Consider the following 576716-nt stretch of genomic DNA (forward strand, 5'->3'; position numbering starts at 1 on the left):
ATTGTGTTCAAACATTATGAATTACCTCGAAGAGAATGGTCTATTGAAACACAGTCAACATGGATTTAGAAAACATCGTTCTTGTGAAACACAACTAGCTACTTACGTACACGAAGTGTTGAGTGCTACTGACAAGGGATTTCAAACTGATTCCATGTTTCTAGATTTCCAGAAGGCTTTTGACACTGTGCTAGGATATGAATTAAAATTCCTGGCACTGAACCTCAAAGAAATTAGGTTGCCCATGACAGATTTATTTCAATTAGAATCGTATGTCGTTCTGGACAGTAGTTAGAAAGTTTGTAATGTCAAGTAGTTGGGGAAAATTTTGATGTATAAGACAGAGGTTTCTGATAGACAGCATAACTGTACACACGATAATTATATAGGAGATTCTGAAGGGGTTTAGCTTGTGTAACAATTAAAGACAACTTGCGGTTATTTACCTGTCTGCATATTTTTGAGATTTGTGGGCTTGATCCACCTTTTGTTTTCTGTTTGCGTTTATCGTGCGTGTAAAGGTGTTAGTGATTCAATCACTGTACATCATAGGGCAGTAGGCATCCTGTACAAGAGATAATGAACAAAACTAGTGAGGGAAATTTGTTGTAAACGAGGATAAAAGTCAAAATAGAGCAAAGCTGGAGGAGATTATTGCAGAAATGTATGCTGAGGCGTAGGGCGGAGGAGAGAATTTGACAGTTGTCGAGGAAGTAGATCGGATCACAGGGGGAAGAAAAGAAACTGGAGAAAACAGTAATAAAAGGAACAGTCAGACTCAGGCAGCAACGATAGGCATGAAAATAAAACGGTGCAAAAAACAGAACTAGAATAATTGGAGAATGTAGTGTGGGAATGAGTGTATACATGGGGAGATGAGAGAACAGATAACCTGTCAGATCATAATACTCCACTGAGCTTGCGTGGTGCAAGTGGAAAAGAGAAATGAATGAGCAGAGGTACTTGTGAAAAATATACTGCAGGAAATCGAACGGAAACTGTGTGAGACCACAGAACACCTGGAAATCAGCAACAGAGGGGTCATGATGGAAGCAGTAAGAGATGTACAGGAGGGATTTGACGGTACATGTCCATTGCCAGTCTTAAAAACCTACGAGCTACTGATGTTAAAGTAAAAGCAGGAGATCATTAATAAAAAACGAAAACAATGAGAGAAAATAGTAATGGAAGAGAACATACAGAGAACATACAGTGAGAGAAGGAATGAACGTCACCGATCTCTCGGAGGTGGGTCGTACCTGATGAATCAACCAAACAGAAGAAACTGGAGCGATTTTAGAGGGAACGGAAACAATAGAGAGGAAATGAGAGATAGTGGACACCGAGTGTGTGTGTGTGTGTGTGTGTGTGTGTGTGTGTGTATGAATTCCCAAGGGACCAAACTGCTGAGGTCATCGGTCCCTAGACTTACACACTACTTAAACCAATTTGTGCTAAGAACAACACACACATCCATGCCCGAGGGAGGAGTCGAACCTCCGGCGGGAGGAGCCGCACAATCCGTGACACGCCGTCTCAAACTGCGCGGCCACAGTGGACACAGTGCAGAGAGACAAATGGCGGACATAATCGAAGTTTACTCTCCCGATCTTCACTGTGGTCAGAATTCGGGATATTTACCTTCACAAGGAAGGAGCATACCATGGTAATGAGAGTAGGACAAATCAGTGAACAGTTCTGATGTAGGCGATTGTATTGGCTAGGGCATGATGATGTTTCAGATGAGTTGTTAGACGAGAAAGAGAACGGGAGAACAGCGAATCTGCATCCGGCCATCGTAATCTCAGAGAAGGGGATCAGTTTGCAAGCAGTTTACGATAGCGATAGTCAAGTATCAGTGAGCTCTAAAGAAAGATTAGGAAAGTGTTTAGTGACACGTGATTGGCAGATGTTGAAACTACAATAACTAAGGTTAGACGAGCAATAGCAGGGAAGAGTACAGAAGTAAGTTCGATGAGTAAAACTACAGTCTGAATGCCAAGAGCACTGTCTAATAGGGAATTTTCTAGTAATACGGGACCTCTCAGTGGGCGTGAATTTTGAAATTGATTTTATGTAGAAGTAGAAAGCTTTTTTAGTCTTTGGACATGGAAAAATTATACTGAGGGCAGGATTACCAATGAGTATACGTACTGAAAAGCGTGCAGTATGGGTGCAGATCCCACAAAATTGTTGAACATTTTGCAAAGAAATCATTGATTTAGACGCAGAGAAACGGTAGGATATTAGTGATACAAGCGAGAGAAACGGTGGGATGAGAGACACCATGTGATGATGGAATAGAAACGAAAATTAAAAAGAAACTTGAAGGAAAATGAAATACCAAAGCGAAGAATACGGAAGAAGCAGTTAATGTTTTAAAGAAGATTTCAGGAGTATTTTGACCTTTGCTGGGGTAAATACGCAATGCCATTGGCATATAAAGCAAAGGTATTTGAGGAGGTAAGGGCAATAGGATTGGGGAGAAGAGAAGTTTGTGGCACAACTTGACCAGAAGAAGGGATCGGTTGGTAGGACATGTTCTGAGACATCAAGGGATCACCAATTTAGTATTGGAGGGCAGCGTGGAGGGTAAAAATCGTAGGGGGAGACCAAGAGATGAATACACTAAGCAGATTCAGAAGGATGTAGGTTGCAGTAGGTACTGGGAGATGAAAAAGCTTGCACAGGATAGAGTAGCATGGAGAGCTGCATCAAACCAGTCTCAGGACTGAAGACCACAACAACAACAAGGGCAATGCTCGAACAAGGGGTGATTGAGCCAGCAGTGTCGTTGTATAACAGCCCATTACGGGTCGTTCAAAAATAGGACAGTACAATTAGATGTGTGCCTCTAAACAGTAGTAAAAGTAATTACAGTGATATACAGTTAACAAAGAATATTTATCACAAGTAGTGTATTGAAATTTTAGATTCCTCGTAACATATAAAGAGTCTGTGAACTACTACATAAAGGAAAGACGCCATGTTATCGCTCTCTGATCGCTTGTCTTTCTTATCTTATTGCTTAGCTCTTCTCTTGTTCTGCGCTCGTGGCTCTGTATGCCTTTCGATGTGTAGGGGTTTGCTGCCTATTCATGTAAGTTGAATTACCATTAAATAATACTTATCAGTGTTAAATTTTAAAAATTTGTTCTTTTCCTTTCCTTACCATTTACATAAATGTGGCCAATGCATTGGACGGGTGGATGCCCGTGTGATATTTTAATTCAAAAAGTAGCTAAAATTTAGTTTTCTTTCATTTCTCGCGCTCTACATTCTGAATATTTACGAAATCCGATTTGGTGAAATACAACGCATGAACAAATGGCGAACAGTGATTGTAATTTGTTTCACGAACTAAAGCACAATTATTTCTCGTGCCAAAAGCGACGAACTAAAGCACAATAATTTCTCGTGTTAAAAGCCATTTTCGTGAGTTGAAATTTGATAAAATATCAGTGTTAAGTATGGGGATAATCAATAGCAAGTACGGGTTATGGTAAAATTTGGCAAATACGTGAAAATGTCTTTAATTGATGAAGTGAACACGGTCGAGATGTAGACAAAACAGTTCACTAGAATTTAGAATAGGATATTTCCGATCGAGAAAGTGATTGTATCGTAATTAATAATGAGAGTATGGCATTAGTGGCTGGGAGACCCCTCGCGGGGCGGTTCGGCCGCCGCTCCAGAAGTTCTTTAACGCCACTACGGCGACTTGCGAGTGAATGAGAATGAAATGATGATGAAAGACACACAACACCCAGTCATTTCGAGGCAGAGAAAAATCCCTGACCCCACCGAGAATCGAACCCGGGACCCCGACCGCGGGAAACGAGAACGCTACCGCAAGACCTTTAGCCACGGACGTAGCGTAATCAATCAACCTGTAACTGAAATAGACACTCAGGAGAGGGCAGTAAGTCCACCCGTAGTAGATCCCTTTGAAAGATTATTTCTTAGGATTCAGGAGCATGTGAGTAAGCATGCGAACCAGCGGTTTGAATGAATTGATAATACTTTGAAAACATTTTCTGTGAACCAGGCAGTCAAATTGATAATACTTTGAAAACACTTTCTGAGAACCAGGCAAAACCAATTGATAATACTTCGAAAACTTTTCTAGAAGCAAATAAATCAAGCTAAAGCCCATGATGAGTGAACTGATGTCACATTAAAATTGCTCGCAAAACATCAAGCAAAGCAGATCGCAAGACACTCGATACATTTTCTGAACAGTTCAAATCTCAGCTTGATGAGCTAAGACAACAATCTGGTCAGTTTAAAAAAGACTAACAAAAATTACCTGAAAAGGTAACACAGATTGGTACTGATCTGCACGACGCGCAGTCAGCCCAGTCAACTTCATAGAAAACACTTAGTCAAATTCCAGAACAAGTTTAAACGTTGTCACTACTTACAAGGGAACATCCCCATCGCACCCCTCTCAGATTTAGTTATAAGTTGGCACAGTGGATAGGCCTTGAAAAACTGAACACAGATCGATCGAGAAAACCGGAAGAAGTTGTGTGGAACTATGAAAAAAAAGCAAAATATACAAACTGTGTAGTCCATGTGCAACATAAGCAATACAAGGACAATGCTAGATCAGGAGTGCCGAGGTCCCGTGGTTAGCGTGAACAGCTGCGGAACGAGAGGTCCTTGGTTCAAGTCTTCCCTCGAGTGAAAATTTTATTTTCGCAAAGTTATGATCTGTCCGTTCGTTCATTGACGTCTCTGTTCACTGTAATAAGTTTAGTGTCTGTGTTTTGCGACCGCACCGCAAAACCGTGCGATTAGTAGACGAAAGGACGTGCCTCTCTAATGGGAACCGAAAACATTTGATCGCAAGGTCATAGGTCAACCGATTCCTCCACAGGAAAACACGTCTGATATATTCTATACGACTCTGGTGACGGCATGTGCGTCACATGACAGGAATATGTTGTCGAGCCACCTAACTTGTACACTTGGCAAATGGGTAAAAAGATTCTTCTACCTTGCCCGATTTAGGTTTTCTTGTCGATGTGATAATCACTCCCAAAAAAGTGATCGCATCGGACGGACGGACGGACAGATAATAATTATCTGAAAATAAAAAATTAAAACATTTCACTCGAGGGAAGACATGAACCAAGGACCTTTCGTTCCGCAGCTGCTCACGCTAACCACGGGACCACGGCGCTCCTGAGCTCATATTGTTCTTGATATTACTTATCTTCTCATGGACTACTCAGTTTGTATATTTTGCTTATTTTATTCATAGTTCCATACAACTTCTTCCTGTTTTCTAGATTGAGCTGTGTTCAGTTTTTCAAGGCCTATCCACTGTGCCAACTTATAACTAAATCTGAGGGGGGTGCGATGGGGAGGTTCCCTTGTTAGTGAAAAACAGATTCAGACACATTAGAAAACAGTTACGGAATTAATCAGTGGTTAGCACAAAAGGATGCATAGATCGTGGAAAAATTAAATAAGGGATTACCGTTGGTAATACAGCAGTGCTCAAGTAGCATCTGGTTCTAATGATAAAGTAGGGAATTTTGATTATGAATTTCAACAAATGTCAGATAAAGTAAAAGAATTACAGAGGGAGACGTAGGAGATTAAGTAATTAAGTGGTAAACTTCCAGGTTCTCGGGAAAGAAATACGTGTTACATGGTTTCGCCGTACAGAGAATATGACCATCAAAAGAAAACACCGAGCAGTCTTTCCCCGGGCACGAATTACGTAATGCAACAGACTTCAAATATATTGGCAGAGGAAAGCTTAATTACCCTCAGACGACTGCCAATCTTCATTCAAGTTAGGAAGACACTTCATCCGATGGTATTTATAATATCATTTAGAGGTGTATTTCCGAGGTCGTGGAATGAATAGCAAAATATTGCATTTGTAGTACCCTTCAAGGTTTCAAAAAGCTTTTTAGACAAATGCTGGACAATCGGGATGCAAGAAAGACTTAGGAAAGAAGTGTACAACCCTGAACCATATAATTGCAAGAAAGGTTCTCTCAGGAAGTACATCGAAAAGCAAATAAATAAAACAAAATACTGGGATCAGCCTATGTCACATAAAAATGTAATCAGAATTTTAAAACCGAAACTCTCTTTGAGTAGCCAAGATAAACTGATCAGTGTACCGGATACTGACCTAGAAAAATTTCTATCAGTAATAGAGTCAACTGATCTGATGCAGGAAGGCATTAAAACGAATTGTTGTAACCAACACATTCTAATGGAAAAAGTAATTGTGGCATGCAGAACTGCGGAGTAAACCCACAAGAGAGATACAGTAACAGTAATGATCATTCAGAATAGAATAATAACGGGATGACTAGCAGTGAATATTTTTCCCACATTAACTATAATTGCATTAAATCCTACAACAATAATAATGGGTGTAAGAGTGAGAATAACTTCCAGCAGGGATACAATCGAAATACAAACCACAATGCGAATTATAATTGTAATTTCAATGGAAATTACTGACATAATAACTAGTGAAGTCGGCAACAACAAATCGATGGACCACCTCCTGGAATAAAATCGAAATCACAGTGGTGTACGAAGTAATCAACCACATCACAACTACACTAGCTAGACACCCCAGCAGACACATGATATTCGAATAGTGGAAGTAGGACAGGAACCACAGACGAACACTCAACCACAAACAGACTAAGAAATGTTCAAACGGCTCTGAGCACTATGAGACTTAACATCTGAGGTCATCAGTCCCCTAGAACTTAGAACTACTTAAACCTAACCAACCTAAGGACATCACACAGATCCATGCCCGAGGCTGGATTCGAACCTGCGACCGTAGCTGTCGCGCGGTGCCAGACTGAAGCGCCTAGAACCGCGCGGCCACTACGGCCGGAACCGCTCGGCCACTCTGGCCGGCCAAACAGACTAAAACCAACCTCATTACGCCCTGGGGTGTTGGTCGCGGAGTTGAATGGGGGCCACACAAAGCACACAAATAACGCAACATACTCGTATTATTAATTATACTAATAACAATAATTACAGTACGTAGATCAATGTTAATGCAAACCGATCTGAAACGATTAAACTGCTTAGATACAATGATGGAAAATACACTCCTGGAAATTGAAATAAGAACACCGTGAATTCATTGTCCCAGGAAGGGGAAACTTTATTGACACATTCCTGGGGTCAGATACATCACATGATCACACTGACAGAACCACAGGCACATAGACACAGGCAACAGAGCATGCACAATGTCGGCACTAGTACGGTGTATAGCCACCTTTCGCAGCAATGCAGGCTGCTATTCTCCCATGGAGACGATCGTAGAGATGCTGGATGTAGTCCTGTGGAACGGCTTGCCATGCCATTTCCACCTGGCGCCTCAGTTGGACCAGCGTTCGTGCTGGACGTGCAGACCGCGTGAGACGACGCTTCATCCAGTCCCAAACATGCTCAATGGGGGACAGATCCGGAGATCTTGCTGGCCAGGGTAGTTGACTTACACCTTCTAGAGCACGTTGGGTGGCACGGGATACATGCGGACGTGCATTGTCCTGTTGGAACAGCAAGTTCCCTTGCCGGTCTAGGAATGGTAGAACGATGGGTTTGATGACGGTTTGGATGTACCGTGCACTATTCAGTGTCCCCTCGACGATCACCAGTGGTGTACGGCCAGTGTAGGAGATCGCTCCCCACACCATGATGCCGGGTGTTGGCCCTGTGTGCCTCGGTCGTATGCAGTCCTGATTGTGGCGCTCACCTGCACGGCGCCAAACACGCATACGACCATCATTGGCACCAAGGCAGAAGCGACTCTCATCGCTGAAGACGACACGTCTCCATTCGTCCCTCCATTCACGCCTGTCGCGACACCACTGGAGGCGGGCTGCACGATGTTGGGGCGTGAGCGGAAGACGGCCTAACGGTGTGCGGGACCGTAGCCCAGCTTCATGGAGACGGTTGCGAATGGTCCTCGCCGATAGCCCAGGAGCAACAGTGTCCCTAATTTGCTGGAAAGTGGCGGTGCGGTCCCCTACGGCACTGCGTAGGATCCTACGGTCTTGGCGTGCATCCGTGCGTCGCTGCGGTCCGGTCCCAGGTCGACGGGCACGTGCACCTTCCGCCGACCACTGGCGACAACATCGATGTACTGTGGAGACCTCACGCCCCACGTGTTGAGCAATTCTGCGGTACGTCCACCCGGCCTCCCGCATGCCCACTATACGCCCTCGCTCTAAGTCCGTCAACTGCACATACGGTTCACGTCCACGCTGTCGCGGCATGCTACCAGTGTTAAAGACTGCGATGGAGCTCCGTATGCCACGGCAAACTGGCTGACACTGACGGCGGCGGTGCACAAATGCTGCGCAGCTAGCGCCATTCGACGGCCAACACCGCGGTTCCTGGTGTGTCCGCTGTGCCGTGCGTGTGATCATTGCTTGTACAGCCCTCTCGCAGTGTCCGGAGCAAGTATGGTGGGTCTGACACACCGGTGTCAATGTGTTCTTTTTTCCATTTCCAGGAGTGTATATTAAGGAAGAATTGGGCACTGAGAAATGTAAATCAACTCAGAAAGAGATAGTCCAAGCTACAGTGAAAGCTAATATTTTTTAATATTCCTGTTACGGTAATCCTTGATACTTTTGCAAGTACGAACGTAATAAATGAGGGATTTGTACGTAGACTGAAAACCGAAAACTACAATCAAACCCTATCCATGCGGAGCCGTAAAATAACGGGCGCCGTTGGTGCCAAGTCGCAGGTCGTTAAGGAACAAATACAGGCCGTAGTTAATTTAGATAATGGACCATATGAATGCAAGTCCCTAGTAGTCAAAAATTTATCTGTAATCCGTCTCCTGAGTTTGTAGTTCCCCAGAGAAAGAGGTGCCAAACTAGATTTTTTGAATGGCAAATGTGTTTTGAGGGAGAGGGGTAATGGTTATCGATTTAATAAAGTGTCAGTCCATAGCAAATACTGTCATGAACTGAAAGCTAAACATGTGAAACCCAAAATTTTTCTGTTTAATGACCAGTATCTTGAATACCAAACCAGTGAGTGTTATATGACAAATGATGCAAAAGATACCAACTTAGTGATATTCATATTCACAATATGTAAATGTCTTTTCAAAAAAGCTAGGTATAATCAAAGGATATGTTTACAACATGAATGGGGTTCCTCATCAACCTTAACTGTCACTCGACCTATGCAGTTCCATAAGCCAAGAGGGATGCCGTGAGGCGAGAGGTAAATAGAATGTTACAATGGAACATAACAGAACCATCTTTTTCACCATATAGCAGTTCCCTAAGGTAGCTAAACCAGATAGTTGCGTGCGACTAATGTTAAACGGTAGAGAAATTAACCGAATTACCGTACCGATTCACAGACGATCAGAAAACGTGGATGAACAATTCAAAGATTTCATGATGCAAAATAAAAATGTAGATGTACCAATACTATTTCAGTCACTCAACTTAGCTACGAAAGCAGTTAATGATGAAAGATGGACATGAGCATACAGGGAAGACACCTTGAATAAAATGATGTGCGAAAATATGTATGCAGAAGCCTAGTAGCTAAGTATTTGTAGTGTTAAGATATAGAAATAAGTACGAGGGTGGTTTGAAAAGTTCTCGGAACGGGATACAAAAAAAGTGCTTACATCACTGAAACTGTTTTTATTTTTCATTGTAATCTCCTTGGTCCAACGATGTTCCAGTGCCTCGATCCCCTCTCGAAAATGAGTTTCCTCCAGGCCTTTGGAATAGTTGTCAACTCTGGCTATCAATTCGTTTGAAGTGAATCTTCGTTCGCCAAGAAAAACTTTCATTTTTGGGAAGAGATGGAAGTCTGACGGAGCATCAGGTGTGGCAACAATTCATACCTTAGTTCGTGTAATTTTGCCGTGGCGACGGCACATGTGTGCGGGCGTGCATTGTTTTGATGGAAGATGACTTTCTTCCTTGCTAAACCTGGGCTTTTTTCGCGTATCTTTTGTTGCATTTTGTACAGGAGGTTAGCATAGTATTCTCCAGTAATTGTTCGCCCAGTGGCCAGATAATCTACAAAGCGAATCCCCTTCGCATCCCAGAACAATGATGCCATGTCCTTTCCCGCCGAAGGAATTGTCTTTGCTTTGTTTGGTCGCGGAGAATCAGCATGTTTCCACTGCTTTGTTGTTTTGCTCTAGGGAATAGTGGTGAACCCAAGTTTCATCTGTGGTCACAAACCGGCGCAAAAAACCTTGTTCGTTTCTCCTAAAACGGGCAAAACGTTGTTATGCTATGTCCATTCTCATGCTTTTTTGACCCAGCGCCAAGAGTCTTGGCAACCATCTTGCAGATAATTTTTTCATCTCAAATTCTTCAGTTAAACTGTGATATACCCATTCAGATGACATTTGGCAAACGTGAGCAATTTCACGCACTTTCAATCGGCGACCATTTTGTACACTTCTGCAATGATTTCTGGAGTAGTGGCACATCTTGGCCAGCCACTGCGCGGATCATCATCTAAGCTCTCCCGACCAAATTTAAATTCGTTTGTCCACTTGACAACAGTTGAATATGAAGGAGCAGAGTCCCCCAGTGTATTCTGGAAATCGACATGAACGTCCTTTGCTTTCATACCTTTCTTTACGAAGTACTTAATAACTGCTCGAATCTCGATTTTTTCCATGTTCGCAAATCATTACGCGGGAACAATAACAGAGCCATGTCACCCCTACAGCTCTCTTCCAAGAGCACTGACGTGCACATGTTTACGGGCTACAGTCCAATGAATATAACGTGGACAACTCGTTGCGCTAGCGCTGACCTCTCGTGGTGATTCCCAAAACTTTTCAAACCTCCCTCGTACTTCTCAGTAGTAGAACCCGACCACACATCAGTTGTAACAAGCAAATTTCTGAATATGCAGTTATAAAAGTACATAGCACTCCTAAATTACCTGACTCTGTAGCCGTTGGGAGAAACGAGTTTCATTTTTAAAATAATGTATAAAGCAATTTCGTGATTTAAAAAATGAATTTTAAATGTAGGTGTTTCCGTCCATTTTTCTATACTTGCTTAGTTAGGATCAGCCAATATGACAGGCACTAGTAAAAAGAGGGTGATATGTGTAAAAGAGTAACATGAAAGAGGAGCATGTATTCCTGTAAATCATGAAAGTATAACTTACATAATAGCAGACAAATATGAAAGTAGGATCATTTGTCAACAAACTTATTTTGACATATAGATTTGCGGGACAGCTTTTTTTCTGCTTTCATGCGTCTGCGTCTGCGTTTTTCAGTAGACTGCTGTAAAACCGAACTAGTTCTATTTGCGAAGTTTTCTATGGGGCGAAATTCCAGCATCGATCTCAGCTCATAGTTAGTGTATCATAGGTAAAAAAACATGCCACATTCATGAAACAAAACTACCGTAAAGTCTGTAAGTTCAAGACTAGGTTAATAAATGAATATATTGCCACAGGGTCAAAAGAAATGGTGCAGTCATGTATAAAACCACTGTTTGTTCTGTCCGTGTAGAGCATTAAACGACGTATTTGTCACTAGAATAACTGAGATGCAAAACTTGTGATAAAATTACTCACACGAGTAGTACTTAAATGGCAGAAGTGTATGATATCACAGTGAAGTGACTAACAAACCAATGAGTTCTGCTTCCTGTTTCACGGCATGTGCGGCTGGTCCCGGCGGAGGTTCGAGTCCTCCCTCGGGCATGGGTGTGTGTTTGTCCTTAGGATAATTTAGGTTAAGTAGTGTGTAAGATTAGGGACTGATGACCTTATCAGTTAAGTCCCATAAGATTTCACACATTTGCTTCCGGTTGCATAATTTAAACTAGCGGACGCTCTCTCGAGTGTAAAGTGACGAGGACGGTCCGACAAGTGCAAACGGTATTTTCATCGCAAAGCACGATGTCAGGTTAGATCATACATGTGAGTTGGAAACAAACTTACTGACTGTTTAAAAATGTGGCTGAGCTGTTTTGCGAAGAAAAGGTGTAATCCACTAAGTACTTGAAAAACTCTGGAGTAAACCTCGTGAACAGCGTAAGAAACAGCAATGTTTGTAAAATTTAATGTTGGGGACACGAGGTGAACATAGCACACCAAGCGTTCCGGAACAACAATGCAAGACACACGGAATTAGCCGTTACTTCGGTATACGGCGCACAGTTGCCAATGGAAGAAAGCTGAATACAAACTGTTGTGGAAAAGACGACATGTTACAAGGTCACTGAAACGTGCAAGTAACTTAAATAAAAATATATGAAGCGTGAACTTGCAGACGATAGGGCAACATACAACAAATACAAACGAATGCCGTTTACAAAGAATGTATTTTTCATTACATATGAAATACGAATACAATAAAAGCCCCAACAGGGATATTTCAAATACAATCACTTACTTATTTCATAATGACAACATTTCTTTGTGTATAATTTTGCTGTAACATGTGGATTGGAAAAGGAAAGCTTATACTGCCGTTTTCATTTGTGGTTCAAATGGCTCTGAGCACTATGGGACTTAACATCTGAGGTCATCAGTACCCTAGAACTTAGACCTACTGAAACCTAACTAACCTAAGGACATCACACACATCCATGCCCAAGGCAGGATTCGAACGTGGGACCGTAGCGGTCGCGCGGTTCCAGACTGAAGAGCCTAGAACCACTCGGTCACACCGGCCGGCTCATTTCATGTCGCACTGGAAACGAGACTAATGTTAGTCCGATCTTCTTAAGTAATAGAACCCATTACGTTGTCCTCGATGGTGAGTGTTCATCGGAGGTGAGGGTATCATCTGGAGTGCCCCAGGGAAGTGTGGTAGGTCCGCTGTTGTTTTCTATCTACATAAATGATCTTCTGGATAGGGTGGACAGCAATGTGCGGCTGTTTGCTGATGATGCTGTGGTGTACTGGAAGGTCTCGTCGTTGAGTGACTGTAGGAGGATACAAGATTACTCGGACAGGATTTGTGGTTGGTGTAAAGAATGGCAGCTAACTCTAAATATAGATAAATGTAAATTAATGCAGAATGAATAGGGAAAAAAATCCCGAAATGTTTGAATACTCCATTAGTAGTGTAGCGCTTGATACAGTCACGTCGATTAAATATTTGGGCGTAATACTGCAGAGCGATATGAAGTGGGGCAAGCATGTAATGGCAGTTGTGGGGAAGGCGGATAGTCGTCCTCGGTTCATTGGTAGAATTTTGGGTAGATGTGGTTCATCTGTAAAGGAGACCGCTTATAAAACACCAATATGACCTTTTCTTGAGTACTGCTCGAGCGTTTGGGATCCTTATCAGGTCGGATTGAGGGAGGACATAGAAGCATTTCAGAGGCGGGCTGCTAGATTTGTTACTGGTGGGTTTGATCATCACGCGAGTGTTACGGAAATACTTCAGGAACTCGGGTGGAAGTCTCTGGAGGAAAGGAGGCGTTCTTTTCGTGAATCGCTACTGAGGAAATTTAGAGAACTAGCATTTGAGGCTGACTGAAGTACAATTTTACTGCCGCCAACTTATATTTCGCGGAAAGACCACAAAGGTAAAATAAGAGAGATTAGGGCACGTACTGAGGCATGTAGGCAGTCATTTTTCCCTCGTTCTGTTTGGGAGTGGAACAGGGAGAGAAGATGCTAGTTGTGGTACGAGGTACCCTCCGCCACGCACCGTATGGTGGATTGCGGAGTATGTACGTAGATGTAGATGTAGATACTGACACGTCACAGGACACGTGGTCATGCACATAACTTTGAGCCAACAGCGGACGACAGAGGACCCGCAGTCGGCGTGAGCTGATCGCTCACCGCAACGTCATCACTCGCTCCATTGACGTCACGAACGCCATCACAGTTCAACGACCAACCGCACCGATCCGACGGAGAAGGTCAAATTTTATTTTAAATACTATAACTTCAACCGAAAACTAATATTACTTAATCATCGATATAGTATCGATTAATCGATAGCATCTACACTATCGTCACTATTGGTAGTATGGTTCAACTATCGATAGTTCTATCCTTTATCATGTAATTCTTTTTTAATTGGCGTCTAAGAAATGTCTGTTTCTATTACCTCCATGGCGTTTGGAATGCAGAGGGGAAATGTTAATCAACATCAAATATGGTGGCGCCTTAGCCAATCTATGTTGTTCAAAAATGTTCAAATGTGTGCGAAATCTTACGGGACTTAACTGCTAAGGTCATCAGTCCCTAAGCTTACACACTACTTAAACTAAATTATCCTAAGGACTAACACACACACCCATGCCCGAGGGAGGACTCGACCCTCCGCCGGGACCAGCCGCACAGTCCATGACTGCAGCGCCTCAGACCGCTCGGCTAATCCCGCGCGGCAGTCTATGTTGTTTCTAAATTATGTTCTTAATAGAAGTGTGAGGGAGGGGTCATGCGAGATGGAGTTTTCTTGTTTGTCTTCCAGTGATGACACGGTCGTGCGCATCTGGTACCGATCAGATGCTTATGATAAAAACTACACACGTAAATAACATGGATTTGTGAATGTGCGTTGTACAGATTGTCATCTTCAAATTTGTGAGCTTCCTTACTTGTAGCAAGGAATACAAATGTAAATAAGGGTGTTGTAATACTCGTACAACGCTGTTAGTAGAGGAAAAAATGACATTTTAAAGAAACTTCCTGGCAGATTAAAACTGTGTGCCGGATCGAGACTCGAACTCGGGACCTTTGCCTTTCGCGGGCAAGTGCGGCATACAGTTTTAATCTGCCAGGAAGTTTCATATCAGCACACACTCCGCTGCAGAGTGAAAATCTTATTCTGGTCGACATTTTAAACACTTGTTAAGTGTTTGACTTTGCGGAGTATGTCATAACTTCATGCCGAAAGAGTACCTGGGAGCTGACGCCGCACAACACCAAGGGAGTACTTACCTTGTTACATTGCCATGGATTCCGCCACCTGGACGATGCGACACTGTACGCTGGAGATGACAGAGGGCTGCTTGCTGATCAAAGCACACTTCATCGACCAAGACCAGAGTGCGTCTCGTGGGCGATGACTGCCACCCGGCAACACTAGGATGTTGTATCTTTCGCTCGGAATAAACATGTGTATGTAGCTGCCGTTTTTATGGGGGGACATGGGACAGCCAGCTGATTCCTGTCCACTGCCCTGTTGCAACAACGCCCATGGTGGAGAAATGATCGCCATCGCTACCTATAGAAGAACAGCTCTACCACCTACTGCAGTGGACATTCATCACCAGTCTCTACAAAGTAGCTGATGAGTCTGACTGTGAGTGCTACTCTGAGAACAAGAGGTTGGCACAACAGGTGAATTCGTGGGAGCCACATCAAACCAGTGAGAAGACTGACGACTCAATAAAAAAAGTCGTGAATATAATTTTTAAGGATACAGTATTTTGTGATAGTAAACTGTCTGCTGTGACTTTGATGTTATTGTTTTTACAGAGTGTGAAGCGTTTCGCATTAAACATCTATGTTTGCTGAAATCTGCAGCTTCGTATGTGCTTCAGTTCTTCACTTTCGTTGCGCCATTCAGTCACAGGTCTGAGGTTGCAAGAAGCTTCTGCACGTATACTCAAAAAAACCTTTCAGTATGTGAAGTCTAACTATAAATGTAGCTGGTTATCTCTGATGCAGACTGTTAATATTCAGTGGCAGCATTCAGGAGAAAAACTAAAGCAGATATATAAACCTGGAAGATTGATGTAGTACTTAGAACAAGCAAAAAATTAGTAATAACGACTGTTTGGTTTATTGTTGTCAGGCAACATAAAGAATGTGCATTGCTCCTAAATCTTGTGTACTGATATTCGTGTACAGCAATAGCCACACACTCGTAGGTTATGTCACTGGAGAGGGGATTCATAATCAATGGGTAATGTTTTTATGGAGGGATTTATACGACAGTTTTCGTCGCCGAGGAGCTTGATGTATGTACAACAGGAATGGATCCCGTCTTCTTATTCCTTGCTTTCAACCACTTTCCATGGAACTGACGTCTTTTCCAAGAATGGTTTGTAAATGAAAGTGTGTGTAGGGCTTGTGTGGCCAGTGGTGCAGATTTTAGTGACTGGAAAACGGAAATGAAAGTTGCGATCTCTTTAGTGATGTTTTGAATTTGTGAAAGCATATGGCACATACATAGGGCTTTGCTACAAAGGGAGTTGAAGTAAAAGTATACAGAAACTGTCTGATTACTGCCCTCATTTATGTAAAGTCTAAAGGAAGAAAAGCAAATGTTTCATAAACTGGCACCGTTGAAAGGTATAAGAGAGTTTCATATAGGGGAAAATGCGGATATCTACCTAATCTTTTATTGTAACCTTTTTCAACACGAGCTGCAGTTTAAGCTCCTACATATTAAGCGTTGTAAAATAAAAGAATTTTTATTCTTAATACATATACAGTAAGAGCTAGAGTACAAAAGCATTAAGTGCGTACTATTGGCTGCACAAGTGGATACGAGGAGCGTTCACTCGGGGAAGTTTTCACAGGTAAAATTCTTCCTAAATGATAACAGAGATAACGTCCTAGAGCCTCATAATCTGCACATGCTGTATATAGTAATCATCAAAATCATATACGATGTTCTTCTGTTCTATAAAATCCTATTTATCTTATTTTCTTTTGGCTGTTCCCTTCGGATAACCTTGCCATCTGTTGTGGCCGAGCGGTTCTAGGCGCTTCAGTCAGGAACCGTGCTGCTGTTACGGTCGCAGGTTCGAATCCTGCATCGGGAATGGATGTGTGTGACGTCCTTAGGTTAGTTAGGCTTAAGTAGTTCTAAGTCTAGGGGACTGATGACCTCAGATGTTAAGTCCCATAGTGCTCAGAGGCATTTGAACCATCTGAACCATTCGGATACTCTTTTCTTCCTTATCCCTCTGTTTCTGTTAAGGATCATTCTTTAACGTTTATGAGGACAAGCCATGTGTTTTTTTTTGCACCCTCTCTTCCTTTTCTCAACAGACAACTTCGGCAAGGGGTCAGATGTTAGAAATGAGCTTGTGTGCGTTCCCGCTTGTGGCACTGATTCTAGCACCCCCGTAGAGCTCTTGGTTGAATTTCCTTCGCTATTCCTGTGTCGAGAGACGTGTTATTATACTCGCTGACTTGCAGGCAATTTCGACTCCTGCTGTTGCACGAGAAAGAGCAAAATCCTCCGCTAAATCAACATAAACATTGTATGGAAATATATCAGTTACTTCAAATACTTTTCTGCCTTCTCTACTGTTGCAGCCCGACAGAAGGCGTGTGTGAATAAATGGTTTCAGTGGTGAGTGCCCGAAAGTCCACTAGATGACAAATGTATCGCTGGATCTCACCATATGACAGACAGACATCTGCTACCAAACGTAAAAGGGAGGAATACTGTGAAGACATAACAATCAGTGCGATTTATTAAACTACATTGATTGTATGGCTGAAACTGTGTATATTACGAGTTGCGTAAGTCACTTTCGATACTAAGAAGAACGCTTTGTGACCTGAATACCAAGTAAACATTAGAGAAACAACAGTATACGTCTGGTGTTTATGTCACTACGCACTGCTAGAACGGCCAAGCAATATCACCTTCCCGTTAACTGCAACCAGGATAGAACAACATGAAGTGTGTATTCTTAGACGATACTTGACTGAACTTCCACTGTTTTCGGACGTCTTTACTGAAATTCAGAGGACGAACATATCTGAAAAGAGGACCTTAACAGTCTGCCCGTCTTCGACTTTCTTCAGTGTGTAACAGTCTAGTTACATAAGCCTTTTTACTCACTAGCAAAATAAAAATATCAGATACAACTAAAGAAAACATCGTTGCTGAGTGATGGTAGAAGGGCAACAAGTGAGGAAAAGTCTATTTATTGATGTTTTTGGAAAAAATTCATTTAATGCAAAGAACTTCCTAGCCGCCATCCAACTTCGAATTCCGGGGAATGCAGTATCCGGATGACTAAAAAAAAATGGTTCAAATGGCTCTGAGCACTAAGGGACTCAACTGCTGAGGTCATTAGTCCCCTAGAACTTAGAACTAGTTAAACCTAACTAACCTAAAGACAGCACACACATCCATGCCCGAGGCAGGATTCGAACATGCGACCGTAGCGGTCTCGCGGTTCCAGACTGCAGCGCCAGAACCGCGCGGCCACTTCGGCCGGCCGGATAACTCATGCCAAAGCAGTGGAGGCGCTGAATAGTAACATAGGAGACGGCATCCACAACTCGCCATTATCATAAAAATAAGGAGATTATTTGACCTATGTTTTCTACAGTCTCAAATTTGTGTCTACCGTAGCCACTGTTAACTTTGATTTAAAACTGGTAGGAAGTTGTTACGAAGAGGTGAAGAGCCTCTAATTTTCTTTACAGAATGTATCAGTTTACTTGTTCTCAGTACTTCGTCGTCCTCTTTCCAAACTGAATCAAGTGAAAGTGCGATTATTTTATTTCTAAATAATTTTATAGTGTGCAATATTTTTTAAGAACTGCTACATGGAACTAAGACAGTTGGTCATTCTTAGTTTTATCACAGGGTTTTATAATTTAGTATTCTTTGGAGCTTACCGTTGCCGGGGCAGCAAAACACAATTATCAAAATCAGATGCGAATCGTAGAGCCCTAGTCATGCTTTTTATACTGGGTAATCAATATTCCCAGGAGATTTTTGTTGCAGTCCCCTATTAGCGGCGGCACACCAGAGTGAAACTTCACCAAAACTTGAATTTAGACCTCGGGTTGCAATCCTCTTTCTATTTTTTCTCAAAAATCTAGAAAAACATTGCCTTTGAAAATTAGAATATTTCCAAGCGCTGATAAGTAAAAAAGATTTTGCCTTACCTCACATACTAACCTGCAGCTGAGTGTATGGCGTAGAAATCTATGGTAATGTGGAAGAACGCTTGCAAGCGATATATATCGAAGGTGAGACTGTCATGGAGCCAGATATCGATTATGTTCACAGTGATAATGAGTATAATGGGCGGGGGCACTACGAATGTAGTGCAGGACAAGTCGTTGAGAATGTGGGTTTCGCGGGAGGCGTGCCAGAGATAAGTCCCTGCAGTCGCGCAATCCTCTGTGTCCTCGGTGGCTCAGATGGTGCCGGCACGGTAGCTCAGCGTGTTCGGTCAGAGAGCTGGTTGGCCTCTGTAATAAAAAAAAAAAAAAAACTGAGTGAAACGATCAACAAAACGAACTTAACCGGATGTCATGTGACGTCCGCAACGAACAAACACAACGATCAACAACGAACAAAATGGAAAAAAAGGATGCATAGAGCGTCTGCCATGTAAGCAGGAGATCGCGGGATCGAGTCCCGGTCGGGGCACACATTTTCATCTGTCCCCGTTGACGTATGTCAACGCCTGTAAGCAGCTAATGGTGTTCATTTCATTGTAATTTGATAATAGCTACGATGATAAAAAATGAGCTACATGGACTTTGTTTATAGCGTTGCCAAGAAAAACGACCAGAGATAAATGTCATCCTATGATTAGATGTATAGTAATTTCACTTACCTTGATCGTCATTGATATTTTCATCTTAGACAATTCGGCCTGATTTGTATGCATCTGGTACGAGTCCTTTCTTTCCATAAACAGGACAGACTCTAGCTATGACTCATAAATGAAATTGGTCCAGTGTCACTAAGTTGTTTTATACCACGTAATTGCAGACTGTGGACGTAGGCATATTGACAGACGTACAGTTCGTTACGCCATGTGAGACGAGCAGTATTCGAAGCACTACTTCCATCCCTCATATCTATTACACTAGCACCAATAAACATTGGACTGTCAATGAACTTCTATCGGGATCAGTCGCAAAACTCTACCAATCTCATAATATAAGAATCTTTGCCGCTGATGACGTGGCGACTCTCACAATCGATATCTGTCTCCATGACAGTAGCCCCTTCGATACATATTGCCTTGCAAGTGATCTTCCAGATTACCAAATCTAGTAATGGCAAACTCGCGAATTCTAATATTTATTAACAAATGAAAATGTTAATTAACAAAGATATCGAATCATAATTTTTTAATAAAAATATCACCTTTCTGTTTTCAGTTACTAATCACAATATATTAAATACCACTACCAAAATCCAAACTATCAAAAATCGAAAATCAAATAATTTTTCGTTTCTAGAGATCGAGCCTTATTTTTGACACGCATAACATTTTCAGTTAACAGTAACGAATTTCACCTATCTGCGTCAAATTTTAATTTATTTTCATAAGACCAGCAATCAAAAATACAGTGCTGCAATTTTTATTAAGATTTTGTGTTCAGTATTTGTATTTAAGGTTTCCATTTGTTAGTAAACACAAAATTTTAAAAAAATATAAAAGAACGTTACTGCTAGTGAGATATGAAACAGAGACAATAGGATCAGTCACTTCCGCGCTATGCACTCGGACATCTGCGACTACCTTAATGAGGTCACTTAACAGCACTTGGAAATCTTCTAATTTTTAAAGGCGATAGTTTCGTTTTTTCCCCTTAATTTCGTCATACTGCTTTATTAAATTTATATCCGGGTACTGATATAGGGCCAACCTGTAAGGCTACTTGTAAAATCTTAGCATGCCGCAGGTGCCAAAGTCAATGAAGTTAATGTCAAACACGTCCATTCACTCGACAATGTGCCTTGTAACGATCACTCAAGAAACCTCTCAAAATTCACATAGCACTGCTTTATTTTTTATCAGAACGTTCAGTACATTATCCCAGTGGCGCATAGCGCCATCTGCAGTGGGCAGCTGTCGATGGTCGCTACTTTGGCCTTTTCAGTCTGTACTGAGGCTGCATATTCGCACAGTCCACTGCAGCGGGCATTCCCTACCGGTGACGTGACCTGCACGCATTTGCAGCCTTACGACTGATTGAAAACGCCAGAGAAATTGCCATTAACAGCTATCCACTGAAGTGAAAATGTTGCGTCACAGGGCATGGGAGCGATGGACGGCGGGCGGGTTCGTGGTTGACGTCGCACTCAGACGATGCAGCCACCGGTGGCTGGCGCGATCATCATGGTGGAGACCTCTAGCGGCTGCGGCGCGGACTCTGTGTGCTGCTGCTGCTGCTGCTGCTGCTGTTGCTGTTGCTGCTGCTGCTCCCGCGGCTGCTCCTGGCGTGGGGAGGGCGTGGCCGGTACTGAGGGTGACGGTTGCGCCTGCTGCTGGTGCTGCATGTCGCTCGCCACGAAGTTCCATGGCTGCACGCTGCCGCTGCCCAGCCCCATGAAGATGATGCCCGTGAACGTCAGCACCAGCGCTGACACCCCAAACACCATCCGCCAAGAGCCAGGTAGCTGCCAACAACACCATCCACCTCCACAGCAACAGCGTAAACAAATATTGAGCAAAACCTTGGGGCTCTGAGCCACATCATTTTGTAAAAGTCCGCTGATGTCCACTAGAAGCTAACGCCATGAACACAGCATGCAACAAACGTAAATTTCTCGCGAAAAGTATAATACATGCCATTACAGTAGAGCGTCGATTATCCGCACGTCGGTCAACCGAACGACCGCTTGACCGAACTGTGTACTCGCTCGCACCTGTTTTTCTCCCACCCTACCGTCCATCATCCCTCTCACTCCCAAACCAAGTTTCCCACAGTAGTCGCAGCACTGGGCCACCGCTGGCGGAACATTGCTTCTAATGGGGCCTTCACAAGGCGCTGCTGACCGGCCAAGCCGCCAATCGCTGTGTTTCAACAATCAGCACACTTCTGTCGGATTGGTACCGGCAGTAGCAGCAACGGCAGTATCAAAGCTGTTCACAGCAACAGCTGCGCCAGCTTACGCCGCTTTCACACTATACGGTTTTGACCGTACGGCAAAAAGCCGTACGAGTTTTAGCCGTGCCTGTGTTGCTTTCACATTACACGGCTTTTTGACGTGACCAGTTGTTGGTGTCTATTCAGTTTGCTTAATGTGTGTATCAAGATGAACCGTAAACGAGTTGTTGCTTTGTGGTTGCTTCATCGTCGCCGCAAAAGAAAAGGTCGTCTTTTGTGGGTACACCCCATTAACCAGAGAAGAGACGAAGTGGGTTTATTTTATACACTCTTTGAAGATTTGAGGAACGACGGAAATAAATTCTTTAACTATTTCCGAATGTCTATTACCTCGTTTGACGAATTACATAGAAAACTAAAGGATGTGTTACAACGACAAAACACACAATTCCGCAATTGCATCCAACCTGTTCAAATGCTGGCTATCACGTTAAGGTAATTTAATACATAAAAACTAGTTCTGTTTATTTACTTATTTATTTGTGTTTTACATTTTTATTACGCTCAGATTATGAAGTAGAAAAGTCAATATCAATATCAGCAGTTGAAACCAAAGAGTTTGTAGCAGGACTGACTGTACTGTCACTTTGTGGCGACAGGCTCTCTGCAAAAACGTTGTAGAACTGCGTTGTTGATGGTGGGCCTTCATGGCTACTTGTGGAAGGCGAAGGGTATGGTGGTGGCACTTTATTAATTCGTTGATAAGAACTGCGACCTTGAGAAGTCTGTAATGGTTGTTCGAGAAAAGTAGTTGGGTTTGGTGCAGCTGGAGGAGGACGAATCTGATGCGTATGGTAAGAGGATATTGGAGCAGCATTTTCCATAGGTGAATAAGAATAAGCTTGAAATCTATTATTATAGGGCATGGGAGGTGTGTAATGGGTAAATGGAGGAGGTTGAGCTGTCAATATATTTCTCCTTTCATATATATTTTCTATAACTTTGAGGACTCCCATCTGAAACTGAAGATAATCCTGTTCATCAAATTTTTCCAGATGAGGCTTCAGACTAAGTAAAAATGACATTTTGCTGCAAGGTTTGTCTTCTTCCAGAGCTCGTAATATTTTCATTTCGATTGCATCAGGTTTTCTATGTTTTCTGTTTGTATGGCACTCGCTTTTGGATGTTTGTTGTGTGGGTGCTGTATCAAATGGCCCAGAAACATTCTCAGTATTTTCGACGGAGCCCTGCGTTTCTATATCTTCTTCCAGTCTGGCGGTGCGTTCCGATTGAAAACTGTCCTCCGTCTCTCGAGCATCATACAGCTTTTTTAGAAACTGCAGCTGATCAGAATATACATACTTTTTCATTTTCTTTGCTGCTGAGCCACTTTTTTTCGCAGCTTGAATTTTTATGTTTGACTTCACAAAGGAGTCTCGTAGATTGGTCCACCTCCGTATTACTTCTATACCTACATCAAAAGAAAACAAAACTGTATGAAAACATTTTAATTTTGTATAGAAAAAAGCAAAACTGTAACAAAAAATGTCCACTGCAAACTAAATGTCACTGATTTTTTTTCGTTTTGTTCAGGTATCTGGCAAGCGGTTGTTCCTTCACTGACTTACATTTCCAGTACAGAATTGGGATTTGTACAGCAAGTAAAGTGGTTAATGATGTATGCACAGCAATTTGGTCATCACTGCGGGAAGAATGTATACAAAGACCGACCAAAGAGGTATGGGAATCAATAGCGGCTGGATTTGAACGTACTGCTAATTTCCCCCACTGCTTAGGAGCGGTGGATGGAAAACATATCCGTCTTACTGCCCCATTTAATAGCGGATCAATGTACTTCAATTACAAAGAATACTTTTCTGTGGTTCTGATGGCTGTAGCGGATTCCAACTACAGGTTCATTTATGTCGACGTAGGAAGTTATGGCAAAGACTGTGACTCTTCAGTGTTCAGACGGTCCAGTTTATGGAAGTCAATAGAAAGTAATTCCCTGGAATTTCCAGACGTCCAATGTCTGCCTGGTACGGAAGGTCCAAAAGTACCCTACTTCTTCGTGGGAGACGCAGCATTTGGCCTACACACGCATTTGCTCCGGCCTTTTGGGGGAACAAACTTGACAGTTGAGAAACGTGTATTTAATTACCGTTTGTGCAGAGCAAGGAGGTATGTGGAATGTGCTTTTGGCATCCTCACCAATAAGTGGCGGTTGTTTCACCGACCTTTAAATGTTCATCCAGATTTTGCAGTAAAAATGGTTAAAGCTTGCATTGTTTTACACAATTTTGTACGTCAGAGAGATGGATTTATAATTGAAGACACCACATCCTTCACTGGTTTGGAAGACTTAGCACAAGATGCCAACATAAGAGGAGGACTGACAGCCAACGCCATAAGGAACACTCTTTGTAAATATTTTATGACAAATGCTGGAAGCGTGTCATGGCAGATGTCAAAGATATAAATTAACAAGCCTTTTCCTTTTTGTAGATTGTTTGTGAAAGCCTGCGACTGTATAGTAAATAGTTTTCTTTATAAATAAATTACTGCTACCACTCACGTTTTTAATCGTTTTGTTTATATTTTGTACGACGCGTTTCGGGAAATAATTCCGATCTTCAAGTGCGTTTTTTTCTCTAAGTTTTCATTATGTGTAGTGTTTTTTTATTTGTGAGGTCTTGTGCGTGTTTCTCTTATAAATTACAGTAAAGAAAACAGAATGCAAGACCTGACACATAAAAAGACACCACACATGATGAAAACTTAGAGAAAAACGCACTTAAGGATGGGAATTATTTCCCGAAACGCGTCGTGCAAAATATAAACAAAACAAAAAAAACGTGACTGGTAGCAGTAATTTACTTATAAACAAACGATTTACTTTTAGAATAAAATTTATAACGTTAAATAAAAACTGTTTAAAACGTATTAAATGTAATATTAATATATTAAATAAATACTTACCAAACGCATTTTTATCTTTGTCTTCCATCTCATCAAAATCTTGCTTCAGTGCTACGCAAACTTCCCGCCAAGCATTCTTTGTAGCAATACGATCTCTATACGCATCTAGAGTTTTGTCCCACAGAACAGGTCTTACTTCCACCAAGGTTATCAAAAGTTCAGTATCAATTTCATCCATTCTTCTACACTTTTCAGTAAACAAGAATAAACACAAATGAATAAAACGACACTACAACGAACTAGTCGACGCCGTACGGCTCAAAACCGTCCAGTGTGAAAGCATGCACTTAGTCACGTAGGCCACTGTTGTCGAACTTGCCGTACGGCGACCGTCTGTTGTAGTGGCAAGACACGGCTGCAGCACGGCACGGCAGCGGCATTTTGCCGTCGCCGTATAATGTGAAAGGCGCCATACATTTCTTCACACCTACAGCCGTACGGCTTTTTGCCGTACGGTCAAAACCGTATAGTGTGAAAGCGGCGTTAGAGTTGCGGCGTGCCGCTCCGCGCAGTTCGACGGATTGCGCGCCCCCAAGAAGAGCTTCTCACGGTGCAAACAGTCACCTTCTGTTCTCTGTTACGACCACAGAAAGTGAAGATGAAAAGTATACCAACAGCTTCTGAGGCGTTCACTTGTTTAGATATTGCCTTGCGATGGTTTGAAGCCCAAGATGAAAGTGACCAGTTTCAGATATCTGTAATGAAAAACGTACGTCACTTAGCTGCTCGTAAGCGTGTAGGCTTGCTTAGTCAGACCAAAATAAAGAATTTTTTTAAACGTTAATTTTGTATACTGTGTGTATTGTTCATGCAAAATGCGTATTTAATATGTATATATCACTTCGGATAATCGACGCTCTACCGTACATGCAAATGGTAGCTGTACAAACTAATTAGGAGTAACACTTTTTCCATTCTCCATGTAAGGAAACATTACACAGAGGTCCCAGCAATCACATTTTAATGTTGTCTGTTTGTGAGAATCTCACACAGCAGCACTCATCAGCATTCGAAAGGGGAAAGTCTGTGACCTGTTCAGACTGCAGCTTTCCCTTCCGTGATATTGCTGCACATTGTTTGGAATCACACAGCTGTCTTGCAAAAATGGAATCGATGGGTTCAGGAGGGTCATACACGATGTCATGTAGGATCTCAGTGGACCCATTTGGCTAGTGCTGTAGGGGACAGACAAATTGTTCGCTCGACCAAGCAGAATTTTACAGCCACGTAAGGTGTCTTGAGCCAAGAAATGGGAAGAACAGCACCCGCACGACAAGCACGATAGCATCTGGAGCACCATGGACTATTATAATGGCGACAACTGTTGTAGCTGCACTTGACGTGGCAGCACTGATGAATTCATGGGGGCTGTACTCAGCTTAACCCTACGTGACTAGCGCCTGAGAGGCACACAAAATTATTTGTTCGTCAGTGAAGGAACATACAGCCACCTTACTCATCTTAAACCAAAATGTGGGTTTGTTTGCAGCAAGACAGATATTTACACAGAAAGTGTGATGATGTCTAGAGTACCTCAGACTGTTACTGCTGTGCTCATTGATGAGGTTGCCCTTGATGCAGCAGCAGAGAGGGGTACACTGATAGTGGTGCAACGGCTCCACATCATCTTTTCACACTGATTCCAGTTCTGCGTACTCATACATCTACATCTACATACATGCTCCACAAGTCACTGCACGATGAGTGGCGGAGGGTACGCTGTACCACTACATGTCGTTTCCTTTCCCGTTCCACTCGCAGACAGAGGATGGAGAAATGACTATCTGTATAGTTCCATATGAACCCTAATTTCTGGTGTCTAACCTTCGTAGTCCCTGCGCGAAATGTATGTTGGCAGCAGTAGAATCGTTCTGTAATCAGCTTCAAATACTGGTTCTCAGTAGTGTATTTCGAAATGAATGTCTTCTTCCCTCCAAGGATTCCCACTTAAGTTCCCAAGGCATATCCGTAAGACTTGCATCCTGATCAAACCTATCAGTAAGAAATGTAGCGGCTCGCCTCTGAACTGCTTTGATATCTTCTTTCAGTCTAACCTGGTGCGGATCCCAACACTCACGTCGCACTGGTGTCCTACATCCAGTCTCCTTTATAGATGAACCACACTTTCCTAAAATTCTCCTAGTAAATCGAAGTCGACCATTCACTTCCCCTACCACAATCCTCACATGCTCGCCGAGTGGGGTGGCGATGTGGTTACCACACTGGACTCGCATTCGGGAGATTGACGGTTTAAACCTGCGTCCGGACATGCTGATTTAGGTTTTCCGTGATTCCCCTAAATCGCTTTAGGCAAATGTTGGGATGGTTCCTTTGAAAGGCTATGGACAATTTCCTTCCCCATCCTTCCCTAATCCGATGGGACCGATGACCTCGCGGTTTAATCCCCTCCCCCAAGTCAACCAACCAACTAACCCTCACATCCTCGTTACATTTCATATTGCTTCCCAGCATTACTCCCAGATATTTAAACGGCATGATTGTGTCAAGCAGGACACTGCTAATGCTGTATCCAAACGCTAGGGTTTTTTTCCTACTCATCTGCATTAAGTTACACTTCCCTACATTTACAGCCAGCTGCCATTCATCACACCAACTAGAAATTGTGTCCAGGTCATCTTGTATGACCCTACAGCCACTGATCTTCGACACCTTCCTGTACATCACAGCATCATCAGCGAACAACCATAGATTGCTGCCCATCGTGTCCGCCAAATGATTTATGTATACACAAAATAGCAACGGTTGTATCACACTTCCCTAGTCACTCCTAATGTTATCCCTGTCTCCGATGAAGACTCGCAGTCGAGGACAACACACTGGGTTCTATTACTTAAGTAATCTTCGAGCCAGTCACATATCTGGGAGACTACTCCATATGCTCGTACTTCGTTAACAGTCTACAGTGGGGTACTACTCCATACGGTCGTATCTTCGTTAACTGTCTGCAGTGGGGTACCGTGTCGAATGCTTTTTCGGAAATTTAGAAATATGGAATCTGCCTGTTACCCTTCATCCATAATTCGCAGTATATCATGTGAGAAAAGCGAAAGCTGCGTTTCGTACGAACGATTCTTTCTAAAATATGACATGAGCTTTTCGGTCTCTAGGTAATTTAGTATATTCGACCTCAGAATATACAGGGTGATTCAAAAAGTATTCCACAACTTTAGGAATTTAAAACTCTGCAACGACAAAAGGCAGAGCTAAGCACTATCTGTCGGCGAATTAAGGGAGCTATAAAGTTTCATTTAGTTGTACATTTGTTCGCTTGAGGCGCTGTTGATAGGCGTCAGCGTCACCTTTCTTCGAAGGTGCTACTGTAACTGGACTACAGTATCTGGAGATGTTAGAGAACTGGCTGTTCTCTCAGCTCGAACAAGAAGCACAACAATTCATATTTCAGCAGGATGGAGCGCCACCACATTGGCACTTATCTGTCCGTAACTACCTGAACGTCAACTACCCGAGGCGATGGATCGGCCGCCAGGCAGCCCGTGACAGAGCACTTTATCACTGGCCTCCAAGAAGCCCTGATCTTACCCCCTGCGATTTTTACTTATGGGGGTATGTTAAGGATATGGTGTTTCGGCCACCTCTCCCAGCCGCCATTGATGATTTGAAACGAGAAATAACAGCAGCTATCCAAACTGTTACGCCTGATATGCTACAGAGAGTGTGGAACGAGTTGGAGTATCGGGTTGATATTGCTCGAGTGTCTGGAGGGGGCCATATTGAACATCTCTGAACTTGTATTTGAGTGAAAAAAAACCTTTTTAAATACTCTTTGTAATGATGTATAACAGAAGGTTATATTATGTTTCTTTCACTAAATACACATTTTTAAAGTTGTGGTATTCTTTTTGAATCACCCTGTACTTTAGAATTCTGCAGCAAACCGATGCTAAGGCTATTGGTCTGTAATTCTGCGGGTCCCTACTTTTACCCTTCTTATATACAGGAGTCACCTGCGCTTTTTTCCGGTCGCTTGGCACTTTGCGCTGTTCGAGAGATTCACGATAAATGCAAACTAAGGGTCGAATGAAATAGATGAAATAGAGTACTTTTTTAAAACCGAATTGGGAGTCCATCCAGGCCTGGCAGTTTATTTATTTTAAATTCTTTCAGTTGTTTCTCTACGCTAGGGATGCTTGTTACTATGTCATCCATACGGGATTCAGTGCGATGATCAAACGACGGTACGTTTGTAACAGTCTCCTCCGTGATCGATTTCTTAAACTTGGAATTTAACACTTCGGCCTTCCTTTCTCTCTCTTCTACTGCAAAACCAGACTGGTCAACGAGTGACTGGATGGAAGCCTTAGACCCGCTTAGCGATTTTACGTAGAACCAGGAGCAACAAGGTAAATGTATCCATATGTGGAGGCTCTGGAAAGAACAAACGTTGCCAGATTGTGTACATTATCACACTTGACATTACCTTGCGCAAACAATTAGCTAAGGTCCACATAGCCAGCGATTTGGACACAGGAGCTATAATTGTGAGCCTTTAATGCGGGTGATTGTGTCCTATTACTGAAATCTGCAGGTGGTTACCTTCCAACAGGATATCGCAAGACAATACGTCGCCAGAGATGTCCTTATCTACCTCGCTACAGAGGGTATTCTACTGTTCCCTTCGCCAGCAAGCAAGTTCTCCGTATCTCTCACACTGAAGGTATACAGGGTGTTAAATGTATGGGTGCAAGTATTTTTATCGACAACTGAAGAAAGTGTACTGAACAACATCACATCGACAGCATACATGTGGTAAGAGCAAGCCATTAATGTTCATCTTCCCCTGGGTAGTAGGTCAGGTGTTGAAGTGTGGATGCAAGGGCGCAAAACGGTTAGTCTGTACTGACAGGCGTAGTCCACTTAATGGTGCAGTTACGGCCGTGCACAAGAATCAGGTAGTAAATTATGTGACGTGTCTTTTGGCACAATGTTAGATGCACAAAAATACCAATACGCCAATGTATGTACATATTAAGGAACCAATGATCACAACAGCTGCACTTATACTCCTAAGATCCTATATAGTAACATTTTGCTGAGAGACTGGCACATATGAGTTATCCAAGCATAGCACGTTTCGAGGTGCAGCCAGCTTACAGGCATGTAGTTGCCGGAGGTGACTGCTGTGTATACTAAAATTTGCTCACTATACATCCCAAATCATCCGCAAATGTTATCATGCATACTTGCTATTGTACTGTCTATGTACAAAAATTAAAATTTCTTTACTTTCTATCCCTGATGGTGCTGCAGTTTTTACTGTCGACAGCGTGCGGAGGGTGCCTAAATAGGCTATGAATAAGGGCAGACAAAATCAAGACGAACGTGATATTGAATGGTAGATAGGATAATAGCAATTTTGGTATCAAAACTGGGAATTACGCAGCTATAGAAGAAACGAAAGCATTATTCTATCCAGGAAGTAAGACAAAACACAATTCATTTATTTTTATTTATTTAATTTAGCCTGGTTAGAGCATTCAGACCCTGTCTTATTTCTAAACAGATACTCTGCATATTTTACAGTACATATATTTCGCTAGGCGTGTTATATCATGATTAGAAATTAAAGTTTACAGAATATGAGATAAAAAAACATACACACAGATTCATAATCGTACGTCATAAGTACAGCAATAGTTTTCTTCATTTCCGAAAAGCGTTTGACATGGTGCGCCACTGCAGAATGTTGACAAAGGTACGAGCATATGGAATAGGTTCCAGGATATGAGAGTGGCTCACAGACTTCTCAGTAATAGAATCCAGTGCACTGTCCTCGACGCTGAATGTTCAGGAGAGACAAGAGTATGGTCAGGAATGCTCCACTAAAGTGTGATAGGACCGCTATAAATTTCTGTATACATAAGAGATATAGCTCACAGCGTGGGCAGCAGTCTGCGGTTGTTTGCTGATGATGCTATGGTGTACGGGAAGGAGTTATGGTTGAGTGACTGTACGAGGATACAAGATGACTCAGACAAAATTCCTAGTTGGTGTTTAAACATCTGGGAGTAATGATGCAAAGCGATATGAAACGGGACGGGCATGTATGGATTGTGGCAGGGGAGGCGAATGGTTGACTACAGTTCATTGGGAGAATTTTAGGGAAGTATAGTTCATCTGTAAAGGAGACACACAAAGGACTCTAGTGCAACCTATTCTTGAGTACTGCTCAGGTGCTTGGGATCTGCACCAGGTCGGACTAAAGGAAGACATCGAATCAAATCAGAGGCGGGCTGCTAGATTTATTGCTGGTAGGTTCGAACGACATGTAAGTATTACGGGGATACTCAAATGGGAATTTCTGGAGGAAGGCGATGTTCTTTTCGAGGAACACTGTTGAGAAAATTTGGAGAACTAAGATTTGAAGCTAACTGCAGAACGATTCTACAACTGCCAACGTACATTTCACGAAAGCACTACGAAGGTAATATGAGAGAAATTAAGATAAGATGAGAGGCATACAGACAGTCGTTTTTCCCTCGCTCTACTGGCATATGGAACAGGAAGGAAATGACTAGTATTGGTACAGGGTACCCTCTGCCACGGCAGTTTGCGGAGTATACACGTAGATGTAGATGTAGAAATTACAGTACGGTGGGTTTTTAATTATGACCGTTAGCAGTAGAGGGTATGAGAGAAGGGGGTGGAGGGCAGAGAGAAAATGGAAGGTGGTAACAAAGAGCTAGAGAATATAAGGGAAAGAGGATGGTGTGACCCGCAGAGAAAGGAAACGAGAAAGGAGCATAACTGGGTGAAGACAGAAGCATAGGATTTGTTACTTGAGAGACTGAAGGTTAGTCATACACGTTAATTTTTGGGGACTCGTTATGGCGTTGACAGAAAGAAGTGCTTCAACTTCTTCCTCGAAGCAGAACTACACTGAACTGTGCGCCTAGTGCAGGGCAGTCTGTTCCAGAGGCGGAAAGCAGCGACAGATAAGGAGTTTGTGAACGGTTTTGTTTAGTGAATGGTGAAAGGTGGCTACACTGAGCCACAGCGCCAGAGATTGCCCAAAGAGTTTTATTCCGCCGCCTCCACTGGCAGTTCTTGTCGAGAAGTCGTGGTGGAGAGTGCATGTCGAGATGTGGCAGTAGTGAGTCGGTGTTGAGATGTTGTAGTAGGGAGTGCTTGTTCCATGTTTTATGCAGTTTGTTTGATGGGCTAGACAGCAGATGTTGTTCGAATGGAGATATTGTAATGATCAGAGTGCTTTTCGTCAATATATTTGAAGGTAAAAAAATTCCCTTTTCTTTTTATTATTTCAGTGTCTTAAATAATGCGTCATTACAGGTTCAGTCAACAAAGCATCTGGCTTGTGTTCTTGTATTAGAGTGTAATTCTGGTTTCCTTACGCAATTATAGTATTTCTATTTTTTTTAATTACTTCAGTATAAATGGTATTTAAAATATCTTGTCTTATTGAAGAAGAACCGTGCCAAATGTGTATGTTGAATCACACTTCCACACACACAATAATTACACTTGTGTTTTGGTTTCGTAGGTTTTATAGTTGCTGGGGACTTAATTAATTAATTGTGTTAACGGAAATTTTCTTTCATTCTTTGTTGTTATTCTATGCAGTCAGATTGCGTACTTAAACTATTCAGGGCCAACCGTTTACGAGACTTCGTAATCGGACAGACAACTACTAAAAATTAAAAAATATTTGCATTAAAAATTACTTAAGCCCCCATGCAATGGGCACAGCTAGGATGCTAGATAAGTATGGCCTTGTTTTTCTGCTATGACGACATAGAAGGTGTTTAATCTCTGGTGCGACGTAATAAGGCGATTGCGTTCGGAGGAGACAGTGAAGTAGATAAATGGTTCAAATGGCTCTGAGCACTATGGGACTAAACTTCTGAGGTCATCAGTCCCCTAGAACTTAGAACTACTTAAACCTAACTAACCTAAGGACATCACACACATCCATACCCGAGGCAGGATTCAAACCTGCGGTCGTAGTGGTCGCGCGGTTCCAGACTGTAGCGCCTAGAACCGCTCGGTCACTCCGGCCGGCTGAAGTAGATACACCTTGCGATAGTCACGCAGTTTGTCTGGACGCATCTACACTTATTGGGCGTATGTAGCAATGACATGGTGATACCAGCGTATGTTGCATACCTAACAAACACAAACTTTCATTGTTAGAACGAACCGTTTTCAGTACTCATGCCATGCTGAATTACATCACAACAGTGGAGATTCGGTAGAACGAGTGCTTGCACGAGATCCCGTGGAAATCGCTTTCGAAGCTTTTTGCGGGCAAACACATTGTGTACATTCTCTGCCCATTTGAGACGCTCATCCGAAGTTACACCCAAATTCTTTATTGTTTTCTGGTGTGGTACTGGAATATCGTCTAGTTGAACAGGAGGCAACTGTTCAGGGAATTCTAAACTCATTAATTCGCAATGTGATACTAAGATTAGTTGCGCATTTTTTGCATTTAGTTTAAGCCTCAGCTTTTTCGCCGATATTACCACCGAAGATAGATCAGCGTTTATCTATACGACCGCAGTATTGGTATCTTCAGGTCAGGAACTTCGGTAACGCTTCGTCGGCGTAGAAATGACATTTACAGAAGGGCAGAACAGACGAAATGTCATAGCCATACAAGGAAAACATAAGTGGGCCTGAGACTGACCCCTGTGGCACTCCCGAGTGGACATGTTTCAATGACGACTTTTTATTCCCACAGACAACATACTGCTGCCTGTTTTCAAGTAGCTTTCAAGCCATTTCAGCGCACTGTCTGAGAAATTTTAGCTGTCGCATTTTTCACAGTTTATGTCAAAGTTGACAGTTTCAGTATCTTTGCTAAAGCCTAGTAATGTCATTCTTGTTGCCTCAGGTCGTCGGTGGCGTACTTCAACCATCAGTTAATTAGCGCAGTGTTCGTGCTATAGTGTTTACAGAAGGGGGACAGATATCTGTCATGAAGTTTGAATTTGTGCAAGTGTTCAGTGATTTGGTCATGAACGACATATTCTAGGGTTTTGGAGACAGCAGTTGAAATGCTAATTTTTCGTTAATCACCAGGCAATTGCTGGTTTTCGATCTTAAGGATGGGTCGGATTATGCTGCTTTTCGTTGGGATGAGATGTAAATGCCGTGTGACGAGGGCCTCCCGTCGGGTAGGCCGTTTGCCGGGTGCAAGTCTTTCGATTTGACGCCACTTCGGCAACTTGCGCGTCGATGGGGACGAAATGATGATGATTAGGACAACACAACACCCAGTCCCTGAGCGGAGAAAATCCCGGGAATCGAACCCGGACCCTTTGAATTGACATTCTGTCGCGCTGACCACTTCTCTCTTTTTTTTTTTTTAATCTCATTTTGTTCGTTTTCGTTCGTTGTATCTGCTCTGGGCGGACGTCGAAAGACACCCGTTTCATTTCGTCATTGATCTATTAACTCAGTTTTTTTAATTATATTCCATTCACGAGAGAAAAACTAAATACGTCCCGTAAGACAGATACTAGGCTATCGGCGACATTCTTTACGCTGAACTATAACAGTAGTGGAAGCAGATTGGTATAGGAGAATAATGCCGTCTTCGGTAAGGAAATTCTCATGGCAGCAAATATTGACGTGGTTACTTAAAAAGTTTTTGAAAGTGTATGTAGACTGCACACTACTGAGTGGAAGAGGAAGTGGATCGTTAGACATCCAGAGAACGTAATGTAATATGTGAAGGTTAAAAATTCATAGTACGTATCAGGTACGATACGAACAAGTGCTAAAAACAAAATAGTCGACGAAAGATGAGTATCGAAAACACTGCCAAAAAAAAAAAAAACAAAAAAAAAAAAAACGGACTATGGGACATTTGGTGCGGCTCCCACTATGCGGAAGTTGAGAGGAAAAACTATAGGGGAAAAGAAAACTAGAATCTGCATAAACAATTAGAGGAGAAGCGGGGTGTAGTAATTACGTACATGGTATATGAAAAGAATAGAACAATATAGGAAGAGGCGTAGACAGCTTAAAATCAATCAAAAGACGGGTGACGTAAAAACTAAAGTATACTGGATAAGCGATGTGAATAAATACGGGAAGGAACTGAGGTTAGTGTTTTATTCCTGTCTTAAACTCGTTTTATATCGTCCTTTCTTTCTTCCTGTGTTTTGTAAATCTTTTTATACTTCCCTTCGTACTTATTACGAACTGCGTACTCGGTTATCCTATATCCAGGTTCTAACCTTTGTCTCCTCTTGCCAAGTTTCTTCCCCAGAACTTCCCAGTTAATTATTCCTAAATAATTCAGCACATATCCGATTGACACATTCATCTTGCGATACAGTTGTTTCTCGACTATTCTTTTTAATATTTCATTTCCTGCTTTCTTTGTCCATTTGTTTTTAATACCTTTCTGCAGCACTTCATTCCAAAAGCTTCCAGTTTGATTTACTCTACGTTTTCGTGTCGCCGAGGTATAATATTGTTACAGTGGATCAGTCTCTACACAATCGACTGGCAATGTTTGACGCCGAGTTGAGTCCTTTTGCTGAATACACATTTTTATCTGTCTAATTGTGATTATGATCTTCCTGCCCATGGCCATCGTTGCAAACATACTTTATTTATTTTTCCTTCTGTGTTTCCACAACTGATGGGCTCGGCGGAACAAAATGCTTTGCCACAAGAGCGTACACTGAGTGATTAAATTCGAAGGCAAGAAAAAAAATACAAGAAGACAAAATACTTTATACGGTATAGTAGACAGAACTTTCTGTCGGTGTATATGGGATTATTATCAGCGTGTGGTACATTGAAAAAAAAAACCGATAACTTGCTGAAACTAATCCTTACTAAACTGATGGCAACACTTCCTTCCGACTACGCCTTCAGTCACAGTGTTATATAGTTGCGATTTTCCTTTCTGCTATTTATGCTTTGCTTTTTTCACCTAAATCCAAACTATTTGGTAAATAATCAGTCCATTCTATTGAACTGGTCTCCTAACTCTGCTTTACTTTCGAACAAATGGAGTATCAGAGGTCCTGTTTGTTAGGGTTGCAGTTTTAGTCCTTGTCTGAAAGTATCTTTCCTTTCGCTGCTCTTGGATACAGAAGTAAATAGTTGTGAAAACAAGGAGACAATCTGTGACCCTGCTTCACACTCCACTTAATACGAATTTGTCTTTCTTGGTTATTTTTTCTACTACTCACACGTGATGTTTTTAAGCGATGTATAATTTTTGCTGTACCTTCTTTCTTCCTAGATCGCTGGTTAATAATGTCAAAACAGTTCGCGAACTACTGCTGGAAGTTGCGTATCCTGCGAGCAGTAGAAATAATGACAATAATGATAAAGGTTCAGAGTGGGAAGGGGGAAATGGGACATCCGAAGCCACAGAGTTCTAAGGTTAACATTTGTTGAGGTGCCGTCATTCTCAGTACCTCAAGTTTGAAGTGTCAGTTCAGTTTCTAACAAGGAAACATCACCAACTTGACATCATGTTTTAATGAGAAAAAGTCAGCCATCGATTTCGAGCTATAATTCTGACCGTAATACTGCCAATACGCGTCTATGACGTTGTGAAAGTACAGCTTTTAAACTTTCGCTCGCACCAGTTGTCTGTCATTCGCTCCGCCATACTGCACCTGCTTAATGCCTAAGCGACGTTCTGTAGAGTGGAACGAGTAAGAGGGCTTTGAAGTACGATTTTGAGTGGATAACATACTTCGTTCATTATGTCATCGTTAATTGCTTCATAGGATACCATTTTTATATTGCAGTTGGTGGAACAGTTTTCTTTGCACTGAACGTTTTCATTTAGCGATTCGCAAATGTATTGTATTCGAATGACTATGTCACTAAATAGGAAGGTGTACTGAAAATTAGTGCGTCCTAGTGTTTTACGTTGATCCTCTCAAAGATTTTTAAACAAAACAAACGTTATTAACATTCTACATCTTAATTTTTCAGGTCTGCATATTTATTTCTCAACATAGTCAACCGGTCGACGAACACATGTCTCCCAACGAGAGACCAGTTCGTTGATCCGTCACTGGAGAAAAATGTTCAAATCTGTGTGAAATCTTATGGGACTTAACTGCTAAGGTCATCAGTTCCTAAGCTAACACACTACTTAAACTAAATTATCCTAAGGACAAAAAAACACTCACACACACACACACACACACATGCCCGAGGGAGGACTCGAACCTCCGCCGGGATCAGCCGTCACTGAAGAACGTTTGTTGACTGAAGCACAAAAAATGGTTCAAATGACTCTGAGCACTATGGGACTTTACATCTGAGGTCATCAGTCCCCTAGAACTTAGAACTACTTAAACCTAACTAACCCAAGGACGTCACACACATCCATGCCCGAGGCAGGATTCGAACCTGCGACCGTAGCAGTCGCGCGGTTCCAGACTGTAACGCCTAGAACCGCTCGGCCACACCGGCCGGCCGACTGAAGCACAACCTCACCTCTGCTTGCTCCGCTTCATCAGTATCAAAATGACGTCCTCGAAGCTGTTCCTTAAGCTTTAGAAACAGATGAAAATGGACTGGGCCAAGTCGGACTGTATGGAGAATGATCAATGACAGTGAACCCAAAGCGTCGGATTGTTGCAGATGTCGCAGCTCGCATGTGTAGTGTGGTACTGTCATGCCCACGGGAAGGGTACTCTATGTGCGAACGAGCTCTTCGAATTCGAAGCTCGATTCCAGCAAACTGTCTTTCACGCACCTACTTAGTAACGTTACAGACCGTCATGTTACACGCTACAATACGAAGCCCACTAGTGGCAGAGGGCTGCAAATATGTAGACGTGAGGAATAATATACAATGTCAATAGCGTTTGTTTTATTTAAAAAGCTTAAAGAATTTTCGCCGCGCGGAGTGACCGCGCGGTTAGAGGCGCCATGTCACGGATTGCGCGGCCCCTCTCGCCGGAAGTTCGAGTCCTCCCTCGGGCATCGGTGTATATGTATGTGTGTGTGTCTGTGTGTGAATATGTGTGTGTGTGTATTGTTCTTAGAATAAGTTCGTTTAAGTAGTGTGCAAGTCTACGGACCGATGACCTCACCAGTTTGGTCCCTTAGGAATTCACACACATTTTTAAGAATTTTCACATTAAAATTCGGACGCTTTACTTTTCAACAAGCCCTCGTAAACTGCGTAGCGCTATTTAATTGTCAACTTCGCTATTTTCCGTACTTTTTTAAAGTTGGAACTGTTAAAGTGAATTACATCTGCAGAAGATGCGCTGTTCTCAAACGTGATTATAATGATTAAATTGTAAATCGAAAATCATTAACTTAATTTCATAATAATTCTTCAGTTGCTTGCATCTATAAATTTTGGTTTTGGTATAAACATGTAACCGGCCAAACCCGATTTTAGGATGAACTAGTTTCGCCTAGGTCAAACTCGTTCGTCCTATTACCGATAGGATAAAACAGTTTAGCGTAGGTCGAATCGGTTTATCCTAGTTAGAATTTACATGCTTTAGGATAAACTGGTACGTCCTAGTCTGAACAAAGTTTGCCTACTCGGAACGCGTGTCGCTGCCTGTACGAAAGGGGAATCCCCGAATCATCTGGCTCGCCCCTAGCGCCTCTCAACCGCTCTACGCTCGCACTGTTCTTTGTTTTGAACGGTGTTTTGCATCGTGTGCGTGTTAAGCTGCTAGTTGCGTTTAAAAGATTTTATTATAATCCTAGTATAATTATTGTGAGGCGTTTTACCATGGATGAGCCTTCGTGTAGTAGACAAGTCAATCAAAAGATGTGGAGAGAAAAGTTTCTGGAGGAAGTTTTGCAGAGTGAAAACAAAAGGTCTTCTCATTATAATGTGTTATCAGCAGACGAATATGCGGATTTGGTTAAACAAGTAGAAGACGCGGAAAAGTTGGAAAAAGGAACATCATTACAAAAAAGAAGACTCAAACGATTTGCTGTTTTGAAAATTAGTGATGTGAAAAAACTCATTGTACGATGTGAAGGGAATATAAAATACTTTGTTCCAGCTGGTGAACTTTATGATGTGATTGACGTAGCTCATGTAGCTGTGGGTCGGGGTGGTCGCGGTAGGATGTTAGCCGAGACACCAAAAAACTATGTCAATATCACAAAGGAAATGATGTGCCTCTATTTATCAATGTGAGATGTTTGTCAACAAAAGAAAACAAAAAGGAAAAGAGGGCTAGTTTCAAAGACAACTCTCCATTCGGAAATGAACAGCAGATGCCAAGTCGATTTCATTGATTTACAAACACAACCACATGGAAATTTAAAATTCATTCTAGTTTACCAAGACCATCTCACAAAATTTGTTCTCCTTCGTGCGTTAACATCAAAGAGGGCTGAAGAAGTGGCTTATCATTTGAATGACATATTCATAACTGTAGGGGCGCCGTGCATTCTTCAGTCTGATAATGGCAGAGAATTTGTTAATAATGTTATAAGTGATCTCGCAAATCTTTGGTCAGAACTGAAAATTGTCCATGGAAAACCAAGTCAGGGTTCTGTTGAGCGTGCTAACCAAGACATTGAAAATATGATAAGTTCTTGGTTGAAGGACAACAATTCGACGAAGTGGTCGGAAGGATTAAGGTATGTCCAATTCATGAAAAACTGAGCTTACCACTCTGGCACGAAACAATCACCTTACAAAGCATTATTCGGAATCGAACCTAGAGTAGAATCTTCCACTTCCTCGTTGCCTCAAGAAAACATAAATGATATTCAGGATGAAGATGACCTAAAGAAGGCAATCGAAGCTGGCAGCAATACTGAACAGTACGAAGACAGTGATGATGATAACATTGTGAAAATTGACACAAACGACATTCAAAATGCTAGAAAAATTACAACAGAAAATTTAAAAAAAAAACAAGCTAAAAGAATGAAAGCTTCCCCTGACAAATCCCATCCACCAGCTGACATTGGAGACAATGTAACCATACCTATTCGAGACGTAGATAAAGGCAGAGGTGACCTTCGAAACATAATTGGAGTAATACTTCAAAAGACGGATGAGGGCCTCTACAAAGTTGGCACCAAACATGGCGTACGTCAAAAACATTATTGCAGGTATAGTTTTATTAAAATTTTCCACAATTTTTTGTAATAAAATATTAAAAAATATTTGTTCTACCTACTTTTTATTTTTTAGAACTGATTTCGACGTCTGCATTCAGAAGTTTTTAGATGAGGATGATATTAGCCAGGACATCGAAATATCTTTAAGGACTGTAGCCACAAAACCTTCTGTTGGAGCAGGGTAAGGCTTCGTGAAATGCAGTTGCATGAAAAACTGTGCAACAAACAAATGCAATTGTAAGAAAAACAAAGTACTCTGCAGTTATAAATGCCACCAAAGTCACCCTTGTAAAAATAAGTAAATAAGCAAATTGCAGATAAGGTGATTTCTGTGGAAGGATATATGAAAGTAGATCTAGTGATAAATGTGAAATTACTGATTAGTTAATAAATACTTTAATGAATCATACTGACTATTTTATTTCTATTCCTTTATTCAGTTTACTTCGAAAATCTTATAGAAGATACAAACTAGGTGAAATTAGTTCAGACTAGGACGTACCACTTTATCTTAAAGCATGTAAATTCTAACAAGGTAAACCGATTCGATCTAGGCTAAACTGTTTTATTCTATCGGTAACAGGATGAACGAGTTTGACTTAGGCGAAACTAGTTCATCCTAAAATCGGGTTTGTCCGGTAAGGTATATATTGTAGCAAATACGAGATAGTTGCGGTAATATTGAACGTGAGACCAGAGTTTCTCTCAGCACACACAACGTTCAAATAACTTACGGAGACTGCACTGGGTGACGTCGTTGACAAGTGCCGATATTTCGACAGGTGCACCTCCTGTCATTTTCAAGGCAAAACTGCAATAGGTAAGTGTTTATGAAAGCCCATGTGCAGGTCAGTTTTCGTCAGAATGGTTATAGTGAAAGATAGACCGAAATGCGTTGCGCTGCAGACCAACCGTCCACGGGTGAGTGATGATAACACCGATGTGGGACCAAAGTCTATGGCCTTTTTGACTTGCGTAGGAAACGTTTCGAAAAGGATTGGTTGTATTTCTCGGAATATGATGTGAAGTGTGTTTTTCGACCGCCGTCTAAGGTTAGGGATATTTTAGATGATCTTGGTTTGCATGAGGCGGGTGTGTATCGTACGCGTTGTACTTGTGACATATTATAGATTGGTCAGACTATCAGGACTGTGGAGGACCGGTGTACTGATAATAGGCGTCGCACACGTTTACAACAGCCGAGCAAATCTGCTATTGCAGAACACTGTCTTGGCACTGGTCATCCTATTTCATCTGTTGAGAAATGTTATTAAGGAAGCAGTTGGAATTGAATTAGGAGGTAATCTTATAAATAGATATGGAGTTGTTTGCTTAAATTCTGCTTGGAATCAGGCTGTTTCAAAAAACAGAGGGAAGATTTAACGCTATGTCATCCGTTGGTTATTACTTTTCACTAACGGTGACTTTTGACGTCGGTCATCTTTCGTTTGGATGGTGGGGCTAGTGTTTACGGTGTGTGTGTGTGTGTGTGTGTGTGTGTGTGTGTTATCTTTCCCGAATGACTCAGCAATCCAAGGCTTTAAATTCCTTTACACAGCGCTTATCTGTTACAGTTCTGCCTTGAAAGTGAAAGAGTGTGCACCTATAAAAATATCGGTGGTTGTCGAGTCACCCGGCTGCTTTTTGAACAATACCGGATGTATACGTGTATGAGGTTAACATATTACGTACTCATATTACTTACCATTTTCACTAAAATATAGTGCTTTATCGAGCAAGATCTCAAAAAATTCTTGGCAGATGTGTCCTCCTTCCCTTCCTCCCATTCTGTAGCTCTTAACATCCCGCGAATAGGAGACCCCTCGTTGTCAGTACGCTGTCACTTCGCGCATGGGCGTTAGGCGGCAGAAGTGGGGCGGAGCGAGTAACAAACAAACGGAGCTCGCGAAAGTTTAAAAGCTGTACTCTCAGAACGTCATAACAGCGTACAGTCAGAACTACGGCCAAAATTTTTGCAGGGGACCGATTGCTGGGCTGACATCTCGCGTTTCTGCTTTTATCTCCTTAAAATATAAGGTCAAGCTGGTGATATTTCCTTGTAAGCGTGCTAGTGTTCGCAGTTCAGTTAATGTTTCTCCTCTGGAAATACTTAGCGTGTTTACGTAACGGGAGGTCTCAGCGTCGTTCGGATCCCGTGTTAAACTGTAAACCTCTCCAGATTCGTACCTATAAGCGGATTCTCTATTTGGAGGAAGGCAACGGCTCTTTATTTCCATTCGGACTAAGCTTGATAACAAAAGTTCATAGTAAACGCCTAGTTGATCACTAGGTTACTTGTGCAATAAAATAGGAATGAAACTTATTGAAAAAATAATGTTATAGTCTCATCTACATATATAGTCCACAAGCGGTTGTGCAGTGTGTGGCAGATGGTTCATCGTACCAATACCATCGATTTGCTCTTCTCTTCCTGTTGCGTACTGAGCGGTGGTTAAAATGACTCTATAAGCTTCTGTATGTGCCCTCATCACCTTGTCGTATTCTCTTCACGCCTACGCGAGTTATACTACGGTGACAGCTTAATGGCCAAACTGTTTTCTTCGAATACAGCTTCTCTAAACTAATTCCTCAAGGTTTCGCGAGAACTACGTCGTTTTCCACCCAAGGATTTCAGAGTAAGTTCGCCGAGCATTTCTGTTACACTTCCGTATATAACGAACTGTTAACGGTGTTAGCACGCGTCTTTGAATTCGTTCAATAACTGTTGTCCCTACGTGCTTGGTAAGGACTCCAAACACTTCAACTATACTCTAGAATTGGTCACACTAGCGTCTTTTATACGATTTCCTTTACAGATGCGTTCCATATTCGGAGAACCCTGCCAACAAATGTGTCTTCCATTCGTCTTCTCTAGTAATGATTCCACGTTATCGTCTCGTCTCACATCGCATATTAATATTGCCCCTAAATACTCAGACGATGTGACGTGCTTAGAGAGTGTCGAGTTCTTTCTGTTTCTTGTTGCCATTGTCTCATATTTATTTGCAGTTAAAGAGAGCTACGTTTCATTATAGCTAGTGGAAATTTTGTTCAAGTCTTTCTGGATTTCCTTACAATTGTCCAAAGACGATATGAGGGGCGTTAAATGAGTAATGCAACACTTTCTTCTCTGAAACCAGGTTGGTTTTATTCAGAATCACAATATACCATATTTTTCGCCACTTTTTTGGCTAAAAACCCTTTTTTCCACCTTAATCTCTGTTCAATACGACGGCCTTACGTCACCTCATGGGGAGGGTCTGTATGTCCGCCTAGTACCACTCTACTGGTCGACGTCGGAGTCAAACGTCTTACTGTATTAACAACCTCATCATCAGTCACGTACTGCTTCCCACGGAATGCATCTTTCATTGGGCCAAACAGATGAAAGTCGGAAGATGTGAGATCCAGGATGTAGGGTGGATGAGGAAGAACAGTCCAATGTGGTTTTGTCAGCTCGTCTCTGGTACGTAGACTTGTGTGAAGCCTTGCGTTCTCATGGAGAATGAGAAGTCCGTTTACATTTTTGTGGCGATGGAAACACTGAAATCGTTGCTTCAATTTTCTGAGTGTAGCACAATACACTTCAGAGTAGATAGTTGCACCGTGAGAGAGGACATCAAACAGAATAACGCGTTCAAAGTCCCAGAAGACTGTCGCCGTGGCTTTATCGGCTGGGGGTGCACCCTCGAATTTTTTATTCGCTGGAGAGGTTGTGTGCCACCCCTCCATGGACGCCCGTTTTCTTCCCGGTTCGAAGTGATGAACCCTTGTTTCATCGCCTGTGACGATGTTCGACAAAAAATTGTCACGATCTGCCTCGTAACGCGCAAGGAATTCCGCTCAGGTGGTCCTTCGTTCCTCTTGATCATATTATGTTAGGCGGGGAGAAATCCAGGGGCAGACAACTTTGAGTGCCCCAACTGGTGGACACTTCAATACAGACGTCCAACTGTGCAACGAGGTGTTTGATTGTGATCCGTTGATCACATCGAATGAGAGCATCCGTACGTTCAACCTTCGCAAGAGTCACAGCTGTGCAAGGGAGATCGGGTAGGTTGTCGATGATGACAGACGCCTCGACCAACGACTCACCGAGCTTTTGTTCACTGCTGTGTCTCCATAGACATTCTGAAGACCTGTGATACCCTGGTTTTAGGCCAAAAGAAACTCAATGACAGCTCTCTGCGTGGAACGCACTTTGAAGGCTACGTATAGCGCCGCCACCTATCGGAACTTCATGAAACTATGGAGATTGAAGCGGGAATATTCGACGATGTCCTACTATAAATTCCGCATCTTTTCAACCGAAATTGGCCGAGAAAAAAATGAGTTTCATTACTTCCTGACCGCCCCTCGCGTTTTATTGTAAACAACAGCATCGTCAGCAAACAGTCTTATACTGCTGCCGACACTTTCTGATCAATCGTTTATATATACACTGCCTGACAAGAAGTGAAGGACTTAGAAGTGGAGTAGGAACGAAATAAAACTTCATGCGCTAAGAGGGTATGCAGTGTTATTTGAGTGATTACAACATAGAGTCAAATATACAAAGAAGTTGGCAGTATGATCCAGCTTACCAGTATTTCTTAAATAATGATAACAAAACCAGCGGCCGTATTTGAATACAACGTCGCTTATTCATTTTAAAACACGCTACCAGTTTCGACACCAAATCGTGTCACCTCCATGCCCCATCTGTCATCCACAACCGTTTTGATGTGCAATGAACGGAATCGTATGCAGCGGGCCAAAATTAACTGGATTCCGTACCTTCCGTGGCTACAAGAAGTCCTGCATGGTCAGACACCATGTCGGAGTTGACGTCCAAGTTGGCCGCACACATGTTCTATCGGGAACAAATATCGGAATCTTGTTGGCTACGGAAGTACCTCATCATCAGGCAGACAATTCATGGAGACACTCACCATGTGTGGACGAGCGTGGTCCTGTTGAAACATGGCACCACGATACTGTTGCATCAAAGGTGGTACATAAGTATGCAGCATATCTATGACGTAGCTAGAATTCCCTCAATCATAACCAGCCGTGGCCTTAAATCATACCCAATGGTCCCTCCACTCCATGACACCAGAAGGGTCGTTGCTGCGCCTCTCCAATACAGTGTAAGAATGAGATTTCGCAGGTCGTCTCCACACTCGCCCACGCTGGTCATCCGTGGTAGTGCAGATCCGTGATTCATCGCCGAACACAATACGACGCCAGCATCAGAACGCCCTGCTTCCCGGTAACGGCACACCTCCAAACGCAGCCGTTTGTGTGTGTGTTAACGGCAGCCTACGCATGCATCGATAATTCTCTGGTGTGGCTAAGGTTAGTCTCTGGCCAGTGGAGCGGCATGACAAAATGTTGCAAGGAGTCCATTACTTATGTAAGGCTACAAGAATTTGCCTTCAGAATCCTTTAACTGTTCTCTAATGGCGGGAAGGGGCGTGAAAGGATTATTATGTGCTTGGAGCTCTATACAGCGATCCTCCCTCATGGTCGTCAGACGTGGTCGAAGGGAATCTTGACGACGATTGTCCCTCCCCCAACTTCCATACTGTCCAACATCGTGCCCCTATCACCTCCCAATGACCAAAAGTATGGACAGTGCACTATCCGACGAACAACCCAAATGTAGACCACAATGAGGCTCCTTTAAAACTATGTCAGTTGCTAATAACGCAGTCTCACACAACTACGTGGCATCTCCGTGTCCTACACAGTAATCACTCAATTTATGACGTTGTTGGTGCCCCTTATATACCAAACTAAGCATGGTAAAATTTAGTTTATTTTTAATTTATTGTTATTTTCATTTAGTCTGCTATGTACATACAAAAAGAAACCAAAAGTTGCACATGAATTATCATGAACGTAGGACGTAATACTGTAATATAGTTTCAAATGTGCATGAATCCAAAGCAGCCAACCCGTTGCAACAAAAACTGGTTTTATTCAACCTTTAATAGTGGGTTCGACGGATGTAAACACGTCTTCAGAAGTAAGTATAACCTGAATGTGTTAGTATCACTAAACATTATAGTGTGTAAGGGAAAAAAATCTACGTAGAAATAATGTTTAAAAAAAAATCAGATACCACCCTTTGATATTTGGCGCACAGATAGACGAATGTGTTCATCGGAATCCAGAAGGCAAATGCTACAGGTCTACTGTACCATGCTGCATTGGTACATGACAAATTTTGTCATTTATGATTCTGGACTGTACTATTGCACAACACTACGCTATGCAACACTTCGGTACACTACACTACTGTGCTTGGTATCAAAAGCCGGCCGCGGTGGTCTAGCGGTTCTAGGCGCGCAGTCCGGAACCGCGCGACTGCTACGGTCGCAGGTTCGAATCCTGCCTCGGGCATGGATGTGTGTGATGTCCTTAGGTTAGTTAGGTTTAAGTAGTTCTAAGTTCTAGGGGACTGATGGCCACAGTAGTTAAGTCCCATAGTGCTCAGAGCCATTTGAACCATTTTTTGGTATCAAAAACAAGCTGGATAGTTAGGCTATGACGCACTGAGGCACAGCTCAGGATACATAGAGGTTGTATGTTGTGCCACTTAAAGTCCAGAGACTGCGAGATGGCTGTCAGGGTCTTGTGAAATCCTTCCTGACCCTCCGCGACGCTCAACTTCTCGCTGACTCGTGAAGGTTGTTATATATAGATGTTCTGCCGTGGCGCGCCTCGTTGTCATAATGTATGAGCCGTTCTTGGTTGCCTCTCAGCCATTTAGGTTTGCAGTTCATAAGCTGACAACAGCTTGTGCCACAGATCTTCATTCCTTATTATGTTACAGACTGTTGCATAACCATAGTTGTTCCTATACTGGTCTGAAACATCTTGTCTGTCACACTCCCAGACGATGTGGTCTGGGGTGCCAATTGCTCCGCATTCACGAGTGTCTGTCGTGCGCTGTCCTATACTGAGTAAGTGGCTGAGATATGGACCATGTCCCGACAGGCAGCGTAGAGCTCCCTTGGTCGGAAGGATGTATGACATTCTCGAGCTTTCTTTCATCTTAGAAAGAAACTGGTAAATTATCCTCCCTGGTTTTTTCACCGTCTCAGATTTCCTGGTAACAACATTAAGCCGGCCGAGGTGGTCGAGCGGTTCTAGGCACTACAGTCTGGAACCGCGCGACCACTACGGTCGCAGGTTCGAATCCTGCTTCGGGAATGGATGTGTGTGATGTCCTTAGGTTAGTTAGGTTTAAGTAGTTCTAAGTTCTAGGGGACTGATGCTCAGAGCCATTTGAACCATTTTTTGAACAACATTAAACACGAACATGCATTCTGGTGGCCGTTGTACCTTTTACAGAGAGTTGCAACTATTACCATTACCTACCCGCCGATGGCGTGCACGTGTATATAGTTACAATGGTATCCGACAACGTTTGCTGGGTACTTCACTTTTTTCGGACAGTGTATTAAGGGCAATAGCCGTCCTATCACGATTCCTTGGGCCCCACTCGATGCTTCTTTCTTGTACTCGTATCTGTACATTCGCCGTTGGTATAACGTACTGGGATCCATTGGTCAAATATTCGTTGAACCTATCACATGTTTCCAAAACTACTCCGTATGATGGCATCTTGATTATAGTCGACATTACGGTAGAGTATCGAATGGCTGTCGGGAATCTAGGAAAGCGGAATCTGTTATCTATCGTCTGTAAGCGATCTCTTCAGAAGATGAACGCGACATATTGTGGTTGTTTCCCTCAGTACATTACTGGAAGCAACAACGACCGCACTGTTCCGTAAACTTAGTTTAAATCGTACTTACTGACTACTTCATACTTGGAATTGAGAAATGTTTTCCATGGTGTAACGGACCAACAACAAGGGCAAGAGTAAAGTAATATGTCAGATGGTCTCATTTACACAGCAAAATTTATCGAAACATTATGACCAGTGCCCACTGCGATGTTGGATGCCGCCTGGTGGCGTTATGGGCACGTGACAGGTAAAAAAACTTATATAAGCGGAGCAGACACGGACGGGGATATCCCCGAGCAAAGTTATGCACTGAAAATGGGGAAATCCACTGATATAAGCGACCTTGTCGAAGGGCAGATTATTATTGCACAGATCCTGTGAACGAGTATCTCGAAAACGGCGAAGCTGGTGGAATGTTCACGTGCTACTGTCGTGTGCATCTACGGACAGGGGAGAAGGACAGTGAAACTACCACTAGGTGCAAAATGGTTGGACGTCCACGACTCTTCACAGAACGTGGGGTTCGGAGGCTTGCCTGCTGTGTAAAGTAGGGTAGATGGTGATTTGTGGCATCTCTGGCGGAAGAGTACAATGATGGTGGACGCACAAGTGTTTCGGAGGACACTGTTCATCGTACACCCCTATGTGTTCACATGTTGACATAGCGATGTAGTCAATTACGATTACAGCAGGCACGTGAACATCAGGTTTCGATCATCGATCAATGGAAACGTGTCGGCTCTCCTCGTGAATCACATTTTTGCTACGCTAGCTCGATGGTTGTCTCTACAAACGCCGTCATCGAAGTTAATGGCGGCTTGAAACGTGCAGCGCAAGCTAGTGGGAGCAATATTATGCTATGGGAAACGTTCTCCTGCGCTTGCATGGGACCTGTGGTAGCAATCGAAGACACGCTGACAGCTGCGAACCACCTGCATCTCTTCATGGTTCATGTCTTCCCCGACGGCGATGTCGTCTTTCAGCACTATAACTGCGCGTGTCTCGGAGCCATAACCGTGCTACAGTGGCCTGATGAGCATTATAGTGAACTCACGTTGATGTCTCAGCAACCAAATTCGCCTGGTGTAAATCCTATGGAGCCCATCTGTGTTGCTATCGGGCGTCATCACCGCGTACGCAAATCAACGGCCAGTTATTTACGCGAATTACACTACCGGCCATTAAAATTGCTACACCACGAAGATGACGTGCTACAGACGAGAAATTTAACCGACAGGAAGAAGATGCTGTGATATGCAAATGATTAGCTTTTCAGAGCATTCACACAAGGTTGGCGCCAGTGGCGACACCTACAACGTGCTGACACGAGGAAAGTTTCCAATCGATTTCTCATACACAAACAGCAGTTGACCGGCGTTGCCTGGTGAAACGTTGTTGTGATGCATTGTTTAAGGAGGAGAAATGCGTACCATGACGTTTCCGACTTTGATAAAGGTAGTATTGTAGCCTATCGCGATTGCGGTTTATCGTATCGCGACATTGCTGCTCGCGTTGGTCGAGATCCTATGACTGTTAGCAGAATATGGAATCGGTGGGTTCAGGAGGGTAATACGGAACGCTGTGCTGGATCCCAACGGCCTCGTATCACTAGCAGTCGAGATGACAATTCGCATGGCTGTAACGGATCGTGCAGCCACGTCTCGATCCCTGAGACAACAGATGGGGACGCTTGCAAGACAACAACCATCTGCACGAACAGTTCGACGACGTTTGCAGCAGCATGGACTATCAGCTCGGAGGCCATGGCTGCGGTTACTCTAGACGCTGCATCACAGACAGGATCGCCTGCGATGGTGTACTCAACGACGAACCTGGGAGCACGAATGGCAAAATGTAATTTTTTCGGATGAATTCATGTTCTGTTTACAGCATCATGATGGTCGCATCCGTGTTTGGCGACATCGCGGTGAACGCTCATTGGAAGCATGTATTCGTCATCACCATACTGGCGTATCACCCGGCGTGATGGTATGGGGTGCCATTGGTTACACGTCTCGGTCACCTCTTCTTCGCACTGACGGAAATTTGAAGAGTAGACGTTACATTTCAGATGTGTTACGACCCGTGGCTCTACCCTCCATTCGATCCCTGCGAAACCCTACATTTCAGCAGGATAATGCACGACCGCATGTTGCAGGTCCTGTACAGGCCTTTCTGGATACAGAAAATGTTCGACTGCTGCCCTGGCCAGCACATTCTCCAGATCTTTCACCGATTGAAAACATCTGGTCAATGATGGCCGAGCAACTGGCTCGTCACAATACGCCAGTCACTACTCTTGATCAACTGTGGTAGCGTGTTGAAGCTGCATGGGCAGCTGTACTTGTACACGCCGTCCAAGCTCTGTTTGACTCAATGCCCAGGCGTATGAAGGCCGTTATTACGGCCAGAGGTGGTTGTTCTGGGTACTGATTTCTCAGGATCTATGAAGCCAAATTGCGTGAAAATGTGATCACATGTCAGTTCTAGTATAATATATTTGTCCAGTGAATACCCGTTTATCATCTGCATTTCTTCTTGGTGTAGCAATTTTAATGGCCAGTAGTGTGCATGACCTGTGTGTAGAAATCTAATGCCATATACGTTCATAAAGCTACCAATAAACTATCGGATCCCTGATACGCAGAATCAGTGATGTATTTCGTTCCAAAGACAGACACAGAGGCTATTAAGTAGGTGGTCATAATGTTTTCGCTTATCAGTGTACGAGTATTTAATGTTCGGCTTGGGATGTCAAGCACCCAATTTCATCTTGCCTATATCAAGTTAGAAACGAATTTTACTGACATTACTGTGCAGTCTTCTAATCGAACTGTTGGAATGGTTACAAATAGTAATGAAGCCACCAATTCGTCACCGTCTCTAGGGGCCAGTCTTACGTGAAATTCTAACAGCAAATTTTTATCTAATAACGGCATTAATTTTAGATACGGATTTACATGCATATTCTCTTACGTAATGTGTCATTTGAAAAGCCCTTCTTTTGTGAAGGAGGTTCATTCTGACAAAGGACACGGCTGCTGGCACTTTTTGATGCGCCCCGTGGCTTAAGGAACTGGTGGTTTCATCAGTCATTGTCTTTCTACAAATTCAATTATATTACTTGCAGAGGCTGCGCTTTAATGTTAGTAACGATCATTAATGAAGTACTGCAACAGCTACGTTTTTTCATGTGTGCCATGACGAGTTTCAGGAGTTTATCAATTTAGTGCCGTGAGAGTTACATTAATATTCGACGCGCTATCTGCATGAATTTTTCTCTCTCTCTTTCTCTGGTGTTGTTTCTTCGTGATCTCATTACTGTTGGAACACCAGAAACTATTAGATCCTGATAGTATAGGATCGGGTTTTTGTACACTGAATTTACTTACAGGTATTGTGCCTTTTTCAGGATGCAGAAATTTTCGCACACGCTATACATCGTTAATAATGTTTGTTTACATTAAATAGTGACAATTTACAAAGCAATTTTGACAATATTGCTTACGAGAGACTTTAGATGCAGTCAAAGATTTAAGCAATATCGTCACAATATCTTTTTACCGAGTTATGATTTAATTTAAACAAACACTGTAAATGATACATTGCGCGCGCGTGCGCGTCCGCTTGTGTGTGTACGTGTGTGTGTGTGTGTGTGTGTGTGTGTGTGTGTGTGTGTGTGCCTGTATGAATTTCTCGTGATGAAGGTAGTATATCTTTGAAAAGATAGACAGAAAATATTATCTCATAATACCAGCATCTAAAATTCCAAATTTTCGTTTTTCCGATTTTAGTAACGGACAAAGACGACAACAGAGAAAGATTGGCAGAACAACACACACGCAGTTATTATGTCGAACACTAATTTAACCCCTTCACAGCGGTATTAGTCTGAACGACCGCCTGCCACGCGCGCTTAATTTTAAAGTGGTGTGCATACCCCTATACAACTGTAGCAGTGTATCGTTATTATCGAGAAAACTTAAGATGCAAAATGCATCATTATAGTGTTAAATTCATTCCTTTTTCAAAGCTTTGTAGAGAAATACTTATTCTTTCCAAAAAGATACTTTATTAGTAGAAAAAAATACATGCGTTATAACATTAGTGAAACCTCAGAGTGTGATATCTGCCGAAACAAAAATTCAGCCATAAAAGTGCATTACATTTTATGAAAATGCCACATTGTTTTCATGTTTTGCGAATTACACCTTCTCTGGGTGGTTATCTTCTTTGATGTTCCTGCGATTAGCGACATAAAGTGGCGCTCGGTTAAGTGTAAGGGATTATCACCACCAGCCAATCTCCTTCCACTATGACACTCTGTTTGATGTCGCTATTAAATGACAAAATACTATTTTATTCCGTTTTACAGGTTATTGTACACATTTTACTGAAGTCTAAATGTCTTTTTCCAAGGCTGTTTCACAGACGAAGACTGCACTGTAGTTCCTTCTCTAGATTGTCGCACAGATGACAAAATGGTAGATATCGAAATAGATGACAGAGGGATGGAAAAACAATTAAAATCGCTCAAAAGAGGAAAGGCCGCTGGACCTGATGGGATACCAGTTCGATTTTACACAGAGTACGCGAAGGAACTTGTCCCCCTGCTTGCAGCACTGTACCGTAGGTCTCTAGAAGAGCGTAGCGTTCCAAAAGATTGGTAAAGGGAACAGGTCATCCCCGTTTTCAAGAAGGGACGTCAAACAGATGTACAGAACTATAGACCTATATCTCTAACGTCGATCAGTTGTAGAATTTTGGAACACGTATTATGTTCGAGTATAATTACTTTTCTGGAGACTAGAAATCTACTCTGTAGGAATCAGCATGGGTTACGAAAAAGACGATCGTGTGAAACCCAGCTCGCACTATTCGTCCACCAGACTCAGAGGGCCATAGACACGGGTTCCCAGGTAGATGCCGTGTTTCTTGACTTCCGCAAGGCTTTCGATACAGTTCCCCACAGTCGTTTAATGAACAAGGTAAGGGCTTATGGACTATCAGACCAATTGTAGGATTGGATTGAAGAGTTCCTAGATAACAGAACGGAGCATGTCATTCTCAATGGAGAGAAGTCTTCCGAAGTAAGAGTGATTTCAGGTGTGCCACAGGGGAGTGTCGTAGGACCGTTGCTATTCACAATATACGTACATAAATGACCTTGTGGATAACATCGGAAGTTCACCGAGGATTTTTGTGGATGATGCTGTGGTATAACGAGAGGTTGTAACAATGGAAAATTGTACTGAAATGCAGGAGGATCTGCAGCAAATTGGCGCATGGTGCAGGGAATGGCAATTGAATCTCAATGTAGACAAGTCTAATGTGCTGCGAATACATAGAAAGAAAGAAAGAAAGATCCAGAATGAGATTTTCACTCTGCAGCGGAGTGTGCGCACACTCCGCTGCAGAGTGAAAATCTCATTCTGGAAACATCCCCCAGGCTGTGGCTAAGCCATGTCTCCACAATATCCTTTCTTTCAGGAGTGCTAGTTCTGCAAGGTTCGCAGGAGAGCTTCTGTAAAGTTTGGAAGGTAGGAGACGAGGTACTGGCAGAAGTAAAGCTGTGAGTACCGGGCGTGAGTCGTGCTTCGGTAGCTCAGTTGGTAGAGCACTTGCCCGCGAAAGGCAAAGGTCCCGAGTTCGAGTCTCGGTCGGGCGCACAGTTTTAATCTGCCAGGAAGTTTCAGAAAGAAAGATCCTTTAACATTTAGCTACAATATAGCAGGCCAGCAGCTGGAAGCAGTTATCCATAAATTATCTGGGAGTAGGCATTAGGAGAGATTTAAAATGGAATGACCATTTAAAATTAATCGTCGGCAAAGCAGATGTCAGGCTGAGATTCATTGGAAGAATCGTATGGAAATGCAATCCGAAAACAAAGGAAGTAGGTTACAGTACACTTGTTCGCCCACTTCTTGAATACTGCTCACCGGTGTGGGATCCGTACCAGATAGGGTTGATAGAAGAGAGAGAGAAGATCCTACGGAGAGCAGCGCGGTTCGTTACAGGATCATTTAGTAATCGCGAAAGCGTCACGGTGATGACAGATAAACTCCAGTGGAAGACTCTGCAAGAGAGACGCTCAGTAGCTTGGTACGGGCTTTTCTGGAAGCTTCGAGAACATCTCTTCACCGAGGAGTCAAGCAGTATATTGCTTTCTCCTACGTATATCTCGCGAAGAGACTATGAGGATAAAATCAGAGAGATTAGAGCCCACACAGAGGCATACCGACAATCTTTCTTTCCACGAACAATACGAGGCTGGAATAGAAGGGAGAACCGATAGAGGTACTCAAAGTACCCTCCGCCACACACCGTCAGGTGGTTTGCGGAGTATAGATGTAGATGTAGATGTAGATGTAGTTACAGTCATGTCGCTCCTATTAACGGCCCCCATATTTTCGGTATAGGTTACTATGAAAACCGGTTTTCTTTTTGTTTCATCTGGGCTTCTGCCAGTTTTGTCAGTCGCTGTAATTCTGCTGTCATGAAGAGTTAAAAGCATCCTCACTTCCCGTTTGCCCTGCCACTTGAGAGCAAGAAGTTTATCTTTTACATAAATACGATCTCACCTGTTTCAAGTTTTATTGACAAAGCATACATGGTTTTACAGTTTTTCCCTATATTTACATAAGTATTAGTCACTCTGTCGTGCAGATTAGAAAATAGCACGAGGCTAGTGTGCTAGTCGTCAACACAAGGTGTACAGTCGTTACCAGTGTAGTGCTCCAGTAAAGTAAGTACACTGCTTCTAGTTATTCCATCATTTATATCGAAATCAGTTTCTTTTCCTGCGTCCGTTTCTCCACCCACATAAATAATAGAGTCAAGAATATATCAAGTTGCACAGTCACACATTAAAGTAAACTTTACGCCAGATCTACGGAGTTTGGATGGAATATATTGTTTGACAAAGACACGACCTTTGTAGAGAACTAAACTTTCGTCGAAGCACAAATCTTTAAAAAGATGGGAAGCATTTGGAAATGCTTTTCTTAGGTGATCCACAATTCCACTAACTTTCTAGATTTTTTCATCTCCAGGATCCTAATTGTTATCAACAAACTGTAACATTCTTAGTAATGGGAGGCACCTATCTCTTGGTATGATCAGCGAAAACACTGTAAGTAGACATACCGTTGTAGTGATACATCCCATTCCTTGCATGAGAGGTATCACGTCCTTAACTGCATATGTCAGAGAAAAGATGTTCGTAACAAAGTAGTCGATAAGTGGTGAGCACCCCACCGTCGGGAGGTGTTTTAAATCGTAGGTGCTGATACGAGGGCTACCGATTCAGTGACTGTACGGAAGTGGGTAGCAGACAGATGAGCCTACCTGCTGAGGTAGAGATAGGAATCCCATTGAGCCGGCGGTGCGGAAGAAAGAGCTCCATGAAATCTAAGAGCGCGAAATTTCAAAGATAATAAATGTATTGTAACTGTTAATTATCAAGTTGAATATCAGGTCTGTTATGTACGTAGTACGGAGAGCCAGGCCAAGAGTTGATATCTGTCCTCATTTATCATGTATTAAGTTGTAAGTTTGAAGAAAATGTGAGGGTGAACTGAATCTCACTTCTTATTTATGTGGTGGAGTGAATGAGAACGAGAAGTTAATTTCAGGAGCTTTATCTGCAGCCTCTAAGGGTGTGAAGTCTGAGCTACATTGGAGGGAGAAAGCACACTGCTTCAGGCCACAGACTTGATGGACCCTGTTTAATAACACTTAACGGCGACCGAATATCCAGTAGGCAACATTCAGTGCATATAAAAGGAGTGTTCAGGTGGCAACTTATTTGCGTGGAGCACGAAGTGAAGTATAACAAACCACCACGCAGCCCAAACCGAACACTTCACCGGTAACGGATCGTTGGTGCAATAACTGCTTATTACATTTTTTCTCATGTGCGCCGTCAGAAAACATACTGCAAGTAAACAAATTTCAATACTACACTCCTGGAAATGGAAAAAAGAACACATTGACACCGGTGTGTCAGACCCACCATACTTGCTCCGGACACTGCGAGAGGGCTGTACAAGCAATGATCACACGCACGGCACAGCGGACACACCAGGAACCGCGGTGTTGGCCGTCGAATGGCGCTAGCTGCGCAGCATTTGTGCACCGCCGCCATCAGTGTCAGCCAGTTTGCCGTGGCATACGGAGCTCCATCGCAGTCTTTAACACTGGTAGCATGCCGCGACAGCGTGGACGTGAACCGTATGTGCAGTTGACGGACTTTGAGCGAGGGCGTATAGTGGGCATGCGGGAGGCCGGGTGGACGTACCGCCGAATTGCTCAACACGTGGGGCGTGAGGTCTCCACAGTACATCGATGTTGTCGCCAGTGGTCGGCGGAAGGTGCACGTGCCCGTCGACCTGGGACCGGACCGCAGCGACGCACGGATGCACGCCAAGACCGTAGGATCCTACGCAGTGCCGTAGGGGACCGCACCGCCACTTCCCAGCAAATTAGGGACACTGTTGCTCCTGGGGTATCGGCGAGGACCATTCGCAACCGTCTCCATGAAGCTGGGCTACGGTCCCGCACACCGTTAGGCCGTCTTCCGCTCACGCCCCAACATCGTGCAGCCCACCTCCAGTGGTGTCGCGACAGGCGTGAATGGAGGGACGAATGGAGACGTGTCGTCTTCAGCGATGAGAGTCGCTTCTGCCTTGGTGCCAATGATGGTCGTATGCGTGTTTGGTGCCGTGCAGGTGAGCGCCACAATCAGGACTGCATACGACCGAGGCACACAGGGCCAACACCCGGCATCATGGTGTGGGGAGCGATCTCCTACACTGGCCGTACACCACTGCTGATCGTCGAGGGGACACTGAATAGTGCACGGTACATCCAAACCGTCATCGAACCCATCGTTCTACCATTCCTAGACCGGCAAGGGAACTTGCTGTTCCAACAGGACAATGCACATCCGCATGTATCCCGTGCCACCCAACGTGCTCTAGAAGGTGTAAGTCAACTACCCTGGCCAGCAAGATCTCCGGATCTGTCCCCCATTGAGCATGTTTGGGACTGGATGAAGCGTCGTCTCACGCGGTCTGCACGTCCAGCACGAATGCTGGTCCAACTGAGGCGCCAGGTGGAAATGGCATGGCAAGCCGTTCCACAGGACTACATCCAGCATCTCTACGATCGTCTCCATGGGAGAATAGCAGCCTGCATTGCTGCGAAAGGTGGATATACACTGTACTAGTGCCGACATTGTGCATGCTCTGTTGCCTGTGTCTATGTGCCTGTGGTTCTGTCAGTGTGATCATGTGATGTATCTGACCCCAGGAATGTGCCAATAAAATTTCCCCTTCCTGGGACAATCAATTCACGGTGTTCTTATTTCAATTTCCAGGAGTGTATTTTTTCAGCTTCGCTGTCTTCATTTTTCACTGACATCGATGTAAAGGTGCACGTAATATTGATTACATTTCTCAGCTATGTAGTTTACAATTTCATGCTAACAAGGGAACCTCCCCATTGCACCCCCCTCAGATTTAGTTATAAGTTGGCACAGTGGATAGGCCTTGAAGAACTGAACACAGATCAATCGAGAAAACAGGAAGAAGTTGTGTGGAAGTATGAAAAAAATAAGCAAAATATACAAACTGAATAGTCTATGCATATGATATGCAACATCAAGGACATCCCATGCTCACGAGCGCCGTGGTCCAGGGGTTAGCGTGAGCAGCTGCAGTACGAGAAGTCCTTGGTTCAAATTTACCCTCGCGTGAAAATTTTAATTTGTTATTTTCAGACAATTATTATCTGTCCGTCCGATGCGATCACTTTTTTGGGAGTGATTATCACATCCACAAGAAAACCTAAATCGGGCAAGGTAGAAGAATCTTTTTACCCATTCGCCAAGTGTACAAGTTAGGTGGGTCGACAACATATTCCTGTCATGTGACGCACATGCCGTCACCAGTGTCGTGTAGAATATCTCAGACGTGTTTTCCTGTGGAGGAATCGGTTGACGTGTGACCTTGCGATCAAACTTTTTCGGTTCCCATTGGATAGGCACGTCCTTTCGTCTACTAATCACACGGTTTAGCGGTGCGGTCGCAAAACACAGACACTAAACTTGTTACAGTGAATAGAGACGTCAATGAACGAACGGACAGATAATAATTGTCTGAAAATAAAAAATTAAAATTTTCACTCGAGGGAAGACTTGATCCAAGGACCTCTTCTACTGCAGTTGCTCACGCTAACCACGGGACCACGGCGCTCATGAGCGCATATTGTCCGATATGTTGCCTATCTTGGCATGGACTACTCAGTTTGTATATTTTGCTTATTTTTTTTCGTACTTCCACATAACTTCTTCCTGTTTTCTCGATTGATCTGTGTTCAGTTTTTCAAGGCCTATCCACTGTGCCAACTTATAACTAAATCTGAGGGGGGTGCGATGGGGAGGTTCCCTTGTAAGAAAGACTTGGAAGCAGTCATATACAGCAGATGAATCATCTAAACTGACGATTTTGCAACCGGAATGCTGTTATCGAAATTATTCTCTTTGAGGATCAAACTAGTCTCTTTCCATCTAAAATCATCTGTTTTGCGCCTTCTAGTAGATTTGTCAGGCTTATGCTCACGCTCTCCTTCGGGATCGGAGGAAGAAGCGATGGTAACATCAAAATCTGGATCTGCGTTCCCTGGTTCAGCGCTTGCCGGTTCACGGATTCACGTACAGGCTCATCGCCATCAGTATCCGTCCAACCATAAACAGCTGTATTGAGCATGATGAAGTCCTCATCGTCACTTTGGTTTGGAAGACACAACAGGTCATCATCAGTAAGCGTCGTGTCATTTTATTCGATAACAGGAAAGCGCGGCAGATAAACTAGGTAATTTACGGCACCAATGATCTCTTTATACGAAAAACACAGCAAATGAACTAGGTAATGTTACGGTACCAATGACCTCTAAACAGAATTCTTCAGTAAGTCGTTTGGGTAACTCCCAGTATCGTATTCCAACAATCAGACCGCATACTTGTGCAATAATCATCTCCGATACGCTGGTCGCCTAATACGCGTTATACGTATCTATACGACTGTCTCAGGGAGCCGCCGCAAATATTTTTCATAGCAAGTTGTATACATACCCCGAGAGCACTGAAAATATATATATGTCTGGAGCAGTAAAGGGTTAACTGTAACCGCACTTTAAAATGTGAATAAACTCCTGCAACCAGTCTTGGTAAGCATGAAATACGTAACTGGTGCAATGCACTTGTCAATTGAAGCATTACTGACACACTTTCACGCTTTCAAAAAACATCGATTATGATGGATGGATGGAACAGTTAGAATTTGTTGTCGAACATTAATATAGATGCCTAACACCAGAAACCCGTCGTTAAATTTTTTTATTTGTTTTAGTGTGACTGTGCGTTAGATTAGTTGAAAATGAGATTGCAGAGTCGCGTGATATACACAGATCCTGTTACCAGTTCCTGCACAGCAATGTACATTTCGCGTCAGATGCGGATAAGCATTTGCGCACAGCAAGGGACATCCATTGGGTTTTCCAATGAAATCCCCCAGCACACTGTAACAGAGCCTGTACAGAGCGTGATTCCGCTCCCCCAACACAAGCGCAGTTCTGACGTCACTATGGAACGAGCGGAACAGCTTTACGGGAATTGGTGTGGAGGGGAAAACCTAGCGATAGTTTCCCCGGCAGATCGAACACCCGACCTGTCAGTGACGCGCGGTTAGCAGTATTACGGGACCGCCTCGTAAATAACTGGAGGAAAACTGGGCGCCAGTTACAAAACTGTTTTCCATTACTTCCCGTTTCGCAGTGTTCACGCAGGAGAAAAGCGATATAGATGCAGCACCATGAAAGTGGCACGCAACAAACGTCAAAGTGTCATGAAATGTCTTGAATGCTAGGATATGCAGATGATTAGAATTACAGTGCAACTACCCAGAGTAGTTAGGAAAAAGACTCATCTACGTCTTGTATACAAGGGGAGACCACGTGGCGTGTTTCTCACTAGTAAATAACGGTTGAATATTGGTTGTTTGTCAGATAGTCGTGTTCTCTCTTGTTAAAGAAGGAGAAATGTCTGTTAACATGTGTTGGAATACGACAGCGGAAGGTTCGTGGTCCGTCGATAAACGATTATGATCAGCAGATTCAGAAACGCCGTACATCAGGTATTGTTTGGCCGAAAGCGACACATTTAATTAATTTTATCCATAGTGGATAATGTTGAACTCCGTGATTTTCCTTTACAGGGTGCAGAAAAATTTACGCTACCAGTCACAATGACAGGTTATTTGTCACACGGCCGGTTTCGGGCTTGCGACCATCTTCAGGTGTTTATACATTCATGTACATGTTTATAAACACCTGAGGACGGGTGCAAGCCCGACACCGGTCGTGTGACTCATAAATTACCTTTTATTGGGACTGATAGCGGAAATTTTTATACAGCCAGCTACACATTTGCTTGAAATATTATACGATATCACTTGCAGATCTTACAGCAGCAACAACTTCGCTACGCGATAACAACGGTGATGCTACCGATGACAGTGACACTAAAGCAGAGGTACTAAATACGGTTCTCCGAAATGCCTTCACAAAGATGACGAACTATTCCAGAATTCAAATCAAGGACAACTACCAACATGACTCACTTAGAGATACCTATCCTTGGTGTAGCGAAAATGTTTAAAGCAATAAAGGTAAAGCCTTCGGACCAGATCCTATGCCAGTCAGATTACTTTCAGAGTATGCTGATACAATAGCTCCATACGATCTGTACCTAAAGACTGTAAAGTTGCACAAGTCACACGGTTACCCAAGAAAGGAGATAGGCGGTGAGTTACAGACCTATTTCACTAACGTCGATTTTCAGCATGATTTGAGAACATATATTGTATTCGAACAATATGAATTACCTCGAAGGAAACGATTTATTGACAAACAACTAACATGGATTCAGAAAACATCTTTCTTGTGAAAAACAGCTAGTTTTTTGATCTCACGAAGTAATGAGTGCTATCGACAGGGGATCTCAAATTTATCCCTTTTTTTTACATTTCCAGAAGGCTTTTGACACAGTTCCCTACAAGCGACTTCAAATTAAATTGCATGCCAATGGAGTGTCGTTTCAATTGTATGACTAGATTAGTCAGTTCCTTTCAGTAAAGTCACAGTTCGTTGTAATTGAAGGAAAGCCGTCGAGTAAAAGAGAAGTAATACCTGGCGTTCCACAACGAACTGTTATACGTCCTCTGCTCTTTCCGACCTACGTAAACGATTTAAGATACTATCTGACCAGCCGTCTTAGATTGTTTGCAGATGATGCTGTCATTTAGCGTCTTGCAAAGTCATCATATGGTCAAAACCAATCGCAAAATGATTTAGACAAGCTATCTGTATGGTGAGAAAAGTGGCAATTGACTCTAAATAATGAAAAGTGTAAAGTCATCCATACGAGTACTAAAAGGAATCCGCGAAATTTCGGTTACACGATAAATCATACAACATATAGGCTGTTATTTCAAATAAATGTGCGGTCTGGGATCCGCATCATACAGGATTGATGAAGGACATCGAAAAATTTCAGAGGAGACCAGCCTGTTTCGCATTATCGTGATATAGAGGAGAGAGCGCCATGGATATGATGTGCAGATTTGCGTGGTAATCATTGAAACAACGGCGTTATTCATCCCGGCAGGATCTTCTAATGAAATTTCAATCATCAGCCTTCTCAAATCAGACCTCGCACGAAAAGATTTAAGTGTTCGTTACTCTAGGGCGCTGTTCGAGAGTGGAGCAGCAGGGAAGTAGCTTAAAAGTGTTTTGATGACTCCTCAGCATGAAACTTAATTGTGAACTGTAGAGTAATCATTTAATCTAGTATCACCTCTAGTCTAAATTCGACTAATTGTGTTTATAAAGTACCGAAAGTCCATTATTTATATAATTAATTGGAATTTATTCGCGTGCAGATTCTTAGTTCATAGCTGAACACTACCTTTCAAAACAACAGTAGAGTAATCATTATCAATGTCCATATTGTTCCTATCACTTTGTCAGTGCAAAACTTTTATCCCTCTAGCTCTTAGTCTTTCAGTCCGACCCGTTAATGTTCTTCTTCGAGAGATAGCTTGAAGTATAATAGGGGAAATTGTAGCTATTCATAATGAAAAACACTGAAAGTTAGGATCTTACATCAATTTTCACGATAACGGCGGCAAATGAATAGAAAGTTAGTTCCGTTTACTGGTAGACAAAAGTAAGCGAAGAAACGATGACAATAAAGACCGTAACGTACAGTCTGTGTTGGCCTCGACAGCTTCGTTACTGTGATGTTTTGCTTTCCACTGCTGACAACATCAAAGATCTAATCAGTTGCTGCATTCTAGCTGTGTGGTATGCGTAAGTTACTGCACTGAACCATCTCCAACATAAAAACATGAACGCCCATTAAATGCTGTTTCACGCAATGCTATTACTTTCATTTGCCACTTCTATGCTATTGTAATAATATTTTGATTTTCCTTGAATTCTTGGATCATTTGAACTGCGTCCTTGATAAAGTGGATTGAAAAATAAATTTTTTGGTGACGCTGGCAAATTAACTTTTCACTAATGACAACATAATGCACATGCCGTTGTACCACGCACAGTAACGTCTGACAGGAAATATCTTGCATTACAAAATCTGCACTTTAAGCTCATGAAACCGGAATTGTAACTGTCAAAATTATGTAGACTTACCTTCAGCACACATTTAAATGGAATATCATTATGAAAGCCCACATTCGTATTACTTTCCAAACGCAAAAATTTTGTCTGTCTAGCTCTGTATCTTTCACTCTGACCCGTTATCGTTCTCCTTCTAGTCAGAGTAAAAAACGAGTACAGTTTTCGTGTAATGAGGGAAGGCGGAAATCGTAATTATTCAAAAGAAAGAAATTAAAAATTAGGCACTTGTTTCATGTTTTCAGGTAAGTGGCAAATGGCCACAATGTTATTCTTACAGAAAATTAAATGAAATAACAACGCAAATACACAACGTCATTTACAGACTTCGTTACTACGATATTTAGATTTCCACTGCCGACAACATCATCGACCTAGCAGTTGTCGCATTCTAGCTGTCTAGTATTCGTATGTTACTGCGAATGAACCATGTAAACATGAACGTCTCTTGAGTGCGATTTCACGAAACGTTGTTACTTTCGTGTGTCATTACTACCGTAGCACCTGATCGGTACGTAGGACAGAAGGTGATATAACTACAATTTTCGATGTTCACGTATTGGAGATTTTAATGCATGACAGAGAAGGTATCAGACTGACGAATATGAAATTATCTACTTTCTTGTACCACTCTTAAGGCCTAAGTACACACATGGTTTTTTTTCTTTGTGAATGTCTATAGCAAACTACCTTTCGAATTATGTAAATTTCATTAAACCCTTTGTAAATTAATATTAAAAATCAGCACTTCAATTTTCGTGTTCACGGATTAATATTACGATCTAGATTGTTGATAGCGTTGGACGGGAACCAACGACTGTCATGGAATCGATAGGTTCAGGAGGTTCGTACTCAGTGTCATGCAGTAGCTCAAGGGCAGCGCTCCTGTGGGGCAACCATGGTCAGCCTTCCTAGTTGCGAACGCGCCAGTATTCGGACGAGAATGGTGGGTGGTGTCCTAATTAAAGCAGGAACTCACGACGGCGACCTCTTTTCACTTCGTGTGCGTACTGTGAAGCAGGATATTTGAAAGTGATCCTCAGCCTCATTTTATATCAAATACTGCATCTCAGGAGATCCGTTCCGTATCAAAATTACATTTACGAAGTCCCCTCTTTAACCCTTAGAAGTCTACAAAAGGGACCGTAGACCTTAGTTATTGACATAAATTTCAACTTCATACCTCTATCAGCTCCTGAGAAAAAAGAGCCTTAACAGCCGGACACACTGACAGACAGATGGACAACAAACGTATCCCATAAGGGGTCAGTTTTTACGATCTGAGGTACGGAACCGTTGTTGTTGTTGTTGTTGTTGTTGTTGTTGTGGTCTTCAGTCCTGAGACTGGTTTGATGCAGCTCTCCATGCTACTCTATCCTGTGCAAGCTTCTTCATCTCCCAGTACCTACTGCAATCTACATCCTTCTGAATCTGCTTAGTGTATTCATCTCTTGGTCTCCCTCTACGATTTTTACCCTCCACGCTGCCCTCCAATACTAAATTGGTGATCCCTTGATGCCTCAGAACATGTCCTACCAACCGATCCCGTCTTCTGGTGAAGTTGTGCCACAAACTTCTCTTCTCCCCAATCCTATCCAATACTTCCTCATTAGTTATGTGATCTACCCATATAATCTTCAGCATTCTTCTGTAGCACCACATTTCGAATGCTTCTATTCTCTTCTTGTCCAAACTATTTATCGTCCATGTTTCACTTCCATACATGGCTACACTCCATACAAATACTTTCAGAAATGACTTCCTGACACTTAAATCTATACTCGATGTTAACAAATTTTTCTTCTTCAGAAACGCTTTCCTTGCCATTGCCAGTCTACATTTTATATCCTCTCTACTTCGACCATTATCAGTTATTGTGCTCCCCAAATAGCAAAACTCCTTTACTACTTTAAGTGTCTCATTTCCTAATCTAATTCCCTCAGAATCACCCGACTTAATTCGACTACATTCCATTATCCTTGCTTTGCTTTTGTCGATGTTCATCTTATATCCTCCTTTCAAGACACTGTCCATTCCATTCAACTGCTCTTCCAAGTCCTTTGCTGTCACTGACAGAATTACAATGTCAGCGGCGAACCTCAAAGTTTTTATTTCTTCTCCATGGATTTTAATACCTACTCCGAATTTTTCTTTTGTTTCCTTTACTGCTTGCTCAATATACAGATTTAACAATATCGGGGAGAGGCTACAACCCTGTCTTACTCCCTTCCCAACCACTGCTTCCCTTTCATGTCCCTCGACTCTTATAACTGCCATCTGGTTTCTGTACAAATTGTAAATAGCCTTTCGCTCCCTGTATTTTACCCCTGCCACCTTTAGAATTTGAAAGAGAGTATTCCAGTCAACATTGTCAAAAGCTTTCTCTAAGTCTACAAATGCTAGAAACGTAGGTTTGCCTTTCCTTAATCTTTCTTCGAAGATAAGTCGTAAGGTCAGTATTGCCTCACGTGTTCCAGTGTTTCTACGGAATCCAAACTGATCTTCCCCGAGGTTGGCTTCTACTAGTTTTTCCACTCGTCTGTAAAGAATTCGTGTTAGTATTTTGCAGCTGTGACTTATTAAACTGATAGTTCGGTAATTTTCACATCTGTCAACACTTGGTTTCTTTGGGATTGGAATTATTATATTCTTCTTGAAGTCTGAGGGTATTTCGCCTGTTTCATACATCTTGCTCACCAGATGGTACAGTTTTGTCAGGACTGGCTCTCCCAAGGCCGTCAGTAGTTCCAATGGAATGTTGTCTACTCCGGGGGCCTTGTTTCGACTCAGGTCTTTCAGTGCTCTGTCAAACTCTTCACGCAGTATCGTATCTCCCATTTCATCTTTATCTACATCCTCTTCCATTTCCATAATATTGTCCTCAAGCACATCGCCCTTGTATAGATCCTCTATATACTCCTTCCACCTTTCTGCTTTCCCTTCTTTGCTTAGAACTGGGTTTCCATCTGAGCTCTTGATATTCATACAAGTCGTTCTCTTATCTCCAAAGGTCTCTTTAATGTTGCTGTAGGCAGTATCTATCTTACCCCTAGTGAGATAAGCCTCTACATCCTTACATTTGTCCTCTAGCCATCCCTGCTTAGCCATTTTGCACTTCCTGTCGATCTCATTTTTGAGACATTTGTATTCCTTTTTGCCTGCTTCATTTACTGCATTTTTATATTTTCTCCTTTCATCAGTTAAATTCAATATTTCTTCTGTTACCCAAGGATTTCTACCAGCCCTCGTCGGAACCGTAAAAAAAGGAAAAAAATGTTATTATGACGTGTGCATGGTGCTTAAACGACCACATCTCCATAGGGACTGTAATGGCATCGCATCCGCCACAATGCATGGCTGTGCGAAAATAAAACTGTTTTGTAATACTTAAGTTACTGTTAGGAAGAAACCATCACATCTGTTTTCCGCACCGTGCAAGCGCAGACCCAGGGTTCGGTTCAGTTCTGCCGAGGGGCAATCCCAGTTCGTCACAGTCTCTCCCCCATCTCTCCAGAATCTATCTTGCTGTCACCGTAGCTTTTAACATTCACAGTTGCCTACGATTATAGTAATAATAATAATAAGTATTATTACAGTAAAATAGTTTAATACGATATAAGTGAGTACATTGCTTTACCATAACTTCCAATAAATTACATTTCACAGAACTACACAAACTGAAAAGCATTCGTCCAAAAATTTAAAAACTACAAGAGCTGTAACAGCAAAGAACTCTGAGAATTATGATAACATCTGAAGCTACACAAAATGAATCAAAACGTGCATTCACCATTGTCAATATTTCACTTAGCACTAGGACTATGAACACAGATCTGCAGAATACGACAATGCGAGCGTGTAAATTAGAGGAATGTTGTTCCTTCACTTCTTTCCGCCTACGTTCCAGAATTCACTCTTTCTGTAATTTTTTCTATCCCTTTCCGCCTCATCATACTCACCTTCCTGTGGTCCTACCTGTGGCCTCTTGAATTCTGACGGACTTTTTGTCGGCGTTAGGTAAGATCAGCGTTTACCAGGCCGGAATGTTCTGCCGGGCTGTATGTATGCAAGCCCATTCGTGTGGCCCGGAAACTGAAAAAGTATCTTGTAATTTGCGGAATTTCTTGCTGTTTACGGCACTCTGTGTTCTCCGAAAGTTACCTGGGAAATCTGGAAAATTGTAGTGTGTCCGTAATTAAAAATTACATTTTCAAAACACTGAGCAGAGACAAACACTGCTCAGAATGACGTCAAACTTGAACAGCATGTTGTTGATATGGAGAGGAAACGTCATGGAAAAAAAAGTTTAATGAAAATTCTACCAGTTGATGGTGCTGTAAGCGTATTGACGTAAAGGGGGTCGGCTACAACTGACAGGTGCAATACGACGGCTACGATTTGAGTTGCACATTTAACCATCGGTATTGGTCAATGCGCATGACTACAATTCGGCAGTCAACAATTGTTAGGTAAGCCCATCTATGAAGGCAACCTCGTACCATATCGCATGGGAAGAATCGGTTTGTGACTGTCCTCCTGAAAGCCAAAAACGGTATAAAAAGCAAAATGACAGTGGTTTTGGATTGTCATGGGGCCAAAAACAGCATACAAAGCAAAATGAGATCGGTTTCTAACTGTCGTGAGACTGGCGCAAGGCATGTTCAACATGCTGTTCACCGTTTTCTGCCACAAGTCGAAATCGAGAAACAGCATGTTCCATATCAAGTCGGAGTGTCTCGGCAGTCACATTCAGAAAGCGTTGCGCAGAGCGTGCATTCAATTCAGCCATGTTCGTCATTGGAGCAGTGAACACAACATCTTCTAGGTAATCCCACGGCCAGAAGTCACACGGAATAAGATCAGGTGATCTGGACGGCCGATAATTCCAGCATTTCCGAAATGCCTCTGCAGCTGCCGCTTCACTGGCTGTGAAATGTGCGAGGGAGCGCCGTCTTGCGTAAAAATGATCCTACCCATCCATCCACGCAGTTGAAGGACTGGAATGACGTTTGTGCGAAAAAGACTGTCCAAGTGTTCACCAGCGACATTAGAGGTAAAGTAGATCTCATTTCCTCGAAAAAATACGGGCCCGACGATAAACGATACCATCAACACATACTACACAGTCACCTTTGCTGAGTGAAGTGGTATCGTTTGATGTGCGTGCCTATATTCCGTTGCCCATATTCTGCAGATCTGCGCATTGAAATATCCTAGGAGATGGAAATGACTTCGTCTGTCCACAGGACGTTCCATGGCCATTCAGTGTCCAATTCCATGCGAGCAAGAAATTGTACAGCAAACGTTTGCCCGCTGGAGGGGTCAGCAGGAAGCACCTCCTCGACATGGGAGATTTTGTACGGATAGCAGTGCAAGATGTTTCATAGGGGTTTATGCACCGTGCTCGCACGCATGTCCAACGTTCGGTGCATTTTCCGTGCACTCCATGTTTACACACCACCGCTCGACCCTCGTTTAATGCTGCGGACACATCTTAGACAGACGTTGGCTCAACTGCTTTCCTCTCTCTGCTACATTGCACTTCAAAAGAACCTGTCTTTCCGAATTTTGTAATCATTTTCTACAGACCCTTAGCCTTTTTAATACCCTTGAGTGTTTGGAACTTCTGCAGGGATACTGGTGCACAGTCACCATTCTCGAAGAAGAGCTTTAGCAGCAGAGGCGCTCCTTCGTGGAGACACTCATGTTGGGCGTTTCGGACGCAAGCTGAGGAACAGCCGTGTGCTGTGCATATTCTGACGATTACAGTGCCATATATCGGTAAAATTTTCGTTAATTCTTTTTCCGTGATGTTCCCCCTGCGTCAGTAATATTTTGCTCAAAGTTGAGGTCATTGTGAGCAGTGGTTCTGTTTCTACAGAGTTTTGAAACTGGCACCATAATTATGGGCATCTATACACACATGTAGTTTGCCTTTCCCATGGGCCTTCAAGTCTATTTTCTCTGATATTTCGACGGATATTTGCAGTTTCGTTTGTTCAGTGTGTAACTGGAGTCAGCCCAGACAAATAGTGCTCATCGCGTCTTTCATGCGATGCGCAGTTCCGACGGAAAGTGTCGGTTTGTTTCACTTCACGAGCAAAAGGATATTTGGACGAATTTTGCGTGCTCATACGATTGAGAGGTCCCAAATTAATTTAGTATGATGTTTGGTTTATGGATATACATCTGCCCAGGCCCACGCAGACTGCTAGTGCCACGCAGCAGCGGTGCTGTGTAACTGCTGCTGGAGTTCTGTTTTTTCTTCCTGTGAATACATATCCATAAACCAAATATCGCCCTAGACTAACTTGAGACCGCTCATTCGAATGTGTACGTGAAATATCGCCTTAAAAACCATTCTGCTCGTAGCAGGAAACAAGCCGCCACTGTCAGTTGCCGGCCGCTGTGGCCGAGCGGTTCTAGGCGCTTCACTCCGGAACCGCACTGCTGCTACGGTCGCAGGTTCGAATCCTGCCTCGGGCATGGTTGTGTGTGGTGTTCTTAGGTTAGTTAGGTTTAAGTTGTTCTAAGTCTAAGGGACTGATGACCTCAGATGTTTTCTTAAGTCCCATAGCGCTTGGAGCCAGAGCCGCTGTCAATAGGCAATGGACGTCGCGTCAAAGAATTGATGAGCATTATTTGTTTGGGCTGACTTCAGTTTTACAACGAACAGGAATGGACCCAAAATTGAACCACTGCGGGATCGTAGAACAAATACCAGCACTGAAAGATCACGTCAAACTTTTGGCCATTTGAGGGACAGAAATATCGAAAAATATGTATCATTTCCCGTATTCACCCGCTATGTCCCCCAACAACTTATTTTTGTTCCCATATTTCAAACAAACGATTTTCTTTACCTCAACGAGCAACTGAAGCGTTTCAAGACCACGTTTTTGAGCTGCCAACAGCTATGTGGGAAAACTGTCTCGATGACTGGTATACATTTTGAAGGCGGATGTTTTGATAAACGGTAAAGCGATTTGTACAAAAAATATATTTCTTTCGTTGTTTTTGTAAAAAATTTATTAGTGGCACTCGTATTACGCAGAACTGGAACAATCTTTTTAACTGAGAAAATAAAAAGATGGAACTCCCATTTGGATAGAACGCATTGATGTGAGTGAAGATCGCGCATAGATACAAATGTCTGCATGGCGATGCAGGCTTCCTCGGCAAATTACACTGATGAAACCTTCTCGGGTTATCATCCAAATGGTGGCTACTTGTTGTCGCAACGTTTCGACGAGTCTCCTGTTCGTCATCTTCAGGCACAGATGACGAGTATGAAAGTCTACCAAACGTTGCGACAACATCACGCCACCATTCGGTTGATAACCCGAGAAGATTTCATCTAATACATATCTGATTTGGAAATAAGTGATATTTTTTTCTGAGTTTAAATAATTTTACCACCAGATAAATTTAGCCCATCAGAACTCCGACAGAGAACGGAGTACAGAATAACGATTAGAGAACCCTTTGTCAATAACATTAATCTAAACATGATGAAGACAGTGATAAGACTTATAAAACACATCACGTTCAGTTTGGTTTAATTCATTACATCGGCCTGGTCCTGCGGGACTGGACACGCCACAAAGAGACTGAAAACATTGGAGTGTAAGTTACAATATTTTGTTTTCAGCATCTTCTTGATGTTTAGGTATCGCACCGCATCATGGCGATGTAAAGAAGTAAGCAATGTCATTGTATTTGTGGTCTTTAATCCGAAGACTGGTTCGATGCGTTCTAATGTGTCTTCTGAAAGCCACTTCATTTTTGTGTAACTAATGCAACCTATGTCCATTGAACCTGCTTACTGTATTCAATCCTTGGTACCACTCTACAATTTTTGCCACGCACGCTTATCTCCCATACCAAATTGATGATTCTTTGATGCCGCAGGAAGTGACCTATTACCCAATGGCCACCATCGTCAAGTTGTGCCATAAGTTCTTTTCTCCACAAAACGATTCAGTACATCCTCGTTAATAATCGACTTACCCATATAATTTTCAACATTCTTCTGTTGCACCACATATCAAAAGCTTCTATTTTCTTCTTGTCTCAACTGTTTATCGTTTACGTTTCCCTTCCATAAATGCTACGCTTCTTACGGTTGCCTTCAGGAAAGAGTTTCCAACAACTGAATTTGTATTTGATGTTAAGAAATTTTCTTTCTCAGAAACGTTTTCCTTGCTATTGCCAGTCCGCATTTTATACTCTCTCTTACTTCGGCCATCGTCAGTAATTTTGCTGCCCAAATAACAAACCCCGTCGACTACTTTTAGGGTCTCAGTTCCCATTCGAATTCTGTCAGCAACAACTAATTTAATTTCACGATATTCCATTGTCCTTATTTTACTTTTCTTGATATTCATCTTATAAACTTTTTTCAAGTCAGTGCCCATTTCGTTCAACCGCTCTCACCAGTCCTGGCCCTCTGTGGCACAATAAGAATAGCATCGGAAAACCGCAAAATATTTTTTTCTTTTCTCAGAATTTTAATTCCCACTCCAAATCTCTGCTTGATTTTTCCTTTACTGTTTGCTCAATGTACAGATTGACTAACATCTGGGAGATGCTACAACCATACTTTACTCCCTTCTGAACCACTGCTTTCCTTTCGTACCTTCAACCCTCCTAACTGCAGTTATACGAGTTGTAGACAATTTTTCTCTTGCTGTTTTATCCCTGCTACCTTCAGAATTTCAAGGAATATATTCCAATTAACATTACCAAAAGCTTTCTATAAATCTGCAAATACTGTAAACCAGGTTCACTAGAAGTTTTGTACGTCTCCAGATGATGGGCTAAGGTCTAATACCAACCGGAAGAAATTATTCAAGCGCAGCTGGTAGGTGCCATTTTAAGTGACACTTAGGTGACAGAAGTCAGGGTATACCTCCTAGCATCCCGTGGCGGACCTCCTTTTGCCTGACGTAGTGCAGCAGCTCGACGTGGCATGGGTTCAAAAGGTCGTTGTAGGTTCCCTGCAGAAATATTGAGCCAAGCTGCCTCTACAGCAGTAAATAATAGCGCAGGCGTTACCGGTGCTGGGTTACGTGCACGAACTGACCTTTCGATTATGCCTCATAAATATTCGATGTAATTCATGTGGAGCGACCTGGGTGGCCGAATCATTCGCTCAAATTGTCCAGAACGTTCTTCAAATCCGTCGCGAACAACTGTATCCCAGTGAAATGGCGCATTGTCATCCATAAAAGTTCCATCGTTGTTTGGGAACATGATGTCTGTGAATGGCTGCAAATGGTCCCCAAACAACCGAACATCCAGAGGACCCTGTCCATTCCATGTTAACACAGCCCACAACGTTATGGAGTGACCATCAACTTGCACAGTGCCTTGTTGACAACTTGGACCCATGGCTTCGTGGAGCCTGCACCACACTCGAACCCTACCATCAGGTCTTACCAACCGAAATCGGCACATCTCACCAGGCCACCGTTTTCAATTGACTAGGGTCCCACCGATATAGTCACGAGTGTAGGGGAGGCGCTGCAGGCGATGTAGAGCTGAAACTTCCTGGCAGATGAAAACTGTATGGCGGACCGTGACTTGAAATCGGGACCTTTGCCTTTCGCGGGCAAGAGCTCTGCCATCTGAGCTACCCAAGCACGACCCACAACCCAACCTCACAGCTTTAACTCCGCCAGTACCTCGTCTCCTACCTTCCAAACCTTACAGAAGCTCTCCTGCAGACCTTGCAGAACTAGCACTCCCGAAGGAAACGATATTGCGGAGACATGGCTTACCCACAGCCTGGGGGATGCTTCCAGAATTAAATTTCAATATGCAGCTGAAGGAGTGCTAGTTCTGCAAGGTCTGCAGGAGAGCTTCTGCAAAGTTTGGAAGGTAGGAGATGACGTACTGGCGGAATTAAAGCTGTGAGGGCGGGTTGTGGTTCAAATGGCTCTAAGCACTATCGGACTTAACATCTGAGGTCACCAGTCCGCTAGACTAAGAACTACTTAAACCTAACTAACCTAAGGACACAACACACACATCCATGCCTGAGGCAGGATTCGAACCTACCACCGTAGCAGCAGCGCGGTTCCGGACTGAAGCGCCTAGAACCCCTCGGCCACAGCGGCCAGCAACGGGTTGTGAGTCGTGCTTAGGTAGCTCAGATGGTAAGCACTTGCATTCGAAGGGGAAAGGTCCCGAGTTCGAGTCTCCATCTGGCACACAGTTTTAATCTGCCAGGAAGTTTCATATCAGCGCACACTCCACTGCAGAGTGAAAATTCATTCTGGATGTTGTGGTGCTAGCAAAGGCACTCGTATCGGTCGTCTGCTGCCATAGTTCATTAACGCCAAATTTCGCCGCACTGTCCTAACGGATACGCTCGTCGTACGTCCCACATTCATTTCCAAAGTTATTTCACGCAGTGTCACTTGTCTGTTAGCACTGACAGCTCTACACAAACGCTCTTGTTCTCGGTCGTTACGCGAAGGCCGTCGGCCACTGCGTTGTCCTTAGTGAAAGGTAATGCCTGAAATTTGATCTTCTCGGCCCAGTCTTGACACTGCAGATCTCGGAATACTGAATTCCTCAACGATTTCGAAAATGGAATGTCCCATGCGTCTAGCTCCCACTAACATTGTGCTTTCAAAGTCTGTTAATTCCCTTCGTGTGGCCATAATCACATCGGAAACCTTTTCATATGAATCACCTGAGTACAAACTGCTCCTCCGCGATTCTACCGCCATCTGTTTATGTGCTTAGCGATATCCCATGACTTTTGTCAACTCAGTGTAAGATGTCTTTCTTGAAATTTACGAGGGGGACCCAAAAGAAACAGGACTCCGAGGGCGCTGCCACTCGTAGACGTAGTGCAGGGTTCTCACGCTAGATGGTGTTAGTAGATACCTACATGAAACAGCTGTGCAGACGGCGTCAGTGTAGAGCTGAGCGTGCAAGTGTGGTATTGTGTTTATCTGACTGTTGGCGGGTTACCTCTAGGAAGTCGTTATGGCAACTTTAAAAGAACAAAGAGTGTGTGTGAAAATTTGTTTCCTGCTTTAAAAAAAATTGCAACGGAAACACACCAAATACTTCAGGAAGCCTTCCAGGGGGACGCTATGAGCCGCACACAGGTTTTCGTGTGGTTTGGGCGCTTTAAACGTGGTGAGATGTGTGTTGAAGACCAAGCTCGTTCTGGACGCCTTTCAACATCGCGAAATGAGGAGAACATTGAAAAGGTCCCCCATAAGATCAACGAGGATCGTCGCCAAATGATCGACCAAATTTCAGCAGAGATAGGAATCAGTTGGAGCTCGTGCCAGCGGATTTTGAGTGAGGATTTGCACATGAGACGTGTTGCTGCTAAATTTGTTCCGCGCCTTCTCACACGGGAGCAAAAAACCATCCGCATGAATGTGTGTCAGGACTTGAAAACGGAGATTGCACGTGATCCACACTTCTTGAACAAAGTCATTACAGGGGATGAGAGTTGGTGTTACGGGTATGACCCAGAAACCAAGGAAGCGTCAAGCCAGTGGACGACTCCCAACTCTCCCAGACCAATAAAAGCAAGGCAAGTGAGGTCAAATGTGAAGACGATGATCATTGTCTTTTTTGATGTTCGTGGAACTGTGCATTGGAAATTCGTACCCCCTGGCCAGACTATTAACCAGCACTTTTATTTGGATGTTTTAAGGCGTCTGCGAGAGGATGCGAGGAGGAACTTTGGCGATCAGGTGACTGGTTTCTGCATCACGACAACGCTCCAGCACACACGGCCTTACGATTGAGCCACTATCTGGCATCTCAGAGGCGGTCTGTCGTTCCCCACGCTCCGTATTCGCAGGACCTAACCCCGTGCTACTTTTTCCTATTTCCACGAATGAAAAAAAACGCTAAAAGGGGAGCGTTATGGCGATGTGGAGACGGTAAAAACAGCCTCGCAAAGGGCACTGGACTGTATAAAACTTGGAGAGTTCCAAATATGCTTCCAACAGTGGGAAAAGAGACTTGACAAGTGCATCGCGTGTAATGGAGAGTATTTTGAAGGTGACTGAAGTAATTTTGTAAAAAGATTCATCAATAAATTTCTTATGACCACAATCCGGTTTCTTTTGGGTCCCCCCTCGTATACAAGCTATAGAGAACCATGCATCCAAAACGTTTATCGTCATACTGGCACGACACCGCGACGTACACCGGCTGCAGCTTACAACTTCAGCTTCGTACGCAACTATTGCATCAGCGTTGCGATCGAGCGCGCAGGAGCGAAGACTTACCGACCCGTGAAGCCCCTCGCTGACGACGTACGCGGCAGCCAGTGAGGACGCGGCGCCCACCGTCTGGCTGACCGCCAGCACCACGCCTGCAACACAGCGTCACGGCTGACGTCACGGCCTGCCCACTGTCCGCGTAGCGCTGGATACTCGGTAAAAGTTCGGGAAGGCGACTCTTCGAAAATTTTTCGGTGGTTCACTGCTTCCGCCGAACATCCCGAGAACTGTCGGGTTCTGGATGTACCAGAGGGTACTTGGCGTAACTTAAGGTATTAGTTCAGACGGACGGACAGTCGGCAACTCTGCCAAGCCGCAGTGGTTGCACCTCTTCCGCAAAATCAACTAACTTTTATTTCATATATACGCTACTGGCCATTGAAATTGCTACACCACGAAGATGACGTGCTACAGACGAGAAATTTACCCGGCACGGAGAAGATGCACCGGTGGCGACACCTACAATGTGCTGACATGAGGAAAATTTCCAGCCCATTTCTCATACACAAACAGCAGTTGACCGGCGTTGCCTGGTGAAACGTTGTTGTGATGCCTCGTGTAAGGAGGAGAAATGCGTACCATCACGTTTCCGACTTTGATAAAGCTCGGACTGTAGCCTATCGCGATTGCGGTTTATCGTATCGCGACATTGCTGCTCGCGTTGGTCGAGATCCAATGTATGTTAGCAGCATATCGAATCGGTGGTTTCAGGAGGGTAATACGGAACGCCGTGCTGGATCCCAACGGCCTCGTATCACTAGCAGTCGAGATGACAGGCATCTTATCCGTATGGCTGTAACGGATCGTGCAGCCACGTCTCGATCCCTGAGTCAAAAGATGGGGACGTTTGCAAGACAACAACCATCTGCACGAACAGTTGGACGACGTTTACAGCAGCATGGAGTATCAGCTCGTAGACCGTGGCTGCGGTTACCCTTGACGCTGCATCACAGACAGGAGCGCCTGCGATGGTGTACTCAACGACGAACCTGGGTGCACGAATGGCAAAACGTCATTTTCTCGGATGAATCCAGGTTCTGTTTACAGCATCATGATGGTCGCATCCGTGTTTGGCGACATCGCGGTGAACGCACATTGGAAGCGTGTATTCGTCATCGCGAAACTGCCGTATCACACGGCGTGATGGTATGGGGTGCCATTGGTTACACGTCTCGGTCAGCTCTTGTTCGCATTGACGGCACTTTCAACAGTGGACGTTACATTTCAGATGTGTTACCACCCGTGGCTCTACCCTTCATTCGATCCCTGTGAAACCCTACATTTCAGCAGGATAATGCACGACTGCATGTTGCAGGTCCTGTACAGGCCTTTCTGCTTACAGAATATGTTCGACTGCTGCCCTTGCTAGTACATTCTCCATATCCTCACCAGTTGAAAAAATCAATGGTGGCCGAGCAACTGGCTCGTCAAAATACGCCAGTCACTACTCTTGATGAACTGTGGGATCGTGTTGAAGCTGCATGGGCAGCTGTACCTGTACACGCCATCCAAGCTCTGTTTGACTCAATGCCCAGGCGTATCAAGGCCGTTATTACGGCCAGAGGTGGTTGTTCTGGGTACTGATTTCTCAGGATCTATGCATCCAAATTACGTAAAAATGTAACCACATGTCAGTTCTAGTACAATATGTTTGTCCAATGAATGCCCGTTTATAATCTGCATTTCTTCTTGGTGTAGTAATTTTAATGGCCAGTAGTTTATTTGTTTGTCTTTCAGTATGATTACACCACTTAGCCATCAACAGTTACACGATTTAGTTTTCAGTAATTACACTATGGCGTACATCACGAAAATAGGCACTTCGAGCTCATCTCACTATGCGACAGCATTGCCAGTTTATGGTGATTTCAAATGAAATTGTTATTAATGAGTGGGAGATTATCTGGAAAGTGGTTTGCAATCAGAGACTGGGGAAAGTTAGCCAATGTGGAACTCTGCATTCTACTGTAAGTTTCGTGTGCCATAAAATTTTGATGAGTCGCCACACAATTTAATTAAAATTGGGAAAATTTAATATAAGAAATGAATTAGTCACTGAATTGGTAAGCATAACTAACGTGTTATTATTAATAAAAAGATCCATGTGAATACATGGAATGGACCAATGGGAACAATTTAAGCACAAACGGTATATCAAATAATTCAGAGCAAGCAGAAGCTTAAGCCTCAACCAAAAGAAAAAAAATAATCAGACAAAAGTCTACAAACATAAGGCGCTTCAGAAACGCTGGGTGGAATGTGTTAAAATGATCTTACCAAATGTGAGAAGTTTGTCTGAGAGACAGTCATCACAGTTTATTAAAATAAAACATCATATCAAAAATTCACAAAGTAGGCATAAACTATGATCTGTCGTTGCCTATTTCTTAATTAATTAACTCGCTTATAACATTGAGTGCTTAGGTACATTACGGTGATAAATGAAAAGGAAATCTTAGGAGTGCATGGGTGCATGAGAAAAGTTCACACATAAACGATTCACACACACAGGAATAGAGATATAAAGAATTTTGCCCACGACAGTAAGTCAGAGGCTCAGAGGTACACCCCTATCGCTATGGTTGAATTAATTTGAATAGGAATACTATGGAATACTTTCCGGTGAAGAAATTTATCTTCATCACCCTGCACATCTGACTAAGGCACACTGGCGTGAAACACCCCCAAATGTCGTGAATATTCACGAAGAAAACAAAATTACTAAGACTCGTGAAAACTTCAAGAACACAAATGTAAACCGTATAGATACAAACAGCAATAAAATGTTGCGGGGAATTAAGAATAAAACTTGTGAAATTACCACCACGTGCTATGAACACAGCTTCACAATCTTAAAACCGAAACGAAATGAAAAGTAGAAGAAATGAAACACATACACACGAGAAAACTTCAAACACACATTCCAGCTAACAGATAAGTCTGACAACTTAATTTTAAACCTATGCTGGAGTAACGAACTTCCTAATGCACAATGCACACTCATTCACTCATCCACACAGATAAGAGAGAAAGGAAAGTTGGGAGCACAAAATGAAGGTAATGTACGTAGGATTATGTGCTTACTGCAGAAATGTATACTTTGATGTAAGTGTTTACCACTGTGTGGGTACAAACACGAAGTACAACACTAAGTTACAAATGACTGAGCGTGACAGCACGAAATAGGGGTTAAATGGTATGAAACGAATCTAACAGAGACGTTTCAAAATGTTACTAAAAACTCCGAAAAAAGTATTAGAGATTTTTAGTGTAGAATATGATGGAGTATTTTCCAATAGAAAATTCTTGCCATCTGCTACGAAAACAAATAAATAAATAAAAACTAAGGCTACAATAAATTTTGAAGAAAAAATTTCTTTTTACTTGAACCTGTGCAAAAAAAGGACCACTGACATATTTGGAATGAAAATAAGGTATAAACATTCTCAAAGTTTATAGATACTTGTGATACATATTTTATCGTGAAAACATGAAAACATTTCGAGATAAAAAATAATATACCGTAATAGATGTGAAACTATTCCATCTGTGTAACGAAAAAGGAATTTGCGTTCTGTGGAACATTTTAAAAATTTCCAGCGATAAAGTTGTTAAGAAAACTATAAAATTAATTTTGGTAACATCTGAGACATCATCATGGCATCAGATCATGTGTGAACTCATTTTATTTATGAGAAACTCTGTGTGTGACAGCGCGCCAGTAGTTGTATGCCGCCGCCTGGATTTTAATTTCGATGGCTCTCCTTTATAACACCGAGAATATTCCTTGGATCCCAAAAATGTATTTGCAGCTCTTTTGAACCTTCGTCACTGCACCCATCACCCTAGTCGCCGATATACGCTATAATACCTGTAGGTAGTTTCAGGCTGTCAAGCAAAATATATTTTTGCTGTAGTTTTGCGAAACCCAAGTCTTATCGACATAAACCACAAGACTATTGTCCTCAGAACGCTGTTGAGTGTATTCTACGCAGAACTTCGTTCTTACTGATGCAATGTCCCTGTATTCCATTAAACACTTTTGTCATAATTATACCTTCTGGATCAAAAACAACGTGAGCGGACAAGACAATAAACGGAGGTCTGTGAGCCTGAATAACTAATTTTTCACGGAGATCGCTCCGTATGTTTCTAGCTGTCGGATACTCTTATTTGTCGTATTTCTACGCACTTACTTTTTGTCAAAATCGGCAAATTCCGTAATTTCTGTTTCCTTTTATATCCCTTTCTTGGGGAATCAACACAAGTGCTCACATCTGGAGGTTCTGCCGATGCTACTATACCGATAATAATGAATACAGTCGACTCGGAAACACCACATGGTTTTGTTGTCATTTTATGAATTTGCGCAGAATTTATATTATCCCTGGCTCCTTCACTTTTGGCCAGTACGTTCGATTAGATTGTCTTCGAATGTCTTTTCGCCCTTTACGCAACCCGACCAAAGTAGCACTGTACGAGGGCCATCGCCCCTTCATTTCGCTCACTGCCATATCGCACGGGAATACCAGCTGGCGCTGAGTTAATACACTGTTAACAGTGTACGTATGGCAACAAAGCTATGAGGTGGGCGAATGAATGCGCTTTAGCGCGGGGAGACTGCTGGAAACGGGTGTCACCTTGAGGTGCCTAATTTTTTGACGACAGCTCTATTTAGCTATTAATAATTACGATGAAATTATATTTTGAACACATGTAAAAGAACATATGGCAGTAAATAACTAAACAATATTTCTTTACTATCTGTAAAAAGAAAGAATAGGAAACGCTTTTTAATTTACAAAATTTTGTTTACAAAAAAGTTTACAAACTTATTCGCACAGTCACCACTGTTAAAAATTGATCAATTTTTAACTAACCAACAAATCTGTGATTACTACTTCTCTAAATGTGATTAGCTTTCCAGCTTGCTAAGTAAAATAAATCTTATTAAGCATCTAACACATGCCTTACCATTCTGTAATGAAAGAGAGAAATGCTTGTCGGGTATGGTACCGTCAGCTTTCTCAATTCTCCGTGTAATTATCCTCTGTGGTGCTGGAACTCGAAAACAGCATAGACTGAATGATTAACATCTCCAACATAAGAATTATTGCGGTCACAAATGCCTGAATTTCTTAGTTGTAGCCGATAGAAATGAGGAGAAACGGCCGTGACTGAATCTCATCAGATTAATTGTGGAAATAGCTCTCCTTTGTACTGAAAGATTATGAGACCAAGGTAAGCGAGGTATGTGGGATTGAAGCCAACTTTAATACTTTACATTACTTGCGCCTGATGTTTCCAATTCGTCTTCCCGTTGGGAGCTGACTACAACTGGACGAAGTAATACAGATAGTTTATTTGCTATAATCTTTTATTTCGCTGCAGAGAGAGGGCTTCCGAAAGTGAATCGAGAGAAAGTCGAACACTTTTTCTTCTTTCATTTCGATATAATTTTGTGAAATGAATTTTGCGGTGACAGATTAATCTATAGCGCAGCCTGAGAGGTTATGTTGAAAGATGACATTTTGCTTGTGGGTTGGCGATGCCAACGAATGTGAAGTCATAACAAAAACATCGGCTAGCTACTCAACAGTTCAGGTATCTCATTCATAAACGTTGAGTGATTAGAGGTTACTTTCGCTTTATATTACTTTGAAGTGTGCCATCAGCTCTGTATCATGTTCACTATGTAGAATAGGAAATCCTTAAGATTGGCTGTCATTCTTAGTACCTACACACAGTGTTTTTTTCTAGATGGCAATGGGTCTGTTATTTCTTCTCAATAAATATCATACATTTATTATACAATCTCTCTAAATTATCATATTCTTATATTTCATTCTTATATCTGTTCTTAATTCTTATGTTTATTCTTCAGGAATATTTGGTGCATTACCTTGGATTATACCGATAGTAGAAACATTCGAAAGATAGAGATTGCAAACAATATGAGTATCGCGTGAAAGTAGGTTTACCACAGCGACATTTCTTCATATTAGTCTCACGCGACAAAGAGACGTCTTAACATTCTCTTTGTCGCGTGAGACTGATATGAAGAAATGTCGCTGTGGTAAACCTACTTTCACGCGATACTCATATTGTTTGCAATCTCTATCTTTCGCGTGAAAGTAGGTTTACCACAGCGACATGTCTTCATATCAGTCTCATGCGACAAAGAGACGTCTTAACATTGGTGAAGAAAAAAAAAAAAAAAAAAAAGTGGTCAGCGTGACAGACTGTCAATCCTAAGGGCACGGGTTCGATTCCCGGCTGGGTCGGAGTTTTTATTTGCTCAGGGACTGGGTGTTGTGTTGTCCTAATCATCATCATTTCATCCCCATCGACACGCAGGTCGCCGAAGTGGCGTCAAATCGAAAGACTTGCACCAGGCGAACGGTCTACCCGACGGGAGGCCCTAGCCACACGACATTTATTTATTGGTGAAGATTTAAGCGTTGGCAATAATTTCACGGCACACCATAACGGATCAGCTTTCCGAAAATTGAGGCTTGTAATTGATCACGAATCAAAGTACGCCACGAGAATTTCACCGAAAACAGTTCCAAATAATTTTTCGATTCATTAAGTGACTTTTTTCCTTGTAATTCATTTAGCATGCAATTTGTAAACGAATAAGAATAACGTTACTTCAGTATACATTGGAAAACATTCGTGTAGTACTCTTCTATGGACGTAGGTAGATAAGTGAAAAACATAAAATTAAAAAAAACTATAATCTTGCAGCACAAAATTGTGAAGCCGCGACCCTAAACACTTTGCGACCGCTTCGGTTGAGCTGCTTACTCGCTAAAAGGCACTAAACTATATCGAAAACTTTGACGGTCGTTTTCTCAGAAACGGTCTACAAATAAGCCGTAACACGTGTTCACTTATTCTGAGCACTCTTTCACTGAGCAAAGTTTCTGGGAAATCGGATTGTGGCATTTGCCGTGTTTTCCTCGTCAGCGAAGATCCCTTGTTAAAAGGTGAAACGCGTCTGGATGTATAATTAAAACTTCATTCGCAGCAGTTTTGTTGCTACACGTCTATAATTTATCTGGGAAATATGTTGTCCTACCTCAAATTCAGTCTTAAGTCTTCCAACGTACGCCTCTCTGAATAAGTGGATGTACTGTCACATCGTTTTATCCTATGACTACAGCTTTTATGTTTCACGCTAAATTTGTGCGCCAATCCACATTTTACTGTAGCGTTGCCTTGAAACAATTCGTAGTTAGTACACACCATGATGCTCAGTTTGGCACTTATCGCGGGAACATTCCGTTCAGTTGCTGACGAGATACTTCGTCTCTATTCTTGTTATTATTTTGGTGTATATTAGCACAGTTAACGATGTTTCGAGCTAACCTGTATGTGCATTAGTTCGCAGGGGAGTGCTCTTTGTGCCTTCTTTTTCTTTATTTTGTTCTGATGATAGCTGGACCCGAAAGGTGTCATACATAGTAATAAACAAATGACGATCAAGCCAGGTTCTATATGTGAGCATACATCAGGTGCTACAATATTATATTTTTTGTTATGGCGTATATCTTACGAGCCAGCCCCAAAAGCTGATTGGTCAGCGCGGCGGTCTATCACGCCAAAGGGCCCGGGTTCGATTCCCGGAGATTTTCTCCGCTCAGGGACTGGGTGTTGTGTTGTCCTCATTATCATTTCATCATCACCAGTGGAAGGCAACGGGAAACCACCACTGGAACCACTTCCCTAGACGCTCATGCGGTGGACCTCTCTGACGAGGCTTCCCCCATGACAAGACCTGCCGTAAGGCGGAACACAAAGTTTTTTTTTATATTTTACAAAATTTACTGAGTTCGACTCTGATTTCTTCTCACATTATAATCCTCTTGAACGACATCTTATTTTCAAAGAACACCTTTCAGCTGTGCTTAAGTGACCTTAAATGACGTTAAAAACCGGTGTTTTGCTTCACGCCATTATTTGGAAATTGGCAGGTAATACAATGCGGTGGAGCAACTATTTAGTTTTTCATCCTCTGTGAATAACATTAATCGAGACCATGTTAAAAGCTCTCATAAGAAAAAAAGGGACTCACCAAAACCTGTTGTATGCATCCAGTTTGGAAGATTTCATTATATCAGCAGTACGTAAACACCATCAAGACACTGAAATCACCATAAACAGGCAATTCTGGGACATATCTTTCATGTTAAAAAAAAAAGAAAAAAAACATGTATGGCGACCAGACTGCATGCGTGTGTTGGGAACTTTTAGGGCTCTGAGTAGTGGTTCAAATGGCTCTGAGCACTATGGGACTTAACTACTGAAGTCATCAGTCCCCTAGAACTTAGAACTACTTAAACCTAACTAACCTAAGGACATCACACACATCCATGCCCGAGGCAGGATTCGAACCTGCGACCGTAGCGGTCACGCGGTTCCAAACTGCCGCGCTTAGAACCGCACGGCCACACCGGCCGGCCCCTGAGTAGTGCTTACGACGAAACGGTTCACGTGCTGGAAGCTAATTCCACGTTCTCACGACAATGGTGGCCGTCTGTATTCACAAGTTTTGTAAACAGTCACTTTAATCACAGGTACTGTCACCACGATACTTCGCAACTGATACTTCTTCTCAAATCAGCACTTTACAGAAGATATCGTATCGAATACAAAAATTTCTGCACTTGGCTTGATTTCCAGTACTTTCAGCAGTTGAGCAGCAACAGGACATCAACCGAAGCAACAGTCTGCGTCGCTAGCGACTGAGTGAGTGAACGAGAGCATTTCCGACTCTTCATCAACTGTGGCAAAGTTTCATTCTCAATTATTTCACGATTCAGCTTGTGTATTTTAACACGTTTTCATTAGGCTACTTTCTTGTCCGTTTGTCCGTCCGATACAAGTTTTTTCAATTGATTTTAAACTAACTTCCCCATGAGCTAGAGACTGGAAACTTTCGACAGAACTCAGAACTGGATGACAATCCAATATTAACTCACTTTCTTCTCTGGATGTGTGGCGGACGGTACTTTTTGTGTGTCACTTCCATTTCTCCCTTTCTTCCTGTTCCACCCGAGAATGGTTCGCGGGAAGAACATTGCTGGTAAGCCTCCGTTTGACCTGGAATCTCTCTTTTACCTCCACGGTCACTGCGCGAGACACACGCAGAAGGAAACAAAATACAAGTTGTCCCAGGAGGAATGGTCAACATTCAAGAGTATGACACGAACAATTACTCGAATCAAAAAGGTCTAGTAAATTTGGATCCTAAAATGCATACCTCAACAGTTGTAAGCACTTCTTCATCGACGATACTGTGAAACAAATCTCTTCTGCTACAAGCTCTTTGCTTTCCGTATTTTGAGAGGAGGAAGTATGGACCAAAAGAAGAAAAAATTGTCTAGTAAATATGAGCTATAAGCTATGAGCACTTATACGGTACACACATTAGCCTGGATGAACAAGTGCCCATAGTTCTTAAAGTATGCACCTTAGAGACCATGCTTCGAACGATCTTGCCTCTCAAATTCTCAAAAATGACCATTCCTCCTGTGACGCCCTGTATTAGTTGACTCAGGTAAAGACAGGCATAAATAAACTTGAGATTTAACACAAGCTTCAGTTCTAATTTCATCACTACGTATGAATTCATTGAAAAATTTCACACACACAGGACCAAAAAGCAGAAAGTAATTATTTAAATAAAAATATATTTTTAGTGTCACACCTATTAATTGGACCAAAAAGTATAAAAAAAATTCTGCTAGCCCCATACAGATTCCAAGCCCCTTATAGACTGTCCTGAAAACCTGTGATTGTGAATTTTTAATATATATGAAAACTGTTGTAATAGTCATAATGAAAAACGTGGGGCACATGCAATATATAATTGATGTATTAATGGTGGACCTCCTTACTACTATCTATTGTGTGCACTAAACGTTTTTCTTTATAAATCTTACTAGTAGTTTCAAAGCTATTAAAAATTCATGATCACAAATTTTCAGGACTATCTTTATTAGGTAAGGAACCTTATGAGGCTGGGATAAATTGTTTTATACTTTTTAATCCGATTTAGAAATCTGTTATACTAAAACTGATTTTTATTTAAATACTTGTTCTGATTGTTGTTCAAAACAGTTTATGTGCAAGAACTACTGAATCAGCAGACAGAATGCCGCCTACATGATGTGAAGCTTGGTAGCCTTCTGATAAAATGGATAGTTATGAAGTGAGGTGCAAAACCTGTTTTAAAAATTTAAAGTCCTCAGCTACAACAGTGCCCTCAGACCGCTTATTTTCAAATGGAGAAACTGTGTTATTACAGTCACATAAAAGATTAGCAGCGAAACAACTGAATAAAACGTTGGTTCTGCGTGCCTGTAGCTCCATATTTTAAGTTCCAAATGTTTCAAAATTGTAATGTGTAATGAAAATAAAAGCATTATTTAATTTAACGCAAACTTTTTTGTATTTAAAACTTTTTAAAATCGGCTATCTTTCTCTTTTATAGATAGATTTTACAAACAGAGATGCAGAGATTGAAGTCCAATCATTTACCGAAGTTAAGTATACCTGTCTCAAGGTATCGAGACTTTAATTTTGGTTCTTTTATGAGTAAAATATATTTTTTACAAGACTTTTCATGAGTAAAGCATAGATATTTTTAGTTCGATACCATATTCCTACGTGTTCCCCTTATATTAATGCAAGGGGGTGCAGTGTGAATCCAAGAAGAAAAAGAGTTCACTTCGTGCCTTACGGTGTACAAATGACCGTGTTCTAATACGATCTTTCGCTGCTTGTTCTGAAGAAGACGAACTCCTGCGTCAGATCTTGTTATGGACTCTTCCAGTTGAGACTTTAGAACCTCTTTATCACTGAAGGCTTTAACTAGCGCACTAAAAGCGTCGTCAAGTATAACGTACATTTCAGCTTTATACAATATGGATAAGTAACAATACCTTGTTCTGAGTCTCAAAATGATTATTACGTATCGCGCCGCATGTAATGAAACAATCGAAACCAGTTGTATATAACTGTTCTGTGAAGTCCCGTTTCTGTGACTGTTGTTCCCATCGGTTTTATAAATTAATAATCCTAATGATGGGCGAATACCGAACACAAGCTGCACACAATTACTGAAACGAAGCTGAGTGGTGTTCTTTGAAAATAAAATATCGTTCGTAAAATTTATACAAGCCGTGAAGGAGCTCGTATACAAAATGATTATTACCATATTAATAACAACACGCAGACGTACATTGGGTGCAGTGCTGTCATTGCTTCCGCCATTTTACCTAATCAGGCAGTTCTAGCAACTAAAAATGCTCTCCCGTATTTGATAGAATTTCTTTTAGAAGTTGTTTTAGAGTATGGTACGATACGACTATGGTTCAAGTAGTGCACTCACTTATTATTTACATTTCAGTGTCATACACGGGGTGATTTTTTCCACGGTGTACAAACTCTAGGGAGGAAACCATGCATACTGTTATCAGTGGCTGCATGCTACAGTGCGTATTAGACCGCAGTCGTTGTAACAAAGTATGATTGAATAAATGGTATCTAACATGGAAATCATGCATTTACGGACATAAGTTCATTAGACTTTTTTGTTCCGTATCCTCTCATCGATCAATCCCTAGAGTTTCTACATGGTGGAAAAAATCACCCTATATGTCTGTAAGATATACGTCTCCGCTTTCAAATCGTTTCTTCACGTATTGTCACGTTTTCCTGTCCTGCTGTGTAAGCCGGAAAAAGCAGCTTCTTGCGGGAAGATTTAAGTGGTATTCTCTCGATGAGAGAATTTCGTTACTGATTCAAGGAAGACAGTGTTTCCCACATGTATACGTCAGCGAGGGGATTATCCTTTTCGCAAAGGTGTAACTTGAGTTCGGGTGAAGACGCTTCTCAGAAAATAAGATAGCGCTCTAAATGCCTAAGACTGAAAACAGGTTCACAAATATTCAGCTGGATCATCGTAAGATTTCAAAGTGGTGCAAAAGGTTGGCAATTTGCTTTAAATGTTTACAAACGTAAAAATGTGCAGTTCAGAAAACTAAAAGAAGTAGCATCCTATGACTACGGTACCAATGAGCGACAAATGGAATCAATCAAAAATGGTTCAAATGGCTCTGAGCACTATGGGACTTAACATTTATGGTCATCAGTCCCCTAGAACTTAGAACTACTTAAACCTAACTAACCTGAGGACAGCACACAACACCCAGCCATCACGAGGCAGACAAAATCCCTAACCCCGCCGGGAATCGAACCCGGGAACCCGGGCGTCGGAAGCGAGAACGCTACCGCACGACCACGAGATGCGGGCAATGGAATCAATCATCTCTTACAAATACCAGACTGTTACAATGTGTTGGGGGATATGAAATGCAATGAACACATTGCCTCCGTCGTCGGTAAAAGAGGAGGCAGACTTCGGTTCATTGGCAGAATACTAGGAAAATGCAGGCTACAAAGGAGATTTCTTATAAAACATTCGTGCGATCTATCCTAGAATGGTTTTGTTTACGTGAATGGATCATATACCAGATAGAACTAATAGGGATCGTTGAAGTGTACAGAGAATGGCAGCATCGTCACTGATTTGTTCCACCCATGAAACAGCATCAGGGAGTTGGCGAAAAATTGGTACTGGCAGACGACTGAAGATAGGCGCCAGCTATCCCAAGAAACCCTACTTATAAAGTTTCAGGAACCCATATCAAGTGAGGAATCTAGGAATGTGCTACAAGCCCTTACGTATCGCTCCCGCAGGGATCGCAAATACGAGTTCGACTAATTAAAGTGACATTTTAAGCAACAATTCTTCCAGCGCTACAAACGCGAAAGGAGCTCAAAGTAGCTCTAATACGTAGTACAATGTGTCTGGGGAAGAGAAGCAGTGTCTTTCGCAGAAAAAAATTGACATGATCATACAGCAAACTGGAAGAGTGAGCAGATTTCTGAGTTAATGACAAAGGTGGTTCTGTGGTGCAGGCATTAGGTGAGCAATGTTCAGGTGATCGTCCGACCGTCCTGCTGTAATATGATTTCTGATTTCTTAGAAAGAGAGTGAGATGGCGCAGTGCTTAAACCCTGGGCCCACATTTCGAAGATTCTTTTTCTGAGTCATCAGTTTTCCGACTGGCTTGATGCGGTCCACCATGAATTCCTCTCCTTTCCTATGCCAACCTTTTCATCTCAGAATAACACTTGAAACTTACGTTCTCAATTATTGGCTGGATGTATTCCAAGCTCCGACTGCCTCTACAGTTACCCTCTACAGCTCCCTCTAGAACTATGGAAGTTATTCCCTGATGCCTTAACAAATTCCTTATCATCCCGTCCCTTCTCCTTACCAGTGTTTTCCACACATTCCTTTCCTCTCCGATTCTGCGCGGGACCTCCTCATTCCTTATCTTACCAACATTCGTCTGTAGCACCACATCTCAAATACTTCGATTCTCTTCTGCTCCGGTTTTCCCACAGTCCATGTTTCACTACGGTATAATGCTGTGCTACATTCTCATAAATTTCTTCCTCAAAGTGAGTCATATGTTTGATACTAGGAGACTTATCCTGCCCAGCAATGTCCTTTTCGCCAGTGCTAGCCTGCTTTTTATATCCTCCTTGCTCTGTCCATCAAGAACTATTTTGCTGTCTAGGTAGCAGAATTCCTTAACTTCGTCTACTTCGTGATCCCCAATTCTAATGTTAAGTTTCTCGCTATTCTCATTTCTGCTAATTCTCATTAGTTCCCTCTTCTCCGATTTAATCTCGGTCTGTACCCTATACTCATTAGATAGTCCATCCCATTCAACATTCAACAGATCCTGTAATTCTTCTTCACTTTCATTAAGGATAGCAATGTCATCAGCGAATCTTATCATTGACATCCTGTCTGGTTGAATTTTAATCCCATTCTTGAAGCTCTACTTTATTTCCGTCATTGCTTCTTCGATGTGCAGACTGAACAGCAGGGGCGAAAGATTGCGTTCCTGCGTTAGACCCTATTTGATTCGAGCACTTCGTTTTTGGTCTTCCAGTCTAATCATCCCCGCTTCGTTCTTGCACACATTGTACATTACCCGTCTTTCCCTATACCTTACCCCTATTTTCCCCAGAGTTTCGAACATCTTGCACCATTTTACATCGTCGAACGCTTTTTTCAGGTCAAAAATCCTGTTAACGTGTCTTGATTTTTCGTCACTCTTACTTCCATTGCCAACCGAAAGTCAGAACTGCCTCTCTGGTGTCTTTACCTTTCCTAACGCCAAAACGATCGTCATCTAACAGACCCTCAGTTTTCTTCTTCATTCCGAAGTATAGCGGCTCAATTCCCCGACTCCACACTCGAAATTACATGTTCCAGAGTTTCCCTAAATCTCTTTAGGCGAACGCCGAGATGTTTTCCTTGAAAAGAAGAAGCTGATTTCCTTTCCAATCCGTCCCCAATCCAAGCGTGTGCTTCGTTTCTAATAATCTTGCTGCTGACGGAAAAGTTAGGAATAACGAATTTGCTTCAGAGAACAAATAGATGATCTATTTAATTGTAACATAATCGATTTCGAGGATTTTAGCCCCATCTTTCAGATGTGCCTGTTCACATTAAAGCATAAGCATGTACACGCATAAATCAACTGCATTCCTTACTGGCTATATGTTAACAACCTCTTTGAGCTATTCCACTGGTAATATTATTTAATGTCCTCATTTTACCATAACCTCAGGTAGTAAAAGTAGTCGCAGGTAAGATACATTTCGTTAGAGATATTTAAAGACTCAACACAAGTGTAATATCGAACACGTAGCATTTATTTGCAGTTGAAGGTAAAAGCTCGAAACAGTACATTTAGTGAAAATATTTGCACTTCTCGTAGACGGGCTGCCAAGGCGTGTGTCCCTCGTGATGCCCGAAAGGCCATCGACAGTGCCTTAGACCAAGTGTAGTTCTAGGATATCCTACTTCCCTATGCGACCATTCGGTTGTTTCGTCAGTTGGCCACTGGGAAGCTTTTGCCATAGGCCTGAGCCAGTGTTGGCGCAATTGTAGCGCAGTGTGCTGTGTATAGCAACATCCTGGCTTATGACGTCTTTTCCCGCTTCGATGGCCTAGAGAAAAGACACAACGTAATGGAGATAGTACTAGCGGAAATATCATCAGCATGAAATGCACGAAGATCTAACTTTAGCGACCCATCGACTTCGATACCATTAGAGACGCATAAAGATTGACAATAAAAATGGCCCAGAGCTTGATAAGGTAATTTTGGAAAACGTCGGGGAACCTAAATCAGAACAGTCAAGTTTTAACTTTTTCCCTTCCGTTTTAGCCAACTAAGGACTACGTAACAATTTCAGTTCCCTCCAAATTTATCTCCCCTTTGCTATATTCATTCATATTTTCACCACAGCTCTTTATTCATTTCTTCAAGCCATTTTACGTATGTCCTGTTACTTCTTCTACATAGGAATCCTTGTATTTTTAACACTTTCCTTCTGAAAATTCTCGGATGAGCCAAGACATTATGACCACCAGTTTAACCCTGGAATGGTACCCTTCATCGATGCGACGAACATGCAAGGGTGTTTACTGTACTGAGCCACAGTACCGCTGCCTAGCGTCGTGCACGCTCAGCTATGCTTCGAGTGATTAGTAGTCTACGTGTCCTTAGCACGAGCAGTCGGTGGCACGCAGCCCCTGGGGAATTTCCTTCAATAGTTTAGATGTCGGTTCGTCGATACGACGAATGAACCATATTCGTCAGAGCGACTAATGGGTAGCATTACAGAATAAAATTCCTTTGTTGATATGACGATGGGGTAGCAGTAACAGCGCACATTTACTAGAAGTAGTGTAGTTCCATTAGTAAATTCGTCACATATTTTAGTAGTAATAACAACACTCTTCATTTTGTCTGTAGAACATGGCTTCGAGTAGAATATGCTTGGATGATGACGAAATTAGAGCACTTTTAGAAGATTTGGGCGACGTGCTGTCGTCGGAGGAAGAGGACTCTGAAGATGAGTTGTTGAACATGTCAGAAGAGGCCGACCCTAACTATGAGCCTTCTTCGAGTTCATAGTCAGATGGAGATGAGAGCAATCGTCGACCCATCGACGACGTGGAACAGGAAATTGCAAAGCACATCATTCAAGCCGCAACCTCAACTTCTGAATCCATACAGAAAAACGAACGAACAGGGCGTCATAAAAAAGGGTATCTGAAACTAACAGCTCAACCATTACATCACCTGGAAGACAACACCTATCAAACAACCGGGAAAAACGCCGAAGAGGAATGTGATTCACTTCACTCCAGGCCCTGCAGGTCACGCGAAAAATGCACAAAGTCCACGTCAGTGCTTTCATTTATTGTTTACTTCAAATATGTTGGACGCAATGACTACTTACACCAACGAAGACATGAAAACACAACGTTCTCAATACAAAGATTCGCCTAGCTTCACAAAAGAAATAACAAATGCTGAATTCGAATCCCTGTTTGGATTGCTTTTGATGAGTGCTGCTAAAAAGGACAATCACACGTCAGTTGACGCTCTGTTTGATACAACGAGGTCCGGAGAAAGATATCGAGCCGCAATGTCATCATCAAGATTCAAGCTTCTCATAAATTGCTTGCGATTCGATGACAAAGAAACGAGAGCAGAAAGGCAAAAGATAGACAGATTGGCTCTCTTGTCTGCCATATGGGACCCATTCCTTACAAACTGTAAAAGCAACTGCAGACCAAGCCCTTATGTTACTACTGACGAGCAGCTGGTTGGATTTCAAGGCCGGTGTCCTATCAAGATGTACCTTCCATCGAAGCCCATTGAGTACGGGGTTAAAAGTTTCATGGTATGCGATCATTCAACAAGCTACATGTTCATTGCTGAAATATACACCGGCAAAACAACGCTCCCAAGAGAAATGTCCTTTTGCGAATTCATCACTACTAAACTTGTGGAGCCTCTGAGCAATTCTAACCGTAACTTGACGTGTGACAACTGGTTCAGTGGCATACCTCTTGCAAAGACCTTACTCTCCAGTCATGGAATAACTATGCTTGGGACAATAAAGAAAAATAAGCGAGAACTACCGAAGCATTTTACAGATCCCAAGTTCATGAATAGGGGCCCCGGCTCAAGCTTCTTCTTGTTTTCCGACGACAACACCGCAGTTCCGTTCAAACCAACCAGGAAAAATAAAATGGTTATTCTTATTTCTACAATGCATTATGACAACAGCATAAATGAAGAAACTGGCAAACCACACATTGTAATGAATTATAATTCTACAAAAGGAGCAGTGGATACCTTGGGCCAGGTGTGCAGTAATATGAATTGTGGTAGAAAAACTAGACGTTGGCCCCTTTCCCTCTTCTATAACATGGTGAACATAGCTATTCACAACTCCTATGTCATCTATGTTGCCAGTCTTCCGAACAACCAAAGAGCACCTATAAAGTTTGCATTCACCATGACATTGGCTGACGAATTGATGCCGCCTTGGATGCACATTCGACTCACACAACCAATCCCACGATTGATCAACAGTATGATATGCATATGCCTGAATGTGATGCAACCAACTGATAATAGCCACCAACAACGTATCCAACAACCTAGTCGTCTTCATGGCGATAGAAAAATATGTGCATACTGTCCTTACAAAAAACGAAGAATGACAAAATCAATATGCGAAAAGTGCAATAAAAATATTTGTGGGGATCATAAACATATGCTTTGTGGAGATTGTTTGGCTTCTTTGTGAGCTCTGATATGCACTCCTGGAAATGGAAAAAAGAACACATTGACACCGGTGTGTCAGACCAACCGTACTTGCTCCGGACACTGCGAGAGGGCTGTACAAGCAATGATCACACGCACGGCACAGCGGACACACCAGGAACCGCGGTGTTGGCCGTCGCAGCATTTGTGCACCGCCGCCGTCAGTGTCAGCCAGTTTGCCGTGGCATACGGAGCTCCATCGCAGTCTTTAACACTGGTAGCATGCCGCGACAGCGTGGACGTGAACCGTATGTGCAGTTGACGGACTTTGAGCGAGGGCGTATAGTGGGCATGCGGGAGGCCGGGTGGACGTACCGCCGAATTGCTCAACACGTGGGGCGTGAGGTCTCCACAGTACATCGATGTTGTCGCCAGTGGTCGGCGGAAGGTGCAAATGCCCGTCGACCTGGGACCGGACCGCAGCGACGCACGGGTGCACGCCAAGACCGTAGGATCCTACGCAGTGCCGTAGGGGACCGCACCGCCACTTCCCAGCAAATTAGGGACACTGTTGCTCCTGGGGTATCGGCGAGGACCATTCGCAACCGTCTCCATGAAGCTGGGCTACGGTCCCGCACACCGTTAGGCCGTCTTCCGCTCACGCCCCAACATCGTGCAGCCCGCCTCCAGTGGTGTCGCGACAGGCGTGAATGGAGGGATGAATGGAGACGTGTCGTCGTCAGCGATGAGAGTCGCTTCTGCCTTGGTGCCAATGATGGTCGTATGCGTGTTTGGCGCCGTGCAGGTGAACGCCACAATCAGGACTGCATACGACCGAGGCACACAGGGCCAACACCCGGCATCATGGTGTGGGGAGCGATCTCCTACATTGGCCGTACACCACTGGTGATCGTCGAGGGGACACTGAATAGTGCACGGTACATCCAAACCGTCATCGAACCCATCGTTCTACCATTCCTAGACCGGCAAGGGAACTTGCTGTTCCAACAGGACAATGCACGTCCGCATGTATCCCGTGCCACCCAACGTGCTCTAGAAGGTGTAAGTCAACTACCCTGGCCAGCAAGATCTCCGGATCTGTCCCCCATTGAGCATGTTTGGGACTGGATGAAGCGTCGTCTCACGCGGTCTGCACGTCCAGCACGAACGCTGGTCCAACTGAGGCGCCAGGTGGAAATGGCATGGCAAGCCGTTCCACAGGACTACATCCAGCATCTCTACGATCGTCTCCATGGGAGAATAGCAGCCTGCATTGCTGCGAAAGGTGGATATACACTGTACTAGTGCCGACATTGTGCATGCTCTGTTGCCTGTGTCTATGTGCCTGTGGTTCTGTCAGTGTGATCATGTGATGTATCTGACCCCAGGAATATGTCAATAAAGTTTCCCCTTCCTGGGACAATGAATTCACGGTGTTCTTATTTCAATTTCCAGGAGTGTATATATATATATATATATATATATATATATATGCGATATTTGTGTACTCGTAATTTACCGATACTGATTGGCTGTCGTAGTATGTAAAGTACACGTTCAAAAGCATTTATCTACAAGTCTTCAATTCACGAACATGCATAGTGAGGAGGCCCTGAAGAATAGGTGTTTCTTTTTGTCTCTAAATCTCTATACTAATGTGTTACTCTTATTCCTACAGTATTACTCTGACTGTTACAGTGGAATCTATTGTAATGCTTTTTGTTACATATTTATATTGTCATTTTCTTACAGATTTTCAAGTGATTGTTGCCAAAAAGACAGAAGGAATATAATTGTTTGCTCTTACATTAATGCCGGCCGAAGTGGCCGTGCGGTTAAAGGCGCTGCAGTCTGGAACCGCAGGACCGCTACGGTCGCAGGTTCGAATCCTGCCTCGGGCATGGATGTTTGTGATGTCCTTAGGTTAGTTAGGTTTAACTAGTTCTAAGTTCTAGGGGACTAATGACCTCAGCAGTTGAGTCCCATAGTGCTCAGAGCCATTTGAATCTTACATTAATAAACAGCGAACCAGACCTACTTCTGAAACAGTTCTTTATCTATATCCTCACACTAGTCCTCGTTTGAACCCTATTTATTTTGAAATTTTGATATGTTATTGATTGTAAACGAGTACTACATACATTCCGAGCCTCAAATCTACATAGACTGCTGTTATTGTTGATTATGCACATGAAAAGTGGTGGTGTTCGTCGAGTCGACGAATGGGTAACAGTGGTCGTCAAAAATTCTTGGGTAGCATTTCAGGGTTAATAGCGTGTCGGTCTTCCTTTGGAAGGGAATACAGCAAAAATTCTGCGTGGCACGGATTCGCTAAGCCCTTGGTAGGTTCCCAGAAACAAATGGCAGCAGATGTCTACACCCAGTAGCGTCCCAGATGTATTCCGTCGGGTTCAGATCCGGCAAATTTGGTGATCACGACAACAACAACCTAACTTGATTATGATGCGGCTCAAACCCTGTAACATAAATCTGATCTTGTTAAATGGACAGATACGTTGCTGGGAGATTCCATCGCCGTGGGGGAAGACATTAAGTATGAAGGGATTCAGGTGCCCCCCAATAACGTTCACGTGGTCCTCGCATATCATGCTGTCTTCGATTTCTACCACAGTTCCCATGGAAGCCTAGGTTAGCGTCGGCCATAACGTAATACTGCCTCCACTGGTCTGCACCCATGGCGAAGTCCACGATTAGAGCAGACTCTTGCCAGGATGACGACGAACACAGTCACGACGGTCGAGTTGATGTAACAAGTAACGCAATTCATCTGACAAAGCGACATGTTCCCATTGATCCACGGTCCATTCTCGATTATCCCTGTCCACTACAGTCGTATTTAAGTAAGTAAGTACGTAATTAACTAAGTAAGTCGTTGGGTTAACTTGGGAAAACATAAATGTCATCTGCTGGTGAGCCCCACGTTCAACAGTATGCGCTGAACGGTTGGATCCGAAACAATTTTGCCTACAGCAGTATTGTATTCCATCGTCGAATATGCCTCAGATCTCTGCCTGTCCTGTTTCAAACGTGGGGCATGCAATCACATCTATACGTTTCGTGATGCATGAACGTGCAACACCTTGTCGTCTTCTCAAGGGTTCACCGTCGTTCAACCATTTTCTATAGATGCTCACGATAGTAGCACGTGAACAGCCGACAGGTTCACCGTTTCCTAGGTGCTCGTTTCCAGTTGCTAGACTATAACAATCTGCCTTTTGTCAAAGTGCTTACGTCTGTGGATACAGCGGGTTGTATCGTCTCTGGAATGATTTCCCATTCTTTCCTGCTCCCCAAATATACTTTCTTTACAACGTTAAGTACCTGCAACGCCAACAGAGGGCTGTGAATCCAACGGTGAGTTGTGTCGTAACGTTTTTTTTCATCAGTTTATCATTTTCTAGAACTTCTTCTGGTTTTATATTGTGTATTTCCAACTTTTTTAACTTTTCTGAATCAGCTTCATGTTAACGTCTTCTAGCAAAATTATTTGAAGAGCTGTTTTGTTAGTCTATTGTCATTCATACTGAAGAAAGCTCTTAAAAATATTAGCCTTCCTTTCATAATTGTTTATATTATTTTTCTCCGTATTTTATATATTTCGTCATTCATTATTAAGTGCGAGGCTTCTTTGCTTGTTATTGGCCCTAAAATTTTCCTCATCCATCATCTCCTAACAGTTCCAATTTGTCTGATTTATAATTCAGTGATAGTCATTTACTTGTGCAGAGGCAGCCTGATTTTATACCATCTTGTGATGATTCGTCTTTTAATTTACTAAAATGCAGTTTTTATTTCAGCTGTAAGTTAAATTAAAACTATATGAGATTTATAGTTACTTATCGAACTTCGTATCCGTAATGCATCCTGGCATCAGCAGGTCGAGATGCATACGTCCGGAGCAATTATATTTGAATTGTTCTAGCTAACCGCATCACTTTCACTAGTTTCTGACATGCTATTTTTCCTAATCTACATTATCTAAAACTGGGCACACATTCTAAACTGTTCTACTTTCGAGTACTATTTATGTCTATTACTGGTATTGTAGCTGGGTTTTGTATCCTAACCATTAACCCAAAAATTTTCTTATCCACTATCTGAGCACCACGTCGTAATACCGGCACAAGAGACATTTAGACCTAGAGTAAACCTGTAGGGGCACTACGTTCTCCACATCTCCTACTCGCTGCATCCTCAATGTGATGCTACCTAAAAATATCTTTTCCAGCAGCTTTTACGGCTTGCTGAACATAAGACTGCTTCTTGGGGCAAGCAAGGACTGTCAACGGAGAGGAACACTTCCCGTTTATTCAAATCCCTGGTACGCTTCAACAGATATCTTCTATTATCTGTTTCTTTCCTATAACCTCGTATATACAACCTCAAATCTTTCGATTATTGTCGTTCTCGTCTTAGTGTTCCGCTATATCGTGTGATCTCTCTTCGCTTCCTTGATCTTCAGCAGCACTTCCACCTCTCCATATCGTCTCCTGTCTTCTTTTCTCTCGATGTTCTTCCTGCGACGTCCTCTGGACACCACCCTTAAGTTCCCACATCTCCCCGATAGATACATTTCTATCCTGTGTAACGACAACCTCTGATTTATTTTGTTCTAAACATAGCACAGTATTTCATTTTGTCGTATACCGTTTTCCCGCTGTTACATACACATATCTTGAACACTCGATGACGATATGCTCTGGCAACCCAAACTGTTCAAAATGACATATATTAATTTTTCTTTTTCAGTCTTTTTCAGGTACGTTATGTGAAATCTGTGGCCATACATAAAGTGAATCATTTTTCATGATGGATTGATATCTCTCATCAGTAATCTCTTTTCGATATTAGGATATACTTTGTAAACACATCTCCCGTATCTCTGCAGTCCCAATCTCCCAGCCATTCTCTCATTACCTTGCTTCTTATCTCTAGTTTGCTATCAACATAACCGCTGATAATTTCTCGGATCCAGTCTCTGTGTCGTCTTTTACGCCACTACAGCATTCCTGTACTCAGACTTCGAGAAGGATGTAATAATTTCATTTCAAAAAATTGCACGTGCTGACAAATGTTCAAATGTGTGTGAAATCTTATGGGACTTACCTGCTAAGGTCATCAGTCCCTAAGCTTAAACACTACTGAACCTAAATTATCCTAAGGACAAACACACACACCCATGTCCGAGGGAGGACTCGAACCTCCGCCGGAACCAGTCGCACAATCCATGACTGCAGCGCCCGAGACCGCTTGGCTAATTCCGCGCGGCCACGTGCTGACATGTGTAATTACTACTGAACAATCAGTATAATAACTATTGCTTGTAAAATAATGATATTAATTATTTACGGAAGATAGAAAAAGAGGCAGATGCCGATCTCGGACAAGATCAGCTTGGGTTCCAGAGAAATGTACGAACATGCGAAGGAATACTGCAAATGCGACGTATCGTAGAAGGCATGTTAAACAAGGACAACCCTACATTTATATCATTTGTAGATTTAGAGAAGGTTTTTGACAATGTTGACTGGACTACTCTCTTCGAATTCTGCATGATAGCGGGGATAAAATATATGGAGCTAAAGGTTATTCACAACTTGTACAGAAACCAGGCTGCAGTAATAACTGTCGAAGAAAATGAAAGGGAAGTAGTGATTGAGAAGGGAGGGATACAGGTTTGTAGCCTATTCCCGATGTTGTTCAATTTGTAGTTGAGCAAACAGTACAGGAAACCAGGGAGAAATTTGGTAAGTGTATTAAAGTTCGGGGAGAACAAATAATTACTTTGAGGTTTGCTGATAACTCTATAATAAATAAAACATGGGTTATGGAATTTAGTCGAATTAAATCAGACTGTGCTGAGAGAATTAGGAAAGGAGACTCTAAAAATAGTAGATGAGATTCGCTATTTGGATAGCAAATAACTAATGACGATCGAAGCATACAGTTCATTGAATGCAGACTGGCAGAGGCAAGGAAAAAGAGAAAACCTATTACATCGAATATAAATTGAAATTTTAACCACTTTTTTTCTTTTCTTGATTAGATTAGATTCAATTTTCGTTTCATAGATCCAAAAATGATATGATTATTGTGGCTGTGGAACAAATCAGAAAGCAGAACATAAAAAACATAAAACATTTGAATATAATACTAGTTACCACGATCATTTGTCAGGAGATTGTCAAAACAGCAAACTGGAATGTCTAATAAAGAATTAATACACCGTAGAACGAAACATAGTTATGCACTTTTAATAAATTTGTCATATACAAAATACCTAATGTTGACTGTAGTGGCCAAGTGCTGTCAGAACTGAAATTTAACAGACATTTTTACTTAAGCTGGTCTGGTAGAATGAATAGCCTATCAAAAAATCTTTCAAACTCTATCTAAGTTGTGCTTTATCTGAAATCAAGATTTCAATAGTTGCTGGAAATTTATTGAAAATGTTTGTTCCTGAATATGGGACACCTTTTTGACCAAGATATGTGATTTTATGTCTTATTCCTAGTACTGAAACTAGGTATTGAGCTATTGACTGGAAATAGAGATATATGACATGCAACAAAGCTCATTAAGGAATAAATATAATGAGAAAGAGTGCTTAGAATACAAAGTTCCTTGAACAGGTTTCTGCATGATGTTCTTGAATTTACTCCACAAATGAGTCTCGGTACACGCTTTCGTACGCTAAAAACTTTTGCTATGTTTGACGAGTTGCCGCAGAACATGATGCCGTATGACATAACAGACCGAGAGTAAGCAAAGTATACCAGGTTTTTTTTTATATTTGTATCCCCTATATTTGACATCATTCTCACTGCAAATACAGACTTGTTTAAGCGCTTCAGCAATTCTGCGGTATGCTCTTCCAGCTGAATTAATTATCGAGTTGTAATCGTAAGTATTTGTGTGAAGTGAGTGTAGCCTCCTATGGACATGAAACGTGGACGATAAACAGTTCAGAGAGGCAGAGAACCGAAGCTTCTGAAAGATGGTGTTGTAGAAGAATGATGAATGTTTAGGTGAGTTGATAGAATAACTTACATGATGAAACAGAAATTTAATCCACAAGTCACAACCTGACTAAAAGAAGGGATATGTTGACAGGACACATCCTGCAAGATAAAGGAATCTTCTATTTGGTAATGAAGGGTAGAAAGTGTAGAGGGAGGCCACGGCTCGAATACAGTAAGCAGGTTTCGGTGGATGTGGGTTCCAGCAGCTACGCAGAGATGACGAGCCTTGAGCAGGATAGAATAACGTGGACAGCTGAATTTAACGAATCTCCGGACTGAAGACGGCAACACTATCCTGGACAAGCTTCTTCAAATCCGAATAACTACTACTGCAACCTACATCCTTCAGACTCTGCATATTGTATTCTTCTTCTCTTGGTCTGCCTCTACTATTTTTACCCTCCGCATTTCCCTCCAGTTCTAAATTGGTGATCGCTTGATGTCTTAGAATGTGTCCTATCAACCGAACCCTTCTTTTAGTCAAGTTGTGCCACAAATTTCTTGTCTCGCGAATTCTGTTCAACATCTCTTCATTAGTTATCCGATGTACCCATCTATTTTTCAACTTCACATTTCTAAATCCACTAGTCTCTTCGTATCTAAACTGTATATCGTCCATGTTCACTTCCATACGTGCTACACTCCAGACAAATACCTTCAGAAAATACTCCCTAACACTTAAATAAATATTCGATCTTAACAAATTTATCTACTTCTCTTCTTCTTAATCCCTTTTCTTACCATTCTCAACCCACATTTTATACCCTCTCTACTTCAGCGATCATCAGTTATTTTTCTGCCCAAATAGCAGAACTCATCCACTACTTTTAGTGTCTCTTTTCCTTATCTAATTCCAACAACATCACATGATTTAATTCGAGTACATTCCATTATCCTTGTTTTGAGTTTTTGATGTTCATCTTATATCCTCCTTGCAGGATGCTGTCCATTCCTTCGTCCAACAGCTCTTCCAAGTCCTTTGTCGTCTCTGACAGAATTACAATGTAATCGGCAAACCTCGATGTTTTTAGTTCTTCTCCTTGAACTTTAATTCCAACTCCAAATATTTCTTTGGTTTTAGTGGATCATGTCCCTAAAATTAGCATGAATTGCTGTGGTACACAGGAATGTGGCGTTGTTGAGTTACTACAGGAGGACACAAGATGACTTAGATAAAATTTATAGCTGGTGTGATAAGTGGCATCTAGCTGTAAATGTAGAAAAATGTTAGATGATGCAGATGGACAGTACCTCTGGTGTTTTACGGTAGGCTCCTGCAAGTAATAGCCAGACGGAATTTCAGTATCATTTGAGCTGCACATGAGTTTAGTAACATAATTTCACCGCCGCTGTCGGTGATGAATGTAATCATTCTATGATATATGTTTCCATTACAAGAAAAATCCAACAGGGTGTTGTGCATTCACGTGAAAAGATTGTCAGTCCTTTCGAATTACTGATATTTCACTGAATCTGTTTTCAGGTCTCGTGATATTATTAACACATTTCTATTATCAACATCTGCAAATTAATTAAACTTCATAGGCATGAGTCACAACCGACAAATTTCTAGCGGTACTTCATGAGGGTGATATCAGGGTTTATAACCTAAAACTGAATGTAAGAGCGTATGCCTGAGGATGGTCATTACGGACCGACATTAACCGCCTGTTAACGTCAGTGAGGTGTAACTGAAGAACGGTCGCGGCAAGAACCGACCAATCGCATACGGTCGGTAACTGTCAATTGTATGCACGAATTCATCGATACTGCATTGCATTATTTAATAGGATACACAAGTAATTAAAATAAATATTCATAATATCTTTTTCAGGATCGAGCAGCTTTACCATCTAGTCCTCCCGTCAGTAACTGATTATTTTATACAAATAACAAGTGATCTGCCTCACCTTTTCAAGGACAGCAATAAGTACCTACGATTGGGCAACTTGTCTGATGTAGCGGCCATAAATTACACACACAAACCTTCCTTCTGAGTCAGTCTGTCTATTAGCGAAAACTGTATCAAAATCGCTCCAGTAGTTCTTGAGATCAGCCTTCACATGATGGCAAATCTAAACGGCGGGGGAACTTTAATTTAGTAATATGTATAGATAATGTAACTAAGTTTCTTCCTTGCGACGATCCAGTAGTTCCCCTCTGTTTAGTAATATTGTGCGGCGACTCTATTCCCACGCTAGGACAGCGGCAGCTTCCTTCTCTACCCGTTTGTCGTCTGACTCACTAATGGTGGCGTGAGAAGTTTCGTGTCACTGCACGAATGCCAGCAATCCTACTGCAGCAAAATAAAAATTTCCCAGATCTCACCAAGAACGGCCGGTCAAGCTAGTCGTGACGCTCTTATGTCCCTACACTTGGCAGTTATCCACTCTTCGTGGCAGTTTATTATGCCTGTTTTTTCATGCAGCTGCTTCTGCAACTGCGAAGCCTCTATAGTCGTCAAGCAACATCTGGTTTGTCTGTAGCCAGCAGTCAAAGATAATCTTCGCCTGCCGAGAAAGTTTTCTGTTACCGTTGTTGTACGTGCTGTGCGCGCATTAGGCGCAATATTTGGATCAGATTTGGTTGGTTGGCACCTTAATGTTATAAAAATTTCATACATCTCTCTTTTCATTCTTTCCATTTATGGGTGTAATAATTTTTTTTAAATTTGTGACGACAATGCGTGGACACCCTGCATATACAGTGTGCTTTAGGAGTAGTAGTGAATATTTTAGGAAGTGTAGACTAATTCCAAGAAAACATTCATATGCCTTGTGTCCAATCTTCTGATTGATACTTAAAATCTATCTTGATTGCAAAAATATTTATTCACATGACCGGCTTCGGTTCCTCTAGAAACATCTTCAGATCTGAAATGACAAAGATACTAATTTACTATTTCACAAATGCAAACCTATTTCGTCCTATCCAATCAACATAAAATGTACCAGAACGTACCTGCAATTTCGGTTACACGAGTAGCCCGTCCACACACAGCAACCTTTACATGCTGCGTCACATTAAATTGGTTGGAAGAATGCACGTCATTTGTATTAATTCTGCCAACCAATTTAATGTGACACGGCATGTGAAAGTTGCTGTATGTGGACGGGTTACTCGTGTAACCGAAATTGCAGGTACGCTCTGGTATATTTCAGGTTGATTGGATAGGAGGAAATAGGTTTGCATTTGTGAAATAGTAAATTAGTATCTTTGTCATTTCAGATCTGAAGATGGTTCTAAAGGAACCGAAACCGGTCATGTGAATAAAATTTTTGCAATCAAGACGGACTTGAAGTATCATTGTATAACCAGTGATTGCTGTATCCCTTCAGACATTATATCTGTTTTTCCTAACAAATACTCACAGAAGACGTTAAGCAAATGCAAACGATTAAGTTCAAAGTGGATTTTCATACATTTCACTGCCTACATCAACACACTTTCGTATTCACTTGACGAAAGCAATTGTAACTCTTCTGAGTTCATTTTGACGTTCTTCTATGGGGGCGGCACTGTCCATTATCCTAACTTTAATTCACCCCTTGTGTTTGCTTTTTATTTACAGACTTCGCCTTTCAACCACCCCACAGACAAGAAGCTGAGAGGGGTAGTAAAGTTCAGAGCCCTTGATTGCCAACAATCGCGGCAATTTCTGCCGATTCGTCTTCCGGGGAATGTTGATGTGTCACCTGACGACTAGAATTTGCAGGGACTCTGTCATGCTGGAAGAATACACCCGTCTTTGTAGCCAAAGGAACCTCTTTAAATAATGCTGGAAGCTCGCTTTCAAGAAAGGCTAAATAACGCGGCGCGACAACGCTACAGGCGCACCCAGCTGATTGTCTGTGATACTACACAATACATTTACAGAGAAGCGTTTTTGAATATGTCTCTCCACAATAGCTGTTGGTTTCTCGTCGGCATACTGCTGTGATTTACGAGTGTTACTGATACCGTCACGACCGGAAGTAGCATTAGCAGTACACAGTATTAATGGGATTACTCGGCGATTTGCAATTAGCCAATCGGCTACCTGCATCTCTTTCCCGAAGGACTTGAATCAACTGTAAATAATAACGACAGAGGTCTTACGTACGCAGTGATCATCATATTGCTGTATGAGGAACACCGATGTGTGTCACCAATATGCCAGCTGAATAGTGTCTTCTGCTGCACCTTCGCATTGTCCAAATGCACGTTATAATGAATTACGACTGCTGGAAGCTGCAGTGGTATCACATAGTTTAATGAAAACACAAGTAACCACTCTTGACTCTGATATTCTGCAGTTAGGAAATCGTCTAACGTGTCCCGTACAAGTAGCAGAAGCGTTTCCACTACGTGACCTGCACTAAAATACCATAGAGGCACACTCAGCATCTGTAAATACGCGTGACGTTGCTGAGTCAGTACAGTAAAATTGGACAGTAAATAATAACAAAAATTGAATAATTCAGGCCGGCCGGTGTGGCCGTGCGGTTCTGGGCACTTCAGTCTGGAACCGCGTGACCGCTACGGTCGCAGGTTCGAATCCTGCCTCGGGCAGGTTAGTTAGGTTTAAGTAGTTGTAAGTTCTAGGGGAGTGATGACCACAGATTTTAAGTCCCATAGTGCTCAGAGCCATTTGAACCATTTTTTGAAGAATTCAGTTATGTAAACTCAAGAACAGCTTGATAACTTGAACTTCAAAACAAACACGACAATCGATAAATACACTCCTGGAAATGGAAAAAAGAACACATTGACACCGGTGTGTCAGACCCACCATACTTGCTCCGGACACTGCGAGAGGGCTGTACAAGCAATGATCACACGCACGGCACAGCGGACACACCAGGAACCGCGGTGTTGGCCGTCGCAGCATTTGTGCACCGCCGCCGTCAGTGTCAGCCAGTTTGCCGTGGCATACGGAGCTCCATCGCAGTCTTTAACACTGGTAGCATGCCGCCACAGCGTTGGCCGTGAACCGTATGTGCAGTTGACGGACTTTGAGCGAGGGCGTATAGTGGGCATGCGGGAGGCCGGGTGGACGTACCGCCGAATTGCTCAACACGTGGGGCGTGAGGTCTCCACAGTACATCGATGTTGTCGCCAGTGGTCGGCGGAAGGTGCACGTGCCCGTCGACCTGGGACCGGACCGCAGCGACGCACGGATGCACGCCAAGACCGTAGGATCCTACGCAGTGCCGTAGGGGACCGCACCGCCACTTCCCAGCAAATTAGGGACACTGTTGCTCCTGGGGTATCGGCGAGGACCATTCGCAACCGTCTCCATGAAGCTGGGCTACGGTCCCGCACACCGTTAGGCCGTCTTCCGCTCACGCCCCAACATCGTGCAGCCCGCCTCCAGTGGTGTCGCGACAGGCGTGAATGGAGGGACGAATGGAGACGTGTCGTCTTCAGCGATGAGAGTCGCTTCTGCCTTGGTGCCAATGATGGTCGTATGCGTGTTTGGCGCCGTGCAGGTGAGCGCCACAATCAGGACTGCATACGACCGAGGCACACAGGACCAACACCCGACACCATGGTGTGGGGAGCGATCTCCTACACTGGCCGTACACCACTGGTGATCGTCGAGGGGACACTGAATAGTGCACGGTACATCCAAACCGTCATCGAACCCATCGTTCTACCATTCCTAGACCGGCAAGGGAACTTGCTCTTCCAACAGGACAATGCACGTCCGCATGTATCCCGTGCCACCAAACGTGCTCTAGAAGGTGTAAGTCAACTACCCTGGCCAGCAAGATCTCCGGATCTGTCCCCCATTGAGCATGTTTGGGACTGGATGAAGCGTCGTCTCACGCGGTCTGCACGTCCAGCACGAACGCTGGTCCAACTGAGGCGCCAGGTGGAAATGGCATGGCAAGCCGTTCCACAGGACTACATCCAGCATCTCTACGATCGTCTCCATGGGAGAATAGCAGCCTGCATTGCTGCGAAAGGTGGATATACACTGTACTAGTGCCGACATTGTGCATGCTCTGTTGCCTGTGTCTATGTGCCTGTGGTTCTGTCAGTGTGATCATGTGATGTATCTGACCCCAGGAATGTGTCAATAAAGTTTCCCCTTCCTGGGACAATGAATTCACGGTGTTCTTATTTCAATTTCCAGGAGTGTAAATCTATAGCAACTGCAGTGCCAACACACAAAACTGTAACCATCTGTATCTGTGTTACGAATAAAAAATGATCATGTCTATAGAATGTTTTATTCGAATTGTTCTGTAGTGTCGCACCCTAAAATATCTGCTATTCTTCCTGAAACGCTCCGTATATTACACATAATCATGTTTGGTAGGCTGTATCCATGACCTGTTTAAAATGTAAATAAACCCAATGTATCGAGTCACTACACTTTAACGTTTCCTTGAGGACGTGGTTAGAAAGCTTATTCGTAGAACCCCAGTTGTCAGTCGCAGTATGGACCCCAACAAATTAATAATTTTTATTGCCTTTCTGTCTCGTTAACATTTCGCATTCATTACCAAGCCGTAGTATCTAATTACTCATAGTGTTACATGAGTGCCGAATTGATGGACCAAAGTCAAAGTGCAGTTAACTGCCTGTAAAAAAGACAGAGAATAGCCTATCATTCTTTGAATAACCAGTAAGAAGCGTGGGAAAGAGAACAAGTTACTGCAGAGAGATACGCCAGAATTACCCTAACTTGTGTATTGCTCCTGATCCAGCCGTCTGCCTCTGGCTCTCTCGTGTCTTAGCTCTACTCCTGGAAGGAAGGAAGGAAAAACGTTGGGATTTTCAACTTCGCATCGACATCGAGACGGAGCACTATGCGGTTCAGTCCGGAACCGTGCGACTGCTACGGTCGCAGGCTCGAATCCAGCCTCGGGCATGGATGTATGTGATGTCCTTAGGTTAGTTGGGTTTAAGTAGTTCTAAGTCTAGGGTACTGATGACCTCAGATGTTAAGTCCCATAGTGCTTAGAGCCATTTGGACCATTTGAAAGGATCACTATTCAACGGTGATGAAGGAAATCGGCTGTGCCCTTTCGAAGGAACCATACTGGCATTTGCCTGAAGCCATTTAGAGAAATAACGGTAAATCTAACTTTAGATGAGCGGACGTGGATATGGACCGTCGTCCTCGCGAATGCGAGCCCAGTGAGCAAGCCTCTACGCCACCTCGCTCGGTTGTAATCGAGGGCAGGTGGTTTAAGTCACCTGCCGCTGCCTGTATTGTAACTCTCTGTTATTTAGCATTCTCCCCTGAAATATTACTCTTCCAGTAGTACAAGTGACTGTTATGCAGTACAAGTACATCTGTCCTTGCAGGGTCTCAATGTACATCCTAAGCTGCATCAAACACAGACATTTTCATTGAGTTTATGACTTTCAATCGGCCCAGTCATAACCAACCCTTCCAGTCCGGCCACGCCCCTCTCGTCGCGTTGTACACCATCATCAGGTGGTAGTTCTACAGTTTAGCGGATATAGATTGTTCCCACAAAAAACTTGCAGTGTCAAAATATCTCCAGTCCTGTGAGCCTTAGTCATTTACTTTCCTCGAGAGCTACACATGTGGCCGTTAAACACTCACTTTTTACAAACCAAGCAGCATAGTACCTCAGCTAAACAAAGGCTGCCACCAGATGGAAGAGCAAATCCTCCGAAATGCTTAATGTTGTGCTTCTCTTTTTATATTGTGTGGTGTATTACTTACATATCTATCAGAAGTCATGGTTTGTTGGTAAGAGATCCGTCCAATAATTCGTGCTGGACTATTTGCACCGAATAAGATGGCTAGCATACTGGACACTCATTAGGATTGTAAGACGTGTATATTTCTATTGTCTATTGTCAAACCACAATTTATGAAAGATGTTTATATTTTATTAATAGGATTAAGTAGGAATAATTAATATTTGTCATTTTGGAAATAATTGTGGTAGCATGGAATGTCTGCACCAAAGTATTGTTGGCGGGAGAGACCGCACATTGATATAATTTTAAAATGGGCGGGAGAGACAGCATATGGGTTCATTTTAAGAAAAGAGCGGGAAAGACCGCGCATTGATACATTTTGTAATGGTAGCAGGGATTGTCTGCACCAGAAACCATTGTTGGCGGGAGAGACCGCACTTTAGCGTTCGTAGGCAGTCAGTAGTAAGCGAGATGTGAAGCGAGTCGGTAGCAGGTCTGAAGCGAGAGGTTGAAAGGAGCGGTGTGCCTGCCAGCCACCAGCTATGATTTATAAGAGATTATAAACGGATATACAGAGACATCAGCTAACTATTATCATAAGAGGAAATAATATTATTGAAATTTTTTTTTTTTTTTGAGAAACTTAAGGCTACTTAAGGTATGTTTGCGCAATGCTAGTTGTAAGATTATTGTAAAAAGTAAGTCCCATTTGAACGTTTGTAAAATCATTTCATTACCAACAGTAAATATTTGAAGAATCGTTTTCAGACTATAATTAATTTTTGCCAGCAATATTGCATTACTGATTATAATCCATCCCAGAAACCATCAACGTAAAACGTTGCAAAATTTTATTGTTGTCAAGAGAAAGTTTAACTATGAATTACGTAACTTCAGTCAAATTAATTAAAGAATAACGTCAGCTTTGGTATTATAGAATAACGTCAGCTTTGGTAATAAATACAGCCACTTATTACGACAGCCCACCAGCAGTTAATAGAGTATGGTAAAACATAGTACGTATATTCATGTCGCACTTCGATGTAGCAGTCAGATGGCGATCCAGTAACAGTAAAAAAGGTAAGGAACAGTTTTGGGTTATTACAGGTAACGACTGAGGGCCACGACGACGACACATTCTATGTTTCGTCGAAATAATCAGCAAATCACTTTTCATAAGCAGCATTTAAATTTGTATGCGAAGATTGCACTTATTATTATTGAGAAAGAGAATTAATTTCAAAGGGAAGATTTCATTTGTTATTACTAAGCAAGAGATAGAAATCCTAAGGGAAGGTTTCAGAGGTTATTGTACAAGGGAAGGTTCCGTAACAAAAGAGATATAGAGGAGACGGGAAGGTTTCAGAATGGGGGTTGCTTAGGTCCCTGTCATGGCATCCAGATCTCGGTTTCTCGTGCGTTCCATAAACCGCTTGTGGTTCCTTTAAAAGGAAACGGCAGATTTCGCCATCTTTTCTCGAATCTGTCCCTAAGATCTCGTTGTCGAGAGTTGTTGAAACCTAATATTCTTTCGTTTCAGTAATTGCAAATCAGACTTCTGTTTTGACATAATGTGACTGATGACGATTTTCGTAACTCCAGCATCGAAAAAATGGCTCTGAGCACTATGGGACTTAACATCTATGGTCATCAGTCCCCTAGAACTTAGAACTACTTAAACCTAACTAACCTAAGGACAGCACACAACACCCAGCCATCACGAGGCAGAGAAAATCCCTGACCCCGCCGGGAATCGAACCCGGGAACCCGGGCGTGGGAAGCGAGAACGCTACCGCACGACCACCAGATGCGGGCAACTCCAGCATCGCCTGTTCTGCAAACAGGCGTACCACGATAAATGCCACCAAGCGTTGTAGCAGTAATGAAAGAACATTTCAGGATCTGTCTCACAATTATGCACAAACTGCAATAGCGACTTCGAGTAACGGTATCTGAATTCGTCAGTTGATACAGTTTGTAAGATTTGAGTCTGAGTTCTTGAACAGCTCACTCAGGAGATTCTGCTGACACTCCAATATGAAGTACAAAATTACGCAACGATTCTCAGTCACTTCTTTCTAAGTCCACTCATGACTCTTTGTTGGGCTGAGACCGACACGCCACCTTCTGAGATCTGAAAAACGGGCCGCAGCGTATCAGAGTTTGCCGGCCTGGTATTGGGGTCTCGCGCAACGCCGAATAGACGGCTTGCTTTCGTCGTACGTGAGACAGCCAGCACTTCGTGTACAGTGCGCCACCGTCGCTTTAGCTACACACATGCAGAGGTACTACACGCACACAGTAGCTACTCAGTTCTTGCTTGGATGTTGAGGACGGAGTATGTATAGAATCAGTTAACACTTCAAGTGATAAAATGTTTTATCCAGCGTAGTAGGGAAATACACTCCTAGAAATTGAAATAAAAACACCGTGAATTCATTGTCCCAGGAAGGGGAAACTTTATTGACACATTCCTGGGGTCAGATACATCACATGATCACACTGACAGAACCACAGGCACATAGACACAGGCAACAGAGCATGTACAATGTCGGCACTAGTACAGTGTATATCCACCTTTCGCAGCAATGCAGGCTGCTATTCTCCCATGGAGACGATCGTAGAGATGCTGGATGTAGTCCTGTGGAACGGCTTGCCATGCCATTTCCACCTGGCGCCTCAGTTGGACCAGCGTTCGTGCTGGACGTGCAGACCGCGTGAGACGACGCTTCATCCAGTCCCAAACATGCTCAATGGGGGACAGATCCGGAGATCTTGCTGGCCAGGGTAGTTGACTTACACCTTCTAGAGCACGTTGGGTGGCACGGGATACATGCGGACGTGCATTGTCCTGTTGGAAGAGCAAGTTCCCTTGCCGGTCTAGGAATGGTAGAACGATGGGTTCGATGACGGTTTGGATGTACCGTGCACTATTCAGTGTCCCCTCGACGATCACCAGTGGTGTACGGCCAGTGTAGGAGGTCGCTCCCCACACCATGATGCCGGGTGTTGGCCCTGTGTGCCTCGGTCGTATGCAGTCCTGATTGTGGCGCTCACCTGCACGGCGCCAAACACGCATACGACCATCATTGGCACCAAGGCAGGAGCGATTCTCATCGCTGAAGACGACACGTCTCCATTCGTCCCTCCATTCACGCCTGTCGCAACACCACTGGAGGCGGGCTGCACGATGTTGGGGCGTGAGCGGAAGACGGCCTAACGGTGTGCGGGACCGTAGCCCAGCTTCATGGAGACGGTTGCGAATGGTCCTCGCCGATACCCCAGGAGCAACAGTGTCCCTAATTTGCTGGGAAGTGGCGGTGCGGTCCCCTACGGCACTGCGTAGGATCCTACGGTCTTGGCGTGCATCCGTGCGTCGCTGCGGTCCGGTCCCAGGTCGACGGGCACGTGCACCTTCCGCCGACCACTGGCGACAACATCGATGTACTGTGGAGACCTCACGCCCCACGTGTTGAGCAATTCGGCGGTACGTCCACCCGGCCTCCCGCATGCCCACTATACGCCCTCACTCAAAGTCCGTCAACTGCACATACGGTTCACATCCACGCTGTGGCGGCATGCTACCAGTGTTAAAGACTGCGATGGAGCTCCGTATGCCACGGCAAACTGGCTGACACTGACGGCGGCGGTGCACAAATGCTGCGCAGCTAGCGCCATTCGACGGCCAACACCGCGGTTCCTGGTGTGTCCGCTGTGCCGTGCGTGTGATCATTGCTTGTACAGCCCTCTCGCAGTGTCCGGAGCAAGTATGGTGGGTCTGACACACCGGTGTCAATGTGTTCTTTTTTCCATTTCCAGGAGTGTAGAATCAGTACGTATTCTTTGCGAATAGTAATCAACAAAACTGCTCAATTTATTAAGTATTTCTGAGTCCACCACGAGTTAAGGCGTGGTAAATATTCATACCAATGAATCAATAACAAAAAAATATTCATGATAGTTTCACAGGTAAGTTTGAAGGAATCTGCAGGAAACTATAAATATCAACTTGCGTTAGCAAACATTTGCCTTCAAGAGAAACGACTGGGGTAAACAGTCAGCTTTAGACTATGCATATAAATCCACATCTGCAGGCACTTCAGTATCAGAGTATGCTTTATGATTTGTTCAAGCACAGGCAGTCTACCCTATCTCCTGAATCTGCACTAGGCGCTTCACCCACAGGTCACTTGACATTGTCTTATTCAGATCACCATAAGTTACTGTAGTAGTGTTTGAAACAGTAGAAGTAGTACCTATATCATCTGCATCAGAGTATCTTTCAAATTCTCAATCTTCTGCGTGCTGTTATGTAATCTCTTTCCCGTAATTTGCTATAACGTCAGCCAGAACTTCATTTACAGGGTGAAAAGTATTTACACCGACAAACTCTGGGAGGTTGTAGGGGACATCAAAACAAATATTTTTCCCTAATGTCATTTTTTTCCTACGAGGAGTATTTAAACCGGTAGAGGAAGATTTCTCTGGCGGCAAATTAATTAAACCAACTAACACTTTTCCATTTTTTATGAGCAAGAGACAACACATTAACACAACCCAATTTTAATTACAGTAGATTTTCAAAAATGACTCCATTGACATGTAAACAAAGTTTACACCGTCGGATCATGTTCTGTCTGACACGGGCAAAAACCCCGGGAGTATCTGGAATTTTTCCTGCTGCTGCTACTATCCTGGCTACCAGGTCCTTTTCTGATGCAACAGGAGTTGTGTAAACAAGGTTGCGCATCTCTCCCCACACAAAAAAGTCCAGAGGGGACATTTCTGGGGATCGAGCAGGTCATTGTACAGGACCACCTCTGCCAATCCACGTTTTTGGGAACCGTCGGTCCAGGAATCGACGCACACAAAACTGAAATGTGCTGGCGCTCGATCATGTTGGAACCACGTGCGTTATCTTGTAGGGAGCGGGACGTCTTCCAGCAAGTCTGGAAACGCTTTGGTGAGAAAATTGTAATAGTGCCTGCCATTTAATGGCCTAGGTAGCAGATACGGCCCAATTAAACAGTCCCCAACAACACCGACTTACACATTAACGAAGAACCGTACTTGTTGATCAATCCGCTGTGCGGCTCGTCCGTTGTGGTGCGCTACGTAGTACGCACCAACCGCATCAGTGTACTCACTCCAGGTGTATCGCTCCATTAGTAAACAGAGACAATGCACTACTACACAGGTGGACAGCAGTTGCCTACAACTGAAGACCGTAATACGCCCTCTAACAACTGAAGATCGTAATACGACCTCCACCAGTTTAAATAATCCTCATTAGAAAAAATGACATTAGGGGAAAATATTTGTTTTGATGTCCCCTACAACCTCCCAGAGTTTGTCGGTTTAAATACTTTTCACCCTGTATAGAGTATCACGCCACCTCCACGACGTTATTCTTATGGATCTAAAAGAAATGTTCACAAATACCAGTATGATCTCTCCAACCACAAAAACCAACAGCGTCTCCTCAATGAACGTTCAGCGAAAGTTGCAGCGTATGGGCCTTCGCAGCAGGCGCCTGGTCCATGCACCCATGCTGACTGCTGTTCACCGGCGACGAAGGCTGGCATCTGCACGCCAATAACGCACATGGACGTCCACTGAATGGCGACAGGTGGCCTTTTCAGATGAATCACGGTTTATGCTCCACCGAACAGATGGCCCGACACTCTGCAACAATCGTCTGGAGGGTCCAGGCAGGGAGGAGGGAACGTTGTGGTCTGGGGAATATTTTCGTGGCATTCCTTGGGTGATCTCGTCTTTCTGGAAGGAACAGTGTATCAACACAAGTATGCGTCTGTCCTTGTTGAATATTTCCACCCCTGCATGTAGTTTGTTTTTCCTCGACGGCATCTACAAGCAGGACAATGCAGCGTGTCACCTCGCAGTGCGTGTGTGTGATTCGAAGAATCCCAGGCTGAGTTTCCGGATTTAAATCTAATCTAAAATTTGTGGGAGTACTTCGATCGGGCTTTACAGGCCATGAATCCTCAACCGATAAACCTAGCGCAGCTGCCCACAGCCCTGAAGTCGGCATGTCTCCACATCTCAGTAGCTGCCCTCCAGAACCTGACTGACTCTCTCCCTTCACGTCTCGTAGCAGTCCGCACTGCGAAAGGTGGTTATTCAGGCTTTTGACAGGTGGTCACATTAATGTGACTGGGCAGTGTATACTCACTAGCGTCACTTGTAGTGTTAAGGTTCGTTTATTCGAGCCAAAAAAAATGGTTTAAATGGCTCTGAGCACTATGGGACTTAACTTCTGAGGTCATCAGTCCCCTAGAACTTAGAACTACTTAAACCTAACTAACGTAAGGACATCACACACATCCATGCCCGAGGCAGGATTCGAACCTGCGACCATAGCAGCAGCACTGTTCCGGTTCATTTTTAAGTAAGCAGAATGCTTCAGGAAATCTAACTCGTCAACTGATGCCGGTTGTATAACGTTTCTTGAATTTTACCGGACCGTCAAAACACGATTTCCAATGTTTCATACAAGAAACTGCTTCGAGAAATGCTAAAACCGATACAAATTTGAGAGAGTGTAGCTGACCGCTGTTGCCGAGCGGTTCTAGGCGCTTCGGTCCGGAACCGCGCTGCTGCTACGGTCGCGGGTACAAATCCTGCCTCGGACATAGATATGTGTGATGTCCTTAGGTTAGTTGTGTTTAAGTAGTTCTAAGTTTAGGGGACTGATGACCTAAGATGTTAAGTCCCATAGTGCTTAGAGACAGCCAGTTGGCCAGCCGGAGTGGCCGAGCGGTTCTAGGCACTTCAGTCCGGAACCGCGCTGCTGCTATGGTCGCAGGTTCGAATCCTGCCTCGGGCATGGATGTGTGTGATGTCCTTACGTTAGTTAGGTTTGAGTAGTTCTAAGTTCTAGGGGACTGATGACCTCAGATATTAAGTCCCATAGTTCTGAGAGCCATTTGAACCATTTTTTGAACCAGCCAGTTGAGAGAGTGTACATAACGCGACTGGCGATCAGCTTCCGGTTTTAGCTACTGGGGATTCGTACAGGAGTTGGCTGTACCTCTGTTAAAGCGAAGAATTCGTCAATAAGCCTCTTGGTACCAGTAATGTGAACTGCTTTACCACAAGACTGAAGGATTTCACTAAGCTAAGTTTTCAATATGAGTACAATTTTTATTTATATTTTCCTTTTGATCATAAGCACCAAAAAACACTCTTGATGAAGCTCACAACAAGATAAAGCGCGATTCCGATCTCATCCGTAACAGCCTTCCACCAGCTTTTTTTTTCCAGATTGTGGTCTTTATACATATTATTTTCAACGCCCTATAGGTCTGGACGTAAATGTATCGCTTTTATGAAATGCATAGTTTTCTCGGTTGTCCACTTCTGCATTGCTGTAGACAACAAAACGGCACCAAAAGCGAAACGATACTGCTTTCGTTCAGTCAGGTGACTGTAGCGCTGTTACTGAGAGAAGCAGAAAACAAAGATGAGAGCGAGAGGGAAGCATTTACTGATAGACTGAGACCGATATTGCGCTGCAATACGAAATATTCTGTCTGGGAAATACGGAGAAGGCTACCTGCTACATTAGGACTATTGCTCAGACTTACCGCCAGATTGCCGTGTATTGCAGACGCATTGCAGCGATACTGACGGCATTGTTATTCCGGCAAAATGTGGCCGTACAGTATGGGCTTACTTTCGGCCCCAGCAGTCCCGTGGGGAAACGCCTAGCTATAGTGCCTGTCTAACCCGTCCACTTTACAATTGTCTTTTTAGCTGAGCTCGCTGCGTACAGCTGACGTTACTGGTTGTTCCAAATGACGCACGAGCGGTGTAACTGCGCTCAAACAAAGTGTATCACGGTTACCGAACTGTACTTGATACGCGTGCAGCAGAGAAAACAGATAGACATTCCGTTAACACGTTCTTTTCCAGAAGAACAGTGGAAATGAACACTAGGAAAATTAAACTGTTATTTTACGGTAGAATAACGCAGCTGTGCGTGTAGGAGACAACGGTAGATTTGTTTTTAATATATTCTTCTTCGACAGAAAAGAGTAGGAAATTTAAATTGAAAAGAACTTTTGTGTTATGATCTAATACCTGAAGCGAACGTGCCATACATTTGCTATTAATACTTTGTTCTACTAACTTGAGCTGGGCGAGTAGCAGATAAAAATACATTCACTATTAAGACATTGTTCTACAGTAAAACGTACGATCTAGTAACTAAGATATGCGAAGAAACATGAGCCTGCATTTGCTATTAATATATCATTTTACAGTCACGTGTGGATAAATAAGATTTGTTTTATAATCAAATAGTTAATGTGTAGTATTAGGCGTTCATGCAAACATTTTATATAATTTTCTCGTTGCGATAATCTTCCGATGCAGATCTCGAATCATAGGTGAGCTCTGAACCTAAATGAACTCTGTTTCTTCCCCCGCACGAAACACTATTGCTCTCTGTTCAGAACTTTTTTTCTGCAGGCATGATACATCACAATGCTGCCAAAATTTATTAACAGTGTAAGTGATCGTATAATTGCGACCCGCGGGCCGATGCGGATCAAATCCTGTGTTTGTGCGGTCCGCGGTTCTCAGCTGTATTTTATAATAATACCCACATTATCCAACACCGTTGCTGAGGTAGCACCAATGCGAAACATGGAACAGTCGATACAAAGTGTTTCGAATGGTGCCACTTTCAACGAGCCAAATTATAGCACCCTTACTGCAGCTGGTCTGTTCAGGGCTCATAGCATACTAACTTATGCAGGTTACCAATTAATAATAAGATTGGCAGATATGCAGCCCTTGGTGCTGCTCCGGAAAGTCACAACTGGCTACTGAGTAAAAATATTTGACAACCACTGGTACAGTGCGGATACACCCATGTTCCATCAGTATGAACGACGGATTTCTACGCACCTTTCTCGCTGTCGCTCATTGTGTTAAGAGAGCGTGCATGCCGTTCTACAATGTCCTCCCTCTCAAACAAAAATATTCTTCTATACTTAAGTTTTTAAAAACATAACATATCCTTCAAACTTTTCCAGAAAGTGATTCGTTTCCCTGTGAAAATAATTTTTGTACCCTCCTTCGCCCAGCTGTAATACTTCCGAGGTGCGGATGTTTCTCTTTTAACGTCGCGATACTCTAAGAACTTTCTTTTCACCAAACGCTTAATCAAATGGTCGATACACTTGGTTTTCTTCCCAATTCTCTTCTTCCTTGGGGTCACAATTTTCTGACCACTCCGTCTGGATTTCTTAACGTCGTTCATAACATTACGCACTGTCCTTACACTCTTTCCTATTGCGGCCGCTTTTCTCTCCATAGCTCTTTCTAACGGTATTAGTGAACTTTCCCACTTTTCTTCTCGACGGAAACGAGCTACGTTATTTATTAAATTTTTCCATCTGAGCGTTTTCTTCGATAGCGTATATCTGCGCGATGACTGTCCGCTTCAACAGAAGCTAAGAATACACTGCAGCAGTAACACACGATGTGGCTGCACAACGCCCACCCACGTTCGTCAGTCGTATGCTGTCGAATATTGTCGCACTCTTTCGGTCCCGTTGAAACGAGTGCGTGTTAATTTTTGTATAATTTTTTTCTTGTTTTTGGGTGTCTGAAGTCGCCCTCGTAACGTTTGAATTGCTTAGACATGCGCGCGCGCTGCTGCTACGGTCGCAGGTTCGAATCCTGCCCCGGGCATGGGTGAGTGTGATGTCCTTAGGTAAGTTAGGCTTAAGTAGTTCTAAGTTCTAGGGGACTGATGACCTCAGATGTTAATAAGTCCCATAGTGCTCAGAGCCATTTGAACCATTTGACATGGGCGCGCAGCCTCGACAGGGATGAGTCAGTGATGAGTCAGTGATGATCTTTGTTCTGTGAAGATGTACGCTAGATGTATTTGGTAATCGCGAGAGAGGAAAGGAGACACTCAGTTGAGCTTTGGTGTTGGATGGGAACAGTCGAGTTTTGGAATTATAAAATGGTTCATAAGGCTCTAAGCGCTATGGGACTTAACATCTGAGGTCATCAGTCCCCTAGACTTTGAACTACTTAAACGTAACTAACCTAAGGACATCACACATATCCGTTCCCGAGGCAGGATTCGAACCTGCGAGCGTAGCAGCAGCGCGGTTCCCGACTGAAGAGCCAAGAACCGCTCGGTCACGGCGGCCGGCTTTGGAATTATATTATGAGTCTATAGAAACTTATGCCGAAGAGGGGAAAAAATTGGTTTTTAACTTCGTGCGATAATATTTGTGAAGAATTGATTACAAATTATCATAAGGTTTGTTTTTATTTGCAGCAACGGTTTAATAATGCAGCATTCTTGGTTCGTCGGGCATCCAAGTCAGGAGTCCTTTTGTTTTTAATTCTTTTGTTAGGATTTATGGATCATTGAGAGAGAAATGGATTTAAGAACTGGAGTTTGGAAGTTTATTTAAGGAGAGATTTTATATGTGGCGTTCAATTTTTGTAAGCTCAGCTTTTGTAATTCTTGGATTATAGTTACATGATTTCAGAGGAAGCTTAAGTATTTTTGAAGTTTCATTAAATGATATTAAGTCTAAGAGAATGAAAGTTGGATTGAGTTCATTTAAATATAAGCCATTGTCCACATCCCAAGAGCCCATTAATTTTCAATTATTTAAAAACCATTATCAAAATATCATTAACCAATAATGATAGCAATGTTTTTCAGAGTACCCATTGCACCTCTGCGTATTTCTGTAATTAGATTTAGCAGATCTGTTATCGAGATGTGCTGAAGCTACGAGAGCAGTCTGCGCCATGATAAGACAAATTGTGTATCGAACAGATTCTTTCTTTAATTAAATTTCACAGGGACCAACTTTAACCACAAAAGTAACCAATTTTCTTTTATCGAAGTTAATAGTCAGATTTTGTTATTACAGTAAGTTTCAGACAGGGTATTATTTTTTAAGATTCTCACAGTTGAATTTTGTCACCAGCAGTTAGCGTTAAGCTACCTACAGATTCAGATTCACTTCCATCTTCACTTTCACTCACTAAAACTAATCGAAACAGATAACTTCCACTGTCCGTGCGTAAACAAAGCTTAGTTCCGCTTTCTGCGGTCGCGATTATAAAATGAACAGGTTATACATTAGACAGGGTAGAGAAGAGAGGACAATGAGACTCGCCTGCGAAGTTGGGTGCCAGGTCCATGCAGCTGGCGGTGGCGCCAGCGGGGGTGGCTCCGGTGACGACGACGGCGGCCGTGTACAGGGCTGCGGGCACGGCGGGGTCGCAGCCGCTGTAGCCCAGCACGAACAGCAACGCGCTGGCCGGCAGGTGAGCTGTTCGAACGGGCAAACAAGGCGCTGAGGTACAACACGACAATTTCTGGACTAAACACAGCGACATGGAGTCGTCATCTCCAGTCGTAAAATTTATCTGAAGATGACTGCCTGCTTGTCATCCACAATACTGAGGCTAGAGGTTAACATCACCTAGATTGAATCCCAAAATCTTATGGAGATTTTTTTTTTGCTATTTCTTTTATCTGTTATCTACAAGAAAGAACAGACCGAATGTTGCACGTGAAATGGCATGATTATAGCACAAAATACTTTAACATAGTTTCAATTATTTAGTAATAACCAAGCAATATGCAGTTTAAGAGGGGAGAAATATCTAGATAGGATATCAGCATAAGAGAAAAATAATAATTAAAAAAACTAAAGGTATTTGTTCATCCGGAATCTAGAACGCACATGCTACCAGTCTGTTACACTATTCTGGATTGCACTACTATACAACACTGCTAAACAGCGCTATATTGCGCAACACCACACTACACTTTTGTTCTTGGTATCAGAACCAGGCTGGATTTCTCATTTGTCTAGATGGTTAGCCCGCAGCGCGTTGAGGTGCAACTCAGGATTCGCAGGGGCTGCGCTGCTGTTCCACCCAAGGTGGAAACATCGCTATATTGCCCAACACCACACTACAGTTTTTTTCTCGGTATCAGAACCAGACTGTATTTCTCATTTGTCTAGATGGTTAGCCCCAGGCGCGCTGAGATGCAACTCAGGATTCACAGACACTATGCTGCTTTTCCACCCAAGGTGCGGGGATTGGGGGATAGCTGTAAGGGTCTCAAGAAAGCCTTCCTGGTCCTCCCCGAATCTCATCTCCTGCCGCTGACTGTCCCTGCCCTGTTCGGCACAGTACTGTTCATGCCAGGCATGTGGGTGTTTGCCCTCAATGAGACATGCAGAATAACAACAAGATGCTTGAGAGCTACGCGTACCTACAAACTCTACAGCCTGGCGTGGATAGGCTCACCAGATATAAGACGGGAAGTTGCCGTGAACACAGACAGAAGCAAAGTGGAATCCACTGCGTGGACAACCTCCCGCAAGCAGGCTGAGATGTAGGAAGATGTTCCTAAAAATTTGCCTCCAAGAGAGTACATCACCGGCAGTGGCACCACAAAACGTGTGGACAACCAGAAACGCACGTATCATATATCTCATCTTCGGAGGCACTCCCCCCTCCCCCCACCCCCTCACAATCACCCCACCCCACCGGGTGAAAACCTGCGATTGTAAACGTGGAAGTCTCTCAATAGAGTAAGAAGTGGGCTGGGTAGAACAAAGGATAATATGGCCAAATGGAACCGTCTTGCCGAACCATCAAGTTTATGAGCATGTGGAGCCGAACAAATCACCAAGCACCTGTACAGCTGTCCTCGGTGCTTAGTTTCCTGCACTCTGGAGGACCTCTTGTGGGCCAGCGACAATGCCGTTGAGGCCACCAATTTTTGGTCTGATTATATTTAGTGTTCGTAATCTGTTTATGTATTGGTCTTATTATATGGCCCTATTTGCCTGACAGTGTATCTATATTTCCTTTGTGTGTATTAATTTTATACATTTATTCTGTTTTTCTCTTTCCGTCTGTTTTTTATGCAACGCTCGTCACTGTTTCCAGAAGGTTGTTGTACGTGGATGTTCTACTGCGGCGCGACTCGTTATCATGATGTCTGGTCTCTTCTTGGTAGTCTCTCAGTTATGCGGGCTTGCAGCTCATAGAATGATATTTCAGCTGTCACCGAGGTCAGCTTATGCCACGGTTCTTCATTCCTTATTATGTTATAAACTGCTGCATATCCAAATGAGTTCCTGGCCTGGTCTGTAACATCTTGGCTGATGGTACATTCCCAGATGATGTTATCCGGGGAGCCGATTTCTGCATGTTCACAAGTGTCTGTAGTGCGCTGTCGTATTATTAGTAACTGGGACACGGACCATGGAGTACTAATTACACCGGGAAAGCTTCAAGATGGAGAGTGGAAACTTCTTTCATTGCTTAACTAAAACATCAGTCGCCTAAGGCTGATTGGTAAAATAAGTTTGCTGAAAAGATTAGTCATCGATATCCTGTTCTGAATAACTGCGATTAAATAGTTTTATTTATTCACTCGCATTGTCCACCTCTGTAGTCGAGATTGCTAACACGCGTTTGTGCGGTGGCGCTAGATTCGGAAGTAACAAATTCGAATCATGGTGATGGAACAAATTTTCATCATAAGTTTTTGGGCGGCGAGGGGAGGAGAGGTAGTTGAGTACAGTTCCTAATCACCAGTCTTTTAACCAGTGTCCTAGCTTATATCCCTAACCTGTCCACTGTGTCTCATGGGACGATCTGATGTGACAATGATGACGCTCCATCTGTCTGATGTTGACGTTAAGCTAGGCGGCTCCATTGGTTCTGTTCGAGAGGAGTGGTTTGTTTTCAGATACCAGGTTTCAACCACTTCCTTCCCTTCATCCATAACAACACAAACCCTACACAACATTGTTCAAGTGTGAGACATACGTTGCTTTCGCATCTCTTTCATTAACTCTACGATCGATTAGTTTACCTTTGTATCATATTATATTTTTGCCTGTTTTCAATTCTCCGAAATAATACCGTGTCCAGAGGAGCGTCCGCGTAACCTCCGTTTTTTTCTTAATTTTTAAGTCCCCTTTCTGTTTAGCAAGTCCCAGCTCTGTGCCGGTTGACTGCAGTGCATGAATATGTTTGGTCGTATTTCTGCTCTGTCTTGGGGAAGGAGCACAGGGAGTTAACGTTTATCTTTTGTGACACTATGCAGGGGCGGACACAGTAAAATCCTGTAGGAGCGCTCAACGGCACATTCTGGCGTGGCCTACGTCACCCAGTCGGCGTGCGCCAGTGTCGAAACGGACGTTCCCCCCAAAGTTACTGTCGAGGTGTTTCACTGGCCAATCGGACTCCTAAAGAGAAGCTTCTCGATGCTTCTTGCAGGTTTCTCTCGGCTCGCTCGCTCGCTCAAAATCTCTGGCTTTCTAAGCCAGGTTCGCATGCAGGTTAAGCAGCAAGCTGCTGTTCCTGCTGACACCTAATAGTGGAAGTTTGGGTATCTCTCATCGGATAGACCTCTGTGAACGTCAAGAGACGTTTCTTCCGCAGCAGGTCAGGCCAACGAATGGTCGGTCTATGGTGGGCATGGTCGCCCAGCTCCCTGATTATGCGGCTGTCTGAGTGTTCTGCCTTGGCGTAGGACAACCTGGCACTCTTTATGAAGCGGTCTCGCAATAGTGGGATGCCAGCCTCCTCATGTGGCAAAGGGCGCCAAGTAAGGCCTATTCCTAAGCCTTCTTTTAGGAATCTGACTGGCCTGTACTATCGCGCAGAAAAACGTGACAGTGAGTTGGTCAATGTGGACAGTGAAAAAACGCCGGAAAGGTGCCCTCTTGGTCGCTGTAGTGCAGATAGCTTTGGAGACGCGAAAAGTAGAGTTAGGTTTTGGGACGCGAAGAGTGGAGTTGAGATAACTTTGGAGACACGAAGACGACAGTCGTGTTAGGGGGAGAACGAAAGTTCAGTAAGATATTTCAGTAATTACTCGTATAATGTTCAATCAGACTGAGTTGGGAACTTACAGAGATTATGAAGATTAATTTCATTCCTTATATGGTCACTTAAAAGTTGGGAGTAACTGGGAGTTAATACATTGCTAAGGTACTCCGATAAACTTCGGGTGATGCACAAAATAGATTCATGTCGGATACAGCAGATGAGTGATGGAAGACAACAGAGGTGGCTGCCATCCGAAGCTGTTACAGTCAGTGCCCTGAAATGGTGAGGAACAAGCAACTGTAAGCGTGGTTGGCGATGAGTTGTGGGCTCCGAAGTAATTAATAGGTTCATCAGTATTTTCATCTTTCCTCATTTGGATAACAGTTAATTTATGAGACAATCTGGAATCGTTGTTTCAGCTCGTTTGAGTGTCTGGTTTGTTCTTTTAAAATAACTCTCTCTCGAAATACCCCATCCTCTTATTAACTACCGAAGCTTTAATTAGCGGAACTTTAACTTGGCTCTTTCAGTTTGCTTCGTAAATGCTCTATAGCTTTCATTGCAAAAGTGTCAGTCTTATCTTTCGTTTCTCGCAGTTTCCTTTAACGGAGTAAGTCACGTATTTGCACGATTGACATCCACTCCAATGTAGTTTCCGTCTCCCCAGTGCATAGAGTACACTCCACACTTATCTCACTCCCATTTAGTGTCACTCTGCTGCGAATGTGTACAGGACAATTAGATGAACTAAGTTTACATTCGCATATTATAAAATTCCATGTCAGCTGGACAAGAAAAGGTTAATAATGTTGTATTTTGGAGTGCTGGTTTAAAATCACCAGTTTACCAGTTCCACATAACTGTAGTCGGTAGTAAAAATCAGAACGGTACCAAGTGCATGCATAGATCCCGTAGTCATCATCCTAAGGCTGTACCGAGATCGCGTTACCTTGCGTAGGATTGGATTACAATCTCTCCAGTATAAATCAGGACTTCAATACTTTTTTTTTATTCCAGTCTCTGATCACAAATGAATTCTTAAGACGATGACCGGTTTCAGTCTGTAATGACCATCTTCAGATCAAAAATCTATAAATATATACATCTAGTGAGCAGTGTGTCTTTCAACATAAAACAGCAATATGTATCACAATATACTGTCATACATCAGGGAAATGTACAGATAAAATATGGTATAACGTACCTTTTTTACACCACGTCCTAAAGTGATACGGCCATAATGGCATCGTCAAAACATATAAATATAATCAACATAGCATCGTCACGTAGATTTAAAATATCGTGTAGAATAGTCCACATCGTCCACATAGTGATTATTGCCAACTAGCAATTAACAAATACTTCATTTTCTGTGGGTAGAACTCGTTAGGGCCATTGCACTTAGGGTTGATGAACGATTTAAAATTATAACAAAAAGTTTGAGATGCCTGATGTGGAAGACACTGAGGCAGTCGTATTCAGCAGGAACAAGCATCTTTTAACTCTTCTAAAGTTTTGTCAATGAAAACCCCCAGAGATCTACAACGATTTCTACTACTATTAATCGTAATAAAACAACAAGTACATTTTACGGGTACACGCCATTATTATCCACACTACAAACGTACACACTTGAAACTACGTTAACACATCAGAGGGAGGCAACGGTAAACCACCTACACTAGATCTTCGTCTAGGACAGCAATGCGGGAAACCCACACCTACCTCTAGAGTTCGTCCGCGTCCGCAGGCAAGTGTCATCACCACAGACCCTTATGCGGGGGAACCGGGTTCAATTGCCGGTTCTGCCAGGGATTTTCCTTGGTGGGATGACCGAACCAGGGTGAATTCAGTCCTGTGATTCCAGTAGAGGAACACCTGACTGAGTGTTAGCAGCTCCAGATGTGTGTGATATCTTATGGGACTTAACTGCTAAGGTCATCAGTCCCTAAGCTGACACACTACTTAACCTAAATTATCCTAAGGACAAACACACACACCCATGCCCGAGGGAGGACTCGAACCTCCGCCGGGGCCAGCCACACAGTCTATGACCGCAGCGCCTTTGACCGCACGGCTAATCCCGCTCTCAGCAGCTCCAAGGACAACACGTCGACAACGGCCGGGATTGCGGGGGTGCTGATACCATGCCACTCCATGCCACATTCGATGATGAATGACTGGTGACACTGTGGTCCGTCGACTATCGCGAATTCTTCAGGACCTGATCGTGGGGCTTTCTTCTTTTTCCTTTTTTTTGTAACCTCCAACGCTCGTTTACTGAGGGTAGGATATACAGAGATTTCCGTCGTACTATTGCTTCGTAATAAGTTATGGCCTGTCTTTGGAAACAGTTTTTCCAGTATTACTATACATCTTCTATTTTCAGTTTGCACCACATTAATTAAAAGGTTATAAATTCTGAAGTACCTGAGTCAGTATATTTCACCCAGATGAGCTGTGAGAGTATAATTCAGCTTCGGATTTACAATGTGCAATGATGCGTGTCTCTTTGGCCCTTTTCTCTAACTGTGATCAACTCTTGCTCACCAAGTAACCTCCAACAGTTATCATTATTTAGGTTAAGGTCACATACCGCACTTTAATTGCCATTTGAGGTAGATTGCCTTGCTTGTAGTACAATCAATGCATCGATATTAGTATGATAAATACACTGAAAAGCCAAAGAAACTGGTACACCTTCCTAACATCGTATAGATGCTCCGCGTGCACGCAGAAGGGCCGCAACACGACGTGGCATGGACTTTACTAACGTCTGAAGTAGTGCTGGAGAGACTTGACACTATGAATCCTGCAGGGCTGTCCATAAATCCATAAGAGTATGAGAGGGTGGAGATCTCCTCTGAACAGCACGTTGCAAGGCGTCCCAGATATGCTCAATAATATTCATCTCTGGGGAGTCTGGTGGCCAGCGGAAGTCTTTAAATTCAGAAGAGTGGTCCTGGAGCAACTCTGTAGCAATTCTGGACGTGTAGAGTGTAGCATTGTCCTGCTGGAATTGCCCACGTCCGTCGGAATACACAATGGACATGAATGGATGCAGATGATCAGACAGGGTGCTTACGTACGTGTCACCTGTCAGAGCCGTATCTAGACGTATCAGGGGTCCGATATCACTAAAACTGCACACACCCCACTCCATTACAGAACCTCCACGAGCTTGAACAGTCCCCTGCTGACATGCAGGGTCCATGGATTCATGAGGTTGTCTCCATACCCGTACACGTCCATCCTCTCGATACAATTTGAAACGAGATTCGTACGACCAGACAGCATGGTTCCAGTCATCAACAGACCAAAGTCGGTGTTGACGGGCTCATGTGAGGCTCAAAATGGTTCAAATGGCTCTGAGTACTATGGGACTTAACATCTGAGGTCATCAGTCCCCTAGAACTTAGAAGTACTTAAAACGAAATAACTTAAGAACAGCACACATCAATGCCCGAGGCAGGATTCGAACCTGCGACCGTAGCGTTCGCGCGGTTCCAGACTGAAGCGCCTAGAACCGCTCGGCCACACAGGCCGGCTAGAACCGCTCGGCCACAGCGGCCGGCTCATGCGAGGCGTAAAGCTTTGGGTCGTGCAGTCATCAAGGGTACACCAGTGGGTCTCCGGCTCCGAACGCCCATATCAATGATGTTTCGTTGAATGGTTTGCACGATGACACTTGTTGATGACCCAGCATTGAAATCTACATAGCCGGCCGCGCTGGCCGAGTGGTTCTAGGCGCTTCAGTCCAGAACCGCGCGACAGCTACGGGTGAAGGTTCGAATTCTGCATCGGGCATGGATGTGTGTGATGTCCTTAGGTTAGTTAGGTTTACGTAGTTCTAAGTTCTAGGGGACTGATGACCTCAGATGTTAAGTCCCATTGTGCTCAGAGCCATTTGAACCATTTTTGGAATCTACAGCAGCTTGCGGAAGGGTTGAACTTCTGACACGCTGAACGATTCTCTTCGGTCGTCGTTGGTCCCGTTCTTGTAGGATCTTTTTCCGGCCGCTGCAATGTCGGAGTTTGGAAGTTTTACCGGATTCCTGATCACAAAAATGGTTCAAATGGCTCTGAGCACTATGCGACTTAACTTCTGAGGTCATCAGTCGCCTAGAACTTAGAACTAATTAAACTCAACTAACCTAAGGACATCACACACATCCATGCCCGAGGCAGGATTCGAACCTGCGACCGTAGCGGTCGCTCGGCTCCAGACTGTAGCGCCTAGAACCGCACGGCCACTCCGGCCGGCTTCCTGATCACACTTCACCGCTATCTCTGAGGTGCTGGGACCCATCGCCCGTCGCCGAATATAACACCACGTTCAAACTCACTCAAATCTTGATAACCTGCCATTGTAGCAGGCATAACGTATGTAATAACTGCACCAGACACTTGACTTGTATAGGCGTTGCTGACCGCAGCGCCGTATTCTACCTGTTTACATATCTCTGTATTTGAATTCGCTTGTCTATAATAATTTATTTGGCGCTTCATTATAGTTATCTGTGTTATGAGGAATAGTAAGGCGAAAGATGTTGTCAGACAAGGTTTGAGTTAGATATGCGAGTGGAATTTTCTACCCTGTAGTGGCCAACGATAACAAATGAGGCGCGAGAGATCCGAAAGACATTCGCCACACAACGCGTCACATCCTGCAAGCGCTGAGCGTCATGAATCACCTTAAGAGATCCATCAAATCCCCGCCCCTTCCTCCAGAACTCGGTGTCCCATCGTTTTTTCTAATTTTCTTTCGTCAAGTATCGCAATAGTTCCTTTCTAAAGGATACTGCCGATTTCCTTCACCACTCTTGCGCATTTCGAAGTGCTGCAACGTCTCTAATTATCTTTCGTCGTCCTCTGGGTGTTAAGTTGCATCCTTTATTTCACCCAAGTATACATGGATGCGGCTCAAGATAAAAAATAAAAGTTGTCTAAGAAAAATACCTTTTTATAACATCTACCAAAATTATGGTGCGTATAGATAGAAAGATTTCGTCGTTTACAATTGAATCTTTTATTTGTGTTTACCAAACATATTCCACCTATTCATGCTAAACATCAGCAGTGGTCTATAAAATCAAGGAAATAAATTAATTACACATATTTTAGGGGAGTATTTGTAGTGATTCTTGGCAATTTTATGTCCTTTTTATGTATCAATGTTTTTTTCTGTATGTATTATGTGCATCTACTGTATACAGAAGTACATCGTCAGTGGTCTGTAAAATCAAGGAAATAATGTAATTACACATATTTTAGGGGAGAATTTGTAGTGATTCTTGGCAGTTTTATGTTCTTTTTATGTATCTATGTTTTCTTCTATATGTATTATGTGCATCTACTATATAAGTACTTAAAGATGAATGTAAAAAAACACACTACCATATACTTGTAAATAGCTGGATAATTTAAATAAATTACCAAAACACACTACAAATTTCCTCTCAAGATATGTATAATTAAATTATTTCCTTGATTTTATAGAGGACTGATGGTATTTAGCATGAACAGGTGAAACATGTAGACACCAATAAAACATTCAGTGGCAAATTATCTGCTGGCTAGTGCCTCACATATCGTGCAATGCTTATTTCAATTATTTTGTGATTTATTGGAAGTATATTCACATAAAGGAAGCAGCCATATACGTGGTATATAAAGAAACAACAATTATTTTGTGATTTATTGGAAGCACGGTATATACATATAAACGAAGCGGACACTTAAATATGCAGAAAATAAATATGCAGAAAATAAATAAAACATTGATGCTCGAACAGTCCACGGGTGTCCTGCCAGTCCATAGTGACCAACGGGCACAATATTTCGGCGATCAAATATGTCGCCATCGTCAGGTGCGCTGACGATGACGACATGTCTGATCGCCAAAATATTGTGCCCGTTGGACGCTATGGACCGGCAGTACACCCGTGGACTGTTCGAGCAAGAAATACGCCGGGAGAAAGTGAAGAATCACAAAAGATTGACGATTTCTTCTTCATTGCGTTATATGTGGATAACTTTATTCTAGCGCTTTGGGATATAAATATTTTTTGCCTTTTCGTCTTGTGAAAAAACAAATAAACGTTCTACTCGTGAGCATACAACATATAACTGACCTCGTGAAAACTAAGGATTTTTCAGATTTAATCCGCACACTTGAAGCGGTTGACCTTGTGCTTTGTTGATGGTCGTTGCTAATGCTACACGAACGGGGAGCTTTAGGCATTTGAAATGAAATGACAGGTCGATGTGAATCATAGGAACAGGTGGAATGAACACATCTCTGTTTGACTTGCCGTCCGGAATTGCCGCCTCAGTGATGTTTGGCGTAAGTTTTCCGACGGCAAGCCTGGTCCCGTTGCGCAGTCAAATTCGATTACTGTTGCGCAAAAGAATTATTGGTGCTCCGATTCTGAGTGATAATTTTGAGTGACAATGCATGCAGTGGGACACCAGGAAGAGCTAGGGATGGCGGTTATCGCTGAAACAACCCACGCGAGTTGAACCAGACTGTTAAAACCGCTCAGAATAACCAGTTTCTGAACACAACCGATTTTCGATTTTTTATTCCTGTTATTTCCTGTAATAAACGTAAAATCGAACAACGATTGAAAAATTTTGATTCCTTCATCTTCAAGATGAGCCAGCGGCCTTGCTGCAGTGTTATCGCGGGTTCCCGTCAGATCACAGAAGTTAAGCGCTATCGGACTTGGCTAGCACTTGGATAGGTGACCGTCCGACTCTGCAAAGCGCTGGTGGCAAGCGGGGTGCGTTGAGTCCTCGTGTGGCTAGTTGAGGAGCTGTTTGACGGAGAAGTGGCGGCTCCGGTCGCGAAAACTGACAACGGTGGAGAGAGCGTTGTGATAACTACATGCCCCTCCACATCCACATCCAGTGATGCCTGTCGGCTCAGGATGACACGGTGGTTGGTCGGTACCATTGGGCCTTCTGTAAGTTAACGAGCATTGCGCTCTCATTTAAATATATGGCCGAAAGAGTAAGCCTACAGGAATTGTGAAACGAACCCTGTCGTCCAGGACTGCACGCCACAAAGGGCGCAGATTTAGCACGAGACTCACAGGCGTCTATTGTCTGTTGATGCCCAAGCGCTGTAGTGTACAAGTGAGACAAACGAGAACCTACGTTCAAATGCTTCAAATGGCTCTAAGCACTATGGGACTTAAAATCTGAGGTCATCACTCCCCTAGACTTAGAACTATGTTAACCTAAGGACATCACATATATCCATGGCCGAGGCAGGATTCGAACCTGCGACCGTAGCAGCAGCGTGGTTCCGGAGTAAAGCGCGTAGAAAGGCTCGGTCACAGCGCCCGGCAGAACCTACGTCATAGGGAAACCCAGTAGAAGGCTTTTGTGGCAAAGGAGACGTAGCAGTGTTAAATATGGCGGACCTAAGATCGGCCATAAAGGGAAACATTTATGAAAACTATTTAATTCTGTAGTAAGGCAGGGAAAGAGCCACAGTAATTTTAATCTACCATCCTCCATAAATTTTCATGGCGATCCCAATACAACCTGAATATTGATCATATCTATAATAGTTTAGGATTTACTGTTAAGGTGAAATTAACAACTTTTGTAATGAAGACCTGAATGCTAAAGTCTGAACGTTTTGGTCGATCTTAACAATCGATATTTCATATAGAAGAGCATCATTAAGATAACAAACATTGTAAATATCAACTCTGTAACTTTATTCCTTTAAAAGATATAGTAAATTTAAATTATCAGGATTTACAGTTAAGCATCAGATCGTCATTTCCTCCACACAAAACACAGTGATCGAAGACAGCATGACACCTTATTGAATGATTAGGTAATAGAATATTTGTTGTAAAATTTAGTGCATAATAGTTACTTTTGATCTTTATTTATTTATCAGGAAGCACACTGGTGCAAAGCTATTGGCCGTAACATTCAAAGTTAAGAAGGAAATTGTATTGGCTTTATGTACAAGAAATTAACAATGAATATAATTGTCACTTATGTAGAACGTGAAAGCGTCAAGCTTTGATTATTTAAATATGTTAAAATGTAAAATAACGTAAAATAAGGTGTAGCCAGTCAGATGGACGGCTTCAGGAAAGGGAACTGCCCTAGTCAGTTGAGCGACAATGTTCGGCACGCGGGGGACGCCGCCGTTGACGGGCAGAGGGACAGATCGGCTGCAGACACCAAAGGGTACAGTTTGGATTGAGACGCGAAAACGGACAGTCGGTCTTTAGGCAGCTAGGGAGTGAAACGACTTAGAAACTTTCGGGTTGTATGGTGTCACGGGACTTTGAGCGGTGAGCAGCCGCGCGGCTGGTGTCACCTCTAACTTTTCGTGAAGATAACGAGGTGGAATATTAGACTTGCATTTCGCGATGAGATTGTGAATGATCGAAATGTGTCAAATGGATGTGCGCTTGAGTGTAATAGTAACTCTAAATACGACCACTTTCGCTACTAGTTTGCTTTCGGAATAAACATCATTCTAACCAAATTGCAACTTTGTGGACTACATCATGTATGGGTCGTAAATTTAGTTCCCGATATCATTATTACTATTACTGTATGTTATATTAACTTTGTATTTCGCAAACTTGCCATCCGCCAGACAATTTAACCAAAGGGTCACAAGTGTCTAATTTATGGCTTGTAATGCGACACGTGCGGTTGAACCCCTAGACGATTTTGAGCTAAGACATTTCGGTGAAGAGGAACCGCATGTTGGCCCGAACATCTTTGGGATTTTAACTCGCACTTCCGAGGCCTGATCGGATGGAGGGGAGTTTCAAGATACATCTAATCAAAATATTAAATCAAGTAGGCAGATAAAAGGAAACATAGTTCGTCTATCGTTCGCTGCTTTTCTCAAAAAGTAATAGATGGTTAATTACTACAAAAGTCGCCAGTATTCTCCTACTGATTCTATTTTTTTGAAATCTGTTCAAAAATCATGTTGTAATCGGGGATCAAACTAGTATTTGAGCGTTACGAATAGTCTATGGCTCTGAGCACTATGGAACTTAACATCTGAGGTCGTCAGTACCCCAAAACATAGAACTACTTGAACCTAACTAACCTAAGGACATCACTCACATCCATGCCCGAGGCAGGATTCGAGCGGTTCCAGACTGAAGAATAGTCTATGGTAAAGGGTGAAAACCGAGGTTGAAGAACTCTGTTTTTCGTGTTAATTTTTCCGGTTTCGAAGACTGCAACCAGGTAGAACCGTATTATGTAGACGCATTCAGTACAGTAGACCAGCTACTTTCTGTTTTTACTGTATGCTATGAATGTATTGATGTTTAATTTTTAATTTATTAGGTGTATCACAGTTTCCTCCTTCTTTTGATATTTCCGAGATAAAAAAAAAAAGAAAAATTGTAGCACTGCTGCTATGGCTAATTGACATCAAGGATTTTTACTCGATTACTAGTAAAATTTAAAAAAAAAACACGTTATAACCGAGACCAAACAAATACCAAAAAATGCCGGCTATTCAAAACCAAAATAACGGTATCGGTTCTATGCGATCGGTTTTTCCCATCCCTAGGAAGAAGCAACGAATTCAAAACTCAGTCGGATCGTTTAAAATACCGTTCACATACACGAGGCTGTCAATCGATTTGTTGGAGGCAGACTGGCTCGCAGTTTGTCCATGGATGGAGTACTTCATTGCAGTGACGTCGGTTTTTTGCTAACAAAATAGCACGTTCGTAAAGCCATTGATGATTTTTGTAACGTCGAAAATTGTAGCATTGTCTTTCTCGCAGTTGGTGTTAACGGAAAACCGGTAAATTATTCCTGGTAAAACTGTATTGCTGTAATCTTCCCAGTCAATGCTGATCTCTTAGCAAAAAGTCGCGCGCAAGTAGGGCTATTAGTGTTTGAGATGTTACGTTCCGAACAGACAGACAAATATTCATTTTTATACAGCATAGATAAGGATATAATAAAGCATAACAGAAGTAGTAACTGAGAAAAAATGGTTGCAAAATTTTAAAAACGTTGTGTTATGTAGTATACAATCATGGATCCCATCAAATGTCGTCTACTGAAAAAAAAAAAAATACCTTAATCGTCTAAAAGCCGCAAAGCAACCGGTATAACCAAAAAGGTAGCTACATTTCAAGTATGAATAACATGTTTCATCTATATATCGTGTCACTACTTATTGAGCTTGGGAGTCATATTATTAAAGAGATCAGGTATTAAACAAACCCAAGCCCCCCCACCCCGCCCCTTCCGTCCCTATTTCGCAGTCTTACAAGGGGAATCCCCGACGTTCGGATCACGGATTTTCTTCAGACTTCGTGCACTTTTAATAGTCCATTAGGACAACATAAGATGCTTGTAGTAAGTCGTATTACTTAGGCAATTTCGGGAAAATCGCAATACAAATTTTACGCGCCACTGATGTATTTGTGCGTTGAGATCCTGAGCACGAATTGGCGGCGGTTATCTGGCTAGCGCTCAAGCTCCTTAATCCGTGGATCGCTGGGTCGAGCACCACTAATGTCTTTTTTTAATTTATAATTTTTTCTACACTAGGCACATTATGTAATGCATATTACATTCGAAAAGTAATATGAAGAAAAGACACGTGTGTCTGCATGAACTTTTGTTGAATTTTCAGTTTTATTTCGCTACCTATCAATTTTTACAATTAGAACAAATATTATCGTACTTTTATTTTTACAGGCAAGTTAAACACTTTATCAAACGCTTTCAGACTTGTTCATATTTGATTGACAACGAACGAGAAATGGCTTATCGGGGGGATTCTATTTTAGCAGAATCAATCATACATCGCCTATTTCCGGCACCGATATATACGAAAATGTTACATGGTTTCCACCCAAATAATATGAATAAAGCTAAGTTTCTGAAACTGTCAAAAATTGCATTAATTCCTGTTTTAATTCACGTTTACCGGGTCTGTAAGAAAAATATCGTTCTGCAACTTGTAATGTCGAAAGCTCTTCAGACGACTAATCGTACATTACCCTCATATTCTAGCGTATTGTAACTGATTGTATTATTGAATAAAATTATTTACACCTCTATTTATAGATGGTGGGCTTTACAAGCCTGTCCCTTGTCCTCGAAACCTGTGTCTGCAGATCGAAGCGTGCAGAAAGGAAAGCAGTTTCCTGTACCTTATCTTGTTGCACATATACGAGATTTCAGAAATCACGACAGGCATACGTTTTCAGGAGAACTTTATGCGTTTTGTTGTTTAATTGTCGCAAGCTATAAATATAATATTTGTTGTTATACTAACAATCAGCAAATAACCAAATAACATTGGAAATGCAATAAAAAGTTCGTGCAAATAATCGTGTCCTTTGATCATAATATCTTTCAAATGTAATATGCATGAAATAATATGACTAGAGTTGAAAAAAACATAAATTTTAAAAAAAGGTGATCGGGGCTATATCCAGCGATCCATCGACTGCGTCGCTTGTGAACCATAACCTCATGAACGCCGCCATTTCGCGCACAGTCGCAACGTACCGGCACATCAGTGCCGCGTAAAACTTCTTTTTCGATTTTCTCAAAGCACCTGAAGTAGTACGCCTTACCACTTGCACGTTACGTTGTCCTAACGGACTACAAAAAGTGTACAAAGTTTGAAGCTAATCTGTGATCCGAACATCGTGGCATCCCCTTGTTAGCAGTGAAATCTGAGCTGTCTCGGACTTGTCTTTCTCACTGAAGGCACCATGAAAGCTGTACATTACATTAGTACTATTACTTCATGGTTGATGTCTTCTACTCTGCTCAGTATGAGGCACGACAAGACAATTAAGTACAGCATGTAGATCCTACTGTACCGGACTACAAAGGCACGTTCTAGTGGAGTCCTAGGAACCAAAACATATGATTTTCAATCCTGTGAGACACACGTCATACAGGGTGTCCGAAAAGTCTTTCTGTCTGTCTGTCAAAAATTGCATTAATTCCCGTTTTAATTCATTAAGATACAAATATGAAACTTGTGTCGAATTGTTTACAACTATAAATTTTTTTTTCTGTTTTAGGTTCGCAGTACGTAATTAGTGGATGAGATCCAGTGCCCAAGAAGCCATGTTAACCAGTCAGGAGAAGGCACAGTGTGTCCTGTGGTACCATGAGACACGATCACCAACCACAGTGCAGAGACACTTCCAGACAACATTTGGAAGGAATCCACCTGATGTCAAGAGCATTAAAGCCTGGTATGAGAAGTTCAAGAACACAGGATCGGTTGCTGACCTTCCGAGATCTGGTCGACCAAGAACCTCAGCAGACAGGGTGGAAGCTGTAAGGCAGTCTTTTCTGCGAAGTCCGAAGAAATCGGTGCGCAGGACCTCACGTGAATTACAGATGCCAAAAAGCTCTCTCCATGACATTTTACACAAACGTGTATTGTTTCGTGCATACAAAGTGCAAATCGTTCAGGCCTTGTTGCCCAATGACAGTACACGTCGATATGACTGCGGTCGAAATGCTATCACGTATTGAGGACGATGATGGTTATCTCAGACGAATTGCCTTCTCCGACGAAGCGACCTTTTTTGTCAGTGGAGTAGTGAATTCCCATAATGTGCGCATTTGGCGAGCTCATGGAGTGCACCAGAGGCAGTCCAAAGGTGAATGTTTGGTGCGCGCTATTGCACGATAGAATTATCGGGCCATTCTTCTTCGCTGAGGCTACCATCACATCTGCAGTGTAACTGCACATGTTGCAACTGTATGCTGTTCCTCAGCTGCTTCAGTATCACCCCGATGTCTTGTTTCAGTAAGACGGTGCACCGCCTCATTAGGGTTTGGACGTCCGTGCCTATCTCGATATGACGTTTCCTGGGCGATGGATTGGTCGTGATGGGCCAACGGTTTGGCCTCCACGCTCTCCTGACATAACCCCATTAGACTTCTTTTTTTGGGTTATGTCAAGGACGAGGTCTACCGAACACGTGTACCAGATCTTGAAGCCCTGCGGCAACGGATAATCACAGTCGTCGAATCGATCCCTCCAGTGATGTTGGCTAATGTGTGGACGGAAATTGAATATCGCCTAGATGTGCTACGTGCTACCGAGGGTGCTCATGTGGAAGTCTACTGATGTGTGGAAAAAAACGTTGCTGGTTTGTAAAGAATTAGACACCAGTTTCATATTTGTATCTTACTTCTAGCCTGAGTTATCAATTTATGTAATCAGGGAAAGACTTTTCGGACACCCTGTATGTCATCGACCGCTCTTATACACTGAAGAGCCAAGGAAAATGGTACATCTGTCTAATACTGTGTAGGGCCCCCGCAAGCACGCAGAAGTGACGCAATACGTCGTGGTATGGACTCGACTAATGTCTGAAGTAGTGCTGGAGGGAACTGACACCATGAATCCTGCAGGGCTGCCCATAAATCCGTAACAGTACGAAGGGGTGGAAATCTCTTCTGAACAGCATATTGCAAGGCATCCCAGATATGTCGGGGAGTTTGGTGGCCAGCGGAAGTGTTTAAACTCAGAAGAGTTTTCCTGGAGCCATTCTGTAGCAATTCTGTACGTGTGGTGTGTCGTATTGTCCTGCTGGAATTGCCCAAGTCCGTCCGAATGCACAATAGACATGAATGGACGCAGGTGATCAGACGATCCATAGGCATGCAATTTGATTGGGAAATGGTTGTGAGAAACGGTGTCAGAAGCCTTCTGGAAATCTAGAGATACGGAATTAATTTGAGATCCCCTGTCGATAGCACATGTGATTTTTTGTGAATTAAAGGCCAGTTGCAATTCACAAGAGCGATGTTTTATGAATCCCTGTTGGTTAGATGTTACGGTCTAATAGATCTTTTTTTGAAGTAATTCATAATTTTCGAACCTAGTAATGCTCCAAACTCCTAATAATCGATGTCAGTGGTATGGGTCTGTAATTCAGCGGATTTCTTCAGTTTCATGTCTTGCGTATTGGTATGATATATGCAACTTTCCAGTCCTTAAGTGCCGATCTTTCATTGAGTGAGCGCTTATATATCGTTGCTAAACATGGAGCTATTTCGTTAGCAAACTCCGACAAGAGCATAACTGGTATACAGTCTGGATCGGATGACTTGCCTTTATTAACTGCCGTAAGTTGCTTCGCTGCGTAAGTTCATAGCGTTTTTGTTTTGCGTGTTGGTATTCTGGTTGCTATCGGTTTACTTCTCGATTGTCATTTTTTATTTGTAGTTCACTGTTGCAATCTGAATTTTTAAATTGTCGTTTTCAAGTTATCTTCTATTATGAATGTGGAATGCATTAGACGATTGTGATACCACTTTCAAAATGATGGAGCACAGCATCAGTCGTCCTTTGCTTTCAGGTTTTATTAAAGCAAATTTAGCTTTCAGCTAGTAACTAGCCATTATCAACGAAGTATTTCAGAGTTTTAATACATGTTCTAGTACGTCAGTACCCTCTTGTTCGGGGTCCTGTCAAGTTCATTCAATACTACTTGTCTTGAATGAACTTTTACAGGAACCCAACAACAGCGTACTAGCGGACTAGGATATGTATTAAAACTCTGAAATACTACGTTGATAATGGCTAGTTACTAGCCGAAATTAAGATTTGCTTTAATAAAGCCTGAAAGGAAAGGACGATTGATGCTGTGCTCCATCATTTTGAAAGTATTGTAATTTTGTCATTTGTAGATAGCGAGTGATGCTGTGGACGCTAGAAAATGAAGGCCAAGTGGAGAAATCGGAACATTTCCTACATATTCTTCTGTTTGAGTTCAATGGAGGGGTGACAGCAGCGAAGGCAAAAAAATGGTTCAAATGGCTCTGTGCACTATGGGACTTAACATCTGTGGCCATCAGTCCCCTAGAACTTAGAACTACTTAAACCTAACTAACCTAAGGACATCACACGCATCCATGCCCGAGGCAGGATTCGAACCTGCGACCGTAGCAGTCGCGCGGTTCCGGACTGAGCGCCTTAAGCAGCAGCGAAGGCAGCCAGAAACATTAGCGCCGTGGATGAGGATAATGCCGTTGGGCAGAGCACAGCAAGGAAACGGTTTTCACGTTTTGAGGAGGATTGTTTCGACATCAGTGAATCTCAATGTTCAGAAAGACCTTCAGGGTTCGATGACTATCGTTTAAGCTCGTTAATCCACAATGATCCACATCATAGCATTCGAGAACTGTCAAATGTGATGACCTGTGACCGTTCTACCAACCTGTGACATTCCTATTCATTGGGAAAAGTTCAAAAATCGGTTGTACGGGTACCGAATGCTCTAAGCCAAATCAAAAAATCAACAGGTGGGCAATAAGCGCATCTCCCCGCCGTGAGTTGGCTCGTGAACAGCACCGACCATTCCCGTCCTGCATCGTTACCGGCGACGAGGATAGTTGTCCTTACGCTAAAACATAAGGAAAAGAAAGGGATGTCTGAGCCCAAACAAAGCAGTAAGTCTCGTACAAAGACCTGCGCGCGTCCACAAAAGATAATGTTATACATCTGTGGTGAAAAAGCGACGGTATGATATACTACGAATTGCTTCCCCGAGGTATTCCCATCACTGCTGACCTTTTTCGTAAGCAGCTGAAACTTCTTGAGGGACATTCGAAGAACTACGACCAAGAAGACTGCGTAAAGTGATGTTGCTCCACGATAACGCCCGTCCGCATTGTGCTAGACTGACAAAAACCACTATACATGAGTTGGGTTGGGACGTCATTCCGCACCCACCGTATTCGCCCGATCTTGCGCTCTAAGATTTTCACCTTTTCCGCTCTCTATCGAACAACCTTCGAGGAACTTTCTTTCCGGATAAAAGTGCGCTCCGAACATGAATCGATGAGATTTTCGCCTAAGAACCACGTGATTTCCATAGTCGCAGAATCAAAAAATTACCCCAGTGTTTGCAGACTGTTGTAAATAGTGATGGAATATATACAGAGGGGTCCAAAAAAATATATCCACTGTTTAAAAGTCCATAACTTGCAAACTAATTGACGGTGTTGTCTCATTTTTGGTGAAAGTGTAGCTTAAAATCCAAGTTAAAGATATCACTGTAGGTGTTCGAAATGGTCACCATTAACATCCACACACAAACGATGCCGCCGAACTGCAACACGAACTACTGACTGCAACGTGTTCAATTGGACATTTGCACATGAATGTACGATGGATTCTCGAAGTTCATCCAATGTGCGTGGCTTTTGTCGATGAACGACGTCCTTCAGTGTTCCCCACAGGTAAAAGTCCAGAGGAGTTAGGTCTGGGGAACGTGGTGGATACTCCTCAGCACCTCTACGGCCTATCCATCTTCCTTGTAGATTTTCGTCGAGATACGCCCTAACACGATTTTGGTAGTGGGCTGGGGCACCATCTTGTTGAAAGTAAACTCTTTCGTCTCCATAAAAGTCTCGGAAGGCAGGTAAAATGGATGTCTGAAGCTTCAGAAGGTACACCTTACCGGTAACTGTGCCGTCAAAGAAGAATGGCCCAATGAAGCCCCGGTGAGAGAACCCACACCACACATTTACTCCTGGCAAAATCACGGCTTTGTCTACATGGACGTTCGGATTTATGCCGCCCGGTAGATTCAATTGTGGCGATTTACTGTACCATCGAGTTTGAACTGTGCCTCATCAGACCACACAATCATATCTGCAAACTCTTCATCGTTGCGCACCATGTTAGTAAACCACTCGCAGTACTCCATTCCACTATCTGGATCGTCCTCGTTCATTCAGTGTAGTAATCGTGGGATGCAGCACTTCCACTTTGCTGTCTTCAAAATTCACCAAAGAACATGAGCGACTCACTCCAGTTTCATGGGCACACTGTCTCACAGACTTCTGTGGTGAGCGAGTGAATTGTAAGACACGGGCCGAGTGGTTGTAGGCGCTACAGTCTGGAATCGCGCGACCGCTACGGTCGCAGGTTCGAATCTTGCCTCGGGCATGAATGTGTGTGTCGTCCTTAGGGTAGTTAGGTTTAAGTAGTTCTAAGTTCTAGGGGACTGATGACCTCAGATGTTAAGTCCCATAGTGCTCAGAGCCATTTGAACCTAACACACACGGGAGTTAGGTGGACTTGTTACTGTTACAGGTCGTCCAGATCGTTGTTTGTGTACATCTTTAACACAGCCTTCGGCTTCCAGTTTGTCTCGAATGCTACGAATCGTTAAACGTGTCGGTGGCTCTGTTTGATACTCATTTCGCGATTGCCGTTGAACCTCATTAATGTTTTTGTACTTAAAATACCACTTCAAAACTGACTTCCTTTCATCGAATGTAAGCCTTGCGCCAGCCATGTTTACTCGAGTAACTAGGTGCAACTACGAACAAAACACTGACTATCTGGCGACTGTCATCTGACAAAACAAAACAACGCCATACAACGCTTGTGTGGCGATTGCCTGAACTACAAACTATTACACTACCAAAGATGAGACAACTCCGTCAATTAGTTTGCCAGTTATGGACTTTTAAATAGTGGATAAATTTTTTTGGACCCTTCTGTATACGTATACGTCTCTGAGTTCCCTGTCCTGGTATGCAACATGGTAGACATGAAGACGTGTACTACGTCAAACGCTCCCCAGATGTCACTTATTGTCCGCTTTGCTGTTAGACCGAGTCAATACCTGTGCATCACCGATAGAGGAAACACGGTGCAGTACACGTTTGCGGAATACACAGACATGCTCCTTGTGTATGGCGAAGCTGCAGGTAACGGAAGAGCTGCTAGTCGGTGTATCACGAACGTTTTCCAGACCGTCACATTCCATGGCACAAACCATTTGCCCATGTTACACAACGGCTACAAGAAACGGGTACCTTCACCGTGAGGAGGCAGGACTGTGGTGCTCCACGGCGACGCCCCTCTCACGAATGTGAAGAAGGTGTACTGCGTTGCACTGAAGATAGCCCGTCAACGAGTTCGCGAACAATTGTGCGTGCAATGGCTGTTAGTCACACTACCATCTTGGACGTCCAGCGTGAGCAACAATTACATCCGTACCACTTACAAAGGGTACACGCTATGGGTCCAGCAGACTCCCCACAACGCGTCGCCTTCTGCACATGGTTCCTGCACCGTTGCATCGACGCGCCCCTGTTTCCACGTCGAGTTCTCTTCACAGATGAATGTAGGTTCACAAGGGACTGTGTTCTGAATGCTCGAAATAGCCATGTCTGGGCGGACGAAAACCCGTTTGGAATTAACGTGTGGGCAGGTATTCTGGATGGTCATGTGATTGGACAATACCTCATTCCATCCAAGCTCACGCGTCCCGCATACTCAGTCATCCTACGACACGTAATGGACCCGTTTTTGGAAGCTGTGCCATTGAATGTCCGTCAGGAAATGTGGTTTCAGCATGATGGAGCACTACCTTACTTTTCACTAGCTGTCCGAAGACATCTCAACAGACGGTATGGTTAAAGAAGGATAGGTCGTGGTGGTCCAACCGCGTGGCCGCCACGATCGCCGGATTTAACCCCTATGGACTACTTCTTGTGGGGTCGTATGAAGAGCCTAATTTATGAGACTCCTGTAGAGACAGAGGAAGATCTGCTGGCACGAATTCTGGCCGCTGCACAAGACATTGAAGAGACACCAGGTGGGATGGAGAGAGTGTACCAGAACATGCTTCGGAGGTACAATGTGTGTAACAACGTTGCTGGTCGATACATCGAGCCGCATCGGTACGCTGCGGCTGGTGCCGTAGATGCTGGGTTCTTGTTGTTGTCGAATAATGTAAACCATAAGGTGTAAGCTGCAATGCAAATGCGTAAGTAATAACGGAACGAGATAGTATTCTTTTCAAATGGATTGCAACAATTGTACTGGGTCACGCCTGAGTACAATACTCACGTGGGTGTGGATGAGATAACCATCTGCATTGAAATTGTCGTAGAACGGAAACGATACGTTTCCGGACATGGGTTCCTATTCAAAATGCTATGTGCTCACTACCCTCTACATGTCCTATAAGTTTGTGACGGGAATTTCCGATCACCCTGTATATACAGGGTGGTCCATTGATCGTGACCGGGCCAAATATCTCACGAAATAAGCGTCAAACGAAAAAACTTCAAAGAACGAAACTCGTCTAGCTTGAAGGGGGAAACCAGATAGGGCTATTGTTCGCGCGCTAGATGGCGCTGCCATAGGTCAAACGGATATCAACTGCGTTTTTTAAAATAGGAACCCCCATTTTTTATTACATATTTGTGTAGTACGTAAAGAAATATGAATGTTTTAGTTGGACCACTTTTTTCGCTTTGTGATAGATGGCGCTGTAATAGTCACAAACATATGGCTCACAATTTTAGACGAACAGTTGGTAACAGGCAGGTTTTTTGAATTAAAATACAGAACGTAGGTACGTTTGAGCATTTTATTTCGGTTGCTCCAATGTGATATATATACCTTTGTGAACTTATCATTTCTGAGAACGCATGCTGTTGCAGCGTGATTACCTGTAAATACCACATTAGTGCAATAAGTACTCAAAATTATGTCCGTCAATCTCAATGCATTTGACAATACGTGTAACGACATTCCTCTCAACAGCGAGTAGTTCGCCTCCCGTAATGTTCGCACATGCATTGACAATGCGCTGACGCATGTTGTCAGGCGTTGTCGGTGGATCACGATGGCAAATATCCTTCAAATTTCCCCACAGAAAGAAATCCGGGGACGTCTGATCAGGTGAACGTGCGGGCCATGGTATGGAACTTCGACGACCAATTCAACTGTCATGAAATATGCTATTCAATACCGATTCAACCGCAGGCGAGCTATGTGCCGGACATCCATCATGTTGGAAGTACATCGCCATTCTGTGATGCAGTGAAATATCTTGTAGTAACATCGGTAGAACATTACGTAGGAAATCAGCATACATTGCACCATTTAGATTGCCATCGATAAAATGGGGCCAATTATCCTTCCTCCATAATGCCGCACCATAAATTAACCCGTCAAGTTCGCTGTTGTTCCACTTGTTGCAGCCATCGTGGATTTTCCGACGCCCAATAGTGCATATTATGCCGGTTTACGTTACCGCTGTTGGCGAATGACGCTTCGTCGCTAAATAGAACGCATGCAAACAATCTGTCATCGTCCCGTAATTTCTCTTGTGCCCAGTGGCAGAACTGTACACGACGTTCCAAGTCGTTGCCATGTAATTCCTGGTGCATAGAAATATGGTACGGGTGCAATCGATGTTGATGTAGCATTCTCAACACCGACGTTTTTGAGATTCCCGATTATCGCGCAGTTTGTCTGCTACTGATGTGCGGATTAGCCGCGATAGCAGCTAAAACACCTACTTGGGCATCATCATTTGTTGCAGGTCGTAGTTGACGTTGCACATGTGGCTGAACACTTCCTGTTTCCTTAAATAACGTAACTATTCGGTGAACGGTCCGGACACTTGGATGATGTCGTCCAGGATACCGAGCAGCATGCATAGCACACGCCCGTTGGGCATTTTGATCACAATAGTCATACATCAACACGATATCGACCTTTTCCGCAATTGATTTTAACACGGGTCATGTATCTCGAAGCAAATACCGTCCGCACTGGCGAAATGTTGCGTGATACCGCGTACTTACACGTTTCTGACTATTACAGCGCCATCTGTCACAAAGCGAAAAAAGTGGTCCAACTAAAACAGTCATATTTCCTTACGTACTAAACGACTATGTAATAAAAAATGGGGGTTCCTATTTTTAAAAAACGCAGTTGATTTCTGGTTGACCTATGGCAGCGCCATCTAGCGGGCCAACCATCGCGCCATAAATCCTTTGGAGGACAATGCTACGCGTGCCGAAGTTCCGTTGACGTAATGTTCTGCAGGGTCAGTTCACAGCAAGCGTGCTGGCAGCGGGTACAGAGAGCAGATATTTTTATCGGTCCCGGTCAACCTCGGCGCGTGTGGGGCAGGCAGTCTGTTTTCCTTCCGCCAGCAGCAGTCTTTATCGCGGTCGCTCATTGGTGCTCTGCACAGGGAACATGTCGGCCTGCGCAGCCAGTAGCTTGCCTGTTGTCCATGTTAATCGTTTTTGGTCACGCCCCACCTCAGAGGCAAACCGCTTCCGTGCTCCAGTGGTTGCGCCGCTGGCTAAGGCCGCTGAATTTAGATTCGCGGTGAGCACATCAATTTTTTTTTTTTAACTAGACTGGAAGTCCTGTTACGCCGTACGTTTAGCTGACTAAACAAATCAGTAAGGAAATAGACGTGTTAGCCACAGTCATACTTGCACCAAAGTTAAAGCCTCACGAGATACAGGAGTAGTTTTCTTTTAATTACTGTTGCTGGAGATGATTTTTACACTTTTGTTCTATATACAAAATAACAGCAGTAAACAAAGGAAAAGGAACGTATAGACAAACATGGTTTATTTCCGATGGTGAGCGTAGATTATCAGATTTTCACGGTATGTTACAGTGCAGAATCCCAGCAAATATACGTAACATAAACATATCACTTTCAGTTTTTCAGGGTATACAGTTTTAAACATGGCCGTTTCTCAGCAACTGTACATAATTTTCAAACGTAGGAGTTTTACGTCCAACCGGTTGCAAATAACTGTTTGGTACATTAAACTACGTTTCGACGCGTACTAATTGTGTCTTCATCAGAATGAAATTTTGAGAAATGGTAAAATTACATTGGGTGAAAGCAATGGTCAGAATTTAGAGCAGTTATGCTCAAGTCAAAAATAAAATAAAACATATTCTAGCCTTGTCACCTACGCCTAGCTAGGAACAACATTCTGACGAAATGGTTCTGAGCACTATGGGACTTAACATCTGAGGTCATCAGTCCCCTAGACTTAGAACTACTTAAACCTAAGGACATCACACACATCCATGCCCGAGGCAGGATTCGAACCTGCGACCGTCGCAGTCGCGCGGTTCCGGACTGAAGCGCCTAGAACCGCTCGGCCACCGCGGCCGGCACATTCTGACGAAGACACGGTTAGGTGTCTAAACCTAGGTCAATGTACTAAACATTTATTTGCAACCGGTTGGCTTTTCAGGGTATATTCCACATTTCAGCGGTATGCAGAAAGAAATTTGTTCACTGTTGATGTAGGTTATTTGCCTGTTGACAAATATACCATGTATTTATAGATGATACCTAATTGATGTCTTCCGTTTTATATCTATATCCTCGTCGACCACGATATTATACACTATATCTGGAAGAACATATTTCATCTGTATCAAACAGAGCTTTGGAAGACATGAGATCGAATAAAACGGAAAGCGTAGGTAAGATTCTTTCCAAATGGGTACCATGCGACCATTCAAGCTGGTTTGAAGAATCTGAGTCTGGAGACATACCATTTGACTTTCGGAGAAAATATCATGGACACAAGCCCGAAAGATAACATAGGTGGATTAATGTGAGAACTATCGTACAATCAACGAAACAGCTCATGCACCTGCATTGCTGACAAAAATAATATACAGAAGAACAGAAGAGAAAATTAAAGATCTGTTGGATGACGATCGCTTTGCCCTTAAGGAAAGCAAAAGCCCCAGAGAGCCAATTCTGGCGTTGGGTCTGAAAATGTAAGCAAGACTTAAGAAAATTCAATACATGTTCACATGATCTGTCGACGTAGAGAAACTGTTGTTGTTGTTGTGGTCTTCAGTCCTGAGACTGGTTTGATGCAGCTCTCCATGCTAATGTGCAAGCTTCTTCATCTCCCAGTACCTACTGCAACCTACATCCTTCTGAACCTGCTTAGTGTATTCATCTCTTGGTCTCCCTCTACGATTTTTACCCTCCACGCTGCCCTCCAATGCTAAATTTGTGATCGCTTGATGCATCAGGACATGTTCTACCAACCGATCCCTTCTTCTAGTCAAGTTGTGCCACAAACTTCTCTTCTCCCCAATCCTATTCAATACCTCCTCATTAGTTACATGATGTACCCATCTAATCTTCAGCATTCTTCTGTAGCACCACATGTCGAAAGATTCTATTCGCTTCTTGTCCAAACTAGTTATCGTCCATGTTTCACTTCCATACGTGGCTACGCTCCATACAAATACTTTCAGAAACGACTTCCTGACACTTAAATCTATACTCGATGTTAACAAATTTCTCTTCTTCAGAAACGCTTTCCTTGCCATTGTCAGTCTACATTTTATATCCTCTCTACTTCGACCATCATCAGTTATTTTGCTCCCAAAATAGCAAAACTCCTTTACTGCTTTAAGTGTCTCATTTCCTAATCTAATTCCCTCAGCATCACCCGACTACATTCCATTATCCTCGTTTTGCTTTTGTTGATGTTCATCTTATATCCTCCTTTCAAGACACTGTCCATTCCGTTCAACTGCTCTTCCAAGTCCTTTGCTGTCTCTGACAGAATTACAATGTCATCGGCGAACCTCAAAGTTTTTATTTCTTCTCCCTGGATTTTAATACCTAATCCAAATTTTTCTTTTGTTTCCTTTACTGCTTGCTCAATATACAGATTGAATAACATCGGGGAGGGGATACAACCCTGTCTCACTCCCTTCCCAACCACTGCTTCCCTTTCATGTCCCTCGACTCTTATAACTGCCATCTGGTTTCTGTACAAATTGTAAATAGCCTTTCGCTCCCTGTATTTTACCCCTGCCACCTTTAGAATTTGAAAGAGAGTATTCCAGTCAACATTGTCAAAAGCTTTCTCTAAGTCTACAAATGCTAGAAACGTAGGTTTGCCTTTCCTTAATCCTTCTTCTAAGATAAGTCGTAAGATCAGTATTGCCTCACGTGTTCCAACATTTCTACGGAATCCAAACTGATCTTCCCCGAGGTCGGCTTCTACCAGTTTTTCCATTCCTCTGTAAATAATTCACGTTAGTATTTTGCAACTTTGACTTATTAAACTGATTGTTCGGTAATTTTCACATCTGTCAACACCTGCTTTCTTTGGGATTGGAATTATTATATTCTTCTTGAAGTCTGAGGGTATTTCGCCTGTCTCGTACATCTTGCTCACCAGATGGTAGAGTTTTTCAGGACTGGCTCTCCCAAGGCCGTCAGTAGTCCTAATGGAATGTTGTTTACTCCCGGGGCCTTGTTTCGACTCAGGTCTTTCAGTGCTCTGTCAAACTCTTCACGCAGTATCGTATCTCCCATTTCATCTTCATCTACATCCTCTTCCATTTCCATAATATTGTCCCCAAGTACATCGCCCTTGTATAGACCCTCTATATACTCCATCCACCTTTCTGCTTTCCCCTCTTTGCTTAGAACTGGGTTTCCATCTGAGCTCTTGATATTCATACAGGTGGCTCTCTTTTCGCCAAAGGTCTCCTTAATTTTCCTGTAGGCTGTATCTATCTTACCCCTAGTGAGATAAGCCTCCACATCCTTACATTTGTCCTCTAGCCATGCCTGCTTAGCCATTTTCCATTTCCTGTCGATCTCATTTTTGAGACGTTTGTATTCCTTTTTGCCTGCTTCATTTACTGCGTTTTTATATTTTCTCCTTTCATCAATTAAATTCAATATTTCTTCTGTTACCCAAGGATTTCTACTAGCCCTCGTCTTTTTACCTACTAGATCCTCTGCTGCCTTCACTACTTCATCCCTCAGAGCTACCCATTCGTCTTCTACTGTATTTCTTTCCCCCATTCCTGTCAATTGTTCCCTTATGCTCTCCCTGAAACTGTACAACCTCTGGTTTAATCAGTTTATCCAGGTCCCATCTCCTTAAATTCCCACCTTTTCGCAATTTCTTCAGTTTTACTCCACAGTTCATAACCAATAGATTGTGGTCAGAGTCCACATCTGCCCCTGGAAATGTGCTACAATTTAAAACCTGGTTCCTAAATCTCTGTCTTACCATTATATAATCTATCTGATACACATTAGTATCTCCAGGAATCTTCCATGTATACAACCTTCTTTCATGATTCTTGAACCAAGTGTTAGCTATGATTAAGTTATGCTCTGTGCAAAATCCTAACAGACGGCTTCCCCTTTCATTTCTTAGCCCCAATCCATATTCAACTACTATGTTTCCTTCTCTTCCTTTTCCTACTGTCGAATTCCAGTCACCCATGACTATTAAATTTTCGTCTCCCTTCACTACCTGAATAATTTCTTTTATTTCATCATACATTTCTTCAATTTCTTCGTCATCTGCAGAGCTAGTTGGCATATAAACTTGTACTACTGTAGTAGGCATGGGCTTCGTGTGTATCTTGGCCACTATAATACGTTCATTATGCTGTTTGTAGTAGCTTACCCGCACTCCTATTTTTTATTCATTATTAAACCTACTCCTGCATTACCCCTATTTGATTTTGTATTTGTAACCCTGTATTCACTTGACCAGAAGTCTTGTTCCTCCTGCCACCGAACTTCACAAATTCCCACTATATCTAACTTTAACCTATCCATTTCCCTTTTTAAATTTTCTAACCTACCTGCCCAATTAAGGGATCTGACATTCCACGCTCCGATCCGTAGAATGCCAGTTTTCTTTCTCCTGACAACGACGTCCTCTTGAGTAGTCCCCGCCTGGAGATCCGAATGGGGGACTATTTTACCTCCGGAATTTTTTACCCAAGAGGACGCCATTATTATTATCGCAAGCAAACTTTTACACGTGACAATTTTCGTGACAAATTATGATACATTCTGTATACAAATAGTGCACGTGGGCGCTTCTGGAGTTCCCCTTACCTTGGTGCCCTAGTCGACCTTATGTCACTTGAGCCTTAAACCGACTTTGAGTGGACATGACCATACATCAGGTGTTGTTGTTTTACTCTTCTCCGACCTTTAAATTGATTTAGGCTTACTCATTCATTTTTTAACATTGTCAAACAGAAGTATGCCATCTTATATGAGTTTATACAATAATTTAATGCATCACGAACAGCTGATTACTACAACATTCACATTTCGGTTTCAACAATTTATTACCATCTTCAAATGTGATTAATCCACAAACAGCTTCGTCATGATGCATAAAAATTCAAATTAGCCTATATGCTCCGAAGATCATGGCGTAATATAAAATATATCAATGGATTATACATCATGTCGTCAACCAGCAACCAGCAACTTGATGCTTAATTTATTGACGTATTTTATATCACATTATGAGGTTCGGAGCATTTAACCTGAATTAATGTATTTATACAATTATCATTATAAGTTGCGTAGATCAGTCATACATTGTGTTTGCAGATTCGTATTCATGTCTTTATATTCTAATACATTCAGTATGCCATTGTAAAACATCTCTTATTTTGTATCCATTGCAAGCGAAGCATCCCTGTTTTGTGTCTTTCATATCAGTGAATAACTTTTAATGTTACATATCTTAGGAAACAATTTTTTTGTAATGACAGACGCTGCCATTGTTGTTGTGTGGCCTGTCTGTCGAGTCTTGAGTTGTGTGCTTAGGCCTAGAAAGATGTTTCACAAAAAAAATGTTACTGTGGAACATTAATATTAAGTACTTCAGTTTTTACTATTTCAGTTGTTAAAGGACTAATCTATCAAATGAAGAAATGAGGAGCTCAGTTTCCAATTGGGTTGTACAGATTATAATTCGGAAAGTGTGTGAATATATACAAGATCCCATTCTAATTAGTTACAGCACGTCAAACAAGCCTGGGGCTGTCTATTTTTTTCTCTTAAATGCTACATATTCAATACAAATGTTATCATAAATAGATATGTATGAAGTTAAAAAATGGATTGTGTAGGGCATTTGGTGGTGTTGGAGAGTTTTGTATGTTAGTGTACTTTCAAACTTTCGCCTCTAGCCAGCGGTGTAAAAGAAGTTTAATATATGGTCTCCTTCCATTTTTAAATGATGACTTTCACTTTTTATATACTGCAGTCTTTCTCTCAAATAAAAAAAAATTACTCCGGAAAAGTAAGGTCTTCCCAAATGTGAAGACGTTTTTCAAAGTTCATACTGGACAAATATTCGACTGAAATTTGGAAGTATTGTAAGACAGAGAAGCTTGCCAATAATGTATTTACTACAGTATATGTTACACTATTGCTCTACTACAAATCAGTTAACCAGTTACTGAAATCAAATTAAGAAGATATATGATCAAAACCCAGTTACAAAATGGCTCTGAGCACTATGGGACTTAACATCTATGGCCATCAGTCCCCTAGAACTTAGACCTACTTAAACCTAACTAACCTAAGGACATCACACAACGCCCTGTCATCACGAGGCAGAGAAAAAAACCAGTTACAAGTTAAATATACTTTTAAACAGAAGCTTTAGGAAACACACAGTTTTTCGTTTTCAAAACAGGTAAAATAGTTAATGCATTAAAAAACTCAGTTCATATCGAAGTACCACATGGTCTATGATACAAGACCTTCTTCTGTTTCAGGTAAGAGATGGAGCACGACCCACGAAGGATGGCTTAACTTTGCATATGTTATACATTTAGTTCTAAACATATACAACATTTTATTGACCATAGAACTCTATACCTGATGAATTAGTAATATACAATATTCAAATAGCTTTAATATATTATAAAGCACTTAAATACGCTGAACGCGAAATATTTACAAATCGTGCGCAAACACAACGTCATGTCTGACAACAACATAAACTGCAGAATATGGTGCAAGCAGGGTTTTTGGCGGTCTATAGTGCGCATTCCTGCATGTGATTCTAAAATGAGTCATTAGACTAAAAGTGCCGGCCAAGGAAGACGTGTTATTTATTAAGTGCATTACCTCTGAGTACAACACTCTCCTCTACCTGTCTCTCGCCGAGCGGGATTAGCCGAGTGGTCTAGGCGCTGCAGTCATGGACTGTGCGGCTGGCCCCGACGGAGGTTCGAGTCCTCCCTCGGGCATGGGTGTGTGTGTGTTTGTCTTCAGGATAATTTCGGTTAAGTAGTGTGTAAGCTTATGGACTGATGACCTTAGCAGTTAAGTCCCATAAGATTTCACACACATTTGAACATTTTTTTCTGCCTGTCTCGCAAACATTCTATGTAAGTTCTGTAATATTTTATGTATTTATTTTGGTCAATGTCGCATTGTGGGCAAGGCTGAATGCACTGTGCATTAAATAAAAATTCCAGTGGGTGCTATCATACCTGCTATTCAACGAGATAGATCTATATCAAAGTGATTGAAAAAGAGAAAAAGGAATTAAGATGTATAAGCTCTATATGTTAAAATATCGATGACTTTCTCGAGTTTTCCTTAAAAAATAGATTGGTATTTCTTGATAAATACACGAAAAACATGTCTTTCACCAGCGTTTCGCTTTCTTGGTAATAACGATGGTGCACGATTTTGGGACTATTAGGGAGCAGGAATGGGCAACAAAAGAGAATTGTTGATTTAAGGAAATAAGTGAGCAGTATGTGTCGAGAGTACATGTGACAGATCATTGAGGAAGGGTTTGGTATGGAAAATATGTAATTAGGACCCCCATTCAAGTTGTTAGAAAGGGACAGTGAATATGGGCGCAACATTGAAGAGGAAAAGGGAACTGCCGATAGAGCTGGATGGGTGGGTAGACTTTTAGGATGGTATTTCGTGCAGGTTCTTGAAGTTTCGGTATGATTGGGTTTGGAGAGTTTGTAGGGGTAAGGCTGCGTGAATGTGCTGGTGCAAGCGCTGCAAAGTACCAGGGCTGATAATCAGACAGGAAATGACTGTCAAGTTTGTGGGAGACTGATGGCAGAGAGGTGAAATCAACAAATTGCCAGTGGATTCGAATGGGGGAGGGACTGCGAGGCTGACGACTGTACTTCACATATAGGACGTAAAAGTTAATTTTCTGCACTGTGATTCTGGTACTACTTCGTTTCATGTAGTTCTTTTGCAGTTACTGCTTCGTAGTATCTCGTACCCGTTAGCTGCAGCTTAGTTGTACATAGTATTGAAATTATCTTTGTTTGGGTATCGGAATAAATTTGCGGCGAGTTCTGCTAGCAAACGTTGTGGTTCTTTCTGTCTGTCGTCTAGGTGTTGGTTCAGCCTGGAAATTGTCACCAACTGACAGCTGACTATCACCACCCGTTAGCGTTATTTTTAGCACTGTGTGTAGCTCCACCTGAGAAAACATATTCTCACAATGTTGCCTGTTCCCACTAGCAATCTGAAAGCTCATAGCTCATGAGCGCGTTGTCGGCTTAGATTCCTTGTTCTGCACGTTCCTCCTTAGATGGCACTGGAAAGGCAAAAAAGTTTGTGAGGATTGAAACGTGCGTTGGAATATATGCCACAATTTTACTTGAACATTTTTATCGTAGGATGTAACTATCGTTTGGCAACGAAACTTGTTAGATAGTCTAATGCGTTAATGAGGAACTGATTTACGCTGGAGAAAATTTAGTTCCAATTTAGGCCAGCAGATGTAAATCTGACCTGTGGATGCAAGAAAGACGTTTAGAAGGAACGGGACATGGGAAGAAAATGTCAAACAAGTGAGAAAGGCACAATGTTGACTTTATTATTAACCGTCACTTATGCAATTTGTTTAATATGAGCACCAGAGTCGTCGACGAGATGTTGCATCAGTAAAACGACGTGATCAGCAGTTGGCCGCAGCAGTTCCAGTGGAATCTGAGCAAAGTGTTCCTATACACTGACCAGACGAGGCAGAGACCGAACGTGTCCCTGGTAAACGCGTTCTTTTAGATATCCCCAGAGTCAAAAGTCACAAGGATTCAGAATAGGTGATCTTACAAGCCACGCTTCTGAAAAGCGTTCGTGTAACGTTGCACTAAGCAGAGCGACATGAGGTATTGCCCCATCTTGCACGAAAATCGTCGTTGTCACATAGCTGCGTTCTTCCAAAGTGGGAATTACAAGCTGCACAAGGAGGTCTCGATAACGTGCAGACGTCACGGTACATCTGACGGGCCTTCTGGGTGTATTCTCTTCAAAGAAGAGCGGACCGAGACCAAAGATTCTTGTGAATCCATATCACACAGTCACATACGGTGACAGCAATGGCTCTTCATGTGCAACTAACGGTTTAAGAGTACATCAAATAAAGTCGGCAGCTCTGTGCATTCACTGCATTATGTAGAGTAAAATGTTTCTCGTCACTCGATATTATATTGCCCAGTCACATGTCATCAACCTCGATCAGAATCAGAAACGGAAGAGCAAATTCAGAACACTGCTGCAGGTCAAGAGGTTTCAGTTACTGCACCGTCTGGATCTTGTGCAGGTACCAGTGTATAACAGATCTCAAAACTTTCCGTATGCTGACCACGGGACGGACAATCCTCGTCACATTGTACGAGCCTAGCACTGCCCGAGGCACGGTCAGTTACAGCAAGGAAATAGCAACACACTCGTCAACAACGTCAACCGATATAGGACGCCTTCTTCTTCCAGGTACCACACCAAGCTCATCCGTGTTTTCGAATTTCGTTACCTTCTTTAAACCATTTAATGACATCAGGCCTCTCTTCAGACCTTTCTGTTGGCGATACTTTGTCAGTGCATCTCTGTAATTGCTGCCGTTCACATAAAACAGTTTCATCCACAGTGCATGGCCTCTCTTCTCGATAGCCTTACTATTCACTCACGTTACGGCTTGTCAAATGACAGCGGGGATGTCATACCATCATACAAACAGTGTACAGCGCCACATTTGCACTTGGTGGCCATAATTGAAACTAATCTGCTTTCCAGGGTAAATCAGCTCCGCATTAACGCATTACCATATCTGTCATGTTTCGCTGCCATACGATAATTACTGCCCACGCTGGACCTCCGTCAGTAGCTGCACTTTAATTATAATCATCGGTACACCGTCTCCATGAGTCTTCTCGTTTCTTTTAATTTGGCCTTCGCGTGATACAACTGATAAAGTAAATTTAGACTTTCTTGCTCTGGTTGACACAGGTTTCAGAAGCATTTTAAAATAATTAAGGGTCTTTTTACATTCATAATCCAAGTATGGGAGCAACTTGAAGCTATCCGAGCAGGAGTTCTTATTCAGAACCTTCACGGTTCACACTAGAATTATCTTCCTTCGCGTGAGCCGGTCTCAAATTGTTGTCCAACTTTGAGAAAATTGTTGTACAGTAACCTACAGCTGAGGACCTTCAGGGATGCTTGATACCTAACTACGGGGACTTTGTATATAATACTGAGTTTCGAGTGAAACTGCGAAGATGTGCAGGGATTAATCCTCCGATGGTCTTCTTGATCTTCATACGACTGCTTCAGCAATGCATATCCTCTTCTTCCAAAAATTTAGCGATGAAGACGTAGTCCGCCGTGTTTAGATGCTGTAGCAGTGTGTTAATACATAAGCGTAGAGCTATTCCTGCTTTAATTAGTGTCGTGTAAAGTCTGTTCCGCTGGCTTTAGAATCTTGAGCATCCCAGTTTCGAATGGCGGGTTCCACAGAAGAGAGATGCCTCTCTTTCCAGCCGATACTGATGTGATAGGTATCACGCATGTCTCAATCTGTTGCGGATTACTGTAGATATATGGTGTCTGACTAGCTTTGTCTGACAGAATCATGATGTTTTAGAGATACGATGCAGTATTACTGCATAATATCGCTTCTATTCTGAATCGGAAGACCTTTATCAGTTCTGTGATATTTGTCCAGAATTAGATCAGCTGTTCTATCCGTAGAAGGTCGACTAGGTATTGTTACCATATGTACTCCGACGTTTGAAGATACGTTTTGAAGAAAAATGACATTGTACTTCAGCGTGGTTATGTCTCCGTTTACACTGCTTGGATGTGTAAGATGCTTGCGGTTCCTGACAATGTTCGGTTCTTTGCTTATGCGACAGCTCTCAAGATTCTCAGTCCAATAAATTCATAATATTCTGAGAAGAAATGTGTTGCTTCTGTAAACCAAATAATTCCTTTCCAAGCCAGCCGCTGTGGCCGCGCGGTTCTATGCCCTGCAGTCGGGAACCGCGTTGCTGCTACGGTCGCAGGTTCGTATCCTGTCTCGGGCATGGAAGTGTGTGATGTCCTTAGGTTAGTTAGGTTTAAGTAGTTCTAAGTCTAGGGGGCTGATGACCTCAGATGTAAGTCCCATAGTGCCTAGAGCCATTTGAACCATTTCCATTGTTGTTGTTGTGCTCCTCTGTTTGAAGACTGATTTGAAGCATTTATCCACACAACTCCATCCTGTGCAAGCCTCTCTATCTCTGCAACCAACAGCCATTTGAACGTGCATACTGTTTCGCCGAGCCTTGGTCTCTGTCTACCGTTATCAGCATTTACACTTCCCTCCACTACCAAACTGATGATTCCATGATGCACCAAGATGTGTCCTATTAATCGAGCCCTTGTTTTGGTCAAGCTATGTCATACATCTGTTTTCCTCCTCTTAGTTTCACTGCCTCTTGATTAGTTTCCTCGATACACCCATATGAACTTTAGCATTCTTCTGTAGTACCACGTTTCCGAAAGCCTCTGTTCTCTTTGTGTCAGACCTGATCATCGTCCACATCTTACCAAAGCAACATTCCAGACAAAAACGAGTGCTATTCCGAAAGTAAAGTCCGATAGGTCGTGAAATGGAAACGGCAGTGAAAATCCGATGAAGCTTTGCACAGATATGGTGGGCAGTGTCACTAGTATGGATGTCAATCGCGTCGCGTCGCTCTTTTCAGTTCTGAGGGCACAGTTAGCACAGAAAGATGACTAGAACAATAGCGTCTCCTGCCAGTGAGGCGTGCGGAGTGGCCGCTCGGTTTGAGGCGCCATGTCACGGACTGCGCGGCCCCTCCCGCCGGAGATTCAAGTCCTCCTTCGGGAATGGGTCTGTGTGTTGTTCTTAGTATAAGTTAGTTTAAGTAGTGTGTAAGTCTAGGGACCGATGAACTCAGCACTTTGGTACCTTAGGAATTCACAGATATTTGAACATTTTGCCGGTGAGCCAGGGTTTACAAGAGATGGTGTGAATTTCCTTAACCAGCATGTAGGAGCAGATGTAAGTCCCCAAGCAATTCAGGAAAGAGGGCATGAACATCGATTCTTAAATAATGTATGGGCAAGCGTACTTGGCGATAGATTAACAGAGTCATATGTTCTACCACAAAGGTTAACTGCGGCGCATTATCTGGACTTTGTGCATTGCCTACCTTGCTCGAGTCTGTGCCACTACAGCAACGAATACAAATGTGACTCATGCATGATGGCGACCAGCAAACTTTCCTCACGATGTGCACGAATGCCTGATGCAAACATTTCAGGTTTGCTGAATTGGTCTGGGAGGGTTCAAATGGTTCAAATGGCTCTGAGTACTATGGGACTTGACATCTGAGGTCATCAGTTCCCTAGACTTAGAACTACTGTAAGTAGGCTGTTCATGTTTTCTCTATGTAAGTAGGCTGTTTATGTTTTCTCTATGTAAGTAGGCTGTTTAGGTTTTTTTATTGGTAACGCCACCTCTGTATGAAAATCACTGGCTGTGCTGTGTGCAGTCTGTGGCTGCTTTGCATTGTTGTAATACTCGCCATTGTAGTGTTAGGCAGCTGGCTGTGAACAGCGCGTAGCGTTGCGCAGTTGGAGGTGAGCCGCCAGCAGTGGTGGATGTGGGGAGAGAGATGGCGAAGATTTGTAATTTGTCATGAACTGCTATATTTATATATGATGATATCAAGGTAAATACATTGTTTGTTCTCTATTAATATCTTTCATTTGCTAACTATCCCTATCAGTAGTTAGTGCCTTCCATAGTTTGAATCTTTTATTTAGCTGGCAGTAGTGGCGCTTGCTGTATTGCAGTAGTGGGAGAAATGAAGATTATTGTGAGGTAAGTGATTTAGTGATTTGTGAAAGGTATAGTTTAATGTTAGTCAGGGCCATTCTTTTGTAGGGAATTTTGAAAGTCAGATTGCGTTGCGCTAACAAAATATTGTGTGTCAGTTTAAGCACAGTCATGTATAAATTTTTCTAAGGGGACGTTTCATATGGCGACCCTGCCAGGATTCTAACCTGGAATCTTCTGATAGGGGGGTACACGCCTACTTTGTGTACCATGTGTTTGGCAAGCACAAGGAACCCTAGCTAATATGGTATTTGCTTATACAACTTTACACATCGGTACCATATTTCTCTAACACACAAATTACACAGCTATCTGATCATTTAACTGAGAGAGACAAACATTTATTTTACTATATCAGTGAGAGATGTTTACGTAATTACACAGTTGGATAACTTCACACTTACGAAATTGTATTTTGTCTGTACTGTGTGAACTCTTCATATTTTTTCGGAACCATTGTGATACTATGAGAGCTTTGAATGATATATTTGGTAAGGGAGCATGATTTTAAAGTACGTTTGAGGTAGATGACATTATTGAAATGAGCAGAGAATATTTTTTTAGGGTTTGAAATTATTGCAGAAAGCTACGACGATTTTGAGATTTGACTGAGGTGTTATGATGTTATTTTTATGACGACGATGTGTATTATGCTGCTGAGGTATGTTTATGATTAATAGGCTGAGGCTATATGAGTTCTTTGATTATGCTTCATATTTATAATGACGAAATATTGACGAGTGTCGATGGATACGTATATGTGTAATAAGGTAAGGAGTAATGAATAGTGGGTAGGGACTCTTGACTTGTGAAACAGGATGTTGGAAACCAAGAATCGTACTTTAGAATTATGAAATGTGTGTACATGTGTGAATGTATTACAATGCCGACGAAAAATTTTTTGGACACTGTTATATTTATAGGATTTTCTTTCTACAGATTTGGAACGCTAATTCTTGACCTGTGAAATATTCTTATGTGAGACTGTCACTGTAGCGGAAACTGCTGTCGTAAATATTTCCGTAAGAAAGTTAAGTGACCACCTGCACGTAATGCGTCGCAGGCACCCACCGGGGCGACAGCCGCCCGAAAAAAAAAAAAAAAAAAGCCATTAGCCTTTCAGCGGCACAGGTAGAAAAAAAAAGGGGGGGGCCATTGTCCGCGCTACTGACATTTCCTTGTTGAAAGCATACTGTGGAGCTCGTAATTTATGATATTTACTGAAATGCCTAATGAAATGACGAGAAATATTTTTACATCTGCACACCTGATTACGACAAGCATCTTTCTATGAGAGTTGAGAGAATTTCTACTAACTTATGAAATGTCACATGACTATTGAATGATATTTTTATGCTTTGGTTTGCGTAATTACTTATTTCATTTGATACCTGTTTTCCAGCTGTGTTACAGCATTAGGTTTCATAAAATAAAATTAAATGCATTTGCTAATGTGAACACTTTCTGTCAACAGATCTATTAAATAATAATTTTGTGATCCACATTCTTCAAAAAAGGAGCACTTGGAAAGGAAAGAACAATAAGAAGGAACTAGTAACAGTAACACATAATTTTCTTTTCAAGTACATGGTAATATTTCTTTTTACAATCAGATTACATAGATATTGAGATGTGAATATACATTTCCCTTATCTGCATTGTTGTTTTTACTGTAATATTTTTTCTGCTTGAGCTATGTCATGTTTAGGTATAAGTTAATTATTTGGGCCTAAATGAGTATTGTACAATGAGCCATATTTCTTTTGAAAGAAATATGGTTAGAATACAGAAAAGAGGTACAGATAGGACTTTTTGGGAATAATGATGAACGAAGGGAGATCTCCAAGAACAAAAAAGGTTTTGTTCGCAAAATACTGCAGTACCAAAAGTTACACTGAAAACGAACCCTGTCCTTTCCATTGTGTTATCCCACTATATGTTTGTGTACCCTTGTGTATTTGTTTTCTTCCTGTCTCTGTCTAGTTTCATAGAATTTTTTCTTCTTTTAATATTAAGCTACATTCACTATGATGAGGAATACTGTTATCCTCAAATATAATTTGCATTAATAATATGTTATTTACCTTGTAAATATGCTTAGACATTATTTATTCTGGTTTGTTGCTCACATGTGAAGGTGATGTTTCAAAAGTTCTTGTGATCTTTATGTATCTACTTATCTCATAATTCCTGTAACACTGATGTATATGTTATTTCGATTCTTTTGTAAAGCCTGTACTACAAATGTTATCTGTATTATTATGTTCTTTAATGATGTATTTTGTACCTTTGTAATTGTATTTTCATGTTGTAAATTTATAAAATTGTAATTGACACCAGTTCATCTTATTATTAACTTGTAAGTTACATTTCACTGCACACGTTTCTGTTGGTCATAGTATATGGACAATATGTAAGAAGTAGGGACTGTTAGTGCTTGCACGTGTGTTGATAATTCAGCAAGGGACTGGATAACAGCATTGCTGGTTCTAAGGACAATTAAAAACAACTTTGTGAGTGCACAAGTGGTGGTTTATGGACTTGCTATATTCTCCGCAAGACTCTTCGATGGTGAATGTGCACCTGCACAATCGCAACAGATGGCTGCTGGTCATCTCTACAAGGACTACAGTGGGTCTGCACCTCTGGTGGCCCACCAATACCATTATCTCTACAAGGACTACAGTGGGTCTGCACCTCTGGTGGCCCACCAATACCATTATCTCTACAAGGACTACAGTGGGTCTGCACCTCTGGTGGCCCACCAATACCATTATCTCTACAAGGACTACAGTGGGTCTACATCTTTGATGATCCATCAGTACCATTATTTCTACAAGGACTGCAGTGGGTCTGCGCCTCTGGTGGCCCACAAATATCGTAATCTCTACCAGGACTACAGTGGGTCTGCTCTGTGATGACCTACCAATATTCATCAAAACTTCGACTGACTCTGCAGTGGGTTTGCTCTGTTGTGACCCAATACTTGTCTGCATGTCGAGAGTCAGCACTGTCTTTCCGTTGGAAGGACAACACTACTTCTTCAAGACTGCATGGAAATCCACTACTTCCGTGTGCATTTTCTTCTACTGCTCAGACTTTGAGAAAAACACTATATTTTACCGTAATGAATGATCAGGACTGTCTTTATGGACTGTGACAAAATTTTAGCTTTTGACCAACGTTGTATCAATAAGTGTGTGCATTTGATATCTTTGTTATTGTAATTATGAAAAATTTTTTCAAATCTGTATTGGGCACTGCCCAAATCAATTTGTAAAATTTTTTGTGGGGAGCATGGGGGCTATGTAAGTAGGCTGTTCATGTTTTCTCTATGTAAGTAGGCTGTTTATGTTTTCTCTATGTAAGTAGCGCTGTTTAGGTTTTTTTATTTTTTCAAATCTGTATTGGGCACTGCCCAAATCAATTTGTAAAATTTTTTGTGGGGAGCATGGGGGCTATGTAAGTAGGCTGTTCATGTTTTCTCTATGTAAGTAGGCTGTTTATGTTTTCTCTATGTAAGTAGGCTGTTTAGGTTTTTTTATTGGTAACGCCACCTCTGTATGAAAATCACTGGCTGTGCTGTGTGCAGTCTGTGGCTGCTTTGCATTGTTGTAATATTCGCCATTGTAGTGTTAGGCAGCTGGCTGTGAACAGCGCGTAGCCTTGCGCAGTTGGAGGTGAGCCGCCAGCAGTGGTGGATGTGGGGAGAGAGATGGCGAAGATTTGTAATTTGTCATGAACTGCTATATTTATATATGATGATATCAAGGTAAATACATTGTTTGTTCTCTATTAATATCTTTCATTTGCTAACTATCCCTATCAGTAGTTAGTGCCTTCCATAGTTTGAATCTTTTATTTAGCTGGCAGTAGTGGCGCTTGCTGTATTGCAGTAGTGGGAGAAACGAAGATTATTGTGAGGTAAGTGATTTAGTGATTTGTGAAAGGTATAGTTTAATGTTAGTCAGGGCCATTCTTTTGTAGGGAATTTTGAAAGTCAGATTGCGTTGCGCTAACAAAATATTGTGTGTCAGTTTAAGCACAGTCATTATAAATTTTTCTAAGGGGACGTTTCACTACTTAAACCTAAATGACCTAAGGACATCACACATATCCATGCCCGAGGCAGGATTCGAACCTGTGACCGTAGCAGCAGCGCCGTTCCAAATTGATGCGCCTAGAACCGCTCGGCCACAACGGCCGGCGGTCTGGAAGGGGGGGGGGGGGGGAGGAGGGCAGCGGAAAATCTTGGCCGGCTCGTTCCGCATATCTCAATCCCCTAGAGTTTGTAGGAATGGTCTATGCCACGCCAGTCAACATTGTGCGGACACTACATGGTCGCGTCTTCAATGCGTGTCAGCAGGTAAAACAATAACCGGGTATACTTCAAAGGTTGCGTCATTCCTTACGCTGGGGGGCGTAGGGTTCAAATGGCTCTGAGCCATAAATAAAATAATCTCACTTTCACTTGATTCAGTTTGGAAAGAGGAAAAATGGTTCAAATGGCTCTGAGCACTATGGGACTCAACTTCTGAGGTCATCAGTCACCTAGAACTTAGAACTACTTAAACCTAACCAACCTAAGGACATCACACACATCCATGCCCGAGACAGGATTCGAACCTGCGACCGTAGTGGTCGCTCGGTTCCAGACTGTAGCGCCTAGAACCGCACGACCACTCCGGCCGGCCGAGGAAATAGGGGTGCATAGTTATGAATGGACGCCGTGTAGAACACCTCGTGGAAACACGTTTTTGTTGCTGAAAAGCTGCGCGGAGTGGCACCGTGGTTTGAGGCGCCATGTCACGAATTGCGCGGCCCCTCACGCTTGAGGTTCGAGTCCTCCCTCGGACATGTGTGTGTATGTGTGTGTTGTTCTTAGCGTAACTTAATTTAAGTTAGTTTACATAGTGTGTAAATCTAGGGACCGATGACCTCAGCAGTTTGGTCCCTCAGGCATTCACACACATTTGAACATTTTTTTGTCACTGAAAGTATGCATTCCCGGACGCATGTTTATTTGAGTTATTTTTCTTGTTTCTATGAGTACTAACGCCTCTCAAAGTATTCGACACTTTTTTTGAACATCCTGTGTATTTCACATTAGGTGGAATTGTTTTGTAAAGACTGGATCTCCCAAGAATCTCGGTAATTCCGAGGGAGTGTCATCTACATCATGGGCTTTGTTTCGACTAACGTATTTCAGTGTTCTGTGAAATTATTCTTTCATTATCGTATATCCCATCTCGTCTTCATTTACTTCCTCTTCCCTTTCTGTATATTGTCTTCAAACTAATTTCCCTTGCGTAGTTCTTCTATGAATTTCTTTCGTATTTCAGCTTTTCCTTCTTTGCTTAGTACAGACTTGCCATCCGAATTCTTCATATTCACACAGCAACTTCTCTTTCCTCCAGAGGCGTCTTTAATTTTCCTGTAGGCAGCCTCTATATATCTCCAGAATACGAGTGACCCTATACATTTTATTGGACTAATTTTATAGTGCTAGAGGATGTGGAGCGGGTGTGCCATTAAGAGTATGCGCTGTCGAAATGCGCTGTATGAAACTAGTTTTGGTCACATACGCTAGTCCAGCAGAGAAACCTATTCTATTACAAATATCGTAAGACCCAAACTTGAAATAGTCCCATTAAATGTGAGTAAACTTAAGCACTGAAGGTTGTCTTGTTGAGCTCTTTGTTACAATTCCCTGTGAAAGCTCATGACTTTTTTAAGTCTGTCCGGCCTATCGACCACTCTTTTCGAGTCTTCGGATTAAGTACCTTTCCAGAAAAACTCTTAGGAAAAAAGGCCTTTCGTGCTATTCTTCAGGTACATTTGATCGTATAGAACATTTCAACTTCTTCCCATTTCGTTCGCGGTGAAGAATGACTGCTTGTATGCCCCTGTGTGAGCCGTTACTTCTACGTAGTTTTAACTGCTCGATGTGCATGATGCAAATGTTTAAGGGGCTGAAAGACACTTCCTGAAGCTTCGTAACCAGGTTCTTGCGATATGTACGCTGCCTTTCTGCGAGTGCAAGCCAGTTAAGCTTCTACAACATTTCTGTTACAACCTGTCTGCAAATAGTAGAACGAGACGGCGAGAATACATCCTCTTAACCCAACTACGTCACAAGGAGCACCCACAAACTGTTCCACAAGTTTATACCGAGTCTTCCGCAGCGCACCTTTTACAGGGTGTTTCAAAAATGACCGGTATATTTGAAACGGCAATAAAAACTAAACGAGCAGCGATAGAAATACACCGTTTGTTGCAATATGCTTGGGACAACAGTACATTTTCAGGCGGACAAACTTTCGAAATTACAGTGGTTACAATTTTCAACAACAGATGGGGCTGCAGGTGATGGGAAAGATATAGAAGACAACGCAGTCTGTGGGTGCGCCATTCTGTACGTCGTCTTTCTGCTGTAAGCGTGTGCTGTTCACAATGTGCAAGTGTGCTGTGGACAACATGGTTTATTCCTTAGAACAGAGGATTTTTCTGGTGTTGGAATTCCACCGCCTAGAACACAGTGTTGTTGCAACAAGACGAAGTTTTCAACGGCGGTTTAATGTAACCAAAGGACCGAAAAGCGATACAATAAAGGATCTGTTTGAAAAATTTCAACGGACTGGGAATGTGACGGATGAACGTGCTAGAAAGGTAGGGCGACCGCGTACGGCAACCACAGAGGGCAACGCACAGCTAGTGCAGCAGGTGATCCAACAGCGGCCTCGGGTTTCCGTTCGCCGTGTTGCAGCTGCGGTCCAAATGACGCCAACGTCCACGTATCGTCTCATGCGCCAGAGTTTACACCTCTATCCATACAAAATTCAAACGCGGCAACCCCTCAGCGAGAGACATTCGCTAACGATATAGTGCACAGGATTGATGACGGCGATATGCATGTGGGCAGCATTTGGTTTACTGACGAAGCTTATTTTTACCTGGACGGCTTCGTCAATAAACAGAACTGGCGCATATGGGGAACCGAAAGGCCCCATGTTGCAGTCCCATCGTCCCTGCATCCTCAAAAAGTACTGGTCTGGGCCGCCATTTCTTCCAAAGGAATCATTGGCCCATTTTTCAGATCCGAAACGATTACTGCATCACGCTATCTGGACATTCTTCGTGAATTTGTGGCGGTACAAACTGCCTTAGACGACACTGCGAACACCTCGTGGTTTATGCAAGATGGTGCCCGGCCACATCGCACGGCCGACGACTTTAATTTCCTGAATGAATATTTCGATGATCGTGTGATTGCTTTGGGCTATCCGAAACATACAGGAGGCGGCGTGGATTGGCCTCCCTATTCGCCAGACATGAACCCCTGTGACTTCTTTCTGTGGGGACACTTGAAAGACCAGGTGTACCGCCAGAATCCAGAAACAATTGAACAGCTGAAGCAGTACATCTCATCTGCATGTGAAGCCATTCCGCCAGACACGTTGTCAATGGTTTCGGGTAATTTCATTCAGAGACTACGCCATATTATTGCTACGCGTGGTGGATATGTGGAAAATATCGTACTATAGAGTTTCCCAGACCGCAGCGCCATCTGTTGTTGACAATTGTAACTACTGTAATTTCGAAAGTTTGTCTGCCTGAAAATGTACTGTTGTCCCAAGCATATTGCAACAAACGGTGTATTTCTATAACTGCTCGTTTAGTTTTTATTACCGTTTCAAATATACCGGTCATTTTTGAAACACCCTGTAAGTCAGTGGCAACGCAGTACAGAGACAGGGTCGCGAGTGTTTATCTTTCACTAACTGCGTTAACATTTGTAAGGGTTGGTACTACCGTAGATAGTGGTACGATGCAGTCAGTCGTACAGCTTACGCATCGCTGGTTCTGTGCAACATTCGGGACTGAGCGCACCTTCTCTAGCAGGAGCCACTAGCTTCCGTTCAACAGAGTCCAGTGCTGCTGATCACTCGTCTTTATGTGGGGCGAGGGCAGTCGTTGGCTGTCTGCAGTCGACTCGCTGCACAAATTATGAACAGTTTTCACGTATCAAAAATCTGAGCTTGGAAGATGTTCGTTAAATGGTAGAACAACAGTAAGTGACTATTTCCTTTTATTCACTATGGATAGACATAACGAATTCAGTGGACAAATCATTGTCATTCGTAGTCAGTAGCATGGCCTTATTGCTATCTGAACAATTATTAAGGCCACCGAGAATTTTTATAGTGTCTCAAAATTAAAATTTTAATGTAGCAAATAAGTAAAATACTGGTTGCTTCAAAAAGATTCGTCCTTTTTCAAAAGACTATAAATCAGTGAGTCAAAAAATTATGACTACCTGTTTAATAGCATATTGTTCCACTTTTAAAACACGATACAACAGATATTTTGCTCGCCTTGGATTCTACGATTTGTTGACAGCATTCCAGAAGTATGTGGCATCAGATGTCTCCCCACAGGTCAAGCAATTCTCGCAAATTACGGGACAGTGCTTCAGGGCATGCTGCTGGCTCCCAATATGTGTTCCAGTGGGTACAGATCCATATTTGTTGGCCAAGATATCAATGTGAGTTCGCCCCTCAAACTATTACAGCACGATTCTGACCTTGCAACACGGACAGTTATCCTGCTGGGAGATGTCATCGCCGTATGGGGAGATTCCAAGCACGAAGAGATGCAGGTGGTCCGAAATAATCTTCATGTGGTTCACTGTTATCATGATGCCTTCGATTACCATCAGAGATCTCGCGGAAGCCCAAATCATTGTACCCCATAGCATAATTCTGCACTCACCGGCCTCCATCTGAGACATGGTCCACGTTTCGTACAGCCATTCGCTTGGATGACGGCGTGTAAGGACTCAACCATCGACCTGGCATAAAAAGATGTGCGGTTCATTCGACAGGCGACAGGTTCCTATTGATCCACGGTGAAAACTCAGTGATGTTGTGCCTAGTGCAATCATAACTGACGATGTCGTTGGGTCGACACAGGAACACAAAGAAGTCATGTTCTGTGGAGCCCAATGTTCAACAATGGCCTTTGAACGGTGTGCTCTGAAAGACTTGTGGGTGCACCAGCATTGTGCTCTGCCACAGACCTCTGCCTATCCTTGATTACACAGTGGCGATCCTCCGATCTCTTTGCTTTGTGACGAGATGTGGCTGTCCAGTACCATACGGCCTACTTGTTATTTCACCATCCTTCAACCACTTGCCACAGGTGCGCACGACAGTAGTACTCCAAAAGGCGACGAGCTTCGCTGTTTCAGAGATTCTCGTTTCCAGTTGCAGCGCCTCAAAACGTCTCCTTGTCAAAATACACTACTGGACATTAAAATTGCTACACCAAGAAGAAATGCACGTGATAAACGGGTATTCATTGGACAAATATATTATACTAGAACTGATATGTGATTACATTTTCACGCAGTTTGAGTGCATAGATCCTGAGAAATCAGTACCCAGAACAACCAACTCTGGCCGTAATAACGGCCTTGATACGCCTGGGCATTGAGTCAAATAGCGCTTGGATGGCGTTTACAGGTACTGCTGCCCATGCTGCTTCAACACGATACCACAGTTTATCAAGAGTGGTGACTGGCGTATTGCGACGAGCCAGTTACTCGGCCACCATTGACCAGACGTTTTCAGTTGGTGAGAGATCTGGAGAATGTGCTGACCAGGGCAGCAGTCGAACATTTTTTTATCCACAAAGGCCCGTACAGGACCTGCAACATGCGGTCGTGCATTATCCTGCTGAAATGTAGGGTTTCGCAGGGATCGAATGAAGGGTAGAGCCACGGGTCATGACGCATCTGAAATGTTACGTCAGTGTGAATAAGAGGTGACCGAGACGTGTAACCAATGGCAACCCATACCATCACGCCAGGTGATACGCCAGTATGGTGTTGACGAATACACGCTTCCAATGTGCCTTCACCGCGATGTCGCCAAACACGGATCCGACCATCATGATACTGTAACCAGAACCTGGATTCATCCGAAAAAATGACGTTTTGCCTTTCGTGCACCCAGGTTCGTCGTTGAGTACACCATCGAGGCGCTCCCGTCTGTGATGCAGCGTCAAGGGTAACCGCAGCCGTGGTCTCCGAGCTGATAGTCCATGTTGCTGCAAACGTCGTCGAACTGTTCGTGCAAATGGTTGTTGTCTTGCAAACGTCCCCATCTGTTGACTCAGGGATCGAGCCATGCTGATAAGATACCTGACATTTCGACGGCTAATGGTACGAGGCCGTTGGGATCCAGCACGGCGTTCCGTATTACCCTCCTGAACCCACCGATTCCATTTTCTGCTAACAGTCATTGGATCTCGACCAACGCGAGCAGCAATGTCGCGATACGATAAACAGCAATCGCGGTAGGCCACAATCCGACCTTTGTCAAAGTCGTAAACGTGATACTACGCATTTCTCCTCCTTACACGAGGCATCACAACAACGTTTCACCAGGCAACGCCGGTCAACTGCCGTTCGTGTGTGAGAAATCGGATGGAAACTTTCCTTATGTCAGCACGTTGTAGGTGTCGCCACCGGCGCCAACCTTGTGTGAATGCTAATCATTTGCATACCACAGCGTCTTCTTCCTGTCTGTTAAATTTCACGTCTGTAGCACGTCATCTTCTTGGTGTAGCAATTTTAATGGCCAGTAGTGTAGCTTATACCAGTGGATTTCCAAATTTCCAGCCCATATCTCTGCTATAATGACCGCTCATTCGTCTCTGTTAGGCTTATATTCTTTTTTTCCTGCGTCACGTGCACGCAGCACCACCAGGAGGCATTCAATCTCTTGGTGGTTAGCGCTCACAATTAAGATAGCTACTTAAGGTGAACATTAAGTTACACGGAGATGAGGTTACGTCTTTTTTAACAGAAAACGACAACCTCTGCAAATTAAAATTACGGGTAACGCAGCAGCGACATATTACAATACTCGATCACAAGAGAGACTTTACAAAGATTCATGCGTTTTCCACCGTTTCCCGAGAAATGGGAAAAAAGTGGTTATAGAAATCGTGTAACTGGATATCTTGGAGATCTGGTTTTTTCTGCAAATGCAAGAATGTGCCGAAGAATTTTCAACACGACAGAGCCTCACCACATTCTCACCTGTTCTCACCTGCTTGTAAGAACATTACTTAACAACCTGTTGCCTCCACAATGGATAGGCCATGAAGGGCGTACAGATCTCGCAGTGTTCCATTAGCCACCAGTAGTATCGGAACAAAGCTGAAGCTGTGTATTTGCCAAATCTCCCCCTTCCCACCTCATCTCCCCCACCCGCCACCCCCAATTTTAGGCCTACTGTGTGAGGCATAAATAGCGAGAAATTAAAAAATTGCGGATGGTACGTTATCCTGTTGGTTGGGGGCACTGGCACAGCATTCATGTTCGCCAGATTTCCTAGGATCTAATGTAATCAGCTTGTTGCTCTGTAATTTTACCCTTACCTTAATGATAATAATTTATGACTCAGTATGACTGCTCCAAATTAATTAGCATAATTTATGGCCCAAAATGGGGACCATAGAGATTCTGGTCGTATGTGAAGTATGCTAGCGGCAAGAAACAATCAATGCCTTCTCTGCACGATAGCATTGGAGATACTATCGAAGACAGTGCTGCCAAAACAGAGTTTCTAAACAGAGCCTTCCGAAATGCCTTCACAAAAGACGACGAAGTAAGTATTCCAGAATTCGAATCGAGAACAGCTGCCAATATGAGTAACGTAGAAGTAAACATCCTCGGAGTAGTAAAGCAACTTAAATCACTTAATAAAAGCAAGTCTTCTGGTCCAGACTGTATACTAATTAGGTTCCTTTCGGAGTATGCTGACGCATTAGCTCCATACTTAACATGTTGTGGGGAAGGCTAACCAAAGACTGCGTTTTATTGGCAGGACACTTAGAAAATGTAACAGATTTACTGAGGAGACTGCCTACATTACGCTTGTCCGTCCTCTTTTAGAATATTGCTGCGCGGTGTGGGATCCTTACCACATAGGACTGACGGAGTACATCGAAAAAGTTCAAGGAAAGGCAGCACATTTTGCATTATCGCGAAATATGGGAGAGAGTGTCACAGAAATGATACAGGATTTGAGCTGGACATCATTAAAAGAAAGGCATTTTTGGTTGCGACCGAATTCCAATCACCAACTTGCTCCTCCGAATGCGAAAATATTTTGTTGACACCGACCTACTTACGGAGGAACTATCACCAAGATAAAATAAGGGAAATCAGAGCTCGTACGGAAAGATAAAGGTGTTCATTCTCTCCGCGCGCTATACGAGATTGGAATAATAAAGCATTGTGGAGGTGGTTCGATGAATCCTCTGCCAGGCACTTAAATGTGATTTGCAGAGTATTCATATAGATGTAGATGTAGATAATAAAAAAAAGGCTGCCTCTAACATTTATCCAATCTTTATCTTTATTGATATAATTTATGATTCGAGATGGTTACCAGACGTTTTCTCCAAGACAGCCTTACCTTAATTAGTATAACTTATAGCTCAATATGGCCAACACACTATTATGTCAGAATCAGGCTGCCCAAGGTAAGCCAGACGTTATGAAATTAACTGAGATGTCTAAAAAGGCTGAGAAATTAAAGAAAAGGTCAGTAATATATTAAAAACTCGTTTCACACACAATACATTGCTAAATTACGCTGTGCAGGTGCATAAACAACTTGCACTTACAGTATATCTCATGGTCCATTTTTAAGAAGTTACCCATGCATGTGTTTTCTACGCTAGGATGGGAAAAATGTTCTCTGTATTAATGCAAACAAATATTGTGCCACCGCTACCACCACCCCACCCCACTGCACTACATATGCTGCCAACACTTTGCATGATACACTATAGTAATAATGTAATTGGGTGATAAATTATACTCTAGGAATCTGACAACGATACAGGCTGCACCAGTACCCCCAGTCAATAGCGTAATGCTCCATCCCCACATTTTTGAATTTCTCGCCATTTATACCTCAGCCAACTAGCCGATAATAGAGGGAGACGGGGGCAGGATGGGAAGGGAGGCAACAGTGTTGGCTGTACCAACTTCAGCTTTGTTCCATTACTTCCAAAGTCTCCTGATCTCATGGAATGTGATATTTGTGTGGTTTTGCGAACGACGTCATCTATGTGCCTTCTCTCTGGGTGACGTGCAACACAGCAATTAGCACCACCAATGAATGTAGAAAATTGCAGACAGGCTTGCAAAAGTATGGCATGAATATGATTACTGTCCATACTGGATATACCCTCATATGGCGAGAGGTGGACCCAGGAAGACTGCCAGACATAGTTGTTGGTGGTTTAGTTGTTACAGTGTAGAGGGACATAATTTTGCATGGATATACTGACCTTAAAATCTTTAAAAAGAGTAAATTCATTGGTCAACGATACTGCGACAGATGTGAAAATTACCGAACTATTAGTTTAATAAACCACTGCTGCAAAATACTAACACGAATTCTTTACAGACGAATGGAAAAACTGGTAGGAACCGACCTCGGGGAAGATCAATTTGGATTCCGTAGAAATGTTGAGGCAATATTGACCCTACGACTTATTGCAGAAAATAGATTAAGGAAAGGCAAACCTACGTTTCTAGCATTTGTAGACTTAGAGAAAGGCTTTGACAATGTTGACTGGACTACTCTCTTTCAAATTCTTAAGGTGGCAGGGGTAAAAAACAGGGAGCGAAAGGACATTTACAATTTGTTCAGAAACCAGATGGCAGTTACAAGAGTCAAGGGAAGCAGTGGTTGGGAAGGGAGTGAAACAGGGTTGTAGCCTATCCCCGATGTTATTCAATCTGTATATTGAGCAAGCAGTAAAGAAAAAAAAGAAAACTGGAGTAGGAATTAAAATCCACGCAGAAGAAAGAAAAACATTGAGGTTCGCCGATGACATTGTAATTCTGTCAGAGGCAGCAAAGGACCTGGAAGATCAGCTGAACGGAATGGACATGGTCTTGAAAGGAGGATATAAGATGAACATCAACAAAAGCAATACGAGAATAATGGAATGTAGTCGAATTAAATCGGATGATGCTGCGGGAATCAGATTAGGAAATGAGACGCTTAAAGTAGTGAATAAGTTTTGCTGTTTGGGGAGCAAAATAACTGATTATGGATATAAAATGTAGACTGTCAATGGCAAGGAAAGCGTTTCTGAAGAAGAGAAATTTGTTAACATCGAGTATAGATTTACGTGTCAGGAAGATGTCCTGAAAGTATTTGTATGGAGTGTAGTCATATATGGAAGTGAAACATGGACGATAAATCGTTTAGACAAGAAGAGAACAGAAGCTTTCGAAATGTGGTGCTACAGAAGAATGCTGAAGATTATATGGGTAGATCACATAACTAATGAGTAGGTATTGAATAGAATTGGAGAGAAGAGAAATTTGTGGGACAACTTGACTAGAAGAAGGGATCGGTTGGTAGGGCATATTCTGAGGCATCAAGGTATCACCAATTTAGTATTGGAGGGCAGAGTGGAGGGTAAAAATCGTAGAGGGAGACCAAGAGATGAATACACTAAACAGATTCAGAAGGATGTAGGTTGCAGTAGGTACTGGGAGATGAAGAACCTTGCACAGGATAGAGTAGGATAGACAGCTGCATCAAATCAGGCTCAGGACTGAAGACCATAACAACAACAACATTGTGGCACTGTACGCTTTCTCAATCTGCTTATTTTCAGGGCTGGATTCAGTTTTGACTTCGTTTTTATGGAAAACAATGTGCGGCCACACCGTACAGCTTAGGAGGTGGATCTCTTGGAACCAGAGGATATTTGGCGAATGGTCCGACGTGCCCGTTACTGTGCCTTAATTCCATCAAACAAAGGTGTGATGCATTAGGGACACGTACTGCAGCACCCCCACACTCACAAAAGACTATCTACCACTGCTGGTGGAATCTATCGCCCTACCACAAGAACTTCCTACAACCTTGTAGCCATCCTGGGACCATGTTGCAGAGCATACATTGCCATCTGTGGTGATCATACATCTCGTTAAGAACCATGATGCGGCTTTTGTAATATCCAAAGGACTACTGTAGATCACAGTGGGTTCACTGTAATTATTGTTTTTGAAGAAAATATCTGTTTGTGTCATTGGGTATTTCTTTCAGTTGCCTTGGATATGACACATACAGTAGGAGCTCTTTCTGTGTGTCATACAAGTTGTGCAGAGCTGTGTTACTTGGCAGTGACATGTCATGCAAAATTTACATTTTGTTCTGGCGTAACCACAAGCGCCGGAACGAAGACGCGGAACGCAAGAACAGAGAAGGCAGTGAGGAAACGTCAGCCCATGGTGTGCGGAATTGGACTGCACTGCGCCAGCAGCGACATCAGAAGAAGTGAATATAAGTGTCGCTCCTGCCAGCCTCAGGGGCGGATACGGATTCTCTACACCTCCTGTAAACTTGATCCCCCTCACCCACTTGTCTCTCCCATCCTCTCCCACCCCCGTCCGATGCTGCGCCTGTATTCCCATGTCGCACCTGCTCTCCATCTCTCCACTCTCCATACCCTAGCCCAAGGTGGCTTCCACCAACTCCCCCTCCCTGATGATGCCCTCATCCCCTACATCTACCCCTCCTACCAACTATGATCCTCTGTTCCACACCCTGTGCTTTTTTTCTCAGGGCACCCTCTCTCCCTTCTCTTCCTCGTCCCTTCCTCCCCCCCTCCACCCCCCGAGCTTCACCTACCCCCCCCCCGTACCTTCTTTTCTCCCCCTCCCATCTCCTCTGCCACTGGCATCTACACCCTCCCCTCTCACTCTTCCCCCACCTTTTCCCCTTTTGGCAGGTCCCCGGACTCGTACACATCAAGTGAACATTCGCGTGCTGGAGATCATCGCCATCGGTTCTTCGTGTGTGCCATCGTGTTAGTGCTTCGTGTGTTTTTACTGCCCACGCTCCATCGTTCACGTGAGTCATTTCAGTCATCAGTGTTCGTGTAAAAGTGCTGAACGTTTTTTATTTTACTACACCTGTGAACGGCTCTGGGTTTTTTACTCATGTGTCTACTGTTTTTCGTCCACCATTATGTTTTGTTTTTCTATGTCTTCCTTGTTTCTATTTGTCCTGTCTGTGGCTGAAGAGCGGCGTAATATTGCTGCTGCCGGCCCACCTTTTGTATTAGGTGTTAAAACAACAATAAAGAAAAAAAACAGCCTCGGGGGTCAGATCGGCACCCGATCGAGGACGTTAGGTGTCAGTGGCGTGTGTCAACTTGCCTGAACACTTCACATATCAAGGACTCTAAATCATATTGCTTGTCGCCCCTCGTTTTACGATTGCTCCAAAGTTAAGTACTGTGAATTGCTTTTTAGAAATAAAACTACTAATGTTATTTGTTTGAATTGTTGTGTACCATTCCGAGAACGCTGCATCCCACAGGCACCCTATTAGCGACGAGTGGGCAAGATCCCACACTTTGGACCTTCAGTTTTGCACAGTGTGTGATGTAGAGATAATAATATAACAACGACCATTGTTGCTGCGAGAATGGTATTGCATAATTATCCTTGCATACCAGCAGAACTACATCAAATGAACCTGCCGAGTTATAATTGGAGGCGAAGTTAAAAGTTATCAATCATTCTGCAAGATTTAAAGAAGAGTGTTCTTGATTCAAAGAAGAGGGTTCTTCTATATCAAACTTGCAAATAATATTCTATTTAATACAATAAGTAAAATTAAGCTTATATATAGAAAGCTGCAGTAACCTTGTAAAATTGGATGATTCGTTTGAAAATAAATATCGTTATAGGCCTATGTGTTAAAATTAACCTCAATTCTCTGTCTCAATTCACGAAGAAGTATTAGTTTGTGAAATCGGATGAATCTTTTTAAACACCGTATTAGAGTCGTCTTGATTTTTTATTCATCAGTGTGCTGACTGCGGCACATGAAGACCTACCCTTGGGCTCATGATGTAACAGATTTTTTAAGTCTAAGGCCCTAACAACATGGATCCTGTGACGTACGGGCCCCTATGAACTTAGCGATCACAAAACTGCTATGTGTGAGGAAACGCTATTATTTTGGTGATATCTAAACTGATAATTAATCATGGCCGTAACAACTAAGTTAAGATCAGTAGTGACATATCTACAATAATGTAACAGATATCAGAACCGTGATCCAGAGAATTACGTTTATTCATAAAAACATACAGTATCAGGGTCACAAAAAGCGTCACATACGCTTGAAAGAAAATCCGTCTTGAGTGTCTTAATACTAGACAAGATACAAATATAGTAATCAAAGTACACTACTGGCCATTAAAATTGCTATACCACGCAGATGACGTGCTACAGACTAGAAATTTTACCGACAGGAAGAAGATGCTGTGCAAATGATTAGCTTTTCAGAGCATTCACGCAAGGTTGGCGCCGGTGGCGACATCTACAACGTGCTGACATGAGGAAAGTTTCCAACTGATTTCTCATACACAAACAGCAGTTGACCGGCGTTGCCTGGTGAAACGTTGTTGTGATGCCTCGTGCAAGGAGGAGAAATACGTACCATCACGTTTCCGACGTTGATAAAGGACTGATTGTAGCCTATCGCGATTGCGGTAGATCGTATCACGACACTGCTGCTGGCGTTGGTCGAGATCCAATGACTGTTAGCAGAACATGGAATCGGTGGGTTCAGGAGGGTAATACGGAACGCCGTGCTGGATCCCAACGGTCTCGTATCACTAGCAGTCGAGATGACAGGCATCTTACCCGCATGGCTGTAACGGATCGTACAGCCACGTCTCGTCCCTGAGTCAACAGACGGGGACGTTGCAAGACAACAACCATCTGCACGATCAGTTCGACGACGTTTGCAGCAGCATGGGCTATCAGCTGCGGTTACCCTTGACGCTGCATCACAGACAGGAGCGCCTGCGATGGTGTACTCAATGACGAACCTGGGTGTACGAAAGGCAAAACGTCATTTTTTCGGATGAATCTAGGTTCTGTTTCCAGCATCATCATGGTCGCATCCGTGTTTGACGACATCGCGGAGAACGCACATTGGAAGCGTGTATTCGTCATCGCCATACTGGCGTGATGATATAGGGTGCCATTGGTTACACCTCTCGGTCACCTCTTGTTCGCATTGACGGCACTCTGAACAGTCGACGTTACATTTCAGATGTGTTACGAGCCGTGGCTCTACCCTTCATTCGATCCCTGCGAAGCCCTACATTTCAGCAGGATAATGCACGACCGCATGTTGCAGGTCTTGTACGGGCCTTTCTGGATACAGAAAAGGTTCGACTGCTGCCCTGGCCAGGACATTCTCCAGATCTCTCACCAACTGAAAACGTCTGGTCAATGGTGGCCGAGCAACTAGCTCGTCACAATACGCCAGTCACTACTCTTGATGAACTGTGGTATCGTGCTGAAGCTGCATGGGCAGCTGTACCTGTACACGCCATCCAAGCTCTGTTTGACTCAATGCCCAGGCGTATCAAGGCCGTTATTACGACCAGAGGTGGCTGCTCTGTGTACTGATTTCTCAGGATCTATGCACCCAAATTGCGTGAAAATGTAATCACATGTCAGTTCTAGTATAATGTATTTGTCCAATGAATACCCGTTTATCATCTGCATTTCTTCTTGGCGTAGCAGTTTTAATGGCCAGTAGTGTATATAATTGGACACTGACTCATAGCTTGTGGAGAAAAGACATGGTTTGAATTAAGGAAGTAAACCAGTGTAGTTACTTCTTTCCTAACAGCACAACATATGTACTCGCAAATATAATTCAGCAAATTAGTGGCCACTTAATTCTAATAAAAACATGAAACTCCGCCAGAACAGTCCATGGAGGCCGAACGGTACCGACCGGCCGTCGTAGCATCCTCCGCCCACAGGCGTCACTGGATGTGGATATGGTGGGGCATGAGGTCAGCACACCACTCCCCTGATCGTTGTCAGTTTACGAGACCGGAGCCGCTACTTCTTAATCAAGTAGCTACTCAGTTTGCCTCACAAGGGTACAGTGCACCCCGCCTGCCAACAACGCTTGTCAGAGCGAATGGTCACCCATTTAACTGCTAGCCCAGACCGACAGTTCTTAACGTCGGTGGTCTAACGGGAACGGGTGTTACCACTGCGGCAATGCCGTTGGCACTTAGCTCTAATAGAATAAAAAAGTGGAGATAGTAGATTAGCACCATTTACCCTAGTTCAGTTCCCAACTATACCCAAATTACTGTTAATTTAGCCCCACATTATCTGGCTTGAAACCCGTCTCACTTCCTTCCGATGTGAACTCAATGTTTCCTATTCCGCAGTCTTAGCGTGGTTGACTAATTGGTTGCGGCAACAGACGGCACGGTTCAGCTGCAAGTCTCGCCCTTGCCTCGTATGTCAGTAGCGGACGCAAATACACCGAGGTGAAAAGTCCTGGGATAGCGATATGCACGCATACACATGGCGGTAGTATCGCGTACACAAGGTGTAAAAAGGCAGTGCATTGGCGAAGTTGCCATTTGTGCTAAGGTGATTCATTTGGAAAGGTTTCCGGCTTGATTATATGAATATGGCCGCACGAGGGAAATTAAAAGACCTCGGCCGCCGAACGGTAGTTGGAGTTAAAAGCATGGGATATTCCATTTAGGAATTCGTTAGGATTGGATTGGACTGATTTGGGGGAAGAGACCAAACAGTGAGGTTCAAATGGTTCAAAGGGCTCTGAGCACTACGGGACGTAACATCTGAGGTCATCAGTCCCCTAGAACTTAGAACTACTTAAACGTAACTAACCTAAGGACATCATACACATCCGAGGCAGGATTCGAACCTGCGACCGTAGCAGTCGCGCTTTTCCGGACTGAAGTGCCTGGGACCGCTCGGCCAACGTGGCCGGCTAAACAGCGAGGTCATAGGTATCATTCGATTAGGGAAGAATGGGGAAAGAAGTCGGCCGTGCCCTGTCAAAGGAATCATCTCGGCATTTGCCTCAAGTGATATAGGGAAATCACGGAAAACCTAAGTGAGGATGGCGGGACGTGGGATTAAACCGTCGTCGTTCCGAATGCGAGTCAGTGTGCTAACCACTGCGCCACCTCGCTCCGTGAAATCGTTAGGGAATTCAATATTCCGAGATCCACAGTATCAAGAGTGTGCTGGGAATACAAAACTGTCAGACAATACTTCTCACCACGGGCAACCCAATGAGCGTCGGCTTTCAATTAACGACCGACACCAGGGTCGTTTGCGTAGACTTGCCAGTGCTAACAGACAAGCAACACTGCGTGAAATAACCGCAGAAGTCGATGTGGGACGTACGACGAACGAATCTGTTAGGACAGAGCCGCGAAATTAAGCGTTGGCAATGGCAGTGGACAACCGACGCTAGTGCCTTTGCCAACAGCTCGAACATCGCTGTAGCGCCTGCCCTGGCTCGTGACCATATCGGTTGGATTCTAGACGACTGCAAAAATCATGGCCTGGGTGGTGAGCCCCGGTTTCAGTTGGTGAGAGTTAATGGTAGGACTCGAGTGCGGGGCAGACCTTATAAGCCATGGACGCAAGCTGTCAACAGGACACTGTGGAAGCTGCTTGTGGCTCTATATTGGTGCGGGCAACGTTTACATGGGATGTTCGACTGCTCGGAGGCCGCGATATCGCCGGGCCACAGTTGTTCGCGATTGCTTTCAACATTGTGGTCAATTCGAACGAATGATTTGGCCACCCACATCGCCAGACATGAATCCCATGGAACGAGAGTTTGTGCACAAGATCCTGCACTGGCAACACTTTGGCAATTTTGGACGGATATAGAGGCAGTATGACTCAATATTTCTGCAGCGGACTTACTAAGACTTGTTCAGTCCACGCCATGTCGAGTTTGTGCACTGTGCCGCTCGTAAAGGAGGCCCGAAACGATATGAGGAAGTATCTCATGGCTTTTGTCACCTCAGCGTATAATGCTACAGCAATTTCTCCCTGTCGTCCATCAGCAGCCCGGTGTGAAGTTCGCGATTCACTGAATGCAAAAGGCGAATGTTTCGCTCTAATCGTGGCAAACTATAGGTTACCGAAAACTTTCTGAGTTCCACAAAATGAGCAATTGCTCTTTAGAAGCCAGGTAGGACAGAAAGTCTGTCGTATCCTAACAATGAATATACGAGGCGTGTTTTTTTAAAGTAAATACCGTTTTGAAATTTAAAAAAAGACGTGCTAAGATATCTCAATAATTTTATATTTTACATGAAAACCTGTACCTTAATCTACGCACTGACGTCATTACAGTCTAATTCTTCCTTGTTTACGTTGTGTAGTGAGTGTTTAAGATGCCTCGTGAGTCCCGCCGACTGTGAAGTACGGGCTGTTATAAGATTTCTTAGTGCTAAAGGCCTAAAAGCGATCGATATTGATCGTGAGATCTGTGCAACTTACGGAGAAAACATTATGAGTGATGGAATGGTAAGAAAGTGGGTGAGAGCATTTAAAGACGGCCGCACAAATGTGCATGATGAACAAGGAGTGGGCGTCCTTCGGTCGTTAATGAAAGTTTGGTGCAGGAAGTGGACAATAAGGTGAGAGAAAACAGACGATTTACGACTTCCTCCTTGCGGGATGACTTTCCTAATGTTTCTCGTAGTGTTTTGTATGGCATTGTAACCGAGCACTTGAATTGTGCGCATGTTGGATGCCGAAAATGTTGAGAGATGTGCAGAAAACCAAACGTTTAGACAGTGCATTGACTTTCCCTGAGCGGTACCACAACGACGGTGATGATTTCTTAAGCCAAATTGTTACGGACATTGAAACATGGATGGCCTACGTCACACCAGCATCAAACCAACAGTCCATGGAAGTTGAGCAAGGGCATCGTTTTGCTGCAAGACAATGCCCGTCCGTATGTGGCGAATCAGAACAAAGATCTCATCACATCGTTTCGATGGAAAATTCTAGATCAGTGGTTCCCAACAGGTTGTGCGCGGACCCCCAGGGGTCCGCGAGCTATGCCAGAGGGCTCCGCAAGATGCTATTAGAATAAAAAATATATTAAATATATTTCGTATGATAACATATTTTTTGTTTTGGCTGCTCAATATTTTTTCAATAATGAATATGTCACTGTTTTTTCTAAGCACCAAAAATACAAAACGTATAAAAAGACTCTTAATTCGGCTTTTTTAGGTACTTGAAACTACGATATGACAAGGTACCAATCATGCTCGCTGAGGGTGTCCTCGAGAAAATTTTGTTGGGAACCCCTGCTCTAGATCGTCCTCCGTACAGCCCCGATTTTCCGCCCAGTGACTACTATCTGTTCCTGCACTTGAAGAAACACCTGGACGGTCAGCATCTTCAAGGCGATGACGAAGTCAAAACGGTGGTGATGCAGTGATTAACACGTCAGGCAGCAGACTTCTATGACGAGAGTATTCAAAAACTGGTACAACGTTATGACAAGTGCCTCAATATTGACGGAAAATATGTAGAAAAGTAGATTAAGGTACAGGCTTTCATGTAAAAATAAAATTGAGATATCTTAGCACGTCTATTTTTAATTTAAAAACGGTACTTACTTAGAAAACACGCCTCGTAATTACAACGACCAAGTAGAGTGAAAACTCCCATCTTCGGAGTCTGCTATCACAACGACCAAGTAGAAATGAAAACTGATGAGTTCGGAATCTCAGAAATTGAATGACCAAGGAGAATGAAAACTGTAGGCCAAATGACCAAGTTTCGTTCTCTATAGCTCGCCACCTGAGCTCCGAGCAGTGCACCCATACCTCCCCTGTGACAAATCGTTGGGCAGATGCGAGATGCAGCTCCTAATCATTTTTTAATAATGTTTAAGCCTTCACCAGCGTGTCTAGCATAGAAAAATCAATTAGATTCGCCCCGTCTCAGGCTGGCAGTGCATTCGAAAGCCACCCAGTCACCTCGACAGGCTGCCGCCGGATTTCTTTTCCCTCAAGAATTTAGCCAAACACCAAACATTCGGTTGTCAGTGTTTGTTTTGTCTAAAGGGTACTGAGAAGATGAAGCTCTACTGTTTGCATTCCTCCGTCTTGAGCTTGACTCAAAAACCTCATTATCTGGCGCCCATTCGTCAAACCTTTGCAAACTGAAAACCAAAGTTGATGTCCATACTGTTGCGCTTCTGTATTGTCCGTTTGTTGCGCCCAAGAGGAAGGAGGTATGGCTGGTCCTGTCGGTAAATAAACAAAGTGCCAGCACCTAATGTATGGATGCCCCTGGACACCTACGCCGTTTCTGAAGCTGCCAGCAAGATGTGCAGAACCATTCTCGTGCGGCACTGTTCTGCCGGCCATCTGCCACACAGGGACTCACTTATCAATTTGTCTCGCACTCACGGGCGAGTGAACCAAACTTTGGCCACATCGCTACGGCCAGAACATCACACGCACTATTGGAATCTCAACTGCAAGATAAAAATATGAAATGGAAATTAAGTAAAAAAATCATTAGTGTTGAACCTTATAGCAACTCATTATTGGTAGAGAGAAACAACTGAGATTAAAACGGAAATGAGATCATGCAAACTCGTTTTCTTTTATAAAAGTCTGGAATCAAAATGTGAGGAAGAGTCCTATAACAAGCCGACACCGCCACAGCTAGTTTGATGCAGCCCACTACAATTACTTTCTTGTGCTTACCCCTTCATCTGACAGTTATACTTGCATCCTTTGCGATCGGTTCTTTGAGTGTATTCTAAGCCTTCTCTTCCCTTATTTCTCTCAATATTTACAACATCTTTCAGAATGTTACGTTGTCAAATGCTTTTCATAGGTCGACAGATACTACTAATGTGTCTTGATTACTATTAAGTCTTGTTTTCATTATCAAGCACAATGCCAGAACTGCTTCTCTGGTGCCTTTATCTTTACGAAACCCAAGCTGATCTCACCTAACAGATCCTCAGTATTCTTTTCCATTCTTCCATATATCATTCCTGTTAGCAACTTGGATGCATGAGATGTTAAGCTGATTGTGCGACAGTTCTCTCATTTATCTGCCCTTGCTACATTCGAGATTGTGTGGATGATATTTTCTGATGTGTTATGTCTCCGGACTCATAGATTCTATATAACAGTTGACTCTCCAGATGGAAACAGCAGCTTGGTTTATAGAATGGGAATGCAGTGTACAGCATACGTCGACTGGCAGTGAAGACCGATATGTCACGTGAGACCAGTAGCACAGATAAACTACGGGGGCCACTGTTCAGTAATATGTAGTCATTGCTTTTGAAGGTAAGTATAATGAAATTTTATTTCGCTAATTTAAGCACTAGTAGATGGTATAGACTTTCACTTTTTGAAATCTTATATGAACAACACAAGCAACGTTATTCAAGATGCTAAAGGTAGACCTCACAGTTGACTCTTAATACACCCATTCACACTGCAAGGACATGCGACTATTTGCAAAGTAATAAGTTTCCCCATTTTAAAACTGCAATAAAAATTTTGGCTTACTACACACTTAGTCCGAGCGTACATTAAAAAATGTCGTGTGACTAGGGCCTCCTGTCGGGTAGACCGTTCGCCGGCTACAAATCTTTCGAGTTGACGCCACTTCGGCGACTTGAGCGTCGATGGGGATGAAATGATGATGATTAGGACAACACAACACCCAGTCCCTGAGCGGAGAAAATCTCCAACGCAGCCGGGAATCGAACCCGGGCCCTTAGGATAGACCACTTTTTTTTATCTCATTTTGTTCGTTTTCGCTCGTTGTATCTGCTCGGGGGGGACGTCGTAAGACACCCGTTTCAGTTGGTCTTTGATCCATTAACTCAGTTTCTCTGACCGAACACGCTGAGCTACCGTGCCGGCTGCCACTCAGCTACAGGGGGCGGACCGAGCGTACATTGAAACTAACCATGTACCAGGGTGCTATTATTCTTGTTTCTGTCAAGAGGGAAGAATAAGGCATAACCACTTTTCACCACAGGCAGAGCTGACAAGTGCCTATCATTACTGGTAATGACTTGTGCAAATTGCCTCGAAGTTGATTCTGAATTATATAAAGTAAAATGCACTGGATTATAAACTTATAACTAAGGGAAAAACAAAATTTTGCGACACACTCTATAGAACCTTCACTTACATTAAAGTATTGCGACACATTCTTAGTGAAAGCATAGTTTACGTTGTGCATAGTGGTGCAACCTGTAAACCTAAGAGTGCTGCAGTCAGTGGGCAGAATGGGAACATCAGCGTGTCTGAATGGGTTAAGCGTTAAAGCAAGCACGAATTTTTTTACAGACACCAGTTGAAACATGGTGATCAAACACACTGTAAAGACATACTGCCCCTGAGTTCAAAACAGTGAAAGCAACCTGAAACACTCTAGCATCAAGTCTATAGTGTCACCTTTGTCAATTGAAGCGAATATCTGGTAGACTTTAGATGTGTTGTGGTTATTCAACTATCTTATTTAGCAGCCTGCATCTTTTGGTACGAGATTATATTGACAAACGTCATTTTAGGCAAGTTTTGTCAACAATGTGAAACTAATAATCTCTGTCGATAATGCAAGTTCATAATGATGTACATCAGAACATTGTGGAACAGGGCAGGCAGACAAACCACTGGTGTCAGTTTGTAACACACAAAGCGTGATTTAATAAAATATAATTGATATATTTATGACCACAATCTATTGGATATGACCTGTAGATTAAAATTGAAGAAACTGCAAAAAGGTGGGAACTTAAGGAGATGGGACCTGGATAAACCGACTAAACTAGAGGTTGTACAGAGTTTCAGGGAGAGCATAAGGGAGCAATTGACAGGAATGAGGGGAAGAAATACAGTAGAAGAAGAATGGATAGCTTTGAGGGATGAAGTGGTGAAGGCAGCAGAGTATCAAGTAGGTAAAAAGACGAGGGCTAGTAGAAATCCTTGGGTGACAGAAGAAATATTGAATTTAACTGATGAAAGGAGAAAATATAAAAATGTAGTAAATGAGGCAAGCAAAAAGGAATACAAACGTCTCAAACATGAGATCGACAGGAAGTGCAAAATGGCTAAGCAGGGACGGCTAGAGGACAAATGTAAGGATGTAGAGGCTTGTCTCACTAGGGGTAAGATAGATACAGCCTACAGGAAAATTAAAGAGACCTTTGCAGAAAAGAGAGCCACTTGTATGAATACCAAAAGCTCAGATAGAAACCCAGTTCTAGGCAAAGAAGGGAAAGCAGAAAGGTGGAAGGAGTATATAGAGGGCCTATACAAGGGCAATGTACTTAAGGACAATATTATGGAAATGGAAGAGCATGTAGATGAAGATGAAATGGGAGATATAATACTGCGTGGAGTGTTTGACAGAGCACTGAAAGACCTGAGTCGAAACAAGGCCCCGGGAGTAGACAACATTCCATTAGAACTACTGACAGCCTTGGGAGAGCCAGTCCTGACGAAACTCTACCATCTGGTGAGCAAGATGTATGAAACAGGCAAAATACCCTCAGACTTCAAGAAGAATATAATAATTCCAATCCCAAAGAAAGCAGACGTTGACAAATGTGAAAATTACCGAACTATCAGTTTAATAAGTCACGGATGCAAAATACTAACGCGGGTTCTTTAGAGACGAATGGAAAAACAAGTAGAAGCCGACCTAGGGGAAGATCAGTTTGGATTCCGTAGAAATGTTGGAACACGTGAGGTAATACTGACCCTACGACGTATCTTAGAAGCCAGATTAAGAAAAGGCAAACCTTCATTTCTAGCATTTGTAGACTTGGAGAAAGCTTTTGACAATGTTGACTGGAATACGCTCTTTCAAATTCTGAAGGTGGCAGGGGGAAAATACAGGGAGCGAAAGGCTATTTACAATTTGTACAGAAACCAGATGGCAGTTATAAGAGTCGAGGGGCACGAAAGGGAAGCAGTGGTTGGGAAGGGAGTGAGACAGGGTTGTAGTCTCTCCCCGATGTTATTCAATCTGTATATTGAGCAAGCAGTGAAGGAAACAAAAGAAAAATTCGGAGTAGGTATTAAAATCCATGGAGAAGAAATAAAAACTTTGAGGTTCGCCGATGACATTGTAATTCTGTCAGAGACAGCAAACGACTTGGAAGAGCAGTTGAATGGAATGGATAGTGTCTTGAAAGGAGGGTATAAGATGAACATCAACAAAAGCAAAACGAGGATATTGGAATGGAGTCGAATTAAGTCGGGCGATGCTGTGGGAATTAGATTAGGAAATGAGACACTTAAAGTAGTCAAGGAATTTTGCTACTTGGGGAGCAAAATAACTGCTGATGTTCGAAGTAGAGAGGATATAAAATGTAGACTGGCAATGGCAAGGAAAGCGTGTCTGAAGAAGAGAAATTTGTTAACATCGAGTATAGATTTACGTGTCAGGAAGATGTCCTGAAAGTATTTGTATGGAGTGTAGCCATGTATGGAAGTGAAACATGGACGATAAATAGTTTGGACAAGAAGAGAATAGAAGCTTTCGAAATGTGGTGCTACAGAAGAATGCTGAAGATTAGATGGGTAGATCACATAACTAATGAGGAAGTATTGAATAGGATTGGGGAGAAGAGAAGTTTGTGGCACAACTTGACTAGAAGAAGGGATCGGTTGGTAGGACATGTGTTGAGGCATCAAGGGATCACCAATTTAGTATTGGAGGGCAGCGTGGAGGGTAAAAAACGTAGAGGGAGACCAAGAGATGAATACACTAAGCAAATAGAGGGAGACCAAGAGATGAATACACTAAGCAAATTCAGAAGGATGTAGGTTGCAGTAGGTACTGGGAGATGAAGAAGCTTGCACAGGATAGAGTAGCATGGAGAGCTGCATCAGACCAGTCTCAGGACTGAAGACCACAACAACAACAACATGAAGGTTTTATGGCTTGACTATTAATTATTTTGATTTTTTTAGATTAGCACTTATTGTTGCAGATATTCTTCTTTATACAATACACATTTCCCATCTTGTTTATTCTTTCCTCTAAAGCAGTGTTTTCTGAACCGTTTCCTTGAATAGTCTCTGCCAAATATTTGAATTTTGTCCTTTTTCTGTTTGCCAAATTTCTATTATTAAATATTGTGGAGCATTTTTTTTATATTTGTCATAATTTTTGTTTTCTCTCAGAGATTTTATGACTGTTATATTGACTTTGTCTTCCAGTTAATTGACTTGAACTGTTCCATCTGCCAGGCTTTCAGGAAATATATGAGGATGGTATCTGTTTTTCTGAAAGAACAGACACTATTGGTGATCTTGCAGCTCTCCAAGAATCAAATTACAATGAAATCCAGACCATTAGCTGCTTACAGGTGTTGATAAATATCGAGGGGGACAGTTGAAAATGTGTTCCCCAACCGGGACTCGAACCCCGCTTACATAGCAGGAGCTCTATCCAAGCGAGCCACAGAGTATAGTGCGACTGTAGGGACTTATCTCTGGCACGCTGCTCGTGAGACCCACATTTCCAGCTTACTGTCCACACACTACATTTATAGTGCCCTGCCGTCCGCCTCCGACAGCTGAGTGGCGCCGGCAAGGTAGCTCAGCGTGTTCGGTCACAGGGATTAGCTACCCTCTGTAACGAAAAAAAACTGAGTAAATTGATCAACGACGAACTTAAACGGGTGTCTTGCGACGTCCGTCCCGAGCAAATGCGACGAACGAAAACGAACAAAATGAAATTTTTTAAAAAAGTGGTCGGCGCGACAGAATGTCAATACTAAGAGCCCAGGTTCGATTCCCGGCTACGTCGGAGATTTTTCTCCGCTCTGGTACTGGGTGTTGGTCAGCAGCTCGTGGCCGTGCGGTAGCGTTCTCGCTTCCCGCGCACGGGTTCCCGGGTTCGATTCCCGGCGGGGTCAGGGATTTTCTCTGCCTCGTGATGACTGGGTGTTGTGTGATGTCCCTAGGTTAGTTAGGTTTAGGTAGTTCTAAGTTCTAGGGGACTGATGACCATAGATGTTAAGTCCCATAGTGCTCAGAGCCATTTGAACCATTTTTGAACTGGGTGTTGTGTTGTCCTAAGGCGAACGGTCTACCTGACGGGAGGCCCTAGTCACAGGACATTTACATGTATTTTAGTGCCCTGCCCACTATACTCATTACTCGCGGCAGTCAATCTACCGATTCCCGTAAGTGTTTGAGCAATGTCAGTGCACCCGCACTGAAGGACATCGTGGCCGGTAAACCTTTTCTACCTGAAGATGGATCTGTTCTTTCGGACATGTCCGGATCGAGTCCCGGTCAGGGCACACGTTTTCAACTGTCCCCGTTGATATTTATCAACGCCTGTAAGCAGCTAATGGTCTGGATTTAATTGTAATTTCATTTTTCAGGAAATATGTTGAAATCTACCGCAAATGCTAGGTCATTTATTACAACACATCTGTTGCTTCTCCCTAGTAGTTATATTCTAAATTTTTTAACTTTCTTATTCCAGATACTTGCAAATTTCTCCACGACACAGTTGAAAGTACATGGAAATGAACTGATACGGGTATTTATTTTGAAAGGTAGAGATATCTCAGCTATAAATTTTGCTTTTGAGATTGTGTCTGTCCGAGTTTCCCGGACAAGGTTTGCCAGCTTATTTCTAATTCCAGACTCATGTATTACTTTATCTGGGGTTCCTTATTAACACAATAGAAAGCTTTTTATTAAAAAAAAACGCAATAAGTGTTACGGCCATGTCTTTGGAGTCTATTAGTCTGTGACAAGTTACGGATTTCAGATTGAAAATCTATTCTGTGTAGGAACTTCCCTTTGTTGTAAACACCCTATAAGCGCTGTACAAATATTGCACAATCATACCTACATGATCTCTAGCAGTTTTATTATGTTCCATTCTGCACTGCTAACGGTTAATTTTTCTCTGAAAAAAAAAATACCACTGCCCATTAAAATTGCTACACCATGAAGATGACATGCTACAGACGCGAAATTTAACCGACAGGAAGAAGATGCTGTGATATGCATATGATAGGCTTTTCAGAGCATTCACAGAAGGTTGGCGCCGGTGGCGACACCTACAACGTGCTGACATGAGGAAAGTTTCCAACCGATTTCTCATACACAAACAGAAGTTAACCGCCGTTGCCTGGTGAAACGTTGTTGTGATGCCTCGTGTAAGGAAGAGAAATGCGTACCATCACGTTTCCGTCTTTGATAAAGGTCGGATTGTAGCCTATCGCGATTGCGGTTTATCGTATCGCGACATTGCTGCTCGCGTTGGTCGAGATCCAGTGACTGTTAGCAGAATATGGAATCGGTGGGTTCAGGAGGGTAATACGGAACGCCGTGCTGGATCCCAACGGCCACGTATCACTACCAGTCGAGATCACAGGCATCTTATCCGCATGGCTGTAACGGATCGTGCAGCCACGTCTCGATCCCTGAGTCAACAGAAGAGGACGTTTGCAAGACAACAGCCATCTGCACGAACAGTTCGACGACTTTTGCAGCAGCATGGACTATCAGCTCGGAGACCATGGCTGCGGTTACCCTTGATGCTGCATCACAGACAGGAGCGCCTGCGATGGTGTACTCAGTGACGAACCTGGGTGCACGAATGGCAAAAAGGTAATTTTTCGGATGAATCCAGGTTCTGTTTACAGCATCACGATGGTCGCATCCGTGTTTGGCGACATCGCGGTGAACACACATTGGAAGCTTGTATTCGTCATCGCCATACTGGCATTATGGTATGGGATGCCATTGGTTACACGTCTCGGTCACCTCTTGTTCTCATTGACGGCACTTTGAACAGTGAACGTTACATTTCAGATGTGTTACGACGCGTGGCTCTACCCTTCATTCGATCCCTGCGAAACCCTAAATTTCAGCAGCATGTTGCAGGTCCTGTACGGGCCTTTCTGGATACAGAAAATGTTCGACTGCTGCCCTGGCCAGCACATTCTCCAGATCTCTCACCAACTGAAAACGTCTGGTCAGTGGTGGCCGAGCAACTGGCTTGTCACAATACACCAGTCACTACTCTTGATGAACTGTGGTATCGTGTGAAGCTGCATGGGCAGCTGTACCTGTACAAGTCATCCAAGCTCTGTTTGATTAATATCCGTTTATCACCTGCATTTCTTCTTGGTGTAGCAGTTTTAATGGCCAGTAGTGTAGTCAGTCCTGGAGAGGGTCCTTTGACTCTAGTAATAAATATTGAGTGAATAATCGCTTCCGGTAACAGTGAGTGACTGTGAATGTGACTCACCAATGTAAACGATGAGCCGCCGCGCCGTGGTGGTGGAGACGAGCGACTGCGCGCGCGCCTTGTCCACCAGGCCAGCCAGTAGCACCGCTGTCGCCACGTGTCCCACGTGTGGCAGCACCGACAGCACGCGGTCCTGTGGAGAACCGTCATCTTTGAGCTTGTCCCACTGTCGCCACGTATAGGGGTAGAAAATTCATTCAACGACAAAAACAAAATTACGCACAACAGAGGAATTATCCGATTGAGACGGAGATCGTTATATGTGATGAACAGTGATGTACATGTACAGGCAAACAAATGATAACAATTTCAGAAAAACTGAATGATTTATTCAAGACAAAGAGCTGCACAAACTGAGCAAGTCAGTAACTTGGTCCAGCTCTGGCTCTTATGCAAGCAGTTATTTGTCTTGGCAGCGACTGACAGAGTTGTTGGATGTACTAGTGAGGGATGTTGTGCCAAATTATGCCCGAATGGCGCTTTGGGTTGTCAAAATCCTGAGCTGAATGGAGGGTCCTACCCCTAATGCTCCAAACATTCTCGATTGAGGAGAGATGGGGCGACCTTGCTGGCCACGGTAGGCTTTGGCAAGTATGGACAGAAGTAGAAACTAGCGCCTTGTGAAGGTGGGCATTATCTTGCTGAAATGTAAGCTCAAGGTAGCTTGACATGAAGGGGAACAAAACGCGCCCTAGAATATCGTGGACGAATCATTGTGCCATAAGGGCGCCGCTGATGGCAACCAAAGGAGGAGTCCTACTATGAAATGAAATGGCGCCCCAGACCATGATACCTGACTATCGGGCCATTTGAAGGGCGATGACAGGGGCAACCTCCATCTTCGAGCCCAGTTACATGTCCTTTCTCAAATGGTGACATCTATACATATTGTTCACGCGCCTGTCTGGCAGGCATAGTTACTGTCCAACTGACTACACGTATTGACATTCGCAGACTTTATGCTCGGGTGCCAATATATTTCCTGTTTACTATCCTTACCAGCTGACAAGTGAAACTGCACTGCAGCATCACACATTCAACAATCAAATTCAAATGGCTCTAAGCACTTTGGGACTTAACATCTAAGGTCATCAGTCCCCTAGACTTAAAAAAGCACTCCGTCATCAGGCCACGAGTGGCCTACCGGGACCATCCGACCGCCGTGTCATCCTCAGAGGAGGATGCGGATAGGAGGGGCGTGGGGACAGCACACCACTCTCCCGGTCGTTATCATGGTATTCTTGACCGAATCCGCTACTATTCGGAGGAGTAGCTCCTCAATTGGCATAACGAGGCTAAGTGCACCCCGAAAAATGGCAACAGCGCATGGCGGCTGGATGGTCACCCATCCAAGTGCCGGCCCCGCCCAACAGCGCTTAACTTCGGTGATCTCACGGGAACCGGTGTATCCACTGCAGCAATGCCGTTGCCCCCCCCCCCCAGACTTATAACTACTTAAACCAAACTAACCTAAGCACATCAAACACATCCATGCCCAAGGCAGGATTAGAACCTGCGATCGCAGCAGCAGTGCGGTTCCAGACTGAAGCGCCAAGAACAACTCGGCCACAGTGGCAAGCCATTCATCAGTCAGTCGCCAAAGTTTACAATTTTGCATTTTCCGTTGATACATGTCTGAAATTATTCCTTGGAGCAGCATGGACTATCAACACGGAGACCATGGCTGTGGTTACCCTTGACGCTGCATCACAGACAGGAGGGCCTGCGATGGTGTACTCAACAACGAACCTGGGTGCATGAATGGTAAAACGTCATTTTTTCGGATGAATCCAGGTTCTGTTTACAGCCTCATGATGGTCGCATCCGTGTTTGGCGACATCGCGGTGAACGCACACTGGAAGCGTGTATTCGTCATCGCCATACTGGCATATCACCCGGCGTGATGATATGGGGTGTCATTGGTCACCTCTTGTTCGCATTAATGGCACTTTGAACAGTGGACGTTACATTTCAGATGTGTTACGACCTGTGGCTCTACCCATCATTCGATCCCTGCGAAACCCTACATTTCAGCAGGATAATGCACGACCGCATGTTGCAGGTCCTGTACGGGACTTTCTGGATACAGAAAATGTTCGACTGCTACCCTGGCCAGCACATTCTCCAGATCTCTCACCAATTGGAAACGTCTGGTCAATGGTGGCCGAGCAACTGGTTCGTCACAATAGGCCAGTCACTACTCTTGATGAACTGTGGTATCGTGTTGAAGCTGCATGGGCAGCTGTACCTGTACACGCCATTCAAGCTCTGTTCGACTCATTGCCCAGGCATATCAAGGATGTTATTACGGCCGGAGGTTGTTGTTGTGGGTACTGATTTCTCAGGATCTATGCACCCAAATTGCGTGAAAATGTAATCACATGTCAGTTGTAGTATAACATATTTGTCCAATGAATACCCGTTTATCATCTGCATTTCTTCTTGGTGTAGCAATTTTAATTGCCAGTAGTGTATGTTCTGCATGCTGTGCGGATGATGTAAGTTGGGTTACCTCCGTTAAGGTGTATGAAATATTTTACGGGCCAGTGATTTCGCTCACCCTTAGTTCGTACACTGCCGGAAAAAATGCGCTACCATCACAGATTATGTGCCGTGGAACCAGGCAATAATATGGGCATACTAATGGGCTGTAGTTCTAGTGAATCGTTTGTCACGGTCATCGGCGATCAGATGACACTCAGAAGGTTAGCTGTGTGCCCTCTGTTTCGACTCTTCAGGCAGTAACTGTGCTGAGCTTAAGGGTGAACAGTATTTGCGATATTCGTTCTATGTTATAGCAATCCCTCCCAGATGAACAGCTTCAGGCATTTGAAAGAGGTCCCATTGTACGCCTGTGGGCAAGTGGGTGAACATATCGACCTATTGCTGCACACGTTGGGTACAGCGAATCGGGAGGGTATCGCTGTTTTCAACAGTGGTCTATGGAGCATTCCCGAACATTTAGACCAGGTTCTGGACTTTCGAGTAGTACAGACGCACTTCAAGATCTACGCTTTGTGCGAGCAGCGGTAGCCGACCGAACGTCATTCATGGGCGAACTCCGGCGCATGTTACACCTGCTGCGCCATGAGAAACTATTTGGAACCGTCTCATTGTAGCAGGATTAAGATCACAAGTGATTCTGTGCAGGCTACCAATGACACCGCCAAGTACGGCTGCTCTAGCGTCGCAAAAGAGTGGATTAAGTAGTGGGATGACGCTGTTGTCTTCTGTGATGAGAGTGGGTTCTGTCTGTATGTGAGCTCCCCATTCCAGACTGTATTCGCCCACTAAACACAGATCCCATACCATGCTTCTTGGTGTGGAGGGCCATGAGTGCCAGCTCGCTGCCACACTTGGTGTTTCTGCATGGTAAAATAACAAGTGTCCTCTACACTGCACAGGTTATTATCCACATGATACCTTCACTTCTTCGACAGGGTGATGTGCACTTCCAGGACAGTGAATGATCAGATACGGATGTTGCGACACAACATTCTCTTCGGGGTACATGACGACTGCCCTGGCCAGCAAGATCACCAGATGTCTCGCCAATTGAACACATTATAAGATGGCGTGGTCTCCTGACCTTCACTTCTTACATATTCCGTCCTCACAGTCGTATTCTGCACATCAAGACGCTTCATTCGAACCCAAACTCGATAAGGTAGAGTCAATTTTGTATGAATTCATGTAAGCGATATGCAAATCTAATAAGAAATCACAAGTGCACACCAAGGTTGAAAAAGTCGAGGCTGGCGTACACAACATGATGGCCACAGGAATTCTCGTTGTAATGAGGCAACCAGCCTGCTGGGAGGCCCGTCCCTTCAGAGGGGTGAGTCAACACACACCTACTTCGGCCGGAGCGACTGCCCAGAGAGGGGTCAGCTTTTGCCAGACCGAATGGATAACGACCCCCGTGTTCGACTTAAAAGCGAATTCTGCTACATTGCGTGGGAGCGCCCAGAAGACGCATTTTTTGATGGACCGACTGCGTAGTTACGGAGTTCTCACAGGAGGACAGTATATGCCTAACGGAGATGCTACATATTTCCGCAATGGTCGACTTAATCGAAACGTCATTCTCCCATTTAGAAGAGCAACGCTGACTGGCAGAATATTTCTGATGCAAAGAGCCAGAGGAGTGAGGGAAGACAGCGAATGATACACCCTTGCAATTTTTCCAGAGAAAGGGGCCGTTTCGTTGTCATTCTTGGAGCAGGAACATGTAACAAGAGAGAGTGCGCTCGTACATGTACGCAAAGAGTGAGGAACAAATTCTCTCCTCAGTACTTCACTGGGAGAGCACCTCTGTCGTTAGTGAATCGGAGTGATACTCTATATTGAGTCGCTCGTGATTAAGCGTTGTTCACTGTGTTGGCCGCCACACTTATTGTGCGGTGTGAACACGGGCAGAGTACTAGTTAAACGCCTGTGAGCGAATATTGAGTGGCATTGCACACTCACAACATATGGACATGATGAAGTGGGAACTTAAGTCGTTCTTCAGGATCTGCAGGAACTATTGCCGAATTGCAACAAGAGGCGCAAGACACTAGGGACAATCTACTGTCGCAGGATACTATTTGGTACCTGTATGATCGTTTTCATGCGAGAATACATGCGTACATGGCCACCAGATTGGGATGGAGGTGGGGGGGGGGGGGAGGTGCTGGGGGGCAGGGGTGATATTCATGTAATGATGCTTCTATTTGGGCACTCTTTATTGTGAGATGTTTGTTTAATTTCGTCCGAATTTTGTTATCATATACTCATACAACGATTTCACATCATTTGTCAATAAAATTGCCTTGCCCTTAAGAGTCTTGCATCTTTTCCCCGGCAGTGTAGAAGGCGTTTTGCCAGATGATCAGGAATACAATTTTATGCGCAATATTTTGACAACTGCCCTCCCTGTCTTGACCTGGTCCAGCTTCTAATGAAGACGACTAGGTCACCCGCTGAAGCGTCGCACATGAAACGTGACTCTTAAACCCGGCTCGCTGGCCAAAATTACACTTTCTCAATCAAAAACAACTGCTGAGTTGCTACGAAAGTATACATTGCAAGAAAGGAGGCTCATCGTAAATTACGACTAAATCAACTGTAGTAGCTGATTATTATTGGTACCAGGAAGAAAGAGTATCAAACATGTAAATTCACATCGGTGAGTAAAAGCAGCAGCGGAGCACGAGGGTACACCTACTCTGTCTGTGAGGTGTCTACCCTGTCTAGCATAATTATCTCACGCACCAGTTTTTTAATTAATTTTTTTTATTTTTTATGACCACATAAAATCACAATACAACTTCATTTTGTCCCCGTTTCTAGAGTTTCCCCTGATTCGAATATTCCACACGGTCTCTATGGTGTTGCGTTTTCTCTTCTGCCCTTGTTCTTCCGGTCTCGGAAGTTCTTCTTTCGTCTTGAAATCCTCCAAATCGCGTTCTGTCCCGAAACATGTCCCGTGCTAATTTGAGGTTTTCCGGCAAGTTCGAACTGTACAGAAGTTTTCCAATTTTTTTTTAATCCACGTCGCGATGGTCTTCTCGTTCCAGAGGTAATCAGTATCTATTTGTATAGTTTATTTTTGTCCATTCTGTACAGGTGTCCAAGAAATATCAGCGCCCTTTTCCTCATGGCATGCGAGATGCTCGCCACATTCTAGCAGACTTCTATGTTGCTCCGAATTCCCAGTCTGACTCAGTCTGCATTGCACTCATGATCTTTCCTAGGATTCTCCTTTCTAGTATATCCACCATCTCTGGCCTGTAGTTCATAGAGCCGCATTCACTGACGCATAGGAATTCTCGGTTGACCAGAATATTATAGTGTCTTATTTAGGCGGTTTTGGAGCTGTACGAATTATTGTATTGAAAAAACAATCCGTTAGTGCATTTTTTCGATGCCTTTAAAAGCTATCTTACGTAGCATTCATTACCTTTAACCCAAAAAATAGTTCTGTACACCGCCGGCCGTGGTGGCCGAACGGTTCTAGGCGCTTCAGTCCGGAACCGCGAGAATTCTACGGTCGCAGGTTCGAATCGTGCCTTGGGCATGGATGTGTGTGATGTCCTTAAGTTAGTTAGGTTTAAGTAGTTCTGAGTTCTAGGGGACTGATTACCTCAGATGTTAAGTCCCATAGTGCTTAGAGCCATTTTAACCAGTTCTGTACACCAGTATGAAGACAATGTGAACAAAAGCTATTACATCTTATGCAGAACTTTTATTAACAAGATCAAAGAATATCTAAAATTAGAGTACACATTATTTGGACTTTTTTATTGTGGAATGAAACTGTTTCATACACTCAGACCACATGACAACAATACATTTGTAGCAGACTGAACATGTTTTACGTCTACAGTCTCCATCATGACACCTGTTGGCATTTGGACCGCTTGCCTAGGCTGGCCAGTGCGATCCAGCATCGAATTGTAATTTATAGCATATGGAATGATAGGCTCTTTTTTAAAGGCTTTATAATAACGTGCTTCTACTTGGAGGCAGACTTCTCCTCTTTCTTGTAATCTCTGCCTTCCCCTCATGCAGTAGCCCAGAGACCACACTACTTCTGCCCACTCAACTTCCAGAGTACCGAGGTATTTACTACAGTTACATTTAGGATGCGGTAGAAAATTTTTATGTGTACCACCTAAGGTTTCTAGTATCATTTCTGTAGACGATAACTAGAGAATCCATCCCGTCAATCTCTCCAATATGATTGTTCTAAATTCCATTACAGTAGTCTTTTTTACTCTCTGTAAACTTCTTTCCCTTTAGGCCAAATCAATTACCAATCCCTTCAGCTTCTAACCCAACATACGATAATAACAACAAAAACAAATGAATTGTCAATCCATCTTGTGACAGTAGCGCATCGTCATTGCGAATAGTACCAATATACCACACATTTAGCTCTTTCAGTCAGGCACAAAGGGAATGCTACTGAACAGATTGTCACCATAAATGTGTGACAAAGTCGGATCACGACGTCTCATGCTGCCTCGCACTCTCAGACATTATTGCTCCTCTTCCGGCGCCTTGAAGCACTTTGAAGCGATAGATATAACTAGAAACTCTGGTTCGCACGCACAGTTTGAAACATAATTTTTTCCGGCATCTTTGGCAGGTAATGCTTCAGTGATTATCTCCCTTTGAATAGAAGCACCATCTCTCCAACGCTGTTAAGTACTTCAAGTGCCTTGCGATAGTTACGACACAGTGCTTCCATAATGGGCCGCAATCGGACAGCTGTGTCATTATTGTCCTGAGAATTTGTAAAAACTTCATTGAAGTGTAGTTTTTCGTATCTTCTGCAAGACATAGCATGTGCAATCAAGTTCTTACGTACGCCAGTATTCTCAGACCAGTACTGTCGTACTCTCGGATACCACAACTACACTCCTGGAAATTGAAATAAGAACACCGTGAATTCATTGTCCCAGGAAGGGGAAACTTTATTGACACATTCCTGGGGTCAGATACATCACATTATCACACTGACAGAACCACAGGCACATAGACACAGGCAACAGAGCATGCACAATGTCGGCACTAGTACAGTGTATATCCACCTTTCGCAGCAATGCAGGCTGCTATTCTCCCATGGAGACGATCGTAGAGATGCTGGATGTAGTCCTGTGGAACGGCTTGCCATGCCATTTCCACCTGGCGCCTCAGTTGGACCAGCGTTCGTGCTGGACGTGCAGACCGCGTGAGACGACGCTTCATCCAGTCCCAAACATGCTCAATGGGGGACAGATCCGGAGATCTTGCTGGCCAGGGTAGTTGACTTACACCTTCTAGTGCACGTTGGGTGGCACGGGATACATGCGGACGTGCATTGTCCTGTTGGAACAGCAAGTTCCCTTGCCGGTCTAGGAATGGTAGAACGATGGGTTCGATGACGGTTTGGATGTACCGTGCACTATTCAGTGTCCCCTCGACGATCACCAGTGGTGTACGGCCAGTGTAGGAGATCGCTCCCCACACCATGATGCCGGGTGTTGGCCCTGTGTGCCTCGGTCGTATGCAGTCCTGATTGTGGCGCTCACCTGCACGGCGCCAAACACGCATACGACCATCATTGGCACCAAGGCAGAAGCAACTCTCATCGCTGAAGACGACACGTCTCCATTCGTCCCTCCATTCACGCCTGTCGTGACACCACTGGAGGCGGGCTGCACGATGTTGGGGCGTGAGCGGAAGACGGCCTAACGGTGTGCGGGACCGTAGCCCAGCTTCATGGAGACGGTTGCGAATGGTCCTCGCCGATACCCCAGGAGCAACAGTGTCCCTAATTTGCTGGGAAGTGGCGGTGCGGTCCCCTACGGCACTGCGTACGATCCTACGGTCTTGGCGTGCATCCGTGCGTCGCTGCGGTCCGGTCCCAGGTCGACGGGCACGTGCACCTTCCGCCGACCACTGGCGACAACATCGATGTACTGTGGAGACCTCAAGCCCCACGTGTTGAGCAATTCGGCGGTACGTCCTCGCGGCCTCCCGCATGCCCACTATACGCCCTCGCTCAAAGTCCGTCAACTGCACATACGGTTCACGTCCACGCTGTCGCGGCATGCTACCTGTGTTAAAGACTGCGATGGAGCTCCGTATGCCACGGCAAACTGGCTGACACTGACGGCGGCGGTGCACAAATGCTGCGCAGCTAGCGCCATTCGACGGCCAACACCGCGGTTCCTGGTGTGTCCGCTGTGCCGTGCGTGTGATCATTGCTTGTACAGCCCTCTCGCAGTGTCCGGAGCAAGTATAATGGGTCTGACACACCGGTGTCAATGTGTTCTTTTTTCCATTTCCAGGAGTGTATATCTTTACCAGTGCTATACCGAATATACCTTCAGTTTAGAAGCAGAGGTGGAGCAAGGCTCTTTTCCATTTCTCTCTCTCTCTCTATTCGTTTAGTCGGTTCCGACTCTTCGTGACCCCATGAACCAAATCACGCCACTGTTTCCTGTCTTGCACTTTCTCCCGTAGACTATCCAGGTTGGAACACATTGCTTCTGTGATGCCATCGATCCATCTCATCCTCTGACGTCCTCTTCTTCTAGTTGCTTCAATCTTCCCCAGCATTAACGTTTTTTCCAGCGAGGCATGCCTTCGCAATCTTCCCCAGCATTAATGTTTTTTCCAGCGAGGCATGCCTTCGCATTGTGTGTCCAAAGTAGGTCAGCTTTTGTTTTAACATTAGACCTTCCAGGGAGAAATCTGGTTTTATTTGCTCCAATATTGATCTGTTGGTTCTCTTCGCAGTCCATGGAACTCTAAGAAGTTTCCTCCAACACCACAATTCGAAGGATTCAATTCTTCGCCGTTCGGCCTTTCTAAATGGTCCAGGTCTCACATCCACACATCACAACTGGAAAGACCATAGCCCTCACAATACGGATCTTTGTTGCTAGTGTTATATGTCTGGACCTTATAACCTTGTCAAAGTTTGACATCGACTGTCTACCGAGCAACAGGCGTCTCCGGATTTCATGGCTGCAGTCGCCATCAGCAGAGATCTGGGAACCGAGATAACTGAATGTGGTCACTACCTCCATGGTTTCTCCTGCTATATCCCACGAATTGGTAGGTGTAGTTGTCATAATTTTCGTTTTCTTCACATTCAGCATAAGACCGGCCTTTTCACTTTCGTCTTTCACCTTCAGTAAGAGTGTTCTCAATTCTTCTTCACTTTCTGCCAACAGGATCGTATCATCCGCGTACCTGAGGTTGTTTACATTTATTCCAGCTATTTTAATTCCTGTTTCTCCTTCATCTAGCCTCGCATCCCTCATAACATGTTCTGGATACAAATTGAATAAGTACGGTGATAGTATGCAGCCTTGCCGGACCCCTTTCTGAAGCTTTATCCATTTCGTTGTTCCATACATAGTTCTCACCGTGGCTACTTGGTCAAGGTATAAACTCCGTATCAGATGAATGAGGTGATCTGGTACACCCATGTTTTTGAGTACGTTCCATAATTTGTTGTGATCGACGCAGTCAAAGGCTTTTCCATTTAGGTGTCCATAATAAGTTGACCTGCTGAGCTATTTCAATTACGTGGCTCTCTAGAAACAAATCCATAACAAAAAGAAGGGGATTTTCTCCAGAAACCCACCCCTTAGTTTTTTCAGTAAATAACGTCACAATAACTGATTTTTCTAATTCACTGAACCAAATCACATTTCTTTGAGTAGATTTTGCTGGTATTCCTGGCTCAGAATAATTAATTCGAATTTCAGTTTCAACCTCAGTGTTATTTGTTGCGCTTCTTTTATTGCTTTCTCGCTATCGGTAACAGTTGTTCCTGAAGACATTACGGGAGCGTGCTGAAAAACGATGCTTGACAATTTTTTATGTAGAAACTCTTAAAGATTTTTTAAATAAAACAAATGTTGTTAACAATCCACATCTTTATTCTTCATGTCCACGTATTTCGCAACATAATCACTCGCGCGAAGAACGCGATTCTCCCAATGAGAGACCATTTTGTTGATACTGTCACTGTAGAATGTTTGACTTTGTTGACAGTGACACAATCTCACCTCTTCTTGCACCGCTTCATCACTATCAAAGTGAAGTCCTCGAATGGGTTCTTTCAGTTTTGGAAACTGATGAAAATCGTCTGGGACGAAGTTCGCTCGTGCAGGACTCGTGTGTGATCTGACATTGTCATGGTGAAGGAGAGAGTGCTCCATGTATGGATGAACTCTTCGAATTCGAAACTCGATTACAGCACGCCGTTTCTCACGCACCCTCATAGTTACGTCACATACCGCCGTATTATACCCTACAATTCGGAGCCATCTAGCGGAAGAGGACTGCAGATAGGCATGAAGAATAAAGAAGTAGAGCGTTAATAACGTTTGCGATATTTAAAAAAAAACTTTAAAAGTGTTCAAATAGATTCGACAGCATTACTTTTCAGCTGGCCCTCGTACACATATCAGTGATGGGGTCCATTTGAAAATACAGGTCATCATCAATTGCCAGCGTCGTCCAAGACATTTACTGACTCAGGCTCTAAACCTTTAAAGTCCCAGCATCGCTAATAAACTGGCGGTATGTCATCCTTCGTTTCTTACTGAGGCGACTTCCGCTGTCCTCTAATAGCTGATGAATGCAACCTGCTAATTATCCTAAATGAATTATATAACGTTACTTATTTGTGGAAAATAACTACGCAAAAATTATATATTATGTACCGACATAAAATTAGTTTTTTGAGTTTTGACTAAAACCTTTGGCTGCATTTAGTAAATTTGAGAAATCATTACTCGACTGAGTCCTGCACATAATAAAATACTGTATTATAAAAGCGTAAAGAGAAAGACTATCTTAATTTGATATGAACTGAAGACAGTAGCGGAAATTTAAAGTCCCCATATTGTAAGTAGCCTGTTTATATGTCTGTATGTTGGCAGCGCGATAGACTGCAATAATAACTGTGCGCCCTCTGTAAGAGACTCTTTGTGGCTGGTCGGACTCGCAGTTGGTAGTGAATAGCCAGCAGTGATGGAAGTTAGGAGTGAATTGCCGACAGTGATGGAGGTTGGATGTTGATAGATAGCAGTGATAGACGTTAGAGGTCTGAAGTGTAAGCGCAAGTGGACGTTCTGGACGTGTGTCCGTCATGGAGATGTAATATTGTTGATGATTATATATTTTTTGAACTTTATGTCACATTATTAAGGTAAAATTTGCTAAATACACTGTTTGCTCTGCAACAAAATCTTTCCTTTGCTAACCACATACCTATTAGTAGTTAGAGCCTACACTAGTTAGAATCTTTTATTTAGCTGGCTCTATTGGTGCTTGTTGTATCGCTGTAGTTCGTGTAATGAAGAATTTTTCTGAAGTAAGTATCTTATGAAATGTATAGGTTATTGTTAGGTTTTCTTCTAATTCAGGGCCATTCTTTTTTGTTAAATATTTGAGCGGTCAGATTGCGTTTGAGTTGTATTTGTCAGGAATATTTTGTAGGTCAGATATGAAATGGTAAAGACAAGCAAAGAGACAGTACTTCAGTTTCACTCAGCAGTTTGAGAATTAAATTAAGAAGTTTCACCTACTTAGTGATTTCTGTTTAAGTAAAAAACCTATTTAAAAACTGAAGTTTCAATATGAAGACACGAGTGAATATTACGAAAATTCATATTTATACGATTCAAATTCTGCAAACTTTATCAAATGATCCATAGTAAGGATCGCAACGCATAACTAACTGAAAACTGCAGTAATTTTCCCACAAATCGTGGCTACAGTAACAAGGGAAATTCCTCATTGCACCCGCCTCGGATTTAGTGATAAGAGGGCACAGCGGACAGCCCGTCAAAATCTGAAGACAGATCAAGGATGAGAACAGGAAGAAGGTGTACTCAACTGTGAAAAAACAACCAAAATAGAAACAATGTGGGGTCCAACGAGAAGAAGTGCAATATAGTGCAAGCTCGAAGGGCAATGGTGTCATGGATAAGAGGTCACGGTGTTGGACTGCCAAACGGGCGAACAGTGTTCAAACCACGATGGCACTACTTTTTTTCTCGCTGTACGCTGTACTCAAATTTGTGTCTGTGGTGTAACGTTCGTCTGCAACAGTGAAGTGTAAGGAAGGAATCTAAATGAGGCTGATTCTGCACGATTACTCTATTAGCAGCCTAAAGGAAGTGGCTTTCGAATGGCAACCACAAACGTTTGATGATAAGACGGCAGGTCAACCGAATCCTCCACCGAAAAACACGTCTGGTGTTTCACACATGGCATTATTGACAGTACGTGTGTCATACAATAGGAATTCCTTACCGACGCACCTAATTTGTACGCCTGGTAACTGAGTGAGATATGGCACTTTGGCCGATTTAGGTGTTTGTATGAATGTGAATGTGATCACTCGCAAGGAAATGACGAAAACGTAATAGTTTGTCACATAAGCTGCAGCAAATGAACGCGGCAGTTTCGCACTCACACAATTTCTCTGTGTTCTGTCAAAACATATGTTTTTAACGTTTTTGAAGTTGTGTTCCGTTTAGGAAGTTTTGACTCTTTAATTCCTTTACTGTAACATAGTTCATCAATTTGTTGTCCTCATTTCTGTGAGACGTCTATTGGTATCTTGCCTGCTCTCACTATTCATCGCGTTTATTTGCGACGGTAACGTATTCTTACCACACGACTCATGTTGTATAACCAATGCGAAGTATGACGACTGCCAAGATTTCAGAAAGAGAACAAACATTTCAGTGACAGGACGGATAGTTCATAATGATGTGAAAAAAAAGTAAAAATAAATGGCGTGAGGGAGTTTTGAACACCGTGTCCACTAAACCACGACGGAGAGCCGATCCGTTTTCGCTCAATATTGTACTTGTTTAGTTTGGACCGTTCACTGTTTCAATTTTGGTTTTTTTTTTTTTTACAGTTCAGTACATCTTCTTGCTGTTTTCATGCTCGATCTGTGTTTAGTTTTTGACGGGCTATGCACCGGTCCATCTTACCACTAACTCGGGGGGGGGGGGGGGGGGGGGGTTCAATGGGGAATTTCCCTTGTAAGACTGTAGCGACAAAACTAAGCTTCCCGCGTGGCAAACAACTTATACCGCCATCCTGCAGGCAGTCTTGAAACTATTATTTGTCTTCATTTAAGGGATCTGCACTTGTACAGTCACATCGGATTCCAAAGACAGAGAAAATTATGTGCAGTCATTTGAGGACACGACGTATTTACTCAAGGGAGCTGACATGAAAATGTTGGGCTTCTAGTACTTAACACAAGTTCCACAAATATTGTGTCAGCGAACAACGATAGGTAATACAAAGAGGGAATTTGTCTCTGCAGTAAAACACGCGGAACGTAGACGAAAGTAACATTATCTACTGCCAAACACATCATGAAGTAGTACAATAAAGGTACTTAGGATATTACCGTTGTCATCTATGCTATTCACCTAATATCTTTATTGTGTCAGATTATTTGTCTTTATGTAAACGCGAGTAAGGGAGATGTTATTCTCGCTACTTTTACCGAGCATATTTATATACTTTTTCGCTTGTTTACGCTTATAGTGATGATTAAGATTACTACAAATTATCCTTTCCTTGTAATTTGAATGTCCGAATTGGGTTTTTTTGTAATCACTTTCAAGAATTGACCGCAATGAGTCCTACTTTTCCCTTTTCTACCAATGATAATTCTTCTTTTTTCACATTTTTATGGGATTCGTTTATTTAACGTTTATGGAGCATCGCTTTCTAGCTATGTAGACGATTGTTTCACAGTGTCAGTGCATTTTTATTGAGAATTTCTGTTTCAAAGAAATACTATTGTGGATTTAACATTGGATAACTATTTCTTTAAAATTCATCTCACATCATACAATATAACTTCATATTTCTTCATAGCGAATGCAGTGACACTCAGAATGGCCCAGAATGTATCTTTCTCCTTATCTTTTGTGTCGTTCGTGTGTGCATATACGCCAATAATCACAACTTCCCTAGCAAATAATGTCATTTCAACAGTTATAATACGTTGATTGATGAATGTCCCATGTTTTTTATTCCAGTCTTTGATCACAATATGAATTCTTTAGACGATGACCGGTTTCAGTCCGTAATGACCATCCTCAGATCTACACTCCTGGAAATTGAAATAAGAACACCGTGAATTCATTGTCCCAGGAAGGGGAAACTTTATTGACACATTCCTGGGGTCAGATACATCACATGATCACACTGACAGAACCACAGGCACATAGACACAGGCAACAGAGCATGCACAATGTCGGCACTAGTACAGTGTATATCCACCTTTCGCAGCAATGCAGGCTGCTATTCTCCCATGGAGACGATCGTAGAGATTCTGGATGTAGTCCTGTGGAACGGCTTGCCATGCCATTTCCACCTGGCGCCTCAGTTGGACCAGCGTTCGTGCTGGACGTGCAGACCGCGTGAGACGACGCTTCATCCAGTCCCAAACATGCTCAATGGGGGACAGATCCGGAGATCTTGCTGGCCAGGGTAGTTGACTTACACCTTCTAGAGCACGTTGGGTGGCACGGGATACATGCGGACGTGCATTGTCCTGTTGGAACAGCAAGTTCCCTTGCCGGTCTAGGAATGGTAGAACGATGGGTTCGATGACGGTTTGGATGTACCGTGCACTATTCAGTGTCCCCTCGACGATCACCAGTGGTGTACGGCCAGTGTAGGAGATCGCTCCCCACACCATGATGCCGGGTGTTGGCCCTGTGTGCCTCGGTCGTATGCAGTCCTGATTGTGGCGCTCACCTGCACGGCACCAAACACGCATACGACCATCATTGGCACCAAGGCAGAAGCGACTCTCATCGCTGAAGACGACACGTCTCCATTCGTCCCTCCATTCACGCCTGTCGCGACACCACTGGAGGCGGGCTGCACGATGTTGGGGCGTGAGCGGAAGACGGCCTAACGGTGTGCGGGACCGTAGCCCAGCTTCATGGAGACGGTTGCGAATGGTCCTCGCCGATACCCCAGGAGCAACAGTGTCCCTAATTTGCTGGGAAGTGGCGGTGCTGTCCCCTACGGCACTGCGTAGGATCCTACGGTCTTGGCGTGCATCCGTGCGTCGCTGCGGTCCGGTCCCAGGTCGACGGGCACGTGCACCTTCCGCCGACCACTGGCGACAACATCGATGTACTGTGGAGACCTCACGCCCCACGTGTTGAGCAATTCGGCGGTACGTCCACCCGGCCTCCCGCATGCCCACTATACGCCCTCGCTCAAAGTCCGTCAACTGCACATACGGTTCACGTCCACGCTGTCGCGGCATGCTACCAGTGTTAAAGACTGCGATGGAGCTCCGTATGCCACGGCAAACTGGCTGACACTGACGGCGGCGGTGCACAAATACTGCGCAGCTAGCGCCATTCGACGGCCAACACCGCGGTTCCTGGTGTGTCCGCTGTGCCGTGCGTGTGATCATTGCTTGTACAGCCCTCTCGCAGTGCCCGGAGCAAGTATGGTGGGTCTGACACACCGGTGTCAATGTGTTCTTTTTTCCATTTCCAGGAGTGTATAATATACAAATATATACACCTAGTGAGCAGTGTGTCTTTCAACATAATACAGCAATACGTATCACAATATACTATCATACAACCAGGGAGATATACAGAAATTACGGTGAAACGTACCTTATTTTACACCATGGTCTAAAGTGATAAGGCCATAACGGCATCGTCAAAACATGTAAATATAATCAGCATAGCATCGTCATATAGATCTCAAATAAGGTGTAGAATAGGCTGCAGCATCTACACAGTCATTATTGCAACTGGCTACTGAAGTACAGTAGCTTCCAGAAATCTGTTTGCCTGTATCATCACTAGATTTCGCTACTGTCAGCTTAGATGTAGTCATCATTTAGCATAAAACATAATCTGATAAAAACACATTATGTAAAATACATGTAGTAGACTTTTAAAATTGATATTTTTTTTTCCTTTATTGATTTTGAATTCCCCCCGAAGGGGGCGGGCTGGCAGCAGCTTAGTACGCTGCTCTGCAGCCTACAGACTACTAAAATTGATAACTTTCACAGAAACTAAATTGTGAAACTTTAAAAGACGAATACAGTTACCCATATAAAATTATTAAAAGGAAATATATGAATATAATAGTACCGATCCTTTTTATTGTGAATTTACGATCAACAATTAATATACGTGTTACATTGCCTGTAGCAACGCCTATGAAAGATAAAATGTCTATATGACAGCTGAAAAAGGACAGATCAATGATCAGCGCCCTCTGTTGGGTCGGCCGCCAGGATGTTATTTAGGCGTGCACCGATCTTAAGAACTTAACCACTAGGGGGCTTTACATACAGCGTGATATATCTCCCACAGGAAACTTTTAAACAACATATTAACAGTCAATAAATAAAATTATATAGTCTGGTTATACATTCAATGAGTAGGTAGGATATAATCAGTTACAGGATTAGTGCGATTAATGTATGGAAGTAAGGCAAATGCCTACTGTTCTCGACATAAATCATCATGTAAGGCTAGGTATAAATACGCGAGGCATTAGTTGGTTATCGTAGTACGTTATCAAACAAAGAAAAGTAGACGTTGGGCGCAAAATCGCTTTGTCCATTGAGCACGCTAGTGGGCTCATGCTTTTTTGCTTTGTAAATCTCGAAATCCTCCAACAAGTCAAGAGCGCGATCCTTCTCTGCCCTGTGTAGAATACGCATACAACTCTCGATATTGCCTAGGGTGTGGCCGGTTTCTGCCAAATGCATTCCTAATGCAGTTTTGTTATGTTCCCGCAAATGGTCCCTGAATCTAATTTTAAAAGAACGGGTAGTGTGACCGATGTATAATTTGTCACAACTACTACAAACGATCTTGTAAACCCCAGAACCGTCAAATTTATCAGAATCTTTACTCAAACTATGTTTTATGCGGAGTTTCAGCGTGTTCTAACTTGAAAACCACATCTAACCTTAGATTTACTCCAACACTTTCCTATTTGTTGGGACATTTTTCCGTAAAATTTCACTGGAATAGTTTTCAGGTTATCTTTATTCCTTCTTTTTTCTAGATGATTGTTGGTCTGCCTACTATTTGCTTTCTGTTCTTTTATCCTATTGTATGGGGGCGCATAACATCTTTGGGTGAGAAACGGTTGGCTACTACAATTTGCATTAATATGCCAGTTGCAATAATGACTGTGTGGATGATGAAGCCAATTCTACACCTTGTTTTAAATCAATATGACGATGCTATGCTGATTATATTTATACGTTTTGAAGATGCCATTATGGCCTTATCACTTTAGGACATGGTGTAAAAAAGGTACGTTTTACCGTATTTTCTGTACATCTCCCTGGCTGTATGGTAGTATATTGTGATACGTATTGCTGTATTATGTTGAAAGACACACTGCTCACTAGGTGTATATATTTGTATATTATAGATCTGAGGATGGTCATTACGGACTGAAATCGGTCATCGTCTAAAGAATTCATATTGTGATCAAAGACTGGAATAAAAAACATTTGACAGTATTGGATCACTATTTGTATACGCGACCATATCGCTGTTGGAGATGAATGCCCAATTTGTGATTATTTCTTTCCATGATTTCTTTATCATAATGGAGACTCCTGCTTTGGCTCTTACTGCTTTTGATACCCCACTCCAGTTATGTAATTAATTATCCAGTTCTTTTTCTCCTTGGCCTTTCTTCTTTGTTTCAGAGAGTACGACAACATCCATGTTTAACATGTCAAGTTCTGCTGGTAGTAAATTTATTTTAGTGGACATATCTTGCACATTCCAGCATCCAAACATCATTTTCCGTTTCTCATCGCCAGTTCGTCGTCCAAAGTTCCAATTTTTCCGAGGCATATTACTAGGTTTTTTAGCATTTTAATATTTTTATGTGAGCTAGGAGCTGGCCCACTGCACAACCCCCAACCCGGAGGAGCAGGTAATTTTTACTCAAGGTTTTGGTTGGTTGGTTGGTTTTGGGGGAAGAGACCAAACAGCGAGGTCATCGGTCTCATCGGAGTAGGGACGGACAGGGAAGGAAGTCGGCCGTGCTCTTTCAGAAGAACCATCCCGGCATTTGCCTGGAGCGATTTAGGGAAATCACGGAAAACCTAAATCAGGATGGCCGGACGCGGGATTGAACCGTCGTCCTCCCGAATGCGAGTCCAGTGTGCTAACCACTACGCCACCTCGCTCGGTCTCAAGGTTTTCTTTCTTTAGCCTTTGATAAGCCAATATCATACTACAAGGCAGCCGTTGCTAGTTTTGGTCCACCCGGGGTATATTATTTCCCCGACACCCACCATATCTGGTGAGCATTCCCCTATCCGCCACATGGGGAGGCGCCCGAAGGGAGACCAGCAAACTCCACACAGATCACAGGACAGAAAAGCAACTACAGTCGCTTACTAGCGCAAAAGCATCAGGACCACATGAGATACCTTTAATATTCTACACAGATCATGCGAAATGACTTGCTGGCCTTCTAGCAGCAGTTTATCGTAGATAGCTGAAGCAACGAAGGGTACTTAGTGACTGGAAAAAAGCACAACTCATTCCCATTTTCAAGAGGCATCGTAGGACGGATGTACATAAACAGGTACATGTCACTGATGTCAGTCTGTTGTAGAATTATGGAACATGTTTTATACTCGGCATTACGACGTTTTTTCAAGAATGAAAATCTTTTCTATAAAAGTCATCATGGACTCCGTAAACATTTCTTCCGAATCTCAGTTCGTTCTTTTCCTCCATGAGATCCAGGGCGCTGAGGTTGATGCCGTGTTCATTGATTCAAGGAATTCATTTGTCACCGTCCGCACAGCCGGTTAGCGAAAAAAAAGAAAAAAAAACGGCTTTACTGAGTATCGGGCCAGATTTGCGACTCGATTCAAGACTTTCTTACAGACAGGACTTAACGCTTCGCTCTCAACGGAACAAAATCAACAGGTGTTGGGTGATTTCCAGATAACCACAAGGAAGTGTGATAAGACAGTTACTGTTTTCAATGTATATAAATGATGTATCAAAAAGCTTCGGAAGGTATGTAAGCCTGTTCGCAGATGTTGCGATTGTCTAATGCCAGAAGACAGATCGATTTTCTGAACGATCTACTGAGGATTAATGAATGCTGCCTGCTTTGGCAGCTGACCCTGAACGTAAATAAATGTAAGATATTGCTCACACATAGAAAAAGAACTCCATTACTGCACAACTACACTATTGATAAAAAATTGCTGGCAATAGTACACTCCTGGAAATTGAAATAAGAACACCGTGAATTCATTGTCCCAGGAAGGGGAAACTTTATTGACACATTCCTGGGGTCAGATACATCACATGATCACACTGACAGAACCACAGGCACATAGACACAGGCAACAGAGCATGCACAATGTAGGCACTAGTACAGTGTATATCCACCTTTCGCAGCAATGCAGGCTGCTATTCTCCCATGGAGACGATCGTAGAGATGCTGGATGTAGTCCTGTGGAACGGCTTGCCATGCCATTTCCACCTGGCGCCTCAGTTGGACCAGCGTTCGTGCTGGACGTGCAGACCGCGTGAGACGACGCTTCATCCAGTCCCAAACATGCTCAATGGGGGACAAATCCGGAGATCTTGCTGGCCAGGGTAATTGACTTACACCTTCTAGAGCACGTTGGGTGGCACGGGATACATGCGGACGTGCATTGTCCTGTTGGAACAGCAAGTTCCCTTGCCGGTCTAGGAATGGTAGAACGATGGGTTCGATGACGGTTTGGATGTACCGTGCACTATTCAATGTCCCCTCGACGATCACCAGTGGTGTACGGCCAGTGTAGGAGATCGCTCCCCACACCATGATGCCGGGTGTTGGCCCTGTGTGCCTCGGTCGTATGCAGTCCTGATTGTGGCGCTCACCTGCACGGCGCCAAACACGCATACGACCATCATTGGCACCAAGGCAGAAGCGACTCTCATCGCTGAAGACGACACGTCTCCATTCGTCCCTCCATTCACGCCTGTCGCGACACCACTGGAGGCGGGCTGCACGATGTTGGGGCGTGAGCGGAAGACGGCTTAACGGTGTGCGGGACCGTAGCCCAGCTTCGTGGAGACGGTTGCGAATGGTCCTCGCCGATACCCCAGGAGCAACAGTGTCCCTAATTTGCTGGGAAGTGGCGGTGCGGTCCCCTACGGCACTGCGTAGGATCCTACGGTCTTGGCGTGCATCCGTGCGTCGCTGCGGTCCGGTCCCAGGTCGACGGACACGTGCACCTTTCGCCGACCACTGGCGACAACATCGATGTACTGTGGAGACCTCACGCCCCACGTGTTGAGCAATTCGGCGGTACGTCCACCCGGCCTCCCGCATGCCCACTATACGCCCTCGCTCAAAGTCCGTCAACTGCACATACGGTTCACGTCCACGCTATCGCGGCATGCTACCAGTGTTAAAGACTGCGATGGAGCTCCGTATGCCACGGCAAACTGGCTGACACTGACGGCGGCGGTGCACAAATGCTGCGCAGCTAGCGCTATTCGACGGCCAACACCGCGGCTCCTGGTGTGTCCGCTGTGCCGTGCGTGTGATCATTGCTTGTACAGCGCTCTCGCAGTGTCCGGAGCAAGTATGGTGGGTCTGACACACCGGTGTCAATGTGTTCTTTTTTCCATTTCCAGGAGTGTATTTACGGCATAATATCTAGGAGTAACTAGCCAGAGTTACCTCACGTGCATTGACCACATAAAATAAAACAGTTGCCAGATTGACATTTATAGGAAGAATCTCAGGGAAAAGTAACTCATGAAGGAGTGGCTTATAGGGCGCTTGCTCGACGGATTTTTTAGTGTTGATGGTGTTGAGACAGCAACCAGCCACAAATTTATTTTTAGTTCCTTTATTCAAAAGGTACCGTTACCAGTTTAGAATCATTACGATTCATCATCAGCCGGTTTTCATGCTTTCATTAGAGCATGTGGTGCGTCTTTTACAGATTAATTGTCCTAAAATATAAATAATACATAATTATAAGCACACCACACAGATGATTGCGTAACAGATTTGCATTGGATGTATTTAAATTTTAAGACAATTAATCTGTAAAAAAAACGCAACACATGATCTAATGAAAGCATGAAAACCGTCTGAAGATGAATTGTAATGATTCGAAACCGGTAACGGTACCTTCTGAATGAAGGTTCAAAATGGTTCAAATGGCTCTGAGCACTATGGGACTTAACATCTGAGGTCATTAGCACCCTAGAACTTGGAACTACGTAAACCTAGCTAAGGACATCACACACATCCATGCCCGAGGCAGGATTCGAACCTGCGACCGCTAGGCCACCACGGCCGGCTTGAATGAAGGAACTGAAAATAAATTTGTGGCTGGTTGCTGTCTCAGCACCATCAACATTCGTCTTCAAATAACAGCCACGGTCTCCAACCATGTCATCATATGACAGAATTGCATTTTTTGAGTGTTGTTCGTCAATTTGGGACCCTAACCAGGTAGAACCGATAGAAAAAAATAGAGAAGAAACAAGGAAGAGAGGCGCGCTTCGCTACAAGATCGTTCAGTTCACGGGAAAGAGGTACCGAGATCCTCAACAAATTCCAGTGTCAGACTCTATAAGAGATGCGTTGCGCGTCACAGAATGGTTTCCTACTGAAATTTCGAGTGAGTACTTTCTAGGAAGATACGGACAACATATTATTTACTTTCACATATACCGACCGGTATCGGCAGATTAATATGCTATTACAGTGCCTAAGTTATTCTGATTACGATGCAAAGTTCCGGGTTCGAATCCCGGTCCGGCATACATTTTCATCGTCGTCATTCCGTTCTACAGCTGATGGTAGTCTTTATTCGCGACTGCGAATTCATTTGATGTGTTTCGTAATGGCTGTGGTCGCCATAGTGCCTGTTCTTTTGGACGTGCATGAATGTCTGAAGGAACTTTGCTTCGTAATCAGAATAAGACAGGCACTGCAATATCGTATTTATGAAACTTTCTGGCAGATTAAAACTGTGTGCCGGACTGAGACTCGAACTCGGGGCGTGAGTCGTGCTTGGGTAGCTCAGTTGGTAAAGCACTTGCCCGCGAAAGGCAAAGGTCCCGAGTTCGAGACTCGGTCCGGCACACACTTTTAATCTCCCAGGAAGTTTCGTATCAGCGCACACTCCGCTGCAGAGTGAAACCTCATTCTGGAATATGGTATTTATTTGCCGATACAGGGCAAGCGACTTTCGAGTACAACGTCTGATCTGCACGGCAATATACATAATGGACGTGCGAGCTCAGGTCGTAGGCGGATGGTTGACGCCAAACGGAAGTCTGGGTCCCGCCGTGAGCCGTGCACGGATAGCCAAGTTCCTGTTGCCATTTTTGCCGGCACGGTAGCTCAGCGTGTTCGATCAGAGGACTGGTTGCCCTCTGTAATAAAATAAAAAAAAACTGAGTAAAGGAATCAACGATCAATTAGAATGGATGTCATGTGACGTACGCCCAGACCAAGCACAACGAACAACAGCGAACAAAATGAAGAGAAGTAAAAAAAGAAAAATAGTAAGACGACCGCTCGCGATAAGCGGAAGCCCGGGTTCGAGCCCCAGTCGGGCACAAATTTTCATAGTTGTCATTCCACTCTACAGCTGATGGTAATACTTCGTCGCAACTGCGAATTTAATTGAAATGTCAACAGATCGTGGTCTTGCGGCTAGCGTTGCTGCCTCTCTATCGTGGAGCTCTGTGTCCGATTCGCCGCCACGTCGGGGATTTTCTCCTCTCGGGACCGGTTGTGGGTGTTGTCCTCGTCATCAGTTCATCATCATCACGCAGGTCGCTGAAATGGCATCACATAAAAAGTCTCGAACATCCCAACTGGGACTCAAGGCCAACAATTCCATGTCCAAACTTCAAAGCAATAAATCCAGATTTTGCTTTAACTGGTTTAGGATAATCAATGGAGACATAGTACTGTATGACCTTCTCGATGGGAATCCACTACATAAACCGATGTGAAATCTCAAAAAAAAAAAAAAAAATGGTTCAAATGGCTCTAATCACTATGGGACTTAACATCTGAGGTCATCATCCCCTAAACTTCGAACTATTTAAACCCAACCTAAGGACATCACACATATCCATGCCCGAGGCGGGATTCGAACCTGCGACCGTAGCAACAGCGCGGTTCCGGACTGAGGCGCCTAGAACCGCTCGGCCGCAGCGGCCGGCTGTGAAACCTCTGTGTCCGCCAAAATATCAGTCAAATCTAGAAATGTCATTTACGTAAAGGTGTAATAATTCATAGACTCATATGTACCAGTGGAAACGCCGTATATGCGCCGTCCTCTGCCCTATGAATCCAGTAGACAAAAAAAAAAGGCTCTGAGCACTATGGGACTTAACATCTGAGGTCATCAGTCCCCTAGAACTTAGAACTACTTAAACCTAACTAACCTAAGGACATCACAAACATCCATGCCCGCGACAGGATTCGAACCTGCGACCCTAGCGGTCGCGCGGTTCCAGACTGAAGCGCCTAGAACCGCTCGGCCACACCGGACGGCAATCCAGTAGACAATGTTGACTGGGGTAGTTCCGGGGTAGACCCGATAACATAAAGAAATAATCGCCGTCAACCCTGAAGAAGCTGATCTTGCCAGCTCCCTTGATATTATTAAACCAACCAACCAACCTTTGCTGCATAAGTAAGTTAATGAAAGTATCTTCCGCCACCAAGATTAACACCAAACGGCTCTGGGTCCAGTACTACCACACTAGGACAAGATACTTAGCTTCACTTTTACAGTCCGAGCTGTCGCTTGTAATTATGATTACCCATGTGCACTCAATGTCGACGGCCTTGCCGCAGTGGATACACCGGTTCCCGTGAGATCACCAAAGTTAAGCGCTGTCGGGCGTGGTGGCACTTGGATGGGTGACCATCCAGGCCGCCATGCGCTGTTGCCATTTTTCGGGATGCACTCAGCCTCGTGATGCCAACTAAGGAGCTACTCGGCCGAATAGTAGCGGCTTCGGTCAAGAACACCATCATAACGACCAGGAGAGCGGTGTGCTGTCCCCGCGCCCCTCCTATCCGCATCCTCCACTGAGGAAGGCGCGGCGGTCGGATGGTCCCGGTAGGCCACTCGTGGCCTGAAGACGAAGTGCATGTGCACTCAAACGAGAGTGTATAGTTATTTTCGCTGGAGAAGTGTTACTCACATAGGTGAGGGCGAAGCCGTACACGTGGCGCAGGTACTTTGTGGCCGCCAGCAGGAGTGCGGCGCGTCCCCACAGACTGCCGGCCACGGCGGTAGCACAAGCCCAGACTGGCCCCGATGTCAGCAGGCGACGCCACGGCACGGCCGGCTGCCAGAGTAACACAACATACAAAGCAGGTTACTTTTAAAAAATTTTGTACTCTCAACATCGCAGCACAGTCAGCAATCGTGATAATCTAATACACTACTGGCCATTGAAATTGCTACACCACGACGATGACGTGCTACATACGCGAAATTTAACCGACGGGAAGAAGATGCTGTGATACGCAAATGGTTAGCTTTTCAGACTATTCACACAAGATTGGCGCCGGTGGCGACACCTACAACGTGCTGACATGAGGAAAGTTTCCAACCGATTTCTCATACACAAACAGCAGTTGACCGGCGTTGTCTGGTGAAACGATGTTGTGATGCCTCGTGTAAGGAGGAGAAACGCGTACCATCACGTTTCCGACTTTGATAAAGGTCGGATTGTAGCATATCACGATTGCGCTTTATCGTATCGGGACATTGCTGCTCGCGTTGGTCGAGATCCAATGACTGTTAGCAGAATGTGGAATCTGTGGGTTCAGGAGGGTAATACGAAACGCCGTGCTGGATCCCAACGGCGTCGTATCACTAGTAGTCGAGCTGACAGGTATCTTATCCGCATGGCTGTAACGGATCGTGCAGCCACGTCTCGATCCCTGCGTCAACAGATGGGGACGTTTGCAAGACAGGCCGGCCGGAGTGGTCGAGCGGTTCTAGGCACTACAGTCAGGAACCGCGCAGGCGCTACGGTCACAGGTTCGAATCCTGCCTCCGGCATGGATGTGTGTGATGTCTTTACGTTCGTTACATTTAAGTAGTTCCAAGTTCTAGGGGACTGATGACCACAGCAGTTATGTCCCATAGTGCTCAGAGCCATTTGAACCATTTTTTTGTTTGCAAGACAACAACAGTCTGCACGAACAGTTCGACGACGTTTGCAGCAGCATGGGCTATCAGCTCGGAGTCCATCGCTGCGGTTACCATTGACGCTGCATTACAGACAGGAGCGCCTGCGATGCTGTACTCAACGACGAACCTGGGTGCACGAATGGCAAAACGTAATTTTTTCAGATGAATCCAGGTTCTGTTTACAGCATCATGATGGTCAAAAAAAAAAAAAAAAAAAAAGGTTCAAGTGGCTCTGAGCACTATGGGACTTAACTACAGTGGTCATCAGTCCCCGAGAACTTAGAACTACCTAAACCTAACTAACCTAAGGACATCACACACATCACACATCCATGCCCGATGCAGGATTCGAACCTGCGCCCGCAGCGGTCGCGCGGTTCAAGACTGGTGCGCCTAGAACCGCTCGGCCACTCCGGCCGGCTCATGATGGTCGCATCCGAGTTTGGCGACATCGCGGTGAACGCACATTGGAAGCGTGTATTCGTCATCGCCATACTGGCGTATCAACCGGCGTGTTGGTATGGGCTGCCACTGGTTACACGTCTCGGTCACCTCTTGTTCGCACTGACAGCACTTTGAACAGTGGATGTTACATTTCAGATGTGTTACGACCCGTGGCTCTACCCTTCATTCGATCCCTGCGAAACCCTACATTTCAGCAGCATAATGCGCGACCGCATGTTGTAGGTCCTGTACGGGCCTTTCTGGATACAGAAAATGTTCGACTGCGGCCCTGGCTAGCACATTCTCCAGATGTCTCATCAATTGAAAACGTCTGGTCAATGTTGGCCGAGCAACTGGCTCGTCACAATACACCAGTCACTACTCTTGATGAACTGTGATATCGTGTTGAAGCTGCATGGGCAGCTGCATCTGTGCACGCCATCCAAGCTCTGTTTGACTCAATTCCCAGGCGTATCACGGCCGTTATTACGGCCAGAGGTGGTTGTTCTGGGTACTGATTTCTCAGGATCTATGCACCGAAATTGCGTGAAAATGTAATCACATGTCAGCTCTAGTATAATATATCTGTCCAATGAATAACCGTTGATCATCTGCATTTCTTCTTGGTGTAGCAATTTTAATGGCCAGTAGTGTATATAAGAAAACTTTACCTAGGTTTCAGCCCATATAATTGATCCTTCTTCAGAAGATATACCGGAATCTATAGTTTGTCTCAGAGGGCGTGGCCTAGAAATAAAACTAAAACAGGCTGAATAGGCGTAGTCACATTTGAAAAATGCGGTACGTAAGTACTAAGTCAACACCAGCACCAATAAGGCTCAATTATTTGGGTTGAAACCTAGGTAAAGATTGGTTTCATTACTGCAGTCGAGGCTGATAGTTTCTTTTAAAAACATTGCTGAGAAAGTCAGCCATCAAAACAGAATATTTTAGAAAGATAATAAAACATTCTAGATCGCAAAGGTACGTTTATTACAAGGTGACCGTTTTTGATGATCACATGATCATCTTCAGACCTTCGAAACTGTGATATGATCCAGGATGTAAATTAGAGGGGTACATGGAAAGAACTTAAAATTAGCTATAAAATTACAGAACATAGATGCACCCATAGTGACGGACACTGGCTGTCCACGGAGCAGAAACTGCTGAATGACGATAGTCAACTGCTGAAGAGAGCAGAGCAGCTATTTCTTAAATACTGGAGGCCCCGTGTACAGCTGTCGGCATGTTGTCAGCGTTAGCTAGTCAGGTATAAGTCGAAAGAATTATGTACAAAAAGATGTACTTACTAATAAATAGAATGTAAAAATTACGTAGAATAATTTTATAATAAAGAAGAAATATCTTGGTAATGCAGCTATTGTCATATAAATGTATCAAGAATTTTTATTAAAAACCATTCAAAAGCCAGATCGCACAAAATATTTTTTGTTCAAGACAACCGGTTTCAACAGTTCTAGATGTTATCTTCAAGTCTGTAAGAAAATGCAACACATGAAATATATCTCATAAGTTAAGCTGTAACATTTGATATGAAAACTTTAATTTGGTATTATAAAAAACTGGAAGTGGACCTGTACATTCACATACATTAAATATTTTTGTGGTAAAACATTTTAATTTTACGCTGAAGCTCATGTGCAAGATGTCAAATGGATCCAACTCAGCACATTATAAATATTTGTCAACGCTAAAATATTACCTTGTCCAAAAGGCCATGTCCGTATGCATATTGCTCACAGATGCTTGTTGCATCACACAAATACGGTGCACAATAGCACATTTGTTTACACGTACTGGACACATACTAAACAGTGCGACTCCATTAAAAGTGGCATATAAGTTACAAAGGCTGCAAAGATAACATTTGTAGAGTGTGTTGCAGCCACTAGATGGCTCTTACATCGGAACTATGTGAAAGATCGAAAACTCTTTTCATATTCAAAATTAACTACTTTGGTGAGTGGCCTTACAAAATTGTACTTCACTAATATCTGAAACACGTATTTAATTCTCACAATCTCTTTTACACGTTCTTATTCACTGGACTCGCATTCGAGAGGACGACGGTTCAATCCCGTCTCCAGCCATCCTGATTTAGGTTTTCCGTGATTTCCCTATATCGCTTCAGGCAAATGCCGGGATGGTTCCTTTGAAAGGGCACGGCCGAGTTCCTTCCCAATCCTTCCCTAATCCGAGCGTGAGCTCCGTCTCTAATGACCTCGTTGTCGACGGGACGTTAAACACTAACCACAACCACACGTTCTTATTAGTGCATGCATAAGGGAAAATTAAGGTATTTACTCAACAACAGCTTACGTTGTAGTTGTGGCGCGTACCCACCAATGCGCCAGGCGCACAAACTGTAGTAGGGAGGGAGGCACCAGGAAACTTCACCCGAGACAAAACAAAAGCAAAACTCGCAGTGCCCAGAACCATCACACACCAACAAAGCATGGTTCAAATGGCTCTGAGCACTATGGGACTTAACTTCTGAGGTGATCAGTCCCCTAGAACTTAGAACTACTTAAACCTAACTAACCTAAGGACATCACACACATCCATGTCCCAGGCAGGATTCGAACCTGCGACCATAGCGGTAGCGCGGTTCCAGACTGTAGCGCCTAGAACCGTTCGGCCACAACGGGCGGCCCAACAAAGCATGACACGTATAGAACTGTCCTTGGTTGGACAGAGCTTTACTTAAAAGCTTGCTATAGATAGACGGAAACCATACTCTGCTGTGTCGGGCTGTGCAGACACAGGTGTTGTACTACAACACAGAAAAATATATAGCAATGTAAGACAGAATAAATGTCATATAAATAAGAGTATGTGAGCAACCACAACAAAAACGTGTGGTACATGTTATTTATGTTGAGCAGGCAGCAACACGGCTGCTGCTTTTTTAAGGTTGGAGTATACAAGATCACACACATTTCTAAGAATAAAGGTATCAGCACAGTTTTTATAATACCAAATAAAAACTTTTATACCAGATGTTACAGTTTAACTTATGAGACATACTCCATGTATTGCATTTTCTTACTGATCTGAAGATCACAGTTAAGGCTTGGAAACCGCATGTCTTAAACAAAAAACATTTTGTGCGAACTTGGCTTTTGAATAGTTTTTAACAACTAGAAGAGATGGCCCTTTGCTCTCATACTGAGGAAATTCAACTAAGAACTTTAAAAAGGATTAGACTGTTTGCTTGCTAGTACTGGAGAGGAGTAAGATCTGTGTGTTAGTGTCCGCAGCTCGTGGTCGTGCGGTAGCGTTCTCGCTTCCCACGCCCGGGTTCCCGGGTTAGATTCCCGGCGGGGTCAGGGATTTTCTCTGCCTCGTGATGACTGGGTGTTTGTGTGCTGTCCTTAGGTTAGTTAGGTTCAAGTAGTTCTAAGTTCTAGGGGACTGATGACCATAGATGTTAAGTCCCATAGTGCTCAGAGCCATTTGAATCTGTGTGTTAGTACCGAGTATCAGTGTCTCCCTTCCCTTCGCCCATAACATCGCGGTCTACCCGTTGTCAAACGAGACCTATTACTATGTAAATGACTGTGTATATGAACTACCAGTTTTCGTTCTTAACTTCTAATAATATAATATATACAATATCCTTTTAAAAATTATCCACATATGAATAAAACCACTACTACTACAGTGCACTATATGAGCACACATCATAGCCGTAAATGACATACACAATGACACTACACAATAAGTCGGAAGTAGTTTCCCACGTCCGCTAGAACATTGCCAAGAATGGCAACTCTGCACTGGTCCGAGACGTTCATTTCCTGAGTGCAGGACTGACTTTGACAAACAGAAATGACCTAGCTACATAATGACATTTGCTAAAATTTGTAAACAAAGCATGCACAACTACATGAAGACATATTAGGTGTTTACATCACGTTCTTCTTAATTGTCATCAACAATGTACAGCTATGAATACTGGTCTGTTCTTATATGACACGGCATGCTGACACACACTATTCTTGATCGTAGTAGTGGGAAAGTATGAGAACAGTGACTGGCGTTACAAGTCAGACGTACGAAAGAAAAACTGCAGTCGCTCCTTGACAATCGTACGTGTTACCACTATCCAGACTTGGAAAGGAAGCAATTGACGGCGGGCAACAGGCTTAAAAACAAATTACGTTAAATGTGTAGCGCGGTTACATAAATGAAAAAGCTTTATTTAAGATGATAACGGCCACTAAAATCTACGCTCGCTCCTACACGGGATCCATTATGAAAAAAAAAGTTTTTTGCTGCATAATGACAAGTAACAAATTTGGAAATTGTCCGAAATATATGAGAGAGAGAGGAAGAGAAATAAATTTCTGATATGGAAATATTGACATGTTTGTCTGGTATTTGAAAATACGGTATTACAACAGCTTAAGATACGTTCGAGAAGGGGGCCTCCTCTGAAGTAAGTTGATCAACAATTAAAGCAAGACAGATGTTAACTCTTAGCAGTGCCTTGGAGTACCTTATGGTGAAAATGAACAAAGGGAAAGGTATGCAACAAGAACCTATAAGAATTTGGAAGGTAGTGATACGAAACGACATTAATAAGCTACATCGGCATACATAATAAATAAAGTGATACTACTGCATAAACAACAAAGAGGCGTACAGAAACTTATAACAGAAGGCGCAGCGTAATAGGGTACCTATAAAGGAATTTACAATTCAGAACTTAGTAGCGTAAGTTTAATCAAGGGAACACTTTAGTGCCAAATAAAAATAGGAATGTCGAGCAGTTATTGGAGATACTGTTGGCACACTAGGCCTATAATGACGAAAAATGCGCGAACGGGATAGAAAGAAGTGTAGAACAGCATCATACTGAACCTCTAACAGGCACATCGACAAATAAAAGAAGAGTGGAAGAAGGTTAGAGTTTAACAAGATGGTTAGAAACATAGAGAATGTAGCTGATGGAAGTTTTAATGTGACTGACATCACCAACCCAGTTATTGGGTCGTGAACTGCAAGTTTCATGCTGCAGTTAGGCAGGCAGCATCGATACGCAAACCTCAAGTGAGTTTTCAGACCACGGACGATTAGTAACATAACAGTTGGCGAGGTGCTAGCTTGAGAAACGTGCTGCTGGACAGATTTGTAGTATTCGTGCGGGCAAAGTGTATCTATTTGTAATAATAGCTCTACTTGGCGAAACTCCTCGATGAAAAAGTTTTGTTCTATGGGATTAATTTGTTTAATTATTGTACGAGTATATGTACAAGCCGCACCCACATCACTATGGGACGGATGGAAAAAGTAAGTGACGTATTTATTTTTCAAAAGTAATGGCCATAACTGTTAATACATTTAGCCCAGTGTAAGACAAGACGGTTAATGCCTTCATGGAAACATGTTTACGGTTGCCTAAAGAACAATGATTGTACACAGGCGTGCACCTATTCATAGGAAGCAAATCGAAGGCTACGAATCTCTTTCTTCAGGGCTCCCAATACATGGAAATGGCTTGGGAAGTATGTGTAAGGGCTTCTCAGAAAAATTTCAGTAGGGTCATCGAAACAACCTTGGCAACCTATGAGGCCACTAGTGCTGCACTGTTCATTCATTTTTGAGCCCCATTTACCGCTCACACTATTCACAATACACACACTATCATGTGACGTCAGAACCAATGTTTGATTTCCATTTCATATACCGCAACTTCCCATCTGACAGCCTGAAAAACAGAGTCAGCACCCCTGTGTAATGAGTGAGATTTTGAGCTCAGAAAAAAGGTAAGGTGTTAGTATTGTACAATGCGTAGCTTTGCGAGTAACGTTTCCCAGAAAAGAAAAACAAGAAGAAAAACATGCAGTTAAAGTTTATGGAAATGATAGATGTTTTATTATCGTTATTATTATTTATTTATGTTACATTTTTTCCTAACCCATACTCTCTTTAAGTAACCATTCACTGTGTAGAATGTGTTGCTTAACAGGTAGCTTTTTAACTGTTTTTTTAAACAAGTTTGTTTTAATAATCTCTTTAATCTCCTTGGACAATTTATTATACAGTTTTATGCCTTGGTATAAAATGCTATTTCGAGTTTTTATGTTTATTCTTTCTTGGTAAATGTAAGTTCAGTATCTATTTTGTGTCATGGTCATGAATACAGCTGTTTATGCAGTAATTGTTATCAATGTTATTTTACATGCATTGGTAAATGTGGTCACATGGAGCAGTTACAATCGCAAGTGTTTTGAAAAGACCTTTACAATGAGCTCGACTACCATCTTTCGCCATTATTCTCATGGTCTTTTTCTGTAGTTTCGAAAATGAGTTCATATTTTGTGCATTTGCCTCCCAGAGAGTAACTCCGTAGGTAAGTGTTGAGGCACATATGATAGTAGGTGGTGGCGGACAACGTGATTTATATGCTGGGAAGTTACGCATTAAATACCTTTCTTTTACATATCTAGATGCAACTATGCCTAAGAATGGAAAGAATGTAGAAGATCTTAGAAGTAAGACTGAACAATTGAACTCATTCCTTTGGAGATAACAAAATACAAAAACTTTGCATATATATATATATATATATATATATATATATATATATATATATATCTCACGAAGTAAGCGCCAAACGAAAAAGCTACAAAGAACGAAACTTGTCTAGCTTGAAGGGGAAAAACCAGATGGCGCTATGGTTGGTCCGCTAGATGGCGCTGCCATAGGTCAAACGGATATCAACTGCGTTTTTTTAAATAGGAACCCCCATTTTTTATTACATATTCGTGTAGAACGTAAAGAAATCTGAATGTTTTAGTTGGACCACTTTTTCCGCTATGTGATAGATGGCGCTTTAATAGTCACAAACATATGGCTCACAATTTTAGACGAACAATTGGTAACATGTAGGTCTTTTAAATTAAAATACAGAACGTAGGGACGTTTGAACATTTTATTTCGGTTGTTCCAATATGATACATGTGCGTTTGTGAACTTATCATTTCTGAGAACGCATGCTGTTACAGCGTGGTTACCTGTAAATACCACATTAGTGCAATATATGCTCAAAATGATGTCTGTCAACCCCAGTGCATTTCTCAATACGTGTAACGACATTCCTCTCAACAGCGAGTAGCTCGCCTTTCGTAATGTTCGCACATGCGTTGACAATGCGCTGACTCATGTTGTCAGGCGTTGTCGATGGATCACGATAGCAAATATCCTTCAACTTCCCCACAGAAAGGAATCTGAGGGCGTCAGATCCGGCGAACGTGCGGGCCATGGTATGGTACTTCGACGATCAATCCACACGTCATGAAATATGCTATTCAATACCGCTTCACCGCACGCGAGCTATGTGCCGGACATCCATCATGTTGGAAGTACATCGCCATTCTCTCATGCAGTGAAAAATCTTGTAGTAACATCGGTAGAACATTACGTAGGAAATCAGCATACATTGCACCATTTAGATTACCATCGATAAAATGGGAGCCAATTATCCTTCCTCCTACAATGCCGCACCATACCTTAACCCGACAAGGTTGCTGATATTCCACTTGTCGCAGTCATCGTGGATTTTCCGTAGCCCAATAGTGCATATTACGCCGGTTTACGTTACCGCTGTTGATGAATGACGCTTCGTCGCTAAATGCAAAAAATCTGTCATCGTCCCGTAATTTCTCTTGTGCCCAGTGGCAGAACTGTACACGATGTTAAAAGTCGTCGCCATGCTATTCCTGGTGCATAGAAATACGGTACGGGTGCAATCGATGCTGATGTAGCATTCTCAACACCGACGTTTTTGAGATTCCCGATTCTCGCGCAATTTGTCTGCTACTGATGTGCGGATTAGCCACGACAGCACCTAAAACACCTACTTGGACGTCATCATTTCTGGCAGGTCGTGGTTGACGTTTCACATGTGGCTGAACACTTCATGTTTCCTTAAATTACGTAACTAACCGGCGAACAGTCCGGACACTTGGATGATGTCGTCCAGGATACCGAGCAGCATATATAACACACGCCCGTTGGGCATTTTGATCACAATAGCCATACATCAACACGATATCGACCTTTTCTGCAATTGGTAAACGGTCCATATTAACACGGGTAATGTATCACCAAGCAAATACCGTCCGCACTGGCGAAATGTTACGCGATACCGCGCAGTTATACGTTTGTAACTATTACAGCGCCATCTATCACAAAGCGAAAAAAGTGGTCCACCTAAAACATTCACATTTCTTTACGTACTACACGAATATGTAATAAAAATGGGGGTTTCTATTTGAAAAAACGCAGTTGATATCCTTTTGACCTATGGCAGCGCTATCTAGTGGGCCAACCATAGAGCCATCTGGTTTCTCCCTTCAAGCTAGACGAGTTTCGTTCTTTGTAGTTTTTTCGTTTGATGCATATTTCGTGAGATACCGGTCATTATCAATGGACCACCTTATATATATATATATATATATATATATATATATATATATATATATGTGTGTGTGTGTGTGTGTGTGTGTGGTAGCACTTTGGAAAATAAGAAAGAGAGAGAAATGGATTACTAGGCTCAAGGGGCTGGAGTCTCAAAATTAGATCTCATCAAAAACGATAAACGAACTTGCAGCATTTTGGAGGTGCAAACTAAGTCTTCAACTTCTCTTGTAATTGAAATGAGTTGTTGTAGCTCCTTCGTAAGTTGCATTGAGAAGTGGCATAATTTATGCTATGTACACAGCAGCTTGACTTGCCTATAAGTATCTTTACTTCATGCAAACGATGCAATGTAATATTGCGCTGGCTAACGCGCCGCTTCCATGGAGTAGTTTAGCCACAAAAGGAGTTTAATCAGCAATGAAAAAAGGATTTAGTATTTTTATGATGTATTATAAAATTAGTTAAATAATGCAGTTTTTGTTCAATTACCTGGGCTTCGCCAGTCGATGGTTTTATCGCAAATTAATTATGTTTTAATACGAGAGAGTGCTCTCGCACTCGGTCACTTTCCAAAAAAATGCATTTTGCTTATTCCTTCTGGTTTTCGTACAATCGGCGGTGCCTAACGTTTCAATGTTCGATGTACTGTCGCATAAGTTGCGCTATGGATTCAGTTTGAAAAAATTAAACTTAATTTTTGCTCATTAGGGCACAATATGTAAAACTATGTGAATCTGTTGTAAATGACTTATCGTTTCAATAATAGATGTATAGTAGCACTGGTTGCGCTATGGACTTAATATGTGACAAAAAGACATGTAATTTTTGCTCATTAGAGCACAATGTGCAAAACTACGTAGATCTATTGTAAATGGCTTGTCTAAGGGTGTTTTACTCCATGCAGGTTGTCGTTTCTACTTTTTAGTCTTCGAGCGTAATGTCACACCGTGTGGCTTTAGATTACTATAGTCAAATATAATTTTTGGTCACTGTATGTAAAACTAGGTTTTGTATGAAAATAAGACACTTCTCTACTCCATTAAAGGACTAAATTTAAACTAATCAATTACTTTGGAGATGATCTGTTTACGGGGCAGACTTCTTATAAATTCGCAGGTTAGTTTATTTTTCGATCTGAGGCTACAGTACTTTTTGGTTTTGAGTTGCAGTACAGACATTAACTTTTTGGGGACTGGATATAAATTATGTACATTGCACAACAGTATAACTACTGAGCGTAGTTCATGCAACTGTAGTGTATTCTGCAGACGACGTCATATCATGGAACTTTGATGTAATTCGAGCCACTAGAGACCAATGAGTGGTCTTAGAAAACAATATCAGCATTGTAGGGTACTTAAGTCTATATTAAATTGATGAAAGAAAATGAATGTATTGTTTAGTCAGTAAACATTTTCATCTTCGACGCGCGCCGCTGTTAGTGGCCTCTAGAGTTTTACCTGGTAACTACTGGTGTCCCTGCACACCAGTTCTTTAATGTCAGTCCTATGTGGTGTGTTTACCGTCGTTGGGTCGGTCATAGTGCCGCACTGATCATTACTGCAGGGGTAGTTTTTGTACATAGGTATTTGTCACACTTGCGATAAGGTATGTAACTAGTAAGGCAACTCGTAAAACTAAATATCCGTGACAAATATGTATATGGCTCAAATGGCTCTGGGCACAATGGGACTTAACATCTGAGGTCCTCAGTCCCCCAGAACTTAGAACTACTTAAACCTAACTAACCTAAGGACATCACACACATCCATGCCCGAGGCAGGATTCGAACCTGCGACCGTAGCGGTCGCGAGGCTCCAGACTGAAGCGTCTAGAGCCGCTTGGCCACACCGGCCGGCAAATATGTATACCTTACACGTTTACCAGTGTACTATAAACGTATTGCAGAAGTATGAAACTGGAATTTGCTTGCAATAATTAGACGTCTGTTGTTTGAAACTGATAAACAATATTTTATTGAAAATAATCTCCATTGCTTTTTTATACATTTCTCCTACCTCTCCGGCAGGCTATGAATGCTACGTTTAAACGAACCAGTCAGCGGGACATTCTCGTACATTTTCATACGAACAGCGAGAGCGTATCCCAGTCATGGAAACAGATGATAACCGGACGGATCCAAGTCTGGAGAATAAGCCGCATGCCCTAGTATTTCCCAAATGAACGCCTTGATCATTTCCCTGACTCGTTTTGCTGTGTGTGATGGGGCTTTATCATGGAGCAATATGACTTCATATTGCCTTTTTCCGTATTCCTGTCGCTTTTCACGTAATGTTAGATTTAAATCGATCATTTGCTTTTGGTAGCGATCAGTGTTAAAGGTTTCACCAGGTTTTAGCAGCTCATAATAGGTGACACCCTTCTGATCCCACCAAACTCAGAGCATTGTCTTCCTTGCAAAGAGATTTGGTCTTGCAGTAGATGTCGATGGTTTGCCTCGGTTCACCCAGGATTTACGAAGCTTAGGATTCTCAAAATATATCCATTACCTGTCACTATTCGATGGAGAATCGACTTTCATTTGTATCTGGCGAGCAGTATTTCACAAGTGGTCTTTCGATTTGTTTGTTGTCTTTCATTCAGTTCATGCGAAACCGTTTTCCCACTTTCTGACCTTTCCATAGCTTTCAACCAAAACGAAACGGCTTTCTGCGTCACAGTCAATTGTTCCGCGACTTCCTGTTGAGATTGATGGTTCAAATGGTTCTGAGCACTATGGGACTCAACTGCTGAGGTCATTGGTCCCCTAGAACTTAGAACTAGTTAAACCTAACTAACCTAAGGACATCACAAACATCCATGCCCGAGGCAGGATTCGAACCTGCGACCGTAGCGGTCTTGCGGTTCCAGGCGGCAGCGCCTTTAACCGCACGGCCACTTCGGCCGGCTGTTGAGATTGAGTATCATCTTCATCCAATAATGCCTGCAATTCGTTGTCTTCGAACTTTTTTCAGTGGTTTCCCGCGCTCGTCATTTCTCATGTCAATGTCACTAATTTTGAAGTTTTTAAACCTCTCGAAACACCGTGTTTTTTCAAGAGCATGTTCGCTAAAAGCTTCCACAAACATACGATGCGATTCTGCAGCAGTTTTCTTCAAATGATAACAGAAAACCAATACTGTCCGCAGTCGTAGTTCGTAGGCACAAAACTCGACATGTTTACGGGTTTGAAACAGATACCGATGTATGGAACTTGGGTTACTGTGTGTTGACGTTCTTCGTCAGCCGTTACAGGAAACAGCTGGCGCTGCAGACGCGGTCTCAGGGGCCCTGCACTGACGGTTACCACTATCCATAGGGAAATTCCGGTTTCATTCTTCTACACCTGGTATCTGCCTCGTCTGTGTAAAATTGTTATGTCAGCTGTAATTTTCTTTGTAGGATGGTTTGAAAATGGACAAAGGCGTCCGAAACTGAGCACAATCAAGAAGTAAGAAAAGATACTTCTAAATGCAACTGATGACAGAGCTACAACCACTTCTTCCAAAAATGATAAAATCGGGAAAATAATGGAGGTGAAAGTGAACGTAGTAGAAGCTATTTAACATAAGAGATTACTATCTATGGCAAGTCATTACCACTGGATAGTAAGAGAAGACTGAACTAGATGTAGAGGTAGAACACAGAACAAAACAGCCAATGAGATCGATCACCCGAAACGCGTCTAGGAGGTCGTTGGGGTTGAGAAGCGAGAACTGGCATTAGGCGAAAGCAACTTAAATAATTGTTCTGCTACACTGATGAGTCAAAACGTTATGACCATCTTCTTCATAGACTGTTTGTCCGTATTTGGAACGAGATACATCACTGATTCTGCGCATACGGGATCTGACAGTTTGATGGTAGGTTTGTGGAGGTACGCGGCATTATATGTCTACGCACAGATTCTGTAATTCTCCTAAAATTTGGCCGATGATTTGCATACGCGGTGATGGCGCCCGATAGCGACCCAGGATTCACCATAGGATTGAATCTGGCGAATTTGGTCGCCAGGACATCACGTGAGTTCACTGTAATACTCCTCAAACCACTGTAGCACGAATGGTTCAAATGGCTCTGAGCACTATGCGACTTAACTTCTGAGGTCATCAGTCGCCTAGAGCTTTTGAACTAATTAAACCTAACTAACCTAAGGACATCGCACACATCCATGCCTGAGGCAGGATTCGAACCTGCGACCGTAGCGGTCGTTCGGTTCCAGACTATAGCTCCTAGAACCGCACGGCCACTACGGCCGGCACTGTAGCACGTTTCAGGCTCCGAAACACGGGCAATTATACTGCTGAAAGATGACATAGTTGTTGGGGAAGACATCAAGCATGAAGGGATGCAGGTGGTTCGCAACTGTCAGCGTGCAAGTTGACGAGAATGACTCCCATAGCATAATAATGCTTTCACCAGCCTGCGTCAGCGGTGCGCTGCACGTTTCAAGCCGCCACTAACCTCGACGATGGCGTTTGTGGAGATGACAATCGACCTAGTGTAGCAAAAATGCTATTCACTCGAACAGCCGACACTTTTCCATTGATCGACGGTCGAAACTCGATGCGCCAGTGCCCACTGCAATCATAATAGACAACGTCGTTGGATCAACATGTGAAAAATTAGTTAGTAGTGGTCTGTAACAGAACTCCATGTTCAACAATGTACGACGAACGGTGTGCTCCGAAACACTTGTGCGTGTACCGGCATTGTGCTCTTTCTGCAAAGATTCCACTGATCGCCATCCATCCTACTTTATAGTGCAGACAAGCCTCCGAACCACACGCTCTATGAAGAGTCGTGCAGGTCCGACCATCTAGCGCCTAGTGGTAGTTTCGCCGCCTTCTACCTCTTTCCCTACACACACACACGACAGTAGTAGTGAATATTCGACCAGATTCGCAGTTTTAGAGACACTCGTTCGCAGGCTGTGCGTAACACTAAGCTGCCCTTTGTCAAAGTGGCATACCTCACTGGATTTCCCCATCTGCAGCCCATATCTTCGCTAGGGTGATCCCCCGTCCTATGACATATTTTTGTTAGCGCCTCACGTGCCCGCAACGCCATCAGGTGACATCCAACGTTTGAATGGGCAATGGTCATAATGTTTTGATTTATCAGTGTAATTCATCTGTTATCCATAGCATAAATTCAGCAAATGAAACAGGCGAAATGGAATACAGTCGTCTAAAAAACCAGACTGGAGGAATACAATTTGTCAGTGCGGGAATTGCTAAGGGCAAACATAAGGCTGTGGAAGCAGACAGTACTAGCGGAAAGACGGGTCCGCCTGTAGGAATGAGATCTTTGGAAAAATGAGAAGCAGCTCTATAAATATCAACAACTCAGATGACAAACCAGTGCCAAACAAAGAAGAGAAAGCTGAAAGCTGGTAGGAATATTCAGAATGGCTATACAAGGGAAATGAACTTGAGGCTAATATTATAAAAGAGAAGATGAACTAAATTAATGTGAAATGGGAGATCGTAAATGAATGTGAGATGGAAGATGTAATTGCGCGAGAAGGATCGGACAGAACACAATAAGACCTAAATCGAAACAAATGCCCTGGAGTAGAATTACTGAGGCAGGTATATCACACCGAAGAAATACGTTCAGCGTCCAAAAATAATGCATTAATTCCTATTCCAAAGAAGGCGAGGGATGCAGTGGTTGAAAAGGGAATGAGACAGGGTGCAGCGTTTCCCTGATGTTATACAATCTGTACCGCGCAGAGTGGCCGCGCAGTTTGAGGCGCCATGTCACGGATTGCGCGGCCCCTCCCGCCGGAGGTTCGAGTCCTCCCTCAGGCATGGGTGTGTGTGTTGTTCTTAGCATAAGTTAGTTTAAGTAGTGTGTAAGTCTAGGAGACCGATGACCTCAACAGTATGGTCCCTTAGGAACTCACAAACATTTGAACATTTTGAACATACATTCTGCACACTGAGCAAACAGTAAAAGAAATCAAGGAAAAATAGGGAAAGAGAATTAAGTTCGGGGAGAAGAAACAGAAACTTTGAGGTTTCCCAGTGACACCATAAGTCTGCCAGATACGGTAAAGGACTTGATAGAGAAAATGAAAATGAATTATGTCTTAAAAAGAGGTTTGTAGATAAACAAAAGTAGAGCAAAGATAATGGTGTGTAGTCGAATTAAATCAGGGGATGCTGAGAGAATTAGAGTAGGAAATGAAACACTAAACAGAATAGAAGTGTTTTACTATTAGAGAAGCAAAATACACTCCTGGAAATTGAAATAAGAACACCGTGAATTCATTGTCCCAGGAAGGGGAAACTTTATTGACACATTCCTGGGGTCAGATACATCACATGATCACACTGACAGAACCACACGCACATAGACACAGGCAACAGAGCATGCACAATGTCGGCACTAGTACAGTGTATATCCACCTTTCGCAGCAATGCAGGCTGCTATTCTCCCATGGAGACGATCGTAGAGATGCTGGATGTAGTCCTGTGGAACGGCTTGCCATGCCATTTCCACCTGGCGCCTCAGTTGGACCAGCGTTCGTGCTGGACGTGCAGACCGCGTGAGACGACGCTTCATCCAGTCCCAAACATGCTCAATGGGGGACAGATCCGGAGATCTTGCTGGCCAGGGTAGTTGACTTACACCTTCTAGAGCACGTTGGGTGGCACGGGATACATGCGGACGTGCATTGTCCTGTTGGAACAGCAAGTTCCCTTGCCGGTCTAGGAATGGTAGAACGATGGGTTCGATGACGGTTTGGATGTACCGTGCACTATTCAGTGTCCCCTCGACGATCACCAGTGGTGTACGGCCAGTGTAGGAGATCGCTCCCCACACCATGATGCCGGGTGTTGGCCCTGTGTGCCTCGGTCGTATGCAGTCCTGATTGTGGCGCTCACCTGCACGGCGCCAAACACGCATACGACCATCATTGGCACCAAGGCAGAAGCGACTCTCATCGCTGAAGACGACACGTCTCCATTCGTCCCTCCATTCACGCCTGTCGCGACACCACTGGAGGCGGGCTGCACGATGTTGGGGCGTGAGCGGAAGACGGCCTAACGGTGTGCGGGACCGTAGCCCAGCTTCATGGAGACGGTTGCGAATGGTCCTCGCCGATACCCCAGGAGCAACAGTGTCCCTAATTTGCTGGGAAGTGGCGGTGCGGTCCCCTACGGCACTGCGTAGGATCCTACGGTCTTGGCGTGCATCCGTGCCTCGCTGCGGTCCGGTCCCAGGTCGACGGGCACGTGCACCTTCCGCCGACCACTGGCGGCAACATCGATGTACTGTGGAGACCTCACGCCCCACGTGTTGAGCAATTCGGCGGTACGTCCACCCGGCCTCCCGCATGCCCACTATACGCCCTCGCTCAAAGTCCGTCAACTGCACATACGGTTCACGTCCACGCTGTCGCGGCATGCTACCAGTGTTAAAGACTGCGATGGAGCTCCGTATGCCACGGCAAACTGGCTGACACTGACGGCGGCGGTGCACAAATGCTGCGCAGCTAGCGCCATTCGACGGCCAACACCGCGGTTCCTGGTGTGTCCGCTGTGCCGTGCGTGTGATCATTGCTTGTACAGCCCTCTCGCAGTGTCCGGAGCAAGTATGGTGGGTCTGACACACCGGTGTCAATGTGTTCTTTTTTCCATTTCCAGGAGTGTAATTGATGATGGATGAAGTAGAGAGTGCATAAAATTCAGACTAGCAGTAGCAAGAAAAGCGTTTCTAGGAAAGACATTTATTAACATCGAATATACACGATCGAGTCGCATAAATGAGACCACCGCTTATGTTCGACATCAACGAGCAATAAACACGTGACCGGCCTGGGTGGCCGAGCGGTTCTAGGCGCTACAGTCCGGAACTGCGCGACCACTACGGTCGCAGTTCGAATCCTGCCTCGGGCATGGATGTGTGCGATGTCCTTAGGTTAGTTAGGTTTAAGTAGTTCTAAGTTCTAGGGGACTGATGAGCTCAGAAGTTAAGTCCCATAGTGCTCAGAGCCATTTTTGAATAACCACTCACAAACAGAAGGTGGCAAGACTAGCAATGGAGGGTATACTGTATGAAGGTTGTGGAGGGGGGGGGGGGCATGCGGAAAATAGTGCAGTCATTGGCTTTCCGGCTGCCGCTGCGGTTAACATATACTGTGAATAGCAAAATGGTGTTACGCAAAACTGGCGCCGAGGCAACTGCAGTGCACGAAGGCATATAGGTGACAGGGGCAAACGACGGCTGTGGAGTTGTGTACTGGCGAATAGGCGTGCAACTGTTGAGCAACTGACCGCTCAGATGACCCAAGAGGCTACCAACAGTGTCTACTCAACTGCGTCCGCAGCGGGCGCCTAGTCCATGCACCCATACTGACTGCGGTTCATCGGCGAGGAAGGCTCGTTTTTGCCCGCCAGTACTGAAACTAGACGTCCATTGATTGGTGACAGATGCCCTTTCGAAATGAATCATGTTTTATGTTCCACAGAACAGATGGCCGTTGGTTTGTACAACCTGAAACGTCTGCAAGCAAAGACCCTGCAAAAATTGTCAGAATGGTCCAGGCCGGAGAGCATTTCCTGGATGATCTCGTCATTCTGGATGGCACAGTGGATAAACACTTGTATGCATCTATCCTTTGGGACAATGTCAGCCCCTACAAGCAGTTTTTTTTTCTGCGGCATGATGGCATCTACCAGCAGGACAATGCAACGTGTCACACATCTCACAGTGTACGTGTGACATTCGAAGAGCACTAGGATAAATTTACCGTACTCCACTGGCCAAAGACTCCTTGGACATAAACCTAATCGACAATCTGTGGAAACCATGTCGATCGAGCTTTCTAAACCGAGAAACCTAGCAGCTACTAGGATTCGGCACGACTTCACATCCCTCTCGGTACAGCTCAGAACCTCAATGACGCTCTTCCTGCATGTCTCGCAGCGGTCCCCGCTGCAAAAGGTGGCTATTTAGGTTTTTGACAGCTGATCAAATTAATGTGGCTAGACAATGTAATTTCCACGCGTAATGAAGTCTTTTATGAAGGGATTTCTTTGTCGTATAACCTTGTACGGAAGTGACACGTGGGCGATAAGCAGCTGAGACAAGAAGAATATAGAAACTTTTGAAATGTGATGGTACAGAAGAATTTTGTTGTAAATTGGATGGGTAGATCGAACAACGAATGAGGAGATACAGAACCGAATGTCAGAAATATTAATTTGTTACACAACTTCATCAAATAAGGGGTAGTTTGGTGTGACACATTATGAGGCATAAGGAAATCACCAGTTTGGAAATGGAAGGAAGTTCTTGTGTAAGGGAGGGGCTGTAAAAGTTGTAGAAGGAATCTTGGTTGCAGTAGTTGTACAGAGATGATGAGACTTGCATCCCCTATAGTGTGTGTAAGTTTGATACCGAAGGTTGGGAACACCCCTTATTTAGGTAAATTTTAGCAGACGACGTGTCGTGTACCGGCGGTCCGCTGGAGAAGGAAGGTCCGATGGCGGCAGCGAGGCTGGAGCACTGGTCGGGAGAGAGTCTGGGGTGCTGGTGCGGGCGGTCGCGCACCATCTGCTGCCAGGCCAGGAACCACAGCAGCGACGACAGCGACAGCGCGTAGCCCAGCCCGTCGCGGCCCAGCCACCAGCCCAGACACGACGCCAGCACCGGGCCCAGCGCCGCACCTGCAGCACGTGCAACCCTTTGTGTGTCAGTAAGCAGTCGTAGTGGTTTGACGTTACAACATAATGTTATCTCGAACACCCTAGTGTAAATGTTCAACAACTGCTCTTCGGCCACGGTGCTTATACAGTGAGGTGACAAAAGTCATGGGATAGCGATCGCACATATACAGATGGCAGTAGCGTCGCGTACACAAGGTATAAAAGGGCAGTGCATTGGCGGAGCTATCATTTGTACTCAAGTGATTCATGCGAAAAGGATTTCCGATGTGAGTCTATCTATATCCGAATCCCGCTCCAGCTACTGCCGGGTCTGAGTGTTGACGAGTCCTCTCCATTTGGCTCGGTCTTCCCACCACTTTTCTTCCTCCACTTGCCGCCAGGTCACACCTCTCCTTTCTACAGATACTCTCACTCCCATTTTCCACCGTGCTCTTGGGCGCCCTCTAGGTCTTTTCCCATCCATCTTTAATTCTTCCATAATTTTGGGGAGTCTCTGCCCATGCATCCTGTTAACATGCCCGTACCATCTTAAGCTCTTTCTTACAATTTCTTCTCTCATACTTTCTTGTTTAAGGTCCTTTCTAATCTCTACATTCCTTACTCTGTCCATTCTTGTTTTTCCCTTAACTACTCTGAGAAATTTCATTTCCCCTGCTTGCAGTCTGCTCCAGTCCCTTTCTGTCATTGTCCATGTTTCTCCACCATAGGTGACAATAGGGATGTAATAATTCTTATACATAAGGAGTTTTGCTCTTTCTGAAACTTCATTATTCCAAATCAGGTGTTTTATTGTTTGGCAGAAATTGCCTCTCTTCTGTAACCTCCTATTAATTTCGTTAGTTACTCTTCCATCCCTAGATATTTCACTCCCTAAATAAGTGAAACTTTCTACCACTTTGAGGGGTCCTCCATTCAAGGTAATATTTCCGTTGATCCCTTTCTCTCTTCCAAATACCATTACTTCACTCTTATCTTTATTTATTTTTAATCCATACCATTTCATTATTTCCTTCCATGCATCAAGCTGTAACTGTACATCTACCTCTTTATCACCCCATATTACCATATCATCTGCAAAAATCCTCTTTTTGTCTTTTTCTTTTACTATATCTTTAACTGCCCTATTCATTTCCTCCATCAAAACATTAAAAAGTGCAGGAGATAGAATACTTCCTTGCTTAAGTCCTTGTCTTATTTCGAAGTATTCAGAGTTCCCCAATGTCGCTCTAATTCTACAATTGTGTCCTCTGTACATTGTCTTTATAACATTAATGTATCCATATTTTATATCTATCTTCTTCATTTGTTCCCAGAGTCTTTCCCTGTCAACTGAGTCATATGCCTTCTCTGTGCCTATAAAAACCATTATCACCCTTTTGTTACACTCCCAACTTTTTTCCATCAGTTGGCGTATAGAAAATATCAGGTCGATCGTGCTTCTTCCTTTCCTAAACCCATGCTGTTCTTCACTCAGCTCCTTTTATATCTTTTCACTTATTCGATTTGGTAAAATTCTTTCAAAAATCTTGGCTGTATGTCTCATAAGGGTTATTCCTCTGTACTTTTTACAAAGTATTTTATTGCCTTTCCTGAAGATGGGAACAATGTCTCCTGTTCTCCAGTCGTCAGGTATTGTACTATTTCTCCACACGCTTGATAGTACTCTATACAGTCACTGCATTCCCACTGGACCTGCTGCTCTTATCATGTCCACTGATACTTCATCAGGTCCTGGGGCTTTCCCCCCATTCATCTTCTTCAGAGCTTTTTCCATTTCTTCCCGTGTAATTTGTCCTAATTCTGCTTCCCAACTTCTCTCAATTTCTCCATTATTTGTTGTTTCCTCATGGACCTGCTCCTCAGCGTTTAACAGCTTCTTAAAATGTTCTTTCCAGAGGTCTTTCATATTCTCTGGATCTTAAATAATGGTACCATCCTCTGTTTACATCTTTACTGATGCTTTAGAAGCCTTCCTTTTATTTTTCATCATTTTATAGAACATTTTCTTATTGCTCTTCACATCTTCTTCAAGTTTTTTTGTAAACTTTTCCCATGCCTTTTTCTTTGCTGTTTCCACTATTTCTTTGCACTTCTTCTTTTCCTCTATATGTCTTTTATGGTCTTCGTCATTTTTAGTTTTCCACCACTTTCTCCACGCTCCATTTTTTTCTTCTAACTGTTTGGATTGTGGTATCATCCCACCAACGTGTCTGTCTTATTTTTTCCTTTCCAGATGTTCTGCCACATACTTTTTGTGCTGCTTAGACTTAAGTGTCTTTGAATAAACTCCATTCTTTTTCTACATCGCAGAAAACTTCTTTTGAAAATTTTTGTGTGATTAATTCACTGTACTTCTCAGCACATTCACTCTCCTTCAGTTTCCAATCCCGTATCCTCATCACTTTCTTCTGTTTTCTATTTTTCACACACTGATTCATTTTCCATTGTCCCACCAATAACCTATGGTCTCCATCTGCACTCACACTTGGAATTACTTTCACATTTCTTACTTTCTCTCCCCATTCCCTATCTACTAGAATATAATCAATTACACTCTTGGTTCTTCCATCCCAACTGTATCTGGTGATAACATGACTTTCTCTCTTCATAAACAGCTGTTTGCTATTTTCATTCCATTCCTCTGGCACAAACCCATGAGCCTTTCCCCTTCTTCATTTCTGCCTCCATATCCAAAACATCCCAATACTTGCTCAAATCCCTTTCTGTCTTTGCCTACCTGTGCATTAAAGTCTCCGATCACTATATTAGCACTCCCTATATGGTTTTCTAACACATTTTCCAAGTCCATCTTCTCTTCTTCGCTACATCCCACTTGAGGTGCATAAATCTGGATTACTTTTAGTGTTTCTTTTTGGAATCTTAGGTTTAAGATTATGATCCTGTCTGATATATATCTCACAGTTTCAATACAGCTTTGTAGATTCTTATTCACCATCACTGCCACACCATTTCTTCCAGACCTGTTATTCCCACTCCAGTACAGTTTTCCTCCTCCTCTCAAATTCTTCTCACCTTTTCTGATGTGAGTACGGCCACAAAACGGGAATTAACAGACTTCAAATGCCGAATGGTAGTTGGAGCTAGCCGCATGGGACATTCAATTTCTGAAATTGTTAAGGAATTCAATATTTCGATATCGACAGTGTCAAGAGTGCTGAGGATACCAAATTTCAGGAATTACCTCTCACCACGGACAACGCAGTGGCCAGCAGCGTGCACTTAATAACCTAGAGCAGCAGCGTTTGCGTATGGTTGTCATTGCTAACAGACAAGCAACACTGAGTGAAATAAACACCGAAATCAACGTGGGACGTGCTAAGAATGTCTCATTTGGACAGAGAGACGGAATGTGGCGTGGCTATGGCAGCAGACGAACGATATGAGGGCCTTCGCTAACAGCACGACATCGCCTGCAACTCCTCTCCTGGACTTTTGACTATATCGGTTGGACACTAGATAAACGGAAAACCGTGGCCTGGTGAGATGAGTCCCGATTTCGGCTGGTAAGAGCTCACGAAACCATGGACCCAAGTTGTCAACAAGGCACTATGCAATTCATGGACTTCATGTTCCCAAACAACGCTTTCATATCACCAGGCGACAATTGTTGACGACCGGTTTCAAGAATATTCTGGACAGTTGGAGTGGATAATTTGTCCACAGAGATTGCCCGACATGAATCCCATCAAACACAGGTGGGACATAGTAGAGACATCAGTTCGTGCACAACACCCTGCACCGGCAACACTTTCGCAATTATGGACGGCTGTAGAGGCAGCATGGCTCAATATTTCTGCAGGGGACTTCCAACGACTTGTTGAGTCCATGCCACGTCGAGTTGCTGCGCTACGCCGGGCAAAAAGAGATCCGTCACGACATTGGGAGGTATCCCATGATTTTTCTCACCTCACTGTTCAAAGTCCGCAGCTCGTGGTCGTGTGGTAGCGTTCTGGCTTCCCGCGCCCGGGTTCCCGGGTTCGATTCCCGGCGGGGTTAGGGATTTTCTCTGCCTCGTGATGACTGGGTGTCGTGTGATGTCCTTAGGTTAGTTAGGTTTAAGTAGTTCTAAGTTCTAGGGGACTGATGACCATAGATGTTAAGTCCCATAGTGCTCGGAGCCATTTGAACCATTTGAACTGTTCAAATGTGTGTGAAATCTTGTGGGACTTAACTGCTAAGGTCATCAGTCCCTAAGCTTAAACGCTACTTAACCTAAATTATCCTAAGGACAAACACACACACCCATGCCCGAGAGAGGACTCGAACCTCCGCCGGGACCAGCTACACAGTCCATGACTGCAGCGCCCTACACCGCTCGGCTAATTCCGCGCGGCTCACCTCACTGTACACGTGTTGTTATGACGCCACTGAAAATAGGATCTATTTATTAATAATATGTATTCTTTTGTGGACAGTTCACAAGTTGCAAAACAGAATACTTCTTCCACAACGGAAGCTGTTAGTTCTGTGTCAGTTGAGGTAATATTTGAGATACATTCACTCATTCTCCAGATACGTACAGAAAAATGGGGAATGTACTGGCTGTAGACAGAACAACATCGTGAAGTGTAGGATTTAATAGGAATGCGGGCCACAAGCAAGCAGCGGAATCAGAATCAGATCCTCCACCTGTGGAAGGAACAACGGGATGAGACCTAAACATCGAGATGCACCTACGGTTATCTCCCAGACATAAAACAGAGATTAGAATGGAGCACCTGAATCCCAAAGAGCCTGATGCGGTTGTAGATGGGTCGTGGGTCTTACATCATCAACATGTACCAAATTCTAGAATGAAATTTTCACTCTGCAGGGGAGTCTGCACTGATATGGAACTTCCTTGCAGATTAAAACTGTGTTCTATACCGGGACTCGAACTTCGGACCTTTGTCTTTCACAGGCAAGTACTCTACCGTTGAGCTACACAAGCGTGTCTCACGACCTCTCCTCACTGTTTTATTTCCACAAAAACCTCATCTTCTAAGTTCCAAATTTCACAGAAGCTCTTCTACAAAACTTGCAGGTCCAGCACTCCTGGAAGAAAGGATATTGCGGAGACATCGTTTATCCACAGGCGTAGGGGCGGGGATGTTTCCAGAATGAAACTGTCCTCTGCAGCGTGCTTGGGTAGCTCACACGGAAATCTGCCTTCGAGACTGCTACGGTGTGGACACGTGACTCTGTTCCATAGTGACGTGCAATTAGTGTTTGTGTTTATAGCAGCTGCAACCGCGTGTCTTCGTTTCTAACGATACATCATGGCGTACAATTATCAATAGCAATAATCAGATCCACTTTTAGTCCCAATTTCACCCATTCCAAGACACTCAATGTCTAATATCGCCGATCGACATCCTAGGGATCGATCTTCACTCAGTGAGAATGATTGATGTCGCCGGAGACTTTGACGCTGTGGGGCACGGGATGGTAGCATTTGTCGACACTGCTTTATGACAAATCCAGCTCTTGTGCATTATCGCCGGAAACTTTGGCGCTGTGGAGCGCGGGATGGTAGCATTTTTTTTTTCTTTTATATGGGCCTCCTTCCTCCCCTATAGCCCTACCTTTTCCTCTCCAAAAATGCCGCCATCCTCTGTGTCGACGCAGCACGTAAAGCAAGGTGCTGTTATTTGCAAGACTTATTGCCAGAAACCGAAAATAAGAGCGGAGGCATACTCTGCTATGCCTCAGGGGGCGACGACACACTACTCAGAAATACACCTCTCTCTGCAGGTGTGAGGCAAGTGATGAGTTTAGAAACTAAAAAGGAAGAAATAAATAAAGACAGAAATGAAGGCAAATTAAAAACAGGGACGGCAGCACACACAAATGAAAACGAAACTGGCGAGATAATCCCATCGCCCATAGAATTAACGAAGTAATAATCCTCTAAGATAGATTACGTGTTTTCTAATTTTCCAATAATTTTTCATAGAAGGTGCACACAATTCCCATGTTACCAATTGCCATATTATCAGTATCATAGAACAGTCGACTCTAGTGATGCCCAGAACGCCAATGTCAAATCTTGGGTATAGGCAAGTCAAGGGTAGTTTGAAAGTCCGAGTGACATAGATCCAGGGGTAAACTCAGGCAATTCCTGGACGAGGTGCCTTAGTCAACCCGGAACACCTTTTGATAACCATGAACCATTGCAACTTTCAGAAATCTTGCAAAAGTAGTGGTATAATTCCGGTCAGATTCCGCCAGGCGATGCTGGCTCCACAGGTAGTCCATGAAAGAGACAGCATCGGTGAGGGAAAGGTCGTAGATCGTGAAAATGGTGTGGCCCAAGAGCCACACCATTGCGTTACGTAGTGTTCGGGGGCTGGTCTGAATATCAGGGGTAAGGAACCAGTCGATTGACAAATTGTCTGGTATCGTTCCACCGATCAGCGCTAATAGCACACGTGCAAGGTCCCACACTTCTGTGACGTGAGGGCATAAGAGACGACGCTCTTTGGTGTCTACGTCACCACATCGGTTGTCTCATGAAAAAGAAGGTAAATATCGTCTACGAACTTTTATTCGATGTTGGATCCCCGGACTTTCATATAAACTATTAGTGTGTTTGGCAGTGCAGCGCATAGTGATTTCTTCGCGAATTAACAATACTGGGCGAATCTGCTACTATCTCGGTCCGAACGACGCGCAATATTTCTCCGTCAGTTTGTGTAGAAGACGTTCCGTAAACGACCAGTTTGTTAGACAGAAGATACCATACTGCCACTGTTGTTCAACCTTCTCATTCTGAAAGTGCTTTCCAGAAAATCTTACGGCGACTGTGGTTATTTTAGCTGCCACGAGAGACCGAGTCTTCATCGCGAGTTGTAGCAGTTTCTTCCGACTTTGTCTGGCGACCTCTGAAAACCGGAGAAACGTAAACCTCCTGTCTTATTTGTGTCAAAGTCAAAGGTCAAGTTAGCTAATTTTTTTTTTTTTTCCTTAACGACGTAGCAGTTCATTTAACTGGGTGACCAATTTATACGCCACATCAGGCTTGACACTCTGACGCCAACGAACAGCTTTCCAGATGGAAGACATAGAGCCTCTACTTATATCGTAGCAGGTGATTTCAGCTGTGTCCTTCATCCGAAGGACCAGACTCCGAGGTACTCATCATGTCCAGCCTTACGTGGATAATTGGTGGGTAATTTTCGTCTTCTTGGCGCATGGGAGATCATACACCCACCACACAAGCTATTGGGGAAGTATTCTTGGTCGGATACATGTTTCTGCAACATTTTCGGCGGGTGTGTCCTCCGTGGAAACGCGGTCTCTACTCTCTTAGGACCATAGCGCATTCATCTGCACTATACTCCTGCTGCCGAAGCCCATCTGGCGTGCTTGGGGTCCGTGAAAACTCAATATTTCTTTTCTTCATGATCTGGTTTGTCGACAACACATCGCCGATTATGGACGTCCTGCGAGCAACGTCTTCCTTAATACCTCTCGACGCTGCTGTGGTGGATCACTTGCAAGAGGCTCTTGATCAACAGGCAGTTCATCCAGTGTGTCAGGTATATGGCAGCATGGCATCGGGACACTAGGCACTACTATTACGCCGCCTTACACGAACTTGATGCCCACCCTCTGTCTTCCGACTTCCATCGCGAATGCCACCGTATCAAAACCAAATTTCTATGCCTTCAGTGCAACAAACTATGTGGCGTGGTGTTGCGGTCACGCCTTCAAGACAGCTCTGACGAACAGCCTCCAGCCATGCTTTGTATCACATCTCACCTCCGTCGTCAGCTACGTTTCCTCATCTCTACCCTTACCAACCATGATGACAACCATGGCAAAACCCAGCAGTGATCGTCTCAACCTCGGCTGCTCATCCGATGACGAGCAGGCGGCGGCAGCGGTTTCCGACGATGTTCTCCAACTCCTCACTTACACACTCAACAACACGGAGGCGGCAACCCTGCTGATACTGGTCACAGCAGATGAGGTAGTGGACGCGATCGCCAAAGGCTCGACGAACAAATCCCCAGACCCCTTATAGCGAATTTTATCGGACCTTCAACGCACCGATGCTTCCATGCTGGAGCAAGTATTCCTGGAGTTGTTCAATTCTTCCTTCCCAAGACCATCCGACTTTGTCAACGGCATTTTCATACTGGTGGCCAAAGCAGCAGGCGAATGCACATCACCCCCTTTCGATCCCTCACATTATCTATCGTGGATTACAAAATCTATGTATGCTCTTGGTAGGGAGCGACTGTGTGGTGTTACCCGCAGTTCTTTCTCCAGAACAAACATCCTGTGGCTGGGGGCCACCATCCACATAACCACAGGTGAATGTCGGCACCTTATTGCACTGGCTGCATCCTGCCATTTGTGTGTGGCACTGGTGTCGATAGATTTCAGCAGTACTTTCGACCGAGTTCGCCATCAGTTTCTCCTCTCTGTGGCCAAATTCAAGGGATTGCCCCCAACATTTGTAGATGCCACTCACTGGCTGCTTCACAATGCCACAGCCGTGGTCCAGGTAAACAGACGACTGGCTTTTCCAATACCTGTCCAGCGTTTGACCGGGTCATCAAAGGCCTCCTACCCCATCTTACAGTTTATGCATTATGTGGCCTCACGCTCTGCTGCTCACGGACAACCTCCTCCTTCTCGCATGGTCACCCTTAGAAATACATGATACCATAACCTGGATACAACATTACAGACGACGTCAGGTAGTCACCTTAACAGTAGCAATCAATGGTCATGAATATTGGACGTGGCCTGCAAGACGAGGGAACGCTACCGTTGCCCACTGCGACAATCCTCTGCTACTTGGGTGTCGACTTTACTGGCTCCAGCCAGCATACCACAGCAAAAACTTCCCTCAAGTTCTTACAGTCCATCCATTACCACATTCAGCACACTCTCCTTCATAGCCTGAACCCGTTAAAAAAGAGTGCCTTATGTCAACACATATGTGGCGCCTAATTGGTCCACACACACAAGTACTCCCTCTACCATCGATCCTGGGATGTCAACTGCAACAGGCACTTGTGTACTTCATTTCGGCTGGCATCATATTCATAATACAATATGACGCCCTCACCCTCCCTCTTACGAAAGGTGGCCTTGGTCTTGTCCTTGTTCAGGCCACAGCGCCTGCATTACATATGTACACCATGTTGAGACACTGGTGGGAATCTTCACCATCCCTTATGCAATGCATCTTGAGAATCCTTGTGCCGTACTCACCTGCCCCAACGATCAATGTGACATCCATTGCCCTGGCTCGGTCTCACATTTTCACATATTTTGTCGAACTTAATTAGGTACACAATGCTCTTCCGACCACGCACCCACTGTGTGCGAAAGATTTTTATATAAGTTTTGGTTTATGCATACTCCACACAACAAGTTGGAGGCACAACGAGCAGACGTCCAATGGTGGTGTGGAAGACTGTCCGTTCACCTTTTCTTTCGTCTGTATACTCCTATACATTACTTTCTGGGCAACCCTCGTATGAAGGCCTCCTAAAAGCAAATTATGTACATAAAATTAAAAAATAACTAAATGAGTTTTCAGAATAAATGAAAAACATGAGGTTTTTGAGGTCCTCATTAACAAATCGGACCACCTGTTTGAGAAAACCCATGGCTACGTCGTTGGGAGGGTGGTGTGATAGTAGCGAGGTTGCAGTGACTGTATTGCACACAATGAGGTGATATTACAAGTGAAGATGAATCCAGTGAGGTAACATCAGTCGTAGAGAAATACAAGGTGACAATTATTGAACTATATAAAACAAAATAGTCATAACTTCTGAACAGTTTGCGTTAGGACGTTCAAACTGCACTGTTGGCCACAGGGCATGATGGAAATTATTATACATATTGTCGTTTGGTTTATCGATAAAGCCCCCTTTCATTTGGATGGGTTCGTCAATAAGGAAAATAAGCGCATTTGGGGGACTGAGAATCCGAATTTCGCAATCAATGATCGGCGCGATATTCCTTGATGGCATAGCGTCTACCGAATGGTACGTGAAGGTGTTGGAAGATGACCCTGATTTCGACACGATGTAGTTCATGCAAGCAGGAGTGTCCTTGATGTCCTGGAGGAACACTTTAGGGACCGCATTCTGACTTTGGGGTACCCAGAGGCTTCCGGCATGGGTCTCGACTGGCCGCCATATTCTGCAGATCTGAACAGATGCGACTCCTTTTTGTGGGGATATACTAAAGAGAAAGTGTACAGAAATAACCCCAAAAACCTGCCGCGGTGGCCGTGCGGTTCTAGGCGCTGCAGTCCGGAACCGCGGGACTGCTACGGTCGCAGTTTCGAATCCTGGCTCGGGCATGGATGTGCGTGATGTCCTTAGGTTAGTTAGGTTTAAGTAGTTCTAAGTTCTAGGGGACTGATGACCTAAGATGTTAAGTCCCATAGTGCTCAGAGCCATTTTAAACCCAAAACCATTGCTGAGCTGGAAACAGCATCGATGTTTCGACAGTTCAGCGGGTCAAGCAGAATTTCGCTATTCGACATCTTCGCCAATGATGTCAGGCAAATCGAACATGTCATAACCTAAATCCGAATATGTGTAATGAATTTTACACGTTGAATAAAGTGTATGCACACCATAGTTCGGAAATAATTTATGTTTTTTTTCATATACACTCCTGGAAATGGAAAAAAGAACACATTGACACCGGTGTGTCAGACCCACCATACTTGCTCCGGACACTGCGAGAGGGCTGTACAAGCAATGATCACACGCACGGCACAGCGGACACACCAGGAACCGCGGTGTTGGCCGTCGAATGGCGCTAGCTGCGCAGCATTTGTGCACCGCCGCCGTCAGTGTCAGCCAGTTTGCCGTGGCATACGGAGCTCCATCGCAGTCTTTAACACTGGTAGCATGCCGCGACAGCGTGGACGTGAACCGTATGTGCAGTTGACGGACTTTGAGCGAGGGCGTATAGTGGGCATGCGGGAGGCCGGGTGGACGTACCGCCGAATTGCTCAACACGTGGGGCGTGAGGTCTCCACAGTACATCGATGTTGCCGCCAGTGGTCGGCGGAAGGTGCACGTGCCCGTCGACCTGGGACCGGACCGCAGCAACGCACGGACGCACGCCAAGACCGTAGGATCCTACGCAGTGCCGTAGGGGACCGCACCGCCACTTCCCAGCAAATTAGGGACACTGTTGCTCCTGGGGTATCGGCGAGGACCATTCGCAACCGTCTCCATGAAGCTGGGCTACGGTCCCGCACACCGTTAGGCCGTCTTCCGCTCACGCCCCAACATCGTGCAGCCCGCCTCCAGTGGTGTCGCGACAGGCGTGAATGGAGGGACGAATGGAGACGTGTCGTCTTCAGCGATGAGAGTCGCTTCTGCCTTGGTGCCAATGATGGTCGTATGCGTGTTTGGCGCCGTGCAGGTGAGCGCCACAATCAGGACCGCATACGACCGAGGCACACAGGGCCAACACCCGGCATCATGGTGTGGGGAGCGATCTCCTACACTGGCCGTACACCACTGGTGATCGTCGAGGGGACACTGAATAGTGCACGGTACATCCAAACCGTCATCGAACCCATCGTTCTACCATTCCTAGACCGGCAAGGGAACTTGCTGTTCCAACAGGACAATGCACGTCCGCATGTATCCCGTGCCACCCAACGTGCTTTAGAAGGTGTAAGTCAACTACCCTGGCCAGCAAGATCTCCGGATCTGTCCCCCATTGAGCATGTTTGGGACTGGATGAAGCGTCGTCTCACGCGGTCTGCACGTCCAGCACGAACGCTGGTCCAACTGAGGCGCCAGGTGGAAATTGCATGGCAAGCCGTTCCACAGGACTACATCCAGCATCTCTACGATCGTCTCCATGGGAGAATAGCAGCCTGCATTGCTGCGAAAGGTGGATATACACTGTACTAGTGCCGACATTGTGCATGCTCTGTTGCCTGTGTCTATGTGCGTGTGGTTCTGTCAGTGTGATCATGTGATGTATCTGACCCCAGGAATGTGTCAATAAAGTTTCCCCTTCCTGGGACCATGAATTCACGGTGTTCTTATTTCAATTTCCAGGAGTGTAGTTCAAGAACTGTCACTCTGTACAGAGTGCAAAGTTGATTTCAACATGACACTTAGAATAAATGCAAACACCTTAAGAAGTGCTTTGGAAGCATTATTTTTGAGTGGGCACTCTGAAATTGTATATTCCAAATCGCTGTGCTGTAGTGAAACTAGGAACTTGTTGCTTTGATCGTCTTGATGGGCTAGGAAACTGCCGCGCAGGATTAGCCGAGTGGTCAGAGGCGCTACAGTCGTGGACTATGCGGCTGATCCCCCAGCGGAGGTTCGAGTTCTCCCTCGGGCATGAGTGTGTGTGTTTGTCCTTAGGATAATTTAGGTTAAGTAGTGTGTAAGCTTAGGGACTGATGACCTTAGCAGTTAAGTCCCGTAAGATTTCACACAGATTTGAACATTTTTTTGCTAGTAAACTCTGTAAACTTTCCAGAATGGCAGTGACAGGAACACCTCTTCCAGTTAACGGATTTTAGATGCAGTGGCACCATGGTCTTGTGGGAGGCTGGCTGAATTTTTAAAACAATTTCCCAAAATGTTTTGCATGAGGTATCTGCTTTGTTTCACTGTTGGTAGCGGTGATGCAAGGAATAAACGTGTGCTCATTTCTTGGTCTCAGAGAACAATGGCATCCACTTTCTCACATTGAATGCTGCATCAAACGTGCAGACATTGATGACAACATCGCAAATCCAGCATATATTAAGACCAAGACTGCAGCCAGAGTGCCAGCCAACAGCAACTCCAATCATTCTATTAGTATGTAAACTGGGGGAGGCACAGCCTTCTTTTTTGTCTTTGTTGGCCTTGGAACTTGTTTGAGGCGGTCACCACAAATTCCTCTCCTATGCTAAACTCTTCACATCGTTTCTCTTTGCCAACGTTAGTCTGTAGTGGAGCAGGGCAGGTTCTCTCTCACTTATTTACAACCCTAACACATAAAAAATACAACCTGTCAGTTCCAAGGTCACGCCCTCCCCACATGTCCCTGTATCGAAGAGCTAAATTGTTTTCCTAATGTAAACAGTGACGTCACTTGATCTAGGCCCAAACGGTGCAAGTTTCTCTTCATAATGCAAACAGTGTCATCTCTGTTACAGTGTCATCGCTGTTAAGTTCATGCAAGTGTAACTTGTGACCATAATGTAAAAATAAAAACTATAAATAGGCTTGTACCCTTATGTAGACAAAATGGCTATCAGATCCTTTGTATCTTGTATAAACACTCCCACTCGTGATGTAATCCATGATGGCGTTCTGTGGAGGGAAATTTATTCTGCAATCAGTCTTTATTTAAACAGTTAGAGGCTGTACTTCCATCCAGTGTGTCCACCATGAGATCCGGAGTCCAACTGACCTAGTACACAGTACTGCCACCAGAGGGCGCTGTCATCCTTTCTGTGATGTAATCCAAGATGGTGGTCTGGGGGGGGGGGGGGGGGAATGGCGGGAAAAGGACTCAGCCTGTGCTGGGCTGCTGGAGAGAGAAAGGAGTTTACTTATTTTAGAACAATTTATTTAGGGGTGGATTTGACATAGCATATTTATTTCACAGATACAAAACACTCGCACTGACATGCTTGGGGTCACACTATACAGCACACAGAGCTGCAGACAACTTGTGAATCACTGAAATAAGGCAGTACACTGATGTACAGACACGAAAACAACTAATGAATTACCGAAATAATGCAATACACTGCATACAGATATGCAAATTACTCACAAATCACTGAAATAGTCCAGTACACTGATGAACAGACACGCAAACAACTCGTAAATTTCCGAAATAATGCAGTACACAGCATACAGACCTGCAAACTACTCATAAATCACCGAAATAATGCATATATAACGCTCTACCAACACACACCGAACAAGATAGATGCAAAGTATCTATGGAAAATTCTGGGAAAGCAAGTGTTTAAAGACAAGTTGAAGCAGACCATCCACCTCTGGCGGGGATGCCACTGTGGCATAAGGATATCTCCAGACCAATAGCTGTGTGATACCGAAAATTCCCGCCATTTTTCTCTTCTGTAAGACAGTGCTTCGAATTCTGTTTGCCTAATTGTTCTGATTTTCCCCTATCTGTGCTTAGACAGCGCTCTCTTTCCAAACAACAAGAATGCTTTTATGATTAATGGTGTTTTCATGAACATGCACACACATGATGAAGGCTTTTAGAGGTGGGAATATTTAACGTTTCTGAGACATATGTTGACAGCAGGATGAATATTTCGCAGTGATGCGTCAGCCATGCAGGGCAGGTAAGCAAGTGTGCATGGCTAGATGCAGCTCTCATGTCCCATAAGGATTGCTATGCAGGAAGCAGTCGATGTTATTTATATAGCGCATCCAGAGGGGGGACTTGCCTGTTATTTACATAGACATGTGACGTCGGTATAACACTGAGAACCTATTAGCTCCTATGTAAACATCACTTGGCGCTGGACCTGCACCGCAGCTATATGTCATCCTGCCAGCAATGGTGCCTAGGTGAACATGTATTTCGACAGGAATTACTCAGGTGTCAAGCATGAAACGAATGTTGCTGCCTCATGCTTGCAGGACCAGAACAGACACCTGTGCATGGCTTGGCAGCTAATGGCTGTGTCATCACTTTGCAGGGGCCACCAGTGCACCCCAACTCCTGGGGGTGCTTGCGGAGTCGGCGGCATTGGCGTAGGGCGTTGGTTTGCACGGTGTGTTTTTTATTAGCAATCGTTTGTTTTAACTATATTCCATCGATTTCACCGACCAATAGGATGCTGTGAATTAAAAAAAACCACCCCATACATGTGAAGAATATCGATTTAATTAATTTGCATAATTTTTTTATATCTGCATGGTGTTAGCGGTACAACAGTTAAGTGGAGGTTGTGCGTGAGTTGGTGACATGGAGCAGAACAGCAGGTTAAGTACAGAATACTAGGTTAATTTACAAACTTTGTATGTAAAATGCAGTACAATAATTTAAGGGGGTGGGTGACAAAGAAGCATGTGAAATTCGAAAAGTGTACCAGAAAATGGCCGGCCGGCGTGGCCGAGCGGTTCTAGGCGCTACAGCCTGGAACTGCGCAACCGCTACAGTCGCAGGTTCGAATCCTGCCCCGGGCATGGGTGTGTGTGATGTCCTTAGGTTAGTTAGGTGTAAGTAGTTCTAAGTTCTTGGGGACTGATGACCTCAGAAGTTAAGTCCCATAGTGCTCAGAGCCATTTGAACCATTTTTGAAACAAAAAATGATGGGAGGACATAACTAATTACTTAATTTGGTATCAAAGGCCGTACAATAGTTTAAGGAAATCGGTGTGACATGGAAAACCACTTAACAGAACAACAGGTTAAGTGCCAACAAAGGACTGAACATTAGGTTAAGACACCCAGATCACAGTGCCGAACATTAGGTTATGCAAGATGTTTGGCCCATGTAATTACTTCTTGCATGACCTACATGTCTCCAAACAGCAGAGAATGATGACCAAGAGAAATCCAACCCTCACAAACTGAATTTTTTATAAATCAACAATATACCCTTGAATTTCCTGTTATGAGATCCTTCCTCTCCTCCAACAGCCACCAATTTCCATATATTCCATACACTGCCATGAATCCCCTAAATTGTTTAAATAAACAATATTCCACACATTGTCTAAATTGTTTAAACAATATTACATACACAGCAATCGATTTGAGGACAAATTCTGTAACGAATAAATAAACTAAATTGCATACACTGCCATAAACAATTAAATAATATTCTATACATTGTCTAAAGTGTTTAAACAATAGTCGACACACTGCAACCGAATTCCCTCCAAATGACCGACCAACTGAGCCTTTTCCCTGCAAATTTGTGGGAGGGAGTGTGGGAGGGGAGGGGGTTTACCAGAAGGGAAGAGGTTAATTAATTGATCAATTTAATTAAGTAGTCAGTCAAATTGATAAGAATGAGAGGGGCTATTCCAATAACTCAGACCTCAAAGTGTAATTGTGGCAGGGAGGAGTGAGGTTTCTTGAGATTTGGGGGGGGGGGGGGGGGTAGGGGAGGGGAGAGGGAACAATATGTCAAGGGCATGTCAATCAAAAGGAAGGTTCCTTTTAGCAGAACAATAGGCTAAGGACCTGTCAATCAAAGGAGAACAATAGGTTAATGACCTGTCAATAAATGGAGAACAATAGGTTTTCCCCTGAGTGCATGTCTGCCCCTGATGTAGCCAACCTGCACTAAAAAAAAGCGCCACAAATGGCTTTGTTCCACCACTACCAAGCACATCCTAACCAGTTCACACCTGTGCCTGCCATCTGACAAGTGGTGGAATCCTTGCAACATTCTGTGTCATCCCGCATCCTTTATCAGGGGCAGCTGAACTAGGGAAATACCGTCTTATGCGTATGCTGCCCTTAACACCACGTCACAGACAACTGTATCTGGAGAGGTGGCATGACTGGGGCGTTTGAACTGCTGATGAATGGTTTCGCAATTTGTTAAGCGACGAAACGCAGGGAGCGCTCCCATTCTTACAATGGTTTGCAGAGGCACAGCGGCATTATTCCCGGTGTCATGCAATGGGGATCCATCAGGTACAGCTTCAGTTCATTGCTGATAGTGGCTTAGGAAACTCTGACGGCACAAATGTGCGTTAGTGACATCTTGCGTCCTCATGTGTTACCTTACATTCGACAGTATCAAGGTGCCATTTTTCAACAGGACAGTGCTCGTCCACACATGGTGCATGTCTCTACAAACTATGCATGATGCTGAAGTACTTCGAGGGTCCGCGAAATCCCCATATCTGTGACGAATTGAACATATGTGGGACCAGATCGGACGTCAGCTCCATCCCAGTGTCAGTATCTGCGATATCAAGTACCAATTGCAACAGTTAAGGACCAGTTTGCCACAGAACAGGATTCAACAGCTTTTTGACGACCTTCCCAAACGAATAAGTGCATCCATCCTGCCAAGAGAGGCTACAACTTCATACTAATAACTGAGCACATACTGCTAAGTTTTTTTTGTAAATTTGACTATTTTCTATCCACTGAAATAACATCACATATCCTATCAAACCGTGAAGTTTCATTTCGTTTCCTCGTCCCTGCCTGGGAGCTTCACTTCTCTGTCAGGCAGATTTTTTATAGCCACCAGTGTCACTAAAGACTAAAACTGAATGAAACTGCTAGATGAATACTAGGCTGCTATGCCTGATAAGACTGCAAGCGCACCAGGCAAAATACTCTGTCCAGTCACATTAATGAGACCACCTGTCTAACGCCTGAATAACCACCTTTTACAGCGTCGACCTGTGCGAGACGTGATGGTAGAGAGTCAATGAGGTTCAGGAAAGTACCGAGAGGGATGTGGAGCCATGCCCACTCCAGTGCCGTGGCCAGCTGCGCTAGGCTTCGTGGTGGCCTGGTAGATACCACTGTGGCGAAGAGAAACAAACTGCATGTAGGGGTAGACATGCTCCCCAAAAGTTGATGCATACTTGTGTTGATCCATGGTGCATCCAATAATGACGAGATCACCCAGGCAGTGCAACGAAAACATTCCCCATTCCATAACCTCCGGCCTGAAACTTTGCGACGATTGTTGTAGGGTGATTTGGTTTCAGACGTTTCACGCCGTACACGCCGACGGGCATCTTTACAATGGAGCATAAAGCGCGATTCATCCGAAAAGGCTACTCAGTGGGCGTTCAGTTGGTGTATTATCGTGCAAATTCCAGCTTTTCTAGCTGATGAACAGCAGTCAGCGTGGGTGAATGAAGCAGGCACCTGCTGCAAAGGAACTGTGCAGCAATGTTTGCGGAACGGTCGTTGCGTAAATACTGTTGGTAGCCCCTTTGTTCATCTGGATGGTCAGTTCCTCGACAGTTCCACGTCTATTCGCCTGTAAAAATTGCCGCAGCCGTCGTTCACCCCTGTCATTTGTGGTGAATACAGTTGCCTCCGCACTGGTTTTGGATAACGCCATTTTAGCACGCGCAGTATACTTTAATGACGGTGGCAAGGGAACAGTCATTTCGGAAATGCTTCCACACTTGGCCCGAAAGCCATCGATCATGCCCTTTTGGGCGTCAAATAAATCGCTCCCTTTCTGCATGACGACAACGACTGTACTGTTTGCCGCGTCTCCCCCCTCCTATGTTTTATATACTATCCATTGCTAACACTGCCATCGACTGTCTGTGAATGTCTATTGCACGTCGACATTGAACATAGGCGTTCCCCACATCAATGTGACTGGACTGTGTATTAGCCACCGCCTAGAACGCTTCACGCTGATGCCGTCTATCCCAGTCTCTAGCATTAATAATGGTGTTAATTCGGCGAGTTAGAGAGCTTCTTCAGGTGTATAATATCCAGGTGAATGTGCTCATCGATGTTTAGATCTCTTAGAGCTTCCGAATTCGGGTGAAGATGATAGCTACGTCCACCCACTACTGCAAACGTCTCAAACATTTTCTGTGATGTAAAGATCGAACGATTTAGCGGGCCTGAGTATTCGTCAAACAAGGCAGTGCGCGCAGCCCCTTGAATGCGGTTGTCATCTTGCAAGACGGGAGTGTCCACGGTACACTCCTCGAGAAGATGTTGAGCAACTGCAACGCTTGGCCACCGAGAATGTTGAAATAAACATCCTGGTTTAAGTTTACGGAAACCTGAATGATTGGGCCAACTTATGGTACGACAAACGTCCCAAAACATCGCAGAATCACCTTCGGTCTGAGCTACAAGCTCCATAGACTGTGGATTAAGCGCCTCATATGGCTATCGGTGCATCCGTCGGCTTTTATCATATCTGTAACGAGGCAAAATCGTGATTCTTCGGGCCACAGGCTAGTCACCTCTATCCATCTGCTGTCCAGCTGAAGACGTGCTGCTTTAAGTACGCTTTGACCAGTATCCTTTAGCGAGGTACCCGACTCCAAATATACATCTACATCTACACAAACATTCAGCAAGCCGCCGTATGGTGTGTGCTCGGAGGATACCCTGTGCCACTACTAGTCATTCCCTTTGCTGTTCCTCTCCCAAACAGAGCAAGGGAAAAGCGACTGTCTATATGCCTCCCTGTGAGCCCTAATCATTCGTATCTTATCTTTGTGGTCCTTACGCGCAATGTACGATGGCTGCAGTAGAGTCGTTCTGCATTCAAATGCCGGTTCCCTAAATTCTGTCGATAGTATTCCTCAAAAAGAAAGTCGCCCTGCCTCCAGAGATTCCCATTGGAGTTCAGGAAGCGTCTCCGTAATACTTGCGTGTTGTTCGAACCTACCGGTAACAAATCTAAAAGCCTTCCTCTGAATAGCATCGATGTCTTCTCTTATACGGCCTGGTGCGGATCCCAGTCACTCGAGGAGTACTCAAGAATAGGTCGCACTAACGTTCTATATGCTGTCACCTTTACCAGATGAACCGTACTTCCCCAACAATCTTCTAATAAACTGAAGTCGGCCATTCGCCTTCCCTACCACAGCCCTCACATGCTGTTTCCATTTTATATTGCTTAGCAACGTTACGCTCAGATATTTAAACGATGTGACTGTGTCAAGCAGAACACTACTAATGCTGTATCCGAACATAACGGTTTTTTTTCCACTCATCCGCATTAACTTACATTATTCTAAATTCAGAGCCAGCTGCCATTCATCACCCCATCTAGAAATCTTGTCTAAGGCATCTTGTTATCTTCCTACAGCCACTCAACTCCGGCGCTTTCCCTAACACCAAAGCATCAACAGTAAACATCAGCAGATTGCTACCGATCCTGTCCACCAAATCATTTACACTACCAGCCATTAAAATTGCTACACCACGAAGATGACGTGCTACAGACGCGAAATTTAACCAATAGGAAGAAGATGCTGTGATATGCAAATGATTAGCTTTTCAGAGCATTCACACAAGGCTGGCGCCGGCGGCGACACCTAGAACGTGCTGACATGAGAAAACTTCCCAAGCGATTTCTCATCCACAAACAGCAGTTGACCGGCGTTGCCTGCTGAAACGTCGTTGTGATGCCTCGTGTAAGGATGAGAAATGCGCACCATCACGTTTCCGGCTTTGATAAAGGTCGGATTGTAGCCTATCGCGATTGCGGTTTATCGTATCGCGACATTGCTGCTCGCGTTGGTCCAGATCCAATGACTGTTACAGAATATGGAATCGGTGAGTTCAGGAGGGTAATACGGAACGCCGTGCTGGATCCCAACGGCCTCGTATCACTAGCTGTCGAGATGACAGGCAGCTCATCAGCATGACTGTAACAGATCGTGCAGCCACGTCTCGATCCCTGAGTCAACAGGTGGGGACGTTTGCAAGACAACAATCATCTGCACGAACAGTTCGACGACGTTTGCAGCAGCATGGACTATCAGCTCGGAGAGCATGGCTGCGGTTACCCTTGACCCTGCATCACAGACAGGAGCGCCTGCGATGGTGTACTCAACGACGAACCTCGGTGCACTAATGGCAAAACGTGATTTTTTTCGGATGAATCCTGATTCTGTTTACAGCATCATGATGGTCGTATCCGTGTTTGGCGACATCGCGGTGAACGCACATTTGATGCATGTACTCGTCATCGCCATACTGGCGTATCACCCGGCGTGATGGTATGGGGTGCCATTGGTTACACGTCTCGGTCACCTCTTGTTCGCATTGACGGCACTTTGAACAGTGAACGTTACATTTCATATGTGTTACGACCTGTGGCTCTCCCTCCATTGGATCCCTGCGAAACCTTACATTTCAGCAGGATAATGCACGACCGCATGTTGCAGGTCCTGTACGGACGGGCCTTTCTGGATACAGAAAATGTTCGACTGCTGCCCTGGGCAGCACATTCTCCAGATCTCTCACTAATTGAAAACGTCTGGTCAATGGCGGCCGAGCAACTGGCTCGTCACAATACGCCAGTCACTACTTTTGATGAACTGTGGTATCGTGGTGAAGCTGCATGGGCAGCTGTACCTGTACACGCCATCCAAGGTCTGTTTGACTCAATGCCCAGGTATATCAAGGCCGTTATTACGGTCAGGGTGGCTGTTCTGGGTACTGATTTGTCAGGACCTATACACCCAAATTGCGTGAAAATGTAATCACATGTCAGTTGTAGTATAATATATTTGTCCAATCATACCCGTTTATCATCTGCATTTATTCTTGGTGTAGCAATTTTAATGGTTAGTAGTGTATGTATATAGAGAACAACAGCGATCCTATCACACTTTCTTGGCGCACTCCTCAAGACACCCTTGTCTCTGATGAACTCTCGCCGTCGAGGACAACATACTCGGTCCTATTATTTAAGAAGTCTTCGAGCCACTCACATATCTGTGAACTTATTCCACATGAGCATACCTTCGTTAACAGCCTACAATGGGGCACCATGCGGAAATCTAAAAATATGGAATCTGTCTGTTGCCCTTCATCCACAGTTCGTAGTATATCATGTGAGAAAAGGGCGAGCTGCGTTTCGGACGAGCGATGCTTACCTGGCTGATTTGTGGACGTAACCATATCAGTCTCTCTTTTGCTTGTGCCGTTGTTCCCCCGGATGTGCAGGGTTGGCATGGTGAATCGGATGTGGCAATGTTAACTGAAGGGGTGGCCGGATGCCCTTCCTGCCGCCACTCTGAACCCAGTGTACCCCAACTGTCGGCGACTAGCGTAATCCATGCTATAGTGCGAAAGTGTTCAGATGTCTGCGAGCCATGTAACTACTGAAGCGGGACGTGGGTACCAGCCAGGTATTCACCTAGGGGGATGTGGAAAACCGCCTAAAAACCACATCCAGGCTGGCCGGCACACCGGCCCTCGTCGTTAATCCGCCGGGCGGATTCAATCTGGTGCCGACGCGCCTACCCGAGTCCCGAAAGCATCGCGTTAGCGCGCTCGGCTAACTTGGCGGGTCACGTAACCTTCTCACAAGGGAACCTCCCCATCGCACCCCCCTCAGATTTAGTTATAAGTTGGCACAGTGGATAGGCCTTGATAAACTGAACACAGATCAATTGAGAAAACAGGATGAAGTTGTGTGGAACTACGAAAAAATAAGCAAAATATACAAACTGAGTAGTCCATGGGTTACATAGGCAACATCATAGACAAAGTAGCCTAAGGAGCTCCGTGGTCCCGTGGCAGCGTGAGCAGCTGCTGAACGAGAGGTCCTTGGTTCAAGTCCCTCCTCGAGTGAATATTTTACTTTCTTTATTTTTGCATAGTTATTATCTGTCCGTTCGTTTACTGACGTCTCTGTTCACTGTAATAAGTTTAGTGTCTGTGTTTTGCGACCGCACCGTAAAACCGTGCGATTAGTAGACGAAAGAACGTGCCTCTCCAATGGCAACCGAAAACATTTGATCGCAAGGTCATAGGTCAACCGATTCCCCCCACAGGAAAACACAACTGATATATTCTATACGAAACTGGTGACGGCATGTGCGTCACATGACAGGAATATGTTGTCGACCCACCTAACTTGTACACTTGGCGAATGGGTAAAAAGATTCTTCTACCGTGCCCGATTTAGGTTTTCTTGTGGATGTGATAATCACTCCAAAAAAAGTGATGATAACATAAGAGTTTGTCACATAAACTGAAAATAAAAAATTAAAATTTTCAGTCGATGGAAGGTTTGAAACAAGGACCTTTCGTTCCGCAGCTGCTCACATTACCACGAGACCACGGCGCTCCTGCGGTCCTTGTGTCCTTGATGTTGCCTATCTTGCAATGAACTACTCAGTTTGTATATTTTGCTAATTTTTTCACAGTTCCACACAACTTCTTCCTGTTTTCTCAATTGATCTTTTTTCAGTTTTTCAAGGCCTATCCACTGTGCCAACTTATAACTAAATCTGAGGGGGGTGCGATGGGGAGGTTCCCTTGTCAGTCTGACGGAAGTTTATTGCATTCGAACTGAGAAAATATGTTCAAGACTTCTGCAGCAAACCGATGTTTGTAGCAAGGAACTTGAGTAGCACTTAAACAATGCGAATATAGGAAGAAATGTAGCTCGTTTGGCAACTGACGTACTTACAATTCCTCTAGTTCCTCATGTACTTTCCTCCTGTGAGAAAAAAAATCTGTTACAGTTTCGTTGCGCGTGATGTTGCGCGAGATTAGAAGCTCGTTGCCAATACAATCATTCGCTGGCGCGACACAATAGGAAGCCCAGAAATAAGCGTCAACGATTACGCTCACACGGAAACGGCATTGCAGCGTGTACAGTTTTCTTCCTCGAGCAGTGACACGTGTCGTCTTATCGTACGTTGGGATGGCTTGCGCAATTCGTTTGTTAATGTTCCTTTTCCGCCACTCCTCTGGCGTTAAGGAAGAGTCCCTAGCACTTCTTTAGACTACTATGCCATATGAACGAGTTAAGAGCTCCATGTTTTAAAGCTTTTACGCTCGAATTTCATACAATCTTAGATTTGATCCCTTTATTTACTAAATCTAGAATACAGTAGGTATAAATATGTATATTTATGAGCAGCCAAAGCAATAATTTCAACTCGTGTTATTAGTGACTTTTCAAAGTTTTGCCCAGTTTTTTTCTGATTTTAGATTCATTGGTATTGAAAACCACGTCCTCAACATTTCTAAGAGCTTCTCACACACACACACACACATACATACAGGCGCTTGTTTGCTGATGTTAATAGTATATCACTTGACAGTATATTTTATTTTCTTATTTTGTTGTGTATCACATTATTTTATTTTACTTATAACACTAACACTGACTGTTCTCTGCCACACATAAATTCCAACGTTATTTGATAATAATATATAACTGCAAAATTTTTCTTATTCTTTCTAAAAAGTAGGAAAAAGAATTATGAGGTCCCACACATCCAGTGCTTCGCGCGTTCCTGTTTGGGATCAATTTGGTTTAACAAGTTTGTTGGCATAGCTATTTTCAGCAGCACACAAGTAAATATTCGTTTTATAAGTTAAGCACTGTTTTCCAGCTGCAATAGCAATAAATGATTTACGTGGGACATTGGCAGACTCGCCTAGAACTGCAATCTTTACTGATAGCACTAGTGTACTGATTGATACATGATACAGACACAGCCCTACCAGGCACAACCAGCACAATAATGGAACAGACTTACAACTTGTGCACAACAAACAGCGTTTTTGGTGTTGTAGTCGTGGTCTTCAGTCCGAAGACTAGTTTGATGCACCTCTCCATGCTACCCTATCCTATGTGAGCCTCTTCATCTCCGAATAACTACTGCATCCTACCTCTTTCTGAATCTGCTTACTATATGCATCTCTTGATCTCCCTCTACGATTTCCCGCCCCCCATACACACTTCCCTCAAATACTAAACTGGTGATTCCTTGATGTCTCAGAATGTGTCCTGTCAACCGATCCCTTCTTTTCATCAAGTTGTGCTACAAATTTCTTATCTCCCCAATTCTGTTCAGTAACTCCTCATTAGGTATGTGATCTACCCACCTAATCTACAGTATTCTTGTGTGGCATCATATTTCGAAAGCTTCTATCTTCTTTTTATCTGAACTGTTTATTGTACATGTTTCACATCCATACATGGTTACATTCCAGACAAATACTTTCAAAAAAGACTTCCTGACACTTAAATCTAAATTTCTCTTCTTCAGAAATGCTTTCCTTGCCATTGCCAGTCTACATTTTATCTCCACTCTACTTCGGCCATCATCAGTTATTTTGCTACCCACAGAGAAAATCTCATCTGCTATTTTCAGTGTATCGTTTCCTAATCTGATTCATTCAGCATCAACCGATTTAATTCGATCGCGTTCCATTATCCTTGTTTTGCTTCTATCCTCTTTTCAAAACACTGTCCATTCCATTCAACTGCTCTTCCAACTTCTTTGCTGTCTCTGACTGAATTATAATGTCATTTGCAAACGCCAAAGTTTTTATTTCTTATCTTGAATTTTAATTCCTACTCTAACTTTTTCTCTGGTTTTCTTTACTGGTTGTTCAGTGTACAAATTGAACAACTCCCTTCTCAACCACTGCTTCCCTTTCACACTAGAGCTTCGACTTCTATTACTGCGTCTATTTGTTGTACAAGATGTAAATAGCGTTTCGTTCCGTGTATTTGACCCATGCTACCTTCAAAATTTGAAAGAGAGCATTCCAGTCAACATTGTCAAAAGCTTCCTCTAAGGCTACAAATGCTAGGAACATACACTATGTGATCAAAAGTATCCGGACACCTGGCTGAAAATGACTTACAAGTTCTTGGCACCCTCCATCGGTAATGCTGGAATTCAGTATAATGTTGGCCCACCCTTAGCCTTGATGACAGCTTCCACTCTCGCAGACAAACGTTCAGTCAGGTGCTGGAAGGTTTCTTGTGGAATGGTAGCCCATTCTTCACGGAGTGCTGCACTGAAGAGAGGTATCGATGTTGGTCGATGAGGCCTGCCCCGAAGTCGGCGTTCCAAAACATCCCAAAGATGTTCTATAGGATTCAGGTCAGGACTCTGTGCAGACCAGTCCATTACAGGGATGTTATTGTCCTGTAAGCACTCCGCCACAGGCCGTGCATTGTGAACAGGTGCTCGATCGTGTTGAAAGATGCAATCGCCATTCCCGAATTGCTCTTCAACAGTGGGAAGCAAGAAAGTGCTTAAAACATCAATGTAGGCCCGTGCTGTGATAGTGCCACACAGAACAACAAGGGGTGCAAGCCCCCTCCATGAAAAACACGAGCCCACCCTAACACCACCGCCTCCGAATTTTACTGTTGGCACTCCACATGCTGGCAGATATCGTTCACCGGGCATTCGCCAGGTCCACACCCTGCCGTCGGATCGTCACATTGTGTACTGTGATTCGTCACTACACACAACGTTTTTCCACTGTTCAATCGTCCTATGTTTACGTTCGTTACACCAGGCGAGGCGTCGTTTGGCATTTACCGGCATGATGTGTGGCTTATGAGCAGCCGCTCGGCCATGAAATCCAAGTTTTCTCACCTCCCGCCTAACTGTCATAGTACGTGCAGTGGATCCTGATGCAGTCTGCAATTCCTGTGTGATGGTCTGGATACATCTACATCTACATCTACATTGATACTCCGCAAGCCACCCAACGGTGTGTGGCGGAGGGCACTTTACGTGCCACTGTCATTACCTCCCTTTCCTGTTCCAGTCGCGTATGGTTCGCGGGAAGAACGACTGTCTGAAAGCCTCCGTGCGCGCTCTAATCTCTCTAATTTTACATTCGTGATCTCCTCGGGAAGTATAAGTAGGGGGAAGCAATATATTCGATACCTCATCCAGAAACGCACCCTCTCGAAACCTGGCGAGCAAGCTACACCGCGATGCAGAGCGCCTCTCTTGCAGAGTCCGCCACTTGAGTCTATTAAACATCTCCGTAACGCTATCACGGTTACCAAACAACCCAGTGACGAAACGCGCCGCTCTTCTTTGGATCTTCTCTATCTCCTCCGTCAACCCGACCTGTCTGCCTATTACACATTACGAGCCTCTTCAACTGTCGGCGGTCTCTGTCAGTCAACAGACGAGGTCGGCCTGTACGCTTTTGTACTGTATATGTTCCTTCACGTTTCCACTTCACTACCACATCGGAAACAGTGGACCTAGGGATGTTCAGGAGTGTGGAAATCTAGCGCACGGACGTATGATACAAGTGACACCCAATCACCTGACCACGTTGAGTTCCGCGGAGCGCCCCACTCTGCTCTCTCACGATATCTAATGACTACTGAGGTCGCTGATATGGAGTACCTCGCAGTAAGTGGCTGTACAATGCACCTAATACGAAAAACGTATGTTTTTGGGGGTGTCCGGATACTTTTGATCACATAGTGTAGTTTTACCTTTCCTTAACCTATCTTCTAAGATAATTCATACGGTCAGTATTGCCTCGCGTGTTCCTAATTTCTCCGGAATCCGAACTGATCTTGTCCGAATTCGGCTTCTACAAGTTTTGCCATTCTTCTGTAAAGAATTCGTGTTAGTATTTTGCAACCATGACTTATTAAACTGATAGTTCGGTAATTTTCACATCGGTCAGAAACTCGTTTCTTTGGTATTATCACAGTCTTCTTGAAGTCTAAGATTATTTCGCCTGTGTCATACATCTGGCACACCAGATAGAAGAGTTTTTTCAAGGCTGGTTCTCCCAAAGCTGTCAGTACTTCTAACGGGAGGTCGTCTACTCCGGGGACCTTGTTTCGACTTCAGTCTTTCAGAGCTTTGCCGAATTCTTCTAGCAGTATCAAATCTCCCATCTCATCTTCCCTTTCTATAATATTGCTTTCAAGTTCATCTACCTTGTACAGATCGTCTATATATTCCTTCCACCTTTCATCTTTCCTCTCTTTGCTTACGATTGGTTAACCATATGAGCACTGATATACATACAGCTGAATGTCTTTTCCCCAAAGACCTCTTTAGTTTTCCTGTAGGCAGTATCGGTCTTGTCTTTCCCCTAGTGAAGTATGCTTCTAAATCCTTACATTTGTCCACTAGCCATTCGTGCTTAGCAATTTTGCACTTTCTGTCAATCTCGTTTTTTAGGCGTTTGTATTCCCTTTCTCGTGCTTTATTTCACATCTACATTAACATCTACGTGATTACTCTGCTATTTACAATAAAATGTCTGACAGAGAGTTCAATGAACCACCTTCAAGCTGTCTCTCTACCGTTCCACTCTCGAACGCCGCGCGGGAAAAACGAGCACTTAAATTTTTCTGTGCGAGCCCTGATTTCTCTTACACTGCTGGCCACCGTAAGTGCAACATCAAGAAAGACAAGAGATAGCACAACAAAATTTATTTTGTAGATAACATGTTGACCAAGTATCAAATGATTACGTGTACAGACGTCTGTGACATGTGGTTCCTGCCAGAATCAGTAGCCAGAGTAGCCGCCATTGTTGGAGATCACCGCTGCCACACGTCTCGGCATTGAGTCAAAGAGACGTTGGATGTGTTCCTGGGGTACAGCAGCCCAAGCAGCTTCCACACGTTGCCAAAGAACATATGGTGTGGCAGCTGGGGATGTAATCTGGGTCACTCGTTGAGCAACCATGGACCACATGTTTTCTATCGGCGAAAGATCCGGAGAGCGAGCCGGCCAGGGAAGCACTTCAATCTGGTTATTGACGAAGAACCTTTGGACAATGCGTGCCACGTGTGGTCGCGCATTATCCTGTTGAAATGTGGCTGTGGCCGAGCCCTGAAGGTAAGGAAGGACAACTGGCTCCAGCATGTAGCGCCGGCTATTTAAAATACCGGCAATGCGTACTAGAGGCGTGCGAGAGTAATATCCAATACCGCCCCATACCATAATACCCGGTGCAAGACCAGTGTGGCGGTGCATAATGCAGCTGTCCAGCATCCTCTCTCCATGGTGTCTCCACACTCGAATCCGACCATCGTGGTGCTGCAGACAGAAGCGTGCCTCGTCAGTAAAGACAACGTCGTTCCATTCTGCCGTCCGCATCCGTCTGTCATCACACCATTGGCGACGGAGACGTCTGTGGTTCTGCGTCAATGGTAGACGAAGCAATGGACGTCTTGCGGACAGACCACTCTGCTGTAAACGGCGTCGAATGGTACTCGCAGACACTGGATGATGCGTTACAGACGCAATGTGCTGTGCTATGGTTCGGGATGTCACTGAGCGATCCGTCACTGCCATGCGCACAATTTGCCTATCAGCACGTGCAGTGGTGCACCGAGGTGAATGCGATCGACCACGTCGGTCCGTCGTACCCTCCTGCATCCAACGGTCACATATCCGCATTACAGTTGTTTGGTTTCGTCCAAAACGACTAGCGATTTCTCTGTATGATAATCCACAATCTCGGTAAGCCACTATCCTTCCTCTGTCGAACTCGGATACTTGATCAAACGATGTTCGCTATTGTCTACGAGGCATAACTGATCGTCTTGTGAAACAACCGCAAGGTAAACACACATGCCGAACGTACACTCGTCGAAATCGCCAAGCCTTAAATGGCGCTATGAGGTGGCGCCACAGGCGCACGTGATGTGCGTCGGCGCTGAAATTCTAATCAGTTGCATATCTCATCGCTACAATCCCATGGTGTAAATTTCACTTGATTCGGATGCTCCCTTCAGGGTGTTGCATTTACGGTGGCCAGCAGTGTATTTTATCGTGATGGTTATTTATCCCTATGTAGGTGGGTGCCAACAGAATGTTTTCGCAATTACAGGAGAAAGCTGGTGATTGAAATTTCATGAGAAGATCCCGTCGCAATGAAAAACTCCTTTGTTTTAATGATTGCCACTCCACTTCATGTATCATGCCTGTGGCTCTATCTCTCCTACTTCACACTACTATGAACTTTTTCGATGTCATCAATCAGTTCCACCCGATGCGCACCCCACAGCAAACAGCAGTACTCCAAAATAGGGCGTACAAGCATGGTGTAAGCAGTCTCTTTAGTAGACCTGTTGCACCTTCTAAGTGTTCTGCCAGTGAATCGCAGTCTTGGCTTTGGTCTACCCACAACATTATCTATGTGATCGTTCCAATTTAGGTTATTTGCAATTGTAATCCCTAAGTATTTAGTTGCATTTATAGCCTTCAGATTTTGTGACTTATCGCGTAACCGAAATTTAACTGATTTCTTTTAGTACTCATGTGAATAACTTCACACTGTTGTTTATTCAGGGTAAACTGCCACTTTTCGCACCATACAGCTATCTTATCTAAATCATTTTGCAATTCGTTTTGACCATCTGATGACTTTACAAGACGGTAAATGACAGCATTATCTGGAAACAATCTAAGAGGCCTACTCAGATTGTCTCCTATGTCGCTAACATAGATCAGGAACAATAGAGGGCCTATAACACTTCCTTGGGGAACGCCGGAAATTACTTCCGTTTTGCTTGATGACTTTTCGTCTATTACAACGAACTGTGACCTTTCTGACAGAAAATCACGAATCCAGTCGCACAACTAAGGCGATATTCCATAGACACGCAGTTTGGTTAGAAGACGCTTGTGAGAAACGGTGTCGAAAGCCTTCTGGAAATCTAAAAATATGGAATCAATTTGATATCCCCCGTCGATAGCACTCATTACTTCATGTGTATAAAGAGCTGGTTGTGTTTCGCAAGAACGATATTTTCTGAATCCGTGCTGATTATGTGTCAATAAATCGTTTCCTTCGAGGTAATTCATAATGTTAGAACAAGGTATATGTTCCAAAACCCTACAGCAAATCGATGTTAGTGGTATGGGCTTGTAATTCACAGGATTATTCATATTTCCCTTTTTGGGTATGGTGTGACTTCAGCAATTTTTCAGTCTTTAAGTACGGATCTTTCTGAGAGCGAGCGGTTAGATATAATTGCTAAATATGGAGCAATTGTAAGACCATACTCTGAAAGGAAACTGACTGGTATGCAATCTGGACCGAAGGTCTTGTCATGATTAAGAGATTTAAGCTGCTTTGATACACCAAGGATATCTCTTCTATGTTTCTCATCTTGGCATTTGTTCTTGATTGGAATTCTGGAATATTTACTTCGTCTTCTTTGGTGAAGAAGTTTTGGAAAACCGTGTTTAATAATTCTGCTTTAGTGGCACTGTCATCGCTGACTTCACCGTTGTTATCGGCACTGAAGGTATTGTGATTCTTGAGTTTCTCCCGGCGTATTTGATAATCAAAATATCCACGTGTGTACTGCCGGTCTACATGTCCAACGGGTACAATATTTCGCCATCATCAGGTGAACTGGCGGACTGAGCTCCTGTGAACGTGCCGGCACGGAGATCCGTACGCTATGGCTGCTCAGAGGGAACTGGGTTCGGTCGTGGCGGCGGCCGATTTAAATACCCTCCGCCCGCGGCGCGCTCCCTCCGCTGTCCGCGCCCCGCGCCACGGTCGCGCGGTGGAATAGATTGCGACGGCGTCTGAGATGACGTCGGTGTTATGGCTCTGTCCGTCGTCGTCGTCACACCTATACGTTTGCTCGATTTACTCTTGATTAACCCAATCGCTGGTTCCCAAACCTTGCTAAGATTATAGCCACAGTCACGGTTTATGATGTCGTCATTGGTGCGAATTTCGATGGCCTCTCTAACAACGCTGTCCCAGTATCTCGACGTCTGTACCAGAATCCTCGAGCGTTCATACTCCATAGCGTGATTTTCCGACAAACAATGTTCAGCGACCGCCGACTTGCTCGGATACATCAGTCGAGTGGACCTCTGGTGTTCACGGCATCGATCCTCGACGGTGCGCATCGTCTGACCAATATACGACTTGCCACATTGACACGGAATCTGGTACACGCCGGCCATCCTCAAACCGAAGTCATCTTTGGCGCTCCCCATCAGTGCACGAGTTTTATTCGGAGGACAAAACACAGTTCCGACCCGGTGTTTCTTCAAAATGCGGGCGATTTTCCCCGAGAGTGCGCCTGTATATGGAATAAACGCAGTGCCTACCTCCTCCCTCGTGATTTCATCCATCTCCACAGGTTGTGCTGTAGTGGTTAGGCGGAGAGCACGTTGAATCTGCCACTCTGAGTATCCATTTTTTCGAAATACAGTTCTCAGATGTTCCAATTCCTGGGGTAGACTCTCTGCGTCAGAGATAGTGCGCGCCCTATGTACTAGAGTTTTAAGTACCCCATTCCTCTGTGAAGGGTGGTGGCAGCTGTCTGCGTGCAAATACAGATCAGTGTGCGTTGTCTTCCGATACACCCCATGACCTAGGGTGCCGTCAGCTCTTCTCTTGACCAAGACGTCAAGGAAAGATAATTTACCCTCCGTTTCAGTCTCCATAATGAATTTGATGTTGGGATGTATGGAGTTTAGATGTGTAAGGAAGTCAAGGAGTTTATCCATACCATGTGGCCGGATGACGAACGTGTCGTCCACGTAACGGAAAAAGCAAGTAGGTTTCCATTCGGATGACGACAGGGCTTCCTCCTCGAAGTTCTCCATGTACAAATTCGCTACCACCGGTGAGAGTGGGCTACCCATGGCGACTCCCTCCGTTTGTTCGTAGTATTCTCCATTAAAAAGAAAATACGTAGAAGTCAAGACATGCCTAAAAAGTTCAGTGGTCTTCTCGACAAACTTCTGACTAATCAATTCTAGTGACTCTCGCAGGGGTACCCTCGTAAACAAGGAAACGACGTCAAAACTTACCATGATATCTGACTCATCCAACCCGAAGCTATCAAGGCGCTTAACAAAATCCACGGAATTACGGATGTGATGAGGGCATTTACCCACATAAGGACTTAATATTCCCGTCAGGTATTTGGCCAACAAATATGTAGGTGCCCTGATGTTGCTGACAATGGGGCGTAATGGTTTTGTTGGCCAAATACCTGACGGGAATATTAAGTACTTATGTGGGTAAATGCCCCGCGTTCGATGCCCCACATTGACGCCCCTTGGCAGCAGCCTCAAGCTGTGTGACGGAAACCAACACCGCCTGGAGCTGTGAGCGAAGGGCCACCAACTCAGCCCGCATCTGTACACAGCAGTCACAGTTCCTGCCCACTGGTGAAGTCGCTCCTGTTTGAAGCTTGTAAAAATATGTGACAAACGAACGGTGTACTCGGCTTATTAGCAGCAGGAACTCGAGGTGCTCTCTCACTGATGGTCTAACCAACACTGAGCTACACTAACTAAACATACAAAAGCCTGTACGATACGAGGCTCAATAGCAACTGCTGTACTGTACACTACACTGTTATTAAAATAAAAGGTTGTGCCTAGTGAGTACTCAAACACACAAGAAATTACAAAAATAAACTAGTAACTACACAGATAACTGAAAATAAGTCACTCCTGTTTGAAGCTCGTAAAAATATATAACAAACGAACGGCGCTCTCTCACTGACAGTCTAACCGATTTTTTAGCTTTTCTCCTTTCTTCAATCAAATTCAGTATCTCTTGTGTTATCCAAGGATTCCTACTATGTTTTGTCTTTTTACCTATTTGACCCTCTCCTGCCTTCACTACTTCATCTCTTAGAGCTGCTCACTCGTCTTCTACTGTATTCCTTTTCCTGTTCTAGTGAACCGTTGCCTGACGCTTCCTCTGAAGCTCTCAACAATCTCTGGTTCTTTCAACTTCTCCAGATCCCATCTCCTTCATTTCCTACGTTTTTCCAATCTCTTCAGATTTAATATACAGTTCTTAAACAATAAATTGTGGTCAGAGTCAACATCCGCCCCTGGAAATGTCTTACAATTTAAAATCTGGTTCCTAAATCTCTGTCTAAACATTATGTAATCAAACTGAAACCTTCTAGGGTCTCCAGGTCTCTTCCACCTATACAAACTTCTTTTATGATTACTAACCCAAGTATTAGCAATGATTAAATTATGCTCTGTGCAAAATTCTACCAGGCGGCTTCGTCTTTCATTCCTTTCCCCCAGTCCATATTGAAACGTTCCCTTAGAAAAATTTAAAAATGACAGTGCTGCAAACCTCTTACGTTATTTGATTTTCAAACAGCTGAGCAAAACTGAACGTACTCAGACATTTCTCTCGTTACTTATTCTGATCATCACTAAACTGACACAATATTTTTAGCGCAACGCAGTCTGACTTTCAATAATCCCTACAAAAGAATGGCCCTGACTAACAATAACCTATACCTTTCATGTATCACTTACCTCACAAAAACATTCGTTACTCGAACTACTGCAATACAGCGAGGGCCAACACTGCCAGCTAAATAAAAGATTCTAACTACTGAAGGCACTAACTGCTGATAGGCATAGTTAGCAAAAGAAAGATTTTGATAGAGAACAAACAATGTATTTATCTTAATAATATTCAAAAGTCATAATATACACTCCTGGAAATTGAAATAAGAACACCGTGAATTCATTGTCCCAGGAAGGGGAAACTTTATTGACACATTCCTGGGGTCAGATACATCACATGATCACACTGACAGAACCACAGGCACATAGACACAGGCAACAGAGCATGCACAATGTCGGCACTAGTACAGTGTATATCCACCTTTCGCAGCAATGCAGGCTGCTATTCTCCCATGGAGACGATCGTAGAGATGCTGGATGTAGTCCTGTGGAACGGCTTGCCATGCCATTTCCACCTGGCGCCTCAGTTGGACCAGCGTTCGTGCTGGACGTGCAGACCGCGTGAGACGACGCTTCATCCAGTCCCAAACATGCTCAATGGGGGACAGATCCGGAGATCTTGCTGGCCAGGGTAGTTGACTTACACCTTCTAGTGCACGTTGGGTGGCACGGGATACATGCGGACGTGCATTGTCCTGTTGGAACAGCAAGTTCCCTTGCCGGTCTAGGAATGGTAGAACGATGGGTTAGATGACGGTTTGGATGTACCGTGCACTATTCGGTGTCCCCTCGACGATCACCTGTGGTGTACGGCCAGTGTAGGAGATCGCTCCCCACACCATGATGCCGGGTGTTGGCCCTGTGTGCCTCGGTCGTATGCAGTCCTGATTGTGGTGCTCACCTGCACGGCGCCAAACACGCATACGACCATCATTGGCACCAAGGCAGAAGCGACTCTCATCGCTGAAGACGACACGTCTCCATTCGTCCCTCCATTCACGCCTGTCGCGACACCACTGGAGGCGGGCTGCACGATGTTGGGGCGTGAGCGGAAGACGGCCTAACGGTGTGCGGGACCGTAGCCCAGCTTCATGGAGACGGTTGCGAATGGTCCTCGCCGATACCCCAGGAGCAACAGTGTCCCTAATTTGCTGGGAAGTGGCGGTGCGGTCCCCTACGGCACTGCGTAGGATCCTACGGTCTTGGCGTGCATCCGTGCGTCGCTGCGGTCCGGTCCCAGGTCGACGGGCACGTGCACCTTCCGCCGACCACTGGCGACAACATCGATGTACTGTGGAGACCTCACGCCCCACGTGTTGAGCAATTCGGCGGTACGTCCACCCGGCCTCCCGCATGCCCACTATACGCCCTCGCTCAAAGTCCGTCAACTGCACATACGGTTCACGTCCACGCTGTCGCGGCATGCTACCAGTGTTAAAGACTGCGATGGAGCTCCGTATGCCACGGCAAACTGGCTGACACTGACGGCGGCGGTGCACAAATGCTGCGCAGCTAGCGCCATTCGACGGCCAACACCGCGGTTCCTGGTGTGTCCGCTGTGCCGTGCGTGTGATCATTGCTTGTACAGCCCTCTCGCAGTGTCCGGAGCAAGTATGGTGTGTCTGACGCACCGGTGTCAATGTGTTCTTTTTTCCATTTCCAGGAGTGTATCTATCAATTCATGACATGCATCTTTACAAATTTCCTTTTTCTGTCGGACACACGTCCAGGTCGTCCGCTTATAGTAACCTCTCAAAACTCTGGCATCTCTCCACATCCACCACTGCTGGCGGCTCACCTCCAACTGGCCAACGCTACGCTCTGTTCACATCCAACTGCCCAACACTACACAAGCGAATATTCCAACAATGAGTCCAACCAGCCAAAAACTGCACACAGCACAGTCAGTGATTTTCATATAGAGCGCTACGTGGCGTTACCAACAAAAAAACCTAAAGAGCCTACTTACAAACGTATACTACTGTGGTCGGCGTGAGCTTCATTTCTACCTTGGCTACGATAATGCATTCAGTATGCTGTTCATAGTAGCTTCCCTGCATTCCTGTTTTCTTATTCATTATTAAAAACACTCCTGCATTACCATTATTTGACTTTGTATTTATAAACCTGTATTCACCTGACCAGAAGCCCTGTTCCTCCTGCCACCGAACTTCACTAATACCCACTATATCAAACTTCAATCTATCCATTTCTCTTTTTAAATTTTCTAACCTACCTGCCCAATTAAGGGATCTAATATTCCACTCTCCGATCCGTAGAATGCCAGTTTTGTTTCTCCTGATGACTACACCCTCCTGAGTAATCCCTGCCTGGGGATCCGAAGGGGGGACTATTTTACCTCCGGAATATTTTACTCAAGAGGACGCCGTCATCATTTAGCCATGCAGTAAAGCTGCATGTCCTCAGGATAAATTACGACTGTAATTTCCCCTTGCTTTCAGGCGTTCGCAGTACCAGCAGAGCAAGGCCGTTTTAATTGATGTTACAAGGCAAGATCAGACAATCATCCAGACTGTTACCCCTTCATGAACCGCACGTTTGTCTAGCATCTTAACAGATACCCCTCCGTTGTGGTTGCACCTAAGGTATGGCTATCTGTATCGCTGAGAAACGTCACCGACGGCAAGCTCTATGTAAGGGGGGTGGTGGAGGGGGGCGGAAGAAGGGGGATTATAAACAAATAAAAACGACTCATAGGCAGCAGAGATATTGGTCAATGGGCATTGAGAATAAACTGATGTGCAAAAAACAGTAGATAAATTAAGCAAAACGCTAAGTTATACCTGTGTTTCGTCTTCATATCCCTCTCATTGAGCTGATCTGCAGACTGAATTGCTAGAATACTTTCGCATAATTTCACTAAAAACTGTACTATAGCGGACAGGATGCACTGAAAAGCATAAAGGAGCAAAGGCGCTGAGGATGGATGAACTGCGTGTTGAAATCATCAGACCAGCAGTAGAGGTGGGGACACTATGTCTATATAGAGTTATGGAAGGAAATGAGGACTTCAGAAGACTGGAAAAAGGGGATAATTGTGCTTGACTTCAATCGACGCCGAAAGAATCTAAAAACTGTAGAGACATTACCCTTACGTGGTACTCACCACAAAGTTATGATAAGATTCAGGACAGACGAATCCTGAGAGCAGTGAAAAATTAGAGAGAAGAAAAATGTGTTTTTAGGCTAGAAAGCTCCACAGCGGCTCACAGATTTGTAGTGAGACCACTGCGTGAACACCACAAAAGTGTGGTGGTGATTATATTCCTGGTTTTGCAGAACGCATACAACACTGTATTCAGAAGCAAAGTTTGGAAGGCACTTAAGAGGAAACCATTAGAGGAGTAGGCTGTATTCAGGATGGAAGAACTGCATCAGGGAGATGTAAGTTGTATGAGAGTGAGAAGAGAGAGAACACGATGGCTGGCACAGAGATACGGTCTGAAACGACGAAGTCATGACGAAGGATATAATGACACAGAAGGATGACAGCAATGTCGTTTGCTGATGAATTGGTGGTGTGGAGGAACAAACAGGAAGAGGTACAGAAGCAATTAGATGTTTAGGAAGAAATTGTGCACGGCTTAAAATTTAATGCAATGGAGAGTGATCTGGTGATCGAAACAAGTAAAATGCGTAGACCTATAGTAATCACTACAAATGGGTAGGGGCAGCTGAAACCGGTGGAAAGCTTCAATTACCTGGATAGCATAGTACAGGAAAATGGAAAGAGTGAGAAAGAAATGAATGAGCGCCCAGGGGAAGCTGATAGCTTTAAGAGAAGTCTGAGAGCAACGTTATGGAAAAAGGAAACCTCCATAATTTGAAGGCGATATTACAAACGCGGCAGGAACCGGGGTCGTGAAGGAAAGGGGAAAATTAGGTGCTAGAAAGTGATATGAAGTTTTTGAGAACATAGAAAGGTATAACAAAAATGGAAAATGTGGGAAATGAAAGCTGCAGGAAGATAAAGCATAACGCTATTTTGTCGAAAGTCGACATGTTGAGAAACGTGGCTGTTGTACTTAAGGTTTATAATTTATATAAAAAACAGCTACCAGCCACATGTATGGTTTAAAAAGGTTTATTCTCTTCAGACCATGACCGGTTTCGGATTTTTTTCTTTACAAATCCATCTTCAGATGTGAAGCTGGGCCACGTTTCGTAAACGTTATTCGTGTGTGCTGCGTGTGTAATTAAGATGATGAGGTTTAAAGTGACGTCCATTGACTGGAATAGCACTTACATAGTGCATATTGAAAAGTGTATGAAGCTGGCGATCGAAAACATAAACGCACGAATATTTCGTCAGACAGAACTACACAGATCTGCAGCAAACGAATAACACAAACAAAACTAGGTCCAACCAAGAATGCTTGTAATCTGCCATCTGAAGATGGATTTGTAAAGAAAAAATCCGAAACCGGTCATGGTCTGAAGAGAATAAACCTTTTTAAACCATACATGTGGCTGGTAGCTGTTTTTTATATAAATTATAAACCTTAAGATAAAGCATGTCGAATCGCTCCAACAGAAGACTGAGGAAAAATAAGATTGAAGTGGTACGGGCATGTGAAGAGAATGGACAATTGGAGTATGCCTACGAATATGTAGGAGATTAAGATTGAGCACAACAGGCGAGGAGGAAGTCCAAGGGACAAGTCGGTAAACGGAATGGAAGAAAGCATTCGAAAGAGAGGAGAATACTGGGTCAGCGTGGCGACATAGTGGTTATGGGGAGACCGGAGAAGATGGAGAAACTTGTGTTCCATGCAGATCCTACCAATGGCAGGAAACTGTACAGTATGATGTTGATGTCTGTGGTATAGGGCAACTCAGCCATGGTTAAAAGCACATTTATTTCTACAGAAGCGTGCAGGAAGGATATTGTGTAAGTTGAAACGCGAAGACCTTGCCAAAGCTTCTTCAGACACCTACGAATTCTTACACTTATTTCCAGTATATACAGGGTGATACCATGATGATGTTACAAGCTGTCAGGTATGGTGGAGGAAGGTCAATGTTTCAGTCAGAGATAAGGGGCCCTATTTCAGAGAGGACCAGTCGAAAGGTATGATCGAAAATTTTATCGAGTTCTGCCTTAGGCTCACGCAGCTCTCGAAAAAATGTCCCTGTTTTCTAATCCTGACGATGATGTACAGAATTCCGCTGAATATTCTTCGATAGCTTCAGACAAAGTCCTCTTCTGTTGAACTAGTAATTAGTCAGTTGATGCCAGAGAGACAGAAAATGGTACGTCTACGGTACAGTGATCATAAACCCCACCCATCTGCACAAATTTCACAAGCTGCTACATTTACAGCAGTTGTTCAAAATGGCGTCCCCCATCATCGTCGCACAAAGTTCCGTCGTATCCGTTCTAATATCCCCAGTGTCGTTTGAACAGTGTCCCAGGCAGTGAGAATTCTCGCCAGGGGATCCTCTTCAGTAATGACAGACGTCTCGTAAACAAGAGTTGTCGAGGGTCCCGCTAGAAGAAATCAGGTGGGATGAAATCAGGTGAACGCGCTGGCCACGAAACAGGACCTACACTAGCTAACCGTATTCCAGGTAATGTCTGGTCCTGGTGTTCGCAAGCCGTCAGTCTAAAATGTGGTGGGGCTCCATCGTTTTGTAACCACATCCGTTTGCGAATGTTCCCGGAACCTGGGTAGTATGTCTCTAATAAACACTGTGTACACTGGTGCATTTAAGCGGGAGGAAGAAGAAACGAGTCTGGTACGTAACCTTTAACTATGTCTGCCTACACGTTGATTGATAATCGTTGATGATGGTTCTACATCTACATCTACATGGCTACTCTGCAAATCACATTTAAGTGCCTGGCAGAGGGTTCATCGAACCACCTTCACAATTCTCTATTATTCCAATCTCGTATGGCGCGCGGGAAGAATGAACACCTATATCTTTCCGTACGAGCTCTGATTTCCCTTATTTTATCTTTGTGATCGTTCCTCCCTATGTAAGTCGGTGTCTACAAAATATTTTCGCATTCGGAGGAGAAAGTTGGTGATTGGAATTTCGTGAGAAGATTCCGTCACAACGAAAAAAGCCTTTCTTTTAATGATGTCCATCCCAAATCCTGTATCATTTCTGTGATACTCTCTCCCATATTTCGCGATAATACAAAATGTGCTGCATTTATTCGAACTTTTTCGATGTACTCAGTCAGTCCTATCTGGTAAGGATCCACACCGCGCAGCAGTATTCTAAAAGAGGAGGGACAAGCGTAGTGTAGGCAGTCTCCTTAGTAAATCTGTTACAATTTCTAAGTGTCCTGCCAATGAAACGCAGTCTTTGGTTAGCTTTCCCCACAACATTTTCTGTGTATTCCTTCCAATTTAAATTGTTCGTAATTGTAATTCCTAGGTATTTAGTAGAATTTACGGCTTTTAGATTAGACTGATTTATCGTGTAACCGAAGTTTAACGCGTTCTTTTTAGCACTCATGTGGATGACCTCACACTTTTCGTTATTTAAGGTCAATTGCCACTTTACAGCCGGCCGAAGTGGCCGTGCGGTTAAAGGCGCTGCAGTCTGGAACCGCAAGACCGCTACGTCGCAGGTTCGAATCCTGCCTCGGGCATGGATGTTTGTGACGTCCTTAGGTTAGTTAGGTTTAACTAGTTCTAAGTTCTAGGGGGCTAATGACCTCAGCAGTTGAGTGCCATAGTGCTCAGAGCCATTTGAACCATTTTTTGCCACTTTACGCACCATTTCGATATTTCTTCTAAATCGTTTTGCAGTTTATTTTGATCTTCTGATGACTTTATTAGTCGATAAACGACAGCGTCATCTGCAAACAACCGAAGACGGCTGCTCAGATTGTCTCCCAAATCGTTTATATAGATAAGGAACAGCAAATGGCCTATAACACTACCTTGGGGAACGCCTGAAATCACTTCTGTTTTACTCGATGACTTTCCGCCCATTACTACGAACTGTGACCTGTCTGACAGGAAATCACAGATCCAGTCGCGTAACTGAGACGATATTCCATAAGCACGCAATTTCACTACGAGCCGCTTGAGTGGCGCAGTGTCAAAAGCCATCGGGAAATCCAGAAATACGGACTCGATCTGAAATAGCACTCAGCACTTCATGTGAATAAAGAGCTACTTGTGTATCACAAGAACGATGTTTTCTAAATCCATGTTGACTGTGTGTCAATAGACCGTTTTCTTCGAGATAATTCATTACCTTCGAACACAATATATGTTCTAAAATCCTGCTGCATATCGACCATAACGATATGGGCCTGTAATTTAGTGGATTACTCATACTACCTTTCTTGAATATTGGTGTGACCTGTGCAACTTTCCAGTCTTTGGGTACGGATCTTTCGTCGTGCGAACGGTTGTATATGATTGTTAAGTATTGAGCTAATGCATCAGCATACTCCGAAAGGAACCTAATTGGTATACAGTCTGGACCAGAAGACTTGCTCTTATTAAGTGATTTAAGTTGCTTCACTACTCCGAGGATATTTACTTCTACGTTACTCATGTTGGCAGCTGTTCTCGATTCGAATTCTGGAACATTTACTTCGTCTTCTTTTGTGAAGGTATTTCTGAAGGCTGTGTTTGGTTCTTCACAACTGTTGCATGGGAGCTCTCATCGGCCCAAACATGAGTATTGCGACTATTCAGCGTTCCTTCTCTGGCGAAACAGGCTTCATCTTTGAAAAGTAGATGCGAAGGAAAGTAAGAATCGTCTGTAAGGCACCGCAAGAACCATTGGTTGAACACGACGCGATGTTCGAAGTTAGCACGAGTCAAAGCACTGACTTTCTGTGGATGGTAGGGGTGTATCTGCATTTCCCGTAAAACTCGTCACGCAGACCCTGCGAAGCATTCGTTTCACGTACAACTTATAGGGTGCTGATTGCAGGGGCCCCATCCACTCGTGCAAGAACTGCATCATCTAAGTAGGGAGTTCGTGTAGTTATTCCTCTTCCCCGGTCATTCTCCTGCGGTACGAATTGCCCTGTTTCATTTTATCGTTGGAACAGTCTTGGAAACATGGCGTGAGCCGTAAGCCTTCCACGTGGAAATTTAGGTCGATGCTTCTCTTCTGCTTCCTTTTGCATACGCATTCACGAAAATCCTGCCTGCAAGTTTCGTCATCGGATACAACTCCATTCGGTTAGGGCTAATCGACGATAGTACTCCAAATGGTTCAAATGGCTCTGAGCACTATGGGACTTAACATCTATGGTCATCAGTCCCCTAGAACTTAGAACTACTTAAACCTAACTAACCTAAGGACAGCACACAACACCCAGCCATCACGAGGCAGAGATAATCCCTGACCCCGCCGGGTATCGAACCCGGGAACCCGGGCGTGGGAAGCGAGAACGCTACCACACGACCACGAGATGCGGGCGATAGTACTCCAACCTGCAAACATAGACAGGTATCTATTACAGTACGGACATCGTACCTCAGGGCTGCTCATGTCAGTACACAGTACGCCATCTTCATTGGGCCGTCCGGTTAAAGGCGCTGCAGTGTGGAACCGCAAGACCGCTACGGTCGCAGGTTCGAATCCTGCCTCGGGCATGGATGTTTGTGATGTCCTTAGGTTAGTTAGGTTTAACTAGTTCTAAGTTCTAGGGGACTAATGACCTCAGCAGTTGAGTCCCATAGTGCTCAGAGCCATTTGAACCATCTTCATTGGTTTGGTGGAGACAATAACACAACTTCTACACACAAGTGCTCGTTTGGATTCTCTACCCTACACTCTTCGCAACAACAGTACCTGTCAGAAGTATCAGAACGATTTTCGCTTATACTAATTCGGGTTTTAACTAACTCTCAGTTGCTAGTAAGAAGTGGGGGCGACTGTTTTCTACGAGAGGTGTGAGCTTTGGGACGTTGCGAATACACAAATAGTTAACTCTCCGCATTTACTACCCATCTGATGAAATAATTGTTTTCTCTTATGCTGGCTCCTCTACTAGAAGTGTTGGAGTTCCGTCGTTTGCGAAGGAACCATTTAGAGAAAACATATTTTTCTCTAAGATGTGACAGCCTCTTAGAACGGCATCTAAACAATGGTTAACATAAAATCAGAAATCCTACCAGACATCCAGACATATACACTGAGAATCAACCTTCAGAACTTACTTACAGTTCATGGATTAGTCACATTGGGTAAATGTTTCTTATAATGTCGAGTGTTGTTTCCGCAATCAGCAATTAGTAACTACTTATATTCTTCCCTACTTTCGAAAGACCGAGATGCAGTAGCATACGTCCTTTGACAGTTAAGGCGATTGTATTTTCCAATTGTTGGGGCAGTGTTCACTCCCTATAATGTCATTTAATTTAAAACAAACCACATAATGAGGATATAAGCGCCAAAGATGGCATCCAAAATTGTACACAAAATTAAAAGAAATACGTTACTCTATTTTCATCTGATTATAACGAATGTCAGTTGTAGAAAACATGTCCGCCCCAGTAGTCAGTTCCGTTTCAGCCGCGCTCGCGAGTGGCCGCTGTTAACTGTTGCGCTGCACTTCAGTGTTTACATCGCTGTACTTGTGCTTCGCCGAGTGCCGTCCGTCCGTTAATCTCCGTGTTCGTTCCTGTTCCTTGTGATCTGATCGCTCTTTCTGGTCTTGCTGCTGCTACTTGGAATTTCGGTTGTTTAACCGAAATTGCTTCGCTGGATTAACCATGGCTACAAACCTCAGGAAGAATACTCTGGTATTTGCTTTTGACAAAGAATCCCGTCCTGTTCAGCCGACATCCCTGGAAATAGATGACTGGATTACACAGGTAATTGGTCTAAATTCTGAAACCGTTCATACCTGGCAACTGGATCAGGAAAAATACTGTGTTTTTGTCAAGTTAATCAGTGCTTCGACTGTTGATAAAGTGTTACGAAAGTGGGGCTATGAAGTAGATTTTGTGCATAGAAATGGTTATAAAAGTAAGGTTTCCATCTATAGAGCGGACATTCATTACAAAACCGTTCGTGTCTTGAATCTCCCCATTGAAATTGAAAATGATAAGATTAAGGAAGCTCTTTTAAACTACGGAGACGTTAAATCAATTGCAAATGAAAGATGGTCGCCTCGCTTTAAACTGCAGTGTTTTAACGGGGTCCGCTGTGTAGAGATGGACGTTAAGACGAATATTCCGTCTCACATAACTGTTTGTGGGTATAAGGCACAAATTGTTTATACAGGTCAGGAAGCTACATGTCATATATGTAACGAAACCGGCCACTTCAGACAGGAATGTCCGCGGCGAACTGTTGTGCTTAAAAGTAATTTGATACAGCGTCAGAAGCTTACCTTAAATGATCTGTTACCAAAGGATAGCCCGGAACACCTGGTTGAGGATGATAACGCAGCGGGACAAGCTGATGTCTCCCTTCACGATAACAGTCAATTTCCCCCGTTAACAACAAAAGGAAACCCCGTTGCCACTACTCGTGAAACTGAAATGCAACCGAAAAAACGACCTCTGGAGATAACTGATAGTTGTTCAGAGGACGAGCTGTCTTGTCCCACTCCCTCACTTCGCAAGCAAAAACAGTGCGATGAGAAGGCAGAGGAACCTGAAGGCAAAATGCGAGTGGAAACTAATGAACAGAAAGATAATACACATACGGTACCAGAAAATGAAAGGGGTGTAAGCAGCATTAATTTGCAAGAAACAACAGGTGCAGTAGCCGATTGCAAAGATCAGAATCTATCTGTTAATAAACAAATTCAGGGAGAGGATGCAAAACTGCAGTCTCCATTTGTTTCCCTCGATCAGAAAGTGAGTGAAATTAATAAAGAACGAGGAAGTGGTGGCCAAACTGAAATCACGGTCAACACCTCAGGGCAGGCGCCGGCAACCGAAATTGCTAAAGCGTCTGCTGCTGCTCCAGATAAGCCGCGAAGTAAAATACCGACGCAACCAAATGAGAATGTAGCTCGTAACCAAGGGAAGGGAAAATCCAGTAGGGGCGACCCAAGCCCAAAGAATGTTCAGTCCGAAACGGTCGTACACGAATCACTGGAGGAAAAATCAGAAAGTTTACCAGGAAATCAGTCTGCTTGCGGTACAAGAGAAAACATCAGAAGTAGAAAAAAAACGGGACAGTAACCAATAAACTGATTGAAGTGTTATTCCATGTTCAGCCTTCCGAGAAAACTGTTACAGCTTAACTGAACCCTGAACCACAGTAAACTAAATTAGTTCAACAAAACAACTACATAGTGACAGCACAATGACGCAATCTTATTCTGTCACCACTATAAACATAAATAAAATCACGACCGGTTTGAAATTATCGGCCCTTAAGGAATTTTTGTACGAATCCGCGACTGATATTGCCCTGTTACAAGAAGTTCTAATTTCGGATTTGGTAATTCCCGGTTTTGTCAGTTACATAAATGTGTCTCCCGAAACAAGTGTTGGAACAGCTATTTTGGTAAGGGAAGGGATTACAGTAAGCGAGGTGGAACGACTGGAATCCGGAAGGGGAATAGGACTAAATATCTATGATGTGACTATCATCAACTTGTACGCCCCTTCAGGAAGTTCTCATCGAGCTGACAGGGCACGTTTCTTCAAAGACGACTTGATATACTTGTTAAGGAAATCACCAAGACAGTTTTTACTTGGAGGTGATTTTAATTGTGTTTTAAATCGAAAAGATCAGTTACCTAATTTTAATTTCTCAAGTGAACTAAAACAATTAGTTACTGGTTTAGAATTAAAGGATATATGGGAAATCAAATACCCCTCCATTGTTGAGTTCACTTATGTCACGGCAACATCACGTAGCAGGATTGATAGACTATATATTTCTAAAAATCTTGTAACTTCCGTGACAAAAGTAGAAACCATTCCTACGTACTTTTCAGACCATTCAAGTGTCTTAGCTTGCATAAATCTAACAAGACAGCCGGTTCGCCGATTCAAGAATCAGTGGAAGTTGAACACTTCCTTGTTAGTTAATCATGATTTAGAAGATCTGATTAAAGAAACATGGGCAATATGCCTGCGAGCCCGTAGTAGATATGCCACTGCTATTGACTGGTGGGTTAAAATGGCAAAGCCAAAGTTGAGGAAAGTTCTTATTCAATACAGTGCCCAGAGCGCAAGGGAAATGAAATGCACTATAGAGTATTACTATTCCGTTCTGAGAGATCTATATGATCAAGTCTCAGCAGGTTCCTCACTTCGGATAGCAGATATAAAAAAAGTCAAAGCCAAGTTACTTAATATCAAGAGAAGTCAAATGGAAGGGTTGAAAATAAAATCGAAGGCAAATTCGGTGTCAGCAGATGAAACTACTTCCCTATATCATTTAGTGAAGCATACGAAAAACGGGAGAAGGACTTTTATTGAAGAAATTCGAACAGAACACGGCACGATTCTCAGAACCCAGCAGGATATCATGGACGAGATTTATCGCTATTATTGCGAGCTATATTCTGTACATCAAAGTAGTGATGCTTCCTTGGAAGAATTCCTTGACATCCTAGCCCCACAGCTGACAGAAGATGACAACGAAAATTTTCTCGAGGTTGTCAGTGAAGAAGACGTGTATGAGACTCTGTGCGCCTCGCCACCAAAAAAATCCCCAGGACCGGATGGTCTGCCAGCAGAATTTTACATCCGTTACTGGCCAATAGTGGGTGCGAAAATCACGGACATTGTAAATGAGGTTATTCAGGGTAAAATGATTCCGGCTGAGTTTAAGGAGAGTAAAATTGTTCTGGTGCCAAAAAATAATGGAAACAAAGATTTAAATAATTTTCGTCCAATTTCACTGCTGAATTCTGATTATAAATTAATAGCTAGAATAATAAACAAGAGAATTTCATGCCTTACAAATAAAATTATTAGTCAACATCAGAACTGTGCGCCAGGCAGAACCATTTTTCAAAATCTAGCGGAATTCAGGGATATCATTGCAATAACTTCTGTAACAAACATAAAGTGTGCTTTATTGTTTTTAGATTTTAGATTTTTATAAGGCGTTCGATGTAGTAAACCATGAATATCTTCTACAGACATTGAAGAAAATAGGTTTCAACGATAGGGTTATACAGTTGATTAAGAACATAGCAACTGGAATAAATGCTAAAATAGCGGTGAATTGTCAACAATCCAGGCCGATGCAAATACAACGAGGTGTTCCTCAAGGAAGTCCTCTGTCCATGTCGCTCTTCGCAATGTCGCTGGAACCTTTCCTCCGACATGTCCATGCTACATTAAAAGGCTTAACATTATCAGGAAACAAAACAGTTATAAGAGCCTATGCTGACGATATAGGGGTCATTATAAGGAATAATGACGAGGTAACCACGCTAGCAACAGTGATTGATTCGTACTGTAGAGCATCTGGAGCCAATGCAAACGGAAAAAAAAGTAAGATGTTAAATCTCAGAGGTTTTGATAATATCAACGTCGAGTGGGCAAACTTAGTCCGACAACATAAAACACTTGGGATCACCCTGACAGCATGCCCTATGAAAATGACGGCTTTAAATTGGAAAGTTGCAGCAGATAAAGTGCAAGGAGCCATTGTAGAGAATTTAACTCGATATATGAACCAAGTTCAAAGAACACAGTATATCAACTCATGCCTCCTTGCTAAGGCTTATTATACTGCCCAGCTGTTTCCAATACCGAGAATGATAGCGAGGAGAATAATGTCCAAAATCACAAAATTTTTGTGGAGAGGTGAAGTGTTCAGAGTACCTGCTAAAATAGCCACTTTAGATCCTAAAAATGGTGGACTAGGATTAACTGATATAACGGATAAAGCCTCTGCTCTTTTTATCAAAAGGCAAGTTAATTTAATAAGAGACTCGCGAGAAAGCATAACCAGCCAACTTCTCGACATCATTAAACCTCCAAGCCTGCTTCCCCCGATTGACGTGCAGAATATCAACAGTCGCTTACAGCACGTGAGGATTTTCTATGTTGAGTTTAGTTATGTCAGTGTCGAACTCAGGCAGTCCCGACACTTAACATCGAGAGCCATAATGCGGGAACGAAAGAAAAGCGAAGGAAGAAACAAAATAGAACGACAGTTTCCAAACATTGAGTGGACTGAGATTTGGAAAAACATTAGTTCTAATGTGCTCACGTCTAATATAAAAACGTCATGGTACAAGACAGTTAACAACATAGTTAGCACCAATGAAAGACTGCACGCAATCGGACTCTGTGAAACAAATTTATGTCAACAATGTCATCTAGTTGACACAGTAATTCATCGATATACTTGCAGTGGTCACATGAATAGTTGGAAGTGGATCCGGGAGCAAATAGCTCTGATTACAAGAACATCCCCTGAATATATATCGCTGTCATTGATACACAGGCCTGAAGCACGCTATTTCCCAGAAGCAAAAAATAACGCTGTGTACTGGTTGCTGGGAAATTTTGTTAACTACGTCCTTAACAAATTAGGATCCGATAGCATCATAGAGTTCAAGGTACACATGCTGTGTGAGTTCCACAAAATTAGAAGCTATTCGAATCACAAGAAAAAGTTCGGTAATATGCTAAAAATTGTATTTGAAAGAATGGGCATTGGTTAATATAAAAAAGAAGACTGTGTTGACAGTGATGTATTGTAGTTACCTTAAGGATACTATTTAAGATTTTACAGTATATTTATGATGTGTGCTTTCTCTACTTCAGAAAGTAGTTTTTTGAAAATTATAATCTAATGTACAGAACTTATGTGACATTGAGATTGTGTGTCTAATAGTGCCAAACACAAATGAAAGGTGCATTATTGGCTTATACTAGAAATTTGGAAATAGACAGTTTTTATAGAAATCTCCTTATCGATTGGTTAAAACCATAAGATACTATCCGATAAATGTAATATTCAATGGCTGGCACATTGCCCTGTTCATTTTTGCAGTGAAAGACTGATTATATAGATCTGATCACTTCTAATACTTAGATTCAATTAATGTCCAGAAAGTGTAATTGGAAGGCTAGTCAACTTTATTATATATCTCCTTTCCGCCATTCTCAAGTATTTATGTTTAATTTAATTCTTTCTGGTAATTTAGTCAGTAACACAATCTTCTGTTGTCTTTCCTTAGTGTCAGCGCAATTGAAATGATCAAACCGCTTTGTTTAAATAACTCCATGTATGTATAACTTAGTATGTATTTGCAATGTGTAACATTGTTTTTATTAATAAAGGTTTTATATAAAAAAAAAAAAAAAAAAGTAGCTGAGTGGTCAGCGTGACGGATTGCCGTCCTCTGGGCCCGGGTTCGATTCCCGGCTGGGTCGGAGATTTTCTCCGCTCGGGGACTGGGTGTTGTGTTGTGTTCATCATCATTTCATCCCCATCCGGCGTGCAGGTCGCCCAATGTGGCGCCGAATGTAATAAGACCTACGATATGGCGGCCGGACCTGCCCCGCGAGGGGCCTCCCGGCCAATGACGCCAAACGCTCATTTCCATTTTGTAGAAAACATCAAATCTCGTAAGGGAATCGTATGACAATTAATAAATATTTATGCATTTGAATGTTTATTCTTATCGTCATCTTTGCTCCTTAGTTGCTTCTGCATTTCTTATTATTAAATGGCATTCATTTATTATACAATCTAGTTTTGAAACTAATTAATCGTGAAACGAATATAAAGAAGGTACAACATTGCGCACCTTCGGCTGTCGCATAGGAGAGCGCCACGGACAGGTTTGAAAACCGACGTTAGCAGATGCTCTTTAATTTGTTTTTAAAATTGCCACGCTTGGAATCGAAGAATACCTTGCAGTATCACATGACACACTCACGGAAATCATAAAACTAAGGCACATATAAGTGAAAAACTATTGACTAGTCTAAATGTGACGGAAAGAATCCTTGCCAAACATTCTCAGCCTTCTAAAATATTGCAAATAGTCACTTTCGACGAGTCTTCTTTCTGTTCATTACACATGTATTCATAATTCACATCGTTGATTTAGTGAACATTCTTTTAGCTTCCAAGTTCGAACTGTTCGCTTTGAGAGCCCAAAGAAACTTATCCTGCCGGTGGCGCCCTCACTCCTGTTATAGTTCTCAAACGGCCGCTAGATGGAAGGAGTGCTTCTGTTGTACGAGCATGGCTCCCAGTGCGCGCGTTTAGAACGCAGAAAACTGCAGACAAAAGCGGATAAGAAGTGTAGTAAGAAAATCGTCTTTCCTGCTGGCAGTCAGGCAACAGAATATGAAATTTGACCGTCACATCTTTTTCTGAAACCTAAAAGTGCGTGAAACTGGCCGCATTACAGAAAGAACAGTCAAAGGAAAATAAAATGTGGAATAAATTTTTTGCTGCGTGCTCGATTGTATGTATCTTTGTAACAGCTTAATGCTAAACGATGCTCAGTGGTGTGTACCAAACTTTTGTTAGTGGTGGTCGACTGCCCAAATACGACAGCGGATCAACTCAGTAATTGAGATTAAAGCCATACCCTTTGCTACTTGAACGTCGTAGGGTGAGATTAAAAACTGTAGACGCTAATTTTTGTTCAGGACAGGGACATATGGACGCTTGAGCAAAAAAAAAAAAAAAAAAAAAAAAAAAGAATGAATCGTATCCAATTTTCCCATTTTTGAGTTAGATGTTGCTTCCTGTATCCGAGAGACAGATCTGTCGGGAACAAGACAGATCTTATCCAGGCTTGGGTATTTCTCCATCATGTGTTAACAGATTCGTGTACTTCTAAGAAGTTAAATCTCTTTGTTTAGTAAGCGGTTTAGTAGCGTAGTGAGTCTCATATTTGCAGTAATCCTGGAGACGATAAAAAGGTAAATGCACAATAGTGCGACACATATTTATACACCTGAAGTTTTAAGTTAAGTGTGGTGCTATACGAAATACGAGGGTAATTTCAACATGTCGCCTTATATCGCGATGATCCGCATTTAGGACTTTTTTCTCTGAATGAGAATAGAAGTCCGTTAAGGAATGGACATACTGACAATGTTTCAATGAAGATTTCAATCGGTGTTTCCCTGTTTCAAAGAAGACATGTGTGGTTAAACTTAAAAGTAGTAACCAGAAGGATAATGAAGGATGAAGGGAACACTGGCAAATGCTCATGAGCTGATTATGCGGAAGACAGCGGCAGCAAGAGAGAAACTTAGCTAATCTGAAAGGTCCCACGCAATCTCTCCCTCACATAGTCCCTGTGTATCATGGCTTCTGTCATTTTCTAATAAAGGAGATGAAGCTTATAAGATAGTAGTCTTTGTCATTTATACATTGAAGGGCCAAAGAAACTGGTATCGGCAACGCCTATACAAGTCAATAAGTGTCTGGCGTAGTTGTTAGATCGGTTACTGCTGCTAAAATGACAGGTTATCAAGATTTAAGTGAGATTAAACGTGGCGCACAAGCGATGAGACACGGCATCTCCGAGTTAGTGATGAAGTGGGTATTTTCCCGTACTACCATTCCACGAGTGTACCGTGAATATCAGGAATCCGGTAAAACACGAAATATGTAAAGGTTTTTTAAATTACCGCTACCAGTCACAAACTTTGTCACTGGTAGCGGTAATTTAAGAAACCTTTACATATTTCTTGAGACAGTCACGGTCGCAAAATGGTCAAAAAAACATGAAATCTCTGCGGCAGGAAAAAGATCCTGCAAGGACGGGACCAACGAAGAGTGAAGAGAATCGTTCAACGTGACAGAAGTGCAACCCTTCAGCAGATTGCTGAAGATTTCAATGCTGGGTCATCAACAAATGTCAGCGTCCGAACCATTCAACGAAATTGTTAAGGCTTTCGTGGCTACTTGTTGACAAACTGCCTATTGGCTTCTGTCTCGGGTTCTTCGGCCGGCTTTCATCTAATGATTTTACTGACGTTTCGGCAGCACGAGTGGCTGGCATTGTCAAAGTTTCACCCTCCATTGCCGGTGGTGAACACAGCACATCACCGATATGAGCTTTCGGAGCCGAAGGCCCAGTCGTGTACCCTTGATGACAGCACGATAGGAAGCTTTACGCCTCGCCTGGGTCCGTCGACACCGACATTGGACTGCTGATGACTGGAAACACGTTGCCTGGTCGGACAAGTCTCGTTTCACATTGTATCGAGCGTGGTTGGGTTGGGTTGTTTTGGGGAAGGAGACCAGACAGCGAGGTCATCGGTCTCATCGGATTAGGAAAGGACGGGGAAGGAAGTCGGTCGTGCCCTTTGAAAGAAACCATCCCGGCATTTGCCTGGAGCGATTTAGGGAAATCACGGAAAACCTAAATCAGGATGGCCGGACGCGGGATTGAACCGGTATCGAGCGGATGGACGTGTACGGATATGGAGACAACCTCATGAATCCATGGACGCTGCCTGTCAGCAGGGACTGATCGAGCTGGCTCTGTAATGATAATAATGGAGCGTGTGCAGTTGGAGTGATATGGGTCCCCTGATACGTCTAGATACGACTCTGACAGGTGACTCGTACGTAAGCATCCTGTCTGATCACCTGCATCCTTTCATGTCCATTGTGCATTCCGTCGGACTTTGGCAATTGCAGCAGGACAATACGACACCTCACACGTCCAGAACTGCTACAGAGTGGCTCCAGAAACATTCTTCTGAGTTTAAACACTTCCCTTGGCCACTAAACTCCGCAGTCATGAACATTACTAAGCATATCTGGGATGCCTTGCAACGTGCTGTTCAGAAGATCCCCCCCCCCCCCCTTCCCTTCCTCGTATTGTTACAGATTTATGGATAGCCCTTTAGTATTCATGGCGTCAATTTCCTCCAGCACTACTTCCGATATTAGTCGATTCCATGTACGTCGTGTAGCGGCACTTCCACGTGCTCACTGGAGCCCTACACGATGTTAGGTGTACCAGTTTCTTTGGCTCTTCAGTGTATAAGGAACATTTCACTAGATCGGCGATGGCAAGGCGAAAAAATCGTGGTTTAGCTTGAGGATGGCATCGATCTCAGCGCGGGCTTCGTTACGTTGCGCAATATTATAGTGTCTAGGTTAGTTTATACCTTCGTCTTTTACACTTAAAGCGTTAGACTTTTTCTGTTGCAATACTTATCTGTTTCTCGGTCTACCTACACTACTTCTTCCTCCTGATTTGTATCTCTTTGATTCTGAGATCTAATTTTTGGCTATTCATCCTATTAATGTACTCAGTCCATTTGGTCTGTTTTCGTGGATGTTATTTTCTAACTTGTATATGTTCAATTCATTCCTCTCACGATTCTTAACTCTGTCTGATGTACTGCATCATTTTACTGCTCTGAGGAAACTCAACTGTGCTGCCTGGATTCTACTCCCCTGTTGCTTACATGTGACTTATGACTCACGTCCACACAACACAGTAGAATGATTTATGTATGTTTGCAGGTGGGGATACTCAGCCGCCAAATAATTTGTTAATATTCATGGTAAAACCTTGAGCTGTCATTTATTTTGCACAATTCGCTTCTAGTTTCGGTGTGTTACTAGTTGTAGATGTGTACTTGCTACTTGACAAAAATTGTTGTACACGGTTAACATTGTGAGAAATTTTTTACGTACTATGATGGGCTTAAAAGTGCAAACTGCTTTTGTTCAAATTGTGGTATAACTTTCCGGCCGTTTATTCCAGCTAAGCTTGATAATGGTCATTGATCGAAACTAGGTAGCAGCCAACTGTGCAAAATAAATGGCAACTAAAGGTTTCACCACGAATTTTAAGTAAGTAGAATGAACCATGCCCTTATAACATTTGATTCATGTCTCTTTCTGGTTATTAATCCGCATATATTTGAGACGTTGCTAGTTCGTTCTCTGTATATCTGTCATATTCATATGGAATGTTAGATGCGAGAGAGTTAGAACATTTAACTTGTTCGAATATTTCACTATCAAAAAACGTTTTTTCTGTTGGGGTCTTTTCTATTAACAGCACGCAAGAGACGTGATTAATGTACCAAACTGGGCTTTCGAATGTAGTATTGTATAGTTCAGTTATTGTGGGTTGTAAACTACACACTTATATATCTTCTAAAAGTAGTTGTGTTCATGTTAAAATGGATAAGTTGGAATACTGTGCCGACATAAGTTTCTTTGTCTTGGCTGGTGGAAGCCCGGTTGGAAGATGCGACGTATACAAATGACAGAGCAAGGTGGGAACTATGTGTGTGGACACTCAATAACACGTGAGTATTGTGCCTCGCATGGTGATTGCAGTAGTGTACACGACAGTATTGGTTTCATAGTGCAAAATGATGACGGCGCAGCTCATACACAGCCGAAACGACAAAACTGGAAGGCCGACAAAGTAGCCTCCTACACCGTTCACCAAATGCTTCCGACGATGTGGGAGGCGCTGAATACCATCTGTGTCATCATTCGCCTCATCGTGTCCGAATAGCGCCATCTGTTGTCGCACAGCATTGACAGTGACCTCTTGCGTCGCGAAAGGCCTACCATGTAGTCTCCCCCGAACGCCATGTCGTGTATGTCGTACCAGGAAGTCCCTTCAGGACTCGGGGCTCACTGCCGTGCCACGTGTAACGAAGTGGCTCACTCTGACACCACTGACGTCATACGTGACGGTCAGCATAAACTTAATGGGGGAAGGATATTGACGGAACTTCCGCCTCCTTGGCGATCCTGCATGTCGCCACTCTGAGGAATGACGTTTGAGTATTGGTTCGTATGTCCTGGCCCAAAATTCACCTATGGCTATTTTTCGTGACTGGAAGTAGTCGCCGTCCTGTTGCCACAGTGCTAGGTGGTCGGAGCATATTGTTATGTTGCATCCATTGTTAAACTTTCGACAGTTCATGCGGTACACACCGTGAAGCGATTTTGCGCAGTTGTACCTCTGTCCGCAACATCTCTTGGATGATGCGTTTCTCGATTCCACTTGCCCTCTCCAACTCCAACAGTGTCAACCGTCCGTCTTCCTCCAGTAGCTTCTCGATGACGGTACGTGCCACGTCAGACAATACACTAGGTCCGCTCATAAGATATCGATATAACAATATTCTCTCACATATATCGATATTTAACGGCGTGATTTTATCCCACAATATAGCGATACATTGATATCAAAATGGCAATATCGAGTGTCGATATTTTTATTTTAGATTATATTTTTTCACAATTTTCGGTTAATGTTTGAAGTTCTCCTTTTGAAACTGTAGTAGAACGTAACTTTACTTTCACAGTGTGAAGGGATCTTAGTACTCTTTCAACTTTCATCATGTCCATGTGTGAATAGAATACCAAGTTCTTCGACGTGAAGAAATAGCACACCACTTGCGTTAAAAAAACAATTTTTACCGTCGCTAGTGTGCTATTTCGTCACATCAGCATTCTTCGAAAACAGTCGCTGGAAATGGTGAACAAAATTCTAATAGACAAGACTGGTCTTTACGGTGGACGGAAACGTGTGAGGGGAAATACTGATATAATCGGCGCTCTCAACAGAAGCTGCAACGTTTTGCTTCACCACGAAATTTTGACGATACAACTACGAGGTCCCTGTCGTTGGCAGAAATGAAAAAACAGGGAAGTCGATAAACAGGGAAGTCGATATGAAGTGTTCCGAACAAATCCGATGTGTGACGAAACTGAAGGACATAATCCACTTAACTGCAGTTACCATATTTAGAAATGTGGTTATCGCCAAGCGTGAACGTGCATCGTTTCTTTTCAACTCATGTTCTGAGGGGGATTAGCAGGCTGCTAGCTTGTTGATGTACAGAATATCTAATAATAAATCAATACTTAGATATACAGCTCTAAAACCGGCAGTATATTTACAATGTACAGCCGATATTTTTCTAAGCAAGCACGTCGATATTTTTCGGCGATATATCGATGTATCGATACTTTACGTCGACATATAGCATGCCGTTACTGACGTTTTTAAGTATCGATATATCGGAGTCCCTATATTTCTTTTTTAAATATCAACACTCCTACCATAAACTGACAGATCGTCCCGAGCGCTGCGTATCACCAGTTGCTACGTGTCTTTGCTGAAACTTTCATACCCACAATACGGTATAGGAGGACACTATTCCCAAGGGTTTCCACAAAGTCACTGTAACATTCCCTCAAACTTCTAGCTCGGAGAACGGCTATTTTGATCTATGTGCGCTGCTCAACACGGGTTAATTCCACCTTGCACGACGTTCACCACACAACTGATTTCACAGCGCACTCAGTGCTGCTACCGCCAATGAGAGAGCCGCATGTTGTGAATACACACGATGCCTACATAGCTTCGGCGTGGCAAACAGCAGTTTGTGACCCGGTCATATATCTGGGGAAAAATTGCATTGATTTCTGTCCCAGCCCTCGTATATAGTTGGTGAAAAAGTGCTCTTTTGTCTTGCACGGCGAACACATGGGTGACTGAATTCCGTCTGTACTTCTCTTGGAGATGACGCACTTAAAACGCGCACCAAAACCGCAATCACAAATAAAAACATCGATACATTCTACCAGGTACTGGACGGTTCGGTTTCAGGGAGCCTGAGCTGCCTCGGCAGATGTAGTCATGCCCAGGAGTGCTGCGTTTAGAAACAGAAGACCACACCGATCGCATAACTGGTAATATGAAGGCCATTAGCCCAGCGGCGTATGGGCGGATCCCACTTTACCTGGTTGAGAGCCAAACACAACCCGCACGGCTGGAGAGAAGTGAGAAAAAAAGACTGAAAAAGATCTTACATTTTCATTTCATTAGACTACTTTTTATTTTAGTTTCTTTACATCTACATCTACATCTATACTCCGCGAGCCACCTTGCGGTGTGTGGCGGAGGGTACTTATTGTACCACTATCTGATCCCCCCTTCCCTGTTCCATTCACGAATTGTGCGTGGGAAGAACGACTGCTTGTAAGTCTCCGTATTTGCTCTAATTTCTCGGATCTTTTCGTTGTGATCATTACGCGAGATATATGTGGGCGGTAGTAATATGTTGCCCATCTCTTCCCGGAATGTGCTCTCTCGTAATTTCGATAATAAACCTCTCCGTATTGCGTAACGCCTTTCTTGAAGTGTCCGCCACTGGAGCTTGTTCAGCATCTCCGTAACGCTCTCGCGCTGACTAAATGTCCCCATGACGAATCGCGCTGCTTTTCGCTGGATCATGTCTATCTCTTCTATTAATCCAACCTGGTAAGGGTCCCATACTGATGAGCAATACTCAAGAATCGGACGAACAAGCGTTTTGTAAGCTACTTCTTTCGTCGATGAGTCACATTTTCTTAGAATTCTTCCTATGAATCTCAACCTGGCGCCTGCTTTTCCCACTATTTGTTTTATGTGATCATTCCACTTCAGATCGCTCCGGATAGTAACTCCTAAGTATTTTACGGTCGTTACCGCTTCCAATGATTTACCACCTATGGCATAATCGTACTGGAATGGATTTCTGCCCCTATGTATGCGCATTATATTACATTTATCTACGTTTAGGGAAAGCTGCCAGCTGTCGCACCATGCATTAATCCTCTGCAGGTCCTCCTGGAGTACGTACGAGTCTTCTGATGTTGCTACTTTCTTGTAGACAACCGTGTCATCTGCAAATAGCCTCACGGAGCTACCGATGTTGTCAACTAAGTCATTTATGTATATTGTAAACAATAAAGGTCCTATCACGCTTCCCTGCGGTACTCCCGAAATTACCTCTACATCTGCAGATTTTGAACCGTTAAGAATGACATATTGTGTTCTTTCTTCTAGGAAATCCTGAATCCAATCACAAACCTGGTCCGATATTCCGTAAGCTCGTATTTTTTTCACTAAACGTAAGTGCGGAACCGTATCAAATGCCTTCCTGAAGTCCAGGAATACGGCATCAATCTGCTCGCCAGTGTCTACGGCACTGTTAATTTCTTGGGAAAATAGGGCGAGCTGAGTTTCACATGATCTCTGTTTGCGGAATCCATGTTGGTTATGATGAAGGAGATTTGTATTATCTAAGAACGTCATAATACGAGAACACAAAACATGTTCCATTATTCTACAACAGATTGACGTAAGCGAAATGGGCCTATAATTATTCGCATCTGATTTATGACCCTTCTTGAAAATGGGAACGACGTGCGCTTTCTTCCAGTCGCTAGGTACTTTACGTTCTTCCAGCGATCTACGATAAATTGCTGATAGAAAGGGGGCAAGTTCTTTAGCATAATCACTGTAGAATCTTAAGGGTATCTCGTCTGGTCCGGATGCTTTTCCGCTACTAAGTGATAGCAGTTGTTTTTCAATTCCGATATCGTTTATTTCAATATTTTCCATTTTGGCGTCCGTGCGACGGCTGAAGTCAGGGACCGTGTTACGATTTTCCGCAGTGAAACAGTTTCGGAACACTGAATTCAGTATTTCTGCCTTTCTTCGGTCGTCCTCTGTTTCGGTGCCATCGTGGTCAACGAGTGACTGAATAGGGGATTTAGATCCGCTTACCGATTTTACATATGACCAAAACTTTTTAGGGTTCTTGTTTAGATTGTTTGCCAATGTTTTATGTTCGAATTCATTGAATGCTTCTCTCATTGCTCTCTTTACGCTCTTTTTCGCTTCGTTCAGCTTTTCCTTATCAGCTATGATTCGACTACTCTTAAACCTATGATGAAGCTTTCTTTGTTTCCGTAGTACCTTTCGTACATGATTGTTATACCACGGTGGATCTTTCCCCTCGCTTTGGACCTTAGTCGGTACGAACTTATCTAAGGCGTACTGGACGATGTTTCTGAATTTTTTCCATTTTTGTTCCACATCCTCTTCCTCAGAAATGAACGTTTGATGGTGGTCACTCAGATATTCTGCGATTTGTGCCCTATCACTCTTGTTAAGCAAATATATTTTCCTTCCTTTCTTGGCATTTCTTATTACACTTGTAGTCATTGATGCAACCACTGACTTATGATCACTGATACCCTCTTCTACATTCACGGAGTCGAAAAGTTCCGGTCTATTTGTTGCTATGAGGTCTAAAACGTTAGCTTCACGAGTTGGTTCTCTAACTATCTGCTCGAAGTAATTCTCGGACAAGGCAGTCAGGATAATGTCACAAGAGTCTCTGTCCCTGGCTCCAGTTCTGATTGTGTGACTATCCCATTCTATACCTGGTAGATTGAAGTCTCCCCCTATTACAATAGTATGATCACGAAACTTCTTCACGACGTTCTGCAGGTTCTCTCTGAGGCGCTCAACTACTACGGTTGCTGATGCAGGTGGTCTATAGAAGCATCCGACTATCATATCTGACCCACCTTTGATACTTAACTTAACCCAGATTATTTCACATTCGCATTCGCTAATAACTTCACTGGATATTATTGAATTCTTTACTGCTATAAATACTCCTCCACCATTGGCGTTTATCCTATCCTTGCGGTATATATTCCATTCTGTGTCTAGGATTTCGTTACTGTTCACTTCCGGTTTTAACCAACTTTCCGTTCCTAATACTATATGCGCACTATTTCCTTCAATAAGAGATACTAATTCAGGAACCTTGCCCTGGATACTCCTGCAGTTTACCAATATTACGTTAACTTTTCCTGTTTTTGGTCTCTGAGGACGGACGTTCTTTATCAACGATGATAATGTCCTCTCTGGTAAGCCGTCAGGTATTTTATCGTTTCGCCCAAGGGGGGGTCCCTCTAACCTAAAAAACCCCCGTGTGCACGCCACACGTACTCTGCTACCCTAGTAGCTGCTTCCGGTGTGTAGTGCACGCCTGACCTGTCTAGGGGGGCCCTACAGTTCTCCACCCAATAACGGAGGTCGATGAATTTGCAACCATTATAGTCGCAGAGTCGTCTGAGCCTCTGGTTTAGACCCTCCACACGGCTCCAAACCAGAGGACCGCGATCGACTCTGGGCACTATGCTGCAGATATTAAGCTCACCTTGCACTCCGCGTGCGATGCTGGTTGTCTTCACCAAATCAGCCAGCCGCCGGAAGGAACCAAGGATGGCCTCAGAACCCAAGCGGCAGGCGTCATTCGTTCCGACATGTGCTACTATCTGCAGCCGGTCACACCCAGTGCGTTCAATAGCTGCCGGAAGGGCCTCCTCCACATTACGGACGAGACCCCCCGGCAAGCACACCGAGTGCACACTGGCATTCTTCCCCGACCTACCCGCTATAATTAATAAATTACTTGCATTTTTACATGTATTAATTTCATAATAAGTGCGTATTTATTATCGCAAATACCTGGCAGGTTAAGTTTTAGCTATGTCGAAATTCTCTGGAATTAGGAGTTGTGATCCTAAAGAATCATGATGAAAATATTCAAGACAATCAGTGCGTAAATCCATAGGACAGCACCCTGTTGTGAAAAAGTTAATTACAAACAGAGGGGTCCAGAAAAATGTAGACTCTCTGTGGTAGTCAATATCTCTGGAACAAAACGACATCGCGTTGCAATTTTGGCGGTAGCGTAGTCCGGTGTTTTCTCAACACATCTTGGGGCGCGTTTTCTAGCAGGTGACAGTGCAGGAATGGATGAAGTAAGATTGTCGTTTGAACAACACAAGGCCGCATCGAAGTGGTACTGAAAGTGCGAAAACATGATGGAGATACAAGGGCAATGGCTCAGTATGTAAGGAACTCAGTCACCATCACGTACAACAATTTACCGTATTCGGGATAAATTTGAAACCAATGGTACCGTTCAGGATGTGCATAAGGAAAGCTCTGGCCGACAAAAACATCAACAAGCCCAGCTTCCAGCTCTGCTGTGTGGCAACATTTTACTAGGTCACCTCAAAATTTTGCGAAATAGGTTGCACTTGAAAGTGGGGTAAGCGAATCAAGTGTACGACGAATTCTGAAGGGTGCAATGCGGAAAGAGTACATTCCAAGATTGCTGCACGCTATGAACGAGGATGACCCGGATCGAAGGCTGGAGTACTGCGAATAGTTTGAAGGCATGCTTCGCGAGGATGAACGGTTTCCAGGGATGGTTATCTGCTGTGACGAGACGCAGTTCAAACTAAACGGTACTGTAAACCACCACAACTGGGTGTACTAAGCTCCTGAAAATCCTCACGTTCTCTTAGATAAACATGTTAATCTACCGGCTGCTGATCTGTGGTGTGGTCTGTTATCGCGAGGTTTGATTGGATCGTTCTTCTTTTAAGGTAACGTAACTGGTGAGGTGTATATGAGAGATTTTATGTACAACAAGATGGAGCTCCGCATCACTACCACAGAGATGTCACAGCCTACTTGAACGAAAATCTACCTGAACGATGGCTAGGCCGAAAGGGAGCTGTTGAGTACCCATCACGGTGCCCAGACCTTACGCTATGGGGGATGTTAAAAAATGAAGTTTACCAACACAAGGAAACACTTCACGGCATTCGCTTCAGAACTGCTACAAATTCGTCGGGCAACAGACCGCGCAGCTCGAACTGTCAGCTGGCACTGCTAACAAGGGAACCTCCCCATCGCACCCCCCTCAGATTTAGTTATAAGTTGGCACAGTGGATAGTCCTTGAAAAACTGAACACAGATCAATCGAGAAAACAGGAAGAAGTTGTGTGGAACCGTGGAAAAAATTAGTAAAATATACAAACTGAGTAGTCCATGCCAAAGATATGCAACATCAAGGAGCATATAAACTCAGGAGCGTCGTGGTCCCGTGGCTAGCGTGAGTAGCTGCAGAACGAGAGGTCCTTGGTTCAAGTCTTCCCTCGGCTGAAAATCTTACTTTCTTTATTTTCGCAAAGTTATGATTTGTCCGTTCGTTCATTGACGTCTCTGTTCACTGCAATAAGTTTAGTGTCTGTGTTTTGCGACCGCACCTCAAAACCGTGCGATTAGTAGACGAAAGGACGTGCCTCCCCAATGGGAACCAAAACATTTGATCGCAAGGTCATAGATCAACCGATTCCTCCACGGGAAAACACGTCTGATGTATTCTATACGACACTGGTGACGACATGTGCATCACATGACAGGAATATGTTGTCGACCCACCCACCTAACTTCTACACTTAGCGAATGGGTAAAAAGATTATTCTACCTTGCCCGATTTAGGTTTTCTTGTGGATGTGATAATCACTCCCGAAAAAGTGATGAAAACATCAGAGTTTGTCACATAAACAGAAAGTGAAAAATTAAACTTTCCTCTCGTTCCGTAGCTGCTCTCGCTAACCACGGAATCACGGCGCTCCTTGACTCCCAGTGTCCTTGATGTTGCATATGTTGGCATGGACTACTCAGTTTGTATATTTTACTAATTTTTTTCATAGTTCCACACAACTTCTTCCTGTTTTCTCGATTGATCTGTGTTCAGTTTTTCAAGGCCTATCCACTGTGCCAACTTATAACTAAATCTGAGTGGGGTGCTATGGGGAGGTTACCTTGTAAGAGTATCCTACGGCTTCCACGTCGCTGGCAACGGGTTATACACAATGCTGGTGACTACTTTGAAGGTCAGTAAAACTTTGAAACACGTATCTATTTTGTACGAGTGGTAAATAAATAGTTGCCACTATTAAAGTTCCAACCCTCGTATAATATAATAAAATATAAGGGAAGATCAAAAAGGTTCCGTCTGAGGCAGTTTCTGCAGCGTATATGCAACGTAGCGGAATGCCGGTGCCGGTATACAAACACCGACATGTATGCAACGGAACAGTGCGGCATTCGTGTCTTTTGGACGTGCATGCGGTAAATGTGGAAGCGTGAACTATGGCGACGTCATTACCAAATCCGTCCAAACAGGACCAACGTGCTTTCTTCCTTTTCTTGGCTGCCGAAGGACCAACACCATAATACATCCATCGGAGAACGAAAAATGTGTCTGGAGCAGCATGTCTGGCGAAAACCACGGGTGTCGAATGCAACAAGGGTTCCTGCTGCATCAGATAACGAACGTCCTCATATCGAATATGTCGTAACACAGGAGTTGCGCCACCTCGGATGGCGGATACTCCGCCACCCGCCCTGTTGTGTTGATTTCTGCCCACGCGATGATCCCGCTTTCGGTCGCTCAGAAAAGGTTGGTTCAAATGACTCTGAGCACTATGGGACTTAACTTCTGAGGTCATCAGTCCCATAGAACTTAGAACTACTTAAACTTAACTAACCTAAGGACATCACACACATCCATGCCCGAGGCAGGAATCGAACCTGCGAGCGTAGCGGTCGCGCGGTTCCAGACTGTAGCGCCTAGAACCGCTCGGCCACTCCGGCCGGCCTCAGAAAAGGCCTTGAAGGATCCACGAATCCTGTCGGACGAGGATCTGCAGCAGACAGTAAAAGATATGTGCAATCAGTAGGGCACATTGTCTTACCAAACGGTTGTCTTCAACCTGGTGCGCCGGTGGGTTGATTGCTTCAGTGTTCACTGCAATTTCACCTTAAACTGGCACAAAGATTCTGGACTGTACGGCCCTCGCACTGAAACTTTTTGATTGTCTCATATTTTACATAACATGTCCACAGCCGTTCCTCAGAGAAAAAACATTATATTTTACCCACCTCCATAGACGTGGTCGCTAACACACGACTGTGTGTGTGTGTTCAAATATGTGTGAATTCCTAAGGGACCAAACTGCTGAGGTCATCGGTCCCTAGACTTACAGACTACTTAAACTAACTTACGCTAAGAACAACACACACACACCCATGCCTGAGGGAGGACTAGAACCTCCAGCGGGAGAGGCCTCTCAATCCGTGACATGGCGCCTCAAACCGCGAGGCCACTCCGCGTATACGACTCTACTGTGGCGCTCAACTCGAATGTGAGTCGGCTCGAGACCTGGCCGGCAGGGGAGGTGAGTTGCCGGTGTAGTAAAGCCCCTGATCACTAGTCTTTGCGGCAACCTCCTGGATTACATAGCAAATCTCTACGCAACGGCTCATGAAGCTCGACCCTGTGGCATGGTTAATGGTGATCCGTCCGTTGGATGCGGACGTTAAGCTGTGCGCCCCCCTTGGTGCTCTTTGGGAGCAGTAAGCTACACTACTGGCCAGGAAAATTGTTACACCACGAAGGTGCCGTGCTACAGACGCGAAATTTAACCGACAGGAAGAAGATGCTGTTATATGCAAGTGATTAGCTTTGCAGAGCATTCACACAAGGTTGGCGCCGGTGGCGACACCTACAACGTGCTGACATGAGGAAAGTTTCCAACCGATTTCTCATACACAAACAGCAATTGACCGGCGTTGCCTGGTGAAACGTTGTTGTGATGCCTCGTGTAAGGAGGAGAAATGCGTACCATCACGATTCCGACTTTGATAAAGGTCGGATTGTAGCATATCGCGATTGCGGTTTACCGTATCGTGACATTGCTGCTCGCGTTGGTCGAGATCCAATGACTGTTAGCATAACATGGAATTGGTGGGTTCAAGAGAGTATACCAAACGCCGTGCTTGATCCCAACGGCCTCGTATCACTAGCAGTCGAGATTACAGGCATCTTATCCTCATGGTTGAAACGGATCGTTCAGCCACGTCTCGATCCATGAGTCAACAGATGGGAACGTTTGCATGACAACAATCATCTGCACGAACAATTCGACGACGTTTGCAGCAGCATGGACTATCAGCTCGGAGACCGTGGCTGCGGTTACCCTTGACACTGTATCACAGACAGGAACGCCTCGGTGGTTTACTCAACGATGAATCTCGGTGCACGAATGGCAAAACGTCATTTTTTCGGATAAATCCAGGTTCTGTTTACAGCATCATGGTGGTCGCATCCGTGTTTGCCGACATCGCGGTGAACGCACATCGGAAGCGTGTATTCGTCATCGCCATACTGGCGTATCACCCAGCGTGATGGTATGGGATGCCATTGGTTACACGTCTCGGTCACCTCTTGTTTGCATTGACGGCACTTTGAACAATGGACTTTACATTTCATATGTGTAACGCCCCGTGGCTCTACCCTTCATTCGATCCCTGCGAAACCCTACATTTCAGCAGGATAATGCACGACCGCATGTTGGAGGTCCTGCACGGGCCTTTCTGGATACAGACAATGTTCGACTGCAACCCTGGCTAGCACATTCTCCAGATCTCTCATCAATTAAAAACATCAGGTCAATGGTGGCCGAGCAACTGGCTCGTCACAATGCGCCAGTCACTACTCTTGATGAACTGTGGTATCGTGTTGAAGCTGCATGGACAGCTGTACCTGTAGACGCCATCCAAGCTCTGTTTGACTCAATGCCTAGGCGTATCAAGGCCGATAGTACGGTCAGAGGTGGTTGTTCTGGGTACTGATTTCTCAGGATCTATGCACCCAAATTGCATGAAAATGTAATCATATGTCAGTTATAGTATAATATATTTGTCCAATGAATACCCGTTTATCATCTGCATTTCTTCTTGGTGTATCAATTTTAATGGCCAGTAGTGTATGTGCCGGCACTGAGTTTCATCTTGTACCTTCCGTCGTTATCATCATACAGCACAACACCACACTACACACGCACTCATTATACTCACTTAAGCTATAAAAGTACGCATATGGGACGACTATCACATATCCGCAAGGTAAGGGACCAATGTGATCTGAGGCAGAATACTCATTCCTACTCCCCCCCTTCGGATATCTCAGCCAACACCGCCCTACAACTTTACTTTCTAATGCTTATTTTTATTTAAAGTCATAAAATTATTTTAAAATTCAAAACAGGCGCAAATTAAAGATTACGACACATATCAATAAAGTTTGCCCTATCCCCTTATGCATTTTTGTATCCCTAAAATTACTTTCAGCGCCTCTTCACGCACTGTAATACCGATTGTTTCAGTACACCAATGTATGTTTTCTTGCAGTTATTCCACCGTTTCACGGTTATTTTCGTACTCCTTTCCTTTTAAATATTCCCACAGATTAAAATCACAAGCATAGAAGCGGCGGTCGCAAGTCTTCGCTTGTTATGTGTTCTTCTCTGAAGGCTTCATGGATAGGAACCAGCGCCTGTGAAGACGTGTGGCGCGTAGCTCCATCTTGCTGGGAGACGCAACACTGCGTATCATGTTCCCGTAACGGAGAGTAGACGTTGTCGCAAATTAGAAAATGAACGTCTCCACTGACGCTGGTTTCTAATGGCTCTGAGAACTATGGGACTTAACATCTGAGGTCATCTGTCCCCTAGAACTTAGAACTACTTAAACCTAACTAACCTAAGGACATCACACACATCCATGCCTGAGGCAGGATTCGAACCTGCGACCGTAGCGGTCGCGCGGTTCCAGACTGAAGCGCCTAGAACCGCTCGGCCACACCGGCCGGCATTTTCAGTTCACTGGCGAGTTATCTTCAGATAAAAAATACAAAACATTGTGCATAAAAGGTGAACTATAACAAGATACGCCTAACAATTGACGTTCCATTAGACTACCTATTCCAATATCAAATTATTATTTTGTTCATTGTGTATCAGGCACCAGGCATTACACATCGTCATAATCTGTTGACCTGAAACGCTCTATTAAACTGAAGAACATTCTAATCCAAGAACGTAAATATAATATGACAAACCAGGTTATACTGTAGGCAGTTCTTTCTAGCAGTACAACCGGATTTACTTGTTATTAGCATGTTGTGCATTCGACTATACAAGAAATGCCGTCATCACACTAATCCATTCTTCCACCGATCCCTTCAATTGACTGCTAAATCCATTGTGACTAATTCTGGGTTGGTTCCCAATTTCCAGTTTCAGGCCCATACAGTTAAAACAGGAAATTACACATAACGCAACGTATTGCATTTACATACACATGGTGTACTCGTCTATCTTCCGCCAAGGGAGAAGACGGCAACGTGTTGACAGAAGTAGTTTCCGGCTGGAGGGAAAGTGATGCCTCTGACGTACGGACAACGAGGTGTGCCATCACATGAAATGGGGGAGACGAGGCAACAGAGCCTGTTACTCAGTGGAAGACTGACTGAAGGAAAATGTCTGAACTGACAAATACGGGGACGGTTGAGGATGCTTGTGAAACAACTGTATTGCGACAGAAATTCAGAAATATGAGAACAGTAGGAGGAAACAGGAAACTCTGGGCCTGTATGAAATATACTGTCAGATTGCCACAGGGTGTACACTGCAATGAACGGCGCCAGCGTCGCGTAGCGATTACTTCGACTATTTCATCTAAGCGAGGGCCGCATTCAGTTTGACGATACCTTACGCTTGTTTGTTAGTTACTCACTTATTCCACAGATCACATTTACGATAAACGCTATAATGGGGGATATGTCAGAACTAACGGACATACACCCAGACGATAATGAGACAACATGGGAATACCACGATGTGCATTGAACTGGTACAGCAAGGTGTATCTGAATGCCATCGTAAAATACAGGGTGTTTAAAAAATGACCGGTATATTTGAAACGGCAATAAAAACTAAACGAGCAGCGATAGAAATACACCGTTTGTTGCAATATGCTTGGGACAACAGTACATTTTCAGGCGCACAAACTTTCGAAATTACAGTAGTTACAATTTTCAACAACAGATGGCGCTGCAAGTGATGTGAAAGATATAAAAGACAACGCAGTCTGTGGGTGCGCCATTCTGTACGTCGTCTTTCTGCTGTAAGCGTGTGCTGTTCACAACGTGCAAGTGTGCTGTAGACAACATGGTTTATTCCTTAGAACAGACGATTTTTCTGGTGTTGGAATTCCACCGCCTAGAACACAGTGTTGTTGCAACAAGACGAAGTTTTCAACGGAGGTTTAATGTAACCAAAGGACCGAAAAGCGATACAATAAAGGATCTGTTTGAAAAATTTCAACGGACTGGGAACGTGACGGATGAACGTGCTGGAAAGGTAGGGCGACCGCGTACGGCAACCACAGAGGGCATCGCGCAGCTAGTGCAGCAGGTGAGCCAACAGCGGCCTCGGGTTTCCGTTCGCCGTGTTGCAGCTGCGGTCCAAATGACGCCAACGTCCACGTATCGTCCGTCTCATGCGCCAGAGTTTACACCTCTATCCATACAAAATTCAAACGCAGCAACCCCTCAGCGCCGCTACCATTGCTGCACGAGAGACATTCGCTAACGATATAGTGCACAGGATTGATGACGGCGATATGCATGTGGGCAGCATTTGGTTTACTGACGAAGCTTATTTTTACCTGGACGGCTTCGTCAATAAACAGAACTGGCGCATATGGGGAACCGAAATGCCCCATGTTGCAGTCCCATCGTCCCTGCATCCTCAAAAAGTACTGGTCTGGGCCGCCATTTCTTCCAAAGGAATCATTGGCCCATTTTTCAGATCCGAAACGATTACTGCATCACGCTATCTGGACATTCTTCGTGAATTTGTGGCGGTACAAACTGCCTTAGACGACACTGCGAACACCTCGTGGTTTATGCAAGATGGTGCCCGGCCACATCGCACGGCCGACGTCTTTAATTTCCTGAATGAATATTTCGATGATCGTGTGATTGCTTTGGGCTATCCGAAACATACAGGAGGCGGCGTGGATTGGCCTCCCTATTCGCCAGACATGAACCCCTGTGACTTCTTTCTGTGGGGACACTTGAAAGACCAGGTGTACCACCAGAATCCAGAAACAATTGAACAGCTGAAGCAGTACATCTCATCTGCATGTGAAGCCATTCCGCCAGACACGTTGTCAAAGGTTTCGGGTAATTTCATTCAGAGACTACGCCATATTATTGCTACGCATGGTGGATATGTGGAAAATATCGTACTATAGTGTCTCCCAGACCGCAGCGCCATCTGTTGTTGAAAATTGTAACTACTGTAATTTCGAAAGTTTGCCTGCCTGAAAATGTACCGTTGTCCCAAGCATATTGCAACAAGCGGTGTATTTCTATCGCTGCTCGTTTAGTTTTTATTGCCGTTTCAAATATACCGGTCATTTTTGAAACACCCTGTAGGATTCCAGTAGAGGAGGTCGCGGCAGAGGGTGAAATGAGGCACACTCATTGAATCTCTGAGTAAATTTACTGTGCACGAGTACGAATGGAACAAAAATGAATCAAAATCAACTACTGTGCTTCAAAATAGTCCCCCAGCGCACACGTACAGCATTTCCAACGATGGGTCAGCCGTTGAATGCAATGGCATTGTCATCAATATGTGCCATATCGCCGAAATGTTGGGAGGACATTCGTCCGCAGCTCGTGGTCGTGCGGTAGCGTTCTCGCTTCCCGCGCCCGGGTTCCCGGGTTCGATTCCCGGCGGGGTCAGAGATTTTCTCTGCCTCGTGATGACTGGGTGTTGTGTGCTGTCCTTCGGTTAGTTAGGTTTAAGTAGTTCTAAGTTCTAGGTGACTGATGACCATAGATGTTAAGTCCCATAGTGCTGAGAGCCATTTTGAGGACATTCGCCCTGTTTGCAAAGCGCCTCTCACGCGATGGTTTCATTGGTTACCACACTGGACTCGCATTCGGGAGGACGACGGTTTAATCCCGTCTCCAGCCATCCTGATTTAGGTTTTCCGTGATTTCCCTAAATAGTTTAAGGCAAATGCCGGGATGGTTCCATTGAAAAGGCACGGCCGAATTCCTTCCCCATCCTTCCCTAATCCGACCTTGCGCTCCGTCTCTAATGACCTCGTTGTCGACGGGACGTTAAACACTAACCACCACCACCACGCAATGGTTTCCTCAGTTGTGGAATGAGGTCAAAGTCGCATGGACTGAGGCCTGGTGAGTAGGATGGGTGGGAGAGGATCCATCTTGTAGCACGTTGCCGCGTGGGGTAGCCGCGCGGTCTTGAGCGTCTTGTCACGGTCCGCGCCGTTCCCCCTGTCGGAGGTTCGAGTCCTCCCTCGGTCATGGGTGTGTGTTGTCCATAGCCTAAGTTAGATTAAGCAGTGTGTAAGCTTAGGGACCGATGACCTAAGTAGTTTGGTCCCATAAGATCTTACCACAAATTTAGAATTTTTTATGTAGCACGGCCATCGCTACTACCGCGCCATCCTCGAAATCGGTCGTAATCTGTCGGTTGATTTCGGTAATGTTTGCCGCGGCTTTGGACTGTATTTACATTGATTATGGTGATGCGACACGTTCGCGCGATCTCCCATTAATTGTCATGACTTACGGAAAGTCTCTCGTATATATAAAGATTTGTTGACATTTTCCAACAGCTTTACGACCGTTGTCACAAACGTATTGTACCTAACGGTGGTTACTTTGAAGGCCAGTAAAGGTATTTTGTTGGCAACTCTTGTTTTCTTTATTCTCTGGGACCATTCACAGAACTTTTCAGACGCACCTTGTACACAAAGATAAGTTGGGCGGGGGGCTAGAAATCAAATGAAATGCAGTTATTCTGTAACGTGCTTCTTGTCCCTTATCGCAAAATATTCAGAAAATATTCCTATCTCCGTAATTTTTTAATGGAGGTCGAATTCATTTTGTCAAATGGAGTGTGAAACAATCACGTCGCTACAGCCCGTATTAAACAGCCGACGATGGCAAAAACAGTTATTTTCGGTTTGTAGTAGCCCCTTAAGTTGCGTGTACACTTGTGAGCAACAAGTTCACGATTAGTTTATGAGTCACTCAGTGAAAGAACTGACACGAAGAAGCTCTCCTAAGCGTTCTGTGCGTCACATTGCTCGCGAGAGCGTGGACGCCCATCAGCGAGCAACAATACCGTTCCCACTGAGCCGGACAGCCCCTTTGCGCTTGCCGGAAAACCGGCAGCAGTTGGATCCAGCCGCTGAGCTCACGTACACACTGTAGAGTAACGTGCAGTCGAGAGGTTCATGAGCCGCTCGGCTCCCAAGAGTGTACACAAGTTTATAGCTGCCAGTGAGCCAAAACTTTAAGACAACCTGCTTAATAGCATGTTGGTTCACATTTGTAACACAGTACAGCAACAGTTCCGGGTGACATAGACTCGACAAGTCCTTGGCAGGTTTCGGGAAGTATGTGGCACCAGATGCTGGCGTTGTTGCACGGGGCGTTGTCCTACTGGAAGATGCCATCCCTGTCGGGGATGACATCAAGCACGAAGCGACGGAGATGACCCGTATCAATGTTCACGTAATATACAAATATCGTGGTTCGTTCGATTACTACCACAGATCCAATGGCGCTTAGCTGAATGTCCCCTATAGCCTAATGCTACACGACCAGCGTCTGTGGCGCAGTGCATGGTTCGAGTAGCTATTCGCCTGGATGACGGCGTATTCGAACACGAACTGTTGTAATAAGAAAAGTGATTCATCCGTCCAGAGGATACGTTTCCACGGACCAGTCACGACCATACCGTGCCCACTACGATCGTAATTTTATGATGTCGTTGGATTAGCGTGAGAATACTTAGAGGTAGTCTGCTGTCGAGCGCCATGTTCAACATTGTGCTATGAACAGTGTGCTCCGAAACGTGTCTGTACCAGCATCATCTGTCATCAGATGTGCAACAGAACCTGCTTTACAGAGAGGGTAAGTGTCCGACTTCCGCGTTCTCCGATGAAGTGTGCATGTCCAACACGTTGCCGCCTATTCGTGGTTTCATCGTCCTTCAATCATCTCACGAAATGCTCTTCTCCACGCGTCGGTCCGTAACAGTCTTTCCCTACCAGGGGACCGTAGAAACTTCCCTCACATTTCTTTCTCTCTGCAGCAACGAATGTACAGAATCTTGAACTAAATTCCGTGATGAACCACTTAAGATAACAATTCTGGACTGCACAGATTTTTCTGGAAACTGCAGTATAAAAGTCCTGGAGTGTTATAGGTGCATCTTTGATGACTCTGTACTTTAGATAATGCCAACAGAAATAATCACACCGGCCATTTCACACTATGTGCAGCATCCCGAACTTGTGGATTCATAGTATCCCCGTGGAGCCAGTGCTGTTTGTTGACATTCCCATTGAGATGATTTATTTTCAAAGGGCTCAATCAGCACCGCTGCCAAAAAATATCACTGCTCCACGTCACTGCCCTTCAAAGGTTGGCACAGTTTATCTTTCGTCATCCACAGGAGGGACAATCGTGACATCCTGAGTTGCTCCGCTGAATGTCTTTTTCATGTAGTGGGCTCCTCGCATTATACAGAATTCGTATAAGAGAATGTTTAAATTGGACCTCTTCCCAGTACTGTAATCTCACGGAGAGGTGGTCATTCCGGATAGAGCTGTTCTTTCATCAAATGTGCTGTTGAATGCGCGTGTCACCATAACGACATGTCCAGAATTCCTGTAAAACCTCTTTAAGATGAAGAAATGTTATTCCGATCTTCGTGCTTCCAATCTGAAAATTGAATTCGACATTGTTGAGTGAGCTATAGAATTTTCAGAGCTATAATACAAATATAACACAAGGAGACTCATTTGTCGCATACGATTAACCATAGTAGAAAAACACTTTCTAATACTTATTTTGCCACACCCTGTAGCTATTTTATTTTATTCTATTTTCCCATTTGTCGTGTTTCATTTCCGACGTGTGACGGCCGGTTGGGCTCTTACAGAACTTCAAATGGTTCAAATGGCTCTGAGCACTATGGGACTCAACTGCTGAGGTCATTAGTCCCCTAGAACTTAGAACTAGTTAAACCTAACTAACCTAAGGATATCACAAACATCCATGCCCGAGGCAGGATTCGAACCTGCGACCGTAGCGGTCTTGCGGTTCCAGACTGCAGCGCCTTTAACCGCACGGCCACTTCGGCCGGCTGTTACAGAACTTCGTTCATTTAATTTGAATTATATCTGGGTTGAGAGCACGCAGTCGTTGTATACACCTATTACTAACGTTTCTTTCCTATTTACGGGCGGCATCTTCAGAGATAAATCAGCTCCACAACTCGGCATCTGATACAAATGGTTATATCTGACCAGCGACATCACCCCGATTAAAAGTAATCGGTCTTTACACTCTTCGTGGAAGGTCGACATTCATATTTTAGTTTAATTTAACTCACTCTTCCTTTCTGTTAATATGTTTTTGGTATCGATAGCTACGATGCTGCAACGTAGGTGCGCTCTCGTAGGTTTAAGAACCACGAAAGCGACCGATCAACGCCGACCACAGCGCCCTCTAGCCCGACCCTGTGCACCTTTACGAGCCCCGCACCGTGTTCAGCCCATTTGATCCCGAGCAGACGATCTAGTAACAATGTTTCATTCCCATCTACATCTACATCTACATCTACATTTATACTCCGCAAGCCACCCAACGGTGTGTGGCGGAGGGCACTTTACGTGCCACTGTCAGTACCTCCCTTTCCTGTTCCAGTCGCGTATGGTTCGCGGGAAGAACGACTGTCTGAAAGCCTCCGTGCGCGCTCTAATCTCTCTAATTTTACATTCGTGATCTCCTCGGGAGGTATAAGTAGGGGGAAGCAATATATTCGATACCTCATCCAGAAACGCACCCTCTCGAAACCTGGCGAGCAAGCTACACCGCGATGCAGAGCGCCTCTCTTGCAGAGTCTGCCACTTGAGTTTATTAAACATCTCCGTAACGCTATCACGGTTACGAAATAATCCTGTGGCGAAACACGCCGCTCTTCTTTGGATCTCCTCTGTCAACCCGGCCTGGTACGGATCCCACACTGATGAGCAATACTCAAGTATAGGTCGAACGAGTGTTTTGTAAGCCACCTCCTTTGTTGATGGACTACATTTTCTAAGCACTCTCCCAATGAATCTCAACCTGGTACCCGCCTTACCAACAATTCATTTTATATGATCATTTCACTTCAAATCGTTCCGCACGCATACTCCCAGATATTTTGCAGAAGTAACTGCTACCAGTGTTTGTTCCGCTATCATATAATCATACAATAAAGGATCCTTCTTTCTATGTATTCGCAATACATTACATTTGTCTATGTTAAGGGTCAGTTGCCACTCCCTGCACCAAGTGCCTATCCGCTGCAGATCTTCCTGCATTTCGCTACAATTTTCTAATGCTGCAACTTCTCTGTATACTACAGCATCATCCGCGAAAAGCCGCATGGAACTTCCGACACTATCTACTAGGTCATTTATATATATTGTGAAAAGCAATGGTCCCATAACACTCCCCTGTGGCACGCCAGAGGTTACTTTAACGTCTGTAGACGTCTCTCCATTGATAAGAACATGCTGTGTTCTGTTTGCTAAAAACTCTTCAATCCAGCCACACAGCTGGTGTCATATTCCGTAGGCTCTTACTTTGTTTATCAGGCGACAGTGCGGAACTGTATCGAACGCCTTCCGGAAGTTAAGAAAAATAGCATCTACCTGGGAGCCTGTATCTAATATTTTCTGGGTCTCATGAACAAAAAAAGAGAGTTGGGTCTCACACGATCGCTGTTTCCGGAATCCATGTTGATTCCTACATAGTAGATTCTGGGTTTCCAAAAACGACATGATACTCGAGCAAAAAACATGTTCTAAAATTCTACAACAGATCGACGTCAGAGATATAGGTCTATAGTTTTGCGCATCTGCTCGACGACCCTTCTTGAAGACTGGGACTATCTGTGCTCTTTTCCAATCATTTGGAACCCTCCGTTCCTCTAGAGACTTGCGGTACACGGCTGTTAGAAGGGGGGCAAGTTCTTTCGCGTACTCTGTGTAGAATCGAATTGGTATCCCGTCAGGTCCAGTGGACTTTCCTCTATTGAGTGATTCCAGTTGCTTTTCTATTCCTTGGACACTTATTTCGATGTCAGCCATTTTTTCGTTTGTGCGAGGATTTAGAGAAGGAACTGCAGTGCGGTCTTCCTCTGTGACTCTGCCACTATAGCTTTTGCCTCTGTAACTTATGTTAGCTTTGATACATCCGGCTTCGCACCTACGTGCATCTCAGCCAAAGTTAGGTAACAGTTTATGTATTCAAGTTATTATTGTGTTGTGATATAGTAAACCACTTTTACTTTAATTGCAGTACCGAGATTTTTACCTCACCTGCTTCTACTCGTTTTCAACATTCGGCCTACCCTTCAGTTTACAGGAGCAGACCCACGCGCCGCCTTCCAGGCGGGATACAAAAATGTTCATCGTGCCTATACAACTTTATTAGCTATGTGATCAAAAGCATCCGGACACCTGGCTGAAAATGACTTACAAATTCGTGGCGCCCTCCATCGTTAATGCTGGAATTCAATATGGAGCTGGCCCAACCTTAGCCGTGATGACAGCTACCACTCTCACTACACGCAGGAAGCGGCTACTAGGGTAGCGGAGTACATGTGCCGGCCGCGGTAGTCTTGCGGTTCTAGGCGCGCAGTCCGGAACCGCGCGACTGCTACGGTCGCAGGTTCGAATCCTGCCTCGGGCATGGATGTGTGTGATGTCCTTAGGTTAGTTAGGTTTAAGTAGTTCTAAGTTCTAGGGGACTGATGACCACAGCAGTTGAGTCCCATAGTGCTCAGAGCCATTTGAACCATTTGGAGTACATGTGGCGTGAGGCTTGTTTAGGTTGGAGGACCCCTCCCTTGGGAGAAAACACGATTTGCCTGTTAAATCAGCCACAGCGGCCTCAGAGAATCTTGGTCCTCGCAGATCAGATAGAAAAGATTAATATGATTTTAGTAAACTGCAGGAACATCCAAGGAAAGGTCCCAGAATTAGTATCGCTTATTGGAGGTTATAATGCACAGATAGCATTGGGAACAGAAAGCTGGTTGAAGCCAGACGTCAACGACAACGAAATCCTAAGTTGAGACTGGAATGTTTGTCGTAAGGATCGGTTAGTCACCAACGGTGGTGGCGTGTTTATTACAATAAAAAAATTCGATAAAATCTAGCGGGGTTATCACGGATTCCAAATGTGAATTAATGTGGGTGAATTTGGGTATCAAAGAACGGTAAAAAATGGTGATCGGATCCTTTTATAGACAGCCTGGGTCAGGTAGCTGTAGAGCGCTTCAAATAGAGCTTGCAGAATATCATTAGTAATTTTCTTGATCACGCCGTTGTAGTATGGGGTGACTTCAATTTGACAGGTATAGATTAGGAGTGTTATGCCATCAGAACTGGTGCCAGAGACAGGGAATCGTGTGGCATTGTTCTGGATGTCGTGTCCGAAAATTACCTTGAGCATACAGTTAGAGAACCAACTTGTGAGGGTATCGTCTGGCAATATATAGACCTGAACTTATCGAATCAGTTAGCGCAGAGGAAGGTATCAGTGATCATAAGGCTGTCACAGCATCTATGACGACAGGTCCTACAAGGACTGTTAAGAATGGTAGGAAGATATATTTGCTCAGCAAGGGTGACAGGATACGAATTTCAGAATATCTCAGCATTCAGTATCAAATATTCGGTGATGAGGACGAAGATGTGGAGGATAAATGGAAAAAATTCAAAGGCATCTTTCAATATGCCCTACACAAGTATGTTCCGAATAAGGTTTTAAGGGAAGGGAAAGATCCATCATGGTTCAATAGCCGCATTAGAAAAGCGCTAAGTAAACAAAGAGCACTTCATCTCCGATACAAGAGAAGTAAAAAGCTACTTGACAAACAAAAGCTGAACGAAGCGAAAATGAGCGTAAGGAGAGCAGTGAGAGAAGCGTTCAATGATTTCGAAAGTAAGACGTTGTCAAGCGACCTGAGTAAAAACCCTAACCGTGTTTGGTCGTATGTAAAATCAGTAAATGGGTCAAAATCATCTATTCATCCCCTCGGGGACCACATCGGCACCGAAACGGAAGATAACAGAGAGAAGGCCGAAATACTGAATTCGGTCTTCCGAAGTTGTTTCACCGCGGAAGGTCGTAACACTGTTCCTCCTTTCAATCGCCGTGCGAACATCGAAATGGCAGATTTTGAGATAACCGATCGCGGAACTGAATAGCAGCTACAATCGCTTAGTAGTGGAAAGGCATCAGGACCAGATGAGATACCTATAAGATTCTATAAATATTATGCGAAAGAGCTTGCTACCCTTCTAGCAGTAATTTATCGTATATCGCTTCAGCAACGAAAGGTACCTAACGACTGGAAATAAGCGCAGGTCATTTCCGTTTTTAAGAAAGGCCGTAAGACAGATCCACACAATTATAGACCTATATCGTTGACGTCAATCTGTTATAGAAATATGGAACATGTTTTATGCTCAAGAATTATGACGTTCTTCGAAGATGAACAGCTACTGTATAAAAATCAGCATGGATTCCGCAAACAGAGATCCTGCGAAACTCAGCACCCTCTGTTCCACCTTGAGGTCCACAGCGCAGTGGACAACGGCACTCTGGTTGATGCCGTGTTCCTTGATTTCAGTAAGGCATTTGACATCGCCCCGCATTGCCGTTTAATGAAAAAAATACGAGTTTACGGAGTATCGGGGCAGACTTGCGATTGGATTTAAGAATTTCTTGCAGACAGAACTCAACACGTCGCTCTTAACGGAACTAAATCGACAGATGTAAAGGTAATATCCGGAGTACCACAGGGAAATGTGATAGGACCGTTGCTGTTCACAACATATACAAATGATCTAGTAGAAAGTCTGATGCTCTTTAAGGCTATCCGCAGATGATGCAGTTGTTTATACCAAACTAGCAACGCCAGAAGATAGTAAGAATTTGCAGAACGATCTGCAGAGAATTGATGAATGGTGCAGACTCTGGCAGTTGACCCTGAACGTAAACAAATGTAGCATATTGCGCATACATAGAAAAAGAAATCCACTACTGTACAGCTACACTGTTGAAGACAAACAGCTGAAGACGGCGTCTGCCATAAAATATCTAGGCGTAACTATCCAGAGCGACCTTAAGTGGAATGACCATATAAAACAGATAGTGGGAAAAGCAGACACAAGACTCAGATTCATCGGAAGAATCTTAAGGAAATGTAACTCATTCACGAAAGAAGTGGCTCATAAGGCGCTTGTTCGCCCGATTCTTGAGTATTGTTCATCTGTCAGGATCCCTATCAGGTAGGACTGATAGAGAAGATAAAGCAGAGAGATTTACCATTGAAATTTTGGAACAGCACTTTAAGGAGTAAGACAACATATTACTTCCCCCAACATACATCTCACGTATTGAACACGAAGAGAAAATTCGAGAAATTAGAGCTAATACAGAGGCTTACCGACAATCATTCTTCCCAGGCACTATTCGCGAGTGGAACAGGGTTGGAGGGATCGGATAGTGGTACCGAAAGTACCCTCCGCCACACACCAACAGGTGACTTACGGAGTATGATGTAGATATAGTCGTAGGCATACGTTAAATCAGGTGCCGGAAGGTTTCTTGAGGAATGGCAGCCGATTCTTCACCTAGTGCTGCATTGAGGAGAGGTATCGATGTGGGTCGGTGAGTCCTGTCACGAAGTCGACCTTCCAAAACATCCCGAAGATGTTCTGTAGGATTCAGGCCAGAACTCTGTGCAGGCCAGTCAATTACAGGGATGATAATGTCGTGTAACCACTGGGCCACGGGCCGTGCATTACTCTCGATCGTGTTCAAAGATGTTATAACCATCCCCGAATTGCTATTCAACAGTGGGAAGCAAGAAGGTGATTAAAACATCAATGTAGGCCTGTGCTATGTTAGTGCCACGCAAAACAACAAGGGGTGCAAGCCTCTTCCATGAAAAACACGACCACACCATAACACCACTGCCTCCGAATTTTATTGATGGCACTACACACGCTGGCAGATGACGTTCACCGGGTATTCACCATACCCACAACCTGCCATCGGATCGCCACATTGCGTACCGTGATTCGTCACTCCACACAACGTTTTCCACTGTACAATCGTCCAATGTTTACGCTTCTTAAACCAAGCGAGGCGTCGTTTGGCATTTACCGGCGTGATGTGGCTTATGTGCAGCCGCTCGACCATGAAATCCAAGGTTTCTCACCTCCCGCCTAGCTGTCATAGTACGTGCAGTGGATCCTGATGCAATCTGCAATTCCTGTGTGATGGTCTGGATAGATGTCTGCCTATTACACATTACGACCCTCTTCAACTGTCGGCGGTCTCTGTCACTCAACAGACGAGGTCGGCCTGTATGCTTTTGTGCTGTACGTGACCCTTCACGTTTCCACTTCACTATCACATCGGAAATAGTGCACCTAGGGATGTTTAGGAGTGTGGAAATCTCGCGTAGAGACGTCTGACACAGGTACACCCAATCACCTGACCACGTTCGAAGTCCGTGAGTTCCGCGGAACGCCCCATTCTCCTTTCTCACCATGTCTAATGACTACTGAGGTCGCTGATATGGAGTACCTGGTAATAGGTGGCAACACAATGCAGGCAACATGAAAAACGTATGTTTTTAGAGGTGTCCGGATACTTTTGATCACATAGTGTATGCGCGCATGATAATGTTTTGTTTTGGCTAAATGACAGTCGCATGCAGTCTTACTTCATGGTCTCCACGTTCCCAGACATGTTTTGTTGCGATCAGCTTAATCAAGGCGACAATTTGTCTTACGTCTGTGAAAGCGATTGTTAATTCTCATTTTTATGGTTCTAATATGCACCTGGCCACATCTTTTCGGAATTTAATACACAAGGGCTGTCGCTAGTGGACAGCGTTTATCTTTTGCATTTCTAATCCGTTCTTTTATTCTCCTAGAGGGCTTAAAAATAGTTTTAACTCCACGCTTGACCAAAAATTTTCAGACGCGGTCTGTCACCTTCTTAATGAAATGAAGGGTAACTTCCCCCATAGGGGACCATTGGTCTTCACTAGCTTTGAAATTGTCTGGTCTCGGGCCGTTTGTGCATTCCATCTGATTATTGAAGTACAGTAACCATTTTTCTTGAAAGCCAATTGTAAGTAACTGAGTACTTCTAAGTGAACCGGCTCGCATTTTTTATCTCCTAACAATTACGGCTTTAGTTACACTTCTTTTTTGTTTTGGATGATAGTTAAATTCATTATGGGGGTGCCTATCTGTGAGTATTATGGGCAAAAGATTCGTCCGCCAGTTTCCTTGTTGATACATTCAGGAAATTAAGAAAACAAAGAAAATAAAAAGTGGGAATGTACAGGATACCATATTGTAGTGGTAATATGTAGGTCTATCCCACAAAAAGAACGGCGTAAAAAACGACTAGAAGAACATCATGGAAAATCTAGACCATAGTTAATCAATTGTAATGGCTAGCTTGCCACTCTGTTGGCCAGATGATTTCAGTGTGGGAGAGCCCTAGATACGTGGGACCAAGGTAGCGGTCGAACACCCCCTGTTGAAAGGTAGTCAAGCCTTTGGGCTCGCTATCATGCATCTTGGTTAGTTAACCCTTTGCAGACGGCAGCCGTATCGGTACGGTGACGGCCATATTGTCGCGCAGCGTACGGCGACGTTATCGCTCTTCTGTCATGTGTATCTGCCACCATGTAGGTGCTATTGTTCCCTTCTGTGACGAAATGGTGCTGCCATCTGTTGCGAACATCTGACTCTGCTTACGTTTTGAGGCCTTGTACACATTCGATCAATGGGAACTATATTCGATACTTGCACTTGTGTTTTCGTGTTTGGTGAGAATGACACTTTTGAAAGGTTCAGCTGTTGACGAAAATAGAGAAGTACTGCTAAATGAAGACTCGGATGCGGAACGTGGTAGTGCTTCCGAAGGCGACGAAGACTGCAAGGCATTACCAAGAGAAAGTGAAGATGCATTCAGTAGCGTTAACATTATTCACGAACCAGGGCCCTTCACAGGTGAGAATGAAGGAAAAAGTCGGAAACAGGATGTAGAGATGACTGACATACGACGTATTTACAGCTCAAAAAATGGCTCTGAGCGCTATGGGACTTAACTTCTGAGGTCATCAGTCCCCTAGAACTTAAAACTATTTAAACCTAACTAACCTAAGGACATCACACACATCCATACCTGAGGCAGGATTCGAACCTGCGACCGTAGTGGTCGCGCGGCTCCAGACTGTAGCGCCTAGAACCGCTCGGCCACTACGGCCGGCTTTACAGCTCAGAATTACGCTTTTTCAGCGACAATTATGGAATGAATCCTCATTTTGGACTACATGATGAAACTAGGAAGAGTGAATATTTGGAGCTTATATCGGACAGGCAATTCATGGGGTGCAATGCCAATGAAACACATCTTTTACAAAGTAGTTAATGGCCGATGTCAAGGATCTTCCAGGGGAATACAGTGGACAAACAAAACTGCAGACGAGATGTATCAGTTTTTATCAGTCTGCATGCTGATGGCTCACTTAAAAAAGAATGGAATGCAGGACTATTGGTCTACAGAAACACCGACTGGAACACCTTTCTTTTCGAAAGTAATGCCTAGGTACTGATTTCAGACAATTCTTCGAATGTTACATTTTAGTGCTGCAGGCGTTTTGCGAGACGCTGAGAGGGCGAACGGGCTCTATAAAGTAGTAGATATACTGTAAATTTTTTGACAGTGAAATGTAAGCTAATTATAAATCCATTCAGAGAATTGGACGCTGATGAGTCTCAAAGTCTGTGGAAAAGTAGATTTGTTTTCGAACAGTATACACCAAGCAAAATGCACCGATTTGGAATGAAATTGTTTATGTTGCGAAATGTTGAAGCTAGGTTTATTTTAGAAATTACGGTGTACACAGGATGAGGAACAAAAACTGGAGATACTTGTGGCCTTGGTGTTTCTGGCGATGCTGTAACTACTGTGTTAAAACCTTAACTGAACAAAACATTTTACGCTTCCGTGTAATACATATCAAGCAATTAAATACTATAAAATGATTTGATGAGAAAATAGTTAGCCAATAGCGTGTTTTATTTAAAAAACTTATGTAATTCAACAATCCCAAAGTAATTCAGTCCGGAGAAGCAGGCGAGTGTAAAAAACCTTGGTCTTGAAAGGGTTAAATAATCAATATAGAGGTTTCATAACCATCACAGTTACTTAGTGACCGGTGAGGGCAATTAAATTAATGTACAGGGTGTTACAAAAAGGTACGGCCAAACTTTCAGGAAACATTCCTCACACACAAAGAAAGAAAATATGTTATGTGGACATGTGTCCGGAAACGCTTACTTTCCATGTTAGAGCTCATTTTATTACTTCTCTTCAAATCACATTAATCATGGAATGGAAACACACAGCAACAGAACGTACCAGCGTCACTTCAAACACTTTGTTACAGGAAATGTTCAAAATGTCCTCCGTTAGCGAGGATACATGCATCCACCCTCCGTCGCATGGAATCCCTGATGCGCTGATGCAGCCCTGGAGAATGGCGTATTGTATCACAACCGTCCACAATACGAGCACGAAGAGTCTCTACATTTGGTACCGGGGTTGCGTAGACAAGAGCTTTCAAATGCCCCCATAAATGAAAGTCAAGAGGGTTGAGGTCAGGAGAGCGTGGAGGCCATGGAATTGGTCCGCCTCTACCAATCCATCGGTCACCGAATGTGTTGTTGAGGAGCGTACGAACACTTCGACTGAAATGTGCAGGAGCTCCATCGTGCATGAACCACATGTTGTGTCGTACTTGTAAAGGCACATGTTCTAGCAGCACGGGTAGAGTATACCGTATGAAATCATAACGTGCTCCATTGAGCGTAGGTGGAAGAACATGGGGCCCAATCAAGACATCACCAACAATGCCTGCCCAAATGTTCACAGAAAATCTGTGTTGATGACGTGATTGCACAATTGCGTGCGCATTCTCGTCAGCCCACACATGTTGATTGTGAAAATTTACAATTTGATCACGTTGGAATGAAGTCTCATCCGTAAAGAGAACATTTGCACTGAAATGAGGATTGACACATTGTTGGATGAACCATTCGCAGAAGTGTACCCGTGGAGGCCAATCAGCTGCTGATAGTGCCTGCACACGCTGTACATGGTACGGAAACAACTGGTTCTCCCGTAGCACGTGGTCAACGTTACCTTGTACAGCAGCAACTTCTCTGACGCTGACATTAGGGTTATCGTCAACTGCACGAAGAATTGCCTCGTCAATTGCAGGTGTCCTCGTCGTTCTAGGTCTTCCCCAGTCGCGAGTCATAGGCTGGAATGTTCCGTGCTCCCTAAGACGCCGATCAATTGCTTCGAACGTCTTCCTGTCGGGACACCTTCGTTCTGGAAATCTGTCTCGATACAAACGTACCGCGCCACGGCTATTGCCCCGTGCTAATCCATACATCAAATGGGCATCTGCCAACTCCGCATTTGTAAACATTGCACTGACTGCAAAACTGCGTTCGTGATGAACACTAACCTGTTGATGCTACGTACTGATGTGCTTGGTGCTAGTACTGTAGAGCAATGAGTCGCATGTCAGCACAAGCACCGAAGTCAACATTGCCTTCCTTCAATTGAGGCAACTGGCGGTGAATCGAGGAAGTACAGTACATACTGACGAAACTAAAATGAGCTCTAACATGTAAATTAAGCGTTTCCGGACACATGTCCACATAACATCTTTTCTTTATTTGTGTGTGAGGAATGTTTCCTGAAAGTTTGGCCGTACCTTTTTGTAACACCCTGTATAACATGGAATGACACTGTTTGTATGCCACTAGGATTAACGGTTGGGGGTAATTTAATTGATAATAGAATGGATTTTTTTTCGTAGCGCCGAGTGCGCCTGGGAAATACGTCCATCGTACTGAGCGACGGGACTCACGGCCGAGGTCAAAGCCGAGGCAAGGATTAGCTGTTCTTGGAAGGCACGCAGACTTCCTGAGCTGTCACAAAAAGGGGGACCACCCCGCCTTATTCAGACAGGCGGCGTCCCTCGCCTTTGAAGTTCTGAGGTCCTTGCGAGGCCCCGTGCCCGCATTGTTGCGGGGCATTGACCGGTGCCTCGCCCTCCGGTACGTGGCGTTTTGTCCGGCTGAGGCGTGCAACAGTCTGGCGCCAACTTTAACCATCTTTCCAAGGAGAAGGGCATTGTCTGTCGCATGGGGTGAAATTCTTGATTTTTTTCTCTGGCAGGGACGATCTCCGCGCCCCGTGGATCATATCGCAGTGCGAGTGGAGGATCGCCGTTGACATCAGACCTCGTTGCTGGGGGTGTGGATCGTTCCTGACGGCAAGCTTTCTTTATGGAAGAATATGTCGTATGCAGAAGGGTGCTCGGCGCAGTGTTATAATTACTCCACAGGCGCATAATCGAGAGGTCAGTTCATGCACACAATTCGGCACCCGCAACATTTTCGCAATCACGGACGGCTATAGAGGCAGCATGGCTCAGTATTTCTGCAGAAGACTTCCCACGACTTGCTGAGTCCACGCCACGTCGAGCTACCGCACTACGCCAGGCAAAAGAATGTCCGACGCGATGTTAGGAGGTGTCCCACGACTTTCGTCACCTTAGTGTATGTCGTATCTACAATCGAGGTAGATGTTTACAGTCTCTGTCAGTTCCACATATGTAAGCCAGATGGCGTTTGTTGTTAGTATTTTGTAGGAAGCGTCCAGTTAACTTGCCCCTCCCCCCCCCCCTTTCCCATTCCCTCATTAATAACTTTGCCACCAGTCCATATCATCCACGGCTACGAATATGTTTCGTGTTTGTTTTTTTGACCAATGTTCTGCTTTTGTGCATTCACATGTTTTGTATTACAATAAACTTGGACGATAAATAGTTTGGCGAAGAAGAGAATAGAAGCTTTTGAAATGTGGTGCTACAGAAGAATGCTGAAGATTAGATGGGTGGATCACATAACTAATGAGGAAGTATTGAATAGGATTGAGGAGAAGAGAAGTTTGTGGCACAACTTGACTAGAAGAAGGGATCGGTTGGTAGGACATGTTCTGAGGCATCAAGGGATCACCAATTTAGTATTGGAGGGCAGCGTGGAGGGTAAAAATCGTAGAGGGAGACCAAGAGATGAATACACTAAGCAGATTCAGAAGGATGTAGGTTGCGGTAGGCACTGGGAGATGAAGAGGCTTGTACAGGATAGAGTAGCGTGGAGAGCTGCATCAAACCAGTCTCAGGACTGAAGACCACAACAACATCAACAACAAGCTAAAAATTAGAAAAATAACGTTTCATTTCGGTAGCTTTTTTCTACCTCACCATTCATGTATTTATTAATTTTGTTGTGAGTTGCAGATACTTTAGGAGGGCAGGATTCCGATACTATAATACCCAACTTACAGGCACTGCTGAGGCCACAGTTTGATCGTTACCGTTGTTTAGTCCACTGCGCGAATATCATCAGTCAGGTGGTTCCGACGTAGGGAAGGGTTTCCAAAAAAAAAAAAAAAATGGTTAAAGTGGCTCTGAGCACTATGGGACATAACTTCTGAGGTCATCAGTCCACTAGAACTTGTTGTTGTTGTTGTGGTCTTCAGTCCTGAGAATGGTTTGATGCAGCTCTCCATGCTACTCTATCCTGTGCAAGCTTCTTCATCTCCCAGTACCTACTGCAACCTACATCCTTCTGAATCTGCTTAGTGTATTGATCTCTTGGTCTCCCTCTACGATTTTTACTCTCCACGCTGCCCTCCAATGCTAAATTTGTGATCCCTTGATGCCTCAAAACATGTCCTACCAACCGATCCCTTCTTATACTCAAGTTGTGCCACAAACTTCTCTTATCCCCAATCCTATTCCATACCTCCTCATTAGTTACGTGATCTACCCACCTTATCTTCAGCATTCTTTTGTAGCACCACATTTCGAAACCTTCTATTCTCTTCTTGTCCAAACTGGTTATCGTCCATGTTTCACTTCCATACATGGCTACACTCCATACAAATACTTTCAGAAACTACTTCCTGACACTTAAATCTATACTCGATGTTAACAAATTTCTCTTCTTCAGAAACGATTTCCTTGCCATTGCCAGTCTACATTTTATATCCTCTCTACTTCGGCCATCATCAGTTATTTTACTCCCTAAATAGCAAAACACCTTTACTACTTTATGTGTCTCATTTCCTAATCTAATCCCCTCAGCATCACCCGATTTAATTGGACTACATTCCATTATCCTCGTTTTGCTTTTGTTGATGTTCATCATATATCCTCCTTTCAAGACACTGTCCATTCCGTTCAACTGCTCTTCCAAGTCCTTTGCTGTCTCTGACAGAATTACAATGTCATCGGCGAACCTCAAAGTTTTTACTTCTTCTCCATGAATTTTAATACCTACTCCGAATTTTTCTTTTGTTTCCTTTACTGCTTGCTCAATATACAGATCGAATAACATCGGGGAGAGGCTACAATCCTGACTCACTCCCTTCCCAACCACTGCTTCCCCTTCATGCCCCTCGACTCTTATAACTGCCATCTGGTTTCTGTACAAATTGTAAATAGGCTTTCGCTCCCTGTATTTTACCCCTGCCACCTTCAGAATTTGAAAGAGAGTATTCCAGTTAACGTTGTCAAAAGCTTTCTCTAAGTCTACAAATGCTAGAAACGTAGGTTTGCCTTTTCTTAATCTTTCTTCTAAGATAAGTCTTAAGGTTAGTATTGCTTCACGTGTTCCAACATTTCTACGGAATCCAAACTGATCTTCCCCGAGGTCGGCTTCTACCAGTTTTTCCATTCGTCTGTAAAGAATTCGCGTTAGTATTTTGCAACTGTGACTTATTAAACTGATAGTTCGGTAATTTTCACATCTGTCAACACCTGCTTTCTTTGGGATTGGAATTATTATATTCTTCTTGAAGTCTGAGGGTATTTCGCCTGTCTCATACATCTTGCTCACCAGATGGTAGAGTTTTGTCATGACTGGCTCTCCCAAGGCCATCAGTAGATCTAATGGAATGTTGTCTACTCCCGGGGCCTTGTTTCGACTCAGGTCTTTCAGTGCTCTGTCAAACTCTTCACGCAGTATCTTATCTCCCATTTCTTCTTCATCTACATCCTCTTCCATTTCCATAATATTGTCCTCAAGTACATCGCCCTTGTATAAACCCTCTATATACTCCTTCCACCTTTCTGCCTTCCCTTCTTTGCTTAGAACTGGGTTGCCATCTGAGCTCTTGATATTCATACAAGTGGTGCTCTTCTCTCCAAAGGTCTCTTTAATTTTCCTGTAGGCAGTATCTATCTTACCCCTAGTGCGACATCCTCTACATCCTTACTAGAACTTAGAACTACGTAAACCTAACTAACCTAAGGACATCACACACATCCATGCCCGAGGCAGCGGTCGCGCTGTTCCAGACTGTAGCGCCTAGAACCGCTCGGCCACCACTCCCGGCGAAGGTATTCCATGTCAGGTATCCCAGTAATATATATATATATATATATTATATATATATATATATATATATATATATATATATATATATATATATATATATCACCGTGGGTATTTTATATGTAACAAGGGAGAACAGGACAGCATGGGCAGTATGTGGTCTTGCATTATCTTCTTTAAGGACAACGTCACGGAGATCTCGAAGGCAGGGCTCAACCAGTGGCCTTAAAACGTCAAAATGTAGCGGCGCGTGTCCATACAATCGGCTACGCGAACCAGAGTGAAGTGTACTCAACGACTCTCATACTATCAGGCCAGGTGCTAGACGCCTGTGATGATGAGCAATGCTATATGGCAAAGTTCGTTGTGACGATGACCAGTTCAATCTGGCAAAGTTTACTTGTGACGAAGACCAATGCAATTGGGCAACTTTCGCTTGTGACGATGACCGGTCCAATATGGCACCGTTTGTTTGCGACGATGACCAACGCAATCTTGCAAAGTTCAGTTGCGATGATGACCAATGCAGCCTGGCTAAGTTCGCTTATGACGATGACCAATGCAATCTGGCAATGTTTGCTTGTGATGATGACCATTGCAATCTGGCAACGCTCACTTCTGACGATGCCGAACGCAATCTTGAAACGTTGGCTTGTGATAATGACCAGTGCAATCTGTTCATTGTTTTTGGAGCCTCCACAGGGGATACATATACCGAGATGCTGCATGCAGACCGGTGACTCCTCTGAAAAGTCGACATGGTGCAACTGCTGCGCCCAGTGATGCCTTTGGGACACCTCACTGACAGTACAGCTCTGTCTGCTTCCTCGTCAAAGGGAAGCCGAAGCCATAGTCGCTGTACTGACGGTCTGTAGTGCTCCAGACGTCGTCGCTCTGTCAATGTATACACTTCTCTTGGTGAAAACTAGTTCATTTATAGACTCAAAGTATGTGATGTTGCTGTATATTCCAGCACAGCCAAGCAGAAAAAAATCTCTGACCTCTCGGGCGCTAGTCACAGGGTAGTTGAGCTCATGCAACAACTTTGAGTAGGATGCCACTGAACCCATCGATTCCATATTCGCGTGTTAGCGTGTGAGACTTCCGGCATAAGGAGTCTTTCTCATTGTGTTAACTGCCTTGCAAAGTGTGTGGATGAGCAGAAAGAGGCTCAGAGTAACACTCCTAGCCTTGGGGTGGTAAAGCGCCGTTGAAAGGTGGGAGACTCAGGAATGATCAACGATATGAGATTGCAGAAACCACAACGATAAATACACTTAATATCTGCCCACAAGACGTATGATCTGCAATGCAAAAAAGGGTCATGATGATCTCTCCATTGGTAAAACATTCTGGGTCAGTCGCCCCATTTGGATCTCTGGGAGGGGACAACCAAAGAGGAGATGATCATGACAAATAGAATCTACGTATAGGAGCGTGGAATGTCAGTAGTTTGAAATTGGCAGTGAAATATAGAAAAAAGGGAAATGTAAAGGTTCAATCTAGATATGGTTGGCATCGGAGAAGTGAAATGGAAGAAAGTTAAGAATTTCTGGTCAGGTGACTACAGGATATCTACAGCAGCAAAAACTGGTAAAACTGCAGTAAGATTCGTTATGAATAGGAAGAAAGGGCTGAGACCGACTTACTCTGAACAAATCAGAGTCGAGAGCAAACCCACGGCAGCAACAATAGATCAAGTAGATGATGATGAGATACAAAAAGTGTATGACGTTAGTGAATGTGTAATTTAGCAAGTTAGGGGCGATGAAAATCTAATAACCACTGGTGACACAACACTATGGTAGGAGAAGGAATGGAAGAAAAGTTACAGTAGAATATGTGCTCGGCAAAAGGGATGAGAGAGGTAAGAGATTAATAGAGTTCTGCAATAAACTGATTATATCGAATATACTGTTTAAAAATCACAAGACGAGGAGGCATACTTGGAAAAGCCCCATATACCTGGGAAGGCACCAACTTGGTTACATCGTGGTTAGACAAAGATTCCGAAATCATATTTTGGATTTTAAGACGTACATAGGCGCAGATATAGATTCAAATCACAATTTAATATTGATGAAGAGTAGGCTGAAGTTTAAGGGAATCGACAGGAAGAAACAGTGTGGAAATATGTGGGACACTGAAGTAATGGAGACTGATGATGTACTTTAAAAGTTCTCTAACGCTTTGGACAATGCGATAATCAGTATCACAGTAGCGGTTCGGTTGAAGAGAAAAGGATATCTCAGAGAAGGGCAATCATGGAAGTTAGACAGATAAATGTAGGAGCGAAGAAGGTAACTGCGAAGAATCCTTTAGGCTACCGAAGAAATATCTGAATTGGTCGATGAAAGAAGGAAGTACAAAAATGGTAAGGAACACATAATGTAAGTCACTTAGGAATGAAATAAAGAAGTGCAGGGAAGCTAAGAAGCAATGATTGCAGGAAAGAATGAACAAATAGAAAGAGAAATAATCGTCGGAAGGTCACATACAATATACATAAAAATCGGAACAACCGTCAATGATATTAAAACCAAAAGAGTCAACATTAAGAATTCAGCGGAGTTCCACTATTAAACGCAGAGGACGAGCGAATAGTTGGCAAGAGTATGTTGAAGGCCTCTATGAGGGGGAGGAAATGTCGGATGAAGTGATAGAAGAACAAATGGGAGTCGATGCGGCTGGCGTTGGTGGTACAGTATTCTAGTCGCAGTTTAACAGAACTTTAGAAAATTTGTTAACAAATAAGACAGAAGGCATAGATAACATTCCTTCAGAGGTTGTGCAATCACTGGCAGAAGTGGCAACCAAACGACTATTCAGGTTGGTGTGTGACTGGGGACATCCTATCAGGCTCAGATAAATATCATCCACACAATGTCAAAGATAGAAAGGGCAGATAAGTGGGCAAACTATCGTACAATCAACTTAACAACACATGCATAAAAGTTGGTAACAAAAATAATACACAAAACAATGGAATAGAAAATTGAAGATCTATCAGATGACGATTGGTTTCACACTAGGAGAGCTAAAGGCACTAGAGGGCCAGTTCTGACGTTCCAGTTGATAATGCAAGACAGAGGAAAACCAAGAAACCTTCGAGGGTTTGTAGACCTAAAGAAAACGTTTGGCAGTCTTAAATGGTGCTAGATGTTTGAAATTTTTAGAAAAGTTGATGTAACCTATAGGGGAAGACGGATAATACGCAGTATGTATACGGACCAAGAGGGCACAATAAAAATGGAAGACCAAGAACGAAGCGTCAAGTTCAAACAATAGGGTGTGTGAGAAAGGATCCAGTCTTTCTTCCATTCTGTTCAATCTGTACCTCGAAGGTCTAATGACGGAATCAAGAGATAGATTCAGCAGTGGGATTAAAATTCAGGGCGAAAGAGCATCAACGATAAAATTTGCAGATGATATTGCTATCCTCACTGGAAGCGAGAAAGAATTGCAGGACACATTGCACGAAATAAACAATCTACTGAGCACAGAATATGGACTGTGAATAAACCGAAGAAAAACGTATGTGACGCGGACTAATAGGACTGAGACAAGCAGTAAAATTAACATTAGAGTTCTAGACTACGACGCAAATGAAGTGGAACTATTCTCTATCTTGAAAGCAAAGTAAGGAACTCGTGTGACAGAGGAAATAAGGAGAACATAATAAACAGGCTAGCGCAGGCAAAAAGTGTATACCTAGTTAAATGAAGTCTACTAATATCAAACATTCAACTTCATTTGAGGTATATATTTCTGTGAATGAACGTCCAGAGCACAGCATTGTATAGAAGTGAATCATGGACTCTAGTGCAAACTGAGAAGAGAATCGAAGTGTTTGGAGTATGGTGCTGTAGACGGATGGTGAACATTAGTTGCACAGATAAGAAATGAGGAGGTTATTCACAGAGACGGGGAGAACACACACACAGGGCGGTAGGAGTATAAGCGCAGATATTGTGACCATTGCTCCCTACCGATGACCTTTGTAGTTTTGTCCCTTTAATCTTTAACCCAACCAACCACCCTCCCTTAATACACTACTGGCCACTAAAATTGCTACACCACGAAGATGACGTGCTACAGACGCGAAATTTAACCGACAGGTAGAAGATGCTGTGATGTGCAAATGTTTAGCTTTTCAGAGCATTCACACAAGGTTGGCGCCGGTGGCAACACGTACAACGTGCTTACATGAGGAAAGTTTCCAACCGATTTCTCATACACAAACAGCAGTTGACCGGCGTTGCCTGGTGAAACGTTGTTGTGATGCCTCGTGTAAGGCGCAGAAATGCGTACCATCACGTTTCCTACTTTGATAAAGGTCGGATTGTAGCCTATCGCGATTGCGGTTTATCGTATCGCGACATTGCTTCTCGCGTTGGTCGAGATCCAATGACTGTTAGCAGAATATGGAATCGGTGGCTTCAGGAGGGTAATACGGAAAGCCGTGCTGGATCCCAACGACCTCGTATCACTAGCAGTCGAGATGACAGGCATCTTATCCACATGGCTGTAACGGATCATGCAGCCACGTCTCGATCCCTGAGTCAACAGGTTGGGATGTTTGCAAGACAACCACCATCTGCACGAACAGTTCGACGACGTTTGCACCAGCATGGAGTATCAGCTCGGAGACCATGGCTGCGGTTACCCTTGACGCTGCATCACAGACAGGAGCGCCTGCGATGGTGTACTCGACGACGAACCAGGGTGCTCGAATGGCAAAACGTCGTTTTTTCGGATGAATCCAGGTTCTGTTTACAGCATCATGATGGTCGCATCCGTGTTTGGCGACATCGCGATGAACGCGCATTGGAAGCGTGTATTCGTCATCGCCATACTGGCGTATCACCCGTCGTGATGGTATGTGGTGCCATTGGTTACACGTCTCGGTCACGTCTTATTCGCATTGACGGCACTTTGAACAGTGGACTTTACAATTTCAGACGTGTTACGACCCGTGGCTCTACTATTCATTCGATCCTTGCGAAATCCTACATTTCAGCGGGATAATGCACGACCGCATGTTGCAGGTCTTGTACGGGCCTTTCTGGATACAGAAAATGTTCGACTGCTGCCCTGGCCAGCACATTCTCTAGATCTCTCACCAATTGAAAACGTTTGATCAATGGTGGCCGAGCAACTGGTTCGTCACAATACGCCAGTCGCTACTCTTGATGAACTGTGGTATCGTGTTGAAGCTGCATGGGCAGCTGTACCTGTACACGCCATCCAAGCTTGTTTGACTCAATGCGCAGGCGTATCAAGGGCGTTATTACAGCCAGACGTGGTTGTTCTGGGTACTGATTTCTCAGGATCTATGCACCCAAATTTCGTGTCAGTTCTAGTATAATATAATTGTCCAATGAATACCCGTTTATGATCTGCATTTCTTCTTGGTGTAGGAATTTTAATGGCTAGTAGTGTATGTACTCGCTTCAGTGTACTAATTGTTTTTTCTCTGCATCCAACAGTCTTCCTGCAAACACATCAGAGGTTTACTGCCAGATGTTTTCTGCGCAGTCATAACTACACCTCTAAGTGGACTACGCCTGTCAGTACAGAGTAACCGTTTTGTGTCCAGCCGTCGACAGTTCAACACCTGACCTGCTGCAGAAGGGAAAAAAGCGTTAATGGCTTGCTCTTGCAGCAGGTATTTAGAGGCACTAACCAACCTAAAAACATATTGCTCCTAATAGCAATAATTATTAGTTTGCAAATAAACTGAATACTGATGTGCTGTTGTTCAATTCACTGCTTTCAGTCAGCAGTGAAAACATCTGCACTTACATCCTTTGTGAAAAACACTGAGAAGAAGAGAGACCATGACGCGACATGTACTAAGGCATCATGGTACTAAAAGAAGTTGAAGGGGGGGGGGGGACTGTAGAGAGGAGCTGTACCGCAAGACTGAGACTGGAATACATAAAACAAATAACCTCCTCGCAAACAAAAAGTATTCAAATGCAGATTCTGAAGGAGAAATCCACTACGTGATTTCCATTACATCAATAATTTTAGTGCCAGTTCTCCCAACTACTTTCTTGAGTCGCACTGAAATGCTAGTCATTTCGATATTGAAGCACTTCATGACCGTTTGTTGCATCCCATCTTCATAGCGTTGCAGTGTTAATGGTCAGAGGTGCGCTTAATGACCGCCAGCTCGAATTCTCGGCTGATGTAACATATTCCGTCATGCCTGACATGCATTCGGCATTTCAAACTCGGTTTCTGTTCAACAACCCGCGCAGACACGTAACACTTAGGTTTGTTCTCGATGTTCTCGACGAAACTAAGCTACGAATTAATGTCTTGCAGGTCTCAGCCATGCAGAAACTTGTGTAGTGGTTTCAATTGCCATAAATAAAACGGCCGCCAGTTTCAGTACACTTCATGATTTATTTAGGCTTTTTGCTACGCATACTACATAGTGGGGAATCCTCCGACCTGTACGTTTTGTGACGAGAAATGATCGTCCTGTACCATACGCCCACTCGTTACTTCATCATCCTTCAACATCTTTCCACAGATGCTCGCGACAGTAGTACGCCAACAGGACACCAACTTCGCCGTTTCAGAGACCTCGTTTCCAGCCACAGCGCGACAACAACGTGTCCTTTGTGGAAACCGCTAATATCAGTCGAGTTTCGCATTTTCGGCCCATATCTTTGCTACAATGACTGCCCATTCGTCTCTCTTCCACTTAAGTTCTTTCCTTACTGCGTCACGTGCCCACAATGGCTCAAATGGCTCTGAGCACTATGCGACTTAACTTCTGAGGTCATCAGTCGCCTAGAACTTAGAACTAATTAAACCTAACTAACCTAAGGACATCACACACATCCATGCCCGAGGCAGGATTCGAACCTGCGACCGTAGCGGTCACGCGGTTCCAGACTGAAGCGCCTTTAACCGCACGGCCACACCGGCCGGCCCCACAATGGCAGCAGGAGGCATTCAACCTTGCGGTGGACAGTGTTCATAATGTTTTGGCTCTTCAGTGTAGTACCCAGCAATTCCCTCTGCCCTCTGCCTGGTTTCTGTGACAAACACGTTGTTCAAAATGGTTCAAATGGCTCTGAGCACTATGGGACTTAACTGCTTTGGTCATAAGTCCCCTAGAACGTAGAACTACTTAAACCTAACTAGCCTAAGGACATCACACACATCCATGCCCGAGGCAAGATTCGAACCTGCGACCGTAGCGGTCGCGCGGTTCCAGACTGTAGCGCCTAGAACCGCTCGGCCACTCCGGCCGGCAAACATGTTGTACCAGCTCCAGATTCAGTACAACTTTTACATTTCAACCTATTAATTGAGGCCATTAATAATAGTCAAAATTTATGTTCAATATTAAACAGATATATGAAATTTTAATATAATATCTCCACTTCTTTCAAAAGATCATACACTAGAAAAATACAATTCAGCGTTCCTGTTGTCAACAGTTTAAAGAACTAGACTACGCCAATTTTTGTGATACCAAACCAAAATTACTTTTAGCGTTGTCTTTTCTCGTCACATGGCATTTCAGGTAGTATACATTGTTCCATTGCAACAACGACCTAAATATTCTATCAGTAACAATATTTGTGAGAATTACATATGTTTAAGAATTTCGATTTGAGACGCAGTTTAGGTACTTAATACTTCGATTTTATCCCAACTCAATAGTTTCGACACGATTTAAAGTTTATTGTGTTTGCTCCAGGCTCAAGCTATCCAGTGATCAGAAAACAATAGAAAGGTAATAAGTTTTTACAAATATGCGACTTGTCAAGCTAAATGTTTCGTCTGATTATGTACCAATCTGATTATTCTTTAAAAGTCTGGTTGACATTTCGGATTTTTACACAAGATGTCGTCATTGTAAAAAGCAAATCAATCATAAGTTACAGTTAAATTGCTTCTCTAGGTATGTAGATGTCTCAAACATATTTGTAATTACTGTTCGTCAGAAACCTTCTTCTTCTTCATTAATCCGTGTGATTGTAGACTGAACGCTATAAAATTACGTACAGCGTGGTCCATTGATGGTGACCGGGAAAAAATATCTCACGAAATAAGCATCAAACGAAAAAACTGCAAAGAACGAAACTCGTCTAGCTTGACGGGGGAAACCAGATGGCGCTATGGCTGGCCCGCTAGCTGGCGCTGCCATATTTCAAACGGATATCAACTGCTGTTGTTGATAATTCTTCCGGGTTATATGGCCGTGGTCCATGGAATTCTTCTATTTCTAACGTTTCGTCCAATAATACGTTGGACGAAACGTTAGGAATAGAAGAATTCCGTGGATCACAGCCATATAACCCGGAAGAATTATCAACAATAGTACCATCCGGTCGTGAAAGCCTTCATTGTGTGATATCAACTGCGTTTTTTAAAATAGGAACCCCCCTTTTTTTAACTTATTCGTGTAGTGCGTAAAGAAATATGAATGTTTTAGTTGGACCACTTTTTTCGCTTTGTGATAGATGACACTGTAATGGTCACAAACGTATAAGTACGTGGTATCACGTGGCATTCCGCCAGTGCGGACGGTATTTGCTTCGTGATACATTACCCGTGTTAAAATGGACAGTTTACCAATTGCGGAAAAGGTCGATATCGTATTGATATATGGCTATTGTGATCAAAATGTCCAGCGGGCGTGTACTATGTATGCTGCTCGGTATCCTGGACGACATCATCCAAGTGTCCGGACCGTTCGCCGGATAGTTACGTTGTCTAAGGAAACAGGAAGTGTTCAGCCACATGCGAAACGTCAGCCACGACGTGCAACAAATGATGATGCCCAAGTAGCAGACAAATTGCGCGAGAATCGGGAATCTCGAAAACGTCGGTGTTGAGAATGCTACATCAACATTGATTGCACCCGTACCATATTTCTATGCACCAGGAATTGCATGGCGACGACTTTGAACGTCGTGTACAGTTCTGCCACTGGGCACAAGAGAAATTACGGGACGATGACAAATTTTTTGCACGCGTTCTATTTAGCGACGAAGCGTCATTCATCAACAGCGGTAACGTAAACCGGCATAATATGCACCATTGGGCAACGGAAAATCCACGATGGCTGCGACAAGTGGAACATCAGCGACCTTGGTGGGTTAATGAATGGTGCGGCATTATGGGAGGAAGGATAATTGGTCGCCATTTTATCGATGGCAATCTAAATGGTGCAATGTATGCTGATTTCCTACGTAATGTTCTACCGATGTTACTACAAGATGTTTCATTGCATGACAGAATGGCGATGTACCTCCAACATGATGGATGTTCGGCACATAGCTCCACCATGACAGGTGGATTGGTCGCCGAAGCACCATACCATGACCCGCACGTTCACCAGATCTGACGTCCCTGGATTTGAAGGATATTTGCTATCGTGATGCACCGACAACGCCTGACAACATGCGTCAGCGCATTGTCAATGCATGTGCGAACATTACGGGAGGCGAACTACTCGCTGTTGAGAGGAATGCCGTTACAACGTATTGCCAAATGCATTGAGGTTGACGGACATCATTTTGAGCTTTTATTGCATTAATGTGGTATTTACAGGTAATCACGCTGCAACAGTTTGCGTTCTCAGAAATGATAAGTTCACAAAGGTACATGTATCACATTGGAACAACCGAAATAAAATGTTCAAGTGTACTTACGTTCCGCATTTTAATTTAAAAAACCTACCTGTTACCAACTGTTCGTCTAAAATTGTGAGCCATATGTTTGTGGCTATTACAGCGCCATCTATCACAAAGCGAAAACTGTGCTCCAACTAAAACATTCATATTTCTTTACGTACTACACGAATATGTAATAAAAAATATGGGTTCCTATTTTTTTTAAAAAACCGCAGTGAATATCCGTTTGACCTATGGTAGCGGCATCTAGCGGGCCAACCACAGCGCCATCTGGTTTCCCTCTTCAAGCTAGACAAGTTTCGTTCTTTGTAGTTTTTTCGTTTGACGCTTATTTCATGAGATATTTGGCCCGGTCACGACCTATGGTACACCCTGTATATGTGAATGCCTGAAAAAAAAAGTCTTGGTACCCTAGAACTTAGAACTACTTAAACCTAACTAACCTAAAGACATCACACACATCCATGCCCGAGGCAGGATTCGAACCTGCGACCGTAGAGCGCGCGGTTCCAGACTGTAGCGCCTAGAACCGCTCGACCACACCGGCCGGCGCCTGATATAGCACTCTGAAGATTATTTCTTCGTCTCTGGATATTATCTGCTGAGATTTGAGAGTGCAAACCTCTATTGCAGTACCCGATATACGACAGGCAATGTTGTAGTATCCGGTACACTACTTAATTCAGTATTATAGTATCCGATCCACCCTCTAACAAATTGTAACTTCCAGTGGGGTCGTGTCTAATAAAGCACTGCGGTATGTAAACCAACCTTCGGGTTGAGGACAGCCTTACTTAGAATGACGGAAAGTAATGCAACCTTTGGATGGTGGCTCTGGTGGCACAAGAACGGCCAGTAACGAGTGTTGCAGAACATGCAGATAACGAGGCGCTTATCTGTGGCGGACGGCCGGTGACCTTTGCGAGTAGCGGTTCCAGTGGCTTCCCTCGTTTAAGGAACTTCCTCATTCGATTCAAAGAAACACGCGATCTTGCGCGTCCTGCCTCAAACCTTAATCGTTCCATCCGTCGTCACTATCACAGGGCGCCTTCTGCTTCCTTCCGTTGCCGTGGTTGCACCAATACAGATAACATTCGGTTTACACACTAGGCTACCTCTGTTGGATTTCCTGGTTCTTCTTTGAAACGGGCGCAATCTATGGCGTGTATCATAATTAGTAGGAGAAAGTGACGTGGGTGAAACTACACAGTAATATAAGCAAATCGTACCACTAAAGATGCCGTTTGCGAGATGACTGCGAGTGTGTGATTGTGAGCCATCAGAACGTATCATGGGGGTGGCAATGTTGGCACTCGCCAAGAGCACAGGCACAGAGGGGACGGAAAAAGCGACCGAAAAGAAAAGACAGAGAGACGGTTTAAGCAACCAGGAGAGGTATGTGAGTTCTGGTAGCCCTCGTGGTCCCAACTTCAGCGTTCGAGAAGAATCATTTTCCTCTCCGAGACTGCAGATCTATATTGTTTCCGCAGTGTCATTACTACAAAGGCATTTCGTCCAAGTGACAGGAACGACAGTGAAAGTAGCGATTTGCCAACCCTAGATTAGCAAGTTAAGTTAGAAATCAGGGTTCAACTGGAGGTGGGATAGAACCCGTCAACACTGACAGATGACGTCATAGTTTACTTAATATTGTCTTTATTAATGTCTTTATTTTCGAGCCATAGATAATAAATCGGTTATCTCCTATGGAGAGGTGTCATCATTGTAAATTGATATAAATGAACGTGTTTTTAAAACACAGGGCTAGACATTGCGTACGATTTTTGGCACTTGTATTAATTTAAATCATTTATTCGTTCCAATTCATTTGGCATTTATTTTCATTCTTAGTGAGTCTGAGATATTTTGGAAGAATTTTTTCATTCTGGACAGTTTTTGCTTCTTGATTTTCATTTGTAGATACGACTTTATAAGCTCAACTGATGAATTGGGCATTAGTGCAAAAAATAAAGGAAAAGAAAAAAATTATAGAAGTAACGTTAACATGGAATACCTGAGTTGACACATATGAGGTATATCCCAAACTTCAGTTGATCTGCATAGATCCTGCAGTACGGGATACGAATTTAACGTATGTCAACTTTTCCGGTTTCGCTAGCAATAGTATCCTACTCTTCAGCTGACCTATGTTGGTCAGCTGATCTGCAGGATACAAATTTAACGTATGTGAACTTTTCCACTTTCGGTAGCACTAGTATCCTATTCTTTAGCTGACCAATGTAGGTCAACTGAAGTACGGGGTACAAATGTTACAGTTGTTGCTTTTTTCCATTTCTGCTACTATTAGCATCCTATTCTTCAGCTGATACTAGTACTAGCGAAGGCGGAAAGACCGACGTGTGTAAAATTTGTATCCCATACTTCATTTGACCTGTATAAGTCAACTAATGCTAGCAAAGACGAAAATATCAACGTACATAACATGAACCATGGACCTTGCCGTTGGTGGGAAGGCTTGCGTGCCTCAACGATACAGATAGCCGTACCGTAGGTGCAACCACAACGGAAGGGTATCTGTTGAGAGGACAGACAAACGTGTGGTTCCTGAAGAAGGGCAGCAGCCTTTTCAGTAGTTGCAGGGACAACAGTCTGGATGATTGACTGATCTGGCCTTGTAACACTAACCAAAACGGCCTTGCTGTTGTGGTACTGCGAACGGCTGAAAGCAAGGGGAAACTACGGCCGTAATTTTTCCCGAGGGCATGCAGCTTTACTGTATGGTTAAATGATGATGGCGTCCTCTTGGGTAAAATATTCCGGAGGTAAAATAGTCCCCCATTCGGATCTCCGGGCGGGGACTACTCAAGAGGACGTCGTTATCAGGAGAAAGAAAACTGGCATTCTACGGATCGGAGCGTGGAATGTCAGATCCCTTAATCGGGCAGGTAGGTTAGGAAATTTAAAAAGGGAAATGGATAGGTTAAAGTTAGATATAGTGGGAATTAGTGAAGTTCGGTGGCAGGAGGAACAAGACTTTTGGTCAGGTGAATACAGGGTTATAAATACAAAATCAAATAGGGGTACGGCAGGAGTAGGTTTAATAATGAATAAAAAAATAGGAGTGCGGGTAAGCTATTACAAACAGCATAGTGAACGTATTATAGTGGCCAAGATAGATACGAAACCCATGCCTACTACAGTAGGACAAGTTTATATGCCAACTAGCTCTGCAGATGACGAAGAAATTGAAGAAATGTGTGATGAGATAAAAGAAATTATCCAGGTAGTGAAGGGAGACGAAAATTTAATAGTCATGGGTGACTGGAATTGGACAGTAGGAAAAGGGAGAGAAGGAAACATAGTAGGTGAATATGGATTGGGGCTAAGAAATGAAAGAGGAAGCCGTCTGGTACAATTTTGCACAGAGCATAACTTAATCATAGCTAACACTTGGTTCAAGAATCATAAAAGAAGGTTATATACATGGAAGAACCCTGGAGACACTAAAAGGTATCACATAGATTATATAATGGTAATACAGAGATTTAGGAACCAAGTTTTGAATTGTAGGACATTTCCAGTGGCAGATGTGGACTCTGACCACAATCTATTGGTTATTAACTGTAGATTAAAACTGAAGAAACTGCAAAAAGGTGGTAATTTAATAAGATGGGACCTGGATAAACTGACTAAACCAGAGGTTGTATAGAGTTTCAGGGACAGCATAAGGGAACAATCGACAGGAATGGGAGAAAGAAATACACTAGAAGACGAATGGGTAGCTCTGAGGGATGAAGTAGTGAAGGCAGCAGAGGATCAAGTAGGTAAAAAGACGAGGGCTAGTAGAAATCCTTGGGTAACAGAAGAACTATTAAATTTAATTGATGAAAGGAGAAAATATAAAAATGCAATAAATGGAGCAGGCAGCAAGGAATACAAACGTCTCAAAAATGAGATCGACAGGAAGTGCAAAATGGCTAAGCAGGGATGGCTAGAGGACAAATGTAAGAATGTAGAGGCTTATCTCATTAGGGGTAAGATAGACACAGCCTACAGGAAAATTAAAGAGACCTTTGCAGAAAAGAGAACCACATGTATGAATATCAAGAGCTCGGAAGGAAACCCAGTTCTAAGCAAAGAGGGGAAAGCAAAAGGTGGAAGGAGTATATAGAGGGTCTATACAATGGCGATGTACTTGAGGACAATATTATGGAAATGGAAGAGGATGTAGATGAATTGGGAGATACGACACTGCGTGAAGAGTTTGACAGAGCACTGAAAGATCTGAGTCGAAACAAGGCCCCGGGAGTAGACAACATTCCATTAGAACTACTGACGGCCTTGGGAGAGCCAGTCCAGACAAAATTCTACCATCTGGTGAGCAAGATGTACGAGACAGGCGAAATACCCTCAGACTTCAAGAAGAATATAATAATTCCAATTGCAAAGAAAGGAGGTGTTGACAGATGTGAAAATTACCGAACAGTTAGTTTAATAAGCCACAGCTGCAAAATACTAACGCGAATTACTTACAGACGAATGGAAAAACTGGTATTAGCCGACCTCAGGGAAAATCAGTTTGGATTCCGTAGAAATGTTGGAACACGTGAGGCAATATTGACCTTACGACTTATCTTAGAAGAAAGATTAAGGAAAGGCAAACCTACGTTTCTAGCATTTGTAGACTTAGAGAAAGCTTTTGACAATGTTGCCTGGAATACTCTCTTTCAATTTCTAAAGGTGGCAGGGGTAAAATACAGGGAGCGAAAGGTTATTTACAATTTGTACAGGAACCAGATGGCAGTTATAAGGGTCGAGGGGTATGAAAAGGAAGCAGTGCTTGGGAAGGGGGTGAGACAGGGTTGTAGTCTCTCCTCGATGTTATTCAATGTGTATATTGAGCAAGCAGTAAAGGAAACAAAAGAAAAATTTGGAGTAGGTATTAAAATCCAGGGAGAAGAAATAAAAAGTTTGAGGTTCGCCGATGACATTGTAATTCTCTCAGAGACAACAAAGGACTTGGAAGAGCAGTTGAACGGAATGAACAGTGTCTTGAAAGGAGGATATAAGATGAACATCAACAAAAGTAAAACGAGGATAATGGAATGTAGCCGAATTAAATCGGGTGATGCTGAGGGAATTAGATTAGGAAATGAGACACTTAAAGTAGTAAAGGAGTTTTGCTATTTGGGGAGCAAAATAACTGATGATGGTCGAAGTAGAGAGGATATAAAATGTAGACTGACAATGGCAAGGAAAGCGTTTCTGAAGAAGAGAAATTTGTTAACATCGAGTATAGATTTACGTGTCAGGAAGTCGTTTCTGAAAGTATTTGTATGGAGTTTAGCCATGTATGGAAGTGAAACATGGACAATAAATAGTTTGGACAAGAAGAGAATAGAAGCTTTCGAAATGTTGTGCTACAGAATAATGTTGATGATTAGGTGGGTAGATCACGTAACTAATGAGGAGGTATTGAATAGGATTGGGGAGAAGAGAAGTTTGTGGCACAACTTGACTAGAAGAAGGGATCAGTTGGTAGGACATGTCCTGAGGCATCAAGGGATCACAAATTTAGCATTGGAGGGCAGCGTGGAGGGTAAAAATTGTAGAGGGAGACCAAGAGATGAATACACTAAGCAGATTCAGAAGGATGTAGGTTGCAGTAGGTACTGGGAGATGAAGGAGCTTCCACAGGATAGATTAGAATGGAGAGCTGCATCAAACCAGTCTCAGGAGTGAAGACCACAACAACAACAACAACACTGGCACCCTGTACTTAAAATGAACTACACGAAGGCTAAAAAAATCGACATACATAAAATTTGTATCCAATACTACCTGTATTGGTCAACTGAAGAATAAGATACTACGACTCAAAGAAGCGATTATGTTCGAAATATGAATGTACGTACTATATGTCTACCACCTATTTGCTCTGTCCTACCTTCCTTCCTTTCTCAATATTCGTCTTTGCTGTTAAATCCGCCGCGGGGGGTAGGCGCGCGGTCTCAGGCGCCTATCACGGCCCGTGAGGCTCCCTCCGTCAGAGGTTCGAGTCCTTCCTTGTGCTTGGTTGTGTGTGTTATCCATAGCGTAAGTTAGCTTAAGTTAGATTAAGTATTGTGTAGGCTTAGGGACCGATGACCTCAGCACTTTTGTCCCATAAGACCTTACCACAAATTTCCAAAAAAAATTGTTAAATCTGTGCAATACATCATTCTGGTAACTTCTGACGTCATTGGTCAAACCACACATGCTACCCCAATTTTCAATAATCTCGATATCAGAGTAAAGGGAGTGTTACCGTCTGGACAACAGACCTTTGCCATTGACCCTGTACCGATGTTCAGTAGTGATGCCGTCGTTGACCGATGAACAACGCGCTGTTGCTGTGAAGGTGTTTTACAAAAACGACAACCACGTGACCGCACAACGTGTTCGCGCACACTACAATCTCTTTCGGCATGCCTCCCTGTCTCGTCGTCATATGCTATCGAAGTGTGCGTACAGAATTCTGAGGAAAAGCGTGGAAAGGCGAGGAAGAGCGGTGGAAGTGCAAAACTCGTGTGCACACCACAGAATGTTTCAAGAGGGGAAGAAGCCTTTAGCCGAAGTCCCAGGAGTTAGGCACGCAAGCATGGGCTGCAACTTGACATAAAGGATCGTAGCGTACAGCGAATATTCCGTAAGGAAGTGCACTACCACCCACCAAAAATGCAGATAGAGCTAAAACTGAGTGCCGACGACCTCCCAAAAAGACATTAGGATTTTGGCAGGAATTGCTGGAACCTATGAACGACAATCCGGGCCCGTGCTAAAATCTGATCATAAACGATGAGGCCAACTTTTATGCGTCAAGGTTTGTTAACAATCAAACTTCAGATACTGGCCATGTTAAAATCCTGAAAGCTTCATAAAACGCACTCCACACTCAGGAAGTGACAGTGTGGTGTAGCGTATCATCGTTTGGAATCATAGCGCCTTACTTTTTTTTAAAAAAAAATGGCCGTGGCAATGTTGTTACTGTGAATGAAGAGTGGAATGCTCACATGACGAGCCATTCCCTAGTGGGACAGCATGCTGATCTTTCTGTAACTGCAAATATAGCCTTCCAACGGGGCCACATACCATACCTATCGGCATTCCATTAAGGAATTATGTAACATCTTTCCTGGTAAGCTCATCTAGAAGAAAGGGGACATCCCCTGGACTTCAAGATCCTCTGACCTTTCAGTATGTGATATCTTCCTTGTGGTCGTTTGATATTTCAGATCTTACAGAATGACTCACTACACACCATCCAGGAACTGAAGGATCAAATTCGGGAGGAAGTTAATCTAATTTCTACATCTACATCTACATCTATACTCCGCGAGCCACCTTGCGGTGTGTGGCGGAGGGTACTTATTGTACCACTATCTGATCCCCCCTTCCCTGTTCCATTCACGAATTGTGCGTGGGAAGAACGACTGCTTGTAAGTCTCCGTATTTGCTCTAATTTCTCGGATCTTTTCGTTGTGATCATTACGCGAGATATATGTGGGCGGTAGTAATATGTTGCCCATCTCTTCCCGGAATGTGCTCTCTCGTAATTTCGATAATAAACCTCTCCGTATTGCGTAACGCCTTTCTTGAAGTGTCCGCCACTGGAGCTTGTTCAGCATCTCCGTAACGCTCTCGCGCTGACTAAATGTCCCCATGACGAATCGCGCTGCTTTTCGCTGGATCATGTCTATCTCTTCTATTAATCCAACCTGGTAAGGGTCCCATACTGATGAGCAATACTCAAGAATCGGACGAATAAGCGTTTTGTAAGCTACTTCTTTCGTCGATGAGTCACATTTTCTTAGAATTCTTCCTATGAATCTCAACCTGGCGCCTGCTTTTCCCACTATTTGTTTTATGTGATCATTCCACTTCAGATCGCTCCGGATAGTAACTCCTAAGTATTTTACGGTCGTTACCGCTTCAGCGCCAGTAGTGCAAGATGTGACGTCTAATTCCAGTAAAAGACTTGAAATGTGTGTGAAAAAAATGGTGGGCACCTGTGTCATGTCATTTTCAAGTGATGGGCATTGTAAACAGCATGCACCATTAAAAATTCTTGTCACATGGCTTTCATATCGTTGTGAATAAATTTGTATCCCTGGTGGAGGTTTCAATATCGCCTGTTTCACTGCCGAAGTATCACAGGAAAACAACTACTATTGCACGGAAGTTCTCGGTAATATGGTTTACGTGGTACCAGTGCCCTTGGTTTACGCATCTGCCTCCTACACTTCTCGCTCAATGTTCAATAGTCGAGTTCTTGCTTCTACTTCGCTATGGTACTGTACGATTGCAAAGGTTGGCGAGCGGGTGCTAAGCCAAATAATAAGCTACCTGACCTAAGGCTTCCGATTTTTGCCGATTTCTACCCACTGAAGACTCGAGAGAGACAAGACAATGGAGGAGGTAAGCAAAAAAAGGTGGAGGGGATATGAATTTAACTTGCCCCTCCAGCCAGTATATGCGCTGCTCTGTATGTGCTGCTCCCGAGATGCATTTGAGAGAATCTGCTGTGTAAATAAAAAAGAAATCAAGAATAAGCCATCTATGGCTGATTAATAGTGTCACGGGAATTGTTACATGTTTTGCCTACAGTCCAGATTTTTGCCGATTTCTACGCACTGAAGACTCGAGCGGAACGAGACAGTGGAGGACGCAAGCAAATAAGGTGCGTGAACCAATAGCACTGGTGCCACGAAAAGCACATTATCGACAACATCTGTGTAATAGTAGTCGTTTTCCAATGATACCGCATGACATCAGTCCTCGAAAGTATTTTTGAACAAATATTTCAAAAATTCTTTTAATAATGTTTGTGTATGTTAACACACTAAATTTCAAACACTCCAATGACTTGCTTGTGGCTAAAAATCGAAAAGTTACTGCTTATCGACTGAGATAGCCTGTCTCATTGTGGTATTTTGTATCTGTATCCTCTCTCGTATTAATATTAGTAGAGAATTCTTGTCCACTGTGGACGTACTAGAACACTGCAACTGTTGATACTGAAGGTGCTTTATCATGAATTAGCTGCAACCGGTTGCTTTTATAAACGTTTATTTTTCCATGATGACATTTCAAGATACCTGACAGCCTATATTCAGGGATGTCTACATTGATTTATGTGTCGAGAACACTGTTTCTTTACTAACGGCATTCCAGGATTTTGCAATGTAAATTTTTAAGGCAGCTATTGTAATATGACGTAAGTAAAGAACTAATGCTCATGATATGTAGATAAATGTTGTTGTTGTTGTTGTTGTGGTCTTCAGTCCAGAGACTGGTTTGATGCAGCTCTCCACCCAAGTTTCCTCATCTCCCAGAACCTAGTGCAATCTGTATCCTTCTGAATCTGCTTAGTGTATTCATCTCTTGGTCTCCCTCTACGATTATTACCCTCCACTCTGCCATCCAATACTACATTGATGATACCTTGAAGCCTCAGAATATGTCCTACCAATCGATCCCTTCTGCTAGTCAAGTTGTGCCACAAATTTCTCTTCTCCTCAATTCTATTCAATACCTCCTCATTAGTTCTGTGATCTACCCATCTAATCTTCAGCATTCGCCTGTAGAACCACATTTCGAAAGCTTCAATTCTCTTCTTGGCTAAACTATTTATCGTCCACGTTTCACTTCCATACATGGCTAAACTCCATACAAATACTTTCAGAAACGACTTCCTGACGCTTAAATCTATACTCGATGTTAACAAATTTCTCTTCTTCAGAATCGCTTTCCTTGGCATTGCCAGTCTACATTTTATATCCTCTCTACTTCGACCATCATCAGTTATTTTGCTCCCCAAATAGCAGAACTCCTTTACTACTTCAAGCGCCTCATTTCCTAATCTAATTCCCTCAGCATCACCCGATTTAATTCGACTACATTCCATTACCCTCGTTTTGATTTTATTGATGTTCGTCTTACATCCTCCTTTCAAGACACTGTCCATTCCGTTCAACTGCTCTTCCAGCTCTTTTGTTGTCCCTGACAGAATTACAATGCCATCAGCGAACCTCAAACTTTTTATTTCTTCTCCATGGATTTTAATTCCTACTCCGAATTTTTCTTTTGTTTCCTTTACTGCTTGCTCAATATACAGATCGAATAACATCGGGGATAGGCTACAACCCTGTCTTACTCCCTTCCCAACCACTGCTTCCCTTTCATGCCCCTCGACTCTTATAACTGCCATCTGCTTTCTGTACAAATTGTAAATAGCCTTTCGCTCCCTGTATTTTACCCCTGCCACCTTTAGAATTTGAAAGAGAGTATTCCAGTCAACATTGTCAAAAGCTTTCTCTAAGTCTACAAATGCTAGAAACGTAGCATTGCCTTTCTTTAATCTATTTTCTAAGATAAGTCGTAGGGTCAGTATTGCCTTGCGTGTTCCAACATTTCTACGGAATCCAAACTGATCTTCCCCGTGGTCGGCTTCTACCAGTTTTTCCATTCGACTGTAAAGAATTCGTGTTAGTATTTTCCAGCCGTGGCTTATTAAACTGATAGTTCGGTAATTTTCACATCTGTCAACACCTGATTACTTTGGGATTGGAATCATTATATTCTTCTTGAAGTCTGAGGGTATTTCGCCTGTCTCATACATATTGCTCACCAGATGGTAGAGTTTTGTCAGGACTGGCTCTCCCAAGGCTATCAGTAGTTCTAATGGAATGTTGTCTACTCCAGGGGGCTTGTTTCGACTTAGGTCTTTCAGTGCTCTGTCAAACTCTTCACGTAGTATCATATCTCCTATTTCATCTTCATCTACCTCCGCTTCCATTTCCATAATATTGTCCTCAAGAACATCGCCCTTGTATAGACCCTCTATATACTCCTTCCACATTTCTGCTTTCCCTTCTTTGTTTAGAACTGGGCTTCCATCTGAGCTCTTGATATTCATGCAAGTGATTCTTTTTTCTCCAAAGGTCTCTTTAATTTTCCTGTAGGCTGTATCTATCTTACCCCTAGTGATCTACGCCTACATCCTTACATTTGTCCTCTAGCTATTTTGCACTTCATTTCGATCTCATTTTTGAGACGTTTGTATTCCTTTTTACCTGCTTCATTTACTGAATTTTTGTATTTTCTCCTTTCATCAATTAAATTCAATATGTCTTCTGTTACCCAAGGATTTCTATTAGCACTCGTCTTTTTACCTACTTGATCCTCTGCTGCCTTCACTATTTCATCTCTCAAAGCTACCCATTCTTCATCTACTGTATTTCTTTCCCCCATTCCTATCAATTGTTCCCTTATGCTGTCCCTGAAACTCTGTACAACCTCTGGTTTAGTCAGTTTATCCAGGTTCCATCTCCTCAAATTCCCATTTTTTTTGCAGTTTCTTCAGTTTTAATCTACAGTTAATAACCAATAGATTGTGGTCAGAGTCCACATCTGCCCCTGAGAATGTCTTACAATTTAAAACCTGGTTCCTAAATCTCTGTCTTACCATTATATAATCTATCTAACAGCTTCCAGTTTCTCCATGCCTCTTCCATGTATACAACCTTCTTTTATTATTCTTGAACCAAGTGTTAGCTATGATTAAGTTGTGCTCTGTGCAAAATTCTACCAGGCGGCTTCCTCTTTCATTGGTTCAAAAGGCTCAAATGGCTCTGAGCACTGTGGGACGTAACAAATGGTTCAAATGGCTCTGAGCACTATGGGACATATATCACCGGTTGTCGTATGACTATTAAAAGATTATAATTAATGTTAGTCTGGTTGCGAATTTGGTAAGCTAGACTGGATACCTGGTGAAACAGTTGCTCAGTAATGCAAGGTTAACTTCCCCAGACAGCTCACAGCTTTTAACCCACTTTTATGGTCTTGAATATCAGCACCGCTTTCAGATCAAATTAAAGCAACAACATTACAATGTACATTTATATTTTGTTAAATCCAGTAAGTAGAAACTACGTAACAACTCCTGGAAACAGTAAGTAATTCTCTTTTTGTTCTAATTTTGTAAAAGTTATAGCTATATTACAGCACAGTGTACTACCTTGTAATATACCAATATAACGCTTAAAAGGATGTTTTTAAAATATAATGTAAATTGATGCCTAAGCACCTGAACATGAGCTCTAGAACTCGAAATACATCACACATTCAAATAAAAATCACCACTCATAATTTTTTCCGCCGTTATACAATGCCTCCTACCCCTAAGGCTTATCCTGCTGTCTCAGCAATGGCTGCAAAGTCTGTCGTCATTTTGAAAATGACCTCCCTGATGACAAGTCTCAGGACACGACAGGTGAAGATCTGATGGTGCTACGTTTGGGCTAATGGTGAATGTAACAAAAATCGACAAAGAAAGAATTGCATTTTTCTCTACTGTCTTCAGTATCACGCGTGGTTCTCGTACAAAGAAGGTGGCTGTTTTGAATGACAGATCGCTAGGCAGAGAAATACCTGTCGGATAACCAGTCCTCGTTCTAGAGTTTGCATGATTTGTTATCCTTGCAACACGCTTCTGTGGAACAAATAATTTTTCTCAGTGAAGAGTTCTCCCGTTGTTAGCAAAAATCTCGGAAAGTTCTTGACCAATTCACTTCAGTTCTATACAGGACGCTCCAATAAACATTTATTTCAACATAGGCTGTATTTTGTTGTAAGAAACAGTGTACATGTTTTCTATTATCTATCTGTTACTTATGGTCAAGTGGACACATTGGAAATCAACCAAATACGGGTATGTCCGAACAACTTAATCAGACCAGAACGCTGAAAGAAATATTAACTCCACAGTGTAAATATAATAACCTGGAGTGGAACCACATGATGTAAACATAAGTTGTAAGATTATATGTGTAGAACAGTATTGGACTATGATGGTACAATACGTTAGTGAACAAAAATAGGAAAAGTAAGTATGCGACAGCTATTGGAACTCACTGGAATAAAGAGCGATGTATCCGGTGCGCTGAAGAGGAGGATACCAGGCAGCTCCTAGGGCGTGTAGGGAAGGCCACACAGCGCCCTGAAACACACATGCCAAAATCCACGTAAATAAAACTGTAAACGTTGTTTTGTTCGAAATATTAAATCCATGCCAATTCTCCTGCGATTACTTTGAAATTTTGACACGATGTTGCGTTCGAATACGCGCGTGTTTGAATAACTGCTGGGTCCCTATCTTTTCAAAAAACGGTTTCAAATGGCTCTGAGCACTATAGGACTTAACAGCTGAGGTCATCAGTCCCCTCGAACTTAGAACTACTTAAACCTAACTAACCTAAGGACATCACACCATGCCCAAGGCAGGATTCGAACCTGGGACCGTAGCGGTTGCGCCGTTCAGACTGAAGCGCCTGGAACCTCTCGGCCACAAAGGCCCACCTCTGTATTTTAATATATAAATATATATTAAATATAGAAAGGGGAAATGTTGTTACAAAAAAATCTCTAAAAGTGCTTGACATATTTACTTCAAATTAAATCATTACTAAAGAACTACTACAGCATTTTTAATGCTGCATCAATTAAAATTGGTGTTTGACTTCATAGTTATAAATAGAATCTTGAATGTGTCCAGACAGATTTTCTTAAAATTTTTACATGCTACTCTAATGAACCTTAGGTTGGACAAAGACTGTATATTTCTGATATATATATATATATATATATATATATATATATATATATATATAAAAAATAGGAAAACGTAGTTAGCAAAATTCTGGAAAAAATGTTCTTAACCAATTTACTTCCAATTTTTACTGCACACTCTAATAGACATTCGTATGGACATAGGCTATATATTTTTTAAATATATATAAAATATGTCTAATAGATAAAGGGGAAACGTTGTTACCAAAAATCGCAAAAAGTTCTTGATTGCTTTACTTAAAATTTTTAAACGTTACTCTAACAAGCATTCGGATGGACATACGCTATATGTTTTTAATATATGTAATATGTAAGTCTATACATAATGTATAATAGGGAACGTTGTTAGCGAGAACTCGAAAAGTTCTTGACCATTTTACTTCAAACTTTTACAGTACATTCTAATAAACATTTGTGAAGACATGGTAATATATTTTTTTAAACAACAATGTTTAAGTTTTCTGGTAAAATCGACGGTGAGAAAGAAAACCAAGGACATTTAAACCATTAGAAATATTGTTTCTCACATACACATTCTTTCTCATTATGCATATATATAAACAAAAATTGTAAATATAACATTGTCATGTTTTGTTTTCTTCCTTTCAGTCGGTCTTCACAGAAAGTAGAAAAGTTGTATTGTGGTTTATCATTTATAATTAGAATACTAAGTACTAAGGAATTTGAATTTACATTAACAATTGACAGTGTTCAAGATCAGAGAGAAGAGAGGAGTAGATGTGTAGAGAAGGGGGGGAGAAAATGGAGACAGCGAGGGAGAGGAGGAGGTGAAGCGAGGGGGGGGGGGATGTGATGGACAGAGAGAGGGAGTAGAATAAGGTTAGGACATTATCCAATTCCCATACATATTTAGCAACTGCAAAATATTGCTGGGTTCGCTAGTATAAGATGGATGAAAGAATGAGAACTGCATTTCCCTCATTCTAGCATCAATGACTTGTAAATGATGTCAGATGCATTGTAGAGATCATAGACTTGTCTCTCATCCGTATATGGATTACGAACACAATACCATTCTCATCAACAACGACAGCTGGGCTTCAGCCACACTTACAGTTGTGGGTACAGCTAAGCGTAATATATGTAGTATATGTACGATACACACCTATTTTGGTCAGTAATTCAACTCTATATTCAAAGAAGGTTGTCAACCCCATTCCTGTCATCATAAAATCCCCTAAAGATATGGAGATAATCACAAAACGTGTTGCATTATTGATCTATATATTTATAGAAACCAATGTATGTACGTGGGGGCACTAGGTACGTTGGTGATAGCCTCAATGACGTTTTAGCCCTATTGGTGGAAAGTGGGAGTGCAAAGACAGTACCATGACAACATATCTCTGCCATGTCTGAAGCAGTTTCTATCGAACTTAGCACTCATGTCACTTGCCATCTGGAAAAACATTACTGTGATAGACTCTCCTACCACCCCTATGGATGTAGGTGGGGGGTAAAAAGAGATGACACGAAAGTATAACTCTGAAACGTATGAACCAAATTTCGTACATATATGACACATTATATGAATAAAAACAATGTGGGAGTAAGATACCCATAGTCCTCTTAGGAGATGCGACTTGTAATAATGTTCGAAAACGACCTTTTAGTATTTATGTGCGAAATGTGTTAAATAGATGTGAAATATATATAATTATATGAAATGTGACACGCATGCGTGGTCAACCCGCGAGCAAAAGGCTGCCTATTAAATAAACCTGTTAAGGGGTACCAATTTGGCTTTTAATTAACTAAAATGGTCGTATTATACAGGGTAAAACAAATACTTAGGGGAAAATTTCGGGACACATTTGTCACACATATGGGCATGGGAAGCGCTATACTTGCATTCTTTGTTGGTAAATAATGGTAAATAACGACATTATTGGAGAACCGAGACTGTTATGTGATCTTATTTCTAACCAGCCAGACGAAATTTGGGTTTAGCCTACTCTACTCGAAAAGTGCCTTTAATTTCATAGAATTTACAAATTCATCGTCAGATGGCTTGCAAGCTCTTATCAAACAACTGCTAGATAATTTAAAGGTGAGTAGCCGTTTCAAGAAGTCATTCCACTTCAGCTCCTCTGTAAACCAACGTATCATAACGGCATCTTCCTTATAATATCAATTTGTATGGAGTGTAGCCATGTACGGAAGTGAAACATGGACGATAAATCGTTTGGACAAGAAGAGACTAGAAGCTTTTGAAATGTAGTGCTACAGAAGAATGCTGAAGATTAAATGGGTAGATCACATAACTAATGAGGAAGTACTGAATAGGATTGGGGAGAAGAGAAGTTTGTGGCACAACTTGACTAGAAGAAGGGATCGGTTGGTAGGACATGTTCTGAGGCATCAAGGGATCACCAATTTGGTATTGGAGGGCAGCGTGGAGGGTAAAAATCGGAGAGGGAGACCAAGAGATGAATACACCAAACAGATACAGAAGGATGTAGGTTGCAGTAGTACTGGGAGATGAAGAAGCTTGCACAGGATAGAGTAGCATGGAGAGCTGCATCAAACCAGTCTCAGGACTGAAGACCACAACAACAACGACAACAAGCCTAAACCAAACGGTGTTGGTTACTGTGGCACCAGATAAGCATTCTGCTTCATTTGTTTGCTAGACAATACCAAAGTGGTTAAATATGGTTAAAGTGTCTTTTGAATCCACTTTAAGACCAAAAAAACTCACCACAAATGAATTATCGAAATGGGACGGAAATCCACAGATGTCATCTACATATACGTACAAACAAACGATTTCTGTTTCACAAAAATTGGATGATTTAGTCAAGAGAAAGAGCTTCACAAACTGAGCAAGTCAATAAGGTGTTGATCCACCACTGGGCTTATGCAAGCAGTTATTCGACTTGACATTAATTGATGGAGCTGTCAGATGTCCTCCTGATGGATACTATGTCCAATTCTACTCAACTGGCGAGTTCGATCGTTAAAATCCCCAAGTTGTTGTAGGGCACTGCCCATAATGCTCCAAACGCTCTCATTGGGGTAGGGATACGACGACTTTGCTGGTAAAAATGGAAATGTCATGTGGCTAGGGCCTCCCGGCGGGCAGACCGCTCGCCTGGTGCAGGTCTTTCGATTTGACGCCACTTCGGCGACCTGCGCGTCGATGGGGATGAAATGATGATCATTAGGACAACACAACACCCAGTCCCTGAGCGGAGAAAATCTCCGACCCAGCCGGGAATCGAACCCGGGCCCTTAGGATTGACAGTCTGTCACGCTGACCACTCAGCTACCGGGGGCGGACACTTTGCTGGTCAAGGTAAGGTTTGACTAGCACGAGGTCAGCCTGATCTCGCCCTGTGTAGGCAGGCATTATCTTGCTGAAATGTAAGTCCAGGATGGTTTGTCATGAAGCCGCGGCGGAGAATATCGTCGACGTACCGCTTTGGTGTAGGGATGCTGCGGTTGACAACCAAAGGGATCCTGTTCTGAAAGAAATGGATCCCCAAACCTCCACTCCTAACTGTCGGGCTGTATGGCAGTCGACAGGTTGGTATGTCACAGCTGTTATGGGCGTCTCCAGACACGTTTTTGCCTTGGAATCTCATTGACTGGAGTAGAATTGTCTTCGTCGTCAGTCCCTCTTTGAAATGAGCCTCTATGACCAATGAAGACATATCTACGGACGCCCTAGACAGTGGTGGGGTACCAACTAACTGTCGCCCGCCACACTGGCCAACCACAGGAGATGATGGCCTGAGGTTTCATATCATTTTATAGCAGGACCCCTCTGGTTGTCATCTGTTGCACTCTAAAAGCACAGCAGTACGTAGACGATATTCTACGCCTCATTTTGTTGCACTTCATGCGAGGCATCTTGGGCTTTATTCCAGCAAGATAATGTACGCTCGCAAACGTCGAGAGCTTCTACTGCTTGTCTTCGTGGTTGCCAAACCCTACCTTGGCCAGCAAGGCCGCAGGATCTGTCCCCAGTTGGGAACTTTTGGAGCATTACAGGTACGGCCCTCCAACCAGCTCGGTATTTTGACGATCTGAAGCGCCAATTGGACGGAATTTGGCACGACATCCCTGTGGAGTACATCCAACCAGTCTAAGAATCTTCCATAGGGGCCAGAATTGGATCAACGCGTTATTGACCTGCTCAGTTTGTGAAGTTCTTTCTCTTTAATAAATCATCCAATTTCTCTGAAATTGTAATCATTTCTTTGATTGTACATGTACATCACACTTGCCAACTTCCGTCCCGTCTGGATAATTCCTTCATGGTGCGTCGTTTCTCTTTTTTGTTTTGTTTTAGAGTGTAACACATTCCGTGACAAATGAATAAGAAGAACTGGATTAATTCTTTAATTTCCACGTTCTGTGGAATTACACGCACTAGACTTCTATCTGCGGAGCATTTGAAAGTTCTTATGCACCGGACGAAAAGGTTATATATTTATCAAACAGCTGAAGATCAGCGTTAAGGCTCGAAATCCATCGTACGTTGAAAAATTAAAATTCCGATTTGTGACTGAAGTCGGTTTGCTTTTATTTTATAAACCCTTCTACTGAATGTGTTCTGATCACACGACCCCTCCTGTGGCTGCGTAAGCTTTGGCTATAATAAATCTTTTGCAGAACCGACAATGTCCGTGTGACTGTACGTAGTCGCCTAATTAAAAATGTATACATTAAGCAGCCTATAGTGGTTCCACAATGCAATATTTTCAGTACCTCAAAGCTGAGCAGGAGAGCGCTATACTACGACTGCATGTAATTTTTGTGCTTCAGCAATTCCTAATATCTTGCGCATTTAATTTTCGCGTTCGCTGTATTTGGTGGTATCAGGAAGACGATAGCATTTACGGTGGAAGCACAATAAAGTTAAATACACTTTCGTGCAGGGACTTGCAAGATAGTCGAGTATCTCAGCATCTGCAGGGCAAGTTTAAGTTGGAAATTACAGTGCACAACGCTGTTTAAGTTTCATTAAGATTTTGAGATGCGAGAATGCGCCTTGCGAGCGGAAGTGCCGTTTGTGGTGCTAGATTCACATCTAGCAGATATGTCCGATACCACGAGATCCGGGTCGGCGTGGGCCACACGTTTCCCTGCTGTCAATCCCACTGGTGGCGTAGGTCGTCACTGTAGTTCATCTGTTGCTACCAATTACAGCTTTCAGCTATAATTGCGTAATTGTATGTTCCTAGAAGCGTGCAACGAAAGCGAACACCAAAGTTAATGGGAAAGGTTCTGTTTGTTCAGACGCACCATGAGGCACACATTAACAGGCTACGCACAGAGAGCAAGATTTCCGGGCATCGAGTGCTAAAACGAAATCGGCTCTCCTTGCTTCCTCTGCAGCCTCCGCAATATATGTCATGTTAAAGACACGAAAAGAACAAAACACACATTGTGGTCGAACAAAAGGGCGAATAGACGGAAGGAGACAAGAAGCCTGACATTTCTTCGATATGATCTTCTTTTAGAGGATGAAGATACCTTTCGAATTATTTGTGGCTAAGCAATTGTTAATCCCGCTGGACCTCAGACGGGCATGTTCCTGTCAAGTATGTGTCTAGAAAACTGAGCCAAAAAAAAAAAATTTTTTTAAAAAAGAAAAACTTATTTTTGGTACATACGAGGGGGCGTTCAATACGTAATGCAATGCTTGTTTTAGGTTGGCTTTATTAAGGACTAAAATATTCCATATTATTACCCACTCTTTCAGCTATAAAACCCTATTTATGAACCGACAATGTCCGTGTGACTGTACGTAGTCGCCTAATTAAAAATGTATACATTAAGCAGCCTATAGTGGTTCCACAATGCAATATTTTCAGTACCTCAAAGCTGAGCAGGAGAGCGTAATCTCTGTTCAATGCGACGGCCTTACGCCATCTTCCTGGAAGGGGCTATATGCCTGCATCACTATACTGGTCGACGTCGGAGCCAGTGTCTTGCTACACCAATATCCTCCCCATCATCCACGTACTGCTCCCCGCGGATTGCATTCTTCTTTGGGTCAAACGGATGGAAGCCGGGAGGTGGTAGATCCAGGTTGCAGGCTGGATGAGGAAGAACAATCCAATGAAGTTTTGTTAACTCCTCCCAGGTTCGCAGGCTTGTGTGAGGCAGCATCTCAATGCCCTCCGCTGCGTGAGAAACACCAACTGAGGTGACGATCGCTCTACGCTGCTGCAGCTCTACAGAGCCCTTGTTCAATCCCGCCTTGACTATGGGAGTCTGGTTTATGCTTCGGCGGCGCCCTCAGCGTTGCGTTTACTCGACGCAGTGCACCACTGTGGCGTTCGCCTGGCGACAGGAGCTTTTAGGACGAGTCTGGTAAGCAGCGTCCTGGTGGAGGCCGGAGTCCCTCCATTGCAGGTTAGGCGTGCACAACTGCTGGCCAGTTACGTGGCACACGTTCGTAGTTCTCCTGCACATCCGAATTACCGTCTCCATTTCCCACCCAAGGCGGTTCATCTCCCGCATCGGCGGCCCAGGTCAGGGCTTCCAATTGCAGTTCGTGTCCGATCCCTTCCTTCCGAACAGGAGTCCTTGCCTTTACCACCTATACTTGAGGTCCATTCATGTACACCTCCATGGTGTACACCTAGGTCGCGGCTTCGCCTGGACCTTTCACATGACCCTAAGGGCTCATTTGACCCCGCGGTTCACCACTGCCACTCCCTCTCGATTATTCCCATGTACCGACGCCATGAAGTGATTTACACCGACTGTTCGATGGCTGATGATCACTTCGGCTTCGCGTATGTCCATGGGAGGACATACTGAACAGCATTCCTTGCCCATGTAGTTGTTGTTGTTGTGGTCTTCAGTCCTGAGACTGGTTTGATGCAGCTCTCCATGCTACTCTATCCTGTGCAAGCTGCTTCATCTCCCAGTACATACTGCAGCCTGCATCCTTCTGAATCTGCTTAGTGTATCCATCTCTTGGTCTCCCTCTACAATTTTTACCCTCCACGCTGCCCTCCAATACTAAATTAGTGATCCCTTGATGCCTCAGAACATGTCCTACCAACCGACCCCTTCTTCTAGTCAAGTTGTGCCACAAACTCCTCTTCTCCCCAGTTCTGTTAAATACCTCCTCATTAGTTATGTGATATACCCATCTAATCTTCAGCGTTCTTGTATAGCACCACATTTCGAAAGCTCCTATTCTCTTCTTGTCCAAACCATTTATCGTCCGTGTTTCACTTCCATACATGGCTACACTCCATACAAATACTTTCAGAAAAGACTTCCTGACACTTAAATCTATACTCGATGTTAACAAATATTTCTTCTTAGAAACGCTTTCCTTGCCATTGCCAGTCTACATTTTATATCCTCTCCACTTCGACCATCATCAGTTATTTTGCTCCCCAAATAGCAAAACGCCCTTACTAGTTTCAGTGTCTCATTTCCTCATCTAATTCCCTCAGCATCACCCGAGTTAACTCGACTGCATTCCATTATCCTCGTTTTGCTTTTGTTGATGTTCATCTTATATCCTTCTTTCAAGACACTGTCCATTCTGTTCAACTGCTCTTCCAAGTCCTTTACTGTCTCTGACAGAATTACAATGTCATCGGTGAACCTTAAAGTTTTTGTTTCCTCTCCATGAATGTTAATTGCTACTCAGAATTTTTCTTTTGTTTCGTTTACTGCTTGCTCAATATACAGATTGAATAACATCGGGGAGAGGCTACAACCCTGTCTCAATCCCTTCCCAACCACTGCTTCCCTTTCATGCCCCTCGGCTCTTATAACTGCCATCTGGTTTCCGTACAAATTGTAAATAGCCTTTCGCTCCCTGTTTTTCCCCCTGCCACCTTCAGAATTTGAAAGAGAGTATTCCAGTCAACATCGTCAAAAGCTTTCTCGAAGTCTACAAATGCTAGAAACGTAGGTTTGCCTTTACTTAATCTAGCTTCTAAGATGAGCCGTAGGGTCAGTATTGCCTCACGTGTTCCAACATTTCTGCGGAATCCAAACTGATCTTCCCCGAGGTCGGCTTCTACCAGTTTTTCCATTCGTCTGTAAAGAATTCGCGTTAGTATTTTGCAGCCGTGACTTATTAAACTGATAGTTCGGTAATTTTCACATCTGTCAACACCTGCTTTCTTTTGTATGGGAATTATTATATTATTCTTGAAGTCTTCTTGCCCAAGGCTACAGTGTTTTCACTGCCGAGCTGGTGGCTGTATCCCGTGCTCTTGAGCACATGCGTTCATGCCCTGGGGAGTCGTTTCTTCTGTGTACTGACTCCATGAGCAGCCTACAAGCTATCGACCAGTGCTACCCTCGTCATCCTTTGGTAGCGACCATCCAGTAGTCCATCCATGCCCTGGAACGGTCCAGTCGTTGAGTGGTGTTTGTCTGGACCCCAGATCACGTCGACATCCCAGGCAACGAACTTGCCGACAGGCTGGCCAAACAGGCTACGCGGAAACCGCTTATGGACATCGGCTTCTCTGCACCTGATCTGCGTTCAGTGCTTCGCAGTAAGGTTTTGCGGCTTTGGGAGACGAAATGGCATAACCTCAGTACGCACAACAAACTGCGTGCCATTTAGGAGACTACGAATGTGTGGAAGACCTCTACGCGGGTCTCTCGCAGGGATTCTGTGGTTCTCTGTCGGCTCGGCATTGGTCATGCTTGGGTGACACACGGCTACCTCCTGCGCCGTTATGCCCCGCCTCAGTGTCGGTGCAGCGCCCGGATGACAGTGGCCCATATCTTGGTGAGCTGTCCTTCTTTGGTTGCCCTGCGACGGACTCATCAGTTACCGGACTCGTTGCCATTAATTTTAGCTGAAAACGCCTCATCGTTTTTAGTTTTACGTTTTATACGTGACGGTGGGTTTTATTATTCTATATAAGTTTTAGCGCACGTCCTTTGTCCCTTTCTGTTCTCCATTCTAATGCTTTTAGGCTGGATGTTTTAATGTGTCGCAGAGTGGCTGGCTTTTCCTTTTATTCTCGTGGTAGGCCAGCCCTCTTGTTTTTATTCCTTCTACCTGTTTCTTGCTTCTCTCTGTGTTTTTTTTTTTTCCCTGTTTTGTCCATAGTAGTGTTGGTCGCCCTTCTGTCGTTCTTCTGGTTCTTTCTTTCTCCTGTTATTGTGCTATACGTCTCGTTTCTTTTCTTCTTTCCCTTGTGTAATTATTTTACCGCCCCCCCCCCCCTCTTTTAAGCCAACCAACTTGTGTGAGGTCTTGCGTTGTCGTGGAGAAGGAGAAGTTGGTTTTCATTTTTGCGGCGACGAAAGCACGGAAGAGCCGTCTTCAGTTTCTGGAGGGTAGGACAATACACTTCACAGGTGATCGTTGGATCACGAGGGAGGACATGAAACAGAATAATCCCTTCAGAGTCCTAGGAGACCACTGTCATGATTTTACCTGCTGAGACTGCAGCCTTGATCTTTTTCTTCAGAGGAGGGACGGTACGATGCCACTCCATGGACTGCCGTTTTATTCCGGTGCGATGTTCGACAAAAAATTGTCACGATCAGCCTGGTAACACACAACCAATTCCACAGAGATGGTCATTCGTTGTTGTTTATGGAGTTCCGTGAGGCGCCGAGGAACTCAGAGGGCACACACCTTTGTGTACCCCTGCTGGTGGACGACTGTCTCAGCACTACCAACGGAGACGTCCATTTGAGCAGCGAGATGTTTGATTGTGACCTGTCGATCACATCGTATGAGAGTGTCCGCACGTTCCGACGTTGCAGAAGTGACAGCTTTGTGTGGCCGGCCGAGACGTGGAGTGTGGAGTTCAGACAGGCTTGTGCGACCTTGTTGCGATGGTGATAGATAACTCACCCAACGAGTCACAGTGCCTTTATTAACTGCTAGGTCTCCGTGAATATTCTACAAGCGCCTATGAATATGTATGATGTTCTGGTTTCCAGCCAAAAGAAACTCAATGACAGTTCTCTACTTGGAACGCACCGCCGTTGCAGACGCCATTTTGAAGGATACCTATAGCGCCGCCACCTATTGGTACTTCATGGAACTATAGGGCTAAAGCGAAAATATTCCACTATGTCCCACAACAAATTCCGAACTTTTCCAGTAGAAACTGGCCTGAGGGAAAAAAAAGTGTTGCATTATCTACTGAACACTCCTCGTAATCATCATTTTTCGGCGTCATATCTGTTTCATTTTCTTTTCATGCTTAGAGCCACAGTCGACTTAAATTCTCGAAAGAAGTTTTCCTACTTCTGAATGTTTTATTTCAAACAAACCTTTTATTTCGATTGACACCGCATTCCTCGCCCTCGCTCCTACCCTCCAACGGTCCCAACGCCTTCTCCAGAATCACCTTGACCTTTTTGCTGCATGGTGTAACCAATGGCTCCTGAAACTAAATCCTTCCAAGACCCAGGCAATCATCGTAGGTCGTACCACTCGCTCTTTCCGGCTCCTGGATTTCTCCCTTACTGCCTGCGCACGTCCTGTCCGTCTCACCCCCACCCTCACCTACCTTGGCCTCACCATTGACCGTCACCTCACCTGGATCCCTCATCTCCGATCCATCCAATCCAAAGCCCACAACCGCCTCCGCCTCCTCAAACTCCTCTCTGGCCGGACATGGGGGTTGCACCCCTCTACCATCCTCCACACCTACAAATCCTTAATCCGTCCCATCCTCTGTTATGCCAGTCCTGCCTGGATATCTGCCCCCCCCAAATTCTATCAGTCCCTCCAGATCCTTGAGCGTCATGCACTCCGCCTTGCCTTCCGTATCCGCCTCCCGTCCCCCACGCGGATCCTCTATGATCTCTTTCCTTTCCCCATCTGCTCCTCTTCCTCGAACATATCCGCATCCTCTACACCTCTCGCCGTCTTGAACCCCCTCACCCCCCTGGTTGCTCCTCTCCTCTCCCATCCTTGCCCCCTGCCATGTCTTCACCGTTGTGTCCCCCCTACCCTCCATCTCTACACCCTCCATCTCCTTTCCCAAGGTGGCTTCCGTCAGCTCCCCCTCCCGGATGATGCCCTGTCTCCCTCCATTTATCCTTCCTATCAACTCTGATCCTCCCTCCCCCTCCTCTCCTCTGTCCTTTCCCTGGGCTCCCTCTTCCCCCCCCCCTTCCGTCCTGTTTCCTCCCCACTACGGCTCTCCCTACCTCCCTTCTCCCCCCCAGTCCTTTTGTATTCCCCTCCTCTGCCTACCCCCCTCCCTGTCGCGTCTGCCCCCTACCCCTCTTATGGGTCGTCATCCTCCATCAGCTCCTTTCCCGGTTCCCCCCCTCCCTTCGCTTTTACTCTCCTTTCCCCCCTTTTTGTTTTCCCATCACCTGTCCAGTTTCCCCCCACCTGCTCTCGACTGTGGTGTCACCTTTGCCGACTTTTTCGTGCTGTGTTCTAGTGCCTATTCAGTGTTGTGTTGCGAACAGAAACCATGCTGTCGCTGGGTGTGAATTTTATATACTTTGCGAACAGAATCCAGACTGTCGCCGTGTTTTTTTAACTGTCTATTGTTTTCCCTGTCTGCTCCGTATGTATTTTTATTCGCTTCATCATCCCTCTGTTGCTTGTTTTAATTTCCCCATTTTCTCTTCACCTTGTTACTCACTAAGTCCCCGATTTTATCGCCTGTTTTTTATTATTATTTATTCTCCTGCTCTTTGTCAGAAAATCTGTAGGCTGCAGAGCGGCGTCCTAAGCTGCTGCCAGCCCGCCCCCTTTGGGGGGAATTGAAATTCAATAAAGAAAAAAAAAAAAAAAAAAAATTTATTTCGATGGGCATATGTATCATGAGAAATATCATTTTGTGTGGTATGTTTGCCACTATGAGAACCATTGTAAGCCCCAACACGTGAGTGACATCTGTTTCTTGGCTAACGGAGTTTGGGAAAGTAAATGAGCCAGTTGCAGAGAGAGACAGAGAGAGTGTTGAGTCGTCGCAGAGCGAGGAGTGTGGATAGTAGACGAGCCACACAGACAATGAGTTTTATTTGAGATGCTCCCTGATGTCTAATTGAGGATTAAGGGTAAAGCATGATTTTAAGAGGATTTTTTAAAGAAACGTCTCATTTGTGAAAAGGTAGTTTACACTGACGTATTCACTGCAAGCGCTAGCCGAATAATTATTGCGGCGTAAAGATTTCATTGTACTCAACAATAACTAGCCTACGCGTTGGCATCCAGGATGAATTATCATTCATGTGTTCAATATTCTAACCAGTTTCCTTGTTCCACTGTTAGTTAAGGGGGGATGTAATGTATTTTAGTCCAAAAAATCGATTTTTCAAAAATATTATTATCTTGATCTACACAGTTTAACCTATGTTGTGCGTAAATTTTATCATGATAGCAGCTTTAGAAACGCCTTTAAATTGTTAAACTAATTAACTCTGCACCGTTGGCCACTCCCACTTTTTGCGACGCTGGGGAAACTGCTTGTTGCAAAGAAATTTTTGTCTGTGTGAAAGCTATTTTCTTTCGATATCTTTGGCTGACATCTATATCTCTGGCTGACATCTATACCTTTACCTGGAAACTTTATTGCGCGTGGTTTATTTAAGTTTTGACAATACTAACACATATTGGTAAGCGGAAGGTCGAATTCGCAAACCTTGCGTGGATGTCAAGATTTATCTATAATGGGTGACAGTGAGAAACTGTGGCAAGAAAAGCATGCAGTAGCATGATCTAAAAATTATAGTGTCAAGTGTGGGCATGGAAGCTGCTGTAGTTGTGATCAAGTTCTCCAGATCTGAGGTCCACTATGGTGTCAGATATACTAAATAACTTGGTGATGGGGACTCCTCTTCGTCCAAAGCTGTAACAGATAAAAATCCGTACAATACAATAACAGAAAAGTTGGAATGTGCTGGCCACATCCAAAAGCGGTATGGTGGTAGACTTCGTCGCTTGCTGAAAGAGAAGAAAGGTGAAGTACTTGAGGATGGAAAACCACTAGGTGGAAAAGGCAGACTCATTCTGAAAGAAATTGATTCTCTTCAGTTATTTTATGGGAGAGCTATCAGGAAAAATACACATAATTTAGAGGCAACTAGGTGAGCTGTGTGGGCAATTGTTTTCCACAGGCTATCCACTAACCAAACACCAGTGCTCAGTCTGTGTCCGAAAGGCGATTGGTGTAAGTTCAGCAACACAAATGAGACGTATTCACATAAGCACTCGTTACCAGAACCTGTTATGAATGCAATTAAGCCCACATTCAGGTTTCTTGAAAACCCTGATGTATTCAGGAAGTGTCTTTGGGAAAGACACAAAATACAAATGAGAGCTTCAATAATTTAATTTGGATTAGATGCTCAAATAGGACATTCTGTGGACTTGAAGTACTCAAAATAGGTGTCCACGATGCAGTTTTATGTTACAATAACGGAAATAATGGCAGAATTAAAGTGCTGAAGAGAGTTGGTATAGATCCTGGTGTGTTCACAACAAAAGCATTTTACACCATTGACGAGAGCAGAGTCAAGAAAGCTAACCGATCAGCGTCTTTCCTGCAAACACAGGCCAGACAGATTGGAAGAGGAGAGAAGAGAAACCTGGAGGATGAGGAGAATCAGTATGGAGGATTTTAATATTGAGGTAAACTTATTACACGTAGAAGAAAATCTTTGAACCACGTTGTCTCTGTTTTACATTTTTTACATTATTAGAAGCCTTTTCTCAAAAAGTACATGCGCTAATGCTATGAAATTTTCAGGAACTGTTCGCAACGTGTTGCTGTCTCCCTGGAACAAAAAATACGAGATCCTGCAATTATAATCTGATTTTTAGACGACAGTATGTAGAAAAAAAGTTAATTTTGGATGTGCATAACTAAAAACTCTGTTAATGATACAATTTGTATCATAAATTAATAACTCTAGTTCAGTGGTCTTATAACTTTCTCAGAACACTACAGTAAAATTTTCAGATTAATTGCATGATTATAATTTGAGTTATGGCTTTTCATAAAAAAGACAATAAATAATTAAAAATTCAGATTTCCTGAAAAATATTAATCCTGCATATTTTATTATATTTTTCCGTTGAAACACGGTTCTTTTGCTTTACACGTGCAAAATTTTAGATTTGTACCTTTACAAATATGGCTGTAAGCACTTTTTAAATAAATGTTTGCATTTTCCGTTACATCCCCCCCTTAATAGTATTTCATTACGAAACGCCAATTACATAATTTAAATACTGTGTGCAAAAATACGGTAATTTTTATAATGTATGACAGTGAAGGGGAAAAGTTATAGTTCATGTTAGTACGAGTCATTTCTACGTTATTAAATGGACTGAATTTAATTTCAAACTAACCTTTGATTCATTTACAAACATTTCACTGAATCTGATTCTTATAGTTTCAATGAAAAGTAAATTTGGTAAAAAGTGCACTGTCACACCTTGCAGTATTACTCGGACGGAAAGCTGCCTTGTAAAGAAAGATAACAAGGTTTAATTTACGAAAGCAGCTTAAAATAAAGTCAGATAAGGCAGTTTGCCGCGCAGTAATTTATTCCATGTACATGCAATTCTTCATTTTTTATTTTCACTGTATGTAGACAGAGTAGATCCCGGTTATTCTTTGCAAAGGTAAGAATATATTGTAGGAGCTACATGAATTTTTCTAGAGAAATTAGAAACAGTTTTCATTTGCAAATTTTCATATAAATTAGTAGATGTACTCCTGTCAGAGCACGGTTTTCGTTACGTAACAGTTAACAATTGTGTGTGAGTGTTCCACGATAAACCATTCTGAGTATTATTGGTAACCATTCTATGTATTCAGTCTCATTTACCAGCAGTCAGATGCGATTTAGGTTCAGAACACTATAATCGGAATTTAAAATTACTTGCTTCTACATTGCGGCTAAGAAGCAAAAGCTGGAGAGTTTCATCTGGCGACCTTTTCGCTTAGGATACGATGTTATTGATAGCTTCTGCTTTCCAGTTAACAAGCAAAAGATAGAAAGTTTTAATTTCAATGGCAATTCACCAGTTTCGCTACCTAAGGTGATTGGTTGCTTGCTAATGCAAGTAGATGAAATTGGTAATCTGGCAACGAAATTAAATATTAGTTTCACATTAAAAAACTACGAATCCTTTCTAACAGACTTTTACATTATATATTCCCACCATGAACTATGGACCTAGGCGAGGTGGCGTGCCTTGTAGGCCTAACACTACAGATAGCTGTACTGTAGGTGTAGTCACCACAGAGGTGTATATCTGGATTGTTGTTGTGGTCTTCAGTCCTGAGACTGGTTTGATGCAGCTCTCCATGCTACTCTATCCTGTGCAAGCTTTTTCATCTCCCAGTACCTACTGCAACCTACATCCTTCTGAATCTGCTTAGTGTATTCATCTCCTGATAACGACATCCTCTTGAGTAGTCCCCGCCCGGAGATCCGATTGGGGGACTATTTTACCTCCGGAATATTTTACCCAAGAGGACGCCATCATCATGTAATCATACGGTAAAGCTGCATGCCCTCGGGAAAAATTACGGCTGTAGTTTCCCCTTGCTTTCAGCCGTTCGCAGTACCAGCACAACAAGGCCGTTTTGGTTATTGTTACAAGGCCAGATCAGTCAATCATCCAGACTGTTGCCCTTGCAACTACTGAAAAGGCTGCTGCCCCTCTTCAGGAACCACACGTTTGTCTGGCCTCTCAACAGATACCCCTCCGTTGTGGTTGCACCTACGGTACGGCTATCTGTATCGCTGAGGCACGCAAGCCTCCCCACCAACGGCAAGGTCCATGGTTCATGGGGATATCTGGAGAGGCTAGATAAACCCGCAGATGCTAAAGAGAGGCCAGTTTCTTTTAAGAAGCTGCAGGGGCAGCAGTCTAGATGATTGACTGATCTGATCTTATAACATTAAGCTACCATGACCTTGATATTTTGGCACTGTGAACCGCTAAAATCAAGGGAAAACTTCACCCATTATTTTTCCGGAGGCCATTGACCTCTCCTGTACCATTAATGATGATAGCATCCTTTTGAGTAAAATATTACGGAATTAAAATAGTCCTACATTTGGAATCCGGATGGTAACATCAGAGCCCTTAAACGGGTGGAAATGTTACAGAATATAAAAAGGGATATGGCCTGGTTAAAGTTAGATATACTGGGAATTAGTAAAGTGCGATCACAAGAACAAAAGGGATTCTGGTCGTGTGACTAGGGGTCTATAAATGCAAAATTAAACAGAACTAATGAAGGTGTAGGTCTAATAATGAATAAGGAAATAAGAACGCGGATAAGCTACTATGAACAGCATGGCGAACGCATATTTATAGCCAGGTTAAACATTATGCCAACACCCTCCAGTGTAGAAGCTTATACGCTTGTTAATTGTACAAATAATGAAGAAACTGAAACAGTGTATGATGAGATAAAATATATTACTACGACAGTTAAGAGAAACGAAAATTTCATTGTGATAGGAGACTTAGATTATAAAATAGGAAAAGGTAAGGAGAAATAGTGGGAGAACGTGGACTAGGAGCAAGGAATGAAAGGGGAAGACGCGTGGCAGAATTTTGCCCGCAGATAATTTAATCTTCGCAAACACTTGAATTAAGAACCACGGAAGAAGGATGTAGGCCTATACGTGGAAGAGACCTTTGTAACCCGAAGGTCTGCGATACATTCAGTAATGGCAAGAAAGATATTCCAAAACAAGATTTTAAACTCAAAACATTTTCAGGGGCAGATGTAGACTCTGACGATAATTTATCGATTATGATCTGCAGATTAAAATTGGAGAAATTACAGGAAGATGGGAAAGTAAGAGATGAAACCTGGATAAATTGAAAGAACCAGAGGTTGTTGAGTGTTTTATAGGGAGGGATAAATTGAAAGACGCAGAGGTTGTTGAAAGTTTCATACGGAACACTAAGCAACGATTGATGGAAAAATCGGTAGACTGGTGAGCGTATGACCTCGTCCTTCATTTTTCCGTATCCTCAGCAACCCTCTTCAGTTCGCGAAACATTCTTAATTTTAGTTAAGGCGTCGACTGCTTCGTATACTGAAGACAAGGCCATCCTCGTATATTCTTGCGTATCATTTTTCCTTCTAAAAATTTCGCTATGAAAGATCAGTGTCTACACAATTATTAATCTATAGATCCGCCTGTTCCTTAACAACCCCTCCTATACGATGTTGTCTTTCCTACGTCACTGAAGACTTCTTCACTGTTGATTCTGTCTGTGTACGAGATCTTTAGGGCTTGTAATCTTTTTGTTCTGGTTCCTCCTAATGTCAACGTCTCTAAGTCATAAAGGGCAAAATTTCTTACAAAACTTTTAGATACAGTTCCTTGTGTTTAAACTAATATTATTCCATGTTAGTGGTGTCTTCCCCTGTCTTGCCTTGTACAAATCTGCATTTAATACAATCAGTTGAAAACCTATTGTTCCAGAGACCTTATCAAGTCTGAAACATCTATGATATCTATATATGCAGCCTGAAGCTAGGAATGGACATTTGTACGAAAGGTTGAGGTTCGAATCCAGGTCTTCCACTCACTAGGTAGATGCACTAACCACTAAACCACTATGCCACCCTGGCACAACGGCTTTGTATAACCCTAGCATGACACACCTCCCCCCCCCCTTCCCCATCAATCAATAGACCTGGTTTTTATTTGTTGCTTCAGTCTACATATATTTGAAGCTTGAATAGGTGTCTGGAACCATATAGTTTCATTTGATTACAGCATCTATGTCTGCGTTTCAGGCAGGACTCCCGTTTCGTTCGATGCTGAGGTGATATTCCAGTAGAGTTGATGATCCTCTGCCAAAATCTGTCCGAGTTTAGGGGGAATGCTAAGCGGGCTGAGGTATGAATGACAATTTGTATTGAGGAAGGAGGCATGCTAGGGCAGCCCGTGCAGTTATTCAAAGTCACTGTACCAGAGTAGCGAAGTAATTGGTCTATCTGCCTAGTAAGCAGGAGACTCGGGTTCGAACCCTGGTCTTGGTATAAATTGTCATTCGTTGCTTTAGTCTGCATAAATGCATTTAATAAGTTAGCAGGATACAGAATTCATGTTTATTCCTCTACACTGACGTGAAACAAGAGTTTAGTTTTTTTAGTTATTTTCATAATACAGGTTTCTGAAAAGAGCGCTTTCAAGACTACTCACATTTGGCTCATAAGTTTTACTGTTTGCTAATCCGAGAATTTTTATGTATGTCCTCGTACTGTTATTCTCTCAGTATAAGCATGTAGTTGATTTGTTCACTCCATTTTCAATGTAAATTTTGAACATGAAGGTAACAGGCTGTTACCCCAGTCAAACATATTTGTTCACTTTATCAAGTCTGACCTCAACGAAATTTATTTTCATTACTGCTGTCTGTGTCCTGTAAAGATCCTAGATTATTTTTCTGTTGATCTAATCTGATATACACCAGAATTTTCACCGTCTTATATTAGTCTACAATGCCAAGAACATTTCCAAAATCAATAACACGCACAAAGAATGGTTTATTAATTTATATCTACATCTATAGTTTGCTGCGGTGTGTAGAGGATGGCACGTCTAGCGCTTTATCACTTTTCTGTTCCAATCACAGCAACACACCCTTTTCTCAATGCAACACGCCTATCTTGTATGGGCTGTTACTGTGATGGTCGTCTCACAGAGCGCCGCTCTGCTTTGGATTCTCTCTATCTCCTCCACTAATATCACCTTGTAATAGTCCCAGGCAGACAATCAATGCTCATGAATCACTCGAACGAAAGTTTTGTTAGTTACCTCTGTCCTCGGCGAGTTGGATTTTCTTAAGATCCTTCCGACGAAACTGAGCCTATCATCCGCTTTTTCAAAGACCAGCTTTGTGAGGTCGCCCACCTTGGGTCTTTTCCGTTAATAGTGTTTGCTGTTATTTATCGCCAATCGCGTAACAGGTCTAGAATAGGCATTTCCCTCAGATGAATGCACGATAGAATACGTGTATTTGTTTTGAAGCTCAACTGCCAACCTCTAGCTGGCCGGTGTGGCCGTGCAGTTCTAGGCGCTACAGTCCGGAACCGCGCGACCGCTACAGTCGCAGGTTCGATTCCTGCCTCGGGCATGGTTGTGTGTGACCTCAGATGTTAAGTCCCATAGTGCTCAGAGCCATTTTGCCAACCTCTGCTTCAAGCGATGGCCCTCTGCAGGTCTTCCTACTTTTCGCTGCCATTTTCTTGCAATGCAATTTCTTTATGTGCTGGAGCATCATCAGCGAACGGTCTCACAGAGCTTCCAACTTACAGGGTAAACGAAAATTCACACAATCAGACACCACAGCTCAATTCCTTGTATACTACCCCTGCAAAAATGTTTGTAATAAAATTTATGTCTGTGCATGTTTTCGGTAGCGGACGTTGCAGTGATAGACCCCCTTCTAGCGTAGCGAAGTAGCATGGTGACTATGTGCTTCGGGCGTAATAACCATATCGCCGCGTTTTGATCAGATTAGCTGCTCCACGGGAGATTGCACTTCACTGTCATCCGATGTATTTAATAATGACAAAGCAGATTCGTACCGCTTTTGCGGTTTAATTATGTGTGCCAAATCATTCCTTTTTGTGTCCCAGCGAAGTGCAAATGGATCAATTAAACCGTTAAAAGCCTATTAGATTCTAGGGATGGGCAAACGATACTTGCGTTCTAACTAGCTCGAGATTACTCGATACGCCGTAGTGTTCGATACAATGTCGAGCTTGTTCCAACAATCATGTGACATTTGATTCGCGTGGCGCAAGTGGAAAGGCTGGGAAACAAACGACAAACTAGCCACAACGATAAACTACGCCGGCCGGAGTGGCCGAGCGGTTCTAGGAGCTACAGTCCGGAACCGTGCCTCTGGCATGGATGTGTTTGATGTCCTTAGGTTAGTTAGGTTTAAGTAGTTCTAAGTTCTAGGGGACTGATTACCTCAGAAGTTAACTCCCATAGTGCTCAGAGCCATTTGAATCATTTTTGAACAATAAACTACGGCTCAGAACAAATTTCTCAGCTTAGTGAAACAGTGGAGAGAACAGTATCAAATCCTACCACTGCACAAACTCCTATTGTGTTCGAAGAGTGTTAAAATAGCGATTTCTCATATAGCATGCATGGATTTGTAAGGCGGCCGCGGTGGTCTCGCGGTTCTAGGCGCGCAGTCCGGAACCGCGCGACTGCTACGGTCGCAGGTTCGAATCCTGCCTCGGGCATGGATGTGTGTGATGTCCTTAGGTTAGTTAGGTTTAAGTAGTTCTAAGTTCTAGGGGACTGATGACCACAGCTGCTACGTCCCATAGTGCTCAGAGCCAGCCATGGATATGTAAACATTTACGCCGCTTTTTAAATAAAAATGACAAACACGAAAAAGTTGTCCTCCAAAAAATATTGCCAGTGTAATATATTATTTGATTATCAGAGGCCGTAGTGACTTACCAAATAGCTTGGAAATGGGCAATTCATCCCTGTTCACGTATTTGAACAACAGGTAAAATCTTTAGAAGGTTTTAATAAGTTTGAAAACAACGCGGCAATATTCAGATGAAATAATCAAGACAACTTATCAAGAATTAATTGCTGAACGAAATGTATCGTAATAAGTCGCGAGAATAAATTACAGCGGAGTGACCCGCCTTGCATATAGTACCATCAGACCCCACCAAATCGCGAGACTACCGAAAGTTGGAGAATTACACAGAATCATGATTTCAATCTTTTAATTATTAGTTGCTGTTGTCAGGCTTGACCTACACGCTTGAAAATACTTTAGTCTGTGTTCGCAGTTATTTTTATTGTTAAAATCCTTAGTGGATCAAGAACATTAAGACTGGTCGTTGTGACATTACCAACGAAAGTCACTAGGTCGTAGGCCGATCGAAAGATCGAACCGAATCCGAAATTTGCCGAACTGTGACGTAAACTGTTCGAACGGTTAAGAGTCGTGTTCAAACACAACTCTATTAGAGGCTTAGTTGACTGCGTTTTTACGTTAACCAGAGATAACCTTTAACTGCGGCTTCATAACATGCAGTAATCTCTGACTCGACAAATTCCTTTTTTCATTTAATGACAAACAGTTAGTTTTTTAAAATTGTTGCATACTATGGCCACTATCAGAATAACAACGTCTTGTATTTTCCACTGAACGGCAATGTCTGGCGCCTATCCTTTCACGAACTTCCAACAATTTAATGTTAAACACGGTTGTTCTTCTTATAGAAGTTTATTCACCCAGATCTCACAAAAATACACAATGCTTACTAGTTTTAGCGAAATTAAAGCGACATTTTCAGATAATTTGTGTAGAAAAAATTTATACAGGGCCAATCCAATTCGGCGACTCTTCACATTAGCTGGACACAACTTACAGAGACTATATTCCATAGTACAGTCTCCCGTCATAAAATGTTATAATCAGTCGTACGATTAAATCTATTACTTTAGCGTTGCAATGGATTCGGGCATTTAAATCTATTTATAAGTTCATCGAAATATTGCTTCAGTAAATAATTTTCAAAATACCTTCGTTTATACAATCTCAAAATAAATATTGACGCTAACACATTTATATTTTCTTCTACATATGCAACAAATTATTCCACAGAGCAATGTACGCAATACTGCCACGTGCCACGTAATAAAACTTTATACTGAACAATATACGCGTAAAAGCAAGCTACCTCTCAAACATATAAAAATTTATTACAGCAAACACAACATTGTCTTTCATTTTTACATTGTTGGAACGTTTATTACAGCAACTAAATGCAGCTTCGGCAGTCTTCTTGCTCGATTCTTAGAAGATTACATTCGACGAAGCAAACTGCCCACGCGGTTATGAAAATTGCCATCGGCTCCCACTTATGTCTGCTAGAAGATGTTTCTAGTGGATCGCGATATTTACCTTTGCTATACTGTATGCGAGTTGTGGCAGTCTGCCTGTCGGAATATATATGTAAAAAGGGATTCTTATATCGATGGCCCAAACTAACACCTTCCTTGTTACGGCGCAGTCAGCTCCGGCTCGCCAGCCGGGAACGACAGAGAAGAGAAGGCTGTGAGAAGAGGTCAGTCAATTGCACGCTGACCGACCTTCCTCCAGGACGACAACGCGACAACAGTGGCCTCTAGGTGAAGACCACATAAGCGCCGCGCCCGACGGGTGACAGCCCTCTTCGGTAGCAGCTTCAACGTTAGCCACTTCGTTAGCCGACGCATAGTAGCCTCTTCATTAGCAATCTCTACGTAGCACAGTTAGAGATCAGCAGTCGCAACAGTTCAGTTGACAGACTTTTGTTAGTAGCGGTCGCTAGGACCAGAAGTGTTACTCGTGCTTGTCTATTCTGAAGAAGACTGATTAGTTTGTACGTCACCCTTCGCTTGTTACACACCTCTGTAATTGCACTTGAGGATGATCATGTACAACAAGAATTCTCAGATCAAAGTTAAGTATTTGTCCTTGTCTTGTTGTAATGAAACTCATTAATACGATTTGTTTTATTGTTTGTCTAGCGAACCGAGTATGCAGGATTCCTAGACACAACATTCCTGAGTCTGGCAGCACAAGAACTATACAGTTCTAACCATGAGCGGACGAACGTAAAACGGCACTGTAGCATAACTTCAGTGAAAGCGCCACGTCCATTAAGATGTTTGAACTGATTAGAAACGTATCTGTATACTACGATGAATTTTCGGCACTGCGTGCGATCTAACAGTTTGTCATAATCGCAGAGATCATACAAATGCATAAAACTAGTTAGTCTTAACTTCTTCCTAATTATTCCTCCAACCTAAATAAAATAATCTGTTCAAAGCTAGACTTCAATGAACAATCAGTGTAGAATGATGTCTCTTCAATAAACACCAGACTACAAGTTACAAAGTCACAAATTGCTGTATCTCAAGAAGCGCACGATTTTGGTAAATCAGTGAAAGTATTGCGCCTCTTGAGTACCTGTTCATCAAAAAATGTCTCTGAGCACTATGGAACTTAACATCTGAGGTCACCAGTCCCCTAGAACGTAGAACTACTTAAACCTAACTAACCTAAGGACATCACACACATCCATGCCCAAGGCAGGATTCGAACCTGCGACCGTAGCAGTCGCGCGGTTCGGGACTGAAGCGCCTAGAACCGCTCGGCCACCGCGGCTGGCACCCGTTCATCTTTCAGTTCTGTATTAAGTACAGTTCAATGTAGCTTCAATCAAAGCTGGCAGGCCCATTAGTCTTTCGAGAATACAGTGCCGTGATCAACATTAAACTGAATATACTGTAGCGGATTTTTCGTAGTCTTCATTATTCAACAATGGTTTGTCGAATCTCTTTAACGGGCGGGATTATAGCCCTGCCGTTGATGCTCACGCTTCTTCGTTAGCGGGTACTATCAACTCGCTGGGGCTCGCTCCATTACACGACGTCTGCAACACTTCTTGCACATATCAGCACACGGAATTTCCCTCGTTAGGTGTCCTCCGCCCTCTCAACGGCCATGGTTATTAAAAGCTCATAATTTGACAATATATTCGAGGACAAAAATTAATATTTACGGTTGCTCTAGGTGGACCGCCACGGGAGTGTGCTGTAATGAGTAATCAGTTTCATTTAATCAATACAAACACTTTACTAACCTCTTTGCTTGATCACTTGGCAGTTGAAGTTATCGGGAGTCAGTTTCGCTTTTGGTCAATGGGAGCCGTTCGCAGATTGCTGCCCATGTGGTCTCCCTTGTGTGGAAGGGAATCCGCCATTCTAACTCTATCTCTGGTGACTGCTACGTTACTTTTGAGTTTGTGAGCTGCGAGGTGTTCGTGGTTGATCGAATGCCTGAGGTGCAACTTTGTTTTGGAGGGGAGATTGCGTTTTTTCTGCAGAAGTCTGTGCTGTCGTGCAGGTACTACAATAAATAGACTCTGGTGAAATGATATCAGTTTATTTGTTACGACGTGGAAGTTTCGACTGGCATTGCGCAGTTACAATCACTCCGTGAGTAGGTGTCGGGTAGTGCGTTTGTGCGCAGTGAAGCGGGAGTTCGTAAGTTGCTTCTACATGATTGTCTGGAAGCTGATTATAGTGCTGTACATTAATTTGTTTCACTTTGAAACATTGTACATTCAAGTATAAAAGAATAGTTTTTGGCTCAGTCTGAATTAGAGATTAGAAGATGATTTTTCGTCTACTTGAAAATACAGCCTAAATCTTTCAGTTGCAGGGATTGTATATCCCTGCTGGGCTGTAAGGCCGCTTTCTTGTATGCATTAATAAGAGATTGCCAGTCCGTCGATTTTATTTCTACCACGAATCTAATCGTTCTTTGTATTCAGTCGTTTCAGTGCGCCACGTTGCCTGGGTGCCATCCTCTTAAAATCTGTGGCATCGACTGCGATCCACATGCGTTCAAGGTTTATGGGAAATCAGTCAGTTAAGTGATCACATAAAACACTGAATAGCCGGCACTTCCTTGCATGATATCAGTGTTCAGGTGCTGATAAAAGTAGATCATCGACCGGTGTGTTGCTGATTACTGTTTGTCAAACATTGTGCTACGTAATCTCATTCATTATTGGGATCTTACGTAGGAATAATAATCGGCTGCTCACTCAGACGATATAATCATTTCTGCAGATCAAATTGGTGATCACAGAGAGGAGGGAACATCCTCAGTGCACAGCTGGACGCCATAAGTTGAAAGCCAGCACTTGTTCTGTTTGGTTCACTGTTTTTAAAGAGCCTGCCGGAGTGGCCGAGTGGTTCTAGGCGTTACAGTCTGGAACCGCGCGACCGCTACGGTCGCAGGTTCGAATCCTGCCTCGGTCGTGGATGTGTGTGATGTCCTTAGGTTAGTTGGATATAAGTAGTTCTAAGATCTAGGGGACTGATGAGCTCAGAAGTTAAGTCCCATAATACTCAGAGCCATTTGAACCATTTTGTTTTTAAGAGTCAGTACTCAGTGTGCAATACACAAGTACGAGATTTTCAAGCCCGTTTCTTTCCGCTGCACTGAATTTATGTGTGTGTGTGTGTGTGTGTGTGTGTGTGTGTGTGTGTGTGTGTGTAATTATTTCCATTGAATTTTACAAGTCACATAGCATTTCCAAATTGGTTTCCTGTGGCATTAGAATTACACGAGGGTCGTTCAATAAGTAATGCCGCACTTTTTTTTCTCAGAACATATTAATTGTTAAGAGTCAGAATTTGGTGACAACATACATCAACATGGCTTGTCCGTGTTCTATTTTTCTACGTAGTCTCCATCACGTTCTATGGCCGTACGCGAATGTTGTGGAAGAGCATGTATTCCCTGCTGATAAAAGCTCTTGTCCTGTAACCGTAGCCATGTTTTCACTTCGTGGCTGACTGTCTCGTCATTTTCAAAATGTGTTCCCCGTAGAGATCCGTGACAGAAAGGCCTCTCCGTCGGTCTCAAAACACACCAACAATTCAGACGAGATGGCCTTTCTTCGAATCTTGTGGTCCGCTGTGAGCATTCGTGGAAACCATCGTGAGCATCTCTTTCAATATCCGATAGTCTCGATCACAGCAGACGCACTTCCAATGCTGACTGACAACTGTAGAGCCAACTGTCGACTTTTGATGTGCCGGTCTGCACGAATAAATGGCATCCGAACGATTCGGCACGTCTGGACTAGTGGCTGAGACAGGACGTCCTGAGCGTGGCTGATCATGGAGCTCTGTTTCTGCATTTCCTGAGGCTGTATCTTTCTTTACCCATCGACCAACAGTACTCCTGTCAACTGCAGCAACCCCATACACTGCAGCCAAACGTTTATGGATGTTCACAAAAAGTGTCTTTTTCTGCACACAAGAATTCAATAACAGCACGCTGCTTGTAACGTGAGTCGTATGTAGACGCCATTTTGATTCTGTACTACGGCTCTGCCATATGCCAGAACGGTTCGAAACTTCATCGGCGCACACAACAAACATCAAGTGTGAAGCAGCAACAAGGACGTTTGTCGATGTATATTAATGGCTTTTTTTTTTTTAATGTCGGGCATTACTTATTGAACGACCCTCGTACATTTAGCATACCTTCAAAGTATCACGGCTTTATTATAACTACCTATGTAAGTAGTAACTGCTTTTCTAAACACACACACGTGTCATTCGATGGGATGAACGTCTCCACAAAATTTGATAAATGTTGGACAGGTACTTCATGGTGTAATAGTTTCCAACTGCGTAGCTCCAGCAGCTTAAAATTAACAGCTGCTAGAAACGAACTGAGTTCTTTCGCATAATGTGTATTAATTCTGAGCATTTTTTTAAAAGTCAACGCATCAATTTTGCAACAGGTGCAGTGGCAAGCCCCCTCGATCGTCCCTTGCCTCAATTTGTGCCCGTGTCTCAGTATTTGCATACTTATGTGTTTTATCATTTAGTCACTGTTCGTTGCTGTGGTTCAATCTGGTCAAACGAAAAATAAAGAAAGAGAAAGCAGCGTTTCTGATAGGTATGATAATTGGATATACGTCCTAATCTCCGTCTCCCACCTCTCTCTGTTCATCCTCTCTACCGCTCTCTCTCTCCATTTCCTCCCGTCACCTCTATCTTTTCCTCTCTATTCCATCACCTCTTCCCTCTTTTTCTGTCCATCTTCTCCACCCCGTTCTCTTAGTCTCCTCCTGCCCCCTCTATCATTCTCTTTCTGTCCATCACCTGCTCCACCCCTCTCCGCACATCTCTTCCCCCCTCTCTCTCCATCACCTGCTCCCTCAGTCCATCTTCTCCCTCCCCCCACTCTACCTTTCCTCCTGCCCACTCTCACTGTCCATATACGCCTTTCCAATTTCTGTGTACATTCGCTCTCACCCCTCTGTCCATCTCTTACTCTGCGCTTCCACTTACCTTGAGCCTTATTATTGCAAACTCAGATTCTGTAGTAGTAGGCTAATCATAAGCCAATAAGTCATAAATACAACTTAGGAACCTTGAAGATCTTTCAGAGATTTAAGATTTTGAACACACGAACATGAGGTTTTTGCTAACAATGTATCCCTTTTATATACACACACTCTCTCTCTCTCTCTCTCTCTCTCTCTAGGAACACTCTCGTTATCGAATTCAACGTTGTATCGGAATTCCAAAGCTATCGCCGAAGAAATTTCGGAGATACACGATTTTGAAGAAACGAAGATTTATATTTTTTTATATAGACTGTAGTATAGGAATACGCAGCCATCTCTGCGAGTCGAGTGACACCTATCATTTTAGACAACTACCAACCAACAACCACACACTAACTGACTTTTAAACCATGCTTATCAACATTCATGCCGCTTGCCAAAATTTTCTGCTGTTTCGTAGGTTCAAAAATGGCTCTGAGCACAAAGCGACTTAACTTCTGAGGTCATCAGTCGCCTAAAACTTAGAACTAATTAAACCTAACTAAGTTAAGGACATCACACACATCCATGCCCGAGGCAGGATTCGAACCTGCGACCGTAGCGGTAGGTCGGTTCCAGATTGTAGCGTGTTTCGTAGGATTTGTGTGACTTTATTAAATTACCGTCGGAGGTATTTCCATTCGCGTGGTAGATGGGTGGCTATAAAAACACGCAGATTACCTTTGAAACAAATTAGATTACCATCTGAAACGAACTAAATGGACAGCCGTGTCTTGCTGACGTGAACACTTAGGGTGACGGAAGAACGGACAACGTAGTAGATGAGCTAGTAATCTAGGCTCGAGGCCGCTCACTTGTTTGTCTAGTGTTTACTGTTTTTGCTACAAATGGCCTTTCGCTTCCTTTCACTTTAGTACCAGTGAAACTCGTCAGTGGAATTAGCTGGCGTAACGCCTTCCGGTTAATCAGCCGCAGGTGGGAGAGTTCAAGTTAAGAAAGGCGTGGTTGCGCTTTCAGCAAGGCTGGCTCAGTTATGAACGCTATAGTTCGCCAGTCGCGAGAAAAGAGAAAAAATAGCGACTCAGAAAAATGAAATGAGAATAGAGCTGGTGCCTGAATAACTAGAAACTTGGAAATAATACGAAATTAACATTGATAGACGTCTCTTTATACCAATTCATTGTGCTATGAAAAACTTATTCTATCGCCGATGGGACCTTCTAACGAATGTGTTTTAAACATCATAGCACTTCTGTTTCTTTCAGCTTCAGAACTGTTCAGTGGTAAATACTATATTTTTCTGTTAGATAATCCGCCACCAGCAGTGTAGGGTGAAGTATTAATGACAGCCACTCCTTCTGTCGAAACGTCAGAAAAATCGGCTAACAAACGTCGGCCGAGGAACCAGAAACAGAAGCCAACAGACAGTTTTTCAACAACTGGTCTCAAAAACTTTAACAATTTTGTAATCTGTAAATAGCTTCCAAAAACTAAAACCATAGCAGTTGGGTAGAACCGAGCCATAATTTTTATTAAGGAAGATGTACCTACGATTGTACGCAAGCAATGCGTACTCTAGAATCAGCACTGAATAATGTGCTGGATATGTATATAACGTAAAATATTTTACGTTCACTGTCCTAGGGGTAGGGGCTAACTTCTTTCGCTTATAATGAAAACGTCCTCTGACCTAGGTTCAAATCCAGTCATTGATGAAACATTAAATAAATTCATCAGTGATGGCGGACAAAGGCTTCCGGTATAAGGAGTCACCTTCGTTCGGCTAGCGAACTTGTCAAACATGTCGGAGGAGTGGACAGAGGTTCAGGGCATTCTCTTGCGGAAGAACCGTCGATGATCAACGAATTGAGAACGCACAAGACAATGGAAACCCGTGCATTAAAGACACACAATGTTTATTCACAGGACATGTGACGTCTAATTAGAAAAGTATTATGATAACCTCTCCATTGGCAAAAAATTCCGGACTAGTTCCCCATTCGGATCTGTGGGCGGGGACTGTCAAAGGGATGGTAACGATGAGAAAAAGGTTGAGTAACCAACGAAAGGTAACATTCTACTAGTCAGGGCGTGAAATGTCAGAAGTTTCAACGTGGTAGATAAACCAGAAAATGTGAAAATGGAAATATAAAGGCTCAATCTTGAAGTGAAGTGAACTGGAAAGACTATAAGGGTTGCCGCTCAACTGAATATTCACAGAAAAAAAAGGTGTAAATGGATAAATGGAGCCTGGATTTGTTACGGACTGGCACTGGCAGGTAGGGCGCAAAATGAGCTACTGTGATCAGTCTAGTATAGCGTCGTTCTCATTACAATCGTCAGCAAACCAAAGCCAACAACGATAGTTCGGGTATACATCTGGGTGTCGCAAGCAGGAGATGAATAGTATGAGAAAGTAAAGGAGGTTGGCGCAGGAGAGGAATTGATGATGGGCCGCATCAAACCAGTAAGAAAACTGATGTCTAAAACAAAAACAAACAAAAAACAAAAAACGCGAAGGACGGTGATAATATAATGTACTAGGCGAACGAACAGAAGAAATATTTACGGGAGAATATGGGATTGATAGTAAGAATGAGAGAGGGGAAAGACTAATTGAGTTCTGCAATGAATTTCGGCTAGTAATAGCGAATAATCTATTCAAAAATTACAAGATTAGGAGGTATACTTGGAAAAGACCAGGAGATACGGGATGATTCCAGTTACATTACGTCATGATCAGCCAGACCTTCCGAAAAGAGATACTGGATTGTGAGGCGTCTCCAGGAGCAGGTATAGACTCAACCACAATTTAGTAATGGTAAGTAGACTGAAGTTAAGAGAATCGTCCAAAGGAATCAATGTGGAAAGAAGTGTGGAACTTCACTACTCAGGTACGACAATGTTTATTTGAAGTTCTCTAAGACTACGGTTATTTCGATAATGAATATCACAGTAGGCAGTTCAATTGAAGAGGACTTGACCTCTCTAAAAACAGCAATCACAGAAATTGGACAGACAAGAAAATGTATCAGGGAGGTATCTGCGTAGTAACGGATGAAATACTTCAACTGACTGACAAAAGAAGTGAGTACAAAAATGTTCAGGAAAAGACAGGAATATAGGAATATAAATCACTAAGACATTAAATAAATAGGAAGTGCAGGGATGCCAGGGCTAAATAGTTTAGGAAAAATGTGAAGAAATCGAAAACATATGGTCATCGGAAAGACCGATCCAGCATATATAGATTTCAAACAACTTACAGTGAAGTTGAAAGCAAGGGTGTCATCATTAACAGTGGAATGGGAACTGCACTGTTAAATGCAGAGGAGAGAGCGCATCGATGGAAACAGTACATTGGAGGCGTTTACGAGAGGGTGGAGTTGTCTGATGGCGTGATAGAAGAACAAATGGAAGTCGAGATGTAAAACAGAGGGTACCAAGTTTTAGAGTCAGAGTTTAATGGAGCTTTGGATGAAAGGCAAACAAACAAGGCAAAAGAACAAGCAGTTCTGAAGTTGCGCTTGATAGTGAAAGCAAGATTTTAAAAAAAAATCAAGACATGTTCACAGGATTTGTTGATCTATCAGTAGCGTAAAATGGAGCAAGATGTTCGAAATTCTTAGACAAATAGGTGTACGCTATAGAGAAAGGCAAGTAATATACAATATGAATAAGAATCAAAAGGGTCTTCTCTACTGTTCAATCTCTACATCGGAAAAGCAACGAATGCAATAAAACAAAGGTTGAGGACTAGGATTGAAATTCAGGGCGAAGGGATATCAGTGATAAGATTCGCTTATGGCATTGCTACCATCAGTAAAAGCGAGAAAGAATTACAAGACACACTGATGAATGAACGGGCTACTGCACACATACTGTGGGTTTAGAATAATCCGAAGAAATACGAAAGTAATGAGAAGTAGCAGTAATGAGAACAGTGAGAAACTTGACATCAAAATTTGGGACCACAGACCATATGAAGTGAAGGAATGCTACTACTTTGGAAGCAAACCACATAGCGAACGAAGCAAGGAGGATATGAGAAGCAGATTAACATAGGCGAGAGGACATTCGTGGCTAAAAGAAGTCTGTTTGTATCAAACATCGATAGGCTTACCACATTGTTTTGAGTCCAATCCTGGATATATTACCGTATTTTTTGGGTCCAACCCAGGGCATGTTTTTGAAAGTACTTAAAACTCTTAACAGTTTACTGAAATACTAAAATTTCTTTATTCAATTGTATTTTTCGCTGGACACGATTGTTTACAGAAACATATGTGTGCTGAGCAATCGGTACGTAAGGTAGATCTGTCTAAAGCACTCTGAACTTTTATGAACACATTTTCATTCCCCTTACCCCTCACACCCACAAAATTACTGTTAGTGTTATCAGCAATGTAACGAACCAACTTTTCTTCAAGTTTGTATTTTTTTCGCATACTACGAAAGATACCGAGTGAAAATTTTCAGCAGTTTCATCTGACAGTTCGTCGAAATTCAAAAGTTAGTTAATTTCCTCTTCCGGACTGAAATATCTTACAACAATCGGAACAGGTTTTACTTCACTTCTGTTTCAACTGTCCATTGTTCCTGTCACATAGTTAATGTTTTCCAAAGAATTTAACATGTTATCAAACATAAAGGGCGAAATAATGTTAACAGTAACTGCTTGCGGAGGTAAATCATGGGTCATATAACTTTTTAAACAGTTTAGATATGCAGTCTGGTGTTTTGAAACTGAGTTCGTGTAGCCACTTTAGCAGCACATTTCAGATCACATTTCCCATCTTTGGCATTAGAAAATCTCTTACGTTTGGCGAAACTATCGGGGCAATAGCACTCCATTGTTTTCACAAGGTCTTTAATATCACCCTTTCCTTTATGTGCAACAGAAATTTCTCCATTACGCAACGTTCATTCGCACTGTCATTACACAATTTGAAAAAGATCAGTCCGCCCCGGTAGCTGAGTGGTCAGCGTGACATACTGTTAATCCTAAGGACCCGGGTTCGATTCCCGGCTGGGTCGGAAATTTTCTCCGCTCAGGGACTGGGTGTTGTGTTTTCCTAATCATCATCATTTCATCCCCATCGACGCGCAGTTCGCCGAAGTGGCGTAAAATCGAAAAACCTGCACCAGGCGAACGGTCTACCTGACGGGAGGCCCTAGCCACACGACATTTCCATTTTTTCAAAAAGATCGTCGGGACTAATCTCGGAACTTGGGGTAGTTCTAAACATCGGCCTTAGTCTGAGGAAGAAAATTCTGATAATGTGTATTTGGAGCACAGTACTGTATGGTAATGAATACTGGACTGTGGGAAAAACAGAAAAAAAGAAAATCGAAACGTTTGAAATACTGTGCTGTAGAAGAATGTTGAAAATGAGTTGGGCTGATAGGACTAGAAATGAGGAGATTCTTGATATAATTGACAAAGAAAGGAACATACGGAGATCACTGACAAAAAGAAAGGACTGTATGATAGGACGTGTACAGCGCGTCCACGACAACTTGCCTATTTTACTAGTGGTGCCAGAAGCGTAATAAATCGACATTAGTTGAAAGACATTAATTGTTCTCCGGGTGTTGCCAATATTAGACTGCTCCTAGACGCGAAGTGTTACTGTACAGATTGAAAGGCAAAAAACATGTGCTATGGTGTCAGCACTGCGACAAGCAACCGACTCTGCCTTCTCGTCACTGTTCCTCTCCCCTCGACAGTCCAAATGCGGGGCCCTGCATTCCGCCTGTCGTTCCCGACAGCCACAGCGAGAATCATCAACTTATCGAGGACACAGTGTATTAAGACATGAAGGAATAACTTCCTTGGTAACAGCGGGTGGGGAGGTGAGGGGGAGCAGAGGTGTAAAAAGAGACTGGAACACGTCCACGAAATAAGTGAAGGTTTGGGGTACAAACTCTCCTGGTGGGCTCCATTAAACTAGCCAGAAGAATGGCGAAAAAAAAAGAACGTTACTGTCAAATCATGCAAGCGATATGAATATGCAGGGTGTTCCGAAATTATTCGTTCAAATTAAAACGGGAGGTAGAGAACATCAAAACAAATACATGTAGTTATGGTAGGTATGGTCCTTGACAGAAATTTCTGATGCTAAAGAGGACTAACGCAGATGGTAGCGTAGCACGTTAATTGCAGCAGTGGCATTCACAGGAAGTGGTCGAATGCGAACTACTGGGCTATATGTACGCAGTGTATCGTCGGACTGTTGACTGTCGTGTCCTTTCGAAGATCATTGGCATGTCCTCAATAGTAGCAGTAGCGACGGCAATTCTAGGGACGAAGTCTTCTTCTGTTTCACACAACGGTTTCATACGCCAGCTGCTTCACATGCCCCCAGAGCAAGAAATCCGGACACTTGAGGTCGGAGGGCCACACCACAGGGCCACCGCCATCAATGCCCGAAGGTGGCTGTCAGATGATTCCTCATAGCAGTGCTGAAATAGGGGTCTTGTGCCCCATCGTACATTCTTTGTCTAACATTCAGAGGTACATCCTTCAGCAGTTCTGACAACACACGTTCCACGAAGATGCGATATCTCCGTCCGTTGGGGTCAAAGAACTTAGAGGTAACAGGTGTAAAGATGTTGCCCATACAGAAACAGTTAGTTCTTTGACCACAGCCCACATGTTTGTATGTAAACACAGTGTATTTCGCGAGTGCACATCGTAATAGTGAAATGTGCAGCTAAATTTTATAGAACTGAAATATGGACGTGAAGATCATAAGTACACTCCTGGAAATTGAAATAAGAACACCGTGAATTCATTGTCCCAGGAAGGGGAAACTTTATTGACACATTCCTGGGGTCAGATACATCACATGATCACACTGACAGAACCACAGGCACATAGACACAGGCAACAGAGCATGCACAATGTCGGCACTAGTACAGTGTATATCCACCTTTCGCAGCAATGCAGGCTGCTATTCTCCCATGGAGACGATCGTAGAGATGCTGGATGTAGTCCTGTGGAACGGCTTGCCATGCCATTTCCACCTGGCGCCTCAGTTGGACCAGCGTTCGTGCTGGACGTGCAGACCGCGTGAGACGACACTTCATCCAGTCCCACACATGCGCAATGGGGGACAGATCCGGAGATCTTGCTGGCCAGGGTAGTTGACTTACACCTTCTAGAGCACGTTGGGTGGCACGGGATACATGCGGACGTGCATTGTCCTGTTGGAACAGCAAGTTCCCTTGCCGGTCTAGGAATGGTAGAACGATGGGTTCGATGACGGTTTGGATGTACCGTGCACTATTCAGTGTCCCCTCTACGATCACCAGTGGTGTACGGCCAGTGTAGGAGATCGCTCCCCACACCATGATGCCGGGTGTTGGCCCTGTGTGCCTCGGTCGTATGCAGTCCTGATTGTGGCGCTCACCTGCACGGCGCCAAACACGCATACGACCATCATTGGCACCAAGGCAGAAGCGACTCTCATCGCTGAAGACGACACGTCTCCATTCGTCCCTCCGTTCACGCCTGTCGCGACACCACTGGAGGCGGGCTGCACGATGTTGGGGCGTGAGTGGAAGACGGCCTAACGGTGTGCGGGACCGTAGCCCAGCTTCATGGAGACGGTTGCGAATGGTCCTCGCCGATACCCCAGGAGCAACAGTGTCCCTAATTTGCTGGGAAGTGGCGGTGCGGTCCCCTACGGCACTGCGTAGGATCCTACGGTCTTGGCGTGCATCCGTGCGTCGCTGCGGTCCGGTCCCAGGTCGACGGGCACGTGCACCTTCCGTCGACCACTGGCGACAACATCGATGTACTGTGGAGACCTCACACCCCACGTGTTGAGCAATTCGGCGGTACGTCCACCCGGCCTCCCGCATGCCCACTATACGCCCTCGCTCAAAGTCCATCAACTGCACATACGGTTCACGTCCACGCTGTCGCGGCATGCTACCAGTGTTAAAGACTGCGATGGAGCTCCGTGTGCCACGGCAAACTGGCTGACACTGACGGCGGCGGTGCACAAATGCTGCGCAGCTAGCGCCACTCGACGGCCAACACCGCGGTTCCTGGTGTGTCCGCTGTGCCGTGCGTGTGATCATTGCTTGTACAGCCCTCTCGCAGTGTCCGGAGCAAGTATGGTGGGTCTGACACACCGGTGTCAATGTGTTCTTTTTTCCATTTCCAGGAGTGTATATAACTAAGTGAAAAAACTGTCACCACAGTGTAACTATAATAATGATGCTTCATTTTTATGAAAGTACAGATGTATTTTCGACAAATGATGCCTTGCCACTTACAACTGTCCCACTTGTATCTATTTAGTCACCAGCAAATAATGTATTTGTATTTATACAGTGATCTCCAGCAATATAAGCATGTACACGAATGTATAAACACCTGAAGATGGACGCAAGTCCGAAACCGGTTGTGTGACAAATAAACAACCTTTTATTGTGACTAGTAACGAAAATGTTACTACACCCTATAAAGGAACAGTCACAGAGTTCAACAGCATCCACTATGGATAAAATTCATTCAATGCTGATTTGTGTTTTGACAGTATTGGCGTTGTGCATAAAGAATTTGTTGTAGCAGCAAAAACTGTTAACCAAGCATTTTACAAAGATGTCCTTGAAAGACTCAGGAAAAGGGCGACTCGAGCGAGACCCGACATTGCAAACAAGTGGATGGTGCATCATGACAAAGCCCCATGTCGCACTGCCACGTCCATCACGGAATTTTTGACCTCAAAAGGCATTATTGTTGTTCCACAGCTGTCTTATTCACCTGGTTTGAGTCCTTGTGACTTTTTTCTTTTCCCTAAATTGAAAAATATTTTAAAAGGACATCATTTGGAGACTCTGGAGAACATTCAAACGCATGTGAATGACATGTTAAAGGCCTTGCCAGTTGAAGCCTTTCAGCGCTGCTACTAAGACTGGGAACAACAGCTCCGCCAGTGTACAGCTGCTAAAGGGAACTACTTTGAATAGTACAATACTGCTGTCTGAAAATAAAAATAAAAACTGTGGTAGATATAAAATCAGTCGCATTATTATTCTCATACACAACGTATGTATGGGACGTACTTTAATTTTTGTGTGGATAAGCTTCATTTCTTGTGACGATGCTAGAAAAGATTATAGTTATTATGAAAATGTTATTCACACTCTGTATGCCTGAGAATTGAAATAAAATTTCAATTTGAAATAACCTTCTCATTTAGTAGCCATTAGTGCGTTAAGATTTCCTCTCTCTGTTTGAAAGTAAAACTGAGCTTAACTTCCCTGCCACGCCTTATGCTGTTGAATAATCGGCGGCCTGCGTTCTTGATAACATATTAATCCTTATTGACAGGTAGTTAATGCAAATCTTAAACCTGTTAGCCAGGCAGTGGTTTCTTTCAGAAACATTCAGCTTAGCGTTGTACACTCAGGTTTAGTATAGTTATGGCACTTCTAGATCACAACATCTTCGCGATCCTGTTACTGTGGTTACATGCACTCCACATAGACAGTCACACGCAGATAGCGAAAACAACAAACAGTTAACATTCATATTCAGTTTTTTACCTTCACCTACACAAAGCACTGATTGTTGGATGTGGAACATTCATAACCTGTCTTTGCAAAAAATGTTCAAATGTGTGTGAAATCTTATGGGACTTAACTGCTAAGGTCATTAGTCCCTAAGTTTACACACTACTTAACCTAAATGATCCTAAGGACAAACACACACACCCATGCCCGAGGGAGGACTCGAACCTCCGCCGGGACCAGCCGCACAGTCCATGACTCAGACTTTGCATTCAAGGGTCATTTCAACCCTGTAATGATATGAAGAGAAATGTAATTAGTGGCTTGAAAACTGTATTTACAAACGCTTGAGCAGAATTAGACAATATAAACTGCAGGTATTATCACGGTTCACGTCATTAAATGTCGAAGAAACGACAACAGATGTTAGGTCTTCACTAAGACAAATGCGTTGATTGGTAGGTTTCAAAGGTTCAATTTAGAAATGAGTCCTTCATTCAAATCCGACCATCTTCATTAATACAAATATAAATCAGGGAATAACTGAGAATGGGGAGAGACATGGTTACAGCTTGCACGCCATATTATTCGCTCTGTAAAGTGAGTAAGCAGTGGGGGAAACCAAGGAGAACATCCAAAAGGCTATTTAGGTTCAGGGAGAAGAAACAAAATCTTTAAGATTTACCGATGTAGTGTTATCAGAGGGGCAAAGCACTTGGAAAGGCCGTTGAGCGGAATGGATTGTCTTTTGAAAAGAGATTGTAAGATGAGCATCGACAAAAGAAAAACAAAGGTAACCTAATGTAGTCGAATTAAGTCAGGTGATGCTGGTGGAATTAGATTACAACATGAGACACTGAAAGTGGTACACGGGTTTTGACATTTGGGGAGCAAATAATTGATGAGGACAGAAGGACAGGAGATATAAAATGGAGACATGCAATAGCAAGAAAATCGTTTCTGAAAGGGAGAAATGTGCTAGTACCTGATACATAAGTAAGCGTTAGGAGATCTTTTCTAAAAGTAACCTCGGGTGGAGCCTCACAGTAGTGAACCATGGATCATATGCAGAACAGATCAGAAGAGAATAGAAGCTTCTGAAATATGGTATTACAGTAGTATGCTAAAAATAAGAAAATTTCGGAGCAATATGACTGCACAACGGTCTCTAGAACAAAGGAATAGTTGATTAAGGGGACATTGTATGTGAAATTCGTTGAAATTTGACATTTTCTGTTTCCTATTCCATAATGTACTTAGGACTTTCCTGAACATTTTGGTATATAATACATTAAGATCAGACAATTGTGACACCTTCAAATAATATTTTGAAAGCTGACAAGTGACTCAAATTACGCAGCTATGCATATACTGCCACAGTTGAGCAGTCATATCTTGGGAACTACACAGTTTAGAAGGCTGTGAATTGCTTTGTTTTGTGCCTACTGCTACGTCTCAGAAGTTGGCATTACGAATAAACAAATAAGTCCTTTGTTACTGATACTAGTTTTCGTTGAAAGTAGTGTGATTATCGGCTATTTTTGCAGTAAGCTAACTTCTATTGCTTTTTATACGTAAATAAAATGACGAAGCGTGAAAGTGACTTCAAGAAACGCAAGATGAAAAGAGCTATGTGGAGCACTTTATTTCACCGAATATCAACCGATAAAAAGCCATGTCATCCTTCGTGCCCACCTCCACTAAACACTTGGTGTAAATAAAAGGCAAGCTGAATATTGTGGCACCCTGCATGGATTGACACATAAACATTCTCTTCCTTTGACAGTAATGGAGGAAATCAAACCAATTTACAGAGATTTGGCAAATCCTGAGCTACTAAAGAAGTGTTTACATGGGAAGACCCAGAATGTGAATGAGTCCTTCAACAATGTTGTGTAGTGCCATGTGCCTAAAAATGTGTTTGTTGGCCTTATGATTCTAAAATTAGCAGTGTCTGATGCAGTAATAACTCTTAATGGTGGGAGCTACGAAAAACTTAAGGTTCTGGAGAAGTTAGGGGTAAGATAACACAGCTAAAGGACTGTGGGAGCTGGATGAGCTTCGTGTACGTGAAGCAGAGTTAGCTGCTCAGCAAATGACAAAAGAAGCAAGAAAGAAAAGGAGGGGGCAAGCACTGGGCCGTTGTGAAACTGAAGAAGGCAGAGACTATGGGCCAGGGCAATTCTAGTGCATAAAAGACGCAGAAATGTAAGTCTGTATAAGAATTTGTAATAAAAAAGCTTTAAACCTCAGTAAGTTATCTCTTAACTACATTTTTTGCAATAAATTACCTGTTTTCTAAATAAGTACTGATGGTAGAGACATGAAATTTTCGCAGCACGCCACGTGTGAGATTCAACACATATGGAACTAGAATAATTAAAATATCCTGACTTGTTTTGTTTTTATGTTCATTTACTTACAAAATTCTGTCAAACAATTGAGTGTTTGAAAAAAAAAAAGGTAACATGCCCCACAACACAATTTTGGTAATAATTCTAGTTCAGTGTATCTAGAAAGATGCATTCAATAATTATGGAAAATTGTAAGTTGGTGTATTAAAAAGTTTCCAAGATAACGGGTTACAAAATTCGATAATTTAACAGGGGCGGCATAGGACATACAATGTGCGCTTAAGTAGTGGGGGGAAGTGTTGTGTGTGTGTGTGTGTGTGTGTGTGTGTGTGTGTGTGTGTGTTTGTGTGTATGTGTGTCTACACTACAACGCATTACTAGTTAAAACGAAAATTAACGAAAACAGTAAATGGTTTTTGCTCACAAATTCTTCCATCATTTTTACTTTGAATAATACTTGCCACATGTGAGAAACAGCCCCCACTTCATATTTTAATTGGGGAATCAGGTGGCTGATTTAGCGCGTCTCAATTGTAGAAACAACAACGAGCGTTAGTGATATTTAGCTAAGTGCTGATGATGGCACATGAAAAGTAAAATATGATAAAAACGGCCAGTATGATCACTTGCGCCACACTGTTCTGTAGGAGTACATTTCTCAGTGCAGTTGAAGAATGGCAGTCACTTCGGTCTCATAAATGTTAAAACGCATGGATGAACTACCGACAGAAAGGCTAACTGAGGCAAAGGTGTCCCCGTCGTTGTACGTGCTAACATTTTTATGGATAGCGTGCTCCTCTTACTTGACACAGATCCGTTACGGAACGTTAATGGCTGCTTTCATATCCAAGTCAGGGAGAAGTTTCACGGCTTTCCTTTGCGACATTTCTTCCAACTTCAGTAAGAACTTCGTGCCAGACACACCACGAAGCACTGGCGTAAACCTGAAAGGCAGGAGTCCGTTAGCAGCTGATTAGGTCGCGTGCTTGTTTTTTACTGTTGAGTGTCACTAAACAGCTCACTTTTCTAGCGTCGGCCTCTCACAGCAGACGCTGTGCACTAATGGCTTTGAAATTCATCTGCTGTCTCGGACATTTCATGTCATGTACTCACCGGCGTGTTGGTAGGCACTTTTTTGTCTCAAAGAATCTGTAGTTGCTATTCTGTCTACTATGGCAGCTTATCTTTGGCTGAAGATTGTGACTTAATGTCGCCTGAACGTGAGCCAGCCGTAGTAACGGTTGCTGGCAGAGTCGATTAACACGGCCGCTTGGCTATAGAACAATGCGACACTTTCTTCGTCCCCCTGATGCCGATAGGATGTGCTGGTAAGTTTAGTATAAGCGCTTTGTCTTGTGATAATGAAATGGGCACATTTAAGCGACTTTGTGAAGGATTATGGTAAGATGGCTGCGGTTGCCTGCTTGCGACGCATTTACGTGACTGAACTTGAAAGTTTACTGAAGCACTCAAACACTTTGTGATTCTCAGGTTGACATCTGAAAAATTTGCAAAACTTATTTTAGTATAGAAATATGTGAATCTCAGTCCAGAGGCAACAAAACTGCGAGCAAATTTAATTTTCAACGGAAAATACAGGGTGTTTCAAAAATGACCGGTATATTTGAAACGGCAATAAAAACTAAACGAGCAGCGATAGAATTACACCGTTTGTTGCAATATGCTTGGGACAAAAGTACATTTTCAGGCGGACAAACTTTCGAAATTACAGTAGTTATAATTTTCAACAACAGATGGCGCTGCAAGTGATGTGAAAGATATAGAAGACAACGCAGTCTGTGGATGCGCCATTCTGTACGTCGTCTTTCTGCTGTAAGCGTGTGCTGTTCACAACGTGCAAGTGTGCTGTAGACAACATGGTTTATTCCTTAGAACAGAGGATTTTTCTGGTGTTGGAATTCCACCGCCTAGAACACAGTGTTGTTGCAACAAGACGAAGTTTTCAACGGAGGTTTAATGTAACCAAAGGACCGAAAAGCGATACAATAAAGGATCTGTTTGAAAAATTTCAACGGACTGGGAACGTCACGGATGAACGTGCTGGAAAGGTAGGGCGACTGCATACGGCAACCACAGAGGGCAACGCGCAGCTAGTGCAGCAGGTGATCCAACAGCAGCCTCGGGTTTCCGTTCGCCGTGTTGCAGCTGCGGTCCAAATGACGCCAACGTCCACGTATCGTCTCATGCGCCAGAGTTTACACCTCTATCCATACATAATTCAAACGCGGCAACCCTACAGCGCCGCTACCATTGCTGCACGAGAGACATTCGCTAACGATATAGTGCACAGGATTGATGACGGCGATATGCATGTGGGCAGCATTTGGTTTACTGACGAAGCTTATTTTTACCTGGACGCATATGGGGAACCGAAAAGCCCCATGTTGCAGTCCCATCGTCCCTGCATCCTCAAAAAGTACTGGTCTGGGCCGCCATTTCTTCCAAAGGAATCATTGGCCCATTTTTCAGATCCGAAACGATTACTGCATCACGCTATCTCGACATTCTTCGTGAATTTGTGGCGGTAGAAACTGCCTTAGACGACACTGCGAAGACCTCGTGGTTTATGCAAGATGGTGCCCGGCCACATCGCACGGCCGACGTCTTTAATTTCCTGAATGAATATTTCGATGATCGTGTGGTTGCTTTGGGCTATCCGAAACATACAGGAGGCGGCGTGGATTGGCCTCCCTATTCGCCAGACATGAACCCCTGTGACTTCTTTCTGTGGGGACACTTGAAAGACCAGGTGTACCGCCAGAACCAGAAACAATTGAACAGCTGAAGCAGCACATCTCATCTGCATGTGAAGCCATTCCGCCAGACACGTTGTCAAAGGTTTCGGGTAATTTCATTCAGAGACTATGCCATATTATTGCTACGCATGGTGGATATGTGAAAAATATCGTACTATTGAGTTTCCCAGACCGCAGCGCCATCTGTTGTTGACAATTGTAACTACTGTAATTTCGAAAGTTTGTCTGCCTGAAAACGTACTGTTGTCCCAAGCATATTGCAACAAACGGTGTATTTCTATCGCTGCTCGTTTAGTTTTTATTGCCGTTTCAAATATACAGGTCATTTTTGAAACACCCTGTACATGATGCGTAATCTAGAACCAGGGGCATCAAACAATTCGTCTGCGAGAAAGCAATCCGTTTTAAATGAAATTTTCGAGTACAAACGCCATCTGACTCCAAAACAAAATTATTCAGATAAAATATGGTGGCCCTGAATATAGTGAATCTTCATCATACTTTTGTAAACGATCGCTCTACCAGTACTACTGTTGTGACTACAGAGCAAATGAACATAACAATTAACGCGTCTGACTTACTGATAAAACTGCTATTTTTACAATTACACTCTGACAATCACTGTGCCTTACAGTTAACATAAACTTTGCTGCTAATTAAATTTATTGACATACCTGTGCGCAAGGAACGCTCGTTTGTTCTGCAACCTGTCATTATTAGGGTAATGATGACACTGTCCAGAAGCAAATTTTATTTACCGTACTTGTGATGCGCAATGCAAGACGGTAAGATTTTAATATTTCATAAAAATGTTTCTCAGTACACAGCTCGCGATATGCAATGCGAGCATGCAAACAGCCGCGAAAGTAAAAATGAAAATAGGAATTAATTACTGATAAATGAGAACAAGACTCCAAGTTTAACTATGCTTCACTAAACTATGACAGCAACAGATCTTGTCATGAAGTTTTCACACATAGACAAGTTAGAAAAATATATCTTAATAACTTTCATGTGTACGTTTACTTTCCTTGACTCTTGTTTCAACTATAAGACAAAAGCATATGTTGCATTATAAGATTTATACAGTAAATTTCAACTATATGCAATGTGCTAACAATAAGAAGCTATACAGTTACAAAAATATAAAAAAATCAGGATTACCTCAAAAATTGGCCTTTTGACATTCTTCCATTAATGTAATCTCCTTTTTTCCTCAAAATGTTTTAGTACAAATCCTTTTTAAATAACGCTGCCTACACTACACGACAGGTCAGCTTCCACCCTTTTCAGACCAAGTACACAGCCAGATTGCCCAACACTCACTGCTACTCTCTTCAAAAGAAGTAACCTCTCCGAACAAAGAATATAATATTCCGGAGGTTGAGTACATTTATTAAATTCGCAACTTCATTCACATTTATGTTCACAACTACCTGAAAATCGTCATGTCAAATAGGACAGCCCCCTTTCAAACTTTATGTGCTTTTTAAGAGTAAGGAACATTAGGTTTCTTTACGCGAAATACTTTGTAGTCACGTTTAACGCGTGCAACGTTGCGTCTTTGGTAGAGTTCACAACTTCGTCAGATCACATGGGAATCAGTATTCAACATTTATTCGGCCTTACGAGCTTTCAGTTTGTGTATCTCGTTGCCACTCCATAGATCACATAATATTTTGGACATTAATGGGAACATGTGGTGACTGTCTTAGTGTACATGGATGGCCAGGCGAAGATACGTGGTCCGTTGAGAGGGATTTGAACAGGAAACATGAGATTTTGTACTGACGTTCTGAACAATATATAAAATGTGCATATCACATAGGATTATTACGACCTTGTTTTCCCCTCCTCTGATCATTCAAATCCTAGCATGTGTTCACTTACGAACGCAGTTCTCGAGCGTACTCTTTCGCTTTGACCACATTTAAAGCAGAGAGGGAATAAACTGGCTTTGTTAGCAATGAGATTTTTTTATTTAAATGTAAATTTCAACTAGCCAGGTATGTTCCTGTGGTTGAACTTCAAGACACGAACTTGCAGAGGCAGAGACTTCGAGATAAATTTCTGCTGTCGTATTAGCTCAGATATTTATCATTTTTAGGTGCTGTGGGGTACAGAGCGTAAACACATTTACATTGCACAAGTTGTATCTGTAAGATGTAATCCATAAGCACGAATAACGAGTACCTGCATGAGATCTGTTGTATGAAGTGCCGTTGTAGTTTTGTCTTGTTTTAATTCCTGTTATAAACCACGCATTAATTATTACGTTGCCCTATGAGGTGATGATGATGATATTGGTTTGTGGGGCGCTCAATATCGTGGTCTTCGGGCGGGGAGAATCTCCGACCCATTGCGCTATGACAAGTTCTTGCCATAACAAAATTTAAAAACAAAGTTAGCGAGACTGCGTTTATTCACTCACATGTGGATCAGATTTCATACAGGGCTATTACAAATTATTGAAGCGATTTCATAAATTCACTGTAGCTCCATTCATTGACATATGGTCACGACATACTACAGATACGTAGAAAAACTCATAAAGTTTTGTTCGGCTGAAGCCGCACTTCAGGTTTCTGCCGCCAGATCGCTCGAAAGCGCAGTGAGACAAAATGGCGACAGGAGCCGAGAAAGCGTATGTCGTGCTTGAAATGCACTCACATCAGTCAGTCATAACAGTGCAACGATACTTCAGGACGAAGTTCAACAAAGATCCACCAACTGCTAACTCAATTCGGCGATGGCATGCGCAGTTTAAAGCTTCTGGATGCCTCTGTAAAGGGAAATCAACGGGTCGGCCTGCAGTGAGCGAAGAAACGGTTGAACGCGTGCGGGCAAGTTTCACGCGTAGCCCGTGGAAGTCGACGAATAAAGCAAGCAGGGAGCTAAACGTACCACAGCCGACGGTTTGGAAAATCTTACGGAAAAGGCTAAAGCAGAAGCCTTACCGTTTACAATTGCTACAATCCCTGACACCCCATGACAAAGTCAAACTCTTTGAATTTTCGGCGCGGTTGCAACAGCTCATGGAAGAGGATGCGTTCAGTGCGAAACTTGTTTTCAGTGATGAAGCAACATTTTTTCTTAATGGTGAAGTGAACAGACACAATGTACGAATCTGGGCGGTAGAGAATCCTCACGCATTCGTGCAGCAATTTCGCAATTCACCAAAAGTTAACGTGTTTTGTGCAATCTCACGACCTTTTTCTTCTGCGAAAAAAACGTTACAGGACATGTGTATGTGGACATGCTGGAAAATTGGCTCATGTCACAACTGGAGACCGACAGCGCCGACTTCATCGTTCAACAAGATGGTGCTCCACCGCACTTCCATCATGATGTTCAGCATTTCTTAAACAGGAGATTGGAAAACCGATGGATCGGTCGTGGTGGAGATCATGATCAGCAATTCATGTCATGGCCTCCACGCTCTCCCGACTTAACGCCATGCGATTTCTTTCTGTGGCGTTATGTGAAAGATTCAGTGTTTAAACCTCCTCTACCGAGAAACGTGCCAGAACTGCGACCTCGCATCAACGTTGCTTTGGAACTCATTGATGGGGACATGCTGCGCCGAGTGTGGGAGGAACTTGATTATCAGCTTGATGTCTGCCGAATCACTAAAGGGGCACATATCCAACATTCGTGAATGCCTAAAAAAACTTTTTGAGTTCTTGTATGTGTGTGCAAAGCATTGTGACAATATTTCAAATAATAAAGTTATTGTAGAGCTGTGAAATCGCTTCAATCATTTGTAATAACCCTGTACAAAGATGTGCTGTTTCAGGACTGTGGAAACTCATGAACTCACAGGTTAAGGTATAAAGTAGTGCAGTGCTTTCAGCTTCTCCATATCATGTATAGAACACCGGACATCGTAACTTCATATAAGCTACACGATTCGCATGATTTAGATGGGAGTTCTTAAGCTATCTTTCGTCGTGGAGAGTGGAGGGAAGCTGGTAGACGTCATTACACTCTACAACAATCAGATGGATTGGAGCGGATGTGCCGGCAGCACGATTCAGTGTCCCTTCTCTGATTTCATTTCCACTGACACCTAAGACACTAATTCATTGCTATCGACATGGTACCGGTAGGGACATAATCCGATTCTCACCGACAGACTGAAGAAAGACGTAGATAAACCATTAAACGTCATCAAAAAAGAAATGATATTCTCGCCTGATCGGAAAACTCATAAGCAGTGAAGATTTCATTTTTTCCACAATATCATGCGCCAAGTAATTCATTGAAAATAGTGCAACGCCCACTCTACTAAATCTCAGACAACCATAATGTGGGAACTTTACGAAAGGCAGTAGTAGTTTTACTGGAATGTCCATTGGCAAGCCTATATTTCACAATAACTTTATGAGTATGAGGTTGTATGATAATGAATAACTTTGTTGTGGAAAGTATTCCTAACAATGATACAAAAAGCTCTTGTGTAGGATATCTTTCCATAGAAAACATTGACATCGTAGACAGATCGAATGGAGAAATCCGTTCTGTGTATACCGATTTTCCGGCATACTCGCAGTCACATTCAACATCCAGTAAAAATATACAGGGTGATTCAAAAAGAATACCACAACTTTAGGAATTTAAAAGTCTGCAACGACAAAAGGCAGAGCTAAGCACTATCTGTCGGCGAATTAAGAGAGCTATAAAGTTTCATTTAGTTGTACATTTGTTCGCTTGAGGCGCTGTTGACTAGGCGTCAGCGTCAGTTGATGCTAAGATGGCGACCGCTCAACAGAAAGCTTTTGGTGCTATTGAGTACGGCAGAAGTGAATCGACGACAGTTGTTCAGCGTGCATTTCGAACGAAGTATGGTGTTAAACCTCCTGATAGGTGGTGTATTAAACTTTGGTATAAACAGTTTACAGAGGATGGGTGTTTGTGCATAGGGAAAAGTTCTGGACGGCCGAGAACGAGTGATGAAAATGTAACACGCATCCAGCAAGCATTTGTTCGCAGCCCAGGAAAATCGACTCGCAGAGCTAGCAGAGAGCTGCAAATTCCACAATCAACTGTATGGAGAGTCCTATGAAAAAGGTTAGTTATGAAACCTTATCGTCTGAAATTGGTTCAAGCACTGTCTGCAGCTGATAAGATTAAAAGAATCGATTTCTGTGATTTTATCCTTGCTCAAATGGAGACAGATGAATCTTTCGTTTCAAAGATTGTGTTTAGTGATGAAGCAACTTTCCACACTAACGGGAAAGTCAACCGTCACAATGTCTGTATATGGGGCACTGAGAATCCGCAGAAAACAACTCAGTATGAACGTGACTCGCCTAAGGTGACCGTTTTCTGTGCCATTTCAGCCAATAAAGTTTTTGGTCCCTTTTTCTTCAAAGGTGCTACTGTAACTGGACTACAGTATCTGGAGATGTTAGAGAATTGGCTGTTCCCTCAGCCCGAACAAGAAGCACAACAATTCATATTTCAGCAGGATGGAGCGCCACCACATTGGCACTTATCTGTCCGTAACTACCTGAACGTCAACTACCCGAGGCGATGGATCGGCCGCCAGGCAGCCCGTGACAGAGCACTTCATCACTGGCCTCCAAGAAGCCCTGATCTTACCCCCTGCGATTTTTTCTTATGGGGGTATGTTAAGGATATGGTGTTTCGGCCACCTCTCCCAGCCACCATTGATAATTTGAAACGAGAAATAACAGCAGCTATCCAAACTGTTACGCCTGATATGCTACAGAGAGTGTGGAATGAGTTGGAGTATCGGGTTGATATTGCTCGAGTGTCTGGAGGGGGCCATATTGAACATCTCTGAACTTGTTTTTGAGTGAAAAAAAACCTTTTTAAATACTCTTTGTAATGATGTATAACAGAAGGTTATATTATGTTTCTTCCATTAAATACACATTTTTAAAGTTGTGGTATTCTTTTTGAATCACCCTGTATTATAGTTGAAACTTTTCGGCCAGAGATTGTAATGCATCACAATAACCTCGCGTGCAATGTTGGTGGTACAACGAAAGATTGTCGAAATTAATATCACACCTCAGAGTGTGACCAGTGGGCTGGACATTGATAAATTTGGTAACGGTATTCCATGTTAGCGATAGTCTCCATACCGTGCAATGTTGGTGTTTTACATATAAACAGAGAAATTTTAGGGAAAAAATAAAAAAGTTATACTACAGCATATGAAAAAATAGAATAATTTCCTTTATAACATTGATGAAACTTTGTTTCTTCGCAATACAAAGTCGTACACAATCTTTGCAAGTACGAAACAAAATTACTTCATTGACTTTGTGTCGTCGTTCTCCTCTTTCTGCACAGGAAGCAATATTTTTCAAAATAGCATCGAGATCTTGCATACTAATTCAATAAGCAGCTGATGTGATCAAAGCTATTTGGACTATAAATAGAACTGAGAAGTCTTTTTTTCCTCGGCGACCCCGTAGCCGACCCCTCCAGATCAAAAGCTTTTGGATGCTGCCCTTTATATGGGCTTTCAAGTTTGTGGTGTTTTAACAGCGTTTGGAGTATTTCTACACAATAACTGCAATTCACACTTTTACTATAGTCTGGTTTAAAATGCTTCCACATACAACTTTTTTTCACGCCGCAAAATTACTAATATGAAGACGCATCGAACAACGCAAACGGAAGAAGTTTAAGAGAATTACATTCCAAACAGTTCTTCCAGTCTCACTTTCGAATGAGAGGAAGTTATGAAAATACACAATGGACAGCAGTCAGAATTCCTCTAAGAACTTCAAAGTAAAAGCTGTAGGGACCGTTCAGATATAAATATTTCAGTATTTAAAAGAAAGTACATTTGAATTTTCTATGCTATGAGTGAGATGATTATAATAATATTATCCGATTATACCGCCACAAAACACCGATGTTACCGATAAATCGCCTGGAGTAATATCCATTAAATATTTCTTGAAACTGATTCTGATATTTCGACATATCGCAATCCGATATCCCATCCCTAGAGTATGTTTGAGGTTCGTTCCTCCAATACTAGCGAGCTGCGGCAGAATAACAAAAAACTTACAGTTAATGAAACCTACACACTTCAGTCTGTGTTAACGGTCATATTCTGAAAATATTCGCAATCCGTGGATGAACAGGGTTTGAAAATTTCGACTTTCGTTTCTATCGCTTCGTACTATTTGCCCAAGAGTTGTGAACAAAATTCCCAGCACGTACTTTCTTAGAAGAATGTATCAGTTTGCTGCTTCCTCCTGGGTACGTTTCGCGAAAAAACGGTGAACGTAAAATTAGACAGATTCGTACTCACACGGAGATTAGAACAGGAAAGTGGGGAAGTGACGTCCGTACACAGACTACCATCCATCAAACACCATAAAGTGACTTGCGAACTATAAATGTAGATGTATTCCAGTACTTTATTTGCAGGTCAACGGATAGCTCTGTGTATAGATATCGGTGGGATTTGCAGGTTTCTTCCAAATATTCAGAGGTTCCGCAGTTCACTGTGGTAGCGTTGAAACTGAATTAAGGTGTCGGGCCGCTGCAAATGGACTCAGGCGTTGGGGAAGTCCGTGAGCTGCTGGATTCTCCGGTAATTCCGGTCTAGTGGGCCGCAGGCAGCTGCCGAGGCGGGCACCTGTTGTTCTCCAGTCTCCGCGCAGGGCATTCCGCAGTCACTCACAAATCTGTGTTACATACTGTCTGTTGCCGTCTTGTCATTACGGAACGCCCTTCATCAGTCTTCGTAATCGCATTCCATGCGTATCTATTGTTCGTGTGGTCTCGAGTCCAAAGACTCTGTTGATGCAGCTGTCCTTGTTAGTATATCGTGTGCAGGTCTCTTCAGCTTTGTGCCACTACTACAACTTAAAAAAACACCCATTGCACACTGTACTCTAGCTTAGATATCCCTCTGTAATTCACACCCTTTGCCCCATTTGGAAATATACTGTGTCTTGACATCTCAAAATGCATCATGTCAACCTATTTTATTCATGTTGAGCTATACAGGGTGAGTCACCTAACGTTACCGCAGGATATATTTCGTAAAACACATCAAATACTGACGAACCGATTCCACAGACCGAACGTGAGGAGAGGGGCTTGTGTAATTGTTTAATACAAACCATACAAAAATACACGGAAGTATGTTTTTTAACACAAACCTACGTTTTTTTAAATGGAACCACGTTAGTTCTGTTAGCACATCTGGACATATAAACAAATACGTAATCAGTGCCGTTTGTTGCATTGTAAAATGTTAATTATATCCGGAGATACTGTAACCTAAAGTTGACGCTTGAAACCTCCGACGTTCAGTTGCGTGTTGTAACAAACACGGGCCACGGTCGGCGAGCAGCATCTGCAGGGACATGTTTACCATAACGACCGTGTTCACGAGTGTGGCTGTAGTGGACTGAGTCAAAGTAGTGTCATGCGCATACTGCATCGTCACCGCTTTCACCCGTTTCATGTGTCGCTACATCAGCAATTACGTGGTGATGACTTTAATCATCGAGTGCAATTCTGTCAATGGGCATTAACAGAGAATGCGTTGCAGTTCCACCTGTTTACCGATGAAGCGGGTTTCACAAACCACGGGGCAGTGAATCTACGGAACATGCATTACTGGTCCGTGGACAATCCTCGCTGGCTCAGACAGGTAGAGCGACAGCGACCGTGGACTGTAAATGTATGGTGTGGAATCATTGGCGGCCACCTCATTGGTCCTCACTTCATTGCAGGGGCCCAAACAGCTGCAACATAAATCGCGTTTCTACAAAATGATCTGCCAACGTTGCTCGAAAATGTCCCACTGGAAACGCGTCGACGTATGTGGTATCAGCATGATGGTGCACCTGCACATTCCGCAATTAACACAAGGCTGACCCTTGACAGGATGTTCGACGGGCGTTTCATAGGACGTGGAGGACGCATAAATTGGCCAGCCCGTTCTCCTGATCTTACACCTCTGGACTTCTTTCTGTGGGGTACGTTAAAGGAGAATGTGTACCGTGATGTGCCTACAACCCCAGAGGATATGAAACAACGTATTGTGGCAGCCTGCGGCGACATTACACCAGATGTACTGCGGCGTGTACGACATTCATTACGCCAGAGATTGCAATTGAGTGCAGCAAATGATGGCCACCACATTGAACATCTATTGGCCTGACATGTCGGGACACACTCTATTCCACTCCGTAATTGAAAACGGAAACCACGTGTGTACGTGTACCTCACCCCTCATGGTAATGTACATGTGCGTCAGTGAAAAAGACCAATAAAAAAGTGTTAGCATGTGGACGTAATGTGCTGTTCCAGTCTCTTCTGTGCCTAAGGTCCATCACCGTTCCCTCTGGATCCCTACGTAGTTCGGTGCTCTCCGATACACACGATCGAACAGCGGAGGAGTGGTACTCAAGCGTCAACTTTAGGTTACAATACCTCCGGATGTAGTTAACATTTTACAATGCAACAAACGGCACTGATTACTTATTTGTTTATATGTTCAGATGTGCTAACAAAACTAACGGGGTTCCATTTAAAAAAACGTAGGTTTTTTATGGTTTGTATTAACCAATTACACTAGCCCCTCTCCTCACGTTCGGTCTGTGGAATCGATTCGTCAGTATTTGATGTGGTTTACGAAATATATCCAGCGGTAATGTTAGGTGACTCACCCTGTATAGTTATTATATCTCCAATTCAGATCATTCGCTGGTTCCTTTTCACTCTTTAACCGATCTACTCATCAGAGCTTCAGTATTGTTCTGTAGCTCCACATTTCATAAGCTTTTATTCTGTAGCCTTCACTGTTTATCGCCCACGGTTCACTACCATTCAATGTCACACTTGAAATACTTTTAGAAAGGACATCCCAACACTTAAATTAATATTAGGTGTTAACAGGCTTCTTTTTTTCAGAGACTTTTTCCTGATGTAGCCGCTCTACGCTTTATATCCCCGTTACTGGACCCATCGTCAGTTATTTTGCTGTCCAAATAGCAAGCCTCGTATGCTACATTCAGTGTCTCATTCCCTAATCTAATTTTCACACTGTTACCTGATTTGATTCACCTATGGTCCATCCCCCGCTTTTTACTTTTTTTCATGTTCATCTTAGGTATTCTTTTCAGAACCCTGTCCGTTCTGATTTATTGTCGTTACTTTGGCTTCTCCGACAGAATTACTATGTCGTCAGCAAATTTTGAAGTTTTTACTTCTTGTCCCTGAATGATAATTCCTTCCCAAATCTCTCCTTAATTTCCTTTACTGTTTACTCAAGCTGCAGGCGGAATACCATTCGTGACAGGCTACACTTGTAAGCTCTCTCTTGTCAATTATTGTCTCCTATTCAAGTTCTTCGAGTTTTATAACTGTACGTGTTGTACATAACTTTTCGCTCTCTGGATATTATCGCTAATAACTTCAGGATTTTAAAAAACGCATTCCACTGAAATCTGACAAAAGCGCGTCTCTGTTACGTGATATAATTTCAGTTGCAACATTCTCTAATTCTGCCACTTTTAAATACTACTTTTATCATGGTATGTTTCAGAGCAGCATGCTGCCGCGATCAGAAGACTTTCTATTGATTTAACACCGTTTTGTCTTATCACATTTTCCTAAAGACTGATGTTTTGCCGGCCGTTGTGGCCGAGCGGTTCTAGGCGCTTCAGTTGGAACCGCGCGACCGCTACGGTCGCAGGTTCGAATCCTGCCTCGGGCATGGATGTGTGTGATGTCCTTAGGTTAGTTAGGTTTAAGTATTTCTATATTTTAGGGGACTGATGATCTCAGATGTTAAGTCCCATAGTGCTCAGAGCCACTTGAACCAATTTGAACTGATGTTTTTATTGTTGTCGGATGTAGCACTGAGGCTGCAACGTTTCTCTGGTTTTGTTCAAAACATTTACTGAGCGTTACTATACAACGTTTTGAACTTTTATATTTCCTACATTAAGTGGCATAAAATGTAAATTACATCTAGAGACGACGTACAATTATTTCTTACACACAGAGCACTAATCCGAATCAATAGAAACATTGACTACTTGCCACACATTTGAAATAGCTACGGAAAGTGCTTGTGGAGAACACAAATTTGTCATCATAAACTGACCACGCCACGTGTCTGCAGTCTGATGTAAGATTTGTTCTCAAGGGCTCTGCAGGTTTTTGATGTCATTACCTCGCTACTACAGAGATATCCCTTTAAGTACTGTGGATTTTTTACACTACTTGATCAAATGTAGCCGGACACCTACTAGTTGACATCAATATGGGGTGTACCCACCCTTCGCCGAGAAATGGTAGCCTATTCTTCCTCAAAAGCTGAAATCAGAGAATGTAGTTGTGCAGGTTGCTGAGTTCTGAAGCGAAGTCGATGTTTGTAACCCATCTCAAAGGTGTTTCACTGAGCTGAGGTCGAGACGCTGTATAGACGAGTCCATTTCAAGAATCTTATTGGCCGCAAACCATTGCCACACAGATGCTGTTTTGTGACAAAAGGTATTGTCATGCTGATACAATCGTCGTCTCCGAATTGTTCCACTACTGTGCGAACTATAGAGTACTGTAAAATGTCTTCGTATTCTTCCGCATTTAACGCTTTCTTAAAAGTAGTAACGGGACCGCACCCTAATCACGAAAACCACTAACCATAACTATATACTGTCTCCCCCGTATTTCAGTGTTGGCACTACACATGATGGCCGGTAATGTTCTCCAGGCGTTGGTCAAACACAAACCCTTCCATTGGTTTGCCACAGGGTATAGCGCGATTAACCAATCGACAACAGTCATTTCCAGTCATCCACTGTCCAGTGGTGTCGCTATTTACACCGCCTCAAACGTCGGTAGGCACAGACTAAAGGCTTATGAGGTACTGTTCGACCATTCTGAGACATTCTTTGTAAGCCAAGCAGTACCAAGGACTTTCCACACGTGCGTTACCAAAGGGATGAGGTATTTTGTACCAACCCTAAAAAATTAAAAAAACCAAAATTCATTATTTGTTGTTATATCATTTAACAACGAACTTTTCAGACACTGATGTGTAATCAGAGTCCAGAACCTGAAAATACCTTTTAACACACTCTTAGTTCTACCGACTTTACGACCAGCACAAAAAGAATATAAGAAAGACAAATTTCGTTCATTGTTGTTGACTCCTACTCTCAACGTACTTTTTAAAGAGATATTGGTGTATAAGTAAGGCATTGAACCTGGATGTATTGAATACTACCTTCATTAGGGAATGTAACATCTACTACTCAGACTTAAATTTTTGCCTTTAAGTGAAGTGACCATCCCGATTTTTGTTTGTCGCTCCCAAATTTTTTCAAAGGTAATTCGGGACACCTGTTTGTCCCGAAATTAACAATCGTGACCTAATTTGTCCCGAATTAGACATTAATGTCACCTGTACGATGTACAGGAGGGTACGACAAATTGTCGAAACCGTTATCAAACTGTTTCTACTGTGCAAACACGTGTTGGCCGCAGCTCGAACAGTTAATGGGCAGTCAGATTCTATTAGTACGATGAAAACTACATTGGAGTACAAAATTGAAGACCAATTCCTTCCCTCAAGAGTTAAAATAATTCTTGAAACTCTAGAAACAGAGGTAGGTCTGCTTCCAGCAGAGGTAAAGAGTTTTCATGGTGCTGTATTATTTTTCTATGAAACTGCTCTATCCTACTTAAAAAAAGTGGACTGAAAAAAGTTTCCAGAACTTGGACTGCTACAATTGGGTTACCTTGAATCAAATACCTGTATGGCATGACACTGAAAGAACTTCTTCTCTAGTTAGCGAAACTGTGCCATATGTTCAGTTTGCAGAAAATGTAATGTATGATGAGTACGTCAGTGTCAAACAGTTTGTAACCACTGAGAAAATCATTGAATGGACTGCTATCAACACTGTTCAAGGTCAAAGATGGGTTGAGATGATTTCTCATTTCAGCCAGAATCATGTGCCATTCTCAAATGTACTCAAGCTAGTGGAGTTTCTTTTCTACCTTCCTGGCACTAACGCTGCTACTGAAAGGGTATTTTCCCACATGAACAATACATGGGCAAGTGAAAAAACACAGTTGGCTCTAGAAACCATGAATGCAATGTAGGTAAGTAAAATAAATTGTGATGAAACTTGTTTCGAGTTTTTTCATATGTTGTTGAAAAATACAGACTTGATAAAGAAAATTCACAGCGCTGATAAATACAATTGCCCTGATTACACTCATTCATCTTAGGAGGTATTAATAAAGTGTAAATGTGCTTTTCTTTGTAACAAATTTAATTGATATTTTGTATTTATTACATTTAATTGAAACCTTCTTCTCATATAATAAATAAATAAATATAGCCTATTTTGCAAAATTTTTAATGTGTCCCGGATTTGGGCCTAGGAAATATGTTAATGTCTTGAATTTGAGTCTAGAAAATATGGTCCCTTACTTTAAGTCTAGCTGGAAAATTTAAAACGTATGTTGAATCTGGTAGAAAAATTCATTCAAACAATATTTTTTTTTTTCAAAATTTTAAAATGTAGTGAAACTGACTAGATTACAATATTTTCAAAAGGTATGCATTAAGCACCCCCCCCCCCCCCATCATCCGTCCTTGGTACTGCAAGGGTTAGTTCCATATGTACAGTCATTGCGCTAGTTGGTCTGACGGAGCACCTTGCAAGTCATCAGTGATTCCTTTCCCCGATTCCATGCGATTTTTTACTGCCACCCTCCACAATGCTTGAAGGTCCCTGTTCATCAGTACACGAGTTCTGCCTGGTGTTTGTGTAGTTGTGGATGTTCCTTCATGTTACCATTGTACAGCTTCATCATCAACATTCGACTCGGAAGCTTTAGAAGGACTGAAATGTCCCTGATGGATTTCTAACTTATGCGACCTCCAATGACTGGTCCACGTCCTAAGTCACTGAGCTCTCTTGACCGAACGATTCTGCCGTTTCTGGTTCTCTACTGATAATCTCCGCCCCTTTTTATAAGTCTAGTGGTCAGTTCCGCATTGTCGGTATATTTTTGATCAGTAGTGTATACTCAACGGACTGACGAACAGCACATTCTCTCATTACTAGAATTTTCCTAGCACTTTTCCTGTAAATATATGGCCACGCCGTCACAGAATTAGCACTGCGACTGTTTGCTTTCATTATATAACGTAGCTCAATATTAATCAACAAATGAAGCACCTTTTACTGGTATGATAACTATAGTTAGGCTTTTGTGGTGCTAACCTACTAAAAGTAACTTTTCCTCCTTTCAGGAAATTTAATTTGTATCTGCAGCAGCAACAGTTTTGCTCAAATCTGCTACTATAAAAAAATTCTTTTATCTTGGCGGCTCGCGCATGCCCGCCTAGACGCGGGAGATTGCTGCGTTGCCAGTTGCACACGACGCACGCGCCAAGAGAAGCAGCACCATAATGACTTAGTTCGCAAACTTACGTTTAGGGGGGAGCGCGCAGTTCATGAAGTAAAGCCACCACGGCCGCATTAACCCTTTCGCTGCTACAAAGACGTGCTCCCTGCATTCCGCGCTGTGGGCGATTTTGTCACTGCACTGCTCGCCTGTGCAGACACATTGTGTTCCGACTGCTTTGACACTCTTTATCATTCGATTCCACAAAAACTATTTGGCTCAAAAATTAGATTTTTACCGAGCTTCTTGACTGATACCTTCCCCCCATAAATGACTTAATTTTGTTTCGATGTTCAACGCAGTTACTATGCAGCATTAAATATAGTAAACCATTGCACGAAATTTTGAAGAGTTTGCAGAGGTAAAGCCCATAGAGTATATATACTTTCCGGATGGTCGATTTTAGTTGCCACAATGTTGAGAATGAAATGTGGACAAGATACCTATATATTTCATTTAATTTAAGTACCACATAAGTGTCGTATGTAATATCGAGAAATATTCCACCTTTCGCGACTTTAACAAAAGTTTTACTTACACTGGGCACGTTTGGCTTTATTTTAAAGCACTTCAATCAATCAAATGGAAGTAGACAAAATACATTAAACAAAACTGTGGACTTACAAAAACATTAGGATTTGAATATACCGTCTGTCAGTGAACTGCTCATAGCTATGTCAAATATAATTTTGTGTGTGCCACACACAAACAGCATTTATTGGCTAAAGCACTGATGAGCCAACACAAACGTTGAATATTGTGCTACCGCAGCACAAAACTACGAAAGGTGACTTGGCAATGCAGGACACAAAATACAGTCCTCTTATGATGCTTCAAAAGAGAGAAATGCGTCTGGTCTAAATAAGCCGCTTATTACAGTTGCAGAAGAGGGATATATTTCAATACCATTGGTAAAACTGCGACTGTGGAACAAAAACAAGAAATAGAACATCAGTACCATTGTGTATGTGCCATACCTTTCACCGATGGAAGTGCTTTAAAATAAAGTCAAACGCGCCCTGTGTAAATAAAACTTTTATTACAGTCGCGAAAGACGAAATATTTTTCAATATTACATACGACACCTATGTGGTACTTAAATTAAATGAGATATTGTTATACAGTAAATATTATAAGAAATTTAGGTATCTTGTCCACATTTCATTCTCAACATTGTGGCAACTAAAATCGACCATACGGAAAGTATACGCTATGGACTTTTACCTCTGCAAACTCTTCAAAATTTCGTGCAATGGTTTACTACATTTAATGCTGCACATCAAAACAAAATTAAGTCATTTATGGGGGGAAAGTATCAGTCAAGAAGACGTGTAAAAATCAAATTTTTTGGCCAAATAGTTTTTGTGAAATCGAATGATAAGTGTGTCAAAGCAGTGGGAACACCATGTGTCTGCACAGGCGACAAGTGCAGTGATGACAAAATCGCGCACAGTGCGGAATGCGGGGAGCACGTGTCTGCAGCAGCGAAAAAGTTAATGAAGAGGCAAAGCACTAGAAATTTCATTCAAACGAATAAAATTCGTGAAGTAAGGCACTCCAATATTGTTTTTAAATAAAGAAAATATTAAGCACCATTAACCTTTCACTTGGCAGCCCAACACCTTAACCGTTCCGCTACCTCAGCTCATCGAACAGTGTTGCTCCATAAGGACTCTAACACTCACGCAACTACTTATAAACACTGTTGGTATGACTATGAATTACTCACGCTTCGTCGAAGTACAGTAGGAAATAAACAATTACCGCTGTTCTGTATTGCGAAAAAGCAGTTTGTGAGATTGAAACAAACACCTTTCCTTGCTATCGCCTAAATTAGGAGTCTTATTGCTTGTTTGGTTTAATTAATTAATAGAATATGAAGCAATTGGTATAAAGAATGCTTTTTCCAAACTTTCTATAACAGAAAGTCTGCTATCAAGACATTGCTTTTGTTCTATTACTTTATTTATGACTGAACGTTTCTAAAACTGAAGACACTCGTCTGTGCTCTGCACTGCAGTCGAGATTTGGCAACGTCGTTCTCTGTTCATTGGCTGACTGTGTTTTGTGACGTCAGATGCGCAGAACGAACCTAAACTCGGCCGCCAATATATATGACGCGCACTTTAGCAAATACGTATGTGAAAACAACGCTCACTACATGTATATTTCCGTATGGCGTTTACTCGGAGCTTTGCTTTTACTGGATACGTTGAAACCGTCAGCGGTAATAATGCTGTTAAAGTATTACAATATCATGTAGATATTACCATACTTTCACAAAATTATGACACATGTAAAGGGTACCATGACATAACGTCGCACATCTCGGCAACGATACCTCCTGAAATCCATCGTTCACTTCGAACCCACCACACATGATCAATTTACTGAGCAATTTCGAACGCCACTGTGCCATCACGATGATTTGTAGATGGCAACTAAAATTGAGGGAAACTGAAAATTACAAACTTTTTTTCGAACTCTTTTCTTCGAAAGTGTGTAACATCACATCTAAATTATCTGATAATTTTAATTTATCCATGATAATTGCAGTTCATCTCAATGGCTGTAGTTTAAATTACTTGAAGAAATACATCTGTTAATAACCTAAAAGTGGAGTTTTTGAAAGTGTCTGTAATTTTAGGACTGGCTTTGATCAGTTGATTATCTTGTTGATGGTTAAACTTTTGTTACATTTTCACTTTCCTGACAATCTTGTAAAAAATTTATGGGACAGCACCCTGTGATCATTCATGTCCCTTGATATTTGCTTTGCGTGATATTCTAATTTATAGCTCAGGCCTTAAGATCATTTAATCTACCCACATAGGTTAATATTTTAAGATAACAGTCCTCAAAGTGGCATATGACCATGTAACAGAATACATTAATTTTTTCATTAACGCCAGATGTGTTTATATAAATATATCCAGTCGATGTTTCGTAGAAACATCATGAGACCTCTATATGTTCTCCATTTACTAGTCTTGCAATCCAGTTAGAAGCATAACTTTGCAATCTTGAGATTTCCGTGAAAACAGCAATTCTGTGCATGAAGTATACGAGGAAGAATGAGAGAGGATATATGGAATGGCAAGGGACTTACGAGCAGCTCTAGAACATGTATACCTTAAAATTTTTAAATTGAAATCTCCGCCTTAAAAGCAGTGCGTTAAAAAGTTTAATTCATGGATGAACAAAAATTGGTATACGGACGCCAGTTACAAAAACACGACATATGTATCATCATCATCATCATCATCATCATTTAAGACTGATTATGGCTTTCAGCGTTCAGTCTGGAGCATAGTCCCCTTTATAAAATTCCTCCATGATCCCCTATTCCGAGCTAGCATTGGTGCCTCTTCTGATGTTATGCTTATTACTTCAAAATCATTCTTAACCGAATCCAGGTACCTTCTCCTTGGGTTGCCCCGACTCCTCCTACCCTCTACTGCTGAACCCATAAGTCCCTTGGGTAACCTTGCTTCTCCCATGCGTGTAACATGACCCCACCATCTAAGCCTGTTCGCCCTGACTGCTACATCTATAGAGATCACTCCCAGTTTTTCTTTGATTTCGTCATTGTGGACACCCTTCTGCCATTGTTCCCATCTACTAGTACCTGCAATCATCCTAGCTACTTTCATATCCGTTACCTCAACCTTGTTGATAAGGTACCCTGAACCCACCCAGCTTTCGCTCCCATACAACAAAGTTGGTCGAAAGATTGAACAGTGCACAGATAACTTAGTCTTGGTACTGATTTCCTTCTTGCAGAAGAGAGTAGATCGTAGCTGAGCACTCACTGCATTAGCTTTGCTACACCTCGCTTCCAGTTCTTTCAATATGTTGCCGTCCTGTGAGAATATGCATCCTAAGTACTTGAAACCGTCCACCTGTTCTAACTTTGTTCCCCCTATTTGGCACTAAATCCGTTTGTATCTCTTTTCCACTGACATTACTTTCGTTTTGGAGATGCTAATCTTCATACCATAGTCCTTACAATTCTGATCTAGCTCTGAAATATTACTTTGCAAACTTTCAATCGAATCTGCCATCACAACTAAGTCATCTGCATATGCAAGACTGCTTATTTTGTGTTCACACATCTTAATCTCACCCAGCCAGTCTATTGTTTTCAACATATGATCCGTATATAACATGAACAACAGTGGAGACAGGTTGCAGCCTTGTCTTACCCCTGAAACTACTCTGAACCATGAACTCAATTTACCGTCAACTCTAACTGCTGCCTGACTATCCATGTAAAGACCTTTAATTGCTTGCAAAAGTTTGCCTCCTATGCCATAATCTTGTAGAACAGACAATAACTTCCTCCTAGGAAACTGGTCTATGCCTTTTTAGATATATACAGCATAGATACAATTCCCTGTTCCATTCATAACACTTCTCCATTATTTGCCGTAAGCTAAAGATCTGGTCCTGACAACCTCTAAGAGGCCTAAACCCACACTGATTTTCATCCAATTGGTCCTCAACTAATACTCGCACTTTCCTTTCAACAATACCTGAAAAGATTTTACCCACAACGCTGATTAAAGAGATACCTCTGTAGTTGTTACAATCTTTTCTGTTTCCATGTTTAAAGATTGGTGTGATTACTGCTTTTGTCCAGTCTGATGGAACCTGTCCCGACTCCCAGGCCATTTCAATTATCCTGTGTAGCCATTTAAGACCTGACATTCCACTGTATTTCATGAGTTCCGACTTAATTTCATCCACCCCAGCTGCTTTATTGCACTGCAATCTATTGACCATATTCTCCACTTCCTCAAATGTGATCCTATTTCCATCATCATTCCTACCCCATTCTACCTCGAAATCTGAAACATTGCTGATCGCATTGTCACCTACATTGAGCAACTCTTCAAAATATTCCCTCCATCTGCCCAAGGCATCCACAGGATTCACAAGCAGTTTTCCTGACCTATCCAAAATACTTGTCATTTCCTTCTTACCTCCCTTTCGAAGACTGCTAATTACGCTCCAGAATGGTTTTCCAACAGTTTGACCCAAAGTCTCCAACATGTTTCCAAAGTCTTCCCAAGATTTCTTCTTGGACGCTGCAGTTATCTGTTTGGCTTTGTTTCTTTCTTCAACATAACTTTCTCTGGCTGCCTTAGTTCTAGTATGTAGCCATTTTTTATACATCTTCTTTTTCCTTTTACAGGCTGCCTTGACTGTGTCATTCCACCAAGCTGTTTGCTTCATCCTACCTTTACACACTACTGTTGCAAGACATTCTTTAGCCACGACATATGTATGACTATTTAATTTGCTTTTGCTGATTTCACTGCTACAAGTTCTTTCTGACATGCGAAACTTCTTTTCCTTGGCTCCCCCGCTTCACAAGTGCCGTCCCTCTTTGGCGTAAAACAGTAATCAGAAATCATATTAACATTTAATCCCCTCTGGTATTTGTTTTCCATCTCCTCCATGTCCTGGTAGAACCGTTCTCCTTGTTCTTCACTGACGTCGCCAATGTTCTTAGGGCAAAATCAATATGTGAATCCAGAAAATGAAGCTTCGCTTCACGCCAGCCGCAATGTCCGAGCGGTTCTAGACGCTTCAGTCGCGAAACGCGCTGGTTCTACGGTCGCAGGTTTGACTCCTGCCTCGGGCATGGATGTGTGTGATGTCCTTAGGTTAGTTGGGTTTAAGTAGTTCTAAGTCTAGGGGACTGACGACCTCAGATGTTAAGTCTCATAGTGCTTAGAGCCATTTGAACCATCTGAAGCTTCACACTCATGTTACACTGTGATTTTATTAAACCCTGAAACTTCCTTTAAACCATGGTTATATAATTTGAATGTTTGTTGTTGCCTAAAAAGTTAGCCAGTACTTCTTTAAACGAAACACAAGCTTTTTTCCCGCTGGATTTATTGTACATTGAAACAAATTGTCTTTCATTAAATCTCTGATCTGCACCTCAACGAAGATCCCTTCCTTAAGTTTCTCATAATATACCATCGGAAATTTTGTTACCAAAAACAGGAAGCAGTGCTTTACTAAACTGTATCATTAATTCAAGCTCTATGTGAAGAGGAGGTAATAGTATCTTGCTTGGTTAAATAGCTCCTTCGTTTGTTATATTCTGTGAACTGCGTTGGAGGCTATTTCTTTCGGGACCAGTTAGTTACCCTCAAATGCTTGTCCTGACTTGGCTGTCCCACTCATAAATGAAAGACGGCGTTTTTGTGTAGCCGGATTGGTGACCCGAGTAACGTGCCAACTACTTTCAAATCCCCACATATTGTCCAAGAACATTTTTCACAGTTCACGTTTTCCAACACAACTTTGAGACTGTCATGTGTTTCCTTTTAGTGTACTGAATCGGCAACAGGTATTGAGCCAAACATATTTCCGTTGTGTAAAGGTACTCATTTCAGGCTGCATTTTGACGAGTATATAAACAACTTCCATAGACCTGGATCATAAGTAATGTTAAAAAATTTAATAAACCCTCAATACCACAACAAAAAACTGTTGTCTTCTCCTTTAAAGAATGACAACCCAGGAAGCGAAATAGGTCAGATCCAAGTAAGTAATTAAATCATTTACTTCGTTTTGACTAAGTAATTACGGCGCAGAATCTTCTTCCGCTTTGTAGTCAGCGCATTCATTTTCTGAGATGCTCTCGTGTTGCAAGTACTTAAGAACTGTAGGGGGAAATCGAACAGAGAAAGATTCGCTATGCCTGACTGCTCACTAGACCGAAGAAATGTTAGGCTATTTTATATCCTTCTTACGTTTTGCGTTATGACCTATACCTTTAATCATGCAAAAATAACCATCATATACATGATTTTGCTCCTCCTTCCAAAGCATTGGATTGTCAAAAGGCACTGGTTTCCTCTTCCCATTTTTCCATAGTTCCAGACTGCATATCTTGTTCGGTGTCCAGCTTTTGTCTTGACTACCAAGCGAAGTATAAGTAGTAGATAAGGGTGACCATACGTCAGTTTGTAGGTCAGTGGAGCTGTACCTGGGATTGTGGAGTACTTTTAATGTTTTGGAAGTTGCATGGCGATTTGTAAACAGCCATTGAAAGTTTCAGTTCCGACCTGTTAAAAACCTATACTGACTTTTAAATCGCTTTGTCGAAAGAAAACACTTGACTTCAGTATATTTTTACTATTTCCTATGAGCTAGAGGGAGCTGCGGCCCCTCCTTATCCCCAGACATAGCCACCCTCGGTGGTAAACATTTTCACGAAACTATTAATGCCTTGTTTCTGCTTATCAATTATGTAACTACCCCAAACATACAAAAAAACGTCTGAGTTATTCAAAAATTTGCAGGAACTCATGTCTAAGGAAATGCAAAAGATCATTTAACAGCACCGATATAACCTGATAAGACTATAGCATGTCAACAATGAACTAAAGTTTCCCGCCTAATAGCAAAATATGTGTGACAAGTGTGGCCGGTTACTGCCATCTTACTAAAATAAAATTTGCCTTACTTACAATAAAATTTCTCTCTGTGGAGCTTAGATTCGGTTTAAATGAATAATGAGTTTATTTATTTGTGAAAAAACTGTAGCTGATGGGAAAAAAAAACTAATAACAGGTCTGAAATCAGCGCAAGAAACTCCTTCGGTAACAACGAAAGTTACGGAAATATAAAAAATAATGTCGCGTAGTGTCATTTATTTATTCTTGAAAGATGATGACAATCCGCTGAAGTGGGTGATGTGCGTAAATAAAGAGCGTTGTAGGCAGTTCTTGCATTGTATAATAACATAAACAAGTAAAACACGACTTGATGAGGTAAGCAGAATATGTTAGCATTTGACGAGCTTAAGCGGGAACACCTGTACGGAAAAACCTAGACTGGCAGGCTAATTATGGGGAATTGTATTCTACGTCAAGCGGAGCTAGTTTCCATGCTTCAGAGAGCGAATCCAAGAATTTCGTATTACGTATACAAGCAGAGTATGTCGATCAAGGCATCAATGTATACGATAAAAATCTTCAGTTTCAGGTGATGCAGAGAGCAAAAAACAGATTCAATAGCGAAACGCACTGCCTTATCATAACTTTTGCAAATTTCAGCGAAACTCGGGCTACGTTTAGCAGTAAGAGTTCTACATTACTGCTTCGTATCTTTTTATGTACGGCTAGCTGTAACCTGCTGCTTCGCCCGCATATCGGTAGTTTTGTTGTGATGAACGATGGTGAATAAGTAAGCTAGTAATTTTACGAGATGTTCAAATGGTTCAAATGGCTCTGAGCACTATGCGACTTAACTTCTGAGGTCATCAGTCGCCTAGAACTTAGAACTAATTAAACCTAACTAACCTAAGGACATCACACACATCCATGCCCGAGGCAGAATTCGAACCTGCGACCGTAGCGGTCGCTCGGTTCCAGACAGTAGCGCCTAGAACCGCACGGCCACTCCTGCCGGCCTTACGAGATGTCTATGTATATAGTGGTGTAGAGACGTATCTATAAAAAAGTATGCAGTGCTATGTTTAGGTGCACAATGAATCTGTTTCTGTTATTTTGCAGGATGTGGAAACTTCAAACGTGCATTACATTTTCTAATTATATTCAAAAAATTTCCTCGATTCATTACATTCGTGAAGGCGTAGAGTTTTTAGGCGTTTCTCTGGATTGCCTAGTACTGAATGTCCGATTTTGCAATCAGAGCAACACGTACCAACCGTTTCTACTTTGCATTTTAATGTGTTATGGTGCCTACATTTTCAATCCACCCCAGTATGACGAATACCTTATCATTAAGATTGTCAGTTTATAGATCATAATAAAATGTAGCATCGCCGAAAGCCTCCCACGTTCCATATGTAAACGTTCGACTCTGTTTGTTTTATAGGCTTTAAATGAGTTTTTTCGTGAGTATTCAAGCGTCTTGGAAACTGTATGAGATGGGTGACGCTCACCGTATAAGATGCGAGAGGCTTGTGATTGATCTAATATATGCGTACCTCATAAGGCCGCCTAACATTCTGCATACAAGTTCCGGCGAACATGAAATTACTGTGAGGTTTGTTGGATTCGTGTAATTTTCGCAGCTTGAGCTCTCTTAGAACTATGCGCTAAATGAGACTTACGTTTGCGAGGCTTCTAGTAATAGTTTTAAATAAGGTTATAGGGATTACCGTCCGGTTTTATTGTTGTATCTCCACCAAAACTCTGCAGCTACGCCACATGATGTAGCAAATCAATATCATAAACCACGCGCCGAGTAACATTGGATTCGCACTATCACGGAATAATCTATAGACACCAAGAGTCGCCCACCATCGTGCTGGCGCCGCCTGCGAGCCACAAAACTAGATACAACTCTCCAAAGTAGTCTGTGGCCTTCCCCAGGGATCAAGCTCCCTCCATACCAAATACCATCGGAATAGTTATTTATTCAATTCAAGTTTCTGCTACCAGTAACTTTATATTTTATGCTTAATCTACCATAATGCAACGCGTTTCGAACATGTTCTGTTCATCTTCAGGCGTTTATACATACATGCATACATAGAGAAATGTTACTTAAAAATAAACAGTCTTAAACTAGCTTAATCTAGAACACTTTGTCCATTGTTTTTTTTACTGTAGCTGCTGGTGTGGCATTTGGGGGGGGGGGGGGGGGGGAAGGAGGGGGGCACTGTATGGCTAGAAATCGAAAATAGTCATATAAAAGCCTTTCAAACTATTTTCGTAACACATAAATGATGCAAATCTATCTGCATCCTATACAAGCTGTGATATACATAGTCAACCACAAAGAAGAAAACCAGCAGAAGACATCACTGCTTTCGATTTCTAGCCATACAGTGCCCCCCTCCTTCCCCCAAATGCCACACCAGCAGCTAAGCAAAAAACAATGGACAAAGTGTTCTAGATTAATCTAGTTTAAGACGGTTTATTTTTAAGTAACATTTCTCTATGTATGCATGTATGTATAAACACCTGAAGATGAACAGAACATGTTCGAAACGCGTTGCATTATGTTAGATTAAGCATAAAATATAAAGTGACTGGTAGCAGAAACTTGAAATAATTATCCCACACCGTCACGGTTCACAAACATAGCCATATGGCTGAAAATAATTATGATTCCATCGGAATAGGTTCAGCGGTAGAGTCACGAAAACGTAACGGAGCGAGTTACTTTCGCAATTAATTATATTGGTATTAGTATGGAAGTACGGATTAAAGACGCTGAGAATTAAATAAGCACTGTATTGATTACTCTGAAACATATTACGTAGAACATATCAACCAATGAAAGCATTTTCACAAATATCATAAGGTTCAAAAGTGGAAGAATAAATACCTTTTTCAGAGTGCAATTATTTTTCCATATTTCGCGCTATATTCTTCAAATCAATAAATATGTTGTACTACACAATTTCTAAAGCAGGCTGCATTCTTCTTCGACGTTCAATCTGTCTCCATACAGAATTTTATCAAAATCGGTTAAGCGGTTTGGTGTGAAAGCGTAAAAGACAGAGTTACTTTCGCGTTCATAATACTGGTACAGATTTTTTCAGTCAATAGTGAGAAAATCCCTAAATCTATTACCACTTTACCATAAATTTCGAGGACGCGATAGTATTTCGAATGAATGAAGAGAGCTGAAGAATAAAAGTTCTTTGGAGAATTTCGCTGAGGTCCTACAATTTAACCGACTGAGTACCTCATCATTGAAGTTCCGATATTGTATATCGTCTTTTATTTTCATGGCACAAGTGTGATAATGAAGTAATTCTTGTTATTATGATCACCAATAAACAATACTCTATGATTGTCTAGAGTAAGATGAGGTAATTAAATAAATTAAGGGAGACTATTAGTGTTATACATTAATCAACAGTACTCATGACTATTTCAGCTACTACACTCAACTTAAATTTCTTGCATGTATCTTGCTGTTTGATACAGCATAGTTACAATTTTTTTCTTCGCAAGTCACTTAAATATATTGCGTTAATTATAGTCTATATATGTGATATCTGTGTGTTTTTTATTAGTGAAATGAACTTTAATTACTCATCATTAATTATTGTCCAGTAATACATGAATATTACACTTTCCATGTTGTATATAAAGTTTCATAACTTACAGCTACACATGTTGTGTTTCATTAATTCTGTAGTTCCTTAGTAGCTATTAGACATGAGGTTACAGCAGTGCAGTATCTGATATCTACACGATGTAATATCTGAGGTCTAAGTGAGACACTGTCCAAGTTCTAGGTCATGAGGAGCCTGAGGTACACATTATATGGTGCATGTGGCCTAGCAAATCGTCGTAACTGCCGTCTGCTTCACGTCTGCTGTGCAGCGAGCTACCTTAATTTAAGTGTTAACTTTATTTTTCTTACTTGTCACTTCTTCTTCCGTGTGTTTTTGCTTTTAGAAAGCTTTAATTGTCGAGTGCTAGTAGTAGAGTTCCATAGATTTCGTGTTTGTTTTGAATACAGTCAGGGAGAGAGTCCCTTTAGTCAGCCATAGTGCCAGTAGTGCTAGTGTTTGTTTTCAATACAGTCCAGAGACAGGTAGTGCTATTTTGTTTTCTACAAGAAGTGGCTAGCAAACACAGTTTAGTCAACAATCAGCCGCCTTTAGTGAATTAGCAGTCTAGTTAAAAGTTTATCAACTCTCTACAGTAAATTGATTCCTTAGGATGGATAGGATGTGTGACTGCTGTGTACGGACGCAGGAGGAGCTGGCCACTGTTCCTGAGCAGCTGAGCGTCATGATGGCCGCGGTCAGCCGTCTTCAGGCTGCTGCCTCGGAGTGTAGCGGCAGTGGGGAGTCTGGTGCGTCGCATGGTACACCCCAGGTGTTACATGCTTCACCCACTGTCCCTGCTGTCGAGACATCTTCGCGTGTACTGGGCGCGGTTGGGCCACCCTCTCCCCAAGGGGAGTGGCGGGTTCAGCGGCGTTCGTGGCGCACGAGGCGGAGGGTCAATGTGGAGGCTGGCCGTGTGGCATCGCCCGCTCTGCCTGTGAGTGGACATGTGGCTGCTCCTTCAGCAAGGTCCGAGCAGGCACACGGGGGGAGGGGTTTATTAGTTACTGGGAGCTCCAACGTTAGGCGGGTGATGGAGCCCCTTAAGGAAATAGCGGAAAGCTCGAGGAAGAAGGCCAGTGTTCACTCTGTCTGCTTGCCAGGGGGTCTCATCCGAGATGTGGAGGAGGCCCTGCCGGCGGCGATAGAGAGCACTGGGTGCACCCGACAGCAGATTGTTGCTCATGTCGGCACCAATGACTCCTGCCGTCTGGGTTCAGAGGTCATCCTCAGTTCGTACAGGCGGTTGGCGGAATTGGTGAAGGCGGAAAGCCTCGTTCGCGGGGTGGAATCAGAGCTAACTATTTGTAGTATCGTTCCCAGAACCGATCGCGGTCCTCTGGTTTGGAGCCGAGTGGAAGGCTTAAACCAGAGGCTCAGACGTTTATGCGGAGATCTGAGGTGCAAATTTCTCGACCTCCGCTATCGGGTGGAGAAATGTAGGGTCCCCCTAAATAGGTCAGGCGTGCACTACACGCCGGAAGCGGCTACAAGGGTAGCGGAGTACGTGTGGAGTGCACGGAGTACACATGGGGGTTTTTTAGGTTAGAGAATTCCCTCCCTAGGCCCGACAAGACGCCTCCTGAGACGCGGCAAGGTAGGAGTAGGCAAAATGCAACAGGGAATAACAATATTAATGTGCTAATAGTAAACTGCAGGAGCGTCTATAGAAAGGTCCCACAACTGCTCTCATTAATAAACAGTCACAACGCCCATATAGTACTAGGGACAGAAAGTTGGCTGAAACCAGACGTAAACAGTAATGAAATCCTAAACTCAGATTGGAATGTATATCGCAGAGACAGGCTGGACAGTGAAGGGGGAGGCGTGTTTATAGCGATAAGAAGTGCAATAGTATCGAAGGAAATTGACGGAGATCCGAAATGTGAAATGATTTGGGTGAAGGTCACGGTTAAAGCAGGCTGAGACATGGTAATTGGATGTCTCTATAGGCCCCCTGGCTCAGCAGTTGTTGTGGCTGAGCACCTGAAGGATAATTTGGAAAATATTTCGAGTAGATTTCCCCACCATCTTATAGTTCTGGGTGGAGATTTTAATTTGCCGGATATAGACTGGGAGACTCAAACGTTCATAACGGGTGGCAGGGACAAAGAATCCAGTGAAATTTTTTTAAGTGCTTTATCTGAAAACTACCTTGAGCAGTTAAACAGAGAACCGACTCGTGGCGATAACATATTAGACCTTTTGGTGACAAACAGTCCCGAACTATTTGAAACAGTTAACGCAGAACAGTGAATCATCGATCATAAAGCGGTTACTGCATCGATAATTTCAGCCGCAAATAGAAATATTAAAAAAGGTAGGAAGATTTTTCTGTTCAGCAAAAGTGACAAAAAGCAGATTACAGAGTACCTGACGACTCAACACAAAAGTTTTGTCTCAAGTACAGATAGTGTTGAGGATCAGTGGACAACGTTCAAAACCATCGTACAATATGCGTTAGATGAGTATGTGCCAAGCAAGATCGTAAGAGATGGAAAAGAGCCACCGTGGTACAACAACCGAGTTAAAAAACTGCTGCGGAAGCAAAGGGAACTTCACAGCAAACATAAACATAGCCAAAGCCTTGCAGACAAACAAAAATTACGCGAAGCGAAATGTAGTGTGAGGAGGGCTATGCGAGAGGCGTTCAGTGAATTCGAAAGTAAAGTTCTATTTCCTAAGAAATTTTGGTCTTATGTCAAAGCGGTAGTTGGATCAAAACAAAATGTCCAGACACTCTGTGACCAAAATGGTACTGAAACAGAGGATGACAGACTAAATGCCGAAATACTAAATGTCTTTTTCCAAAGCTGTTTCACAGAGGAAGACTGCACTGTAGTTCCTTCTCTAGATTGTCGTACAGATGACAAAATGGTGGATATCGAAAAAGACGACAGAGGGATAGAGAAACAATTAAAATCGTTCAAAAGAGGAAAGGCCGCTGGACCTGATAGGATACCAGTTCGATTTCACACAGAGTACGCGAAGGAACTTGCCCCCCTTCTTGCAGCGCTGTACCGTAGGTCTCTAGAAGAGCGTAGCGTTCCGAAGGATTGGAAAAGGGCACAGGTCATCCCCGTTTTCAAGAAGGGACGCCGAACAGATGTGCAGAACTATAGACCTATATCTCTAACGTTGATCAGTTGTAGAATTTTGGAACACGTATTATGTTCGAGTATAATGACTTTTCTGGAGACTAGAAATCTACTTTGTAGGAATCAGCATGGGTTTCGAAAAAGACGGTCGTGTGAAACCCAGCTCGCGCTATTCGTCCACGAGACTCAGAGGGCCATAGACACGGGTTACGAGGTAGATGCCGTGTTTCTTGACTTCCGCAAGGCGTTCGATACAGTTCCCCACAGTCGTTTAATGAACAAAGTAAGAGCATATAGACTATCAGACCAATTGTGTGATTGGATTGAAGAGTTCCTACATAATAGAACGCAGCATGTCATTCTCAATGGAGAGAAGTCTTCCGAAGTAAGAGTGATTTCAGGTGTGCCGCAGGGGAGTGTCATAGGACCGTTGCTATTCACAATATACATAAATGACCTGGTGGATGACATCGGAAGTTCACTGAGGCTTTTTGCAGATGATGCTGTGGTGTATCGAGAGGTTCTAGCAATGGAAAATTGTACTGAAATGCAGGAGGATCTGCAGCGAATTGACGCATGGTGCAGGGAATGGCTATTCAATCTCAATGTATAAAAGTGTAATGTGCTGCGAATACATAGAAAGATAGATCCCTTATCATTTAGCTACAAAATAGCAGGTCAGCAACTGGAAGCAGTTAATTCCATAAATTATCTGGGAGTACGCATTAGGAGTGATTTAAAATGGAATGATCATATAAAGTTGATCGTCGATAAAGCAGATGCCAGACTGAGATTCATTGGAAGAATCCTAAGGAAATGCAATCCGAAAACAAAGGAAGTAGGTTACAGTACACTTGTTCGCCCACTGCTTGAATACTGCTCAGCAATGTGGGATCCGTACCAGATAGGGTTGATAGAAGAGATAGAGAAGATCAAACGGAGAGCAGCGCGCTTCGTTACAGGATCATTTAGTAGTCGCGAAAGCGTTACGGAGATGATAGATAAACTCCAGTGGAAGACTCTGCGGGAGAGTACGGGCTTTTGTTAAAGTTTCGAGAACATACCTTCACCGAAGAGTCAAGCAGTATATTGCTTCCTCCTACGTATATCTCGCGAAGAGGCCATGAGGATAAAATCAGAGAGATTAGAGCCCACACAGAAGCATACCGACAATCCTTCTTTCCACGAACAATACGAGACTGGAATAGAAGGGAGAACCGATAGAGGTACTCAGGGTACCCTCCGCCACACACCGTCAGGTGGCTTGCGGAGTATGGATGTAGATGTGGATGTAGATTCCTGTGGTCTAGGTTGTGCAATAGCAAATGTATATTTTGCATTCCTTCAGAGACAGATATATATCTAGTTATTGAAATTTTTATATATTTATCTTGTTTTGTACATATACATGAATAAAATTTCTTATATTCAGTGAGAAGAATAATATAATTTACTCCTGATGTAACTTCATATTCTAAGTTTTATTGATATGACAATATACTATGATCATGTATAGTACGAACTGATTACTAGGAGACGATATTTGCAGTGTAAAGTATCTAGATTTCCCATATTTATGTAAGTACTGTGATGTACTTGTATCAGTAGTGGTCAGTTATTTCTGCTGTCTTATATTAGTAAATTAAATATGACATAGAAGTTCTTTACATAAAATTTTCTATAGACAGTTATTATCAATACATTTTAATTGAAATGTTTCTATGAACTAAGTTATTTAGATTTTAGATGGGTGTATTCTTGTCTTTTGTATCTATGTAAAATAATTATACATAATAGTCTGTCTTTGGTAGCTGTTTTTCAGTGTATCATTTCTTCCCAATGGATGTCTTCATGCTGCTAACAACAGAGATGCAATGTAAATATAATGTTCTTTTAAAAATAGATCTCTATAATCTACGTTTTGTTGGTTGTTGACAGTATATATCTTTGTATGTAATACAAGCTGATCACTAAATGGTGACCTTTGTGTTGTAAGGTATCTAGATTTCTCATGTATGCATAAGTTCATTGGTGTACTCAGATCAACAGATATATATTGTCCTTGTTTCACTATCTTTATGATCTTTCTGTTCGGTTATAGTGAAATTTCTAAATTTTTTGACAGAGTGAAAATTACATTAGTGTTATGCAGAACGATGTAAATATTTATCTAAATGAAGACGACTTTACCTGAATATTTTAGCCCAAGCATAGATGTTTGGAATCAGTAGAAATACTTCACTAAACTCTCAAAGTACGTAGTTTTAGCACGATAAAAGAATGAGGGACAAACAAGAGTACTGTATTTATTATTTTGCGTATCTAAGGAATCATCTTAAAGAAAATTTATTTTTCGAAATAAATAACAAAGAAAGGATCGTCGTCTTGTATGAGAATTGCGATCTGTGTAGTATCTGCACCTTTTCCTTAAAAAAAATGTGATTTCAATTCCAATATGAGACTCATGATTAATAGGCTGTAACAATGATTCTTAAGGTTTCAGGGGTTGCTTGTCGGACCTGGCGGTATAGCAGAATACCCCATACTTGGAGATCGAGAGGTTGTGGAATAATGAATCTGTACTCATTAGACTGTTCATTCTACCCAGGAGATCCTGTAATTCTTCTTCACTTTCACTGAGGATATCCCCCCCATGAACCATGGACCTTGCCGTTGGTGGGGAGGCTTGCGTGCCTCAGCGATACAGATAGCCGTACCGTAGGTACAACCACAACGGAGGGGTATCTGTTGAGAGGCCAGACAAACGCGTGGTTCCTGAAGAGGGGCAGCAGCCTTTACAGTAGTTGCAGGGGCAACAGTCTGGATGATTGCCTGATCTGGCCTTGTAGCACTAACCAAAACGGCCTTGCTGTGCTGGTACTGCGAACGGCTGAAAGCAAGGGGAAACTACAGCCGTAATTTTTCCTGAGGGCATGCAGCATTACTGTATGGTTAAATGATGGTGACGTCCTCTTGGGTAAAATATTCCGGAGGTAAAATAGTCCCCCATTCGGATCTCCGGGCGGGGACTACTCAAGAGGACGTCGTTATCAGGAGAAAGAAAACTGGCGTTCTGCGGATCGGAGCGTAGAACGTCAGATCCCTTAATCGGACAGGTAGGTTAGAAAATTTAAAAAGGGAAATGGATAGGTTAAAGTTAGATATAGTGGGAATTGTTGAAGTTCGGTGGCATGAGGAACAAGACTTTTGGTCAGGTGAATACAGGATCATAAATACAAAATAAAATGGGGGTAATGCAGGAGTAACTTTAACAATGAATAGGAAAATAGGAGTGCGGGTAAGCTACTACAAACAGCATAGTGAACGCATTATTGTGGCCAAGATAGACACGAAGCCCACGCCTACTACAGTAGTACAAGTTTATATGCCAACTAGCTCTGCAGATGACGAAGAAATTGAAGAAATGTATGATGAAATCAAAGAAATTATTCAGATAGTGAAGGGATACGAAAATTTAATAGTGATGGGCGACTGGAATTCGGTAGTCGGAAAAGGGAGAGAAGGAAACGTAGTAGGTGAATATGGATTGGGGCTAAGAAATGAAAGAGGAAGCCGCTTGGTAAAATTTTGCACAGAGCACAACTTAATCACAGCTAACACTTGGTTCAAGTATCATGAAAGAAGGCTGTATACATGGAACAACCCTGGAGATACTGACAGGTTTCAGATAGATTGTATAATGGTAAGACAGAGATTTAGGAACCAGGTTTTAAATTGTAAGATATTTCCAGGGGCAGATGTGGACTCTGACCACAATCTATTGGTTATGAACTGTAGAATAAAACTAAAGAAACTGCAATTTAAGGGGCTGGGACCTGAATAAACTGACAGAACCAGAGGTTGCAGAGGGTTTCAGGGAGAGCACTATGGAACGATTGACAGGAATGGGGGAAAGAAATACAGTAGAAGAAGAATGAGTAGATTCGAGAGATGAAACAGTGAAGGCAGCAGAGGATCAAGTAGGTAAAAAGACGAGGGCTAATACAAGTCCTTGGTTAGCAGAAGAGATGCCGAATTTAATTGATGAAAGGAAAAAATACAAAAATTCAGTAAATGAAGCAGGCATATAGGAATACTAACGCCTCAAAAATGAGATCGACAGGAAGTGCAAAATGGCTAGGCAGGGATGGCTAGATGACAAATGTAAGGGTATAGAGGTTTATCTCACTAGGGGTAAGATAGATACTGCCTACAGGAAAATTAAAGATACCTTTGGAGAAAAGAGAACCACTTGTATGAATATCAAGAGCTCAGATGGAAACCCAGTTCTAAGCAAAGAAGGGAAAGCAGAAAGGCGGAAGGAGTATATAGAGGGTCTATACAAGGGCGATGTACTTGAGGACAATATTATGGAAATGGAAGAGGATGTAGATGAAGATGAAATGGGAGATATGATACTGCGTGAAGAGTTTGACAGAGTACTGAAAAATCTGAGTCAAAACAAGGCCCCAGGAGTAGACAACATTCCATTAGAACTACTGACGGCCTTGGGAGAGCCAGTCCTGACGAAATTTTACCATCTGGTGAACAAGATGTATGAGACAGGCGAAATACCCTCAGACTTCAAGAAGAATATAATAATTCCAATCCCATAGAAAGCAGGTGTTCACAGATGTGGAAATTAGCCACAGCTGCAAAATAGTAACGCGAATTCTTTACAGACGAATGGAAAAACTAGTAGAAGCCGACCTCGGGGAAGATCAGTTTGGATTCCGTAGAAATGTTGGAACACGTGAGGCAATACTGATCCTACGACTTATCTTAGAAGCTACACTCCTGGAAACGGAAAAAGGAACACATTGACACCGGTGTGTCAGACCCACCATACTTGCTCCGGACACTGCGAGAGGGCTGTACAAGCAATGATCACACGCACGGCACAGCGGACACACCAGGAACCGCGGTGTTGGCCGTCGAATGGCGCTAGCTGCGCAGCATTTGTGCACCGCCGCCGTCAGTGTCAGCCAGTTTGCCGTGGCATACGGAGCCCCATCGCAGTCTTTAACACTGGTAGCATGCCGCGACAGCGTGCACGTGAACCGTATGTGCAGTTGACGGACTTTGAGCGAGGGCGTATAGTGGGCATGCGGGAGGCCGGGTGGACGTACCGCCGAATTGCTCAACATGTGGGCCGTGAGGTCTCCACAGTACATCGATGTTGTCGCCAGTGGTCGGCGGAAGGTGCACGTGCCCGTCGACCTGGGACCGGACCGCAGCGACGCACGGATGCACGCCAAGACCTTAGGATCCTACGCAGTGCCGTAGGGGACCGCACCGCCACTTCCCAGCAAATTAGGGACACTGTTGCTCCTGGGGTATCGGTGAGGACCATTCGCAACCGTCTCCATGAAGCTGGGCTACGGTCCCGCACACCGTTAGGCCGTCTTCCGCTCACGCCCCAACATCGTGCAGCCCGCCATCATGCAGTGGTGTCGTGACAGGCGTGAATGGAGGGACGAATGGAGACGTGTCGTCTTCAGCGATGAGAGTCGCTTCTGCCTTGGTGGCAATGATGGCCGTATGCGTGTTTGGCGCCGTGCAGGTGAGCGCCACAATCAGGACTGCATACGACCGAGGCACACAGGGCCAACACCCGGCATCATGGTGTGGGGAGCGATCTCCTACACTGGCCGTACACCAGTGGTGATCATCGAGGGGACACTGAATAGTGCACGGTACATCCAAACCGTCATCGAACCCATCGTTCTACCATTCCTAGACCGGCAAGGGAACTTGCTGTTCCAACAGGACAATGCACGTCCGCATGTATTCCGTGCCACCCAACGTGCTCTAGAAGGTGTAAGTCAACTACCCTGGCCAGCAAGATCTCCGGATCTGTCCCCCATTTAGCATGTTTGGGACTGGATGAAGCGTCGTCTCACGCGGTCTGCACGTCCAGCACGAACGCTGGTCCAACTGAGACGCCAGGTAAAAATGGCATGGCAAGCCGTTCCACAGGACTACATCCAGCATCTCTACGATCGTCTCCATGGGAGAATAGCAGCCTGCATTGCTGCGAAAGGTGGATATACACTGTACTAGTGCCGACATTGTGCATGCTCTGTTGCCTGTGTCTGTGTGCATGTGGTTCTGTCAGTGTGATCATGTGATGTATCTGACCCCAGGAATGTGTCAATAAAGTTTCCCCTTCCTGGGACAATGAATTCACGGTGTTCTTATTTCAATTTCCAGGAGTGTAGATTGAGGAAAGGCAAACCTACGTTTCTGGCACATGTAGACTTAGAGAAAGCGTTTGACAATGTTGACTGGAATACTCTTTTTCAAATTCTGGAGGTGGTAGGGGTAAAATACAGGGAGCGAAAGGCTATTTACAATTTGTACAGAAACCAGATGGCAGTTATAAGAGTCGAAGGACATGAAAGGGAAGCAGTGGTTGGGAAAGAGTGAGACAGGGTTGTAGCCTATCCCCGATGTTATTCAATCTTTATATTGACCAAGCAGTGAAGGAAACAAAATTCGGAGTAGATATTAAAATCCATGAAGAAGTAATAAAAACTTTGAGGTTTGCCGATGACATTGTAATTCTGTCAGAGACAGCAAAGGACTTGGAAGAGCAGTTGAACGGAATGGATAGTGTCTTGAAAGGAGGATATAAGGTGAACATCAACAAAAGCAAAACGAGGATAATGGAATGTAGTCGAATTAAGTCGGGTGATGCTGAGGGAATTAGATTAGGAAATGAGACACTTCAAGTAGTAAAGGAGATTTGCTATTTGGGGAGCAAAATAACTGATGATGGTCGAAGTAGAGAGGATACAAAATGTAGACTGGCAATGGCAAGCGACGCGTTTCTGAAGAAAAGAAATTTGTTAACATCGAATATAGATTTAAGTGTCAGGAAGTCATTTCTGAAAGTATTTGTATGGAGTGTGGCCATGTATGGAAGAGAAACATGGACGATAAATAGTTTGGACAAGAAGAGAATAGAAGCTTTCGAAATGTGGTGCTACAGAAGAATGCTGAAGATGGGTAGATCACATAACTAATAAGGAGGTATTGAATAGGATTGGAGAGAAGAGAAGTTTGTGGCATAACTTGACTAGAAGAAGGGATCGGTTTGCTAGGACATGTTCTGAGGCATCAAGGTATCACCAATTTAGTATTGGAGGGCAGCGTGGAAGGTAAAAATCGTAGAAGGAGACCAAGAGATGAATACACAAGCAGATTCAAAAGGATGTAGGTTGCAGTAGGTACTGGGAGATGAAGAAGCTTACACAGGATAGAGTAGCATGGAGAGCTGCATCAAAGCAGTCTCAGGACTGAAGACCACAACAACAACAGCAATGTCATCAGCGAACCTTATCACTGATATTCTTTGACCCTGAATCTTCTGATTCACTACCTTAATGTTCATTAGTGCGTAGTCAAGTGTCTAAAAATATGTGCTTTCATACTTGCTCCACAGATGTTTCCGCTATAGCCAACAACTTCCACAGATACGCGTTGCTCCACAGATGTTTCCACTCTGGCTAGCAACCTCCGTAGATACGCATTTTCTTTAAGTGAACACTGCCTTTCGCTCCATTTACGTCACCATCATTGCCGTTATTTTCAGTTTTTTACAGCCTCCTGTAGGACAGCAGGAGCTTTGCACTTCATTATAATCGCCGACGGTTGTGGCCTGTCCATCGCGTCGTTGAATGAAAGCTTCGCTCACTGCAGCCACTGACAGCTTACGTAGCAGCTTCGTCACTACGAGAACTTGCATCATTGTTTTTTACGCATTTGCCTGTCCAGTGTCGAGAACGAAGTAAGGCAGTTATCTTTCAGGTGGAGAGAAGAGAGCGGCGCCAATGTCATCAGCGAATCTTACCATTGACATCCTTTCACTCTCAATTTTAATCCCACTCTTGAACTTTTCTTTTATTTGCTTCATTGCTTCTTCGGCTGAACAGTAGGACGAAAGCTGCATCCCTCTTTTACATCCTTTTTAATCCGAGCACTTCGTTCTTGGTGTTATTGTCCCTGCTTGGTTCTTGTACATACTATATATTAACCATCTTTCCCTACAGCTCTCTCCTATTCTTCTAAGAATTTCGAACATCTTTCCCTATTTATTCTGTCAAATGTTTTTCCACGTCGACAAATCCTGTAAGCGTGTCTTGATTTTTCTTCAGTCTTCCTTCCATTATTAAACACGGTATCAGAACAGCCTCCCTGGTGCCATTAAGTCTCCTTACGCTAAACGGATCGTCGGCTAATAGGTCATTAGTTTTCTTTTCCGTTGTTCTGTATATTATTCTTGTCAGGAACTTATATGCATGAGCTGTTAAGCTGATTGTGCGATAGTTCTCACAGTTGTCGATCACAGTGAACTTCGAAACTCTTTGGATGGTGGTTTTTAGGAATTCTGATGGTGCGTCGCCAGTCTTATATACTCTACACACCAACATGATTAGTAGTTTGGTTGCCAATGATTTTAGAAATGTTATCCATTCCTTCTGCCTTATATGATCTCAAGTGGTTTTGCATTCTGAATGTAATAATGGATCCCCTTCATCTTTACATCGACTCCCATGTCTTCTTCTATCATGTCGCCAGACTAGTCCCTTCCCGCATAGAGGCCTTCAATGCATTCTTTTCACCTACCCGCTCTCTCCTCTAGGTTGAAAAGTGCAATTCCCACTCTTATAGTTACCATCCTTGATTTTAGTTTCGCTGAAGGTTGGTCTGAGTTTTCTATGTACTGAGTCAGTCCTTTCGACGATTACTTCTTTTACAATTTCGTCACATATTTTCTGCTGCCATTTAGCCTTGGCTTACCTGCACTTCTTGCTTATTTCATTCCTAAGAGATGTATTTTGCTGTATTCCTGTCTGTCCCTGAGCATTTTTGTGCTTCCTTCTTTTGTCGATCCCTCGAAGTCTTTCTTCCGTTATCCAGCGTTTCTGCACAGTTACCTTTCTTCTACTTTCGTTAGTCCAGCATCTGTGATTGCTGTTTTTGTAGATGTTCACTCCTCTACAACAGAACTGCCAACTCTGGTATTCCTCTTCACCGTATCCATATCCCCAGCGAACTTCAAACGTGTCTCATCATTTCTCAGTACTTCATTGTTCCACTTCATTCCACACTGATTGTTCCAGATGATTCTCTTCAGTCTACTCTTCATCATTACTGAAGTGTGAACTGAGAATATAAATGCTGCTGGGTGCGCCTTACAATCCAAAATACCTGCTTTCGAAATCTCTCTCTGATCATGATCTAATCCTGTTGGAATTTGTCCATGTGTCCCTGTCTTTTCCAAGTGTATTTCCTCCACATCCTGTGACCATTGAGTAAAGTATTCGCAATTACAATTTGAAATTTATTGTAGAACTCAGTTAGTCTTTCTCCTCTTTCATTCCTAGTCTCAAGACCATTTTCTCCCGTAACTCTTTCGGCTATTCCTTCCCCTACAATCAATTTCAAATTTACCATTATTATTAAATTTTCATGTCCTGTTACATACAGAATTACTTCCTCAACATCTTCAAACACTTTCTGTATTTAGACATCTCATCTTCTGTTTGCGACATCGCTATCTGTACCTAGAACTACCTTTGTCGGCATTGGTTCGCTGTTGAATCTGACGGAAACAACCCTATCACTGAACTGTTCACAGTAGCTCACTCTCTGACCTACTTTCCTATTTACAACGAATTCTACGCCCGTTATACCATTTTGAACTACAGTTAACTCTATACTCGTGTTACGAGAAGTCCATATCGCCTTTCCATTTCACTTCATTGACCCCCACGATATCTACGAGTAAATTGAGCCTTTCATTTCCCAAATTCTTTAACTCTCCTACTGAGTTCCAACCTCTGACATTCCGTAATTCGACCCGAGTTCAGACCCAGCCACTGCTTAAATTTTGGATAAAAATCATCAGCAATGGCGGCAGAACACTTCCAGTATAAGAAATCACCTTCGTTCTGCCAAAAGCCTTTTTCATTTGGGATAGAGGAGTGTACTAAGGATCATTGCACTCTCTTGCCCTTGGTGCGGGAATCTGCCCCTAAAAGACGGGGAAATCAGCAGTGATGAACGGCATGAGGATGCATAAGGTTAAGGAAACTACTTCATTAAATACTCATAATTTGTATCCAGAGGACATGAGGCCTGTAATGGAAAAAGTGTCATGATGATATCTCCATTGGCAAAAGATTTCGGATAGTATCCCATTGGATCTCTGGTAGGGTTCTGCGAAGAGGGAGGTGACCATGAGGAAAAGATAGAGTAACCGACGAGGGACTAACATTCTGCATGTTAGAAATGGTAGTATGGACCAAAACAAGAAAAAAACGTCAAGTCAAAATTGACTCTATAGAGTATACACAGTAGCTTGAGAGGTATGAGCGCTATTTCGTCTTTGCTACTTTGAGACACATCTCTTCTTCTGAAAGGTCTTTGCTTTCTATATTTTGGGAGGTAGTGGTATAGACCAAAACAAGGAAAAAATCTCCGGTAAACATAGGCTCTAATGTGAATGTCTGAAGATCTATGAGCACTTGCTGATTTTCGCTATTGTGAAACACATCTACCTACTGAACAAGTGTCGAGACGCATTGTTGCCGCTCTTACCCTATGAAATAATTGTTCTGCTTTATTAGTGATCTCAGGTGCGTTCTTTACTGACTCGACTGCATTGTAGAATGATATTATATAGGTGCTCTAAAATTCCCCTTACAAACTTCTAGGACTTACGGAGCGACTGGGTAGATAATGTTTTGAATTGGAGCCCATATGTTTGAACATGCCATTTCCGTGATACATCCGTTTGAAAACATATTTGTATCGCATCCATTAAAAAAAATAATGTATTAGGCGTGCCCCAGTATACCATTTCTTTTATAATTCCACTCATTAACAAGCAAAGAAATGAAAAGGAAACGTTATCAGTTTTTACAAGCTCTCTTGTTTACAGTTGAACTTAAACCGTTTCTGTCCTTTTCAAAGGAGAGTTAGAATTCTGATCCAACACAAACAAGGTTGGATGTGGCGCCTACGAAGTTCGGTGCACACATTTTATATACGAACGATGTGGTACACACACTGTATCACTTATGGTGTCTCTGCAATCTATCCTGCAGAGATCATAACTTGTGCCACCAGGTCTTCTTCTGTGTCTACAGGAGTCTCATAAAGTGCAGGTATTGCCAGACACCCCTCAGTTCACTTGCAGGCAGACACAGCTATTATAGGCAACCGTCGGGAGGCCCTACTACACTCAATCAGCACATGCGGAAGCCATATGGCCAACCTCACTCGTATGCACTCAGTTGGTGCAGAACAGTTGCATGGGCTCCACCCCTTCAGCCTGCCTGCCTGTACATCAGCCTGTTGACCTCCGCTGCCCACCAATGTGCCTGGGTGCTCTGTTGCCTACTAGAGGCACAGGAGTTGGAATTGCCTTGCTGTGAAGGCATCTGTTCACAGTCCAACTGGCCCACCAACCCACTCCCCGACCTGTCCGACTGTATGTGGACACCTGTGGGTGCTTCGTGGACCCTACCTGCCTGCATTGTCACAATGTGGCTTGGCATATAGGGGCTGAGCAGATAGAAGTCTGCCAGTCAAACTGATAGATCCAGACCAGGGAAGCGACTGTGAGCCCATCGCCCACGCACAAGCGAGTGGGCCAGGACAGATCCATCTGGCGGACTGGTCAGCAGACTCATCTACCTTTGTATGGGGTCTTAAGTATCCAGGCATGACTCAAGACCCAACCTCGAAGTTTCATTTCTCCCAGTACCGAACATATTTCCTGACTGCCAAACTTTTTCTTTTGTATTATCTACACCTGGCACCTGGCACCACTTCTCCACCTCCAGTCGCCATCTTCTTCTGACTTGGCTTTCCAGCCACTCGCTGTGGGTGAGCAGTTCTAGGGGCTTCAGTCCGGAACCGCGCTGCTGCTACGGTCGCAGGTTCGAATCCTGCCTTGGGCATGGATGTGTGTGATGTCCTTAGGTTAGTTAGGTTTAAGTAGTTCTAAGTTTAGGGGATTGATGACCTAAGATGTTAAGTCCCATAGTGCTTAGAGCCATTTGAACCATTTGAACTTGGTTTTCCTTAATATGTATATTCTTTGCTTCCATTGCCTCCTGCTCCACATAATCTCGCCACTGAAATAGCAGTATCATAGTGTATTTTTCGGTATCCTGTCTTCATTCATCCCATACAGGTGAAGAAATTACATCATCTGTTTCTGTTGGATTTTGAGTTTCGTCATCCATCTCAGTGGCAAGCAGTTTATTTTATTTTTATTGACCTATTTGTTTTTGATTACCCAGGCTTTCCCTCTATACAAAATTCACTCTGGACCATAGTCTTATACGTTCTCTACATCCCTGTTGTATTTATCTTTTTTTCAATAGAACAGAGTTCATCTTTGATCCAGCTGTATCTCTTTCAACTTTTCCCACATTTTGTTAGTGGGTACATTATTATATGTCAGTCAATGCAACATACATCTCCAGTCCTACGTTAAAGCGTTTTTCACATATTAGCTTCACAGTGAAGCTGGTATCCATTACAGATGTTTGTGCTCTGAGTCTTGATGTTTGTGGCTTATTTCTTTATTCACTACATCTGTAAGTGCCTTCGAGTACAGACGTCTAATGAATGGGATAACAACTAGTACTCTGTAATTATTTGGGTCATTATGCGACCCCTTCTTATGCACTGGAGTTATGTAATATGTTGTCCATTCCGATGGAATCTCTCCACTTAGAACTCTTTCAAACACCTTCCTTAGCTTCGCCAACAATTTTGGTGATCCAAACTTCACCAGCTCAGGTTACTGATACATATTCTGGTGCCTTCTTCATCTTACTGCTCCTCACAGCATGTTGATGAACTTTTACATCATAACGCCATAACTCCTATTGCATCCTCACCTTACACCTGTATGAAAATTCAGGCCGGTTTTCCTGGAACAAATCCTTAAAATACTTTTTCCATTGACCATGACTACTATTATTATGATATAACTGGTCATTAATTGACACTCGCATTAACTTGATTGCTCCCAATGCCTCAGGACACCATGCCTCAACAATGATCCTCTCTACATTTTCGCATCTTTCTTCCTATCCCCCATTTTTCCTGTTTAACACTTATCTTTTTACTTCTGTATTTAGGTTCCTGTGTCTATCTCTACTTTGGTCGACATTTACATTCAGAAACAACCAATAAGCTCTTCTTCCTTAAATCATGTCTGATATATCTACATCACACCTAATTTGTTTCTTCTTCTTTTCATATTCTCCAGAGCTTCTTTTGCTGCTTTATCTACAGCCTTCTTTATATGCTCTGTTCCTCTTCTATTGTTCTCTCTCAACTCTCCAATTTTTTCCAAGCCCTGAATAATCAATACTCAAAGTCGTCATGGGGTATGCCATGACATCGTCAATTTCTAGAACATTCCATACTAAAAGATGATAATGGTGTATGGGTAACATCATCAACCCCTAAATAATATATATACACAAAGGTGGCTCTGGAGTACGGTACGACGTCATGAAACCCAGAACACACAAGACAGAAAGGCGGCCCTAGAGAACGGCACCACATCATCAGGCCCAGAACACTCCACAATCAAAGACCGCCTACATTGACAGTACTAAATAGATATCTAACAAATTTTGTATTGCAGAGATGTGGCATACGTCCTAAATCATTTTATACTCTACCAGGCGAAGACAATAATGCTGAAATTAGTTGCAGAGTAATGAAACTTTTAGCAGCTTATGGTTGTTTTACATCAAAGTATTTTTTACTAAGGCTGTTTAGTATGCCTTAAAGAAGATTTTCATCAGTTCTATGGCACGAAGCGTACAGTTTTTCATTACGAGTCATTTTATTCGAAGGAATGCAAATTATGATAGTTTCTCATCGTTTGTAACCTCTGACACAAAAAGTGTCACAAACATGTAATAATTTTTCACAACACTTACACAACGAGAAATACAATTCCCTGTCTTTCACTTTAAGAAATTTGGACATGGCTAACAGGTTCACTCTGTGTTAGCACTTAATTTTTTGGTCAGTGAAAGGTGAATAATATTTACTAGTACTTACAAACATGCAGTTTGAATTCTAAAACTATACTAAATTTTGTTTTATTTCCGTATGTCGCACAATACTTACTTTTAAGGGCTACTACACTCTTCAGCAGTCGCCCTGTATTCCCACTCGTCAGCTTTCACGGTCGCGACTGTCTTCCTCTTTCAGATCTCTCTTCCTCATCATTCCAACCACTCCCTCGCTCCATGATAATCTCGGCCACATATGCTTACTCTTTCGTGGCGGCGACCATTCCAAGACTGCTTTTGGCCGTCGTCATTACTCCATTTGCCGTAGATGGCCATACCACTGAAGAGCTCTATTCTCAATTCTTTGCAAGACAATTTGTTCCATATCCATTATCTCCATAACTTCCTCATTTCTTCTCCGCTCCGTTATGGATATCCTGGCTCCCCCCATTCCATCCATTTCTACTGCCTGTAACCTGCTTCTCTGCCGCTCCTGCAGGTTCCATCCTTCTGCGTAATGTTAGTATACTTTCCACTACTATTTGCAGATTCCTCTTCTTTGTTTCTTTTGATATTTCCTGGATGTTACATTTATCATCTGCTTCACAGCGTCCCGAGGAGTGGATAATCTATCCTAAGTATTGCTTTAATAGTTCCTTGAGCAGTGCAACATCCCTTCCATGTCCTCCCTCTACTAGATATTCTGTTTCGCTCATATTTATTCCAAGTCCGCCTCGTTCATATGCTTCCATTAATTTCTTCATCATAATTAGACATCCTCTCTCGTTTCTGGTATCAGTATCTGATCATCGGCAAATAATAATGAGTTGACAGTACCATGCTGCAAAGGAAAGCCCATACCTTCGCATAACGGATTCCAGCTTTCCAATATATGCTGCATATATATTTTAAACAGTGTCGGCGACATACTGCAGCCTTCAATCCTCTCAATGTTCGAGGGTTTCACATAGCTCTCTCCCAACTTTGACTGCTGCGTACAACTGGTGGTATATTATTTGAATCAGGAATATCTGTTGTGCTTCTGCACCTGTGTACTCGATTGCTTCCTGTTCTTCGTTGACGGGTACAGAACCACACGCTTTATTCTGAATCCACAAATATTAATTGTTCAAATGGCTCTGAGCACTATGTGACTTAACTGCTGTGGTCATTAGTCCCCTAGAACTTAGAACTAATTAAACCTAACTAACCTAAGGACATCACACACATCCATGCCCGAGGCAGGATTCGAACCTGCGACCGTAGTGGTCACGCGGTTCCAGACTGTAGCGCCTAGAACCGCTCGGCCACTCCGGCCGGCCACAAATATTAGGTGTACTTCCTGACCCTCAGAATACACCTTCTCACCTACTTGTTTAAGGCTAAAAATATGATCCGTATAAGATCGTTCAAATGAAAAACCTACCTGCTCCTCTTGCGTCTTTCCCTCCATCTCATTTTCAGTGCAGCGCCGTACAGTACAAATGATTTCAACTAACATCACGCCGTGGTTGTTCTTTATTAGGCACAGCATTTTTTTGCTTGTTTCATATAGTTTTCCTTGAATTCTTGATTCAGTATTCTTTATATTTCATATCTTGCGTTTTTTTTCCGATCATAAAACACTGGACACAAAAGATTCACGTCGAAAACAACTGAAATGAGGTAAAATGTGTTTTTGCTTGGTGTTTGTAGGAAAGCGAGAGAGAAGGAGGGGTACAACAAATGGCTCTGAGTACTATGGGACTTAACATCTATGGTCATCAGTCCCCTAGAACTTAGAACTACTTAAACCTAACTAACCTAAGGACAGCACACAACACCCAGTCATCACTAGGCAGGGAAAATCCCTGACCCCGCCGGGAATCGAACCCGGGAACCCGGGCGTGGGAAGCGAGAACGCTACCGCACGACCACGAGCTGCGGACAGGGGTACAACATGTTTACCACCGTGATCAGACACGTTCGGCACAATCAGCGTTCCCTGTGTCACGAACTTTTGCATCTGGAGAAGGTATTCTGAAGTACAAGGAGGCTTCTCTGGTAATTACAACTGGTATCAAGTTATTAGTCACGGCACATTCAGCGGTTTACAGGGAGAGTGCTGTAAATATTCACTTTCGACACTTTCAGCTTTTCCCATTTCCAGTTTTCAATTTTTGCTGACGCCTATGGTCAGAAGTACACTGTTGCTTACAAGGTATGAACGAATGTCAGATGAAACGTGTCCGCTCTGCCTGGAACTGTGTGGGTCACAAGGCCCCCATCAAATGTGTTACGCAGTGCAAACGCTAATAATTAGTTGTCGAAATGAGATCAAGCTAGACCCAAGTAATTGGGTTATGGTAACGGTTTCTGCATATACAGTACCTAATGTGACGTGGGGTAAAAATTCCAAGCACTGAAATTAAATTTAAGGTGCAGTTTGAACTTTGTATTTATTACTTAAATTCACATGAGCGCTGCGGGTTACAATAATTCGACATTACAAAATGAAATTGGATAAAGACCTACTTTTACGAAAACCAAGTATTAATCAAGTTATGTGACATACACTACGTGATCAAAAGTATCCGGACACCCCCAAACACATACGTTTTTGATATTAGGTGCATTTTGCTGCCACCTACTGCCAGGTACTCCATATCAGCGACCTCAGTAGTCATTAGACATCGTGAGAGAGCAGAATGGGGCACTCCGCGGAACTTACGGACTTCGAACGTGGTCAGGTGAATGGGTGTCACTTGTGTCATACGTCTGTATGCGAGATTTCCACACTGCTGAACATCCCTAGATCCAGTGTTTCCGATGTGTTAGTGAAATGAAACGTGAAGGAACACGTACAGCACAAAAGCGTACAAGTCGACCTCGTCTGTTGACTGACAGAGACCGCCGACAGTTGAAGAGGGTCGTAATGTGTAATAGGCAGACATCTGTCCAGACCATCACAGAGGAATTTCAAACTGCATTAGGATCCACTGCAAGTACTATTACAGTTAGGCGGGAGGTGAGAAAACTTGGATTTCATGGTCGAGCGGCTACTCATAAGCCACTTCACGCCGGTAAATGCCAAACGACGCCTCGGTTGGTTTAAGAAGCGTAAACATTGGACGATTGTACAGTGGAAAACGTTGTGTGGAGTGACGAATCACGGTACGCAATGCGGCGATCCGATGGGAGGTTGTGGGTATGGTGCATACCCGGTGAACGTCATCTGCCAGCGTGTGTAGTGCCATCAGTAAAATTCGGAGGCAGTGGTGTTATGGTGTGGTCGTGTTTTTCATGCAGGGGGCTTGAACCCCTTGTTTTGGGTGGCACTATCACAGCACACGCCTACACTGATGTTTTAAGCACCTTCTTGCTTCCCACTGTTGAAGAGCAATTAGGGGATGGCGATTGCATCTTTCAACACGATAGAGCGTCTGTTCATAATGCACGGGCTGTGGCGGCGTGGTTACATGACAATAACATCCCTGTAATGGACTGGCGTGAATCCTACAGAACACCTTCGGAATGTTTTGGAACGCCGACTTCGTGCCAGGCCTCACCGACCAACATCGATAGTTCTCCTCAGTGCAGCACTCCATGAAGAATCGGCTGCCATTCCCCAAGAAACCTTTCAGCATCTGATTGAACGTATGCGAGAGTGGAAGCTGTCATCAAGACTAAGGGTGGGCCAACACTACGCTGAATTCCAGCATTACCGATGGAAGCCGTCACGAACTTGCAAGTTATTTTCAACCAGGTGTCCGGATACTTTCGATCACATCGTGTACGAAAAGGGTGGCAAGACCGCACGAGGAGCATATGAGTAAATAGATGAAAGCCTACTGGATTTGGATGACAGCCATTGAAATTCCTCTCTGAAGCTAGCTGCGTGAGTGACTACGCTGTTCTGTCAGCGATGTTATGCGAAGTCTCTGTCAGCGAGATATCCCAATAGATCTTTGAGGAGCCGCACGAATGTCTGCTAATGTGTAATAATGATTACCAGTTGAATGTAATCCATGTTCCGATTGTGCCTAAGTTTCTCTGAAGACTGAAAACCCCATGCCGCGGATACAGCTTACCAGTTGTGGCGGACTGCAACTGCATGACGCACATTGTCACCGCCACTGGAGCTGCAGACATCGGTAGAGACGGCCAGATGTGCTTTATCTCCAATGTCCTTCTGCCTCTGGCGCTTATCAGTGTGAAATTTTCTATGTTTTGAGTATCCGCGAAAGGTCCTGAATGAAAGCAAAACCCCAGAAGGCTTCACTCCAAGAGTTTCTATCCTAAAGTTCGCCGTCTCCTTGCTCAATCATTCCAGAGCTCTGTATTACAATTCTTATCACCTTCCCCACCAATAGGACTCTCGCCACAGCTTCCGTCCAATGAAAATTAAATGTGTACTCTACTGATCCCAACTACGGTAATTTTTAATGATCCAATCAGTGACACTCCAGCGCCTGAGAAGTGAGCGCCTAAAAATTTTCCCAGGCTCGAAGACAAGGCAGCGCCTCCACCCCTAGAGCAGAAATCAAGGCCGCGATCTAATTGGCTTCTGGTGCAATATAGATAGTCGCAATCTCAATAGATCAGTTTTCAGCCAGCACTCCAGGAATGTGAAATCTTTGCAAATAATGGCCTGCAACATCTAGAGCGGGAATGTGACCTCTGAAAAGTATTAACTGACCGGACATAAATGCAATCATTGTTTTATTCTGCATTTGTCTTGAATCCCCCACCTCCACAGACGAAATTCTCGTGTATGGTCAGAGAGTTCGCGCGTTAGTGTTCGTTCTGGTGCCAGGTAATGCGCTGGCTAGCACGTGCTTGTCCACCTGGGGTCTTTGCTCTCAGGGGGATTGTAATCTCTCTTCAAGGGCAGCTTCCAGGTGAACGAAGGACGACTTCCCCCTTTCCACTCATACCCACCGCTTAGACAACGACCCCATCTAGCATGCGGCAACGGCCTTGCCGCAGTGGTAACACCGGTTCTCGTCAGATCACCGAAGTTAAGCGCTGTCGGGCGTGGTCGGCACTTGGATGGGTGACCATCCAGGCTGCCATGCGTTGTTGCCATTTTTCGGGGTGCACTCAGCTTCGTGATGCCACTTGAGGAGCTACTAGCGGCTTCGGTCAAAAATACCATCATGACATCCGGGAGAGCTGTGTGCTGTCCCCACGCCCCTCCTATCCGCATCCTCATCTGAGGATGACACGGCGGTCGGATGGTCCCGGTAGGCCACTCGTGGCCTGAAGATGGAGTGAGTCCCATCTAGCATGCAGGTGATGATGCTAAAGACGTGCACTACACTACCCGCTCACATTAATGTAACCATCTGTCAAAAGCCTAAAAAACCACCTTTTACTGTGCAAACTGCTGTGAGACGTGCAGGAAGAGAGTGAATGAGTTTCTGGAATGTATCCAGAGGGATGTGAAACCATGCTGACCGCAGTGCTGTGGCCAGCTGCACTGGGTTTCTCGGTCGAGGATCCATGGTGTGAACAGCCCAATTGCGGTTGTCTCACAGACCTTCGATTGGACTTAAATCCGGAGATTTTGTTGTCCAGGGGAGTACAGTGAACTCGCCCAGTTATGCTTCAGACCACGCACTTACATTGAGCTCAATGTGATACATTGCATTGTCCTGTTGCAACATGCCTTTGTCCCATGGAAAGGTAAACTGCTTGTAGGGCGAACATGGTTCCAAAGAATAGATGATTACTTGTTCCCTCCAGAATGGCAACATCACCCAGAGAATGTCATGAAAACATTCTGCATACCATAACGCTCCCTCCTGGTTACAGGGTGTTTGTTTTCAGATGTTTCACTCCCTACACGCCAGTGGCCATCTGTCCGATGGAGCATAAAACACGATTATCTGAAAATGTCACCTGCCGCCCACTCAGTGGACGTCCAGTTGCTGTATCGGAGTGCAAACTCCAGTCTTCACCGCCGATGAACAGCTGTCAGTATGGGTGCTTGAACCAGACGCCCAGTGCGGAAGCTCATACATAGCAACGTTCGCTGAAAGGTAGTTGAGAAGACACTGTTGGTAGCACCTTGGTTCATTTGCATGGTCAACTGCTCAACAGTTTCTCGTCTATTCACCCTTACACATCCCCGCAGGCGAAATTGATCCCTGTTGTCTATGGCCTACGGTGCACGACAGCTGCCTTAGCGCCGATTTTGGATAGCTCAATTTTGCCATCCATGTTTACAAACTTAGCCGTTTCGGAAATGGTTGCATGCTTGGTCTGAAAGGCAATGATCATACTCTTCTAGGCGTCAGATAAATCGCTCCATTTTCACATTACGGCAACGACTGTACTGTTTCCTGACTCCCCCGTTGTGCTTTATATGTTCTCCATTGCCAGTGCTACCACCTGTCATCTGTGAGTGGTTATTGCGCGTTGACTTGGAACATCGGTGGCGGTCACAGTAGTGCGACAGAATCATGAACAAGCAATTGATCTAAATGCAATTGGAATGAAGTAATGGAAATGCCGTGTGGCTAGGGCCTCCCGTCGGGTAGACGGTTCGCCTGGTGCAAGTCTTTCGAGTTGACGCCACTTCGACGACTTGCATGTCGATGGGGATGAAATGACGGTGATAAGAACAATACAACACCCAGTCCCTGAGCGGAGAAAATCTCCGACCCAGCCGGGAATCGGACCCCGGCCGTTAGGTATACCATTCCGTCGCGCTGACCACTCAGCTACCAGGGGCGGACAGGAGATGAAATGAAACTGCAGATTGATCTCCGAAAGTCAGTTGAAACGTAAGCATGAGTTAATTATCATTTCTTCTTTATTCTTATTTCATTCTCCTTCGCCTCAAGTAGGCGAGGGGATAGGGGGGGGGGGGTGGTCTGGCAGTAGTACAAATAACCCACTCTTCAGCCAGTAGAATGTACTACTGACATAGATGCTAAAACAAGCATACACTGATAATTTAAAAATAATTTTAAAGATGAGATGAATGGGAGAAATACAAATAATAAAATGCTATCTTCATGAATCGTTTTATAACAGTGATAAACATGTGGACAGACAGCACAGCTAAAACACTAGAGAAACATTTGAACACGAAAAAACTGAAAAAAGCGCTGGAAAACACTGAACACGACAGAAGAGGCACTGTCCATTAAAAACGGAGTAAAATGCACTTTCAGTATAATCGGAAAAGGATTTGCCTTGGTAGTGGTTTGTAGAGGAAAAGGAGGGGATATGGAGGGAGATAGGGCAGTGGTGGTGAGTAGGATGGAGAAACTGGAAGAGGTGGCGACAGAGACAGGCAGGCCCCCACAACCGCACGAGTGGTCGACTGTGAAGAGCGGACAAACTGAATAGCTGGGCTGCGGCCATTAGAGTGGCAAACTGACGCGCGGATTTCGAATGTTTATACATCGCTTTTGGTTATAAAATGCCTTCCCTAGAGTTAGGTCACAAACATAATGCCTCATTTAAATACGTTACTACAATATAGTTTTTAATTTATGAAGAAACAGCAACTAGTCACTGTTTATGAATTTATGTTACGTAGTACATGGAATCTGCCGTAGCTAAAAGTTATGCACTGGACCCCTAGCGTTTTTCGTAGTTCATTTACGATAGATGTACGCAAAATGCATCAAAATACTCGAAGATTTGCCCACTATGTTAATAGATATTTTCTGACTCTACCTTGCTTTAGATTTTATGATGAAAAGTGCGTTATATATGGCGTAGTGCTTTGGCAACTCACGACCAAATTATCCAAACAAGACTTCAGGCAGGCATGCAGTATCGCTTTAGTCACAATATTTACTTTCGAAGATGTACACTTCAGTTTATATGTGTGGTTTTTTCATATAATAAATAAAACTCAACAACTGTTCCATCGAGAGAAGTTGTGAAATCAGATTACAATTACACACATTCAGTTGCATTTTATAACGATAAAAAGCCTGCTAACTCAAATTTCGTGTTGCTTGCAACTCAACTTTTATAGTTAAAATAAAATGTGGTTCACAAAGAAAAATTTATCTTCTGCTGTATATGGTCTGGAAAACGAAAGATGGATGGAACAGCATCATCTTTCAGCTTTCTGCGATTTACGTAATTTTCAAGGAAACAACTTTCTTCAAAATGATCGGAACATATAAAATGGTATTCTGTCGGTAGGAAATCTTGCCTCCTGACAGCGTTCTGAGAGTAGAATTACGAGTAACAAATCCTGTATGTACGCCCCAACAAATATACAACGTTAAATCAGGGTCTTCATAAACAACAGTACTACACAACACATCAGACTACCACCACTATAATGGCGTCCAGCCGAAGGTTCAAATTACCCCGCGACTGCAGCGCCATCAGTGAGTCTAGTTATTTTTTACAAGGTCTTTGGAGACAGGGCTGGCTGTGGTGGACACGTTGAGAGGGGCAACAGGTATTGGGAGCTGTAGATTGGAGAGTAAAAGGGGGTGGTGGGCGGCAGGGAAGGGGAAAGGGATGAGGTGTGATAGGCGGAAAGGAGGTAGGAAGGAGCCCCAGAGGGTGGTGGGTAGGGTTGGATGGATTTAGAGTGGGTAGGATGGGAGTGTGTCGGGATGGAGTTCATGGCCAGGGAGAGGGAGACAGCTGAAATTTTTTTGAGAGAGGATGTGGAGGGTGTGCAGGTAGAGGGTTGGTGGTATGTGTAGGTAGAAGTGCAGCAGCACACTAGGATTGGACAGGAGAGGGAACACAATAGGATTGTTTACAGATGGTGTAGGTTATTCTGAGGTGTTCAGTGTGAGTAAGGAGAGGTGGTAATTTGATGAGCTGGTAAAGGACCCTCGTGGGGGAAGGTAAGTGGAAAGCGAGGCGGAAAGAGTGGCGTTTGATGATCTGGAGGGATGTGTTGGGGATGTGTACGTGTGAAGGACAGTGGAGGGGCGTAGTCCCCATCTTCAGCCTGTTAGTAGTTGTAGTAGTTTCTTGTTCACAAATTACTATATGGGTAATTATGTAATAATATGAGACGAAATAGCCCAGCCTCCTGCTGATGCCTCTCAGCTTCTGTAGCGTGGTTGTACACTACTGGCCATTAAAATTGCTACACCACGAAGATGACGTGCTACAGACGCTACATTTAACCGACAGGAAGAAGATGCTGTGATATGCAAATCATTAGCTTTTCAGAGCATTCAAACAAGGTTGACGCCGGTGGCGACACCTACAACGTGCTGACATGACGGAAGTTTCCAACCGATTTCTCATACACAAACAGCAGTTGACCGGCGTCGCCTGGTGGAACGTTGTTGTGCCGCCTCGTGTAAGGAGGAGAAATGCGTACCATCACGTTTCCGACTTTGATAAAGGTCGGATTGTAGCCTATCGCGGTTGCGGTATATCGTATCGCGACATTGGTGCTCACGTTGATCGAGATCCGATGACTGTTAGCAGAATATGGAATCGGTGGGTTCGGGAGGGTAATATGAAACGCCGTGCTGGATCCCAACGGCCTCGTATCACTAGCAATCGAGATGACAGGCTTCTTACCCGCATGGCTGTAACGGATCGTGCAGCCACGTCTCGATCCCTGAGTCATCAGATGGGGACGTTTGCAAGACAACAACGATCTGCACGAACAGTTCGACGACGTTTGCAGCAAGATGGACTATCAGCTCGGAGACCACGGCTGCGGTTACCCTTGACGCTCCATCACAGTCAGGAGCGTCTACGATGGTGTACTCAACGACGAACCTGGGTGCGCGAATGGCAAAACGTCATTTTTTTTCAGATGAATCCAGGTTGTGTTTACAGCATCACGATGGTCGCATCCGTGTTTGGCGACATCGCGGTGAAGCGTGTATTCGTCATCGCCATACTGGTGTATCACCCGGCGTGATGGTATGGGGTGCCATTGGTTACACGTCTCGGTCACCTCTTGTTCGCATTGACGTCACTTTGAACAGTGGACGTTACATTTCAGATGTGTTATGATCCGTAGCTCTACCGTTCATTCGATCCCTGCGAAACCCTACATTTCAGCCGGATAATGCACGACGGCATGTTGCAGGTCCTGTACGGGACTTTCTGGATACAGAAAATGTTCGACTGCTGCCCTGGCCAGCATACTCTCCAGATCTCTCACCAACTGAAAGCGTCTGGTCAATGGTGGCCGACCAACTGGTTCGTCACAATACGCCAGTCACTACTCTAGATGAACTGTGGTATCGTGTTGAAGCTGCATGGGCAGCTGTACCTGTACACGCCATCCAAGGAGACTCAATGCTCAGGCGTATCAAGGCCGTTATTACGGCCAGAGGAGGTTGTTCCGGGTACTGAATTCTCAGGATCTATGCACCCAAATTGCGTGAAATGTAATCACATGTCAGTTCTAGTATAATATATTCGTCCAATGAATACCCGTTTATCATGTGAATTTCTTCTCGGTGTAGCAGTTTTAATAGCCAGTAGTGTATGTTGTCGGCGTGAGTGGTGTTAAGAGTAGAGTGACTGACCACGGCGAAGCCCTGCGCGGCGCAGAGCAGCCAGTGGTAGGCGGTGAGCCAGGCGAGCGGCGTCAGCGGCTGCAGCAGACCGGCGGCCAGCAGCGCGGCGCCGGCGACACGCGACGGCCCCAGCCGCGAGGACAGCAGCGCCGCGGGCAGCGGAGACAGCGCGCCGCCACACAGCCACGCCTCGCGTAGCCGCCACGCCGCGCGCTCCGGCTCCGACAGCGGCACCTGCAACGCAGACACTCAACCTGGGGCCAACTTGACGTAAACAAACACAAACGCCGTCACTGGTCTCCAGCTGTAGCCCTTTCAGACCCACTGGCTACAATCGTCTACATTAAATTTTAATTTTCCTGAGGAGCCAAAACATTATGATCACCTGCTTTACCGAGCGAGGTGACGCAGTGGGTAGCATACTCGACACGCACTCGAGAGGACGACGGTTCAATCCCACTTCCGGCCATCCTGATTTAGGTTTTCCGGGATTTCCCTAAATCTCTCCAGGCAAATGACGGGATGGTTCCTTTACAAGGGCACGGCCGACTTCCTTCCCCGTCCTTCCCTAATCCGATGAGACCGATGACCTACCTGTTTGGTCTCTTTCCCCAAACAACCCAACCCAACCCCATCACCTGCTTAACACCTTGTTTGTCCATGTCTGGAACGAAATGCATCACTGATTCTGCGTATCAGGGATCCGACAGTTTGTTGGTAGGTTTGTGGAGGTATGTGCCATTTTTAGATGTCTACGAACAGGTCATGTAGTTCGCGTAAATAGCGGGCCGCTGATCTGAGTACGCAGTGATGGCGCCCGTTAGCGACCCAGATGGGTCAACACCGACTCAAATGAAGGCCTCGGCGCTTGTTCGTGACGTCACGTCAGCTAGGCGCGGCGAACGCCAGGTCTGTTGCAGGCAGAAACGCCTGGGCGCGCTTATCACCATAAATCTCTTATTTTTGGACAAAATGTTTGGTATTGTTTTGGATTCTGCAGTTTTATTTAGATGAAAGATTTTCTTACTATCGTAAAGCTACAAATGAAGATCATAATTCTGTATTACTGAATCCTGTCGAAAAAAACGTAGATCAATATGAGAAGACACTTTGCTCCATTTGCAAGCTTCGGAAGTTTTACATTCAAGTAACTATATTTACTTGATCCATTTTGCTATCGAAACTTACCCCAACCCCCTGACAATGAACTCGTTTCTTTTATTTATTTATTTATTTTCGTTTGACATCGGGACTGGAAATGTGAACTAATTTACATGTTTAGATGTCCAGCTGTTGGGAGCGATTTGATTACAGTCGTTTTCAACAATAGCAATTCTAAACAGGAAACAAAATAGCTTCATACATCGAAAATACTGCTGAGCTTAAACTTTTTTAACCCTGCTGTTCTGTTCGGGTCTATATGACCCGAAACGAATATGAACGTTATTTTACATTATGTAAATACCAATATATATTTATGAAACTTTGTGACTTTGTCTGAAAATGGATGAGCAGCATGTGTTTTAAAAGGTTTTAAAAAAGTTTAAGAAGTTTGGGCTTCAACTGTAATAGTTGCATATGTAATGTTCGGGTCATAATGACCCGACACAAATATGTTTAGTGTAACTCGTATTTATTTCTAAAATCTGGAAATGGCGAAAATTATTTTTGTTGTGTTGTGTGGGAATAGTGACTGCATCATTCCAACTTACTCTCAACAATCACCTAAAGCTCCATGCGTTCACAACAATGGGCTTGTTTGTTGCTTTCCCCAGGAAATAATAATTGGCAGTTCTCAATAATTGGAATGCTTTGTTTCTGCCCAGTTTGACTTGTGACACCATGGCGATGAGACCATTGAATGATCGTGAGTTGGAAGAAATAGTAAATGCCTCACCAGATGAAGGATCACTTTCTGAGTTTGAAGATCACATCAGCAATGCATCTGAAAGCGAGTGTTCCGATGACAGTTACGACAGTCCACAGCCCATACAAAATAGTGTAGAGACTTTTCTTTCTAAAAATGGGAATATAGAATGGCAGTTGCATCCACCAGCACAACATGGTCGCCTACCAGCTTCGAACATCATCAAGAGTACCCCAGGAGTTACCAGGTATGCAGTCAGCAGAATATCTGATGTAAAATGTTCATTTGAAGCAGTATTTCACACAGCGCTTCAAAATGAAATAATAGAGATGACAAATATTGAAGGGCAGCGAGTTTATGGTGAACAGTGGACAGATATTGATGGTTCTGTTTTCCATGCATACTTAGGACTCTTACTCCTAGCGGGTGTATATCGATCTCATGGGGAGTCTACAAAAAGTTTGTGGGATAAAGATACTGGGCGAAACATATTTCGAGCAACCATGTCTCATGAAACATTCTGTAAGATATCACGTGTCCTGCGATTTGACAAGAAATCTACTAGAGAGGAAAGACGACGTACTGACAAACTTGCCGCAATTCGTAGTATTTGGGAGAAGTGGGTAGAGGTCCTTCCTAAACTGTATAATCCAGGAGAAAATGTTACTGTTGACGAGCAGTTAGTAGCATTTAGAGGTCGCTGTCCATTCAAGCAGTATATCCCAAGTAAACCGGCAAAATATGGGATCAAAATATGGACCATGTGTGACAGCAAAACTTCATACGTACTGAAAGCCCAAATTTATACAGGAAAGGTGAGTGGAGCGGCACCAGAAAGAAATCAGGGAATGAGGGTGGTATCTGATCTCACTTCTGAGTTACGTGGTCAGAATATCACGTGTGACAACTTTTTTACGTCGTACAATTTGGGGCAGCTGCTTCTGAAAAGGAAATTGACTATGTTGGGAACTATACGGAAAAATAAGCCGGAGCTTCCACACAAAATGACCAACAAGGAGGTACACAGCTCTTCATTTTACTTCACAAATGACACTACTGTGGTTAATTATATTCCTAAGAGACACAAGAATGTTGTACTTATGAGCACTCTCCACCATGATGCGGAAATCAGTGACAGGGCTGATAAGAAGCCAAAAATGATTTTGGACTATAATTCAACCAAAGGTGCTGTAGACACGCTTGATCAGTTATTAGGTACATATACATGCAAACGAAAAAGTAATAGGTGGCCAATGATAGTTTTCTACAATATTCTTGATGTTTCTGCTTATAATGCATACGTTTTGTGGATTTCGGTTGACCCTAATTGGAATGCAAGCAAATTGACTAGAAGGAGAATATTCTTGGAGGAACTTGGAAAGTCACTGATAAAAGAACATATTGCATCAAGAACGCATTTCCCAAGAACAGAAGATTCTTTGAGAATGGTCACAAGCATCCAAAACCCGAATGATGTGGGTGGTGTGTCAGAATCGGTAACAACAAGAAAATCTACAAAACGTGCACGCTGTAAGTTCTGTCCATCAAGTAATGACAATAAAACAAACATGGTGTGTGGAAAATGTAGTAAACATATTTGCAAGAAACATGTAACCTACTTGTGTCCACAGTGCAAGCAGTAAGAAAAGAACTGTAGTATTTTATAAGATGATTGTATTGAAAATTCTGTTGTTTCAAATTTATGTGAATACTTGTGCCTAAACTACAATCAGTAAGAAGAGAGGATTCTAAAGTTGTAGTGCTTTCTATGTTGGAATGTAATAAAAAAACTGTAGTGTGTTCTGTACTGTAGTGTGCTCTAAGATGAATATCTGTAATGACAACTGTCTGTTGTTAGAAAATGTCAATACTTACGTCTAAACTGTCAACAATAAGAATAGAAGTATGGAAAAACTGTAGTGCTTTCTAAGTTGAATGCCTGTAATGGAAACTGTCTGTTGTTTCAAATTTATGTGCATATTTAAATGAAAAATATCCCTCAATAAAGTTGTATGCATTGTTATTATTATTATTATTACCATTATTATTATTATTATTATTATTATTATTATTACTAACAAGGTACTGGAATAGAACAACAATGTCGATAGCTAAAACTGTACCAAAATTTATGTTTCTAAAGCATTTTGATATGTCGGGTCATATTGACCCGAACAGTATATATGTCAAGTAAAAGTGAACAGAACAGCAGGGTTAAACATGCACATTAGAAAAGATAAATATTACCCTCTTGCAACTGAAAGGAGAAACTTTATAAGATAAAAAATTTTATTTGATAAAACAAGTATCTCTCTTTTGCCTCTTCTTCTGTCCCCCACCCCCTCCCCCAACGTGTACAATCGCAAGATATTTCATTAACATTCAGTGCTCCTCACCCCATAGTCAACCAAGATACCTAAAGAAGAGCCCCAATATGTTCACAGTTTCTAGTAAAACCAACCCAGTACAAACGTACCTTCCTCAGATTTACAAATAAGGTAAAGAAGCACGAATTCTGTTGCTGCTGGTCCATGAGGATGTTTTTGTATGTCAATCCTTAAAACAGGTGGAAATATAAGTTCAGCAGTACACTATTTGTTAAGAAGTGTAATGAATTGCACAATTAATTGATTGCAGAAATCTCTCAGAACAATGTGTGTTGGTCAACTACCGCAAATAGTATGACATTTTCCTGTGTCAGAGAGGGAGACACCACATTTTCAGTATGCCTGCAACAGACCTGGCGTTCGCTGTGCCTAGCTGACGTGACGTCACGAACAAGCGCCGAGGCCTTCCTTTTCGTCGGTGTTGGATGGGTTCTATAGGATTTACGTCAGGCGAATGTGGAAACTAAGACATCTACGTTAGTTCACTATAGTGCTCCTCAAACTATTGTTCTGCGGTTATGACTCCGAGACATAGAAAATTACACTGTTGACATCGCTGTCAGGGAAGACATCAAGCATGAAGGGGTAAAGGTGCTTCGCAGCTGTCAGCGTGTCTTCGATTACAACCACAGATCCTTCGCAAGCATAGGAAAATGTCTCCAAAAACATAATACTGCTCCCATCAGCCTGCGTCCGTGGTGCGCAGCATATTTCGAGCCGCCGTTCACGTCGATGACGGCGTGTGTGGAGACGACCATCGACCTAGTGTAGCAAAAATTTGATTTACCTGAAGAGCCGACACGTTTCCATTGATCGACGGTCGAATCTCGATGGTCCCGTGTCAACTGCGATCGTAATTGACAATGATGTTTATAACGGCCCCCTGCCTTAATATGATGAAAATTCAGTTTTAATGTTAGTAAATAAAATGTCAAATGCTTCAGGAGAATATAACTTCTCATCAAAACATTTCAAAGATTTTGGCAGGGTGGTCGTCACAACGCTGAATAATACTTCAAAATTTTAAACATGGCTGCAACAGCAACTGTTGAAATTCTTCACGATAAAGGATGACAGCCAAAAACAGTCGCAGGATAAAAATTTATTAAAATTTCTTGACCAAGGTTTCGGTACTGGAGACATCTAGTAGTTTTATGAAAGTCATCACACGTTTTTATTCCTCTTTAAAAAAACACACGTGAAGTTTACATGGCGTCTCTGACAAAACAGTTACATCTTAGTGCGTCAACCTCTTTGGTTCTGCGATCCACACATGTTTACATACAATGGATACCTTCATCAGAAGTAAAATATCTGAAATTACATCATGTAATGGAGATTAATAAAACAATTGTGCCAAAGGCGTCGTCAATAATCGAGATTCGACGACGCCTTTGGCACAATTGTTTTATTAATCTCCATTACATGATGTAATTTCAGATTTTTTACTTCTGATGAAGGTATATTTATATGTACCGAAACCTTGGTCAAGAAATTTTAATTAATTTTTATCCTGCAACTGTTTTTGGCTGTCATCCTTTATCGTGCTGAATAATACTGTTTCAAAGATAAAGTTTATGGCTCTTCACTTTTGTTGTCTAGGGTATTATATATTTATAAGAGGTCCGGATTTTTAAAAAAGGTAAGACTGGAGACATCTAGTAGTTTTATGAAAGTCATCACACGTTTTTATTCCTCTTTAAAAAAACACACGTAAAGTTTACATGGCGTCTCTGACAAAATAGTTACATCTTAGTGCGTCAACCTCTTTGGTTCTGCGATCCACACATGTTTACATACAATGGAATTAGCCGGCACTAAAAACTCTGACCGACGTGGCTTTCACAACTACACTGAGCCAACTGCCTGCCGGTCTTTGACAGTGCTCCTATTTATAACCTTCCAAAGAGATCAACAAATTATCTCTTTTTTTAGAGTCAATTAAATTGTTATTAAATGAATTATTTATATGAAATAGTTACGAATGATTCTGGTGCTCAGGTGTTTAGATTAAAAGCATAAATGGTGCATTTTACAAATAATTACAAGTGTCATCCAAATGAAATAGCTGAATTACAAAGTGTTGAATATGACCTTTCTCATTTGCATAATATTGGGGTTAAAAAGTGCAAATCTGAAAATTACGTGAGTATACAGTACAAAAGTATTATTAAACTTATTTGTTTTTCATACTAAGTGTAGTGAATACATTGAAAAACATTGCATCGTAATCTATCCTCAGTATCGTATACTTCCATACTTCTTTTCCCTCCTATCGGGATCATTACACGTTGAGTCAACATGTCAACAAATAGGGGTGGCGTGCTGCGGGGCTCCATGTTCAACAATGTACGATGAACGTTGACCTCCAAAATACTTGTGCTTCCACCAGCGTTATGCTCTTTCGGCAGAGATGCGGCAGATCACCATCTATCCTATTTTACAGAGCAGACAAGCCTCCGAAGCCATGTTGTCTGAAGAGTCGTTGACGTCCAACCATTCAGCTCCTAGTGGTAGTTTCACTATTCTTCGACCTCCTTCGATAGATGCTCACGACATTAACACGTGACATTCAACCAGTTTCGGCATTTTCTAGATACTTGTTCGCCGGCTTCAATTTGCTGCCCATATCTTCGCTAGGATGATCCCCTTTCCGTGTCTGCTCCGCTTACATACTTTTGTTACCAAGTCCAGTGCCCACAACGCCACCAATCGGCATCCAACGTCGCGGTGGGCAGGGATCATAATGTTTTGATTTATCAGCGTATTTTATCTCAATCGGAACTTCATGTACACGTTTATGAATAGTCAATCTTTTCATCATAAAGAAGTGCTGCAACTTCTTCTGCATCTTCAATAAAAGTTTCTAGATTTCCGGAAAGCGTTTGACACGGTGCCCCAATGCAGGCTGTGAAACGTCCCCTTAGAAATATTATACATGACTGTGCTTAAACTGACACACAATATTTTTTTGCGCAACGCAATCCGACTTTCAAAAATCCCTACAAAAGAATGGCCCTGACTAACATTAACCTATACGTTTCACATATCACTTACCTCACAAAAATCTTCGTTACTCGAACTACTGCAATATAGCGAGCGCCACTACTGCCAGCTAAATAAAAGATTCAAACTACTGAAGGCACTAACTACTGATAGGCATAGTTAGCAAATGAAAGATTTTGATACAGAACAAACAATGTATTTACCCTAATAATGTTCAAAAGTCATAATATATATAGCAGTTCATGACATCCATTTTCACAAATGTTCTGTTTCTGATGGACACACGTCCAGATCATCCGCTCTCAAAACACTGCCATTTCACTCCCCACATCCACCACTGCTGGCGGCTCACCTTCAACTGCGCAACGCTACGCGCTGTTCACATCCAGCTGCCCAACATTACAATGGCAGACAACAATGCAAACTAGCCACAGACTGCACACAGCACAGCCAGTGATTTTCATACAGAGCGCCACGTGGCGTTACCAATAAAAAAACCTAAACAGCCTACTTACAAAATGACACGGTGCCCCAATGCAGGCTGTTCAAATGGTTCAAATGGCTCTGAGCACTATGGTACTTAACTTCTGAGGTCATCAGTCCCCTAGAACTTAGAACTACTTAAACCTAACTAACCTAAGGACATCACACACATCCATGCCTGAGGCACGATTCGAACCTGCGACCGTAGTGGTAGCGCAGTTTCAGACTATAGCGCCTCTAACCGCTCAGCCACTTTGGTCGGCTGCAGGCTGTTAAAGAAGTTACGACCATACTGAATAGGGTCACAGATATGTGAATGGCTCGAATAGGTTCACAGATACGTGAATGGATCAAAAACCTCTTAAGCTATAGAACCCAGTATGTTGTCTTCGATGGCGAGTGGTCGTTAGAGGCAAGGGTATCGTCAGGAGTGCCACAGAGAAGTGTGATAGAACCGCTATTATTCTCTACATACATAAATGACTTAACGGACAGGGTGGGCAGCAATCTGCTGTTGTTTGCTGATGATGCTGTGGCGTACGGTAAGGTGTCGAAGTTGACCTACTGTAGGAGGATACAAGATGACTTAGATAACATTCCTAGTTGGTGTGATGAATGGCAGTTGTAAATGTAGAAAAATGTAAACTGAAGCAGAAGATAGGTATAGCAAACCAGTAATGTTCGGATACAGCGTTACTAGTGTTGTGCTTGGCATTGCCACGTCGTTTGAATATGTGGACGTAACGTCGCAAAGCGATATGAAATGAAACGAGCATTTAATGATTGTGGTAAAGCGAGTGGTCGACTTCTGTTTATTGGAAGAATTCTAGGAAAGTGTAGTTCATGTTTAAAAGAGACCACGTATAGGATGATAGTCTGATCTATTCTTGAGTAGTACTCGAGAGTTTGGGATTCGTACCAGGTCAGATTAAAGGAAGAAAAGTGGTTAAAATGGCTCTGAGCTCTGTGGGACTAAACATCTGAGGTCATAAGTCCCCTAGACTTAGAACTACTTAAATCTAACTAACCTGGGGACAGCACAGACATCCATGCCTGAGGCAGGATTCGAACCTGCGACCGTAGCAGCAGCGCGGTTCCGGACTGAAGCGCCCAGAACCGCTTGGCCACAGAGGCCGGCTTTAAAGGAAGACATCGAAGCAATTCAGAGACGAGCTGCTAGATTTAGTACTGGTAGGTTCGAACAACACTAAACTGTTACGGAGATGTTTTGGGAACTCAAGTGGAAATTCTTGAGGGAAGGCGACATTCTTTTCAAGCAACACTATTGAGAAAATTTGAGAACGGGCTTTAACTGAAGAAGAGTTTTACTGCCTACGACATACATTGTGTATAACAACCCTGAACATAAGATACGAGAAATTAGGACTCATATGGAGGTATATGGCCAGTCGTTTTTCCTCGCGCTTTGTTTGCGAGTGGAATTGGAAAAGAAGTGACTAACAATGGTGCAGGATACCCCCTGCCACGTACCTTATGGTTGATAGGGTGGATAGCGGAATATCTATGTAGATGAAGAAAAATATCAACAAGTGAATGTAGCTGTGTGCAGCAGCTGTGACTGTCAGAATAAACGGAAGTGGTTGGTTTGTTATATTCCACTGTATAACTGAATGCTATTGTTGTTGCTTTGGATGATAATTTTTGAAGGATCAAACAAATATTTCGAAATTAATTATTTTAATCCATAAAAAGAAACCGTGTGTACAAAGTAAATTCTGAAAATGGGTATATACACTACTGGCCATTAAAATTGCTACACCAAGAAGAAACGCAGATGATAAATGGGTATTCATTGGACAAATATATTGTACTAGAACTGACATGCGACTACATTTTCACGCAATTTGGGTGCATAGATCCTGAGAAATCAGTACCCAGAACAACCCCCTCCAGCCGTAATAACGGCCTTGATACGGCTGGGCATTGAGTCAAACAGAGCTTGGATGGCGTGTACAGGTACAGCTGCCCATGCAGCTTCAACACGATACCACAGTTCATCCAGAGTAATGACTGGCGTATTGTGACGAGCCACTTGCTCGGCCACCATTGACCAGACGTTTTCAATTGGTGATAGATCTGGAGAAAGTACTGACCAGGGCAGCAGTCGAAGATTTTCTGTATACAGAAAGGCCCGTACAGGACCTGCAACATGCGGTCGTGCATTATCCTGCTGAAATGTAGGGTTTCGTAGGGATCGAATGAAGGGTAGAGCCACAGTTCTTAACACATCTTAAATGTAACGTCCACCGTTCAAAGTGCCATCAATGCGAGCAAGAGGTGCCCGAGACGTGTAACCAATGGCACCCCATACCATCACGCCGGGTGATACGCAAGTATGGCGATGACGAATACACGCTTCCAATGTGCGTTCACCGCGATGTCGCCAAACACGGATGTGACCATCATGATGCTGTAAACAGAACCTGGATTCATCCGGAAAAATGACGTTTTGCTGTTCGTGCAGCCAGGTTCGTCGTTGAGTACACCATCGCAGGCGCTCCTGTCTGTGATGCATCGTCAAGGGTAACCGCAGCCGTGGTTTCCCAGCTGATAGTCCGCGCTGCTGCAAACGTCGTCGAACTGTTTGTGCAGATGGTTGTTGTCTTGTAAACGTCCCCAGCTGTTAACTCAGGGATCGAGACGTGGCTGCACGATCCGTTACAGCCATGCGGATAAGATGCCTGTCATCTCAACTGCTAGTGATACGAGGCCGTTGGGATCCAGCACGGCGTTCCGTATTACTCTCCTCAACCCACCGATTCCATATTCTGCTAATAGTCATTGGATGTCGACCAACGCGAGCCGCAATGTCGCGATACGATAAACCGCAATCGCGATAGGCTACAATCCGACCTTTATCATAGTCGGAAACGTGATGGTACGCATCCTTACACGAGGCATCACAACAACGTTTCACCAGGCAACACCGGTCAACTGCTGTTTGTGTATGAGAAATCGGTTGGAAACTTTCCTAATGTCGGCACGTTGTAGGTGTCACCACCGGCGCGAACCTTGTGTGAATGCTCTGAGAAGCCAATCATTTGTATATCACAGCATCTTCTTCCTGTCAGTTAAATTTCGCGTCTGTAGCACGTCATTTTCGTGGTGTAGCAATTTTAATGGCCAGTAGTGTATATTGAGAGCATTAGAGCATAAAAGAGGTTTTCCTTCCTGCAGTAAAGATTCGGGTCTGAAATAGGTGGCACGTGTTCACTGGTGAAGAGTGGCATACTAGGCATACGAGCCAAAACTTCTAATGCAGTATCCATCAGCACATTTTACTTTACGGTGTCATATTGTGGTTGTTGTATCAGCATCAGCCCTCCGTTACCTGCATGGTCTTTCCGGGAACTGCACCTGTCCATAGTCCAAGGACATGGAGAGCGAAGGAAATGTTACATATAATACAACATTATTGTTGTTGCAAGCATAATGAGGCATCAAATACAGTTAATTCCGAACGCCTTACAGCTAGCATCTAACATCTGACACCTAACACCTAAGGCTAATGCATAATGCAACTTTATCGTATTTAGCATTACATGTTAAATTATTATCGTGACATCACGGGATCACAGCTTCTCCACTGCTTTGCATGCAATTGAGTTCCGAGCGCATGTGCAGGGGGCTTCCCCGTCCCTCCCCTCCCCCTCCATGACCATGACACGTGCCTGGATGCGATTCCCGGAATGGCCTTGGAGATAAGGAGTGCTGATGCTGGTTAACAAGCTCGACTGTATCAAATGTAATATGACGCCGTGGATGAAATAGTGCTGCGGATGGTGCGTCAGCATCTTGACTCCCATGTCCAGTGTCCTAATACTATGGTGTTATTCCTTTCTTGAAAGTAGGCCCTACTTACTTATTAGATGCCCTTATTACTATATTACTGTAAAAGGAACTTCGAGATAGTCTGACGTATTAACAGTTATCGACGTTTTTCTTCATCATACTTAAGCTATGTAGTTTTTATTTCAAAAATTGTGTACAGTCACAGTCCCTGTAAACGTCATTTATGCTCTGATCCTCGTGCTGTTAATACATACTGTGAAAACGGCTGGAGCTGCTTCCTGCTCTATAGTGAAAGACGTGTATGGAACATCGTTAAAAAGTGGTGAGAAACAGGTTGCTTTTAATTTTTTTCACAAGTTTGCAGCAAAATATCCGTCGCTAGGGGTTAAGCAGATTGCGAAAATGGCATCTGACAAGGCGACCACTCAGCGATTGGATTTGTGTAACTTTTTATATTCATGGTACGTGAAATTCAGATCTCGAATACCAAAGCAGTTCGATGCTACTCTTAAAAATTCTCGAGTAAATCGACTTTGAAGTTTCCTGAGGAACTTTAGTTTCCAGAATCAACTCTCTGTTAGTGTGGCACGGCCTCACATACAAACTACAGTAAAACTCGCTCAAATCGGCACATGTATAATTCGAAAATATGCCCAAACCGTACAAGTATTTCAGTCCCGACGCATTCAGTGCACTTTTATATGCTGATTTTTTATATAAAGCGGAACGTGGCAAACGCGGAAACGGAAAGCAAATCTTAGAACATATTCAATAATTCATTGTGGAAAAGAGCCTATACAGTACTACTGTATTACAGTTCATTAGTTATTCACGACTCTACAAGAACGTTAGTTTTAACACCTCTGTTAAGCGGCGAAAAACCAAGAAAAGAGGTCCAGCGCAGCGCGGCGGTGCTGGTGTGGACCTAAAACCGCGCCGCTCTGTGCAACTACGAGTAAGTTACGCTCAGTGTCGGCACAGTACATCAAAGGAAACAGTTAGTTCGTCAGCGCTCTGTTTATCGACTTTTACTGACGCACGCCGGAGCAAACAGGAACATTGTTACGCATCTACCAACACTGCTGCAATGTGCGCAGTGAAAGAGTTGGGAATTATCTCGTTAAACAATGGTTTTACCTTTCAGGGTAATTATTTTCTGCCAGTTTCAGTTGAATAGTAGCACTTTAAAGGCGCGTTTACATTGAGCTCAGAGCATGTTTTTGTTCGGAACATTGTGTGCAACTTGTTCCCTCAACATGTTGGCAACATTGTTCGTTGTTCGCATTCCCCGTTAACACTAGCGACCAACATTTTTACGTATTCACATAGTCTGCTGCGGTGAACTGATATGTTACTTTGTGTGTTCACATCAAGAGATACGCTATGTCAAGTGAAGAGGAAGAATAAATGACATTTGGTGCTTCATTAATAATACTTAACGAAATGAACAGATGAAGAAAACGACGTAGACGTCGTTGGTGGACCAAAACATACAATAGAAGACGTGGCGGGAATGACATGCTTTGTGAGCTGAATTTGGAAGACGGTTGTGGCTTTCGTAACTTCACTAGGATGTCGCCGTCAGTTTTTGAAATCTTGTGGAATATTATAGGACCAGTTGCTTCAAAGAAAGACACAAATTTCAGAAAAGCAATCCCTTGAACCAAAGACTTGCTGTTACTCTTCGTTTTCTGGCATCAGGAGACTCCTATCAAAGCCAGCCGTATCTCAAACAGTTCCAAATAGTTCCATATCGTCCAGGAAACGTAGATATTTAAATCCAAACCACTTCGTTTCGTAAAGTGTGTCAGTGCCACAGCCAGATTTTTTACTTTCCTCTGTTTTTCTTTTCTCCCGTCGGTACTGAGACAAGAGAGATTTAATTTTTTTGTCCACGTCACTGCTGCTGGTGCCAAGTGCCGCAGCAACTTTTTGTAATGGATCATGTTTGATTTTAGTATTTTTGTAACCTGCGCAAAGTACATTCCACAGGCACACCTCTGTCTCATAGAGCGATATCAATTGGAAAATTTTGTCTCGTGACCACTCCATTTCAAATAAAAATGAAGCGACGTAAAATAGACGCACCACTACACTCCAGCAAAACAAACACCAAAACATTCACTCAGAGCAAACGAACACTAGCGCTGCGTAGCGGAATTTAGTGGTAGCAGGCCACGAACAGTGTTTCTTTAATCTCTACCGACGCAGCCGTGGAACATTGATTTTGTGTTGCGAACATCAGTAGTCCATTACTAGCTACGAAAAATATTGCGAACAGTGTTGTGAACAATATAGCGAACTCAGTGCAAACGCGCCTTAAGAGATGCAGTAAAATGATGTCGAACGAATGGTATATGTCATTAACACTTAGCGAAAAGAGTAATGTAATCGAGGCGTGTGAGAAAGACAAACCATGTGTGTGCGAAATTATGAAGCGTTTCAAATGCGGTAAAACACAAATGTATGAGACTTTAAGAAACAAGGATAAGATTCGGGACGAATGGATGAAAGGGAACGGGCAGATGAAAAGAAAGGCGAAGAAGACCGGAAATGAAGAAATTAACGACTCAGTGTGGGAATGGTTCGTAAGTGCGCGGGCAAACAATTTACCTTTCAAATGGTTCAAATGGCTCTGAGCACTATGGGACTTAACATCTATGGTCATCAGTCCCCTAGAACTTAGAACTACTTAAACCTAACTAACCTAAGGACATCACACAATACCCAGTCATCACGAGGCAGAGAAAATCCCTGACCCCGCCGGGAATCGAACCGGGGAACCCGGGCGTGGGAAGCGAGAACGCTACCGCACGACCACGAGCTGCGGACAATTTACCTCTACGGGGACCCATGTTGCAGCGTTAGGCTGTGAAAGTCGCTAAAGAGCTTGGAATTACGGAGTTTAAGGCATCCACAGGATGGCTGGACAGTTTCAAAGCTAGGCACAACATCGTGTGGAATGAAATGTGTGGGGAAGCTAACGATGTGCAGGAAAGTGTAGCAACAGAATGGAAGACAATACTGTCCAATTTAATTGTGAATTGTGACCCAAAAGACTTGTTCAGTGGTGTTATGCAAGAATGGCTGGGCTCTTTCAATGCCAAAATGAAAAAAGGAAATCGCAAACTTCTCCTTTTCTTAGACAACGCAACCTGCCACCCGAAAGTAACGTTATCAAACGTGAAATTGACTTGGTTCCCTCCAGGTTCAACCAATCTCACACAACCCATGGACCACGGGGTTATTTACACATTCAAGTGACATTATAGACGATTACTGATGCAGTCTCTTATTCTTAGTGTTGAAGTAGCAAGTGCGTTTGCTCTTGCACGGTCAGTTTCGGTCCTGGATGCAGTAAACTGGCTTGGCTTGGCAGTAAAGGAAATAAAACCCGAAACTGTCACCAATTGTTTCAACAAAGCGGGGTTTGGGGGTCAAGAACAAGACGCTCCTGTGGCCATCGAAGTTAAAGGAAATGCAGCAGCAATTGCTAAGTTAATGAAAATGCGAAACATTTCATGTGGCGCAGATGATTACATTCGAAGAGATGACTTTCTGTCAACTCACTACACTTTCACTTCAGCAACAGATTTAATAGAAATCCGCAACACAGAGGGTGATAAAGAAGAAACAAAGGAAGAAGAAGAGGAGCAAAATCATGTCCCTAGAAAAATTAATACGCCTGAAGAAACCATTGCTTGCATAAACGATGCTATGCAATTTGCAGCACACACAAATTCTCCCAACTTGTTGGAACTATTGTATGGTGCAAAAAATTGTCTACAAAAAACAGTTTTGAACAGGAAATTAAAACAAGTTTTTTTCCTTCTTGATACGTGGCGAAAAAAGTGAAATATAAAAAAGAAAAAAAGTGTAACAAGAGCCATTTGTTGTGAAAGTTCAGTACTCTTTCGCCGTTCGCTGCTATTCTCTTAGCAGCTGAAAATACCAGGTAGCTTTGGGTTAGAAGCGTTCAGTAATGCTATAACTTCAGTTCACAATATATTTTCTTATCTTACCGGCTAATTTCAGAAACTAGTAAAATGTGGACATAAAAAGCATTCGCATGTAACTGAACTCTACCTGGCTGAAGGCAATGTAGTATGTAGAAATCACGTAGAACATACACAAATCAGTTAAGATTATTGCAGATAATATGTTTGGTGATTAAGAAACAGTTTTTTGACAGTTTTGAGTTTTATTTATTAAGCAATTTTTCTTATTTTGCCTCCACCAGGCGCTCTTCCACGAAATAAAAATGAGCTACTCCGCCCCTTCCCTTCAATTCAGATCTTGGGATGAAATGATGACAAAATTTTATTACGATTCACTAATAATGGCTGTTTAACGAAATTTGCTGGGTGTCAGACCGATCTTGTAAGAATTGTCAATATTGTGTTGATGATACATTTAGAATGAAATCATATGTGGTCCATTAACTGGAATCCGTTATATCGATAGTAACAAATCGACACACAAAATCAGTTCGATTCTATCTGAAATGGTCCAGACGTTACTGAACTATTCGTATATGCGTTTTATGAGTGTTCGACAATGAGGCGTGCGTGTTTCTTATAACTTTCTGATGCTGAATTCTCCCAAATAAAAGATATCGTACTAATTCTTAGGGTATGTCTGTGGGGACAACCTTAAATCGTCGAATACTATAATGTGCACTTGTACATTTTCATCTGTGGCTCCAGTTTTTGGATGTCCCTCACGAACGTCACCTTCGAGACAAATAAAGCTACGTTTAAATTCTGATGTTCTTTTTTCAACTACTGAATGTTACAAATTTGACTAACATTCGAGGAATTTCAGATGGTGATAAGCTATCCAAAACCAGGAATTTCGCGACGGCACAACATCCCGGTTTATCCATTTGACCAAAACACATATAATAAACTTATTTTAGAAATAGGTATACAGTGTGAGGAAGGTAAGACAGGCCGCGCCTCATTATGGGTCTCAATTTGGTTGAATGGTCGAATTGTGCAATATCCAAATTTGTGTGACAGTAGCCCGATATTGGATTGCATTGGATTGCAGGCATACTCATCGTTAAGATTCCGGTTAAACACGTCTGACCATCACAAAGAAGGATCACTGTAGTGTGCACCAAACACGGCGTAACCGCTTCACATATGTTATGGTCACCCTGCAACATTCTGTCACCCGCACCATTAGTCAGACTGGCAGCGGCCGTACACGTGAATTACAGTTTGTTGTTAACCCCACGACATAAACGTCGGCGTCTGTAGTGATGCTGTGACCGATGGAAGTTAACTATATAAAAATAATACGATTGTTGTTACTCATTGAAACTTTTGCTTGCTGGCTGTGTATGCTATCCATAAGTATACGTAGACTTTCAACGTAAGAATTCGATTGCAAGAATGTGTTGCAAAAATCTGACTGCGAGAAAGTAACTCGAAAGTTCCTATCTGATTCCCTGCCTGTTCAAACATTGGTAATTGCACAAGAACACTGTCGGAGTTCAACACTGTGAATCATTGTACTTTTAAACTGATAAACAGGCTCTAGAAAAAACTCAGTGTTTCCTTTTTTATTGTTTAATTTTCGATTACCTGTTCCACAATGGAAACAATATGACACTACTCTTGTCTAGAAAGCGGGTCGCATTTGCTGAGCTACAACCAACTACTGAGATGCACCTGGTACAACGCGCTCTCGTTTTAAAAAACGGCGAAGCATACTTGGCTCATACCAAATCTGAATAAGTAGAAATGATAACTCATATTTTGGAGTGGTCTTTGGATGCGAACAATTTCTCGGGATAAAGTATAACACCAAACGTAATTAGTTTTCTGATTCGAAAAGTTCTACGCTGAAGAATTCTCTCTTTCCTTGCTTCTCAAATATTAATACACAAAAAAGTTACAGTTCTTGAGTGGACAAACGTAAGTAGTCTTTAACATCAAATGAGGGCTTTCCAAAAATGTAAATCGTAAAAATGACATTAAATATTCAAGAGTGATTCCTACCACGAAATTCAAATTGAAAATTATGCACGGCTGTTAATCTTTCCCTATACTCAAGTCTCTGGACGTCTGAAATAAGAATGCGTAACTACAAGCTTCCGCGATAAAGTACAAAATCTAAAATCAGTTACCTTAAATAAATTCTCTTCTAGTACTCATCAAAATAATGATAATAAAATATTCTTCTCAAAATGCTTCAATCTCTTTCTTCACCTGAACTAATTAATGAGTATGTAATACCCCACCCGTTGCTTGTCCGATTTTGCGTGTGACAAACAACTTAACAGGGAAATTGGGAGTGGAGCTGTACGCAAAAATGGATAACGCTAGATTTAATGGTTCAAATGGCTCTGAGCACTATGGGACGTAACATCTATGGTCATCAGTCCCCTAGAACTTAGAACTACTTAAACCTAACTAACCTAAGGACATCACACAACACCCAGTCATCACGAGGCAGAGAAAATCCCTGACCCCGCCGGGAATCGAACCCGGGAACCCGGGCGTGGGAAGCGAGAACGCTACGCTAGATTTATACACTCCTGGAAATTGAAATAAGAACACCGTGAATTCATTGTCCCAGGAAGGGGAAACTTTATTGACACATTCCTGGGGTCAGATACATCACATGATCACACTGACAGAACCACAGGCACATGGACACAGGCAACAGAGCATGCACAATGTCGGCACTAGTACGGTGTATATCCACCTTTCGCAGCAATGCAGGCTGCTATTCTCCCATGGAGACGATCGTAGAGATGCTGGATGTAGTCCTGTGGAACGGCTTGCCATGCCATTTCCACCTGGCACTTCAGTTGGACCAGCGTTCGTGCTGGACGTGGAGACCGCGTGAGACGACGCTTCATCCAGTCCCAAACATGCTCAATGGGGGACAGATTCGGAGATCTTGCTGGCCAGGGTAGATGACTTACACCTTCTAGAGCACGTTGGGTGGCACGGGATACATGCGGACGTGCATTGTCCTGTTGGAACAGCAAGTTCCCTTGCCGGTCTAGGAATGGTAGAACGATGGGTTCGATGACGGTTTGGATGTACCGTGCACTATTCAGTGTCCCCTCGACGATCACCAGTGGTGTACGGCCAGTGTAGGAGATCGCTCCCCACACCATGATGCCGGGTGTTGGCCCTGTGTGCCTCGGTCGTATGCAGTCCTGATTGTGGCGCTCACCTGCACGGCGCCAAACACGCATACGACCATCATTGGCACCAAGGCAGAAGCGACTCTCATCGCTGAAGACGACACGTCTCCATTCGTCCCTCCATTCACGCCTGTCGCGACACCACTGGAGGCGGGCTGCACGATGTTGGGGCGTGAGCGGAAGACGGCCTAACGGTATGCGGGACCGTAGCCCAGCTTCATGGAGACGGTTGCGAATGGTCCTCGCCGATACCCCAGGAGCAACAGTGTCCCTAATTTGCTGGGAAGTGGCGGTGCGGTCCCCTACGGCACTGCGTACGATCCTACGGTCTTGGCGTGCATCCGTGCGTCGCTGCGGTCCGGTCCCAGGTCGACGGGCACGTGCACCTTCCGCCGACCACTGGCGACAACATCGATGTACTGTGGAGACCTCACGCCCCACGTGTTGAGCAATTCGGCGGTACGTCCACCCGGCCTCCCGCATGCCCACTATACGCCCTCGCTCAAAGTCCGTCAACTGCACATACGGTTCACGTCCACGCTGTCGCGGTATGCTACCAGTGTTAAAGACTGCGATGGAGCTCCGTATGCCACGGCAAACTGGCTGACACTGACGGCGGCGGTGCACAAATGCTGCGCAGCTAGCGCCATTCGACGGCCAACACCGCGGTTCCTGGTGTGTCCGCTGTGCCGTGCGTGTGATCATTGCTTGTACAGCCCTCTCGCAGTGTCCGGAGCAAGTATGGTGGGTCTGACACACCGGTGTCGGTGTGTTCTTTTTTCCATTTCCAGGAGTGTATGTGGCCCTGTCACCCCAAATTAATCTGCGGTGATAGTGTTGACGATAAATCACACCTATTTTTCCTTCCAAACGTGAACGATCACGAACACTTAGGGTGTTCAATGACATCAAACACATACACAAATAAAAAAAATAAGATAAGGGTAAATTCAGGATCAACTACTGAAAGTAAAGGCTCTACTGAATCACAATAATTTAATTATAACCTTCAGATCAATGCTGAATAAAACACAATGAACAATTTACAAATTACCCTCCTAACTGGCACTAGCAGTGAACTGTGACAAAATCGGTGCAAGACGGGATCTCTTATAAACTGGCTGACCAACTGACAGCGACACAAACGTAAAATACGAAGAACCACTAAACCCCAAAGTATCGTAAAATCTCTGTGGAAACAGCAATTGCACGTGATCCAACTATTTAACGTTACTCCTATCACAGGCCGAAGCGGGAGCGATCTCACCGTAATATTCCTGGCGGTCTCCGTCGGCGACGGCGCGGCCGCGCGGTCGGCGTGTGGCGTCTCGGAAAGTACAATCCTACAGTATTCGAACAATAGACTGCTGTCCGTAAACTTCTCTAATTGCGACAATGTTTCCGTCAGCAATGAGATGGCGCGGCTAACGTCCTCTCATAACGAAAGCCCAGAACGGAAGACCTCTACAGAGAGTGGAGCAAGATCGTTCTTCACCTCTGTTTTCCCACTTCAAATTTTACCGAGCGAATCACGTCACTAGAAGCACTCAAAATACCCAGTTTGCCAGTGCCGACCAATGTACGGCCTGGGAATAGAAATCTTTTCCACAATTGTTCCCTTTCTACAAAATTTCACAAGTAAACTCCGCCCACGCCGACTGGGAAGAGCCACAGCTGTGAGCAATAACACGTTTACTGGAAATTTTCTCACAAGAGACCACTCGAGGTTTTCCCGGCTTGATTCCCCGTCGTAGCGAACACAGACTCCTGCATTGAAAGTTTTGTTATTTGGAACTCCTAGCCTGCCCCACTTGCGTTACTCGAAGGCGTAAAATTAGTGGGATGTAGGCGAGAGCACGAACAGGAAAGCCCGTCCAGCTATCCACTGCTCTGTTTTGGTAAACACTTGTAACACCTGCAGCCGCGCGTCCCACAGAGGCTTGCGGCCGCTATGGCCTCTCTAAACGGACTGCAGAACTTCCCCAGTTCACCATTCATACCGTCAGGGTGTGGCCTTCGGCGGCTAGCTGGGGACGTAGCCGACCTCTGTCTCGCATACTGCCTCTCCGCAAAATCTTATAATTACAAAATCGCAGAATTCTCGCTGTATTACCTAGCCAGCGTGCCGATGCGTTTCCACATAGATTTCCTACACCGTAATTTAGAGTATTATTTCAACAAACAACAACCACTTATCTACAAAGCAATTGCGTCGCTGTCAGTTGTTAAATGGACCCATGTAAGATGCAAAACCGTTGACACCTTACAAGTAAATCAACATGTTCCACTTCCTCAGAAAACTATTGCAACCGTACCTCTCGGCCTATGCCGTACTACTACTCATGACACACCACTGCCGACTATTGGGTCTCCTTATCTCAGGATTGACATTGTGCATCATCTCTCGTGCATCTTGCAAAGCAGAGATGGTCCCAGCAAGCATCCAGGCGGCACAGCGTCTCTGATGACACTGCGCGCTAATACACTGAAGAGCTCAAAAAATGGTTCAAATGGCTCTGAGCACTACGAGACTTAACATCTGAGGTCATCAGTCCCCTAGGCTTAGAAATACGTAAACCTAACTAACCTAAGGACATCACACACATCCATGCCCGAGGCAGGGTTCGAACCTGCGACCGTTGCAAGAGCGCGGTTCCGGACTGAAGCGCCTAGAACCGCTCGGTCGCAGCGGCCAGCGGTGCACCAGCCTAATATCGTGTAGGGTTCCCGCGAGCACGCAGAAGAGCCGCAACAAGACGTGGCATGGACTCGACTGAAGTAGTGGTGGAGGCTCTGTAATGGGCGTGTGCAGTTGGAGCGATATGAGGCCACTGATACTTCTAGATACTACTTTGTCAGGTGACATGTACGGAAGCATCCTGTCTGGTCACCTGCATCCATTCATATACATTGTGCATTCCGACGGACTTGGGCAATTCCAGCAGGACAAACCGACACCCTACACGCCCCCAATTACTACATAGTGGCTATAGGAATACTCTTCTGAGTTTAAACACTTCCGCTGGCCACCAAATTCCCCAGGCATGAACATTATTGAGCACATCTGGGATGCCTTGCAACGTGCTGTACAGAAGAGATCTCCACCCCCTCGTACTCTTGCGGATTGATGGACAGCCCTGCAGGATTCATGGAGTCAGTTCCCTCCAGTATTACTTCAGTCTTTAGTCGAGTCCACGCCAAATCGTGTTGCGGCACTTCCGTGTGCTCGCGGGACCTACACGATATTAGGCATGTGTACCAGTTTCTTTGGCTCTTCAGTGTAGTTTCATCTTTCTTATAGCGCAGGCAAATAATGGGGAGATCTGGTCACAGGATGTAAAAGCCAGGGAATTCTCAGGCTGGCTTTAGCTTTAAGGTCTGCATCCACAGCTGCGCCAGGTCACCATGGAAGGTGAGTATTCAAGAGACGGTCAAATAATAACACAGCACCCCCACAACGGGACTTTGGAACTGTACCACTCAAAAGTAATGACCACATTCGTTACGACATTTATTCCACTAGGAGACGAGATGATTAATTCCTGTTTCGTATAGAACGCCGTCGGCCACTGATGGTTCCGCAACCTCACCACTCTTGCACTTCCTCAAAAATGGTTCAAATGGCTCTGAGCACTATGGGACTCAACTGCTGAGGTCATTAGTCCCCTAGAACTTAGAACTAGTTAAACCTAACTAACCTAAGGACATCACAAACATCCATGCCCGAGGCAGGATTCGAACCTGCGACCGTAGCGGTCTTGCGGTTCCAGACTGCAGCGCCTTTAACCGCACGGCCACTTCGGCCGGCTGCACTTCCTCGTCCGACTGAAACCGACCCCCATGCACGTCTTTTTTCAGATCACCAAGATGCGAAAATCACAATGTTAACATCCAGGCTGTGCGGAGGATTTTGCAGTGTTTCCCTACCAAATCGCTGAAGCGTAACCTTGTCCGATTGGCGGTATTGGGGCTGTTGTTATCGTGTAGCAGGGCGATTCCGTCTGGCAGGATTGCTGCACGTTTTGACTTTATGGCGCGTCTCAGTTTCTGCAAAGTGTCTTCATAGCGCTGAGCTTTGGGTTCCACACTTGAGGAACTCGACAAGCAGAGGACCCCTGTAGTCGGAGTACAACATCGTGACCTTACCGGAACATACGTGAACAGCTTTGGATTTCTTTGACGGCGGAAATGTGAGATGTTTCCATCGTTGACTTTGCCATTTGCCCTCGGAATGCTGTCAGGTGTAATCATCCTGTTCCACGATGACGTCCGCTCCCACACTGCCAAATGGATGAAGGCTACTCTTCAGCGATTTGGTTGGGAAACACTGCAACATCATCCGTATAACCCGGTCTTCCACCACGTGATTTTCGCGTCTTTGGCGGCCTGAAGAAAGAAATGCGCGGACGTCGGTTTCAATTGGACGAGAAAGTGTGGTTGTGGATCCATCACTGGCCGACTGCCTTCTAGGAAATAGGAATTGATCGTTTCATCTCGCAGTTGGATGTATATATTAACGTGCGTGGTCGTTACGTTTGAATGCAACCATGCTATGGTCGCGTTGTGGCGGGTGTTCGGTTTACATTTGGCTTCCCTCGGCCAACTAAGACGGCTCTCCACCCTCTCAAGAGTGTTTTCTAAAGACGGGGACTATACAAGGGCGGAAGTTGCTCTACGGGGAGCCCCCAGAGAAAAGCGAAGTATTCTGCCTACGTGGTCCGAAACTCTTCACGTATTTGGCTCCTGGCGCCGCTGAGGCGCGACTATAGCAGACGAGACAAACCTGTGCGTTGTCTGACAACAATGGCCTCAACACGCTCAATGCGACTGCTTGCGCCTGGCATGGGTGGAGTCTAATAAATATGTCTCCTGAGGTAGGCGTTCAGACACCACTCGTGGTAAAACAGTGGAAAGAGGAATGTAGTTTCTGGCGCAAGCCTAACAACAGAAGATTTTCAAAAGGACTTAAAATTCTCCGACGCCGAAGTGCCAGAAAATTGGCAACAGAAACGTGTACTGTCTCTGTTGAACTTTACCTTTCTTCTCCATCTGATCTTATGTGGTACCTTTCCATCGAAATTGGCTAGGAAGGGAGATCTGCAAATAGGTTTCTCTCGGTCTCTTCGGTTGGTCACCATAACTTATGGCGGAGGGCGATGACCCGACAACCGTCTGTCATCTAATTGGTGGAAAATTTTGTTCCTGGTATTCCAATGGCTACTGAACGAGCGTAAGCGTTTTCTTACGCAGACAGCCGGCCGCGGTGGCCGAGCGGTTCTAGGCGCTTCAGTCGGGAACCGCGCGACTACTACGGCCGCAGGTTCGAATCCTGCCTCGGGCATGGATGTGTGTGATGTCCTTAGGTTAGTTAGGTTTAAGTAGTTCTAAGTTCTAGGGGGCTGCTGACCTCAGATATTATGTCCCATAGTGCTCAGAGCCATTTGAACCATTTTTTTCTTACGCAGACAGCGGATGTTGAGCTCAGGGGGCAAGTGGAAAGAAGATTCTTGATCATTCCGTTTATGCTGTGGAACGGGGGAGAAGGCAGAGGTCTTTCGATTGCTCGTCTCGATCGTTGGAAGAAGTATGCTTGAGATGTGACATCGGCTCTTGAAAGGGTGTGACCTGCCTAGTGATGCATTATGATAAGAGCAGTTCGGTAAATTCATTCGGAAACAACAACCTTCAGACGCGGGCTTGATTCTGTTTAACCCAAGCTCATCCGTGACATTCTTGACAAAGTTCGTATGAAACGTCCCCTTGAAACAATTATACACAACTGTGCTTAAACTGACACACAATATTTTTAGCGCAACGCAATCTGACTTTCAAAAATCCCTACAAAAGAATGGCCCTGACTAACATTAACCTATACGTTTCACAAATCACTTACCTCACAAAAATCTTCGTTACTCGAACTACTGCAGTACAGCGAGCGCCACTACTGCCAGTTAAATAAAAGATTCGAACTACGGAAGGCACTAACTACTGATAGGGATAGTTAGCAAATGAAAGATATTAATAGAGAACAAACAATGTATTTACCTTAATATCATCAAAAGTCATAATATATATAGGAGTTCATAACATCCATTCTTACAAATATCAAAACTCCGCCATTTCTCTCTCCACATCCACCACTGCTGGCGGCTCACCTCCAACTGCCTACGCTACGCGCTGTTCACATCCATCTGCCCAACACTACAATGGCGGACAACAATGCAAACTAGCCACAGACTTCACACAGCACAGCCAGTGTTTTTATACAGAGGTGGCGTTACCAATAAAAAAACCTAAACAGCCTACTTACACGTAAAATGGACCACAGTTTAGTCGTCCGCGTCCTTACGCTTACTTTACAAGAGCTGCTCACAGACTTGCGATTAGCAGGTGGTTGTTTTCTCTTACCTGCATGTTTTAGCCCAGTCTGTAATATTAATATGACGAAGATCGAAGTAAGTGCCTCTTCGAACTGCCAAACCGCATATATCGTGTGACTTCACTTACCAGAGATGGTGCATATATCCCCTCTTGCTTGCTCCTCCTTGCGGCCACTTGTGAGATGAAAATATTTCGCGTCAGTAATCCCATAAGGATCATGAGTTGATAATTGCATTTTCCCTCGTTTGCGAACCAACCCCATGTAACTGTGTTTAGCTCCACTGCTCATCTTTTCGTTATAATAAATGTTCTGGTTCCATCAACTGCTGATCTTTACATGTAATCATTGAAGTAACTACTCGTCTTAATCCCTTAAGTACCTATAACAAGGCCAAGGTATTTGGCAAAAGCTTAGTCCGATAAGAGATAAAGCGCAGTCAGATACAATGGTAGTGAACATCATTCAGGTGGCTCTTAGGGCACGATTAATAATAATATTATTTTTTCCCACAAAGGACAGCAAACTCTCCGAATTTTAGCAGTAATCCTTTAAGAAACGCGCGATGCCTCTCTCGCAGCGTACATCACTGGAATTTGATCATCTTCATAAAATCTCGCGCTTATTAAACTAACCGGGTACGAAGTGCGGGGAACTTGCGTCCTTTCTCTCTCCTCTCTTAACCTTACCTAAATGATCTCAGACCGACGGATAATACTGAATATTTGGAAGGATGGTTTTGCAAGGCAGTTCTTTCGTGCATGAATTACATTTTCTTAGGATTCTTCTGCAGAATCTCACTCTGGCATCCGCTTTTCTCACATCTGCACTGATGCTCATAAATTAAGGATAATTGCAGAATGTGGTGCCACACGACGTGTCATTACACAAAACTTGCGCTAACAGCATAGGCACATAGTGAACACACACGACACAGATCTGATCCATGGTATTGGTGATGAGTTGAGAAAACAGTCCCGTAGCACATGTGCTACAAAACGCCACTGTTTCCTGCGCATGTGCCCCCGACGTCAAAATGGTATATGATCGCCATACGTGCATGCACAGGCCGCACAATGGATTGGCATACTCTGGATCAGGTGGTCGAGCAGCTGCTGGGGTATAGCCTCCCACTCTTGCATCAGAGCTCTTGAAGTGTCCTAGGGGTTTGAAGACGTGCAGCGATATGTCGACCGAGAGCATCCCAGACGTGCTCGATGGGCTTAGGTCTGGAGAACAGGTAGGCCACTCCATTCGCCTGATCTCTTCTGTTTCAAGGAACTCCTCCACGATGGCAACTCGGTGGGGCCGCGCATTATCATCCATCAGGAGGAAGGTGGGACCCACTGCACCCTTGAAAAGGTGGACGTAGGGAACACACACGACACAGATATGTAAGTCCACGGTATTGGTGACAAGTTGAGAAAACCGTCCGGGAACACATGTGATACAAAACGCCACTGTTTCCTGCGCATGCACCCCGACATCAATACGGAATATGATCACCATGCACACATACACAGGCTGCACAACGGATTGGCATACTCCGGATCAGGTGGCCGTCTGCGGACAAACTGGTGCAAAATGACGTCCCGATACACCTGACCTGTTACAGCTCCTCTGTCAAAGACATGTAGGGGTGTGCGTGCACCAATCATAATCCCACCCAACACCGTCAAACCTTGACCTCCATACAGGTCACTTTCAAGGACGTTAAGGGATCACGCCAGATGAAAACCCGGCGAGAATCACTGTTCAGACTATACCTGGACTCGTCTGTGAACATAACCTGGGACCACTGTTCCAATGATCATGTACTGTGTTCTTGGCACCAGACTTTATGGGCTCTCTTGCGACCGGGGGTCAGTGGAATGCACCTTGCAGGTCTCCGGGCGAATAAACCATGTCTGTTCAGTCGTCTGTAGACTGTGTGTCTGGAGACAACTGTTCCAGTGGCTGCGGTAAGGTCCCGAGCAAGGCTACCTGCAGTACTCCGTGGCCGCCTGCGGACACTGATGGTGAGATATCGGTTTTCTTGTGGGCGTCCCGTACTGTAGTGCCTGGACACGTTTCCTGTCTGCTGGAATCGTTGCCATAATCTTGAGATCACACTTTGTGGCACACGGACGGCCCGTGTTACGACTTGCTGTGTTTGACCAGCCTCCAGTCGCCCTAGTATTCTACCCCTCATAACGCCATGGATATGTGTTCTTTGAGCCATTTTCAACACACAGTCACCATTAGCACGTCTGAAAACGTCTGCACACTTACTCGCTGCACCGTACTCTGACAGGATCCAACACACCTCTGCGTATGTGGACTGCTGCCAGCGCCTCCGTGCTACGACCGCAGGTCAAATGCACCGCATGGTCATATCCCGAGGTGATTTAAACCCGAAAACCGCCCACCAGAGCGTTGTTTCACCATTTATCAGCATTATCCTTAATTTTTGAGCATGAGTGTAGTTTTATGCGGTCATTCTGCTTTACACTGAGGTGACAAAAATCATGGGATACCTATATGCACATATACAGATGGCGGTATTACAGCGTACACAAAGTATAAAAGGGCAGTGCATTGGCGGAGCTGTCTTTCGTACTCGGGTAATTCCTGCGAAAAGGTTTCCGACGTGATTACGGCAGCACGACGGGATTTAACAGACTTTAAACACGGAATGATAGTTGGAGCTAGAATCATGGGACATTCCATGTCGGACATCGTTAGGGAATTCAATAGTCCGAGATCCACAGTGTCATGATAGTGCCGAGAATACCAAATTTCAGGCATTACCTCTCATCACGGACGACGCAGTGGCCGACAGCCTTCACTTAACGACCGAGAGCAGCTGTGTTTGCGTAGAGTTTTCAGTGCCAACAGACAAGCAATACTGCGTGAAATAACCACAAATATCAATGAGGGACGTACGACGAATGTATCCGTTAGGAGAGCGCGGCGAAATTTGGCATTAATGGGCAATGGCAGCAGAAGACCGACGCGAGTGCCTTTGCTAACGGCACAACATCGTATGCAGCTCCTCATCTGGGCTGGTGATCGTATTGGTTGGATCCTAGACGACTGGAAAACTGTGACCTGGTCAGATGAGTCCTGATTTCAGTTGGTAAGAGCTGATGGTAGGATTCGTGTGTGGCACAGACCCCACGAAGCCACGGACCCAAGTTGTCAACAAGGCACTGTGCAAGCTGGTGTTGGCTCCATAATGGTGTGGGCTGTTTTTTTACGCAATGTATTGGGTCCTCTGTACCAACTAAACAGATCATTGAGTGGAAGTGCTTATGTTCGGCTACTTGGAGACCATATGCAGCTGTTCATGGACTTCATGTCCCCAAACAATGATGAAATTGTCACCGGTCCACAACTGTTCGCGATTGGTTCGAAGACATGCTGGACAATGTGAGCAAATGATCTGGCCACCCAGGATTCCCGTCATTAATCCTACCGAACGTTCATGGGACATAATCTAGAGATCAGTTCGTGCTCAAAATCATGGCCTGGCAACACTTTCGTAATTATGGACGGCCATAAAGCAGCCTGGCTCAGCATTTCTGCAGGGAACTTTCAACGACTTTTGGAATCCATGCCATGTCGGGGTGCTGCACTTCGCCGAGCAAGAGGAGGTTCGACACGTTATTAGGTGATATTCCATAACTTCTGATACCTCAGTTTATTTTGTAAACAGCAGTGGCCCTGTAATACCCAGTTGGGGTACGCTCGAAGTTAGTAATGCCTCACGATTTCGCCTTGTCAAATGAGTCCTAAATTGCCGGCCGGGGTGGCCGAGCTGTTCTAGGCGCTACAGTCTGGAACCGCGCGACCGCTACGGTCGCAGGTTCGAATCCTGCCTCGGGCATGGATGTGTGTGATGTCCTTAGCTTAGTTAGGTTTAAGTAGTTCTAAGTTCTAGGGGACTGATGACCTCAGAAGTTAAGTCCCATAGTGCTCAGAGCCATTTGAGTCCTGAATTGAGATCCCAGTTAGTCGAAAAGGCCGTGTTTTGTACACCAGTGACACTGTGGAACTGTAATGAACGCCTTCCGGAAGTGAAGCAATACGGCACCAACCTGGGCGCTGTTACTGCCCCCTGGTCTTATAGAGGAAGAGAGCAAGCTGGGTGTCACAAGACATCTGTTTACGGAGTAGATGTGTGTTCCTATCGAGAAGACTTTTAAGAAGTAACATGACAGCGTGCACTCCGCTGCAGGGAGAGAAATTCATTGTCAGATATGTAATCCATAGTAACGGGGTTCGATACCTGGTGGTTATAGTTGCTGTTTATAATTTGTATTTTTTGTTTCACTACCTTGTTTCCTTCATAATAAATTTCGTGATCGTTCGTGAAGTCAAACTACAGCAGGTGTTGCATTCATTTTTAAACTGCAACCTCCTCCCTCGGTCCAGGCACTGTTCAGATGTAGAAGGAAAACGAGGATGTAAAGAACGGTGATGTTAATGCACGTTTCCGATAGACTACTGTTCAGGTAATGAAGATAACAGATTTATTAAGGATTCAGACTGTCATAATAGGAGTTGTTTCAGATCAGCACAACAAAACTACTGAAACAAACCACATGGAAAGGGACTGAAGAAGTTTACGTTGTTCGACATGCATCAGAAATAATTCGGAAACAGTATGAATAGCTTGAGGAAGATCCGGAAAAAAGACGATTGAACTAATGGTTGTTCCTAAAGATTCGTGTCCTTCCGAGATTGTCCAAACTATTCATTTAGTACCTTGCAGGAATGGGAAAAACCGCCTAATAATCGGGTAAAAAATGGAAATATTAATTAGACATAGCAGCAGTGCTATAATTTTTCGTATTTAAAGAATCTTCTTTTTAAAAAGGAGTCACTTTTACTTGTAAAATTTCGATTGATTTGAAAACTGCGTTATTACAGAAAATGTAAAAAGCGATCAGTGCCATTGGAATAACAATGGGGACAGAAACGAGCAACACAGAGGTGGCATACGAATTTGTACAGCGTTTCTGACACGTTGTCGGTCCTGTTACCGTGTGTCGTGGCTTAAGGAACACGTGTTCTTGCAATTTGCAAGACTTGCACCCATCTGGTTTTTATGGGATAATTTCTCGCTGTCATTGCCAGACATCCGTTGTATTGCAGAACAGCACCAGCTGTAGTCTGGAACTATTTTTACGAAATGACGTAGCAATAAATTACAGTGGCTCATTTGCTTTGCCGGCCGTTGTGACCGAGCGGTTCTAGGCGCTTCAGTCCGGAACCGCGCTGCTGCTCCTGTCGCAGGTTCGAATCCTCCGTCGGGCATTGATGTGGTGATGTCCATAGGTTAGTTAGGTTAAGTAGTTCTAAGTCTAGGGGACTGATGACCTCAGATGTTAAGTCCTATAGCGCTTGGAGCTATTTTTTTCATTTGCTTTATAGATTTGTATGCCACTTCTATAAAATAATAAAAGATGAAGTAATTACGTAACAGTAATAAATTAAAAACTTAACAACATGCTGTACCATAAAAAGAGTAGTAGCTGATCTACTACATGTGTGTACATAATATGCCTTTATCTGCTTGTAGCCCTTGAAAACAGACAAGTTAACACAAAAAAAACAGTTTTTCAGCCTCAATGTTCTCCCTTTGTAATTTTCGTAATGCCCAAATAGTGGTACGATCTCCGAGCAGACTACAACATGTTTTTTGAGCAAAGTTTCAAGAAACCGGACTCAGTAGAAAAAAACTGTTGGTTTTCTGCAATATTCAACCACTTTCCGAGAAAATCAGCGAACAGTGGACGGGCTGAGTTTTATTTGCTTATTTAATTTAATTTTTGTTTCTACGCATCTTGAAACTGAGAAAGTCAAAATTTTTCAGCCATTGTTCGATTTCTGTGTTTATTACAGGAAATAATTGGAATGAATAACCGGAAATAGGTTATTTCTAAAATCTGTTATTTTGAGCGGTGTTAACAGTCAGGTTAAACTGGTGCGGAAAGAAACCGATATAACCAGAAACCGGTTCTTTCAGCGATAAAGGCCATCCCTAGTACATTATGCAGAAGTTTCCTATGCCACTAGCAGATATGAATCATCTGTATCAGGTGTGTCTGGCTTCCAAGGGCAACTTTACGGGCGCATCTGCCGTACGTAACCGTCTGACGTTACAGTAGGACAAAAACAGTGGGATTAACGCCTCTCTGTGAATCATAAAATTGTCTGGAGGTCGCAACTGTTAGGAAAGGCCGATGTCGAAGCCACTTAACAACCAAGACAAAATTACACGACTTTTTCATTGGATCAGGATTTCCATATCTACATATTCTCAAGGTTGGCACGTGTACGTAGACAATCTGTGAGTGAAGAGCGGACTAGATTACCTAGGTAGTCACAGATGTGTCTTTTTGAAGCGTATTTTTGGAGCCTGAATAGCTAGACAATTAACTATGGCCAAGTTAACTATTCCACAAGATGCTAAAGAAGATGAGTGAATTCTAGCTCTGCAAATTCAGTTGGTAATTTCTACTTTACTGGTATGGTGGAACTAAGGGCTTATCACTTTTACAAACGGCACAAGCTGTGGAAACCGAGTTCCGCTGTAGTATTACACGTTAGACCTGAACCTATAATGTTTATGTGTTAGGCTTGCATCAAATATTGGCTCTCAAGCATCAGTAGCTTTGCACAAACGATGTCAGTAAGCTAGTAATTTCAGCATCACGCCGAAGTAAGGTTATCACTATTTTCGGAGAAGAAGAGATATACCTTTCTTAATGATGTCAATGAACTCATAAGGAGTAAGAGAAGAATAATGAAACTACCTGGCAGATTAAAGGCGGGAGTGCCGGGTCGGGACTCGAACCTGGCACCTTTGCCATTTGCCTCCAAGTACTCTACTGTCTGAACTATCCCAGCACGATTTACGACACGCGCTCACAGCTTTACTTCCGCCAGCAACTTTCTTCTAAGGATCCAGATTGCCAGAAACTTCCAGACACAGAGTGTGAGAGTGAAAATTCATGCTCGACAAGGAAAAAAATGTAATTGGAGAAGTGATGTTTCATTATCTTACTCTCGTCACTTAGTGCGTGTATAACTGTTTTATTACACCTATTCGGGTCACGTGCCTTTTGTAAGAAAGTGCAAAGTGATCACTGACGGAAAATAATAAATTCCCTCATTTTGGGGGCTCAGATAGGGTACAAGACTTCTGACTGTATGAAGGCACATTAATACTCATATGCACAGTGTTAATGAAAATTTTGTCAGCAATCATGAACTGTGTACGAAAGTTTTGCCACTAAATCAAATTATACAAGATAGTTATTGACTTCTGTATCCCCCAAGTTTGCAGTTGATTATTCTCACGGCAAAAACAGTCAAACCTAAGCGTTTTGTGAGAGTGAAAACATGGTCCATGTAGGGTGTAATTTGTTTCTTATCTGTGCAAAGAACTAATTTCAACCGTGGGCGATTTTCAAGCACCTGTAATGCATTGAATCAAGCTACATGTGGACCCCACAAAAATAACATTTTTAAAGAGTTTGTCAGATGTGGAAATGGGATAAAATTATATACTGTCAACGGACTTTCACAAAAATTATAAAGTTGAAAGAATATATCCGGTTCAGCAAGAAATAGCTACAAGTTGCGATGATCTCAAGCTATGTTAAAACTAACTTGGGTTAATGCATTAAAGGTGCTTCAAAATTACCCCGGATGAAACTGGCAAATTGTACAGATAATAAACAGCCTACGGATTACCTGGACCACAAATTTTCACTCTCAAAACACAAAGAAGCTGTGGACCACAAAAAATAAAATTCCAAATGTTTTAGCATCTCTACTATTATGTTTTTTCCAGTTTACGTTTTCGTCAGTATGCACACATTAGAGCATAGAACATTCTACCGCGTTTATTATTTCTTTTTGATTCACTAGGTTAATAGAAGGTGGGATACTTTTCACGAAACAAATCTGGATGAGCTGTAATTTTTCAAAGTTTAAAGCTAGCCCATTTGTTGAAACTCAGTTATTAACTTTTACAAAACCATCTTTAGAGTATCTATACGAAACGAATACCGATTGTAGAAGATGGTATCCGCTTGTCAGTTTCCAAAATTCAGTTTCTTCTTTCTTGCCCCAATATCTGGCACACTGGGGTGACCACAGAGAAGAGGCGTCAGAAAATCAGAACATGAAAAACTAAATTTGGGATTCCATGTGAGCGTAATAACCGTTTCATTTGTGATGACCGATTTAGGACTCCATATAAATCAGATTAACTGATTTATCTCTCTTGACTAACTGCTGCTGTTTGAGTCTTCAGTGCAAAGACTGATCTGATGTTCTTTCATCTCTGCAAGCAGTGGAATCAATATCCACTTGAATTTGTTTAGTCTTGAAGTTTTGAGCTCCTTCTACAATTTTGACTCCTCCTCCCTCCCAAATAATCTCCATTACTAAAATCGGTATTCATTGATGGCTCTGCGTGTGTCCTATAAACCTATCCCTTCTTTCCGGTTGGCCGAGGCGGTCGAGTGGTTCTAGGCGCTACAGTCTGGAACCGCACCGCTACGGTCGCAGGTTCGAATCCTGCCTCGGGCATGGATGTGTGTGATGTCATTAAGTTAGTTAGTTTTAAGTAGTTCTAAGTTCTAGGGGACTGATGACCTCAGGAGTTAAGTCCCATAGTGCTCAGAGCCATTTGAACCTTCTTTTCGTCGCGGTAGGCCATAATGTGCTCTTCCTCCGGATTCGATTAAGTGCTTCCTCACTAGTTTCTCCATGTGACTATGTCGTGCGAATAACATTCTTTTTAGACAAGTAAGAGTTTTCGCAGGGAGTATCGCTTGTTGAAATATTTTTATTTCCGCCATGATCTGCTTCAACAGACTCTACCTGTCATCTTCAGGTCTTCCGGAAAAAACGTTAGCGGTCCTTGAGGAAATAATATTTCAACAAGCGATCTTGGCTGCGAAAATTCTTATTTTCACCAGATATCAGATGGCGCCCAGCAACATGTGAAACATTCTTTTTAGCTGAAAAATAATTTTCTTTAGTCTACAGACACACTTTTATGCTGTACATAACTGAATTATTCTTTAGGAAATACGTGCAAAATATTTTTCTCTGTTATCGGTAACTTATGGTATCAAGTGAAACCTTAAAGTGTAGGTTGCTGAGAACGTTTGGATGGTATTCACGTGATCAGAAGGTGACACGCAGTTGGAGACATCGTGCTACAGGGGACGCGTGGAGTGACCGCGCGGTTAGAGGCGCCATGTACGAATTGCACGGCCCCTCCCGCCCTAGGTTCGAGTCCTCCCTCGGGCGTGGGTGTCTGTGTTGTTCTTAGCGTCAGTTAGTTTAAGTAGTGTGTAAGTCTAGGGACCGATGACCTCAGCAATTTGATCCCTTAGGAATTCACACACACACACACACACACAACACACATCTGAACATTCTAAAGGGAAACCAGGAAAGAAGAATTGAAAGGTGGCGACGGTCACAGAGGGACGGAAGAGCGAATGTCGAGTTGTCAAGAAAGGGACTGTGTGCTCAGAATGGACAAAATTCAACGAGCATAAAATTCATGGCGACCGTGCAAGAAAGGCGCGCGTATGACAAGCGAGCAATAGTTTCTCTGTGCGACTATGTCGTGCGAATAACATTTGTTTTAGGCAAGTAAGAGTTTTCGTAGCCAGTATCGCGTGTTGAAATATTTTTATTTCCTCAGTGATCGGTTTCAGCAGACTCTATCCGTTATCTTCAGGTCTTCGGAAGAGACAGTATTCGCCGAAGTGTCTAATATGATTGATGGTTCAAATGGTTCAAATGGCTCTGAGCACTGTGCGACTCAACTTCTGAGGTCATCACTCGCCTAGAACTTAGAACTAATTAAACCTAACTAACCTAAGGACATCAGACACATCCATGCCCGAGGCAGGATTCGAACCTGCGACCGTAGCGGTCACGCGGTTCCAGACTGAAGCGCCTTTAACCGCACGGCCACACCGGCCGGCTAATATGATTGACACGGATAGCGCAGTCGCTTCTATCTCTGAGCATTGAACGATTACTAACAGTTCGTAACTTAGAAACGTATGCAATTACAGCGTTACTGTTAAATATTATCACTATGCCACAAATACCACCTTAAAAGTTTACAGTGATCTCACTGAGATGGGAGCGATGCACTCAACCAGGATTCGCCACAACGCCGTAGGTAAAATAGAACACGTTACTGGAAAACTCCGGAAACCATCACTTTTGGTGTAGAGTATATATCAAGACACACTTTCAATACAGCCGCGCAGGGTAGCCGCGTTGTCTAAGGCGTCTTGTAACGGTTCGCGTGGCTCCCCCCGTCGGAGGTTCGAGTCCTCCCTCGGGCATTGTTGTGTGCGTTGTCCTTAGCGGAAGTTAGTTCCAGTTAGATTAAGTAGTGTGTAAGCTTAGGGACCGATGACCTCAGCAGTTCGTCCCATAAGATCTTACCACACATTTCGACACTCTCAACACGAGGACAATGGGATTCAGTACTCAAGAATAGACTGCATGTCGCAGATACTTTTTTTTAATACTAGGCAGTCAGATTATAGCAAAACAATGCCCTTGCGCAACAAACGGTTAAATGACAACTGCATGACTACAAAAAATGCAAAAGACGGTTTTACACTACAGACATAATATCCAACAATAGTGTCGTTGATTTATACTTGGCGTTTGACACCAGAATAAAATCAACAATTTAATTTCAATATTATTATAATGGCTTACAATTCCGAACTTCTTAATCCAGTAAAAACAGTCTAATACATAGCGCGCAGCCAACACATGGTGAGGAATGCGTCAGAAATTTTGGAAGAACGATTGTTACTATCATCTCTCCGACCTGCCCTTCCACATTGCATTTGAAAAGCGGCAAGCCATCTGGCATGCCTATTATCGTAATGAGATTGGAAAGAAGTGGTGAACACAGGCGTAGATATGAGATTAACTAAAAGAAAGATTTATTTGCATTGTAATGGTTGGTCACGCTGATTTTCATTTTTCTAATTAACACCCCAAATAATCTGGTGCTGCCAACTTCGTGTTCTGAATCTGGAAGCGAACCATGAGCATAGTGTCGGCGCTGAGGACGAGCGAACGGTACGGGTCAGGACGGTTTAGGGGGAAGCGACCCCCACCCACAAGTGAGTCCCCTCTGGGAATTGAGGCTCGGAGAACAGGGCAGCGACCGTTTCCGGCTTGGCACTGTGCGGTCAGGAAACAGTTTTCCCTTCGGGGAACAAAACGGCGGTGCGTCCGAAGTAAGGCCTCCACGGTGTGTGAAAGACGCTCCTGTGACAGAATCTGGTGACTGTCGGAATGCTTCTGCAAACGCCCCACACAGACCACAGTCCCTTTTACACGACGACTTTCTTGTCTCAACTGACTACTCGAAACAAGTGCGTCTACTGCAGCGCCCCTGGCGTTCTATTTCCGTACTGAGTCTTAATATGTTTTGAGTGGTCATTTTCGTTTCCACATCAGCGCCAAAACTGCCATTATTTTGAGAGGTGCTGTGCAGTTCAGCATCTGAAAGGTGAAAGTGAGGCTACGAGGGACTATCCTTTTTACGAAAAAGTCGAAATACAGTAACAAAATGTAAGAACAAGCAATGACTATAGAGTTTATTAATGACCATAGTAGTAGTGCTTGTGAACGGTCGTGTGGTAAATTCTCTACATTGCTGATAACTGAAAGAGTAGGAAAACTTCCTACCAAAACCATCCACCCACACCGTCCCACTCTCCCTCCGCGGGCTGTCCTCCTCCTCCGTGAATCCCGCCGCCTCTATCGCTCCTTCCTCCGCACTCGTGACAGGGATACACTCCAACGCCACCGGCAAATACAGCGACACGTACGGAACCTTATTACAGCAACGAAACGCCGGGACTGGCGCCAGACCTGCACACGGCTCAATGCCACCCTCCCTATCAACTCCTCCAAGTACTGGTCTGCCTTCCATCGTCTTACTGGTTCCCTTTCCGCTCCCCACTACCCCCTTCTCCATAACGATCGCCCCCTTCCAGACAACCTCAGTAAGGCCAACCACTTCGCTTCCCACCTTTCCAAGGTCTTCTCCATCCCCGATGATCCCCACTTTGATTATTCTCTTTTCCCCACCGTCATGGAACGTGCTGATACCTCAGTCGCTCCACTTGCTCCTAGTCTCCAGTACTTGGGGCAGTTGCCCCCCTCCGACGTCAACACTCCCATCACAGCACAAGACATTAAACTTCTCCTCCAGTCCAAACGCAACACGGCCCCTGGTCACGACTGTGTCACCTACCGTCACCTTCGAGAAAGCCCCTATTCCTTCCTAGCTGTCCTCGCCCATCTCTATAATGTCATCCTCTCTACTGGCTTCTACCCTGACCTGTGGAAGACCTCCCGTGTCCTCCTCTTCCTCAAACCCAACAAACCCCCTTCTGCAGCCTCTTCCTATCGTCCCATCTGCCTCACCTCCGTCTTCAGTAAGGTCCTTGAATCCATCCTCTCCCACCGTATCCATCGGCACCTTGCTCAACACCACCTCCTCCCCCTTACCCAGTGTGGCTTCCGACCCTCCTTCTCTGCTGACGACCAACTCCTCAACCTTGTTCACCTTCTGTCCCTCAAGCTCAACTCCCGTCGCTCCGCCATTTTTGTTTCCCTTGACCTCCAAAATGCCTATGACCGTGTATGGCATCCCGGTCTCCTCTTTAAACTCCAAACCTATGCCCTGCCTATCAATTTTGTCCGTCTGGTCGCTTCCTTCCTCTCGCACCGTCCTTCCTATGTCACCCTCCACAACACCAACTCCCGTATCTTTTATCCCACGGCTGGCGTCCCCTAGGGTTCTGTCCTCTCCCCTCTCCTTTATCTCTTGTATACAGCTGATATGCCCAAGCCACCCCCACCAGTTCACCTTCTCCAATATGCTGATGACACCGCCTTCCTGGCTCTCTATCCTACCCTTCAACGGTCTCAACGTACCCTCCAAACCCACCTTAACCAGTTCACCACTTGGTGTAACCAGTGGCTCCTCCGTCTGAACCCCTCCAAAACCCAGGCAATCATCATAGGCCGTACCACTTGTTCCTTTCGCCTCCAAGATTTCTACCTCACCCTTTATGGTCGTCCTATCCAACTCACCCCCACCCTGAAATACCTTGGCCTCACCCTTGACCGACACCTCACCTGGACCCCTCATCTCCTGACCATCCAGCAGAAAGCCCATTCCCGCCTCCGCCTGCTGAAACTCCTGTCCGGCCGTACATGGGGATTGCATCCTTCTACCATCCTCCACACCTACAAATCCCTCATCCGTCCTATCCTCTGTTATGCCAGCGTCGCCTGGATCTCTGCCCCCACCCACTTTTACAAGGCTCTCCAAATCCTTGAACGCCATGCGCTCCGCCTTGCCTTCCGTATCCGCCTTCCTTCCCCCACACGGCTCCTGTATGAACTAATCCCCTTCCCCCACCTCCTCTTGTTCCTCCAACATCTCCGCATCCTTTACATTGTTCGCAGGGTTGATCCTCCCCACCCTCTGGTTTCCTCCTTCCTCTCCACCCCCCGCCTGTTGCCGCGCCTCTATCGCTGTATCCCTCCCTCTCTCCACCTCCACACCCTCCATCTCCTTCATCAGGGCAATTTCCAACGCCTCCCCCTCCCGGATGACGAACTTCGCCGTGACATATACCCTTCCTTCCAACTATAACCCGGCCTTGTTCCCCCCCCCCCTCCCCAGGGCCCCCTTCTCCTCTTTCCTCCTTCTCCCAGAGCGGATTTTCCTCCATCCCCCCCTCCCCTGAGACCCTGCACCCACCACTTGCCTCTCTCCTTCCCACATCCCTCCCTACCTGGCCCTCTTCTGAGCGCCCCCCCATTCTCCTCCCCCATCTCTTCCCCTCCCTCCCTTCTTCAGGTCTCCCTCATCTCCTTGAACCTGGCAGATCCTCTGTATTGATCATCATCAGTGTGCCACGTCAGTGTTGTGTTTCGTGCTGTTTCCCGTGTGCGTCAAGAGGTGTGATTTTAATTGTGTACTGCCTTGAGGTTCGCCGTCAGTGTTACGTTGTGTGCTCTGCCATCCGTCAACACCTTTATGCTCCAGTCATACTGTGCCTTGTGCTCTTTTAATCGTCGCAGTGTGTGGCTTTTTGTGTGTGCTACTTTTAAACAGTTTTTTATCTCCATTTTACAATCACCCCGTTTTTTTGTATATTGCCTTCCATGATGTTCTCCCTTTTTTATATCTATGTTCGCCTTCTTCTCTCCTTTGCTGTTTTTAAATGTCTTCTATTGTTTTGTTCTATGTCTTTCGGCTGAAGAGCAGCGCATATGCTGCTGCCAGCCCGCCCTGGTGGGGAATTGAAATACAATAAAGAAAAAAAAAAAAAAAAGAGTAGGAAAACTGTCAGCGAAAGATTTCAGAACATACGCATGTATTTGCTCGAGAAGATATATAGTAGCAAACACATCAGACGATATGTAGAACGCAGTAAATAATAACTTCCTGGTTTATGCTTTGTGTTTTGTTTTCTTGTTATGTGCCGAATAGCAACAAAAATATTTTTTCGTCCAATAAATTTGATTTTTTCACTGTTGAAATAATTTTCATTGAAACATATTTATTTGTTTACATTCGTATTCCGGCCGGCAGAGATGAATTATCTGAAAGCAGAAAGTACCCACGTTTTACAGAGAAAAAAGGTTTTTTCTCTGTAAAACATGGGTACTTCCTGCTTTCAGATAATTCATCTATGCTGGCCGGAGTGGCCGAGAGGTTCTAGGCGCTACAGTCTGGAGCCGCGCCACCGCTACGGTCGCAGGTTCGAATCCTACCTCGGGCATGGAGGTATGTGATGTCCTTAGGTTAGTTAGGTTTAAGTAGTTCTAAGTTCTAGGGGACTGATGACCTCAGAAGTTAAGTCCCATAGCGCTCAGAGCTATTTGGATCATTTTTGAATTCATCTCTCCTGCAGCAGAACACTACTAGGAAAAAATACCAGGACGTCATGTAACTTTTCAGTGTGCCACGAAAGCAAGGCAAAGAACATAGTAAAGATTAAGAAGACACGGAAGCACAAAATCAATTTCTATAGGAGTGAGCTCGATCAAGTAGGTTATAACCTCCGCTGTTAGGCCGAGCGGTTCTAGGCGCTTCAGTCTGGAACCGCGCGACCGCTACGGTCGCAGGTTTGAATCCTGCCTCGGGCATGGATGTGTGTGATGTCTTTAGTTTAGTTAGGTTTAAGTAGTTCTAAGTTCTAGGGGACTGATGACCTCAGCTGTTAAGTCCCATAGTGCTCAGAGCCATTTTTGAACCTCCGATGTTAGCAGACGCCACCAGTCCCTTGTCTCTGCGCATGCGCAGTGTGCAGCGTACTTGGAAATTTACAACTCCACACTCGGCACTCTCAATAGATCATTGACGTCATAGATGCATTCCCGCCGTGGTTGGTTGCTGATTTACACGCAGGCACCAAAGGCACACAAGTAGTCGATTTTGATCAGAAAGCTGCGCGTGGAAAATGGGTTTACGTGTACGAAAAGAGCTGGGAATGTTAGAAACTAGCCCCTCTTCCATCCCTTCAGTTTTCCTGAGGACTGTGTAGCGAGGGTAGCTATTTTAACAGAAGGCACCGATTCATCAGCTGTTCTGTGACGTCAAATGGACATAAGAGATTTGTTTAAAATGTGACTGGCTTTCGTAACCTTTGGCGGTAAGTAACGGGAAGGCAGTTTTCTGATAAGCGAGAAAGAATACTGGATCGCGGAGCGCCAAGTAGTGCGGGTCTTCACGAAGAGCGAAACGAGGCAGTTCATACATGACTGCGTCATGTACAGCGCTAAGTCAATACCAACAGCAGACTACACTAGCAGATCTTCGCAAATCCCGTCCTGGTTCACAGCTAGTCACCTCCATACCGCTCAGTTCACATGGAGGCGAATATTACGGTGAACACGAACGCAGCATCAGCATAGTAGAAAAGTTCGGTTATTAGAATCACATCAGTGGTTAGGGTGCGAATTTTTCAGTCTATCAGCTCAAGCTAAGATCACAGCTCTCTGTTACAACTTCTTCTAACAGACGGTCAGCCATTGTAGTCAATGTAGAGGCGAGAAAAACATACAGTACAGTTTCAGGAACGAATGACCAGGTAAATTGCATCCTCTTTCTGTAACTGTGCCACTCAGTAGCTTCTGGAACGACTTTTATGTTCATCATTGTAAAGTAATGTTTCGAAAGTTATGTAGATTTTTGATTGATTATTGTTCAACAGAGTTTTAATTATAATAAACCAACAAGTTAATTAGAATTTGATTCTTATTCGAATGATTTGCGATAAATTTAATTGCAAAATTGTGAAACCGTAAGTTTCAAAGTTAAGTTCGTGACCTTTTTTGTGTTTGATATGCGTAGTGCACATCTGTATCTACATCTACATTATTAGTCTGCAATTCACAGTTAAGTGCCTGACAGAGGGTCCATCCAACCACCTTCAGATATCTCTCTACCATTCCACTCCCGAACGGTGCGCTGGAAATACGAGCACTTAAGTCTTTCTGTGCGAGCTCTTATTTCTCTTATTTTATCATAATATTTCTCGCTATGTGGGTGGGCGCCAATTGGATATTTTCGCAATTGGATGTGAAAATTCGTGATTGAAAGTTTACAAGAAGATCCTGCCGCGACGAAGAACGCCTCCACGATTCACATATCACGTCCGTGGCACTCTTTCCCCTGTTCCGTGATAATACAAAACAAGCTGCCCTGCTTTGAGTTTTGTCGATGTCCTCCGTCAGTCCCATGTGATGCTGATCCAAGTCCGTACAGCAGTACTCCGAAACAGAACGGTGTAAGCAAAAAAATGGTTCAAATGGCTCTAAGCTCTATGGGACTTAACATCTGAGGTCATCAGTCCCCTAGACTTAGAACTACTTAAACCTGACTAGCCTAAGGACATCACACACATCCATGCCCGAGTCAGGATTCGAATCTGCGACCGTAGCAGTGTGGTTCCGGACTGAAGCGCCTAGAACCGCTCGGCCACAAAGGCCGGTGCGGTGTAAGCAGTCTCTTTAGCAGACGTATTGCTCATACTAAGTGTTCTGCCAATAAATCTTTGGTTATCTTGACCCAGAACATTATCTATGTGATCGTCCCAAATTAACTTACTCGTAATTGTAATCCCTAAGTATTTAGCTGAATTTACAACCTTTGGATTTTTGTGATTTATCATGTAACCGAGATTTAGCGGATTTCTTATAGTTCTCATGCGGATGCTTCACACTTTTCATTATTTGGAATTCACTGCCATTTTTCGCACCAAACAGATATCTTGTTTAAATAATTTTTCAGTTGATTTTGATCATGACTTTACAAGCCAGTAAATGCCTGCATCGTCTGCTAACAGTCTAAGAGAACTGCTCGGATTATCTGCTATGTCGTTTATGTAGATCAGGAACAGCAGAGGGTGCATAACAGTAGCGTGAGGAACGCCAGATATTACCTCTGTTTTACTCGATGATATATTTTCACCAGCATCGGATCTTAATGTTGTGTCTAGGTTATGACTAGGTCTGATTCAGGAAACAGTACCAACTCAGGCACAAGTGATTTCACACGTGTTGCCCATCGAACATTTCTCAGGGTATAGTTGGTTGGTTGTTTCGGGGAAGGAGACCAGACAGTGAGGTCATCGGTCTCGTCGGATTAGGGAAGGACAGGGAAGGAAGTCGGCCGTGCCCTTTGAAAGGAACCATCCCGGCATTTGCCTGGAGCGATTTAGGGAAATCACGGAAAACCTAAATCAGGATGGTCGGACGCTGGATTGAACCGTCGTCCTCCCGAATGCGAGTCCAGTGTCTAACCACTGCGCCACCTCGCTCGGTGCTCAGGGTATAGTTGCTCGGCAGCTTGTTCACCAGCAACCACGTTCAAGGCCCGTGGGAATCTCATCATCTGAAATTCATTAACGAAAGCTGTGTCGTTCTATTCCGGTAAGTGTGAACTGACCTCACCGAATCTCTTGAAAGTGACGAAAGAGGATAAACCGCAATGGTTTTCGAAAAGAAGGAGAAGAACAATAAAATTGCGAAAGTGATGTCATTTAGAAACAGATATCACTAATCTGACCCAATAGTGACATTGCTAATGAGTAGGACTGTAGCAGCTCCGGGCACTGTCTGATCAAAAGCATCCTGACATCACTAGACGTCACGGAAGGCGGACCTACCAGTGTATGTGGAGGCGGTGATTCAGTATGTTGTCGAGCAGTAATAGCAGGATGGCTGTAGAGCTCAGTGACTTCGAACATAGACTAGTAGACCAGTCATTGGATTTAAAAAAAAAAAACAAGTCCGAACATACCTTGAAGGCCTAATGGTATCAACCGGCCGCCGTGTCATCCTCAGGCGTCTTCGGATGTGGATACAGAGGGGCATATTGTCAGCACACCACTCTGCCGGCCGTTGTAAGTTATCGTGACTGGTGCTGCTACTTTTCGGTCAAGTAGCTCCTCAACTGGCGTCACAAGTGCTGAATGCACCCCACTTGCCAACAGCACTCGGAAGACCCGGACGGTGACCCATCCAAGTGCTAGCCAAGTGCAACAGCACTTTGCTTTGATGATCTACTGGGAACTGGTGTTACCACTGAGACAAAGCTGTTGACTCATTGGATGTTACCTGAGTGACAAATTCATCAGGACCATTCAACCCTTCTAAACCTGTCGAAAGCCAGCTGCAGTGGCAGAGCGGTTCTAGGCGCTTCAGTCTGGAACCACGCTGCTGCTACGGTTCCAGGTTCGAATCCTGCCTCGGGCATGGGTGTGTGTGATGTCCTTAGGTTAGTTAGGTTTAAGTAGTTCTAAGTCTAGGGGACTGATGTCGACAGACGTTAAGTCACATGGTTCTCAGAGCCATTTGAACCATTTTTGAAACCTGCCCAAGCCGACTGTTATGATTGTGAATGCGAAGGAACAACCACAGGTGAACCAAGCCCTGGCAGGCCTCATGTGCTATGTGGGGTTTCCTACTGTGGGGTTCCTACAAGGGTGCAGCAGGTAGCGAAGTTGTCCCAAGCAACCGGTTGCCTAACGAGGTGTTTGCGAACTGAGCCTCCCCCACTGCTTGCCTGCCAGAGTGGCCAAGGGGTTCTAGGCGCTACAGTCTGGAGCCCCGCGTCCGCTACGGTTCCAGGTTCGAATCCTGCCTCGGGCATGGATGTGTGTGATGTCCTTAGGTTAGTTAGGTTTAAGTAGTTCTAAGTCTAGGGGACTGATGTCCACAGACGTTAAGTCACATGGTTCTCAGAGCCATTTGAACCATTTTTGAAACCTGCCCAAGCCGACTGTTATGATTGTGAATGCGAAGGAACAACCACAGGTGAACCAAGCCCTGGCAGGCCTCATGTGCTATGTGGGGTTTCCTACTGTGGGTTTCCTACAAGGGTGCAGCAGGTAGCGAAGTTGTCCCAAGCAACCGGTTGCCTAACGAGGTGTTTGCGAACTGAGCCTCCCCCACTGCTTGCCTGCCAGAGTGGCCAAGGGGTTCTAGGCGCTACAGTCTGGAGCCCCGCGTCCGCTACGGTTCCAGGTTCGAATCCTGCCTCGGGCATGGATGTGTGTGATGTCCTTAGGTTAGTTAGGTTTAAGTAGTTCTAAGTCTAGGGGACTGATGTCCACAGACGTTAAGTCACATCGTTCTCAGAGCCATTTGAACCATTTTTGAAACCTGCCCAAGTCGACTGTTGTGATTGTGAATGCGAAGGAACAACCACAGGTGAACCAAGCCTTGGCAGGCCTCATGTGCTACGTGGGGTTTCCTACCGTGAGGTTTCCTACAAGGGTGCAGCAGGTAGCGAAGTTGTCCCAAGCAACCGGTTGCCTAACGAGGTGTTTGCGAACTTAGCCTCCCCCACTGCTTGCCTGCCAGAGTGGCCGAGGGGTTCTAGGCGCTACAGTCTGGAGCCGCGCGTCCGCTACGGTTCCAGGTTCGAATCCTGCCTCGGGCATGGATGTGTGTGATGTCCTTAGGTTAGTTAGGTTTAAGGAGTTCTAAGTCTAGGGGACTGATGTCGACAGACGTTAAGTCACATGGTTCTCAGAGCCATTTGAACCATTTTTGAAACCTGCCCAAGTCGACTGTTGTGATTGTGAATGTGAAAGATCAACCACAGGTGAACCAAGCCCAGGCAGGCCTCTTGTGCTACGTGGGGTTTCCTACCGTGGGGTTTCCTACAAGGGTGCAGCAGGTAGCGAAGCTGTCCAGAGCAACCGGTTCCCTAACGAGGTGTATGCGAACTGAGCCTCCCCCACTGCTTGCCGGCCAGAGTGGCCGAGCGGTTCTAGGCGCTACAGTCTGGAACCACGCTGCTGCTACGGTTCCAGGTTCGAATCCTGCCTAGGGCATTGGTGTGTGTGATGTCCTTAGGTTAGTTAGGTTTAAGTAGTTCTAAGTTCTAGGGGACTGATGACCTCAGAAGTTAAGTCCCATAGTGCTCAGAGCCATTTTTTCCCCCACTGCTTGTCTACTCCAGTCGCTCACCCTCAGTGCTGGTGTTGTCACCGTTTCTCAGAAAGTGTCGTCGTCGATAGCTTTCGTTCCGTGCGTTTTCCTATACGACTTCTGTTCTATGCTGTGTACACGACGGAAGTGATAACAACAACGAAAGGGAGGCCGTGTCTTATGAAGGATGGTAATCGCTACCATATTTATAGGAAAAATGAAGAATATACGAACTGGATGTGCGTCAATTATGAATGGAGCAGGTGCAAAGGCCGTTTAAAAATTGCAAATGGTGAATTCGTTGCTCAACAGCAACATTCTTCTCCACCTGACAAAACAGATGCGGAGATAAAGAAAAGACTACATAATTGCAGAAAAAGAGTTCGTGAAGAAAAGACAGTGCCTATAGCCCAAATTTTTAAGCAGGAATTTCAAGATTTGAAAGATAAAGGATTAGAATTCGTGTCATATATTCCGAATTATGACAGCTCCAAGACTCTATTGTGTAAGGCGAGAAGAGGAACTATTGGGACAACCCAGACCCCTGGCTCTAGTTCGGAAATTCACCTTAGCGAAGACCTTTTGAAATTAACGGAAGGTAATAGTTTTTTGAAGATTGATGATGACTCTGTTCCAGGCAAGAGACATCTAGTATTTGCTTGTGAAGAAGCAGATAAAATCATTTGTGACAATGGAACTGTCCTGATGGATGGGACATGTGACAGACTGTTCGAAACACTTCAAACAATTGTACACAATCCATGTCGACATCGGAAGTACGGAAGAGGTAATCAAGATATTTCCTGTTATATTTGCTTTTCTGTCAGACAAAAGTCAAACTTCATACGAAAGACTTTTTTTGGATTGAAATCTAAGATGGAAATGGCTACAATTAAAGCAATGAATTCAGTGTTCCCTGAAACACAACTTTCCGGTTGTAATTTTCACTTTAACCAGTGTCTGTGCAAGAAGACACAGGAACGGGATTAACGGAAGACTACAAGGATAGGCAGGAAGTCCGATTGTTTTGTCGCATGTGTGCCGCAGTGGCACGTTTTCCACTTAACACTGTCGATGAAGCATGGATTTTAATAATGGAACAAATGCCCAGTGGAGAGAAGATTACAGCATTTGCAAACTATATGGTTGATCAGTGGATGGAAAATCCTAATATACCTATTGATATGTGGAATGGTTTTAACCAACTACACAGAAGGACGAATGCTGTCGAAGGTTGGCATAGAAAACTGAACTCCTCAATAAATCAGAAACATCCAAATGTGTACTTTCTGATTTAAAAGCTGAAGGAGGAGGCAGTGAATGCTATTATTAAAATTAAAAGAGATTCCATTGGCCTACCTCTTCAAAAAAGAAAGAAAAGGTACATAGATCTCGACAAAAGATTAAAAGACTTTATGAAAACATATGAAGACTCTGGAGATTTAAAAAGGTGTTTAAAATCTCTAGCTTTTCTACAAAAAATTGAATACGAAATTAAGATTGATAAGAAAAAAAGGTTATCAATTTGCTACTGTAATGTTGAACAACAACAATAACAACAAAAAATAAACAAAAATAACAACAAAAACTACAACAAAATAAAAATAAATACAATGAAAAAAATTTAAACATGCCTATGTACTATGTGCATAGCCAGTCCTAAGCCTGGATATAATGTGAAGGGATGTTCTTATTTTCATGTCAGTCAGAAAGTTCACAGTTACGATATTTATTTGTAGTCGCAAACACGAGCGTCACCACGTAGGGGGTCTAGAGATTCGAGAAGTTGGATGATAAAAAATTTACCGTGATGTTCTGTGTGAAAAATTCTGGGATTTGCTGTGGCCCTTAAAAATATTGTTGTTTCAAAACGGTATGTGTAAATACAGCACACATTTTACCAGAATCAATAATTTCGCAAAATTAACTTGCCGATTCTGGAGTTCCGTCATATATGTCACACGAAACTAATTATTTGTATTTGGCGGATCTTATTTATAAAAGTACGCTTTTAACGGTATTTTTAAAGTTCTAATACAAAATCTGCTATTTACTGAATTTTTAACTCAACAAAACTGAAATTTTACTTGGTAAATTTCTTACATAACATGGTCACTCGTCCTGTGATGCTTCCAGAATTTTTGGTGAGGAAGGCGGAATGAGAACTCAGACAGCTGGTTGCCCACTTTCCTGTCAGAGTCTTTTAAACACGATCATATTTGCCTTTATTGTGCTCCAACAGGAGAATTTTCAACTGATTATTATGTAGTTCATTTTATAAAGATGAAATTCCAACTAGATGAACTTAGGTGGAGTCATCTATATTAAGCAGCGAATTTTATCATCTGTAGATATCAAGAACAACACTCTAGTTATCGAGACTTTATACGCCGCATCTAACCATAGGAAAATATTCTGTAATTTCTTTCAGATGAACACGCCCATTGTCGCGTAAATCTTTATCTAATTACTAATGGTAAACCCGGCGTTGCGTTTATTCATCCCAGTTCTATGTCACTTCATCCCCTCTTCCCTCATCTCTCCTGTCCATTTAGTCCTATCTCGTCTCTCCATCCACCTCCTCCTTCCGCCTATCCGTCTCTCTTTCCATCTCCTCCATCTGCCCCCCTCTCTCACAACACTTCCTCCTCCTCTCCATCCTCCTCTCCCTCTCCATTCATCTTCACGTCTCTGTCCACCTCCACCTGCGCTTTTTCTAATAGTACATCAAATTCACAATAACACAGTTAATTTATGTATTTATTACAGTGTTCCATTAGTCATTCACCGTCTTCCCCCTTTCTCTGTGTACCTGCTGCTCCCTCTTTCTTTTAATCTGCCTCTCTCACTTCTCTGGATGCACCTCTTCCCCCTTCCCCGCCCCTATCACGTTCTCCTCTCTCCGTATATTTCCTCCCCCGCCTCAGTTGTGCCATCTCATCTTTCCCCATCTATGAAAAAAATTCGTATATCTGCCAACTTTCATGCTCACTGACGAAACGAAGTTGAATTTATGGTCAACCCTCCGCCATCCAGCATACGTTGGCCTGTATAAATGCCTTCACCACGAAAACATAAATACATGAGCCAACTCGCAAGCTGATCAGTCAAACGGTGTGTAATTCTGTTTTAGGGTACCCTCCGCCATACACCATATGAAATTTCACGTAGATGGTGAGGTTCCCCTTGTTTTGAAGATCAAATGTACAAATTTTCATCAAGATCGGAGCAGCACTGTGGCTTTTGTTGAAATCCGTAAGTGAAGTACCCTCCACCATGCACTGTACGAAGTTTTATGTAGACAGTGACCTTCCTCTTGGTTTGGGAAATAGGGATTCATTTTTATACACCCCGCTTGCTCTACGCCAACTTAGTTGCGAAACATAAATAATGGATTCGAACAACATAGCTGTTAAATAATAGCAACGAGATTACGGGAGCAGTCACTTTAAGTGTTACATAAAATAACGTTATACCCTGTAAATTATCATGACACAAAATGAAGATAATAAGCAATGTGGGACTTCCTTCCGTTTGCGTTTGAAACTCTCGGAGAACTCGTGTGTGGTGAGGAGGGCGGGAGGGGGCAGCAAGGGGAGCCTCAATTTGTTTTGCCGGCCCGGGCCTCTGACAGGTTTAGTGCGCCACTGCTAGTAGAAAACCCCACGGTAGGAAACCCCACGACACCGCCTCATGTGGTGTCGGCCAACAATGGTTGAGAATTGCAGGGAGTAGTTGTAAAAAGCCACGTGAAACCGGCGGGAGTAGTGCTACCAGCAGTACCGCTAACTCGATGATCGTGCTTAGGGAGCTAAAAAGAAAGAAGGAAAGGGTACAATGGTCGAGCAGCTCACTGTAAGCCTCACATTTCTGTGGAATAATTTATATTGCTGCAGTCAATTTTTACAAATATTTTATTAGCACAATGCATTTCGGCAGCATGCTCCCATCATCAGGTGCATTATACAGTCACTTATACATCAGCTGATACATTATTTACATTAGCTGTGTGTGTCAGTGGGGTTAAGAATCGGAAAATAAACCTGTGTGGAAGGATAAATCTATCACAGTGTGTTCATTATGTGAATTGCATGATTAGATAATCATTAATACGTTTACTTACATTTCTGTTGGCGATTTCATTTTCTGGCCCACAAAGCACAGTAACAGGTAAATCGCAACTTAGCATTTTCACAAACATCTGTTTACATCTTTCCAAAGAGTTTTAAAAACTAAGATAAAATACTCGCAATTTCAAAGACTGTTAACATCTTTCCAGAGAGTTATAAGATCTAAGCTAAACTACTTACAGTTTCAAACACAGTAATATATACCTATAGTGAAGACGAGGACTTTTATCTAGATGTACTATCAATATGGAGGATGTTACATGGATACTTAATGAAAACTATTCTGTTAATGAAATAAATATTTAACGTTGGAGAAGTTTTTGAAGAAGTTAACATTATTACTTTCAGGCTTATCATTTAATAATACATCTCCATGTGCTGTGTCTAGAATGAAGATTTCAAGTTCTTCATGTAAATCCAGTTGATGTCCCTTATTCTTTTTATGTAATATATGACGATCATTCGCAATATCATGGAATGGGTGGCCTGTGTCTTTTATGTGGGTGGCTATTGATGATCTATTATAATTGTTAGTGTGGTAAGCATTTATGTGTTCATTATATCTTGTTTGGAAGCCTCTCCCAGTTAGGCCTATATACACAGATCTGCAGCTATTACATTCTACTTTTGTTGTGTCTCAGTGTGTGTTGCAGTTTGTTGTGTGTTGTAAAGGCAATGTTAATGTCGTGTGGTCTGAGAATGTTTGCTATTTTGTAAGAGAGTTTGCCTCTGAAAGGTATGCAAGCTGTGGGTTTCATTTTCATTTCATGTGTGGAAGGTGGTTTAGTAATGTTTTTCCTTTTTTGTGTAAGGTTATCAATTAATACTTCATCATAGCCATTTGCTGAAGCTATTTGTTTTATTTTTCTGAGCTCATCAAGATGTGCATATTTATCCATAGGCATATTGTTGGCTCTGTTAACTAGTGCTCTGTATGCAGTAAGTTTGTGTGTTGTGGGGTGATAGGATGAGCTGTGTATGGTGGTAGCTGTTGCTGTTGCCTTCATGTAAACTTTGAAGATGTGTGAGTTGTTTTCTTTACTGATGTTTAGATCAGGGAAATTGATGCTACCATTGCTCTCATATGCCACTGTGAATTTTATATTTCTATCTTGTTTACTGAGTGTGTTAAGTATGTTATTAATATCATTTGTACCACTGTCTACCAGGAGTAATGTATCATCAACATAACGTCTATAGTAATTGATTTTATCCACAGAACTTGATTTTTTAGCAAGAGTTTTCTGCTCAAGGTGGTTAATATACACTACTGGCCATTAAAATTGCTACACCAAGAAGAAATGCACATGATAAACGGCTATTCATTGGACAAATATATTGTACTAGAACTAACAACTGATTACTTTTTCACGCAATTAGGGAACACAGATCCTGAGAAATCAGTACCCAGAACAAACACCTCTGGCCCTAATAACGGCCTTGATGCGCCACGGCATTAAGTCAAACAGAGCTCGGATGGCGTGTACAGGTACAGCTGCCCATGCAGCTTCAACACGATACCACAGTTCATCAAGAGTAATGGCTGGCGTGTTGTGACGAGCCAGTTGCTCGGCCACCATTGACCAGACGTTTTCAAATGGTGAGAGATCTGGAGAATGTCCTGGCCAGGGCAGCAGTCGAACATTTTCTGTATCCAGAAAGGCTCGTACAGGACCTGAACATGCGGTCGAGCATTATCCTGCTGAAATGCAGGGTTTCGCAGGGATCGAATGAACGGTAGAGCCACGGGTCGTAACACACCTGAAATGGAACGTCGACTGTTCAAAGTGCCGTCAATGCGAACAAGAGGTGACCGAGACGTGTAACCAATGGCACCCCACACCATCATGCCGGGTGATACGCCAGTATGACGATGACGAATACACGCTTCCAATGTGCGTTCACCGCGATGTCACCAAACACGTATGCGCCCATCATGATGCTGTAAACAGAACCTGGATTCATCCGAAAAATGAGTTTTTGCCATTCATGTACCCAGGTTCGACGTTGAGCACACCATCGCAGGCGCTCCTCTCCGTGATGCAGCGACAAGGGTAACCGCAGCCACGGTCTCCGAGCTGATAGTCCATGCTGCTGCAAACGTCGTCGAACTGTTCGTGCAGATGGTTGCTGTGCTGCAAACGTCCCCATCTGTTGATTCAGGGATCGAGACGTGGCTGCACGATCCGTTACAGCCATACGGATAAAATGCCTGTCATCTCGACTGCTAGTGATACGAGGCTGTTGGGATCCAGTACGGGGTTCCGTATTACCCTCCTGAACCCACCGATTCCATATTCTACTAACAGTCATTGGATCTCGACCAATGCTAGCAGCAATGTCGCGATACGATAAACCGCAATCGCGATAGGCTACAATCCGACCTTTATCAAAGTCGGAATCGTAATGGTACGCATTTCTCCTCCTTACACGAGGCATCGCAACAACGTTTCACCAGGCAACGCCGGTCAACTGCTGTTTGTGTATGAGAAATCGGTTGGAAACTTTCCTCATGTCAGCACGTTGTAGGTGTCGGCACCAGCGCCAACCTTGTGTGGATGCTCTGAAAAGCTAATCATTTGCATATCACAGCATCTTCTTCCTGTCGGTTAAATTTCGCGTCTGTACCACGTCATCTTCGTGGTGTCGCAATTGTAATGGCCAGTAGTGTATATGCTGACAATTGTACCAGCTATGCTTGAGCCCATTACAAGACCTCTATGTTGCATGTAGATTTTATTATTAAATGTGAAATAGTTGTAGTTTAGTACCAGTGCAAGGAGGTCCATGAATTCAATAATTTCGGGCAATGATAGTTTTTGATGTTTTATGACGTTTGACCTGATGATTTTGAGTGGTTCGGGGACGAGGATGTTAGTGTATAGATTTGTAATGTCAAACTATTCCACATAATCTTATAATACAATAGCAGACCTCAAACAACATCTATATAGCGTGGATAAGTTTAAAAATCCTCACATTTCTGTAGTGAGTGCTAAGGCACGCTTGAGGTGTTGTAAAGAGCGATGTCACTGGACAGAGGGTGGCTGGAAACGAGTACTTTGGAGTAATGAATCACGTTATACGCCGTGGCAATCCGATGGAAGGGTTTGGATTTGGCGAACACTTGGAGAACGTTATCTGCAGACATGTGCAATGCCAACAGTGAAGTACAGAGAACGTGTCGTTACATTAACGGAGTGTTGATCACTGTTAGGATGCAGTTAATTTATTGTGCTTAAGAAAATCGTTTATACTATTGTACTTGTACAATAATAATTTATATCACCTGACGCCTGTGTTATCTGAAAGTATATGTGTGGTTATATTGCTCACTAATTGAAATAACAATTTAACCTCGTTCCGTTCATTCAAATCCACCTGTGCTGCGTTAGAGACGAAATGCGGTAATCGTAGAACATTATCCAAAGCATTCTTCAGTTCTGCGTTGTGACCGTAAGAAGCAGTGAGTCCGCGTATGTGGCACTGTGGCGCCCTGCGTGGAGGATGAACGGGTTGTTAATTAGTTGTACTTACGAAATCACATTTTGTAATCAAATGATGAGCTCAAAAAAGTAAAGACCGTTTTGCAGGTTGTGTTCAAACAGTCATCCTTCACAAATCCCCACAACTTGATCAGACACATATCTTTAAACGTGGAAACTGAGGTTCAGAAAACGGCAAGAACAACGCTGTCACGTAACTGAAACTTAATACCACATATTCTTAAAACCACTCGTAACAATCCCTAACATTTTTAGTCATAATAACAGTTCAAAACCCGTCCACAATCGGAAGTAATGCTGTGAGTTATAAATTTATCAAGATATCCGCCAATTATAGTACGTCCTGGCGATTGCATTCAATATTTTACTTTGTTATATTTATTTATTTCATGTGATCTGATAAAGGATCATCGGACACGCTCTTACATTGGACCTGGATTTCACACACACACACACACACACACACACACACACACACACACACACAGTACCTTTGTCACATAGTTACCAAAGGAATAACACCTTTAATGTGACAAATACTACTTAAACAACATGAATGTCTATAGTGACAATGTGAATAAATAGTAGTGACAGTAAAATAAAGTTAATGCTGGCAGTATTGTACAACTGCTGCTGCCACTAATAGTGATAAGGATAATATTAGTAATAATGACAATAATAATCCCAATAATAACAACAATGATAACGGCAGATATGAAAGTATTTTATAGATGTACAAAATATACATTTTCTTATACATCGAGTTCTGGGGAGAGAGGGAAATTTAAGAAGAATGCACCAGCTGAGAATACTGGGAAATTAGGAAGATGTGCTTGAAAACGAGAATGCACAAGGGTAATCAGTGCGTGCAGGGACAATGGTGATCATTACTGTTGCTTTACTACGTCTGTCTTTAACTATCTTCTGAAGCCGGAGATATGTCCACAAAAGTTCAGACCTTATTAGTCCCAAATGATTACAGTTCTCTCCTTCTTAATATGAAGATTAAAATTAATAGGCCTTCTCCATTTTCTAGAGAACGCACCGCTATATTCCAGCAGTATACTGAGGTGGCAAAGTCATAGGATAGTGATACGCACATATAAGTTGGCCGTTGCCTTGCGTGCACATTGTATAAAACGGCAGTATATTGGCGGAGCCATCATTTGTACTCAGATGATTCTTGTGAAAAGGTTTCCGATGTGATTGTGCCCCAACGACGGGAATTAACAGACTTTAAATGTGGAATGGTAGTTGGAGTTAGGCGAGTGGAACATTCCTCTTCAAAAATCGTTAGGGAATTTAACATTCCGAGCGAGATCCACGGTCTTAGGAGGGTGCCGAGAATACCAGATTTCAGGCATTAGTCCTCACCACGAATAACACAGTGACTGGTCGCCTTCACTTGACGACCGAGAGCAGCGGCGTTTGCATAGAGTTATCTGTGCAAGCAACACTGCGTGAAATACCCACAGAAGTCGATGTGTGATGAACGACGATTGTATTCGTTAGGACAGTGCGGTGAAATTTGGCGTCAATGGGTCACGATAGCAGGCGACTGACTCTAATGTACTTGCCAACAGTACGACATCGCTTGCAAAGCCCCTTCTGGGCTCGTGAGCACATCAGTTGGACCCTAGACGACTGGAAAACCGTGGACTGGTCAGATGAGTCGTGATTTCAGTTGATAAGAACTGATGGTACGGTTTGAGTGTGGCCCAGACCCCTCGAAGTCATGGATCCAAATTGTCAAAAGGCACTGTTCTAGGTGGTTGTGGCTCCATAGTGGTGTGGCCTGTGTTTACATGGAATAGGTTGGGTCCTATGGTCCAACTCAAGTAGTTGGAAACCATTTGCAGACACTTATGGGCTTCATGTTCCATCCCTATGGAATGTCATGGGGCCACAGTTGTTAGTGATTGGTTTGAAGAAATTGTGGACAATCAGAGCGAATTATCTGGCCATCCAGACCACCAGGAATGAATCCCATGGAACATTTATGGGACGTAATCGAGAGGTCAGTTTGTGCACATAATCCTATATTGGCAATACTTTCGCAGTTGTGGACGGATATAGACGCAACGTGGCTCATTTGTGCAGGAGACTTCCAACGACTTGTTGAGTCCATGACGCGTCTAGTTGCTGCACTATGTTGGACAAGTGGAGGTCCGACATGATATTAGGAGGTATGTTATGACTTTTTTCACCTCGGTGTATGTGCCATGTCATCGCTGTCACGCAGCATATCATTACGTAAAGTTAAATGGTCTCACATCTGCAACAGAGTCAAATGGTTTGTAAGCAGGCTGTTTAGGTTTTCTTATTGGTAACGCCACGTAGCGCTCTGTATGAAAATCACTGGCTGTGCTGTGTGCAATCTGTGGCTGGTTTGCATTGTTGTTGGCTATTGTAGTGTTGGGTAGTTGGCTGTTAACAGTGCGTAGCGTTGCGCAGTTGGAGGTGAGCCGCCAGCAGTGGTGGATATGGGGAGTGAGATGGCGGAGTTTTGAGAGCGGATGATCTGGACAGAGACAGTAAATTTGTAAGACTGGAGGTCATGAACTGAAATATATATATATATATATATATATATATATATATATATATATATATATATATATATATAATATGACTTTTGAACAATATTAAGGTAAATACATTGTTTTTTCTGTATCAAAATTTTTTATTTGCTAACTATGCCTACCAGTAGTTAGTGCCTTCAGCAATTTGAATCTTTTATTTAGCTGGCAGAAGTGGCGTTCGCTGTATTGCAGTAGCTTGAGTAACGAAGATTTTTGTGAGATAAGTGATTGATGAAAGGTATAGATTAATGTTAGCCAGGGCCATTCTTTTGTAGGGATTATTGAAAGTCAGATTGCGTTGCGCTAAAAATATTGTGTGACAGTTTAGTGATGATCAGAATACGTAACGTGAGAAATGTCTGAGTACGTTCAGTTCTGCTCGGCTGTTTGAAAATCAAATAACGTAGGGGCTTACCAGCAAAGTAATTCATTAATTTTTCTAAGGGGACGTTTCAGGTCCAAATGGCTCTGAGCACTATGGGACTTAACATCTGAGGTCATCAGTCCCCTAGAACTTAGAAGTACTCAAACATAACTAACCTATGGACATGACACGCATCCATGCCCGAGGCAGGATTCGAACGTGCGACCGTAGCAGTGGCGCGTTTCCGGACTGAAGCTCCTAGAACCGCTCGGCCACCGCGGCCGGTGCAACGGAGTCCATTGTTTCTTTAAACATAGAATAAAAAATGAAATTGAATATATTGGAAAAACAGGTCAGAGAAAAAGGGACGGCATAATGTGGAATGATATGAATACTTTTAACAATATTGTTTACCGCGCGCAATAGAAGAGCCGGTCGAAGACGATGATCGTTTGTGTAGGCATGGCAATGAGCCGTGTCATCAAGCAGTATCTACGAGGCAATGGTTTATGGACAATAACTGTCCTGAAATGGACTGACCTTCACGAGTTGAACCCAATGGAACGTGAGTTAGAAGTCAACTTCTCTCAAGACCCTAGCGTTCACCAACACTTCCTACTCCGATTTCGGCTCTTGTGGAAGAAGAGAAATTCGGTCACCTCATTGAAAGTGTCCCTGGCAGGGTTTAAGCCGTGATAAGTGCGACTGATGGACACACCTCATATAAATGCCCACCAACAGGTGTCAGATAATTCTGATCAGATCAGGATTCTATTGAGAGGTAACTGGACGAATCTGAGACGGGCAGCGGAATTAATTTTCCGGTAGAAAGGCTGTCGCCCAGACGCGGGCACTGATTAACCCAGATAACAAACGGCTCTAGCGGCAGGTGCGCAGGCAGTGGTCGGCCGCTTCTTGCAGCCGCGCGTTACACAATGAGCGACAACTTTCCAAGCGGCCGCCCGGTCGGGCCAGACGCCTTTCGCGCTCTGCAGACGACTGAGACCACCGGGAAGAAACCGCCGCTTCTCGGAACCGCCTAGGCCGTTTCTCTCCCCTATTGTGGGCGTTCCTAGAAGCGCCGCCGGCGCGGGGCACTGGGACGGAAAGCATCCCTCCAACCGGTCCGTTTCTTTCCCGGTGGATTATCGCCAGAAACCTTTACATTGCCAAAAGTTTTCATTCCTTCGGTACAGGGAGGAGATGAGCACCTACGGCCTAGTGTAACAGGGCGGCTCAATAAATGATATTACACTACTGGCCATTAAAATTGCTAAACCAAGAAGAACTGTAGATGGTAAACGGGTATTCATTGGACAAATATATTATACTAGAACTGACATGTGATTACATTTTCACGCAATTTGGGTGCATAGATCCTGAGAAATCAGTACCCAGAACAACCACCTCCGGCCGCAATAACGGCCTTGGTACGCCTGGGCACTGAGTCAAACAGAGCTTTGATGGCGTGTACAGGTACAGCTGCCCATGCACCAAGAGTAGTGACTGGCGTATTGTAACGAGCCAGTTGCTCGGCCACCATTGACCAGACGTTTTCAATTGGCGAGAGATCTGGAGAATGTGCTGGCCAGGGCAGCGATCGAACATTTTCCCTATCCAGAAAGGCCCGTACAGGACCTGCAACATGCGGTCGTGCATTATCCTGCTGAAATGTAGGGTTTCACAGGGATCGAATGAAGGGTAGAGCCACGGGTCGTAACACATCTGAAATGTAACGTCCTGTTCAAAGTGCCATCGGTGCGCACAAGAGGTGACCGAGACGTGTAACCAAGGCCACCCCATATCATCAGCCGGGTGATGCGACAGTATGGCGTTGGCGAATACACACTTCGAATGTGCGTTCACCACGATGTCGCCAAACACGGATGCGAACATCATGATGCTGTAAACAGAACCTGGATTCATCCGAAAAAAATGACGTTTTGCCATTCGTGCACCCAGGTTCGTCCTTGAGTACACCATCGCAGGCGCTCCTGTCTGTGATGCAGCGTCAGTGGTAACCGCACCCATGGTCTCCGAGCTGATAGTCCATGCTGCTGCAAACGTCGTCGAACTGTTCGTGCAGATGGTTTTTGTCTTGCAAACGTCCCTATCTGTTGACTCAGGGATCGAGACGTGGCTGCACGATCCGTTACAGCCATGCGGATAAGATGCCTGTCATCTCAACTGCTAGTGACACGAGGCCATTGGGGCCCAGCACGGCGTTTCGTATTACCCTGCAGAAACCACCGATTCCATATTCTGCTAACAGTCATTGGATCTCGACCATCGCGAGCAGCAATGTCGTGATACGATAAACCGCAATCGCGATAGGCTACAATCAGACCTTTAGGAAAGTCGGAAACGCGATGGAACGCATCTCTCCTTCTTACACGAGGCATCACATCAACGTTTCACCAGGCAACGCCGGTCAACTGCTGTTTGTGTATGAGAAATCGGTTGGAAGCTTTCCTTATTCAGCACGTTGTAGGTATCGCCACCGACGTCAACCTTGTGTGAATGCTCTGAAAAGCTAATCATTTGCGTATCACAGCATCTTCTTCCTGTCGGTTAAATTTCCCGTGTAGCACGTCATCTTCGTGGTATAGCAATTTTAATGGCCAGTAGTGTATTTGTCTTCACCACCTAGTACCACGTTACAACTTCAGGTTCTCTTCTACCTTGTTGTTGCCTATTTTTTCATTACTATTTCGTCTCCTCCACATGAAGTAGATGAAGAATAATATGAATCATAAAATGTGGGTGAAGTAAGAACAATGATTGGTAAAATGTAAACAACAATAAAATAACAATAAAAATGGTCTGAAACTTCCTGGCAGATTAAAACTGTGTGTTGGACCGAGACCTGGACTCGGGACCTTTGCCTTTCGCGGGTAGGAGGATTACCAACCTTTTTTTATCTCATTTTGTTTATATTGTTCGTTGAATTCGACCGGGGCGGACGTCCAGTGACACCAGTTCAGGCTCTCCGTTGATCCTTTCACTCAGTTATTGTTATTACAGAGGGCAGCTAACCCTCTGACCGAACACTCTGAGCTACCGTGCCGGCATCCAACTGATCTACCCAAGCACTACCCGCGACCCGTTCTCACGGCTTTACTTCCGGCAGGCAAAGGTCCCGAGTTCGAGCCTCGTTCCTGCACACAGTTTTAATCTACCAGGAAGTTTCAGCACACATTCCGCTAAAACTAAACTCCGTCCGAACAGGTCTTGGAAGGCCCAAAAATACCGACTGGCCGCCGTGTCATCCTCTCAGTACAGTGCATAGTGAAAATTTATTCTGGACTTAAGGGGATACGGAATCGGATTTTGGGTTAAAAAATCGAATTTTTTTTTATTGGCGTATTATATTCTGCCATGATTCCTCTTTAAAATGACGTATCATACATAGCTCTACTACAATTATAACTATTTTATTTTTATATATTTGTGATATCGGGTATTGCGCTTTAGTTATACACGTCTCTCGTGGCTGACCATGAACTTTTTGGCAGTACCTTTAAAGTGACATGAATTCAAATATCCCGGTTTCCAGCGACTATTTATACACTAGTTGCCCGAAAATGTTTCTCTCTGGTTTCCTCAAGTTACTCTTTGACTTTGTGGCGGGACTGTTTTGTAAACAGTGTGATATAAGAAAGTAGTTGTTGTTGAGTTATTTCGTATTTAGTGCTTCATTTTTCGCAGTGAAAATGCCTAGAGCTAAAGCAAAAGTATTTAAAAAGCGTGTGAACTGGCAAAAGAAAAGAAATAATGATCCATTAGCAAAGCAAAGCAGTTCATCATCATCACTGTTGGAAAATGTGAATCCACTTATTACTGATTTGCCGAACGAACTTACACCAAATGAAAACAGTGCTTCTCATAAAAAACTAAGAGATTTGGAAGAGAAATATAATTTACTTGATAGAGGGAATGAAGTTTTTGAACTCATTGATACGAATATATTGTGTGAAGCTCTTGAAAACAGTTTGTGCTGCAAAAAATGTCATGGAAACGTTTCTCTGAAAGTAGAATCCCATGTTGGCCTGGCTGCCCAGTTTAATTTAATATGCAGTGTTTGTAAATACAGCTGTAAGTTTCCAAGTTCGGTTTCAGTAACTGTAAATAATGGATACAAGAAAACTGAACTTTATAGTGTAAATATTAGGTTAGTTTATGGATTGCGAGCAATTGGTAAGGGCAAAGCAGCTGGTGATATGCTATGTGGTGTTCTAAATCTTCCAAGTGCACCTTCAAAGTTTGAAGCTTACAATTATGTACTAGGATCTGCAGTTGAAGATGTAGCACAGAAGTCAATGCAGGTTGCTGTGGAAGAAGCAGTGGAAGAAAATGACGGCAGTCGTGACCTCACAGTGGCGTTTGATGGCACGTGGCAGAAAAGGGGCCACACCTCCAACAATGGTGTTGTAACAGCAACTAGTGTTGATACTGGCAAGGTTATTGATGTTGCAGTAATGTCTAAATACTGTAGGTGCACAGGCAGGCTGAAAAATGAACACAGTGATGACTGTATTGCTAATTATTATGGTAGTAGTGGTGGCATGGAGGTTGCTGGGGTGAAGAAAATTTTTCATCGCTCTTCACAGTGGTATAATGTTCGCTATGTCAAATATCTGGGAGATGGTGACTCTAAAGCATTCAAAGAAGTTTTGGAAAGCAAACCATATGGGAACAGTGTAAATATAAGCAAACTTGAATGTATAGGACATGTGCAGAAGAGAATGGGTGCCAGGCTGAGAAGGTTAAAATCAGTTATGAAAGGGAAAAAACTAGATGATGGGAAAACCTTGGATGGCAGAGGAAGATTGACTGATTCCATAATAGACCACATTCAGAACTGCTATGGCCTTGCAATCAGGCAAAATACAGGCAATCTTGAAGAAATGAGGAGAGCTATATGGGCTTTATATTTCCACACCGCATCCACGGATGAGCATCCACAACATGGTTTGTGCCCCAAAGGTGAAAACAGCTGGTGTAAATACAATAGGGGACTAACAACAGGAGAGAAATACATTCACCACCACAGTCTACCATCAGCCATCATGGCAGAAATAAAGCCCATTTTCAGAGATCTGGCTGACAGAAGTCTTCTGATGAAATGTCTTCACGGAAAAACGCAGAACCCCAACGAGTGCTTGAATAGTGTGATATGGCATCGTCTCCCAAAAACAGTGTTTGTCGGAATTAATACACTACATTTTGGTGTGTATGATGCTGTGGCAACCTTCAATCTTGGAAATATAACTAAATGCCAGGTCCTTCAAAAGTTGGGTATGTGTGTTGGTTCCCGTACGGTACGGGCTATGTTCTTTTTAGATCAGCAAGGACTAAGGCATGCTGATAATATAATCAAGACATTAGTGAAAAAAGCAAGACAGGTGCAGAGGGGTGCCAAAAGAAGACTTGAAGATGATTATGAAGACTGTGAAGGGGGTATTAGCTACGGATCAGGAATGTTTTAATCTTCTTTCTCCGTTTCCCGTAAGTTTACTTTTTACTTCATCTAGGAACATTATCTCAGGTACTGGTCAACCTAGAAGTCTGAAATTTTTATGACGTAGTGACATAGGTCCCTATTACATACTGAAACAACGATTTTTTAATTACTTGATTTACAAAAGACTTAGGGGTGATAGTCTAGTAAAAAGTGATGGAAAAAATTTACTTAAAAATATATGTACAATATCTCTGTAAGAAAATACTTTGACAATAAACTGTTGTTTCAGTATTGTTGTAACATATGAATGCACATACAGTAAAATTTTTACCTCTCTGTCTCCAGTAGTTTGTGAGAAAATGTTCCCTATAGTAGGCATATATTAACATTGCGGGGATAGGTGATTCCGTATCCCCTTAAAACGGTCAATAGTAAAATGCTAATCGAATGTCCAAATCTTCTTTTGTTTTTTCTCATCCTTTTTACTCATTTATCTAAAGATTCGCACATTCGATTACTATTTTACTAATGACCATTTAAAAAGAAATGGTTGAAATGGCTCTGAGCACTATGGGACTTAACGTCTGTGGTCATCAGTCCCTTAGAACTTAGAACTACTTAAACCTAACTAACCTAAGGACATCACACACATCCATGCCCGGGGCTGGATTCGAACTTGCGATCGTAGCAGTCGAGCGGTTCCAGGCTGAAGCGCCTAGAACCGCTCGGTCACTAGGGTGGGCTGACCATTTTAATTATTATTATTTGTTATTTAAATCTTACCAATCATTGTTCTCACTGTCACTCACATTTTGTATTTCGTATTAGCCTTCGAATTTCCTTATGTAATACGAAATACACTCATGTTCAGAAAAAGCAGAACACCTTGAACAACTAGAGAGAGGACGTTCATATTCACAGGACATGTACGTTAGAATGTTCTGCAGAAATGATTAGCATTTCGGTCACCTCGGTTCAGATCTGTCCTGTTGTCTAGGAGGCACAGGGTCCGCCATGGGATCTGATAACTTGTTCCGCGCGTGACGACATCGACGCGTGTAAGTTGCAAATGGCGTCTTGTGGTACAGCCATTCATGCTGCATTCACCTGGTTGCAAAGTTCTTCTGTGGTGGCTGGCATTGAGTCACAGTAGTGCAACCGTCCTTTCACCATCTCCCACACATTTTCTATTGGCGACAATTCTGGGGATCAGGCGGGCCAGAGCAAAAGGCTGACATACTGTAACACCAAACACGCACGTGTTCGTGCAGCAGCATGTGGTCGTGCATTGTCATCCTGAAAAGTGGCGTCCAGATTGTTGCGCAGAAAGGGTATGGCTACGGGTCGCAAGATGTCACTTACGTAGGTCACACTGGTCAGAGTGCTCTGGACACGCACCAGCTATGATTTGTGTTATACCCAATAGCACACTACACAATAAGGCCTTGACTTGGCACTTCATGTCTTGTGGGAATGCAGTCACTGTGATGCCGCTCCCCCTATCTGCCGCGAACCAAAATGCGGCCATAATTTTCAAACAAACAGACCTGGATTCGTCTGAAAACGCTATTTGATGCCATTCTTGTTCACAGTGATGTCGTTCCATGCACTATTGCCGTCTGGTATGTTTCTGCACATTCGTCAAACGTAGGCGGAGAAGTGGACAACGCGCACGTAATCCATGCCGTAACAAACGTAGACGGACTCTCACCCCTGACAGTGTACAGCGTGTCACTGTGTTTCACTGTTGCGCCACAGCCGAGGAGGTTGCAAATTTGTCCTGCAGTGCCATTAGGATAAGGTGTCAATCTTCTCCGGGGCTGATCTGAGCGGTCGCCGTGTTCTATGGACTACCGTGAACGATTCTGCACACAGCCGTTTCACTACCGCAACATGTAGTCGCACATAAGCAGCAATTTCCCGGATGGCTGCGTCACATTATCTCATATCAATAATGCGCCCTCTTTCAAACTCATGATTTGACGGTACGGTTCGCGCAAACTTTCGAGAGGTATCTTGTACACCTGCTCAAGTCACATTGAACCCCTGTACCTTCGGTTTATAGCGACAGCCAGAGCAGCAGGCACATTTCACCGGCAGGTGGTGCTGCGCCGCGATATCGATTTTAACCTTGAACCCTCTAGCTGACCTGGTTCAAATGCTGACCATTTCTGCAATACGTACTAATGTACATGTCCTATCTTTAGTCGTTCACGGTGTTCTGTTTTTTTTTTTTTTCTGAACATGAGTGTGTATTTACAGGCTCACTGCTTAACTTTTCGATTTTATATCACTTCCTGTTGTTTATTTTATCATCCTACATGAGCTGTTTAATTTATCTTACCCTCACTGCCAGCACCGACACTCGGCACTTCCTGTCAACTTTCGCTTTTACCTCACTTGCCTCCGCATCCACCACGCCTCGGCGCCCGTTTCATCGCCTGCGGTATTTATTTGTTAGTGAGACACGTGTCATTTACTATTGGTGCTTGGTGAGTCCATTTACTTCCCTCATCCTGAATACTCGGCTTCGCGTGTATTGTGCGGATTTTGGTTCCTGAATGGTCGGTTTTTATCGTTGCAGGATTTTTATCTCAAATTACGGTCGCGTGTTTTGCTTCAACTGGTCTTTTATCATTTTTTATGTTAAGGAAGGTGATTGCTACCAAGGTTTCTAATTCTGATTAATGCGGCCTCCGCTGCCTTTTTAAGGTCTTTTGCATGCTAGCAGCACTAGATTATTCTGCCACTTAACGGCTTAGCTAGGATCGTGAATCGCAAAAATTAGTTTGTCGTGTTTTGCAATTAATCTGATGATGCAATAAGAGTGTGAAACCCAATAAATATTGCAATAGACATTATATTTGATTTGGAACATGACCTCACTGTTAACGGACCAGGCCAGAGTAGAATAGAGTGCTTTTGTCTTTCTGGCTAGTTTCTTATTTTTGCAATACATGCTATTGTAAATTCTTTTTCCAGAAATACAAAGATATTAGTTTCTTCTGTTCTCATTCATTCTGTACAGACGGCCAAAGACCTTCGCTTTGTCATTACTCCTAATATTTTCTGTGTATTTTGAGCCGGCCGGAGTGGCCGAGCGGTTCTAGGCGCTACAGTCTGGAACCGCGCGACTGCTACGGTCGCATGTTCGAATCCTGCCTCGGGCTTGGATGTGTGTGATGTCCTTAGGTTAGTTAGGTTTAAGTAGTTCTAGGGGACTGATGACCTCAAAAGTTAAGTCCCATAGTGCTTAGAGCCATTTCTGTGTATTTTCCTAGATCTCCTTTGTACTTCTCATTTTCCAGCCATCTAGAGTCGTACAGAGCCCATTGTTTTTATTTTAATCCTTCTTTTAAGTATCTCTATTCTCTCCAGTTTACAGTTCATCACTAAAGATTCATGGGCATGTAACATTGTCCGTGAGATCGATTTGCTGCAGAATTCTTGATCATATTCTAAGTTCGAACATCATAGGTTACCTTGATGCAGATTTGGAAAGTATCATTCTTGCGAAACTGAGCTTGCCCTTTTCAGACACGATATCCTGCGAACTACGGATGAAGGGCAACAGGTGGATTCCGTATTCCTACACTGAAGCGCCAAAGAAACTGGTATAGGCATTCGTATTCAAATACAGAGATACGTAAACAGGCAGGATACGGCACTGCGGTCGGAAACGCCTATATAAGATCACAAGTGTCTGGCGCAGCTGTTAGATCGGTTACTGCTGCTACAATGACAGGTTATCAAATCAAGATTTAAGTGAGTTTGAAAGTGGTGTTATAGTCGGCGCACGAGCGATGGGTCACAGTATCTCCGACGTAGCGACGAAGTGGGGATTTTCCCGTACGACCATTTCACGAGTGTACCGTGAATATCAGGAATCGGGTTAAGCATAAAACCTCCGACATCGCTGCGGCCGGAAAAAGATTCCGCAAGAACTACACCAACGACGACTGAAGAGAATCATTCAGCGTGACAGAAGTGCAAACCTTCCGCAGATTGCTGCAGATTTCAATGCTGGGCCATCAACAAGTGTGCGAACCATTCAACGAAACATAATCGATATGAGCTTTCCGAGCAGAATGCCCATGCGTGTACCCTTGATGAGTGCACGACACAAAGCTTCACTCCTCAACTGGACCCGTCAACACCAACATTGGACTGTTGATGACTGAGCCTGGTCGGACAATTCTCGTTCCAGATTGTATCGAGCGGATGGACGCTTACGGGTATAGAGACAGCTCCGCATGTCAGCAGGCGATTGCTAAAGCTGGCGGTGGTACTGTAATGGTGAGGGGCATACGCAGTTGGAGAGCTGTGGGACCCCTGATATGTCTAGATACAACTGTGACAGGTGACACGTACGTAAGCATCCTGTCTGATCACCTGCATCCATTGCCGGCCGGAGTGGCTGAGCGGTTAAAGGCGCTACAGTCTGGAACCGCACGACCGCTACGGTCGCAGGTTCGAATCCTGCCTCGGGCATGGATGTGTGTGATGTCCTTAGGTTAGTTAGGTTTAAGTAGTTCGAAGTTCTAGGGGACTTATGACCACAGCAGTTGAGTCCCATAGTGCTCAGAGCCATTGAACCTGCATCCATTCATGTCCATTGTGGCTTCCGACGGACTTGGGCTATTCCAACAGGGCAATGCGACACCTCACACGTCCAGAATTGCTACAGAGTGGCTCCAGGGATACTCCCCTGAGCTTAAACACTTCCGCTGGCCACCAAACTCCCCAGGCATGAACAGTATTGAGCATTTCTGGGATGCCTTGCAACGTGCTATTCAGAGGAGATCTGCACCCCATCGTACTGTTACGGATTTATGGACAGTCCTGTACTATTCATGGCCAGTTCCATCCAGCACTGCTTGAGACATTAGACGAGTTCGTGCCACGTCATGTTGCAGCACTTCTGCATGCTCGCGGGGCCCCTAAACGACATTAGGCGGGTGAACCAGTTTCTTTGGCTCTTCAATATAGATTTCTGGGAAGCGTTCGAGGCTGTGCCCCGGTGAATACTATTAACAAATTTGAAGCATGCGGAGTAGAGCCTAGAAGATTCCAATACGTTGTCCTAGGCGGCGAGCGTTGACCACAGACACGGGTATCGTCAGAAGTGCACCAGGGAGATGCGATGGGGTCGCTCTTGTTCTCAACATACGCAAATGATCTGCCGGACATGGTTTAGATGGATATCCCTGGATGGAAGACCAATTTCTTTTCGCGGAATATCACAGAGTAAATTTAGAGTATTGGCATTTGCGGCTGACTACAGAACCATTTTACTGCCGCCAACGTAAATTTCACGTAATGACCTCAAAGACTACACAAGAAAAACAAGGGCTGGTACGGAGGCGCGTAGTTAACTATTTTTCCCTTCCACCATTTGGGGAATGACTAGTAGTGGTAAGAGGTACCTTCAGTCATGCACCATATAGACGCTTGCGGAGTACCTATGTAGATGTGACATTTTGGACATACCACTGTAATATGGCTAAGCAGAGATGGCTAGAGGTCAAATGTAAGGATGTAGAGGCTTATCTCACTAGGGGTAAGATAGGTACTGCCTACAGGAAAATTAAAGAGACCTTTGGAGAAAAGAGAATCACTTGTATGAATATCAAGAGCTAAATTGTAAACCCAGTTCTAAGCAAAGAAGGGAAAGCAAAAAGGTGGAAGGAGTATATAGAGGGTCTATACAACGGCGAAGTACTTGAGGACAGTATTATGGAAATGTAAGAGGATGTAAATGAAGATGAGATGGGAGATATGATAATTCGTGAAGAGTTTGACAGAGCACTGAAAAACCTGAGTCGAAATAAGGCCCCGGGAGAAGACAACATTCCATTAGAACTACTGACGGCCTTGGGAGAGCCAGTCCTGACAAAACTCTACCATCTGGTGAGCAAGATGTATGAGACACAGATGTGAAAATTACCGAACTATCAGTTTAATAAGTCACAGCTGCAAAACACTAACGCGAATTATTTACAGACGAATGGAAAAACTGGTAGAAGCCGACCTCGGGGAACATCAGTTTGGATTCCGTAGAAATATTGGAACACGTGAGGCAATACCGATCCTACGACTCATCTTAGAAACTAGATTAAGAAAAGGCAAACCTACGTTTCTAGCATTTGTAGACTTAGAGAAAGCTTTTGACAATGTTGACTGGAATACTCTCTTTCAAATTCTAAAGGTGGCAGGGGTAAAATACAGGGAGCCAAAGGCTATTTACAATTTGTACAGAAACCAGATGGCAGAAGAGTCGAGGGACATGAAAGGGAAGCAGTGGTTGGGAAGGGAGTGAGAAGGGTTGTAGCCTCTCCCCGATGCTATTCAATCTGTATATTGAGCTAACAGTAAAGGAAACAAAAGAAAAACTCGGAATAGGTATTAAAATCCAAGGAGAAGAAATAAAAACATTGAGGTTCGCCGATGACATTGTAATTCTGTCAGAGACAGCAAAAGACTTGGAAGAGCAGTTGAACGGAATGGACAGTGTCTTGCAAGGAGGATATAGGATGAAAATCAACAACAGCAAAACGAGGATAATGGAATGTAGACGAATTAAGTCGGGTGATGCTTAGGGAATTAGATTAGGAAATGAGACACTTAAAGTAGTAAAGGAGTTTTGTTATTTGGGGAGCAAAATAACTGATGATGGTCGAAGTAGAGAGGATACGAAATGTATACTGACAGTGGCAAGGAAAGCGTTTCTGAAGAAGAGAAATTTGTTAATATCGAGTATAGATTTAGGAGTCAGGAAGTCGTTTCTGAAAGTATCTGTATGCAGTGCAGCCATGTCTGGAAGTGAAACATGGACGATAAACAGTTTAGACATGAAGAGAATAGAAGCTTTCGAAATGTGGTGGTACAGAAGAATGCTGAAGATTAGATGGGTAGATCACATAACTGATGAGGAGGTATTGAATAGAATTGGGGAGAAGAGGAGTTTGTGGCACAACGTGACAAGAAGAAGGGACCGGTTGGTAGGACATGTTCTGAGGCATCAGGGGATCACAAATTTATCATAGGAGGACAGCGTGGAGGGTAAAAATCGTAGAGGGAGACCAAGAGATGAATAAACTAAGCAGATTCAGAAGGATGTAGGTTGCAGTAAGTACTGGGAGACGAAGAAGCTTGCACAGGATAGAGTAGCATGGAGAGCTGCATCAAACCAGTCTCAGGACTGAAGACCACAACCACAACAACACTGTAATATAGTTGTAATTTTGTATTTATAGATGTTCATTTATAGATGTAGATATTTTTTGTCAAATCATATGCTCTTGCATCTGCTGCAAATTTTTCTAATCCATTGTGCTGTATGGTTTCCAAGATATCTAACTTTACTAACTTACTAAATTTGCTAACACTCTCTGTTTTATCTACTTGTGTTTTCATGTTCACTATCTGATCAAGTATCGGGAAACTGCTATCAAATACAGATTTGATTACCAGATGTCATGAGAGGTGAACCCACCTCTGTAAAAGGAGCGGGGTGTATCGTGTTGTTAGTACAAAAGGAGTAGTAGCAAAATGGATCGGTCAGAAAAGGTTGGTGACTTCGAACGTAGACTATTCATTGGCTGTCACCCGTTTGACATACAAATCGGGAACACTTCAGCTCTTATAAGGCTCGCCCAAGTCGACTATTGGTGATGTGACTGTGAAGTGGTCACCCGAAGGAACAATCACAGCTAAAACAAGAACAGGTAATAACATTCTTGAAATGGAATGAGCTGCTCATAGTTCCAATCTGAGCCCCTATGGAACCCCTTTGGGATGAGATAGAACGTCGACTTCTCTCCAGACCCCACATCCAACATCACCATCTTCTCTGATTTCCTTCTCAGAACTGCCATTCCTCCACAGACATTTAGACACTTCATAAAAATGACCGTAGCAGAACTCGTCATCATGAAGACGAATGGTGTAAATCCCCCATATTAGCGTCCACTAGTAGGTCTCCAGATACTTTTGACCATATACTGAATATAGATGCCCATTTTATATTAGTCATGAATTTCTGTATTTTTTAAGCTGAAATTCTGAGACAGTTGTATTCACTATTATTTCAAGAATAATTTATTGTTTGCGTAGCTGCTTCTGTCAGATATTTTGAAAGCGTTACAAAATCGTCTGCACAAGTAAAATACTCACAAACCTTAAACCTATTTAATTTCTTTCTCAGAGTTATTAATTCAATTTTGTTATTTTTTAGTCCCAAATTCAAGAGACATCCTTTTTTTTAAACTCAGTTAAACAATAAAGGTGATAAACAATCTACTTGTCTAACACCAATTTTTTTTTAAATGGCTGAGATATTTTTCCCAATAGTTTCAATTAGCATGTCATTTTGTTAATATTAACACTTTAGGTTTGCAAATTTTGCTTTAACACCAAATTTTCTAATGATTTGTCCGGTGTTTCTCTGTCAGCAAAAAGAAATGATTTCTTGAAATCAATAAATGATACTACTCTCGGTTTGTTAGACAACATTCTGTGGCCAATTATTGATTTTAAGTCACAAACATGTTCTGTACAGCATCGCCCATTCCCAAAACCAACCTGACAATCTCCCAGTCTGCAGTTTCTCTAGCTCTGTTCAGAATTTTTGCCAATATTTAGAATGCCACTGTTAGACATGTCACTACTCTGTAACTGTTGACGTTTTGTTTGTCACCATTTTTCTGTAGCGAATGGATTAATGCTATTTCCAATCTTCTGAAACGTCTTGTATTTTGCAGATGTCATCTAAAAGAAAATGTATATTTGTTGGAATCTTTGGTTCTGACCATTATTATCATTAATACAAACCAGGTACAAAGAAATGTTATATCTGGCTGTATAAGTGCCTTGAAAACGTGTGCATTGGCATTCATAAGAGTATTTTCTTTTCTCTTTATGATATGTGACAGATCATACCGCGTTTTATTTATGTTTTAAATTCCGGTTTTCATTTATTTTATCGCATTTCTGCTCTTAAGGAGTTTCCCAGATATTTAAATTCGTCTACTTTTTGAAATATTTCTGTTTTCTGCAAAGGGATGAGCGGCTTGGTACTCAGTTTTTTGAGTTAGTGTGCAATAAATCCTTATAATTTGGACTTTACTAATTCAGAATTCGCGATAATTTGAACCTTTTTCTTTTTCAAATTGAAACGCCGTCGTACCGTACTGCATGTAATTTGCGTCAAGCTCATTTCTTGTGAAATGTTGAACTCATCCTCTTCCTTCCCATCCGCTTCACCCGTACCTGCCTCACCTGTGGCCGGTAATGAGTAACGTAGGTACCATCATTACGCACAAGCACGCAAGGATGGACCTGCTCAGATCGCCCACTGAAACCCACGTGACGAGTTTTGTTCATTTCCATTACTGGATCGCTTAAAAATGCTGTTAACGCCGGCCGAAGTGGCCGTGCGGTTAAAGGCGCTGCAGTCTGGAACCGCAAGACCGATACGGTCGCAGGTTCGAATCCTGCCTCGGGCATGGATGTTTGTGATGTCCTTAGGTTAGTTAGGTTTAACTAGTTCTAAGTTCTAGGGGACTAATGACCTCAGCAGTTGAGTCCCATAGTGCTCAGAGCCATTTGAACCATTTTGCTGTTAACGTGCAATTCTGTATGTATCAAACTTCTCTCACAAAGCCTCTGAGTATGTATTCTAAATTCAGTTTGTTTAATCGTATTGTTCATTACTGTGATGTCATTATATTTCGTTACGTTATTCCACATTATATTACAGCTCATCTATGTTCCATTTAATCGCTGTATACACTGTGCATTATATTCCTAATTATAGATTCAGGCAAGTATTATAGAAAATCTTTCTGTAATTCAGACTTTCATTAATCTGGAATGGCACTAGCATTAATTAGTCCGAATTAGTGATGTTTCACTGTACTGGTGTTATGATCACTTCACAATTCGTTAACATAGGCATTCCAAATATTCAATTTGAGTTTCCTCTTTTACGATGTCCCTGTGATCTGTCAGGAATATTCTGTAATAAAATTCATACCTAGAAAACCTTTAGTGTCAGTTCTGGAGTCACTCTCTATTTCATGCAAACTATTGTTTACGTATTAACAGCTTTTGCCTGTATTATAGCCTGTAGTTTAGGAGATTCATGTGAAGAATACTGAATCATTTGCATTCTGGTTCATTTCCTGCTTTTAACATTATCATCAAACTTTGTATGAAATAACATAGATACGATCGATCAAGATAAACCATGTTTTGAAGTAGCCTTGTTAAAGGTGTACAGACATGAGTAAGCGTCATACTGACTTCAAGTGCAAGTGCCAGTACTGACTCCATGCATGCAGGAGTAATGACGTCAAAATCTAAGATGATTGCAAGCTCCATCCCCTTATCAGTGATGTCATCATCACCTTCATCGTATGACAAGCCACACCCTCCCATCCTCTCTCCCCTCCCATTCCCTCTCTTTCACCCTTCTCCAGCCAAAATCAGGGTAGTATTAAAACGAAATAGCCATCGCTGCACAGTATTTTAGTGGGTATCAAATTGAAATTACAGAGAAGCCCCAAGAGCAGCCACCTCAGTCCTGCTCCAAAGTGTACGATTAATCTGAAGTTTTTTTGTGCCATGCACAAAAGAATTTGCCCTGAAAATTATGTAAACGGTGTACCTTGCAGTGTTTTCACATCTAAAATTTGTCAGCAAAGTGCTCTACCAACTGAGCTACCCAAGCACGACTCACGCCTCGTCCTCACAGCTTTACTTCCGCCAGTACCTCGTCTCCTACCTTCCAAACTTTGCAGAAGCCAGGAAACCAGGAAGTTTCATTTCAGCGCACACTCAGCTCCAGAGTGAAAATCTCATTCTGGAAACATCCCCCAGGCCGTAGCTAAGCCATGTCTCCGCAATATCTTTTCTTTCAGGAGTGCTAGTTCTGTAAGGTTCGCAGGAGAGCTTCTGTAAAGTTTGGAAGGTAGGAGACGAGGTACTGGCGGTAGTAAAGCTGCGAGGACCGGCCGTGAGTCGTGCTTGGGTAGCTCAGTTGGTAGAGCGCTTGCCCACGAAAGGCAAAGGTCCCGAGTTCGAGTCTCGGTCTGGCACACAGTTTTAATCTTCCCGGAGGTTTCGTTTTAAATTTCAGGTGATCTGATATCTTATTTCTATTTGTATATTACAGGCAGTTTATAGCAGTTTTTTTAAAACCATGATTGGCATTAACATGAATACCCAGCAATCAATAATACAGAGTTACTGTATCTGCGATGAGATGCAGCTGTCTGTATGAGTAGGACCTTTATATTTAAATTCATAAGAAATCTTCAGATGAACTTTTGACTTATTTCTGTTGTTATGTTAACATGACCTGGGGTATTATCAAGAGTAGATTCTGTTTATTTTAGCTAAAGGTATATGTATAAAAGTTGTAGTTTTTGTAATGGACTAAAGCTGTTTGTATGGCTGTACACTTTATATTTAAAAAATCATGAACAAAAGTTCTTTAACTGTTGACTTATTTTTATTCTTACATTGGAGTGAACTGAAATATTCGTAAAGGCAGCTTCTGTTTGTTCCAGCTAGAATTAATGAACAGATGGACACTAACCTATACTGCCGCAAGCCAGCACCCAGCATTATGCTAGCAGTAATGACGTAACTTCCTGAAACCATCTGAAGATAAACCTGAAAAGGTTCGAAGACCGGTTCATGGAATAAAACATAATTATTCAAAAAAGTGACTGGTTGCAGTTGTGTATAACTTATTTACATTCAGTATACAGTCACGGTTCTAAAATATCCGTAATGGATAATTATAAGTACCGATGTGTCATAGTCCGTCTCCTTACACAAACTCCACCCGAGGACTGGGTGTTTGTGATGTCCTCATTCATCATTTGGGAAGCGCCGGGACTCGAAATGGAAAGATTTTGAACTTGTACGTACGCTGATGACCAGTGTATTGAGCGCTCCACAAACCAACATGTTCATCCTTATACAGGTATCGGCGACGCAACGACCGCTACACAAAAGTTTTAACAGAGCCCCCGCCGATTTACTCATCGCTAGATACTAGGGTCCGCCATTCACGGCTGCCCTATGCGATATAGGCTGCTGCCTCACCCCTTCTCACTGCTTCAAAGAGTAGTTGCCAAGTTGCACAGAGGGCAAAACATTTATCTCGGGCCGAGCGGTTCTAAGCGCTTCACTCTGGAACCGCGCGACAGCTACGGTCGCAGGTTCGAATCCCGCCTCGGGCATGGATGTGTGTGATGTCTGTAGGTTTAAGTATTTCTAAGTTCTAGGGAACTGATGACCACAGATGTTAAGTCCCATAGTGCTCAGAGTCATTTGAACCATTTATCTCGATTAGCAGAATTCGTCGACACTCGTATCTCTGCATCTTTAACGCTACTCAGCTAGAAACCCTTAACTGAGCAGATGACGGATCTCTTTCCGTAATCGAACGTGTGCTTTGCAGTTAAGTTGCGCTCGGCCTTGCAGATTTATTCTCCTGCCTATGAAGAGGCTTGCACAGGAAAGAGTAGCATGGAGAGTTGCATCAAATGAATCTCCGGACTGAAGGAAACGACAACCAAGAGCCAAACGTTGCGTATATGCTCTGTGCAACGCAGAGGGATACTCTTGCGTTTATCCGACGTAAAATTTTCACATTCGCATCGGATGGGACAGACTCGAGGTGTGCGAAATCCGAGGTTGTCTTTCACGCTGCCCAGAAGGTTCCATATTTTTGCAAGTGGTCGAAGTACTTGCTTTATGCTTCATTTAGGGCTCGGCAGATCCTTCTGGAATGTGAGATGGGTGTGCCTTGATGGACACGCCACCGCTTCGCGGCTGGCAGCTTCGCCGACTTGAGTTTCACCGCGGTCGCGTCCTCTTTTAGAATACTGCTGCGCGGTGCGGGATCCTTACCACGTAGGACCGACGGAGTACATCGAAAAAGTTCAAAGAAAGGCAGCACGTTTTGTATTATCGCGAAATATGGGCGAGAGTGTCACAGAAATGATACAGGATTTGGGCTGGAAATCCTTAAAAGAAAGGCGTTTTTCGTTGCGACGGAAACTTCTCACGAAATTTCAATCACTAACTTTCTCCTCCGAATGCGAAAATATTTTGTTGACACCGACCTACATAGGGCGGAATGATCACCACGATAAAATAAGGGAAATCCGACCTCGTACGGAAAGATATAGGTGTTCATTCTTACCGTGCGCTATACGAGATTGGAATAATAGCGAATTGTGAAGGTGGTTCGATGAATCCTCTGCCAGGCACTTAAATGTGATTTGCAGAGTAGCCATGTAGATGTAGAAGCGCCGTCTCGACGATAGATAGCGCGCGGCGACCGTACATTGTGCAACGGCGAGCGATTCGAGACAAAACGTTCCTTCTACGTCTTCACCTACGTGATTACTCTACTATTCACAGTAAAGTGCCTGGCAGAGGGTTCAATGAACCACCTTCAATCTGTCGCTCTACCGTTCCACTCTCGAATGGCGCGCGGTAAAAAACAAGCACTTAAATTTGTCTATGCGAGCCCTGATTTCTCTTATTTTATCGTGAAGATCGTATCCCCCTATGTAAGTGGGTGCCAACAGAATGTTTTCGCAATCGGAGGAGAAAACTGGTGATTGAAATTTCGTGAGAAGATCCCTTTGTTTTAATGATTGCCACTCGAATTCACGTATCATGTCTGTGGCACTATCTCCCCTATTTCGCGATAGTACAAAACGAGCCGCCCCTCTTTGAACTTTTTCGATGTCATCCGTTAGTCCCACCTGATGCGGGCCCCACACCGTACAGCAATACTCCAGAATTGGATAGCGAGGATAGGGAGGCCTGACTATCGTCTCCTAGGGGGAAAATTGGAAAAAAAATAACAAAGGGATGCCCCCAGGGTTCCGTGTTAGGTCCCCTGTTCTGGGACAACCATATGGAACCACTATTGGATAATCTACAGCAGAACGAAGTGGTGCTAGAGATGATAGCCTACGCGGATGACCTCCTTCTGTTGATTGGCGGCCATAGTCGCGAAGATATAGAACCAAAATTAGAAACGGCAATGGAAAAATTACAACTCTGGTGCAGGAACACAAAAATGACAATCTCACCGAATAAGTCCACACGTCTTCTGTTAAAAGGACAACTTATAAGAAATCCCACAGTAAGAAATGAGGGCTCGCCAGTTCTTCGGCAACGTGAGGCACGCTACATGGGAATCATCGCTGATGAAAGGTGGAACTTTGGAAAGGACAGTGAAACTGTAACCCAAAGAGTCCTACAAGTACTCAATAACCTCATCTCCATTGGTCACAGAAGATTTCATCTTGCCCTTCATTTGATAAAACTGTATCACAACAGCATACTAATGTCAACAGTGGGTTACGGCTCGGGAGTCTGGGCGCACAGGCTCACGAGAGTGGTGCCCGCCAATGTCAGTGAGAAGGGTGCAGAGGAATATGATATTAAGGTCAGTGGAGGCCTACAGGACATCTCCAAGTGGGGCTCTGTTAGTGATAATGGGGCTCTGCCATCAGGACATCAAGATTAGAGAGCAGGCAGCCTGGTTCTGGGCCAAGAAAGGGAATATTGAGAAAACAGAGGATATTCAGGGTGTTCGGGCTGGGGACAAGGGTGCGATTACGAGAAGAGGTGAGGAACTGTGGCAGGAACCGTGGGAGGCTGATGATACTGGTCGCAGAAAATTTCAACTTCTGCTGGCTGTTAAAGAAAGGCTAGGTATGAAGTATTTTGAGCCAAATCGAGGACTGCTACATTTTCTCACTGGTCATGGCCCTTATCCGACATATCTATGTCGGTTTAAGAGGAGGGCTACGCCTGCGTGTGACGGTGGTGCACGGCGTGCGGTGGTTTACGAGTACTCGACAATGACACATACTCCCTACTAAGATATGAAGAGACGTTTCGAACTATGAATAACCTAGCCAACGAGGTATCGTGGAAAGTTTGAACAGAATATCTGAAGGAAAATCAGGAATAGTAGCAAATAACTAAATGTGTCCCAGTACCCTGATCCAGTACCGCCTGTGCGTCTATAGGTCGACTCACAATACAGTTGAAATCCGCCACGTGCAGGACTAGGAGGACAGGGTGCAACAAACCAAATTGAGACATACAACAGACTTGACGTAGGATAGGATTTTAGTTAGTAGGACTTAGAAATAGGAAATACAAATAGGAACCTGCAGCGATTCAAGTCATCCTTGGCCTGCCTAGTGTCAGGGATTAGCTCAGTAAGCAAGGCTGCACAGTAGGTTTACACAATCACTGACACACCTGTGACGCTGCCGGCAGTAAAGGTTTTCAATCATAAGCAGCCATTAGAACTAAGTAGAATACTAATAGAATAAAAATTGCCCATTGTTAAACTGTACTGTAGCTCACTTGTGATAACTGTAGTTAGCTGCTAACAAAAATGACATTGTAACATCCTAGGACCCACTAATCATGTAAGGTGGTGGGTTGCATATGTATACAGGGTGGTCCATTGATCGTGACCGGGCCAAATATCTCACGAAATAAGCGTCAAACGAAAAAACTACAAAGAACGAAACTTGTCTAGCTTGAAGGGGGAAACCAGCTGGCGCTATGGTTGGCCCGCTAGATGGCGCTGCCATAGGTCAAACGGACATCAACTGCGTTTTTTTAAAAAAATAGGAATGTAGTACGTAAAGAAATTTGAATGTTTTAGTTGGACCACTTTTTTCGCTTTGTGATAGATGGCGCTGTAATAGTTACAAACATGTGGCTCACAATTTTAGACGAACAGTTGGTAACAGGTAGGTTTTTTTAAATTAAAATACAGAACGTAGGTACGTTTGAACATTTTATTTCGGTTGTTCCAATGTGATACATGTACCTTTGTGAACTTATCATTTCTCAGAACGCATGCTGTTACGGCGTGATTACCTGTAAATACCACATTAATGCAATAAATGCTCAAAATGATGTCCGTCAACCTCAGTGCGTTTGGCAATACGCGTAACGAGATTCCCCTCAACAGCGAGTAGTTCGCCTTCCGTAATGTTCGCACATGCATTGACATTGCGCTGACGCATGTTGTCAGCCGTTGTCGGTGTATCACCATAGCAAATATCTTTCAACTTTCCCCACAGAAAGAAATCCGGGGACGTCAGATCCGGTGAACGTGCGGACCATGGTATGGTGCTTCGACGACCAATCCACCTGTCATGAAATATGCTATTCAATACCGCTTCAACCGCACGCGAGCTATGTGCCGGACATCCTTCATGTTGGAAGAACATCGCCATTCGGTCATGCAGTGAAACATCTTGTAGTAACATCGGTAGAACATTACGTAAGAAATCAGCATACATTGCACCATTTAGATTGCCATCGATAAAATGGGGGCCAATTATCCTTTCTCTCATAATGCCGCACCATACATTAACCCGCCAAAGTCGCTGATGTTCCACTTGTCGCAGCCATCGTGGATTTTCCGTTGCTCAATAGTGCGTATAATGCCGGTTTACGTTACCGCTGACGGTGAATGACGCGTGCAAAAAATCTGTCATTGTCCCGTAATTTATCTTGTACCCAATGGCAGAACTGTACACGACGTTCAGAGTCGTCGCCACCGACGCATAGAAATATGGTACCGGTGCAATCAATGTTGATGTAGCATTCTCAACACCGACGTTTTTGAGATTCCCGATTCTCGTGCAATTTGTCTGCTACTGATGTGTGGATTAGCCGCGACAGAAGCTAGAACACCTTCTTGGGCATCATCATTTGTTGGTCGTGGTTGACGTTTCATACGTGGCTGAAAACTAGGAAGTTTCCTTAAATAACGTAACTATCCGGCGAACGGTCCGGACACTTGGATGATGTCGTCCAGGATACCGAGCAGTATACATAGCACACGCCTGTTTGGCATTTTGATCACAATAGCCATACATCAACACGATAGCGACCTTTTCGCAATTGGTAAACTGCCCATTTGAACACGGGTAATGTATCACGAAGCAAATACCGTCCGCACTGGCGGAACGTTACGTGATACCACGTACCAATACGTTTGTGACTATTACAGCGCCATATATCACAAAGCGAAAAAAGTGGTCCAACTAAAACATTCATATTTCTTTACGTACTACATGAATATGTAATAAAAAAATGGGGGTTCCTATTGTAAAAAACGCAGTTGATATCCGTTTGACCTATGGCAGCGCCATCTAGCAGACCAACCATAGAGCCATCTGGTTTGCCCCTTCAAGTTAGGAGAGTTTCGTTCTTTTCAGTTTTTTGGTTTGATGCTTATTTCGTGAGATATTTGGCCCGGTCACTATCAATAGACCACTCTATATTATAAATATGATGAATAAAGTATTAAAAAAAAAACTCCAGAATAGGGCGGACATGCGTGGTGTAACCAGTCTCTTTAGTAGACCCGTTGCACCTTCTAAGTGTTCTGCCAATGAATCGCTGTCTTTGGTTTGCTGTATCCCACAACATTATCTACGTGATCGTGCCAATTTAGGTTACTTGCAGTTGTGATCCTTAAGAATTTAGTTGAATTTACAGCCTCAGATCTGTGTGACTTTTCGCGTAATCAAAATTTAGCGGATTTCTTTTAGTACTCATATGAATAACTTCACACTTTTCTTTATTCAGGGCCAACTGCCACTTTTCGCACCATTCAGATATCTTATCTAAATCATTTTGCAATTCGTTTTGGTCATTTGATGACATTACAACACGGTAAATGACAGCATCATCTGCAAATAACCTAAGACAGCTACTCAGACGGTCTCCTATGTCCTTAATGTAGATCAGGAACAATAGAGGGCCTATAACACTTCCTTGGGGAACGCCGGATATTACTTCTGTTTTACTCGATGACTTTCCGTCTATTACTAAGAACTGTGACCTTTCTGACAGGAAATCACGAATCCAGTCGCACAACTGAGGCGATATTCCATAGGCACGCGGTTTTGTTAGAAGACGCTTGTGAGGAACGGTGTCAAATGCTTTCTGGAAATCTAAAGATATGGAATCAATTTGACATCCCCTGTCAGTAGCATTCATTACTTCTTGAGTATAAGAGCTAGTTGTTTTTCACAGCAACGATGTTTTCTGAATCCGTGCTGGCTATGTGTCAATAAATCGTTTTCTTCGAGGTAATTCATAATGTTCGAACACAGTATATGTTCCAAAACACTGCTGCAAATCGACGTTAGTGATATAGGTCTGTAATTCAGCGGATTACTCCTATTTCCCTTTTTGTGTGTTAGTGTGACTTTAGGTCGAGAGATGGTCAACCCTGCACAGCCGGCCCACAGTGATCGCTGCTGACACAGAGCAATGGCTTCAGCTCTGCTAACCTTTGGAAGTCTTTCTGGGTGTCCAAGGGGTAACACTCACTTCAGAAGACTTTCAGATGTCATTTTAACGCCACTCACAATATCGGTAACGGTAGGAACTGCTATCGACTTTCGTCAGCGTTCGATACGGCCCTTTCATGAGACTTCATGCAGGTGTATCGAAAAAAAAAACATCGTTCTTGGTGAGATTTGCTATAGTTAAACGTAACACAATGATTTATTGGCGGTTTATGCATTCATATAAGAGATCTCTCTCAGGAATGAATTGCTATCACAAATAATTTAAAAATTATGCGTGAAACTCGCTTGTATTATAGCTTGCGGAACGCCATTTTAAGATAATGGGACATCTGCAAATTATCACACACATTCATTATTATCATAAAATGTCAGTTATTAGTGCACTGACGATATAAATCTTCAAGAGACACTATGATAACCAAGATCACAGGACAAAGCGTGTAAGTTCACGTCCCTTTACATGTAACTATTGGTTTTTTTTTTTATCGTAGAGTTACTAACACATTCTGCGACTTTCTTATGAGTGTAATACAAGAATGTCCTGTCATATTCGAGTTTACTTACATTTCCGTCTGATTAGAGAACGAAGGATGAAATAAATATTTAGCAATTTCCGAGTGTGTAGTTAGGCAGCAAAATGGTTCAAATGGCTCTGAGCATTATGAGACTTAACTTCTGAGGTCATCAGTCCCCTAGAACTTAGAACTATTTAAACCTAACTAACCTAAGGACATCACACACATCCGTGCCCGAGGCAGGACTCGAACCTGCGACCGTAGCGGTCGCAGGATTCCAGGTTGAAGCGCCTAGAACCGCTCTGCCACACTGGCCGGCAGTTAGGCAGCAGTCTAAGAGCACACCCGTAATTGCTGCGACTGAAACGACCAGCAATAAAATTCATATTCTTTCTTTTCAAAAATATTTGGCTCTTTTCTTACGAATGTGTGGCGATTTACAAGAGTGGGTGGTTAGGCAGGAACCAGGGAGGATAGTTTAAATTTCTTCAAGTAAAAGAAGGGGCAATGCCATTCATACTCTTCCTTGTCACGAAGTCGATAGCAATTCATGTGGTTGTCGATATTGCGTGTGATGTCAAAATGACGTCATGTTTGCAGAAAACCTTGTGAAATGATTGTTACTCGTGTGTGCACGCCGCGTCAACAGGGATCTTTAGGCAACCGTCAGCATCACAGAAGGAACCTGAAGAAGACTACATTTTTGCTTTCAAACAGATACTGAAGGAAACCTGAGTGTTCGTAACTGTATAAACTGAAATTTAGTGCGTGAAGATTCAGACTATGGCAGCCAGATATTGTACCTCTTGTCTTTTGTGGTTTCTGTGGCTTCCTGGTTCAACCGAATTTTTAAAAATGTTTTTTCGGTGAAGTGGTCGTTGAGTCTAATCATTGAATTAAAATTGTTGTTCTTGTTGAAGTGCCTATTATATCTCAATTAAATTCTAGTTTTAAAATATTTGGTAAAGTGGTCATTGGGTCTCTAATCATTAAATTCAATTTTGAGACTTCTTGGTAAGGCGACCTCTGTGTATAACTGTTATATTCAAACAGCTTCTTGTTAAATCCAATTTTAAAACAAATTTGATTAAGTGCAAGCTGCGCTTATCTGCTTCAGATGTGTTTCGTTTAACTGTGGGGTGATTAAGTTTTAAATTTTGATTTTGATGAAGCCCTTCCACTCTCTCGTGACTCTGGCTCTTGCTGTGTCCTAGCCTTGTGAGCCGCTATGGTTGTCAGCGGTCTGCGTTCGGGAGCTCTAAGTGCTGAGAATATTACAGTTTCTTTTCGTTTACTTCACGAGTGTAGAGGGCACAAATGAAATGGGCGAGTAGACTAGCAAATCGTCCGATATCCATAGCTCCGGAAACCAATGGTCTCCCCGATACTGACCGACTTATTGGTCGTGCGTACCTCCATTTACAGCTACTCAAGCTAATCGACCATTTGGAAGCTCAACAAACACTTCCGTTGGCTCAAACTAACCGCCTCCCCCCACTTGTCCGCGGACAGGAAGAAGTTCCAAACCACACATTCCTGCTGTGTACTAGAACATGTATCACATAAACAGACTTGCAAGTAATATTCTGGCCCTTGGTCATCAGTTCACAAGCATCCTCCAAACCCTGTTAGCACCAACGATATAGCAGCGTACAAAACCTTATATGTATCCGTCAACAGAGGCAACGTCCATGTGCTGCTAATCTAACGCTATTGGTAGTTAGAGTGCCAGGGGAAGACTAAAACACAATCGCCTGACCATATCCCCACGTGCTGTTAAGCAGGGTGTCGAATGCTCAGCCTATAGATGTATGTCACTATATATATGTGTCTGAATACTGGTGTATCTATACATATGGATGCAATACCCAATCCTGGTTCTTGTAGTGTACTGTTCTCATGTCCTTCTAGATGGTACTTTTAGATCTGCACAAATATTCAATTCTCTATCAGCAATTTTTGAATCAATGCTTACAGTGCATACAAAAGAACATTTAGATACACAGTCATTAATGTGGATTGAATTAGCAATATACCAAATGTGTACCAACGTTGATTAATCATTTCTTATTGTGTTACTAGTAAGATTTTCGTGGCACACTATCTCTGTGTACCCTATGTTGCAATTTCGCCTAGTTTACTTGTTTCATTCTATTGTGAATGTGTAATTTGTTTTACGTCGCAATCTGTCCTTTGTTAAGCCTATGTAACTTTGTACCAGGCACGGGTTAAACATACGTGTACTATGAATTGCCAAAGCTAACTGTTGTGTACTATTTGCAGTGTTCAAATGGCATTAGGGGGCATGTTCCAAAAGTTTGTAGGGTGCCTATAATTTCGTACCTTACAAGGACTCATCTACATACTTCGCCATGATTTACAGTCGGAATTAGGTATCATTTGATAGGTTGTACATCGTATATATGAATATATTGTAAGGTTCACCTTGTAAATAGTTGTTAACGCTTATTGCATGAAAGGTGATAGATTGTCTTCATTATCAGAACAGCGTAATGAACGATTGCCTATACTAGCAAAGGCTGCAACGCCAGTGGAAATGAAACGGCAGGTGTAATTCAGGCCCTGGGTAGGAAAGCCCGCAGAGGTGTGTTGGTCCTGCTTAACCCAGGAAGTAGCCCAAGACGGAAGGTCGGAGCACCTGAGCGCTGAAGCACAATAGAGCGGCAGCCGGCAGGTTGTGTAGCGAGGCCAAGAGGATTACCGGATAATACTTGGGAACCACTGAAAATCTTTGACGCAACAGAGAGGAACGACGAAGCATTATCTCGGAAATCACGCAGGCAGGGTTATTTCCGTGGATTTTTACTCTGAGGAGCGTACCATTGTATGAATTCCTAACTAACCGGAATAGGTATTTCCTCGCCAACTTTCCGTGCTGGACGACAAAAGACGAAAATATGGTTGGTCGACTTTCGGAAGTATCTGTAGAGAGGGAGAAGATACCGTGGTTTCCAGAACATGATTCACCTTCTGCAATTATGAGGGAGGGGCGCCGAGCTTTGTTGGCGCCAGCGGTGAAGAGAAAGAGGTCTTCCGTTTTGAGTGCCCGTGTTTGACGGTCAGTATCAGCTTTTGTTGGTACAGACGGACTTGCTGCCTTTGTTCTCAGGAGATTTCATAGTTAGTGAACGGTTAGGCACTGTACTGTTGCGAACTTAGCACGATTCTGGACTTCGCCTCCGGCAGGGAGTCGTCGTTAAGTACGCAGCGTTTAGTGATTGAGAGCACTTCTTCTGTCTATACTCACGTTAAGACATTATCTGAATTCTGTCATTTTGGCTGGGAGTTCGCGTTTCTTGTCTGTAGAACACAGAGAGGAGAAGACAGTATTAGATTATACTAGTCAGAGGACCGCCTTCTACCGTCCTATAGCCCCGCCGGCGAAACATTGCACTTGACAGTTCGCTTTTTGTCTAGTTAGGTTGGCTATACTGTAATAGCGATGTTGCAACAGCAGCCTCTATACACACAGCAGACGATACAGTTTTCCGTCCCGTCTCGTAAATGCAAGCGATTGAGCAATTACAGTGTATATAAAAACTCGTTTTTAGTTGTACTACAATGACAGGAAGTAAACAACCGTATAATAATGCATGTAAAAGCATAACAATGCGCACCCTCTCTATAACGGAGCAAAGAAATACAAAAAACAAGTATCTGACGACTGGTACTTTAAAATCAATAATGTACGTAGTTTACAAAATAAATAATAACCGAGATTGCAATAAATAACCAATATTAGTAATTTTTCACTCACCAATTTACAGCGATAATGGCGCAATTCCATCCAGCTCGCCATCGTCACTGTTGTCCGACTCATCGCCAAAACCGTCTTCATCGTCGTCATCAGCAAGACAAATCATTAATTGTTCATGGCCACTGATAATGCCTTCTATTGTCTGTGCTGCTCGTATAAGCTTCTCGACGTGCTCTACTTTTTTCTCCATGAGGCTGCATCCACAGTCACAAGAGCTTCACGCAACAGCTTTGTTATTGTAAAGGACTTCTTGTTGTTCCTTACATACATTTTTACATCACTCCATATTAACTCAATAGGGTTGAAATGGCAGTGATATGATGGCAGCCTTATTACAGTATGACCCTGCTCCTTGGCAATTTCGTCTACTACATATGTAGGTGTCGTAGGCTTATTTTCTTTAACAAGAGAATATAACAGATCCTTTGTCATACTCATATCCGCTGCAATATTTCGAGCCTGTAATCACTGCACCATAACTTCTTTCCGATCATTTGTGGTTGGGGCTTTGTTCTGTATCACCGAATGATATGGAGCATTGTCCATTACAATTGTTGTAGCGACAGGAAATTGTTTTAAAAGGTTCCTGAACCACTCAACAAATCGTGTGTGATCCATATCTTCATGGTAATCACCAGTCTTTTTTGATCTAAAAACCAAAAGTGCGTCAGGGGCAAAACCACTGGAGGAGCCTGCATGGACCACAATTAATCTAGCTCCTCTTCCCGTCGGCTGATGGCCTCTACTGCTGGGTGTGTTATCCGTCCAACATTTACTGACAGCTTCCCCGGCATTAACCCACGTTTCGTCTAGCCAAATTATGGAATGAATGTCTCTGCCCACAATTTTGTGCAAGAAAATGCTACGAGCGGTAACAATATGTGCCCTCTCTAACAGTACTTTGCGTCCGTCTAGCGTTTTGTTAGCGGAAACCCATTTTTTCTGCACAATTTTTAGTGATGTTTTACCACCCCGAAGAGTTCACTTTCATTTAAAGAGATTAATAACTTAGCTACAGTCGGATACTCTTTTCTGCTGTAGTAAGCATAAACATGCCTACGAATTGCATCAGTCTGGAAAGAATCTGAATCTGTGATAGGACTAGGCCGCTTTTTCTTCTTTCCCGGGGTTGATAAAAATGTATTATTTGATCCAGACAGCTCGGAATCATTACGGCTCGCTTCAGTATCTTCCAAGTTTTGTAGTAATACTCCCTTACAATACTCCCTTACTTACTACGGTTCTTGCACTAATACCAAGAGTTTTCGACGTACGTTCCACCACTTTATGGGCAGGAATTGATGGCTGTCCATGAATGCTTACGTAGTTTTTCTCCTGCTCGTAAAACTCACGAGTTCTGCGTAGTAACTCCAGTGCCTAGCTGTTTAGCGGCACCCCTCGACGCAAAGGATTGTCACTAGGTGAACTAAGTCTTTTCGGTGGCATTTTCCAAGTATGTACACTCACAACGGAACAAAAGTCACAACGATATAGCACACAGTACAACGAAAACACGCGGTAAACAACATACAATTCACGTTGTATACACATTCACTAAACAAAGCCGGTAACGCGGGAACTTTGACGTCACAGCACGTGAGTAAACAGCAGTGCTCACTGCGCTGTGATTGGCTGGCGCCCCACGCTGAACGCCTAGCGCCTATCGTTCTTCACTTGTTACTCTGTTACGCTGCCAACTTCATACGGCCCGGGTATAGTGCTTGAATGAATTGATCAGTAACATTAGTTAGGAAATTCATTTGTATCTCTTTATGTCCGTTGGACAATGATATATAAACATTTCTGGTATATAAAGGGGTTTTAATCTACAATATATATATTGTGGCTGGAGTTCTTCCGTCGTCGCTGACGTGTACGAGAACTATCACTCTGACGTACCGAGCACAGTACCTGCGTGATACTGCTAATCGCTTCGGCTTATTAGAGTTATAAAGCTAAATAGCTGTGATCACGAAACTTTATTTCCACTGAGGTTGCACGTTACTGTAGATCATCTTGGAAAGTAGTGTCTTGTAGTATTTGGTACCTAGATTATGTCAGGCATCTGGCGTTATTTATATTAGATCGCAAAGCCATAAAAAGTGGCAGATTTGGGCAATTGATCAGTAACATTAGTTAGGAAATTCGTTTGTATCTCTTTATGTCCGTTGGACATTGATATATAAACATTTCTGGTATATAAAGGGGTTTTAATCAGATTTGGGCAATTGATCAGTAACATTAGTTAGGAAATTCATTTGTATCTCTTTATGTCCGTTGGACATTGATATATAAACATTTCTGGTATATAAAGGGGTTTTAATCTACAATAAATGTATAAGCAGAAACAACATTTATCATTTTGTAGTTATTAGTTCCCTTAACCAGTCATTTATGTTGTAATTTATATGTTAAAGAGTAAGAAGGAGGTAATAATACCACCATTAAGAGATCCTAACGTCTGCTTCAGGGAGTAGTCAGAAAGGGCCAAATTTTCATTTTCGTGTTCAGTATTTTGCATTGCGCACATTCTTTTTACACCCGCCTGGAGTAGCATCTTGGAAGCATACAAATTTAAGAAAAGAAAAAAAAAAAAGATAATCCTTATGGTGGAAGGATGCATATTCGGCACATGTATGATGCTGCACTGGCACATATTTATGTGACTGCTCGCAAATACGTAGTACCAATCTTCGACAAACAAATGTAACGGTCGTGGTTTGCGACCATCGTGGCGTCCCAGTTCTCCCGACTTGAACCTGTTGGATTCTTTTGTGTGGGGATATTTAAAAGGCTTGGTGTATTTCAACACTGTTGATAGTGTCGACGAACTCCAGGAATGCACTGCGAATGGCCGTCGATGCATTTGGAACGAGCCTGGAAATTTTGAGCGTGTGCAAGCACCGATGGGGAGAGGTGTAGGTGCCTGCCTTCACATGAACGGTGGCCATGTGGAACACTTAATGTCATCCGTTTGCCGTCATGTACATATCTACAGTTTGGATACTTGTGGACTCTCTTTTAAGGAGTTCATGTACTGATACTCTGATGTAATATGTCGTATAGGGAAAACCTTTGGCTTCAGGAACTGACTTTATCGTGATTATTTTCTCGTCTCATTGTTGTCTATTCGCCCGTTTCGTTTGTACTCATAATAGTCAAATATCCAGTTATGATTATTTGGATGTGTGTAAAAGTTTATTGAACACGTTTGAGAAGATTCTTCCGTTTGTTTTCCTAGTTCTTTGCAACACGAAAGTTTTCATAACAAATCAGTATTATTGTATTTTCCGTCATAAGCTTACCGAATTTCAAGGGTTTTTTCGCTATATCTTTTTCACTTTTCTTTGAAAAGTATCTTCAGTGGTCATCCTGAAAATATGGTGTACATTATATGTTTCTGCATTTTGCAGTTCATATATTAAAAACAGTTTTTCTTCGTAAGTTTGTTGTGTCGCGCCTACACGTGAAATGTGGGGTGCCTAGGAAACCTGCCTCTCGGATCGCTATACAACAATTCAAGCAAATCGAATTAATGAAGTGTACTACAAAAGGAAGTGATTGCAGTACTTAACTTCGTGAGATACAGACGTGTCTCGACCAAAGGGAGACAGAAAAATATAAGCAAGCTCTTCAGTGTGTACAATTCATAATACAAGTGAAATATGCAGTTCCCAGATCGCTGCTATAGAGCTCGTAGAAACGGCTAATCTCCAACGTGGGTCGCGTCCAGGCGGCGCGGCGCCTATGTCCTCTTTGTGTAGATGACGCTGCTGTCTCGTTGTCCTAGACAGAGGTCAGTCAGCGTACTGTTGACTGACGTCACCGGAACAAAGTTTGAGGTACGGTTTTCTTATGATGGTTTTTTCCTCTTATTGGCATGTTATGAACTCCACTGCTTTTCCCGTCGTCGGTGGCAGAAGTTAAAAGAAAAAAAGAAGAAAAGAAGACACCTGCTTGCACGTACACATTTTGCAATTTTTCACTTTTTACGCATCTGCTTTGAATTTTGCTGCATTTGCGTTTTTTGCACCTCACTTTCGTAAACGTCACAAAAGTAGTCTTCTTATGAATAGCGCTCTAATTTCACTTGGTGTTCCGGATCTTCTATCAGGTGGCTCTGAAAAACATTGGGTGATCGATATTCCAGTCTACCACAAGGATTACCGGCACTTGGATGCTGTCATCGATCCAAGGGGGGTGTTAACTAAATTCCCTTGTAGATCGCTTTTCTGAAACAGAGGATAAACTCGGATTTGTATTGTATCTGACTACGAGGATCACTGTGGAGAGAAAATGCAGCTGCGGCGGCTGCAAAAACGCGCAACTTCCACAGAGTATGTAGCCATTCCAAAGAGTACATAAACTGACACTACCCCGTAGTGATTCTAAATCACAAATGATCTGCAACAGCTCAGCCCTAAACATCAATCTGGAACCACGCTGCTGCTACGGTCGCAGGTTCGAATCCTGGCTCCGGCATGGATGTGTGTGATGTCATTAGGTTAGTTAGATTTAAGTAGTTCTACGCCTGGGGGGACTGATGACCTCAGCTGTTAAGTTCCATAGTGCTTACAGCCATTTGAACCCTAAACATCAACACTGTATACACAATAATAAAGTCACTTCAATAAAGGCGCTCTACCAGCCACAAGTCGCAAATTGTAACTGCGACACAATGACGTATGTTCCTCATTTCCATACACGTACAGTGCCAATTGAGTCCTTGGCTGTCACGAAACGACGTAAGTACGTTCGAAAGGAATATTAATCCAACTAGCCTAGGCGATGAGCAGTTTACAAAAAAATTGGTTCAAATGGCTCTGAGCACTATGGGACTCAACATCTGTGGTCATCAGTCCCCTAGAACTTAGAACTACTTAAACCTAACTAACCTAAGGACATCACACACATCCATGCCCGAGGCAGGATTCGAACCTGAGGCCGCAGCGGTCGTGCGGTTCCAGACTGTAGCGCTTAGAAACGCTCAGCCACTCTGGCCGGCAGCAGTTTACAGCACAGCAGATCTTATGTGAGTGATAATTGATAATATAATAGTATTTTTTTGTCTGCAGCCGGTATACTCGGATATTCTTTGATTTTCGCCATATTATCGCCGTGTTGTCGGTAGCTCGCTGCCCGTGACCGGTTACTGTCAATCCACCGGTGGTATCGATCCATCACATCAGTTAAAGTATCCTGAAACATTTTCAACTCAATTGATATACATAAAGTCCCCGAAACTGGTAGTTTGTTCATCGCGCCCCAGGTGTTTTGTTCAACATAACTCAGAAAGTAGCTCGCGAGGCCAACTGTAATAATAATAATAATAATAATAAATCATCCCTCCGAAGAGGCCTTGAAGGCCCAACGGTGCCAACAAGCCGCCGTGTCATCCTCAGACCTTAAGTGTCACTGGATGCTACGCAAGGGCATGTGGTCAGCACACCCCTCTCCTGGCTGTTGTCAGTTTTCGCGACCGGTGCTGCTACTTCTCAATTAGTTAACTTCTCATTTGGCCTCACAAGAGCTGAGTGCATCCCGCTTGCCTACAGCACTCGGCAGACCCGGACGGTGGCCCATTCAAGTGTGAGCCAAGCCCTACAGCACTGACGGGAACTGGTGTTACCACTGCGGCAAGGCCGTTGGCAACAGAATAAATCATGACGGTCGCAATAGGCGATCACTCACACTTTCCTTTACTTAGCATAATGTTTTTGTTTTGTTCATTTATTTTTCGTGTAGGTTGTGAGAATTATGAAACTTGTAAATACATTTTTCGTATTCTAATGTGTGCGTGATTGCGTGCTTGTGCGTGCGTGCGTGTGTGTGTGTGTGTGTGTGTGTGTGTGTGTGTGTGTGTGTGTGGCTGAGTGTAAGTTAGATAGTTAGATACGTGTTAGACGTTGAGCAGTGATGTGAGTGTTGCTGGCGAGCAGCGAAGTAGAAGAAAGTGAAAGCAAAGCGTGTCTGGTGAAAAATACTCTCAAATTTCAGTAGGTTTAAAAGTTAAAGAATAATAACAGTTAATGTATAACAAATGCTGTGGATTTCCAATAGAGACTGTGTATCTCCGATGTACATTTAACATCTGTCTCTCGTGCTTATTTAGAGAAACACTGAACCTCGTCCAATTGATATAAACTTCGTAAACACATCAAAAACGGTTTCGCATCACCGCCGGCCGCAGTGGCCGAGTGGTTCTAGGCGCTTCAGTCCGGAACCGCGTGACCGTTACGGTCGCAGGTTTGAATCCTGCCTCGGGCATGGATGTGTGTGACGTCCTCAGGTTAGTTAGGTTTAAGTAGTTCTAGGTTCTAGGACACTGATGACCTCAGATGTTAAGTCCCATAGTGCTCAGATCCATTTTTATTTTTTTACTTCACCTCGGTTCCGAGAGTTCCAGAACCTGTACAGAAAATTGGAAGAGAGATCAACATAAACATCGTTTCCGTCTTCTTTACTGCTCATGAAAACCACACATTGCATGTTGTAACATCATACAGCGAGACCTTCAGAGGTGGTGGTCCAGATTGCTGTACACACCGATACCTCTAATATCGAGTAGCACGTCCTCTTGCATTGATGCATGCCTGTATTCGTCGTGACATACTATCCACAAGTTCATCAAGCCACTGTTGGTCCAGATTGTCCCACTCCTCAACGGCGATTCGGCGTACATCCCTCAGAGTGGTTGGTGGATCACGTCGTACATAAACAACTCTTTTCAATCTATCCCAGGCATGTCGATAGGGTTCATGTCTGGAGAACATGCTGGTCACTCTAGTCGAGAGATGTTGTTATCCTAAAGGAAGTTCAAAATGGTTCAAATGGCTCTGAGCACTATGGGACTTAACTTCTGAGGTCATCAGTCCCCTAGAACTTAGAACTACTTAAACCTACCTAACCTGAGGACATCACACACATCCATGCCCGAGGCACGACTCGGACCTGCGACCGTAGCGGTCGCGCGGTTCCATACTGTAGCGCCTAGAACCACTCGGTCACCCAGGCCGGCCCAAAGGAACTCATTCACAAGATGTGCACTACTGGTGCGCGAATTGTCGTCCATGAAGACGAATGCCTCGCCAATATGCTGCCTATATGGTTGTGTTATCGGTCGGAGGATGGCATTCACGTATCGTACAGCCGTTACGGCGCCCTCCATGACCACCAGCAGCGTACGTCGCCCCACATAATGCCACCCCAAAACAGCAGGGAACCTCCACCTTGCTGCACTCCCTAGACAGTGTGACTAAGGCATTCAGCCTGACCAGGCTGCCTCCAAACACGTCTCCGACGATTGTCTGAAGGCATATGCGACACTCATCGGCGAAGAGAACGTGATGCCAGTCCTGAGCGCTCATTCGGCAAATTGTTGGGCCCATCTGTACCGCGCTGCATGGTGTCGTGGTTGCAAAGATGGACGTCGCCATGGACGTCAGGAGTGAAGTTGCGCATCATGCAGCCTATTGCGCACAGTCTGAGTCGTAACACGACGTCCTGTAGCTGCACGAAAAGTATTATTCAACATGGTGATGCTGTCAGGGTACCTCCGAGTCATAATTCGTAATTAGCGATCGTCCACAGCAGTAGTAGCCCTTGGGCGGCCTGAGCGAGGCATGTCATCGACAGTTCCTGTCTCTCTGTATCTCCTCCCTGTCCGAACAACATCGCTTTGGTTCACTCTGAGATGCCTGGACACTTCCCTTGTTGGGGGTCCTTCCTGGCACAAAGTAACAATGCGGACGCGATCGAACCGCGGTATTGACCGTCTAGGCATAGTTGAACTACAGACAACACGAGCCTTTACCTCCTTCCTGGTGGAATGGCTGGAACTGATCGGCTGTCGGACCCCTTTGTCTAATATAGGCGCTGCTCATGCATGGTTGTTTATATCTTTGGGCTGGTTTATTGACATCTCTGGACAGTCAAAAGGACTGTGTCTGTGATACAATATCCAAAGTCAACGTCTATCTTCAGGAGTTCTGGGAACCGGCGTGATGCAAAACTTTTTTTAATGTGTGTATTCAGCAACATAATGAATTCGTGAATTAAGTTCATTTTTTTATACTAAGGTCAACATTGATCTCCAGTGAGTGTTGTTTACACAGTGGGCTCAATGAACTAACCACGGTACTATACTGACATGACTCTAGTGAGTCACGATCCCTCGGCAGCTTCACTACAGTCACTAGCCTATACTGCGCAACGACAAAAACTGCCGGAGAGAATGGATACAAAGTTTTTTTAGGGACATGCAAGTATCGGCGAAGGCTAGTCAACTTTTCGTTTCGTGACCAGGGCCTCACGAGGAGAGCGAATACTGCTCACGGCAGCCGCAGCACAGTTAGCTGGGTCCGTTTTTGCCTTCGGCGGTCCGCCCTCCGTCCGGCCAAGTGCGCACCGAGGGCATTAAGTCGTATCATAGACTTTCTCCTTCATTCCTGGAAATTTAGAAAGTAATCTACTTTCAGCTTTTCGGCACGCCGAACTGCGGAGACAGGGGATCTCAGCCTGCTTGTAGCCTACGAGTCACGGTAGTTTAACATGCGAAGTTTTTGAAAGCGAGCGCACTTGTTGCCGGAATTCGTACCTTCGAGGGCAATTACCTGTGATCTCTCAGCCCTTAATCACTGTGCGTGGCTCTTCCACTTGCTGGAATTGACAGTAAACAAGTGAAAACACAAGGAAAATGCAACCAGCCATTCGGTCGACTGGCCTCAGTTGAAGATTTGTGTGGGTAAAATATGCACCGACGAGGAGAAATGTAGAAATGCTATTCATCTGTGGAGAATGCATGTGTGCATTTTTCTTGTCTTTCCACTTGTTTGCCGTTAGCTTCAGCAGCTAGACGAGTTACGTTACCCCAGGTACAGCAGACTTGAATTCGGTGTTGTGTTACATTTTTGACAACGTCATGTTTACGTGAATATTACTCTGTGATACGTTTTTTAAAAAACCTTGAGCAGAGGGAGTGGATTGCGGCGCCAAAAATGCAGAGCACTAATTAAAACGTTAGTCAAGTGCGAGCAGGATACGGGTGTTGAAGTTTCCGTACAAACTTGATTATGTACGCAGAAAATTCACTCACGCCTGGAATCGAAATGTCGACGATTTTTGACTGTTATTGGCACTGTTACTGGCGAGATAACTGTCCCCGGATTTCCAGGACTTCGACAAACTGTAAATTTCAATTTTGAACCTGGATAACAAATGGCGAATGAAGTTCAAATGGTTCAAATGGCTCTGAGCACTATGGGACTTAACTTCTGAGGTCATCAGTCCCCTAGAACTTAGAACTGCTTAAACCTAAGGACATCACACGCATCCATGCCCGAGGCAGGATTCGAACCTGAGACCGTAGCGGTCGCGCGGTTCCAGACTGTAGCGCCTAGATCCGCTCGGCCACCCCGGCCGGCACGGATGAAGTATTTATTCGTGTTATGTAATTGCAAATTAACAATTTTCTGATTCTTTTCTTTACTTGTACTATGAAACTATGCTTCATGTCCAATTTCATGATTCTCGGTTAACAGAAACAGCCGGCCAGTGTGGCCGAGCGGTTCTAGGCGCTTCAGTCTGGAACCACGCGACCGCTACGGTCGCAGGTTGGAATCCTGCCTCGGGCATGGATGTGTGTGATGTCCTTAGGTTAGTTAGGTTTAAGTAGTTCTAAGTTCTAGTCGACTAATGACCTTCGATGTTAAGTCCCATAGTGCTCAGAGCCATTTGAACCATTTGAACAGAAAATAGCCTACAGGGTTTGATGAGTGAGTTTGCGAGTATCAATGTATGTGTCATAAATGACAGTATCGTTTGATTGCATTTACACAGAAGCTTCAATTTCTTACACTGCAAGCAACGATAAAACTTACTATGTAACATAAATATAAAGTATTCTACCTATTCCTGAAAAGAGCGGTCTTAACAGACAGATATGCAGGTAGTCATGTTAACTGAATCTTCCGTCGGTTCTCGGTAGAGCAGCATCATAAAAAATGAAAACGGCTAGTTTGCTTTTGTTCAAGAATATTGTTTTATTGTGTTAACCGGTTTCTTGCTTACAAAGCCATCTTCAGACATTTACTGACTATTGTCGGCAAAGAAGTTACTTTTTTTGTAAACTATGTTGGCAAAGAAGTTACTACATCTAGACTCAAGCAGAAATGTACAGTAAATATCATCGTTGAAAGTTTGATGGTAATGCAATGTAAAAAGTTGAACAGTAAATAAATATAAAGGGAATAAGCAGGAAAAAACTTTAACACAAAACTGGAACAGCAAGCCTACGTAACAGTTTATATGAAGAATGATGTTTCTTAAGTTCTTCATATATTCTGTATTATCTTGATAATTCTTTCTTTTAATTGGTTTGTGTACCACTATCCATGTTTTATACCTCATGAAGTAGCCTTGTCAAGTAATAATTTTATTTGATTTTGTTGGTTTTGTTTATTAACATGAATTGTTATATAGGCTTTCTCCTCCAGTTTTGTGTTAAAGTTTTTTCCTGTTTGCTCCATTTATATTTATTTACTGTTCAACTATTTACTTTTTACGTTGCATTACTACGACACTGTCGAAGATGTTATTTACTGTAGGTTTCCGCTTCTATCTAGATGTGTAATTTCGTTTCCAAAGTCAAAAAATGGCTCTGAGCACTATGGGACTTTACAGCTAAGGTCATCAGTCTCCTAGAACTTAGAACTACTTAAACCTAACTAACCTAAGGACAACACACACATCCATGCCCGAGGCAGGATTCGAACCTGTGACCGTAGCGGTCGCGCGGCTACAGACTGAAGCACCTAGAACCGCTCGGCCACAATGGCCGGCGTTTCCAATGTCGTCTACAAACATTGTAATGAAGATAGCCTTGTAACACAGTAAAAATAATACTGAAGAACAATGTTTTTGATGTGATGTAATTAAAAATTCACGATTTTGGGATTTTTCTCTTTACTTGAACGGTGAAACCTGGCTTTCTGCCAAATATCAGTATTCTGTGAAAACCGGAAGTATCCTACAAATTTTGTTGAGTGAGTTAACTAGCATCAAAAATGTGACATAAATGGCAGTGTCTTTGGATTGCATTCACTTACAAGCTTCAACTTTTTACACCGCCAAGGGGCCTTAGACCTTCGTATGTGACAATTATCAACTTGATGCGTCTACCGGCAGGATTCCACGCAGAATTTAAGCAAAAATCTCCACCTCTTTTTACAACGTTACTTGCTAATTTAATTTCAACTACTTCCTTTGTAATACTATTCCAATAGCTAAAAGTGCATGCCAGGTTCTCCGTGTTATATTCTATAGGATGACCGGTGCCAAGAGAAAGTTCTGCAATAGCCGATTTCCTCGGCTGCTGTTAAGCATGTGTGAAGCTTAGGAGGGGTGTTTGAAAAGTCCGTGCAAAAATAAAAACTACTTATGTGTTTGGGGTAACCCTATTTTATTTTTCGACATAGTCTCCTTTTAAACTTATACACTTCATCCAACGCTGTTCTAATTTGTTGATCCCTTCCGAGTAATAGGAATTGTCCATGTCTGCAAAACAGTTATTAGTTTCTGCAATCACCTCCTCGTTTCAATAAAGTCTTTGTCCCGCCAGCCATTTTTATAAATTTTTCCTGAACAGCTGCAAACCATCGTTAAAACACTTCACACAATTCCGTTTTTGGTCAAGCGTCAGCAATCCCGGAATCCATCTTGCGGATAACTTTATCATGTCCAAATATTTATGAGAAATATTATGTACCGGCTCATTCGAGATGCCCACAGCACTAGCAATCTCACGCACCTAACTCTTCCGTCATTCATCACCATATGACGGGTTTTATCAACCTCCACAGGGCGTCCAGAACGTTCAGCATCACTTGTGCCCATATGGCCACTCAAAAAATTTTGAAACCACTTATGAACTGTTCTAATCGAAGTTGCAGAGTCACGTAATGTTTATCAAGCTTCTCTTTAGTCTCCTGAGGCGTTTTGCGTTTCATAAAGAAATGTTTAATCACCACATGAAATTCTTTTTCGTCCATTTTTGGACAATCACTCGACTTCCTTGATTCATATGAATGCTAAACACAAAGAAATAGACTCATGTGTAACGAAACTTCCCAACATATCAAAACTGTGTACCAGACACGATCTCGTACGAACGTCCAAATGGCGGATTTTGAGATAACAGGCCGCGGAGTAGAAAAGCAACTATGATCGTCTGGTAGTGGAATCGCATCTGGACCACATGAAATATGTATAAGATTCTATAAAGATTATTCGAAAGAACTTGCTACCCCACTAGCAGTAATTTATCGTACACTACTGGCCATTAAAATTGCTACACCAAGAAGAAACGCAGATGATAAACGGGTATTCATTGAACAAATATATTATACTAGAACTGACATGCGATTACATTTTCACGCAATTTGGGTGCATAGACCCTGAGAAATCAGTACCGAGAACCAATACCTCTGGCCGTAATAACGGCCTTCATACGCCTGGGTATTAAGTCAAACAGAGCTTAGATGGCGTGTACAGGTACAGCTGCCCATGCAGCTTCAACACAATACCATAGTTCATCAAGAGTAGTGACTGGCGTATTGTGACGAGCCAGTTGCTCGGCCACCATTGACCAGACGTTTCAATTCGTGAGAGATCTGGAGAATGTGCTGGCCAGGGCAGCAGTCGAACATTTTCTGTATCCACAAAGGCCCGTACAGGACCTGCAACATGTGGTCGTGCATTATCCTGCTGAAATGTAGGGTTTTGCAGGGATCGAATGAAGGGTAGGGCCACGGGTCGTAACACACCTGAAATTTAACGTCCACTGTTCAAAGTGCCGTCAATGCCAACAAGAGGTGACGGAGTCGTGTAACCAATGGCACCCCATACCATCACGCCGGGTGATGCTCCACTATAGCGATGACGAATACGCGCTTCCAATGTGGGTTCACCCCGATGTCGCCAAACACGGATGCGAAAATCATGATGCTGTAAACAGAACCTGGACGTTTTGCCACTCGTGCACCCAGGTTCGTCGTGCAAACGTCCTCGAACTGTTCGTGCAGATGGTTGTTGTCTTGCAAACGCCCCCATCTGTTGACTCAGGGATCGAGACGTGGCTGCATGATCCGTTACAGCCATGCGGATAAGATGCCTGTCATCTCGACTGCTAGTGATACGAGGCCTTTGGGATCCAGCACGGCGTTCCGTATTACACTCCTGAACCCACCGATTCCATATTCTGCTAACAGTCATTGGATCTCGACCAAAGCGAGCAGCAATGTCGCGATACGATAAACCGCAATCGCTATAGGCTACAATCCGACCTTTATCAAAGTCGGAAACGTGATGGTACGCATTTCTCCTCCTTACACGAGACATCCCAGCAACTTTTCACCAGGTAACACCGGTCAACTGCTGTTTGTGTATGAGAAATCAGTTGGAAAGTTTCCTCATGTTAGCACGTTGTAGGTGTCGCCACCGGCGCCAACGTTGTGTGAATGTTCTGAAAAGCTAATCATTTGCATATCACAGCATCTTCTTCCTGTCGGCTAAATTTCGCGTTTGTAGCACGTCATCTGCATGGTATAGCAATTTTAATGGCCAGTAGTGTAGATGGCTGGAGCAGCTAGGGTACATAGCGACAAGAAGAATGGCCAGATCATTCCCGTTTCCAAGAAGGGCTGGAGGAGAGATGCACATAATTACAGGCCTGTAACGCTAAAGTCAATCTCTTGTAGAAATATTGAACATGTTTTATCTTTAGAATTATAGCGTTCTTGAAAACGAAAATCTCTGTAAAAATGAACGTGTATTCGGAAACAGAGATCTTGCGAAACTTAGCTCGCTCTGTTCCTCCACGAAAACCACTGCCCTGTAGACAACGGTTCTCAGGTTGATGTCGCGTTCCTTTACTTCAGGAAGGTGTTTGACATCGTCCCATGTTGCCGTGTGGTGAAAAAAAAAAAACAACAAGTTTACAGCGTATCGGACCATATTTGTGACTGGACTCGAGACTTCTTCGCAGATAGAACTCAACAGGTCGGTCTTAACGAAACAAAATAGATACAAGTAAAGGCAAATTCCGGAGTAGGCTACCCCAAGGAAGTGTGATGGTGCCGTTACTATTTACAGTGCATATAAAAGGTTTAGTAGAGAGGGTCGGAAGCTCTTTAATAATGTTCTCAGATGATGTGGTTCTTTATAATAAAATAGCAATGCCAGAAGATAGTGCTGATTTGCAGAGGACTGATGAATCGTGCAGGCTCTGGCAGTTGATCCTAAACGCAAATCAATGTAACTTATTGCGCATACATAGGAAAAGAAATACACTACTGTACAGAAGCACTATCGATGACAAATTGCTGGAAACAGTATCTACCGTAAAATATCCAGGAGTAACTATCCAGAGCGACCGTAAGCGGAATGACTCCATAAAATAAATAGCAGGAAAAGCAGACGCCAGACTAGGATTCATATGAAGAATCATAAGGTAATTTAATTCATCTGCGAGGGAAGCGACTTACAAGGCGCTTGTTCGGCCGACTCTTGAGGACTGTTCATCAATCTGGGACCCTTACCATGGAGGACTGATAGAAGAGATAGGAGAGATCCAAAGAAGAGCGGAGCCTTCACGGAATCGTTTAGTCGGCGCGACAGCGTTACAGATACGCTCAACAAACTCCAATGGCAGACATTAGGAGAGATGCGTTGTGCGTCACGAAGAGGTTTACTACTGAAATTTCGAGAGAACACTTTCTCCGGAAAAAGTCGTACAACATACTACTTCTTCCCGTGTACATCTCGTGAAATGACCACGGCGAGAAAATTCTTGAAACTAGAGCTAATACAGAAGTTTACCGACAATCATTCTTCCCACGCGCTGTTCACGAGTGGGCCCGGGGCATCACTGGTGTCAGAGGCACACTACGCCAGACGCCCGTAGGTGGCTTGCGGAGTATGACGTAGATGCACATGTACAGAGTGAAGGAATCGTTCTGGAGACTAACACGAGCTATTTGCTGAGAACTTAGAGAATAAACCTTCACAGCACTTTCCGCTATTTTGCACTTCTTTCTTACGACCCCCTAGTGATTAATGATATTCACGTTTAATGCTTCGTGGGTTTTATGCTTCCTGCGCATAGAAATTGTTACGCTCTGACAGCTTGTTTCGTCTCGCTGCAGGCGGAACTGAGAGCACCCTTCTTTTTTTGTTGCAAACGTCTGCCACAATGTACGGGTCTCGTCCAAGCCTCACCTTCAACATCTGCTTAGCTTCATGTTCAGTGCTTACATTATCGATTAACTTCGTTTTGTGTAACATATTATTTGTACGGTAGTCACATGTATGAAAACATTTATTAGGAATACTTTGAGCATTTCATATACGTATATTTAATTATAGTCATGGTCTACCCCCGGTAGCTGTATGCACAGATCTGTCCTCTAGTGGGTCCAACACTCATCTCTCTAACAATAATCGAGGCCGAGTATTTATAGTCTTCCTACAATGTATTAGTGGTTATAATAATGCAAAACATAATTCATAATATGAAATAGTTTAAAAACATTATCAAACACTCTATAATATTCCCTACTTCGCTAGAACAAGTTTAAAGCATTTTCTAAACACATAAAAATCGCATTAATATTGAACTCGCAGAAATTAGCATTCTAACAATGCTAAACGATCAATTAGCTATATTTTGTTAATTAGGCCCGAGATTTAATTCTTAACATTTACAGATGATGAGAACGAAATGTATTATTCTTTTATCTAAACATTTTCCGTATACTAATTTCCTGAATCTGATTTTGATTGTTTATGATTCAAAGGGTATTGTAACTACTATTGTTTGGTATTGCTATTGTTCTTCTAAAAGCCTTTTACCTATTATCGAAAAGTAACTGAATTTAATTATAGCTGGAGATATAAGAGTATTGATCTAGTAATACATAACGCAGGGGAAGTAACCATAAGCCTGGAATGTTACTAAGAGTGTGCCGAGAATACTAAATTTCAGGTATTACCTCTCACCACGGACAACGAATGGCCGACCGCCTTCAATTAACGACCGAGAGAAGTGGCGTTTGCGTAGAGTTGTCACTGCTAACAGAAAAGGAATGCTGCCTGAAATAACCGTGGAAATCAAAGTGGGACGTACGACGAATGTACCTGTGAGGAAAGTGCTGCGAAATTTGGCTTTAACGAGCTATGGCAGCAGATGATCGACGCGAGTACTTTTGCTAACACCACAACATCGCCTGCAACGCCTATTCTCATAATCCTATCGGTTGGACCCTAGGCAACTGGAAAACACTGGCCTGGTGAAAGGAGTTGTGATATCAGTTGGTAAGAGCTGATGATAGGATTCGAGTGTGGGCCCAAACTTGTCAACAAGGCAGTGTGCAAAGTGGTGCTGGCTTCATAAAGGTGTGGGTTGTGTTCTCATAGAATTGACTAGGCCCTCTGGTTCAACTGAACCGACCATTGACTGGAAATGGTTATGTCCGATTACTTGGGGACTATTTGAAGCCACTCATGGACTTCATGTTCCCAACCAACGATGAAAGTTTTATGGACGACGAAGCGCCATGTCACCGGGCCACAATTGCTCGCGGTTGGCCTGAACATTCTGGACAACTGGAGCGAATGATTTGGCCACCCAGATCGCCCGACATGAATCCCTTCGAACATGTACGGGGCATAATCGAGGGATCAGTTCGTGCACGAAATCCTAAACCGGCAACACTTTCATATTTATGGACGGCTATAGATACAGCATAGCTCAGTATTTCTGCAGAGGACTTCCAACGACTTGTTGAGTCCGTGCCACGTCGATATGCTGCACTACGCCAGGCAAAAGATGGTCCGACACGATGTAAGGAGGTATCCCACGACTTTTGTCACCTCAGTTTAGAACTTATTCCTTCTGAGCGCGCGTCCCCACAACAACTAGAACTGTAGTTTAAATCTGCTCCACTGCTGTTGGCAGTTCCACCTGCCTCTGTTCAAAGTGGTTAAGTCCCATAAGATTTCACACGCATTTGAACACATTTTTTAGTTCAAAGAGCTTTGCGTTCCCTCCAGGGTTCCCCACGAGCAGCACTTTCCCCACAACTCACCGCCGTTGTTCTCACTGAAGCGCTACGAAGTTTCAATCGGCCTGCACGCGCGGCGGAGGTTGGAAATTTGAGCATATTTATGCTGGTACGGGAACATTAGAGAAAAATAAATGTGAACTTCGCCTATTTTGAAAGAAATGTAGAAGGATGATATTGTTTTTAACATCTGGAATAGTATTCCTGAAAAAAAATCGTATAAACCGTGGCAGCAGATACTAGTAGTATAGTGCATGGAATCCTGACATTTTCTCCCAGCTGCTCTCTGCTTAGACGACTGAAGAAGTTGAAAGCCACGGCGACTGGCAGTCCATCGAACAGTAGAATTTCGCACATCCACCACCGTTGGCAGCCAACAAAATTATTGTTTGCTTTTCTTTCTTTATTCCAGTTTGTTTTATTGTGAGCAATCAATTTCAAGCATTAACCTTATCAAGAGTATATTAAGAAGTCGTGTCATTGATGAGTATCTGGAAACTTCCCTAAAATTACAAACAACGCGCAAACTTGACTTACGAGTTTTCCTGCGAGATGGCTCAAATGGCTCTGAGCACTATGGGACTTAACATCTGAGGTCATCAGTCCCCTAGAACTTAGAACTACTTAAACCTAACTAACCTAAGGACATCACACACATCCATGCCGAGACAGGATTCGAACCTGCGACTGTAGCAATCGCTCGGCTCCGGACTAAAGCGCCTGCGAGATGCAAGGCCATTGTTCACACTAGTGATTTAATTTAATGCATACATTACAACATACTTTTACTAACAAATAAAGTCGTTTTATTAAACACGATATCAAGTTTTATCCAAAGTAGCTATAGCTCAACTATGACTTAAAATTGTAAGTAAATGTCATAAAGTTAATTTTATGGAGCATGGTGGAGTGAAAGTACATGTGGTGTCGAGTATTGAGTGTAATATGTTGAGATGGTTGGTCATGTAGAGCGGATAAACGAAGCGAGACAGGCGAAACATATGTACACGAGTTTAGACGGGAAAATTGGAGGGGCCGACCGCAGAGAATGTGCTTCATTTACATTGAGGACGTTTCTAACTCAGGCCAGCTTTGTAGACCCCTAAAAACTCAACTCCCTCCGAACAAGCATGTACCGACCGACCGACGTGTCATCCTCAGCCATCAGGCGTCACTGGAGGGGCATGTGGTCAGCACACTGCTCTCCCGGTCGTCGTCAGCTTTCGTGGCCAGAACCGCTACTTCTAATCAAGTATCTCCTCAATCGGCCTCACAAGGGCTGGATGCACCCTCTCTGCCAACAGTGCAGACCCGAAAGGGCCATCCCATTCCGAAATCACGTTACGCTCGGTAATCTGACGGGAACCGGTGTCACCACTGTGGCAAGGCCGCTGGCTTAGTAGAGCCCTGATTAAGTTAACAACCGAGAACCTACCTACATAGTTTAAAAAAATTGCCTCCAAAAGACGTTTCAGTCTTTCTACTGTTCAAATTTGGCTATGTCGACTAATGACTTTGCCATCCGCTGACTTCTTCCTCTCTCCTCAGATAAAGAAACCAATCGACGTGGCATAGAAGTTAGCGTACTGGACTCGCATTCGGGAGGACGATGGTTCAAATTCGGGTTCGACCATCCAGATTTCTGTTTCCGTGATTTCCACAAATCGCTCCGAGCAAATGCTGGGATGGTCCTTTGAAAGAGCACGGCCGATTTCCTTCCCAATGCTTGAAACATTGCGAACGTGTGCTCCGACTCTAATGATCTCGATGTTGACAGAACGTTAAACTGTAATCTTCGTTCGGATGAAGAAACCACTGCGTGAAAGACACCTCCAGAATGACAATCAGATGATTTTCAAGGTGTAAAGTTTCCTGAACAACTAAGATATAGATTTCTGAAACTAAGAGACCGATGACCGTAGCAGTCTGGTCTCTTTAATCCCATAAATCACTCTGAAACTAAGAGATCCGCCGAGCCATCCGTCGTTGGCAAACATATGTCGGATTGGAATGGTTCAAATGACTCGGAGCACTATGGGACTTAACTTCTAAGGTCTTCCGTCCCCTAGAACTCAGAACTACTTAAACTTAACTGACCTAAGGACATCACACACATCCATGCCCGAGGCAGGATTCGAACCTGCGACTGTAGTGGTCGCGCGGTTCCAGACTATAGCGTCTAGAACCGCTCGGCCACCCCGGCCGGCTGTCGGATTAGAGGGTGAATTTGTAGAGAACGACTAAAGACGCCACCAACTTTCATGATTGCAGCTTAATCTTCACGAGGTGATAAAACTGTAAGATTAACTATAGGTTGATTCTTTCAAAGAAGAAGACACCAAAAAGCAGCTATTGATAACGCTATTTATTTTCACAAATAGCGCCCTAACCGTTTCCGATCCGACAAATTCACCTTCAGACAGTTGTTCACATCAAGATCCATATTTGCTGAAGTTCACTAATATTCTGGCCTTCAACAAATGTGCACTTTGGTGTGAACAGCCGTCTGAAGATGGAACTGTCGGTTATGGCGCTATTTGTGCAAATAAATAGCATTATCGATAGTGGCTGGTTTCTGGCTTCTTCTTTGAAAAATCAACCAATACTTTGTACACATCCACGGTCTCAAGATGTCAGTTTTCGACAAATCAGCCTTAAGTCAAACGCCTGTACAAATCGACAGCAAAGAAATCTGAGTTCCCATTTAAAACTATCCAGAGCTGGGGACACGGTGCCGAACGAAAACCATCGTACTCATAAAAATATAGATAGATAAGTAACGACACTGATACAAATTATCGAAGTTTTCGTGTCCACTGGTTAACATATTGCCTGTTGGCTTCTGTCTCGGGTTATTCGGCCGACGTTCGTTTGATGCTTTTTCCGACATTTCGCCAGCACCAGTGGGTGGCATTGCCAAAGCTCCATCCACCCTCTCCCCCACTGCTGATGCTGGACTAGTCAATGGAGTCTACCCCGCAGCCGGAGATTATATATACATGTCGTGACAGCGTTTGATGGTTTTTCCCTGGTCATTTCCGCTGTGGTTCACCCCCTGCTACCTGTAAAGGTCATTCGCTGCAACACCAGAATCCAATATCTGTTTCGTTTGAGGCTTTCCTCTTTCTATTGAAAACGTTGTCATGTTTGTGGATTTGTACGGCTTCTCTGAATTAGCGGGCGTGGTAACTCTCCTCTACAGTGGGTATTTCCCTGTCGGTGAATGTTATTCCGTGGTCGGTCTCACGTAGCACGTGGCCCACCACAGCCGATTTCTCCATCTGTCCCAGCCTGCGGTGCGGTTTATGTTCGGCGATCCTGGTGTCAATGGATAAAGGAGTTGGGACATTTCTTTCAGAAGCCGAAAAAATTAAAACTTGGACCAAACAACATCATGGTCCGCTTCATTGTTGTTTATTTGTTTACCAAAGCGCTAGTCAGCGATTCCGGTTCGCGAAGCGTAATAAATGTTTTCGTACAGTCATTCTTCCACTCAACGTACACTGCTCCTTCAATTACTGGTGTATTGGCGGCAGCGCGTTCAATTGTTGAAAGTGTTGGAACGGAGTCATGCGGTCAAAATTTTTTGTAATTAATAAAAAATAATAAATCAATAGTGGGATCATTTCTTACGATACCAGCTGGCTAATTCTGACGAGTAAATTTACCAGTCGAAAGGATCGTTAAAGAAGATCCGTATCGAGATACAGTACTACATACAACAAGAATTGAAAATTTTTCCATGTCCTTACCCACAGCCTGCGATACGCACGCCTCTTCACACTGGCAGAACGACCGTCGTGCTTGGTGATACCAGAGCGAAATATAAGTACTCGCGGCACTCACTGCTGTGACAGTTGTTACCATTTGTCAGTTGAAGACACAGCAACGCCCCTAGCTGCAAGAAAGCCATTCGTCAGTTAACATCATATGTGCGAAAAGATTAATTTTTTTCTTTTTCCAGTTATTATATTTTTGAGCCCCAGGCGGTAGTAAAATATTAACAATTCTGAACAATCGTAGGCTGGCCGTTGGGGCCGAGCGGTTCTGGGCGCTTGAGTTCGGAACCACGGTGCTGCTACGGTCGCAGGTTCGAATCCTGCCTCGGCCATGGATGTGTGTGATGTCCTTAGGTTAGTTAGGTTTAAGTAGTTCTAAGTTCCAAGAGACTGATGACCTCAGATGTTAAATCCCATAGTGCTCAGAGCCATTTGAACCAAAATGTCGTTATGAAGAAATACTCCCGAATTTATAAACCGATCACGATAATATGGCACTTGGCCTCCCATGGTCGTTGTAGGAAACACGGAGTGACGTCACAGTAAACAAGTACAGTGACGACTAAGGAAAATACATCGCACTGTCAGTGGTTTCAAGACAGTTGTGGATATACTGTCAAGTGTTTCAGCGTCTCCTCTCAAAGTATCACGATAAAAACTGAGGATTAACAGCCTGAACCGTCCTCACTCCCAGTTGCATTGCCGTCGGCTAATACAGACACACTGCCTACCAAAAATGGAAAAAAAAGGAGAAGCTCCCAGCGGACGTGATCGAATGTCAATGTAACTTCATACACATACACGCAATCAGCTGGTATGTAAGGCCAACGGCCTTGCCGCAGTGGTAACACCAGTTCCCGTCAGATCAGCGAAGTTAAGCGCTGTCGGTCTGGGCTAGCACTTGGATGGGTGACCATCCGGTCCACCGAGCGCTCTTTGCAAGCAAGGTGCACTCAGCCCTTGTGAGGCAAACTGAGGAGCTACTTGATTGAGAAGTAGCGGCTCCGGTCTGGGAAACATACGGCCGGGAGGGCGGTGTGCTGACCACATGCCCCTCCATGTCTGCATCCACTGACGCCTGTGGTCTGAGGACGAGACACGGCGGCCAGTCGGTACCTTTGGGCATTCATGGCCCGTCCGGGAGGAGTTTCGTTTACTTTTTAGCAGGTATGTAAATAATTAAAGGTGCAACAGGTAGAACATCCACTAGAATCCGAATTTGTAACTGTATGCTGTATGCTGATTAAAATCAGAAGTATACGATTTCCTGATCATTCTCGTTGCTTACCGTCTGATGGCGGCAATTACATGGCTGGCGAATCATTGTTACCTTAGAGATCTTTGATGATAAATAAAAATGGTTTACCCGACATCACGCTTTGTGCCCTCTAACAAGCTGTAGAGCAGATTTTGTCAAGAAGCCTATGTGACAGATTGTACCTCTATTTGACGTTTCATTAATAATATTTTATTGACAGTAACTTCCCTATACCTACTTTAATAAACTTCTCTATGTGTTTCGCATACGTCATTGCAGACATCAGAAACTATCTGTGATACAAAGAAATGCGGAACTGTGACTAGGGTAAATGTCTGCTAATAATGTTATCGGTAATTAATATTCTAGTTTTAAATTCTTAATTGTAATGAGAAGCCAGCAAAAAGCGTCAACCGACATATGTGCAAAGTTTAGGACTGATGCCAAGGAAAGCTGATACTGCTGTTCAATGTTAAGTGCACTACCTCCACGCACTTCACGTTTTTTATGTATAAATTCAGAAACTTAAATTCTTCTTTTCATACAGCATTTTGCTTACTTCTTCAAAAACAGTGCACTCTACGTGCAAAATGATTCTTTCTGATTATCAAAGTTTTTACATCGTGGCCTTAACTACACAGGGAGCCCCTGGAGGAGTAGTCAGTATTCAGGGATGTAATAGGAACAATCATTTGAATCAAAAACTTCATAGGGACATGTGCTCTGAAAGATGGGGAAAATGACGGTTTCATCGACTTTCGCATTATCGGTATCTGAGATGCAAAGTATATAGAGTGATATGTAAATCGAATTAATTTGATTTGAAAATACTGTATTCCGTTATTTTTATTAAAGGTTATCCGATTGTGATTGCCAATGCATGAAATAGTTGCAGGCCCTCTATTTCTTCAGAATTACTTTTGGCTGCCCTGGCAATATCACGGACAGGCAGCAGATCAAAGCGGGCCAAAGGGCATCATAAATTTGACGGAGATTGTGGAAGGTTACGCCGACGCTTAGTAAGAAAGCGTTCGCCGAATGCTCTTGTGTATAGTGGACAGGGCGTGGGGGCGCCCATCGCAAGCCGAGACAACGCAGGCTGCAAATGACTCCGCAGCCGTCTGGACGGCCGCAGAGGAGTCGTTGGAATTCTACACGGAATGACCGCCGCTCCCAAATTCCTAATGCGTTTCTCTGCGGTGCGGGCGTTGTAAAGTAAAGTAAAGGTCCCGGAAGACGGGCAGCAATGAGCCTTGGGCGGAGAATGCAGAGAAGACGGCGCCAGTCTGCCGACAGGACGCCAATATACCGGTGGACACTATGCAGGCTCTGCGAAAGCTACAGGTATTTATCGCTCTATGCTCTCGGTATAAAATGGCAGACGACGTGTGTGTACTCTAAAGAGCCAAAGAAACTGGTACACCTGCCCACCCGAGCACGCAGAAGTGCCGCAACACGACGTGGCATGGACTCTACTAACGTCTGAAGTAGTGCTGCAGGACTGCCTATAAATCCGTAAGAGTACGAGTGGGTTGAGATCTCTTCCGAACAGCACGTTGCAAGGTATCCCAGATATGCTCAATAATATTCATGTCCGGAGGAGTTTGGTTGTCAGCGGAAGTGTGTAAACTCAGAAGTGTGTTCCTGGAGCGACTCAGTAGCACTTCTGCAGGTGTGGGATGTCACATTCTCCTGCTGGAATTGCCCAAGTCCGTCGAAATGAACAACGGACATGAACGGATGCAGGTAATCAGACAGGATGATTACGTAGGTGTCACCCGTCAGAGTCGTATCTAGACTTATCAGGGGTCCCATATCACTTCAACTGCACACGCCCCACATCATTACTGAGCCTCCACCAGCTTGAAGAATCCCCTGCTGACATGCAGGATCCCAGGATTCATGAGGACCTCTCCATATCCGTACACGTCCATCCGCTCAATACAATTTCAAAGGAGACTCGCCCGACCAGGCAACATGATTCCAGTCATCAACAGTCCAATGTCGGACTTGACGGGCCCAAATGAGGCTTAAAGCTTTGTGTCGTACAGTCATCAAGGATACACGAGTGCCTTCATCTCCGAAAGCCCATATCAGGATGTTTAGTTGAATGGTTCGCACGCTGACACTTGGTGATGGTCCAGCATTGAAATCGGCAGCAATTTGCGGAAGGGTTGCACTTCTGTTACGTTGGACGTTTCTCTACAGTCGTCGTTGGTCCCGTTCTTGCAGGGTCTTTTTCCGGCCGCAGCGGTGTCGGCGATTTGATATTTCCGCCGGATTCCTGATATTCACGGTACACTCATGAAATGGTCGTACGGGAAAATCCGCACTTCATCGCTACCTCGAAGATACTGTGTCCCATCGCTCATGCACCGAGTGTAACACTATGTTCAAACTCACTTAAATCTTGATGACCTGCTATTGATGACGTGCTACAGACGCGAAATTTAACCGAAAGGAAGAAGATGCTGTGATATGCAAATGATTAGCTTTTCAGAGCATTCACTCAAGGTTGGCGCCGGTGGCAACACCTACAACTTGCTGACATGAGGAAAGTTTCCAAACGATTTCTCATACACAAACTGCAGTTGACCGGCGTTGCCTGGTGAAACGTTGTTGTGATGCCTCATGTAAGGAGCAGAAATGCGTACCATCACGTTTCCGACTTTGATAAAGGTCGGATTGTAGCCTATCGCGATTGCGGTTTATCGTATCGCGACATTGCTGCTCGCGTTGGTCGAGATCAAATGACTGTTAACAGAATATGGAATCGGTGCGTTCAGGAGGGTAATACGGAACGCCATACTGGATCCCAACGGCCTCATATCACTAGCAGTCGAGATCACATGCATCTAATCCGCATGGCTGTAACGCATCGTGCAGCCACGTCTCGATCCCTGACTCAACACATGGGGACGTTTGCAGGACAACATCCATCTGCACGAACAGTTCGACGACGTTTGCAGCAGCATGGACTATCAACTCGGAGACCATGGCTACGGTTACCCTTGACGCTGCATCACAGACAGGAGCGCCTGCGATGGTGTACTCAACGACGAATCTGGGTGCACAAATGGCAAAACGTCATTTTTTCGGATGAATCCAGGTTCTGTTTACAGCATCATGATGGTCGCATCCGTGTTTGGCGACATCGCGTTGAACGCACATTGGAAGCGTGTAGTCGTCATCGCCATACTGGCGTATCACCCGGCGTAATGGTATGGGGTGCCATTGGTTACACGTCTCGGTCACCTGTTGTTCGCATTGACGGCACTTTGAACAGTGGACGTTACATTTCAGATGTGTTACAACCCATGGCTCTAACCTTCATTCCATCCCTGCGAAGCCCTACATTTCAGCAGGATAATGCACGACCGCATGTTGCAGGTGCTGTACGGGCCTTTCTGGATACAGAAAATGTTCGACTGCTGCCCTGACCAGCACATTCTCAAGATCTCTCACCAACTGAAAACGTCTGTTCAATCGTGGTCGAGCAACTGGCTCGTCACGATACGCCAGTCACTACTCTAGATGAACTGTGGTATCGTGTTGAAGCTGCATGGGCAGCTGTACCTGGACACTACATCCAAGCTCTGTTTGACTTAATGCCCAGGCGTATCAAGGCCAGAGGTGGTTGTTCTGGGTACTGATTCCTGAGGATCTATGCACCCAAATTGCGTGAAAATGTAATCACATGTCAGTTCAAGTATAAGATATTTGTCCACGGAATACCCGTTTATCATCTGCATTTCTTCTTGGTGTGGCAATTTTAATGGCCAGTAGTGTACTTGATACAGTTTATAGCTCTGGATCTCACGTGATATACTTGATTCAGATGAGCTGTCATACCCATGTGTACTGACAATTCCTCGTGGTGCACCCTACATAGTGTTGTACCCTGTGTGCCGATTATGAGCGCTAAAAAACAATAACGCAGCTCATTATCTCGTGTTCTCTTTCGTTCCATAATACAACCGAATGGCACTGAACTCTGGCGAATTGACTGAGAGTGCCCATTCGCTGTGTTGGCTTCCCACTCGCTCTGGTGTAAAGGTGATTCCAGAAGGTACAGCAGGCCGTTAGCCACCGCCGGCTGCGTGAGCAACAGTTGCCCGGAGGTTGCGGGGTCCGCAAGCGCCTGCGCCCGCTTCGCTTCCGGTGAGTCTGCGCGGTACGCGGCCCCCGTTTCCCTGGTGACGGCGGCGGACCGTATCAGACGGACTTCCTGCTCCTCGCCCGCCGGCGTCGCCCCTGCACCTGCTTCCAAGTGCCGCAGCTGACGCACCTGCCGAGTAACCCGCCGGGATTACAGAAGGCGCGTACCTTCTAGAGGTGCGTCGCTGTTCCCGAGTACGCGGCGGCGTGGTACTGACTCACGATTCTGGTTACGCGCATTTCCACGCGCCGCCGTGGCGCCTGCGGTGTCTGTGCGTGATTCCCGTCATTAAGTGCGGTTTGTTCTACATGGGTATGTATTTACACAGCGGAGATACGTGCCTGGAGGCAGGCGGGTGCTAATCTGAACAGCCACAAAACCGTCTCCGTAGAAAACATTGTGAGAATGTCGTGGAGAAACCAGTTCCACTTCTGAGTTTCGCATCGTTTAGCAGTTCTGTGCAATAGGGTGGGGAGAGCGGTCTTGCAGTTCAGAATACCAGGAGCCAGTAAAAGAAATTTTCAGATGACGGTCTTTGGGCTTACGATACATACGAGATGGACCATCAACATGAATCACGTCATAGCACATCGCAAATTTATGGTAAGGTCTTATGGGACCAAACTGTTGAGGTCATCGGTCCCTCATCCCACACTCTACTTAAAGCAAACTTAAACTAACTTACGCTATGGACAACTCACACACCCATGCCCGAGGTAGGACTCGAACCTCCAACGTGGGGAGCCGCACGGACCGTGACAAGGCGCCCAAGACCGCGTGGCTACCCCGCTCGGCACACGTCATAGCCATTTCCGGGTAAAGGCCTCCTCTACAATTTTCTATACGTTAGGGTCTCCACCCCGCAGGGTGTATGAGAAGGAATCCATACTTATTACACAAATGTGTGTATATACGCCGCGCGGGATTAGCCGAGCGGTCTACACCGCTGCAGTCACGGACTGTGCGGCTGGACCCGGCGGAGGTTCGAGTCCTCCCTCGGGCATGGGTCTGTGTGTTTGTCCCTAGTGTGTGAGCTTATAGACTGATGACCTTAGCAGTTAAGTGCCATAAGATTTCACACACATATGAACATTTTTTTTGTGTATATTCGCTGAAGTGCCAAGGAAGCTTGTATAGGAATGCGTATTCAAATACAGAAATATGTAAACAGGCAGAATACTGCTCTGCGGTCGGCAACGCCTATGTAAGACAGCAAGTGTCTGGCGCAGTCGTTAGATAGGTTGTATGTTGTATGTTAACCAGGGACCTACAAAGGACGGAGAGGATCCATCCCAGCTGCAGCCACAGTGGTACACAACCCCACGACGACCACCGCAGTCCACTTCACCCCTCCGTGGCCCCACACCGAACCCAGGGTTCTTGTGTGGTTTGGCCTCAGTGGACCCCCCAGGGAACGTCTCACACCAGACGAGTGTGACCCCTATGTTTGCGTGGTAGAGTAATGGTGGTGTACGCGTATGTGGAGAACTTGTTTGCGCAGCAATCGCTGACATAGTGCAGCTGAGGCGGAATAAGGGGAACCAGCCCACATTCGCTGAGGCAGATGGAAAACCGCCTAAAAACCATCCACCGACTGGCCGGCTCACCGGACCTCGACACAAGTCCGCCAGGGGGATTTGTGCCGGGGACCAGCCGTTCCTTCCCACTCCGGAAAGCCATGCGTTAGAACGCTCAGCTAACTGGGCAGGCTGTTAGATAGGTTCCTGCTGCTGCAGTGGCAGGTTATCAGGATTTAAGTGAGTTTGAATGTGGTATTATACACGGCGCACAGCGATGGGACACAGCATGTTGTGTACATAGTTCCGCGTAGTCAGCGCGTACACAACTTTCCCACTAGAGCGCGCCCCACTAAGCACAACAGCGCAGGCGCTCCGTCTCCGCACTACAAGATGGCGCTGCCTTAGAGACAGACCAAATTCTGCATCCGCCGATCCACGTATTAATATGTAACGCAGCCAATGAGATTGCTGCTAATGTAGAACCTTTTCTCCTCGCCGGCCGCGGTGGTCTAGCGGTTCTAGGCGCGCAGTCCGGAACCGCGCGACTGCTACGGTCGCAGGTTCGAATCCTGCCTCAGGCATGGATGTGTGTGATGTCCTTAGGTTAATTAGGTTTAAGTAGTTCTAAGTTCTAGGGGACTGATGACCACAGTAGTTAAGTCCCATATTGCTCAGAGCCATTTGAACCATTTTTTTTCTCCTCGTGGATCACACTCATGCAGTGATACCTGAACGCGCAAGGTATTATAACGAGTGTACCGACATCTGATTAGTCAGTCTGCATTTGGCTGCACCAGTCTGTACCAATCTGCATTAGTCTTTACCAGTCTATAGTCAAGTTTCAGTCTGCGCCTAATAAGAGTACCACATTCCTGTACATAGCCATGAGGATGAATGTATAGACACTTTGTCAAGTATCAGAGATGTGTGGGAATAAGATTAACGTACCAAGACCAAAGGAACTTCAGCTTGTCAATTGTAAATAGCATCCAGAACCAAGTTAAGTAATTTTATGCTTGTTATTATTTTAATAAGTGTGTGTGAAAATTAATCAAGTTCTGCTTAAAGTTGGTCACCGTCAATCTGCTACTCTAAGCGTGCAAGTGGCATTTCTATCGTCTGACCTAACGGCAGAAGATAAACACACCACAATAAGACCTCGAGACATATTGCTGACATTCGCCTACTTCGTTAGAGCGACAAGTCAAATAATCTGATGGTGTGTGTACCGAAGGTCTTACAGTATGCATACCACACAGCATTTCCAAGGTAGCGATGAAATGAGGATTTTCCCGTACGACCATTTCACGAGTGTACCGTGAATACGAGGAATCTGGTAAAACATCAAATCTCCGACATTTCTGCGGCCGGAAAAAGATCCTGCAAAAACGGGACCAACGACGACTGAAGAGCATCGTTCAACGTGACAAAGTGTAACCCTTTCGCAAATTGGTGCAGATTTCAATGCTGGGCCACCAACAAGTGTTAGCGTGCGAACCATTCAACGAAACATCATCGATATGGGCTTTTGAAGCCGAACGCCCATTCGTGTACCCTTGATGACAGCATGACACAAAGCACTACGTCAGACATTATTCGAGCCCATACCACGTGGTAATGCGGCACTTCTACATGCACGCGAGTGTCCCACTCGATATTAGGCATGTGTACCAGTTTCTTTTGCTCTTCAGTGTATGTGTGCGTGTCTATGTGTGTATGTTCCACATCTGCTCCTAAACCAATGGACCGTTTTCAACCAAACTTGGTGCAGAAATTCGTTACTGTCAGGCAGCAATCGCTGTCGGCTCAAGAACCACCGACCTATCATAGTTAGGGAGACATTATGTCATAAACAATGAGATGCATGAAAGCTTGCATGGCGTTTAAAATTATTATTCCTTTCCTACTAATTTTATTCGCAACACATTTTGACGACAGTATCCAAGTATGCCGCTGAATGTCCCCACAATATTATATTATTGTACGACACACTGCCCGATAGATCTGACACCATAAATACTGAGATGCGTGATAAACTGCTGCATTTTGCATGACGTTTAAATTTATTACACCTTTGCTACTAACTCTGTTCACAACATATTTCGCAGACAGTATTCACATATGACTTCGAACGAACATACGCAAAACTACTATTGTAGACAGGTAGTTCAAGAGAAATAACGTCATAAACATAGAGATACGTGAAAAAATGCCGCATCATGTATAAAGTTTTAATACAATTATTCTTTACTATTCCTACACTCCTTACTAACCTACAGTCGAATCAACTCAAGGAAATCCCTGACGCCTGGCAACGCTTTTGGCAGCTTTCATCTGCAAAGCGGAAATGGCTGTAGTCGAAAATAAAGAGCCGTCCATAGAACTATGAAGGGGCGTTGGCATAAAGCCGTTTACAAAATCGCGTTGTTTACACGCGAAGCAGCTGCCGCCAGCGTACAGGAACAGATAGGGGTCAAATGGTTCAAATGGCTCTAAACACTATGGGACTTAACATTTGAGGTCACTAGTCCCCTAGACTTGAAGAACTACTTCAACCCAACTAACCTAAGGACATCACACACATGCATGCCCGAGGCAGGATTCGAACCTGCGACCGTAGCAGCAGCGCGATTCCGGACTGAAGCGCCTAGAACCGCTCGGCCACAGCGGCCAGCAGTTAGGGATCATCTCACGCCGAGTCTCCGGCACAGTTTCAAAGGTAAAGGTGTTCTCCCGAACACATGGAAATGACATTTTTTCGATATTACCCTACAAACACAGTTCATTTTTTGTTTTCGTCTCTAATAGAAAATTGGCAAAATGAAAATTCCAGGTCTGTCAGCTAACAGTAAATATTTTAGCAGATGGGAGTATAGACTAACTAGAAAAAAACGTTTCGTGTAACGTGTGTCGAGTTTTTACTGGTTACCGTTACAACGAAACCAGAACAAATACTCAAAGAAGGTGTTAAGAAAAGGCAAATGATTAAGTTCAAAGTTGATTTCCTTAAATTCCATCTCCGACTTTCAATTCACTTTCGAATTCCCATGACAAACCAAGTGTAGTTTTTCTGAGGTTGTGTCGGCGTTCTTTTATGAAGGCAGCACTATTTATAAGCCAAATGATCTGTTCGCTGTCGTGTTTAATTGTTCTTTGTAGATTTCGTGTTTAAACTAATTTTGGAGTTCTACCTATTCATGGGCTTCGATTTATTGTGAATGCTTGGGCCTTAATTCATCAACGGCCAATACGAACTTGGATGCATCTTGTTAGAGTCATCAATTCAGGTAAACGCTACGCCGAAGGGCTTAAAAACATACACCCCCTACCCCTAGTTATTTGCTTACTATCTCAAATAATCAGCCTTGGACACTCTTCCCAATTATCTGACTTCTTACTCAATGGGGGGAGAAATCAGAACAATCGAGGTTACTAAAAATTTCCGTTTCCACGGAACTTGAAGTTCTTTCAAGAATTAAACAGTCTGTCACCTTGAAATAAATAATTTTAAACACATTAACGAATGTTCTTTCGCAATAGAAGACTTCAGCCAAGCATGCACGTTAATAAATTCACTCGATAAATTACACCACCAAACACAAGTCAAGAATTTCAATAGATTAATAGCGATATAGTGTTTTCATTCTTATAAATACAATGAGGAGCCAAAACATTATGACCAATTCCCACCGCGGCGTTGGATACCGCCTGGTGGCGTTGAAGGCACGTGATGTGGTAACAGAAGTACGTAATCGGAGCAGACACGAACGGGGGATCAGCCTAGTGAAGATATGCAAATGAGATAAGCGAATTTGCCAAATGGCAGGTTATTATTACGCAGAAGCTGTCAACACGTATCTCATAAATGGAGAAGCTGGTCGAATGTTCACGAGCTACCATCGTGAGCATCTACGGGAATAGGTAGGACAACGAAACTACCATTAGGCGCTAAATGGTTGGACGTCCAGCTATCGAGGGACTTTTACTTATCCTGAGCGGTTAGGTCTTAATTCATCAACAGCCGTTACTAACGTGAAGTTCGGAGGCTTGTCTGCTCTGTTGTATAGGACAGATGGTGATATGTGGCATCTCTGCACAAAGAGCACAACGCTGGTGCACGCACATGTTTCGGAGCACAGCGTTCATCGAACGTCGTTGAACATGGAGCTGTGCAGTAGACCACCCTTACGTGTTCACATGTTGACCCAAGGACATCATCAGTTACGATTGCAGTGGGCACGTAACCATCGGGATTCGATCACTGGAAAAGTGTATACTGTTCGTGTGAATCACATATCTGCTACACTTGCTCGACAGTCGTCTCCACAAACGGCGGCTCGAAACGCGCAGCGCGCCACGGACGCTGGCTGATGGGTGCGCTATTCTGCAGCGGGAGAAATTCTTGTGCTTGTATGGGACCTGTAGTAGTAACCGAAGATACGACACCAGCTAACTCACTGCATTCCTTCTTGCTTGATGTCTTAACTGACGGCGATGTCACCTTCAGCAGTATAACTGTCCGTGTCTCGGAGCCAGACCCTTGCTACAGTAGTTTGACGAGCATTGTAGTGAACTCAGGCTGATTTCTCGGCCACCAAATTTGCCTGATGTTCATCCTATGTAACCCATCTGGGTCACTCTCGGGTGCCATCACCGCGTACGCAAATCAGGGACCCGTTATTTACGAGAATTACATGACCTGTGCGTAGACATCTAATGCACATATTGAAACGTCCCCTTAGAAAAATTATAAATGACTCTGCTTAAACAGACACGAAATATTTTTAGCGCAACGCAGTCTGACTTTCAAAAATCCCTACAAAACAATGGCCCTGACTAACAATAACCTGTACCTTTCATGAATCACTTACCTCACAAAAATCTTCGTTACTCAAACTACTGCAATACAGCGTGCTCCAATACTGACAGCTGAATAAAAGATTCTAACTACTGAAGGCACTAACTACTGATAGGCATAGTTAGCAAATGAAAGATTTTGATAGAGAACAAACAATTTATTTACCTTAATAGTGTTCAAAAGTCATAATATATATATCAGCTCATGATATCCAGTATTACGAATTTACTCTTTCTGGCGGACACACGTCCAGATCGTCCGCTCTTAAAATTCTGCCATCTCTCTCCCCACATGCACCACTGCTGGTGACTCACCTCCAACTGCGCAACGCTACGCGCTGTTCACATGCAACTGCCCAACACTACAATAGCGAATATTCCAACAATGCCAACCAGCCACAGACTACACACAGCACAGCCAGTGATTTTCATGCAGAGCGTTGTTGTGTGTGTGAAATCTTATGGGACTTAACTGCTAAAGTCATCAGTCCCTAAGTTTACGCACTGCTTAACCTAAATTATTCTAAGGACAAACACACACTCATGCCCGAGGGAGGACTCATACAGAGCACTACGTGACGTTACCAACATAAAAACCTAAACAGCCTACTTACAATATGTGGCATCTCTGCACAAAGAGCACAATGCTGCTGCACGAACATGTTTCGGAGCACACCATTCATCGTACTTCGTTGAACATGGAGCTGTGCAGTAGACCACCCTTACGTGTTCACATGTTGACCCAAAGACATCATCAATTACGATTGCAGTGGGCACGGAACCATCGGGATTCGATCGGTGGAAACGTGTCGGCTCTTCGGCTGAATCACATATTTGCTACACTTGCTCGACGGTCGTCTCCACAAACGCCGTCATGGAGGTGAACGGCTGCTCGATACGCGCAGGAGAATTATAGTGAACTCACGCTGATTTCTCGGCCACCAAATTTGCCTGATGTTCATCCTATGGAACCCATCTGGGTCACTCTCGGGTGCCATCACCGCGTACGCAAATCAGCGACCCTTTATTTACGCTAATTACATGACTTTTGCGTAGACATCTAATGCACATACCTCCATAAAGCTACCAACAAATTATTCGATCCCTTATACGCAGAATCAGTGAAGTATTTCTTTCCAGAGACTGTCAAACAAGCTATTGAGCCTATTTTCATTCACTGCTTTCATATGGCATCGTATTTTGGGGTAATTCGTCATTAAGAGAAAAAGAATTCATCGTACAAAAGCGTGTAATCAGAATAATAGCTGGAGCCCACCCAAGTGCACCTTGCACATATTTATTTAAGGAACTCGGAATATTCATAGTACCTTCGCAATAAATGTATTCACTTATGAAATTTGTTAGTAATAACCCGTCCCAATCAAAAAATAACCGCGAAGTGCATAGCTACAACACTAGAAGAAAGGATGATCTTCACTATTTTGGGTTAAATCTGACTTTGGCGCAGAAAGGGGTGAATCAAGCTGCCACAAAAATCTTTGGCCATTTGCCAAATTGCATTAAAAGTCTGTCGGATAGCCAACCAACATTTAAAAGCAAATTAAAACAATGTTTGAGTGACAACTCCTTCTACTTAACAAATATAAAGTAGTAATTATTTTGTGTAAAGAAAACTTATGTTAAAGTGACACGTTCCACAACATTATGAAATGCCGTATTCATGATCTATGGAACAAGTATTAATGTATGTATGTATGTATGGTCATAATGTTTTGGCTCGTAAGTGTATATCGCGCCTAATTCCTCGACTTTCAGCAATATTCCAATTACAATTACAATCAAATTAAGCTCTACTGAGAAAACAATGCAAGCCGTTTTTCAAGAGAACTCAAGACTGGCTTTTTAGCAATATTTTCAGATATTTTCAGACGACCACGGGCGCAGTCGGACGTTCCTTGACCACTACTGCATTACTGCCTCGCTGTCGTACGGTTCCTGACCATTTACTGTTACTCCACCGGTCGCGTCAGTTGCGGCGTAACTCGAGCATCTACAATTTTCTGGAACAGTTTTAATGCATTTAATACACAGAAATTCCTCCACGCCGGTAATTCGTTAGCCCCTCAGCAGGATTGTCATTAACACTGTGGAAACTAGATCGCGTATTCTGACATTAAAAACAGGTCATGACGGTCGATACAACCGCACCATCACAAAACCTGGGAGGCAAAAAACTAAAGGAGGAACGGTCCGGGAAAACCATTGGCCAAGCAACGCAGTACGACAGCGACTACACTGTTACCCTCGTCCCCTGACACGCTTTGTATAACCTCCATTGTTAAGCCTGTCACCTGCCGTCTGTGAGCAGTTAACTGCACGTTGAGGTCGAATATACGCCTTGGTGACATTAATGTGGCTGGGCCATGTAGCTCTGGCATCCAGCAAGCTCTCCCATCCTTTGTCCATCCATCTGCCATCTGGCTACGTGACCTGACGAGCTCCATTTTATTTTCATTACAATAACAGTCGGTTCTGCACCCTTATCCACTTCTGTGTTGTCCAATGTCTCCGAGTACTTCCCAAGATGCGTCAATCGATTGATCAATGAGTACCCTTCAGATTTTGGGAAAAAACTTGTAGAATACTTTAAAAAACCGGTGCCCTTCGTCTATTAAATTTTACAAATGGTTCAAATGGCTCTGAGCACTATGGGACTTAACATCAATGGTCATCAGTCCCCTAGAACTTAGAACTACTTAAACCTAACTAACCTAAGGACATCACACACATCCATGCCCGAGGCAGGATTCGAACCTGCGACCGTAGCCGTCGCGCGGTTCCAGACTGTAGCGCCTAGAACTGCTCGGCCACACCGGCCGGCTCCTGTGTTCAACGTATGCCTTTTTGCTGCTATCATTTACCGCCGCCAGTCAAAAATTTGCACAAGCCTGTAGATACTGTAAAAGTGACTGATTTGAGCCAAACTTGGTATACGTCTCCCTTACTGTCGGGCAACAAGCGCTGTTCGAGTAGGAAATGTGCGTGCGTGAAATCTTATGGGACTTAACTGCTAACCTTACACGCTACTTAACCTAAATTATCCTAAGGACAAACACACACCCATGCCCGAGGGAGGACTCGAACCTCCGCCGGGATCAGCCGCACAGTCTATGACTGCAGCGCCCTAGACCGCACGGCTAATCCTGCGCGTTAGAGTAGGAATCACCCACATATCATAGTTAAGGGGACATGATGTCATAAGCAACGAGATGCCTGAAAAACTGCCTCATGCATCAACTTTAAATTTACTCCTTCTTTGTTACTATCGTTATTCATCGTAGCTTCTGGAAATGTAAGTAGAAATAGTGGTCATAATCAATTTCTAAGTTAAACAAAAATTACAAAAAAATGGCTCTGAGCACTAAGCGACTTAACTTCTGAGGTCATCAGTCGCCTAGAACTTAGAACTAATTAAACCTAATTAACCTAAGGACATCACACACATCCATGCCCGAGGCACGATTCGAACCTGCGACCGTAGCGATCGCTCGTCTCCAGACTGCAGCGCCTAGAAAAACTGCCCCATGCATCAACTTTAAATTTACTCCTTTGCTACTATCATTATTCATCGTAGCTTCTGGAAATGTAAGTAGAAATAGTGGTCATAATCAATTTCTAAGTTAAACAAAAATTACAAAAAAATGGCTCTGAGCACTATGCGACTTAACTTCTGAGGTCATCAGTCGCCTAGAACTTAGAACTAATTAAACCTAACTAACCTAAGGACATCACACACATCCATGCCCGAGGCAGGATTCGAACCTGCGACCGTAGCGGTCGCTCTTCTCCAGACTGCAGCGCCTAGAACCGAACGGCCACTCCGGCCGGCACATAAATTACAGAGAATTTGTGTTTTGCATGCTCTGTTTCTTCGTGTGGATACTGCACTTATACATTTGTACATTATGCATTTCAAAGGTGTTCTAACAAATACATGGAAATGAAATTTTCTCGATATTACAATACAAACACAGTACATTTTATGTTTTCGATTATAATTTGGAATTGGAGAAATGAATACACAGGCAGTTCTGGCTTTGTCATCTGGTTTTCGCCTCGCGGAGAGGCCGCGCGGTTTGAGGCGCCATGCACGGATTGCGCGGCCCCTCCTGCCGGAGGTTCGAGTCCTCCCTCGGGCACGGGTGGTGTGTTGTTCTTAGCATAAATTAGTTTAAGTAGTGTGTATGTCTAGGGTCTGATGACCTCAGAAGTTTGGTCCCTTAGGAATTCACACCCCATTTTTAGCTAGTTTTCAGTAAAAGACAGGTGCAACTGTGCACGTGTATAACATTTTAATATGGTTGAGACACGTCTTGTCTCTTTGTTATTCAGTGGAGATGAGAAACAGTTCGAAGAGGATACGAATGCGCCGGCCGTTGTGACCGAGCGCTTCTAGGCGCTTCAGTCTGGAACCGCGCGACTGCTACGGTCGTAGGTTCGAATCCTGCCTCGGTCATGGATGTGTGTGCTGTCCTTAGGTTGGTTAGGTTCAAGTAGTTCTAAGTTCTAGGGGTCTGATGACCTCAGATGTTAAATTTCATGAGGTATTTTTGTTTGTATTTTCGAATTTTCTTTCTTGTAGTAGTGAGTTCATATTAAGAACACATGTACTGCTTGTGAAACGAACTAAATAAAAATGAGAAGATGATAGAAACAATGTGTCCGAACCATAAATGCTGCGAAGTTTTTCAAAACTGCATGACACTGATGTCAGATGCATGAGATGTGAAAGATGATAGTTCACAGTCACAAATTAAGGCAGGTCTCACCGTGGCTCTCAAACCGGGGGAGACCAGTGGTTAGGTCACTGCCTTGTAACCACAAGAATCTAAATTAGATTTCTGATTACACCAAGCGGATGCTCAGCATTCAGGCATGCACCGAAAGCGGGTTTGCAAACTACAGATGTAGATGTAGATTAAGCTGTAGATGCAGAAGGAGAAGGATATAGATGTTGCTGCAATAACGTAGCAATGATAGCATCGTCATTCCATGGTACCCGTCACATATAGTCGTCTTTCCATCTGAAAGTAGTGTAGGGTACCCGAACCAAAGTTTTAGCTTTGATTAAGTTGCACAAATTGCACACAAATCGTTACCTGATAAATACGTTCGTAATTATCCCTGCCGCAGAGATTTAAGTAGGTTTCGCAGAACGTGTGAGACGTACTCGCCTGCTTGTACGCCGAAATGCTCCTTCCACCGCAAGAATGCCACGACGTCGGCTTCTGAATGCTCGGCATTTCCATGGTTACGCATAGTTCCATGTACTACTCTTACGACGAAACTTCTTGCTGCAGGTAAAAAAAAGGATCTAATGTTCCACATATACCCGTATTTAGAATGAGATGTTCACAGGAAGTTATCCCTGCTTCTGAGAACAGCCTTCAGAATCAAGTAAGTGTAGAATGTCCGTTGGCTTAATTTGAAATTTTTCGTCGGTAACACTCAAGAGGAGATATTAGCTTGAGACACTAGTATCATATTTTGCGACTGCTGCTGTTAGTAGCGGTATGCGTGATGAATGATGTGAAGTGAACAGGATGAATCACGGGTCAGATGTGGGTAGCCAGTCACATTGCTCGTTCGTAATTTCTTGTGCTTCGTTAATGAAGTTAGTTGGTATGCTGGTTCACTCGCTGCAGCTTAAGCTGACCTATTAGGACCAACCCTAACTATCACTTCCGAAATCGCTATGTATTACGAAAAAACAGCAAAACTTTTATGGTTCAAATGGCTCTAAGCACTATGGGATTTAACATCTGTCACCAGTCCCCTAGACTTAGAACTACTTAAACGTAACTAACCTAAGGACATCACACACATCCATGACCCAGGCAGGATTCGAACCTGCGACCGTAGCAGCAGCGCGGTTCCTGACTTAAGCGCCTAGAACCGCTCAGCCACAGCGGCCGGCTTTTTTATGAAAAATGTTATTGAAAATATTGCGCGTTTCACTCGTAGCGATTTGCGCTGTGTTCTCAGGTCCCACCCTAACTACAACTTCGGAAATCGCGATATAGTTTGAAATCAGTGGAACAAAAACTAGTCACTGAGCTTAAACAGCTAAGAACTTGTGACAACCAAGGTTATAAGTTTTCACCAGTGTTAGCTGTGGGACCAATTCCGTAGAGTACTTTTTGTAAAACCGAAATGGGATTTCATCCGAACTAGGATGCCATACAGGAGTCAGTGCAATGATTAAACGACGGTATGTTTGCATGATTCTCCTGGTGAACCATTTCTTAAATTATCAATTTAAAATTTCGGCATTCCTTTTACTATCTTCTACTTCCAGGACTGGTCAGCGAATGACTGGATAGAAGCCTCAGACGCCTTCAGCGATTTTACGTGGAACCAGAACTTTCTCGGTTTCTCGACAAGATCTTTTGCTGTGGTATGACGGTGACAGTTGTTTTATACTTTGAGCATCTTGCGCTGTATCGAACTACAATAAAATAGTACAGATTCAGCAGAACTAATGACTCGACTAGGTTTCCTTTTAATTTAGGAGGAATTTCTTAAAAATGTTTGTAGTACAGGTAGGCAAAGATGACATTTCGTGCGTGCTGTAAAATCTTATTCTTCCGAATTTAGATGGTCATCCAACAAGGTTACCCTGCGTTTTTTATCTTTATTTTAGTGCGTGCGTGCATGTGTGTGTGTGTGTGTGTGTGTGTGTGTGTTTGTGTTTGTGTGTTAGGAATCGTCTCAGGGAATTCGGTGCAATGTCAGCAGTGATTTCTGCGCTACCGAAACACGACAGCTTTGGCGATGATACTTACAAAAACGCATAGATGTCTTAGAAACGGTTTTCTTCTTACGACTTAGATGTGAAATATTGTCAATCATGTGTTATTCGTATAGTAAACCTACCTGTAAGGAGTCTATGGTGTCAGGTTGTTAGTTAACTCAGGAGCCAAATACTTTGTACTTACTAATACTTTGTTTCTGTTCCTCTTGTGTGCATTGTTCATCTATGATAACACTATATACTGACAGTCTTATTACCAGCATCAAGACTGCAAACGTATTAGCTGTTCTACATTTCTTGGAAATGTGAAGACTGAACTTTAATAGCGCAATTATTTTTTTGCAACTGATATTACATTTATAATTTTGCTTGCGCCGTTTTGGAGTAGATGGCAGTAGCGGGAAGTGGTGGTGAAAGTTGTAGTTGTTTAGTGTGATGCAGTAACAGTACGCGGTAGTGACGCAGAGGAGTGCTGCATCAGACCAATCTTCAGACTGAACACCGCAAAAAGAACTTAATGATTATCAAGTCTGGACTTAAGAGGTGGCTATAATTAAAGTGGAGCTACTAACAGAGGTCCAGTGTGGGCTGTAAATATCGTAAACTTGGTTGATATTTCAATGCGCTAATGCGGAACCGATTTTACATTGGAAAAAAATTAGTTTCAATTTTGGCCACAGGTGCAAACTGGTGCTGTGAATGCAAGAAAGATGTATTTCTTTTATATGTAATGGATTAGGAACTCCCAGTGTGACCCAGCTGTTCTAGGCGCTTCAGTCTGGAACCACGCGACCGCTGCAGTCGCAGGTTCGAATCCTGCCTTGGGCATGGATGTGTGTGATGCGGCTCTGGTTCAAATGGCTCTGAGCAATATGGGACTCAACTGCTGAGGTCATTAGTCCCCTAGAACTTAGAACCAGTTAAACCTAACTAACCTAAGGACATCACACACATCCATGCCCGAGGCAGGATTCGAACCTGCGACCGTAGCGGTCTCGCGGTTCCAGACTGCAGCGCCAGAACCGCGCGACCACTTCGGCCGGCCGGTGTGTGATGCCTTAGGTTGGTTAGGTTTAAGTAGTTCTAATTTCTAGGGGACTGATGACCTCAGATGTTAAGTCCCATAGTGCTCAGAGCCAATTGAACAATTTTTGATTAGGAACAGGACGCGCTCAGGGAAGGTCAACATGGTTCAAATGGATCTGAGCACTATGGGACTTAACATCTGAGGTCACCAGTCCCCTAGAACTACTTAAACCTAACTAACCTAAGGACATCACACACACACATGCCCGAGGCAAGATTCTAACCTGCGACCGTAGCGGTCGCGCGGTTCCAGGCTGTAGCGCCTAGAACCGCTCGGCCACCCGGCCGGCTCAGGGAAGGTCAAACAAGGGAGAAAGGCATTGTGTTGATTTTGGGCAGCGTCCTCCATGCGCTAAAAAATTTAAAACAGTAAGTTATGTTGGGTTCTAATCCTGGAATCACCTTCGGAAGGGTGGTTTCGATCTTGTCCCGGCAGTGTTGTTTCAGGTTTCCCACAGCTTTCTTAAATCGCTCAAGTCAAATGCTGAAATAGTTCCGTTAGAAAGGACACGACCGTTTCATTCCCCCTGGCGCTCCGATACCGTGCTCCTAACCTAACAAGCTCATCGCCTATCCCAATATTCTTTAACTGCAGGTGGTCTGTCTACACATCACCAGCTCCGAGTAAACAGACGGATTGTACGGGATTGTTGGTAAGGCAGAGCAGATGAGATGTCTATGAAAAACTGAGCTGACTTGTTGTTGTGGTCTTCAGTCCAGAGACTGGTTTGATGCAGCTCTCCATGTTACTCTATCCTGTGCAAGCTGCTTCACCTCCCAGTACCTACTGCAACCTACATCCTTCTGAATCTGTTTAGTGTATTCATCTCTTGGTCTCCCTCTACGATTTTTACCATCCACGCTGCCCTCCAATACTATATTGGTGATCCCTTGATGCCTCAGAATATGCCCTACCAACCGATCCCTTCATCTAGTCAAGTTGTGCCACTAATTTCTCTTCTCTCCAGTCCTGTTCAATACCTCATCATTAGTTATATAATCTACCCATCTAATCTTCAGCATTTTTCTGTAGCACCACATTTCGAAAGCTTCTATTCTCTTCTTGTCGTCCACGTTTCACTTCCATACATGGCTACACTCCATACAAATACTTTCAGAAACGACTTCCTGACAATTAAATCTATACTCTATATTAACAAATTTCTCTTCTTCAGAAACGCTTTCCTTGCCATTGCCAGTCTACATTTTATATCCTCTCTACTTTGACCATCATCAGTTATTTTGCTCCCCAAATAGCAAAACTCATTTACTACTTTAAGCGTCTCATTTCCTAATCTAAATCCCGCAGCATCACCCGATTAAATTCGACTACATTCCATTATCCTCGTTTTACTTTTGTTGATGATCATCTGATATCCTCCTTTCAAGACACTGTCCATTTCGTTCAGCTGCTCTTCCAGGTCCTTTGCTGTCTCCGACAGAATTACAATGTCATCGGCGAACCTCGAAGTTTTTATTTCTTCTCAATCGATTTTAATACCTATTCCGAATTTTTCATTCGTTTCCTTTACTGCTTGCTCAATATACAGATTGAATAACATCTGGGAGAGGCTACAACCCTGTCTCACTCCCTTCCCAACCACTGCTTCCCTTTCATGCCCCTCGACTCTTATAACTGCCATCTGGTTTCTGTACAAATTGGAAATAGCCTTTCGTTCCCTGTATTTTATCCCTGCCACCTTTAGAATTTGGAAGAGAGTATTCCATTCAACATTGTCGGAAGCTTTCTGTAAGTCTACAAATGCAAGAAACGTAGGTTTGCCTTTTCTTAATCTTTCTTCTAAGATAAGTCGTAAGGTCAGTATTGCCTCACGTGTTCCAGTATTTCTACGGAATCCAAACTGATCTTCCCCGAAGTCGGCTTCTACCAGTTTTTCCATTCGTCTGTAAAGAATTCGTGTTAGTATTTTGCAGCTGTGGCTTATTAAACTGATAGTTCGGTAATTTTCACATCTGTCAACACCTGCTTTCTTTGGGATTGGAATTATTATATGCTTCTTGAAGTCTGAGGGTATTTCGCCTGTCTCATACATCTTGCTCACTAGATGGTACAGTTTTGTTAGGCCTGGCTCTCCCAAGACTGTCAGTAGTTCTAATGGAATAATGTCTACTCCCGGGGCCCGGGGCTGACTTTAGTTACTCATATTTGCACTTTCTGTAGCTCATTTAGGGTGCCCAACAAAGGACTCCACGGTTTTGAAATTAAATAACAAAAATTGATAGAAGAATGCAACAAAAGATACGTTGATTGTAAAAGATATATGAAATTTGTAAAGAAATTTAGGAAACAGTTCCTACAAAAGCTGCTAACAGAGGGCGTAGTACGCCGTAAGGCTCGTATCAGCATACGTAAATAAACGCATCCTATGCAAGCAGTCTTTGCAATCACGTAACAGTCTGTGCAGAATGTCCACTGGTCGCCGTAGACAGTGGCGCACACTAACGACGAAATTTGCCACCGGATTCATTTGTCACACAGGCCGACGCTCGAAGCTCGTCCATCGTCGTGGGATGGTTCCCCTAGACATTATATTCCAATGTGGCCATGCAAAAAGTAGTCACAAGGAGTCAGATCCAGTGAATATGGATTCCAATCCATGCCTGCACCAGTAAATCTGGGATAACCCAAAGCAATGATTCTATACGCGAAATATTCATTAACAAAATTATGAAAAGACTGAACACCTGTTCGATGTGGTGTAGTTGGGCCCCAATTTACATGAACCACTTGGTGCCTCCAACGCTTGCTTCATGTGATAAATTTTCGAAATTGTAACGTAACGTTCCCTATTTATCGATCTCACATGAAAAAAGGGCCGATAATACCTCTGTTGCATCCGCATCCCAAACAGTAGCTTTGGGAGAATGTTGTGGTTTCGTTTCACACAAATGTAACTTCTGGACCCACCAGATTTTCTTCTTCAAGGATCTACTGAGGTGGTAGCGTGCTTCATCTGTGAACCAGATCCAGCCATCGCCAGACTCTTCGTTAGCCATCATTGCTGAGAATCTGCTTCGCTTACTTTGTTGCTGGTATTGCGACCTTCAGTCCGAAGACTTGTTTGATGCAGCCCTCCGTGATATTCTATGCTCTGCAAGCTGCCTCATCTCCGAAAAACTACAGCAACCTACTTCCTTTTTAACCTGCTTACCCTATTTAGCTCTTGGTCTTGGTCTTGGTTTTCCTCTCCAATGATTACCCTCCATTCCCTCCCCCCCCCCCTCACCCCCCCCCCCCCTCCGCCACCGTACACACATCCCTCCAGTACTAAACTGACGGCCGGCCGAAGTGGCCGTGCGGTTGAAGGCGCTGCAGTCTGGAGCCGCAAGACCGCTACGGTCGCAGGTTCGAATCCTGCCTCGGGCATGGATATTTGTGATGTCCTTAGGTTAGTTAGGTTTAACTAGTTCTAAGTTCTAGGGGACTAATGACCTCAGCAGTTGAGTCCCATAGTGCTCAGAGCCATTTGAACCAACTAAACTGACGTTTACTAGATATCTCAGCATGGGTCCTATTAACCGATCCCTTCCATTAGTCAAGTTCTGCTATAAATTTATTTTTCATTAATTCGATTCAGTACATCATTATTAGTTATTCGATCTACCCATCTAATCTTCAGCGTTCTTCTGTAGCACCGCATTTCAAAGCTTCTATTATATTCTTCTCTGGGTTACATATCGCTCATGTTTCACTTCCACACTAAGTCATATATGTTGGATGTTAAGAAATCACTCTTTTTGAAAAATGCTTTCCTTACCACTATCAGCCTACATTTTGTACCCTCTGTTTCGGTCATCATCAGTTAGTTTACTACCCATATAGCAAAGCTCTTCTGTTACTTTTAGTATCTCATTACCTAATCTAATCCACTCAGCAACGTCTAATTTAATTCAACTACATTCCATTAACACTGATTTATTTTTGTTGGTGTTCACCTTACAACCTCTCTTCAGAACGCTATCTGTTCCATTCAACTGTCCTTTCAGGCCCTTCTCTGCCAGAATTATAACGTCATCGCAAACCTCAAACATTTAATTTTTTCGACGTGAACTTAAATTCCCTTCTCAGATTTCTCATTGGTTTCCTTTGCTGCTTACTCAGTGCACGGATTGAATAATACCAGCGGTAGATTAATATCCTGTCTCTCCCCCTTCTGAACCAGTGCTTCCTTTTCATGTCCTTCGACCTTTATAACTGCAGTCTGGTTTCGTGTATTAGCTGTAGCCGGCCGTTGTGGCCGAGCGGTTCTAGGCAGTTCAGTCCGGAACCGCGCTGCTGGTACGGCCGCAGCTTCGAATCCTGCCTCGGGCATGGATGTGTGTGATGTCCTTAGGTTAATTAGGTTTAAGTAGTTCTAAGTCTGGAGGACTGATGATCTCAGATGTTAAGCCCAATAATGCTTAGAGCCATTTGAACCATTTTATTAGCTGTAAATAATCTTACGCTCCTTGTATTTTATGCCTGCTACCTTCAAAATTACCTTGCTTAGAAGAAAGATTAAGAAAAGGCAAACCTACGTTTCTAGCATTTGTAGACTTAGAGAAAGCTTTATAGAATGTTGATTGGAATACTCTCTTTCAAATTCTGAAGGTGGCAGGGGTAAAATACAGGGAGCGAAAGGCTATTTACAATTCGTACAGAAACCAGATGGCAATTATTAGAGTCGAGGGGTATGAAAGGGAAGCAGTGGTTGGGAAGGGAGTGAGACAGGGTTGCAGCCTATCCTCGATGTTATTCAATCTGTATATTGAGCAAGCAGTAAAGGAAACAAAAGAAAAGTTCGGAGTAGGTATTAAAATCCATGGAGAAGAAATAAAAACTTTGAGGTTCGCCGATGACATTGTAATTCTGTCAGAGACAGCAAAGGACTTGGAATAGCAGTTGAACGGAATCGAAATGGTCTTGAAACGAGGATATAAGATGAACATCAACAAAAGCAAAACAAGGATAATGGAATGTAGTCTAATTAAGTCGGGTGATGCTGAGGGAATTAGATTAGGAAATGAGACACTTAAAGTAGTAAAGGAGTTTTGCTGTTTGGGGAGCAAAATAACTGATGATGGTCGAAGTAGAGAGGATATAAAATGTAGACTGGCAATGGCAAGGAAAGCGTTTCTGAAGAAGAAAAATTTGTTAACATCGAGTATAGACTTAAATGTCAGGAAGTTGTTTCTGAAAGTATTTGTGTGGAGTGTAGCCATGCATGGAAGTGAGACGTGGACGATAAATAGTTTAGACAAGAAGAGAATAGAAGCTTTTGTAATGTTATGCTACAGAAGAATGCTGAAGATTAGATGGGTAGATCACATAACTAACGGGGAGGTATTGAATAGAATTGGGGAGAAGAGGAGCTAGTGGCACAACTTGACTAGAAGAAGGGATCGGTTGGTAGGACATGTTCTGAGACATCGAGGGATCACCAATTGAGAATTGGAGGGCAGCGTGGAGGGTAAAAATCGTAGAGGGAGACCAAGAGATGAATACACTAAGCAGATTCAGAAGGATGTAGGCTGCAGTAGGTACTGGGAGATGAAGAACCTTGCACAGGATAGAGCAGCATGGAGAGCTGCATCAAACCAGTCTCAGGACTGAGGACCACAACAACAACAACAACCTTCAAAATTTCAAAGAGTGTAGGCCTGTGAACAATATCAAAAGCATTCTGTAAATCTACAAGTGCTATAATCGTGAGTTTGCCTGTTTGTATGCTATATTTTGAGGTAATACCTTGAGTCAGTAATGCCTCGTGTGTTCCTTCAGTTCTGTCTAATGTAGAATGGGCCATCAGAAGTCATCCATCAGAGCTGGGAGGAACTGATTTAATATTTTTTTTTGTGGGATCTAAAATTTAAAAACCTCTCTCACACCGGCCTGATTTAGCTTCACTGATCAGGATAGTAAAAACATGCGCATGTTAAGGGAATTTTCATTCACAAAGCAGGCTTATCACATTCACACAGTTCAATACTGTTCTATCCTGATTAAATTGAGCTTAACTTAAATTCCATAAGGCAGTGAAGCAATTTCGAAGTCTCGGTGCGACGAAAATTGTCAGTCGATCTCCTGGAAACATTTGTAATAATTATTAACTTTCGGTGATCACATAGGGAAGGCCGGAGATCTGCTGGTAAGACGGTGTTAGCCTATTTATTTGAAATAACTGGATATCTTGAGCATACAAAACGGCAGGTTCGTCGAGTGTAAATCAGATGTTCCCCACTGATCCCGTGCAACACAGTGTAGTAAGCAGACACTGTCAATAATAATCAGTTGTCCGCAGCTCGTGGTCGTGCGGTAGCGTTCTCGCTGCCCACGCCCGGGTTCCCGGGTTCGATTCCCGGCGGGGTCAGGGAGTTTCTCTGCCTCGTGATGACTGGGTGTTGTGTGATGTCCTTAGTGTAGTTAGGTTTAAGTAGTTCTAAGTTCTAGGGGACTGATGACCATAGATGTTAAGTCCCATAGTGCTCAGAGCCATTTGAACCATTTGAATAATCAGTTAAATAATACGCGAACACACTTACTTTAGTTCAGTTCATGTATTAAATTCCTTCTCATACAGAATCTCATCAAGATGGCGACTAGCTCAACAATACATGCATATACATCCCCCTTCTTTCACGACTAATCGGCAAGAATTCCTTCATTCTTTTCATAAGAGAAAACATAGATAGCAGAGAAGCTATTCCATGGAGTAAATGGACGCTCCAAGGAATAATTGGGCTTGAAACTACTTTGCATTGATAATCGGTAAGATAAGAAGAGATATTTCGAGATATGTACTGAGTTATATAATTTATAAAATTTCTGAAAATATCGCGGAGAGACCGCTGCAAGAGACATTACACTGACCAGCAAGGAGTAAAATCTGTCGGACGTATTTTTATTTCCAGAACACAGAAGGCTGCGTTGGTACGGCGTACGAAGACCCGCGTCGACATTGCGTCACGTGTGGAATCACAAGGCGCGACCAGAGAGAATGGTGGGACAGTCCGGCAGGGCACTGCGTCAGTACGTGCTCCGCACGTGACGTCCATTACTCTCGCACCGCGCTGCTCTATTTCTGTCACAGAGCGCGGGAAGCAGTCCACTAGTTCAAGGCCAGCAGGCCCCATTCATGTCTGCTGCAGCCACGTACTTTTTATCTACGTCACTGTGATTTCTGTTGTGTCCATCCATTGTCACGCTGCCCAGAGGTGACGCAAATAATCTCATTGTTCTAACTGACGTTACAAGGAAACTGGCAAAGAACGCAATTGTCTGCCGTCAGTAGAGATAATATTGCTACTGATTAAATGTTGCGCCGTGACTGCTCAATCAGTTCCACAGTGGTGACGTAATTGTATTAAATTTATAAAATAGTTTAGTTATAATGTCCATGAAACGTTTTAAAAAATAAGTTTAGGTAGATGGCTAAACATTGCGTAACTACTGACACAGTAAGTGAAAGATAAAAGTGTCAAAGTCTGCTTTAGATGTAGTGCTGGAAACTTAGTTTGAAAGAACGCCGCCAGGGGCGCCACCGACCATTATACAAGAATAAATCAGGAACTGAGGCACCATTCCGAGTTTCAAAAATTATTGCACCTAATAAGAAGCGGCACGAAGAGGGTAAATTAATAAAAAATATATTTGTCAGAACCTACAGAGTCATTATTTGTAAGTTTCAAAAATAAAGCTGAGATAGTGTCTGCTAATAAATCTGTACAGCTTTTTGTAAATACTGTGAGGAGGGTTGAGGTTATAAGCTGTGACGTTACTTCACCAATGAAAACTGACTTTGATCACTGCAGTTATTTTTCCCTGCACCTTGAGGAATCGAGTGATGTAGTTGATGCAGCTCAGGTGGGCGTTTTGAAAAAAAAATAGATTTTTATAATTTAAGAGGAGCTGGTAAAGATTATACCATAACAGGACGCACTACCCGGCAGGACGTATTAAACCTGATAAAAAATCTTTTCTTACATTTTTGCTTTATTACTAACTACACTTAAATTTATTTCTTATGTACGATTCAGTTCCAATATCTTTTTCTCATATGAATTTTAATTAAAACTCATTTCATGGTTATTAGATTTGTAAATTTATAGGCGTCCGCAGCTCGTGGTCCTGCGGTAGCGTTCTCGCTTCTCGAGCACGGGGTCCCCGGTTCGATTCCCGGCGGGGTCAGGGATTTTTCACCTGCCTCTATATGACTGGGTGTTGTTGCGTCGTCTTTATCATCTCATTCATTCCCCATTACGGTCGGAGGAAGTCAATGGCAAAACCACCTCCACTAGGACCTTGCATAGTACTGCGGTGCTGGTCTCCGCAATGTTCCCATACGCTCTGTCGAGGAGTGTGAGACTTCGGCATCATCATCAAGTTTATGGGCAATAAACACACGTAAAATTTCTTATTTGTATCCTAGTTTCATTTGGCAGCTCACAGCGGGATTTTAAAAAGGCATATTGTGAGCCGAATTTGACAGAGCACTGAGAAACCTAAGTGGAAACAAGGCCCCGGGGGTAAACAACTTTAGCCATGATAAAACTCTTCCGTCTGTTGTGCAAGGTGTATGAGACAGGAGAAATACCTTCAGACTTCATGAAAACTGTAATAATTCCAAAGAAAGCAGGTGCTGACAGGTGTAAATACACTCCTGGAAATTGAAATAAGAACACCGTGAATTCATTGTCCCAGGAAGGGGAAACTTTATTGACACATTCCTGGGGTCAGATACATCACATGATCACACTGACAGAACCACAGGCACATAGACACAGGCAACAGAGCATGCACAATGTCGGCACTAGTACAGTGTATATCCACCTTTCGCAGCAATGCAGGCTGCTATTCTCCCATGGAGACGATCGTAGAGATGCTGGATGTAGTCCTGTGGAACGGCTTGCCATGCCATTTCCACCTGGCGCCTCAGTTGGACCAGCGTTCGTGCTGGACGTGCAGACCGCGTGAGACGACGCTTCATCCAGTCCCAAACATGCTCAATGGGGGACAGATCCGGAGATCTTGCTGGCCAGGGTAGTTGACTTACACCTTCTAGAGCACGTTGGGTGGCACGGGATACATGCGGACGTGCATTGTTCTGTTGGAACAGCAAGTTCCCTTGCCGGTCTAGGAATGGTAGAACGATGGGTTCGATGACGGTTTGGATGTACCGTGCACTATTCAGTGTCCCCTCGACGATCACCAGTGGTGTACGGCCAGTGTAGGAGATCGCTCCCCACACCATGATGCCGGGTGTTGGCCCTGTGTGCCTTGGTCGTATGCAGTCCTGACTGTGGCGCTCTCCTGCACGGCGCCAAACACGCATACGACCATCATTGGCACCAAGGCAGATGCGACTCTCATCGCTGAAGACGACACGTCTCCATTCGTCCCTCCATTAACGCCTGTCGCGGCACCACTGGAGGCGGGCTGCACGATGTTGGGCCGTGAGCGGAAGACGGCCTCACGGTGTGCGGGACCGTAGCCCAGCTTCATGGAGACGGTTGCGAAAGGTCCTCGCCGATACCCCAGGAGCAACAGTGTCCCTAATTTGCTGGGAAGTGGCGGTGCGGTCCCCTATGGCACTGCGTAGGATCCTACGGTCTTGGCGTGCATCCGTGCGTCGCTGCGGTCCGGTCCCAGGTCGACGGGCACGTGCACCTTCCGCCGACCACTGGCGACAACATGGATGTACTGTGGAGACCTCACGCCCCACGTGTTGAGCAATTCGGCGGTACGTCCACCCGGCCTCCCGCATGCCCACTATACGCCCTCGCTCAAAGTCCGTCAACTGCACATACGGTTCACGTCCACGCTGTCGCGGCATGCTACCAGTGTTAAAGACTGCGATGGAGCTCCGTATGCCACGGCAAACTGGCTGACACTGACGGCGGCGGTGCACAAATGCTGCGCAGCTAGCGCCATTCGACGGCCAACACCGCGGTTCCTGGTGTGTCCGCTGTGCCGTGCGTGTGATCATTGCTTGTACAGCCCTCTCGCAGTGTCCGGAGCAAGTGTGGTGGGTCTGACACACCGGTGTCAATGTGTTCTTTTTTCCATTTCCCGGAGTGTATACCGAACTACCAGTTTAGCAAGTCTTGGTTGCAAGGTGCTAATACGAATTCTTTACAGAAGAATGGAAGGACTGATAGAAGATGATCATGGAGAAGAACAATTTGCATTCTGGAGAAATGTAGGAACACCCGAGGCAGTACCGACACTATGGCTTATATCAGAAGATAATCTAGGGAAAGCAAATCTACGTTTATAGAACTTGTAGACTTAGAGAAAGCTTTTGACAATGTTGGCAGGAGTAAAATACAGGGAGTGAAGAGCTATTTACCACTTGTACAGAAACCAGGCGGCAGTTATAAGAGTCGAGAGGCATGAAGGGGAGCAGTGATTGAGAAGAGAGTGAGTCAGGGCTGTAACTTATTCCCGATATTATTCAATCTGTGTGTTGAGCAAGCAGTGAACGAAACCACGGAGAAATTTGGAAAGGGAATTAAAGTCCAGGGAGAAGAAATAAAAACTTCGAGGTTTTCAGAGGACTTTGTAATCTCGTCAGAGGCAGCAAAGTACTTGGAAGAGTAATTGAACGGAATGGACGCTGTCTTGAAAGGGCAATGAACATCAACAAACTCAAAAAAAGGATGACAGAATGCACGTGAATGAAATCAGGTGATGCTGAGGGAAATATGTTAGGAAATGAGCCATATCAAGAAGTAGATGAGCTTTGCTATTTGGTCAGCAAAATAACTGATAATGGCCGAAGTAGAGAGGCTACAAAATGTAGAATGGTAATGGCAACAAAAGCGTTTCTGAAGTGGAGAAATTTGTTAACATCGAGTATAGATTTAAGTGCCAGGAAGACTTTTCTGAAAGTATTCGTATGGAGTGTAGCCAGGTACGGAAGTGAAACGTGGACGATAAGCAGTTTAGACAAGAAGAGAATAGAAGTTTTTGAGACCTGGTGCGACAGAAGAATGCTGAAGGATAGATAGGCAGATCATATAACTAATGGGAAGTGAGTGTGAATGTGTGAAGGGGGTGGGGGTAAATATCGCAGAGGGAGACCTAGAGATGAAGACTGCCAGCAGATTCAGAAGGATGTAGGTTGCAGCAATTATTCAGAGATGAAGAGGCTTGGACAGGATAGAGTAGCATAGAGAGCTGCATCAAACCAGTCTTCGGACTGAAGAACACAACAATAAGATGGTAGCTTATAAGCTTCATAGGTTTGGCGACCACTGATCCATACGTTCCCAGCAAGATAGTTAATTATACTTTTAATCTACAAAAATTATTTTTCGACAAAAACATCATTGGTTCAATAAACTTTTAACTATGCGGCTAAATAAGTCTAATTTTTATAATGTGTGTGTCGGCGTGCCGTTGTATCATTCAGAAACTTCAGCAAAAGTTTTAAAATTCGCGTTTCTTTGAGAATTGTTTGACATGGTATCTTAAGAATTTCTGTCGTCTTAGGACTGACGAGCTAATTGCATTTGGTTGGCTCACGTCCTGTACTTTGTCCATGACTCACAGGAAACCAACACCAAAACTGGGGACAGGACGTTCGCATCCGGAATTTCGTGAGACATATCTCGTTGTTTTCGGCCTTACCGAATTGGTAACACCGGTCCCCGTCAGATAACCGAAGATACGCGCTGTCGGGCGGGATGGGTGACCATCCGGTGTACCGAGCGCTGTTGGCAAACGGGGTGCACTCAGCACTTGTGAGGCAAATTGAGGAGCTACTTGACTGAGAAGTAACGGCTCCAGTCTCGGAAACTGAGAGCTGTGTGCTGACCACGTGCCCCTCCATATCCGCATTCAGTGACGCCTGTGGGCTGAGAATGACACGGCTGCCGGTCGGTACCGTTGGGCCTTCATGGCCTGTTCGTGAAGAGATTTTTTATATCTCGTTGTTTTGGTATTCATTTTACTGAAGATGCAGGAAGACAAGACAGGAAGTGTACCGAGAACAGTAACACCGAAATTCATTAGCTGTTCTGTGGTTAGAGGCTGGCTCTGAGCACTATGGGACTCAACTGCTGTGGTTATCAGTCCCCTAGAACTTAGAACTACTTAAACCTAACTAACCGAAGGACATCACACACATCCATGCCCGAGGCAGGATTCGAACCTGCGACCGTAGCAGTCGCACGGTTCCGGACTGCGCGCCTAGAACCGCGAGACCACCGCGGCCGGCGGTTAGAGGCTGGAATGTGAACAAAATTCGAGGCAATGCTTTAGCAACAAGTTGTAGTTAAAACAGAAGACTAGTGCAAGAATTAGAATTATTAATCACATTAGCCTTCCTCGGAATTAAACTTATCATTATCTCAAGATAACTTGGGTGTTCGTCTTGTCGCAAATGTGAGCACAGAGGTACCTAAAACGACACAATATACAGCACACATATCTTTCCTAATCGGGGTAGTTTAATTCTGTCGACATACAAAGAAAATTATATGCTGCTAAATTAAAGTATTTCTGTTTGAGGAATATTCAGTTCACATCCGTCACAAGCGACTTTGGTAAAGTTCATGCAGATACAACAGTCTGAATTTTTTTTTAATTTTTAGTATTCGTAAGTTCGCAGTGTGTTGGGATCGCCACGACAGTACCCTCGATGATATGCAAAGAACATAAATAGTTCTCACAGCATCTCCCTACCAACACAGCGCCGGCAGTACACTCAGTTCAAACTCTGACAAAGCAAACGCGGCCCATCTGTTGATACTTTTCTTTCTTGCACCCGATGAAAAGTGATAAGTGTTTCTCCAACTGAAACTGTGTCACACCCCAAACAGGAGAGTGTTCTTCTTGGATAACCGCCTGTACTTCAACTCCACAAAACTTCCTTACCGAGGTAGAACGTTCGAGAGTGCTAGACTCTCCGCATTGTCTCTTTCTAGGGCACAGCAGTGTTTTCACAAGTGTGCTTACTGTATCAGTCACAGCAATTTTGCTCACTGTCACATCACTAATTCAATGAATTGCAATATGGTGTATAAAGCTAAAACTTCTTCAATCTGGTACTAAAATATATTTGGTTTGCATAAACATTTCTTCCGAGTATCGCGAGTGAAGATATTGCACTTCCCTGTGCGTAATTAATTCCAAACTAAACAAGATAAATAAAACAAGAAACAAATCACTTAATCTACGCCTATCATGGTGACTCCCTTAACTAACACACGTCCCACGGACGCTCAGCGCGTGATTAGCCGACCAGTCAGGGGCGCTGCAGTCATGGACTGTGCGGCTGGTCCCGGCGGAGGTTCGAGTCCTCCCTCCGGCATGGATTGTGAGTTTGTCCATAGGATAATTTAGGTTAAGTAGTGTGTAAGCTTAGGGACTGATGACCTTAGAAGTTAAGTCCGATAAGATTTCACACACAGTTGAACATTTTTGAACGGAAGCTCATGTGAATAACACAACACTTCCCCCACTTACCTTCGCCGATGGCGCGGTACATGTTTCGAGGAGCCATTCGCCTGGATGCTGGCGTATCCCGACATGACCATCGACCTGCTGTATGGAGAAACGTGATTCATCCGACCAGCCCACACGATTCTATTCTTACGTGGTCCAGTGTTGATGATCCCGTGTCCACTGCAGTCGTAACAGAAGATGTTACGTCAACATAGGACCACGCAATCCTCGTCCACAGCGGAGCCCCAAGTTCAACAAAGTGCGCTGAGCGGTATGTGCCGAAACACTTGTGCCTGTGCCAACACTGTACTTTGTCGTCATACCTGGCACAGATCGTCGTCTATCCCGCGTTGCAGAGCCGGCAAATCTTCGCCGTCCACATTCAGTGACGAGCGTGGACGTCCATCACTTTCTTGCTTACTCCTTATTTCAACAGTCTTCCAACCACTTTAAATAAACGCCTACGACTAGAACACGTGAAGAGTTTCGAGATGATCATTCCCAGGCGCCTGGCCATAACAGTCCGCACTTTCTCAAAGTCATATATGCTGGTGGATTTCACCCTTTGCTGCCCCGCATCGTCGCTGGTATGGGTGCCCATTCTACTCCAATCAGTCAGATTCCAGGCCAAAGCCGTGTTTGGAGATAGCCTTGGACGGCGGTGGGATACCAACATGACTGTCGCACGCCAGGCGATCAGGCATCCTGAAGTGATGGTTGGGGGGGGGGGGGGGGGGGGGGGGAGGGGAGGAACATTTCTTTCCACAGCGTAACCCATTTGGTTGTCATCTGTGGCAGCCTTACAGCACAGCGGTAGGTCGACGATACTCTACGTCACGTTTTATTACCCTTCATGGTTACCCATCCCCCCATCCTGGGCTTACATTTCAGCAAGATAATGCCCACTCGCATACGGCTAGTATTTGCTTGACTCTGTGCCTGCCAAACCCCACCCTGGCCAGCACGGTCGCTGGATCACTCCCTGACAGAGAACTTTTAGAGCATTATGGGCAGGGCCCTCCAACCATCTCGGGATTTTGACGATCTAAACCACCACTTGGACAGAATATGGCACAATATCTCTCAGGAGGAGATCGGACAACCCCATCAATCAGTGCGAATCCGAATAACTGCCTCCATAAGGGCCAGAGCCAGACGAGGACCAATGCTCTTTCTGTTGAATAAATCATCCATTTCTTCTAAAATTATAATGCTCTTTCTGTTGAATAAATCATCCATTTCTTCTAAAATTATAATCATTTGTTTGTAAGCACATGTCAATCACATCTACCTACTTCTGTCCCATTCGCGTCATTCTCTCTCTCTCTCTCTCTCTCTCTCTCTCTCTCTCAGAGCCTATAAGGTATGCCCAAATGAAAAGGAGACTACAGTTGCATGCGAGGAAATTTTATTAACAATATTATAAATTCAGTTCAGTTATAAATACACAGGAGAGCCAAAGAAACTGGTACAACTGCCTGATACGTGCACCGCGAGCACGCTTAAGTGTCTCAATCAACACGACGTGGCATGGACTCGACTAATGTCTGAAGTAGTGCTAGGAAGAATAGACACCAAGAATGCTGCGGGGCTATCCATAAATTCGTAAGAGTACGAATAGGTGGAGATCTCTCCTGAACAGAACGTTGCAAGGCATCCCAGATATGCTCAATAATATTCATGTCTGAGGAGCCCGCTGGCAGCGGAAGTGTTTAAACTCGGAAGAATGTTCCTAGAGCCGCTCTGTAGCAATTCTGGACGTGTGGGATGAGGCGTTGTCCTGCTGGAATTGCCCAGAGCCGTCGGAATGCACAATGGACATGAATGGATGCAGGTCATCAGACAGGGTGCTTACGTACCTGTCACTTGTCTGAGTCGTAACTGGACGTATCAGGTATCCCGTATCACTCGAACTGCACACACCCCACACCATTACAGAGCCTCCAGCAGCTTGAACATTCCCCTGCTGACATGCATGATCCATAGATTCATGACGTTGTCTCCATAAACGCACTCGTCCATCCGCTCGATACAATTTGAAAGGCGGCTCGTCCGACTAGGCAACATGTTTACAGTCATCAACAGTCCAATGTCGGTGTTGACGGGCCCAGGCGAGGCGTAAAGATTTGTGACGTGCAGTCATGAAGGGTACACGAATGGGGCTTCGGCTTCGAAAGCTCATATCGATGATGTTTCGTTGAATGGTTCTCACGCTGACACTTGTTGACGGTCCG

At 43.5% G+C, this 576716-nt stretch overlaps 1 protein-coding gene, 1 non-coding gene and 1 pseudogene across 2 annotated transcripts; 2 read left to right on the forward strand and 1 right to left on the reverse strand.

The window, feature by feature from the left end:
- Positions 1-20209: 20209 nt before the first annotated feature.
- LOC124776010 (uncharacterized transporter slc-17.2-like) lies at positions 20210-436741 on the reverse strand. The gene is made up of 9 exons (XM_047250852.1): positions 436727-436741; positions 436116-436340; positions 340727-340811; positions 231148-231359; positions 211778-211924; positions 187005-187137; positions 118255-118410; positions 74632-74717; positions 20210-21349 (listed from the first exon to the last, which is right to left on the reverse strand). Exons 1-9 carry the CDS (start codon positions 436739-436741, stop codon positions 21032-21034), a joined length of 1377 nt encoding a protein of 458 aa, XP_047106808.1. The 3' UTR covers positions 20210-21031.
- Trnas-cga lies at positions 53197-53271 on the forward strand. The gene has a single exon. It is a non-coding gene; the product is annotated as a tRNA-Ser (tRNA).
- Positions 430587-430704, forward strand: LOC124778671 (annotated as a pseudogene).
- Positions 436742-576716: the final 139975 nt, after the last annotated feature.

This window comes from Schistocerca piceifrons, chromosome 2 (genome assembly GCF_021461385.2).
Source record: "Schistocerca piceifrons isolate TAMUIC-IGC-003096 chromosome 2, iqSchPice1.1, whole genome shotgun sequence".
In the NCBI taxonomy this organism is placed as follows: domain Eukaryota; kingdom Metazoa; phylum Arthropoda; class Insecta; order Orthoptera; family Acrididae; genus Schistocerca; species Schistocerca piceifrons.

Coding starts and splice junctions, on each gene's coding strand:
- LOC124776010 (XM_047250852.1), bottom strand. Junction 211,925..231,147: donor CCTTCTCCAGCGGACCGCCG/GTACACGACACG, acceptor TTACTCTGGCAG/CCGGCCGTGCCGTGGCGTCG. Junction 74,718..118,254: donor CCTGGCACCCAACTTCGCAG/GCGAGTCTCATT, acceptor GCTGTGTTGCAG/GCGTGGTGCTGGCGGTCAGC.